The sequence below is a fragment of the Pan troglodytes genome, chromosome 1 (assembly GCF_028858775.2).
Source record: "Pan troglodytes isolate AG18354 chromosome 1, NHGRI_mPanTro3-v2.0_pri, whole genome shotgun sequence".
NCBI classification, from domain to species: Eukaryota; Metazoa; Chordata; class Mammalia; order Primates; family Hominidae; genus Pan; species Pan troglodytes.
Genome location: NC_072398.2, coordinates 14,831,936 through 15,408,651, shown reverse-complemented (window position 1 = coordinate 15,408,651; position 576,716 = coordinate 14,831,936). Strand labels below are relative to the sequence as shown.

At 41.4% G+C, this 576,716-nt stretch overlaps 1 protein-coding gene and 1 long non-coding RNA gene across 4 annotated transcripts; one reads left to right on the top strand and one right to left on the bottom strand.

Moving 5' to 3' along the window:
* The first annotated feature begins 128,096 nt into the window (after positions 1-128,096).
* On the top strand, positions 128,097-552,394 carry SLC35F3 (solute carrier family 35 member F3). Of its 2 annotated transcripts, XM_016941103.3 has the most exons (8): positions 128,097-133,204; positions 133,603-133,832; positions 461,623-461,947; positions 536,935-537,154; positions 544,421-544,546; positions 546,646-546,838; positions 547,992-548,081; positions 550,891-552,394. In XM_016941103.3, the coding sequence occupies exons 1-8, from the start codon at positions 133,152-133,154 to the stop codon at positions 551,124-551,126; spliced, it is 1,473 nt and encodes a 490-aa protein (XP_016796592.1). In that variant the 5' UTR covers positions 128,097-133,151; the 3' UTR covers positions 551,127-552,394. The 2 variants fall into 2 exon arrangements, with proteins under 2 accessions (XP_016796592.1, XP_001152461.1); XM_001152461.8 differs by lacking the exons at positions 128,097-133,204; positions 133,603-133,832 and adding an exon at positions 444,420-444,783.
* Positions 496,241-500,715, bottom strand: LOC107970640 (uncharacterized). Of its 2 annotated transcripts, XR_008537583.2 has the most exons (3): positions 499,864-500,715; positions 497,511-499,092; positions 496,241-496,481 (listed from the first exon to the last, which is right to left on the bottom strand). It is a non-coding gene; the product is annotated as an uncharacterized LOC107970640 (long non-coding RNA). The 2 variants fall into 2 exon arrangements; XR_001713334.3 differs by having other exon boundaries at positions 496,241-499,092.
* Positions 552,395-576,716: the final 24,322 nt, after the last annotated feature.

Below are 576,716 nucleotides of genomic sequence, written 5' to 3'. Positions count from 1 at the left end.
GTACTAAAAGAAGTTCAAAAGTCATGGTAATAATATGTTTTAAAAAATCTACAGGTGATTATTTACTGATGTTAATTAATGTTTATAATAAAACAAAGGAAAGAATACACATCAGTTCCTACAGTGTACTCTCATTTATGTGTGCATACATATATACATGTGCAAATGCATACACATCCAGAAGGTACTAGGCCAATGCACTTTGTTTAGTTTTGGCTTTGGTTTTTTTAAATAATTGCTTTTAAGGATATGGCATAAATAATAGTAACATTTCTAAAACTGAAATTTGTCTTTGACTAGGAAAAAAAATAAGGAACTCCCTTGTAGGATACACAATGAATTATGATATCTTCTATGGTTTGAATGTTTTTATTCCCTCCAAAATTCATGTATTGGAAACTTAATCATGAGGGTAACAGTGTTGGGAAGTGGGACCTAAAGGGAGGTGTCTAGGTCATGAGGGCAGAGTGGATTCATGCTGTTATAAAAAGTGCTCCTGGGAGTGTGCTCTTTCTTGGACTTCCCCCTTCTGCCATGTGAGGAAGAAGGTCCAACACCAGATGCTGGTAACTTGATCTTGGATTTCTCAGCCTCTGTAACTGTAAGAAATAAATTTCTGTTCTATATAAACTATCTAGTCTCTGGTACTCTAGTAAAGCAGCACAAAACAGACTAAAACATTATTGTCAAGAATTCAATGGGTAATATCAGTGAAACTTTCTTACAACAGAATGAATCATGAGAAAAAGTATGGTTGTTGATGATGTTCCCTTGAAGTATACCTTTCAGGATATACTGATATTTAGTAAAAAATAGCTTTGGTTTTTTTCACTTTAAAAGGAACAGAACTACCTCTCATTTGTATAATGTGAGTCTCCAAAAAATTGTTAGACAAGAAAAATTTAAAAATTCAATTATTTTCAGTTTAGCGAATGCTGTTGAGTACGTGTTTTACGTGCTAGGGTCTAAAGGGAATAATAATAGAATAAGACTTTGTTTTTGTACAAGAACTTGTACAAGCCCTGGGTATTTTGGAGACTTAGATCAACTATTTTGTTTGAGACCCATAACTAATAACCACTAACTTATAAAGCACTTATAGGATGTCCAAACATTATCCTAAGCAGTCTATCTATTTAATTCTTATAAGAACTCCAGTGAAATAAATACTCTTATTAGCATTATTTTATATTTGGGTAATCATTTTACATTGCACAATTGATGAAGCTACATTGATGTGTCATCACTCAAAGTTTAGTTCACATTAGGGCTCACTTGGTGTACATTCTATGGGTTTTGAAAAATGTATAATGCCAGGTATGTTAGTCCACTTTGTATTGCTATGAACGAATACCTGAGACTGGGTAATTTATAAAGATAAGAGGTTTATTTGGCTCACTGTTCTAGAGGCTGTACAAGAAGGCACCAGCATCTTTATATTTGGGTAAAGCACAGAAAGTTAACTAATGTGCCCAAGGCAGCATAGCTATTAACTGGAAAACCAGGGACTAGATTCTTGCTAGTCTAGCTCCAGAGTCTGTGTCCTTTAGTCATGTGATATAGGCATGAGTATAGACACTGTGCTATACAACTTCTTCCCGAAGGCTCTCCTCCTCTGTTATTCTACTTCCAGAATCCCTGTATTAGTCAGGGTTCTCTAAAGGGACAGAACTAACAGGATAGATGTATGTATGAAGGGGAGTTTATTAAGGAGTATTGGCTCACACGATCACAAGGTGAAGTCCCACAATAGGCCCTCTGCAAGCTGAGAGGCAAGGAAGCCAGTCTAAGTCTCAGAACCTCGAAAGTAGCGAAGCCGACAGTGCAGCCTTCAGTCTGTGGCTGAAGGCTGGAAAGCTTCTGGCAAACAACTGGTGTAGATCCAAGAGTCCAAAAGCTGAAGAACCTGGAGTCCAATGTTCGAGGGCAGAAAACATCCAGCACAGGAGAAAGATGGAGGCCAGAAGACTCAGCCAGTGTAGTCCTTCCACATTCATCTGCCTGCTTTTATCCTATCCATGTTGGCAGCTGAATAGATGATGCCCACCCAGATTGAGGGTGGGTCTGCCTCTCCCAGTCCACTGAGTCAAATGTTAATCTCCTTTGGCAGCACCCTCACAGACACACCCAGGAACCATACTTTGTAATCTTCGGTCCAATCAAGTTGACACTTAATATTAACCATTACAATCCCCATTGTGGTAAACAAGTTCTAGCTTAAAAAAGCAATTTGAAGACTAATTTCCAAGGGTTTTTGTATTTTTATGAGTTTTATAATTATTTATTTTACTATGAATTTTTGTTAAAAAATCTTTTACAGTTTTGAGTTTGTCTTTGTGCTGGTGATTTATGTTTTACATTTTTCTTCCTTTCTGTTCTCATCCATCTTCACTATGTTTTTCTCAACCTCATGATTCCTTGTTTTTTTTTTTTTAAATTGCCTTTTTAGTTATCATTCTTTATTTTTGTTCTTCTACGCTTTAAAGTCATTTGTATATCTTTTTATAAAGAGATGTTATTTTTAGAGCAGCTTTAGATTCCCTGCGATACTGAACAGAAGGTTGAAGTTTCATGTACCCCCTGCCCCCACATATGCATAATCTACCCTGTTATCAACCTCCCCCACCAGAATGGTACATTTATTGCAATTGCTGAATCTACATTGATGCATCATCACCCAAAGTTTATAGTTTACACTGGGGCTCACTCTTGGTGTATATTCTATTGGTTTTGGAAAATGTGTAATGATAGGTTTGTTAGTCCATTTTGCATTGCTGTAAAGGAATATCTGAGACTGGTAATTTATAAAGAAAAGAGGTCTATTTGGCTCACTGTTTTCAGGCTGTACAAGAAGCATGGCACCATCCTCTGCTTCTGGTCAGGACCTCAGGAAGATTTTACTCATGGCAGAAGGCAAAGTGGGAGCTGGTGTGTTACATGGCAAGAGAGAGCAAGAGAGAAGGGAGCAAAAGAGGGAGGAGGGAGGTGCCAGGTTCCTTTAAACAACCAACTCTTGTGTGAACTAATAGAGCAAGAACTCATTACCATGGGGAGGGCACCAAATCATTCATGAGGAATCCTCATGACCCAAACACCTCCCACCTCCAACACTGGGGATCAAATTTCAACATGAGATTTGGAGGGGAAAAACATCCAAATCATATAAATAGGAATCCACAGCTATAGTATTATACAGAGTAGTTTCAATGCTCTAAAAAATCATCCGGACTCCACCTAGTCATCCTTCTCTCCCCTCTAATCCTTGAAAAACCACTGATCCTTTTACTGTCTCTGTAGTTTTACCTTTTCCAGAATGTCATATATTTGGGATCTTATAATATATGGCCTCTTTCATTTAGTAATTGGCTTCTTTCATTTAGTAATGTATCTTTACATTTCACCCATGTCTTTTCATGGATTATAGCTCATTTCTTTTTTAACATCAAATAATATTCCATCGTTCCACGTACCACAGTTTAATTATCTGTTCACCTACTGAAGAACATTTTGGTTGCTTCCACTTTTTGGCAATTATGGATAAAGCTGCTATAAACAACCATGTGCAAGATTTTATGTGGGCATAAGTTTTCACATCTTTTCTTTGGGTGAACACCAAGAAGTATGATTGCTGGATCATATGGTAAGAGTATGTTTAGATTTGTAAGAAACTGCCAAACTGTCTTCAAAAGTGGCTGTACCACTTTGCATCTCCACCAGCAAGGAATGAGAGTTCCTGTTACTCCATATATTCTCGCCAGCATTTGGTGATGTCCATGTTCTGGGTTTTGACTTTTCTAATACATGTGTAGTGGTGCCTCATTGTTTTCATTTTCATTTCCCTGATGACATATGATATGAAGTATCTTTTTATAGCTTATTTGCAATCTATATATCTTTTTAGAGAGGTATCTGTTAAGGTCTTTTCAAATCAGCTTGTTTTATTTTTATTCTTGAGTTTTAACAGTTCTTTGTATATTTTGTAAAACAGTTCCTGATCAGATATATTTTCTCCAAGTCTGTGGCTTGTCTTCTCATTGTCTTGACAGTGTTTTTCACTGTCAAGTGAAAAACATTTTACATTTTAATGAAATCCAAATTATCAATTCTTTCTTTCATGGATTGTGTCTCTTAGTATTGTATTCATGATATCATTTGTTTTTCTATTCTGCTTAGGTCGTTTTGCCTTTTTTGCCTTTATTTTTAGGTTTTCTTTATGTGAAATGTTTATTTTAAATTTTGTTCATTTTAATAACTTAGAAGACTTTCATTTTCTGAAACTTTTATTTATTAGTAGTATTATTCCACTTTCTTAGTGTTTTTATTGTTTTGGAAATGATGGGAGTCTGAAGTTTGCTGTTTTTCTCTGGATCTCACCCTTGGAGATCATACACACACACAGACACACACACACACACACACACATACACATACACACACACACACACACACACAGCAGGCTGGTTAAAGAAGACCTGAGAAATGAATGTAGACATTCATTTCTCACTGGAGGAAATCCTCAGGGACATCAGACTGGGTAGGGAGAGCTTTGTCTACAAACATCTTCTCTCTCTGATGCTACTCTGAGAGGTAGATGGCCCTCTTGTTTTTATTGCAGTGCAAGAGCTACACCAGCCTAACATCAGCAGGCTGTGGAGAACATGAGAGCAGCCCTGCACATTTCTGTGCTGAGCAGAAGACAGTAGGCATAGGGAGCCTGTATTAGTCTGCTCTTGCATTGCTATAAATAAATACTTGAGACTGGGTAATTTATAAAGAAAAGAGGTTTAATTAGCTCACAGTTCTGCAGGCTGTACAGGAAGCATGACACTGGTATCTGCTTGGCTTCTGAGGAGACCTCAGGAAACTTACAATCATGGTGGAAGGAGGACAAGTTGCAAGTACCTCAAACGGTAGGAGCAGGAGCAAGAGAAGTAGAGGAGGTGTTATACACTGTTAAATGACCAGATCTCCCAAGAACTCACTATCACGAGGAAGATACCAACAGGGGGATGGTGTTAAACCATTCATGAGAAACCTGCCCCCATGATCCAGTCACCTCCCACCAGGCCTCACCTCCAACACTGGGGATTAAAATTCAACATGAGATTTGGTGAGGACACAAATCCAAATCATATCACAGCCTAACTAGATCCAGAGCAGCTTCAATTTTGGCGGAAGGTGAGTCACATGGTTAGACTTAAGTTTTTATTCTTTTCAAACTGGATGTATAATTATCCTAAAGCTGTATAAAGTCTTAAAACAAAAAATCCTAATAATCAGCCTCTTAGATATAAGGGTTGACAGAGTTGTCGAAGATGGTTCTGGGCTGGGCACAGTGGCTCACGCCTGTAATCCCAACACTTTGAGAGGCCAAAGAGGGATGATTGCTTGAGGCCAGGAGTTCAAGATCAGCCTGGGCAACATAGTGAGACCCTATCTCTATAAAAGATGTTAAAAATTAGCCAGGCATGGTGGCATCCACCTGTAGTCCCAGCTACTTGGGAAGCTGAGGCAGGATGATTGCTTGAGCCCAGGAGGTCAAGGCTACAGTGAGCTGTGATTATACCATTGCATTTCAGCCTTGGGTACAGAGAAAGACCTTGTCTCTAAAATAATAATAACAATAATAATAATGATGGTTCTGAATTCTGGAGTCTGGAGCCTGGACAGCAAAAAGAAATGAAGCTCTCTAGAAGACAATCTAGGTTTTTGTTTTGTTTTGTTTTATTGTGTAGGGGACAGAGGGGAGTGATGCATGGGTTCATTATCAGAGTTTGAGGCAATGTTGGACTATCATGTGTAATCCCTAGGAGGCAATGTAATTTTGGAACTTTGAAGAGAAAGTGCCAGGCTGGTGGTACAAAGGAGGAGAGATGGAGGGTGGAGGTGAGAGGAAGAATAACTTTCCACATGATAATAGGGAAAGAGAAAAAGAGCATGAGAGAAGACAGTTGAGAAAGCAGGATTCAAATCAAAGCCAGTGTTTTGTTGTTGTTGTTCTTTGTTTGTTTAAGAGACACAGTTTCACTCCACTGCCCAGGCTGGAGTGCAGTGCAGTGGCACAATCATAGCTTACTGTAACCTTGAACTCCTGGGCTCAATTGATCCTCCTGCCTCAGCCTCCCAAGTAGCTAGGACTACAGCTGCATGCCACCACACTCTGATAATTAATTTTTTTTTTTGTAGAGACAAGGTATTGCTATATTGTCCAGGTTGGTCTCAAACTCCTGGCCTCAAGCAATCCACCCACCTTGGCCTCCCAAACACTAAGATTACACACATGAGCCACTGCGCCTGGCCCACAGTGTTTATTACAGAGAGAGACGCTGGTAGAAAGGAGACCACAGAATGTGCCCACACCAATTTACCTTTACATTTGTAATTTAGGAAATTCCGAGTGGAAACCACTAGCTTAGAGGCAAAGTTGATACCAATGGCTTGCAATGAGAGGGGATCATTTGAAGCAACCACTGTAGCGACTGCAATATAAACAAGAAATAAATCTAAGACAACCAAATGGAATGAGAGACAAAAGGATAAACAGGGAAATTACATTAGATGGACAGAACAGCTTTGCAAGTATTGATAGCAGCAGTTGCCACCTCTCTCCACCCTTTGGATGTGTCTCATCTTTGGATCGCCTTCCCTGGCCCACCATCTGAGCTGATGAGATTTGACAGGTGGCTGGCTTCTAGTAGTTCTTTTCTCCTTTATGCCCTGTGATTTGAGTCAATACAGAAACTCTGACTCAATGATATCTTCAGTGGTAGGTACAATAATCACAACCTCTGCTGTCCTTCCTTCAGACACTGCCTCTGCCACAATTCTTTTCCATCATGACTCCCCAACCCTTACTTTCAGCCATCCTAAACTTTCCTAGGATCTTCTAACATTTAGTCTTGACAGATTCTGGAGAAACTTCATGAGTACCATTTTGAGAGATGTTGTTATTTAGAATGACATAAAGAATGCTTTCCCAATGTCCAGATGGATTCCATAGCCATTATCTCATTTGATCCACAAACTGGTGAAAAGAGGTAATTCTGCTGCCCAGTCACAAAACTACTTAGCAACAGATCAGAACCTAGAAACACCAGGTATCCTAGTTGCTGGGTTTATACCTTTTGTTGTTGTTGTTCATATTTTTTTATTGTTACCAAAAAGGACAGTTTGATTTAGAGGTACGGTAATAATGTTCTCCAGATATTGGTGCCCAGAGCCAATATTTAACATTTTTGAAAGAGTAAGCTTGATAGAAACTGCATGTTCTTACCCCAGTTGGAAAAATCAGATTCCCAGGAGTCTAACTGAGCATTGAGGTTCAGTACTTCAGAGCTGCTAAAAACAGCAATTACACAGGGCACAACACTGATTTGCATTCACACAGCTCTTCTTTCCTCTGGGAACCTCAGAGCCTATAACAAATACTCACTTATCTATTTCCATGTTCAGACAATGCCCCCCTTTCAAGGCACCCAAAGCAGTTTGCATATATTAATCTACCCAGTAAACAATTACGGCATTAATGAGGGTTAAAAGAAGTTGAAGGAAATCTAGATTCCCAAACCTGCTCAAATTTAGGGGTCATCTGACCCTTTAATATGAGCAGACTCTCAAGCCAAATGTAGTTAGATTTTCATAAAAGGTGCTACTCGAGACAAGTTCATTATCAGTGGGCTCAGTGGACCATCCCTGTTAACATTACCTGGGTGAGCCAAATGTGGTGGCATGGGCCTGTAGTCCCGACTACTCTAGAGAATCACTTGAGCCCAGTACTTTGAGACCATCCTGGGCAACATAGTAAAACCTCATCTCAGAAACAAAACATTATCTTGGGTGCTTAGTAAAAATGAGGGTTACTTGTCTCCACCTCAGACCTACTGAATCAAAATCTCTGAGTGGCAGGAACCTGAAATCTGAATTTTAACGAGCTTCTTTGATTCTTGTGTAACCATCGCCTGAATAGTGTACATTGTACCTCTTGGATAATTTCTCATCCCTTAGCCCCCTTCCACCCTCCCACCTCCAATGCCTATGATTCTCCTCTCAAAGTCCCTGTGTACACATTATTTAGTTTCCACTTTAAGTGAGAAGATGCAGTATTTGAATGTTTCTGAGTTATTTTACTTAACATAATGTCCTCCAGTTCCATCCATGTTGTTGCAAAAGATATGATTTCATTCTTTTTTATGGCTGAGTAGTATTCTATGGTATGTATATATAAAATATATCAGTAGTATTCTATGTATATTCTATGTAGTATTCTATGGTGTATATATATGTATAATATATATATATATATATATATATATATATATATATATATATATCGGTAGTATTCTATGTCTATATACCATAGAATTCTACTCAGCCATAAAAAAGAATATACTTGAGCCTGGGAGTATATATATATTTATATAAATCTTGTCTCTACCAAAAAATTTTAAAATCTGTCAGAGTGTGTTTGCATGCACCTGTAGTCCTAGCTGCTTGGGAGGCTGAGGCAGGAGGATCAACTGAGCCCAGGAGTTCAAAAGTTACAGTGAGTTATATATATATGCCACATTTTCTTTATTCAATCATCCGTTGATGGACACTTAAGTTGATCCTATATCTTTGCTATTGTGAATGGTGCTGTGATAAACATACAAGTGCAGGTTGTCTTTTTGATATAATGATTTATTTTCCTTTTGATATATAACCAGTAGAGAAATTGCTGAATCAAATGGCAGCTCTATTTTAGTTCTTTTAGAAATCTTCATACTGTTTTCCATAGGGTTTATACTAATTTACATTCCTATCAATAGTGGATAAGCATTCCTCTTTCTCTGCATCCTTACCAACATCTGTTGTTTTTTTGCCTTTTTAATAATGGCCATTCTGATTGGTGTGAGATAATATCTCATGGTGCTTTTAATTTGCATTTCTCTGATGATTAGCAATGTTGAGCATTTTTTCATATATTTGTTGGTCATTTATATGTCTTCTCTTAAGAAGTGTCTGTTCACATCTTTTGCTCACTTTTTAATGGGATTATTTGTTTTTTGTTGTTGAATTATTTGAGTTTCTTATAGATTCTGGATATTAGTCCTTTGCCAGATACATCATTTACATATATTTTCCCCCATGCCATAGGTTATCCGTTTACTCTGTTATTTCCTTTGCTGTACAGAAGCTCTTTAGTTTCATTAAGTCCCATTTGTCTATTTTTGTTTTTGTTGAATTTGTTTTTTAGTTTTTAGGTCTTAGTGATAAATTCTTTGCCTAGGCCAATGTTTTTCCTAGGTTTTATTTTCCTAGGTTTTATTCTAGAATTTTTATTGTTTTTACTCTTACGTTTAAGTTTTTTTGCTTTGTTTTGTATTTTTAAGATGGAGTCTTACTGTGCCACCAAGTCACCCAGACTGGAGTGCAGTGGTGTGACCTCAGCTCACTGCAGCCTCTGCCTCCCAGGCTCAAGTAATCCTCTCACCTCAGCTTCCCGAGTAGTTGAGACCGCAGGGCATCATGCCCAGCTAATTTTTGTATTTTTGGTAGAGTGAAGAATTCACCATATTGCTCAGGCTGGTCTCAAACTCCTGAGCTCAAGCAATCTGCCCGCCTCAGCCTCTCAAAGTGCTGGGATTCCAGGCATGAGCCACTGTGCCCAGCCACATTTAAGTCTTTAATCTATCTTGAGTTAATTTTTGTATATGGTGAGAGACAGAGGTCCAGTTTCATTCTACTGCATATGGCCATCCAGTTTTCTCAGGACCACTTATTAAATAGGGTGTCCTTTCTCCAGTGTATGTTTTTGCCTACTTTTCAAAGATCAGTTGTCCGTAGGTATGTGGCTTTAGGCTTTATTTCTGGGCTCTCTATTCTGTTTTATTGATCCATGTGTCTATTTTTACATCAGTACCATGCTGTTTTGGTTACTGTAGCTTTGTAGTATAATTTAAAGTCAGGTAATATGATGCCTCCAGCTTTGTTCTTTTTGCTTAGGATTGTTTTGGCTATTCAGGCTCTTGTTTTTTTTGTTGTTGTTGTTGTTGTTTGTTTGTTTGTTTTTTTGCTTTCACATGAAATTCGGATTGGTTTTTCTAATTCTGTGACACATGATGTTGCCGTTTTGATAAGAATTGCATTGAATCTGTAGATGTGAGGGAGTGTTGACAGAACATGGCTGTGTTCTTGTCCAAATAGTGGGGGAGGGAGTGGCAAACACATGCACATAAGAGCCTGGCAGAGTAGCATGAAGCCAGAGGTGGGAAGAGAAGAAGCTGGGCCAGAGCTATGGGTCTGGGGCCAGTGTTACCTGTTCCATCATCTTCCAGCCCAGAAGAGAAAACAGATTTTAGTTAAGGTGATTGGGTTGGCTTTGTCACTTTTATGTTTTAGTCATCTGGTATGTAGCCTGTATTTGTACCCTTGTCCTCGACTGTGCAAGTGTTGGGATGAACCTGAGTGTCTTGTGAACATGTTTTAGTTTTAAGGATTTAGACTTCGGAAAGTGCATTATTCTTTCTCATTATTCTAATTTCTAAAACCTGCATCGAGTTTACTTCACAAGCAATACCCAGGGTGAGTAGCTGTGTTCCTAAACCATCTGCACAGACCTCAAACTCAGTTCCTCGATAACACAGCCCAGATTGACTAAGACAATCCTGGTTGCTTCTTTTTTTCTGAATTTTTAGGGCATTTTACCATCTCTAAGTTTCATTATTGTTCTTAAGCATATGCTCTATCACAGCAATATTTAAATTTCTTGTATGTACATCTTACCTCTCAATTTAATGTTTAGGTTTCTTGTACATCTTTCCTTGCTTCAGCCATGCCTAGCACATTTGTACTTAGTGAATACTTCTACAACAGTGGGTGACCGTTGATTTCTGGACAAACAAGCAAGCCCGGTCCATGCTAAGCTGGAAAATTAGTGTTCTATTTTCCTGACTTCCAGCCCAGGAACTTGATTAGTTGTGAAGCCCTATGCAACAATAAGGCAGAGAGTGAGAGTATCCAGCCCTGTTTCTATGCCTCCTTTACCCATGCATGCTCAGAGGGCTGTGCATTTGCGAGAAACGTATTTCTTGTACCAAATTTTCCAATTATTTTCATTATCTAGATGGAAGTTCTTTCAAGAATTCATGTTTTACCTGACTGTACAGCACTCCAGACTCCGATACATTTGTACTTAAATAATGTTTTTAAGGGTGTTTTTAAGGGTTTTTTTGTTTTCTTCAATCACGATTTAGGGAGCATCACCCAGGCTGTATTTGCAAAACCACAGATGCTAATATCCAGCCATCTTGTTTGAAAGCAAAAAGTAATTATCAAAAGAGAGACATACAGGCCAGGCGTAATGTCTCATGCCTGTAATCCCAACACTTTGGGAGGCCGAGGCGGGTGGATCACCTGAGGTCAGGAGTTGGATACCAGCCTGGCCAACATGGTGAAACCCCGTCTAAATACTAAAAATACAAAAATCAGTCAGGTGTGGTGGTGTGTGCCTGTAGTCTAAGCTACTCAGGAGGCTGAGGCAGGAGAATTTCTTGAACCTGGGAGGTGGAGGTTGCAGTGAGCTGAGATCACGCCACTGCACTGCAGCCTGGGCAATGGAATGAGACCCTGTCTCAAAAAAAAAAAAAAAATTACAGAGAGAGACAGCCATATTGTCATATGATTTTTAAAGACAGGGATACATTCTGAGAAATGCTTCATTAGGCAATTTTGTGATTGTGTGAACATCATAGTATATTCACACAAACCTAGAAAGTGAAGCCTACTACACATCTAGACTCTGTGGTATATAGCCCATTGCTTCTAGGCTACAAATGTTTTCAGCACGTTACTGTACTGAATACTGTAGGTAATTATATAACCCAATGGTGGGTATTTATATATCCAAACATATCTAAACACAGACATGGTACGGTAAAATGTGGTATAAAAGATTAAAAATGATAATACATGTATAAGGCACTCACCATGAATGGAGCTTGCAGGGCTGGAGGTTGCTCTGGATGAGTCAGTAAAAGAGTGATGAGTGAATGTGAAGGATGGGGACATTATTGTAATGTAGAATTTACAAACACTTTATACCTAAGTCACACTAACATTTCTACAAAATATTTTTCTTTCTTCAGTAATAAATTAACTTTAGCTTACTGTAACTTTTTTTAACTTTATAAACTTCTAAATTTTTTTAACTTTTTAACTCTTTGGTGATAACAGCTTAAAACACAAACATTGTACAGCTGTATGAAAATATCTTGTGTGTCCTTATTGTATAAGCTATTTATCAATTAAATTTTTTTTAACTTTTTACACTTTTTTGTTACAAACTAAGACACAAACACACACACTAGCCTGGGCCTACACAGGGTCAGGATCATCACTATCACTGCCTTCCACCTCCACATCTTGTCCCACTGGAAGGTCTTCAGGGACAATGACACTCATGGAGCTGTCATCTCCTGTGATAATAATGCCTTCTTCTGGATTCCTCCTGAAGGACCTGCCTGAGGCGGTTGAACAGTTAACTTTTTTTTTTTTTAATGAGTAGAAGGAGTACACTCTAAAATAATGACGAAAAAGTATGTATGATAGATACATAAACCAGTATGCATTTAACACTGGTAATAAATGACTAATAGTATATATTTACCTTACCATACTATAAGTCATTTTTTACCATTATTAAGTATTATGAACTGTACATAATTGTATGTGCTATATTTTTATACAACTGGCAGTGAGTGGGTTTCTCTACAGCAGCATCACCACAAACACACGAGCAATGTGATGTTATGACGTTACCATGGCTACGACATCACCAGGCGATAGGTATTTCTCAGCTCCATTATAATCTTTTGGTACCACCGACACATATGCAGTACGTCATTGACCAAATTGTTATGTGGTGCACGGCTGTATTACCTCTGAAAGCCATGTTTGCTTTAAAAAATTATATCCCAGGGACTGGCAGAGATTAAAATATAAATAATCCAACCCACCTTTCAAAATGTGCTAACCTGTCTCAATAAAATAAATAAATAAATAAATAAAGGCTTGGATCATTCAACACATTTAAGGGTCACAGAGAGCTGTTCACAGTGGGCTGAAAAGCATACACTCAGTGAATTAACTGCGCCTGTGCCCTCTGCGAACCGTGCTCATGAGCTTCTTCCTTGGCCTAGTTTCTTAAAATTTAGACAAAACAAAGTAGATGGCAATGTGGCAGAATTCTATCTGTTTGGTAGGTCCTCAATTAACACTGACCACCCAGGTTCTGGTGGTTATTTTTAAACCCCTGTTGATGAGACTCTCCATGTTTAAAAGGATAAAAATTGTTTGTGTTTCTGGTGGCTGAAACACAAGAATCGCTTGAACCCGGGAGATGAAAGTTGCGGTGAGCTGAGATCGCACCATTGCACTCCAGTCTGGGCGACAAAGCGAGACTCTGTCTCACACACACAAAAAGAAATATCCACGAGGCGCTGTCCTTCCTGCAAAAAGTGGCAAGCAAGTGGGAGAGAGATGCACTCACACAAGCCTGAGATGAGCAGAATGTGATAGGTGCTGTAATGAGCTACCAAGGGCACAGGAAACGAAGATATTCATTACAAATTGGTGACAGGGTGTGGAAAATTGAGTAAGAATTCCTACAGGAGCTGACATCTGAGTTGAATCTTACAGATGAGGTGAAATTTCATCAGGAAGTGATGGGAGAGAGGAGGATGTGCTACAAAAGTGAAAGTGCAGACAGAACAAATGTGGGGACACAGGCGTCTGCTGGGTTTGGGGAACGCCACATCTTCTGTTACAGTTAGAGAAGAGAGGGAATGGAGTTCGGTGAGAAGCAAAGCAGCTAAATAGAGGTTAGGGAAGACCACGCAGAGACAGAAATGCGTGACAGTTTTGTGGGCAGTTTTACTTCTGTGGCAGTTACACAATTGGAAAGTCACCCAGTGGGGTGTGCATAGGTTCACATTATAAAGTGGCAAGGCCAGGAGAGATGTTCCTAGAGATACTAAGATCGGGGCAACATTGTGAGAGCATTGGTATGTCAGGGCCATGATTATCCTATGAAGAGAGCTTGGGTACACCTGCTAGCTTGGTATTTATACTTACCATGTGATCAGTGGGTAAAATATCACAGAGGCAGATGTGTAAGTGAATGTTATGCGTGGATAAGAGGTGCGGTCCATGTTCATAGATGAGCCAATGATAAAACAAAACTCCAGCTTGTGACTATAATATTCTACCTCCACCTGTATCACTTACCTTGCATTTTCCCGCTCTCATTTTAATGTCTCCTTGATTGAAGATTGTAACTGCAAAACTCTGTTGCTACCTGGGTCATCTAGCCTTCTATCACAGTGTTTCTCAGCCATTTTTTTCACTTTTGCATTGCTAAAGAGAAAAATTAATTAGGCTTAAATTTAATTTAAATATTTATTAAGTTAGCAAATTTAAATTAAATTTAAATGTTTACTGAATAAATTAATTTATATTTAAATTAGGCTACCTGTCTTTATAATGAAAGAAGCTTAATACTAAGGAATAAGACTTTGTTCATAGGGTTGAGCTTCCAAGAGCCACAAACCATTATAATATGCTAAGATTTTTTTATATGCTCCCACCAACCATGAACTGGTTTTCACCCTGCTGGTAGTGATATCACCCCCATTGAAAGTGCATGTTCTATGCCCACGTATGTTTATGGTAGACTATTTACAATAGAAAAGACTTGGAACCAACCCAAATGCCCATCAATGATAGACTGGATAAAGAAAATGTGGCACATATACACCATGGAATACTATGCAGCCATAAAAAGAAGAGTTCATGTCCTTTGCAGGGACATGGATGAAGCAGGAAGCCATCATTCTCAGCAAACTAACACAGGAACAGAAAACCAAATACCGCATGTTCTCACTCATAGGTGGGAGGTGAACAATAAGAACACATGGACACAGGGAGGGGAACATCACACACTGGGCTTTTTAGGGGGTGGGAGGCAAGGGGAGGGAGAGCATTGGGAGAGATACCTAATGCATGCAGGGTTTAAAACCTAGATGATGGGTTGATAGGTGCAGCAAACCACCATGGCACACGTATACATATGTAACAAACCTGCACGTTCTGCACATGTATCCCAGAACTTAAAGTAACATAAAAAAGTGCATATTCTGTTCTAATGGGTGTATGCATGTATATATAAATAAATACACACATATTTTATCATAAACCATTCTAAATTTTTCCACATACAACTTCAGTATAAATTATAAACACCATTTATGACATAGATGCAATAAACTTTTGTGAAGCAGAGGTTGAATTTTATATACTACACTTAGCCAATGGGCTCATTTACAAGGGAAACATCAGTCTGTGAATGATTCATTACTCAAGGGGAATGTGAGCCTTTATTTTTTAATTGCTACTATACTATGCAAAATGTTCTAGGACTTTCCAAAGAACATAAAAATAAAATTTTAAAATGGCATTGCCATTTTACAGGGAAGTCTGGAATGATGTGTACAAGTAATATGGCAATTTGAACCGCTGACGCAAGGCACCAGCCTGGAGTTCAGTAAAGTCAAAGGCAAGGAAGATGAGAAAGCATTACTCAAAGAGACATTCCACTTAATTGTAAATGAAATTTGAGTTAGAATTGTTTAATGCCAAGCAAAAACAAAGGGTGCTTCTCTGTCATGAGAAATCCAACACAAGTTAGTCCCAAAGTTCCTGAACATGAGGGCTGGGTGACTTTCAGCTGAACAAACTCGATGGCAAGACTTTTTCTTCTTTGCAAACTACGGGAAACATGCTTCACTTTTTTTTTTTTTTTTACAAATCAGAAAAAGGGTGCATAGCTTCTGTAGTTTAGTGAAAAAGGAAAATTATATAGAAGACACTTAAAAGTAATTCTGAAATGGCCCCCTTTTTTTTTTTTTGAGACAGAGTCTCACTCTGTTGCCAGGCTGGAGTGCAGTGGCATGATCTTGACTCACTGCACCGCCTCCCGGGTTCAAGTGATTCTTCTGCCTCAGCCTCCCGAGTAGCTGGGACTACAAACGTGCACCACCACGCCCAGCTAACTTTTGTGTTTTTAGTAGAGACGGGGTTTCACCATGTTGGCCAGGATGGTCTCCGTCTCTTGACCTCATGATCTGCCCACCTCGGCCTTCCAAAGTACTGAGATTACAGGAGTGAGCCACTGCACCCAGCCCTGAAATGGCCTCTTATACCCAACTGCTACTAGGCTCGCCCTGGATTTACTTCCTTGTTGTTTTTTGACTTATATTTCAATATATAATTAAAAAAATAAAAGTGGGATAATACTAGACAAAGCTTTAAACCTTTGAACAATCATGTAGTTAACATTTCTTCTGAATTTAAATAATTTTAAATCAAGATTTTCAGTGGCTACGTCATAATTTATCACCTACAGGTGTAATATTTCATGTAACTATAAGACATCCTATTGCATATTTACTTTGATTCTAGCTTTTACTAGAATATATAACGCTACAATAAATATCCTTGAGAATAAATATTTGTTTGCATCTCTGGTTATTTTCTTAGAATAAATTCCTTGAAATGGAATTACTAGGTGAAAAGATATGAATAAACTTTTTTAAATGTCTTTGATATGGAATAGAAATCAGACTTTATTCTTTCAAAGTTTTTAGCCAAGTCTCCCCGCTCTTCTTCCCTATTCCCTTATGTACACACACACACACACACACACACACACACATTTTAGTTCAGCCCTTTTTTCTTTTCATTTGTCTCCTTTCCCCTTCAACACCTTCATCCTACCACATCCACGTATGTGTGAACCCCATTCTTCCCACCCAGATCACCTATGTTGACAACAGAGTTTGAATCCTTCAGTATTTTAGTGTAATGAGAACACTTGGACATAGGGTGGGGAACACCACACACCAGGGCCTGTTGTGGGGTGGGGGGAGTGGGGAGGGATAGCATTAGGAGGTATACCTAATGTAAGTGACAAGTTAATGGGTGCAGCACACCAACATGGCGCATGTATACATATGTAACAAACCTGCACGTTGTGCACATGTACCCTAGAACTTAAAAGTATAATAAAAAAATTTTTAGTGTAAATATTTTATATATTCCAAATTTTCCTTCAAAAATTTAAAACCAATTCACTATCTTACCAATAATGTATTAAGATGACCATTTCAGGCCAGGCACAGTGGCTAATGCCTGTAATCCCAGCACTTTGGGATGCTGAGGCAGGAGGATGGCTTGAGCCTAGGAGTTTGAGACTAGCCTGGGCAACATAGTGAGACTCCATTTCTACAAAAAATAAAAATAAAAAATTAGCTGAACATACAGGCACGTGCCTGCAGTCCCAGCTACTTGGGAGGCTGAGGTGGGAGAACCGCATGAGCCCAGGAGGTTGAGGCTGCAGTGAACCGTGATCATGCAACTGCACTCCAGCCTGGGCAACAGAGCAAGACCCTCTCACACACACACACAAAAGATGACCATTTCACTGGGTATTATATTTCAATTGGAGCTTCTTTTATTACTAGTGAGCTAGTCAGTTCAAACATTTTTTAGGTCATTCGTTACTTATATAACTCTTTTTGTTTTTTAAACAAATGTTCTATTCTTGCTTTGTTGCCTGCTTTCTTTTTTGTATTGGGAGACATTTATTTTTCTTATTAATTTACAAAAGTATCAAATAGGGTGCAAATGTTGTTTCTCAGTTTTTTTTGCATACATTTAAAGTTTGACTACTTTTTTTTGAGATGGAGTTTTGCTCTTGTTGCCCATGCTGGAGTGCAATGGCACAATCTCGGCTAATTGCAACCTCTGCCTCCTGGGTTGAGGCGATTCTCCTGCCTCAGCCTCCCTAGTAGCTGGGATTATAGGCACCTGCCACTATGCCCAGATAATTTTTGTATTTTTAGTAGAGATGGGGTTTCACCATGTTGGCCAGGCTGGTCTCGAACTCCTGACCTTACGTGATCTGTTCACCTCAGCCTCCCAAAGTGCTGGGATTACAGGTGTGAGCCACTGTGCCCAGTGACTACTTTTTTAACATAGAAAATTTACTTAACTTTTCATTAATTTTATTGATCTTTATGTTCATGCTTCCTTTATTGTAAGATTACACAAATGTGTATATTTATGCTTCCTTATAGTTTCATTATTTAATGGTTAAATATTGGCCCATCTAGAAATTCAATTTTTTAAACTGTATGAGGTAGGGGTATAGTTTTATATTATATAAATGTATATACTTTCCCTAAGAGTTAAGCAGTTGCCCTGGGTTCAAATATTGATTAGTTTTCTTTTCCCAACTCTTCTCTTTCAACTTTGAAGATTTATTTCATTATGTTATCTTTGAATTGGCTATTAGTACTCAAAATTGAGTAATTTAAGTCATATGTAATATTATACTTCCCCATACAAGATTCAAGTTCTAGAGAATGATTTAGACTAAGATGTGGAGGTCTTCTTTGTTTAGACAGAATGACTCATATAACTTTTCTCCAATTAAATACCAATAAAGCCAGATTCTGTCAAACCAGTGGTTGATTCATTTCAATTTTTGAAAGTCACTCCAAGAAATAGCTTATGAAAGACTGTAGGAATGCCTCTTTATTACACACTTCTCCTAAGTTGTTGTCCTTTTTCAACACATCTTTAAGTATCTAGTAATAATACATTAAATCCATGCAATTTTTGTGCATGTTTCTTAAATCCTCTGCACCTCAGTTTCTTCATTTGTAAAACTGGGATAATAAGAAATAAGAATACTGGCTGGGTACATGGTTCATGCCTATAATCCCAGCACTTTGGGAGGCTGAGGCAGGAGGATTGCTTGAGCACAGGAGTTCCAGAACAGCCTGGGCAACACAGCAAGATCCTGTGTCTACAAAAATTACAAAAATTAGCTGGGTGTGGTGGTGTGTGCCTGTGATCTCTGCCGCTCAGGAGGCTGAGGTGGGAGGATCACTTGAGCCTGGGAGGTTGAGGTTGCAGTGAGCCGTGATGGGATTGTGCCACTGCACTGCAGCCTGGGAAACACAGAGAGACCCTGTCTCAAAAAAAGGAAGGAAGGAAGGAAGGAGAAAGAAAACTGACCTTCTCTGTTTGTGAGTCTAACTATGTTAATATGCATAAAGCCTCCAGTACTGAGTCTGTGGTTTGCTGTTACTATTATGAATGCTATCCATTGTCAAACTTACCTAGAACTTCATTCTGCTACTGAAGACCTCTGTAATCTTTTGCTCAACTCTCTGTCCCCGTTATCCTAAGTTACCTGTGATTTCCTCAAGGTACTTTTCCCCTCACATCTCAGCACTATGGATACACTGCTCCCTTTGCTGAGAATTCCCCACCCCACCTCTTCTGACCACCCCCATCTCCCCTGACCCCCACCTTGCAGTCAGCCTTCAGGACTCAGCTCAGGCCTTAGCTTCCCCCAAGAGTCACAGTGCCTCCTACCCCAGCAAAAGTTATGTATCTCTCTTTCATGATTCCTCAGCAGTGTGTACTTTCTTCTATCAGGACATTCATTCATTTGTTCACTCATTCATTCATTTAACAAACACTTACTGAGTGGCTGCCACGTACCAGACACTGAATTATCTGTCCGCCTGCCCCTGAAGAGCGTCTTATCCAACTGGCATATAGTCTGCACTTTGTAAGTGATGGTTAAATGAAAAAATGCCTTCCCAAAGAGGTACTGCCCCTAAAATGGACTTTCTGGGCTCCTTTTTTAAACCATCAAGATCCTTTTAGGGAATTCTAACATACTCTGCAGTCTAATTTGAGTATAAAAAAAGAGGGATCTTCCTTAGTAGAAAATAGATGAGAAAGTGATAACATAACCTGGACATTCTATTTTCTTCCTGAGAGAAAAAAGTTACTTATCAATTTCACCAAATTAGTGTAGATGGTATTTCCTAGGAACCTATTGTTTAAAAACAAACAAACAAAAGGCTTCCCTGCTGCTGCTCTCACTGGAAAACTCTTTCCAGTTGTTAGACTTCAGGAGATGTTTCCTGGTTGCTGATCTGACAAGAGACATCAGAAAGAACCGCATCAATCAGAGAGTTTGTGTCCTGCTCTACACACACACATACATTCATACCTCCCTTTCTCTACGACGCTTCTCTCCAAAGGTGCTTGCTGGATTCCACATCAGAATCCATACCCCCACCCCCACCCCAGGAAAGGGTAATTGGACACATTGCCCTTCTTGAGGCCTGTGTGTCTCTGGATGCTCTGCCCTAAAACTCCTTAACCGGATGATACAGCCCTGTATCATCTTGCTGTCAGCTCTTGATGTGCCCTGGAATTTCCAGGAATGAAGGGCACTCCGATGGAGAGTGATGTCCTTCCAGTCCTATGACCTAGTTCTTTTCCAGTTCACTCAGTATTTTTGCAGAACAGGTGCCAAGATGGATGCATGCTATGTCCTCCCCAGTCAAATTGTGAGCATCTTCGAAGATGCCAAGTGCTGAGGACAGGGTATATGTTAGCTAACTTGTGCTCCCTCTAGTGGCACTGCGGGAGCATAACACAGATGTTCAGATAATGCCATAGGGGATGACAGCTATTCCGCATCCTAGTGAGTTAGGATGGACATGCTTTAAATGGCCAGTTATTTAAGATTTCAGAGTCAATGGTAGGAAAACCATACCATGTCATTTAACAGTAAAAACAGTCAAATTTGGAGTTCAACTTTCTTGGTTTTTTTTTTTAATTATTTCACTTTTTAAAAATAGAGGTCACAATTTGAACATAATATAAATGGGAATGCAAAATTCTAATTTATGCCCTTGGGTCTGAGTTGGTCATTGATCCAGAATAGAGGATAATATAACATGCTTATATCACGTGCTTTTGAACTAAGTGCAACAAGGCAGAAGTAAGTGGTAATTTTCAGCATTCAAACAAAGTGAATGCACATCACGTGTGAATGGAGATGTTGAAATGTGTGTTCTGTCCAACCTGGCACTAAAGTTCTGCATAAGGCTTTTGATGTTTTTTGTCTCTCCCTCCACATACCAGATGCTGCAGAATCCACATTGCCTCCAAGGCAGCCCAGCCATGTGTCCTTGATGCTTCACGAACAATCATAAATTAGCAAGGCCGGCAGTGGCTTCCGTGACATAAGGTGGCACACTTTATGGGCTCTGCCCTCCTCGCTTCAGTGTTATTTATTCAGCTCCATATACTGTGCACCGCTTGCTCCTTTTATTACTCAGCAGAGGTTTGTAAATACATAAACTCTTCCCCAAGCCATTTTCTGAAACAGATGACTGGCCGAGTGGCATGTCCTTTGTCAGAGTTTGCGCAGTGCTCACACTGCCTTGACAACAGCCATATTTCCTTATGTTCTAAGTCCTTCCTTAAATGTCTTGTGCAGGGGTCAGTCTTTTAAGATACTTTCTAAGGACTCGAGTCATGTAATTGGTCAAATGCATTGGGATATGTGACCAGATAACCAAAATGCATTTCTTAAAATCAAGCAAAACAAACAAACAAAAACAAAGAAACAAAAACACTCCAACCAATAATAACAACAACAAAAGCAGTTTTTAGAAATTGGATGTAAGGGCCAGGCGCAGTGGCTCAAACCTGTAATCCCAGCACTTTGGGAGGCCAAGGCGGGTGGATCACAAGGTCAGGAGATCGAAACCATCTGGCCAACATGGTGAAACCCCGTCTCTACAAAAATATAAAAATTAGCTAGGCATGGTGGCGCTTGCCTGTAATCCCAGCTACTCAAGAGGCTGAGGCAGGAGAATCACTTTTACCTGGGAGGCAGAGATTGCAGTGAGCCCAGATCGCGCCACAGCACTCCAGCCTGGTGACAGAGAGAGACTCTGTCTCAAAAAAAAAAAAAAAAAAAAAAAGAAAGAAAAAAAGAAAAGAAAAAAGAAACTGGACATAAGACAGAGTGCCAGGGAGGGACAGTTCAGTGCAGATAAAAGGACACTGGCAGTCTGGATGAGAGGCCCTGTCTTCGTACGTCCCGAAATGCTCAGAGCAGAACCCCTTTCCTCACCTGGTGACTCCAGAGCTCCCACACTCAGCCCTTCTCTAACGCAGGAAGTAAAATTAGGTCCGAACAGAAGACAGCGAGAGTTGCTTTATCTAACTATTCATCTTGTTCTCAGCCAGCTTCTCCTGCCCTCCAACATTCACCTCCAATGTTGTTTCTGTTTTTTCTGTAAACTTTGTTGGGGACATCAGGGACTGAGAGAGCCCAGGCACAGTCTAGGGAGTCCTAAGTCTATGGAAATGTTATAAAATTTGTTAAAAGCTTTTATTTACAAAGAGTCAGTGACCTCAGTAATTTCACAAAATATTTTGACAAAAATAAAATAAAATAAAAACCCAAACTGGTGTCACTTTGTACAAGAGAAAGTTTTAGACTCACTTGGTTATGTTCTAAGACTTTCTAGGATCAGTGGTGTCAGTGCTCTCATATTCAAACCCAAACATGAAGGTACTGAAGGAACATATCTCAAAATAATAAAAGCCACCTATGACAAACCCACAGCCAACATCATAGTGAACGGGCAAAAGCTGGAAGAATTCCCCTTGAAAATTGGCACAAAAAATATGTCCTCACTCACCACTCCTATTCAATATAGTATTGGAAGTCCTTGTCAGGGCAACCAGGCAAGAGAAAGAACTAAAGACATCTAAGTGGAAAGAGAGGGAGTCAAACTATTCCTGTTTGCAGATGACATGATCCTATATCTAGAAAACCCCATAGTCTCAGCCCAAGAGCTTCTTAAGCTGATGAACAACTTCAGCAAAGTCTCAGGATACTAAACCAATGTGCAGAAATCATTAACATTCCCATACACCAACAATAGTCAAGCCGAGAGCCAGATAAGTAATGCAATCCCATTCACAATTGCCACAAAAAGAACAAATAACTAGAAATACAGCTAACCAGGGACGTAAAAGATCTCTAGGAGAACTACAAAACACTGCTCAAAGAAACCAGAGATGACACAAACAAATGGAAATACATTTCATGCTCACAGATAGGAAGAATCAATATCTTTAAAATAGCCATACAGCCCAAAGCAATTAATAAATTCAATGCTATTCTTATAAAACTATCATTGAGATTCTTCACAGAAGTAGAAAAAACTATTTTAAAATTCATATGGAACCAAAAAAAAGACCCCAAATAGCCAAGGCAATACTAAGGAAAAAGAACAAAGCTAGAGGCATCACCTTAGTGAACTTCAAACTATATTACAGGGCTACAGTAAATAAAACAGCATGTACTGGTAGAAGAACAGATACATTGACCAATGGAATAGAATAGAGAATCCATAAATAAGGCCACACACCTACAACTATTTGATCTGACAAAAACAAGCAATGGGGAAAGGATTCCCTATTCAATAAATGGTGCTGGGATAGCTGGCTAGCCACATGTAGAAGATTGAAACTGCACCCCTTCCTCACTCCATATACAAAAATTAACTCAAGATGAAATATAGACTTAAATGTAAAACCAAAATTTAAAAACCCTGTAAGACAATCTAGGCAATACCATCCAGGGCATAGGAATGGGCAAAGATTTCATGACGAAGATGCCAAAAGCAATTGCAACAAAAGCAAAATTTGACAAATGGGATCTAATTAAACTGAAGAGCCTCTGCACAGCAAATGAAACTATCAGCAGATTAAAAAGACAACCTACAGAATGGGAAGAAATTTTTGCAAACTATGCATCTGACAAAGGTCTAATATCCAGCATCTAGAAGGAACTTAAACAAATTTACAAGAAAAAAAAACAACCTCATTAAAAAGTGGGCAAAGGATATGAACGAACACTTTTCAAAAGAAGACATACATGTGGCCAACAAGCATATGAAGAAAAGTTCAACATCATTGATCATTAGAGAAATGCAAATCAAAATCACAATGAGATACCATCTCACACCAGTCAGAATGGCAATCATTAAAAAGTAAATAAAACAACAGATGCTGGTGAGGTTGCAGAGAAAAAGGAATGCTTATTTACTGTTGTTTGGAGTGTAAATTAGTTCAACCATTGTGGAAGACAGTGTGGCAATTCCTCAAAGGCCTAAAGACAGAAATACCATTTGGCCCAGCAATCCCATTACTGGGTATATAGCCAAAGAAATATAAATCATTCTGTTGTAAAAACACATGCATGCATATGTTCATTGCAGCACTATTCACAATAGCAAAGACAGAATCAATATAAATGCCCATCAGTGATAAACTGGATAAAGAAAATGTGGTACAGGAACACCATAGAATACTATGCAGCCATAAAAAAGAATGAGATAATATCCTTTACAGGAACCTGGATGAAGCTGGAGGCCATTATCCTTCACAAACTAATGCAGGAATAGAAAACCAAATACAACTTGTTCTCAATTATAACTGGGAGCTAAATGATTAGAACACATGGACACATAGAGGGAAAGAATATATACTGGGGCTCACCAGCGAGTGGAGGGTGGGAGGAGGGAGAGGATCAGGAAAAAGAACTAATGGGTACTAGGCTTAATACCTGGGTGACAAAATTATCTGTAAAACAAACCCCCAGGACACAAGTTTACCTATATAACAAATCTGCATATGTACCCCTGAACTTAAATAAAAGTTAACAAACCCCACAAATCCCTACATGAAAAGACAGGGCTAATTAGCTAATTGGTAGTAATACTATTAGCAGTGTTTACTGAGTGCTTGTATCAGCCAGACACTGGTCTCAGAGCTTGAGATGCTTTAGCTCATTAAGTTAATTGGCCCATGAGTTGGGTACCATTACTGCCCTCCACCTTACAAACAGTGAACCTGAAGCAGAAAGAGTTTAACCTCAAGGTCACCCTGGTGGACATCTTGGATTTTGAATATAGGCTTTATGGTTCCATCTTGTATGCTTTGAAGCATCCCACTGCCCCTCTCACAGGATAAGGCAGGAATCACCCCCTTTGGTGTTGTGAGGACACTCAGGCCAGCCTGTGTTGCTATAGAGAAATACCTGAGGCTTCATGATTTATAAAGAAAATAGGTTTATTTTGTTCTTCAGGCTGTGCATGAAGCTTGGCACCAGTCTCTGCTTCTTCTGAGGACCTCAGGAAGTTGTAGCAGAAAAGGCAGGGAAGCTGGTGGGCCACATGATGAAGAAGGGAGCAAGAGAGAGGGGGATGGTCCCAGGCTGTTTTGAACAATCAGCTGTACCTTTTGGGGTGAACTGACTACACAGAAATTTATAGATGATCTTTCTTACTGTGAGAGTGGTTATGCACAAGGACTCTGTTCCCAGCTGAGCCATCACAGTACTTGCAGAGAGGCCAAACACTGGTACTCAAGGTTGTGTCTTTTTTAATGTCACACAGTCTCTGGTGTGGGTGAGGACTTAGTTGCCAAAGAGAGAAAATTTTTATTGAGTCTCTGATTGGCAACTTTACCAATAAGGACACTTGAAAGCATGTTTTTTAACCCTGTGGTTGAAATGGCCTAGACACACCATGTTTGCCTCTGTCCAGGGATGTGGTCTGTTGGGCAGGTTTCATGTTCTGCTTCACTGCCTTCCAGTTCTCTATCACCAGCCCATTAGCTTTTGTCAGCTGGAGGATCCACACGGATGCCCACACACTGGGCTTCCCGATGAGCTGCCTTCAAAGGCTGCTGCTGCTGCCTTTAGAAATGTATGAGTCCCTTCTGTCATCCTTCCCAAGATGGTGCATGGCAAGGCCCGTGGTTGTTGTGAAAGGAATATTAGAATGAATGGTTGGCAAGGCAGCATTCCTTACTCTCTCACCACTTCCAATAAATCACATTCACAGGATAGTTTCCACAATGAGAAATGGGAAATCATAGTTTCTCCAGCTTGCTTTTCTGTCTTAAGGAATGTTAGAGAGATGCTACTTGCAAAATGAAGTCGTCTCTTGGTGTCTACAGGGAATTCGTTCCAGGAGGAGGCTCAAGTCCCTTATGTAAAATGACATGGCATTTACATATAACCTACTCACATCCTTTTGTATACTTTAAATCATCTCTATATGACATAATACCAATACAATGTAAATGCTATGTAAATACTTGTTATATTGCATTTTTAATTTGTATTATTTTTTATTATTATTAAAAAAATTTTTTTTCTAATGTTTTTGACCTATGGTTGTTTGAATCCATGGCTGCAGAAACTGAGGATACCGAGGGCTGAGTATACTTAGGGTTACCTTAGGAAAATGTGCCTGGGGCACTTTCAACATAAGTGTTTATGATTTTGGAGGATTTACTTTTACCAGGCAAATTTAAACTGATCCATATCCCAGAGCCAATCAGAAGTTAAAGGAGGCCCAGAGAAAATCATAAGAAGAAAATCATAAGAAAAATGTGGGCCCCTTCCTGCCACGTAACTCTTCTGCATACTTCTCCTAGGGCCACCATCAGTGGTGGCTGTACCCAGAGGTGGGATCCCACCTGTGGCAGGGTCTTAAATCCCCTGCATCTGACTGCAGCCCTGTCCTGGGTTGCTTCATGGCCTTTGCCATCTTCCTTTCAAGACCTCATCTCACAGCTGGCATCAAAGAAAAGGTTTCCTTGCTTTTTTGGCCTTGCAAATGCTTCTCTCCCTGATATAGACACCCCTTCACTTTTCCTCACTGTTTCTAGGTTCTTTAGTCATCCCAAAGGGCAAGCCTGCTATGTGTTCAGGTAGCTTTGCCAGGGAGGTGCCTTTAGTTTAAGGGTCAAAGGCATAAAGGTCTACAGTAGGAGTTAATCTGGCTTGGATGCTGGGCAAAATTTCTTTTTTTTTCTTTACTATTTTTTTTTTTAAGTACCAGGGTACATGTGTAGGATGTTCAGGTTTGTTACATAGGTAAACGTGTGCTATGGTGGTTTGCTGCACCTATCAACCCAGGCAAAATTTCATAGAGGGGCAATTTCTGGGTTTTCTAAAGCTGGCCAACTCTCCATGAATAGTTAAAGCTGGTTTAGGGTTCCAGACTCGTTCTTCCCAAGGGCTTCCCCGTGGTGCATGGGTTCCTAGAACTCTGTGATGTTCAACACTAAGTTCATACTTCAGGCTAAAAACATTTTCTATTAACCATTATTGCATCATAAAACCATAACAGCCATGGGCTAAAAGAGTGTTGAACAGGTCTGTGTAACCTGGTGACACTAAGATGAGACTGAGACCTTTAAAAATATTTAATAAAAAAAGACTGAAAAATAATTGGTCTAAACAAGGTGAAGCCCAATCTGAACCCAGAGTGGGGCCTCTAAGGCTGTTTCTGGTTTGGGGGTATGTTCCAAGGCTTGGTTATTGCATGATTGTTTTGTTGGAACCACAAAGCCATTCCAGAGCCCCTGGGTGTAGGTTCAAGTTTCTTGGAGGGAATGATTTTATGCTATTAATCATTCTGGAAAGAGATCACTCTTGTGCCAGAAAATGACTCTAGAGGCTGGTCTTAGACTAAAGGACAGGAAAAATGTCCTTTTTCTACGGCAGATAGAGTCACTGCTACAAAGGACTCATCATGGATATACCAGCATGCTTTCTAGCAATGAAAGAGTGGGCTGCTTCTCAGCATTATGAAGAGAAAGTAGAACAAAGAGACAGTCCAGGGGGAACTCTGAGATTGAGAGTCTTTGTCGCAAGTACAGACTTATCTTTGTATCATGAACTTCCCTTCCATCATTTTTTGTTAGAGATTAAATCCAGGTCTCAGGCAGCTGCAGTAGATGAAAGAGAAAACCTTAGTCTTGTGATTTGCTGCTAACCTGGCTCTCCCAATCTCCAGCACTTGCCAATTTCTGTGGTGTAAATACTCCCACTACAGCCTATTTCAAGCTACCAATGGTTTAACATCTGGCTTCAGAATTCCTCATTACTTAACAATGTGTCCTTGTGAGCCAGCACATGCTGAGGAAACCACCTCCTCCTGACTCCCCCATCCAGGCCAGAATGGACACAGCAGGGGTGTAGGTAGGGGACAGCTGTGTCCAGAGGGGCAGCCCCTCATGAAGTTCATTACCAGAGGAGGTAGCAGAATTGGTCTGGGGTTAGTATCAGGGGAACCTGCCCCAATAATTTAACGTTATTTCACGCAGGTTCTTTTCTATTTCCCTAAGAGTTGGACGGTCTGAGAAATAAAGGGAAAGAGTACAAAAGACAGAAATTTTAAAGTTGGGTATCTGGGGGAGACATCACATGTCAGCAGGTTCCATGATGCCCCCCAAGCCGCAAAAACAGCAAGTTTTTATTAGTGATTTTCAAAGGGAGGGAGTGTCCGAATAGGGTGTGGGTCACAGAGATCACATGCTTCACAAGGTAATAAAATATTACAAGGCAAATTGAGGCAGGGCAAGATCACAAGACCGGGGCAAAATTAAAAATACTAATGAAGTTTCATGTCCCACTGGGCATGCATTGTCATTGATAACATCTTATCAGGAGACAGGGTTTGAGAGCAGACAACCGGTCTGACCAAAATTTATTAGGCGGGAATTTCCTTGTCCTAATAAGCCTGGGAGCGCTACAGGAGACCAGGGCTTATTTCTTCCCTTATCTGCAACTGTAAAAGACAGACATTCCCAGAGTGGCCATTTCAGAGGCCTATCCCTAGGAACGCATTCTCTTTCTCAGGGCTGTTCCTTGCTGAGAAAAAGAATTCAGCGATATTTCTCCTATTTGCTTTTGAAAGAAGAGAACTATGGCTCTGTTCTGCCTGGTTCTCAGGCAGCCAGACTTAATGGTTATCTCCCTTGTTCCCTGAACATCACTGTTATCCTGTTCTTTTTTCAAGGTGCCCAGATTTCATATTGTTTAAACACACATGCTTTACGAAAAATTTGTGCAGTTAACGCAATCATCACAGGGTCCTGAGGCAACATACATCCTCAGCTTACGAAGATGATGGGATTAAGAGATTAAAGTAAAGACAGGCATAGGAAATCACAAGAGTATTGATTGGGGGAAGTGATAAACGTCCATGAAATCTTCACAGTTTATGTTCAGAGATTGCAATAAAGACAGGCGTAAGAAATTACAAAAGTATTAATTTGGAGAACTAATAAATGTCCATGAAATCTTTACAATTTATATTCTTCTGCCATGGCTTCAGCTGGTCCCTCCATTCAGGGTCCCTGTCTTCCCACAACAGGTTAGGAAGCTGGAACAGGTCACGGTTTGGGCAGCAAAGCTGTCGTGTGCTGATAACCTTGAAATCTGGGCCATATTCAGTGTTGAGCTAGAGTTGGCCCATACAGATTCCTGAGTGCTGATTGGTAAGTATCTTCAGGAATTCTGCCAACTTGTGCATGTCACATGAATCACTTGAAATAAACCATGGTGGAGGTACTTACTGATACTGGGAAATGGTCAAAAGCTAGACATACAAGGCCTTTTATTTTTTTGGAAATAGTTTTTTGTTGTTGTTTTTTTCCTATCAGGCTAGTTTTGGTTGCTGGAAAAGGTGACTTCACAGGTATCAGAGTGAGATAAATACAAGACAAACACAAAGAATCTCTCACACTTCCATTATCTCATTTAATCCCTGCAACAATCTTGTCAGATACCCAGAATGAGTATTAACTTCCCCATTTTATCATACAAATTACCAAGGAACAGTGAAGGGGGAAAAAAGAGGAAAGAATACAGAAACTATTTGTAAAGATTACTATTTGTAAAGAATACAGAGACTATTATAAAGAAGGGTCAGTGATGAGTTCAAGTGATAGGAGGGAAACAGTTCCCACAGAGCTGGTGACATGCAATGAGAATGAAAGTGGTCTGAGACGTGAAGGGATGGAATGGGAAATGACTTACTGGGAACTATGTCAGCCTGAAAGCTCTGAAAGAAATTCTACAGCCTTGTTTGTGAAGCCTCATGGAATAGAAAGGTAGATTCATGCATTGGAGCTCTGCATTTCCAATATGTAGTACAAAATTGTGGTGCACAGCCTGGATGAATCAGGTGGTTACCCAATGAGCTTAAAAAGTGAGCCAAGTCTCCCAGCAGTCTCCTTCCACCTTTTTTCACTTAAAGAGGGCTCTGTCTTGATTTCCTGGGAGCAGACCTTGTGTTCTCTGTGGTCTGCCCTGTCCACAGGAGACCAGAGGACAGCTTGAGGGAGAAGGGGAGGTGGGGATCTGCTTGCTTCATGACTGGGACTGAGAGCAGGCTGTCAGTCCACCGATTTTTGCAAATCGTTCTAAAGCTTCATTAATACAGAACCCAATTCTCTGGAATTGTAGGATAATTCAGCCAGATTTACAGAGGTTTGCCTTTTTAACCACGTGACTCTACAGATGTAAGCAAGATTGCGATGGGAAAATTTTACATGAGAACATATTTTAAAGAACATCAGTGACTCATATTCCCGTAAAAACAAGAGCGTGCTGACACCTTCATGAAAACAGGCTCAGCAACCTAGATAACTCGAAAGCTCCTGTTATTGTAAATACATGGAAGTAATAAAATGTCCGTTAAAATTGGTCTGCAATTCAAATTCCCACAACTCCTAGCTGGTTCTTATCTTTTCAGACTCAGTTCAATTTAATAATTAGATATTGGAAACAAAAGAGCCATCCCCCCCACCACACACACACACAAGAGCTAACAAACAAATGATACTTATTTGACTCCTTTCCCTCAAGTGACGATGAACACGTCTTAAAACCTCTTCTCGTCTTTGATGTGGAATTACTGTTTTTCCCCAAGCATCTTTAATTCTTCATTTGTAAAATAGAAAAAACAATTTATGATTGCTCAGAAAACAATTATAATTTTTAAAAACTTGTACAGCGTATCTGGAAGAGTATTTTAATCTATGAAAGTACTGACTCGTTATAGATAATGTCTGAGAAAACAAACACTTTTCTCCTTTTGAGGGAGAGTGTCTCACGATAAATAATCCTGGCTAGGGTTTGATCTCATGTGAGCTCCTAAGGGAACTGAGAGGAAAGAGAATTTAATCTTTATTCATGATCCTCTTTATTTCTCTGAGAGAAAAAAAAAAAGTAAGATGAACTGAAATGGTTCCAGTCTTTTGGAAATGTTCCAATGAAATGAGTTAAGAGAGCAACAATTATGTTGAGCACAGAGGATTTTTTGCTTAAAAGTTCTATAATTTTCACCTGGAGGGGAACAGGGGTGTCAAACATCTATTGAAGCAATTTGTGATAATGTTTGTTCACAGAAGTTCAGAATTAGAGCAGTAATGGGTAAACGGCCTCCCAGCATTAGAGACAAGAGGGATGACAGGCTGACTGGTCTGACAGACCCTCTCCAGGATTCATCTCATGCCCCATTCCTCATATATGAGAGTCCACATCAGTGACGAAGCTGCCATAATGAATGAATTGTCTACCACAGAATTTCTGGTCTCACAATCACTGGCATCACCAAAAACCTGGGAAGGGGCCAGACTCATTTCATTTCAGTTGGTAATATAGATAGAGCAGCCCTTATTTCTCCAGACACCAATACCATTATTATAAAATATTTCCTAAGGGCGCAAGGACTTCCTGCCACTTTGCTAAATTATTTTCCAGCAGAGTTCCTTAAGGTTTCTGTGTTCTGGCTACACTCTATTTTATGGGAGTTCACATTCTACCAGAGTTTCTTGTCTTCTCCTAGAGAGTATTTCTCTCACAAAGATGCTCACAGTCTTGTTTTCTGATTTCAGTAGGAAAGCTGGAACATAGTGCTAGGATTGATAATGAGAACTGCTTGGCTTTGTTTGAGATGCACCCCTTCCTCCAGCACCCTCAGCACACTTGCTAACTAAATCAGTATCTGGTCTCATAGTGGCTTTCCTGACATCTCAGTAGAATAGCTGTTCTTCTTTCTGGGATCTTCCGCGTGATTCTGGAAAAGTGAAATCAGGGCACTTTGGCAGATCCGTCCCACTTCTCAGGTCTGATGGCCCAGTCTTGGGCTGTGAATGATGAGGACTCCACTAAGTTTCTCTTGTGTGTGTCCAGTCACTAGCTTATTTCAAACATTGCTTGGTCATCTCATTTACCCAGTGGAAGAGGAGGAGAAGGGGAGCCATGAACACCTGAGCTGAGCTGAAGTGCTTCCTGCTCCCAGGGGAAAGACCTTTCACTCCTGACACGACTGCTCCACTCCTCAGACTGTCAATAGTGCCTTAAAATACCTGTAGATTCAATGGGATTCAGATAAGAAGTGACAGTTGTTTCATTGAAGTAAATAAATTGTCTTTTCATCTCTTTCATTGAAGGTAAGAATTAAAGGCAATTTGAAAAGGGATTTAGATTGAAAACAAGAAATCAATAAAGAAAAATCAACAAAACTAGAAGCTGGCTTTTGGAAAACATCCAATAAAATTGATAAAGTTTTAGCCAGGTAAGAAAAAAAGTGAGAAGACACAAATTACTGATATCAGAAATGAAAGAGGCAGTAGCTACTGATTCCATGGACATGAAAAGGATAATAAAGGAATATTATTAAGGAAATCTATGTCCAATTTTAATCTAGATGAAGTGGGCTAATTACTTGAAAGACTTGAAAGGCAGAATCTACCAAAACGCACACAAGGATAAATAGATAATCTGAAGAGGGCCATATCTATTAAAGAAATTAAATCAATGATCAATTATATTTCAAAACAGAAAACACCAGGCCTGGATGGGTTCACTAACAAATTCCACGTTTAAGGAAAAATTAAAACCAACTCTCTATATTCTCTTCCTGAAAATAGAAGCAGAGGAAAACTTTAACTTATTCTATGAGGCCAGGCTTACCCTAATACCAAAACCAAATAAAAACATTACAAGAAAGAGAAACTAAAGACCAATATATCTCATGAAAATAGATTCAAAATCCTCAACAAAATATTAGCAAATCAAATCCAATAATTTATTTTTCAAAATTATACATCATAACCAGTAGGATTTATTGCAGAAATACAAGGCTGGATCAATATTTGAATAGCAATTAATGTTATCAATCACATCAACAGATTAAAGAAGAAAAATTATATGATCATATTAATAGATACAGAAAAAGCATTAGACAACATCAACACCCATTCATGATTTTTAAAACTTCCCAGTAAACTAACAGTAGGGGAAAACTTCCTCAATTTGATAAAGAATATCTGCAAAAAAATACCCTATAGCTAACATCATATTTAATGGTGAAAAACTCCAAGCTTTCATCTGGGCGCAGTGGCTCATGCCTGTAATCCCAGCACTTTGGGAGGCCGAGGAGGGTGGATCACGAGGTCAGGAGTTCAAGACAAGCCTGCCCAAGATGATGAAACCCTGTTTCTACTAAAAATACAAAAATTAGCTGGGTGCAGTGGCAGGCGCCTGTAATCCCAGCTACTCGGGAGGCTGAGGTGGGAGAATCTCTTGAACCCAGGAGGCAGAGGTTGCAGTGAGCCGAGATGGTGCCACTGCACTCCAGCCTGGGTGACAAAGTGAGACTCTGTCTCAAAACAAAAACAAAACAAAACAAAACTCCAAACTTTCCCTCTAAGATGGAAAACAAGGCAAGAATGTGCCCTCTCATCATCCCTTTTTAACATTGTACTGGAAGTACTAGCTAATGCAATAAGACAAGAAAAGGAAAAGGTATACTGATTGGGCAGGAGCAAATAAAACTATCTTTGTTTGCAGATGACATATTATGTAAAAAAAAAAAAAAAACCCTTAAAAATCAACCAGAAGTCTCCTAGAACTAATAAGAGATTATAGAAAAATTTCAGCATATGACATTATTACACAAAGGACAGTTCTTTCTTATATACCAACAATGAACAACTGGAGTTTAAAATTAAAAATGTAATGCCACTTACATCAGCAATAAGAAATTAAATATTTAAGTATAAATCTAACAAAATAGGTACTAGACCTATATGTGAAAAACTATAAATCTCTGATGAATGAAATCAAAGAAGAGCTAAATAAATGGAGAGCTATTCCATGTACACAGAAAAGAAGACTCAATATTGCCAAAATGTCACTTTTTCCCAACTTGATCTATAGATTTAATGAAATCCCAATCAAAACCTCAGAAAATTAGTTTGTGGATATGAATAAAATGATTTTGAAGTTTATATGGAAGGGCAAAAGATTCAGAATAGACAACACAATATTGGAGGAGACAATCAAAGTTGGAAGACTGACATTACTAAATTTCCAGGCTTACTGTAAAGTTGTGATAATCAAGACCATACATGTTAGCAAAAGAATGTACAGACAGATCAATGGAGCCCCGATAGTGAGCCCAGAAATAGGCCCATGCAAAAATATCTAACTTATCTTTGACAGAGGAGCATAGGAAATTCAATGGAAAAAATTAGTCATTTCAACAAATGGTGCTGGAATAATTGGACTTTCACATGCAAAACCAAAAAAAAAAAAAGCATCAAGACACAGACCTTATACCTTTCACAAAAATTAACTGAAATAAATGTAAAATCCAAACCCAAAAATCTCCTAGAAGATAAAATAGGAGAAAATAGGTGTCCTTGGGTTTGGCAACAACTTCTTAGAACACCAAAGACAAAATCCATGAAAGAAACAGTAAGTTGGAAATTATTAAAATTTAAAACTTCTGCACTGTGAAAGACATTGTTAAGAATATGAAAAGACACACCATAGACTCAGAGAGAATATTTGCAAAACACATATCTGATAAAGGACATCTCTCTAAAATATGCAAAGGACTTTTAACACTCAACAATAAGGAAATAAACAATCCAATTTAAAAAACAGGTAAAATATCTGAACAGACACATCACCAAAGAAGATATATAGATGGAAAATAAGTATATGAAAAGATATTCAACATCTTATGTCATTACTGAATTACAAATTAAAACAACAATAAAAGAATACTACACACTTACCAGAAAAGGTACTCAACATGTTATTTCATTACTGAATTGCAAATTAAAACAAGAATAAAATAATACTACACACTTACCAGAATGGCCAAAATCCAAAACACTGACAACGTCAAATGCTGATGAAGATGTGAAACAATAGGAATTCTCTATTCTTTGCTGGTAGGAAAGTAAAGGCCGCTTTGGAAGAGAGTTTGGACATATCTTACAAAACTAAACATACCCTTACCATATGATCCAGCAATCATGCTCTTTGGTATTTACCCAAATTAGCTGAAAACTTATGTCCACACAAAATCATGCACATAAATGTTTATAGCAGCTTTATTCATAATTACCAAAATGTGAAAGTAACCAAGATGTTCTTCAGTATGTGGATGTATAAATAAAGTGATACATCCAGACAATAGAGTACACATGATTTTGTGCTAAAAAAGAAATGAATTATCAAGCCATGAAAAGACACAGAGACATCTAAAATGCAAAACGCTAAGTAAAAGAAGCCCATCTGAAAAGGCTTGTATGATTCCAACTATACAACATTCTGGAAAAAGCAAAAGTAGGGAGATAATAAAAAGATTAGCGGTTGCTAGGGTTGAAGTAGGGGGAGAAAGGGATGAATATGTAGAGCACAGAGGATTTCAGGGCAGTGAAATTATTCTGTATGATATTATATAATGGTGGATACATGTCATTATATATTTGTCAAAATCCATAAACTATACAACACAGTGAACCCTAATGTAAACTATGAACTTTAGTTAAGTAATATTAATGTATTAATATTGGTTCATTCCTGGGAGACAGAGGTTGCAGTGAGCCAACATCGCACACATATGTGTGTGTATATATATGTGTGTGTGTGTGTGTATATATATGTGTATATATATGTATGTGTATGTGTATATATACACACATATTTTTGCATTGCATGGGCATATATATATATATATATATATATATACATGTTTATTAATTGTAACAAATGTTCTACACCCATGCAAGATATTAATAATAGGGGGAAATTACAGGGTGGGCAGAGGCAGCGTATGAGAACTCTGTACTTTCCACTGAATTTTTCTGGAAACCTAAAACTGCTAAAAAAAAAAAAGTAGTTTTTGAAGATTTTGTACTTATTCACATATATGAATTACACATATCCTAGAATCCTTGAATGCTTAATTTTCTTTCTTTTTCAATGTTTTCTGCAGACACAGGCACAATCCTTCTCACTGAAACCGTGTTGCAGCTGCCAGTTTTTACAGATTCTAATGGCCTTTCCAAAAAAATGAGTAGAGTAAGCCAGCAGAAATTCCTGTGATTTGTCATGGAGTAATCCCTGTGTACCTGCCACCACATGTGTTTTCTGATCATCACTGCAAATTCTGCTTCCCAGGTGTCCAAGAAAAGGATTTCATTTCTGGGATGATGCTTCTGAACCTGCTCATTTAGCTAAGGTAAGAAGTATGAACGTTATCATTCCTTCTGCTAACAGGGACTTATGCATTTAGTCCAGGGAGTATGATTAGAGCATGCTAATAGACAATCCTGTCTTTGTTCAAGTTCATTTCTTCATTCCCAAAAAAGTGATGAATTTTCACCTTACTGTTTACATGCTTGTGTGGTCTTTTTATCTATCTGCAGGCAGTTTTCAACCCTTATTAATAAACTTAACTAACTTCCTTTTTTCCTCTGCCAAAGAAGATCCTTTACTAAAGATCATTCCTAAAATGATTTGATCTTGCAGCTTTGCTAATGAAGACTTGAGATTCTTTTTATGAAGTCTCTTTCAAGAAATGAGACTCAGTTTTTTTGTCTTTTTGTTATTGCCCTTGCCTTGCCTTCCCTTAGAACTGAAGATAATAGATTGAGAATCTTCTTCGTCACCATAGAGATGTGCATTTGGAGGAATTTGATATCTAAAATGTTGAAGTGAGGTTCATTAGCGACACTTAGGAAGTACACATTCTGTGCAAAAGCTGTACTATTCACCCACTAATACAAATAGAAATATCAAGAAAAATCTTGTTCTTCTAAATATTATAATGAAAAGATAATGAATAGTAGGGAAAACATGGGGAAAAATCAAATGTTTACAAAGGATCAAATAAAAATAACTTGTAAATTACAGCTATTTGATTCTTTCTCCAAAATTCTACCATACATATTTCTTCAGTCTAACGCTCTCCCAACTGAGCTATTTCGACAAAGACAACCATACATATTTCTATTCTGATTTTGAGGCTTAAAGTATGCTATTTTATTTTTTAATTATTTCATATGCAAAAGACATGAGCAGTACAGTTCTTCAATGAGAACCTTGTCCAGGCTTCCAGAGTATTCCCTGAAGCACCTAGTAGGATGCTAAGCACATATAGACAAATTCTTGATTGACTAACACAATCTATTGAGTTTTAAAGCCAAATGGTGATTATCTTATTTAAAGAGGATTACAGCTCTGGAAAGGAAGCCTACCTCCCATTAAGAGCATTGGTAGGTAGTACAAGATGTTTCTCTTTTCTTTCTCCTTAAGGAAATCTTACATCTATTCTTCAAAATACAGTTCTACTGTCCCCTTCTTTGTGAAATCTTGCCAGATACTCCGGCAAAGAATTTTATGTACCTATTTTCTCAAATGCAGTTATATTCTAGCACATTTAACATTGCATTGAAATTATTTGTGCTCAAGTTCCTTGCTTTCAAAGACAAAGGCAGTGTATTTTTCACCTTTATAGCCCTACCAGCTTGGGACAAGTAGAACCTCACTAAAAGTCTGTTAAATTCATGAATAAAATAATAATACAAGTTGGATTTCATCTTCATGTTGACCAATTCGCTTTTCTCTTATCCTCAGTTACAGACTGTGCCTCTAATCCTAGCCCCATTTTGGATCTTAGTGAAGTAGCCAATATGCACATTATCATTCCTAAGGGATTGTGGACATTTCTCTGAGAATCTGTCATCATGGCTAAGCAATGGCAAAAGTGAACGGACAATGATAATAACCACAAAACCCAAAAACAACAGCAATGACAAAAAATGCCAAATAAATATTCTCCTAATGTCAGATCAGTAGCACCTTCTTTATGTAGGTAGAACAGATTGTATTATTTATTTAAACGGACAAGTCATAACTTTTAAGCCTGAGTGATCATAGTCTCCTTAGGACTTCCCAGCCTATGCGTACATTTTTTTTTTTAATGTTACTACCTCCAGGCCCTACCCACATACCATAGACACACCTCACCTCTTCTCAAAGTCCCTCAACTCAAAAGGAATTGCTTGAGGTCTCTAAATGCACGTCTTCCCTCAGGCCCCATGTTGGTGTCCACACAGGTGCAGTCCACGATGTACACCAATGGTGGCTGTTCATGCAGGCAGTGCTGATAGACTTGCACCAGCCCTTTGCTGGTCCTTTGAGGTCACCCAGTGCAAACCCTCACAATGTCAAAGCAGTATCACACTCAGAGCTGCGGCCAAGAGGAGAGAGTCTTCCTCCATCCTGCATGAACAATCTTGCTTTTGTTTCTGGTTTCACCAAGCTCCTGTGAAGACTCCTTGACTTTGCCTATTGCTTGCTCTCTACAGGACTCATGAAATAGTTCAGGGAGTAGGGCTAGTCCAAACAGGAGAGAGAGAGGTCCCCTCTCCAGATCTCACCTCTCTCACCTGCCAGTAGGAACTCATGTACGATCTACCTTGATAAGACTTCTACTGCAAAAAAGAAAAAAAAAAGATTGATTTTGCCTTGTCCATGTCTGAATTACAGTCTAGTCTCCACGAGGACCGCTGTCGCAACCACAAAGCTTACTATGTCTTTACATATGAATGTATGCATTTGATATTCTTAGATATCCTAACGGCATGAAACTGGGCCTTCTGGGTCCAGCCTTGATGCCAGTCTCCCCATTGTGTAGCATCCAGATGAAATACAAAATAGACCTTCTAAAGATCATCAAGAACTCATCTTTTTCTAAGATTCTTTCATGAGGAGTGAAGAGAGTGTTTATGTTGTACATCACCCAGCAAGACTTTCAGGAAATACACTTTAGACATCTCTATCTGTTCCTAAGATCTAATCCTCAGAGAAGCGTCATCTTTCTCAAGTTTCTAACAAGTCCATGGCTGGGGCTGGGGTAGGTTGCACCCAGCACAGAAGTGGCTCTCTCAACAGCCTCATGTGCTTTTGGCATCAGGAAACTAAAGGTACCACATTTCTATTTGGAGAAAAACCTTGGTAAAAGTATCGCTCTCTTAAAATCAGTGATTGTTTTCTTCTCAAAAACCCCACCAGCAAGTAGAAAGCTGTTAATTTTTTTAAGTACTAAATTTTAAGGACAAAAATATGTGCATTTCATCCCAATCCAAGATATTCAAACAATTTTCACATTTAATAAATACAAATTTCAATAAGTTAACACATCAGCCTTGGATGGCTGTCCTGGGAAGGGCACCCTGTGGAAGGTTCCAGGACAGGCTGTGCAGGTAATTCCCCTGGTCCCAGAGTCTAAGCCATGCGCTAGAGGAGAAAGATGGATTTTCACAGAGTTCTCTCCTCTTGAAGACAATCTGCCACCAGGTGTTTCTTGTCACCACAATCATGCCAGACTGCACAAGGATATATCCATTGTCCCAAGTCATGAGCAGTGCTGGGTTTCTTACTGAATATGTTCCCTGAAGTTCTAGAACGTGAAGCAACAGGGGCTTAGTGACCAGGTATTTATTATTACCCTTATTACCTGGAAGTAAATTAGAGGCAAAGTGTATGATCCAAACCAGATGGCTCACGGGTGGAAGGCACTGATTTGGTCTGGGAGAGATACCTTTATTTTTTTTGAGACAGAGTTTTACTCTGTTGCCCAGGCTGGAGTACAATGGTGTGATCTCAGCTCACTGCAACCCCTGCCTCCTGGGTTCAAGTGATTCTTCTGCCTCAGCCTCCCAAGTAGCTGGGACTACAGGTCCCCCCCACCACGCCCAGCTAATTTTCATATTTTTAGTAGAGAATGGGTTTCATCATGTTGGTCAGGCTGGTCTCAAACTCCTGATATCAGGTTATCTGCCCACCTTGGCCTCCCAAAATGCTGGTATTACAGGCATGAGCCACCGTGGGAGACACACTTTTTACCATTTGTTAAGTCTTTGTCTGTCAAAAGTTTGCCTTCAGCATGCTGTGTCACACATATGACACTTTCCCCCCAGGTCTACTCTAGCAATTTTGTTCCCAGTGCTGTTATTTGCTCTTGTTTTCTGAATACAGCCATTATCATCTTTGTTTAAATTAGCTTTGCAAGTGTTCAGAATTCATACACTTTTTGGAGAAGAATAAGTGTTTAATGTAACTCCCAGCTATAAATTGCTCCTGCAGTGACCTGATGCAGCTATGTCTAATCTTCCAAATCTTGCTCCAACACAGGGGTTCTAAACCTACTCGAGTCCATGCCCTCATGGCAACTCAGTAGTGGTCTCAGCCAGGATACTGGGCAATGGATCCCAAGGCAATCAAACACCTATTCCCTTCCTATGATGAATCCAAATTCTACAGAATCATCCACTCCCCCAGAATTCTGGACAAATACTAATTTCCAGCCTGCATTCTTGTGAAGAATTTTCATAGACTTTCCTAATCTTAGAGTGATAAGTTACACTTCCAAGCAAAGAAATATTTGCTTCTCATAACATACATGGAGGCACTCACCGTGCATTCTCCCAAAAATGCCATTCTGAATTCAGAGTAGTTTCCTCGCTTCCCCTTCTACTTTGAGGTGGACTCCAAGGGACATCCCAAATTGTGCTTGTTACTGCCTAAGCTCTTCCACACTGTAGGTCCAGCAGTTATGGTGAAATTGCTCTCTTGACCCAGTTCTAGGTTGACGATTTAAACAAAGGTATGGTTGGGTAATTAGGTTCCAATTCCTGGTTGACAGTCCACACAAAAACAAACAGGCTCTTTCCCCCTGCCTTGAAGGTAGGAGCACAGCATGGCACAGCATCTGAGGAAACAAAATCCAATACAAGAAAAGCACTGAAAAACAATGCAGGTTTTTTATGGAAGTGTCCTGGGAGCTGTGGAGTGTAGGTGAGGTGGAACTTACTTCTTATAACATAAAGAGACACTTCTGGAAAGCCTGCTTAGATATCTCTCTCCCTGCAAAATATTGTATAGCGGCTGTCCCCAACTCCTCCTGCCCTCTGCCTCCAAACATTCCCAAGCCAAGTCACCGTTTTCTACTCTCTCTTACTTTGGCCAACCTTCTCTAAGTCTCTCCCTGCCTTTCAAATTGTTGTCGTGGTTGCTGTTGTTGTTATTGCTCCAGGTATCTGTCTTGATGACCTCTCTTATGTAGATCAATTCAACCTTTCTCATCTTCTCCAAGCCTGTATCTCCAGCTCTCACCCTATTCAGGGAAAACAAGACCTAGTGTGTGAGGCATGAAAAAGTGGTTTCCTCTGAAAGGATTGGAGGCTACACACAGTCAGCATTTCTGTCCCAATCATGCTGAGTTCAACTGCACTTTGAAAGGCTAGGTGAGGGCTGATAAAAATGCTCACAAGCTTTTCTTGCCTATGGACTGCTTAAAACTCTCTTGCTCTATTTAGCTGATGAGAAACAACTTTTCCCTCCCACCGATGAAAGAAATCTGCCCAAGCACTGCTACACTTCTTGGCTCTCAGCTTGCTTTCTGTTTCACACCTTTGCTACAGATGAAGGATGTGATGAAGTGTTTTGGTTGAGAGATGTACTCCCCCAAAACTCCTTCCTTTCTACTTTTAACAGAGTGGAGGCATCATAAATAGTGTTACTTGAGAAGTGGAATTAATAATGCCACACAGGAGTTGAAAATAATGGGTACAGTCACTAGGCCAGAGTGGAGATAAGAAATTGCCAGAATATGAGAAGTTCTATATGTCAGTTTGAGTGCAGCAGAGATACTCGAAAGACCCTTTAATAAGGGCTGACTGGGATTTGTTTGGGAGAGCTTCATGGAAGTATGTTTTGATCAGTATTTCAAAGAAAACAAGGCAGTGTTTTAAAAGAAAGAGGTGGAAAGCAGATATCAGGGATAGATGCATCGTCCTATAGAATTCTTTATCTAAAATCTTTGTACCTTACAGAATGATTGACATACGGCAGGTATCAGGAGATGATCATGAAGTGAATTGATTAATAACTGAGATTGCATGCTGCCTAATTAGTGTTCTAACCTGTGCCCAGAACTGGGTCACATGAGGAGAATGAGACTAACCAGGTACAGGGACAAATGAAGAGACATTTAATGAGGGTCTTTGGATAACATTTGCTGGTTCCACTCCAATGTCAAAGGAACTTCAATGTCAAACATATTTCCTACTTATCTCACCTCAGACAGATGCCCTAGGATGTAACCACTGAATTCTTAATTTTCTGGACATCAAAACAAGAATTGTTAAAAGAATGCTGTTTGAATTGTAAATGACAGAGATGGAACTGAGTGAAAGATTGCTGAGGCTGGTGGGCTGGGGTGGGCAGGAGAGTAGTGTTTGGTGGGAGTTAGTTGAGAAAGACCATATGGCCCCTCTCGAAACTCAGTATTACAGCAAGCTTCTTCCAAGTTTCCTCCTGGCTCTCCCTAGAATTTTGGTGTTAGTGCCATATGAATACAACTACTACTTTACGAAGGGTATAAGAATAGAATGTTGATTTAGATTATTTTGGTCAGTATTCGTCAGTTCTCCCACTGCTATAAAGAAATACCTGGAACTGGGTAATTTATAAAGAAAAGAGGTTTCCTGGGCTTGCAGTTCCACAGGCTGCACAGGAAGCATGGCTGGGGAGGTCTCAGGAGACTTACAATCACAGCGGAAGGCAAACGGGAAGCAGGCATATCTTACACAGCAGGAGCAAGAGGCAGAGAGAGAGAGAGAAGGGGGAAATGCTGCACATTTTCAAACAACCAGATCTTGTGAGAACTCTGTCACAAGACAACACTAGGGGATGGTGCTAAACCATTAGAAACCATCCCCATGATCCAGTCATCTCCCACCAGGCCCCACCTCCAGCAATAGGGATTATAATTCGACATGAGATTTGGGTGGGGACACAGAGCCAACCCGTATCAGTCAGTCTTTGTCTCCTTTGCCATATTTGGAATATTCTAAAGATTAATAGTGTGTTTGCTAATATTAATATCTCATTGCATATAATAATTTTAGATGCAATTATGAAGGATAATGGGATTGACTCTGGATAAGGAAGAAGAAAAGTAAGGGGCATATTGCTGGATGTTAAAATGGAATCTGTGTGTGTCTGGGAGGGGTGGGAGGGCAGTCTGTAAATGCATACACAAGTCAGCTGACCTGTGGCCAATATTCAAAGAGAAATTTTGCTGCTATCGTTAGTGTGGTTAGTTACCAACTTTCTTTTTCTTACTACTTTCTTATTCACTTATTGTCTAATTGGGGTAAAACTCTTTCCCCTCGATGTGATCTTTCCCTCCTTCACCTTATCCTTCAGATCAGAGGAAAATATATCTATCTCTACGTCTATCTTTGCTACTGTGCTTCACAATAAAAACTTTTTTCAAAGATTAAAAAAAGCTACTTTTATCTTCTCACACATTTCTAGAAAATTATCCAAAATCAATCATCTTGTCCTACCTCATTCCTTTCAAATAAATTTAGATTTTTACTGTTCATTCTCACCTGCATGCTCATAAAATAACTAAAGCGGCACAGCCTGGAGGTGACAGCTTGAAGCTGCTGGCCAAAGCCAGTGGTTGTGAATGGCAATGTAGAAATAAATGGAGACCCACCGAATGAGAACAAACAAAGGCTGTTATTATTCAGAGCTTGCTACAGCAAGGGAGTCAGCCATCATCACTTGTGTTTTAGCAGAGGCTAAAAAACTGGCAGAGGACTAGGAGAGCTTCATTGGAAACATCCTTCAGTAGAAGGCTTCAGGTGTGCCCTGATTGGAGGCTACTGGGAGAGGGAAGCTGGAGGTGGCTGGCTAGAAGCAGGCAACCTATGTGATTGGTTGGGGGAGCGTATTCTACATTCTCTGGTCAGTCCTAAATTAGAAGTGGAAACTCAAATTAGGGAATTTGTCAATTAGGAATCACATTAAAATGGTCAATAAGTATTTGAGAAAATGCTCAACATCACGAATCATCAGGGAAATGCAAATCAAAACCACAATGAGGTATCATCTCACCCCAATTAGAATGACTATTATCAAAAAGCCCCAAAATAACAAACGCTGGCATAGATGTGGAGAAAGGGAACTTTTTAAAATTTTTTTATTTATATTTATATATTTTTAAGAGACAGGGTCTTGCTCAGAAGTACAGTAGTGCAATCATACATAGCTCACTGTAACCTTGAACTCATGGCCTCAAGTGATCCTCCCTCAGCCTCCCAAAAGTGCTGGGATTAAAGGCACAAGCCACTGTGCCCAGCCCCAAAGGAAAATACACAGTTGGTGGGAATGTAAATTAGTGCAGCTACTGCAGAAAATAGTATTCAGTTTTTCTCGAAAAACTGAAAATAGAACTACCATACAATCTGTCAATCCCACTATGGATATTTATTATCCAAAGAAAAGGAAACCAGTATATCACAGGGATACCTGAACCTCCATGTTTATTGCAGTACTATTAGATATAGCATAGATATGGAATCAACTTAAGTGTCCATCCACAAATGAATGGCTTTTTTAAAAATGTGGCATGTATACACAATGGAATACTATTCAGCCATAAAAAAAGAATAAAATTCTGTCATTTGTAGCAACATGGATGGAACCAAAGGTCATTATGTTAAGTGAAATAAGCCAGGCACAACAAGAAAAATATTGAATGTTCTCACTCACATATAAGCTAAAAAATGTTGACCTCATGGAGATTGTAAAATGATAGATACCAGAGGCTGGGAAAGATGATGTGGGGGCAGGGAAAAAGAGAGGTTGATTAATGAATACAAAAATATGGTTGGATAGGAGGAATAAGTCCTAGTGTTTGATAGCACAATAGGGTAATTATAGTTAACAAAAATATATTGTATATTTCAATAGCTAGAAGAGAAGATTTGGAATGTTCCAAATGCAAACAAATAATAAATGTTTAAGCCAATGGATGTCCTAAATACCTTGATTTGATCATTACACGTTGTATGCATGTATCGAAATATCACATGTATATACAATTATTATGTATCAAAAATTAGTAAGTTTTAAAAAAAGACTTATAAAGCAAAAAAAGATTAGCCATGGCTTTTTGGGGTTCTTGTTTGACTTCCTGGACTGTTGCTAGACAAAGCAACCTGACTTTCCACAAGTCTGACACAGCCGGCTGGCTTCCTGGGCTGGCTACTGTGTTGGCTTCCTGGGCAGGTTGCTGCAGGCTGTAGGTCAGAGTTCTGTCTTTTAGGCATGGTCTGGCTGTTTTCTGTTTATCTATTCAGTCTCTCATTAGTGTTGCCAGAACCAGGAGGTAGAACCAGGAAAGGCTAAAATTCCTGAAGGCACAGAAGCTCGGACTGGATTATTCATCCATTTACATCATTTCATGTGTCAGCCATCAAAGCGAGGTTGATGCTTGAGTCTTGGGATCAAGCCCTCACTGACTTACCCCACCCCAGACAATTGGTGGTAGGTTAGGAAGGGCAGCTGTTCTCTCTGAGACCCACTCACACTGTGGCTCAAGTAGCTTCTGAGCCACAGCAGTGCTCAGCAAGGTAGTGGGAAAACTCCTATCCCTTAGGCTGTAATTGCTCTGTAATTTATTCAGAAGGAGGGCACGGTGTATTCCCAATGACACGCAGCAGTATTGAAAAGCTATCAGCAGACCATGAGCATGTTGAATGCATTTCCTAATCTCCTTTTCCATCTGCCTGGGTTTACCTGACAGTCTGACTCCCTGAAAATAAGAGAGTATACTGGGGAAGCTGTTTTTCTTCTTAATTTCTTAATTTGATCTGGCCTGCATCATCTCCTTTCTGTGTCAAACTCTGGGATTCCGAGGTTTTAAAAAATAACAGCAAAGATTTGCTTGGTGCTAGAGATTTAATATCTGATCAGATGGCTAAAGAGCAACTGTGAAGCAATTAATGTAAATATTCATTTAATAAATGACCGAATAAAAAATGAATTGAATAAATGACTGAATTCAGAACTCATCTTAGATTTCACCGCACCTCTGGGAAGTTCGTCACACCTTGCTGGTCAGAGGGGTGGCCTGTGGTCCCCCTGGCTTCTGTACCTTAGTGTTGAAAGACAGCGCTGTTGAATGGCTATGGTGTTCCTACCACTCCCCTCCTTTACTCTGTAAGCTACTTTTTTGGAACAAGTATTCTTATTTTGTTTCTGCATCCCCAGCACTTGTCAGTGAAACTGCACAGAGCAGGAATGAGTCTAGTGTTCATGAAAGGAACATGGAAACAGTACAAGATAAAAGCTTGGCAATTTGGTAATACTGAGGAGAATTTTCCTAGTATCATCACCATTCCTTTCTTCACTGCCTTTAAGGATTAGCAACTTTTTTTTTGTAAAATTTCAGTCTGCAGCACATGAATCATTTATAAAAGGCTACCAAATGATAAAATACTATCTTATCTCTGTGAGGTAGTTGGATCTGAGCAGGAAAGTAGGCTCTGTTGATAGATTCAGGTAACAGAATTAGTGCCAAATGAAATGTCTATATGAAGAAGTGGTTGCTGGGGTGTGAGGCATTTGGGTGGGCAAGTAAGAGAGAAGGTTTCCAGCTGGGCCATCATGGTGCCATCTGGAGAAAGAGGAACGCAGGAAGTTGGGGAGACCAGGATAAAATCAATCCTGGACATGGTGAGTTGGAGGTACTTCGCAGACATCAAAGCGGAGCGCAGAAGAAAGATTGTGCTGGAGTTATTGATTTGGGAGTCAGTAGCACTGAAGAGATCACTGAAGCCTCAGAGTGAGTTCTTTTGTCCAGGTACAGTGAAAACTAGTAAAGAAGAAAGAGCAGAAAGCTCAAGGCTGTGCCCTGAGAAATACCTGTCTCAGGGACAAGAAGAGGGACCTGCTACGGATACAGAAAAGCATCCAGAAAAGGAGAGGCCAGATATAGGAAACCAGGAGACATAAAGTTTGGAGATTGTGAAGGAGAAGGCTTGGAACTGTGGTTGCCCCCAGACAAAGAGGCTGAGGGTCAATCCTGACCTTTATGATAAAAGTTGCTTATACTGATCAGTAATTTCTGCAGGAAAGAGAAAGATATGAACATCTATTTCTAACTCAGATGACTCTTCCAAAAGCCCAGCTGGCTAAAAATATAGAAGGTAGTTGAAAAAAATACAAATAGGCAATATATAAGTTTTCTTTGCCTGTGAAATTCTAATATATACAATCACCTACTGTTCCTAGATAATCTGTCAGTGAAGTAACATGTTGTTTCCTTTCATTTTATTTTATTTTTTTGTATTGATGTGGTCTTGCTATGTTGCCCAGGCTGGCCTCAAACTCCTGACCTCAAGCAATCTTCCTGCCACAGCCTTCCAACTTGCTGGGATTACAGGCATGAGCCACTGTGCCCAGCCCTGTTTCTTTTAAAACCAGAAAAAATAGTACAAAATAACTCACATAATTCCTATAAAACATAAGATGAATCCAGACATTTTATAAGATTCCAGTGGCCCATAATGAAACCAACATTGCCTATACAAATTGTGTTCCCTTGGTGCAGATCAGAAACTGAGGTATATTTGCACAGAAAAAGACTGTCCTAGAATAAACCCTGTGGCCTAATGTTTCCTGTTATTTGACAAGATGGTGAGCTAGGAGAGATATAATAGAATGCAGTATTGGTGGAGGCAGAGAGTCCTCTACTGTGGCCAGGGACATGGAGAAAAGTGTGTGAGAAGGTGCAGAAAACATTATTGGTTTGGTAGTAGGAATTTCAAGGACATTTTTTCTGATAGCTGCTATTTTCTTTGAAGTAGGAGGCGAGGTAATTTGCTGAGAGTGAGCAGAGTGGGAGTAAGGATGTATGTATGCAGAAAATGCAAAAGGTTTCAATTTTTGGTTTAGTTTTTTTTTTTTTTTTGGTGGAGATCTGAAGAGAAAGATGACTTAGGAAAACATAGGATGGGTAGGTAGTTAATTTAGAGGGGCACCAGCCTTAGACTTTCCTCTTCAACCAAAACAATTTTAAGTCCTTCTGTCTACCTCCACAACAACTGAGTTTAACCTCCTTTTCTTACAAATAATACTTACGTGTGTTTCTGAAGAATTGCCCTTCTGTGAAGGCACCTGTGGTTTAAAGGAGTTACCTTCCTTCTGATGGTTCATGATGCTTCTCTTTGTGTAACTACTCAGATATATAGGCTCTCCTTGCCTTCCATCATGAGTAAAAGCCTCCTGAGGCCATCACCAGAAACTAGGCAGATGCTGATGCCATGCTTCTTATACAGCCTGCAGAACTGTGAGCCAAATAAACCTCTTTTTTTTTTATAAATTACCCAATCTCAGGTATTCCTTTATAGCATGTAAAATGAATGAAGTAACATATTACTCCTGTCTAGTTAATATCATAGCTGACAGTTATACATATTTATGGGGTACAATGTGATGTTTCAATGCATGTACACATAGTATAACGATCAGAGTAATTTCCATATTCATCATTTTAGACATTTATCCTTTCCTGGCACTGATGACATTCAAAATCTCTTCTAGATGCCTTGAAATACATACTACATTGTTATTTGCTATAGTCACCCTGCTGTGTAGTTGTGGATATTTTTAGTGTTATTGAATTTCCTGATGGAATAGGACTAAAACTTTATATTTCTTTCCTACTGATTTCTTCTACCATGTTGCACTAGAGAACACAAAGTGCAAACGATGATGATAATAATGACGCTCTTGCTATTTTGAAAACCATCCAAAATACAGGCAATATCAACTGTGAATGCAAAGAACTTTCACTTTAAAACGGTATCTAACTGGTAAACCCTTTGCAACCTCTCTCTAGACACACTAAAATATTTGTAAAAATAGAGAAAGAGATGACATTCTTTTTTATTGCTGTAAGAACACTTAACATACAATCTACCCTCTTAGCAAATGTTTAGGTGTTATAATATATTATTGTTAACTATAAGCCCAATATTGTACAGCAGATCTCTAGAGCTTAATCATCTTGCATAGCGGAAATGTTACACCCATTGAATAGCAGCAGTTCATTTCTTCCTCCTCCCTGCCCCAGAAATCATCATTCTTTGTGCCCACTTTATATATCTCATAAATATTGCTATCATGCTTATTTCACTTAGCATAAGGTCCTCAAGGTTTATTCATGTTGTCACATATGCCTCAAGGTTTATTTATGTTGTCACATATGGCAGGATTTCCTTCATTTTTTAAGGCTGAAAGATATTTCATTATATGTGTATACCACATTAATATGGTTTGGGTCTGTGTCCCCAAATCTCATGTCAAATTGTAGTCTTCAGTGTTGGAGTTGGGGTCTGGTGGGAGGTGATTGGATCGGGGGTGGGGGCACATTTCCCCTTTGGTGCTGTTCTTGTGATAGTGAGTGAAAGATTGTGAGATCTAGTTGTTTAAAAGGACGAATAGGCACATTTTCTTTATCTGCTCATCCATTAATGAAGATTTAGTTGTTTTTACAACTTTATTACTGTGAATAATGCTGTAATGAACATGGGAGTGCAAATATCTCCTCAAGTTCTTTTGGATAAATACCCAAAAGTAAGACTGATCATGTGGTGTTGCTATTTTTAATTTTTTGAAAAACCTCCATATTGTTTCCCATAGGAGCTGCATAATTTTGCATTCCTACCAACAGTGCACAAAGGTTCCAATTTCTCCACATCCTCATCAACACTTACAATTTTTTCTTTTTTTTTTTTTGACAATAGCCATCCTGACAGGTGGGAGGTTATATCTCATTGTAGTTTTTCTTTATATTCCCTTGATGGTTAGTGATATTGAGCACCTTTTCTGTTCATTTGATTCTTGGTTGGTTTGTTTGTTTTGAAACAGAGTCTTGCCTTGTCGCCCAGGTTGACTGCAGTGGTGCAAACATGCCCACTACAACCATGACCTCTTGGGCTCAAGTGATCCTCCTGTCACAGCCTCCCAAGTAACTGAGACTACAGGTATAACGACCACACCAGGCTAATTAAAGACAAATTGTAGAGCTGGGATCTTACTATGTTGCCCAAGCTGGTCTCAAACTCCTGGGCACACACAATCCTCCTGCCTCAGCCTCCCAAAGTGCTGGGTTTACAGGCAAGAACAAGTGTGCCTGGCTGAGCATCTTTTCATGAACCTCTTAGTCATTTGTATTCTTTGGAGAAATGTCTATCAAGTCTTTTGCCCATTTTTTAATTGGGTAATTCATTCTTTTGCCATTGAGTTGAAGGAATGTCTTATATATTTTGAATATTAACTGTTTATCAAATATATGGTTTGCAAATATTTTCTCCTGTTCTGTAGTTTGCTTTTTCACTCCATCAGTTGTTTCTTTTGCTATGCAGGCACTTTTTAGTTTGATCTAGTCCTAAATGTCTATTTTTGCTTTCATTGCCTGTGCTTTTGGTATCATATCCAAGAAGTCATTGGATGAAGCTTTCCTTTATGTTTTCTTCTAGAAGTTTTAGTTTTAGGTCTTATATTTAAGTCTTTAATCTATTTTGGGTTTTGAGTATAAAGTTTAAGTTTAAATTTCATTCTTCTGCATGTGGCTATCCAGTTTTCAAATACCATTTGTTGAAGAGACTTTCCTTTCCCCATTGTCTATCCTTGGCATCCTTCTCAAAGGTAAGTTGACAAAGGTAAGTTTCTGGGCTTTCTATTCTGTTCCGTTGATTTATATGTCTGTCTTTATGCAAATACCAATTTATTTTAATTATTGTAGGAAGCCTGTTACCTCCAGGCTTTATTCTTATTTCTCAAGACTGTTCTGGCTATTTGTGGTCCTTTGTGATTCAGTATGAATTTTAGGATTCTATTTCTGTAGAAAAATGCCACTGAGATTTTGTTGGGAATATATTAAACCTGTAAATCACTTTGGGTACTATGGACACCTTAACAAACATAAGTCTTCCAATCCATAAGCACCATAAATCTTTCCATTTATTTGTATCTTCTTTAATTTCATCAATTTTTAAAATAGTTTCTGATGTACAATTTTTTTCACCGTCATGATTACATGTATTTTAAATATTATATTTGACTTAATGGAAATGGAATTATTTTCTTAATTTTTATTTTAGATAGTTTCTTTCTAGTGTATAGAAATTGAACTGATTTTTGATATACACTGCGGTGGCTGGCAAGATGGTCGAATAGGAACAGCTCTGGTCTGCAGCTCCCAGCGAGGTTAATGTGGAAGGCAGGTGACTTCTGCATTTCCAACTGAGGTACATGACTCATCTCTTTGGGACTAGTTAGACAGTGGGTGCAGCCCACGGAGGGCAAGTTGAAGCAGGGTGGGGCATCACCTCACTCAGGAAGCTCAAGGGGTCAGGGAATTCCCTCCCCTAGCCAAGGGAAGCCGTGAGGGACTGTGCCGTGAGGAATGGTGCACTCCAGCCCAGATACTATGCTTTTTCCACGGTCTTCACAACTCGCAGACCAGGAGATGCCCTCGGGTGCCTACACCACCAGGACCCTGGGTTTCAAGCACAAAACTGGGCTGCCATTTGGGCAGATACTAAGCTAGCTGCAGGGGTTCTTTTGTTTTTGTTTTTTTTTTCTCATATCCCAGTGGCGCCTGGAACACCAGTGAGACAGAATGCTTCACTCCCCAGGAAAGGGGGCTGAAACCAGGGAATCAAGTGGTCTAGCTCGGTGGATCCCACCCCCATGGAGCCCAGCAAGCTAAGATCCACTGGCTTGAAATTCTCACTACCAGCACAGCAGTCTGAAGTCAATCTGGGATGCTCGAGCTTGGTGCGGGGAGGGGCATCCAGGATTACTGAGACTTGAGTAGGTGATTTTCCCCTCACAGTGTAAACAAAGCCACTGGGAAGTTCGAACTGAGTGGATCCCATCGCAGCTTGGCAAAGCCGCTGTAGCCAGACTGCCTCTCTAGGTTCCTCCTGTCTGGGCAGGTCATCTCTGAAAGAAAGGCAGCAGCCCCAGTCAGGGGCTTATAGATAAAACTTCCATCTCCCTGGGACAGAGCACCTAGGGGAAGGGGCAGCTGTGGGCACAGCTTCAGCAGACTTAAACTGCCAGCTCTGAAGAGAGCAGTGGATCTCCCAGCACACCACTCAAATTCTGCTAAGGGACAAACTGCCTCCTCTAGTGAGTCCCCAACTCCCATGCCTCCTGGCTAGGAGACACCTCCCAGCAGGGGCCAACAGACACCTAATACAGGAGAGCTCCAGCTGGCATCTAGCAGGTGCCCCTCTGGGATGAAGCTTCCAGAGTAAAGAACAGGTAGCAATCTTTGCTGTTCTGCAGCCTCCGCAGGTGATACTCAGGCAAACAGGGTCTGGAGTGGCCCTCCAGCAAACTCCAGCAGACCTGCAGCAGAAGGGCCTGACTGTTAGAAGGAAAACTAACAAACAGAAAGGAATTGCATCAACATCAACAAAAAGGATGTCCACATAGAAACCCCATCCACAGGTCAGCAACATCAAAGACCAAAGGTGGATAAATCCACGAATATGAGGAAAAACCAGCACAAAAAGGCTGAAAATTCCAAAATCCAGAATGCCTCTTCTCCTCCAAAGGATCACAACTCCTCACAAGCAAGGGAACAAAACTGGACACAGAATGAGTTTGAGGAATTGACAGAAGTAGGCTTCAGAAGGTGGGTAATAACAAACTCCTCCGAGCTAAAGGAGCATGTTCTAACCCAATACAAGGAAGCTAAGAACCTTGAAAAAAAGTTTAGAGGAATTGCTAACTAGAATAATCAATTTAGAGAAGAAAATAAATGTCCTGATGGAGCTGAAAAACATAGCATGAGAACTTCGTGAAGCATACACAAGAATCAATAGATGAACTGATCAAGCAGAAGAAAGGATAACAGAGATTGAAGATCAACTTAGTGAAATAAAGCATGAAAACAAGATTAGAGATAAAAGAATGAAAAAAAAATGAACAAAGCCTCCAAGAAATATGGGACTATGTGAAAAAAGCAAACCTGTGTTTGATTGGTGTACCTGAAAGTGACAGGGAGAATGGAACCAAGTTGGGGAACACTCTTCAGGATATTATCCAGGAGAGCTTCCTCAATCTAGCAAGACAGGCCAACATTCTAATTCAGGAAATACAGAGAACACCACAAAGATACTCCTTGAGAAGAGCAACCCCAAGACACACAATCGTCAGATTCACCAATATTGAAATGAAGGAAAAAATGTTAAGGGCAGCCAGAGAGAAAGGTCAGGTTACGCGCAAAGGGAAGCCCATCAAACTAACAGATCTCTCTGCAGAAACCCTACAAGCCAGAAGAGAGTGGGGGCCAATATTCAACATTCTTAAAGAAAATAATTTTCAACCCAGAATTTCATATCCAGCCAAACTAAGCTTCATAAGCAAAGGAGAAATAAAATCCTTTACAGACATGCAAATACTGAGAGATTTTGTTACCACCAGGCCTACATTACAAGAGCTCCTGAAGGAAACACTAAATATGGAAAGGAAAAACTGGTACCAGCCACTGCAAAAACATACCAACTAATGCACAAAATAATCAGCTAACATCATAATGACAGGATCAAATTCATACACAATAATATTAACCTTAAATATAAATGTAAATGGGCTAATGCTCCAATGAAAAGACACAGACTGGCAAATTGGATAAAGAGTCAAGACACATCGGTGTGCTGTATACAGGAGACCCATCTCATGTGCAAAGACACACATAGGCTCAAAATAAAGGGATGGAGGAATATTTACCAAGCAAATGGAAAGCAAAGAAAGCAGGGGTTGCAATCCTAGTCTCTGATAAAACAGATTTTAAATCAACAAAGATCAAAACAGACAAAGAAGGGCATTACATAATGGTAAAGAGGTCAATGCAACAGGAAGAGCTAACTGTCCTAAATATATTTGCACCCAATACAGGAGCACCCAGATTCACAAAGCAAGTTCTTAGAGACGTACAAAGAGACTTAGACTCCCACACAATAACAGTGGGAGACTTTAACACCCCACTGTCGATATTAGATCAACAAGACAGAAAATTAACGAGGACATTCAGAACTTGAATTCATCTCTGGACCACGTGGACCTAATAGACATCTACAGAACTCTCCACTCCAAACCAGCAGAATATACATTCTTCTCAGCACCACATCGCACTTATTCTAAAAGTGACCACATAATTGGAGGTAAAACACTCCTCAGCAAATGCAAAAGGACAGAAATCATAACAAACAGTCTCTCAGACCACAGTGCAAACAAATTAGAACTCAGAATTAAGAAACTTACTCAAAACCTCACAACTACATGGAAACTGAACAACCTGCTCCTGAATGACTACTGGGTAAATAATGAAATTAAGGCAGATATACATAATTTGAAACCAATGAGAACAAAGATACAACATACCAGAATCTCTGGGACACAGCTAAAGCAGTGTTTATAGGGAAATTTATAGCAATAAATGCCCACAGGAGAAAGCAGGAAAGATCTAAAATCGACACCCTAACATCACAATTAAAAGAACTAGAGAAGCAAGAGCAAACAAATCCAAAAGCTAGCAGAAGACAAGAAATAACTAAGATCAGAGCAGAACTGAAGGAGATAGAAACACGAAAAACCCTTCAAAAACTCAATGAATCTAGGAGCTGGTTTTTATGAAAAGATTAACAAAATAGATAGACTGCTAGTGAGACTAATAAAGAAGAAAAAGAAGAATCAAATAGACACAATAAAAAATGATAAAGGGGATATCACCACTACCCCACAGAAATACAAACTACCATCGGAGAATAATATAAACACCTCCATGCAAATAAACTAGAAAATCTGAGGAAATGGATAAATTCCTGGACACATACATCCTCCCAAGATGAAACCAGGAAGAAGTCGAATCCCTGAATAGACCAATAACACGTTCTGAAATTGTGGCAGTAATTAATAGCCTATAAACCCAAAAAAAGTCCAGGACCAGACGGACTCACAGCCAAATTCTATGCGAGGTACAAAGAGGAGCTGGTACCATTCCTTCTGAAACTATTCCAATCAGTAGAAAAAGAGGGACCCCTCCTTAACTCATTTTATGAGGCCAGCATCACCCTTACACCAAAACCTGGCAGAGACATAACAGAAAAAGAAAATTTCAGGCCAATATCCCTGATGAACATCAATGCGAAAATCCTCAATAAAATACTGGCAAACCGAATGCAGCAGCATCTCAAAAAGCTTATCCACCATGATCAAGTGGGCTTCATCCCTGGGAAGCAAGGCTGGTTCAACATACGCAAATCAATAAACATAATCCATCTGGTAAATAGAACCAATGACAAAAAACACATGATTATCTCAATAGATGCAGAAAAGGCTTTTGATAAAATTCAATACCCCTTCATGCTAAAAACTCTCAATAAACTAGGTATTGATGGAACATATCTCAAAATAATAAGAGCTATTTATGACAAACCCATAGCCAATATTGTACTGAATGGGCAAAAGCTGGAAGCATTCCCTTTGAAAACCGGCACAAGACAAGGATGCCCTCTCTCACCACTCCTATTCAACATAGTATTGGAAGTTCTGGCCAGGGCAATCAGGCAAGAGAAAGAAATAAAGGTTATTCAAATAGAAAAAGAGGAAGTCAAATTGTCTCTGTTTGCAGATGACATGATTGTGTATTTAGAAAACCCCATCATCTCAGCCCAAAATCTCCTTATGCTAGTAAGCAACTTCAGCAAAGTCTCAGGATAAAAAATCAATGTGCAAACATCACAAGCATTCCTATATACCAATAATAGACAGACAGAGAGCCAAATCATGAGTGAACTCCCATTTACAATTGCTACAAAGAGAACAAAATACCTAGGAATACAACTTACAAGGAATATGAAGGACCTCTTCAAGGAGAACTACAAACCACTGCTCAAGGAAATAAGAGAGGACACAAACAAATGGGAAAACATTTCATGCTCATCAATAGGAATAATCAATATTGTGAAAATGGCCATACTGCCCAAAGTAATTTATAAATTCAATGCTATCCCCATCAAGCTACCATTGACTTTCTTCACAGAGTTGGAAAAAACTACTTTAAATTTCATATGGAATCAAAAAAAGGCCCACATAGCCAAGACAATACTAAGCAAAAAGAACAAAGCTGGAGGCATCATGCTACCTGACTTCAAACTATACTGCAAGGCTACAGTAACCAAAACAGTAAGGTACTGGTACCAAACCAGATATATAGACCAATGGAACACAACACAGACCTCAGAAATAACACCACGTGTCTACAACCATCTGAGCTTTGACAAACCTGATGAAAACGAGCATTGGGGAAAAGATTCCCTATTTAATAAATGGCGTTGGGAAAACTGTCTAGCCATAGGCAGAAAACTGAAACTGGACCCCTTCCTTAAACCTTACACAAAGATTAACTCAAGATGGATTAAAGATTTAAATGTTAGACCTAAAACTATAAAAACCCGAGAAGAAAACCTAGGCAATACCATTCAGGACATAGGCATGGGCAAAGACCTCATGACTAAAACACCAAAAGCAATGGCAACAAAAGCCAAAATAGACAAATGGGAACTAATTAAACTAAAGAGCTTCTGCACAGCAACAGAAACTGTCATCAGAGTGAGCAGGCAACTTACAGAATGGGAGAAGATTTTTGCAATCTATCCATCTGACAAAGGGCTAATATCCAGAATCTACAAAGAACTTAAATTTACAAGAAAAAAACAAACAACCCCATCAAAAAGTGGGCAAAGGATATGAGCAGACACTCCTCAAAAGAAGACATTTATACAGCCCACAAACATATGAAAAAAACTCATCATCACTGGCCATTAGAGAAATGCAAATCAAAATCACAATGAGATACCATCTCACACCAGTTAGAATGACAGTCATTAAAAAATTGGGAAACAACAGAGGCTGGAGAGGATGTGGAGAAAGAGGACTGTTTTTACACTGTTGGTGGGAGTGTAAATTAGTTCAACCATTGTGGAAGACAGTGTAGCGATTCCTCAAGGATCTAGTACCAGAAATACCATTTGACCCAGCAATCCCATTACTGGGTATATACCCAAAGGATTATAAATCATACTACTATAAAGACACATGCACACGTATATTTATTGCCACACTGTTCACAATAACAAAGACTTGGAACCAACCCAAATGCCCATCAATGATAGACTGGAAAAAGAAAATGTGGCACACATATACAATGGAATACTATGCAGCCATAAAAAAGGACGAGTTCATGTCCTTTGCAGGGACATGGATGAAGCTGGAAACCATCATTCTCAGCAAACTAACACAGGAATAGAAAACCAAACACCACATGTTCTCACTCAGAAGTGGGAGTTGAATAATGAAAACACATGGACACAGGGAGGGTAACATCACATACCAGGGCCTGTTGGGGGATGGGGGGCTAGGGGAGGGATAGCATTAGGAAAAATGCCTGTAGATGACGGGTTGATGGGTGCAGCAAACCACCATGGCAGGTGTATACCTATGTAACAAACCTGCATGCTCTGCATATGTATCCCATAACTTAAAGTATAATAATAAAAAGAAGATAAATATTTAAAAAGAAATTGAAGTGATTTTGGTGTGTTGATTTTGTATTCCAAAATTTTATTGAATTAATTTATTACCTCTAGCAGTTCTTTGTTTTCTTTTTTGTTTGTAGCCTTTAGGATTTTCTACATAGAAAATTATGTCATCTGCAAATAAGATAATTTCATTTCTTCCTTTCTGATATGTATGTCTTTTATTTCTTTTTCTTGCCTAATTGCTCGGTTAGGACTTTCAGTACTGTTCTGAATAGACGTGATAAGAATGGGCATCCTTGCCTTGTTCCTAAATGAGAGAAAAAACTTTCAGGTTTTAGTCACTGAGTATGATGTCATCTGTGAGTTTTTTATATAAGACCTTTATTATGTTAAAGTATTTCCTTCTATTCCTGGTTGTTAAGCCTTTTCATTATAAAATAATGTTGAATTTTATCAAATGCTGTTTCTGATATGAAATGATAATGTGGGTTTTATCCTTCATTCTTTCAATGTGGTGTATCACATTAATTAAGTTTTGTTTGTTGAAACAGTCTTGCATTCAAGGGATAAATCTCATTTGAGAATTGGATAATATTTTAAGATACTTTTTAATGTGCTGTCGAATTTGGTTTGTCAGTATTTTGTTGAGGATTTTTGTATCTATGCTCACTAAGGATATTGGCTTGTAATTGTCTTTCTTGTAGCATCTTTGTCTGAAATTGATATTAAGGTAATGATGGCTTTATAAAATGAGTTTAGAGGTGTTCTCTCTTCAGTTTTTTGGAAGAGTTTGAGAAGGATTGGTATTAATTCCTCTATAAATGGTTGGTAGAATTTGCCAGTGAAGCTATCAGGTCCTGAGCTTTTCTTTGTAGGAAGGTTTTTCACTATTGATCCAATGTCCTTACTCATTATCATCTCTTCAGACTTTCTACTTTTCCATGATTCAGTCTCAGTAGATTGTGTGTTTCTAGAAATTTATCTATTTCTTCTAGGTTATTTTTTTTTTGGTGTAGAACTATTTATACTAGTCTCTTATCATCTTGGTATTTCTGTGGTATCAGTTAAAATATCTCCTCTTTAATTTATGATTTTATTTATTTTTCTCTTCTCTTAGTTGAGCTAAAGCTTTGTCAATTTTACTTATCTTTTAAAAAATCAACTCTTTCTGTTGTTGATTTTTTTCTTTTGATTTTCTATTCTCTGTTTACTTTCTCTGCTCTATTCTTTATTATTTTCCTTCTTCTACTAACTTTGGTCTTAGTTTGTTTTTCTTTTTGTAGTTCTTTGAGGTATAAAGTTAAGTTGTTGGAGATCATTTCCAATGCAAGTATTTATTGCTATAAGCAGTCCTCTTATTTCTGCTTTTGTTGCATCTCATAAGTTTTGACATGTTGTGTTTTTGTTTTTATTTGTCTGGAGACATTTTCTAATTTCTCTTTTGGTTTCCTTTGGCCTATTTGTTGTTTAAACATGTTTAATATCCACATATTTGTGTACTTTACAGTTTTTCATTTGCTATTGATTTCTACTTTTATCCCATTATGGTTGGGAAAATTAATTTTTTCAAATTTAGTCTTTGTAAATTTGTTAACACTTGTTTTATGACCTAACATAGGATCTATTTTGGAGACTATTCCATGTGCACTTGAGAGTATATTTTCTGTTGCTGTTGGGTGAAATGTTCTGTTTATATCTGCTAGGTTCATTTGGTCTATAGTGTTTTTCAAGTCTGCTGTTTCTTATTTATTTTCTGTCTAGATGCTTTATCCATTATTGAAAGTGGGTGCATTAATCCATACTCACACTGCTATAAAGAAATACCTGAGGCTGGGTAATTTATAAAGAAAAGAGGTTTAATTGGCTCACGGTTCTGCAGTCTGAACAGGAAGTATGACTGGGGAAGCCTCAGCACATTTACAATCATGATGGAAGGTGAAAGGGAAGCAGGCATGTCTTACATGGCAAGAGCAGGAGAAAGAGAAAAAGGGGAGATGCATCACACTTTTTAAACAATGAGCTCTTGTGAGAATTCAGTCACTATCACAAGAACAGCAAGGGAGAAATCTGCCTCCATGATCCAGTCATCTCCCACCAGGCCCTTCATCAAACATTGGGGATTACAATTAGACATAAAATTTGTGTGGGGACACAAATCCAAGCCATGTCAGTGAGATATTGAAGTCTTCTAGTATTATTGTGCTGCCTGTTCTCCCTTCAATTTTATCAACATTTGCTTTATGTGTTTAGGTGCTTTAATGTTGAGTGCATATATATTTATAATTGTTATATCTTTCTGGTGAATTGATTCTCTTGTCATTATGTAATGTCCTTCTTTGTCTCTTGTGACAGTTTTTGACCAACAGTCTGTTTTGTCTAAGTATAGCCAGCTCTGCTTTTTTTTGGTCACTGTTTGTATGGAATATCTTTTTCTGTCTCTTCACTTTCCGCTTACATATGTTCTTCAATCTAAAGTGAGTCTCTTGTACACAGTATATAACTGAATGTGAGCTTTTAAAATTTATTCAGCTACTCTGTGTCTTTTGATTGTGGAGCTTAATTCACATGCATTTAAAATAATTATTGTTAGAAGAGGACTTACTACTGTCATTTTGTTAATTGTTTTCTGTTTGTCTTGTAGTTCTTTTGTTTTTCTTTACCTCTCTTGATATCTTCTTTTGTGTTTTGTTTATTTTTTATTGATATGGTTTGATTTCTTTCCTTTTTTTGTTTATCTTTTATAGGTTATTTTCTTTGTGGTCACCATTGGCTTTACATGCAACAACTTATAGTTATAAAAGTCTATTTCAAGCTGATAACTTCAACAAATGCAAAAATTCTATGTTTTTACTCCTCCTCCCCCCACACTTTGTTGTTGATTTCATAATTTATATCTTTTTCTGTTGTGTATCTACTAACATATAGTTTTAATTTTTTATACTTTTATATTTAAACATTTATACCAGATTTAAAAGTGATTTACCTACCACTAGTACAGTATCACAGTATTCTGTATTTGTCTTTATATTAACCATTACCAGACAGTGTTGTACTTTTACATGCATTTTCATTACCATTTAGCATCATTTTGTTTCAATGTAAAGAACTCCTTTTATTATTCTTATAAGGCAGGGCTTCTGGTGATAAACTCCTTCAGCTTTTTCTTAGCTGGGAAAGCCTATCTTTTCATTTTTTAAGGGCAGTACTGCCAGGTATTATGTTTTCGGTTAGCAGTTGTTTATTTATTTCAGCACTTTGAATATATCTTCTATTGTTTTCTGGCCTACAATGTTTCTACTGAGAAATCCACTGGTAGTCTTATGTAGGTTTACTTGTACTTGGTATGTCACTTTTCTCTGGCTTCTTTTAAAATTCTGTCTTTGTCTTTGACTTTGGACAATTTGATTATAATGTTTCTCATTAATGGTTTTTTAAATTTTACCTCATTTGGATTCCATTGGGCTGCTTGGATCTGGATGTCTATGTCCTTCTTAATATTTGGAATGTTTATGATCACTATTTATTTGAATAAGCTCTCTTTCTCTGTCTCTCTCTCTCTTCTCCTTCCTAGATGGCTATAATGAGTATATTGGTCAGCTTGAAGGTATCGCATAAGTTCCTTTCTTCACTTTTTTCTTTTTTTTTTTTTTTGCCTCCTCTGACTGAATAATTTTTTTCAATAATCTTTTTGAGTTATCTGATATTTTCTTCTACTTTATCTAGCCTGCTATTGAAGACTTGAGTGAATTTTTAGGTTCAGTTATTGTATTCTTCAGCTCTATAATTTCTGTTTTTTTACACTCTCACTTTTGTTTATGCATTGTTCTCCTGACATCATTAAGCATCTTATGGTTGTTTTCAGTTATCTATTAAATATATCATATATCTCTGTTTCATTAAGGTCAGTTTCTGGAGATTTATTTTATTATTTTGTTTGGAACATATATTTCTGTTTCTTTAATTTTTTTGACTCTTAGTGTGGCTCTGCCTATTAGACAAAACAGCCAACTCTCTCACCCTTCATGCATTTTTCTCATATGCAAAAGACCATTAATAATCATCCCAGTCAGAGATTCTTGGGGCCTCTTAAACCTTTGTGCTAGTTCAAACCACCATCTTTATTCTCAGTGCCCCTCAAGTGTCTAGAATATGCTGAGTCCTGTAAGCACTCTAAGACGGGTAAGATGAAAGGCAGTGCCTTGGGTAAACTTTATTTAAAAAATAAATATATGGTTTCTTCCTTTTTTTCCATCCCCCAAGAATAGCCAAAGAGCTGTCATTTTTTTCACTTGCTTGCTTAACACTGAGCTAGGGGGTGAGACTGTGGCACCTGCTAGCTTGCTAGTTCAATTTATGGTCTTTATTCTTAGTGGCCCCCAGGTGACTAAAGTTTGCCAGGTCTCTTAAGTGCTCTGAGACAGGTGAGACAAATTCCAGTGCTTCAAGTAGCTTCCCAAAAATGAGAATATTGGACATATGGTCCAGCTTTTGCCTTCCCTCTCCCATGGAGAAGTTGGAAGCTGGGGATTCCCTTCTGATCATATGGTACCATGTTGGGAGAAAGGCTTATGGCAAAAGGGTGTCTCAGATACGCCCACCAGCTTTGGTGTTGCTGGTTTCACACTTGCCTGGGATGCAGGAGCCTCTCAACTAGTTTCTTGATTTCTCACTCTGTATATTTTTGCTAAATTGATGTCTCTTAAGGGAGAAGGAAGGGTCAGGATTTCCTGTTTTGCCATCTTGCTGACATCACTCCAGAAACATATTTTTATCAAAACTGAAGTTTAATACATATAGTTAAGCTATTGCCATTGTGTTTGATGTGGCCAAAGCCTGTAATCAGAGACAAATTCATAGCTTTGAACACTTTCATTATTTAAAAAAACAAACAAGGAAAGAAAGAAAAAGTGATAATGACAGAGGTATGAACTACCCATTCTATGCAAAATGACAGGAAAAAAGATAATAAATATGACAATAGTAGGGAAACTCTGTCAATAAAGGTAAAATGAGAAATTAATTCATCAAAAATGTTCAAAAACATATAATTATTATAATAAAAAAACCTTTTCAGGAAATGAGTATATTCTTAAAAATATAATTTGGCTGAATTGACTCCAAATAAACCTGAAAACCTAAACAGAGAAAAATCTATGGAAGATTTTGGGGAGAACCTTGAGAAAGTTTTTTTCTCTGCTGATCTTTTTGGTATTGTATTTAATATTTCATATGTACTTTGAATCTCTATGGATTGGTTAGTACCTAGAATTCACAGGGTTATTTGATTTTGAGAATTTACTGTGGAAGCTGTGTTCATGAAAAAAATTGGGAAATGCTGCTATCGATAGACTTCACTATGAATGTAGAAAGGGTGATTACAAAGTACTAGAAAATTAAATTCAATGGTATATTAAAAGAATTCAAAGTCTGTCTAATATTAGGCAATCTATTAAATCATCACTTTAATACCACCATATGCTAATCTTAATATATTGCCTAAAAGTGAGTAAAATTTCTTTATTTATACACTTATTTAAGGTTTCTTAAAGCTTTTAGAAAATAAAGAATATAATATACTCTTCATGTGATTCTCTTTTTTTTTTTTTTTTTTTTTTGAGATGGAGTTTCACTCTTGTTGCCCAGGCTGGAGTGCAATGGTGCAATCTTGGCTTACTGCAACCTCTGCCACCCGGGTTCAAGTGATTCTCCTGCCTCGGCCTCCGGAGTAGCTGGGATTACAGGCATAAGCCACCATGCCCGGCTAATTTTTGTATTTTTAGTGGACACGAGGTTTCTCCATGTTGGTCAGGCTGTTCTTGAACTCCCGACCTCAGGTGATCCACCCATCTTGGCTTCCCAAAGTGCTAGGATTACAGGCATGAGCCACCATGCCTAGCCTTCTTTATGTGATTCTTAATCCAACAAACAACAACATACTGAATAGTAAAGAACACTTTAGAGCATCATTTTCATGTAATATTTTGGGAAGTTCTGGCCAATGAAATATATATGAAATATATATGAAATGAGTGCTTCTGAAAATAAGGAAGAAAATTTTAATTTGCTTATGTTTTGTGGGATAATATATCTAAAAACAGAAAGTCAATTAAAAAATGCTTACAAGCTTAAGTTTAAGGGGCAAAACATGAGATAAATATGTAAATAGTAGTAGTTTCTTATGTTAGTAATAAGTTATTAGATGGCATAATAGGAATAGATTTCTTTTATCAAAGCTACAATGAAAAAAATTTATAAAATACCTGGGAATGATCTTGAAAAGCATAGGGTTTAAAAGCAATGAGTGGATAAAGAAACTGAGAAAGAGAGAGAGAGAGAGAATTATATATTATATATTCCATCCAATATATTATATATAATATAGAATATATATTTATATTCCATTATATATATTTATATAAATATTAATATATTATATACATAATATATAATACATTTATATTCCATTTTATATGTAATATTTATATATGATATATATTTATATTTACCCTTTCCCCCAAGTTCCCAAAGTCCATTGTATCATTCCTATGCCTTCGCATACTCATAGCTTAGCTCCCACTTATGAGTGAGAATGTACAGTGTTTGGTTTTCCATTCCTGAGTTACATCACTTAGAATGGTAGTCTCCAATTCCATCCAGGTTGCTGTGAATGCCACTGATTCATTCCTTTTTGTGACTGAATAGTATTCCATTTTATTTTATTTTTAAAATATCTCTAGTTGTATTTTTATAACTCCCCAGTTTATTTTGAAATATATGATTTTGACATTATCTCAAAATACACATAAATTACCTATATCTGCCTATACATTTATTAAAAACTGATGAAGAATACTTAATATTTAAGCATGCCAAATAATAAAACTATTCCCAACTTTTTAAATTTGAATTATTTTTAAAAATAAACCAATTTATATTGGATATTTGGGTTACATGTGCATATAAAAACAGTCATATTCCTCAACTGACCATAGATAGACTAGCATACAAGTGTCCTTCTTTCTGGATGTAATTAAGTTTCAGAGGCAAAGTGGTTCAGATGGAAGCCAATGAGCTGACTTCCTCATGAAGTAAACTCGACAAAAATCATGAAGTATTGGTGCTAATGAGTGATTCCATAAATGTTTCCCTCTTCCTTATCTTTTCAATATATAAGTGTGCACTATGGGTGTGTATAAATTAAAACACTTCTAATCTAGACTGTGAGCTCCTACGGAGGGGACTACTGTCAATCCATAAAAGGCCCTGGGGAAGAAAGAGGTAGCATAGGGGAGCAGAGGGCACCTGCCCTCCATCAGGCCATCCACACAAACCTATTGAAGAGGTAGACTCCATTATCTAAGTCTCAATGGACTTAGATGTTGACTTGGGCCTTCAAGTGAGGTTTTCCTTCATTGTGTTTTATGTTGCTTTTTCTACTATTTTTGTAATTGGGGCAAGTGAGATGTTCAACTAGTCTAAGAATGCTTAATATATCCCATAAACTTTCTGAATCAAAGATTTTTATTTATTCTTCTGCCAGACACAACTGATTTCCATCTACAATTATTGTTTAAGGTAAGAAACAGTAAGTCAACTGAACAAAGAGCTGGGGCTTTGGGCTCTGGAACATGATTACACACCGACTGAGAAATGCAGCACCTCAGGGTTGGGTCTAGTCAGGCTGGCCGCAGCAGGGCACGAAGCTGCCTCAGTGGGCCTTCTCCAAGAACGCTCTGTAGCACCTGACACACAGCTGGTACACCATCTCAAAGTCAGAGTCATTCCCATAATAGGGATCTTCAATAATAAGTTGTTTTTGTGGATCATAGCTCCCAAGTAGCTCAATTTTACCTTTTACCTTTGCAGGTTTTAACTTGATTACTTTTTCTATTCAAATCTCTCAGATTGCTATCATCCATACATGGTATATAATCAAATTTGGCAAAATTTTCTTTGGTAATCTGCCGGGAAACGTGGCTTATGGGAATGCCGTGCCTCTCCGTGAAGCTCTGCCCTCGGGAGTCAGGAGGGGTTCCCTATCTCCTACCCGGAAGTCGCTGGGTAAGAGATAGGGAATTATAATTACATATAATATAAACATATATATAATTATATAATATATTATATATAAATATAATATAATATATAAATATAATATATAATTGTATAATATATACTTATATATACTATATAGATATACAATATATATTTATATATTTTATATAATATATAATAAATATAAAAATATTATATATAATATATAATATAAAAATATTATTATATATAATATATTCTATTTATATTTATTATATATAATATTACATATTATATATAATAAATATAAATACATATTGTTTATATATTGTTATATGTAACTATATATAAATATTATATATAACATGGAATATAAATATAAGAAAGGAAATAAAATAAATATATATTATATATATAAAATGGAATACTACCCCGCCATAAAAAGGAATGAATCAATGGCATTCACAGCAACCTGGATGGGATTGGAGACTATCATTCTAAGTGATGTAACTCAGGAATGGAAAACCAAACATTGTACATTCTCACTCATAAGTGGGAGCTAAGCTATGAGTATGCGAAGGCATAGGAATGATACAATGGACTTTGGGGACTTGGGGGAAGGGTATGGAGGGGTAAAGGATAAAAGACTACAAACTGGGTTCAGTGTATACCACTTGGGTGATGCGTGCACCAAAATCTCACAAATCACCATTAAAGAACTTACTCGTGTAACCAAATACCACCTGTTTCCCAAAAATCTATGAAAATAATTTTTAAAAAAAATAAATAAAAGTTACTAAAGCTATTAAAAAATTGAATAACTGTCTCCCATTGCATATGAAAATCTTTGGTAAATAAATAAAAAGATTTATGCCACAGTAGAAAAAAAATGGACAAAAGCCATTTAAAAATAATTCACTGAAGGAATACAAATGGTCAATCAGTATAATGAAAATATTCAACCTCTTAATCAGAAAAATAAGAAGTAAAATAAAATGGCTATAAATTGCTAAAATTAGATAATTTAAAGTATAATACTCAATACTGATGAAGATTAAGAGAGAGGAGCATTCCATTATACTGCCAATGGAATTACAAATCGGGACAGTTTCTCAGGAAAAATAAATTGGCCATATAAGTGAAGAATCTTCAAAATGTTCCTAGCCCTTGATCAGTAATAACATTCCTAACAATCTAACTCAAAGAAATAGCGAGAGATGAGGTCAAAGAGTTATGTATAAGGTTTTAACTGAAATATTTATAACAGGGAAAGCAGAGCTAATAAATTATACAACAATGGAGAAATTATATAATAAATTGAAATACATTCAAAAATGAAAAATTGCATAGTCATTATAATTGCATTTTTAGGGAATATCAATAGAAATGGAAATTAACCATCATATAATTAAACTAAAAAGTGCTCCATATAATCAAATATATATTATGCATATTATATAATAAATACATAAAATTAAAGTTTTGTTCAAAAATTGTATGTGTGATTAAAATTTTAACCCTTTAAGATACAAAATAGAGGCTTAAATTATATTTTTATTTTATTCTTTATATTTGTCTATGCTCTATAAATGTCTAGAATGAGCATGTAGTACTTCTAAAGGAAGAATCATGCTATAAATTTTTTAAGTGTCTATAATCTATTAAAAATAAAATTGGGGATAATGAAGATGGCTATAATGTATAAAATAACTGAAAAACAAGCATTTGCAAAATGAAAAGACAGTAAGATGGAAGGAAATTAGAACTTTTAAACATGAACATTGGGTATAAGAATACAATGAAATATAATTTGATTCAGCAATCTCATTATTGGGTATACACCCAAAGGATTACAAATCATTCTTCTATAAAGACACATGCACACATATGTTTACTGCAGCACTGTTCACAATAGCAAAGACTTGGAACCAACACAAATGCCCATCAATGATAGACTGGATAAAGAAAATGTGGCACATATACACCATGGAATACCATGCAGCCATGAAAAAGGATGAGTTCATGTCTTCTACAGGGACATGGATAAAGCTGGAAACCATAGTTCTCAGCAAACTAACATAGGAACAGAAAACCAAACACTGCATGTTCTCACTCGGAAGTGGGAGTTGAACAATAAGAACACATGGACACAGGGAGGGGAACATCACACACGGGGGCATGTCAAGGGGAAGGGCCCTAGGGGAGGGATAGCATTAGGAGAAATACCTAATGTAGACGACAGGGTTGATGGGTGCAGCAAACCATCATGGCACGTATATACTATGTAACAAACCTGCACGTTCTGCACATGTATCCCAGAACTTAAAGTGAAAAAAAAAAAAAAAGCACAATTGTTTCACAGTAATACAGTATAAAAACATCCAATAAAAAACCTTTAATACACATATGAGAGTCTTGTGAGAAAATACCAAAAATGTATCAACACTAAAAGCTTTGAAGGACTGACAACCCACAAGAAATACAGCCATTCTGTACAAAAAGCATAAGAACTTTTTCTTAATTAATAATTCTTTATCAACTACTGTGACTATATGTATGTGTATTGTAACTTTGAAAGCCTGATTCAGTCTTTATAAATACGTTCATATTGCTACTTAAGGACAAAAGTTCTCCAGGATGCACTTAATATTTCTCCTTCTTTAGGGTCAGCAATCCCAGATATGACAGAAAATCCATGCAGTGGAAAATATTATATGAAAACAGTGTTGTAAAGCTTTATTTGTTTATGTATTTTTGTAAGAGATAAGTTCCCATGAACTTATCTATTCATTAAAAGACCTATTCATTAAAAGACCTAAAAGTTCTATTCATTAAAAGACCAATTTTAAATATGGTAGCTATGTATTATATTCATGTTTTACCTTTAAGGTGAGCATGTGTGGATAAGGAACTGGGAACTAACCCAAGAAAGAACGCACCACATCTGTCTGCCTGAGACCTGAAGAGATGACAATCATAGTGATTCACATTTATTCCATATGTTTATTCACATTTTTCCTATTTGTTGTTTTTAGGCTAGAATATAGAATAAGTAACTCCATCTACAGGCAGACCAAAATTGCATTAACTTTAAAAAACTACATAAAATGTTTATTCACATAGACAAAATCACTTTAAATATTTCAGACACTCAGCTCCACTAAACCGTATCTAAGCGATGATTAGTCTAATCATATCGGGAAGACTGTGGCACAAGTCAAGTAAATGACTTGCTCCACCCTAAAGCAAAGTAGCAATATGGAAAGCAAATAAAAGAATTATAAATAATGTTTTCAGATGCCTTCAAGTCGGTATAGTTAATGATAAAAGGGTTGTCTAAGTCAGTCTTTTCCCCCTTCTCCTCTTGTAAGTTACACAAAAGCAACAAAGAGGAAAAAGTAACCCTTCAAATTGTATTTTTCCAAGCTGAGGAAGATGTAATTTACAGATTCAAAATTATATGTATGGGCTACAAAAGGCTGACATTGGGCCAAATCTATGCAGAGAGAAAGAAAGAGAAATAATGTAAAAAGTAGCAAGAGGATTCAGAGGAAGATCGTCCATTGCACACAGGGTGATCAAAGACAAAAAAAAAGAAAAAAAAAAAGAAAAGTCACCTTCTCATCAGAAACAATAGATGAGAGAAAACAACAGCAAAAAGTGAATGACAGTTTTAGAGTGCTGAAAGTAAATCAGCCAACCTAGAATACCAGTGAGAATATTTTGCGAAAATGAAGGTAAACTAAAAATTCACAGTAAACAAAAGCTGAGAGAATTCTTTCCCATCAGATCCACCTTGAAGCAAATGCTGGAGGACATATTTCAGGCTAAAAGAAAAGGATGTCAGTTGGGAACTCCTGCCAAAAAACAGATCCAAAAGAAGACTGAATCATTGATACGGTAAATTATTTGTGAATATATGAGAAAGATGTCTTCTTTACTTAATTTATTTAAAAGAAAATTGATTATTAAAAGCAAAAGTATTAGTAATGTGTTGTAGAATAATTAGAAGTAAAAATATGATGGCAATAGCACAAAGGGATTCTACATATCCTACATTATGTAATGTTCTTATGATATATGAGAGGTAGTTTAATATTATTTCAACTTGAACTGTAATAAGTTACAGGTAAAAATTGCAATCACTAGAGCAATCAATAAAAAATAAAAATAGTTATAGGTGAAATACCAATAGATGAGATAAAATAAAATATTAAAAAGTTCTTGATTATCTCCCAAGAAACCATGACAAAGCAGAGGGGGAAGTAGGAAACAAAAAGAAGATGATAAACCTAAACCCAGCATATGAATAATTATATTAAATGTAAATGGAATAAATACTCAAACTAAAAGGAGGATTTGTTGGATACAAATTTTTGAATTTGTTGAATAATAATGTAAGTTACAAATATATACTGTCTATAAGAAATACACTTTGAATATAAAGACACAGGCAGATTGAAAGTAATATGTGAGAAAAAATATACCACACAAACACCAACCAAAAGAAATCTGGGATACTAACAATTGACCAAAGTAGTCCTTAAGAAACGGAGCATTACCAGATATTAAAAATTTCATAATCATAAAAGGGTCAATTAATCAAAAAGGTGTAACAATTTTAACCGTATAGAAAATCCTAAAAAATTTATGAAAAATCCTATTATAGCTAACATATTAATTCAGCAAATATACAGGATACAAGGTCAACACATAAAAGTCAGTTATATTTCCATATACTAACAAGAAATGCTAACAGGAAATTAAGAAAAAAAAATCAAGTCACAAAGAGAATCCAAAGAATAAAACACTTAGGAAAACATTTAAATAAGAAGGTGCAAGACTTGAATACTGAAAACTATAAAACTGCTGAAAAAAATGAATAAAATCTAAGTAAATGGAAAAACATCCCATGTTCATGAAATGGACAGCTTAATATTATTCAGATGGCAGTACTATCCAAAGTGATCTACAGATTCAATGCAATCCCAATAAAAATCCCAATGGCCTTTTTTCTTGCATTAATGGAAAAGCCGATTCTAAAATTCATGTGGAATTGCATATGACTTCAAAAAGCCAAAATAATCTTGAAAAAGAAAAATTTGGAGGACTCATAGATTCTGATTTCAAAACCTACTACAAATCTACGACAATCAGTACAGTGTGGTACTGGCATAAAAATAAACCTATAGGTCAGTATAATAGAACTGAGAGTCCAGAAATAAACCCACACATTTATGGTTAATTGGTTTATGACAAAGATGATAAAGCCAGACAACAGGGAAAATATAATTTCTTTAACAAATGGTCCTGGGGCAACTGGGTATCCGCATGCACGAGAGTAAAGTTGGTTCCCTACTTTACAACTTCAAAAAATCACCTATAAAACCGTAAAACTCTTAGAAAAAAACATAGGAGTAAATCTTCATGACCTTAGGTTTGGCAATAGTTTTCTAGAAATGATACCCAAAGCACAAGCCACAAAAGAAAAAAAAAATAGGTAAGTTGGACTTTATCCAAATTAGAAGCTGTTGCGCATCAAAGGACACTGTCAGGAACATGAAAAACAAAATAAAACAACAGAAAAATAAAACCACCTAAAGGGTAGGAAAAAGCATTTACAGATCACTTGTCTGATAACAAATAAGGTTCTAGTATCCAGAATGTATAAAGAACGCTTACAACTTGACAACAAAAAGACAAACAACTTTATGCCTTGTAGGATGGCTAAAATAGAATAAAGTACAAATGGAAAGCAAAAGTTGATAAAGATGTGGAGAAATTGGAACCATCATACATTGCTTGGAATGTAAAATGATGCAGCCATAGTTTGGCAGTTTCTTAAATATTTAGCCATTAATTTATCATACAATTCAGTAATTCTTAGATATCTATCTAAAAGAAATGAAAACAAATGTCCATACAAAGACTTCCACGCAAATCTTCTTAGCAGCTTTTCACAGACAGTGATGCAGAGAGAGCGCATGCAAGATTGCTAGCTAGATGGAGGCTCACGTAAGGTAAAGTAATCACGGGATGACAACCTCCCATAGCCTTTGTTGTATTCCATCAGTTAGAGGTAAGTTGCAGGAAAGGGTGTGAACACTAGAAGGTGGAATGATTAGGGGGTCACATTTGTGCCTATCTGCCAGTTTCCTTCTCAGTAAAGGATTCCCTTATTATCATTCCACCCTCATCTACTCTCATCCCTATTACTCTATGTCCTCTCTCCTGTTTTATTTCTTCTCAATAGTACTTATAAGTCCCTATCTGACATTACTGTACATATTTGTTTGCTCATTGTCTTTTTCCTATGCTAGAATACAAGCTCCATGGGGCAAGGATCTTCTCAGTTTACTATTGCATATTCCAACCCCTAGAAATGTGCCTGATGCATAACAGGTACTTAATAGTTGAGAATGAATGAATGCATGACTTTAAAGCAAGGTATTTTTTTAAAGCAGGGCATTGTGTAAACTGTATTCAGGAAAATTATTCTGGCTACTTGGGCAGGAAAGAAGAAAGGCTAAAGGCAGAGAGATCAGTCATGTGGCCATCACAGCAGTCCAAATGCCTAAAAGCAGGGATTTGAAGGGAGCTGAAGCCCAGGCAATGGCAATGGACCTGAGACACAGCAGAGGAAACGAGTTTGGTGGGTGTGTGGACAGAGGTGACCAGCTGCATCAGGGCATGGTGGGGAAGGTCTAGAACTCTGAGAGGCTACCTCTTTCCCTCTCTACTATCCACTTCTGCCCCAGCTCATCCCCATTTCCCAAGTCATGGCAGCTGTTTGGGCTGCCACACTCTGTTGTAGTGAGAGGGAAACTGGCTGTGTTAAGTGAGAGCCAAGTTCTGTCCACATACTGCCCCTCTGAAGACAGGGTGGGCCTGTGATGGGTTAGGGAGTTGCATCTTTTTACAGGGGAGACTGGCTGGGGCAGACAAAACCTCCCTCAAAGCGAATCTTTTTAAATTTTTTAAATAAATTTTTTAGATACAGAGTCTCACTCTTTTGCCCAGGCTGGAGTGCAGTGGCACGATCCTAGCTCACTGCACCCTCAAACTCCTGGGCTCAAGTGATCCCCCTGCCTCAGTTTCCTGAATAGCTGGGACTACAGGTGTGTACCAACATGCCTAACTAATGTTTAAAATTGTTTATAGAGATGAGGTCTCGCCATGTTGCTCAGGCTGGTATTAAATTCCTAGCTTCAAGTGATCCTCTTGCCTCAGCCTCCCAAGATGATGGGATTACAGGCATGAGCCACCACACTCAGCCAAAGTAAATTTTGACTGATGTCTGCAACCACCACCTAGGGAGCATTCCAGCTTAATTACGTCATCAGATCTGGAAGCGTGATTTAGTCATGGTTCACGGGCTGTCTGCAGTCAGCAGTGAGCATCTGTCGTATTTACGGAAGAGAGCGGGAAGCACCATAAATTCATTAGCAAGACTTGGTTTTGTACCAGTGGACATGGAGAAACGCCAAAGTTTAAACTCAAGGTGGTTTTTGGCACTCAGCAGCCTCAAAGATGCTTGGAGCCACTTCCTCATGAGGTCTAGCCATGCCCAGAGAAGTAGGTAAATATGCCCTGGTGTACTGACCTGGCAGAGAGAAAAGAGATGTGAGTGGAAGGTGGTGAAGTGCCGAACACAGCCTCCAGACTCTGACTGGAAGCTACACTGTTTAGGACTGAGACTCTTCTGAGCCAAGTGACCCTTTCACATGATGACTGTCCCCATAGTATCTCCACATTATCCAGCAGTGGCCAGAGGTGATGGAGGAGGAACCACAGATCAAAGTGCTATTTAAGTGTTGCAAGCGCTTTCCCCCTGAAAAGATTCAGGGCACTTTAAAATGTACGAGCCCATATCCAAGGCCTTTTTGTACCTACCTGCCTATTTACCTGTAGCTAAAGGCAAATATATGGACAAGCTAAGGCTCCTACGGGGAGACGGTATAATAAAGTGGTCAAAAGGATCAAGTTTTTGGAGTCAGCCTACTTGGGTCTCAGCTCTGCTATTTATTAGTTGCATGACCTTGGACAAGTTACTTAATTTTCCTCTCACTCAGCAATTTTTTAAACTTCAAACTGGGAATGGCAATAATAATAGCAACTTCATAGCATTGTGGTGAGGAGTGAAGGCTTAAAAATACTGTACTTACCTTCTTTAGAACAGTCTTTAAGTGGTTAGAACCATGTCTGACAAATGAATAAAACAACAGATGTTAGTTATTTATTAAATGTTTAAGTCACTTAAATATTCCAGAATTAAAAAGAAAGAGATAAATTAGGCAGTATACCAACTTTACAGCATTCACACCAAATTGTAGGAATGAGAGGCTATGCTCACTCCTTCCTGGACCCTTAAAAATAGATTCAGATCATACACGCATAGGAAACCCCAAATCCCAGTCTTGGCCACAGCTATGTCTTTTGCCCTGACAAATGCATTCTCACTGTCCTTTCCTGTCTGCTGAGCTGTCTGCTGTCCCTGCCTCTTTCCTGACCTCCCTAGATGTGGCTTTGCAATCTACCTCCTGATGCAGCCTTTCCTCTGACTCTCTCTGGATATGCTCCTCTGATTTACTGGTTTTTCTTTCCTGAGAGTTGACATATGGGCCTCTGCTGCTCCATCCATCATAGCGTCAGCTGAGAGCTGCTTGGGTCCCATAGGACAGGGAATGTAGCCACTCTCTCTCTGATGGGAGAGGGATTAGACAGGTAGAAGTTTCTCATGTTATGAAGAAACTGAAAGGTAACTTCTCATGGTCTTCTATTTTTTAAGATATTGAAAGACAACCAGCATATATCAATAAAAGGGAGATGTATAAACCATGTGATAAAGATTGTACTAAAGAAGGTACATACAGTGCTTGCAAGCCTAAAAGTTTTAAAGGATGCATTATTAATTATTTCAAACGCTCAATTTTCTTATTCACTTTTTGAACTAGAGTTGTCAAAGACTGATAATGCTTAGATGTACCCTTAACATTTTTAAGGTGGAACCAAACTACAATAGCAGACCCTCCTAAATATTTGAAATGTTACAGGTCAAGTTAGCCAACTGTTAAATATGTTTTATGCTTCTGCATTGACAAATATATCTTTCTAATTTTTGGAAAGGCCAACTTCAAATAGAGTTTCTTTATTCCTTATATTCCACACTTGAACGTGGCCATAATGAAAGGGCTGTTCCCTACCCTTTCCCTACTGAGGCTCAGACTTGCACCACAAAGAAATTTACAAGCATGCAGACCTAGAGACACCCATTCCACTCATCTAAATGTCATCCACAATGTCCCAAGGCAGCCCCCTATTAGCCACAGTCCTAGGTAGACAGAGTCTATCCTCAGGAGAACCAACCTGGGAGAAGAGACCTGTACCGGTTCTGAAAATGTGATTGGAGCCAATTGAGCAGGAAATTCCTGCGTCCTAAGTACACAGTGAGTGACCTGGATCTGGACCTTAGGTAGTCCTGCTCCTTCAGCTTGGTTTTCTTTTTATCCCCAGCCTGAAGCGGTCAGATGGTGGAAGACAAGAGCAGAGCCTGCTTAGCCCTGGTCTAAAACCGGTGCAAGGGTAGTATATTAACCACTCTGCATGTTTTTCTTTCCAGTTGCTCTTGAGTCCCAAAAATGTTGTGTTATGTAGTTTGAGTTACGGTTTTAATGTTTAACATTTATTACAATTATGTCACACTTTTAATCTAAATGATAGGGTATTCTGTTTCATGAAAAATAAAAACAGTAACTAAACTGGTTTTGAGATCCCAAATGCGAAAGGGCGGAAGGGCTAGCCTTCTAATTTTATACAGAAGCTACCTATTTTGGTTTAATAGTATTATTACTGGCAAATGCTACATAATGTTGCATCTTTATCACCTAGAGTTATGGAATAGACTTAGAGGTAATCACTTGCATGGAGCCTGAGGCCATCAAACCCAGCATTTTATATTTTTTTCTCTCATAGAAAGAACATGGAATTAGAAATCCTGTCTGTTTTCTTTTAGTTTTTTCTTTATAAAATAGAAGGGCGGATTGAAGAAGCCTACTCCTCCCTTTACAAAATGAGGTCAGCGAGTTGTGATTGTGTATCACAGAGGCCCACAATTTATATTCCAAAGAAAGTAGCACAGGTTGTAGAATGTGGCTTTTTTCTTTTTTTAAACTAGTGCCACTGAAGCCATTGGCCTGTTGGTCTCATAGGGGCTCAACTGTACGCTCCAGTGAAAACTCCTCTGTTATCCACATCCAACCAACTACGTGAACAGCATCAGCTCTGAGTGAGGCTCAGGACTTGCCAGGAGGTTGAAGAATATGGTGTCAGTGTTGCCTGTGTATTTATTCTACATTGGATGATTATGAGAAAAAATTGGACCAGTTTGTACTTCTTGGTTTTTTGGTTTTTTTTAGTTTTCACTGACTGATATTTTAAAAATATTATTGAAATGTCCTCTACAGTCTAGACTTCTACTTCTGGGAAAATAGATTTGGTATAACCTTCTCTATTATCCCCACTAAGTATAACTATAAATCCTGGTCGTGATATAGAAAGCAAATATAACAAGGTGCAGAAAGTCAAGGGGAACTATCAAGAAAATGAAAAGGCAACTCACAGAATAGAAGAAAGTAGTTGAAGTTCATATAACTGATAAGGATCTCATATCCAAAATATATAAACAACTCTTACAACTTAACAATAAAAAGACAAATAATCCAATTTAAAAATGAGGAAAGGGTTTGAATAGGCATTTCTCCAAAGAAGATATACAAATGGCCACATAAAAAGATGCTCAACATTCTTAGTCATTAGGAGAATGCAACTAAAAAACACAATGAGGTTTAACTCCGCACCCGCTAGGATGGCTAAAATTAAAAAGATAGGCAATAGCAAGTGTTGACAAGGATATGAAGTAATTGGAACCCTCATGCATTGCTATTAAGAGTGTTGAATAGTACAGTGACCTTGTAAAATAGTTTGACAGTTCCTCAAAAATTTAAAAATAAAGTTACCATATGACCCAGCAATTCCTTTCCTAGGTTTATACCCAAAATAATTGAAAACATATGTTCATAGAAAAACTTGCATGTGAATGCACGTAGTAGCATTATTCACATTAGTGAAAAAGTTAAACAACTGAACGCCCATCAACTGATGAGTGGATAAATAAAATGTGGTATATACCTACAGTGGAATATTATTTAGTCATGAAAATGAAATACTGATTCATGCTACAACACGGATGAACTTTTAAAACATTATGCTAAGTAAAAAAAGTCAGACACAAAAGGCAACAAATTTTATGCTTCTATTCACATGAAATGTCCAGAATAAGGCTGGCGGTGGGGTGTGAGGCAACAGGAAGTGATGGATAAGATACAAGTTTTCTTCTGGGGGTAAGAAAAAAGAACAGAACAGAACAGAACAGAAGTGTTCTGGGATTAGATAATGGTAATGGTTGCACCTTGTGAATATACTAAAAACCACTGAATTGTACACTTTGGTGAGTTCTGTGGTATATAAATTATATCCTAATTTAGAACAACACCAGTAATAACAAAGAAGACTCTGAAAGGTAGAAGAAGGCAGACTGGCCAGTGACACTGCGAGCAGAGGAACAACAGGGTGATGAGTTCTCTGCTGTTGTTTCTTCCTCATAGATGCCAGATCTTGAGCTGGAGAGGCTGACAACCCAGAAATGCCAATGGACAGATGAAAAATAAGCCCAGCAACAGCCAACTCTCTCCAACTGAAGGATCACAGCCTAACACAACAAAAAAATAAGATAATATTAGTCCTACTCCAGTCAAACATCACTGAAAAAATTTATGGTCCCACCACCACCCATATCAGCAAACGCCTCATAAAAAGAACAGACTTCCAGCCATTCCTAGGCTGTAACAATTTGTTTCAATACCCTCTCAGGTGTATTCAAAGAACACCAAGTAGGAAGTAGGGACTTTTATCTGCCCTGGTTTATAATGAAACCACTAGCCCCTCTCTTCTCACCAACATGGTGTCAGTGGAGACCACATGGGAAGCCTGTCATCTGGCACCCTACTCCCACTCGGCAGTCATCAGGCACCCCTTCCCTCACTGCTGAGGTGGGGGTCAGAGGAGACCCTACTAGAGAACTAGGGCTTTCACCGCCACAAAGTCGTAATGAGGCCAACTCCACTGTAGAGGCCGTGTGAGGAGCCAACACTCTCCTTCTTACTCAGCAGAAATGAAGAGAGCCCACTTCATACCCGTGTGCTAACTGAGGCCAACTTCTACCTCAACTTAGCAGTAATGAGGTAGCAACTCCCTTTCCCCTATTGGAATGGTGTCAGAAAAAGTGAGATAAATGAGGAGATTTAAATAAAACTCAGAGTCTCGGGGCATAATATAGAGAATATCGAGGTTTCAATAGAAAATTTCCCACACAAAGAATCAGAGAAGTCTCAGGCTGAATGAAAAAAAGATGAACCAAAAGACAAAGATTGATAGAGTGGATTTAAAAAGCATAACCTAATTATATGCTGTCTACAAGAAACTCACTTCAAATATAATAATACAGGCAAATTGAAAACAAAAGAATACTAAAAGATATACAAGCGTTAATCAAAACAAAGCAGAAGTGACAACAAAAATAGCACAGAAAGTAGACTTTAGACCAAAGAAAATTACCAGAAACTGAGAGGTACATTACATAAAGATAAAAGGGGCAATCCGCCAAGGACACATAGCAATCTAAATGTGTTATACACCAAGCCATCAAGCTGTAAAATGCATGAAGTGAAAACTGATGAGAATTCCAAGGAGAAATAGACAAATCTAAATTATAGTTGTAGGCTTCAACACCCTTTTTCAACAACTGACAGAACAACGTGAAGAAAATCAGCGAGGATATAAAAGAACACAACACCCTCAACCAACAGGATATAATTGCCATTTATGGAATCTTCCCAACAACAGCTGAATTCACATTCTTTTCAAGCACGCTGTTAATAGGATAAAAAGATGGCTAGAGAAAGAGTGAAAATATTTGCAAACCACATATCCAGCAAAGGGCTATATCTAGAATATATGAAGAACTCTCAAAAATTACATAACACAAGAACAATTCAATTAGACAATGGGTAAAAGTTTCAAAGAGACATATCACTGAGGAGATGTTAAATAAGCACATGAAAAGATACTCAATATCACTAGCCTTAGGATTAAGTATGGTTAAAATCACATGAGATATTAATACACACTTATCAAAATGGCTAAAATAAAAAATAGTAAAATTCCAAATGTTGGCAAGGATGTAGAGAAACTTGATTATTCATATGTTGTTGGTGGGGATGTTAAAATGGTACACCAGTCTAGAAAATAGTTTGGTAGTTTCTTAGAAAGCTAAACATGCAATTATATACTAGCCAGTAATTGGTTTTCTGAGAGTTAATTCCAGAGAAATGGAGCCTTATGTTCACATAATAATGTGTATACAAATGTCTATAGCAGCTTTATTTATAATAATGAAGTATAGGAAAAACCTGATGTCCTTCAACATTTGAGTGGTTAAACAAACTGTGGTATGTCCATACCATGAAATTCTATGCAGCATAAAAAGTGATGAGCTATTAACACACACAACAACTCAGATGAATCTCCAGAAAATTACACGGAGTGGAAAAAAAAGCTAGCCCAAAAGGTTATGTACCATATAGCCCTACTTATATAACATTTATGAAATGACAAAATATAGAAATGGAGAAATAGATTAGTGGTTGCAGAGGAATAAGAAGGGGGCTATGAAGGATCCTAGTGTTGGTGGTAATGTTTTGCATCTCCACTGTATCAGTATCTCTATGCTGGTGTGAAAATTGTATTATAGTTCTTCAAGATGTTACCGGTAGGGGAAATTATGTGAAAGAGACATGGGATCTCTCTACATTATTTTTGACAACTGCATGTGAATCTACCATTATTTCAAAATAAAAAATTTAATTTAAAAAATATGATCTGATCTAGCAAAACCCAGCCCAAATTTCATAGACCCTAGAAAAATGCACCTGGAAATGCAGGCATGAGATTGAGATGAGAGGAGTGAAGGGAATTTTTGATAATGATTTTAATAATTTTTAAAACAATTCTTAAAAAGTCAAAAGAGCTTCACAAATATGGACAGCCCACTCTAACCCTCATATTAGGAAATTGTCCTGGAAATCTTGTCCTTATATCCTAAACAATGTTTTGCATCCTTTGGTTTTCATCATGTAGCAATATAAATGATGTGTAAAATCATCTGTGCATGCATTTTAGAAATAGATTTTGAAAACTCAAAGCTAGACATCTTTTTCTTCTGACTTTAGTACTCTGGACATGAAAATAAACCTAGATGTTCTGGCAAATATTAAGTGATTCCTTGGGATATAAGTTTTAAAAGTCTTGCATTTCATTATTCTATCATATCATGGTCATTTATAAAGACCATCAAAGGCAACATTTTCATTTATCTTGCTCGTTGAACATTTTCATACCTATGCTTGGCCCTTTGCTGGCTCAAATTAAATGACTGACCTAATTTTTCCCATACCAGTTGAAACGTTGCTAAAATTGCTTGTAGTTAATCAGCCATAATGATGGAGAATTTTTTTTTTCTTTTTTTTTTTGAGACGGAGTCTCTCTCTGTCACCCAGGATGGAGTGCCAGTGACGCGATCTCGGCTCACTGCAAGCTCCGCCTCCCGGGTTCCCGCCATTCTCATGCCTCAGCCTCCCAGGTAGCTGGGACTGCAGGCACCCGCCAGCGTACCCGGCTAATTTTTTGTATTTTTAGTAGAGACGGGGTTTCACCATGGTCTTGATCTCCTGACCTTGTGATCCGCCCACCTCGGCCTCCCAAAGCGCTGGGATTACAGGCGTGAGCCACCACGCCCGGACATGATGGAGAAATTTTATCTTGGATCCAGAAGCTGGGCGAAAGATCTTGTATGTCAACCAAGTTTTCTTTTCCTGGTTCTTCCGTATATTCAGTAACAATTGTAGTTTTCTGCAGTTTATGTCATTATTTTACTGCCCTGTTTGTGGCCATTAAAAAGGTCATCAAATTGAGATAAATTAGTGAAACTCAGGAAGGAATGACTTCTGGTTCATATTTCTTTGTAGACACCTACTGAAAAAACACATTGAAAAATTGATAAGTTGTGTCTCTGGCAGAAAAGAAACTTTGTCCTCTAGGATCAGAGCTTTTCATATGCAGCTTTTCAAGTTCTGCTGAAACTCAGAACAGAAAATATTGCAAAGGCATATATACATATTACTAATTTAATAAAAATCACATGCAGAAAAACCCTAGACCCCTTTCTTCATCCTCACAGTTGGAAAGCTCTTTATTTCATAGCTGATTGATAAGGCTTTGCATCACAAAAGAGGAAGTTTTAGAATTAGTACTTCTCTATATGATCAATTATAAATAAGTAAATTGCAAATGTGTGGCTGGCTTCCCAGATATTTCAGAGTATTTTTCAAATTTGTGGTTTTCAACATGGCCTTGGGCATATATACATATATGTGCAAGTGCATATGTGTGTGCACGCACATTGTGTAAGTGTGTAATGTTGAACAAACTTGTCACGTAATTCTTTCTTTCTTTTCTTTCTTTCTGTGGGTACATAGTTGTTATATACATTTATGGAATACATGAAATATTTTGATACAGGCATGCAATGTGTAATAATCCCATCGTCTCATGTAATTCCAATTCCCAAACTTTCTTATTGACAACCAGTGTTCTGAAATATATCACAAAATATTCAAAAGTGTATCCTTGGAAACCATCTTGAATATTAAATATCAGTCACACATGCACTGAAGTCCCTCAAATAAATGGTTATTGATTAAAGTGCCGAGTAAAATGTAATGACACAGAAAATAATTTCAGTGTTCATGACATTTATTTTTCTATAGGTCCTTCCACCAGGAGTTTACATAATGCTTATAACACAGTTGGCACTTGCTGAACTCCACAACACAAGGGACTAGATCTCTTTATTGATAAATAGGTAGCCAGAGCCTAGCACTGTGTCTGGTACACAGTGGGCACTCAGCAAATATTTGTGGAAAATGAATAAGGGAAGAGTCCAGTATGACTCCTGGTTTCTGGTTTGGGAGCCTAATTGGATGGCAACGACATTAACGGATAGAAAGCGTAGAATAGACACAGAAAGGGAAAAAAGAAAATGAATTGGTATAGCCACTTTGGAAGACAGTTTGGTGTTTCTCTAAACTAGACATACTTTCACCATGCAATTCAACAATCACCCTCCTTGATATTTACCCAAAGGAATTGAAAATTTAGGTCCACACAAAAACCTGCACACACATGTTTATAGTAGTTTTATTCATAGTTACCAAATTACCAAAACTTGGAAATGACCAAGATTTTCTTCAGTAGGTGAACGGGTAAATAAACCATGATACATCTAGACAGTGGAATACTAATCAACACTAAAAAGAAATCAGCTTTCATCTATGAAAAGACATGGATGAACCTTAAATGCCTATTTCTAAGGGAAAGGAGCCAATCTGAAAAGGCTACATGCTGTATGAATCCAACTATGTAACATTCTGGAAAGGCAAAAGTAGGAAGACAATAAAAAGATCAGGGGTTGCCAGAGGTCAGTGGGGAAAGAGCAATGGCTAGGTAGAGTAAGAGGACGTTTAGTGCCATGAAACTATTCTGTGTAGTACTATTAATATAATGGTGGATACATGTCATACATTTATCAAAACCTACATAATATGCAACACAGAGAGAAACCTAATGTAAACTATGAATGTTGGGTAATAATGATGTGTCAATGGAAATTCATCAATTATAACAAATGTAGCATTCTGGTGGAGAGGTTATGCACATTGGAAGGGCAGGGACTATATGGAAAATCTCTGTACTTTTTGCTCAGTTTTGCTCTGAACCTAAAACTGCTCTAAAAAAATAAAGTTCGCTGGGCGTAGTGGTTCATGCCTGTAATCCCAGCACTTTGGGAGGCTGAAGTGGGTGAATCACTTGAGGCCGGGAGTTTGAGACCAACTTGGCCCACATGGCGAAACCCCATCTCTACTGAAAATACAAAAATTGGCCAGGCTTGTTGCTCATGCCTGTAATCCCAGCTATTCAGGAGGCTGAGGCGTGAGAATTGCTTGAACCCAGGAGGCGGAGGTTGCAGTGAGCCAAGATCACACCACTGCTCTCCAGCGTGGGTGACAGAGGGAGACTCTGTCTCAAAATAAAACATAAAATAAAATGAAATAAAATAAAAGTCTATTAAAATGAATTTGAGATCATCATGGAAATTTAAAGAGAAAGGGTGTCTTCCACCGGGTTGAATGCTGCAGAGAGAGGAAACATGGTCTAAGGAGCCAAAGTCATCACTGGTGATTAGAAGATTGTTGGTGGCAGGGGGGACATGCCTCATGTCTGTAATCCCAGCACTTTGGGAGGCTGAGACAGGCAGATTGTTTGAGTGCAGAAGATTGAGACAAGCCTGGGAAACATGGCAAGACCCCATCTTTACAAAAAATAAAAAAAGCTTATCCAGGAGTGGTGGTATACACCTGTAGTCCCAGTTACTCTGGAAGCTGAGGTGGGAGGATCACTTGAACCTGGGAGGCAGAGACTGCAGTGAGCCAAAATCATGCCACCTTACTCCAGCCTAGGTGACAGAGTGAGACCCTGTCTCAAAAAAAAAAAAAAGAAAAAAAAATTATTGGTGAAATTATTTGGAGATTTAAGCCCCTCCAAACCTCATGTTGAAATTTGATTCTCATTGTTGAGGTGGGGCCTAGTGGGAGGTGTGTGGGTTATGGGGGTGGATCACTCAGGAATGGCTTAGTGCCATCCTGCTGATAATGAGTTCTTACTCTATTAGTTCCCATAAGAAGTGGTTGTCAAAAAGGCCATGGCACCTCCCTGCCCTCTCTGGCTTCCTTTCTTGCCATGTGATCTGCACACACTGGCTCTCCTTCACCTTTTGCTACTGAGGCCTCACCAGTAGCAGATGCTGGCAGCATGCATCTAGTACAGCCTGCAGAACCATGAGCCAAATCAACCTCTTTTCTTAATAAATTACCCAGCCTCAGGTGTTTATAGCTACTAAGTATTCAAAGACAAGCTCATATTCACTAGAAGTTAGAGATGCAAAAAGTTTTTAAAATATGCAATACAACTGTACTCAATATTTTTAAGGTTAGATGATATCAGTTTCTGGAGACATCAGAAGATACAAGGATCCTTATGCACTGCTGGAGAGAATGTAAATGGATATAGCCTTGTTATGGTTTGGATCTGTGTCCTCACCCAAATCTCATATCGAATTGTAATTCCCAGTGTTGGAGGTGGGGCTTGTGGTAGGTAATTGGATCACGGGAGTGGATCCTTCATGAATGGTTTAGAACCATCCCTTTGGTGCTGGTCTTGTGATGGTGAGTGAGTTATTATGAGATTTGTTTGTTTAAAAGTGTATAGCACCTCCCCTCTGTTTCTCTTCCTCCTGCTCTGACCATAACGTACTTGCTTCCCCTTCGCCTTCTGCCATGATTGTAGGTCTTCCTAAGGCCTCCCCAGAAGCCAAGCAGATGACAGCGTCATGCTTCCTGCGCAGACTGCGGGACTTTGAGCCAACTAAGCCTCTTTCCTTTATAAATTACCCACTCTCAGGACCCTCAGGTATTTCTTTATAGCAATGTGAGAATGAACTAACGCAAGCCTTTATAGAGAACGATCTGTAACATATGATAATACATAATGAAACTACCACTAAAGCCAAAATCAGTTGGATCCCTTGGAAATATCAATGCAACAGATTCTCCATGGAAAATGAAACCATGATGACAACGAGATTGAACAAGTAGTAGGGACAAACGTACCTTGCCTATGTATTGAATTGAATTGAGTGCTGGAGAATTGGAGTTCACCATATGCACAGGCTTCCAGGAAGTCTCAACTACATGGTGAATCCCACTCACACCCCCTATTAAACCTATACCAGGTGATACCCTAGTATTTACCCTGTACCTGCTGCATGACACTCAGTGAGAACCCCAGCTTCAGAACAACAGCAGGGGGCCTTATTTCTTTTTCCCTGCTGTATCTCCAGTGCCTAGAATAGCTTCTGGCACATACTGGCTGGGCAATAGTTGTTGGATGGATGAATAGATGGATGGGTGGATAGATGGATAAATGAAAGCATTTTTGAATTAAACAACAAATAAGGATTGGAGAAGTAAAGTTATAGGAACAGTCACCTTCCGTGGGAGAAAACCGACACATTTTTTGATGCTAGCTCTTTTCTTGGTTTGGTAATTGGGCTTTAAAGATACTCTGTGTGTGTGTGTGTGTGTGTGTGTGTGTGTGTGTGTGTGTGTGTGTACATTGTTCTACAATGTTACATTGTGGTTCCTCCCTCTCCTTTTCTTGACCTTGCCTTACAGGATCGATTATGCCCCTTTCTTCATGCAAGGCCCTCATTTTCTTTTTTATTACCTTTCAGCTCTCATTCTTTCCCCAGCACAGACTTGCTCTATTGCATTGCATCTACAGCCTCACCATGCACATTCTAGGTGTTTATTTGCATGTGTATGCAGGCCAATATCCAATTGGCACATGGGGCACAGCCTCCCAGGAGGAGCCCATTCTGATGGGTTGACACTCACACCACACTTATTTTTCAGTATTTTAAATATTGGCCTGTGCATAGCCTAATGTTCGTCTAAATACAGTTGACCCTTGACCAACATGGGTTTGAGCTGAGCAAGTCCACTTACATGCGGATTGTTTTCAATCAAATGAGGATCGAAAATACAGTATTGGAGGGATGCACAACCCCCGTATATGGAGGGCAGAATTTTCTTCTATGAGGGCTCTGCAAGGCCACCTGTGGGACTTGAGTATGCTTAGATTTTGGCATACGCAGGGGGCCTGGAACCAATTTCCCGCTTATACTGAAGGACAACTGTATATTCTTAATATATCTAATACTCATTTAACATATTATAATGGTTATTTTAAATATATTTTAATAGTAGTGCTCATTTAATTGGAAAACATATATCTTTGTTTCTCAATTTTCTTCATTCTACTTTGTTTTTGCAAAGCATCCACATTGCCTTCATTTCTTCTGACTGCTACAAAATGTTCCATTGCATGCAGCTAACATTTTACTCATTCACTCTAAGGACAGACATAAAGGTTACCACCTGTTCTTTGCTGCCATCCTTGCCAATATAGTTGGAAATTCCTAGTATATCTTTCTTTATGGAGCTATGTGCTAATTTTTCTGAGGTATATACGCAGGATGGAATTGCTAGAGTAGTACACATGTCTGATTTCATTATGTATTATCATATATTACAAATTGCTCTCCACAAAGGCCATATCTATTTACCTTCTCTCCAGAAGTGCATGAGGATCCCTGTATCTTCTGATGTCTCTAGAAATGGATATCATCTAACCTTAAAAATATCAACTAGAGTGTTATTGCATTCTTTAAAATAAATTTTATATCTAATTTCTAGCAAATATGAGGTTGTCTTTAAATTCTCATTAGCTAGTCAGCTTTTCACTTCTGTTAATGGCTAATTCATATTCTTTCCCCATATTCTAGTGAATTTTCTGATTTTTTTTCCCATTTATTTTCATGAGTTTCTTCAATGTGCCAGACATGAATCCTCGTAAGGTTTTGGAGACTGGAAATTTCTTTTCCCACCTCTTAATACTGCTTTCTCAGGATTTCTACAGAGTGGGAGCAAGTGTATATCCTGATCTAAACTATAAGTAGTTTTCCTTTATCTGCCAGGGATACATTCTAAGACTTTCAGTGTGTAAAGCAAAAAGTATCTGAGACAGATCTCAATTGATATAGAGGTTTATTTTGCCAAGGTTGAGGGTGCACCCAGGAACAAGAGACACAAGTTACAATAAGATCTGTGTTTGGTACTTTTTCCAAAAATGGTTTTGAGAACTTCAATATTTAAAGGGGAAAGAACAGGCAGCAGAGGAAGAAGGAAAGAAAACAAAAGGGAGGGTAGGTAGTGAGAGGAGTGATTACATTCTTGTAAGGCTTTGATCAGCACTTACTGAATCCACATGTTAAATATGAAAGCAGTGGGATAGAGAAACAGTCAATTACGCATTCATCTCATACTTAGTAGATCTGTATTTTACACAGGATAAAGAAAACAGAGAGTAGAGGAAGAAGTCAAATATGCACTTATCTTGAAGGTGGGTGGAGGGATGATTTCTAGTCTTGTCTTTGTCCTGTACCTTTGAAGATAAGCTGTTGATTCACATTGTCAGGGTGAGGGAGACCACTTGGTGAGCTATGTGGCCTTCTATCTGGCAGCTGTTTAGAACCAAAAGGAAGGCAGTATTTTTGTTTGTTTGTCTGTTTGTTTTGTGTGACTCAGCTCCCAAGCTTAACTTTCCCCTTTGGCATAGTGAGCTTGGGGTCCCAGAGATTTTATTTTCCTTTCACATGTGGATGTCTGAAACCTCAGATAGAACCAAACCCCATATGTACCATGTTATTTTGACTTGAACATATACTGTGTTTTTTCTATGTGACATCTCACACGTCTACTAGCGGGTGGGTAGCATACACAGTATGGATACATGGGACAAATGGATGATTCATGTCTTGGATAGGAGGGGGCAGAATGGCATGAGATTTCATCATGCAAGTCTGAGGGTGCACAATTTAAAACTTAGAAATTATTTATTTCTCGAATTTTTCCATTTAAAATTTTTGGACTGCGGTTGACTGCAAGTAACTGAAACCAAGGAAAACAAATGCATGGATAAGGGGCACTACTGTACTCACAGCATTTGTGACACCAATTGTGTGTAGGTTTCCTTCCCCACACCAACAAATTCCCTATCTGGGTATCCTGCAATTTAATTCAATTCTGACAAGAACTACCTGGAGTTGGTATCAGACTCCACAGGCTTAAGGGTTCAGTCCCACAAAACTGCCCTCACTTTGGAGGCTACTTGCAAATAGAGGGTCCCCAGGTTACTCACACTTCTGTCTGACTTGGCTACAAATCAGGGGTTCCCATGACTCCCCTTCAGTTTCAGTAATTTGCTAGAATGGCTCACAAACTCAGAAAAATTATTTACTTTCTCTCACTGATTTACTATACACAACACAACTCAGGAACAGCCAAATGGAAGAGAGGCATAGATTAAGGTATGAAGTGGGGGTTGCACAGAGCTTCCCTTCCCTTTCCCGACACTGCTCTCCCAGCACCTCCATGTGTTCAACCCAGAAGCTCTCCAAACCCTGTCGTTTAGGGGTTTTTATGGTGGCTTGATCAATTAAATCAATGGTCATTAGTAATTGAACTTAATCTCCAGCCCCTTCCTGGAGGTTGGTGGGGAGTCTGGACATCCAACCATCTAACCACATGGTTGGTTCTTTTGGCAAGCAACCTTCATCCTAAAACCCTCTAGAGGCTTTTCCAAAGTTATTGGCATAAACTCAGGTGTGGTTGAAAGGGCTTATTATGAATAACAAAAGACTCTCCTCTTATTCCTGTCACTCAGAGAATTCTAAGGGTTTTAGAAGCTCTGTGCCAGGAACCAGGGACACAAACCAAATATGTATTTCTTATTATCATACCTGGTATTTGCCAAAATGTGGGTCCAGGTGCAAAATCCATGTTGATGTCTGGAACTTCCATCACTCTGGGGAAGGTGGCATCTTAAAAATGGGGACCCCTGAGAGTACTCATTCATTGAATATTCATTATTTACCTGACACCAAGGCTCCTACTTTTGATCAGCTGATAGTCTAATGGGGGAGGCACATAACAAGGAAGAAATCATCCAGACAATGGAAAGGTATAGAGGAATAAGCAGGGCAAAGTAACGTGGTCACATGAAACTCCTCTCTCTGCAATGGACCTAGTAGGTCTCTGAAACAAACACATCATTTACCAGCACTACCCCTTTAATAAGTGTCTGCAGATACTGTGGTTCAGGATTGAATGGCTAGAATGTCGTGTTGCTCTAGAATATGTCGTAAAGCATCAGGTTCTACAGGATGGAAATCACCCCTCCAAGCACAGAGTCATACCTGGTGCCCTTGGTTCCACAACCTTAAAGGAGACATCGCTTGCTGGAAACCAGTTCTACTGTGGCTATGGCTGTTCTTCACAGTTCTTAAGGAAGGAAGTCTAGTGAGATTCATTGCAAAATCAGCCCAGCAGTTGCCTAATCCTCAGCAGCCTCCAAGCAGGAATCCATGTGCCGGGAACTACCACTTTGTTGTGTTTTCCATCAGGCTTCTTCTAAGCAGGGAGCTCAGAGACAATTATCTTGCTTCAGTTCCCAGCCTGACAGGTAATCAAAGCCCCCGGGCTGAAATAAAGGACTAGTATACATTCTTGCTGGCTTGTACTGTAACATTTTGCCAATTCCTTTGTACACGTCCACACTTTCTGTTAAATATTTTAAGTGAAGGTAGCAGCTCAAGGAGATTTTCTGTTTCTTTATGATTTCCTTTGTACATGGCCTTCTACCTTCCTTTCTCTTTTGCTCTCCCCAAAGGCACATAGGCAACTCCAATTTTTAAAGAAATAAATATGGAGTATGTGAATTATCCAGACCTCTTACTTTTTCTCCCTGTTCTCTGCCTGATGACTTCCCCATTGTTGGTCAGGGTCCTATTGCCTACAAATACAGGCAGAGGGAAAGAGTGAAAATAGGTTCATTGCATTATGTTTTTATATCTTTGGTTTGACAATAAATGGGGAAAGGGCAAGTTAAATCTACTAACAAGTAATGCTTGAGGTTATCTGTGGATTACAAATAAAATGGTAAATGTCTCACCCTCTCTTTTCTTCTCAGCGATGTGTATTTCTTATCCCTTTTTTGTGAGACTTTCCTGAGGATTCCAGGCTGGAACTAATTCTAACAGACTGATGCATATGTGTCGGTGGGAAAGTTACAGTGCATGGGACAAATCTGATCAGACCCAGAATGGAATTTTTTAAGCTCTTTTAGCTCTTGGCAAAGCTAAATTGGATCTAAATTCTTTGTGGTTGTTTGTTTCTGGGTTTTTTTGTTTTTGTTTTTGTTTTTTGTGATGGGGTCTCGCTCTGTCACTCAGGCTGGAGTGCAGTGGCACGATCTTAGCTCACTGCAACCTCTGCCTCGTGGGTTCAAGCAATTCTCCTGGCTCAGCCTCCCGAGTAACTGGGATTACAGGTATGCACCACCATGCTTGGCTAATTTTTTGTATTTCTAGTAGAGATGGGGTTTTGCCATGTTGGCCAGGTTGGTTTTGAACTCCTGATCTCAAGTGATCCGCCCGCCTCAGCCTCCCAAAGTGCTGGGATTACAGGCATGAGCCACTGAGCTTGGCCTTAAACTGGATCTAATTTATTGATAATGTTATCAATATCCTAAAGACATTTTGAATTTCCAAAAGTGTCAAACAAAGGGGACTCACCTTCTCCAAGCTATGGTCTAAAATCTCTTTTTGCTTTCTTCATTTGGCCATTGTCATGGGGTAATGCAAGAAGAGCAAGACAAAATAAAAATCTTCCACAGTGTTTGACTAATCTAAGGCCAATAGCAAGCCATCGTATAAGAAGGAATCAGGCTTTAGTTATGGAGTAAAAAGAGTAAAATGAATCCTATCTTGGGAGAAAAAAATCATAAACTTAAATTTTTACTTTTCCTCATTAAGAAAGTGCAAAGACTTCAGGATTTTAGAGTTGGTAGAATGATTGACCACTTTGTTACACCAGAATATGACGAACTCGTCCACTACTGAAATTTTCTTTCTTATTTTGTTTGTCCAATGTATTTTAAGGAGCTAGAACTCAATTTCTCAACCCTGAATCTACATTATATAGCATTGCTTGTCAGGTCATGTATATTTTTCTTGACTAGTGTTTATTTAATTCTCATTTAATAATCCCCATAGCAAAGAAAGCAAAAGGAGTGTTGAAATGATTCTTCCTGTCAATCAGAATATGGTAAAATGAACAATGTTCTCCAGATCCACTCCGAGTAGGGTTGGCAGATAAAATATAGGATTCCCAGTTAAATTTGAAGTTCAGATAGTTGATGAATTATTTTTGAAGTGTAGATATTTCCCAAATACTGCAAAGGTTATTCTTATACTAAAAAACTCTCTTGTGTATCTGAATTTTTTTTTTTTTTTTGACGAAGTCTTGCTTTGTTGCCCAGGCTGGAATGCATTGGTGCGATCTCGGCTCACTGCAACCTCTGCCTCCCAGGTTCAAGCAATTCTCTGCCTCAGCCTCCAAAGTAGCTGGGATTACAGGTGCCCGCCACCACGCCTGGCTAATTTTTGTATTTTTAGTAGAAATGGGCTTTCACCATCTTGGCCAGGCTGGTCTTGAACTCCTGACCTCGTGATCCACCCACGTTGGCATCCTCTGAAATTTAAATTTAACTAGGTGTCCTATAATTTTATGGGATTACAGGTGCCCGCCACCATGCCTGGCTAATTTTTGTGTTTTTAGTAGAAATGGGCTTTCACCATCTTGGCCAGGCTGGTCTTGAACTCCTGACCTCGTGATCCACCCACGTTGGCATCCTCTGAAATTTAAATTTAACTAGGTGTCCTATAATTTTATGGGCTAACTCTAGAAAGCTAGCTCCAGGAGCATATTTAGTAAGCTATGAATTAGAACCAGAGTAGTCTTTTATTATAGTTTTTAAATGATTCTATTCCAGCCGATGAGGTCTGAATGTCCCCATGAAGGAGGAAAACAGTTTGGTGACGTAGAAGTCACAGGGGCTGAGGACCTGGGAGCAATGCTGGCTTGGGTTGTTTACTGGTTGTTTGTCTTTGGGCAAAACGCTCCAAGCTCTTTTAGCCTCAACATCTTCATCTGCAAACTAGGGGTTTGAACTGTTTTCTAGCTGCTCTTGGGGGGCCTAGGTTTTCTTGGCACACTCTCTAGAGTTCTCCGGATTGAGGAAGATGAGCACAAAGAGCTGAACTCCAGACCTCGATTCTGCTTCAACACAAGAAGCTACATTTTGGGTTCCCTTAGCATTAGATATTGCTAAGATATAGTGTTTGGGGGCTTAAATTAAAGAACGAAAGATAGCAAACCACCAGTGTAGATATTTCCAAGGATTCTCCCAGTTCTAAGTGTCACAGAGGTCTTTAAGGGACACTGCAGGGAGAAAAAAGAGTGAGACTCAATCGTCTGAGAAACTGAAAAAGAAACATGCGTTGACTTTGACCATCATGTCTGCAAAGGAGACCCTATTTGCTTCTATTTTCTATGAGCTTTATTTTCCTCCTGTGGGTATAATAGTATGTGTTTCCCTTCCCCGTGCTGAAATAATCTGCCAAAGGAAAGTGCTCTGGGAATGCTAATGAAGTTTTATGGACAGTAGATTTGAGGATAGAAGCTGCACAGAGAGAAAAGAGAATTTAAAGGCATCCCAGGATAGAGCTTAACTGGAGACTGAGAGAGTTTTCTAAGCAACATCTCTATGTCCAGGTTATTGAGTACGTTGCTACACCAAAGGATGACAAATTCATTCACTATCACAATTTTCCTTCTTATTTTATTTGTTGAATACATTTTCAGAAGCTGTAACTCCATTTTTCAACCCCAGATGCACATTACAATTTCCTGGGAAGTTTTAAAATAATATTGATGCCAAGGCCTTGTTCTTAGGGGTTATTCTTTGATTAGTTTAAGTTGGGGCCCAGGTGTTAGGCATTTTTTAAAAGCTTCTATTGTATCCTAATGTTTAGCCACAGCTGAGAACCACTCAGAATGTGTGCAGATCTCCCTCTCATCGGTGCCATTAACTGGCTCTTCCCTCCTGAGGTTGGGGTAAATGGCCTCTGCTCAGCTCTAAGACCGACTGCAATGGTGTGCAGTAGGTCCCATCCGCTCCCCGTGTTAACCTCAAGTTGTCCCCCACTCTCCTGTAGCATCATATTTTCTCCCTGACCTTTCTCTTCTATAGGCAAGCATGCCAATAATCATCCCCATGCTTACAGTAATCTCTCTTGATCCCACATCAAACTTCAACCTCTGCCTAAATACTCTGCCTTTCTTAGATCAAAGTTCTTTAAGAGTTTTCTGCACTAAAGGTTTACATGTTTTTACCTCCCAGTCTCTTATTTCATTTTTGTTGCATTTTATACTTAGAAAAGAATAGATGCAACACATATGTAATATATGAAGCCTCATAATAAAACAAATTTCTGTGACCTCTGCATCACATTTCAGATTGTAATGTTACTAGCACCATGTTTGCTTCCAATTCACTTTTTAAAAATTTTATAGTTATTTTTAAAGGTGTTGAATGAGGACAAAAGATTGTCTATAATGTTTGTGCAGGTAAAAAGTGAGAAAATAAAAAGAAAGTGAACACTCATGTATGCACCACAGCCTGTAATACAACATTGCTAGTCTGTTGACCCCCTTCTGTGACTTTCCTATCCCACCACCTTTCCCCCATCCCAAGTAAATATTCCACTAAATTTTGTATTCAGCATGCATTTGCTTTTCGTAATAATTTACCATGGTTACATCCTTCAGCAATGTTTAGTCTAGCCTGTTTTTGTACTTTATCCAAGTTTTTCTTATCTCCCTCCAATTGAGTGTTCATTCCAACCACGAACCTGACAAATACAAGGCTAACCCTCTAGCCTTGTATCATCAGCCCCCAGCTCCATTGGACACTCTTGATTTCTGTCTCCTTCTTGATCACATTGGATGGGGCACTCTCAGAGCCTCCCACCCACCTCACACGAGTTCCTTTTTTTCAGTTCCCTATATTGGATGCTTCTCCTCTTGCCATATTCTATGTATTAGAATACCCAGAACTCAGTCCTCATACATCTTGCCTGTCTAAGCTCACTTTTTGGCCAAGAAACATATGAAAAAAAAATGCTCAACATCATTAATTATCACAGAAATGCAAATCAAAACCACAATGAGATACCAGCTCACACCAGTAGGCATGGTTATTCTTAAAAAGTCAAAAAATAACAGATGCTGATGAGGCTGTGGAAAAAGGGAACACTTAGACACTCTTGGTGGGAGTGTAAATTAGTTTATCCACTGTGGAAAGCACTTTGGAGATTTCTCAAAGAAATTAAAACAGAACTGCCATTCGACTCAGCAATCCTATGACTGGGTGTGTACCCAGAGGAAAATAAATCATTCTACCAAAAAGGCACGTGCACTCACATGTTCATCGCAGTACTATTCACAATAGCAAAGACAAGGAATCTACCTAGATGCCCATCATCATTGGATTGGATAGATAAAATATGGTACATGTGCACCATGGAATACTATGCAGCCATAAAAAAGAATGAATTATGTCCTTTGCAGCAACATGAATGCAGCGGGAGGCCATTATTCTAAATGAATTAGTGCAGGTACAGAAAACCAAATACCATGTGTTCTTATGTGTAAGTGGGAGCTTAACAATGGGTACACATAGGCATAAAGATGGCAACAATAGACACTGGGGACTCCTAAAGGGAAGAGACAGGGAGTGGGGCAAGGACTGAAAAACTGCCTATTAGGTACTATGCTCACTATCTGGGTGACAGGATCATTTATACCCCAAACCTCAGCATCACACAATATACTCATGTAACAAACCTGCCCATGTACCCCCTGAATCTAAAATAAAAGTTGAAAGTATATAAATAAATAAAGAACTCACTCACTTTTCCAGGTGACCTTATTAGTCCAGTAGTTATAAGGGCCATAGATCTGCTGAAAAGACTCTCGGAATCTACTCCCTTCTGAGCTCCAATTGGTATATTCAACAGCTTCCTTGAAATCTCCACTTAGATACCTAATATCCGTTCTCAAATGTAGCATGTGGAAAGTATAATTCTTTGTTTTCCTTACCAAACTGCTTCTCTCCAAGCCTTTCTCATCTCAGTAAATGGCAATTGCATTCTACCAGTTACTTGGGCCAAAATTTGAAATTCCTGGAGTCATTTTCAAATCCTTTTTTTCTCTCTCTCTCACAAATAGCACATCCAATCCATGGCAAATCCTGTGAGCTCTGTCTTTGGAACCCATCCTGAATCCGCCCACTCCTTACTTCCTTCACCACTATCATCTTAGCGAGAGCTTGATTATGTCTTGCCTGGATCCTGTGAGATCAGCCAATCTGGTCTCTCTTCTTCCACCTTGCTTGCCCTCTGCCCATCCCCACTCCAGCTAATCAGCCAGAATGATCTTTCTGAAACCTTAATCAGACATTACCCCATCCTTCTCCAAGCCCTCCAGAGGCTCCCTGGCACACTAAAGTCCAGACTCAAGACCTACAGGATATGGCTCCTGGATTCCTTTTCAGCTTCACATCCTACCTTCTTTTCCTTGCTCACCCACCTTAACTACTCCAGTTTCTGTTCCTCAAATGCCAAGTCCATTACCATAGCCTTTGCATTTATTATTGCTTCTACCTACAACATCAATATCTATTCTGCTGCCTCTCTCAGGTTTCTGCTCAGACATCTACTTCCCAGAGAGGCCTTCCCTGACCACTCTACCTATAGCAGCACTTCCTAATGTAAGCATTTTAGAAATCTGGCTCACTGTTGTATTCTAGGCTTCCAGCAACAGAACTGGGTGTGTAATAAGTGCTTCATAAATATTAGTTGAATGAGAATGCTGTGATTCTGCTGTGGAGGTTTTACAATGGAGTTAGAGGGAATGAGTCATGCACTCACTCTATTAGTTAGGGATTTTGTTTCAAAGTAAGAAACAAATTAGAGCCAATCTACATAGAAAGGGGGAATTTATCACAGAATGTAGGAATATATTATTGAAGCCAATGATAAAAGTGCAAATGCGTCTCTGAGAGAGAGAGAGAGAGAGAGACTGAGTCTAGGGGTCGAGGGACTCGAGAGCTGTCCCATTCTCTCCATCTCTCATCTCTGCCCTTATCTCTGTGTCTGCCTCACCCACTCTGTCCCTATTGAACAATTCCCACCAGTGGGTGGACGATGTTCAGCCTTCAGTTTCCAAGCAAGTCTAATCACTTGTAGAGAGACTGACTTCTGAAACCCAAGCCTCTGGAGAGGAAATTCTTGCTTGGCCAGTGGGCATTAATTAGTGCCCCAATGTGGCTGGAAGAACAGTACCATTTCGTACTAAGAAGCTGCCCTGGGGTCTGTCACAATTAGTGGGGAAACCATGTAGGAGTTCATGAGGACTTGGGCAAACATTTTGAAAAGATGTCCATGATCTGTTGAAACTACAATCACAAGCATCAAATGACATGGGTTACATTTTCTTTATTCCCCTGTTAGACTGTGAAATACGTCTTGTCTCCGTATCCTAGAATCAAGGACTCCATATTTAAAGAAAGTTTCCTCACTACTCCACATCTGAAGCTATCACTATGACATGGTTTCTATTACAATGAGGTAGCTAAAGCAGAAAGGCTAAGCACTAAGAATGTTTGATTGACATCAAGATCAACAGCCATTTTTCTTTTCTTTATAACAATGCTTAACAGGAGCAAACATTAAGGAACATTATACTTAGAAGTGATGCACTAGGGCAACTATTAAAATGATTTTTTTCTTTAGATGGAGTCTCGTTCTGTCACCCAGGCTGCAGTGCAGTGGCATGATAAAATGATCTGTATTTTTAAAAGCCATTTGTTTTCCAGAGTCAAGAAAACCTTTTTTTTGCTTTTTGAGCCATTTACAGCTTACAACAAATTAGGTAAACTATACTTTTGCGAAGTACATTTTTGTGAACAAAAATTTGAAGGATTTATCTTTCTCTTTCCCTGATTTCTCCAGAACCTGGAAACTATTCGTGAGTATCCTTAATTTATGGCAACATAGTTATTTGCATAAGTTCAATAAGAATGTTTTCTTTTGTAACAGGATATTGGGGACACCTTATTTTACCAAAGCTTTATATTTTTTCAGGTAAAGTTCCAGCAAAGCTAACTTTAAAAGAGCCTATGTGGCTAATCACTCTTCTTGTAGTACTTTATGCAAATAATCAGGCTAAATATGATAATCCTAAAACATATTTTTTACACAAATTGGTCTTACTATAATTTCTCTTTGATAAGAAAGGGGAACTAGAGGAAGAAAAATAATATTTCAAAGGAAATCTATAACATAGCTTTTACTGGGTTCACTAAAGAAAAAACAGATTATAATATTCTTCACAATGTTTTTAGTTGACTCCCTAATGAAATAGGGGTTTTCATTCCTATATTTCAATAACTTTGTCTTTCTAGGTTGTTTTTTTGTTTTGTTTTGTTTTTTGTTTTTTTTTTGAGTCAGAGTCTCTGTTTGTCACCCATGCTGGAGTGCAGTGGTGTGATCTCGCCTCACTGCAACCTCCACCTCCTGGGTTCAAGCGATTCTCCCACCTCAGCCTCCAGAGTAGCTGGGATTACAGGCACCCACCATCATGCCCAGCTAACAGTTTTGTATTTTTGTGGAGATGGGGTTTCACCATGTTGGCCAGGCTGGTCTTGAACTCCAGACCTCAGGTGATCTGCCCACCTTGGCCTCCCAAAGTGCTGGGATTACAGGCATGAGCCACTGTGCCTGGCCTATAGATTTTTAAAAGTATGTTTGCTTTGACATATCTCTTGTAAATAGAGTATACCTGGATTTTAAAACCATTTTAACCCTATTTTTAATATGTAATTTTAATTTCTTTATATTTATTTTCATTACTGATGTGCTTAACTTATTCCTTTTATTTTTTCTAACATTGCAATATTTTATCTCTTTTTGTTCCTCTTCTACCTTTTAAAAGTATTTTATTTAATTGTAATTTCATTGTTTTATTCCTCTCACTCCCTGTAATAGTTTAAAAGATATGCTTTTTATTTCTAATGTTCTTAACTTTAATATACACATATTTAGATATGATGTCCTTTCAATAACTAAATGAGTTATCATCTACATCCTGCCTATTAATGAGAATCATAGCAGGATTTAACTTACCTTTTTCTCCCTCTCTTCTTCTGCCACTTCTATGAGATCATCTCTGATTTTAATATCAGATTATGGTTAATTTGTTTTTACCTGGTGATTGATTCTTATTTTAACTCAGCTTTGGCTGTTCACTACTGCTTCCTATATTCCACAACTTCCTCTTTCTTGAAAACATTCATTTAACTGGACTACATTTTCAGTAACATTTCAGAGTGATTCTGTGGTTAGCAAACTTCATTCTTTCCATGTGTGATGTCATCTTTATTTCAGCCTCATACTTGAGTAATAACTTAGCTGGTTGTAGAAGTCTAGGTTCAGAGTGTCTTTCTGCAGACCTTTGAAATGATTTCTCCTATCACACTGTATTGCCCATAGAAGCCTGGTGTCAGTGTAATTGCTGTCCTTCTGCGGGTATGATATGCAGCACTGATTGCCGGCCAGTATCTAGTCCACCCAGCCTACCTCTCGTCACCAGACTTTCCTGTGAGTGACCATCAGTCCCCTTCATACTCCATTATTTTGCAGAAGGCTGGATATTACTCCCAGTCCCACCCATCATCACATCTTCAGGGTCTTAGGTTGGCTTAAGCCAATCAGCACGATGCATATCTGCAGATCCATTGGTTCAAGGGTGGGCATGTGTTTTAAATAAAGGTACTAGGGTTAATCCCAGAATTCTTGTTAGTATACTGAGACAAAAGCTTGCTCTCTCTCTCTCTCCTTTTATGGAAAAAAGAATGTAGCTCCAACTGAGACTGGCAGTCTGTATATAAGCCAGTCTTAGGTTGGAAAACCTAACTCTGTGTATAGCAGAACAGAGATGGAAAGAAAATGGGTCCTTGATGACATCATTGAATTACGGAATCAATCAATGCTTGAATGCTGCCCTACCACTGGACTTTTCTTATATATGCCAGTGCATCCTCTTTGTTCCTTAAGCCTGTTGATTGTATTTTCTATTATTTTTCAGTAGATAAAGTGAACAACATGTTCCAAGAAAGTAGTTTGTTTTCTTCTCCCTGGAAGTTTTAAAAATATCTCTTTATCTTTAATGTTATGACTCACTAACACATAATGACTAGATCTCTTTATTTCTTCTAGCTAAAATTTATGAAGCTTTTTATTCTCATGATTCACTCCATTTATTTATTAAACAAGTGTTTTTAAACACTATGTGCTAGAGCATTTTATAATATACAAAGGATACATCAGTGAATATAACAAAGATACAACAAAGTCCCCATCCTCTTGGCAAGACAATACACAAATGAATATATATTATATATATGGATAGACAGATAGATAGAATTTCAGATATTCAAAAGCTATGTGAATTTAAATAAAGCAAAGTAGAAAAATAGAGATGATTGTGACTGGGGGAAGGGCATTGCTATTTGCATCATCAGAGAAGACCTCTCCTAAGAGGTGACATTTAAGCTGAAGGACATGAGAATGAGTCATATCAGTTGTCTAAAAAATGTGGCCTTAGTAGAGTAACTAGCAAAGCCTTAAGGCTAGAATCAATTTTGTGTATTCAAGGAATAAAAAGAGAACTATTAATAGTATGATGGGAACAAAGGTGATGAAGTGAAAGCAGTAGGAGATGTTGGACAGGTAACTGGAGGTCAGATTATTAAAGGCATGCAAGACATAGTGAGGAGTTTAAATCTTATCTTGGGGGAAACCAGGAGAACATGAGACCCCAAAAGCAAAGTGAACAACTTGTTCTGAGGAGGAGGGAGTAGCTAACTCTGCCATTGCTGCTGGTGTTCTGGAAGGGCGATGATGGCATATTGATCATGGGGTTTGGCAACACTGGTGTGATGGAGTATTGACCATAGAGTTTGGCAACGCTGGTGTTGAAGGGGTTTCCAAGGACATTGGGATGAAAGACAGATTGAATGCGTTAAAGAGAGGCCTTAAACTTGGGCCAGTCAACATACACAAGTCATTGGAGGAGCTTGCTATAAAGAAAACAGAGAAATTAGAAATCCTTAAAATGGAAGATATTACAGGCCGGGCACGGTGGCTTATGCCTGTAATCCCAGCACTTTGGGAAGCCGAGGCAGGCGGATCACCTGAGGTCGGGAGTTTGAGACCAGCCTGGCCAATATGGAGAAACGCCATCTCTACTAAAAATGCAAAATTAGCAGGGCGTGGTGGTGGGCACCTGTAATCCCAGCTACTTGGAAGGCTGAGGAAGGAGATTTGCATGAAAAAAAAGAGGAGGGGGGGCACATTACAGATGGTTTGTGTGCTGGTTTAGGTCTTTGTGAGAAAAATGATTCTGTTTCTCTTTTAAAAATTATTTCCTTCCTTTTCTCCCTTCGGTTCTCTCTGTTTTCTCAACTTCTACTTTCTATATCTGTCCTCCAGGTCTCCAAACTTTCTATTATAATTTGCACTGAAGAAATTTTCTACCAGATATTCAAAGAGACTCTTGAGCTCCATTTTCCATTTTATTACTCCACTCTTTGTTTCTATTTAGTTGTTCACACCATTTACTAAGGTAAATTTTTAAAAAGTCAACACTTATATATACTTTTCTTTCTAAGATCTTTTAAAAATAACAGTCTATTTTTGTTTATTGATGTAATGCCCTTTTGAGTCTCTCTGAGAATATTATTTATATCTGTTTACATCTTCTTTAATTGAATTATTAACTCAGTCTCTCTGCTTGTGTCTCAACCCCTGCTTTACATGGTAAATATACACACATGTGAGAGACAGAGAGACAGAGGGAGGCAGGGAGAGAGATTTGAGGTTAGCATGATACAACGCAAGCATTTTCCTAGCAAAGACCCATGAGCGTTAAGCTGTGTGGCTGTCCCCACTCTCATGGAGGCGGTCTTCATGGTAAGAAAAAAAAAAAAACACAGAAAGAATTGCCTAGTCCTCATCCCAGGAACAGGATCAAGCAGAAATCATTTCATTTTGTTCCTTTCTCAGGCTTCAGCAGAAGGATGTTTAGCTAATTTCCGTCTTAAAATTAATAGTATGAGCATTAGAGATATATCAGATAGGTCAATGAAGCAATGAGTTTATCAAGCAAATACATTTACACCTGGTGGGGAGGTGTGAAGCCCCATATGTCTTTCATAATGTTGGCTGAATAGGAAGCACATTGCATTCATTTTATCATTCAAGCCTCACTTAAAAGGCATGGTGACTCTGGACAGGCCTCAGTGTTCGATCTGCTCCCCTGGGCTCACAAACCAAGGACACAGCACATTCCATCTCAGAGTCCCCCTCACCTGCCCACACTCCACCCTGTACCTCTGACCACAGCAGAAGCTTTCTTTTCTCAAATACTTTTTCAGTCACCTACAAAATATTAATAAAATAAAACACGTATTACATTCATGCACCACAAGTCAATGAGTTCCTCAGGTGGACATTATTTTTGTTGTCCTGCTGAAATTGTTACTTATTGTAAGTACTAGACTAAGGCACACGAGGTCTGGTAGGATTTGGTAAAATTTCAGTTGGAATGTTCCATGATAACATAGGTTCATCTGGGATGGGGAGGGTGAAGAAGGATGAAAAGATCACCTGCATGCAGCCTTGGAAAAGAGGCAACAGTTTTGTTTAACGTTGTGCCAGAGAGTGGCTGGATATAAGAAGGAAGCATAGGCAATCACTAAGAAGCATTTCTGCGGCAGCCTGAAGCCATGTCAATAAATCGTTTCCAGTGAAATCCCTTTTAATTACTTTTTCATTTAAATGCGTGTGATGCTCAGCAGCATTCATTCATGGCTGAGACTCTCTACTCACGCTAAAGAAGACAAGAAGCCACAAGTCCGGGTACAGAACACTGGGCAGCCACCAAAGTACCTTTCAGGCAAGGACTGAGAGATTTGTCCCCAGGTCCCAAAGTATAAGATGTGGTTTGGGACTGGGTTGTTCATTACATTTAATTCAGCAAATATAACCATGTCTACCTGGTACCAGGCATGATGTGAAACATTTGGGATAGATTAGTGAACACAGCAGACAAAATTCCTGCTGCTGCAGAGCTTACACTCCAGTTGTTAAGCAAAGTAACCAAGAAAAATATTATATTATATATTAAATGGGGGTGATTGCTGTGGAGATAAGAGATCAGAGAAGGTGGACAAGGAGTACCGAGGGGTCAACTTTAAACCTGGTGCTCAGAGACGGTGCCACTGAAGAGGGGGCATTTGAGCTAATACCCAGTGGATGTGAGGGAGCAGGTGGGAGTTTTCAAGGGGAAACAAGGGGGTCATTGTGGCGGTAGACAGTAAACTAAGTGTAAGGAGCATAAGCCAGCATAGGAGCAAGGTCAGAAAAAGCAAAGGGCTTTCTGGGCTGTTGTCAAGTCTTTGGCTTTTATGCCATCTGAGGTGGAAACCATTGGAGAATTCTGAGCAGGGAAGTAACATAATCTGACTTGTATTCTGATAAGGTTACACTGAATGCCGAGTTAGGAATAGACTCTAAGTGGGCTGGGGAGGTAAAATCAGGGAGAATAATTAGTAGATTGTTGTGACTTGGACTAACGTGGGGTGGTGGTGGTAATCGAATAGTAAGAAGCTGAAGCTGATAGAACTTGCTGTTGGTTGGAACTGGGGGGTAAGAGAAAGAGAAGATTCAAGAATTATTTCAGGCCGGGCACAGTGGCTGACACCTGTAATCCTAACACTCCGGGAGGTTGAGGCAGGTGGATCACCTGAGGTCAGGAGTTCGAGACCAGCCTGGCCAACATGGTGAAACCCTATCTGTACTAAAAATACAAAAATGAGCTGGGCATGTTGGCACGCACCTATAATCCCAGCTACTCGGGAGGCTGAGGCAGGAGAATCGCTTGAACCTTGAACCAGGAGGTGGAGGTTGCAGGGAGCCCAGATCACACCATTGCACTCCAAGCTGGGTGACAGAGCGAGACTCCATCTAAAAAAAAATGAAAAAGGAATGATTTCAAGGGTTTTTCCTGAGCCACTGAGAGGATAAAGTTGCTTTTGATTGGGGGGGTGATAATTATGAGAATAGATCTCACGGTGAAAGGGGAAGAGCAAGGTGTTTTGTTTTGTTTTTTTTTTTTGACATGTTCAGCTTGTGATTCCCACTAGATACTCAGGTAAAGATGCCCATTAGAGAAGTCTGGGCTGGAGATGCTTATGTTGGAATGTCACATTGGGTAGAAAGATACTCTACCCTATGCCTACTCCTTTCAGAAGAGAAATGATGGTTTTTCCTTTTCACAAGTTCTTAAATCTACATGCCATCCACCACCACAGCCACCCCCAGGCTTAGGGTTCAGCTTTTCTATGATTAAGAAGAGTTAACAAGTTTTATCTTATGATACCACCTTTGTTCATCCTAAGTGTTGAGTGTTCCTTATTTCCCGCACCCAGGATGAGTGGCTAATCAAAACCTTTCTAGGACGTCATCATGTATGGATCTCTAATTAGTCATTTGATTTGCAGCAGCAGTAACTACAAGCAGACAATTTTCCCTTTGCAGCTTTGAGAAGCAGAGAGGGAGGGATAATAGTAGACATATGGTAACAATGAATTTTAAACTTTTGCTGATGGGAACATTGACTTTACAGTTTAGAAAATAGTATCTATTTCACAGTGAGCTTATGAAAGTTGAATGAGACAATGTATGTGAACACGTCTTTTAAATTATTCACACATGTGAAGGATAACATATTTTAAGATTCAAGTCCTGCCCGGCATGGTGGCTAACTCCTGTAATCCCAACACTTTGGGAGGCTGAGGTGGTAGAATCAATGAAGCCCAGGAGGTTTAGACTGCAGTGAGCCAAGATCCACTGGGCAACAGAATAAGACCCTGTGAAAGAAAGAAAAGAAAAGAAAGAGAAAGAGAGAGAGAAAGAAAGAAAGAAAGAAAGAAAGAAAGAAAGAAAGAAAAGAAAAGAAAAGAAAAGAAAAGAAAAGAAAAGAAAAGGAAGGGAGGGAAGGGAGGGAAAGAAGTGAAGGAAGGGAAGAAGTTCCACTCCTTTCACTGATATTCCAAGAAAAAAAAGGACTAGATCAAGGTCTCCAGGCAATTTAGTTGCAGTAAAATTTCAATGTTAATGTCTTCTCACTTTTAGTTTGATACTCCTTCTCCAAGTTGAAATGGAAAATTTCAGCTTGCCCCAAATCAAAAGTACTTTTTTTTACTTTTTCTTAGGGCAAACATGAGTGTATGTTGCTGTGTGGCAGGATACAAATGAGTAACCGTTGATCAGAACAAGGAATTCACATCAAATTTGTATAAAGTTAAGCCAACTTGCCAAGTAGACAGCTGGGATATTAAAAGAAGTAAATGGTATAAAATGTCAAATGAATGTTTTTGACTGGCACACAGAGGTTTGAAGACATTTGGAAGGATGCTATAATGACACACTGCTGCAAGTAACCATGAATCCTTATTGTTAAACTGGAACAAATGTCAAAATTTTGATTGGTTCAAATATCCTTCAAACCTTAACAATGACGGCTAAAGAAATAAAGTAAAGAAAGATGCAGATCCATTACACAGGAAAGCACTGATGCCATAGAAAGGATAGTAGAATAGGATTATGAAAAGAATATGGCCATAAGAATTCAAAAGTTTGGTTCTAAAACTAGGTTCTCCTCCTGAACAGTTGAGTGACTTGATTCTTCTCCATGTCTGGCTGTAACACAAAGAGTTGCATTAGCTTTGCAAATCTTGAACATTCTATGATGCTCTGGGGACAATATTTATCAAGACTGGCATTCTTTTGGGTGATAATGAGAAAATGTGAAGACAGAATATTGTGATAGTTTAATTTTATTTGTCAACTTGGCTGGGCCATAGGGGACCCAGATATTTAATCCAACATTATTCTGGGTGTTTCTGTGAGAGTGTTTTGGGGTGGGATTAACATTTAAATTGGTAGACTGAGTATAGCAGATTGCACTCCATAATGTGGATGGGCGTCATCCAATAAGGTGAGCTTCTGAGTAGAACAAAAGATTGACCTCCCCCAAACAAGCGAGAATTCTCCAGCCTGCCAGCCAGTGGACTCAAATGTTGACATTGAATCTGCAGATTTTGGATTTGCCAGCCTCCATAATCACAGGAACCAACTTCATATAATAAATCTCTTAATATGTATCTTCTATTAGTTCTGTTTTTCTGAAAAAGTCTTACATACAGATTTTAGTACTGAGAGTGGTTGCAGAAAAACTGTATCTTAAAGATGAATTTTCTGAATTGCTTTTGAAGTTTCTGGTATTGGAGCTCTAATCTGATCACATTTAAATACACTAATTACTCTATATTCAGTAGTAAAGAAGAGCACTCATAGCCTATGGTGTGATCTGGCGATAGATATATACAAAATATCACAGTTGGATATTCCTAATGAATCACTTATAAGAAGCAAGGATCTGGGAGACCATGTGTATGATATTTTTGAAAATCTTTGTCAGACAAATGATTACAATGAAATTGGATGGTTGCTTTTAATGTTACTGGCTAAAGTGGGGGGAGAAGATGAGCTCAGGAATACCAGTTCCCAGGTTAAGTGCCATATAAATGAACAGAAAGCTTCTATGTCTGCCTGAAAGAAACCCCTATCTCCTATAGCTGAAGGGCTGAGATTACTAAAAATGAAACCCAGAATTTCATACTTTGAGTGGCTGAATTATAACAAAGATTGGCTTTGCAGTCGCTTTTCCCAGCCACTTTCGTCATTCCTCAGTGGGCTCATAAGCAAAGTAACCATGGTGGCAGGGGTGGGGGTTATGCATGAACTCAGCAACATACAGCTACTGTCCAATCTGCTAGCAGCAGGGACCAACACTGAATTCCCAATATGGCATTATTTCTGAGGTAATCTGCCAGCCACCTGGTGGCAGGTCAATTATATTGGACCACTTCCATCATGGAAGGGACTGTGTTTTGTTCTTATTGAAATAGACAGTTACTCTGGATATAGATTTGTCTTCTCTGCACACCACTTCTGCCAAAACTACCATCTGTGGACTTATGAAATGCCTTATCCACCATCATAGATTCCATACAGCATTGTTTCTGATCAAGAAACTCACTTCTCAGCAAATGAACTGTGGCAATGGGTCCATGATCATAGAATTCACTGATCTTATAATGTTTTCCCCCATCCTGAAACAGCAGTCTTGAAGTGGTGGAGTGGCATTTTGAAGACTCAGCATAGTGTCAGCTAGGTAGCAATGCCTGCACTGCTGGGACAAGGATCTCCAGCAGCATATGCTCTGAATCAGCGTCTGCATATGCTGCTGCTTCTCTCATAGCCTGAATTCATGAGTCCAGGAATCAAGGGGTAGAAATGGGAGTGGAACCACTCACTATTGGTCCTAGTGACCATTAAAAAAATTTTTGCCTTCTATATCCATAATGATATACTCTGCTGGCCTTGACCTATTAGTTTCAAAGGGAGAAATGCTTTCACTAGAAGATTTAACAATGATTCTGTTGAACTGGAAGTTAAGACTGCCACAGGGTCACTTTGAGCTCATGATATCTGAATTAACAGGCAAGGAAGGAAGTTACTGTGGTGGTTCGGGTGATTGATCCTGACTACAAGGGAAAATTGGACTGCTATTTTGTAATGGAGGTAAGAAAGGGTATGTCTGAAATATAGGAGACCCTTTAGGGAGTTTTCTATTATTATCACGCTGTGTGGTTAAAGTAAACGGGAAACTACAGCAACCCAATTTGGGCAGGACTACTGGCCCCTCCATGTAAAGAACCATGACCAGCTGAGGTGCTTGTGGAAGGCAAGGGTAATATGTAATGAGTAGTGGAAGAAGATAGTTATGAATACCAGCTATGACCATGTGACTAGTTATAGAAACAAAGACTGTAATTGTCATGAGCATTTCTTCCTTATTTTTTATGAATATATATGTGTGTATATAGCAAATAACTTTGTTTTCCTCCCTCTTTTATTCATTTTTCATGTAATATAAGAGGTATTTACTTTATATCATAGTATTTAAGTATTGTTAACTTTACCTTATAGTACTAAAGTGATGGAATATCAAAGAGAAGAGCAAACATTATCTAAGGACTTTGCATCCTCTTCAGGGGAAAGGACTGGTGCATTATTCACAAGGTAGTTGTAGAATGTTAGTTGGAAGTATAAACTTGTTATTGTCTTTTTTTGTTTGGAGATTAGCCTTAGTTTATGGAGAATGCATATGGGCACCAAGTTGATAAGGGGTGTACTTATGATGGATAATTTTGTGTGTCAACTTGGAGGGTGTTTTTGGATGAGATTAACATTTAGATTGATAAACTTTGTGTAAACAGATTGCCCTTCATACTGTGGGTGGGGCTCATCTAATCAGTGGAAGGCCTGAGTAGAACAATTGACCTCCTCCAAGTAAGGGAGAATTCTCCAGCCTACTGGCCTTCAAACTCAAACTGGTACATTGACTCTGCAGATTTTGGATTTGCTAGCATCCATAATAGTGTGAGCCAATTTCTTATATTAAAACTAAATTAGTAAAGGAAACATGGCATACCTTGGGGATCTCAGAAAGCCTATGTGGCAATATCATTAACTTAATCAACATTGATTTGTTTATTTGACATAATGCATTGTTCATGTAGAGTTTACCCTCCATCATCAAACGGTCCAGCAAAGTTATGTAAAAACTGAAGATTCTGTGGGAAGAGAAAAGCCTGTGCCATCATTCACTGATTTCTTCTATCTTCTGAAAATTCTCCACAAAAGTGGATATTTGTCAACTAAAGAAGGAAAAAAGAAAACCTCAATTGATTTTACTTCACCTTAATCAACCATATTTTAGCCAGAGTTTGCCCCAAATGACTTTTGTCTGTTTTCCATGAATAAAGATTGTCACCACAGAAGATGATGAAAAGTTTGTGCCATAGATTCTAAAAGACATTTTAACAGCCGAGTTCTGAAATTATTTCAAGCAATAGCAGTATGATTGAATGGAGGGAATGTCTTCCAGGCTGACACTGAAAAGAATAGCACTTACTTGGGTATATATGATATGTATATATACATTATATATATACACACACACATATATATGATATATATATTATATATACACACATATATATGATATATATATTATATATGATATATCATATATACCCAAGTATGTGGGTATATATATGTATAATGTGTGTTACATGTCATATATATACATATAACCTCTGACATAAATATGTGTGTGTATTTGTCCTTATGTACCTATGTTTCATTGTCATGGCTATTTTGTAGTGAAGTCAGACCTAAGACTCTAGAGCCACAAGTCAAAACAATGGAAGTAGGATGTTTGTGCAACATTCATCCCAGTGGGCAAGGAGCAGCAAAACCTCAGAAAGGCAGTATGTGGAACACGGTCCCAGTGCCTTAGGATGGGACACTTAATCTTGCAGTAAGAATGGGAGTGACTTCTAAGCGAAGATGAAAATTTTTTCAGGTCCCACCCAGGTTACAAGCCTTTTCTACTAGCAGCCATGGGACTTCTATACTGCTTTCCATGGAGAAAGAGGAAAAGCCTGTTTTAGGGAACTGCATCAAATTATAGGCACAGAAATAGATGAGGATCTAGAAATGCAATTAAACCACTGTCAGCTCAATACTTGTAAGTCCAAGTTTCCAGCAACCACACAAAAGCCCGCAGGAATCTCCATAATTAACTAGCATATTGGCAATGATGACACATGAGTGCTCAGATGGAGGTGGGCTAGTGAGGATTAACAAGCAACATGGACAGGACCGAGGTTCAGGAAGGAATTCTGGAGCCAGGTGGCAAAGAAGAGAAAGGCTGGAGCAGGATCACTTCCCTGGATGCTCTTGGCTAAGGGTTTCGCCTGCTCCTGGTAACACATCACACAGGGCTATAGCTTATAATATTTTATTTGTTGAATAAGTACAGATATACATTGAAGGGTCTATGCATGTATTTTTATTTTATTTTATTTTAGATTCAGTGATACATGTGCATGTTCGTTATATGGGTATATTGCTTGCTGATGGAGATTGGGCATCTAGTGTATTCATTACCCAAATAGTGAACATTGTACCCAACAGGTAATTTTTCAACATTCACCCCTCTCCCATCCTCTCCCCCTTTGGAATTCCCATTATTTCCATCTTTATGTCCATGTGTACCAATTGTTTAGCTCCCACTTATAAGTGAGAAGATACTGTATTTAACTGCCTGTTTCTGAATTAGTTTACTTAGGGTAATGTCCTCCAGCTCTATTTATGTTGGGGCAAATGACAGGATTTCACTCTTTTTTATGACTATGTAGTACTCCATGGTGTATATATACCACATTTTCTTTATCCAGTCAACCACTAATGAATATTTAGTTTGATTCCATGATTTTACTATTGTGAATAGTGCTGCAATGAACATATGGGTGCAGGTGTCTTTTTAATATAATGATTTATTTTCCTTTGGGTAAATGCCCAGTGGTGGGATTGCTGGGTTGAATGGTAGTTCTATTTTTAGTTATTTGATAAATCATCATAATGTTTTCCATAAAGGTTGAACTAACTTACATTGCCACCAACAATGTTTAAGCATTCTCCTTTTTCTGCATCCACACAAACATCTGTTGTTTTCTGACTTTTATTAATAGCCATTCTGACTAATGTAAGATGATATCCAATTGTGGTTTTAATTTGTATTTCTCTGGCGACTAGTGATGTTAAGCATTTTTTCACATATTTGTTGGCCGGTTGTATTTCTTCTTTTGAGAAATGTCTGTTCGTGTCCTTTGCCCAGTTTTTAATGGGGTTGTTTGTTTTTTCCTTGTTGAGTTGTTTGAGTTCCTTGTAGATTGTGGATATTAGTCCTTTGTTAGAGGCATAATTTGCAAATATTTTCTCCCATTCTGTAGGTTGTCTGTTTACTCTGTTATTTCTTTTGCTGTGCAGAAGATTTTTCGCTTAATTTAATCCCATTTGCCTATTTTTGTTTTTGTTGCATTTCTATGCATGTATTTTTAACCTCAAATTAACGGTTTTGTTGATCATTCTCAAGTTATGCTTCTTTTTTTTTGGCTTTATCATGTCTAGAACAACAAGAACCCTTTTTGCTATTATTAGGTGTTCCAGGCTGCTTGCGTTTCACTTAAGCTGGGTCCTCAGGACTGTCGGGGGATAGAGCTGCTAGAGCTAGCTGGTGGGATCCAGACATGAGTGATAAATTGCCGTCTTTGAAATTCTCTTTTATGTCTTCCCTTTTCAGAAGTCAGAGTCAAGTATTGCAGGATGTCTGTGGCTTTGAATAGATGCTTCCCTGCTTGGGTGATACTTTTGCTTGTGAAGTGATTTTAAGAAAATTATCTGGGACAGTTCTCAGTTGTAAATCCTCCTCACAGTTATCTTTCTTTCGGGAATTTGACCCACTCTTTTACCCTTCCTTCTTTGCACTCTAAGAATATGAAGGTAGAGCTTTCTTTCCAGCTGCGCTTTGGCAGGATGAATTTACCATTGCCAATTCTGTGCAATTCCAAGCAATGTCACCAAACGTCCTTGCCCTTTTATTAATTCTGAAAATAAGATCTACTTGAGCATTGGCTCTGCAGTTAAAGAGTCACGCAAATGCCATGTCATTGTTAGAGGAAAGTTACTCTGGGAATGACCGTCAAGCTCTGGTTTTGCAGAGCTGAGGGGACTACATGAGCTGGAGTGAAACACAATATTCCAACTGATGCTAATTCACATTGGTTGATTTCTGGTCCTCAGCCTTTCCATCCAGATTATGGGCACAAGGACACAATACATAAAAATCAATTAATTTTTGTGAAGATATTTAATGAGATTAATATTGAAAAGAAATTAAAGTGAGACGAATAAAAGAGTAAAATGAGATTAAAATTTAAAAAAAGGACTCAATATCTGCAAAACCCACCTCCATCTCTGCATTTAGGGTGCAATTAAACTCAGTCCTTCAGAAATGAGTCTCTCTCTCTCTCTCTGTGAGAATAATGGGAAGTTCTGATTATCAAAAGATCTTAATTATTCAGAAGCTAATTATTCTGCCACTGCATTAGCTTAGTTATTCTTTCTTTCTGCTGCCTACCTCTGGATCTTTTTCCTGACAATTAGTAGATCATGACACACAAATTTTTCACTGTGCCTTCAGTTGTACAAATAAAATTGGCTTTTGTAATGATCTCCCCTCCTTTCCAACTCACTGGATAGTAGAGAAACTCAAACCTGGCCATTAACAATGTATCTGTCTTTTCCCGTTTCATCAGTCTCCTTTCATGTTAAGAACAATTGCTTTCAGAGTTCTACAGCCTCCCTCTTCTTCTCTTAGGAAGTACCTTGGTGTATGAAGGAGTTGATAGGGTCCTTTGAATCTCTTTTAGTATCTTTTGCAGAATGGTGAGCTGGGCTTGGCTAGAACCAGCATCCTCTGAGGTGCAAATGGCCCCATCCAGCCTTTTGGAGTGTGATAGCGTTCATTGCTACTAACCACTGACTTTGCCATTCCCTCTAGTCATTGAGTGTCGTATCCTCAGGGGCCTTCTCTTGCAGAACTTAGAACTATTCCAATCCCATGGTTTTCTTAGCATTGGGGCATGCTGCCAGCATTGGGAGACCAGGGGCTAGTCCTCCTTTGCCTTCTTTCTCTCTCTCTCTCTCTCTCTCTCTCTCTATCTCCCTCTGTTGCTTGCTTCATTAAGCAAGTAGCTCCTAAGTCTAGAAGTAGCACACATAACTTCTACCTACATTCCCATTGGCTGCTGAAAGTACCTCAAGCAGGTCATTTGCTATATTAGAAATCAACAGCCTTCCTCTGTTGTGCCTTGGGAAATAAGCCACTAACCCTGATGTTCTTGGTGTCCCCTATACTTTCTTGGAAGCTTCTATGGCACCTTGACCCTACTTCTGGAGATGTACACTCAAGTCTGGGTAGAAAAGGGGTTGATTCCTTATCTTGGCTATTGTGAATAGTGCTGCAATAAACATGAGAATACAGCTATCTCTTTGACATACTGATTTTCTTTCTTTTGGATATGTATCTATCAGAGGGATTGCTGGATCATATGGTATTTTTATTTTTAGTTTTGTTTTTTTTTCTTTTTTTGAGGCAGAGTCTCACTCTGTCACCTATGCTGGAGTACAGTGGCGCAATCTCAGCTCACTGCAACCTCTGCCTCCCAGGTTCATGCCATTCTCCTGCCTCAGCCTCCCAAGTAGCTGGGACTACAGGTGCCCACCACCACGCCCGGCTAATTTTTTGTATTTTTGATAGAGACAGGGTTTCACCGTGTTAGCCAGGATGGTCTCGATTTCCTGACCTCATGATCCGCCTGCCTTGGCCTCCCAAAGTGCTGGGATTGCAGGCGTGAGCCACCGTGCTTGGCCTATTTTTAGTTTTTTAAAGAACTTCCATACTCTTTTCCATGGTGACTGCACTAATTGACAAGAAATGGGAATCTTGACCTTTGTCATCTTTGTTCTACTTCTGTCTCTCTCTTGCTTCCCATAATTCATATGGGAAGCTCCCCTCTTCTTTCTGTTTGGGTAAGACTTCCCTAACAGCAGACTCTTCTTCTACTTCCCAAACTTACCTTGGCTCTTCGCCCTCCCCTAGAGTTCTAGCAAAATGGCTGCCATAGAATACTGTTTACAGAGAACAGGAATGCAACACACATTGACTTAGAAATATCAAATGATAATTCTTACTACATCTAATCTCTATCAGATGGCCAAGAGAAAAGAGAAGAGAAAAAGACAGAGAAGAGGCCATAAGATCCAAACCATTTGGTTATTAGATGGCAATCCCACTGAATGATTTGATGGGATATTAACTAAAACTGTTGGTTTAAATGGAAGTTTTAAATAATATGAGTATACCATTATATGTGTGTGCATATATATATGTATGTAGGTATATGCATGTGTGTGTATATATATATAGACATATATACACGTACACAAACATGCGTGCATGCACACACACAGAGATACTCTTCCCTACTCCTCTGGATGACTGAGAGTTGGTTATAACTACCATTTAAAACAAATTGTTATTAAAAATAGATAATTGGGAGCCTAGTACATGGATGATTCATCAATAATGGTAGCAAGAAGTTGGAAGGAAACATTAAAGAAGGGGTAGCAGAAACCATAGCAGAAATTGTGCTTACACTGATACATTCCCTGACCTCTATGTGGATTCATCCCACTGAGAACACGCTGCTGGAAACACAGGAAAAGCCTGTCTTGGCGACAGCTCACGATTCCTGTTATTCACGCAGACTCCCTCCTGCTTTTCTGTTTGAACCCACTGACGCCTGAATCTTTAATCTTGTGGTTCTGCATTCTGATTTCCGAAACCTGCCTCAACCCTCTTCATCTGAAGCTTCATTTGAATCCTCTTCTCTGACTCTGACCCTCAGAATCTTCTCTCTGTGAGCATGACATTGCTTTCATCCACCTAAACCTGTGTGCAAGAGCAAGCGCCTCCTCTCCCTGCTTGCAGGATGCATACCTGCTGGACCAGCCTGCCTGGATTTCTTGCAAATGATGGGCTGGGAAGAACTGTGGAGTCACGTGCTCATCAATTCTGGCAGTGACAAAATATCTCCAACAAAAAACACTGCAGACATTCTTGCAAGACTTTACTTATCAACAGGCAAGTAGAAAACAAGTAGAATTGGCAAGTAGAAAACAGATGCAAAATTTAAATAACTTTGCATGGAGTCATAGAAAGAGAATTGGAATCAATCTTAGAAATCACCTAGTACAATGCTCATTTTTCTTAAGAGTGCACTGAGGTATTTGAAAGTTAATGGAATTACTACTTAAGATTATATAGTTATTTGTTACCAACATTTACAATCCTACCATGTATGAATGTCATTAACATCATCACTTGGAGGGTGGCAAGAATGCAATGTTGAATGACTGAATGTAATAGACTTACTATTGCAAGAGGCTGTTAAGTATGCCACAAATTACAACCAAATCCTTCATCTTATCTCACTAGTAGCACTGTATTCGTCAGTTCGTGTTTCTTTATAGAAATACCTGAGGCCGGGTAATTTATAAAGGTTTATTTGGCTTACAGTTCTGCAAGCTGCACATGAAGCATAGTGCCAGCATCTGCTTCTGGTGAGGGCCTCAGAAAGTTTCTAATCATAGTGGAAGGCAAAGAGCCATCATGTCACATAGCAGGAGAGGGCACAAGGGGGTGGGAGAAGGTTCCACACTCTTTTAAACAACCAGATCTTGCAAGAACTTACTCACTGCCACAAGGAGGGCACCAAGTCATTCATGAGGGATCTGCCCCTATGACCCAAACACCTCCCACCCACCGCCAACATTAAGGATCACATTTCAACATGTGATTTGGAGGGGATACACTCCAAGCCATATCAAAAACTTTTAGCCAAGGATAACACATAAGGGACTTCCCTATTAAGATTAAGTGTATGAACAACAAGCATGGCATATGTTCATTGCAGCACTATTCACAATAGCAAAGACATGGAATCAACCCAAATCCCCATCAATGATAGACTGGATAAAGAAAATGTGGTTACATATACACCATGGAATGCTATGCAACCATAAAAAGGAATGAGATCACGTCCTTTTCAGTGACATGGATGGAGTTGTAAGCCATTATGCTCAGCAAACTAACACAGAACAGAAAGCCAAACACCACATATTCTCACTTATAAGTGGGAGCTAAACAATGAGAACACATTGACACAGGGAGAGGAACAACACACACTGGAGCCTGTTGGGGGAGGGTGTGCGTTGGGGGAGAGCATCAGGAAAAATAGCCAATGCATGCTGGGCTTACTACTCGGTGATGGGTTGATAGGTGCAGCAAACCACCATGGCACACGTTTGCCTATGTAATGAGCCTGCACATCCTGCACATGTATCCCAGAACTTAAACTTTAAAAAGAAAAAGATAAAGTGTATGTCTGTTTCCCCCTAGATGATGTGTGTCCTTAGGGTTAAAGAGTGTGCCTCATTCACATTTGCCTCATGACTAATACTGTGTTTGACCAGAGTCAGTGTTTAGCAAATTCTCAGTAATTTAAATGGAATGAAAAGGGACCATTCCTCTGTTTTGCTGTAATGCGTGAATTCCTAATTTGAGGTCCATAGGTGATCTTCAGAATGTCTGTGAATTTCCTGAAATAACATTCTAAATTGTACATGTGTGTGTTTGCGCTTATACATCCCTGCTCACTCCAGGAGACATTACAGTTTTTGGCAGCAGCATCTCAAAGGGATTAAAAGATTAGTTTAGCAAAGGAAAGACTGACATGTTGAATGCACGTGTTGACTCACTGAGTTACCCTGCAGTCTTTGGAGGTCCTGGAGGGCACGGGGCCAAAACAGCTAGAAATGGGAATTCCTCCAAACAGAAGCTTCGGCATCACTGAAGAGAGGGAAATGCCTCGGAGTGATCATGATGGAGTGGTTGTAACTCTCCAGCACCTATTGGAGAACAAAACAAGATAAATCACAGTGAGCCTAAGGGCAAGAGGCACAAAGTCTGACTCCACCTTTCTCCAACAGAAGAGCTGTGGACAAATATCTGTACCTTCTCTCATTCCTCTTTCTCCATACAGAGATTTGTTATTTCTCTCCACTCATATGACATTCCTGCCTCAATGAATCAATGAAACATTATTAGAAAGGAACAAACAAACATTAAATAAAGTTCAAAATGGAAGTGATTCATGTGCTTAAGGTATTTAAGCCAGATGCCACATAAAGTATTTCTCACTGAAAAAGACCCCAGGATTAGCTGACTACTCAAGTCTTTTCTCGAAAACCTAATGTATTTAATTGTGAGGAATCTTATATTGGTTACCTGTCCATGTAGAGGGCAAAGTCACAAACACCTCCCCTAAGATGTATGATGCTTAAAGAATTTACATTTATTTGTAGACATTCTGTTTGAAATTAGTTTCCTGTGTCTACTGATATCTGTTCAGGTTAAAACTGAAATTGGTTTAATTCCCAGAGCCCATACACACTGACAAGAGTTGAAAATTTTGATACATGCTGGCAGGCAGGAATCAGCTTAGAATTTAAAATATGAAGTGGATATTTCACAAAGCAGATAAAGTGCACGTGTAGGTGATAAATTATTAGGAATGGAGGGAGGGGCAGAGTAAGAATTTTTTTAAATAATTTGGGCCATACATTTATTGCACTTAATTTGCAATATAGAAAGTAATCACTTCTTCCTCTGAATTCTTACAGAACTTTCTGTTAAACTTAGGCACCCTGTACTTTTTTCACCTCTATTTTCATTATTTATGTTTGTGTCTTGTCTTCTGCTGCCTTGTAATTCCTTGAGGACAGAGCTTTCAGCTTTTATAGTATTCAGTGTGCCGGAAAATGTTGGAAAGATACAAGAGGATTGTTTTTTTCTGAATTAACTTTTTTTTCTTTTTCGTTTTCTGTGAATCAACAAAAATGCCAGAAGCATGAACCATATAGATAAGCAGAAACATAGAGCCAAGTAAAAGGTGAGAGGAGAACCATAAAAAATTTGTGCTAGTACATTGTATTATTCAAGGTGAGCTAGATAATGCTTTTATGCTGCAGCAACAAAGAAACTTGAAAATGCCAGTGGCTTACCACCCATGAAAAGTTTTAGTTTTATATTTTAACACAATTAAAGTTTTGCTTTTTTATCGTGAAATATCCAAAGAGTTTTTTCCTGATTAGGTGGCTCTCCAAGGCAGCTCTCTTCCAGGTGAAGACTCAGGGACCCAGGTTCCTTCCTCCTAGTGGCTTCATTATTCTCAGCGTCGAAACAGAAAGAGCATGTAAAGTATTTCTCAAGAAGTCACAGGGAACAAGTGTGCAAGTAGCACACATAACTTCCACACAAGTTCCAGTGTCAATAATGCATTTCATGGCTTCACTTTTAAGGGAGGATCAGACATGTAATCTTATGCCCAGGTTAGGGTATATAAGATGGGTGAAATAGGATGAAAAATATAAAGCATTATCTGCCACAGTGACCAAATATTCATTTTATCACTATTTGAGCTTATATGCTCATTCCTCCCCTTAACAACAACGACAAAAACTCCGCATTTCATTGAATCATTGTATCTAGTTCAAAGTCCAGGATCTCTCAGTGATGTAAGTTTTTAATTTTCCTCTTCCTAGATTCAAATGTGACTTCTTAAAGCAATCTTTAAGAAAACATAAAATTATCTGGTTGTTTATACACACTCAAAACATAATCATGGAATAATGACAGATGCCAGCATCAAATACTCCCTGGCGAAAAGGGAAGGGAATAGATAGAAAACACTGATCTAGAGCATGATGAAATTCTGTAGAGAAGGCTTTGGAATGGCTCCCTACTGTCGGGATAGGCATAATTATTTAACTAAATCCTGCTACTGATTTTAAGAAGAAATCTCTTGTCCACTTTTCCCCATCACTCTTGGTTCAGTCCTTTGGGAAGTTTTTTTTTTTTTTCCGTTTTCCTCCTTGGCTACAACAGAAATTAGCATTGAGGAGAATGCTCTCCATGAGATCTATAAAGCTTTTGCAGTCTGCTTCCTGTCCTAAGTCAGAGCCCAAACATAGTATGAGGTGTCTAATAGTCAAAGGCATTTTTAGTTGGAACTTATGTTTCTTTGGCTATATATTTCTCTTAAAAATGTATCTGTTGGCTTCCAGTTGGTTCTATGTGCCATCAACTATGCCCCAATTTTTTTTGCTAGACATAGTTTTCATGTCTGCCTTACTTTGCTTTCTCTTCGAAAATTATTGCCTTTTAATTTAAAGGCAACTACACTGAGGCTAGTAGGACTGGGAAGATTCACGTTGCATTTTTCAAAGCCTTCAAAGTCTCATATCATACTCTTTGGAGTCTAGAAGCAAATGGCTTTATCAGTCCTGCATGACTCTGAATTTCTAGACAGTATCTGTTTCTTTTCTTTTCCTCTTTTCCTCTTACAAGTTGGCATTCTGTCTGGAACTCATCTCTTTCTTGTAATGCCTTAACAAACACAGATGATAGTAGCCAATATGGTTTGGCTCTGTGTCCCCACCCAAATCTCACCTTGAATTGTAATAATCCCCATGTGTCATGAGAGGGACCAGGTGGGAGGTAATTGAATCATGAGGGCGGATTTTTTCCATGCTGTTCTCATGATAGTGAATAAGTCTCATGATATCTGATGGTTTTATAAAAGGGAGTTCCCCTGCACAAGCTCTCTTGCCTGCTGCCATGTAAGACATGACTTTCCTCCTCATTCACCTTCCACCATGATTATGAGGCCTCCCCAGTCATGTGGAACTGTGAGTTTATTAAACCTATTTTTCTTTATAAATTACTCAGTCTTGGTATATCTTTATTAGCAGTGTAAGAACAGAATAATACAGTAGCCAACACAGAGGAATACTTTGAAACATGTAGCATTGTCTTTGCTACAATTATGTCACAGTCATATTTGAGGATATTGATCTTAACTGATCTGGTCAAATATTTGCAGAATCTGAGTAAAGACTTTGTTTTCTAATGCACATTGTACAACATTAGAAATCTACTTTTCTTTCCATGATAGTGGTTAATCCACCAATAATATTTACTTAGTCATTGAGAATGGGAAGAGTTAGAAAAGATGAAAAACATGATGCCTAAATTAAAAGAGGCTGCCATTTATTGGGACATAATAAACAAAATGCAGTACGTGTGGGCATATATCTTGTATCAGTTCATTTTCACGCTGCTGATAAAGACATACCCGAGACTGGGTAATTTACACAGGAAAAAGGGTTTAATGGACCTTAGCTCAGGAGAAGGATTGGGTCTTGATATGGTTTGGCTGTGTCCCCACCCAAATCTCATCTTGAATTGTAATTCCCATAATCCTCACAAGTCATGGGAGGGACCCAAAGGGAGGTAATTGAATCATGGGGGCAGTTACTCCCATGCTGCTGTTCTCATGATAGTGGTGAGTTCTCATGAGATCTGATGGTTTTATAAGGGGTTTTCCCCCTTTTGCTAAGCACTTCTCCTTCCTGCCATCATGTGAAGAAGGACATGTTTGCTTCCCCTTCTACCATGATTGCAAGTTTCCTGAGGCCTCCCCAGCCCTGTGTAATTGTGAGTCACTTAAAGCTTTTTCCTTTATAAATTACCCAGTCTCAGGTATGTCTTTATTAGCAGCATGAGAACAGACCAATACAGTAAATTGGTATCACAGAGAGTGGGGGTGCTGCTATAAGGATATCCAAAAATGTGGAAGTGACTCTGGAACTGGGTAACAGGCAGACATTGGAACAGTTTGGATACTCAGAAGAAGACAGGAAAATGTGGAAAAGTTTGGAAATTTCTAGAGACTTGTTGAATGGTTTGACCAAAATATTGATCATGATATGGACAATGAAGTCCAGGCTGAGGTGTCTCAGAGGGAGATGAGGAACTTGTTGGGAACCGCAGCAGAGGTGACTCTTGTTATGCTTTAGCAGAGAGATTGGTGGCATTTTGCCCCTGCCCTAGAGATTTGTGGAACTTTGAACTTAAGTGAGATGATTTAGGGTAACTGGTGGAAGAAATTTCTAAGCAGCAAAGCATTCAAGAGGAAGCAGAATATAACAGTTTGGAAAATTTGCAGCCCAACGATACAGCAGAAAAGAAAAACTCATTTTCTGAGGATAAATTTAAGCCTAGTGCAGAAATTAGCATAACAAATGAGGAGCCAAATGTTAATCACCAAGACAATGGGGAAAATGTCTCCAGGGCATGTCAGAGGTCTTCACAGCAGCCCCTCCCATCACAGGCCCAGAGGCCTAGGGGGAAAAAATGATTTTTGGACTGGTCCCAGGGCCCCTCTGCTGCTCTGTGCAGCCTTAGGACTTAGTGCCCTGTGTCCTATGTATGGCTAAAAGGGGCCAATGTACAGCTCAGGCCATTGCTTCGGAGGATGCAAGCCCAAGGCCTTGGCAGCTTCCACATATTGTTAAGCCTGTGGGTATGCAGAAGTCAAGAATTGAGGTTTGGAAACCACCACCTAGATTTCAGAGGATGTATAGAAACACCTGGATGTCCAGGCAGAAGTCTGCTGCAGGGGCAGAGCCTTCATTGAGAACCTCTGCTAGAGCAGTGCAGAAGGGAAATGGGCAATTGGACTCCCCGCACAGAGTCTCCACTGTGGCACTGCCTGGTGGAGCTGTGAGAAGATGGCCATCATCCTGCAGACCCCAGAATGATAGATCCACTAACAGCTTGCAGCTTGCACCGTGTGTCAGGAAAAGCCATAGGCACTCAACACCAGCTCATGAAAGCAGCATGGAGGGGGGCTGTACCCTGCAAAGCTACAGGGGCAGAGCTACCCAAGGCCATGGGAGCCCACCTCTTGCATCAGTGTGACCTGAATGTGAGACATGGAATCAAAGGAGATCATTTCGGAGCTTTAAGATTTGACTGCCCCACTGGATTTTGGACTTGCATGAAGCCTGTAACCCCTTTGTTTTGGCCAATTTCTTCCATTTGGAATAGGTGTTTTTACCCAATGCCCCCAATTGTATCTAGAAAGTAACTGATTTGCTTTTGATTTTACAGGTTCATGAGCAGAAGTGACTTGTCTTGTCTCAGGTGGACTTTGGACTTGGACTTTTGGGTTAACGCTGGAATGAATTAAGACTTTGGGTGACTGTTGGGAAGGCATGATTGTGTTTTGAAGTGTGAGAACATGATATTTGGGAGGGGCCAGGGCAGAATGATATGGTTTGGCTGTGTCCCCACCCAAATTTCATGAATTGTAGCTCTCATAATCCCCACATGTCCTGGGAGGGACCCGGTGGGAGGTAATTGAATCACAGGGATGGTAACACCCATGCTGCTATTCTCATGATAGTGAGTGAGTTCTCATGAGATCTGATGGTTTTATAAAGAACTTTTCCCCCTTTGCTTGGTACTTCTTCTTGCCATTGTGTGAAGAAGGATTTGTTTGCTTCCCCTATCACCATGATTGTAAATTTACTGAGGCCTCCCTAGCCCTGTGGGACTGTGAGTCAATTAAACATCTTTCCTTTATAAATTACCCAGTCTTGGGTATGTCTTTATCAACAGCATGAGAGGGGACAAATACAGGTCTCTTGCTTAAATAAATGAGATACCACTGAAAGAGCTTTACATGGGAAAGTGACATGATCAAATGGCCTTTGCAAGGATTGCTCTGGCAAAGGAGGTAGAGGGAGTGGATGTGGGAAGGAGCCAGTTAGGATTCTACTTCAGTATTCCAAGAAGTAATAATGGTGGCTTTATTTACAAAGCTCTTTGTGGCTTCTCCACTCTCCACCTATTACAGCCTCCCCATCCATACTGTACCCTCTAAATAGGTTGCTGTCTTACACCTCCAGGCCTTTGCACCTATTGCTTTTTCCTTCTTTAACTCCTTCTTCTTGTTTTCCTGGCTAATTTCTATTTATTTTTCAAAACTAATTTGTGTCATTGTATTAGTCCATTTTCATGCTGCTATAAATAACTACATGAGACTGGGTGATTTGTGAAGAAATGAGGTTTAATTGACTCACAGTTCTGCAGGCTACACAGGAAGCATGACTGGGAGGCCTCAGGAAACTTACAGTCATGGTAGAAGGTGAAGGGGAAGCAAGCAGCTTCTTCACAGGGCAACAGGAGAGCGAGAGAGAGTGAGGGGGGAGGTGTCACACCTTTAAGCCATCAGATGAGAACTCACTCACTGTTATGAGAACAGCATGGGGGAAGTCCACCCCCATGATCCAGTTGCCTTCCACCAGGTCCCTCCCTTGACACATGGGGATTACAATTCGACATGAGATTTGTGTGGGGACACAGAGCCAAACCATGTCAGTCATCTAATCTAGGAAGCCTTATCTGACATCTCTCTGGTGCCCCATCTTCTTTATTCTTTCTCTAGTACTGACTTGTAAATCCCTCCTGCATGCTTCCCTAGTGTCATTTGCATGCATCCACCATGGCCCATGTTGCACTACGTTGCAATTGTTTGTCTGTTTATTTATTACGTTGTGGGTTTGTTAAGGGCAGAAAATGACTGTCTTATTTGTCTTACTAGCCTCCATCTTAGAACCTAGCACACAGCATGTACTCAATACATTTTTATTTAATTAATTTAAAAACAGACGTATATGTAAATATCCTAAATATTTCAGGAAACTTGGACCTTTTGTAAAAAATAAATCATTCTCATGTCAAAAAACACATTTTTAATAAAGTTATTTTTAAAAGTTAATGAGTTAAACTTTCATTTGGTGATTTAAAAAATACAGTTATTATCCATGGGGAATTGATTCCAGGACAACCCTTTTATCCCCCAACCCCACCAAAATCTGCAGACGCTCATGTCTGCTCAAATAATTTGCATATAAACTACACACATTCTCCTGAATATTTTAAATCATCCATAGATTACTTATAATACCTAATGCAATGTAAATGCTGTGTAAACAGTTGTTATAATGTACTGGGGTTTTTTGTTGTTTTTATTTTGATTTTTATAATTTCAACTTTTATTTTAGATTTGGGGGGTACATGTGCAGGTTTGTTTTCTGGGTATATTGTATGTTATGTGCTGATTTTTAAATTTGTATTCTTTTGTATTGTGTTTTTTCCAAATAGTTTTTGTCTGAGGCTGGTTGACTCCAACAATGTAGAACTCGGAAATATAGAGGGCTGACTGTAAGCTATAGAAACATATACGCAGAATTTATTCCTTATTTGAAAGTAGCATATGATCAGCTTGGCTTTCAACCCAGGACTCATTGGAAGAAATTTACTCATTGAGGTTTTATTATGGGAAGAAAATGAAAAGCACATAACTTCATTCAGGCAGTGAGTATAATTCCTTTAGACAGAGGATACAGATATATTGACTGGTTGCTGTTGAAACCCTCGTCTCAGAACTGAAATCAATCAAAAGTGAATACAGTGCCAGCTAAGCAAAATGAAGCCAGTGCATGATCATTTCTATCCTTGACCCCTTTCCTTCAAATTAACCCAGGAACCATAGGGAAGACAGAAGGGGAAAAGCATCTTTACATGTTACATTTCTGAATATATCCTGATAAATGTGTTAGCTTTGATATAATTACACAGATGTTTTGAAAAAGAAAAATAGATAAACATATATAAAATTGTGTAGCAGGAATATATCTACATGCAGATAGGATGTATCAAATTTTGGAGTGCCAACAATTAGAAAAGCCATTATATATTTTTAAAGACATCAGAAAGCTGTGGAAGGAACATGTATTAGGTGAATTAATAATCTAGAGAATTAATTCTATTCTAAGGTGAGCTGATGGTTGCCAACAGCCATTTGTTTGTTTTTTGTTGGTTTGTTTTATACCTGGGAGCACTTGCCAATTTGGAGTGCAAGCCAAAAGTTGAAAAAGACCCTGGAAGAGGGCCTTTTCCTAAGATCAGTGAAATTAGTGAGGGTTTCAGTGATTAAACAGAGCTGGGGAATAAATTAGAAACTTAAAGGGCCCCAAGTTTTCCCCATGGAATATTTACTAAGTTCTGGGGTTGGATGAGAGGTGGAAGAAGTAGGTCAAAACTTCTAAAGACAGAAGAAGCCATATCTTAGTGGTGATTAAGCAACAAAGACTCACCAAGAGAGGGCCTGACTAAAAAATGCCAACAGTCTCTCTCTTAAGCTATTTAGCGATTTTTAAAGCTATAAAGATAGGTGGCTGGAGACCTGGGTTGGGGATCTCTGAAGCCCAGAGATAGATTTCTTGCTGTGAAAGCCCTAGGAGGACAATGCACAAAGAAAAAGGGAAAAGTAGAGCTAGAACCTTACTAAAACTGCAATTAAACCTCAAGCCAGTTTACTGTCTGATTAGGTTAAGATGATCTATTTGTCATGCTACCTGATTAACAGAAGAAGAAAATATTCTCTTCTGGGGAATACAATCATCTGAAGGCTCTACAGTGTTTCAAATCAAAACATCTAGAATAGGAAAAAATTACTAGACATGCAAATAAGCAAGAAAATATGACCAAAAATCAAAGAAAAATAGACAATAGAAGCATATTCACATATGACCTCCATATTAGAGCTAACAGATAAGAACTTTAACATAACTATGGCGAATATGTTAAAAGAACCACAGAGAAGCTCTTTGAAAAATGCTTAATTGCAGTCCATATATAGAAGTTTCTTACTGAGGGATCTGAAGAGCAGTCTGAAATTAGTGTGTAAAAATGCTTCCACATGGTTTTGAGACACTCCTTTCTCTAAGGGGTGTCATTCACTAGTTATCTACATCAGCCTCATCAGGTTGCCTATTAAAATTTAGCTTATCAGGCCTACTTGGAGGGGGGAACCTTCCCTATAATTGGATAGGATATGAGAGCCTGCATTTTGAAGTAGCATCTGAGGTGATTCTGGAGAACTATAAACTTTAAGAACCAGGAGCATAGAGAATTTCTGCTTTGTGATTCTGAGGATTCTGAATATCCCAGGCAGAGCTGGTCTCAAGATCTTGTTGATATTCTTGAGGCACCCATAATGTCTACAGGTTATAATAAAATCAAGTTACACCAAATTGTACCACACATGCACAGTTATTAAACAAACAGCATTTACTGGCAAGTGTTCAGAAAAATGTTTATATGGCCTGTTTCGTAGGCCACACAAAGGGCAGCATTCTGTTCTTATAGACCCTCTAACCACAAAAAAACATAAAAAGCTCACTCAGAAGCAACAATATTCTAGAGCAGGATTCTTTGCCCAGGTTGGAGTGCAGTGGCACGATGATCTCGGCTCACTGCAACCTCCGCCTCCCAGGTTCAAGCGATTCTCCTGCCTCAGCCTCCCAAGTAGCTGGGATTACAAGCACGCACCACCATGCCCAGCTAATTTTTGTATTTTTAGTAAAGACGGGTTTCTCCATAGTTGTCAGGCTAGTCTCAAACTCCTGACCTCAGGTGGTCCACCCACTTCAGCTTCCCAAACTGCTGGAATTATAGGTGTGAGCCACTGCGTCCTGCTCTACTACTCTTAGAGTTGGCATCAGGCAACTAAAAATATATAAATGTTGGCTGGAAAAACGATGGCAAATTTTGGGTACTATCCCTAGGAATAGAAGTTAAATCCTGGGTAACCTGATGGAGAGGGTCTCTGAAATATTGTATCCAATCCACACACCATGTACATCTGTAATTCCCCAAGGAAAACTCATTTCTTACACTTATAGATACCATTTAAAAAGCAAAATTTTCACCAGTGAGAGCCCACTTCTGATATTCACTGTGCCAAAATGCAAAGCATTAGGTGTTAATTGACATGTGGATAATAGAAGAACCTATGGTAGCTGTTCTGCAATGTGGCATTTATGGTATAATGCTGGCTGACCACAGCTGATTGGAAGAGTGGTTTGCTGGCCTCAACTAGTGAATGCACACCTGGTATCACATGGTCCAAGCCAAAGTATTTAACTTGAGAGTTATAGCCATAAAGAGAACTGTCTGGAGAGGTGAGGGTACCGAGGGGTAAGGAGATAAAAGAGGTTCCCCTGTAGCACTTGGTGGGAGCAGCAGCAGTAATTGCAATGGCTGACAAAGTCCAGATCCAGAAACTTCCTGAGATGTTATGGAAATTGCTACATTTGACAAGTGGAAACGTTATAGAAGTGACAATAATAATCATTGCAATATTTACTGATAATAATCATTGCAATATTTACTGAGCACTAAACTCAGGCTCTGCGCTGTGCTAACTTCTTAATTGTTCAATTCATTTAATCTTTATAATAACTATTTGAGATTGATGCGAAAAATGAGGATTGGAGGAGTTCAATACCTTTCCCAGTTTGTCCAGCTGGTGAGTGGAGAAGCCAGTATTTAAGCCATTGTATTTGATTCCAAACCCCAAGCTATTGACTTTTTAAAAGGGAGAGGAGAGTGATGTGGCTTAGCAACTGCACATGTAAAAATTAAATAGGGATTTTAGTCAACATGAAACTTGGGTATGAGTCAACAGTTTCATGTGGCTGTCAAAAAGCCGAAGTCAACCTTTAGCTGCACTGCTAATTATATTAGCTCAGATCTGTTGAGTACGGGGCATGTGCTAAGCACTTGACATATATTAATGCATTGTATCTTTACAACAGTCTTACAAGGTCTTCCCTTTTATATTGATGAGGGAACTGATAGAAAGGTTAAAGACCTTACCCAGAGTTAGAGCAGCCTAAGAGAGAGAATGTGGTGATTAAATGGGGAGAGGCCTATATTCTGGTTATGCCTGAATCTTACCCTTAGTTTACCCAACGTGATTTTAAAAGCAAGGGGAGGATTTTGAGCTAACAAAACTTCGGTCATTGTTTACATTAGTGGTTCTCAAACATTAGTGTGCATAAAGTTTGTCTGGGGAATTCAGTGAAATTTACAACTCCCATGCCAACTATGAGAGGTGATGATTCAGAATTAGCATTTAAACAACTGTCATGAGTGATCTCATGTCGGGTTGTGCTCAATGATCCCCTAAGGATGCTCTGAGAAACATTTGATGAGGTGTTCTTTGTAGTAGTTCAAGACTAGCTTAAGATGAAATACTTCAGGTATAAGGAAAAAAGGAGTTTTGTCCTACAGTCTCAGAAAGAGGGATTAAAAGCTTTCTGGCACACACAAAAGTGCACATGCATTCACACACACACAGAAAGAGGGAGAGAGAGCACCTTGTTTCTAAGGATCTCACAAAAAGAAGAGTCAAATTTATGTAGAATTATGAAGGATCTTATTTTTAATTTATACACCCAGATATTACTTGTTACTTTTAAAATAATGGCTTTGTAGTTTTTATTATTATAACAGCTATACAATAACAATACAGCAAGTGAGAATAATATTTTATCCAAAAAATTACTGCCCAGAACAATGTCAAGATTTCTCCCTGTGCTTTCTTTATGAGTTTGATAGTATCAGGTCTTATGTTTAAGTCTTCAATCCATCTTGAGTTGATTTTTGTATATGGTTTGAAATAAGGGTCAAATGTCATTCTTCTGCATGTGGTTATCCAGTTTTCCCAATACTATTTATTAAAGAGACTTTCCTTTCCCCATTGTATGTTCTTAGCACCTTTGCCAAAGATCATTTAACTAAATGTGTGAATTTATCTCTGGGCTCTCACTTTTGTTCCAGTAGGGTATAGGTCTGTTTTCATGGCAGTAACATGCTGTTTTGATTACTATAGCTTTGCAGTGCATTTTGAAATCATGTAGTGTGATGCTTCCACCTTCATTGTTTTTGCTCAAGATTGCTTTGGCTATTCAGGGTCTTACAGGGTTCCACACAAATTTCAAGATTGTTTTTCTATTTATGTAAAAAAATGGCATTGGAATTTTGATAGGGATTGCATTGAATCTGTGGATAACTTGGGGTGATATAGACATTTTAACAATACTAATCTTCCAATCCATGAACATGGGATATATTTCCATTTATTTGTGTCACCTTAAATTTCTTTCATCAATGTTTTAAAATCAGTGAACAAATGTTTTACCTCTTTGGTTAAATTTACTCCTAAAATTTTAAATTTTTTGGTAGCTATTATAAATAGGATTTATTTCTTGAAATATTTTTTCAGATCTTTGTAGATAGTGTATAGTGTATAGGAAAGCAATTGATTTTTGTATTTTGATTTTGTATCCTGTAACTTTATTGAATTCATTTATTCTAACAGTTTTTTTTGTTGGAGATTTTAGGGTGATATATATCATATATATATATATATATATATATATATATATGATAATGTCATCTGCCAAAAAAAGACAATTTTACTTCATTCTTTCCAATATGGATTTCTTTTATTTCTTTTCTTGTCCGGTTGATCTCACTAGGACTTCTAGTACTATATTGAATAAAAGTGATGAGAGTGACATCTTTGTCTTTTTCCAAACCTTAGAGGAAACATTTTTAACTTTTCATCATTGAGTATAATGTTAGCTGTGGGTTTTTATACATGGATTTTATTATGTTGAGATATATTCCTTTTATGCCTAATTTGTTGAGAGCTTTTATCATGGAAGGATATTGAATTTTGTCAAGTGTTTTTTCTACATTTAATAAGATGATCATGTGGTTTTTTATCCTTCGCTCTATTGATGTGGTATATTACATTGATTTGTGTATATTAATCAATTCCTGCGTCCCAGGGATAAATCCCACTTGATCATGGTGTATGATCCCTTTAATATGCTGTTGAATTTGGTTTGCCAGTATTTTGTTTAGGACTTTTGCATCTACGTTCATCAGGGATATTGGTCTATAGTTTTCCTTTTTTGTAGCCTTCTTCTCTGGCTTCAGTATTATGGTAAGCTGGCTTCTTAAAATAAATTGGAAAGTCTTCCCTTCTCTTCAATTTTTTGGAAAAGTTTGAGAAGGACTGATATTAACTCATTCTTAAATGTTTTTTAGAATTCATCAGTGAAGCCATTAGGTCCTGGGCTTTTCTTTCTTGGGAGGATTTTAATTACTGGTTCAATCTTCTTACTAATTATAGGTCTATTCAGATTTTCTATGTCTTCATTAGTTAGTCTGGGTAGTTGTATGTTTCTAGGAATTTATCCATTTTTTTCTAGGTTATCCAGTTTGTTGGTGTATAGTTGTTCATAGTAGTTTCTTAAGATACTTCGTATTTCTGTGGTATCAGTTGCAATATTTCCTTTTTCAGTTCTGATTTATTTGAGTCTTCTCTCTTTTTTCTAGTTTGTCTAGCTAAAGGTTTGTCAATTTTGCTTTTTTTTAAAAAAAATTGACTCTTCACAATTTTTTGGATATGAACCCCAAAGCACACTCAACAAAAGCAAAAATAGATAAATAGGATTGCATCACACTGAAAAGTTTCTGCCCACCAAAGGAAATAATCAACAGAGTGAAGAGACAACATAAGGAATGAAGGAAGATGCTTATAAACCATATATCTGATAAGAGGTTAATCACCAAAATACATAAGGAACACAAAAACTCAGTAGCAACAAAACAAATAACCCAATTAAAAAATGGACAAAGGACAGGAATAGACATTTCTCAAAAGAAGACACACAAATGGCCAAAAGGTATATGAAAAAATGCTCAATGTCAGTAATTATAAGAGAAATGCATATTAAAATGACAACGAAATATCACCTTACACCTTTTTAAATGGCTTTCTTCAAAAAGACAAAATAAAACAAGTATTGGTGAGGCTATGGAGAGAAGGGAACTCTTATAAACTGTTGGTGGGAATGTAAATTAATACAGCCATTATGGGAAAATGTATGCAGGTAACTGAGAAAACTAAAAATAGAACTACCATATGATCCAGCAAACCAATTTCTGGGAATATATCCACAGGAAATGAAATCAGTATATCAAAGAGATATCTGCACTCCTATGTTTATTGCAGCACTGTTCACAATAGTCAAGTTATGAAATCATCCTAAGTGTCAATTGATGGATGAATAGATAAATAAAATATTATATATACACATATATTTATACACACACATGCAATGAAATACTCTTCAGCCTCAAAAAGAAAAGACAATCCCGTCATTTGCAATAACATGGATAAGCCTGAAGGACATTGTGCTAAGTAAAGTAAGCCAGGTATGGAAAGACAAATACCACATGATCTCACTTACAAGTGGAACATTTTAAAAAGTTGAACTCATAGAAGCGGAGAGCAGAATGGTGATTGCTAGAAGCTGTGACTATGGGGAGGAATGGGAAGATGTTGGTCAAAGTGTGCAAGGTTTCAGTTAGACAGGGTGAATAAGATCTAGGGTTCTAACATACAGCGTGGTGAGTATAGTTAACAATAATGTATGTATACTTGAAAACTGCTCACAGAGTAAATCTTACATGTTCTCCTAAAAAATGTTAAGTATTTGGTGTGTCAGATATGATAATTAGTTTGATTTAATCATTTTACAGTGTATCCATATATCAAAACATCATGTTTTACACTGTAAGCATATATAATTTCTATTTGTCACTTAACCTTAATAAAACTGGAAAATATTTTAGAAGAACATAGTGACATAGAAAAGCAGCATAATGAAGTTTTTAAAATAGACTTTTTTTTAAGAACAATTTCAGGTTCACAGCAAATTTGAGGAGAAAGTACAGAAAGTTTTTAAATACCTTTCCCCTGTCACACACCACCGCTTCTCTCCACCCACGTCAACATCCTGCACCAGTGGTACATTCGTTACAAATAATGAGCCAACATTGACACATCACTATCACCCAAAGTCTATAGTTTACATTGGGGTTGACTCTTAGGGTTGTGCATCCACTGAGTTTTGACATATGTATAATGATATATATCTACCATTACAGTACTATACAAAATCAACCCACTGCCCTAAAAATCCTCTGTGTTCTGCCTGTTCATCCCATCCTCTCCCCAGTCATTGGGAACCAGTGATCTTTAAACTATCTCCATAGTTTTGCCTCTCTCAGACCGGTTTCTTTCACTTAGCAATATGTTTTCAATTTCCTTCATGTCTTTTTGCAGCTTGATAGCTCATTTTATCACTGAATGGAATATTCTTTTGTATGGATGTACCACAGTATGTTTATTCATTCAGCTACTGAAGGACATCTTGGCAATTATGAAAAAAGTTCCTATAAACATTTGTGTGCAGATTTTTGTGGGGACTTAAGTTTTGAACTCATCCAGGTAAATATCAAGGAGCATGACTGATGGGTTGCATGGTAACAGTATGATTAATTTTGTAAGAAACTCAAACTGTCTACCAAAGTGCTGTACCATTTTGCATTCCCACCAGCAATGAATGAGAGACTTCTTGCTGTTCCACATCCTGCCAGCATTTGATGTTGTCAGCGTTTGGGATTTTATTCATTCTAGTAGGTGTATAGCAATACATCTTTTTTGTCTTAATTTGGAATTCCCTAATGATGTATGATGTGGAGCATCTTTTCATGTGCTGATTTACCATCTGTATATCATCTCTATTGATATGTTTGTTCAGCTGTTTTGCTAATTTTTTAATTGGGATCATTTTCTTATTGTTGAGTTCTAATTATTCTTATTTTTTATAACAGTTCTTAATCATGTATATGATTTGACGTACTTTCTATTGGTCTGTAGCTTTTCTTCCCATTGTTTTAACAGTGTCTTTTGTAGAGCAGAAGTTATTAATCTTAACGAAGTCCAATACCAATTTTTACTTTCATGGATCATGCCTTTGATGTTGTATCTAAGATGTCATTTACAAACCCAAGGTCACCTAGGTTTTCTCCTTTTTATCTTCTAAGAGTTTTATAGTTTTGCATTTTATATTTAGGTCTATGATCTATTTTGAGTTAATTTTTGTGAAAGGTGTAAGGTCTGTATCTATGTATCCAGCTTCTTTTCTTTTTTTCTCTTTCTTTCTTTTTTTTTTGTGATTGGATGTCTAGTTGTTCTAGCACCATTTGTTGAAAAGGTGATCTTTTCTCCATTAGATTTCTTTTGCTCCTTTGTCAAAGATCACTTGACTCTATGTGTGGGTCTATCTTGGCCTCTCTATTCTGTTCCATTAATCTATTTGTCTGCTCTTTCACCAATACCACACTGTCTTGATTACCGTAACTATAGTAAGTCTTGAAGTTGGGCAATGTCAGTCCTCAGAATTTGTTCTTCTCCTTTAATATTGTGTTGGCTATTATGGGTCTTTTGCCTTTTCATATGAACTTGAGAATCAGTTTGTGATATTCACAAAATAACCTCCTGGGATTCTGATTGGAATTACTTTGAATCTATAGATGAAGTTGGGAAGAACTGACATCTTAACAATATTAAATTTTTCCATCCATGAACATAAAATATCTCTCTATTTAGTTCTTTGATTTCTTTCATCACAGTTTTGTAGTTTTTCTCATATAGATATTGTACATATTTATTAGATTTGTACCTAAATATTTCATTTGAGTGGTGTGCTAATATAAATAGTATTGTGGTTTTAATTTCAAATTCCCATTGTTCGTTGCTAGTATATAGAAAAGCAGTTGACTTTTGTACATTAATTTTGTATCCTTCAATCTTACCATAATTGCTTATTAGTAACAGGAGAGTTTTTTTGTCAATTGAAATTTTTCTACATCAACAGTCATGTCAGCTGCAAAGACAGTTTTCTTTTACCTTTTCCTTCACAATACGTATACTTTTAATTTCCTTTTCTTGTCTAATTTCATTAGCTGGGACTTTCAGTATGATGCTGAAAAGGATTGCTGAGTAGAGACATACTTGCCCTGTTCCTTATTTTAACAGGAAAGCTTCTAGTTTCTCACCATTAAGCATGGTGTTAGCTGTACGCTTTTGTAAATGTTCTTTTTCAAGTTGAGAAAGTTCCCCTCTATTCATAGTTTGCTGCTATACAATATGATTTTAATATAAAAAAGCAGTACATAAAGTAGTGTGTACAATTTCATTCCGATTTTTGTGACAACTGTATTTTGCATTGGAAAAAAGCCTGGAAGAGAATACGTTCATAATTGAAAGTCGTCATTTTTGGCTGGATAATGGATATTTTCTTCTCCACATACTTCTATCTTTTCTAAATTTGCCCCGATGAAAAATAATATTATGAAAGGTGATTAGGTAGTCTGAAGAGAATGCCTTTCGGCCGTCGGGGGCAGTGGGGTGGTAAGGAAACAGATGAGAAGCTTTTAAAATGGAAATCTATGAAGAGATAACTGATTTCGTAATTGCATCATCAGTGGGAAAGTAAGCTCTCTGAGGACCAGGTCTGACTGAGAGATCCCCACAGCGTAATAGATAATACATTTTGTGTCTCAGCGTTGCTATGAAACGCCATTTATTCACTTGGCATGCTGAGCATGGAACCAGGTTTCTTTCTTTCCAAGTAGTTTTGCTAATTTAGAGAAAGAGAGAGACAGACATATACATAGAGAGAGAGAGTGTGTGTGTGTGTGTGAGAGAGAGAGAGAAAAGTACTGAACTGGGAGCAGCAGGGTTTGAGTCAAAAGAGAAGGGTGGAGGAGCGCGTCCGGTGCCCCAAGGCTTCCAGGCGGAGCGCGGGCGCGAGGTGCGGGCTCCGGGGCGGAGCGCACGCCCGGGAGGCGGGAAGTGGGCAGCAGCGCCCCCGCCTGGCCCCTGTGCGCCCCGACCCGACGCCTCCCCGCCCGACCAGGTGCCTCGAGAGCGCACAGCTGGGAGGGCTCTCCCGGTCGCGGCGAGACTCACGCCTGCGGTGTGCTAGGGCGGCGGCGACGGTGACGGGCGTGGGGCGCGGCGCTGCCTCGGCTGCCGGGTCGTTGCGGCGAGCGCGCGGGCCGGCCTGGAGTCAACGGGCTGAACCGCCGCGCCTGCATCGTGCCGCACGCCGCGGAGGCGCTCGGGTACAGACCGCGCGGGCGCGCACAAAGCGGCCCGGGGCGGCCGGCGCGGCGCAGACCCTCGGTGGGCAGCGCACTCCAGTCTTCCCCGGCTAGCGGCTGCAGGGAGCTCCGGCCCGCGGCCCCTCCGCCTCAAGTCTGGGAGCTGCCGGTCCCACTCTGTCTTTGCCTATGGGGATTCGAGAGTTTCCCAGCGGCGCACCCAGGGGCAAGAGCATTGCCGTGTGAGTAGCGCCCCGGGCGTGGGTGAGCGAGCCGGCGGGCGGGAGGCCGGAGCGCCGGGGTAGCCCTTTGCAGCTGGGACATTGGGCAGTCTGAGGCTCGGGGAAGGGCGGCGCGCGCGGTGGAGCTGCTCGGGAAGTTTCAGTCATTCTTTCCCTCGCCACTCGCCCCAACCCGCACTGCCCCGAGACGCCCAGGATAGGGCACTGGGGACAGCTGCCCGGGGAAGTGGGTGAGTGGCGGCGGGAAGGGAGCAGCGCGGGCTCTGCCGCGGCGCTCGCCCCCGGAGGGCCCCGGCCGCGCTCTTGCTCTCGCCCTGGGATCTGCTCCTCACGAATCCCCTCCTCTCTGTCCATGCTCCCCCTGCCCACCCACCTGCCCGTGGCGCCTGCGACCGCAGTGGCATGAGGAGGTCACCGGACGTCAGCCCCCGGAGACTGTCCGACATCAGCCCCCAGCTCCGGCAGCTCAAGTACTTGGTGGTGGACGAGGCGATTAAGGAGGATCTGAAATGGTCGCGCTCCGTGGAGGATCTCACCAGCGGGCCCGTGGGGCTCACGTCCATCGAGGAGCGGATCCTGCGCATCACTGGCTACTATGGCTACCAGCCCTGGGCAGCGAGCTGCAAAAGTAAGACCCCCTCACGTCATGTTTCCCGTTCACTGGTCCATCTTCTTACCATTGTCACAGCAGCCTCGGGGAGCGCACGCAGTGAGGCGTCCCCCCACCCCCTCCCGCCCTGCCTGCTGATACAGACCCAGGTTTGCAACTTCGAGGAAGAGGCCCGGAGACGGAGTTCTCCTGGACCTCTGAGGCGTTCTGATGCGTTCTCTTACACCCCTTCCTCTCCCACACACAGGATCTCTCTGTATCCTTATCACTCCACTGCCAAATACGGAGGACACTCCTATGTGGCAGACCGTGGGAAACAGATCAGAAACTCAAAGTATCCCGGACAGCGTGGCTTCCCCGCGGATCTGAAAGTCTCACAGGGCCCTCGGTCAGGTCTCACCAGGCTCAGATGGAGATGCTGACTTACGTAGCCAGGATTTTAACTCTTCCTTGCATCTCCTAGCCCTGATGATAGAGGACAATTCTTGGGGTCTTCATTTTAGATGCCATTCACGCCCTTCTCCCCTGGATTTTATCGGTCTTCAGTAAGGAGGTTCTATAGGGATCATTCTAGATAGTGGTGTTGGTCCCTGCAAGTTGAATGTTTGGTGTCAGGTGGAGAAGCTGAAATGTTTTTCTTTCCGTGGGTCCTAGCTAATGGCTTTGAGGATGCTGTGATCAATTAGACAGACATTATCTTATGTCACCAGGACTAATTTGGTGGACATTCTTTTTCTCACTTTGCAAGAGAGAGGTTGATTATGATGAAATCCAGATATCTATAAATATAACCATAATTAGGTGGTGTCATCACTGTAGTTTGACATAAGAGATTGCCATTTGCCACCTCAGTCCGTATGAGAAATGGGCCTTGATGTCTTTCATTTGTAATAAAGACTAGATTAATAGCTTGTTGATTTTGAGTTTTTTTCGACCTTTTATTGCTTAAAATTGAAACATTATTTATTGGTCTTTAAGGGGAAAACGGGCGTTTGTAATTTAATCATATTCATCACTTAAAAAAATGTCTATCTTTAGATTATTCCTAAAACCTTCGAGTCCAAGGCAAAGGTCAGTGGTATGCTAGCAGTTAGCTGGTTAGTTTAAAATTATTTGCAGGAAGAAACAGGATTTGAATGTTTTGTTTTCATGCAACTTGCTTTTAAAAGACTGTGTTTCATTGGGTATAAGCCTTTAAAAAAATTGTCTGTATCTCTTCCAATCTCTTGCCTCTGCTGCTAAAATTGTAGCTGATTACAAAAGGAAGACAAGGGGCCAAATTCTCTTTTTGGTTGAAAAACCCTGGGCATGGGATAACAAAAATTAAACCCCATTGGAAACCATATTTCTTATGGGCATGGATAGAACGCTCAATTTTTATTTCTGCTTTCTAAATTTCTATTAGAAAATAGCAATTTTCTATTCTTATTTCCATTTTCTGCTTCCTTAATAACAAAAGACAGTGGTATAAATGACAGCCTTCATAAAGTCATCTCTTTGGTGCTTGAAGTCATAAAAAGGTTTTATCTTTATAAATCTATTTGTGACTGGCTGTATGTGCTTTGTGGAAGTTATCACCAAGGTTTGTGATTTGGGGGCTTGCCAGAGAGCTTACAGCAGTGATGACTGTTTGGTACAACATATTTTGTAATTAAGACAAGAGAAGGGCCATGTGGAAATGGAGTCCCTTGCATCACTGGAGGTAATTCTTAAATGCCTCTCTCTGAGGCTTCACTGGAAGAGTAAATAGTAGCAGGGAAGTCTACAGTGATCATTGAAATATGAATAAAATCAGCTCATTCCACTCTCTCTATTTCTGTGAGGATTCTTCTTTATTCCAAGGTATTTCCTTGTTACTATAACGCTTTAGGTGACAACTGACATTTTGGTGAATTAATTAGGTGTTATGTTTAAATTTAGAGAAGGTAATGTTTTATTAATGTATTAATGCAGCAAAAGAGGTTGTCTTTTTGTTTTTTTTGTTTGTTTTTTGAGAGGGAGTCTCACTCTGTCACCCAGGCTGGAGTGTAGAGTGCAGTGGCATGATCTTGGCTCACTGCAACCTCCACCTCCTGAGTTCAAGTGATTCTCCTGCCTCAGCCTCCTGCGTAGCTGGGATTACAGGCGTGCGCCACCACATCCTGCTAATTTTTGTATTTTTAGTAGAGATGAGGTTTCACTATGTTGGCCAGGCTGGTCTTGAACTCCTGACCTCAGGTTATCCACCCACCTTGGCCTCCCAAAGTGCTGGGATTATAGGCGTGAGCCACCACGCCCGGCCCAGAAGAGGTTTTAAGGCAGAACTTTTGCTGTTTGCCATTTCTACTCAATTGATAATAATAAAGAGGCTTATCTATTACCTGTAGGTATCACCTAGTTGCTTTATTTGTTGGTTGGTAATTGTACTCTATAAATGGGGAGAGATGATGGTTACAAAAAAAAACAAAACAAAGACAAAAAAAAAAACATTCTCATGATCTCCAGAGTGAGTTATGGAAGCTCCAAGCTATTATGTCACCTTTCAGTCATCTTTCAAAGTGATTTATCTGTGTCCTAACTGAAGGAGTTGCCAGTGAAAGTTTCTGGATGTAAGTCATTTGCCCTTGTAGCAGAAGAAACCATTTGAATGACCCAATATTCACTTGTATCCTCTTCATTTTTAGATTTTGTTTGGGTTGTTAAGATAAATGAGGTAATTGTGAACAGTACAGAAATTACCTTTGCTCAGTATTCTCAACTCAGTCATTTGGATTCGCAAGTTTTGCTCTAGACAAGAGAATTTTGTAAAGGATTCTTTTTTTTTTTTTTTTTTTGACAGAGTCTTATTCTGTCACCCAGGCTGGAGTGCAATGGTGCAATCTCGGCTCACTGCAACTTCCGCCTCCTGGGTTCAAGCAATTCTCCTGCTTCAGCCTTCTGAGTAGCTGGGACTAGCACCACCATGCCTGGCTAATTTTTTGTATTTTTAGTAAAGATGGGGTTTCACCATGTTGGCCAGGCTGGTCTCGAACTCCTGATCTCATGATCTGCCCACCTCGGCCTCCCAAAGTGCTGGAATTACAGTCGTGAGCCACCGTGCCTGGCTTAAAATTTACCCAGCTTCCCCAAATAATAGTATTTTTTTTTTAGAAGGAGTTTTGCTCTGTCGCCCAGGCTAGAGTGCAGTGGCACAATCTCAGCTCACTGCAACCTCTGCCTCACAGGTTCAAGCGATTCTCCTACCTCAGCTTCCTCCTGAGTAGCTGGGACTACAGGCACCCACCACCATGCCCGGCTAATTTTTGTATTTTTAGTAGAGACAGGGTTTCACCATGTTGGTCAGACTGGTCTCGAACTCCTGATCTTGTGATCTGCCCTCCTCGGCCTCCCAAAGTACTGGGATTACAGGCATGAGCCACTGCACCCAGCCTAGGATTCTTTTTTAAAAATCCCAAAGGCTCCTGGGTCTGAAAGGGATGGCTTTTGTGAAACATTCAACTGAGAATTAAACTGTAAACAAGGAAGTAAGAAGGGCCCAGTTCCTCTTCTCAGTGGCAAAAGTCCTCCAAGCTCCACAGTCCATGTTTTTGAACCAAACCACTTGGCAGTATTCCTGGGAATTCTTCAAATTATCATCTGTTGAGTGGATCCAGGGCCCAGAAAGCACCTGGGCCACAGGAGGGGCTCAATAAATATTTGTGGAATGAATGGATGGCTGCTGCCTGAAATACTGACCTCTGGGACAGGGAGCTTTGAATATGCCTCTGTAGTGATTTGTATCATTTACCTCTTTATGCTGACTTCCTGTTATGTGGAATTGCTCTACTCTTTCCTAGTTCTTCCATCACAAGTGCTTCCTGAACCACAGACTGGACCAGAATTCTTGCTGATAAGCTTTGGTTTAGCCCAGGGTTTCTTGATCTCAGCACTATTAACCCTTTGTGCTGTATAAGTATTCGTTGTAGGGAGCTGTCATGTACATTGTAGGATGTTTAGCAGTATCTCTGACCTCTGCCTATTAGATGTCAGTAGCTTACCACCCTGCCCCCTAAGTTGTAGCAACTCAGTATCCCATGGGGGGCAGCCTTTAGTTGAGACCCACTCATTTAGGGTAACCCCCAAATTTATGCTGCAATAGAACTCTCTTCTGTTGCCCAGTAATGCTAAACAAGCAGGCCTACCTTACAAATTCCTGACCCTCTCCTTCCTCACCTTTCTTCCTGGACCACTTTTTAGGTTTTCAGGATGGCCAGATCGAGTAATCATCACCACTGGCAGTGCAAGTGTCTTCTGAAGATTTGAAAGAGCCTGTTCCTTCTGCAGCTGGCATGATTCCACAACCAATCATCATAAATTGACACCCTGTAGGAAGTGCTTTAGAATTCAGGAGACTCTGAACAGTTTCTTTTAATAACTTCCTTTTCTTTCCTACCTTTTGCCCCAGTAGAAGGGAAATGACTGATTAGAATATCTTCTGCTTCCTTTTCCTTTCTCATTTCTCTGGGATGGACACCAATTAGGGAGGAGATGGCTAGAGAAGGGACGAGGAGAATCAAAGACCAGGAAAAATCTGTATAGTAGACAGCCAGCCCCAGGCATCTGATAGGGTGGGACAGCTGGTGGCATTTCCACACGGGAATGATTGAAGGAACGTATCTTGGAGTTTCCAGATAGAGGCTCTGCTGCAGGATGAAGGAACATCTACGAATACTCCTTTATTTTCATTTATTCATTTAAAAAACCTTTTTTCAGCAGTCAGTGTATGTCAGAATAGAGAGAGAAGTGCTGGAAGAGGTAGCTCACTGTCCAGGTGTGCCTTCGTCTAGAAATACAGGTCAATACAAACCTGCATTAGAACACAGACATTCTAACGGTGGGCAGGATGTTTCCCTTTCCGAAAGGTTTCCCTAAAGGATGTTTTCAAATATTGAACTCTTAAATCCTTTTCTGGGTAAAAAGTCCCCAAAACATTTTAGAAATAGCTTTTTTGAAGGGGGTCATGCTTATTGCTTAACATGAAGTGCAATTATCATTTGAGTAGATTTATACACTTTGTTGAACATCAACTATTATTCACTACAGGTTCTGGTATGTTGAGATTTAAATGCTTTTTTCCAGAATGTGAATGGATTGAGTTTTAAGTCATTTGTAGAATGGAGAGAGGGTCAGTCTTAAAAGACCAACTGTCTCTAGCCCACTCCAGCCCGCCATTGGCAACGTGAACCTGGGACAGGAACATGCAGGTTAATGAACAAATCCCAGCTTATCTGGGTGGAGGTTTTCTAGTTCAAGCTGAAAAAATGTAGGGCATTGAATAACACACCTGGTGACAAGGAAATTGCATGTTTCAGGATTCTCCAGGTTTAAAAGTTGTAAAGGGTTTGTATGAGGTGAGGGGGAAGGGCTCATGGAAAGGCTGTCTTCCTAGTGTCCCTGTTAGTTCACCCTGAACTGTGAGTATATGTTGCTGGCGTAGATACCGGTGCTAAATGGAACAGTGCTTTATAGTATCATTGAATTCATGGTGAGCAACTTCTGTCTGATCCTCCTAAAATAGTAAAGGTCAGGTCAGCAATTGAAAAATGACCCACTTGTAAGAGATGTATAATTTGGTTGTAAAAGTTTATTCTAGAATGGAGCTTGGCATATGAAATATGAGATGGAGAAGATTTTAAAAGAAAAGAGTTAGAGGGCTTGAGGGGGTGGTGAGTTGAGCATTAGAGCACAGCATTTTTTGTTGGGTCAGAGAATTAATTTTATTCGTAAATATGCTAACAATTTAGTAAATAGTTTCTGAGTTTTGATGTAATGAAAATGCAGAACTATTATCTTTTAAGGAAACGAGGTGACCCCAGCTCACTTAGATCATTGCCATGGGGTTATGAACCCTTCGCATCTGCCATGGGGTTAGAAATCCTTCGTGCCTATTAATGTGCCTTTATTTTCATTTGTTCATTTAGCAAACTTTTAAAGCATTTACTATGTGCCAGAATACAGAGATAAGTGATGGGAGACACAGTCCTCACCCTAAAAGCTTTCCAACTAGAGCAGGTGAAATCTGAAGTACGCATATGGTGGTGATGGGGAAACGGCCTCACCTCCAGGGAAGTGAAGTCTTCCAGGCTTTAGGGAGACATGGGCAAGGAGAGTTCTCCCTGCTCTTCAGAAGTCCCTCCTGGATCTCATTAAAAAGAGTCTAGTCTAGTCTGAAACTCTCCAGCTTTGAGCCTTGGTCCTTTCCTTAAGCAGCTGGAAACATTCAGGTTAGTTGCATTCAAACATAAATCCACATGCAAATGCACCATTGATGTTTGTTAAGAATTTTACTGTAAGCTGTTAGGGATGCTCTGGCCCTGCAGCCCTGAGGGGTGTCCACTTAGTTTTTTTAATGTCTGGAGGAGCAGAGGAAATAGAATTCACATCCCAGCTTCATAGCTATATGACAAGTTCACTGCTATAAGCCTCTAGTTTCGCCGTGCGCGGTGGCTCATGCCTGTAATCTCAACGCTTTGGGAGGCCAAGGCGGGTGGATCACGAGGTCAGGAGTTCAATACCAGCCTGGCCAAGATGATGAAACCCCGTCTCTACTAAAAATACAAAAATTAGACCGGCATGGTGGTGGGCACCTGTAATCCCAGCTTCTCAGGAGGCTGAGGCAGAGAATTGTTTGAATCCGGGAGGCGGAGGTTGCAGTGAGCCGAGATCGTGCCACTGCACTCCATCCTGGGCGACAGAGTGAGACTCCATCTCAAAAAAAAACAAAAAAACAAAAGAAAAACGGAAAGGAGATAATAGAACTACTTTCTAGGATTGTCGTGAAGATGAAATGAAATACCGTAGTCCCACTTTATCAGAGGGAGAATGCATTCCAGGCCCCCCAGTGGATACTGTGGATAGTACTGAACCCAATATACACTATTTTTTCTTATATAGTAGTGAGCAGGTAGCGTAGACAGCATGGATACGCTGGACAAAGGGATGATTCACATCCTGGGTGGGATGAAGTGGGAAGGTTCAAGATTTCATCATGCAACTCAAAATGGCACACAATTCAAAACTTGTGATATGTTTGTTTCTGGAATTTTCCTTTTAGTATTTTCAGACCGTAGTTGACCAAGGATAACTGAAACCATGGGAAGCAAAACCATGGAAAAGGGAGGACTCTTCCAATGTCTGTACAGCTGGCATCTATTAATGCACCTTTATATCCATTTAGCAAATCTTTTGAGCATTTACTTTGTGCCAGAATGCAGAGATTAGTGATGGCAGACACAGTCCTTGCCCTAAAAGCTTACTTACTGGAGTAGGTAAAATCTGAAGTGCTTATATGGTGTGATAAAGATCAGTTTGCAGTGCCTGGGGAGCCCTTTCTCATATCAGTGAGTTCATTCTTCAGCTGGAGGAGTCATTCACAACAGAAATAGAGGGGAGGTTTGCATTCCAAGCAAAGGGACAACATATGCACGGGAATGTAGTCAGCTATTGCTAGACGGTAATTCCGCTTGATTAGAACATCATGGGGCAGGAGTGTCGTGTATGAAGTTGGACTTGTGAGCAGAAACAGACTACAGTACATTACAGTACCAGTCATCTGATGCCTGTCACCTTCCTCATCCAGGTCCCAGCCTAAGTGTCACCTCCTCCCAAGAGCCTTTACTGATTACAGGAGGTGCTCTTGCATCTCCTATAGTGTTGTCACTTCTTTTACATAGTCACGACTAGTTTAAGAATGTGGCTGAAGCTCTTGCAGATAGAAAGCTCTCTAGGAGCAGGGCTTGTTATTGTGTCTCCACCCCTCACTGTGGTCTTGGCACATAGAACTCTGGTGATTCTTCCACGGTGCACAGAGTATCTCGATCAATAAACATTTGTTAAATGTACTTATTAAAGGCCTAAGTGGCCGTTTCCTCAGGCACATACACAAATGGCTCCTAAGTAAGCATCTACATTTCTGTAGGGTCGTCCAGAATTATCCTGCATAGAAACACTTCTAATTGCATTCCTCTGTCAAGAAATGGGACTTCTGTTGCTGGTTCTCTTCAGTCTTCACTTTAACCCCGCTAAAAACACTGACAAGTAATCGCACTCCTAGAACTTACATTATCCAGTCTTATATTGGGGTGTTCTGTCCAGTTTTGGTAACTTTAAAAATGATGTGGAAAAAATGAACAGGGCCCAGGGAAATAAAGAAAATGTATTGATGGAATCAAATATGTGTTCTACAGGCAAGGTTAAAGGATTAGGGGAGGAGGAAATTAGGGAAGAACGTGACATGTCTTCATGAGAACCATCAGAGCAGGCACCTTTGGAATGGCTTCCCAGCTCAAGACCCCTTAACTGCCCTGTACTACATCCTCTGTTTGGGCCCTTAGCAGCCAGACTGACATCATCTTCCTCCTGGGCAGTGTAGATTAGACCAGGGGTAGACTCCTGATCCATGCTAACTCACTCAGCTCCTCTCTCCTCCAATTCGAGATTAACACCAGAAAGTTGGGGTCTAGTCTGACAGAGCGGTCTATTGAGTGGAGGAGGCTAGTCTGTCTCCCATATGGATAGAGAGGCAGAGAAAGCTAGTCTACATAAAAGAAGGCAGCGGCAGGTGTGTCAAGTAACCCAGAGAGAGCAGTGGTGGTTTCCAGGACTCCATGCTGGGGCCTGTTTCCCTCCTACATCAATGTCTTGCTGCAGCTCCTCCTCCAAGCCCCTGAGACACCGTTGTTGCAAAGCAACAGCCTTCTTCCTGCTAAGTGAGCAGCAACCAGGTTCTGTTGTGTGCAACTACAGGCTCCTTTCTGGATAGGATTTCAGAGCCATTTCCATTCAAGCTCGTGCATGACAAAATAAGGATCTACATACCAATGAAGTTTCAACTGGAAATACAAAATCACTTTCTGACTACTAAGATCATAAAGAAGGTCAGGAAGCCTCAGTCACTGGAGAGATTCACAAAGATGTGGACACCCAGTCACTTGAGCTGGATGAAGTACTTACTTGTCCCACAGCAGGAGGATGAACCATATTTCTTTTTTTTTTTTGTACATGATGTCTTTTGGTTCAAAGCATTGGTGAATGTGCATTGATTAATAGAGCAGGGAACCAGTTTTGTTTCATTATCTTACTGCACAGCCTAGAAAGGTACTTGTGCAGTTAGGAACCTGGCAAATTCTTCTGGTGGATGATGGTGGCAAGCACTGAAACAATTGCCTAGGACATGGGCACAGATTTTTCTTTCATGCAGCTTAATTTATGACAGCATTTGAGATTGGAGGAAACGAATTGCTCTCCTCAGGTGATTTGCAGTGTTAAAGGCTACAGGCTGTTTTGAACTCCTCAAACAGAGATATTCAGTGAAACTGCTCAGAAAAGTTTTCTGGTTTTGAGAAATGTTTTCTGAGACATTCAAATTTTCTCCTTGTCAATCTGCTATCTACCATTTCCAATGCTTGACCAGATCAGGATCTATCAGGAAACTATTTTTATCCTTCTTCACCATCTACTTGTAACAATGTACTGTTATAAAAATTCAGGTCTATCCTCAAAGTTTTATTCAAAAGGGTCAGAAGAAAAATGTTTCTTAGTGTATGTCAATTTCGCTACCTTACTTTCTTTTCAGAAATTGAGTCAGCTCATTTTTGATGAATGTATATTAAGATGTCCTGTTCTTAGCCAGTAATGGTGGTGCGCACATGTAGTCCCAGCTACTCTGGAGGCTGAGGTGGGAGGATCACTTGAGTCCAGGATCTCAAGGCTGCAGTGACGTATGTATGATTGCACCACTGCATTCCAGCCTGGGTGATAGAGCAAATTCTTGTTTTTTTTAAAAAAAGTCCCTTGTTTCTAAAAGAAAAAAAGGAATAGAATGATGATGGCAGGTGTATTAGTCTGTTTCACGCTGCTAATAAAGACATATCTGAGATTGGGCAATTTACAAAAGAAAGAGGTTTAATTGGACTTACAGTTCCACCTGGCTGGGGAAGCCTCACAATCATGGTGGAAGGCAAGGAGGAGCAAGTCACATCTTACATGGATGGCTGCAGGCAAAGAGAGAGAGAGCTTGTTCAGAGGAACTCCTCTTTTTAAAACCATCAGATCTCATGAGACTTATTCACTATCATGAGAACAACATGGGAAAAACCTGCCTCCATGATTCAATTATCTCCCGCCAGGTCCCTCCCACAACATGTGGGAATTCAAGATGAGATTTGGGTGGGGACACAGCCAAACCAGATCAGTAGGTATGGGACAGTTGGGTTTTGTGCAGCATTCTGTTCATGCTGTGCACGTGTGGGAGTTTAATAAACATTTTCCATGGCAAAAGTGCATTACACTGGTGTGAGTACTAAGGAAGAACTGAAGTCCCTTCCTATATACTTTCCTTTCTTTAAATAATTGGCCAGATAAATAGTTTGAAGACTTTTAAATGCCATGTTCCAGAACAACTAATTTCAAAGGTTTATTCAAACACTTTTACTTTAAGTCAACATTTTGTTTTATTAACTATTAAATGTAAAAATCTTTCATTTACTTATTTATTTATTTTTATTTTTAGAGGCAAGGCCTAGCTCTGTTGCCCAGCCTGGAGTGCAGTGGCACAATCATCGCTCACTGCAGCCTCTAACTCCTAGGCTCAAGCAATCCTCCTGCCTCAGCCTCTTGAGTAGCTGGGACTATAGGCTTGCACCACCACATCTGGCTAACTTTTTAAAAAACCTTTGTAGAGACCAGGGCCTCACTATGTTGCCCATGCTTATCTCAGACTCCTGGCCTCAAGCAGTCCTCTCACTTTAGCCTTCCAAAGTATAAACTTCTTTTATAGGTTTATCTGATTTAGCAGTGGGTACGATTTCAAAGTGACATGTAAATAAAGTATATGTAATTACGATTAATTGTAAAAATCCTCAGAAAACATAGTACTGGTGTATAAGAAAATGTGTTTGTTCTATCCGCAACTGACATTGTATCTGGTGATTGTCTCTGAATACATTGGAGAGTTCCTATGTGGTGGCTGGAAGGTGGAAGAAGGAATATTTTTCAGCAGGACACACCACCACCATGTGGTCCCTCTTGAGAAGCCCATGGACGAGGCTGAAGCTTCAGAAAATCACTACATGAAATTTCAGACACTATTCATGGTGGAATTCATTTGTGAATGGGTTGGAAGCAGATGAAACAAAGGAACCAACTGTTGAATGTAAATTCATTTATTTGTTAATCTGTTTATTCAGTGATTCATTCATTCCTTCTTCATTCAGTCATCAAATAATCCACGATCTCTAAAACACAGCAAATGTATTAGCTCCTCAGGGAAGTATATACTAAATATATGGTATGGTTGTGATTTCCTAGAAAATAACATAGTGGGATTACAAGACATATACATCTCGATCCATCAGTTGGATTGGATTGGCTCCATGCCATACTTTCTTTGTCTTGGAGCCCTCTCACAGGTCCAGTAAATGTCTCTTTTTGCTCCTTCTCTAAATATCTTGGGAGTATTTTCAACCAACAATGACCAGCCTTAAACTATATATTGTGTACATAATTTTGCATAGTATTTTATTGTAGGGCACCATAAACAGCTTCTTAGCTACAGGGGGAGATACTTCAGGAAACTTCTTTTTCTCTTCCTTTGGAAACTTGAGCTCTGCTGCTGTAATCAGAGTTCTAATTTGTTCATTTGGTGTATCCCAGTCATTAAACATTTTTTTTTTCTCTTTCATGAAATCACGCAACAATGAAGATTTTTGACTGGGTTGATGAGATCAAGCTACTAAACCAGCACATTTCTTCTCTAATGTTTTATGCTGCCAGCATTCTCTTCCTTTCCAGCTCTAAAAAAGCTAGCCTGAGACATTTTTCTTCCTCTAGCAGAACTAACATGGACTAGAATTTAAAGGAGTTGGGATATGCTCCCAGCTCTACCTTTTCTCTCTTGCACTACTGTACATTATGTTTGTAGAGTTTCTCCAATTCCTTTAGGAGAAAATTCCCAAGTTCATAGAAATGATCTTTTAAAGCTGTTTTCTTGGCTGTTCCACTTCACAATAATAGCACTATCCAATTCATATAGATGTGAATGGAGTGATGTTTCTAAGGGGAGTCTCTACATTTATACACTAATAAAAACCAAAATACCCTGGTGAATGTGAGTGTTACTTTACATAATGTTGAGAACAGTAAGATCTGGGTTTTATTCAGCACTTCCGTGCTTGAGTTGATCCTGGAATCCCTTCCCACAGTGGATACATGTAAGACTCAGGGATTTGGCTTAGCTAAAATGCAGGCGAAGTTTGGGTTGTTAAAGGATTATCCTTCCTGCTCCTCTCTTCCTGACTTGCTTGCTTCTGATCTTGATCCCCACCTTTTCTTTGTGCTGACCACATGGAAGTCTGAGTCCCAAAGGGAAGGCTGTGCCTCTTTGGAACAGATGACTCCTAATGGTCAGCAGGTGGTCTGAGGTCACTTGAATACCCAGGGCCATGCCCTGGATTTCTTAATGGTTTTTAGGCTGATGTGGCTTCTTTGTAGTGAGGGAGGTAGCTTAGGCTGCCAGAATCTCTTGGCCACCTGTGCCTGATAAGATGGCTGTGTGTGATAACAGTTATCTTCTGGTGGCTTGGCTCTCTTGTCCCGAGACCTCAGCAGTGCACTGGGACTGCCTCATTTTCTGTGTGGAGGTGTCTGTGTGATTTTGGGGGAAACATAGCTATAAAAGACATTTTGGAGCCAGTTGGGAAAATTTGAAGGTCTGTTGCTTATTAAATTATTGTATGGGGGCCAGGCACTGTGGCTCAAGCCTGTAATCCCAGCACTTTGGCCAGGAGTTTGAGACCAGCCTGGCCAATACGGCAAAACCCTGTCCTACTAAAAATACAAAAATTAGCTGAGTGTAGTGGTGGGCACCTGTAATTCCAGCTACTTGGGAGGCTGAGGCAGGAGAAGTGCTTGAGCCTGGAAGGCGGAGGTTGCAGTGAGCCAAGATCACACCATTGCACTCCAGCCTGGGCGACAAGAGTGAGACTCCGTCTCTCTCTCTCTGTCTCTCTCTCTCTCTCTATATATATATATATATTTGTGTATGTGTGTGTGTGTGTGTGTTTATTTCTTGTGCTTAATCGTACCAGTGTGGTTATAAAAGGTCCTTTTTCTTAACAGATGCTGAGATATTGTCATTTTGTCTGTAATGTACTTTAAGTAGTTCAACAAAAGTACACACAGATACATCAAATGACAGATGAATAAAATGTGGCCAAATTTTAATATTTGATGAATCTCTCTCTCTCTCTCTCTCTCTATATATATATATATGTTCATGGAACCATTTTTTCAACCTTTCTGTAAATGTGAACATTTTCAAAATAAAAAATGTCATTGCTTCAGCCAATGGCCTTATGTAATTCAGGCTTGAAAGGGAAATACTATGCCTATTTACTTCAGTTATTACAAAGTAAGTTAGCCAGAGCAGGGAGAATGGCGTGAATTTTGGCTGGTTGTCCTGAGGGAAGGTGGAAATTCTTTGTGACAAAGGGCAGCACTTGTCGTTGCTGGCTTCAACCACACTTAGTGCCATCTTCCAGATAGAACTGTGCCTAGGACAGAGTCCACCTTGGTTGCAACCCCCCAACCTCTGGCCACATCACTGTCCCTCAGATATGCTGATTGGTGTGTGGTGACCAATAAACATGCTTGTCTCAGGCTCCAGAATTCTTTTGATAAAGGGAATCTATTTTTTCAGAGATTTAGACTTCTAGTTCATTTCTTTAAATGGTCTAATGTTGCAGCCTAAAAATAAACACATGTCCCGATTTGGGGACCACTTGCCTTACCCAGGAGTGGGTAGGTAGTGTAGAAACTTAGTCTGCAAAATAGACAGTTTTTAAAGGACTCATTGGCCTGTAGTGCAGATTGCATTTCGTGTACTTGGTCTTCTGAATGCTGGTGTCTTATCTTCCTATTATATTTTGCATCTTTCCCAACCAATTTTCATTTATGCTCAGGCGTTCTGTCCTTCCCCCCGGCTACCAAGACTTAGGGTGAGGTCATAGGGCGGGGGTTGGTGTGGGGATGGGGAAGCCTTTTTGAGGGCTGCTCTGGAGGAAGTTGCTGTATCACTGCTCCCTGGAGAAGGATGGGCTTGTGGCAAGAGAGAAAGAATCAAACAGGCTTCTCAATGTCCTTCCTCACTCTGTACTCCGGCCTCAGACCACTGAGGATTTCCATTTGCCTTCCGCTGCTTAGAACCCTTGGTAGGATTCACCTCATGGGTGAGTCATCTCTAGGAAGGTGTTGTTAATGCCGTTTGCGGATAGAGAGAGACCTGAAGTTACAGAGTAATGAAGAGATTACACAGGAGTTCAATCAGAGATAATACTGCTTTTGTCTCAAGGTGAATATATGAGAATTGGAGGCAATATTGTAAGTTACGGGGTTACCCTTATTAAAAAGGGGAAGATCTGTTTCTTAAGAACAAGAAAAAGGGAGGTCACAGAGAAAGCAGAAATGCTATAATATTAAAGAGCAAGTATGCATTATTCTGGGAGTGGGAGCAATTGATTGGTTTCAGAATGAAATATGCACAAGGTCGGAGAAAGGAGTATTGAGTGGAAGGCAAGAGTGGAGTTTGAATTTCAAATAGTATTTGTGAGAGGAAGCCTGTGTGATCATGCTAACCGTGAAGGAGGAGAGATGGTGACTACTCATAAAGCTGCCACAAGCATGTTTGCAGTTGTCTGAAATGAATGGAAGCACTCATTTCTGCATACACATCCAGGAGTGGGATGTCAGGGTTGTAGTGTCCTGACGGACAAACTCTAAGGTGAGCACCAGGTACCCCCTCTGGTGTTCATACCCTTGAATAATCACCTCCCCTTGAGTGTGCGTGGGACCTGTGACTAACTTCTAAGCAAAAGAATATGGCACATACTGGGATATCAATTGTGGAATTGCGTTATGTTACATGAGATTCCGTCTTGCTAGCAAATTCACTTCAGAACTTCTCTCTCCCTCTTTTCAGTCTTGATGAAACAATGACCATGTTGGGAGGCTCATGTGGCAAAGGATGGCAGGCGGCCTTTAAGAGTTGAGGGCAGCCTCTGACCAAGAGCCAGCAAAAATCTGAAGCTCTCAGTCCTACAACCACAGTCAACAACGCTGTAGGCAGAAAAACAAATCCTTCCCTGATTGAGCTCCTGGATGGAACAGCCCTGGCTGCTTTCTTGATGTCAGCTTTGTGATACCCTAAACAGAGGGCCAACTAAGCTGTACCCAGATCCCTGATTCACAGAAACTGTGAGATAACACATGTGTCTTGTTGGGTTTGTGATAATTTGCTACATAGCAATACATCACTATTAGAAGACAAATCAGGATTCAGAGAAGCAGAACCAGAAGACATATAGAACTCCCTTAACCAAAGTACACTTTCAAAGGAAATGAATAAATTCTCAAAAATAACATTTTATAATAGAACACTATGTAATTTTTTAATAGACTACTTTTCAGAGCTCTTTTAAGTTCATACCAAAATTGAGCAGAAAGTACAGAGATTTCTTATATCCGCCCCACCCCGACACATGCACAGTCTCCCCCATCTTTAACATCACCCACTAGACGGGTCCATTTGTTACGACTGATGAGCCTGCACTGACACATCGTTATCACCCAGAGTCCATAGTTTACACCAGGGCTCACTCTTAGTGGCACACATTCTATGGCTTTCTACAAATATCTAATGACGTGTATTCACCATTACAGTATCATAACGAATAGTTTCACTGCCCTAAAAAATCCTCCATGCTCTACCTATTCATCCCTCCCTCCCCTCAAACCCTCTCTGGCAATCGCTAATCTTTTTCCATAGCATTGCCTTTTCTGGAATGTCAGGTAGTTGAAGTCACATAGTAGGCAGCTTTTTCTTTTTTTTTTTATTATTATACTTTAAGTTCTAGGGTACATGTGCACAACGTGCAGGTATGTTACATATGTATACATGTGCCATGTTGGTGTGCTGCACCCATTAACCCGTCATTTACATTAGGTATTTCTCCTAATGCTATCCCTCCCCCCTCCCCCCAACAGGCCCCAGTGTGTGATGTTCCCCACCCAGTGTACAAGTGTCCATTGTTCAATTCCCACCTGTGAGTGAGAACATGTGGTATTTGGTTTTATGTCCTTGCGATAGTTTGCTCAGAATGATGGTTTCCAGCTTCATCAGTGTCCCTACAAAGGACATGAACTCATCCTTTTGTATGGCTGCATAGTATTCCATGGTGTATATGTGCCTCGTTTTCTTTATCCAGTCTATCATTGTTGGACATTTGGCTTGGTTCCAAGTCTTTGCTATTGTGAATAGTGCTGCAGTAAACATATGTGTGCATGTGTCTTTAAAGCAGCATGATTTATAATCCTTTGGGTATATACCCAGTAATGGGATGGCTGGGTCAAATGGTATTTCTAGTTCTAGATCCTTGAGGAATCTCCACCTGTCTTCCACAATGGTTGAACTAGTTTACAGTCCCACCAACAGTGTAAAAGTGTTCCTATTTCTCCACATCCTCTCCAGCACCTGTTGTTTCCTGACTTTTTAATGATCGCCGTTCTAACTGGTGTGAGATGGTATCTCATTGTGGTTTTGATTTGCATTTCTCTGATGGCCAGTGATGGTGAGCATTTTTTCATGTGTCTTTTGGCTGCATAAATGTCTTCTTTTGAGAAGTGTCTGTTCATATCTTTCGCCCACTTTTTGATGGCTTTTTTTTTTGTTGTTGTTGTTTTTCTTGTACATTTGTTTAAGTCCTTTGTAGATTCTAGATATTAGCCCTTTGTCAGATGGGTAGATTGCAAAAATTTTCTCCCATTCTGTAGGTTGCCTGTTCACTCTGATGGTAGTTTCTTTTGCTGTGCAGCAACTCTTTAGTTTAATTAGATCCCATTTGTCAATTTTGGCTTTTGTTGCCATTGCCTTTGGTGTTTTAGTCATGAAGTCCTTGCCCATACCCATGTCATGAATGGTATTGCCTAGGTTTTCTCCTAGAGTTTTTATGGTTTTAGGTCTAACATTTATGTCTTTAATCCATCTTGAATTAATTTTTGTATAAGGTGTAAGGGAGGGATCCAGTTTCAGCTTTCTACATATGGCTAGCCAGTTTTCCCGGCACCATTTATTAAATCGGGAATCGTTTCCCCATTTCTTGTTTTTGTCAGGTTTGTCAAAGATCAGATGGTTGTAGATGTGTGGTATTATTTCTGAGGGCTCTATTATGTACCATTGGTCTATATCCACGTTTTGGTACCAATACCATGCTGTTTTGGTTACTGTAGCCTTGTAGTATAGTTTAAAGTCAGGTAGCGTGATGCCTCCAGGTTTGTTCTTTTGGCTTAGAATTGTCTTGACAACGTGGGCTCTTTTTTGGCTCCATATGAACTTTAAAGTAGTTTTTTCCAATTCTGTGAAGAAAGTCATTGGTAGCTTGATGGGTATGGCATTGAATCTATAAATTACCTTGGGCAGTATGGCCATTTTCATGATATTGATTCTTCCTATCCATGAGCATGGAATGTTCTTCCATTTGTTTGTGTCCTCTTTTATTTCATTGAGCAGTGCTTTGTAGTTCTCCTTGAAGAGGCCCTTCACATCCCTGTAAGTTGTATTCCTAGGTATTTTATTCTCTTTGAAGCAATTGTGAATGGCAGTTCACTCATGATTTGGCTCTCTGTTTGTCTGCTATTGGTGTATAGGAATTCTTGTGATTTTTGCACATTGATTTTGTATCCTGAGACTTTGCTGAAGTTGCCTATCAGCTTAAGGAGATTTGGGGCTGAGACAATGGGGTTTTCTAAATATACAATCATGTCATCTGCAAACAGGGACAATTTGACTTCCTCTTTTCCTAATTGAATACCCTTTATTTCCTTCTCCTGCCTGATTGCCCTGGCCAGAACTTCCAACACTATGTTGAATAGGAGTGGTGAGAGAGGGCATCCCTGTCTTGTGCCAGTTTTCAAAGGGAATGCTTCCAGTTTTTGCCCATTTAGTATGATATTGGCTGTGAGTTTGTCATAAATAGCTCTTATTTTGAGATACATTCCATCGACACCTAGTTTATGAGAGTTTTTAGCATGAAGGGCTGTTGAATTTTGTTGAAGGCCTTTTCTGCATCTATTGAGATAATCATGTGGTTTTTGTAGATGGTTCTGTTTAAGTGATGGATTACGTTTATTGATTTGTGTATGTTGAACAAGCCTTGCTTCCCAGGGATGAAGCCAACTCGATCGTGGTGGATAAGCTTTTTGATGTGCTGCTGGATTTGGTTTGCCAGTATTTTATTGAGGATTTTTGCATTGTTGTTCATCAGGAATATTGGTCTAAAATTATCTTTTTTTGTTGTGTCTCTGCCAGGCTTTGGTATCAGGATGATGCTGACCTCATAAAATGATTTACGGAAAATTCCCTTTTTTTCTATTGATTGGAATAGTTTTAGAAGGAATGGTACCAGCTCCTCTTTGTACCTCTGGTAGAATTCGGCTGTGAATCCATCTGGTCCTGCAGTTTTTTTGGTTGCTATGCTATTAATTATTGCCTCAATTTCAGAGCCTGTTATTGGTCTATTCAGGGATTCAACTTCTTCCTGGTTTAGTCTTGGGACGGTGTATGTGTCCAGGAATTTATCAATTTCTTCTAGATTTTCTAGTTTATTTGCATAGAGATGTTTATAGTATTCTCTGATGGTAGTTTGTATTTCTGTGGGATCGGTGGTGATATCCGCTTTATCATTTTTTATTGCATCTATTTGATTCTTCTTTATTAGTCTTGCTAGCAGTCTATCAATTTTGTTGATCTTTTCAAAAAACCAGCTGTTGGGTTCATTGATTTTTTGAAGGGTTTTTTGTTTCTCTATCTCCTTCAGTTCTGCTCTGATCTTAGTTATTTCTTGCCTTCTGCTAGCTTTTGAATGTGTTTGCTCTTGCTTCTCTTGTTCTTTTAATTGTGATGTTATGGTGTCGATTTTAGATCTTTCCTGCTTTCTCTTATGGGCATTTAGTGCTATAAATTTCCCTCTACACACTGCTTTAAATGTGTCCCAGAGATTCTGGTATGTTGTGTCTTTGTTCTCATTGGTTTCAAAGAACATCTGTATTTCTGCCTTCATTTCGTTGTTTACCCAGTAGTCATTCAGGAGCAGGTTGTTCAGTTTCCATGTAGATGTGCGGTTCTGAATGAGTTTCTTAATCCTGAGTTCTAGTTTGATTGCACTGTGGTCTGAGAGACAGTTTGTTATAATTTCTGTTCTTTTACATTTGCTGAGGAGTGCTTTACTTCCAACTATGTGGTCAATTTTGGAATAGGTGTGGTGTGGTGCTGAGAAGAATGTATATTCTGTTGATTTGGGGTGGAGGGTTCTGTAGATGTCTATTAGGTCCTCTTGGTGCAGAGCTGAGTTCAAGTCCTGGATATCCTTGTTAACTTTCTGTCTCGTTGATCTGTCTAATGTTGACAGTGGGGTGTTAAAGTCTCCCATTATTATTGTGTGGGAGTCTAAGTCTCTTTGTAGGTCTCTAAGGACTTGCTTTATGAATCTGGGTGCTCCAGTATTGGGTGCATATATATTTATAATAGTTAGCTCTTCTTATTGAATTGATCCCTTTACCGTTTTGTAATGGCCTTCTTTGTGTCTTTTGATCTTTGTTGGTTTAAAGTCTGTTTTATCAGAGACTAGGATTGCAACCCCTGCTTTTTTTTTTTGCTTTCCGTTTGCTTGGTAGATCTTCCTCCATCCCTTTATTTTGAGCCTATGTGTGTCTCTGCACATGAGATGGGTCTCCTGAATAGCTTTCCGTTTGCTTGGTAGATCTTCCTCCATCCCTTTATTTTGAGCCTATGTGTGTCTCTGCACATGAGATGGGTCTCCTGAATACAGCACACTGATGGGTCTTGACTCTTTATCCAATTTGCCAGTCTGTGTCTTTTAATTGGAGCATTTAGCCCATTTACATTCAAGGTTAATATTGTTATGTGTGAATTTGATCCTGTCATTATAATGTTAGCTGGTTATTTTGCTCATTAGTTGATGCAGTTTCTTCCTAGCATCGATGGTCTTTACAATTTGGCATGTTTTTGCAGTGGCTGTTGCCAGTTGTTTCTTTCCATGTTTAGTGCTTCCTTCAGGAGCTCTTGTAAGGCAGGCCTGGTGGTGACAAAATCTCTGAGCATTTGCTTGTCTGTAAAGGATTTTATTTCTCCTTCACTTATGATGCTTAGTTTGGCTGGATATGAAATTCTGGGTTGAAAATTCTTTTCTTTAAGAATGTTGAATATTGGCCCCCACTCTCTTCTGGCTTGTAGAGTTTCTGCTGGGAGATCCGCTGTTAGTCTGATAGGCTTCCCTTTGTGGGTAACCCGACCTTTCTCTCTGGCTGCCCTTAACATTTTTTCCTTCATTTCAACCTTGGTGAATCTGACAGTTAGGTGTCTTGGGGTTGCTCTTCTCGAGGAGTATCTTTGTGGCATTCTCTGTATTTCCTGAATTTGAATGTTGGCCTGCCTTGCTAGATTGGGGAAGTTCTCCTGGATAACATCCTGAAGAGTGTTTTCCAACTCGGTTCCATTCTCCCTGTCACTTTCAGGTACACCAATCAGATGTAAATTTGGTCTTTTCACATAGTCTCATATTTCTTGGAGGCTTTATTCGTTTCTTTTTACTCTTTTTTCTCTAAACTTCTCTTCTTGCTTCATTTTATTCATTTGATTTTCAATCACTGATACCTTTCTTCCACTTGATCGAATTGGCTACTGAAGCTTTTGCAAGCATCACATAGTTCTCATGCCATAGTTTTCATTTCCTTCAGGTCATTTAAGGTCTTCTCTATGCTGTTTATTCTAGTTAGCCATTCATCTAATGTTTTTTCAAGGTTTTTAGCTTCTTTGTGACGGGTTCCTACATCCTCCTTTAGCTTGGAGAAGTTTGTTATTACCGATCTTCTGAAGCCTACTTCTGTCAACTCATCAAAGTCATTTTCTGTCCAGCTTTGTTCCGTTGCTGGCAAGGAGCTGCGTTCCTTTGAAGGAGAAGAGGTGCTCTGATTTTTAGAATTTTCAGCTTTTCTTCTCTGGCTTCTCCCCATCTTTGTGGTTTTATCTACCTTTGGTCTTTGTTGATGGCGACCTACAGATGGGGTTTTGGTGTGGTTGTCTTTTTTGTTGATGTTGATGCTATTCCTTTCTGCTTGTTAGTTTTCCTTCTAACAGTCAGGACCTTCAGCTGCAGGTCTGTTGGAGTTTGCTGGGGGTTCACTCCAGACCCTGTTTGACTGGGTATCACCAGCGGAGGCTGCAGAACAGCAAATATTGCAGAACGGCAAATGTTGCTGTAGGCAGCTTTTTCAAATTGGCTTCTTTCACTTAGTAACATGTACTTAAGGTTCCTGCACATCTTTTCTTAGCTTGATAGCTCATTTCTTTTCAGCATTGAATAACATTGTATTGTCTAGCTGTATCACAGTTTATTCATCCATTTACCACTGGAAGACATCATGATTTGTTTTGGTAATTATGAATAAAGTTTCTATAAACAAACAATCATGTGTAGATTTTGTGTGAACATAAGTTTTCAACTCCTTTGGGTAAATGTTAAAGAATTAGATTGCTGGATTGATCTCTGTAATTTTTGATATGTAAGTAGGAATGAGCTTAACTCATTGAATAATATTTATTTCCATAAGAAAATTTTTACATTTGTATCATCTAATTTACTTCAAAATGGTTTTTCAAAATTTATACCTATAACAACAAAAAATAAGAATAAGATTGATGCTAAACTCTCTCATTCTAGCAGTAATACTCATGTATGGGCACGTGTACTACTTAAAAAAATTTCCATCAATTTTACTAAGAGACGCATTCTAATAATTTTATGTTAAATAACTATCAAACTTGTGAGATGTTTACATAATTTTCATTTGAAGTACTAATAAAAACTGAAATTTTAACCCAATTCAGAAGACATTTTTGAACACTAAAATACATATGGACACAGAAAATTAAATAACTGAATTTCCATTCTTATACTTAATTTTTGTCTCCCAGAGTATGATCTATGTCCATGATGCTTCACAGATAAATATATAAGGGAGAAAATGGAATGGTATAAAATTGCTTGCTGCTAAAGAAAACTATCATTTATGTATTTTAAAATAGATTATTATTGGTATCAAATAACTATGGTAATTAGATTCCTTAAATAGATATAAAAAGTAATGTAGTAGCTTTATTTTAAAGTATTAATATTTATAAATTCTGAAAATCATATCTTATAACTTTCAAATTTATTATAGAAAAAATTCAGAATGAATGAAAACATTCAAACATGATACATTTTTTTTCAGAAGTCTTTTATGGAGGGTACAGAAGCCAAAATGTTTGAAGACCTCTGATAAACCCTTCCAACTTCCCTGTTCTTGGCACTGTAAATTTTCTGCATAAGCCCTAGCCCTCTGCTTCCTCACATGTTGCCAGCAATAAACAATGGGCAGCAGTAATCATGGAAGTCAAGTCGACCTATAGTGAGCAAATTTTCTGGTAAAGCCAAGGAGAAATGGGATGATTTTCTGAGCACTGAGGTCACACTATGGGTTCTGTAAGAGGTAATTTATCAAATAGTTTTTTAGAAGAAATGTCAGCACATCACTGAGTGAGTGAGTCACTGTCTCTCCCTTTCCTTTACTCACAAATAATAATAATAATTGGAACCTGCAGTTTTACACATAACCTAAATCTACTGAGAGAGAATATAGTAGAGTGATTAAGATGATGGACTTAATTAGTCATTGCTGAGTTTGAATCCCGCTACCTGCTTACTGCCTGGGCTCTGGGGAACCTAGTCAGCCTCTCTGAACCTACTTTTCCTTTTCCGTAAAATGACAGTTCCAGTTCAGATAGTTGTTGAAAATATTTTGAGATAATGCATCCAAAGGGCTGAATACAGTACTGGTGTTTGGAAGGTGGCTAGTTAGTGACAACTTTGGTTAATATTAGATTATTATTGTTGAAAGTCTTGACTTACAAAAGGAATCTTATGAAAGGGGTTCATTATAGGGCCCTTTCAAAAGGAGAGCTTCTCTGATATATTTGAAATATAATTCGACTTCCGAAAATAATGCAGAGTGGTAAGTAGTATCAGCGAGCTGTTACTGTGTAATGCTTCCTGGCAACTTACCCTGATCTGATCTTTATACCTTATTATGTATTGAAACATGGCTATGCACTCCATGAATATGTACAAGTCTGATTTGTCAATTTAAAAAATTAAATTAAATTTAAATAAAGTCTTAGTGGCTTCAAGCAATAGTACAAACATTTAAAGCCTGTGTTCTCCTCATGTCTGTTAATATATAATACATTTGGCCAAAATAAGTCTCATGGTCAACCCCAAGTCAGAGGGCAAGGCAGTACTCTGTCTACCATGAAACCATGGCAATGTGCAAATATACAGTGAGGAGTAAAGATTTGGCCCAATAATACAATCTACCACAAGGGTAGAGAAACAGAATTAGCCCTTAGGGCACACCTGAATTCTAGTTTTGGGGCTGCCAATTCCGTTGGTGTCATAGACCAAGTCTCTTATCCAGCTTGACCAACATTACCTTTCATGTTCAATTAAGGGATTCAGCAAGATTACATCCTGAATCTCTTCCAGCACTAAACTTCTAATGCGTCTAAGATTTATTTACAATGTCTTAGGAAATGTACTACTCTGTAAGTGAGAGTTATTGAGAAAAGCAGCCTAATCTGACCTCTTCACTTTGTAGTGGAAAAAGCCCACTACTTTACCCCGATCCTAAATCATTGGAAATGGACACACATAATAAAATAGTTCCTTTTCTTCTTACCACTCTTTTTCCTTTTCATTTCTTTTAGTACATTGACTAAAAATATATTGACTAAATCCCTTTGGATTAGTTATGTTGAACACTACTATGTGGTGGATTGAGTGTTTGCATTTCAAAGCTTTGGAAATGAGAGGAATGACCACTTCGATTTCTAATGCAACCCTTAAAGAGCCTGAGAATTTCTGTTGGCCTCAGGAGCACCAGGTTCTGGGGTAGCATTTTCCAGAGAGCAGAGGAAACAGAAGAGGCAACCAAGAGACCACTCTGGTTTTCACTGGTTTGTTTACCTATGACAACTACGGGGGTTAGAATAAGTTTCTTGTAAAGGATGTTGCGCCACTGTTGAAGCCATTTCAAAGCTCACTGGGATCTTTGTGGAGAGTGACTCTCTAGAGATAGAGCAGATGGAATCAATCTGGCTGAGACCTATTCCTGGAGGTGAGGAAGATGACAGAAATAGAGAAATTTTAAGAGCTAGGTGCAGTGGTTCACGACTCTAGTCCCAGCTACTCAGGAGACTGAGGTGGGAAGATCTCTTGAGTTTATGAGTTCGAAGCCATGATGAGCTGTGATTCTGCTATTGTACTCCAGCCTGGCTGCCAGAGTGAGACCCCATTTCTTAAAAGAAAAAAAAAAGGAAGAGAGAGAGAGAAAAACTTTGAAAGGTTCTTGAGAGGTACAGCTCCTGAGAGTTGTCACTTTGAGAACAATTGATGAGGGAAGCTACCGCAGCCCCGGATGTAGAGTTATTTATTCTACCACTGGAGATTCCTAATGAACAGAATTGTCTCTGCCATTGCAACATGAGCTCCCTTTAATTGGGTGCTCATCAAAAATCTTTTGATTTTCTCTCTTACTGCAAAGAGGTATTATAATTTCCCACCTGGAAATCTATAGATGTTAGAAGGTGAGATGAGAACTATTGAACAGTTTATTCATACGACCCTTATATTTTTATGTGGTTCTCAGAGTGCCATTGAAGTTTGTGAACTTTGAAAAAAGGCCTTATCTCAACAGGTGACCCTTGAAAAACATGGGGGTTGATGCACACATTCTTTATATAGTAAAAAACTACATGTGATGTTTGACTTCCCCAAAACTTAACTACCAGTAGCCTACTGTTGACTGGGAGTCTTACTGATAGCATAAACAGTCAATTAACACATATTTCATATGTCATGTTTATTATAGCTTATTGTATACTATGTTCTTACAATAAATTAAGCTGGAGAAAAGAAAATGTTATTAAGAGAATCTCAAGGAAAAGAAAATATATTTACTATTCATTAAATGGAAGTGGATCATCATAAAATTCTTCATCCTTGTCATCTTCACCTTGAGTAGGCTGAGGAGTGGGAGGAAAATAAGGGGCTGGTCAAAAACAGCATGCTACTGGTACCAAAACAGATATATAGACCAATGGAACAGAACAGAGGCCTCAGAAATAACACCACACATCTACAACCATCTGATCTTTGTCAAACTTGACACAAACAAGCAATGGGGAAGGATTCCCTATTTAATAAATGGTGTTGGGAAAACTGGCTAGCCATATGCAGAAACTAAAACTGGACCCCTTTCTTACACCTTATACAAAAATCAACTCAAGATGGATTAAAGACTTAAGCATAAGACGTAAAACTGTAAAAATCCTAGAAGAAAACCTGGGCAATACCATTCAGGACATAGGCATGAGCAAAGACTTCATGTCTAAAACACCAAAAGCAATGGCAACAAAAGCCAAAAGTGACAAATGGGATCTAATTAAACTAAAGAGCTTCTGCACAGCAAAAGAAACTATCATCAGAGTGAACAGGCAACCTACAGAATGGGAGAAAATTTTTACAATCTATCCATCTGACAAAGGGCAAATACCCAGAATCTACAAAGAACTTAAACAAATTTACAAGAAACAACAACAGCAACAGCAAAAAACATCAAAAAGCAGGCAAAGGTTATGAACCGACACTTCTCAAAAGAAGACATTTATGCAGCCAACAAACATGAAAAAATGCTCATCATTACTGGTCATTAGAGAAATGCAAATCAAAACCACAAGGAGATACCATCTCACACCAGTTAGAATGGTGATCATTAAAAAGTCAGGAAACAACAGATGCTGGAGAGGGTGTGGAGAAATAGCAACGCTTTTACACTGTTGGTGGGACTGTAAACTAGTTCAGCCATTGTGGAAGACAGTGTGGCGATTCCTCAAGGATTTAGAACTAGAAATACCATTTGACCCAGCCATCCCATTACTGGGTATATACCCAAAGGATTATAAATCATGCTACTATAAAGACACATGTACACATATGTTTATTGCAGCACTATTCACAATAGCAAACACTTGGAACCAACCCAAATGTCCATCAATGATAGTCTGGATAAAGAAAATGTGGCACATATACACCATGGAATACTATGCAGCCATAAAAGAGGATGAGTTCATGTCCTTTGCAGGTATATGGATGAAGCTGGAAACTATCATTCTGAGCAAACTATCACAAGAACAGAAAACCAAACACCACATATTCTCACTCATAAGTGGAGTGGAACAATGAGAACACATGGACACAGGGAGAGGAACATCACACACCGGGGCCTGTCTGGGGGTGGGGGGGCTAGGAGAGGGAGAGCATTAGGAGAAATACCTAGTGTAGATGACAGGTTGATGAGTGCAGCAAACCACCATGGCATTTCTATACCTATGTAACAAAACCACACATTCTGTACGTGTACCCCAGAACTTAAAGTATAACAAAAAAAGAAGGGGTTGGTCTTGCTGTCTCAGGGGTGGCAGAGGCATAAATAAATCTGTGTATAAGCGGACCCTTGCAGTTCAAATCTGTGTTGTCGAAGGTCACCTGCATAATATGCCGACTCTATAAAGTTCAAAAACTAGCAAAACCAATCTGTGGTGATAATGATCCGAAGAGTGGATACACTTAGGTGTATGGACTGGGAAGAGGTGTGCGGAAGCCTTCTTTCTGGAGTGGCAGAAATCTATCATCTTCTGGGTGGCAATGTATGTGTATGTAAAAGAGTATGCACGTATGTAAGAATTCATCAAGTGCTTTGCTAGCTATGTTATACCACAATTTAAAAATCTCTTAAAAAGGTGGTATTTAGGGAAAGGGAGCCACTCCACATACAGACATTGATCCTTGATGGATCAGTTGTTTATACAGGATGATGACCACCTAGGACCTATGGAAATCAGAACCGGAAAATGAGAACTCTGCTTCCTTTGTTGATGGTGTTGTTCCATTAGTCTTGAATAGTGAGATAACTCTTAAACATAATCCCATTTGTTTTGGATATCTACATGTTTGTAAATGGAAGCACATCTTATTTTCCCTTTTAAAATAAATGCTGCCTTTCTTAACTTCCTGGAAATTACACTTACTGATTTAGGTGCTGCTTTATTGCAACATAATTTCTGAAGAGCATATGCTTAAAGAAAACCACAGTTTTGGGCTATTTAAGTAAAAAAAAAAAAAAAAAAACTATGACCATGGTAAAAATAATCAGGACTTTGTATATGCTATATACCATTCCTTGCCGTTATTTTACTACTTATTTGTTTTCCCCCAAAAGATGACAAAGGAGGCAGAAGAATTGTGAAGCACAGTTGGTTCATTTAAAAGTTTTATCTATGTTAATTGCAAGTTTTTATGAAAGAAGCAGCTTGAACTAAGGTTTGAGGGGTTTTCCCTATTTATATTTCCATGGTTTAATTCCAAATAGTCCAACCAAATTATTGTTGTATACCATTATTTTTTTTTACTAAAAAGTTATTTTTTAACTTTTTTTTTCTTAAAGACAGGGTCTCCCTCTGTCATCCTGGCTGGAGTGCAGTGGTGCAATTCTAGCTCACTGCAACCTTGAACTCCTGGACTCAAGCAATCCTCCTGCTACAGGCGCACACTACCATGCCCAGTTAATTATTTATTTTTGTGTAGAGAACTCAGATGAGGACTCTGGAACTGGAGGTGAAGAGGATTTCAGGGGTTGGGAAGTAAGAAAAGGGAACTGGGCTGGGTGTGGTGGCTCAGTGCTTGGGGAGGCCGAGGCGGGCAGATGACTTGAGGCCAGGAGTTCAAGACTAGCCTGTCCAACATGGCAAAAACCTGTTTCTAATAAGTTAGTCGGGTGTGGTGACATGCACCTGTAATCCCAACTACTGAGGAGGCTGAGGCAGGAGAATCGCTTGAACCTGGAAGGCGTAGGCGTAGGCGCAGGCTGCAGTGGGTGGAGATGGTGCCATTGCATTCCAACTTGAATGACAGAGTGAGACTCCATCTCAAAAAAGGAAAGGGAAGCACATGGAAGAGGAAGAAAAGGAGAGTGTCCCAGGAAGGATGTTGCAGAGGAGGGACTCTTACTTTATTTCCAAAGCACGTAGAGATCATCTAATGTTTTGAGGCTATTCACTCCTCTTTGTTTTCTACTCTATTAGCACAAATAGTCTAGAGTTTAGCGGGAAGTGCTTTATTCCATTTGAAACACGATTGCATAACTTGCTCAGAGTTTTTCACATGCTGCTAAGGATAGCATAGGATATCAGTTATTCTTCAAAGTGAATTCAGAGTATGTCTTTAGGTTCAGAAGTATTCAGGCTGTGAACCGGATGCATATTTTATCCTACACATTAAAAGTGGCCTTGATTCAGGTAAGCTTCCTTAAGTGAGATTTTAGGGGAAACTGAGTGCCCCAGGGGTTAATATTCAGTTCCTCATTTTCTAAGACACTTCCCCACTTTCTAAGACATTAATTTGCTGCTTGAGTTGCCATTACATTTGTTTCTAGGTTTTTTCTATATGTATGAATTCCTTATTCTTAAAATCAACCTTCACGAATACACCCATGTAAAGCAAATAACTTCCCTGATAATAACTAGTCAGCTAGATGGGTTATACTATTGAGTTACATGTGCATTTATCTTGTTTTACAAATTACCATTAGACAAGAAAAAAATCAATTATTACAGAGATATTTTAATGAGCTGTCTTAAAAATACACTTCTTGTTGAAGTAAAATATCCAAAATGAAATGAATGTTAATTATAAGTGTACAGCTTGATGAATTATTACAAAATGAATATACCTTTGTTTACTGCATCTAGAGCAAGAAACAGAATATTACTGGCGTGTAAGTGATTTTTTCAGATACCACTATACAGGAGATCTTATTAATTTTAAAATAATCAAAAAAGCCACTGGCTTTCCCTCTGAAGCAAAGGTAGCTCCCTACACAGATAAACAATGTTTCAATGAAAATCTAAGTGGATCCTGTCTTTTACAAAGAAGCTGTGTCTAGCCTGGTATTCTGCCAGGATGATCAAGATAGCTTACATACATTCTAATCAGTGTATCATGTGAAAAATGGGATCTTATCATGCTTCTTGGAAGCTTTAGGTTTACTTTGTAATTTTAATATCCCTTTGCAAGAGCTGACTTCCAGGCAAGATCTCTGTGCTGAAATTCCCATATGTTATGTATGTTTACTTGCTTTTCCACTAGATACCTTAACATTTCAGTCGTGATTATTTTAAAGTTTCATTCTGGTGAAACCAGGTTGTCTCTGCATCTGGTTCTATTGATGGCTTTATTTCTTCACAATGAGCTGGGTTTTCCTTGCCCTTTTTTTTTTTTTTTTTTTTTTTTGCATACCTGAAAATACATGATTGAATACTGGCTATAGTGTGTAAAAGAACAGAAGAGACTGAGCCATACATTATTGATATCCAAAAGTGGACACACATCTTTTTGTGTCAGGCCATTAGTGGAGGGTCGAGTCAGTCTAGCTGGGAATTGATTTAGGTTTGAGTGTGTTGGACTGCCTCTTCTCACTTTCCTCCAGCAGCAATTGACCTTTGCCTGTATCCTGGAGGTGGGGCACTTCCTATATTGTCCTCAAAGTGAGCTGAAGTTTATCCTACTCCTAACCCAGAAGCAACAGATTTTTTTTTTCCTTGGCCCTAGGTTGATGGAGTTTGCTGTCCAGTGACTTAAGACTTTTGCTTTCTGTAAGGGTTGAGAAAGTAGGCAGGGCTTTATGCCTGTCCCCAGCAGCAACTATCTGATCACCTCCCACAAGCTTATGTTGCCTTGAGAGGCTCTTTCTGTCTCTTGCCCTGCCCCAGTTCCTCTCATGAGCTACTTAGTGGAGGCTCAGGGGTAAGAACTTGAGCCTGAGTGCAAGCTTCCCTGTGCCTGAGACATCCACCTATTCCAAATTGACACGTTACTCTATATTTTGCCTTTAAGGGTTCATTTAAAATGTAGCTGATTCCTTGTTACTCATTGGTATGGATGCCTCCTTTTTCATTCATCCTCTGCTAAAGGTAAAGCAGACGGTGTGTTTCATATTAACCCAGGAGTGCTTGGCACTTGAATTCAGTTTGTTTGCCTTTCAACAACCTCAGCTCTTGATGGGCTCAATAAATAACATAATTTTGTTGACTGTCCAGCTTTCTCTTGTAATTTTCTCTTGGGTCTTTCTGCATCCTAAGCAGAAGTAGAATTTGGTTGTAGGTTTTAAGTAGTGTTAACTATGTATTTGTTTTTGGTGTTGGTAGAAAGACCAGAGAAGAAGAGCTAAATATTATTACCTACCTGAGATCATTCCTTTCCAGTAGCCATGGCCCCCCCAGGGTTGCAGGTTAGCCTAGTGAAGATAGAAAAGGAAGATAGGAAGAAAGGAGATGTTATTGATATTTTGGTAATTGTTTATAAAAGGAGAGCAGCAGACAGAGTGACATCTCCAGCTCAGTTCAACAAGTAAACTTTTACTGGATAAGTTTTTCTAGGATACTATCCTGTCTGTATCATAATATCATCTCTCCGTTTCTTATAGCCTGTGCCTGTCATTATAAAAACCTACATCTCAGAACAAGAGGGTAGTGGGGAACATTTGATGCTTCCCTTCTTGAATCCTATCCAGTGCCTCTTTCACCTTCTCGTTCTCCTCCTCCTCCTCCTCCTTCCTCCTCCTCCTCTTTCTTCTTCTTCTCCTCCTTCCTTTTCCTCCTCTTCTTCCCTGTCTTTTTCCTCTCCTCCTCCTCCTCATTCTTCTTCTTCTTCCTCTTCTCCTCCTCCTTTCTTCCCCTTATTCTTTTTCTCCATCTCCTTCTCCTTCTTCTTTTTTTGAGACAGGGTCTTGCTATGTCGCCCAAGCTGAAGTGCATGGTGTGATCATGGTTCACTGCAGCCTTGACCTCCCAGGCTTAAGCAATCCTCCCACCTTAGCTTCCCAAGTACCTGGGACTGCAGGTGTGTGCCACCATGCTGGGCTGATTTTTCAGAAATGTTTTGTAGAGACGGGGCCTCCTTGTGTTGCCTAGGCTGGTCTCGAACTCCTGAACTTAAGTGATCTTCCTGCCTTGGCCTCCCAAAGTGTTGAGATTACAGGCATGACCACTGCATCTGGCCACCTCTGTCTTGTTACAGGCTCTGACATTTTGTGATAACAAGACTTGCCAGTCAGCATTTTACCATCCCTGCTTCCACTCCCATCTACCCCCATGAATCTAGCAGTTCACAACACTTGGCACCAGCATCAAAATAAGATACTTCCTCAAGTTTCATAGAAAGGGGAAAATCAAGAAGAACCGAACCTTAATGTAATGAAAGACAGAAGAAAAGCCTCATGGTAAATTAGGGTGCTGCTCATGTGAGAACCTAGATTTTAAAAAGGAGATTAAGGGCAATTTAGAAAATGATATCTTTGATAAAGATCAGGATACAAAAAGTAGCTGAATGCAAATTAAATGGATGAAGAGTATTTGGGATATCCATTCTGTTAAAATCAAGATGTGATGCACCTTTTGTTTTAAAGTCAAGAGAAAAATTGTCCAAGGCTGCCTGTCTGAAGACTTCTGCCCCTGCAGAGACCAGTAAAGATAATCCAGCCATCTGATTATCCCTCTGTTTATGCTTGCCCAAAATAAGCAAAATGAGGACTTTTCCTATGAATCCTGAGACATCGGTTATTTTATTTTAGTACTAAAGTGCCCCACTGGAGTTGTTTGATGTTTTGGAAGGGCAAATTTGTAGACAAAGAAGAACCTTTGAAGTATTTGAAAAAGGGAAGTGATGGGATTGAATTTTCATTTTGAAAAATATACTCTGAAACAAAACGGAGAAGGGACTGAAAGCATTGCCTGGCTAGGAAGCTAATGCTATAATTTAGCAAAAGAAGATGAAGGTCACAACTAAGGCTGGGTCAGTGGGGATGCAGAAGGTGAGAGAGAAGCAAGGATAGTCAGGGGGCAAGGATGGGAGACAGAGGTTGATAGTGTTGGTGAGTGCGGGAGAGGGGTGAGTGGAGGATGATGTTCAAATTTCTGACTCAGGTGACTTGTTAATGTTCAGGTAGTGATGTCCATTAATTAGTTGAAAGTAGTTTGCAGAATTCAGGAGAGAAGATTGGGTTGACAATAGTCATTAAATTATAGGTGACAGGAGATAGGTGAAGCCTTGAATCAATGCCATTGCCCCCATTGATTAGTTGGGGTTCTTGGTTGAAAGCAACAGACATTCAATGTTTTCATCATAGGCAAAAAAATAAATTTCTGGAAGTAACTAAAAATTCACAGAAACAATAGGAGAATAGATGGCCAGACCTAAAAAGTGGGCATGATGTGGGGGCCCCAGATACTAGCAAGCAGAGAATACAATAAAGCTCATCCCTCTAAAGAAAGCCTGCAGCTGTCAAAGCTAGTCTTCAATTTGTCCCTCTGTCTTCATTGTACTGGCTTAAGATTTACAGGAATCTGATTGGCTGAACCCGGGTTATATGGTCTTTCTGTGGCTCTCCTAGGAGGTAGAATGTTGAAGAATCATATACCCTTGGCTTAGGAAGCTGCAGTGAGAGGCAACCTAAGAATATTGCCTTCTGACGTTGTACACAGTGGAAATTTCCCTTCAAATGGATTTTGGGATTCTAATATCAAAGGGATGGATGCTAGAGAACAACACAAGGGTCATTATACCTAAGGAAAAAGGTAATTATACCTAAGGTCAGTGAGAAGACGAAGAGCTAACAATGGATGGATGGATGGATGGATGGATGGATGGATGGATAGATGGATGGATGGATGGATGGAAGGATGGAGGGATGGATTGGTGGGTGGATGGATGGATGGATGGTTGGATGAATGAATGGATGGATGGATGGATGGATGGATGGATGGAAGTATAGGTGGATGGATGGAAAGATGGGTGGATGGATAGACACAGAGGAACTAGTCTAGGGAACTGAATGATCGGAAAGGAAAGCAAATACAAGAAATTGAGTCATAGAAGTGAGGAAAGGAAAAACTTATCAGAAAGCAGTATTGGTTAACAATGTCAAACTGCAACACTGCAGTCAAGGAAGATGAGGACTAAAAAGCATCCGTTCGGCTTAACTATTAGTAGATTACTGGGTCCCTAAGCACCCAGTCCCCATTATCCATCATAGGGTTTGGAACTGCCAGCATATCCATTCTTCCCAATCCTTGTTATGATGCTTCTGGTTCTTTCAGGTTGCCAAGATCTGCAAGTGGTAGTCAGCTCTTAGAACACTAACTTAAATAAATAAATACCACTTCTTGTCTAATTGACATAGATACTGGTATAATTAAGTATTGTTGGCCAGGTGCAGTGGCTTACTCCTGTAATCCCAGTACTTTGGGAGGCCTGGGCAAGTGGATCTCTTGAGGCCAAGAGTTCAAGACCAGCCTGGGCAGCAAAACAACACCCTGTCTGTGCAAAAAAAATTTTAAAAATTGGTTGGGTATGGAAGCATGTGCCTGTAGTCCCAGCTACTCAGGAGCCTGAGGTGAGAGGATCACTTGAGCCCAGGAGATTGAGGCTGCAGTGAGCTGCAATGGTGCCACTCCACTCCAGCCTGGGTGACAGAGCAATATCCTGTCTCCGAAAAGAAAAAAAATTGAAAACATTCCTCTTGTAAAGAAGAGGCTAAATCTCAGCTTATATTAGAACTGTGTTCTTTACATGATTATGAACGGGTGTGTTCCAGAGAGTTGAGAAGAGGCTAAATCTCAGCTTATATTAGAGCTGTGTTCTTTACATGATTATGAACGGCTGTGTTCCAGAGAGTTGAGAAGAGTCGTTGCTATAGCTGAGAGATGTCAGAGTGCCTTAACCATGGACAGTGCTGATCCCTGCTCCTGGCACTTATGGGCTCACTTGGGGAAGAACCACTTACAGAAGTCAGCTTGAAGCCTGTTTAGGAGAATGGTTCACTTAAGCTTTCCTGGGACTGAACATGTCCTGAATCAAGGCAGCACACAACTTCAAAGAGGATGGAGCCTGAGAAACTATGGAAACCATTAAAAATTCAAAGATCAAAGGTCACAGTAGGTCCTTTATTCCATCTTTTAAGACTTTTTTCTCCTTGTCAAATTATATTAAACTTAATAATACACACAATAAATAACATCCAATAATTACTCCTGCTCAGTTTTCTAAAACCACTCCCTAGAGGTGACCACTATTTATATATTGGGATGAGCCTAATTAATTTTATTATGGGCATCCACACTCAGTCACATACATTCACACATGCAGTTTTTGCTAGAATGGGATCATAATCTGCACTTTGTTCTGCGGTTTGCCTTCTTCACTTAATCTATGTATGCATATATTATTATGTATGCACACACACACATATAAAATATTGTTGATGTCTTTCAGTGCTGGTACCTCTCAATCACAGAGGAAAAGAAGCAGCATATGAATATTGAACTTATTTCTATTTAAGTATTTGGGTTTTAGAGGAAGAGATCCAGAAAAAGGCCAAGGGATACAGACACACACACACACACAGAGAGAGAGAGAGAGAGAGAGAATAGGAATAAAACAATTGAAGTGGTTCTGCAGCACCTGCTTGCCATTCTGCTCCATCTGCTCTTTCCTTAGTAGGTCTCAATCCCTGCCTAACTCTGCACAAAGTATGTGCACTTTGCCACAATCAACATGATTCTCCCATTCAAAGATAGATTTCTAAGCAAGGTTCCTAAACAGAAGCCAATCCCTTTATTTGTTACTCACCTGACGATACAGCAGTCAGGTATAATTTTGACCAAAGTAAACCTAACTCTCAAATAAGATATATTGCCTTGTGCTCCTCTATTTGCATTATGCTGTCATTTATTTAAGTCTTTCCCTATTGAGAGACAATGAGATTGTTTCCAGTTTTTCACTGTTGCTAAAAATTTCTGCACTGACTAGCCTTATGCATTCCTTGTGTAGATTTCTCTTTGGTTTTCTGTGTGATGGATTTTTAGACATGCAATTACTGGGTCAAAGAGAATGCACATTAATATTATTGATAAGATACTATTACTACAAAATGTCTTTCAAAAAGGGTATACTGATTTACAACACTCACCCACTGCCCGTGAAGATACCTACCTACTTCCTCATATAGTGGATAGGCCATAAACTTATTTTTCATTATTTTTCCCCAGTTGTCACCACTAAGAATCCCTTGACTAACTGCTGCATCGTGCTTGCATTTAGTGTAGGCAGTTGGAACAGTAAGGGAAATGAACTGCTGTCTTTCCACACACCGTATATGGTTATAACTAAGGTGCCGAGTCTCTGTGAGCATGCCTTCCTGCCTTCCTCTCATTTTTGTAACTATGGTATTTCCACCTCTCAGTCATTCTACTGATATTTCAGTTACTTTTCATAGCACATTAAGACCCTTTTCTAGATACCCAATTTCTCTGAGCTGATTTAACCTTGCATTATAACATTTTACTGGAATAAGTGTCCAGATTTATCACCTTCTAACTGAATTTTCTAGGATGCAGTAAGGGATATGTCTTTAAAGCTACTATATAACAATTGTCACTAAATATTTACTGATTTCATGTGAATCTCTCGCATTAGAACAACCACAGTTAGAGGAACCTCCAGGAAGGCAGGGGGCATCTTGCTGTGCACTATGGTACCTGGGCATCTAAAACAGTGGCTGATACACAGTTTGTGCCCAAAACACATTTGTGAAGTAAATTAACCAATTAATTAAAGTTTTTTGGGGTTCAAAAAACCAATTATACCAAACTGAAACACACAAATGATTGTCATAACTCCCCGATGATCAGGGAACTCTGTACCTAATGACACCAATCCTGCAATTGCTCAGAGCATTTATATATTGCACCAAAAAAATAGTTTTCACTTGATTATCCCTGGGGTGGAAACTCACTAACCTTTAGGACTAGATTTTTTAACAGCTTTATTGAGATATGGTTCATATACCGAAAACTGCACCCATTTAATGTACACAATCTGATGAGTTTGAATGTATGCGTACACCCATGGAACCATCACCAATTAAGGTAATAGACATATTCATCATCTCAAAAGTTTCCTTGTGCCTCTTGGGGTTGTTTTTTTTTTTTTTTTTTTTTTTTTTTTTTAGATGGAGTCTCGCTCTGTCTCCAGGCTGGAGTTCAGGGGCACGATCTCGGCTCACTGCAACCTCCACCTCCCAGGTTGAAGCGATTCTCCTGCCTCAGCCTCCCAAGTAGCCGGGATTACAGGTGCCCGCCACCACACCCAGCTAATTTATTGTATTTTTTAGCAGAGACAGGGTTTCACTATGTTGGCCAGGCTGGTCTCGAACTCCGGACCTTGTGAGCCGCCCGCCTCAGCCTCCCAAAGTTCTGGGGTTACAGGTGTGAGCCACCATGCCCGGCATACAGCCTCTTTTAAAGAAAGACACTGAGCTTGTGACAAAATAGGGAACGCCAGAAAGGGGGAGGGGGAGAGGCCAAATGCCTCTTGGGGTTTTTGATGTTGTTTTGTGTGTCCTGTGATACGAGCACTTAATATGACATATACCCTTTATTCATTTATTTATTTTATTTATTTATTTTGAGACAGGGTTTTGCTCTGTCACCTAGGCTAGAGTGCAATGGCACAATCATGGCTCACTGCAGCCTTGACCTCCTGGGCTCAAATAATTCAGCCTCACAAATAGATGAGACTACAGGTGTGCTGCCAGCACACCTGAGTAATTATTGTAATTTTTGTAGAGATAGAGTTTCACCATATTGCCCAAGCTGGTCTCAAACTCCCAGGCTCAAGCAATCTGCCCGCCTTGGCCTCCAAAGTGTTAGGACTACAGACATGAGCTGCTGAGCCCAGACAACATCTACCCTTTTAACAAATGTTTAAGTGCAAATGCAGTACTCTTAACTCTAGGCTCTGTGTTGTACAGCAGATCTAGAACTTACTCATCTTGCATGACTGGAGCTTTAATGACTGAAACCCATTGAATAACAACTCTCCATTTCTCCCTCTCCCCAGCTCCTGGCAACCACCATTCTACTCTCTGCTTCTGTAAATATGACTATTTTAGACTCCTCTTACAAGTGGAATCATGCAGTATTTGTCCTTTTATGACTGGCTTACTTCACTTAGCATAATGTCCTCCAGATTCATTCATGCTGTTGCAAATGGCAGGATTTCCTGTTGTTCTCAATACCCAAGATATGAAACCAACCCAGTGTTCATTGACAAATGAATGGAGGCTAGATTTTATTGTAGGAAATAGGCTAACATCATTTCCAGGGTAATTCTGGTGATGAAAATGGTGATCACAATGGATAACGCTTTGTGACATTCATTTCCTATGAAACAAGGTGATTTACCTTATTTGGCTTATAAGCTAATTCAAAGAGTGGTCTATAGGTGTCCATCAATTATCAGTAATCCAAAGGGAATTTGGTAATTTTCTGCAGGGAAAGTGGTGAAATAATCTTGTTCACAGATATTTCCCTAATTTTAAAGTAAGATTCCACACTTTTGTTCTTTATAGCTCAGTCAATACACAAATCATGTTTTGTTAACAAGATGCAAGTAGCTTTGCCCAATATGTTTATGTGTCATGTTCCAGTTATTACATCTACTAAGTTTACACTTTTCATTGTTTCTGTTGTGTGATATTACATTCCTGGTATAAGAAATGGATGAGTGTTGCAAATTTGATTCATCAAAGTGTAGGCACAGGAATAAAAGAGTAATAAAAATATTTCGGTCTAGAACAACCCATTGAATTTAAAAATGCAAAGGACTCCAGTGTAAATATGGAATAAATCCATATGGGCTTGGCTATATATATATCTGGTAATGTGATCACTTTGAATAAGGAAATGAAAGGAAAGGTGTAAAAAGATAAACCTTGATGAAGATGTTTGAAATGGAAAGTTATTGGATAACACATCCATTTGCCTGTAGCCACAAGTGTGTTGTGATGCAACTTTATCAAATATTGAGGTTTAAGAAAATAATCAGCTTTCATTTTTTATTTTTATTCCTTCATTCTTCTTTGAGGTTTCCTTACATGGAAGTTGAATAACCTGCTCCTGAATGACTTTTGGGGAAAAAATGGAATTAAGGCAGAAATCAAGAAGTTCTTTGAAACTAATGAGGACAAAGATACAATGTACCAGAATCTCTGGGACACAGCTAAGTCAGTGTTAAGAGGGAAATTTATAGCACTAAATGCCCTATCCAAAAGCTAGAAAGATCTCAATTTAACAACCTAACCTCATAACTAAAAGAACTAGAAAGCCAAAAGAAAACCAACCTGAAAGCTAGCAGAAGATAAGAAATAACCAAAATCAGAGCTGAACTGAAGGAGATTGAGACACAAAAAAACATCCAGTAGATCAACAAATCCAGGAGTTGTTTTTTTGAAAAAAGTAATAAAATAGACTGCTAGCTATAATGTTTTAAAGCCTTCTCAGTTGAACACTTGCTTCATTTATTTCTAAATTTTATGGTTTAATATATATATGTATATAAGGCTGTCAGTACCAGTTTAATTGTATTCCTAGTTTTGATGTGTAGTGCTTGTATATGCATACAATTCTCAATATTTTCTAGTCATTTTAGTTTTCAGTTTAGTTTTAGTTTCTGGGTCAAAGCTTCTACATCTAGTAGAGGGTGTGACAACTGCAGCTCATATCCATCGAAGGTGCAGCTCGGGAGTTCCGGTACCTCCAGATTGACTGTGTTTTTACCCATTGGCTGAGGCAGACATCCAAAGCCTGTTTTGGTCAGTTTCATAGAAAGCACACTGACTTCTAGTAGACCAGGTATTTCTAGAGGAACACAGGATAAATGTTTCTGGTATGAAAGGGTTGGATTTTGTTGCTAACAGCAGAGGAGAAACAAAAAACTATAGAAGAATTTAAAGTGCCCTGCTTGTTGCAGAAACTGGTACAAGTCTATTGCCAAGAAGCTTGTAAAACCAGCTGCAAAGTTAATGATAAACGATGCTCTTACGATTGTAGAGGGGACGGAAGGGACCATGGCAACATTCCTTAGTTAAATGACACCGATGGAACCTGCATGATATCTGTAGCATATAATTGGAAGAACAATTGCTATTGGTTGTGCATCCTAGGAGGTATTTTGTTTTGCACTTGGATGAAACCACTGGTGTGCAAAGTGTGAATTAGTATACCTGTGAGCATATATGAGAGGCTAAGGCTTGGTGGATTTTTGTTGTTCTGTTCATAATTGAAAATCCATACAAGGAGAAGAGAATTTTCATTCAGTTAGTGATCATGTTGTGAGCCCTGACATCAACCAGAAAAGGTGATTCAAAATCAATATTGATGGAGCACCAGTGAAATGTACAAGCAGAAAGGGCACTGCTATTTGAATAAAAGCCTTTGCTCCTGAAGGCCAGGCAGCACGCAGCCTCACTTACAGAGCACAGTTGGAAGTCCCCAGTATGCCTCCAATTGTAATTCAGCACTAAGGAAATAGTGGAAATTATTAATTCAGCAACATTATAACAATAAGTGTACTTCTTTTCAGAGGATTTTTAAGAAGCAATAAGCTGCAAGTACAAAACTGTTCTTCCACAAGGATGTGTCTGGTTATTGAAGGAAAGATGTTCTGTAATGGGGATGAAATGAAATGTTTCTTCATGGTATCCACAGCATCTGGAAAAGGTTCCTGTGATTTTGAGCAAATTGTTCAGGTCACATATCTCAGGGATGTTGATACGGTTTGGCTGTGTCCTCACCCAGATCTCATCTTGAGTTATAATAATCCCCATGTGTCAAAGGCAGAGCCAGGTGGAGATAATTGAATCATGGGGGCGGTTTCCCCCATACTGTTCTTGTGGTAATGAGTAAGTCTCACGAGATCTGATGGTTTTATAAACGGGAGTTCCCCTGCACAGGCTCTCTGGCCTGCTGCCACGTAAGATGTGACTTTGCTTCTCATTCACCTTCGACCATGATTGTGAGGCCTCCCCAGCCATGTGTGACTGTGAGTCAATTAAACCTCAGCAATCTCAGGTATGTCTTTATTAGCACAGTGAGAACAGACTAATACGGATACATTCAATGTTTTAAATAGCCAAAAGCTACCACTTTGGGGCCAAACTATGACAACTTTTAAAGTGGAAGATAGACTTTCAGAACTTCTTAAAGAGACGAAGCTGGTACATACAATTTGATTGCTAAATATTTGATTCTTTCCCAGTAGTCACTGGTTTTCTTTAATAGTTGAAGTAAGAAATTTTTGACTGTACAAATACTGCAACTGACCAGGAAGAAATACTTGACAGAGCCCAGTACAGAAAAGAGTGCTGGAGCAGTCACGGTGTACAACTGCTCAAGCTTTAGCACTTGAAGGGCACTGAAGATGCTGTTGATGTAGCATCTACTGAAGCAAAGATTTCTTCAACAAGATTCTTTTATCTCCCCACAAATTCAGGATCCATGTTTCATCTGAATATCCAGAACTCAGACAAAGCCAGCCAACACTGGCTCATGTTCCAAATGGCCTATAATTTTGTTTGGACTTACTAATAGAATACAAATAAAAATTAAGAAAAGATATCAAATGAATATAATCCAAGCTCTCTGTCTTGGAACCAGATATACTTGTGAACAGTTGCAAATTATCCCATTGCTGTGAAACAATTACTATTGTCATTTATAATGTTTTCTTATTAAATTTTTTTCTTATTTAAATTTTCTTATTTAAATTTTTTGGATGAACTTTTAAAGACAATTTATGTAAGACCAGTGGTGTACGTGCCATTGCTTGTTATGGTCAGTGGATGTTGAGAATTTGGAAAGCACTGCTCCGAGGCCCTTCATGGAGGAGAAACGTGTGTTGGACAATGGTAACCACTGAACTGACTGTGCGTGCACCTGAGGTGAAATGGGCACTGCATTTAGAAGTGCAAGTTCATGTGTAAATGGTGAAGATGACTGAGGAAACAGAGCAGGAGAACCTGTGTTCTAGTCATTTCTGCCACTGCCTGGCAGACAGGAATGTCACCTAGGAATGTGTGTGTGACCCAGGAATGTCACTCATCCCTTCTGGTCTCAATTTTACTATCTGTGAAATGGGAGAGCTGGATTAAATTTTGGGCAAAATATTCAAATGTCATTGATAGATAAGCAAGTAAAATAAATGACTGAAGTGGGTCATTTGGGAGCAGTGGGTCACCTGCTTCTGCCATCTGTTACCATGGATAGATCTTGGACTTTTTCAAGAGAAACTTAAAATTAGGATTTCCGGGCAAAAACTCTTAAATTTTAATATTTGCAACTAATTCAAGTTTTTAAAAGCTAGTTTTAAAAACCCACTGGGCTAAAAAGAATACTTCTGTGGGCTCAAGGCTACTTGAGATTCACCAACTTCTGATTTCTGATATATAATCCTAAAAGTCTATGCCACATAGGGCATATGTCCATACTCCCACAGGGCATATGTCCATACTCCCTGGAACAGTAAGAGGGAGGAGAGAGAGAGAGAGAGAGGAAGAAAGAGAATGTGTGAATATGTAGCAAGATGATTTATTCTTAAGGCTGAGAGCCAAAAAAAGAGAAGTCTTAGTGGGCATTATCAAAGTTTGTTCTTCCTCCAGCCCCATCTTCGATCCTGCTGGGACTCCCAGGAGGGATTTCCATGTCAGTCTCAGTGGTTTGCATTGAGGTCAGCGTCTTCTCAAGCGAAGGACTCAAATGGGTACCCCTACAGTTAAACCACAAGGCTAGATAATTAGGAAAAATTATCTAAAAAACAGGGTTGGAAACAGGCGTTTCTATGATAGACTTGCTTGCATCTCGTGGGAACCAGGATGATCTGAATTTTATCAAGCATCCCACAGGGCATGTGTCCATACTCCCTGGGACAGTAAGAGGGAGGGGGGGGGGAGAGAGAGAGAGAGAGAGAGAGAGAGAGAGAGAGAGAGAGAGGAGAGAGGAGAGAGAGAATGTGTGAACGTGTAGCAAGATGATTTATTCTCAAGGCTGAGAGCCAAAAAAAGAGAAGTCTTAGTGGGCATTATCAAAGTTTGTTCTTCCTCCAGCCCCATCTTTGATCTTGCTGGGACTCCCAGGAGGGATTTCCATGTCAAACTCAGTGGTTTGCAATTGAGGTCAGCGTCTTCCCAAGCGAAGGGTTCAAATGGGTACCACAACAGTTAAACCACAAGGCTAGATAATTAGGAAAAATTATTAAAAACAAGGCTGGAAACTGGTGGAAAGTTAGGTAAGGCGTTTCTTTTTTTTTTTCTTTTCTTTTTTTAAATTTTTTATTATACTTTAAGTTTTAGGGTACATGTGCACATTGTGCAGGTTAGTTACATATGTATACATGAGCCATGCTGGTGTGCTGCACCCACTAACTCGTCATCTAGCATTAGGTATATCTCCCAATGCCATCCCTCCCCCCTCCCCCCACCCCACAACAGTCCCCAGAGTGTGATATTCCCCTTCCTATGTCCATGTGATCTCATTGTTCAATTCCCACCTATGAGTGAGAATATGCGGTGTTTGGTTTTTTGTTCTTGCAATAGTTTACTGAGAGGTAAGGCGTTTCTATGATAGACTTGCTTGCAACAATTCAAACAAGCCTGGCACAAGCATTTTCTAAGCTGGGAGGCTGTTTCTCCCTCACAGCCTTACAGGGGGCCAGGAAGAACTTGCTGAGCTGGCATGAGGACACACAGCTGGTGGTGGAACCAGCACTAGAGCCCCCAACCTCCCATTCCAGAGCTCCTTCCATCAGTAGTTCACACATAATCTCGTCTGAAAGTTCTGTCCATTCCATCATGTAGGATCATGCCCATGGGAGAACAAGCCCATGGATCACTGGGCTTGTTCTCCCGTAATCTCACATTCAGTCCTTGGAAGAGAGATGTCTGCCATTCTTCACACTCCTAACTTTTCCTCGAATGCCTCATTTTCTTTCCCTTTTCTCATGTCAGCCTCCACGTCACCGGAATTATATTAGTGGGGTCCTTGAGCACATGAAGCAAGTTAGCCAAGGCTCCTACATCCTTCCTGGTGTGCCGGGAGTGCTGGGCCTGATGATAGATATGGCAAGTACTTTAAACATCGTGATGTTCATGGATAGTATTCCATGAGTGTAATGTCTAGAGGGAGAGGAAGACCAGTGAAAAACAGTATATTTGCTCAAGGAGTCAGGTGGGGCAATGTTATAGAAGAGGGAAAATGCAAAGATGGAGGGAATTAACCAAAAGTCAGTTCTGTTTCCAGCTGGGAGATCACCATGGCTGGTAGATGGATCAAGTGGCTGGTGAGAATTTCCCCAGGACCATGCTGTTTACAGAGCACTTGAGAAGAGTGCCGTCCAGAGAGACCTTAGCCCTTTTACAGCATTCACTGGGGCTTGTCATGTTAGGATCGCTGGGCAGGTTAATTAGTGTTGCTAGCAGCCCGAGTGAGGCTCTGACAGACTTGGATGTTTAGACCGTCTGCTGTACCGCTAAATTAAATGAGCACAGAGAACGTAAGACATCAGGGAACCCAAGCTGCTGCTCTTGGTGGGGCATCCCCAAAGCAGAATGTTAGCAAGAAGCCAAAGTGAGAGACCCAAAAGCCGTACTTCAGACCCTGGGCAGAGATGCCCTGGGCACAGCAAACAGCTAAGATGTTCGTTGCTGGTTAAGGCAGCCTCTAGTCAGGCCTGGTGGGGAACAGCCTATTTGTCCCCAGTTTTTTTCAGACACCTCTGCACGCGAGGTGAGAAAACCTGTGGGCATCAGCACTTTTGGACACAAAGGACAGCCTTCTATTTCCATTGTATTGATTGGTTCTCAAAGAGAACACTCTCTGGAGGAAAAAGAGAAAATCAGGTATTTGGGAGGCTGAGGTGGGTGGATCACGAGGTCAGGAGATCGAAACCATCCTGGCTAACATGGTGAAACCCCGTCTCTACTAAAAATACAAAAAATTAGCCTGGCGTGGTGGCAGGTGCCTGTAGTCCCAGCTACTCGGGAGGCTGAGGCAGGAGAATGACATGGACCCATGAGGCGGAGCTTGCAGTGAGCCGAGATGACGCCACTGCACTCCAGCCTGGGTGACAGAGCAAGACTCTGTCTCAAAAAAAAAAAAAAAAAAAAAATGAAAATAAGGTAGAAAATGGTCAGCAAAGAAATGTTTCCTTCCTTCCTTCCTTCCCTTCTCCCTCCCCACTTCCTCCCTTCCTTCCTTCCTTCCTTCCCTTCTCCCTCCCCACTTCCTCCCTTCCTTCCTTCCTTCCTTCCTTCCCTTCTCCCTCCCCACTTCCTCCCTTCCTTCCTTCCTTCCTTCCTTCCCTTCTCCCTCCCCACTTCCTCCCTTCCTTCCTTCCTTCCTTCCTTCCCTTCTCCCTCCCCACTTCCTCCCTTCCTTCCTTCCTTCCTTCCTTCCCTTCTCCCTCCCCACTTCCTCCCTTCCTTCCTTCCTTCCTTCCTTCCCTTCTCCCTCCCCACTTCCTCCCTTCCTTCCTTCCTTTTTCCTTCCTTCCTTCCTTCCCTCCTTCACTCTTTCCTCCTTCTCCCCTGCTTCTTTCCTTCGTACCTCCTTCCTCTTTCCCTCCTCCCTCCATCCCTCCACCCTTTCTCCCTCCATATGTTGAGTGCTACCTCAAACCAAAAATGGCAGAGAAAAACAAATCAGAGAGACTAGGAAAAAAATCTAAAAGAACATCTCCTATCACACTTTATCCCTTTCCTTTGCTTTATTTTTTCTCATCAGAGTTTTAACTCCCTTGACATCTATATTTTTATTAATTTATCTGCTTGTTTTCTGTCTTCCCTCACTAACATGGAAAGTTTTGTTGGTTTTTTTTCCCCCTGCAATATCCCCAGTGTCTGACTTTAAGGTTTGACTGAACAAACCTTCTAGCTTTTAGAGTAACAAGCTCTGATGACAGTAACCAAAAGTAAAGAAATAGGAAAGATTTCTAATCAACACACTTCTCCCTGGACAGTTTGAGAAGGAAGGAGAAGTGGAGAGTGGGGTCCAATTTATTGGCCAGAAATGCTTTTCATGTCCAGCTTCATGCTCTATAATATATGATAACATGTCTCTTGGATCAAGTATGCCTGGACATGGTAAATCAGGGTTTTGAAAGAACATAGAGTCATGCACCATGTAACAAATGTTTTGTTCCATGATGGACTGCATATGCAATGGTGCTGCCATAAGATTATACTGAAGCTGAAACGTTTCTATCACCTAGTGACATCATAACTGTTGTAGCATGATTAGTTAGTGTAGCCTAAGTGTACAGTGTTTATAAAGTCTCCAGTAGTGTACAGTAATGTTCTAGGCCTTCACGTTCACCCACCACCCACTCACTGACTCACCCAGAGCAACTTCTAGTCCTGCAAGCTCCATTCATGGTAAGTGCCCTCTACAGGTGTACCTTTCTTTAAAAAAAAATCCATTATACCATATTTTTTTCTGTACCTTTTCTTTGTTTAGATATGTTTAGATGCATAAATACTTTTGTGCTATAATTGCCTACAGCAGGGGTTCCCAACTCCTGGGCCATGGACCAGTTCATAGCCTGTTAGGAATGGGGGTGCACCAGCAGGAGCAGTATTTAACTAGGATGTCTCAGAGCTGACTCTTCTGTGTCAGTTTCTCCTGGGATATTTTGTAACCTTTCCACATGTAGATGATTCTTCTTCTTCTTTTTGTGCGTGTGTGTGTTTTGTTTTGTTTTTTTGTTTTGAGAGAGAGATGGGGTCTCACTATGTTGCCCAGGCTGATTCCTGGGCTCAAGTGATCCTCTCCCTTGGGCCTCCCAAAGTGCTGAGATTATAGGCATGAACCACCATGCCCAGCTATCAAGACTTCTTTTATGTCAAATATATTTTAAAATATTTACTTTGTTCATTATTTGAGTTTCTGTCCTCTGGGATTTCAGTTATATATATGGTGGTTCTCCTTTGCCTGTCTTTCACATCTATCATTTTTTTCTCTAATCCCAATAACTTTTCCTATACTTTCTTTTCATTTTGCTTGATTTTTCATTTCTAACCTCTGTCATTTATGATGTCAGCAGTGGTTATTCTTCCTTCTGTTCTTACAATTTCGTTTTCTTTTTATGGTGCTTTTTTTTTTTTCTTCTACTTCTTTCATGAACTTGAGGATATAGTTTCTTCAGAGATGTTCCTACTTCATTATGCTTTGTTAAATGCTTTGATCAATGGTCACAACTTTCATCTGCTCTGTGGGAACATTTTTTCTGTATTCTTTATCCGCCATTTGCTTTTACCATGACTTTCCTCCTTTTTTGACTACTTATCTTGGAAGCAGGTGACTTTCTCCTAGAACAATTATTTGTGGAAAGCTGGGGTTGAGGTGGGTGTGGGCTGTGCTCCAATATAGCTGGAAATTCCTTATAACCCAGGGATTTATGTTTAATTGTACCTAGATTTTATTTCTCCCCATCCATTGAAGATAAACTGTGGTTTTTCATAGGGCAAAGTCTCTTCCACACCATTGCTACAGAGATAGGCTTCTTCCTCCACACAGACTCCCACCTGTGTTTTGTCTGTGAGTCCTGTCTCTTTTTCTTCTTGCAACCAAATCACATCCAGTGTCTCCCACACACCACACCCCTGCTGTGGTGAACAAAACATTTAGGTTTTGCAGCTCAGGATATGCCTGTCAACTTTGAGAACCATGCTTTCTTCACTCTGTTTGTAACCCTTGGCATCTGGTTTCTCTCTCCTCTCCCTCACACGTGCACTGCTGTCCATTTACCATTGACACGGGTAGGCTTTCCACTCATTTTGGGAGTTGAGGATTTTAACTCTTAGTATCATCAAAAGATGGAATTCGCCCCCCTCCCCGCCCCACAATTCTCTTTGTTGCTTTGGGATGATTTCCAAAAAGATGAGGGAGAAAATATTGATTTTATTCCACCCTCTTTAAAATAGTAGTCCTCCCAAATGGAGGGCTCTGATCTTTAGCCTGTGAGAGATGGGTAGCCATTACAAACCTTTGAATAGTGAGACAATGTGAAGAAAGAGCTTGAGACTTAATATTGTGGTTGTATTGGGAAGAATGAGCTCGAAATAGGAAAAGACTAGAGCCTGGGAGATCACCTGGAAACCTAAAATAACATTGAGTTGTGAGAATAATGGCCAATAATAGCCTCAAATAAGCTAATAATGATAGGACTGCAAAGAAAAGATACAAAAACATTAAGAATGAAAAAAATCAGTAATACTTGAAGGTATATTACATTTGATAGAGGAAAAAGAGTTAAGAGTGTTTTAAATTTTGAGCCTAAATGAGACATAATAAACGGGACTATGGAATTATAGCTGGGAATTCACTGAGGTTTGATATTTTTGATAAAATAAATGAGATTACCCTCTGAGAGTGAACTTAAAAGTCAACACATGAGTAATGATTGTGGGTCTGCACAGTTAGGTTAGAATGAGAGACCGGGAGACACTTTGTAAAGGTATTGCAAGTGCCCTTCAAATCACATCCCAGAGTACAGTGATCTTTGTCAACTCTCCGTCATAGCTCTGTTGGCACAGCCACCCTGTGGAGGAGATGGATGCACCACGCTGCCTTGGCTGATGGCATCTGTTTAGCAGGCAGCTGGCTCTTCAGGAAGAAGATTTAGGAGAGAAGTGGTCACCTGCACAGATACATGCACATCCATGAAGTGTCGCAGGGTAGAATGTACAGAGAGAAAATCAGTGACTAAGGCTGGATCCTTTAGGAACAATGACATTTATAGAATGGGAGGGGAAAAAAGACCTGGGTAAGTCAAAGAGGCAGGAACAGTACTGGAAGGTGCAGCATCAAAAAGGAAAAGAAATGTGTAGACCATGTGAGCAACAGTAAGATGTGGCCCAGACTGCATTTCTGAAAAGAGCACTTCCTGACAATCATGATAGGCAATAGGCCCATTTCACTTCTTCAGTGATGGGCCGCATCTGAACAGAGGTCCAAAACTAGAGCCTCTTTTTTTTTTTTTTTGAGACGGAGTCTCGCTCTGTCATCCAGGCCGGAGTGCAGGGGCACAATCTCGGCTCACTGCAACCTCCACCTCCCGGGTTCAAGCTATTCTCCTGCCTCAGCCTCCCGAGTAGCTGGGACTACAGGCGTGTGCCACCGCACCTGGGTAATTTTTTGTATTTTTAGTAGAGATGAGATTTCGCCGTGTTAGCCAGGATGGTCTCCATCTCCTGACCTCGTGATCCGCCCACCTTGCCCTCCCAAAGTGCTGGGATTACAGGCGTGAGCCACTGCTCCCGGCCTAGAGCCTCTTTTAAAGAAAGACACTGAGCTTCTGACAAAATAAGGAATGCCAGAAAGGGGTGGGGGTGTGGTGGGAGGGGCCAAATGCCCTGCACCATGCAGGAGTTAGGCCAGGGAAAGAGAATACTAAGGAGGAGGTGTTACAAGGAGTCTCAGAAAACTAGAGTGCTTTTGTGGCTGGCTTCTCCTCCTTGTCACTCTAATGTGAAAGCTCTTCTGGCAAGCAACTCAATCCTAAGCATCCTTTGTAGCTAAGGGTGACCCATGCAGTGGTTTTGGACAATGAAATATATACAGAAGTACCTGGCATAGGAGTCGCTTTCTAAATAAAAGGGCAAAGCCTCCCAAAGATAAAGGGCTTTATCTTTTGCTCTTCCCTTTTCCCCCCTGCTGAGATTAGGACAGACATGGTACTGTAGCCTTCTTGCAGCCTTGAGGATGAAAGCTCCCTGATAAGCATAGCAAACCAGGAAGATAGAAGAAGGCTGGGTCTTTGCTGACATCCATACCAGCCTGGGACAAGGAATCCCCAGTCTTCAATTTTTTTTCTTTTTTGAGATGGAGTCTCACTCTGTTGCCCAGCCTGGAGTGCAATGGTGCGATCTTGGCTCACTGCAACCTCTGCTTCCCGGGTTCCAGCGATTCTCATGCCTTGGCTTCCTGAGTAGCTGGGATTACAGGCACACACCACCACGCCTGGCTAATTTTTGTATTTTTAGTGGAGATGGGGTTTCACCATGTTGCCCAGGCTACTCTTGAGCTCCTGAACTCAGGTGATCCACCTGCCTCAGCCTCCCTAAGTGCTGGGATTACAGGCGTGAGCCTCCGCACCAGGCCAGTCTTCTTATGTGAAAAAAATCAGCCTTACTGTTTCAGCCATTGTTGGCTGGCTTCCTGTTATTTGCAACAGAATTGATTCTTAACTGAGACAGCTATACACTTCTGAGTTGTAGGAAGAAAGATTTAAATTCCACCAAGAAGGTCTTTCTATTGATTAGAGTAGTTCAGCAATAAAATGGACTTCCTTTATCTTTTTCTCTGAAACTGCTCTTCCTCCCTGCAACCCCCAGCGTATGCCCCAATCTGATGAATGTCCCCACCAGCTCTCTGCTCATCTCGGCCAGGGACTAGTAGTCAACCTTGATTCATCCTCCTACAACCTGCATATCTAATTGGTGGACACTTCGGTTGCTCCTATTTCTGTGACATTTGTGGGCTTGGGATCCAGAGGACACGTATGAGGATGATGTGTGTGAAGTGGGTGATATTATTTTCAGGTCACCCTTCTGCCCCCCTGTCTTGCTGCTTTTGTTCAGGTTTTAAAACATCTCTTACCTGCACTACCACAGGACACTTGCAACTGGTCTCCTAGCCTCTGATCGTTCACATTGATACTCAGTAATCCTTCTGAAATGCAAATCTGTTCCTGTGACTTCTCTACTTGAAAATCCCACAAACTGTTTTTTTTGTTTTTTTTTTTTGAGACGGAGTTTTGGTCTTGTCTCCCAGGCTGGTCTTTGGTCAACTGTGTTTCCATTGTTGACCACAAGGGAGTTAGCAGAGGAGGTGTGGGTATCTTTTTTTTTTTTTTTTTTTTTTTGAGTCGGTGTCTCGCTCTCTTGCCCAGGCTGGAGTGCAGTGGCATGATCTCGGCTCACTGCAACTTCCGCCTCCTGGGTTCAAGCTATTCTTCTGCCTCAGTCTCTCGAGTAGCTGGCGTTATAGGCATGCGCCACCACGCCTGGCCAATTTTTGTATGTTTAGTGAAGACAGGGTTTCACCATGTTGGCCAGGCTAGTCTCAAACTCCTGACCTCAGGTGATCCTCCCGTCTCACCCTCCCAAAGTGCTGGGATTACAGGCATGAGCCACAGTGCCCAGCCCCGCAAACTATTAAGTTAGTTTAGAAGTTAACAGTTGAGTGTGACTTCTCCTATTGCTCTAGAATTGGTAGCAGAGTTCATATTCTAAAGAAAGTCAGCAAATATTAGGGCCAGATCTTCCTGCACCGTCTTCATACACACACACACACATGCAACTAACCAGGTATTTGTAGTAGGCAAAGGAGCTGGCCCCACTGCAGTCTCTCACCACTCTAGTTTATATAAGGTAAGGGCCAGGGTATGGCCATAAAACCATTTCTAGTTTCATTGCTGTTGCTATGGTTGTGGGGGAAAGGCAATGTTTATGCTGAGACTTTTTCTCCCCTCTCCCTGGTTCTTTCTTCTTCCCCTGTGGAAGAGTAGAGTGCACATCTGCATAGGTACTAGGCCTATCTGAGCAGGAAAAGTAATTGGAAAGAGAGGCAGAGCAAAGGGAAAGAGGGCAACAGGGGAGCAGCCTGCCAGCTGCCTTTTGAATGGCTGATGAAGTGTACCTTTTCCATGGAAGGCAACTGCGCGTGAGACATTTCCATTACCCCACCAAGGGGGCTGCCTGCCAGCAGGGGTCCTGCAGCCTCAAGCAGCTGTGGTTGAAACCTGGTGGGAGGTGAGAATGGCGGAGGCGGGTAAAGAACTGAAGCTGCACCCTAAACTCCTTTCCCATTCGTGGGGAAGCTTGCAAGGCCCCCCAGGAATCCACACAGGTGCCCCCGCCTAGTGGCAGAATGCCAGAAAAAGGATAGGGGTAGAGGCCAAATGGCAAGCCGTGACCATGCATCATGCAGGAGTTAGCACATGGAGGGCATCGACCTCTTCTGCTAGCCACAGGAGCTAACCAGGACTGGATCACAACTGCTCCCAGGTAAGTGAAGAAGCCTTTGCCGGTTTTATTTTTCCTGGTATCCTCTCTCTTACCCTGAAGGTCCAGGACCCTAAGAAACATGGGTAGGAGAAGAATAAAAGCTCTCACCCCTATTCCAGGACCTGGTTCACAGTCTAGTTTCCAGAGTGGGAGGAGATTGTTTTATGTCAGATATGAAATTGGATTTTTGAACTGGACTGAAATGTACTACTTAAGGAGGCTGAATATAAAGGAAGCTGAACCATAACAAAGGTAGGAGGAATGGCTGGCGGAAGCGATGCCACTCCATCTTCATTCTACTAACTGGTGCGCTACTCAGTTCATCAGGGTGTGGGCTCTGTCACCTTTCTAGCCTCATTTATTCCAGTCCTTTCAGGATTCCCTGTATTCTAGCCTTACTAAATTCTGTGATGTTTTCTGAATGTTTCAGTTGGCTCTAGCTCCATAATTACATCAAAATTTAGTGGCATAAATACAATAACTGGCTGTGTGTGGTGGCCCGTGCCTATAATCCCAGCACTTTGGGAGGCCGAGGCAGGTGGATCACCTGAAGTCAGGAGTTCGAGACCAGCCTGGCCAACACGGTGAAAGCTCGTCTCTAATTAAAGTACAAAAATTAGTTAGGCATGGTGGTGGGTGCGTGTACTCCCAGCTACCTGGCTGGGCAGGAGAATCACTTGAACCCAAGAGGTTGAGGTTGCATTGAGCCGAGACTGCATGATTGCACTCCACCTAGGGCAACAAAAGCGAAACTCCATCTCAAAAAAAAAAATACAATAATCATTTTATTATTGCTTGTGGTTTTATGAGATGGCTGGGCTCAGCTGGGCAGCTCTTCTGCTGGTAGTTCTTGAGGCCTTTTATATGTTTGTGGTCAAGCGGGTCTAGGGTTCAACTTTGCTGAGGCTTAACTAGGACTTGATGACTAGACCGCTTTTCCAAATGTTAGGACTTTTCACTCCATGCGGCCCTTTGTGTAGCTTCTCCATGTGCTTTCTTCACCATTCCAAAGGGAGGACAGAGAACTGCCAGTCCTCTTAGAGACGAGGGAGGACGTGGACATAATGTCACCACTGCTGCCTTCACCACACTGAGGACTCTCTTCTATTTTATGTTTCTAATTTTTTGATTATGATGACTCTTTTGATGATATGAACTACCTGCCCCTTAAGCCTTCTCTGAATAGCACTTATCAACTCAAGCTAGGTCTGATCACTGTCTTCTGTGTGCCCTGAACATAGGTTTTGGTTTAGTTGCCACTTTTTCCCCAGCTAGACTAGAACCTAACAAATGGTCATGCCTTTCTCACTCTTTTTCCTTAGGGCTAGCAAGAGGTGTTGCTGGACACATAGTAGGCAAGTAGTAAGCATTTATTGAATCAATGAATGAATGAATGAGCTTATTTATACCTATGAGGTCTATTCCAGCTGAGGTGATCACCATAAGGATTTTTGTGGAACACACTCCAGCAAGTTCAACCAAGTGACATCTGGTATCTTTTCCAACTAAGAAATTTTATGAATCTTGATCAAGAGAGGGGACAGCTTTGGGGCAAGAGTGGGAGGATGTGTTGTGAGAGATAATGCATGAGGGAGTATTTTTAAAATTACAAAACGTAAGAGCGAGTATTATTAGTCTCTCAATTTCAAGATCCCAGTGGATAGCTATACCACAGGACTTAAATCCAAGATTACCTTGTGATGTTTGGAGAGGAGAGAGTTAAAGATTAGTTCCAAGTTACATAATATGAAATAAGAAAAAGACAAACAAGTTCTTTTGACCTCACTTAAGTTTTACTTGACCTTTGAATACAAAATAAACGCATGAGCAGCTGCCCCAAATGTTACCCTTTTTTCCATGATAGAAAATAGAAAAACATTTCCAACAATTGTTTATATCATGTTTTTCTTTTGGAACTGTGTGTATGATCAGGTGCCTCAGAAAACACCAAAGATAATGAAAAAGCCCTTGGTTCCTGAAGGAGAAAGGTTAAGGGTCCATTTCCCTTTCGTCGCTAGAGGCCATTGTAAAGTAATACATATTTTAATCGCTTATGGAATAATTTCTAATGACCTTTGTGTGTTTGAGTAACTCTAAAGCTTAGTCTCTTTTTCCTAATCACCTAATTTATTCTCACGTATAAAGTAGCATACAGTAGTCATGCATTAAAGTTACTAATCACTGATTTAGGTGTTTTTTTTTTTTTAAAGGAGGCAGCTTAGTCTTATCTGCAGTTCCAGCAATGAATAATCTGACAGCCAGATATTTCAAAATACTTAACGACTTTTTGCCCTTAACTGCAGCTGCTACAGAAAAGAAAAAAGCAGTAAGTACACATAATGGAAATCTCTCCCCAATGGCCTTTTCATTTCCTCCAAGCCCAGGGGAAAAGCATTTCACGGGGGAGCAGGCATAGGGAGGGATAGCAGCAAACAATATTAAAAGAGGTATGAAAGATATAATTTTTTTTCAGTAACAGTAGGTCACACCAGGAAACTAATGGAATTCTGTGGTTTGATCCTTGTGAGTACCATGAATGTCAGTCAGGTTTTAAGACTAAATGGGTAGAAATAACTAAAAGCTTTAAAAGTTTCATGGAACAATAGGACATGTATTGCTGAAGAAGACCTCAGCCATGGATCTTTCTTATCTTCTAAGTTTCAGCTGGACCCAAGGAGGTTAAGTGCCTTGGCCAGGATTTCTTGGTTGGTGGCAGAGTGGGGATTAGATCCACGCTTCTCAACCTGGGACTGTACCTTGAAATCACTTTGGAGTCTCAAAAATCTCAATGTCTGGATCCACCCCCAGATATCCTGACTGTGATCAGTCAGGTGTGACCTGGACATTGAGACCTGGAGTGCCCAACTTCTCTTTCAGGATGCTTTCCACATCCTCACGCACCTTGGGCAGTGTTTTGTTGGGGACAGGACCTAGACATACTTGCCACAGTGTGTTTCCTCTTCAGCACATGTGCCTTTCTATCTTCCTGCCTCCTGCAGACTCATCTCTGAAGCTAGGAACTGAGCAAGATTGTTGCAATCTAGATCCCAACCTCTCTGTCTAGGTGTGGGTTCCATTCTCATATAAACTGCATGTTTTTGTCTTTGCGCAATATGCCAATTGGTGTGCAGAGCTCTGCTGTTAACATGCCATCTGTTCTCCTTCCTTCACCTAAATGAGCAGCTGTACCCTCATTTCTGCCTTCCTGGGGAAGCAAGTCCCTCGTTTCCCCTCACCTATCACTTTGCCAGGAGAAGACACAGTGAGGAAGCTCCTCACTGGCCTTTAGGTGAGGAAATTAAACGTGTCTTTTTCTCCCTTATCCTCCAATACAAGCGGCCACTTTTCTCACCAAGCAGGTAACCCCGTGTCAGTTTAAAACACAGAGTTTAGAGTTGGAAAGGACCTTCAAGATCATCTGGCTCTGTGTCTCACTGGGCAGAAATCCTTTCTCTGTTCGCCTGGCAGATGGCTCTCTGGCTTTGACTTGGATGCCCACTGTGAAAGGAGCTCATTTCGTCCCATCCCAGCCCATGCAGCTGTTGAGTAATGCTAGTTATTAGCATAACTTTTTAAGTTAGATCATTTCTCATATTCCCCTGGCACATTTCCCAATTATAAATGCCACCACTGGGTCCTAGTCAACTCTGTTTCATCACAGAAGATGGGTTTAGGAGAATGGCCAGAATGGAACCCCACTGCCAGCATTCCCCCTTGGAAGGACCAGTGAATGAGGCAGGTCTGAAACGGGGTACCTAACAAGCTGTAAGTTCTTTTGACCTTGACCTTGCATAACTCATTTTCTCCATTAGCTGAGAGCATCAGCTGCATTCTGTGCAAGGGCAGGTTATTAGAGTGAGCCTGTGTCTCTCGGTGGCTCCACACACCTGCATCACCATGCCAAGGTCCTAGCCCAGATCAAAACAATCTCATGGAGATGAGTGCATGCTTCCCCAGGAGGGTGCTATGTCTTGCTAGTGGTGCAGTTCCTCACACTGCCTATAAATCCCTGAGCTCCGCAGAAGGTTGTTTATGAGAGAAGGATGTTGGATAACATACTTCTTCAAAAAGCAACAAAATATTTGCAATGGTGCCTGATTTTGTCTTAGCGATGGATGAAACTCCAGAAAGAATATAGATATAACCTACGGGTATCCGCTGAATGCTCGAACAGGTGGGGATTTTGAAAAAACCTGTGAAGGCACTCTCTGTGCCTTGCTACCCAGTGTGCGGTGGGCAGACTGGCAGCTTATTAATCACCTGGGGGCTTGTTAGAAAGGCAAGATCTTGGGCCCCACCCAGAACTACTGAGAAGAGCTGCTTGAGAGATCTTTCAGAACACTTGCCTTTCCACCTCCCAAATCCCGACTGACGTGTCCTCATTTCAGCTTTCTTTTTTTTTCTCTCTTTTTTTTTTTTTTTTCCTTGAGACAAAGTCTCGCTTTGTCCTCCAGGCTGGAGGGCTATGGTGTGATCTCAGCTCACTGCAGCCTCTGCCTCCTGGGTTCCAGCGATTCTCCCACCTCAGCCTCCCAGGTAGCTAGGATTACAGGTGCACACCACCACACCTGGCTAATTTTGTGTTTTTAGTAGAGATGGGGTTTCACCATGTTGGCCAGGCTAGTCTTGAACTCCTGGCCTCAGATGATCCACTTGCTTTGGCCTCCCAAAGTGCTAGGATTATAGGCGTGAGCCACAGCGCCTGGCCTCTCATTTCAGCTTTTTTAGAGATCTGCTGTCTGTCAGGTCATAGCTCTCTAGCTCATTATAATAATGGAAAATAGGTGCATTTCATGAAAATTAGGTGCATTTTAACTGGATGGAGACAGCATCTTAACCCAGAACAGTGGGCAGTGTGGCAATGAAGTGAGTGGTAATTGGGACAGAAGAACTTCTGGCGTGTTTTAATCCAAAGGCATAGGGATGAGGCTGCAAGATCATGGGGGGATCATTCTTGAATTATCATGGGGTCATTCATTTGTTCATTCATTCATTCATTCATTCTAAGAGTAGATATGATCATTGTAGCAACTTGACTAAATACAGAAGTGTATAGATCAAAAATTAAAACCATACATATTTCCACCACACCAAAAACTATTGGTAACATTTTATTTTGGTGCATGTGCTTACAGATATTTTTCTATTAAAGACCTACCATTTATATAATATGGGTTTGTATGTTTGCTTAACTTTGACATAATATTATGAGCAGTTTCTATTTATCTGTATTCTTCAAGAATGTGATCTGATTTTAAATAGTTGCAATGTATATACTTATCAAACTGTGCTTGTCCAAGTTCTTACTGCTGGAAATTTAGTGTGTTTTATTTACAGTTCATCTTCATTATAAGTAGCATTGGGATAAGCATCAGTGTGCATGAATCTCTGTGCACACATTTAATATTTATTGAATTCCAATGTGCCTTACACTAATTGCCAGGCATGCAAAATTAAGTCCAATGGAATCTTGCTCTTTGTGAGGGGCTTATATGCAGAGTTCATAATAAAATGAATCAAGGTCTTTGGTAATGTCTACAGAAAGTTAAAGTCAGTGTGTTCGTATTTTTATCCTGTGCATTTTTCTCCTTTTTTTGTACCTTGAGGAGTTGCTTCATTCAACGTTTCACAGGTGACATACTTCTTAATTACTAAAGGAGACGGTACTGATAATAATTCCTAATTGAGCATATAGTGTTTAACATCTCAGGCAGAATCTAAACATGACATTTTCAAGATATTCTCAAAACCTCTACAGTGCATTCCTTTTCATAGTTGAGCCTTGTGACTAGGATGGGACTGTAATGGGAATATTGCATTTTTTGGCATGGCAGTGATGAATTAATCCTCACACTTTGCACGGACCCTGTAATGAAGAAAGCCATGACTTGCATAGCAAAATGGCTTAGCATTTTGGAGGAGCAACAGTGAATTTTGTGCATAGCTGCAATCTCTTTCAACCATGATGGGGATGTGTTCCAGACCCTCAGCTGCAGAGCCCTGCTGGAGTACAGAGACAAGCATTAGCCCTGTGACTCATTCCAGCCCTCGGTAGCTATCTTTTCTTTTGCTCTTGCAGCCTTTCACTGGTAGCATTGAGGCTTCGTTTTGTACATTTTAAGTGATAGGTCACTGTCAATGTTGGGGGTGGGTACTTCTGCCTTTCACATATCTGAATCCCATTTCTCCAGTCTATTTCTCCCCATTGTGGAGAGGCTTTGGGGCAGGTCATAGCTTTCTTTTTTCTTTCTTTTTTTTGAGATGGAGTCTCACTCTGTCGCCCAGACTGGAGTGCAGTGGTGTGATCTTGGCTTACTGCAAGCTCCGCCTCCCAGGTTCACGCCATTCTTCTGCCTCAGCCTCCCGAGTAGCTGGTACTACAGGAACCCGCCACCACGCCCAGCTAATTTTTTTGTATTTTTTAGTAGATATGGGGTTTCACCATGTTAGCCAGGATGGTCTCGATCTCCTGATCTCGTGATCTGCCCACTTCGGCCTCCCAAAGTGGTGGGATTACAGGCATGAGCCACCGTGCCCGGCCAGGGCAGGTCATAGCTTTCTTTAGTGTTTGGGGCAGGTCAGTTCCATAAGAGGCAGGTGCCAGGGGTAAGGGCAGAGTTCCACAGGCAAACACAGAAGCCTGCATGCTCTTCAGCCTCTCAGATGTGGGGGAGGTGAAGGTCATGTTTCATCTTACACTGCTGACTAATCTAGAGCAGTGTCAGAGCATCTCATTGCACAGCCATAAGGAGGTCATTCACTATCACACAATTATTGCCCCACATTTGCACTTATAGTTGGCTCTTCTCAGCTGGAGTCACTCTGGGTTCTGGAGCCTAGTTTTTTTCTGGGATCAGGTTGGCTGATGCACCTGGGGGGCCCATACCCCAGATCTCAGCTTCTCCATAGCAGGTTGAAAGACTTATCATCATTTCTAAAGAGTTTAGCAGAAACTCAAGTTACTCTCTATATAAACCTGGCAGTTCAAACTTTTCAAAGTGCCTCTGGAAGGTCCTTGTCATTGGGACCTCCTAATACTCTGAGGAGTTGCCCCACTTTACGTCTGGCAGGCCAGGGCTCCAGCCTGTGAGCTCAGTGACTTGCTTTGGGTCCACACTTGCACCACTCTGAATTTTTCCCAGGTGTGGAAGAGTGAAAATCCTGATTCTGAGCTCACAAAGGAGTAGACGGCTAGTTAGTGCCAAGAGGGGTAGATGTGAGGTGTGCTCAAAATGCACACAGCCATACGTAGAACCTGCCACCCACAGTCTCTTCTGAAGTGGCCTGGGGCTGAATGAAGGTTTCAGAGTGCACCCTCAGCTCCACTCTGCTTATTCCTTCACCTACAGATACTCAACTGGAGCTTTCCCAATGCCAGGCACCTTCACAGCATGGAGGACCTCACCATGAGGGAGGCAGATGTGGTGTTTATAGAGGAATGAGATCAACAAACAAGAAGTTAAATATGGAGCAAGATGGCTTCAAGAATCCAGTACATGCTGTAAAGGAGGCGAATCAGGGTGTTAAGACTGTTCATGTGTCACGAAGGCATGGGAGGAGCCAACATTCAAGCTAAGAGCTAAACAATGGGAGAAGTCAGTTGTTAGTGGATGAGTTACAGACAGAGGGACAAAGGAGTGACAGCAGAGAGCTGTGCAACAGAGAGAAATGCAATGCAATATGAGTTCTGATGGTAGCACCTATGCCATGCTGACGAGTTCCTTTGAGGGCTGCGCCATCCTGGGTGTTATCATTGTTATCATTGGCCATTTCCCCACTTGAGGACATGTTACCAACTGCTGTGATTGAGAATTCAGGGGACCACACTAACATCAGAGGAAACTAGTGCACACTAACCTCTTGCAGAAAGTGAAAGGAAATTGATCTACCACCAAGATTCTTATCAGTGATGTTTCTCCCAATCCCTGACCATGGCCAGTGTCATGAAGTTGTCATTGCAATTGGACTCAGAACATTAGGGGCCTAGAGAAAGAAATACAGGATTAGGTCTTCTAAGCCTTTGTTTATACCCTGGGTCCTTTTAAAATTCCTATTTCAGACTCTGGGCCTGTGGTCCTTCCTAAAATGTACAACTAAAGCAATTCTCTAAGGGTTGAAGTTTTTTTAGAGGGACATTAAATGGTTTTTCTTCAAAAATTTGACTCAAAGAAGGAAGGGACCAAAGATATACACATATTCTTTGGTACCGTTACTTGCACTTAGAATCTGCATGAAAATATTTAAATAGCTACCCCAGGCTTACAGCCTGTGGGCTGAGCTTTTTGTCCCTATCTCCTGGTGCTCACCTCTTTGTCTAATTCCTTCCCCTTGAGTATGGGCAGGACCTGTGATTGCTTTTAACCAATAGAATACAGCAAAAAGGGTGGGCCATTGTTCCCGTGGTTCTATTATGTAAGGTTTTGTTTTGATTGCCAACATGAGAGACTCTCCTTGCTGGCTGGATGAAGTAAGCAGGCATTTTGAGGAAGCCATGTGGCATGGGTTAACAGGCAGCCTCTGGGAGCTAAGGACAGCCTCCCAATGTCAGAAAGAAGCCAAGGGCCTCATTCTCACAACCTCAAAGAAATAAATGCTGCCAATAACTGGAGTGAGCTTGGAAGTGGATTCTTCCCCACTCCAGCCTCCAGATGAGAACACAGCCTGGTCAATACCTTGATTATAGCTCTGTAAGACCCTGAGCAGAGGACCCAGTAAAGTTGTGTCCAGATTCCTAACACCTCAAAACTGTGAAATAATTAATGCGTGCTGTCATAAACCTCTATGTAGGGGTAATTTGTTATGTGGCATAGCAAACTAATACATTTATGAATCTATTTAACCTGGGATTGATAAAAGCAGTGGCTTTGGCTAGGTTGGATATTTTAATGGGCAGCAGTTCTCTAAGTGACTTATGGGTCTGTGAGGTGAAATCTCCATGGTCTGGGGCTTGGCTGTGGGCAGGAGAGATGACCCAGAGTCAAGATAGAGAGTGGCCAAGACCAGCCCTTAGGCCAAACCCCAGCCTGCCTCCACCCACAAGAGGGAAATGGTCTTCCAGTAAGTTATTTATAGGTAACAGAGGTTGTTAGCAGCCAGCAGAAAAAGCTTACATTTGGGAAGAAAAAGTACCAAGATAGCAAAAGTGAAGAAAAGACTAGTGGTAAAGAAAAAAGAGATAAGAAATGGTAGGAAAGATTTTCAGTAAGAGGTGACGGGTCTGGGCTAATATGAATGGGGTTACCCTAATCAGACCTAATCAGGACAGGGATACCCTAATCAGACTTAATCTCAATGGGAATACTTAAATCAGACCTAATCTGGATGGAGACACCCCCAGTGAGGCCCCATCTGGATGAGTACACCCCAATCAGACCCAATCTGGACAGGAACACCCCAGTCAGACCCAACCTGGATGCAAATGGCCAATCAGATTTCATCTGGATGGGGACACCCTAATCAGACCTAATCTGGATGGGGAAAGCCCAATCAGAACTAATCTGGATGGGAGATACCCACCAACTCCTGCTCCCTAGCCAGCTAAATTGCCAACTCCAAGAATTTATAAAGATCCTATTTTAAAAAAAATAACATTAGGAAAGCAACCTCTGGCACTTAGAGCAGAAAACTAGAACTCATTCATTTAAAGAACAGCTTTAGAATTTTCTAAATCATAGAAAGCCTTCCTTCTCTCACAAGCTAATTCTGCAAAGGGTCAAATACAGATTTATGGGGGTGGTTCTAGGAGTCTAATTGAAAAGTAAAGGAAATTCATGACTGTGCTTCAGTTCCTTTATTTTCTTTGGAGGCAAAGCATCAGTGCTGGCCCTGAACGAACAAGTATAACCAACTTCCAGCCCTGTGTGAGATATTACTGGTATTGTCTTTTTCTGCATCAAAAAGGTCCTTTGCATCTGCAGAACTTCTACAGGGTCATGAGTCAGCTTTCTACCTATGCTTTTTGAGTAGGGTTGCCAGACTGAGCAAATAGAAATACAGGGCACTAAATTATATTTTAATTTCAGATCAACAAAAAATAGTTTCTCAGTATAATTCTATGTCAAATATTGCTTGGGACATACTTATCCTAAAACCAAAATTCATTGTTAATCTGAAATTCACATTTTATTTGGCATGCTGTATTTTTATCTGCAATCCTATCATAGAAGCATTTCAATGAAAAATGCAAGCCCCCCCACCCCAAACACGTGTTTGAAGTTTTCTTTTAGGAACATCATTCCACTGTAAGAGCTTTAAAAAAGAAAAGCCAAGATTATTAGTAAGGATTCTAGGCATCTATATGTAGTTTTAACTTTACCTTATTAGATAAGAATTAATTTTTAGCTAGATTATCTGGCCGATGAACTATGATGAATATAAACAATTGAGGATCTCATAGTACCTGTTCTTCAGTATTTTATATAAGAAGGAAATGTAAAATAAATTTGACTCTGAATGTCAGTATCTGCATTGCCACCTTCTATTTAACATGGTAACCGTGTTTTACTGATCATGTTTATGATAAACAGTTAGTCCATTATCATTTTATGAGTTGAGACCAATGTGGAACCCAGTAAGAAGAAATATTCCTCTAGAAACTACATGCAGGATGACTTCGCATTTAAATAATCTTTTAAAAGTAGATTTAATTTAGTCTGAGAAACAACAGCCCCATGTCTAAATAAATTCTTCCACTCCGGAGTATAGAAAGGCAAGTATTTATTCTGAGGCCTAAGACAGGTTTAATTGCTATTGAAAACAAAAACGAAGTTATTTAGTGTTTTCATTATAAATCTTGGTTTTTGACTTAAAAAGGAGAAACAGAAAAAACAACCCATGGCTCCAAACTGAAACTGCAATTTTACCACTGAATGGAAAGTTTTAGGAACATGCGGTGAATTGTTTCCCCAGGACTGCCATAAACCAAGTACCACAAACTGGATGGCTGAAAATAATAAACCGTGTTGTCTCCTATATTTGGAGGCTAGAAGTCCCAGATGGAGGGATCTGCACAGTGGGTTCCTTCTAAGAGCTGTGAGGGAGAATCTGTCCCATGCCTCTCTCCCTCTCTCCTAGTTTCTGGGGGTTGCCAGCAGTCAATGGCATTTCTTAGCTTGTGGATCCATCACTCCAATCTCTGCCTCCATCTTCATGTCTCCCTGAGTGCATTCTCCCTGCGTGTCTGAGTCTTCACATGGCTGACTTCTTATAAGGACACAAATCATTTTGGATTAGGGGTCCTTTTGACTCCAGTATGACCTTGTCTTAACTAATGACATCTGAAATGACCCTATTTCTTTTTTTTTCCAACTTTTATTTTAGATTCAGAAAGCATATGTGCAAGTTTGTTACATGGGTAAATTGTGTGTCACTGAAGTTTGGTATACAAATGTGAGCATAGTACTAAATAGGTAGTTTTTCTTTTTCTTTTTCTTTTTTTTTGTTTTTGAGACAGTTTCACTCTGTCACCCATGCTGGAGTGTGGTGGCATAATCTTGGCTCACTGCAACCTCCATCTCCTGGGTTCAAGTGATTCTGCCTGGGCCTCCCGAGTAGCTAGGATTACAGGTGCACACCACCACGCCCTGCTAATTTTTGTATTTTTAGTAAACACGGGGTTTCACCATCTTGGCCAGGCTGGTCTTGAACTCCTTACCTCAAGTGATCCACCCATCTCGTCCTCCCAAAGTGCTGGTATTATAGGCATGAGCCACTGCACCCAGCCAATAGGTAGTTTTTCAACCCTCATCCCCCTCCCACTCTCCCTCTTCTAGTAATCCCTAATTTCTATTATTCCCATCTTTATGATCATGTATACTTAATGTTTACCTCCCACTTATAAGTGAGAACATGCAGTATTTGGTTTTCTGTTCCTGCATTAATTTGCATTAATTGGCCTCTAGCTGCATCTGTGTTGTTGCACAGGACACAATTTCAAAGACCCCATTTCTAAAGAAGATCCCATTATGAGGTACTAGGAGTTAGAATTTTGACATATTTTGGGGGGGGACACAATTCAACCCATAACACAGAGTATACACATTTCAGCCAAGCAAAGTTTACAAAATGTTGCCTAATTTTTCCTCCTTTTTTGCAATTCTCATCTTCAGTTTTCAGATGTCTGAAGGCTCCTCCATGCCGATTTTGATCTATTTCTCCTGAGATGTTTCCCCTTCCACGAAGACCAGAGGATCTAAAGGGGCTATAGGAATGGCTGATTTTCAATGGGCAGAGAGTTCTCTGCAGTGGCCGCGTGTGCGGTCATGATGGGCACTGTCGGTGGAGAGCTGACATGGTGTGATCATCAGGAGGTGCAGCTCTGGGGGCTGCCATCTGCGGTGCCTCCTCATCTTAGCGCCTCCCATCCTTTGCCCTTCTTCTTTCCTTTCTTCTCTCTGGTGCCGTTCCTGCCTTAGTGTGGCCACCTCCTGTCTGTTCTCCTGGTGTTCCTGCACCTCTGTTGGGCAGTGAGAGGAAGATTAGCTGTTTGAAATCTCTCTGTGTAGCTCCCCTGCTTCTTCAAAGAAAAACTGTCACATAAAAGTCACAAGTAATTAAGTCTGGAATGTAGACGGCAGCACAGGGCATTGGGCCTAGTGTTGGAAGGCATGGCTCGTTCGAATGACTGCTAAGAAAGACCTGAAATAGTAATCGTATGAAAAGATAAGTCTCTGTTTTTCTCTCACTTCACGTGAGTTCCATAACTATGCAAGCCAAGGCTAGTAGGGTGGTGCCATGAGATCCTGTGAGATGCAGGCCCCTCTTGTCTGTCTGCTCCACCATCGAGGATCCTGGATTCTGAGATCTGGTCATCACACCTTCCCTCCAGGCAGGAGAAATGGCTGGGGAAGGGGGAAGGATTCTCTCTCCTGTCTGAGTAAGGCTCCCTTCCAGAGCTTCCTGGGAGCCCTGACCAGTGACTTCTGCTCCTGCCTCATCGGATGCCCTCTGTCTAAGGGAGGCTTGGAAAAATACTTCTAGTGGGACAGTTTGCTACCTCTCAGCAATGCAAGGGTCCTGTTTGAAAATAAAAGGAGGAAAGGAGATGATGGGCAAGCACTGGTGGCCTCTGCCACAGCCTGACCCAGCCTTATGGTGACACCTGGGACTGCTGCACCACTAATTGTGTCTCCTCCTGTCTGCTGGATGGGCATCAGAGTTAGCACCCGGCCACCTTCTGGGAGTCTTGGGAAAGGGAACAGTGATGGGAATGCTCAGTGAGTTCTTCAGAAGAAGCCACCCCCTTCAAGGGTCTGTGATCCAAACAACGGCAAGACCCACAGCCTGAGGATGGATCAGACCTCGAGTCTCACCTGTGCCTGATGCAGATAATATTACATGAGATTTTGGGCTTAGAGTTGATGCCAGACTGGGTTAAGATTTGAGGGCTTTTGAATGAGGTGAATGTATCTTGCATGAGGAAAAGGACATGAATTTAGGGGGCAGGGGGTGGAGTTTGATAGGCTGAAATGTGTCCCACCTCCCAAATTCACTTGCTGAAGTCCTAACCCCTAGTATCTCCGAACATGGCTATATTTGAAGACAGGGCCTTTAAAGAGGCAGTTAAATTAAAATGAGGTCATTAGGGTGGGCCCCAATCCAATAGGCCTTGTGTCTTAATAAGAAGAGAAAATTTAGGGACAGAGACATCAAGGGAAGACCATATGAAGAGACAGAGAGAAGACGGCCATCTGCAGGCTAAAGAGAGAGGCCTCAGAAGAGACCAATGCTGCAGACACCTGGATCTCAGCCTTCCAGCCTCCAGCAGTGTGAGAGCATACATTTCTATTGCTTAAACCACTGTTTATGTGGTTCTTTGTTATGGCAGTCCTAGCAAGCTAATAAGGATTTTAGACTGTGTTCAATTCCTAAACTTGCAGGATACTCTTTAGCTGGGCTTATTCAATGGCACTGAATGAGAAGAATTGTTTTGTTTTTATCTTTCTGTATGTGGCTAGCCTCTTCACTCATGTCTAGACCCTGACACAGAGGCAGAGTGTCGAAAGCCAGGGACTTCCCTTCTGATCACAGGCACCATGAGCCAATGTGCAGAATTTGCTTCTGAATCTGAATGGTATTGATATACATCTGACTGGGGTGCACACATACCCTCTCCTCCAATTTCAGAGTCGTCAGCCAAGTAAAGGGAACACTGGCTGCCCAGAAGGGAGAGGCCCCTTTCCAGACCCACTTCATCACAGTTCCCTCCGACTAAAACTGGACCTCATTACGAAGGAGAAGAACCACTTCTGAGAGCTGTTGGTAAACAAAATTTTAATGTAGTGTCTGGTGACAGCAAGGAAAGAGAGGAGGAAAAAACTGCTCTTCAGGTCAAATCCTATGAAAATAAGGACAGTTATCAAAAGATACCCAGCCGGGCGCGGTGGCTCACACACAGGCGTGAAATCCCAGCACTTTGGGAGGCCGAGGCGGGTGGATCACAAAGTCAGGAGTTCCAGACCAGCCCGGCCAACATGGTGAAACCCCGTCTTTACTAAGAATACAAAAATTAGCCAGCATGGTGGTGGTAGCCTGTAATCCCAGCTACTTGGGAGGTTGAGGCAGAGAATTGCTTGAACCCGGGAGGTGGAGATTGCAGTGAGCTGAGATCACGCCACTGCACTCCAGCCTGGGTGACAGAGCGAGACTCCGACTCAAAAAAAAAAAAAAAAAAAAAAGATACCCAGGCCTCCTCTGCTGACTCCCTTGTGGTCAGCAATGGGACCACAGTTGACCAAAGACCAGTCTTATTAGCTGGGCATCGGCTGCATGAGAGGGAGGCTGAGGCACATACTGGAAAGGATTGACCATCCACTTACACCCTGCATGGCCCAGGCCTGTCACCCCTGAGGGGAAGGGACATCCCCCGCTGCCCGAGAGCTCAGCCTACAGCGTGCTGGCCTGCACAATGCCTCACCCTGTGCCAGTGCCATGTGTGTGTCAGGGACCCTGGAGGTGAGGGAGCCCCAGCAGCTGGTGGCTGTCACTCCCCTTTCACCCATGGCTCCTCGGGTAAGAGTATTTGAAACAATGTACAAAAGCTATTTGGCCATGAACAACTAAGGTTGCTGGCTGCAAATGCGTGATTGTCTGTTTGAAATGAGAACAGCGTGGTGGATTGTTTAAGCCCATGAGCTTTGGTGTTAGACTGCTGGGCTTCAAATCCTACCTCAGTGTCCCCAGGATTAAACAGGTGAATTGTGACATCTAGGTCAAAGGACTTATCTGAACATTAAACAGCATAATATGATGCTGTTTTACATGATGGCTGAAACATTATGAACACTCAGTAAATGTGAGCTCTTTATGTTTTATATATATGTATGATATATTTCCCTGTTCCTAGATGGGTATAAACAGTGAAGAGTAATGATTAAGAGCACAGCTGGGATTGAGTCCTAGCTCCACCTTCTATAGCAGTGTGACTCCTCTCTGTGCCTCAGTTTCCTCATCTTGAAGATGTGGACAGTGCTGATATTACCTCACATGGCTGTTTTGAGGAGCAAATGGACCAAACCATGCACAGCATTTAGGATAGAGCCTGGCACATGGCGAGCCTGGTAAATCATGGTTATTATCATTATCATCATCATCATAATTATTACAACAGATTCAGAGGAGAGGTCAAGATGGACAACGAAGGCCTTTTTCTCATTTCTCTGTTCAAACATTACTTGGGTGTATGAGGCATCGTGATGACTTACATACATTATATAATTTAATTGTCACTCAAGTCTGATAGTTGGCTGTTTTATTTATTTTAGAGATGAGAAATGTAAGATTCAGGCATTGGGGCCATTTCACCATGTCACTAAGTAGCAAGGCTGGAAATCAACGGCAGACAGCCCTGACCCAGGGCCACCTGAGCCCACTGTGCCTTGCCCTTCGCCTGTCATATTGGTCCCCACTGTGACTAAAAGAGGAGCCCCAGGCTCATCATAGCTCTGTGTCCTCATCTGACCACACTTCTTGTCTCTGGCAATAAATATGCCTGAAGGCAAAAAGACACTGTCCCCTTGGGTCACGATAAAATCATGTGACTCAGCAGCCACATCTGCAGGGTGCATTAGTCATCAGAGGCACGTGGCTCCCATGTCCCCTGTAGAGTCGAGAATAATATATTTTGGTGCTGAAATCTAGGGTCTGTGAGAGCCACAGCTTGCAAAGCAGAGCCCCAGGACTTGACTTCACAGTCTGGGCACCTCTAGTGGTGAAAGGTGCCATGGAAAGCTGAGCAGTTACAAGGAGGGGAAGACAGATGCCCTGGGTCATTTCAAGTAGGGGTCCAGGAAGACCATGCTCAGGCACATGAGGTGGCCCAGTAATCCCGCAATCTTGAACAACTTGGGGATCGAGTATGATATTGCAAAATGGAGCCTGATGGCATTGGCTGTAAATACAGATGAGCTTTCAGAAATACTCAGACATTAACGATGCTTCGGCTACTTCCCAGGTTCTTGGGAGGAATTGAGGATGCAGAGTCTTGTGAGACATGGTTCCTGTTGCTGAGAAGCTTATGAGTTAGATGAGAGGCTGAAGTCTGTAGGTACAATTTATAACCGACAAAAGGCTAAGCGAGATGTATGCACAGGTCTCTTTGGCCACGTGGGTGGGGAAGCAAGGCAGACACTTCCACTGAGGTGTGGAAAAAAAGCACAAATGCACGTGGTCACATGGCAGAGATAGAGCAGCTTAACCTTAATCTTAATGAAACTTTTATTAGCATTGTGAACAGGTTCAGCTTTTGCTGAAACTGGTAATTTCTAAGCATAAATTTTTTTTCTTTTCTTTTCTTTTTGAAACCAGTGCAGACTGTCCTTGTATTACTTAGCTAGTCAGAAGTCTGATTACAGACTTGGCTAGGCAATTGATTCTGAAGAAATAATTTTAGCCTATCTAATACCTTCCTACTGATTTTTGATTATTTCTCCAAGCCTCTGGCTACATGTAAATCCATACTGATGACTTGGTACGTTTGCTTATTGAATAGAAACTTTATCTGATGGCAATGTTCTCTTCGTTCCCTGAAAACGTTAGTTTTCCAGGAAAAAGCTAAACCCACTCTTGGGCAGGAGACTATTACATTCCAGGATGTATTTCTATTTCTTTTTTTTTTTTTTTTTTTTTTTTGAGATGGAGTTTCACTCTTGTTGCCCAGGCTGAAGTGCAATGGCACAATCTCGGCTCACTGCAACCTCCGCCTCCTGGGTTCAAGCAATTCTCCTTCCTCCGCCTCCTCAGTAGCTGGGATTACAGGTGCCCACCACCACCCTCGGCAGATTTTGTATTTTTAGTAGAGACGTAGTTTCTCCATGTTGGCCAGGCTGGTCTCAAACTCCTGACCTCAGGTGATCTGCCTGCTTCAGCCTCCCAAAGTGCTGGGATTACAGGTGTGAGCCACCGTGCCCGGCCTCTATTTGTTCTCTAATAAAACTAATTTGAGTGATTATACTGGAAACCAAATTGTGTTCTTCCTCCTTGAGCAAAGTCAAGTTTTCTCATAGTGGCCCAGTTAGCACTTCCTTTCATTTTAATCTACTTTCTACCCATTTGCTTTTCTTATGTCTTTGTTCTCATCAACTCTTGGGATTGATTTTCATAGTTTTGAAGCAGTGGCTCCATGCTCTCCACAAACATGTCAGTGACATGAATGTATTAAACGTGCAGCAAAGACATTTGAGTTTTCTCAGAAGTCAGAGTTTTGTTCATTTTTTGTCCCAGAGAAACTGAAAAGAGGGATTTGGACATTTACTATGCACAAGAGATGTAGACCTTGATTATTCTGAGATCATAATGTTGGAGGGAAACGTACCACATAATGTAATGTTGGAGAAGTAAATGGAATCAGATTCTAACCTGTGCATAACAAGGTGCAAAGCTCAGAAAGGCTTAGAGAGAAGACATCAAGATAAGCTATGTAGTTCAGGGACCCCCCGCCGGCCATGGAAGGTGAGCCAGGCTGCAAAGCAGAGGCTCTGAACAAGTGAAGACCATCATCTACAGAGAAGCCAGAATGAAGATTTCCAGGCCCCATTCCCAGAGAGTCAGAGTCAGGAAGTCAGGCCTGCGGCCTACGAACCTGCATTTTAACAACTGCTCTGTGCCCTTCTTATGTAGGTGGTCCATAGACCATATTTTTGATAAATACAACCTTACAAGGTAGTTAAAGGGTTTCTGTAGATAAAATAAGGGGCAGCATTTTGATGTTAAAAACCAGCACCCAGCTGGAAAGTCATAGACCCCTGGTAGTTGCTAATGGCAGAAAGTGCTCACTGATGGAACCCTCCATGTTACTGAGCCAGAGCCCTTAGGGGACCTTGGAAAACCAATTTTAGTATGCCATAACTGCAGAATACCTTTCTCCAAGAAGCTGAAATAACCTGTGTCAATCACAGCCCCGTGAGTCTGGCAGATTGTGTTTGGGGAGAGAATGAAGACAAGTTGCTCTTTCCCCATTTGACAAATGAGGAAATAATGGCAGCACCAGAGGGGCCGTCCTTGCCGACTGTTAGTGATAGACATGATATCCATGATGGGACTCCAAGGGCACTTTGTGGTGGGAGAGGGGCGCTGCCGTGGGCAGGAGCGTGGTTGAACGGGGAGCAACAGGCCATCCAGTGAGGAAGTGGCTGGGAGCTGCTGCCCAGGGCGACATGCGTCGGCCAGCACCCAGAGTGGCCACGGGAGGCTCAGGAAGTTCTCAGTACCCGGAGCACATGTGCAGCTTGGAGGTGCAGGTTACCAGTGCAGGGGTGGAACTGGACAGCCCTTAGACCTGCCTGTACTGGCTTTCTGCCCCTCTGTTTCCAGAAAGGACTTGAAGATGTGCTTCAATAAATGACCCAGAGGTGTACACACGTATGGTGTGTGTTTTATATGTGCGTGAGTTAGAGATGGCATATCAGGGCCATGAGAAAGAGGAAGAAATAAGATAATCCTGAAACGTAAGATCATTACCCTTAGTGAACCAGTGCAAAAAAGAAAATATGCTGAGTTATATAATTTTTGTTATGAAGAAGGCGAAGGAGGAGGAGGGAGGGAGAAAGGCAGAGGAGGAGGAGACACATTTTTAAGAAAATCTACATTTTTATGGCACAATGTTTTTTAAGTAGCCTGGCTCTTTATCATAAAGATACTATAGTCTCCTTGTAGAAAATTTTAAGATGGCATGAAAAGATAAACAAGAAAAAGCAGAAATTGTCACTGATCCTACTACACAATATTAAACACAGTTCACATTTTATTCTATTTTTAACAACTCCTTTCATTTTTCTTTTTTTATCCTTCTTACTATGGTAAATTGCAGGCTTACGCAAAAGTAGGGAGCAGAGTAGAGATCTCCCATATATCCAGCACAACTTCAGCAATAGTCAGAGTTCTGCTGTATTTTACTAGCTTCTCAGCTTCAAACTATACATGAAGATGTACCTGTTGTTTTCTCAGTGTGTGTCCTATTTTGAGTTTACTTTTATTGCTATGTCATTTAAAAGTATCTGTAAACAAAATCTGTAATGTTGTGCATAATTTCATAGTATGGTTGGTACTCAATTTTTTTTTTTTTCTTGAGATGGAGTTTCACTCTGTCACCCAGGCTGGAGTGCAGTGGCACCATCTCAGCTCACTGCAACCTCCGACTCCTGGGTTCAAGCAATTCTCCTGCCTCAGCCTCCCAAGGAGCTGGGATTACAGGTGTCTGCCACCACGCCCAGCTAATTTTTGTGTTTTTAGTAGAGACAGGGTTTCACCATGTTCGTAAGGCTGGTCTCAAACTCCTGACCTCAGGTAATCCACCCACCTCGGCCTGCCCACGTGCTGGAATTACAGGCGTGAGCCACCATGCCCGGCTGGTACTCAATTTTAAAGAGAAGTTATCATCCAAATGTGATACTGGTAGCCTTTTGACAATTGCTCTCACTGTGGGTTTACAGCAAATACAGAAGCCAGTTCTGGGAGACCTTTCTCAGAGCATCCTTGTTAAAGTTAAAGAGTAGGACTTTCAAATGTCACCTGGTGAAAGGGGCTCTGCGCATGCCCTTCAGGTTAGCTCAGCCAGCAGTGTCCCATCCACCCACCTCCCCGTGGGTCTGAGAGTCAGGCTTCCATATTGCAGCCCTGCACCTGCTTCTTTCTGGGCTTGTGTTTTGGAGCCTGGTGCTTCCCTTAAGTCGTTGCAAATATTCTTTTCTCTTCCTGCGATAGCTGTTTCTTGCAAGTAATTTTATTACAGAGTTGAACAAGTCATCCACCTCCATATGCTTATGGGATTGCAAAATTGCAGCTTTGTCTTTTAGAAGAGAAAATTCACAGAGAAGGCAGGCCTTTGTAGTCACAGCTCTCATATTAAAGAAGCAAGGGCTCAGAGTTCAGCTCTCTCACTTCCCAATGTGCCAGAGTACCTGGTTCTGGTATCATCTGATAGAGTTAGGGGACAGGGAGCTGCACGTACAACAGTGGCCTTGCTGTTGGATTCTCTTTTTCAGGATTGCAATCATGAAGTATCTACTTCATAGTATTTCCTGAGGGCTACTCTATGCTATATATTTTAAGTATTGTTGCTATGTGCTGATAAATTGTACTAATATCCTCATCATCCATGAAACATTTTGGCCACTTGCTTGCATAAATTATGGCATCAAGTCTGTCTTGGGACTGAAGCCCTCAACAGCAGTTCAGATATTTGCTTATTAAGTTGCCCATAGTATTGCAGGTGCTGCTCTGCACTCAAGATGCAGATACAAGTCTTATAAGTCTACCAAGCAGGACTTCCAGCAAAGTAAGCAATTGTCAGGCAAGGGCGTTTGGACTCGGTGAGTGGATGCTTTTTGTTTGACATGGAAAATTAGGAGAACCCTGATGACCTCAAACAGAAAGTGGGAAGGAGCTGTACCTCTGCTTTATGCAGGTTCAGAGACGACAAGGGATAGCAACTCATAGGTTTCCTTCTAGGCCATACCATCAGGTGTCTGGAAGCTATCCCTGCATCCAGTAAAGTATTTCTGCAGCTTGCTGGGATGTCCCACGTGCTTGACTCTGGGGAAGTTGATTGAGGTTGCTGGAGGCTAGCAGGTGTTTGCCACTGGAGGAGGCAAGGCTCTGAAGAAGGAAAAAAAAAGGTAGTAAAGGGAGACAGGACAGAGCAGAGAAACTGGGTTGGCAGTGGCTTGTTGAAGGTATCCAGCACACCGCGCTGTTTTTGGCCACTATCAATCTACATTGTTCATGCCACACTGAGGTTGTATGTGGAACCACTGCCTGATTGCATGAACGTGATTCAATTGCATTGATTTCTTATTTTACAAAGAAGCCTTCTTAAAGGCGTATGTAATGACGAGGGTTTTATTGGTTCTCTTCTGCACAGACTTGTGTGTAGAATACATTTGTTTTCCAAAGAACCTGGTTGTTACCTAAAGCCACCCCATATTACAAGGCACTAAAACAGATGATGACTATAATGACAATAAACAGCTGAAGTCTTCCTAGACAAAACCTGATGCTGGGACTGCGGCTGCAATCCAGGATCCCTGTGGGGAAGAAAGTGTACCCTTGTGTGGATTTATGAATAATTTTCTACCAGAGAGCTCTGCTCCTGATGTCTTGCCACTGCGTCATTCATGGTGTTTATAGGATGTCACCTCTGATCTCATCCAGAAAGTAAGGGAAAATAGTTGTTAAGGATTAAATGAAGTCAGGTGCGGTGGCTCACGCCTGTAATCCCAGCATTTTGGGAGGCCGAGGTGGGCGGATCACCTGAGGTCAGGAGTTCAAGACCAGCCTGGCCAACATAGTTAAACCCCCATCTCTACTAAAAATACAAAAATTAGTATTTTTAGACCTGGTGGTGGATGCCTGTAATCCCAGCTACTCGGGAGGCTGAGGCAGGAGAATCGCTTGAGCCTGGGAGGCAGAGGTTGCAGTGAGCCGAGATTCAGCCATTGCACTCCAGCCTGGGCGACAGAGCGAAACTCCGTTTCCAATTAAAAAAAAAACAAAACAAAAAAAAACAAAAAAGAAAAAGAAAAAGAATTAAATGAAATGAACAGTGTGATTCAGGGCCAGGCCAGGTCCACAGAACGTGGTCTAAGAAGACTTGAATTTCAATTCTTACTTACACTGCTCCTTTCTGTGCTTCAGGAAGGTACCTGGCCTCTCAGCACCGGTTTTCTCATCTGTAAAATGGGAGAGCTGATTCCATCTGGACATTCAAGTCTCTCTTCACGTTAGGGGATTTTTAACTCTGCCAAAATGATTAGAAAAGCAATTTGAGTTTAAGGCCCACAGGAATAATAAAAGCAGGCGTATGGTGAATTATTCGGGCCGCACAGTACCCAAGCCTTTCAGACAGCATGATATGAAGAGAAAGGACATTTTGTCCTTATATTTGGCAGCCTAACTTTGTTCGCTCGCTTCTACGAATGACAGCAGTAGGCTCATTCATCTTGCAGAGACCTTACCCAGGTGGACAGATGTTAAATAGTATGTGCTCTGCGGATAGATATATTGCCTCGTCATTGGATAGGTTAGGTCAAAGCAATAAAATAGGTGGGAGCTGCTTAGGCTCCATGCACTGTTTTAAAAAAAACTTTCAGCAACGGATAGCTGCTCTTCATTCAGACTTTCACTTCTTGCTTCTGGGGTTAATGCACTGGGGCCACCTGCTTCTGTAGGTGAGTGGTTATGGGTTCTGAACAGGCTGCACCAGTCTGATGCAGAAGGGTGATATGTAGCCACAGGCATATGAAAATTAAAGAAACTCCATGGGAACTCCATCTGGTTCCGTCGTTTGATAGGTGAGGGAGCCCGTGGTCGTGATGGCATCAGTCTTGTCACCATCAACTTCAGGTGACCTGGTGAGGCTGAGGTGGGTTTGAGCAACCTGAAAGCAGACAGGGCTGTCACCCCTGCACCTGATCTCCACCAGTTGTGCCCCTCTAAGATATAGCCAGGCTTCCTGGCAGGAGGTGGAGAGGACTGGTATGTTTGAGTTCCCACTATGCGTGTTGTGTGCCAGCTCTGCCTTTGCAACCATTTCATTTAATCTTTACCACACACACAGCCTTGTGAAGAACATAGAATATGCCCTTGAAGGATGAGGAGGACTTTGGTGTTGGGAAGAATGAGAAGAAATTACAGATCCTCAATTCAGCAGATACTTATTTTGCATCTACTATATACCAGACCCTGTGTTAGGTCCTAGAGATTCAAGAGCAAGCAGCCTGGCTCTCAAAAGCCTCACAATACAGTGTTGATGATGATGATGCCAACGACAATGATGGCCCATAAAAAGCCCAGGACTTAAAAGGCAGAATGAATTAGTGCCCACCTGGGACTTGGCCTTGGTCTCTTCTCCGCATCATGCTACTCCCACTGCAAGGCCTGTGTCTCCCCAGCCCACATCCCTTGCAGGGACTTTCTGACTCCCCCGTGTTGAGCATGCTGAGGGTTATTGCTTTCTAGAAGCCTAAACTGCCAGAATTGGCTCTTCTTCTGGCCCTCGTGGGAGAAGGCAAGGTGCGTGACTAAAGACTGAGGGCACATCTCGGTCTTTAGTGGATTCTCAGCTTGAAATAAGCTGAGAATTTCCAAACGGAATGATGTTATATTTTCATCTTTGTACCTATGTGAAACTGAATTTTTAAAAGAATGATGATGATTTTGTTAATACACTGAAACAAGTGAGAAATTTGATCTCCCTTCACATCGTACTGTCAACTGTGATAATTGATAGTAATCATTACTATTATCAAATAATAATAGGCAACATTCATTGGGCATTTGGTGACAAGCATTGTCTTAGCATGTTTAATGCATTAACAAATCTAATCCTCATGACAAATCTACTAGGTAATATTATTTCCCTCATTTTGAAAGTGAAGAAACTAAAGCATAGATTAGTTCATTTTTGTCCTCCTAACTCACACACATGGGAAGTGTCTGAGTTTTTATCTTTTAATTTTGAAGTAATTAAAGATGGATGGAAAGATACAGAAAGAACAGAAAAAGATACTGTGTATGCCTCATTCAGTTTTCCCCGCTGGTAGCGTTTTACATAACTATAGTACAATATCACAACCAGGAAATTGACTTGGGTACAATCCACAGACTTTATTAAGATTTCATCAGTTTTATGTGTACGTGTGTGTGTGTGTACTTTATGCATTGCATAATCAAGACACAGAACGGATCCTTCACCACAAAGATCTACCTCATGCTGCCCCTTCACAGTCACGCTCACTCCTTTTTCTGCCGCCTCTAACCCTACGCAATCACTAATCTCTTCCTCATCTCTATACTTCTGTTATTTCAAGAATGCTATACACATGGAATCATACTGTATAATCTCATCTTCTGAGACTGGCTTCTTTCTCTCAGCAGAAGGTCCTGGAGATTCATCCAAGTCACGTGGTGCAGGATCCTTGCTTTTTCTTGCTGAGCGGGATTCGACAGTGTGGATGTGTCACAATTTGTTTTACTGTCTACGCATTGAAGAACATCCATGTTGTCTTAAGTGTTTGGCTGGTATGAATAAAGTTGCCATGAACATTCATGTACAGGTCTTTGTGTGGACAGAATTCCACTTTTCTCTGGAAAAAAAAAAAAAGCTCAGGAATGCTGTTTTTGGGTTGCATAGTAAGTGTATGTTTAATTTTTTAAGAAACTGCCAAAGTGTTTTTCAAAGTGGTGGTACTATTTTACATTCCAAGTAGCAGTGTGTGAATGATCTCATTTCTCTGCATCCTTGACAGCGTTTGATGTCATTGCTATTGTTTATTTTAATGTTCTAGTAGGTACGTAATAATATCTCACCATGTTTTTAATTTGCATTTTCCTAATAGCTAATGATGTTGAACGTTTTTTTGTTGTTGTTGAGACAGAGTCTCCCTCTGTCGCCCAGGCTGCAGTGCAGTGGTGCAACCTCACTGCAACCTCCACCTTCCAGGTTCAAGTGATTCTCGTGCCTCAGCTGCCTGAGTGGTTGGGACCACAGGCTTGTGCCACCACGCCCAACTAATTTTTTTAAATTTTTAGTAGAGATGGGGTTTTGCCATGTTGGCCAGGCTGGTCTCAAACTCCTGGCCTCAAGCAATCTGCCCGCCTCGGCCTTCCAGTGGGATTACCGGCATGAGCCATGACGCCCAGCTGTGATGTTGAACATACTTCTGTGTGCCCATTTGCCATTTAAATACCCTCTTTGGTGAACTGTACTATCAGTCCACGTCTTTTGTCCATTTTTAAATTGATTTTTAGATTTTTTTAACTGTCCAGTTTGAGAGGTTTTTTAAATTTATTTTTATTTTATTTTATTTTTTGACATAGTTTTGCTCTTGTTGCCCAGGCTGGAGTGCAATGGCATGACCTTGGCTCAGTGCAACCTCTGCCTCCCGGGTTCAAGCGATTCTCCTGCCTCAGCCTCCTGGGTAGCTGGGTTTACAGGCATGCGCCACCATGCTCGGCTAATTTTGTATTTTTAGTGGAGATGGGGTTTCTCCATGTTGGTCAGCCTGGTCTCGAACTCCTGACCTCAGGTGATCCGCCCACCTTGGCCTCCCAAAGTGCTGGGGAGAGTTCTTTATATATTTTAGATATGATTCTTTTGTCAGATACCCACATCTTTTTTTTGTTTGTTTGTTTACTGACTATATGCAAGGCACCGACACAGCACCTGAGGATTTGGCAATGAACAAACATCATTGTCCCTGCCTACACAAAGTTTATTCTCTGATCGGGAGGGAGACGTTAACAACTACCCTGTTAGAAATTTTTAGCTGTGGTCATAAAGGATTCTGAGGGAGAACTGTGGGTGCTATGAGAACAGATGATGGCAAGAGGGACCTTGCCTAACCAGGGGAGTTGGGAACCCTGGAGCTGAACCAAGATCTGAAAGAGCAGGATATGACCAGGAGCAGGCGCGTGCCAGGTGTGTGCCAGGGGCAGGTCGGAGCGCAGTTCCTGTAGCTCTCCACGTGGCTGCACGTCATCCCCCTGCTCTTACTAGAAGCTCATTTTTCATCCCTGATAAGAAAGTGCACCAAGAACAATAAAGAAACCACGGAACTTTGTATTCATCTTTGAGATCAAGTGCTCCCCCTGCCGCCCTCCCTCTCTATCTCTCAACAATCAGAAAATACATTTCAAATTTTTTGCCATCATGAAACTTGTTACATTAAGATTAAAAAAAAGTTAATTAAGCCAAAAGAAGGACTATTTGTTTCCTTTATTACACAATCCTTCATCGAGCTCGGGAACAAGTACCTTATTATAGGAGGAAGGTGGTAACTTCATTTACAACAGAATTGGATTCATAAATAATATCCTCCATACAAATTTAATTTTGAAAAATTGAGTAATTTCATAAAACATCTACAATCGATTTCTATTTGTGCAGTACCTCCACAGAAGCATAGCAAAAGGCAAGAGTATAAAACGTGAAAAATATCTTTGATGATTTCTGTTTAACTTTTATCCTATCTTTTACAGATAGAATTACTCCAAGTGTTTCCTCTATTATCAGTTTCTTAATTTGCATACGAAGTTTAAGGTTGCAGACTTCCTTCTTCCCTTGCTAGCCATCATTACCAGCTAGCTCCTTTGGAAACCACTTCATCAACAGAATTTAAGATGATCAGTGTCCAATATACATAACTTCAAATTAAAGTGAAATCTCCCACTGGTGTTCTCACTGTAAAAGCCATAAATAGGGCCCATTTCTCTCAATCAAAATTTTAGAAGCAAAAGAGCCCCATGAGGCGGCATATCTGAGCATTTGTGAGTTTCCTTTGGATTTGGAATCAGTGCTTCCTGAACTGAACTAAGACCACATGGTCTGACACCAAGATACAATGTTCTAATCAAGACTATGCCGGAAAGCTCAGGAACTAGGATTATCATACCCAACGCATTTGATTTGCTAGTCACTGTTGCCCCAACCACATCCTGCGTTTTCCCTCCTCTCTGGCCTTGTTCAGGATATGTTTCTCCTCTATGCTGTCATCAGGAGAAATTAGATCAAGATGAAGCGCATAGGTGCTTGGTCCCAGGAAGGTATTTTCTTCCCTAATGTTGGGATTCAAAAAGCTACTCAGCTCTTCTCTTTTGTTCACCTAAGCTCACCACAATATGAATATTCCTGCACTGCTGCCTCTGTAAGATTTGGGCTAAAACCCAAGAAAAGCAACAAGTATTTTGCAAGTGTTATAGAACTGAACTGGGGTCCACTTACTCCACGGAGTAGGACCAGATATGCACACCGAGGTTTGCAGCAGTAGAAAGGAAGGTGTTTCTTTGCAAAGCGCCAAGCAAGGAGGACCAGGCAGCTAATGCTCGATCCTGACCTCCCTGATGGCTTGCAAGTAAGAGTTTTTAACGGGATGGGTAAGTTTTAGGAAAGCAGAAGCCACGGGCAAAATTGCAAATCAATACGTGGAGGTTACACATTGGCTCTGGCCTAAAAGAGCGGAATGACTTGAAGTGAGGGCTTACAGGTCAGAGGTAGACTCAAAGATTTTCTGATTTGCAATCGCTTAAGGAAGAGAAGCTTTGTTTACAAATTTGGGGTCAGTAGAAAAGAATGTTATCTCTGGCTCGTGAGTGTGACTCCCTCCAGGACCCTCAGGAAGAAATTTAGAACAAAGAATGGCAGTCAGAGTTGCGTCCTCAGTTTCCCCTTAGCTGAGGTCTACAGGCCAGTGGATGTCTTTCGTGGGGGTCTAGGGTTCTGAAAAGCAACCCAGGGACATATGTTAAGATGTTATCTTTAATTTCTATAAGAAAACCAAACATCCCATGATTCTAGCTTCCTTGGTTATTGTTTTAAGCTACTATTATCTTCTTGTTTATCAAGTTGCTTATTTATTTCTCAGGACTAGCTAGGTGCCTGAAATTTCCTTTAAAGGAAATCAAGATTTTCCTTTATTTTCATGCAGGGGTGGGGGGGGAGGCCCCTAAGAGGGGTCCCTGCTCCATCTCCAAGGTGTAAAATGTCATATAAAAGGCTGTTAATGATGCTGATGTTCTGGTGGTGAGGTCTGCTCAACGGCCCTTAAAGGACAGAAAGAATTCACTGTGAATTCATCAAAGTTTCTTTCCTAGAAAATCAGTGAGACCCCTCAGTGGCATATGTCGTCATATCTTCTGATTCCAGATGAGATTCTCCCTTCTGAAATAATAACATTTACCAAACAGCACACAGTAGAGTTTAAAGAGAAAAATTGAACAGAGCAAAACTTTTCATGGAGCTTCTATTTGTGCTCCATGCAGAGTCTTTTTGTAGGGTGGATTAAATATTGCATAAATTGTGCAGTCATTTCTGCTTTTATCTGATCTTATTTTTATTGAATCTATAGTTGAAGAATCTATCAACTGTTTCCAAATTTAGAGATATGGAAGACTGATTTAAATCTTTAATTTCTTAACATGTCATGTAAGTGTGCAGTAGTCTTGTGACCATTAAGAAAAAAATTCCACTTTGATTCTTGGAGCCGCTTGAGACCCACACAGTTCTTTCTCCATCTAATTCTAATTACAATCATTGGTACATGATGTAAGTTAGTGAGAGTACATTTTCAGCACAGCCTTTCAGCAATCTGCCTTTCTTTAGACATTCTGGGGGTGCTTTATTGGAACGTTTTAAATGACCATGTTGGATAATTCTCTAAGCTAAAATCATCCATAAAAGTATAAGACAGAGAATACTGGAACCATAGCTGTCCACCAATCTTTATGTGGGTGCAGACTTTGGGAAAGTTCCTGGTCCTGCCTGGAGAAACTTCCTGCAGAGGTTGATGAACTTTTAATCAAACAAACGTTCTTGTTGTAGCTTTTAAGTGTCTTCCTTTGTAGTATAACAGAGAGTTGAAGATTGAAGGCTCTGGGCCCAGGCTGTGTGGGTTAAAATTCTGCTTTTACTGCTTCCTAGCTGTGCACCCTTGAGAAACTTACTTAAGGTCTCTGGACCTTAGTACCCTGGTCTTAAAAATGTGTATTATAACAATAGCACTTAGCTCATACAATTGCTGGGAAGAGAAAATGAGTTAAATCATGCAGAGTGCTTCAAACACAATATATATGCAGTAATGTTAGCTATTACTCTTACATTCTGCCCTTATTCGTCTGTTTTTGCATTTCTTTTAATTTTTATTTTTATAAAATAATACATGTATCTTTCTTTTAAAATTTTCAAATAATTCTTTGAGGATTTTAGGTTTTACCCAACTTCTCTCCACCCCAAGTTCCCACTTATGTGAGGCTGCCACATTCAACTCTCTTCTTTTTTCTGCTTTCATAAATGTTTGTTCTGAATATTCTTCCAATTTTTAACATGGCGGTTTAGTTTCCAAATGTAGAAAATAAAGATTTATCTCTCATGATTTGTGCATCAACATCTAGACAGTTTATGAGCTTGGCTATAGCATATATGTATATGTATGTATTATATGTTGTTATATATTATATACTATTATAGCCAAGCTAATAAAATATACATATGTTTATGTGTATCTGTTTGAGGCATTTTGTATACTGTGAGTATATTTCTTCTCTTTAACTTTTTCCCTTGCAGTTCTTAATTGAATGATTTTAACATTTGCTTATTTTTGTATTTGTATCTTCCTAACTTAGCCCATACCCTTCAACAGATGAAAATCTCCCCTTGATGGGTTCAACCATCTAGATCATCTATTTCTTTCACTTTTTTATTTCTTTGCAGACATTCCTTTTGGAGTCTTCTGTTCTGCTGCAACATGGATTGATTACGTCCCAGGCTTTCTGGGATCTTCCTTCATCATTCTCCTGGAAATTTCCTTCAGTTCTTTTCTGTATTGGATCCTCTGTTTCCTCACCTCATTTTTTCTTTTTGTATGTGTGTTCTTTCTGATTTTATTGAGCCAAAACCTTCATTAGCAGCTTAAGAAATGATGCAAGAGGCTGGGAGCACTCATGCTTGTAATCCCAGCACTTTGAGAGGCTGAGGCAGGCGGATCACCTGAGGTCAGGAGTTTGAGACCAGCCTGGCCAACATGATAAAACCCCATCTCTACCAAAAATACAAAAAAAAATTAGCCAGGCATGGTGGCACATGCCTGTAATCTCAGCTACTCCAGAGGCTGAGGCACAAGAATCACTTGAGCTGGGAGACAGAGGTTGCAATGAGCCAAGATCGCACCACTGCACTCCAGCCTGGGAGACAGAGTGAGACTCCATCTCAAAAAGAAAGAAAAAGAAATGATGCAAGATTGGCACAAATTTGTGACCTTGTATGTTTGAAAATGCCTGTCTACTGCCCTTTTCTTGATTGAGATTTACTGAGTATGGAATTCTAAGTATCAATTTATTTCCTTTCTGGACTTTGAATGTACTTCTCCATTCTATTCTAGGTATATTGCAGTGTTGCTAAGGAGAAGTCTGAAGCTTTTTTGATTCCCCATCTTTTTATTTTGATCTATCTTTTCTCTTTGGAAGCTTTTAGCATATTGATTTTGCATCTGGTATTTTGACGTCTTACAATAATATGACTTGACCTTGTGACTTTTAAAATGATTTTTGCTGGCTATCTGGTGGAATCTCTCAGTCCAAAAGTTCACGTTTTCTCAGATTTGGGAATAATATTGATTTGCTCATTCATTCCCTCCCATTTTCCCTCTTCTCTCTCTCTGGACCACCTGTTACTCAGATGTTGGACTTCCTAGACTAATCTTTTAATCTTCTTATATTTGATCTCATATTTTCCAAATGTCTACCTTTTACAGAGATTTCTCCAAATTTATGTTTCAACCCTTCTATTTATTTCTTCCCTCCTGATACCATATTTTAATTTTAATGAGTTCTTTTATATTGTTATTTCAGTTTCTTCTCACTCCTCAAAGTCTTGAAGGTTAACAATTATAGCAATAGATTTTAAGTGGTCTTCTGCCTTCTTCATTGATTTTGTTTCTGTTTGCTTTTGTCTCAGTTTTATATGCTAGAATATTTCCTCTCATGTCTGTGATTTTTACTGTTCATTCATTTTTAAGCCAGAAATACACAAGGTCTGTGTGGGAGCTCTGAGAACACGAGTGGTATTTATCAAGCGGTGAGCTTCATTTCAGGGTCATGGTCTAGGGATCAGATGGTTTCATTAAAAGACTCCAAAATATTAGTAACTGGAAATCTTTTCTCTTGTGTTTCTCCAGAAGGCAATCATCCAGGCTCTTGCTTAAAAGGTATGAAGCTGGTTGCTACTTTTTAGGGAAATGAATGGGGACAGAGGCTCACCACCGGATATGTAAACTTGAACTTAATTCCCTACTTTCAGTTGAGCCAATTGTATATGGATATCCCAGAGCTCTTGCTTGTCTACACAGTTTCAGAATCTAACTGCTTCTGATACAGACTTGCTATCGGTTCCCCTATTGTCAACCCCACCTGTGCCTTTGCCTTCAGAAGTGCCTGGTGCTATTTGTGTCTGAGCTCTTTGAGGGTCCTGTGGCTCAAACATGCTTGCTTTCTGTCTTAATTCCCACCCTCCACATGCTCTTTCCATCCTCCACACAGGCACACTTTCAGCTTCCTTTGGATGTCCTAAGTAAGCTGCCATTTGTCCATCTGTTGCTTACTTCTAAAATTATATTGACTTCTCTGTCTCTTATAACTTTTTCTCCCATTTTCTCTGTTCTTGTGCAGTTTTGTCCTCGTTATCCTTTACTGTCATTTAAGTGAGATTTCCAGAGAATTGTAAAACTTCTGCCAAGCCTTACCAGATGTTTCTCCTTAAGTTTCAAAAGAAGATTCCAACCCTACTCCTGCCCATTTGATTGTCAAAGCAGTGCAATAGAGTTGATTGAGAGGCAGCAGATCATGGTGGTGGAGAGCAAAGTTCTCCAAGAATGGACAGATGATCCACTGGCATTAGAAAACTATTAAATTTCCATGTATATTTTAATCCAAAAATATAAAGAATTTAGATTCACACTGTTAATATTCTAAATTTTCATGTTTGATGCTGGATTGATCCATTTGTCAAGATGGTCACAGATTACACATAGTGCCCAGGACTTCCTGGTACCAGAGGAGTATAGGGAACTCCCTGACATAGCAAGCTGGACAGTGGGGCTGCACGCATTCTCTTTCAGAATGTTTAAATACATCACCCTTTGATAGTGCTCCAAGTTAGCTTGATCTGGCTAGTTTCATTAAAACAATACTAAAATAATGCAATATTTACTAAGCTTTATAATGACAGAGAATTTCTATGAAAACTTTTTTGTTTCATAATGAAATTTTCTGTTTGTATTATAGCAAAATCCTCAGAAATGTTGACCTTAAGGATGTTATACATTTATGTTTTTCTTTTGCAAAAAGTCAAGCAATATAAGCTGTGGCCTTCTCTGTTACAACAGAGGCTGTCAGAATGTGGTACTAAGCAAATATTACACACAAAGAAACAAACAGATTCTATCCAATAAAGGGAAAGGTGATGTTTTCATGAGTGAGAAAATAACGTATTTTTAAAAGGAACTGGTGATTCATAGAGAACATTTTGAAACTACATGTTTTAAAATATTTCTAGTATTATATGAATATTTTCACTGAAAAAAATGCTACATGTTAAAACTCATACCTAAACTCTTTTTCAGAAATTAGAAACAAATTTTCTAACCAGTTTAAAGATATTCCTGAAATGAAGAGCTTTAGTAGGTTTTGAATCCATTCATGAAACATATATAACTATCTGACCTTCTGATTAGTTTGCACCTGAGTTCAAGAAAATTTGAAATTTACTAGCTGGGCTATCACAAAAATCTTTGACTAATTGGTGGATGAGATTGAAAAAAATGATTATCGTTGTTTAATAAGAAACTCAGATATATATATTGCATTTTGATCCCCATGTCTTTGTATAGAATATTTTTTAGTCGTGAGTATCTGTGTCAAAGGAAACTTAAGTTACATTCAGATCTTTGGATCACTGTATCATAAACTAGCAAACCAAGGTTTTAAAAAATAATGATGTGTTATTCATCATATTAGTGATAGCAGAAGATTGTACTAGTAATAAAGAAAAATTTAAATATTGTTTTATTTCCTCTTTAGGTTTTTCATCCTTTAAAATATATGTTTTAGCGGTTTCACAATGGACATAATAGTATTTATTCATTAATACATAATTTATGTAAAAGTGACTCACATATACTAGAAGTGCATGCTCAAGTTTTATTTTAGTGTTTGGAGTGTATGAATTTAATAAAACACAAAGACTGAGTTTACAGCCAAGGATTTAGAGTAGACTGACCTTGATTCTAAGCTCAGCTTTGTTACTTATTAGCAATGTGAACATGGGAAAATTCACATCCAATTTTCTATTTTTTCCATTGTTTCTTTACTTAAATAATATTCAGGGGGTGGAAAAAATGGGACGAAGTTAGTCAAAGGGTACTCACTTTGAGTTGTAAAATCAGTAACTTCTAGAGACCTAATGTACAGCATGGTGACTGTACTTAATAGCAATGTATTGCATTCTTGGATTTTGCTAAGGGAGTAGATCTTAGGTATTCTCGCCATACACACACACACAAAGGTAACTCTGTGAGGTGATGGATATGTTAATTGACTTGATTGCAGTAATCATTTTACAATGTGTGCACATATCAAAACATTACATTGCATACCTTGAATACTCACATTTTAAAATGTGTCAATTACACATCCATAAAGCTGAAAAAATACTCAAGCTTCAAAAAATGTATACAATATGTGTAAACTGTTTAATTAAATGCCTAGAAAATAGTAACTGCAAAATAATTGGCATCTGCTGTAAAGGTATGTATGAAATGATAATGAAGATTCTGTTGACAGTGATGATGGTGATGCAGCCTGCAAATCTGCCCTTATGTAATAGAAGGGAACATCTGTATTCCACATCCTTTCAAAAGTGAGCATTGTGAACTCTCCAAGGCCCCTCTTTTATTAAAATGATGTTCCTGGTAAATCTTCTAAAGAGAGACTGCAAATATGTGCGGTGAGTCCTGCTTTCCATCGCTGCAGTGGTGTCAGTAACTGTGCCCTTCTTCCTAAGGCTGGACCTCTGGCACAGCCCCAGCATCTTGCAGGTGGTACTCCAGAAAGCCACAGCTGTAGTGAGCAGAAGGGAGTGAAGACAGAAAGGGAAAGTGGGAGGGCAGCCTGTCTGGGCCCCTGTGGCAGCTTCCAAAAATCATCTCCCACAAATGCTTACCCTCTGTGCTGTAGATGCTTCCCAAATACACTTTGTGATTTGAATGTTCTTGAAACGCCCGTGCCTTGCCTAATGCTCCCTTTGCTCTTCATGTTGGGAATACTTAGCTCATCAAATCCTGCAAACTAACTTCCATGGAAGAAAAAAAAAGAAAAAGAAAAGAAAAATAAAGAAAAAAGAAAAAAAAACAGAGGGTACAATTACCTGGCTGCTGATTCAGACTTAGAGAGTGTTCAATTCCTCCTTTGTTCTTGGATTACTCTCTCCTGTCCAAAAGCGATGAACTTTGCCAGCTCATTGGGCCCCTTGTGCTATAGTGTTAAGGAAAACTTACCCTAATTTGTTTTTTACTTATGACCGCTACAAGTATTTTAGCTAATTAGTATCTCTTTTTTGTTCTGGCTACCAGGAAGCTCAACAACTAACATAGTCTGTATTTTGCAACTTCAAAGGTAGCTTTCATGCATTTAGAGGACTAAGTTTTGCCTTCAGCTACTTTTCATCATCATCATCATCAGCATCATCATTATTTTGCCTGTTTATTTAATTTTATATTATTACCTGCATATTACATATTTTTATGAAATACCCCAAAATCAAGTTGAATAAAACAAAATGAAAACATAAGCCTGTGAGTTTTCCTAACACAAAGAAAAAGAACTTCTCTTGAAATATTTAATGGATAATTGCTCAAGCCTCCATTGCATTGATAAGAAATGGGAACATTGTGGCGAGTAAATGCAGGAATTTGTAAGGTCAGTTGGAGAATAGAAGCAGACACCCAACCCACACGATGGTGAGCAACCTTCCAATCCCAGACAGCCGTGGTGCTCTCTGGACAAGAATGTGAGAGGGCGGGATTGGTGGGCAAAGGGCAGGAGGGACACCCCCTCTGTTCATTTATTTTGAGATCTGTTTGCCCCATCACACTAAATAAATACAATAAGTGAATGCTATTTTATCTGGTAAAGGAACCCATCTGTCTTAGTCCATTTCTGTGTTGGTATTAAGAACACCTCAAGCTGGGTAACTTATAAAGAGGTTTATGTAGCTCATAATCTTGCAGGCAGGGAAGTTCAAGAGCGTGGCCCTGACTTTTGGCAAGGCCTTTCTTGCTGCATCACATCATCTCAGAGAAGGTCGACGGGGAAGTGGACACATGTCAAGGGTGGAAATATTGAGGGGTGTCCTGGCTCTGTAACAACCCACTCTCTTAGGAACTAATCTGTTCCCATGAGAACTAATGCAGTCTTGCAAAAGAGAGAACTCACTCACTACCTCGAGAATAGCACCAAACCATTCATGAGGGGTCTGTCCTATGACCCAAACACTTTTCACTAAGCCCCAGTTCTCAATGCCATCACACTGGGGATCAAATTTCAACATGAGTTTTGGTGGGACAAACACACTATATCCAAACCATAGCACCATTGTTAACAATCCAAATATACAATGATTCTTACAAGAGTTCATCTCGATGGGGAATGTAGCAGGGACAGGGATTATTACAAGAGCATCTTAGAAAAGAGAGGGCATCTGGAGTGAGATGTGAGGCAAAGGAGAGAAGACAGAAATGGAAAGTGGGAGGGCAGCCTGTCTGAAAGGGAAAGTGGGAGGGCAGCCTGTCTGGGCCCCTGTGGCAGCTCCCAAAAATCATCTCCCACAAATGCTTACCCTCTGTGCTGTAGATGCTTCCCAAATACACTTTGTCATTTGAATGTACTTGAAATGCCTGTGCCTTGCCTAATGCTCCCTTTGCTCTTCATGTTGCTCTTCAAACTGACTTCCATGGAAGAAAAAAAAATCCAGAGGGTACAATTAGCTGTCCACTGTGCCCGGCTAATTTTATATTTTTAGTAGAGACGGGGTTTCACCATGTTAGCCAGGCCGGTCTCGAACTCCTGACCTCAAGTGATCCACCCAACTCAGCCTCCCAAAGTACTGGGATTACAGACGTGAGCCACCGTGACTGGACCAAACATTTTTACTGAGCTCTCAGTGAGCATGAGATGGTCAGTTTTGCTGGGCTGGTGGTCCAGGGAAGTAGAACTCACCCTTGGAAGAGAAAGTGATATGCTGAATGGGAAGATCTAACTTCCTTAACCTCGTGAGAAACTTGCTTGGAAGCCCCAGCTCACTAGCTAAAACTCACAGCTGTCTTTATGATAGATTCATCAAAATTCTCTTTTAAATCTGAAGGGCATCATATAATAAATTTTTCTCCTACAACTAGCCTTTCTTAGGCAATCAAAGACCTTCAGTGCTAAGGGCCCATTGAGGGGCTCTCTGCTCTAATACCCTCATTTTACAGCTAAGGAAGCAGAGATCCAGGCCATTAAACGATGCATCTAAGATCACACGGATCTTAGGGGCAGAGTCGAGCCCAGAGCTGGCCTTTTGAAGTCTAGTTCAGTCACTATTCTCAACAACACCTGACCTCCTGAAATCTCGGATCCTGGACCTGAGTCAGCATAGAGTTCATCTGCACTGGTGACTCTGTATCTGTTCTCAGCTCAGCTAATACCTGGGGAACGATTAATGGCTCTTCTCAAAACCATGGTCCCTAATTGTACCTCTCAGGAAGTACAGATGACTCAGATGCCCAACCTGCTGCATGCTCAAATGAATCAGAGTGAGGTGTTTTGAGCAGTTTCATTGTGTGAAAAGACTGTCAGTTGCTTGGTTACCAGAGTGAAAAATATAAAGTAATTGTGCTTCTCTATAGCCATGGGGGAAAGGTATTTAATTGTCACCATGCAATCTGAGAATTAGAGTCAAAGGCCAAGTTCCTGACAGATAGATTTGAAACATTTGTTACTTTCTGCAGCTTTGTCTTGCCATGTTATTGACATAGGTCATGCAGAGACAGGCCAGTGGAGAAGAGAGTAACAATTATATTAACGATAGATAGATAAAATCGTATGAGCCCTTACTATGGACTAGGTAGGATCTGAGTACATGATCTTTGAAACTTTATAAGAAGTTTTTGAGATAGGTGCTCTTATTATGCCCATTTTACAGATGAGGAAACTGAGAATGAGAAAGGTTATCCAAAATGGCAGACCTCATAAGAGTGCATAGGGTAGGAATTTATACTCAGGTTGCTACAACTCAAGAGTGCAGCTCCTAACTACAACCCTATTCAGCTTCTCTGTAAATGTCGAAGAGTGTGGTGTGTATCAGCCAATCCTCCTGTAGGAACACCGGCCTGTTTTCTAAATGCTGGATACTGGTTAAGTTGTGAATCAAAGCAGAAGCAGTCTGCCTTGTTCCTTCTTGACTTTCATTGGAAGAGCCTGCTCAGCCCAAGGGAGTTAATGAGGCTTCCCTACCCTTCTTTCTCCTTATTCCAGAATGCAGCCAAGGATTACATCTAGAGAGGTTTCCTGGTATAAAAGTATTTTATGGAAATTAAGTGATTGGGTTGTAGCCCAGGCTTAACCACTGGCTCTCACATGACTTTGGAAAAGGCAGTTCCCCAGCCCTCAATTTCCTCATCTCTAGAATGGATTGTTGAATAGGCAGTTTCTAAGTTTTTCAAGCTCTTAAACAAACAAGAAAAAAAAAAACCCAAACCAAAAGTACTCCAAAATTTGAAATTACATCATAACCTGATGGGAAGAACGCAGATTCTGGAGATAGCTCACCTTGGTTTGAGCCCCAGCACCTTCACATCTTGTGCGAATTTTATTAAGTTAATCTTCATAAACCTCAGATATTACATTTGTAAAAATAGAGTGATCTACCTCATGGAGTCATTAGGAGGATTAGACATGCTACCATGTGTGCAATGCACAGCACAATGCCAGCTACAAGTACATAAATGTCCAATAAATGTTAACCATCATCAACATCATCATTAATGGGAGATATGGGATTAAAACTAGTCTAGAACACAATACTAAGTATATATGTAAAACATATCCTTGATCAAATACTGACATACACATTTTTCCAGAGGACAGAGGCAGATATATAGGTCTGGAGGTTCATGGAGTGGGGATTTGCCATTAGTGCTTCTGAATGAGGGCAGAGAATGGTTTGTTGTGAAGGAGATGGCAGGAGAGTCAGGCATGATTGCAAGCTGTGGAGATAGAGGGTGGGAGCCCCCGGCCAGATGGATAAACCTGAGCCTGGCTGGCGTTTCTGCCTGCATATTCATGGGCGAGCATTTATTTTAAATGAAGTGTTAAGGATGCCTGATCCCTCCACTTGTGTTAAGACTGATTGCTGATCTTTGATGGGAAAGCTGCTTTGATCTGTGATAAAGTCAGCTAGGCAGTCAGCATCCCAAATTGCTTCTACATATTTTCTGATGACTTCACGCGGAGGCTTTTCTTGGACAAGTCTCAGTATAACAACAGCAGCAGAGGAGAGGAAGGCAAAGGTCCCTGCTTATCCCTGGTAAACAGCACGTGTCTCATGGCATGCATCTGGGCACCCCATTGTTTCAAGTTCAGCAGCCTTCAAAAGTCGGTGAGCCTGTGACTACATCCCTCCTGCAGCAAGGAGGCAGGACTGTAATGGGTGGGACCTGTGCCTACTGCTAAATCAAACATCTGCAACCTCTTGGTTAACCCCTATTCTAGTATATTTTTCTAGCATTTCTTTCTGGCTCCTTTAGGATTAGCATAGCTTGAGAGAAGAGGAAAGCAAAGTTTTTCTTATCTTTATTCTGAGTGCCTGGCAGACTTATCAATTTTACTAAATTGAATTGTCCTCAACTGTGGGCATTTTATTGACATCTTTGAACAGCTGGAGCATTTTATTAATATTTTATATATATACACAGTTGGCACTCCATATTTCTGGGTTTCACATTCATAGATTCAACCAATCAAGAATTGAAAATATTCAGGAAAAAACGGTTCATTGTGTCTGTACTGAACATGTACAGACTTAAAAAATTATCGTTATTCCCTAAACAATACAGTATAACAGCTATTTACATAGCATTTACATTGTGTTAGAGATTATAAGTAATCTAGAGATAACAAAGTATATAGGAGGATGTGTGTAGGTTATATGCAAACACCATGCTACTTATCTACGGGAATGGAGCATCCTCGGATTTTGGTATTTGAGGAGGATCTTGGAACCAATCCCTCATGGATACTGAGGGGCGACTCCGTATGTGCATGTGTTATTCCTAGTGCTCGGCCCACCAGGTGTGAATTTGGAAGGGTTGCCAATTCAGGTGAGGAAAGATGAGCTAAGAGACATCCTCAGGGGAGGATGAGGACTTGGGGGGGGAATTTGTGGGTTCCCTGACAGCCTCACACTGGTTGCCAAACCCTTCCCTCTTTGGAATGTGCCATGGCAAGGCATTTATTTCCTCACATGGTGATCATTTTCACTCACACGTAGGGTGTGTCCAAGGGTATTCCACTCTACAATGATTAATAATGATTAGCCATCATTGGGGGTTAGGAGGGACCAGGCTCTGTGCCGAATGGCACTTATTTGCACTCTCTCATTCGATACTCTCAGCAAGCAGGCAATCTCATCCCATTTTAAAAAGTGAGAAAACTGAAGTTCGACTTGGTTCAGAGGCTTGCTGAAATTTGAATAGCTGGCAACTGGCAGAATGGGATTTGACTCCATATTGGGTGACCCTGTGACCCCCCACCCCTTACTCTTTGTAACCACCATTTTATATTTGACATTTTGGGGTGTTTTTCGATTTCACATGTAAGTGAGATCATCTGGTATTTGTCTTTTTGTGTCTGGCTTATTTCATATAGCATAATGTCCTTCAGGTTCATCTATCTTGTCACAAATGACAGGATTTCCGTCTTTTTTCAGGCTGACTATTCCATTGCATATATACACCACAATTTCTTCCTCCACTCCCCTGTGGTTGAACACTCGCGTTGCTTCCATATCCTGGCTCTTCTGAATAGTGTTGCTGTGAACATGGGCGTGCAGACATCTGATGAGCTTGTGATTTCATTTCCTTTGGGTATATATCCAGCAGAGGGATTGATGGGTCATAATGATCATTTGAGTTTTAATTTTGGGGGTATCTCCATACTGTTCTCCATAATAGCTGTATCAATTTACACTCCCCCCACAACAATGAAAAAAGGGTTTCCTTTTCTCCACCTCTTCACCTGTACTGTCTTTTTGATGATAGTCACTCTAATGGGTGTGAGGTGATATCTCATTGTGGTTTTGATTTGCATTTCTCCAATGATGAGTGATGCTGAGCACCTTTGCATATACCTGTTGGTCATTTGTATGTCTTCTTTGGAAAAACATGCGTTCAGATCCCACTTTCAGCCTTTCTTGATCCTCCTACCCTCATAATAAGCATCCTTCTCCCTGGGGGCACACCATTCCTTCTTGCACCACAATACTGATTCTTTTCTTTTCTATGCTCTTTCACTTCTTTTATTTTGAGAAATATAATATTCTGAGTGGGAATGAACAACTGCTAACATGTTCATATTTTCTTTCTTTTTTTTTTCTTTTGAGACAGAGTCTTACTCTGTCATCCAGGCTGGAGTGCAATGGCACAATCTTGGCTCACTGCAACCTCCGCCTCCCAGGTTCAAGTAATTCTCCTTCCTCAGCTTCCCAAGTAGCTGGGATTACAGGCACCCACCACCATGCTTGGCTAATTTTTGTATTTTTAGTAGATATGGGGTTTCACCATGTTGGTCAGGCTGGTCTCGAACTCCTGACCTCAGGTGATCCACCCATCTCGGCCTCCCAAAGTGCTGGGATTATAGGAGTGAGCCACCGCGCCCGGCCCGTATTTTCTTCGAGTCTATTTTTAATTAAAAACGAAAGCATTATAGACGGATATGTGTGTATTCATATATAGTATATACTATGGTTCTGCATGTTTAAATTCTAATGTCTCATACTATAAGCAAATAAAGTCTGGTTCAATCATTTAAACTGCCCCTGTGGTATTCTATCCTATGAGTATGCCCAATTCAATCATTCTCCTACCTAGCTAGCTTCTCATTGTTATATGCATTGGATATCAGGGATTTGTCATATGTGTTGCAAATATGACAGCATCTAATTATATAATTAATATATCTCTTCTTCCTCTACGTAGCTATAAACTCTTTTGGGGCAAAAATCATGTCGGATTTTTCTCTGTGTTCCCAACACTTACTGAGTATTATACCAGATATAGAATGACCATTTGTTGGAATGTAATGGAACAGGGCTGGAATGTGGAGGACTCTTCAGAGGAGATGCTATGCCTGACTAGTGTAGTGATTTTCCACTTAGGAAGGGATTTCTCTCAGGAAATCATACGAGATTATAAAAAAGCCCTATCAAAAAGAACAGTAATGGAGATGTTCTCTAATGAACTGTTCAACTCAGTAGACACTAGTCACATGGGACTGCTAAGCGCCTAGAATGTGGCTAGTTTTATTAAGAAACTGAATTTTAAATTTTATCTAATGTTGATTAATTTAAATTTAAATAGCCACATGTGGCTTGTGACAGTTATAGCAGCGGGAGTTAAAGGAACATCTAATATCTGATGATAGTGGGAAATAGAGGATTTTACTGATGTGTTCTTACGTGATCATTTTGATACTTATTAATGATGAGTACTTTAATAAATATTTTGCAAGTATCAGCCTCTGGGTGCCAGACAGTTTCTTCACCTACAGAGTACAGCCCTTGATGCTTACTTTATAGGATTATTGATGGAGTTAAATAGGGTGATTATGCAAAGCCCTTGAGCCTCATGCTCAATACAGACGGCAGCTGTCAGAGTTCTCATTCTTCCATTATTACTACATAGCAAGCATTAGGGATCTGGATATGACTGTCAGTTCCTGGCCTCAAGCTGGGAAGACAAGACAGGACAGATGCAACCCAGGGTATCCCCTTTGTCTCAGCTGTGTTCCTGAGACAAGCTGAGGTCATCCCACGTTTTTTCCACCGAGTCCCAATTACCCACTGACTTAGAATATAAACTCCAGGATATTTTAGCACCAATTCCGAGTGATCATTCACGGCAGAGCTTCTGAGCTCTCTTAATCCTTCTAGGCCTTGTCACCTTGTGTCCATTGTCTCTCCTGTCCCCTCCATTCAGCATGTCACAAGAACAGTTTCCCCAAAGCACCACTCTTATCCTATTTCTCTGCCGCTCCATATCTTCCAAGGGCTCCTTATTTCCTGGAAGCCAAAGCCTAGGTTCGATGCCATCCAGGCTGATCTCTGCTGTTCCATGTGGGGATTCTGCTTTGCCGGCCTGTTTGCTGTCATTTCAGCACATGTTCAGCTTTCCTGTATTGTGCCTTTGCTTGTTTCCTGTTTCGCTTCCCATCTGCAGTGCCTCCACTTATCCCTTCCGGCCCTGCTCTCCTGCCTACTGAGACTCTATCCCCCAGTGTCAGTCAAAGGCTGCCTCTGCCATGCAAGTGGCCGAGCCCATTTGTGCTCTGCACCACACTCTTTCATCCCTCGTATTTTCTGTTTGTGCTACCTTACAGTGTATTTATTTGCATTAATTTCCTTTCTAGACTTTAACATTTGTGAAAACAGGGATGGCATCTTTACCTCTCTGCATCCCTCACTGCATGAGTATACCAAACACGGAAGACGATAAAGATTTGTTAACAAGTGAATAAATAAATGAAAACATTTCAACATTTAGGATATGATTTCTTCTTTAAAGCAAAGTCCTTTTATCATGAGAATGACCCCTGAACTCTCTCGCACAATATGGCAATGTTCCTAGAAAAGCCCTTTAAAGGGCTATATAAAATCACAAAATGCATCCTCTTAATCACAGAAACTCTGATCTCTGTGTAACGAGGATATTCAAAGATTTTTAAAGTGAGTATGAATACTCACAGTGAATCACAAGGGTTCTAACTAAGCAAAGAATTAATATACGCAGAGTAGAAAACATGGGCTGCGTTCCATTTCATTGGTGAAAAACAGCTCCCTATTCCTAGTGCAATAAGCATGTATGTAGTTAGTTAGGATTGCAGTCCAACTCAGAAACTAAAGATGGAATTTAACTCCTTGCCTTTCACTTTGATTTTGCTTTCAATATAGGTTTGATATTGACATTACCATGAAAATAGTTTACCTTTGTTCCCAATTTTACGCAATGGCAGGGGACACATTGCCGACTAACAAGGCTCTCTGAAATCAGCAATGTATGTATTGGACATCTTAATGTGCTTGGCCCAGTACTAGGTGCCACAGGAAATTATTAAGAAAGACATGGAGGTGCTCATCATATCCAACAGAGAGATGGTTTATAAACCATTGCTGCATACAAGCAGTGCTACTGATTTCTGGATTAGACTACAAAAGCAATTGTTGAGTGCCCCTCTGTGACCAAAAACTGGAATGGAACAGAAGCTAGGAAAGGGCTGAATTCACTGCAAATGGAAATGTAAAAATCCAGCTTTTTTGATTTTTTATAGTACAAATGGGAGTTAGCACATTGTCGAGCTTACAGAGGAAGTCACACAGCTACCCCTTTGTCAGGGCTTGTGGGGGACAGGCCAGAGCGGGTGTGGAGCTGTTGGGGAAGCTAATTTCTTTATTCAAGCTGAGCTCTGTTTCCTCTGGCTATTGTTGCTGTAATTGGCATCAAGGGAGGATGGCTGCCACTGTTTGACAGTGACAATGACATTCTCCTCAAGGTCTAATACTTTAATTTATGAGAGACAAAGAGAAGGAGCAAGTCTTACGCCAAGAGGCAGGAGTACAAAGAGAACTTGATCCGTACAGATGTCAGCTTCTTGAAAAGAGAGTCCTGACAGGGCAGTTTGGCCTGTAACGTGCAGCCACATGACACATCTGGAAAAGCTCTTTTTTTGTGTGAGGGATGATGCCTATGGCTGGCCTGCTGGACCAAGATGGATGGCAAGGCAAACATCTGTGGACCTCAAAGTGTTCACACTTTCAGAGATTTTGTCATGCTTTATGACATATCAAGACCTTAAATTAACATGTGGACTTCTTTTTAATGTATCAAGGAAAGCCAGTAATGCAGGTGGCATCTTTCTTTTTAACCAACTCTTGATCAACAAGCAACACTTACTTAAATAAGCTCTGGAAAATGCCAGTGAGGCAATAGTGGTTGCTGTTCATTTACTCATGTGACAAATATTGGAAATTGGATTTCCAATATTGAATGAATGGCTGTTGTCATAATTGTTATCAGTCATGCTAAGAAAAGTTTTCATTTATATTGTGCTTTATAAGGCTCCAAGTGTTTTTGCCTAAGTATTCCCTCTGGATTCTCATGATAATACTAGCAGGTATACAAGGTAGGTGTCACTCCCCTTTTACATGCAAGAAAACTCTGAGGCTAACAGAAGTGACCAGGGGTATTACTGATGCAGTAGAGACGTTATTACTGTTGGTAGTTGATTATTTACAGGTTCTGCAGTTTAAGAAATCTTTTTCTTATTCAGTGGGAAAGAAAAGACTTTAGCAAGGAAGAGGGCAAAACCATAGATTGATTTTACACTCTGCATCCTACTATGTGTATTTGAAATTTCTTGGATGAATCCACTGTTCCCCCATCTTGCAGGGAAATATGCACTGAATGATTTTCTATTTTGGCATATCCATCATCTTCTTTGCTGGCCCTCATCATCAAGCTGTCCTAAATTTCCAAAGGCTTACTATGAGCACTTAGTAACAGTGGCAAATCCATTTAAACAAGTGTGTTTGCTCCAATAGCTGAAAAGCACTCACTGACTCACCCTGTAGGAGGACCAGCCTCTGCCTGGGGGTGAGTTGTGCTGCTGGCTGTAGACAGGACTTTCAGCATGAACAGAGAGTCTTGCACCTCTCTATTTTTTTTAAGTAAGTGTTTTCATTTTATGATACTTTTGGATTTACAGAACAATTGTGAAGATAGTACAGAGAGTTCCTATATATCCAGTACCCAGTTTCCCTATTATTAACCTCACACAAAACATTTGTCATAATTGAGGAACCAGTATAGATGCACTATTGTTAATGTAAGGCCACATTTTATTTAGGTGTCCTGAGTTTTTCCCTAAGGTCCTTTTTCTGTTGTAGGATCCCATCCAGGACACCACATTATCTTTATTGCCATCATGTCCCCTTAGATTCCTCTGAGCTGTGACAGTGTCTCAGACTTTCTTTGATTTTGAAGACCTGGAAAGTTTTGAGAAATATTGGTTAAGTATTTTATAGATTGTCTCACAGTAGGAATTTTTCTGATTTTTTTTTATCATGATTAAACTAGGGTTAGGGTTTGGGGAGAAAGACCTCAAAGGCCACGTTTATGATGTTGTGTCCAGGTTACATGCTACCCACTTGACTTATACAGTTGACGTTGGCCTTGATCACCTGGCTGAGGTTGTGTTAGTCAGATTCCCCCACTATAAAGTTACTCTTTGCTCCACTCCTTCATACCATACTTGTTGGAAGGAAGTTGCTATGCATAGCCCACCCTTAAGGAGGGTTGCGTCTACCTCCTTGAAGGTGGAGAGTCTACATAAATCATTTGGATTTCTTCTACAAGGGAGAATTGTCTCTCATCCCCCATGTATTTATTCATTTACTTATGTCAGTATGGACTCATGGATATTTATTTTATCCTTTGAGCTACAACCTGACACTATTTATTTTCTTGTTTGCATTGTTCTGGATGTGCCTACTAACCACTCTTTCAGTTGGCTACTATGTTCCTTTGACATACCTCCATCATTGTGTCTGACATTTTTGTTGATCTTTTTGTTTTGAGCACTTTCTTAATTCCTGCCGCTACAAGATACTCCAGACACATTTTGTATGTTTCCTGCCCCAGTCCTAGAATCAGCCATTTCTCCAAGAAGCCCTGGTTCTTTTCATTGAAGAGTGGTGTTGGAAACCAAGATCTGTGTGAATCTTTTCTTCCCATTGGTAACAATGTTTTTAAATATTTGCAGCAAATGGATAAGAAATATATGAAATATTTTGCTTCTAGGGATGCTGGAGAATTAGTAATCAAGTCCAACTGTCTCCATATCAGGACCTGAGGCCTGCAGGTGTTATGTCACTTTTACAGATCACTCCCATAGTCAGTGGAAGAGCAGAGGACTCTTTATGTTTCGCTATCAGAGACAATAATATGATATGTAATTGATGGTTTTTCCAAAAGGAAAAAACAGATTATTCAGTAAATGAGATTGCCCCATGGGTGAGCCATACAAAACAAAGTTAGGCTTCTACAACCAGCCAATTTAACCAATAAGTTAAAATCCAAACATTAAAAAATGAAACTTTATTAGAAAAAAATGTGGCAGTATATTTGCACAAGCTTACAGGAGGGACAGCTTCTTAAACAGACACACACAAAAGGGCAAAATCCATAACAGGAAAATATTGTTAAATCTAACTACATTAGCATTTAAACCTTCTGGATTACAAAGGACAGCATGAAACCAGTTCCAGGCTAAGGGAAGTTGTCATGGAGGAATACGGAATGAATTCCTACACATGATAGTCAAACGACAGACCAAGAAATGGTAAAATAAGAAATGCAAGCATTCGGTTCACAAAAAAAGGAAAATCAGAATGGTCAATTAAATGATGCTCAGCCTTACCCCTAATTAGGAGAATGCACATTAAAGCACTAATGAAGTATAATTTTTCATTGATCAGATTGTCCAAGAATTTAGCAGTGTGATAATATGGACAGCTGGCAATGTTAAGAAAGGCAATACTTATATATGACTGATGGGAGAATAAATGACTGCAGCCACCAGGAAGGGCAATTTGATAGAATCTAATAACACTGTCACCAAGCTTCCCCTATGCCTTAGAAAGTGAGTTTTAAAATATCTGTCCCAGAGAAATGCAAACATAGAACCACGTGGATACGACAAATGGGAATGTTCTCTACGTTGTTATAACAGCAAAAAATTAGAAACAATCTAATGTCTGTCAATAGAAGGATGTATAAATAAAATATACTAAATGATTACAATGGAAAACAAAACACATTCAGAAGGAAGGAATGAATGAGAGCTGTCCTTTCATCCATTTTATCTATTTTCTGTCTGCATTTCAAAATGGATATATCTCAAAAATATTTCTCAGTTAAAAGGCAAACTGCAGAAGGAAACAATATTAACACACAGAATAGTGTAATATATTTTCTATGTTTATATCCATATAGATATAAAAGTAGTTTTAAAGGTAGTTAATGACACTCAATTATCATAATTTTGGTTATAATTGGGGGTGATAAGGGGAGTGGGATTGGAAGTGTGGAACAAAATATATGCTGATGGTCTATTTTTAATAAGGAAAATAGACTCCTGTATTGAGTCAAATTAAAAACTAATTTTGAAAAGAAAAACTTGTACAGAAAGAAATTACAGAAAAGGAAAGATAATAAATTACAGCTCTTCATAAAGGCAAACTGCTTTTCTAACCATACTTACCAAAATTCCAAGAGCTGTCATTTATTTCTGAAGGGAAAATAGCTTTTCTTGGTTAGAAATCAGGTAATTTTCTGATAAATGCACCTGTATCATGCCCCCAGTACATGAGTCACTGTAATTTTCCTCTCTTCTTTATTTTCAAATGGCTTTTCTACCTTAGAGGTTCTGAATCATCCTCTCACTTGCAAATTTGCAACTCAGTCAATATGCATTAAGATGGAAATTCATTAATCATAGAAGCAATAATCTTTAGATAAAAGGCATTTATTTAACAGAATTTTAAGGGGAGAATCTTAAGCAGGAAATGAAAGAATTTTTTATTCTTGATTAAAAGAATAAAATAGAAAAGCTGAAAATCTTTAAAGTCTTTTAAAAAGATTTTAAAGACAAATTTTTATTACTCGTTGATTCCTTCAAGCCTGGATTGGAACCACAAGAGGTCAACCACTTCAGTCTCCTGAAAAAACCTAACCTAAACCCTAGATGACATTTTGCAGATCTCTGGGAATGAAAATTTAGGTTATCAGAATGTTCTAAAACTACACAGGACTAATAATAAAGAAGCAATTATTTTTTCCTTAATTTTAATCTAAATCTTATGGCAAAACCATTTTCTTGAGCTCAGCTTCATATGAGTGACTTGTTCAATGTGGTACATATGACGTTGAGTCACCTTACAACCTGACTTTCCTTATTTCCTGATCATCATGTACTTGGAGGATTGTTTCCCTGCCTCCTGCAGATCTAATTCTTGTTAATTCACCAGGTGAAATGAAAATAAACCTCCACTAAAGCAATGGAGGCTGCTGCTGCTGCTGACGACAAATAGATAACATTGATAATGACAAATAGATAATATTGATCAGTGGTGATGTGTGGAGCCGATGGGATTTCTGTGGGGGATGACTATTTGGTGATACAAACATTTGTCTCTATGCATATGCTAATTTGGATGCATATCTATGTTGTTGCTAAATGCCACAAAATTAGGGGCAGGAAGAGGCGCCCTAACCTGATTCTTGAAGTGAGAGTTACGGGAATGGCTCTTGCCATCTCTAAAGCCCAGAGCCAGACAAAGTGAGATTGAGACAGAGGTCACTAAATCAAGTTGGATGGTTTGTCTGGAAAGACTACGAAGCATTAGAGGCAGGACTCTGGCCACAGAGACAGAAGACTGGATCACACATCCTGACTCTGCTGCCACCCCAGTCTCTTAATTTTGGGCAAATTTTTGAACTATGCTTTTTTTCTCTGGGAGATGAGCACATCGACTTAGATAATGTTTATGGTTCCTTCCTACTGATATATTCCAGGATGATGCATTGGTACTTCACTACCTCAATACTTCAGAAGAAACAGAATTAAAGAGTTTCCCTGGTTCTTCTTTTGGATCTGAGACATAGGAGAGGTTTGAATCTAGGAGCCCATCCTTTATCTCCTCCAGGCTGGAGGCTGGGAACGGTGACATCGCTCTTCTGAAGACTCTGTTTCCCCTTATATATGACTGATGGGAGAATAAATGGCTAGTTCATATTTGCAGTGAACCAGGCATTTTCTATGAACCAAGCCACGTAAGTTTATAAGTACAACCCCAGGAACAAATGGACAGACTAAAATTAAGATTTTTCTGGAAAACCCAAGAGATAGAGTGATTTGTTTTGCTTCACCAATTGCATAGCCACCAAGAGCAATCTTTGGTTACCTGATCCGCAGATCAAACTTCTTATCCCTATGCTTCTCAAACTGTGCAGACCCCTTTTAATGGGGAAAAAAATTCATAAACACCCAGTGTTTTCTCAGTCAATATAATTCTCACTGCCACTACACAGAGGTTTCTGTATTCCATGTGTAATACTAAAGTATATGGTGTGTGCCTCAGTTTCCCCTACTTTTCACAGGCTACACAAACAAAATAACTTTTACCTTGAAGGCACCATTCATCCATTCATTCCTTGTGCAAATATTTATTTAGCACTTCCTATGTTGCAGGCACTTGGGATACATCAATGAACAAATCCATTTCCTGTCCATGGAGAACCTTTATTCTAGACCAGCGGTTGGCAAATATCTTGTAAAGGAACATAGAGAAAATCTTTTCAGCTTTGTAGCCATTTTTTGTTCTTTGTCACAACTCTGCTGCTGTTGATCCGAAACAGCCATTGATAACTGCAGCCATAGATGGATGGACCTGGTTGTGTTCCAGTAAAACTTAATATTAATAAATAACAGATGGTGGGCTGGATTTGGCTCAAGGCTGTAGTTTTCTGATCCCTGTTCTAGACAATAAACAATAAACCTAATAAAAAAGCAAATTATTAATATATAATAGCTAGAAGGTAAGTGATATGGAAAAGGAAAACATTGAGCAGGGAAAGGTGATTTGGAGTGCTGAGTGAATGAGGATGCAGTTTTAATTAGGAGGGAAAGTGGTACTTGAGCAAAGCCTTGAAGAAGGAGAGTGAGCCCTGGAGCTCTCTGAGGGGAGCAAGTGCAAGTTGTAAGCAGAGGGAACACCCAGGGCCAAGTTCCTCCTGCGGAGAAGGGCCTGGTGTGGGTGCAGAAGCCAGCATGGCTGCAGCAGAATGAGGGAGTGGAAGAAGAGATGAGAGCTGGGTACAAAGCATGAGGAGTAGAGGCCTGGTAAGGACTTTGCTTTTATGCTGAACGAAGTGGGGAGCTACCATAACTGTCATTGGACCTTCCTCCTGTGACTATTCACTTGTATATTAAGTTTCCTTTGCTTCCTTTGCTCTTTAGCTACCAACCATAAAAGTCACAGCACAGCTTGGAACCCACAGGATTGTAACCTCAGATGTAATGTTGCATGTTGAAATTTTTGGTTAATGGGCAGTCATTGCAATGATCTCAATATACTTTTACTAACAGCCTTAAGATAATCATAAAAATAAAAGTGTAAAAATGCTTAGAATTGGTCATTAAAAATTCATGGATTCCCCAGGAATATGTACATGGAGTCCTATTGGATCTGCATTGTGCCATAGTCAGCTTTTTTACATGTTGCTTTATGTGGAATTCAGGTTGGTGATGGGCGGCATAGAGGAACATTTTGAGACTAGGGCTAAATAGATGAATGCATTTAAGGAAAAATGAAGGTTAGTAATTAAAAATGATTAAGATTTATCTTCTCTGTATTCCACATTCTAGAGTCCTAGGAACGGATTCCTTGGAGGCTCTGTGGTCCCAGATGCCTTTGCACTGGAACATATTCAGCATGTACCTTTCTTCTCTCCTTCCTTGTCTTCTCTCACTCATCTATTCAGATTCTTCTAAAAAGAGTTTCAGCCTCCAAATATCCCATTATGATAGCTATTTAGTCAACACCAATGGAGGACACCATGATTGCTGGTATTAAATTCAGGGAAGGCAGAAGCATGCTGTCAGGAGCCAGGTTTTCTGAAGCTAAAATACTGTTTCAGATACTTGCTTATGATGTACCATCAATTGCTTTTCCCTGTTATTTGCCTCTGTGTTAGGACTGTATGCTCTGAATGAAAGAGAACATAATTTCCTAGCCAGAAGTAGGTCCCTCTCTGGTCAGCGGTCTAAAGGTGTTCATTCTTTCATCCTTTTCTCTTCTTTTTGTCCTTCATGGTAAAGCCATTTGTTTACGAAGACTGCTATACAGTCTCCTTTTTCTGCACTACAGAAAGTTCTTTCATAGCTTTATGCTGAAGTGTTTTACTCATCTCTACTGCTTTCTTCTACTGCTACCCTTGTTCAGGCTTAATGTTATACTTCATTAAACAGAAGCACTTGCTCTAGGAAGAGTTTCCAAGTACAGCCTGCCCTGGAGGAGTATCTGACAGTGCCATCTTTGCTCATTCCTGTTTGTGTTTCCTAAAATGGCACTTGCTTCTTCAACTTCTGTTGGCTGTCACCCAGCCCCTCAGGACCCCTTCTCTCATGACTGTTCTTGGTAGTCTCCAATCTGAGACTCCAGATTCCTGGATGCTGCCTGACTGACTTCTGTTCCAAGTTTTTGGTGGACAAGATGGACTTCATTCAGTTATCAGACTGATTCCTGGTGTTCCCTTTTCCTTTTTTCTGGAGATAAAGGGTAAACCTCATTTTTTGGATATCATATCACTCACCTACACAGATTACATAAAGTTAATATTCTAGAAGGCAAAGTTTGTTTGTTTTAACTTCAACATAGTTTTGAATGTTGCTAAATATCAGAGAAATGTGGATCTCTTTCTGTATGTTCCCCCAAAATTCCTGCAATTTCCTATCTATCGAAAAAAAGCAGACCAGAGCTATTCAATTTAATGATTTAAATAAAGAAAGTAATTTAAGCAGAAAATGAATATAGGCTTTTTTCCTTCTATTTTTCAAATGTATTTTGCAAAACACTGCAGAATTCCATGCTAGGTGCCACTGGCAACTCTGTGTTTGAAGATACTTGTGGTATTTAATTTTCTTGGATATTTCTTATCAATTTATTTCACACTCAAGTTGATTCAAGTGCAGTCCTCATAATTCCATTAACTTTGCGACTGTTCCCACATCAACTAGAAGGATGACATGTAATCACACAGGGCTCCTCTGAACCAGAATTTTCTTTTAATTTGCTTATCCCAATCTAAGATTGTTTTCTGCCTTTTTGAATCAGGGCAAATAAATTACAACTCATTCCCCAGCTCTATCTCAGGGGGTTATAATGTACCTCCCAACCACCCTACTCAGCTTTGCTGCATAATAACATTCAGCTGAACACCAGAATTGTGCAGTTTACTGAACAGCCTTCACTTGTCAGAGTTCAGATACATAAAGGATCTATGTTACTCTGTGAGATTTGTGTTAATTTCATATTTGTCAGCAGTCTACAAAAACTGTGATGCTTTAAAAAAAATCAGTCTTTATCACCTACAAGTGAATCCCAATATGACTATCAGCAGATTGCTCAGCAGAACCCCTTCTGGCCAAGAGAGAGTGGGATGTTATACTCAAAGTGCTGAGGGAATAAAATTATCAACCAAGAATACTTTACCTGACAAAACTGTCCTTCCCCAGACAAACAAAAGCCAAGAGATTTATCACTACTAGGCCTGCCTTACAAGAATTGCTAAAGGGAGTTCTTCAACTTGAAATAAATTGAAATTAAAATTAGTAACATAAAACATACAAAAATATAAAACTTGATGGTATAAGTAATATAAAGTCATATTCAAAATACATTAGGACTGCAATGGTGACATGTAAAGCAATTTTATCTCTAGTACGAGGCTTAAAAGAAAAATTATTAAAGCAATTGTGGATAAAACAAATTGTCAAGATACAAATTACAAAATGATGAAAGTTTTGATGTCAAAAACATTTAAGGGGGACACTAAAAGTAGAGAGTTGTTGTAGGTAATCAAAGTTATGTTGTTATCAGCTTGAAATACCTGGTTATAAGATGTTTTATGTAAGTCTCACAAAGCAAAGCTTTGTAGTAGATGCACAAAACATAAATTGAAAGATTCAGAGCATATCACTGTGGAAAACCATGAAACCACAAGGGAAGACAGCAGGAGAGAAAAAATGAAGCAAAGTATCTACAAAATAACCAGAAAACAAATTACAAATGACAGTAACAAGTCCTTACCTATCAATAATTACTTTGAATGTAAATAGATTAAAATCTCCGATAAAAAGACAGAGTGGCTGGTTGAATTTTAAAAACAAATTAAAAAGACTCAACTTTATGCTGCCTATAAGAGACTCATCTCACTTTTGAGGTGATATGTCCCTTGTTGAAAGGTGTTAGAGTCCCCTACTATTATAACATTGCAGTCTATCTCTTCCTTTAGATCCTTGAATATTTGCTTTGTATATTTAGGTGCTCCAATGTTAGAGCACCTAAATATAGACTGAACATGAAGGGATGGAAAGAGATGGAAAGAAAAGGAGAACAGGAGTAGCTATATTTATATCAGTCAAAATAGACTTTATGTCAAAAACTATAAAAAGAGACAGAGAAGGGCATTATATAATGATAAAGGAGTCAATTCATCAAAAGGATATAACAATTATTGACACATATACAGTAAGTTTTCCCTTGATGTCATCAGTAGGTTCTTGGAAACTGAGGTTTTAAGTGAAAATGTATAACCAAATCCATTTTACCATAGGCTAATTCATATAAGCAAGAGTTAAGTTCCTATGGCATATTTCTGGTCACAAAAACATCACCAAACTTCTAAACAAAGACCCCAAACACTTCTAATATTAAATACTGAAATAAATGTGAGCTACTATACATTTATGAAAGAGTAATAACAACAAGTAAGATAATTATTTATTAAATTTTTTGTGAATCAGTGTAGGATGTTAGTCATCACGGTGGTGGATTAAATCAAAGAATAATTGTTTACAAAGCAAAAATTATAAGGAATGCCTCCAACCAACACGCAGTTCAAAAATAATTACAAATATGACAGGATTGCAGAGTGCTTTCACACTGCATTGTTTATTCCTCTGCATTTGTATAATTATTGTATGCTTTGCGAATATTTATTTTACAATAATTTATATGTATTTATTTATTCATTTTCCAATGTGTTTATTCCAGTTAAGGGTCACAAATGGCCAGAGCCTATCCCAGCAGCCCAGGGCACAAGGTGGGAACCAACTGTGAACAGAACTCCATCACATTGCAAGGCATACTCACGCACACACACACCCAGACTCACTCACACTAAGACAGTTTAGACATGCCAGTTAACCTAATGTGCTCATCTCAGGATGTGGGAGGAAGTGAGAGTACTTGAAGAAAATCCACGTAGACATGGAGACAACATGCAAACTCTATGCAGACAGTGGCCCTAGCCCAGAATTGATATTTTTCTTATCAATGTTGTCATGAAATGACTTTGAGTGCAACATCACTATTCAAGGACCTGCTGTACACCCAACATTGGAGCACTGAAGGGGTGGCCTGCCCCTCCACACCTGTGGGAATATCTCATCAGGTGGGATGAGAGACTGAGAAAAGAAATAAGACACAGAGACAAAGTATAGAGAAAGAAAAGTGGGCCCAGGGGACCGGCACTTGGCATACCAAGGACCTGCACGGGCACCGGTCTCTGAGTTCCCTCAGTTTTTATTGATTATTATTTTCACTATCTCAGCAAGAAGAATGCGGTAGGAGAGCAAGGTGATAATAGGAAGAAGGTCAGCAAGAAAACATGTGAGCAAAAGAATCTGTGTCATAATTAAGTTTAAGGGGAGGTACTATGCCTGGATGTGCACATAGGCCAGATTTATATTTCTCTCTGCCCAAACATCTCAGTGGAGTAAAGAATAACAAGGCAGCATTGCTGCCAACATGTCTCGCCTCCCGCCATAGGGCGGTTTTTCTCCTATCTCAGAATTGAACAAATGTACAATTGGGTTTTATACTGAGACATTTAGTTCCCAGGGGCAGGCAGGAGACAGTGGCCTTCCTCTATCTCAACTGCAAGAGGCTTTCCTCTTTTACTAATCCACCTCAGCACAGACCCTGTATGGGTGTTGGGCTGGGGGACATTCAGGTCTTTCTCATCTCACGAGGCCATATTTCAAACTATCACATGGGGAGAAACCTTGGAAAATACCCAGCTTTCCAGGACAGAGGTCCCTGCGGCTTTCCGCAGTGCATTGTGCCCCTGGTTTATCGAGACTAGAGAATGGTGATGACTTTTACCAAGCATACTGCTTGTAAACATTTTGTTAACAAGGCATGTCCTGCACAGCCCTAGATCCCTTAAACCTTGATTTCATACAACACATGTTTTTGTGAGCTCAAAGTTGGAGCAAAGTGTCTGGGGCAAAGTGGCTGGGGCAAAGTTACAAATTAACAGCATCTCAGCAAAGCAATTGTTCAAGGTACAGGTCAAAATGGAATTTCTTATGTCTTCCTTTTCTACATAGACACAGTAACAGTCTGATCTCTCTTTCTTTTCCCTACAAGCACCTAAATATACAAAGCAAATATTAAAGGATCTGAAGGAAGAGATAGACTCAATATTATAATAGTATGGGACTCTAATACCCCACTTCCAACAATGGATATATCATCTAGACAGAAAATTAATAGGACAATATTGGCCTTGATCTATAAAACATCAAATAGAACTAAAAGACACATACAGAACATTTCATCTAACAGCATCGGAATACTCATTCTTCTCAAGCACACATGAAACATCCTCCAGGATAGGCATACGTTAGACCACAGAACAAATCTGAATAAATTTAAGAGGATTCAAATTGTATCAGATATCTTTTCTGATCACAGTAGTATCAAACTAGAAATCAATAACAGGAGAAATCTTGGAAAATTTACAAAGGAGTAAAAATTAAACAACATGCTCGTGAACAACCAATGAGTCAAAGAAGAAATCAAAAGGGAAATTTTTAAAATTTTTGAGACAAATTAAAATAGCAAAAACAACCTACAGGATGCAAAAACTTACAGGATGCATCAACAGGAATTCTAAGGAGAAATTTTTAGCAATAAGCACTTATGTCAAAAAAGAAGAAAGATCTCAAATAAACAACCTAATGTTATACCTCAAGGAACTAGAAAAAGAAGAACAAAGTACAAAGTTAGGAGAAGGAAGGAAATAACAAAAATCAAAGCAGAAATAAATGAAACAGAGACTAGAAAAACAATAGAAAAAAAAAAACAATGAAACTACAGAGCTGTGTTTTTTGAAAAGATAAGCAAAAGCAAAAAGCCCTTAGCTAGGCTAAGAAGAAAAGAGAGAAGACTCAAATAAAATCAGAACTCAGAGAGGAGACATTACAACTGATACCACAGAAACACAAAGGATTCTAAGAGATTACTATGAATCATTATATGCCAACAACTTGAATAACCCAGAAGAAACTGATACATTCCTGGAACTATACAATTACCAAGACGGAATTGTGAAGAAACAAAATCTGAACTGACCAGTAATGAGTAAAGAGACTGAATTAGTAATAAAAACTTTCCCATCAAAAAAAAAAAAAAAAAAAAGAGCCCAGAGCTTCACTGCTACTGCTGAATTCTGTCAAATATTTTTTAAAATAATACCAATCTTTCTTAAACCCTTCAAAAATTATGAGGAAAGCCATACATCTGATAAGAGGTGAACTCATTTTTTAAGGCCAGCCTTACCCTGATACCAAAGCCAGACAAGGATATTACAAGAAAAGAAAATTATAGACCAATATTCCTGATGAATACAGATGAAAAAATTCTCAATAAAATACCAGCAAACAGAATTCAACAGCACAGTGAAAGAATCACTCATGTAATCAAGTGGGATTTATTCCTGCGGTGCAAGGATGGTTCCACATACACAAATCCATAAATGTGATGCACCACAGTGACAGAATGAAGGACAAACGCCATATGATCATCTCATTAGATGCAGAGAAAGCATTTGACAAATTTAACATTTTTTATAATGAAACTCTCTACAAATTAGATGTAGAAGAAATAATCTACTTTAGCACAATAGAGGCCGTATATGAAAAACCCACAGTTAACACTATACTAAAAGCTTTTCCTCTGAGATCAGGAACAAGATAAGAATGCCCACTCTAACTGCTTCTGTTCAGCATTGTAGTGGAAGTACTACTAGCCAGAGCAATGAGACAAAAGAAAAAAATAAAGGTCATCCAGATAGGAAAAGAAGAAGTTAAATTGTCCCTGTTTGCAGATGACATGATCTTGTATGTATGTATAACTTTGACCACTCCACCCAAAAACTGTTAGAAGTAATAAATGCATATGGTAAAGTTACAGATTACAAAACTAATACACAAAAATCAGTTGCATTTCTATATACTAACAATGAACTATCTGAAAAAGAAATTAAGAAAAAATTCCATTTACGCTAACTAAAACAAAATAAAATGCATAGGAATAAATTTAAACAAAGAGGTGAAAGATCTGTATGTTGAAAACTATAAAGATCATTGAAAAAAATTATAAAAGGCACAAGTAAATGGAAAGGTATTCTGCATTCATGGATAAGAAGAATTAATATTGTTAAAATATCCATACTACCCAAAGCAATCTACAGATTCAATGCAATCCTTATCAAAATTTCAATAACACTTTTCACAGAAATAGAAAAACAATCCTAAAATTAATATAGAATCACAAAAAATCCTGGAAGTCAAGATAATCTTGAACAAAAAGAACAAAGCTTGAATGGCCAAGTGTGGTGGCTAGCTGGGTACAGTGGCTCATGCCTGTAATCCCAGCACTTTGGGAGGCCGAGGCGGGTGCATCACTTCAGGTCAGGAGTTCGAGACCAGCCTGGCCAACATGGTGAAACCCTGTCTCTACTAAAAATACAAAAGTTAGCCAGGTGCAGTGTGGTGTGCCCCTGTAATCCCAGTTACTTGAGAGGCTGAGACAGGAAAATCACTTGAACCCAGGAGGCGGAGTTTGCAGTGAGCCGATATTGTACTGCTGCACTCTAGCCTGGGCGACAGAGCAAGACTCTATATCCAAAAAAAAAAAAAAAAAAAAAATGCAAGAACAAAACTGGAAGCATCACACTACTTGATTTCTAACTATCTTATAAAGCTATAGATATTAGAACAGTGTGATACTGGCATAAAAATAGACACATGGACTTATGGAACAGAATAGAGAGCTCAGAAATGAACCTATGCATTTTCAGTCAGTTGATTTTCAACAAAGGTGCCAAGAACACACTATGGGGGAAAGGTCAGTCTCTTCAGTAAAGGGTGTTGGGAAAACTGGATATCTACATGCAGAAGAATGAAATTGGACCCTCATCTCACACCTTATACAAAAATAAACTCAAAATGGATTAAAGATTTAAACATAAGACCTGAAACTGTAAAACTATAAGAAGAAGACATAGGGGAAAGCTACATTGCTCTGGGCAATGATGTTTTGAATTTGACTCCAAATGCTCCAGTACCAAAAGCAAAAATAAATAAATGGGATTACAACAAACTAAAAATTTTCTGCACTGCAAAGGAAACAGTAAAGTGAGGACACAGTCTACAGATTGGGAGAAAATATTTATAAGCCATACATCTGATAAGGGGTGAATATCCAAATTATATAAGGAACCCAAAAGATCTCAACAGCAAGAAAACAAACAAATTAGAAATGGACAAAGAACTTGAATAGACATTTCTCAAAAAAAGACATACAAATGCCCAAGAGATATGTTTTAAAAAATGTTCCACATCACTAATCATTAGGGAAATGCAAATTAAAACCACAGTGAAATATCACATCACACCTGTCAAGGTGGCAATTATCAAAAAAATGAAACATAAGTGTTGGCGAGGATGTAGAGAAAAAGAACCCTTGTGCACTGTTGATGGGAGTGTGAATTAGTACAGCCACTATGGAAAACAGCCATTATGGAAAACTGAAAAAGTTAAAAATAGAATTACCAGCAATCTCACTTCTGAATATGTAGCCTAAGGATTTGAAACCAGTATGTTGAAGAGCTATCTGCACTCTCACTTTCATTGTGTTATGGTTCACAATAACCAAATTATGGAATCAACCTAAGGATCCATCAATGGATTAATGGATAAAGAAAATGTAGTATATTATATATGCATGATGAGGTACTATTCAGTCTTTAAAAGGAAGGAAATTCTGTCATTTGTGACAATGTAGATGAACGTGGAGGACAACATACTAAATGAAATAAGCCACACATGGAAAGACAAATACAATGTGACCTCATACTTGTGTGTGGAATTCAGCTCATAGATGAAGAGTAGAATGATGGTTACCAGAGGCTGGAGTGTTGTGAGGAGAGGAGCACATATATTATTGTGCCACAAAACTTCTGGATAATTTGATGAATGTATTTCAATGCAATTGATTTCTTTTGTAATCCCATGTGCTTGATGTTAGGAGTTTACAAATACTATAGTCTATTTATAGATTTCACTAGTCTGCCAAGTAGTCTGTGGTACAAAGAATTTAAGAAGCCCTGGTCTAGGGTTTGTGCCTTTGTTCGCTTACACCACTAACACCACTCCAGGAGGAAGGGGGAGGCAGATGGCAGGCAGTATAGCTCAGAGGGCACACGTGTGGGCTCTGGAGTCTTCCTGGATTTGAATTCTTGTCCCAAACAGTTACTGGCTCTGTTATTAACTTGGGCAATTCATTTAACCCCATTAAACATCATTCCTTAATCTGCGTGTCTTAGTAACAATAGTCCATACCTTATTGGGTGACCAATAAGAATTATACAAAATAACGTGTCCAGTACAATCAGTTCTCATTTGCAGTAGTTATGCTCCACAAAGTTACCATGAAGAGCGAATTAGTGAATACTGAACAGTTTCTTTTTAAGCTGCCAACACCAAAGCTAGGGTTGGAGTGCCAGAAAACTCAATGATCAAAAGAAATAATAATTCTCATTATTCAAGTGGTGATGTTCTATAAAGTCATCATGAACACTGAATTAAGGAATACTGAAGCATTTCTCCTGGGAAAAAGACAAGGTTAGGTTCCTGTGAGCTTCTGGTCACATTTTCATCAACTGATCAAATATAATTTTCTTTGATGTGTGTTTCTGTTTAAAGACACCTTGCAGCCGGGCGCAGTGGCTCATGCATGTAATCCCAGCACTTTGGGAGGCTGAGGCGGGTGGACCACGAGGTCAGGAGATCGAAACCATCCTGGCTAACACTGTGAAACCCTGTCTCTACTAAAAAATACAAAAAATTAGCCTGGCACAGTGGTGGGTGCCTGTAGTCCCAGCTACTCGGGAGGCTGAGGCAGGAGAATGGCATGAACCCATGAGGCGGAGCTTGCAGTGAGCCGAGATCGCACCACTGTACTCCAGCCTGGGAGACAGAGCCAGACTTTGTCTCAAGAAAAAAAAAAAAAAAAAAAAAGACACCTTGCTTAGTATTGGTGCAAAAGTAATTGTTGTTTTTGCCATTACTTTCAATGGCAAAAACCGTGATTACTTTTGCACCAAGCAAATAAATGGTTGATTGATTAACATTGAACCCCTAGCCAACAGAACTACAACTCATGTCTCAAGGAAGCTTCTCTAAGGCACATCAGAGCCTCCCTGTGCTTAGGAATAGGAGACAGCATTTCACCACTCAATTTGGGGGGTGTTTTAAACAGCAAAGTCACTGAAAAAAAAACTCCACAAAAATGAAAATCGTGACACTCAGTAGATCTACAAAAGGGCACTTGTTTACAATATGGGAGATGAAACAAGAAGGCAGAGGCCTTCTTTGGCTTCAGCTGGAAAAATACGTGTCAGGCAACTCTCTGCACATGTCCACAAACGTCTGTGAAAACGCCGTGAATATTGATCTGGGGATAGACATAAATTTTAGCAAGTAGGTGAACTTGCAAATACAGAATCCGTGAATAATGAGGATCCACTGTATCTAACATAATAATTTCTGGAAAATGGTCAGTTCTTATTATTCTCATTACTTTATGCCCTAGAAGAAAGGCAATGATGGGCAAGGACACAGCCCTGCCCCACCTCCTCCATTCAGCTGGCTCTGAGGAATGTACAGCCAGGAATACAGGAAACAGTAGGGGAAGAGCATGTCCCCCGATTTCTCTTTGCTGATTGTCCCCCAATTTTCCTTCTATATGTTCTCCTGCTTCTCCTTCCTTTTTTCCCTTCTGCCACACTTCTTAGCATGTGCAAGAGCCTAGCTTAGTACAGTAATGGATAAAAAGACCACAGGACATCGCCTCTTCCTTCAAGGGACTGCAGTACTGGGAAGACAAACATTTATATCACAAAATGCCAGACACCATGTAACCTCATGAACACGCTGCTGAATCCAATCAGAGGTGTCTAGATCCATTCTATTAACCTCCCTTCCTGTGCTTGATAAACATAACAAACACTGATTCAAGCATCTCTGCCAAAAATTCATTTCCATTGACATTTCCTTGACTCAGAACCCATCTTGGCAACATGGTCCAGGGTGTCATTTGGGAAGTTCTCTAATTTTCCTATACGTTTGTTTAAGCATCTATTTTCTTTCGCTCTAATATAATTTTTTGGTTGGGTGTGCGCACTCAGTACATGCTGCCTTTCTGGAGACGAATTAATTGCGTGTTATGACTTGCATTGATAATTCAAGAAATAGCAGCTAGAGGTTTGAAGATAGAAGAGCAATGCTACCTTTGGCCAGGCACATGTCCCATCCTGACCAGGTGGAAGCAGATTGACTTGGCCCAGAGGATGTGCCCAGCACATGTCTGCCAGAACCAGAGTCTAAAATGCAGAGAAGCGTATTCCAGCCAAGTCTAAGAGGAGACTTTCTGACAGCTCCTGCTGCCTTCTGAGGTAGTGAATTCACTATCACTAGGGTCTTCTGCCTGGTTGAGATGATCACATGTCAGGAAGCATGTCTCTCCTGAACCTTGAGTTGCAGGCTGGAAGGGGTGAGGTCTGAGGTCACTCCCTATATTAGTCTGGTTCTCCAGAAAACAGAAACAAAACCAACAGGGTGTGTATGTGCATGTATATGTGTGTGTGTAATGAGAGAGAGAGACAGAGACAGAAACAGAGAAATTTACTTTAAGGAACTGGCTCACCAATTGTGGAGGCTGGCAAATTCAAAAGTCCAGCGGGCTGGAAGCTCAAGAAAGAGTCGATGTTGCAGCTTGAGTCTGAAGGCCATCTGGAGGCAGAATTCTCTCTTCCTTTGGGGACCTCAGGGGTTTTTTTTCCTCAAGGCCTTCAACTGATTAGATGAGGCCCACCTACATTTTGGGAAATCAATCTGCTTTCCTCAACATCCACAGATTTAAGTTTTAGTCACATCCAAAAAAATAGCTTCACAGCAACATCTAGACTGGTGTTTGACCAAAAAACTGGGTTCCCCAGCCCAGTTAAATGTTCACATAGGCTCAACCATCCAACAGGGCCCCTCCCTAGGTGTCTTCAGACTCAACATCTCTGGCGCAGTACATGTAATTAAAATTCAAGTCTCAGAAATAACACACATTTCCACTGTATTTAGCGTGTAAGGTTCCTTGCTATGTTGCCTAGTTAACATTACAAATGTGAAATTTGTCATTCTAAGAGTGAGGGTGTTACTCAGTTGACACATTCTGAAGGTTCACTCAAGGGCAAGTTGAGTTGCAATGTGGCCTGATAACTGTTGCTCCAGGAGGTGCTCCAGCAAGAAAAATACATGTTTAGCAAGGAGAGAATGAGTTAGACAACAGGATTGAAAATGAGACTCTATGTTACTAGGGCATCCCAAAGCCATGTGGGTAAGCTGCACGCCATTCCATCCTACACAAAAAAAATTTGAAACAATGGTTTTGATAGAGTGTCTACCTTATTGTTATCTTGGGGTTATTTCATTGTATTGTAGTTTTAGTCATTCTGACCTAATTTTTAGCATTTTTTGTTTCTGTTGGTTTATTGGCTTTCAAATATTTCATGTGCCTCTATAGTTCTCATTTGTTTGCCCTTGGATGAACTTCTTAAGAGGACATATTTCTGTCATAACAAAATTATTATCTTTGTACTTAGAAATGTAGATAAAAACATAGACAGAGGCAGGCTATTATTATAAAGTCCTTGTTCTTCCTGACATTAAAAATCTAATATGCAGGAAACACACTACCTTTTATTTCTTTTTTCTTTTTTCTTCTTCCTCTCTGTCCCTCCCCCTTTTTTTGAAAATTATGATTTTTCTAGATACTAAACTGGCAGTGGGATAAATTAGGTTGCTTAAAGTTTGCTTAAATTGAAATTACTCTTTTGAAGTTTGGTCCTTCTATTTCAATGACTCCTACGAACATTAGCTTGAGAAGATTGTAATTAGAAGCAATTCTTTCAGTGCTACAGAATTTGTGTGTGTGTGTGAATTACTGTTTTTTTCTTCTGAATACAATAAGAGCCTGAGATTTTAGGCTGGAAAATGGCTTCAAAATCACAGATCTCTAGCAGCCATTCGTCTCCTAGCCCTGAGAATTTTCTCCAGTGTTCCTAGGCTTGTCCTTACACTGAACAAAGGCATTTCTCAGTTCATTCTTTAAAGGTACTATTTAGCAAATGGTCCAGAGCATTCAATTGCTACTTTGAGATGCTCGAAATGCAAAATTGATGTGGGGAATGCACAGCTGGTTCTCAGAAGGCCGCATAAAGGCATAGCTGCGGAGATTTTAGATTTTGGAAAGAACTTCTATCCAGCCTTTTCTTTTTCAAGGGAAGTTGAGGCTCAGGAAGCCCCCATGATGCATCAGACCACCTACCCTAAAAGGCAGAACAGATCTTGCACACGTCTTTGATGCCAAGACAGAGCTTGTGACCCTAGGAGACATTGCCCCGCCCCCAGCAGGCTCCAGACCTTGCACAACCAGGTCACTGCTGAGGCTAGCAAATTGGTACAGGTTGGTGCTCTGGAAAAATGTGGTCTTGAAGCTGGGCAGTAATGGAAGGAAGACAGCAGGGGAAACCAAGGGATTTTGATATTGGGTTCTAACATAGACCCAGCATCCTCATGCTCCCTCATCATCAGAAACCCAAAGACCCCAATCAATGTCATATCATCATCCCTTCTTTGAAATGAGAAAGCTGTAAAGTTTTCCCAATGGCCCTACCATTTAAAATATTTTATCAACCAACTGGACTTATTAAATGATTACTCATTGCTTCATTGTTTGTTCATCAAAGCCATGCATAACCACGTGTGATAATCAGGCCTGATTGTATTAATATCACCTAGGATCACCATTACATCACCCAAATGATATAACCCAGCCAAAAGCAGACAGCCAATGTTGAAATTAGACCATGTTGTGTATTAGGCTGTTGAAACTTGGGAAAGAGCTTAAGGACTTTCACATTGCCTTTGGGAACCTGTAGGGTCTGCAACCTCCCTTTCCTTACCACTGGCTTTACTATTCCACGCACACCATTCAGGTTTTTATTCTTGGTTAATTTCCCCCCATCTTAGGACCACCTATAATGTTCATTTTTTTCAAGCTTTTATCTACCAAAAGTATTTTCAAAGGATGGAGCAGTGACACGTACTGTGACTAGCCTGAGATTTGTACAGTCCCAAGAGTGTATTGTGCCCAGCTTCCCACCCATGAGATCACTCTGGTGAATGCAGACCTTGGTTGTTATGTTGAATGCATCTGTCAGTTCCAAGCTTGGGCATTTCTGAAAAGCAAGTCCAGGGATGATAGTGTTCATTATTCTCAAAAAGGTCAAAGGAGAGCATAAAATAATTTACAGGCAAGATATTTAGTTAATACATTTATTAATACAGGGTCTTCTTCCTGGTTGAGATGATCACATGTCAGGAAGCATGATTCCCCTGAACCGTTGAGTTGCAGGCTGGAAGGCTAAGGTCCGGGGTCACTCCCTGTATTAGTCTGGGTTCTCCAGAAAACATAAACAAAACCAATAGGTTGTGTATGTGCATGTATATGCATGTGTGTAATAAGAGAGAGAAACAGAGAGATAAATTTACTTTAAGGAACTGGCTCTCCAATTGTGGAGGCTGGCAAGTTCAAAAGTACAGCGGGCTGGAGGCTCAAGAAAGAGTCAACGCTGCAGCTTGAGTCTGAAGGCCATATGGAGGCACAATTCCCTCTTCCTTTGGGGACTTCACAGGTTTTTTCCTCAAGGCCTTCAACTGATTAGAGGAGGCCCACCCACATTGTGGAATGCAGTCTGCTTTATTCAACATCCACAGATCTAAGTGTTAGTCACATCTAGAAAATATCTTCACAGGGACGTCTAGACTGGTGTTTGACCAAACAACTTGGTTCTCTAGCCCAGCCAAGTGTTCACATAGGTTCAATGATCCAACAGGGCCCCTCCCTAGGAGTCTTTAGATTCAACATCTCTGGCTCAGTACATGTAATTAAAATTTAAGTCTCAGAAAAAAAGGCATATTTCTACTGTATACAGCATGTTCCACTGTATTGAACCTTGCCACACTGGCTATTCTTATTAATATTAATACTAATACTAATAAGATATATTTAGTGAGTTTTCCACGCTATGCCAATCCTGCCTCTGACCAGTTTCTTTCTTAGAAGCTGAAAACACTGTCCCTGCACAGAGGTGGTTCAGCCTATTAGAGGTGTCAAACAAATGAACACTAGTACAGCAGTACAGTAAGGGGCTGTGGGATCACAGAACAGGGACTAACATCTAGGCTTGGAGGGAAATCTAAGAAGTTTCCCCAGAAAAAGAGGTGCCTGAGCTAAGGTTTGAACACATGAGGAATTATTTCAGTGAGGGAGAGGGATGGAGGAGGAGTGGAGGTTACAAGACTCGCAGCCCATGGAGGAAGAAAAAGGGACAAGACCCAGGGCACACCCATTGCCATCTTGATTTCTAATACCTGCCCCAGTAAGTGAACCAGGGCATTAGTCCTTGGAGAAACAGCTGATTTTAGAGCTGAGGAAGAAATATACAGATAAGCCTGGAGTATCTTGCTGCACCAGAAAGTAAGGAAGTACTCAAACAAAACAAACCATTAATGAGGGTATGTCATGGTGTACAGGAGCCAACTGAAAGGGCTCCCAGTGGCCAAAGCTGGAACAATTTGAACAACAAAATAAAGAGAGTAGTATTTGATTATATGTATGAAATAAATATGCATGAGTACATACTGATGTAAAAAATAAGTGAATTAAGAAATGGGGGAGAGGAGACAAATCTCCTTTGCAGTACAAGTACAAATAACTTAGATAGACACTCCACTCTCAAGGAAGTGGAGCTGTGCATGGTGACTTCTTTCCAAAGAGTAGTGTACGGAAGGGATGTTAGTTGGAATCGTAACTTAACAGTGGAGAAACCTGGGCAATCACCGCCTCAGGCAAGTCATCAGGGTCCACATCATGGTGGTAAGTCACGCTGATAATATGCACCCTTGACATGATGTGATGAAATGCCACTTTACCTCCATGGTCTTCTTCCCCAAGCCCAATAACGCCAATCTAGTTCTGAAAAAAAAAAAAAAAAATTCAGAAAGCCCAGTTGAAAGCCATTCTATAAAATACCTGACCAATACTTCTCAACACTGTTAAGGTCCTTGAAACCAAAGAAAATCTGAGAAACTGTCTCAGCCAAGTGGAACCTAAGGAGTCCTAATGACTAAATATAATACCATATCCTGGAAGGGATCCTCAAACAGAAAAAGGGCATTAGGTAAGGACAATCTGAATAATGTATGGACATGAATTAATACTAATGTATTTAATTGATTCACCACTTGTGACAAATGCATGCATCAAAGTAATGTAAGATCTTCACAGTTGGGGGAAACTAGATGAGGGGTATATAGGAACCCTTTATGCTATCTTTTCAATTTTTCTATAAATCAAAACTATTCTAAAAATAAATGCTTCTGATAAAAAAAAAAAGCACTAGGCATTAGAGGAACTGAAGATAATTCAGTTTGGCTGGAGCAGAGAGAGTGAAGTGAGAAGTGGTGAGGGAAGATGGTGAGAACAGGAGTGGGACCAGGCCAGACAGCCTTTGTGCCAAGCTCGGGGCTTCAGACTTCACCCAGTGGAGGTGTTTGGAAGCCATGGGAAAGTTCTGAGGAGAGCAGTGACATGATTAGTATCTTAGTCTGTTTTCTATTCCCTGAAACTGGGCAGTTTATAAAGAAAACAAATGTCTTTCTTACAGTTATGGAGGCTCAGAAGTCCAAGGTGGAGTGACTGCATCTGATGAAAGCCCTTTTGCTGTTGGGGACTCTGCTGAGTCACCAGGTCCCCAGGTGAAGGGCAGCACATCATGAAGGAGCTGGGTGTGCATGTTCATATTCCTCTGCCTCTTCTTATAAAGCCCTGCTCCTGTGATAACCCATGATCCACTAACTCATTGATCCATTAATCCATCAGTGGATTATTACCTTCATGAGCAAAGAACCCTCGTGACCCCATCACCTCTTAAAGGCCCCACCTCTCAATACTGCCACATTGGGGATTTAGTTTCTTTTTTTCTTTCCAACTGTTATTTTAGGTTCGGGGGTACATGTGCAGGTTTGTTACATGGGTAAATTGAGTGTCATTGAGGTTTGCTCTACAAATGATTCCATCACCCAGGTAGTGAGCATACTACCTGATAGGTAATTTTCTAATCCTTACCCTGTCCCACCCTCCCTCTTCTTGTAGTCCCCAGTGTCTATTGTTGCCATCTTTATGATCGTGTACACTCAGTTTTTAGCTTCCCGTTATAAGGAGAACATGTGGTATTTGATTTTCCACTCCTGGATTAATTCACTTAGGATAATGGCCTCCGGCCACATTCATGTTGGTGCAAAATACATGATTTTGTTCTTTTTTATGGCTGTGTAGTACTCCATGGTGTGTATGTACCACATTTTCTTTATCCAGTCCACCACTGATGGGCATCTAGGTTGATTCCATGTCTTTGTTATTGTAAATAGTGCTGCAAGGAACTTTATAAGTGCATATGTCCTTTTGGCAGAATGATTTATTTTCCTTTGGGTATATACCCAGTAATGGGATTGCTGGGTTGAATGGTAATTCTGTTTTAAGTTCTTTGAGAAATCTCCAAACTGCTTCTCACAGTGACTGAACTAGTTTACATTTTCATCATCAGTATATAAGCATAGCCTTTTCTTGGCAAGCTCACCAATGTCTGTTGTTTTTTGACTTTTTAATAAAACCCATTTTGACTGGTTTGAGATGGTATCTCATTGTAGTTTTGATTTGCATTGCTCTAATGAATAATGATGTTGAGCATTTTTTCATATATTTGTTGGCCAGATGTATTTCTTCTTTTGGGAAGTGTCTGTTCACGTCCTTTGCCTATTTTTTAATGGGATTATTTGGGTTTTGCTTGTTGATTTAAGTTTCTGATAGATTCTGGATGTTAGACCTTTGTAGGGGCCATTTGTAAATATTTTCTCCATTCTGTAGGTCGTCTGTTTACTCTGTTGATAGTTTCTTTTGCTGTGCAGAAGCTCTTTAGTTTAATTAGTTCCCAATTGTCAATTTTTGTTTTGTTGCTTTTGGGAACTTAACCATAAATTATTTGCCAAAGCTGATGTCCAGAATGGTAGTTCCTGGGTTTTCTTCAAGGATTTTTATAGTTTTAGGTCTTACATTTTAAGTCGTTAATTAATCGTGAGTTAATTTGAGGTGAAAGGTAGTGGTCTGCTTTCATTCTTTTGCATTTGGATAGCCAGTTATCCCAGCACCATTTATTGAATAGGGAGCCCTTTCCCCATTATTTATTGTTGACTTTATCAAAGATCAGATGGTTGTAGGTGTAGGGCTTTATTTCTGGGCTCTCTATTCTGCAATTGGTCTATGTGTCTATTTTTGTACCAGTACCATGCTGTTTTGGTTTTTGGTAGCCCTATAGTATAGTTTTAAGTAGGGTAGTGTGATGCCTGCAGCTTTGTTGTGTTTGCTTAGAATTGTTTTGGCTATTTGGACTCTTCTTTGGTTCAGTATGAATTTTAGAATAGTTTTTTATAGTTCTGTAAGGAACAAATGTTGATAAATTACTGGTATGTTAAATGACAATGTTTTGTTAAGGAAGCTGTTCTGCTTTACATATCTGAAAACTACTTAGAAAGTGTCTGCATTTCCTAACTTCAGAAGCTACAGTCTTTTTAAAGACAAAGGCCTTTATACAGTTTAGTGCTCAGTGTTCTTAGCACAACAAAACAATTTAGTTCAGAAGGTAGGTTGGCAACTCTTAATCTAAACAAGAATAGGGGCTTTGAAAAATAAGGGTTTAAGAAGGCTTGTTAGCCAGGTGTGGTGGCTTACACCTATAATCCCCATATTCTGGGAGGCTAAGGTGAGAGGATCACTTGAGACCAGGAGTTCAAGCCCAGCCTGGGCGACAGAGCAAGACCTTGGCTCCAAAAAAAAAAAAAAGCTTGTCGTTTTAGAGTCTAAACTCTTACACCTTAAAATTACTGCTTGGTTCAAAATGGTTTTATGGGAAAATTAAATCTGTACCAAAAACTTGGCATTGAGTATGAAGGTGCCACCATTTTCTCAGCAAAGTGTACAAAGGCTCCCTAACATCAAGTTCAATTCCCACAAGGATGACAAAAGTGTTTGGAAAGTAGTGGTGCCACACTTCAGGATACCACTTTGCACCAGCAGTTTCAAATGACATGGGACTCCCAAGGGAAAAGCAAATTAAGAGCACGTCTGTGTGCAGATAGGATAGGGGGCATAGTTTCTTGTCCAGTTGTATTCCATAAGCCCAGATACACTGATTTTCCAAGTACCATAACATTGGCAGAACAGTTGTCAAAGACAGTGAGGATGTAGTCTCCAGGAAATGAGTTGGTTGTATAACCAGTCAATAGGCAAGTTTTACCTGCAGCTCTGTCTCCCACCACCACACGCTTGATGGCCTGCATCTGGGCTGCTCACTGGGCCACGGAGGACAGTGGCAGCTGGGTGCTGAGATGGGAAGCTGTGGACTTGGGGCACGGCAGACAGGCAGGCAGCTTGCAGGCAGTGGAGAGTGGGGCACCAGGGCCGCTGTCCGTGCCACCTCACCATCCACAGACTGGAAGCTGAAGCCTGGCAGTGGCCACCACCCACAGCTGAGGAAAACTGCCTGGAGATTAAGTTTCGACTTGAGTTTTGGAGGGGACACACATTCAAACCACAGCGATTAACTTTCAATTTCAGTCCATTCGGTAGTGGTTTAAAGAATGGAGAGTGGGGTCTCGCAATAGGTAGGCTAGAAGGCTGTTCTCTGATCTAAGCAAGACAAAAACGAGGGCCTAAACTAAACTGGTCACAGATAGTAGAAAGGAAGGAACAGATGTGAATGATAGTGAGAAAATAAAATTGATAAAAATTGGTGACCAGTTGTTTGGATGAAGAGAGGGTAATTTTGTTTGTTTATTCCGTGTATTCATTCATTTAGTAAAAATTCACTGGGAGCCTGCGCCGGTTTAGCACTGGGTATTTAGCAGGGAACACAATGAACCGTTTCCACACTCTCAGAGCTTTCATTCTAAGGAGGGGAGATGGATGATAAAGGAATAAGCCCGTGTAAAAGCGAGGTAATTTCAGCTGGTGATAGCAACCATGTTGAGTAAGCAGTATTGATCAAAGGGGAAATTCAGGAGGGGAATCGATCGCACAGGAGTAAAGTATCAAATTTGGCCAGTAAGTAGAAGGAATTAAGTTAATAAATTCGGGTGAAACTATATAGGCCAGCTAGATCTTATGGAAAAAGCCATGGAAAGGAGAGAAAGCAGGCCAACCTGTAGACTGAAGTGTGTTCTTCTGACTGCAAGTTAGTGCTAAAAGGAACATGGTAGGAACCCTGAGACCTACAAGCAGAGGGTCTTGGTCAAGGCTCCAGGGCCCATTTTCCACCTCTGTTTGCACTGGCTGTGCCCCCGATCCAGCTTCTGATCCTCAGATAAAACAGGTGAAGTAAGCTGTAATTAGAGGTGGAGCCACTGTGTGGTCTACGTAGCTCTACCATTAGGTGATGATCTGGGGTAAAGTTGGGAAATGTTTCATGGATTTGAGCCTGTGAGGTTAAGAGAGTTTCTGGGTGCTGTCGTGCTCCTGGGCTGTGGTCCAGTTGGTGATGAGCACCTGAACGCCCGCATGGCCTCACACATCTACTCACCAGCATCCTTGTCGGAAGAGACCCAAGGACTGGGTGAAAGAGGATGTTTGCTGTCCTGGTGTTCTGTGGAGGTAGGCTGGAGACTGGGGCAAGCATAGCTCCCTGTCCATACCATCACCAAAGATCTGGGATTTTGTTTTAAGAAAAGAAAGTCGTAAGAATGTTTATGCGTTGACGGGAAAGAAACACAATACTAATACAGAGCAAGAGAGACTCTCTATAGAAAAGAGAGGTAACTGGCAAAGCTACAGGAGGTGGGATTCAGACTACAGGTGTAGAAAGTGGCATCTCTTCCTATAACAGTGCCTGCAGGTTCACACCAGGTCACCTCAGTTTCCTCTGAGGTGGGAGGAGTTTGCTGAGAGAGAGGTGGGCAGGCTAGAATCAGGAGCTTAAGTAGCATGGTGATGGTTTGGACAAGCTGCTGTAGAGGGTGAGAGAGGAAATGTCTAGAAGCAAGCACGATGATTCCCATGGGGAGCTGAAGACACAGCTAAAACTTGAATGAACTCAGGCATGAGAGACTTAAATGGAAATATTGGAAGCATCTTACTTTTTATGATACATTGCTCCTGAAAATTTACTTATAAATAACATTTTGACAAATTCTGTTTCTTTCATTCGAAAAACATCGGTCATTTTCTGCCCAGTGAGCTTGGGGCTGGATGATAACATCGATTAAGAAACTAGACTCCAGGGCTCTTCATCTGCAGGAGAAACAGATAGGCAGTAAATAGACCCATGCCTCTGGGGTAGAAGCAACAGAGAGACGATGTAGACACCGGGTCTTGTGGCTGGGAGTGGGATCAGCAAAGGTGATAATTAAATTGGCAGCTAAAGCAATTCATCAAATGGAGGAGCATTCCAGCAGATGGCACAGGCTGTGAGACACAGAAACGTGAAAGGCCTCTGCAAAGTGTTGAAGGATCTTGCTATTGAGGAGCAGTCAATGGTGACGGGTCTTACATGGCATTTGGATGTGGCAGGTGGAGACATGTGGCTCATCTCACCTGAAGCAACTGCTCTGAATCCAGGTGCCCTAGAACCATGATACTGGCCTTCCAGAAAGCTAGATGTGGTTTGGGGAGACTACATTTACTGACAGAAGGAGCCCACATTTCTTTATTTTAATGGAAAGAATGCAGCAATTGAGACCAATCTGAAAAGAAAAAGTCATTGGTTTCTTCCTATTTTCCACCCTTTCCCAACTGTTTCCCTGTGTTGTACCACTCTTTAAAAGTTTCGATTCTGGGCTGAACATGGTAGCACATGCCTATGGTCCTGGCTACTTGAGAAGCAGAGGCAGGAGGATCGCTTGAACCCAGGAGGTCAAGACTGCTGTGAGCCGTGATCATGCCACTGCACTCCAGCCTGGGCAATAGAGAGAGACTCTGTCTCAAATAATAATAATAATTAAAAGTTAAAAAAATAAGGATTGGATTCTGTACAGAATTTCTTCTTGTATCTCTTTCTTTCCGTTGCCTCAGAATTAGTTTTTCTGCCATGCTTCTTGGCCAAAGAGACGTTAGGTTCCTAAAGACTAATAATATTCAAATAATGTTCAAATTATATTCAATCACTTAAATTAAATATGTATAATTAAATGTAGCACTCAGCTCTAATAATCATTATTCTTCTGAAATATGATTCACTCAGACAGAATACACTATTCCCAATATTATCTTTCACAAAAATTATTATACTTAATTAGTATAACCAAACCCAGTTTCCCACAGAAACGGTGACCCTTCCACTCCCACCTACGGCCACCACTTGGCTTCATCCTATGGATTAGCCTTCCACAGTGCTGTCTGTGCTGCTCACTGTTAGTTTGGATCTAGAGGAACAATGAACCTGTTTGCTGGGGATTTATGGCATCATTAGAGATCACCAGAGAAGAAGAATATGCCCACAGGTGCCCACAGCTCTTTCAGTACAGAGGACTGTCCTGGCTCTGAGTCTAACTAGAGACCCCAGTACCAGAGACTAGGAGAAGGGCTGACTGCTTCTGGGTCAACTTTGAATATTCAAAACTCTTTTCATTGATTAGGGCCAGTTGATTATTTTACATTCCCCTGAGAAAGCACAGTTATAAAGCGTTAACTCCTCCGAGGCTCATTCATCCATTGTACGGGATTAAATACCTAACTTAGAGGGCAGGCACAAAAATAGGAGGAGATTAGGTTGGATAGCATGAAATTGCTGACATTTGATTACTTTTTGACCTACAAAAACAAGTGTTTTTATATATCATCTAATATATCAACATGATATGAATTCATGTTACAATTATACAGTTATAACACCTATAACATCATGTATCAATCCATAGATTTCTTGCATTTCAAGAGGGAAGATTGGGATAAACCAAGAGAAAAGATGATTCTAACAGTTACTCTCCTAATCGACATTGCTTGTGAAGTCTGTGCTACTTTTAGGTCTCAGCTCAAATGGAGAACAAGGCAGACTAAATCTTATTATTCTGCCAGTTTTCTGCTTACATGGAGGGAAATGGATTAAATCAGGGTTGTTGCTTTCTCAGCCTGTTACCATCATTCATGTCAGGGGAGGCAGGAAGAGAGAAGAAAAGCCAAGACGTATAGAAGAGTTTGCTGGGAATTTACACCATTTGCACCTGAAAGATCCACAACCAAGTGGCCTCTTGTGCCAGTCCCCTCTCTTGCTCCAGATGAGCTCTTTCTGACAAGCGCACCTACTTTCTGGGTGCAGATGGTCTTTCCAATAGGATTCCACTCATGTTCTCAATCATTCAGCAAAAACCCACTGTGTTCAAAGGACCATATTGTGGGTTTCATTGTTTCTCTGGAGATGATAAGTTAGCCCTAGACCCTATCACCCATGTGTGAACTCAAAAAGGACCTGGTCCCCTCTACACCTGTTGGACCTCATTTTCAATTCCAGGCTGGGTATCAATGAAGGAGCACATGGCTACTGATGCCATAGAATGGTAACTTGGCAGAGTCACAGCTACCAGCTGCCATAATGAGCCTTGTATTGCTCCAACACTAACATTCCTGCTCTATCCAAGATAATCCATTTGCCATGTTCTGAGTGTAACTCCTTTTTGGGGGGGCATGGGGGACAAGGCCTCACTCTGTCACCCAGGCTGGAGTGCAGTGGCGTGATCATAGCTCACTGCAACCTCAAACTCCTGGCCTCAACCCATCCCCCTGCCTTGGCCTCCCATTTCATTGGTATTACAGGTGCGAGCCACTGCCCCCAGTCCAACTCCTTTTCTTTGACCTGTAGATTCTACACTAGTCATATCCTGAAATTGGCTTTTGTCACAACTGTGTCCATTTCAAGGTCTCCTGCCTGTTATTCAGGTGTGTTTCTTAACTCCTAGACCCACCTTGGACACCAAACATTATCTTTACCAACACTGTCTAGACACAGCCTGGAACCATTTCCTTGCTTCTTAAAATTTATGTATTATGGACAAATACATGAATCAAATAGTTTTATAAGATGTGTAGACAAAAACAACAGCCCACTGCACCCCTCCAACCCATCCATTTTCCCATTCCTGAAGGCAACCTGTTTTAGTTTTTCAGTTGACCTCGTTGGTGTTTAATTCCATATTTCTAAATAGCATGTTTGCATTGATACTTCCTGATTGTTCTGCTGTCGGCATTCTCTATTGACTTTGTACTATAAAAAAAGAAGAGTTGAGCTATCTTCTCTCTCTGTGTTCGTATGATCCCCAAGCACCCTTCCCAGCCATCTAGTCTCCAGTTCATTTATATCATTATTTTTAAATATACTCATCATGTTTATATTATTATAAATCAAATTCACCATTGAACTTGTGGTAAATTATTATTGCTATTCTTTCATGAGCAACCTTTCATCATTTTCTTAGATTCTTTTTATATTTTTTTCTTTTAAAAAAATTTCAATAGGTTTTTGGAGAGCAGGTGGTGTTTGGTAACATGAACAAGTTCTTTAGTGGTGATCTCTGAGATTTTGATGCACCCATCACCCAAGCAGTGTACACAGAGTACAGTTTTATTCCTCACCTCCCTTCCACACTTCCCCCCGATCCCCAAAGTCCATTGTATTATTATTATGCCTTTATGTCCTCATAGATTAGCTCCCAATTACAAGTGAGAATATACAATGTTTGGTTTTCCATTCCTGGGTTACTTCACTTAGAATAATGGTCTCCAATTCCATCCAAGTTGCTGCAAATGCCATTATTTCATTCCTTTTTGTGGCTGAGTTATTTTTTGTGGTGGAATATTCCATGGTATAAGTATACCACATTTTCTTTATCCACTCATTGATCCATGGGCATTTGTTCCATATTTTTGCAGTTGCAAGTTGTGCTGCTATAAACGTGTGTGCAAGTGTCTTTTTTCATATAATGACTTCTTTTCCTCTGGGTAGATACCCAGTAGTGGGATTGCTGGATCAAATGGTAGATCGACTTTTATTTCTTTAAGGAATCCCCATACTGTTTTCCATAGTAGTTATACTAGTTTATATTCCCACGAACAGTGTAAAAGTGTTCCCTTTTCACCACATTCATGCCAATATCTTTTTTTTTTTAATTATGGCCATTCTTGCAGGAGTAAGATGATATCCCATTGTGGCTTTGATTTGCATTTCCCTGATAATTAGTGATGTTGAGCATTTTCCCTTATGTTTGTTGGCCATTTGTATATTTTCTTTTGAGAATTGTCTATACATGTCCTTAGCCCACTTTTTGAGGGGATTTTTGTTTTTTTCTTGCAATTTGTTTGAGTTCTTTGTAGATTCTGGATATTAGTCCTTTGTCAGATGCATAGTTTGTGAAGATTTTCTCCCCCTCTGTGGGTTGTCTGTTTCCTCTGCTGATTATTTCTTTTGCCGTGCAGAAGTTTTTAGTTTAATTAAGTCCCATCTATTTATCTTTGTTTTTGTTGCATTTGCTTTGGGATTCCTGGTAATGAATTCTTTGCCTAAGCCAATGTCTAGAAGGGTTTTTCCAATGTTACCTTCTAGAATTTTTATAGTTTCAAGTCTTAGATTTAAGTCTTTGATCCATCTTGAGTTGGCTTTTGCATAGGGTGAGAGATGAAAATACAGTTTCATTCTTCTACATGTGACTTGCCAATTATCCCGGCACCATTTGTTGAATAGGGTGTCTTTCCCCACTTGTTGTTTTTGTTCGCTTTGTCGAAGATCCGTTGGCTCTAAGTATTTGGCTTTATTTCCAGATTCTTTGTTCTGTTTCGTTGGTCTATGCGCCTATTTTTATACCAGTATCATGCTGTTTCGGTGACTATAGTAGCCTTATAGTAGTTTGAAGTCAGGTAATGTGATGCCTCCGAATTTGTTCTTTTTGCTTAGTCTTGCTTTGGCTATGTGGACACTTTTTTGGTTCCATATGAATTTTAGGATGTTTTTTCTAGTTCTGTGAAGAAGGACAATGGTGTTTTGATGGGAATTGCATTGAATATGTAGATTGCTTCTGGCAGTGTGGTAATTTTCACAATATTGAGTCTGTCCAGCCATAAACATGGAGTGTTCTTCCATTTGTTTTTGTTGTCTATGATTTCTTTCAGCAGTGTTTTATAGTTTACCTTGTGGACATCTTTCACCACCTTAGTTAGGTATATTCCTAAGTATTTTATGTTTTTTGCAGCTGTAATAAAAGGGGTTGAGTTCTTGATTTGATTCTCAGCTTGGTCGCTGCTGATGTTTAGCAGTGCTACTCATTTGTGCACATTGACTTTGTATTCTGAAACTTTACTGAATTCATTTATCAGATTTAGGAGCTTTTTGGATGAGTCTTTAGGGTATACAATCATATCATCAGCGAACAGCAACAATTTGACTTCCTCTTTACCAATTTGGATGCCCTTTCTTTCTTTTGTCTGATTTTTCCAGCTAGGACTTCCAGTACTATGTTGAATAGGAGTGGTGAAAGTGGGCATCCTTGTCTTGTTCCAGGTCTCAGGTGGAATACTTCCAACTTTTCCCCATTCAGTATAAAGTTGGCTATGGGTTTGTCATAGACGGCTTTTGTTTTTATTTATTTATTCATTCATTCATTCATTTATTTTTTGAGACAGAGTCAATGCTGTGTCGCCTAGGCTGGAGTGCAGTGGCATGATCTCGGCTCACTGCAACCTCTGCCTCCCGGATTCAAGCGATTATCCTGCCTCAACCTCCCAAGTAGCTGGGATTATAGGCACGTGCCACCACACCCGGCTAATTTTTTTGTATTTTTGGTAGAGATGGGGTTTTGCCATGTTGGCCAGGCTAGTCTTGAACTCCTAGCCTCAAGTGATCCACCTACCTTGGCTTCCCAAAGTGCTGGGATTATAGGCATGAGCCACTGTGCCCAGCCCATAGATGGCTTTTATTACCTTAAGGTATGTCATGAGCAACCTTTTAATTCTCCATAAAATTAATTATTGTGTTTTTTGTTTGCTTGGTTTTCTATGACCCTATCATAAAGTCAACTCCAAACTCTGCACCAATTTTTTTTAAACTTTACTCAAGAATTTAGGCCACATAAACATTCCAACAAATTTGTCTTCTTAGGTAAATCTTTTCCAGAGTTTTCCCGCTATGCCTAATGCGCAGCTGTCATCCTGGCATCTCATTCTGGGTATTCACTCCCTGCCTTCCGATCCCTGCATCTTGTATCTTTCTTTCTGGGATTATTCCCTTATTTGGTAGAACACATCATCTAGGAGCATACCGAGAAAGGGGGCATGGAAGTACATGTTTTGAGACCTTGCACATCTGAACCTTTCTTTAATCTATTTTTATACTTAACTGATAATTTGGCTAGAGTTGAAAATAATGATCCTAGAGAATTTTAAAGTTCTTGCTCTTGTGTACTTTAACATCCAAAATTGTTATTGAGAAGTCGGAAGCCAAATTAATTCCTGACCTTTGAATATACCTTTAAAAAAAAAATCTTCCCTGGAAGCAAGTAGTAGCTTTTGTAATTTCAGAATTATATGCCTTAATGTGGGTTTATTTTCATCTATTAGAACACTCAGAAACTCAGATGTTTCAGTTTTAGTAAATCTTCTTGAATTGTATTATAAATAATTTGTTTCCTTCCATCTCTCTTTTCTAAACTGTGTATTACGTTCATGCTGAGTTTCATGACCTGGCCCTGGCCCTCTAGTTATCTTTGCTTTTCTCTTCTGTTTCCTACCTCTTTGTGCTTTTACTCCACTTTCTAAGCTCCTTAGATTTGTTTTCCAACCCTTCCACTGAGTTATAAATTTCTGTTTTATATGTTTAATTATAAGAGCTCTTTTTTGTTTGCCAACTTTTTAAATTTAACATTCTATCCTCATTTCGTGGATGCAATATTTTCTCTTATCTCTTTGAACACATAACAGATCTTTTGGACTTTATTCTCCTTGAAGAGTCTGTTTCCACCAAAGTGGTTGTTTTTTCTGTTTGTTTCAGCTCCTATATTTCAAGTTAAAGAATAAATAAAGACTTCCAGTGAGCCTTGGCTATCCGCTCATACTTACGAGCAGGGCACTATAAAGTTGATGGGAAGCTCTGAGCTCATGGGTTAGAATGGATGACTTTAAGTTTAACTCTAGGGTTATCTAGTTGTGGGTTTGTTTGTTCATTCGTTTTTAGAGGTGGGATCTCACTCTGTCACCCAGGTTGGAGTGCAGTGGCGTGATCATAGCTTATTGCTACCTCAAGCAATCCTCCACCCTCAGCCTCCCAAGTAGCTGGGACTACAGGTGTGCACTACCATGCCCAGCTAATTTTTGTTTGTTTGTTTTTAGAGACAGGATCTCGTGATATTGCCCAGACTTGCCTCGAATTCTTGGGCTCAAGCAATCCTCCCAGCTTAGCGTGCCAAGTCACTGAGATTACAGGCATGAGCCACCATGCCCAGCTTAGTTGGGCTATTTAATTGAGGGATATTAGTGTACATATCTTTGGATCTTTTTTCTTGGTCTCTCAGGTTTCCAAGATAAGACTCTTCCAGTATCCCTCATGGAGAGAAGTGGCCTGACAGCCTCCTGGGAGCTGAGAAGGAGGAGAGCTATAGTATCAGCATCTGGCAGGTGTCCATGTAATTAATTCCCTATTTTATCTGTGGCATCCCCATCTTCAATTTTGACATGTGTCCACTAGTCCAGAGATCGTGTTTTATCTTTTCACACTATTCAGCTCCCGTCTTTTGTCAGTGTTGGGAGGGACAGTACTCTTATTGCTGGGAATAGAGGAAGCTGGAGGGTATAACTGCTCAGTAAACAGACTTTCCACCAATGCGTCTTTATTTTAGTGCCACCTCATTTGCCCTCACTTCCAAAGGTATTCACTGCCATCAATTTCTGAGCCTTCTTGGGGTTTTGTAGTATAATTAGTTTGGTTCTCAGTTTTCCCCACTGCTGGGTCTAGGATTTAGTTTCTTCAGATCAACTAAGTCATTTATTATAAGTAAGTAGTTTTCCAATGTACAAAAACTTGTATTAATCAAACATCTCTTGGACACAATCTATAGAAAATGGTTTAGAGTCTAAGGACTCATTAACTTCACAAATATTTATAGTAAGCCTACTCGATGTTAGATACTATTTGTCCTAGTCTGTTTTTTGTTGCTATAACAAAATGACCTGAGGCTGGGTCATTTACTAACAAAAGAGATTTATTTGGTTCACAATTCTGTAGGCTGTACATAAAATGAGGCATAGTGCCAGCATCTGCTTATGATAAGGACCTCAGGGAGCTTCCAATTGTGGTGGAAGGTGGAGGGGAGCAGGCATCACACGGTAATAGGAAGGAAGCAAGAGAGAGAGGGGAGGGAGGTATCAGGCTGCTTTTAGCAATCAGTTCTTGCAGGAGCTAATAAAGCAAAAACTACTCACTCACTGTCCCGAGAATGGCACAAAGCTATTCATGAGGGATCTGCCCCCATGACCCAAACACCTGCCACCAGGCCCCACTTCCAACGTTGGTATCACATTTTAACATGAGATTTGGAGAGGACAAATATGCAAACTATATCACTATTCTGTTCACAAGAGGTACAGTGAATAAAACAGAAAATAGCCCTACTTCATGGAGGTTACAATCTAGTGAGCTTGCATTTATATAGATTACATTCCAAACAACTAAATAAGTGGATGGATAATAGAATGTCAGGTAGGTATGGAAGAAAAAATAAAGCTAGGTAGCCATGCGAGAGCATGCTGTTTTAGAAGGATGCTCAGGGAATTCCTCTCTGATGAAGTGACATTTGACCAGACTTGAATGTGGCATGTAAATTGGTCATGCATGTGCCTGCTAAGAACTTTCCAAACATGGGCAACTTCAGGTGCAGAAGTCCTGAAACAGGAGTGTGCTTGGCCTCTTTGAGAAACAAGAAGGAAGCCCCTTTGCCTAGTAAGAGTAGTGAGGGTAAAGGCACAGAGCCATCTGGGGTCAGCTCATGCAAAGGTGTAGACCAAGAGTCAGACTGTGTGTTTTTGTTTTGTTTTCTTTTCTTTTCTTTTCTTTTTTTTTTATTATTATTATACTTTAAGTTTTAGGGTGCATGTACACAATATGCAGGTTAGTTACATATGTATACATGTGCCATGTTGGGGTGCTGCACCCATTAACTCGTCATTTAGCATTAGGTATATCTCCTAATGCTATCCCTTCCCCCTCCCCCCACCCCACAACAGTCCCCAGAGTGTGATGTTCCCCTTCCTGTGTCCATGTGTTCTCACTGTTCAATTCCCACCTATGAGTGAGAACATGCGGTGTTTGGTTTTTTGTCCTTGCGATAGTTTACTGAGAATGATGATTTCCAATTTCATCCATGTCCCTACAAAGGACATGAACTCATCATTGTTTATGGCTGCATAGTATTCCATGGTGTATATGTGCCACATTTTCTTAATCCAGTCTATCATTGTTGGACATTTGGGTTGGTTCCAAGTCTTTGCTATTGTGAATAGTGCCGCAATAAACATACATATGCATGTGTCTTTATAGCAGCATGATTTATAGTCCTTTGGGTATATACCCAGTAATGGGATGGCTGGGTCAAATGGTATTTCTAGTTCTAGATCCCTGAGGAATCACCACACTGACTTCCACAATGGTTGAACTAGTTTACAGTCCCACCAACAGTGTAAAAAACAGACACTTCTCAAAAGAAGACATTTATGCAGCCAAAAGACACATGAAAAAATGCTCATCATCAGACTGTGTGTTTTATTCAAAATGCAGTGGGGAACCATTGAAGGGCTCAAGTAGGGAACTGATAAGCCAAATTTAAATTTTAAAAGGATCATTCTGGCTGCCCTCTGGAGTCCATTTTGAGGTTGTTATAGTGTCCAAATAAGAGATGGTGAGGAGTGGTTAGATTCAAGACATCACTGAAGATAGCACCCATAGGATTTGATTCTGGGTTGGAAGTGGCATATGAAAGACCAGCATAGGTTTCTGGACTGGGAAAATGGAAAAGGAGAATTTCAATCCTGAGATGAGGAAGATTAAAGAAGGAGCAAGCTGTGAGGAAAACATGGAGAAATGCAGTTCTATTTTCATTCTGAGATGCCCAATAGACATTTAAGAAGAGATGGATGGATATTATGAATTTTGGAGCCTAGAGTTAAGGGAAGAAGTTTGTAACAGAGTTACACGTTTGAGAGTCATCAGTTTTTAGAAGGTATTCGAAGCTCTAAACAGGATGAAATCATCTGCAGAGTAAATTTAGAGAGAAAAGAGAGGAGGCTAAATGAATGAGCCCTGGTGCACAGCAAAACCCACAAAGGGGACTGAAAGGAGCATACAGTGATAGAAAGAAAATCCAGACAGCAGAGTATCCTCGAAGTCAAGGAATGAAACCATTCAAAGAAGTTTCCCCTAAGAAGTCCATCACCTGGTTGGAAAGATAGGCTTCTAAATCAATGCATAGAAGTACAAGCTTATAAACATTAAAATAGGGTATAAACCAAGTGCTATGGGAGTCCCAAGGAAGAAGCTTTAACACCTCCCATGGAAGGTGAGGGAGGCTTCACTGAGCAACATTAAACTGTATTCATTGCTTAGTAGAAATTGCTGAGTGAGAAAGTGCAGGGAGGGCACGGCTCCCAGATGAAACAAGCATGGAGAGGCAGAGATACTGAGACATCCACACAGTCACGGAGCTGTGTTTCATCCTTGCTGGTGACTGCAGCATGACAGTTAGTGATGCAGGATATTTTCTTGACCCCTTCATGGAACCCGTGACAGGGGTGCTCCATTTACTCAGCCTGCCATGCTCAACCCCTCGTGGGAGAGAGTGAGTAGGAGAGAGACTACAGGAACCAGCCGGCCGCTTTGCAGCTGGCAGGAGCAAACTCCATGCACGCCCCGCGGCAGCATCCAGGTGGGGGTGCCTGCAACCCCAAGGCCCCAGAAGGCACCGTTACAGTGCTCTCTTAGTTCCGCCATCCACAGACAGCAATGTGTTATCAGCTCAGTGGACCCTTTGCCTCATCACGTGGGGTGGCTGCCCTCCACCAGTGAGGGCAAAGGACCAGTTTGACAGCCTTTTTGGGTACCAGCACTTGGTGGGTCCCAAATTCTTGTCCGGTGCCCAAGAAGAATGAGATGACATGGATGAATTGAATAATGGTAAATGTGGAGAATTTTACTGAGTGATGGAAGTGGCTCTCAGTGGAGAAGGCAGCTGGAAAGGGGACAGTAAAGGCGGGTCACTCTCCCCTGAAGTCAACTTGCCTCTCCGCCTGTCTCCTCTGAAGTCAAGTTGCCTCTCTCCGATGTCCAGCCATTGTCTCTGAAGTCAAGTTTCTCTCCCTGACATCCAGCTGCTTCTTTCCTCTACCAGCTGAATCTGGGGTCTTTATAGGCACAGAATGGGGGAGCAGGATGGGCAACATTTGATTTGTAAAAAGACGTTATTCAAAAGGAACCAATCAGGAGAGAGAGGGCAAATAGGGATAGAAGTTCTCGCTTTGGGTCACAGGTTTCAGGCTTTTTGACTTGAAGGCCGGGCTTCACCAGAGACCCGCCCCTGTCTGCCTAGAGTTTCTCTGCCCCCTGCTTCTATCATTCAGAATGTACGATTTAGCAGAAGAAAGTATGGTAGACCCACACAAGCATCCACACTGACAGAGGAGGCACCTGGCTTTGAGACTTTCCTTTGTGGGTTGGCTGCATCAACTGCTTCCTGTCATGGATGAAACCACAGAGCCTCATGATTATGGTCCTGGCTCTCACCTGGATGACAAGGCTGCATAGGCACTCTGGCCTTTGATGCCTCTTGAGGATGGAGTAGGAGAGAATTACAAAGTGGTTAACAACTAAGAAGACCTAAGGAGGGTCCGGCATCCTAGGAAAAGTTTGGGGACCGACTTTATTCTGGAATATGTCTGAAAAAAGATTCAAAAGAAATCATGTCTGGGCCTGCCACATAGAAGGCACCCAAGTTATTAATTCAACCAGACTCTGCAGCTGCGAACAGATGAGTAATGCTATGGATCATTTGCAGGGTCCTGCAGGAGAGTTAGCTGAACGTAAGACCTTTTATGGTATGAATAACCTTTCATGGGTAGAAACACATGTGCTATCTCTGCAGAGGTATATTCATTTTTAACTTTCTTCTTAGCAGCACAGTAATGTGAAATCTCCTTCTTTGGTAATGATGTCATCAACATCATTACTGTAGGGCTAATCTGCTTCTGCAGTTAATTGTGAAACACAGGATAATTAACGCTACTACTGTAATAAATACCCTCAAATTCTCAATGGCTTAACACATTAAATGTTTGTTTCTCACTCCTGTCACTGTGTGACAGTGGTCTGCTGGATCTTTCTCCTCCAAGTGGTGACTCAGGGATCCATGATTATCCTTCTTGTACTACGTCCACCTTCTGTACATAGTCGCTGTGATCTCCAGGAGGAGGGAAAAGGACTACGGAGGAATTTCTTTCCAGACCTGAAATTGATATACGTCATTTCCACCTACATCCATTGACCAGAATCCAGTCACATGCACCCAATCTAACTGCAAAGGAAGTTGTGTCCAGGAAGAAAAAAATGAAGTTTGAGAGCATACATGCAGCTATCCATCTAGTGTGTCTGCCTGTATGTATCTGTATGCATTCACACTCACACACACCTGTGGCAGACTTAAAAGAAAATAGCATAACCACAGCATGTTTTATAATTGTTCTTGCAAATACTCTTCTAATCACTTGCACATTTTATAACAAAGATTCTGTTTGCAAAGCAGAACTGCATCACAACTTACTTGAAGGTGAATGAGATTATATTCTATTACACCTGTGATTTTTACGGAGGCACAGTTTCCATTATACATGCATAGTACCCAGCATGGTGCAAAAGCATGTAGGTATTCAATAATCATATTGACCAGATCCTTAGATGGGTGGATGATGAGTGGGCAGGTCAAATCAGAAATCATTTTTGTTGTGGTTCTGTGACACATGGGAAGGAGTCCTGGGTGATGCCTTCTGAGCTCATGCCACCATCTTTATGCACGTGCATGTCCCCCTTATGGCATCAGTGGGGCCCATGCATGTAGAAGTAGGCCAGCTGCCCAGTAAATCTCCCTCCTACTGCTAGACAGTAAAGGCAGGTCACTCTTCCCTGACGTCAAGTTGCCTCTCTGGCTTTCTCCTCCGAAGTCAACTTGCCTTGGGGTTCTCTATCCAGCAAACAGCTGCCACTGACAGAGTCAGAGGAAATGGTACATAATAAGCAGTATAATAAATAGTCCATTGGACCTTCCATGTGGATCATTATCAAGTCATTTGTATCAGAATTAATATTTCATATAGCATAGTTATTTGAGAACACTGAAAGAAACAGGGGCATGATTAATACATTCTGATGATATGGTACCAATTTTATATTATTCAGTAAAGTTAATTCTGTCTCTAAAGAAAGGCTCCTACAATTTCAAGTTTAAAAAAGACTCTATCTATGATCGTGGTCTTTAGGATATAAAAGGTTGGCAACTACTGATGTAAAAAGAACCAAAGAATAAAAAGAATCCAAATGACAGCCGTAATCAATATCTTCCCCAAGAGGAAACAAATTCTTTTTTCTTTTGTTTTTTTCAACATCAATTAAAGAGCATGCATCTGTCTTTTTTGATACATTGCTAATTTAAAAAATAATTTTAGGCTGTGTAAGCAATACAACCACAGAGGATATGGGAATGAAAGAAAGTTCCATAATCACAACATCCTGACACAATTATTTTATCACTTCATTTCCTTTGAGAGTTTATTTCCATCTGTATGTTCTGCACAGTTCCAAGCATGGTGCATGTAACCTTTTCCTTTTTTTCTTTCCTTGTGTTGAAGATCCCGTTTTTATGAAGTGTAGTAGGTGCACCTAGTAACAACTGAAATGGTGTCGAAGAGCCTGCTTTGATGAGCAGCTGTCTTCCGCCTTCGCTCACCCACCTCTAGTCTCACACCCCATTGAAAACTTCTTAACTATTTTGGTTATCAGTAGTTCTGCTAATTACTTCCGTAAGTCTAAGTAATATGCTTATAACTTTATGTCTTTTATTATGAATTAAATACATTAAAAGGTACAAATGTATGATGTAACCACCATCTAGTTGTATTAAATGCAAATATTTTGTTGTATGTTGCTTCCGTTTCTTAAGAAAAATATGTTGCAGATACATTTGAGCCTCTATCCCTACCTCCAGCCCCAACACTTTGTCTCTCCTCCCCCTCCTCAGAGTGACCTTACACTTGATGTTCATCTTTCCTAGGTATGCTCTTACAGTAGCAGTTGTCAAACATTTTGGTCTCAGAATCCCTTCACATTCTTAAAAATTATTCAAGACCTTAACATTGTTTCTGTTAATGCTCATTATAACTATCGTTATTTACAGTGTTTGAAATAAAGGCTAAGACATTTTAGAAACATCCATTAATTAATTTAAAATTATATTAAACTCATACATTAGTATAAATAATATAAAAAGTAAATATATTTTCTAAAGTTAAAGAAGAGTAGCATTGTTTTACATTGTGCAAATTTCTTTAACGTCTGGCATGCTCAAAGACAGTGGGATTCTCAGATCTGTTTCCACATTCAACTGTTGTGTTACATGTTATGCAGCCTATGGAAAACTCTGGTACACTCATGAGAATATAAGATTAAAGGAAAAAAATTAGTATTATTATGAAAATAGTTTTGACCTCACAGAATCTCTGAAAAGGTCTCCAGGACCCTTTGAGAATGATATTTTATGACATCAGTAGATAAATATAATTGTAAACTATGTAAAATTATTTTGCTGGTTTTCAAGTTCTGTTATGTAGTTTGTATTATTCTATACATAGCATTATGAAATTTGCTTTATTTACTCAATATTGGTTTTTATATTTATAAACTTGCAACGTGAGCTCAAATTACTTTAACTTTGTATGGTACATAATTATATCATGATATCATACTTTTCCTAGTCTTTTTTTCATGGTGCTGTGGTTTGCATATGCTTTGCCTCTCCCAAAACTTACGTTGAAATTTAGTTGCCAATGTAACAATGTTGACAGGTAGAACCTTTACCAGGTAGGGCCTAATAGGAAGCTTTTATGTCCTGGTGGCTCCATCCTCATGAGTGGCTTGGTGACCTTCTCACGGTAGTGAGTTCTCACTCTCAAGAGGCTGGAATAGTTCTCTTGGGAACGGATTAGTTTCTGCAAGATAGTGTTTGGCCTCTTTGCATGTGTCCACTTTGCCTTTGACCTTCTTCCATGCCCTGCTCAAGCAGGAAAGCCCTTTCCAAAAGTCAGTGCCATGCCCTTGAACTTCCCAGCCTGCCAAACTGTGAACCAAATAAACCTCTTTTCTTTATAAATTACCCAGCCTCAGGGATTCTGTTATAGCAACACAAAATGGGCTAGGTTGATACTTGAAATTTTGAAAGTTTTTCCCTGTTACTAACAAAGTTTTAAAGAATATTCTTGTCTTTGTCTACTCTCAAGATTTTGTAATAAATGGAGCTAGGTGGAAAATTGTCCTGTTGAAAGAAATATGTTCCTTTGACTTTTCTAGATATTGCCAAATTGCCGTGCAGAGTAGCCTTGCCAGTTTACACATCCACCAGATGTATGAGAATTCCTGCTGTTCTACAAGGTTGACATTTGTTACCATCAGATTTTCAATTTTTGGTCAATTTCAAGGGTATACAATTATTCATTTTTATTGCTTCAATTTGCATTTCCTAGATTACCAATACATTTTTTAGTCATTAATGTTTCTTCATCACTGCGTTTTCTGTGCATTTCCTTTGCCAATTTTTTCAGTTGGGTTATTTATCATAAATATGTCACAGCTCTTTGTAAGTTCTGATTTCCAATCCTGTGTTGATCATATGGGTGGTAGTTATCATATGTTTTTCTAAATGAAGCATTTACTTATTTAGGAGGCACCTAGAGAGTCAGAGCCCAGTCTCTGGAGGCCAACCAGTTGAGTTCAAATCCTGATTTGCAATTCTTTATATATTCTGAGTATTAAATCTATTGCCAGTTATCTGCATTGCAAAATCTTTACTCATGAGGAACCTTGAGTAAGTCTCCCTGTGCTTCAAGGTTGCTATGAGAGTTAAATTAATTAACATATATAAAGCATTTAAATAGCACCTGTCAGTAGAAGGGGTTTTGTATGTGTTTCCTATAGCTGAAGTGCTGGTTGCCTGCCTTCTAGAACTCATTCTCCTCTCCCTCTCCAGACATAACCCATGTACTAAAAGGTGTGTAACCTCATAGTTTATGTTTTCCTGTATTTATCTTAGGGGTATATTTTTATAATGAAGTTTTCACAAATAGAATCAGATTGTATTTACCATGCTTCAGCTTGTGTTTCTTAGTTAACATTTCCAATATAGTTTAAATCTTATAATTATAGCTAATGTTTATGGAGAGCTTGCTATATGAAAGCTATGTGATCATTATATAGCAATCATTTAATGTTCACAATGGTGCTCTGAAGTAGGTGTATTACTCTGTATAGTCCTTGCTTTGCAGGTGAAGAAACTGAAGAACAGTAATCTTGAGTAACTTGCCTAAAGTCACACAGCTATGAAGTGCAAGAGCCAGGATTCTCAACCAGGCAGTCTAGCTCTAGAACTTGCACTTGTAACCATGTGCTGTATACCTAGAATAAGATACAAAGAAGAGTACACAATAACGTATTATATGCACAAGAATCTACCACCTAGCTTAATCAAAACCTATTATTGTGCCATGTTCATTTTAAGGTTTTTTTTTTTTAAAGAAATAGAATATTACAGATACAATTGTGACCTTCTTCATCCTCAGGGGGAATTACTATTGTAAATTGTGGGTTTATCATTTCCATGCATATTTTTATGCTTTACTGCATATCTGTGGATCCATTTAAATTATATATTGTTGTGTATTTTTCAAAATTTATATAAGTGCCACAAAACTGGAGTACCATTTAGCAGTATCCTTGTTCAACTACTATTTATTATATTTACTCATGTTAATACATAGATATGCTAATATTCAACTACAATACTCCATTGTCGCTGAATAATATGCTATGTTTATCCTTTACCTGTTGATGGACATTTAGTTTATTTCTCACATTTTGCTACTGAAAACAGCACTGCAGGAAACATTTTGTGTAAGTTTCTTTGTGCATGTATAACAGAGTTTCTCCAGAGTGTGTACAGCAAAGTAAAATTGTGAGGTCAGAGTTATGAGCTTATTTGGCTTTTAAGAGCATGTTACACCAAATTAAATTTATTCTAGAAATGTGTAAGCAGTGTTTAAAGCCTCACTATTCTATATTCTTACTAACACCTGCTATTGAAGATTTTAAATACTTTTTCAATCTAATGCTTATGAAGTGGATGGTATCTTTTTATGGTTTTATTGAGTAATTTTCTGCTTTCTAGTGAGGGTGACCATATTTTCATATTCAAGTGTCCTCTTCGCTAAATTGCTGCTCATTGTGTTCACTGACTTTTCAATTGAATTGTCTTTTCTGTATTGATTTGTAATTCTTTATATAGTCTGGATAAATCCTTCGTCAATTATCTGCATTGCAGAATCTCCCTTGCTGTGGTTTTTATTTGCACTTTGTTTGTGAGGTCTTCTTTGTTTGTGCAAGTTAATATTTATGAATGATTTTACTCATGGTTTATACTTTTTCATATATACATATTTCTTGTCTAAGAAGTACTTCTGTAGTCTGAGATTATAAAGATATTCTTCTACATATTTTGAAAATTTTAAACATTTCCTTTATGCATTTAGTTATTTAATCCCCGAAATTTGTCTGTAATGATAGTAGACCTCTAATGCTAATATGAAGTACATCTCTAATTCTAGTTTTTTTCGGTATTAAGTAATCTCATTAACTGCAGTGCATCTTGTCAGTTTTCAAAATTTCACATACACATAGGTTTGTTTCTTTTATTATCCACTGAATCTCCCTGTAATTAAGTGCCACACAACCTTAGTTACTCTAGCTGTACTGTAAGTCTCACTTCCTAACAGGTCAAATCCTCTATTTGGCTTTCTTCTTAGTCATGTCAAATATACTTGTCCATAGTTCTTTAATATTAATTTTAAGATGAACTTGTCAAGTTTTGTAGAAACCCTTTTTGAGATTTTGATTAAACATAGCTTACTTTTTCATATTCTTCTGAGGGAAAAGTCAACAAATGTATCATAATGAGTTCTCTAATATGTGAACACGATATGTCTCTCCATTTATTCATTTCCTCTTTTATGTCCCTTGTGATTGTTAATTATATGAGTCAACCTGACTGGGCCACAGGGTGCCTGGATATTTGCTCAAACATTATTCCGAGTGTGTCTCTGAGTGTGCTTTTTGATGAAATTACCATTTGACTTAGTAAACTAACAGTATACTGAGTAAAGCAGATTGCTTTATTCAGTGTGGGTGGACCCCATGCAATCAGTTGAAAGCCTGAATAGAAAGAAGGCTGACCCTTTTACAAGGAAGAGGGAATTCCTCTTGCCTGACTGCTTCAGCTGGGATAACAGCTTTCTTCCTGCCTTCAGATTAAAATTGAATCATTGGTTCTTCCTGCATCATGAACTTACTGGCCTTTGGACTATAATAGAACTATACCATCAGCTGTCTTGGGTCTCCAGCTTGTCAGCTGAAGATCTTGGGACTTGTCAGCCACTATAATCATGTGAGTCAATTTCTTATAAGAAATCATACACATACACACACACACATACATACACACACACACAGGATCTGTTACTCTGGAAAACTCTGACTAATATAGATTTTGGTGGAGATGGGGTGGTTGAAGGAGTTTTGAGGACCATGCAGTAAAACATTAGATTACTGTGAAGGGACTGTTGGTAGAAATATGGATGTTAACGATGATTCTGGTGAGGGCTCAGAAAGGTAAGAAGGGAATTGAAGAGAAAGCCTCCATCTTCTTAGGAAATAAGTGAATAATCATGAACAGAATGTTGGTATAGGTATGGACAATACCTATACCATTCTGGTGCCATTCTGGTGGTCTCAGACAGAAATGGGGAACAAGTTATTGGAAATTGGAGGGAAGATGATTCTTCTTATAAAGTGACAAAGAACTTCGCTGAATTGTGTTCTAGTGGAAGGTAGAACTTGCAAGCAACTAAGTTGGATATTTAGCTGAGGAATTTTCTAAACAAAGTGTTGAAAGAGCAGCTTAGTTTCTCCTTAGTGTTTACAGTAAAATGTGAGAGGAGAAAGATAAATTGAAAGAAGTGGTAAGCAAAAAGAAACCAGAACTTAAAAATTTGGAAATTTCTCAGCATTTGTATGTTATGAAAAATGAGGAAACATTCTGGAGAGAACAACAAAGATGTGGTTGGACAATCGCTCCATAAAGAGGTTATCCATGATGTTAATGAGCCATCTCAGCAGAAGCCAGGGATAGAGATGAGATTATACTGGCAGAGACACTGTCAGTATGGACCAAAGGGGACAGTGTTAAACAGTAGAGCTGTTTGGTTGTGAACATGCTTCATCCTGCAAGAAAAGGGAAGAATGACCTGAAGGTGAGCCAGAGATTATCAGGGCTACCACTTCCACCATGGGATCATGGGTCAAAACTGCCTCTACCTCATTTTTCAAAGGCTAGGGCCGCTACCACAGTTTCACTGGCCAGGCCGCATCACCTGGAGCCTTGGAAGCAATGCCACCTAGTAGCTTGGGGTTGGAACCACCTGGCATACATTCAGGGGTGGGACCACTGCCCCAGTGGGTCTGAGAGGCAGGAGCAATTTCCCACTGGGTCCAGAAGGTAAGGTAGAGCCCAGTGGGTTCAGAAGGCAGTACATGGAGCCAAAGAGGATTGTTCCTGAGCCTTAAGATTTAGTGTAACTTGCCTTGATAGGTCTTCAACTTGCTTGGGACCAATCATCCCTCCCTTCTTTCTATCTCTCTCTTTTGAAATGGGAATGTCTATCCTGTGCCTGTTTCTTCATTGCATTTTTGACACACATAAACTTGTCTTGTTCGACAGGTTCACAACTGGATAGGAATTTGCCTCAGCATGATTTCACCTTGAGTCTCAACTATATCTGATTTAAATTATATTTATATGAAACTTTGGGCTTTAGACTTTAGAGATGATGAGTTGATGCTGAAATTAGTTAAGACTTTGGAGGTTGTTGGGATGAAATGAAGGAATTTTGCATTTGAGAAGGACATGAATTCTGGAAGTGCTAGGGGTGGAATATCCTGGACTGAATATTTGTACCCCCCACCCCAATACATATGTAAATAATTAAGGTTAAATTATGTCATAAGAGTGCTGCCCTGATCCAATAGGATTAGTGGCCTTTAAAGAAGAGATACCAGGGAGTGTGCTCACTCTTGCTCTCTCTCTATCTCCTCTCTCTTCTCTCTCTCTCCTCTCTCTTTCTCCCCCTCTCCTGTGTGTGTGTGTGCACATTTGGAAAGATCATTTAAGGACACAACAAGAAGCCAGCATTTACAAGCTAGGAAGATAATTCCCAAAGAAACCAAATTTGCTGGCACCTTGATCAGGACTTCTAGCCTCCAGAAATGTGAGAAAATGCATTTCTGTTGTTTAGGCCATTCAGTCTGTGGTATTTTATTAGGGAAGCCCAAGCTAATACATCCCTCAATACTAATTTTGTATTTTTTGTTTGTTTGTTTTATTATACTTTAAGTTCTAGGGTACATGTGCACAACATGCAGGTTTGTTACATATGTATACATGTGCCATGTTGGTGTGCTGCACCCATTAACTCGTCATTTACATTAGGTGTATCTCCTAATGCTATCCCTCCCCACTACCCCAACCCCACGACAGGCCCCGGTGTGTGATGTTCCCTTTCCCGTGTCCAAGTGTTCTCGTTGTTCAATTCCCACCTATGAGTAAGAACATAAGGTGTTTGGTTTTCTGTCCTTGCGATAGGTTGCTGAGAATGATGGTTTCCAGCTTCATCCATGTCCCTACAAAGGACATGAACTCATCATTTTTTATGGCTGCATAGTATTCCATGGTGTATATGTGCCACACTTTATTAATCCAGTCTATCATTGATGGACATTTGGGTTGGTTCCAAGTCTTTGCTATTGTGAGTAGTGCTGCAATAAACATACATGCGCATGTGTCTTTATAGCAGCATGACTTATAATCCTTTGGGTATATACCCAGTAATGGGATAGCTGGGTCAAATGGTATTTCTAGGTCTAGATCCTTGAGGAATCGCCACACTGTCTTCCACAATGGTTGAACTAGTTTACAGTCCCACCAACAGTGTAAAAGTGTTCCTTTTTCTCCACATCCTCTCCAGCACCTGTTGTTTCCTGACTTTTTAATGATCACCATTCTAACTGGTGTGAGATGGTATCTCATTGTGGTTTTGATTTGCATTTCTCTGATGACCAGTGATGATGAGCATTTTTTCATGTGTCTGTTGGCTGCATAAATGTCTTCTTTTGAGAACTGTCTGTTCATATCCTTTGCTGACTTTTTGATGGGGTTGTTTGATTTTTTCTTATAAATTTGTTTAAGCTCTTTGTAGATTCTGGATATTAGCCCTTTGTCAGATGAGTAGATTGCAAAAATTTTTCCCATTCTGTAAGTTGCCTGTTCACTCTGATGGTAGTTTCTTTTGCTGTGCAGAAGCTCTTTAGTTTAATTAGATCCCATTTATCAATTTTGGCTTTTGTTGCCATTGCTTTTGGTGTTTTAGTCATGAAATCCTTGCCCATGCCTATGTCCTGAATGATATTGCCTAGGTTTTCTTATAGGGTTTTTATGGTTTTAGGTCTAACATTTAAGTCTTTAATCCATCTTGAATTAATTTTTGGATAAGGTGTAAGGAAGGAATCCAGTTTCAGCTTTCTACATGTGGCTAGCCAGTTTTCCCAGCTCCATTTATTAAATCGGGAATCGTTTCCCCATTTCTTGTTTTTGTCAGGTTTGTCATAGATCACATGGTTGTAGATGTGTGGTATTATTTCTGAAGGCTCTGTTCTCTTCCATTGGTCTATATGTCTGTTTTGGTACTAGTGCCATGTTGTTTTGGTTACTGTAGCCTGGTAGTATAGTTTGAAGTCAGGTAGCGTGATGCCTCCAGCTTTGTTCTTTTGGCTTAGGATTGTCTTGGCATTGCGGGCTCTTTTTTTGGTTCCATATGAACTTTAAAGTAGTTTTTTCCAATTCTGTGAAGAAAGTCATTGGTAGCTTGATTGGGATGGCATTGAATCTGTAAATTACCTTGGGCAGTATGGCCATTTTCACCATATTGATTCTTCCTATCCATGAGCATGGAATGTTCTTCCATTTGTTTGTGTCCTCTTTTATTTCATTGAGCAGTGCTTTGTAGTTCTCCTTCAAGAGGTCCTTCACATCCCTTCTAAGTTGGATTCCTAGGTATTTTATTCTCTTTGGAGCAATTGTGAATGGGAGTTCACTCATGATTTGGCTCTCTGTTTGTCTGTTATTGGTGCATAGGAATGTTTGTGATTTTTGCACATTGATTTTATATTCTGAGACTTTGCTGAAGTTGCTTATCAGCATAAGGAGATTTTGGGCTGAGATGATGGGGTTTTCTAAATATACAATCATGTCATCTGCAAACAGAGACAATTTGACTTCCTATTTTCCTGATTGAATACGCTTTATTTCTTTCTCCTGCCTGATTGCCCTGGCCAGAACTTCCAACACTACGTTGAATAGGAGTGGTGAGAGAGAGCATCCCTGTCTTGTGCCAGTTTTCAAAGGGAATGCTTCCAGTTTTTGCCCATTCAGTATGATATTGGCTGTGGGTTTGTCATAAATAGCTCTTATTATTTTGAGATACGTCCCATCAATACCTAGTTTATTGAGAGTTTTTTGCATGAAGCGCTGTTGAATTTTGTTGAAGGCCTTTTCTGCATCTATTGAGATAATCATGTGGTTTTTGTCTTTGGTTCCGTTTAAGTGATGGATTACGTTTACTGATTTGCGTATGTTGAACCAGCCTTGCATCACAGGGATGAAGCCAACTTGATCCTGGTGGATAAGCTTTTTGATGTGCTGCTGGATTCGGTTTGCCGGTATTTTATTGAGGATTTTTGCATGGATGTTCATCAGGGATATTGGTCTAAAATTATCTTTTTTTGTTGTGTCTCTGCCAGGCTTTGGTATCAGGATGATGCTGGCCTCATAAAATGAGTTAGGGAGGATTCCCTCTTTTTCTATTGATTGGAAGTTTCAGAAGGAATGGTACCAGCTCCTCTTTGTACCTCTGGTAGAATTTGGCTGTGAATCCGTCTGGTCCTGGACTTTTTTTGGTTGGTATGCTATTAATTATTGCCTCAATTTCAGAGCCTGTTATTTGTCTATTCAGGGATTCCACTTCTTACTGGTTTAGTCTTGGGAGGGTGTATATGTCCAGGAATTTATCCATTTCTTCTAGATTTTCTAGTTTATTTGCATAGAGGTGTTTATAGTATTCTCTGATGGTAGCTTGTATTTCTGTGGGATCAGTGGTGATATCCCCTTTATCATATTTTATTGCATCTAGTTGATTCTTCTCTCTTTTCTTCTTTATTAGTCTTACTAGCATTCTATCAATTTTGTTGATCTTTTCAAAAAATGAGCTCCTGGATTCATTGACTTTTTTGAAGGGTTTTTTGTGTCTCTATTTTCTTCAGTTCTGCTCTGATCTTCATTATTTCTTGCCTTCTGCTAGCTTTTAATGTGTTTCCTCTTGCTTCTCTAGTTCTTTTAATTGTGATATTAAGGTGTGAATTTTAGATCTTTCCTGCTTTCTCTTGTGGGCATTTAGTGCTATAAATTTCCCTCTACACACTGCTTTACATGTGTCCCAGAGATTCTGGTATGTTGTGTCTTTTTTCTCATTGGTTTCAAAGAACATCTTTATTTCTGCCTTCATTTTGTTATGTATCCAGTAGTCACTCAGGAGCAGGTTGTTCAGTTTCCATGTAGTTGAGCAGTTTTGAGTGAGTTTCTTAATCCTGAGTTCTAGTTTGATTGCACTGTGGTCTGAGAGACAGTTTGTTATAATTTCTGTTCTTTTACATTTGCTGAGGAGTGCTTTACTTCCAACTATGTGGTCAATTATGGAATAAGTGTGATGTGGTGCTGAGAAGAATGTATATTTTGTTGATTTCGGGTGGAGAGTTCTGTAGACGTCTATTAGGCCCTCTTGGTGCAGAGCTGAGTTCAAGTCCTGGATATCCTTGTTAACTTTCTGTCTCATTGATCTGTCTAATGTTGACAGTGGGGTGTTAAAGTCTCCCATTATTACTGTTTGGGAGTCTAAGTCTCTTCGTAGATCTCTAAGGACTTGCTTTATGAATCTGGGCGCTCCTGTATTGGGTGCATATATATTTAGGATAGTTAGCTCTTTTTGTTTAATTGATTCCTTTACCACGTAATGGCCTTCTTTGTGTCTTTTGATCTTTGTTGGTTTAAAGTCTGTTTTATCAGAGACTAGGATTGCAACCCCTGCTTTTTTGTTGCTGTTGTTTTCTATTTCCTTGGTAGATCTTCCTCCATCCCTTTATTTTGAGCCTGTGTGTGTCTCTGCATGTGAGATGGGTCTCCTGAATATAGCACACTGTTGGGTCTTCACTCTTTATCCAATTTGCCAGTCTGTGTCTTTTAATTGGGGCATTTAGCCCATTTACATTTAAGGTTAATATTGTTATGTGTGAATTTGATCCTGTCATTATGATGTTAGCTGGTTATTTTGCTCATTAGTTGATGCAGTTTCTTCCTAGCATTGATGGTCTTACAATTTGGCATGTTTTTGCAGTGGCTGGTACCAATTGTTCCTTTCCATGTTTAGTGCTTCCTTCAGGAGCTGTTGTAAGGTAGGCCTGGTGGTGACAAAATCTCTGAGCATTTGCTTGTCTGTAAAGGATTTTATTTCTCCTTCACTTATGAAGCTTAGTTTGGCTGGATATGAAATTCTGGGTTGAAAATTCTTTTCTTTGAGAATGTTAAATATTGGCCCCCACTCTCTTCTGGCTTGTAGAGTTTCTGCTGAGAGATTTGCTGTTAGTCTGATAGGCTTCCCTTTGTGGGTAACTGGACCTTTCTCTCTGGCTGCCCTTAACATTTTTTCCTTCATTTCGACTTTGGTGAATCTGACAATTATGTGTCTTGGAGTTGCTCTTCTCGAGGAGTATCTTTGTGGCTTTCTCTGTATTTCCTGAATTTGAATGTTGGCCTGCCTTGCTAGGTTGGGGAAGTTCTCCTGGATAATATCCTGCAAAGTGTTTTCCAACTTGGTTCCATTCTCCCTGTCACTTTCAGGTACACCAATCAGACGTAGATTTGGTCTTTTCACATAGTCCCATATTTCTTGGAGACTTCGTTTCTTTTTACTCTTTTTTCTCTAAACTTCTCTTCTCGCTTCATTTCATTCATTTGATGTTCAATCACTGACTCTTTCTTCCACTTGATCGAATCGGCTACTGAAGCTTGTGCATGCATCATGTAGTTCTCGTGCCATGGTTTTCAACTCCATCAGGTCATTTAAGGTCTTCTCTATGCTGTTTATTCTAGTTAGCCATTCATCTAATCTTTTTTCAAGGTTTTTAGCTTCTTTGTGATGGGTTCGAACATTCTCCTTTAGCTCGGAGAAGTTTATTACCGATTGTCTGAAGTCTTCTTCTCTCAACTCGTCAAAGTCATTCTCTGTCCAGCTTTGTTCTGTTGTTGGCAAAGAGCTGCGTTCCTTTGGAGGAGAAGAGGCACTCTGATTTTTAGAATTTTCAGCTTTTCTGCTCTGGTTTCTCCCCATCTTTGTGGTTTTGTGTACCTTTGGTCTTTAATGATAGTGACGTACAGATGGGGTTTTGGTGTGGACGTCCTTTCTGTTTGTTAGTTTTCCTTCTAACAGTCAGGACCCTCAGCTGCAGGTCTGTTGGAGTTTGCTGGAGGTCCACTCCAGATGCTGTTTGCCTGAGTATCACCAGCGGAGGCTGCAGAACAGCAAATATTGCAGAACGGCAAATGTTGCTGCCTGATCATTCCTCTGGAAGCTTCGTCCCAGAGGGGCACCCGGCCGTATGAGGTGTCAGGCGGCCCCTACTGGGAGGTGCCTCCCAGTTAGACTACTCGGGGGTCAGGGACCCACTTGAGGAGGCAGTCTGTAGGTTCTCAGATCTCAAACTCCATGCTGGGAGAACCACTACTCTCTTCAAAGCTGTCAGGCAGAGACGTTTAAGTCTGCAGAAGTTTCTGTTGCCTTTTGTCCAGCTATGCCCTGCCCCCAGAGGTCTACAGAGTCTATAGAGTCTACAGAGGCAGGCAGGCCTCCTTGAGCTGCAGTGGGCTCCACTCAGTTCGAGCTTCCCGGCCGCTTTGTTTACCTACTGAAGCCTCAGCAATGGCGGACACCCCTCTCCCAGACTCGCTGCTACCTTGCAGTTCGATTTCAGACTGCTGTGCTAGCAGTGAGCAAGGCTCCATGGGCGTGGGACCCTCCTAGCCATGCATGGGATATAATCTCCTGGTGAGCCATTTGCTAAGACCGTTGGAAAAGCGCAGTATTAGGGTGGGAGTTTCCCGATTTTCCAGGTACCGTCTGTCACGGCTTCCCTTGGCTAGGAAAGGGAATTCCTCAACCCCTTGTGCTTCCCGGGTGAGGTGATGCCCCGCCCTACTTCAGCTCATGCTCCGTGGGCTGCACCCACTGTCTGACAAGCCCCAGTGAGATGAACCCAGTACCTCAGTTGGAAATGCAGAAATCACCCATCTTCTGCATCGCTCACACTGGGAGCTGTAGACTGGAGCTGTTCCTATTCGGCCATCTTGGAACCCTCTGTATTTTGTTTTTGATAGAGATTTTACTCATCTTTTACTAGGCTTCTTCTTAGATGCTTTTAGATTTTGTTACTATTGTGGATAATTTCTTTTAAAATATTTTATAATTGGATATTACCAGCTCACAGAAATGCCTCTGAGTGTTTACACTTATTTTTGTATTCAGAAAACTTACTGAACTCTTGGATTTACCATATTGACAATTATATTGTCCTGTAACTTTGTAGCTTGTTTTCTAGTTTTTTTAAGTCTTCATTAAATTTTTCTTGGTTACTGCATTAGCTAGAATCTCCTGAATTGATTCAAGTGTCTCTTTTACTTTTGTTTATGGTTTCTTACCTTTATATTTTGCTCAAGATTCTAGAAGTGTTCCTTTCATTTATTCTTCAATCACTTTATTGGTTCATTTTTATTTTCTAAGATGTCCTTTTTCTTTCTTTTTTATAAAATCATGCTCTTATTTTAAAGATATAATATTAATTAATCTCTGAGTTTATTTCTTAAATGTCTTTGAGCACAGTGACATCAATTTATTTTTTAATTTTCTTCTACATCTTGAAACATGTTTTTAATAGTTTTTTATGTATAACTCATATACTATACAATTCTTCTATTTAATATGTACAACTCAATGTTTATTAGTACATGGTATCTGTGCAACTATCACCACAGTCAATTTTAGAACACTTTAATGACTTCAAAAGACATACCATATCCCTAGTTTTACTTGCTATTCCCCCCTCCACCCAGCCCTATGCAACCACTAATCTACTTTCTGTCTATAGATGTGCCTATTCTGGACATTTCATGTAAGTAAAAGCATACAATATGTGGTCTTTTGTGAACATCTTCCTTGACTTGGCATAATGTTTTCAAGGTTCATCCAATTCATCTATTTTTTCTTTTGCTACTCATGCTTTTGATGTCCTATCTAAGAATCCATTGCCAAGTCTGAGGTCGTGAAGATTTATCCTTGTGTTTTCTTCTAACAGCTTGGTAGCCTTAGACCTTATATTTTGGTCTTTGATCCATTTTGAGTTAATTTTTGTGTATGATGTGAGAAAGGGTCTATAACTCATCCTTTTTTGTGTGGATACCCAGTTGTGCCAGCATCATTTGTTGAAAAGACTACTCTTTCTCAATTGTATGGTATTGGCAACTTGTCAAAAATCAGTTAACCATAGATGTATGGGTTTATGTCTGGATTCTCAACTCTATTTTCTTGATCTACATATCTATTCTTGTGACAGCACCCAATGTATTGATTGCTATTTTTTTCAAGTAAGCTTGGAAATCAGAAAGTGTGACTCCTTCTATTTTGCTTTTCTTTTTGAAGATTGTTTTGGCTATCCAGGGATCTTTGTAATTCCATATGAATTTTAGAGTCTGTGTATTGATTTCTATAAAAACATCAGTGAGAATTCTGGTAGGAATTGCATTGACTAGGTAGATTAATTTGGGGAAGTATTGCCATTTAACAGTGTTAAATTTTCTCATCTAGTAACATGGTATCCTTTTTCATTCATTTAAATCTTATTTAATTTCTTTCAGCATTTTAGTTTTTAGAATGTAACTTTTGCACTTCATTTGTTGAATTTATTCCACAGTATTTTATTATTTTTTATGCTATTGTAAATGGAACTGTTTTCTTAATTTCATTTTCAGACTGGTCATTGCAAGTATATAGAAATGCAATTGATTTTTTATCCTGCTAGTTTGCTGAACTCATTTATTAGTTCTAATAGCTGTTTAGTGGATTTCTTAGGACTTTCTGTATACATGATTATGTATCTGTGAATAAAGATAGTTTTACTTTTTCCTTTCCAATTTGGGTACCTTTTATTTCTGTTTCTGTTTCAATTGCTTTGGCTAGAACCTCCAGTCTAATGTTGAATGAAACTGATGAGAGCAGATATCTGTGTCTTTCTTTATTTTTGAGACGGAGTCTCACTCTGTTGCCCAGGCTGGAATGCAGTGGTGTGATCTTGGCTCACTGCAATCTCCACCTCCCAAGTTGATGCAATTCTCCTGCCTCAGCCTTCTGAGTAGCTGGAATTACAGTTGTGCACCACCAGGCCCAGCTAATTTTTGTGTTTTTAGTAGAGATGGGGTTTCACTATGTTGACCAGGCTGGTCTCGAACTCCTGACCTCAGGTGATCCACCCGCCTTGGCTACCCAAAGGGCTGGGATTACAGGTATGAGACACTGCACCCGGCCATGTGTCTTTCTTCTTATTTGAGTGGGAAGGCATCCATTCTTTCACTGTTAAATATAATATTTGTTATGGGTTTGCATACATACCCTTATCAGGGTGATAAAGTTCACTTCTAGCCTTAGGTTTGTTGAGCACTTTAATATGAAAGAGTGTTACATATTGTCAATTTTTTTTGGTTTGCTTTGGGTTTTTTTTTTAGGATTTTTGCTTTATATTTCATTCATGATACCAATTTATGAATGTTAAACCAACCTTGTATTCCTATAATAAGTCTCAGTCTCACTTAGTTATGGTGTATAATTGTCTTTATAAATGTTCCTGAATTTTGTTTTGTTTTGTTTTGTTTTCAGTTAAACAGGGTCTCACCGTGTTGCCCAGGCTGGAGTGCAGTGACATGAGCATGATTCACTGTAGCCTCGACCTTCCAGGAACAAGCAGGCCTCCCACCTTAGCTTCCTGAGTAGCTGAGACTATAGGCATGCACCATCATGCTCAGCTAATTTTAAATTTTTTGTAGAGACAGGGTCTCACTCTGTTTCCCAAGCTGGTCTCAGAACTTCTGGCCTGAAATGATCCTCCCACCTCAGCCTCCCAAAGTGTTGGGATAACAGGCATGAGCCATTGTGCCCAGTCCCTGGATTTTGTTTGGTATTATTTTATCGAGAATTTTTGCACCCATTTTTGTAAGAAGTATCATTCTGTAGTTTTCTTGTGAATGACTTTGTCTGGTTTTCTTATCGAGGTAATGCCGCCCTCATAGAATGATTTGAGAAGTGTTCCTCATTTTTTTGGTTTTTTTTTTTTGGTTTATTGTTTGTTTGTTTGACTAATAAAATCTCTTTACTCATTATGTATCTATTTAAATGGCCTATTTCTCTTGAATTAGTTTCAGTAGTTTGTGTCTTTCTGGCAATTTGTCCATTTCATCTAAGTTATCTGATTTATCTGCATACAATTGTTCTTAGTATTCCCTTATAATACTTTATATTTCTGTAAAGTTGGCCTTAATTTCCTTGTTTCATTTCTGATTCTAATCATTTGAGTTTTCTCTTTTTCTTCTTGGTCAGTCTAGCTACTAAAAGTTTGTTAATTGTATTGTTCTCTTCAAGTGAATAGCTTTTCGTTTCATCCATTTTTCTCTATTGTTTTTCTATTCTCTATATCGGTAAGTTCCACTGTAATCTTTATTATTTCTTCCTCCTTATTTTTTAGGTTTTGTTCTTTTCTCGGTGTCTTATGGTAGAAGATTAGGTGTCTGATTTGATATATGTCTTCTTTCTTAATACAGGCATTTATAACTATAAACTTTCCTCCAAGCACTGTTTTATCTGCAGTCCACATATTTTTTTTTCATTTTTTTGTAAGTGTGTCTTCATTTTCATTCATCTCAAAGTATTTTCTAATTTCTCTTTGGTTTCTTCTTTAATCCATTGGTTATTTAAGACTATTTCATTTACTTTACACATATTTATGAGTTTCCCAAAATTGTTTTTGTTATTGATTCCTAAATTCAGATCCTGTATTAGTCAGGGTTCTCTTAGAGGGACAGAACTAATAGGAGATAGAGTAGAGATAGAGCTAGAGCTAGAGCTAGAGATAGAGACATAGACATAGACATAGACATAGACATAGACATAGACATAGACATAGACATAGACATAGACATAGACATAGATGTAGGGAAGCTTACTTATCAACTTACATGATCACAAGATCCCACAATAGGCCATCTGCAAGCTGAGGAGCAAGGACAGCCAGTACGATTCCCAAAATTGAAAAACTTGGAGTCTGATGTTCGAGGGCAGGGAGCATCCAGCACAGGAGAAAGATGTAGGCTGGGAGGCTAGGCCCATCTCACCACTTCATGTTTTTCTGCCTGCTTTATATTGGCTGATTAGATGGTGCCCACTGAATTAAGGGTGGGTCTACCTTCCCCAGCCCACTGACTCAAATGTTAATCTCCTTTGGCAACACCCTTACAGATACACCCAAGATCAATATTGCATCCTTCAGTCCAATCAAGTTGACAGTATTAACCATCACAGATCCCAGTGAAATGAAATTAAGAATCAATAACAAAACATACTTAATGTTATTTCAATACTTTAAACTTTAGTGAGGTTTATTTTATGGCCTAGCATGTGGTCTGTCCTGGAGATGTTTTGTGTGCACTTGAGAAGAAAGCATGTTCTCCTACTGTTGTATAGAGTATCCTATAGATGTCTGTTAGGTCTAGCTGATTTTTAGTGTTACCAAAGTCTCCTACTTCTTTGTTGATCTTTTTCCTCGTTGCTTATCTACTATTGGAAATGAGGTATTGAAGTTTCTAACTATTATTGTTGAATTTTCTATTTCTTCTGTCATTTCTATCAGATTCATGCTAACTTAATTGCAGTAAGCGATAGGAATGTTACTCCTATTTATGTATTTATTTATTTATTTATTTTGAGACAGGGTCTCACTCTGTCACCCAGGTTGAAGTGCAGTAGCACAATCTCAGCTCACTGCAACTTCCACCTCCCAGGCTCAAGTGATCTTCCCATCTCAGCCTCCCAAATAGCTGGAACCACAGACACATGCCACCATGCCTGGCTAATTTTTTATGTTTATTTTTGGTAGAGACCGGGTTTTACCATGTTGCCCAGTCTGGTCTTGAATTTTTGAGCTCAGGCAATCCACCTGCCTTGGCCTCCCAAAGTGCTAGGATTACAGGCATGAGCTACTGTGCCCCACCCTACTCCTATTTATTTTTAATCACTTCCCCACCTTTAATCATTTCTGTTTCTCTCCATTTCTTCCTGTGTATTTGAGTTACAATCTGGAGTAATCTCTTTATCCCAATATAGCTTTGCTCCTACTCATTTCATCTTGTGCTGTTATTGGCAATATATTCTATTTCTATGTCTTATAGGGCACAGCATACATTATACACAGACTTTTTAATATAATTGCTTTTTACATTACTTACGAGAATAAGGGAAAAGAAATACGCATCTATACTGTCCTTTATAATTACATAATTACTTTTAATGGCATTTTGTGTGCATGTATTTTTGTGTAAACTCAAATTACTCTCTAGACTTACTTGCTTTCAGCCTGAAGAATTTATTTTAGTACTTCTCGTAAGTCTTGTCTTCTAGCAACAAATTCTCAGTTTTTGTTTATCTCAAGGCGTCTTTTCTTTTCTTTTTTGTCATGATTTTTTTAATGACACCTTAACTAGTTGTAGGATTCTTTGTTGACAGGTTTTTTTAAATATGTTATCACACTGCCCTTTGGCTACTGTTGTTTCTATCGAGAAGTCAGCTGTTAATCTTATTGAGATTCTCTTTTAAATGATAAGCCAGTTTTCTCTTTCTGCTTTCAAAATTTTCTGTGTCTTAAGATTTTAGAATTTTACTGTCATGTGTCTGTGGCTCTTTTTGGTTATTCTGCTTGACGTTTGTTGAGTTTTCTGCATGTGTAGATTATTGCTTTTTACAAAATTTGGAAAATTTTAAGCCATTATTTCTCCAAATGTTTTTTTCTGCTCCTTTCTCTCTTCTTTTGGTTTGCCCATTATATATATATTGGTAATTGGTGTGGTTAGTGTCACAACTTTTCTGAGTCTCTGCTAATTTTTTTTATTCTTTTGTTTCTCTGTTCTTCAGGTTACATAATCTTTGTCAATCTATCCCCAAGTTTGCTAATTTTTCTTCTGCCAGTTTAAATCCACTGTTGAGTCCCTCTACTAAATTTTTCTTTTAGTTGTTATACTTTTCAACTCCAGAATTTATGTTTGGCTTTTTAAAAAAATAACGTTTGTCTCTTTAGTGGTACTCTATTAGGTGCAACATTGTCATCATATCTTTATCTTTTAAAACATGGTTTCTTTTCGTTTTTTTGAAAATATTTATAACAGTTACTTGAAACTTTGCCTTTTAAATATGACATCTGGTCACTCTCACAGTCAGTTTCTGTTGTTTCAGTTTCTGTTTCTGTTGTCTATTTTTTGGAGACACAATGGGTCACAATTTCCTGTTTCTTATATGTCTCACAATATTTTTTGTTGGATACTAGACAAAAATGTTACCTAAAACCCCACTGTAGAGAACATATTGTTGTAACTCTGAGTACTTCTCCCCATCCCTAGGACTTGGAATTGCTCTTTGCTTACTGACAACTTTTGTCACTGTTTGGATCATTTAGTGAGGTTTATTTTCCTCTTGTTCTTTCTCGTTATAGCTCCATTGACTGAAGTTTCTGATGTTATTCTTTGGTGGTAAGGCCTTGGGTATACCCTGAGTCACCCTAGGATGACAGTGGTGTTGGCAAAGCTATCTTTGACTTTTTCTTTCCCTGGTCACACCTAGCTATTAAACTCCACTACGCACAAACTGATTATGTCCTGGGGGCATAAATTGTTCTACAGACTATTCAATCTATTGTGGCTCTTTTGAATAGTTTTCAGGTCAATGTTTGAGATTCATGTGGACCCCCGGAGGGCTCCTCCCAGCTGTCTCCTTCCTTGGACCTCTCTGGCAAACTAGTAAGCCTAAAGTTGTCTTTCACCACAATATCAACTGGTTTTGATTGTGCCCTTAGGCCTGAACTTTTCCTGGCTCTGTTGCAAATGAAGTCAATTTCTTTAGGAAGTAATTAAGAGATTTCTGTTTTCTGTTCTTTTCTTTCATCCATCAGCAAAATCTTTTTTTTTTTTTTTTTTGAGACGGAGCCTCGCTCTGTCGCCCAGGCTGGAGTACAGTGGCGTGATCTCCTTTCACTGCAAGTTCTGCCCCCCGGGTTCATGCCATTCTCCTGCCTCAGTCTCCCTGAGTAGCTGGGACTACAGGTGCCCACCACGCCTGGCTAAATTTTTTTTGTTTGTTTGTATTTTTAGTAGAGACGTGGTTTCACCGTGTTCACCGGGATGGTCTCAAACTCCTGACCTTGTGATCCATCCACCTCGGCCTCCCAAAGTGCTGGGATTACAGGTGTGAGCCACCATGCCCGGCCTAGCAAAATCTCTTAATCGAGGTTCTGTGTGTGGAGAAAATGACATGCTTCTCTCTGAGTTTAACCCCCACTTCAGGATCTGAGCAAGAGCAAGCGCCATCAGGGTCCTAGGATTCCTATTAGTGTCCTGCCCAAAGTAGAGCCTCCATCCTGTTCCCAGACCAAATTGAGGGTTGGGCTGCTCTTTCTCATGGCCCAGTGAGGAGTTACAGATGAACTGGGGAGGAAAAGAGCTTTTATTTCTGCAACTGGTTACAGAAGGCCTGGAAATTATCACCAGACCAACTCAAAATTACAAAATTTTCCAGAGCTTATATACCTTCTAAGCTATATGTCTATGTGTAAGTGTGAATGCATCTAAAGACATAAGTGATTAACTTCTTTTAATCTATAACTAAGGTCTGAGTCCTGAAGACCTTCCTCTGGAGCCTCAGTAAATTTAATCTAAATGGGTACAGGTGCTGGGGTGATTACCCCTATCTTGTCTCCTGCTAAACTGCAGAGGTTTGGGGAGTTCCTTCAGACCTCCAATAAGCTTGTTTATGGAGGCCTGGGGAGTTTCTTCAGATCCCCCCAATAAAACTTGTTTAATCCTAAATGGGTCCTGTTAAGAATTCCTTTGTTATTTTGTCATGTTTTAAGGCCTAGGAAAGACCTAGGCAAAACTCTTGGTGGGCTTTTGTCATATTTCAGCCTTGGTATAAGGGCACTGGCTTTTGTTTAGCTTTTAATATTTAACTTAACCACTCAGTTAATACTGAAACAGTTGTTATGGAGGCCTGAATTACTGAGACCCAGCCTGCCACAATCCCAGCATGGAGGAGTAGGCAGAAAAAGGGAGCCTCCACTTTTTGGCATTCACCTAGAACTTGGCCTCATCAACAGGTAGCTAGGAACGATCTGAGACCTGCCAATGGCCGCTTCTTCTGTGAAGATAGTCCTACATGTGGGATCTGAGGGTCCAGATAGTCCTGTATTGTTAACCGCACCTGGAATGAAATCTCCATCTCACTGAACTGTTTGTTTTTATAATTTCACCATTTTCACTGGGAAGCATGTCTGTGGAGCCCCTCCTGGTGTCATGCTGGAAGTAGATATCTAAACATTTGGATTTTTTGGTGGGGGGGACTGTTTCCTTTGTTTTATACTTTTGCTTTCATAGCCCTAGATCTCCTCAATTGCCTTGTGATCCTTTATCACATCTGAGAAAGGACTGTGTATTTCCCTTGAATTTATTTTTCTGTTTTCCAGCTATGTGTCTTGTGTGTGATCCTTTTGACTGGGAAATGGGCTGCTAGGCTTTTGATCTCCAAATGTTAAATAAGAAGGACTTTATTCTATGGTTAATTTAATATTTAAGAGACCAAAATATATCTTATTATAATTTTCATTTATTTATCAGGGTTATAGAAAATTCTCTAAAACCTTTTACCATTCTTTTTAGGATTCAGTGGAGTCACCAGAATTCCACTCCAACTCTGTAAGCAAGATGTTTTCCTCCAGCAGGTTTCGGCTGTCACATAACACAACTGGAGATGCTACCCCCAGGGTCCTGTGGCTCACCCTGACACAATCACATGCAATCTCTTTCTTTATAGTTGTTGTGCTGTGGCTAATTGCGCCCATTTTATGTAATTAATTCCGCAGGATTTTAATGTGTGCTATTAAATCAAGTTAAAACATGATAATTGTTTGATTTAACTGCCTTAGAACACTGCATTCAAATAGATCCCAGGGTAGACCAGATGTAGTTCAGGCATCATAGTACCTCGGGCCATAAATTGTTACTAAAGTTTCTTATCCTCTAACAGCAACCCAGGAAAGTAAGGAACTCTAGTGCATTTACACCTGTCTGTATAGGAAGCAGATACTGAAAGCCGGCCAGAATAGGATATTCTGAAGGGTCATGATCAAAGTACTGAAGACTATTTTCTTTTATAAGAGGTAAAAAGAAGACAGTGAAAAATAGTGCCAGTTGCCTTAAGTAACCTGGTTATAACAAAACATGGAGCATGACTATGATAAGAGAAAGAACAGTTGGTGTGCATCTGGGAAGTTTTTACTGTATGCCTACAGTGCTCATGGTTCTAAGTGTGGAAAGGGAGACTGTGAAAAGTGATGTGAGATCTACTGATCAAACACTTTTTTTTTTTTTTGAGACAAAGTCTCGCTCTGTCTCCAGACTGGAGTGCAGTAGCACTATCTCGGCTTACTGCAACCTCGGCCTCCTGGGTTCAAGGGATTCTCCTGCCTCAGCCTCCTGAGTAGCTGGGACTACAGACGCGTGCCACCACGCCCGGCTAATTTTTTGTATTTTTTAGTAGAAACGCGGTTTCACCGTGTTAGCCAGGCTGTTCTGGATTTCCTGATCTCGTGACCCGCCCACCTCAGCCTCCCAAAGTGCTGGTATTACAGGCATGAGCCACCGCGCCAGGCCCAAACTCTTATTTTTTAAAATAAATTGGCTTCTGGTTTGACATTTTTGTTTTCAGGTCTAGGGAGATTTAGGACTTAAGAATGCAAGATTTACTTTTATACATATATCCTTTTACTATTGTTGTGTTTAAAATAAAATTTCTATATCACAATATATGAGTCTACCACGAGTGCTATGAGAAAAATAGATCATGTCCCACTTTGGTGGGCATGTGATGTTAAAGTAAAGACTTAAAAACAGTATGTATGACCTTTTGAAAATAAAACATTTCTTGGTTGACTACACCTTAACCACAGTAATTTCTTGAAACTATACGAACACAACATTTATTTACAAAATTAACTATTTTTCTAGAACGAGTTTAGATGAGTGTACTTCCATTTAAGAAAATAAAATGAATTACAATTAGGATTAAAACAATAAACTAATACAGTAAAAACTTGCCATACATGAGGTCCAGAAATTTCAGTTGCGTCAAACACGGGGTGACGTTGTCGTGAGGTCAGTGAATGACTTGAGGGCCCTTCGCTGGTCCGGAGGCAAGAGCCAAATCGGTTCCATCCCGGTTGCATCTTGGCGCCACCTGGTGGCACGATTCTGCTCTGGTATCCGTATCAATGGGAATGGTTTGGGGTCCAGTAGCTCGCTGGAGAAAAAATAATTATCATTATTATATTAGGAATTCCAAGGAATTCGAGTTTCCACAGTTCTTTTTGTGAAGACTGATGAAGAGAAGCACTGAGTTACTAGGACCGTGGTTTTTTTCTTTGGCTGCCCGTTGCTCAAGCCTTTTGTCAGCACAGCCCCTGAAGTCAGGTGAGGTCCCTCCTCTGCTATAGCGATTCCCATCTTACTCCCAGGAGAAATCTCCAAGGCCCTCAGATCTTCTCTTCCCCCACATCCTCCCCACCTCTCTGGCCTCATCTAGTACCACTTTCTCCTTGCTCATTCTGCCCCAACTACGCTGGCCTCATTGCTGTTTCTGGATCCCACCAGGGTGGTTAGCTGGAACTCCAGGCTGCAGCGGTGAGTCCAGGTTTCTTCATGGTTTTTAAGCAATCCATGGAGGTAGGAATGGGAGGACGCCAGGAAGACCATGTCCTTCTTACCTATGGAAATAGGGTTGCCTTCCATTATGCTCCTGGTCTCTTCCTCTTCACTTCCCACTACCTTCTCCTTCCCAAAGATAAAAAGGGTTGCCCCTGCCCTACTTCTCAAATAGAAGTTGGATGAGGGCAAAGAATAGAAGCCAACCTCTCTCTCTGTCTCTCTCTCTTTTCCTCCCTCCCTCTGTCTCTCTTTCTCTCCCTCTCTCTCTCTTTCCTTCCCTCTCTCTTTCCTTCCCTCTCTCTCTCTTTCTCTCCCTTTCTCTCTCTTTCTCTCTCTCTGTCTCTGTCCCTCTGTCTCACACACACACACACACACACACAATTATATTAAAATCTCTGTTATTGCAAGCTGTTTTTGTACCCACTTTCTGCAGATCATTAGGGAATACATAATTCCATGACTTCATTTGCGTATGATTAAAGCTAGTCACTTAAAGGATCAAACATTTTTACAAATAACTCTTATAATAAATAACTTTCTTAAATGTGTACTGTTCTACTCTGCTTTCTTAGTTCTGATTTGTCAGTTTATCACCACAATCATCATTTGTTATATCCCATTTTAGTAAGGACATAAGTATATTGCAGAGGCAATTGTGATTTTTTTTTCTACCTACACACTGCAAATGACAACTGATTTGAGGCTTTTTGAGATCTCAACTTAGGGGTTTATATTTGCCTCAATTATTTTCCTATTTCTGAAGATTTCAACGGCTATTGTCGCTACCTTTAGCATACTCGCCTCTAGTAACCAATGTCTATTGACAATTCTAACTTACTATATTAGGATAATATCCCATGGGCTAAAAAGCCAAATAAAAATTTTATTAGAAAACATCTAAACACCGGTCCGTGGTCTCTGAGCAAGGGTGTGGTGGATCATTTGCAGCATGACCTCCGCATATCCTCTCCTTATGTCCGCATCCGTGAGTGGTCTTCTTGACTCTGACTCTGGGCTTGATCGGCTGACTTGCTTAGCCTAAGAAGCAACTTTTGAGCCCTGACATCTGGGGGCCTTACAGCTTCTTTTCACAGAACCCTGAGACTACCTGGCGAAGAAGCTTGGGTTGTCCTCCTGGAGGATAAGAAATCACGTGGCGAAGAGAGTCCCAGCCAATAGCCAGCACCACCACACATGTGAGTGAGGACATTTAATACCACCTAGCCGGAGCTGAGCCTCCAGATGACTGCAGCTGCATGCATGACCCCTGGCAAAACCAGCAGAACTGCTTGACTGAGTCCAGTCCTGATTGCTCATTCACAGAATGAGGAGCAAATGAAGGGGTCATGGGTCATGGTGGTGGTGATTTGTTACACAGGAAAGGGTAATTCATGCACAAGGCCTCTGCCATTTACCTTCAAATAAAGTAGCTGGGTTTGGTGAAGACCTCTGAAATATCTGTTTGGCCTCCAGAGGTGGGCTTTACTTATTCCAAAATTCTGGGCTTGGTTTCAGGTAACCGAGAGCCTTCCAACTAAATGCCATTTACTCACATTATGAAAACCTCATGGCTCTCCTAGAGATGTTTAAGCAATTTAAGGATAATGAACCACTTATGAGATTGGAAGGGAGACAGATAAGCTTAAAAGTGTTAGGAGCCTCTGCCAACCGAAACTCCATCAGAAATGAAAATGAAGTGTCTCTAAATGTGTTAAGAAAGTGACTATAAACGTGGGATTCAATGCGAAAAATTCCACGCACCTCAAACTTTCAGAAATAGTGAATGCACTCTGTCCCTGCCTTTTGGTTTATGGCTTCCTCTTGAAACTCCTGTATTAAGAAAACTTCAACAACTGCTATCAGCCAGATGCAGTCAAGGGTGCTGTGAAAGGTGCAAAGGTAAGTTAGCCCTGACTCTCATCTGATTCACAGTCTGTAACAGAAGACTCACATGCTAACAGCTACAAGAAGCAGCTCAGCCTCCCAAGTAGCTGGGACTACAGGCGCGTGCCACCACGCCTTAGCTATGAGAGAAGCCATCATAGAAGCCATAATTGCTGTCCCTGAAACAGAAGTCGGCACAAATAGGAACTATAATAGAAGTAGGAACAAAGTACAGTAGGAGCAGGAATAGCCAGTAATCTGGGAGTCAGAGAGGTGTGTGTGTGAGCAAGCATGTGTGTGTGCATGTGTGCATGCAGTAAGAGGCAAGAGTGCAGACCACGTAGGCCTTGCAGACCGCTGTAAATGCTTGGCTTTTGTTCCTTGTGAGACAGGAATAAAGAAATGTCCAAGCAGAGGAGTGACAGGATAAGATTTGAGACATTATATATATATATATATATATAAAGCATATTTATATATATTTTATATTTTTTTTATATTTATATATTATATATATATTTTTATATGTAATATATTACATATAAAATTATATAATTTTACGACATATATAAAATTATATAATTTTACTATATATAATATATAAAATTATATAATTTTATATATAATATATTATATGTTATAATATATATTATATGCAATATATATTATATATTATATTATAATCATAATATATTGTATATTTTTGTATATAAAATATGTAATATATAATATATTTATATACAATAATATATAATAATATATAATATAATATATAAAATTTTATATATAAATACATATTTATATATTTATATTATATATAATTTTATATAAAAATATATTATATATATATAAAATACATTTTTTTTTTTTTGAGAGGGAGTCTTGCTCTATCACCCAGGCTGGAGTGCAGTGGTGCAATCTCAGCTCATTGCAACTTCCACCTCCCAGGTTCAAGTGATTCTCCTGGCTCAGCCTCCTAAGTAGCTGGGACTACAGGCATGTGCCACCACACCTGGCTAACTTTATATTTTCAGTAGAGACGGAGTTTCACCGTGTTAGCCAGGATGGTCTTGATCTTCTGATCTCATGATCCACCCGCCTCAGCCTCCCAAAGTACTGGGATTACCGGCATGAGCCACCGCGCCCAGCTGAGATTTATATTTTAAAAGCATCTCTCTGTCTGCAGTGCTAAGAGCCAAAAGGTGGAGAACAAGTTGCCAGAACTTACGAGTCTTCTTAGGCCTCACTCACAGGCTCATGGGAGCCCAGCCTCCCCCAGGGTCCTCAGAACAGGGGTCCCAAAGTCCCTGAGGTAGTCCTCTCTTGGCTACCACCCCGGCACTCTTAACACAGTCTTGCATTTGCCTGCCATTTCTGTTGCTCTTCCTGTAGCTCAGACATTCTCCCCTTGTCCCTGATGGGCGCCATGCTCAGTTGTGTCTTGATTTCATTGCCACCAGTCTCGTACTGCCCAGACTGTGCTACATTCTGGCTGCCAGCTTCTGTGTGCCCAGAGGATACCCACCATTCTTACTTGAGCTGGCCTTGGTTATACAGGAATGGAGACAGCACCACCTTGTGCTCTAATCTCATACAGAGCTTTCAAACCCAAATCTTCTTCCAACCACCTCCTCCACCAGGAAGTTGGTTTAAATGGCTGGAAAGAACGGGCAGAGCCAAAGAAGTCTGAGCAGCACATACTCTGCGGGATTCAAGGCCATCCTTTCTGCCCATTCTAAACTGACCTTGCTCCTTAGAGCCCTGTACAAACACAGCATCCCCTGGTGTGAAGATGAGCTCTCATGCATTCCCCGGAAGGTTCTGACCTTCCTTCATACAGCAGGCCCCTGGAAGGCCTACCTGCTGGCTCTAGTGGGTGAATATGATGAAGCCTGCAGGCTGCCTGGCCAATTACTTCATTAATGCTGATGTGAAAGCACAGCACATCAAAATAGAAAACATGGTTTTTATGCTTTCATTTCCCAGTAGGCTTTTACATAATTTACTTTTCCTATACATGGAGGAATTTATTTATGTGTATACCAACCAAATAGTCTTGATTTTTTAAAGTTTGTATTCCAAGTATTTTTATCCTGGTTTCAGGTCACCTTGACTAATTTCCGGTTTAGCAAATATGGTGACCATAGCCATATTATGCCTCTCTCCCATAGACAAATCTAACAGAATGTTGGGTGTGTCTGCAATTTGTTTTTAATTACCTTTATAGATAGTTTCCATGTGTATTATTGTTTTTTAATCTCATCAGGTTCATAGAATTGTTCTAACAATTCATATTAGTTAACATCTTTTTCTGTTTTTCCATATTTTAAGAATTTGTCTATTTCCTGCAGTTTTTTTTGTAAGGTTATAATTGACACATTTTTATGCCACTCCATAACGTATCAGTTCATTTTAGTAATTTTGTATGATGGCCTCCTTAAAATAAATAATTAATGCTCCTCTCAACCTTCTAGATTTGTGCAGAGTTACAATTGGAGACTGTTAGAACTAGGAAGAATCTGAGAGCTTACCCTCAACTCCCATTTTGGGAGATGAGGAAATAGATGCAGAGCAATCCCGTCTCACCTGAAGCCCTGCCTCCAGGCAGCCAACAGAACCTCACGACTCTATCAGAGAAAGTCTGTCTTGTTAGGTATACAGTGAAGAGACTGTATACCTTTCAAAGGAGTTGTCCCTCCTCTGGCCCTATGTGTGGAGAGGACCCAAGAGCAGACCCGGCAGAGTCTAGGGACCTGGCAAGTCAAGAATCTATCAATAATATCGCTACAACACATGAGTACCTGCTGGGGGTCAGGTGCTGGTCAAATGCTTTCTTTATTTCCTTGACAATTACTTACTGAGAAACTATGGGCCAGGCACTGTTCAAAGTGCTTGGGACTCTCCAGAGAGTAAAATGGTAAAACAGCTCCATCATCATGGTGCTTCTTTTAGAACCATTTTCAGAAAGCTTGTTCCCATCCTGGTTTCATTAGAGCAAAGACGACGTTCTTGTCACTCCTGCTGGGTCCTCCACCCCTGGCAGAGAGCCTGTAAGTTAATGGGTGGGTGGACAGTCCTTACGTGACCAAATTCATGTGTTTCCAAATCTTTGCCATTTCTCTCACCTCTGATAGGAGTAGAGCATTAATGGGTTAAACAGAAATTATCAGTTTAGTAGGCTCTCACCATGAAAATTACAACAAATAACATTTTTAGGAATATTTAATGAACATTCCATGTTATTCAGATCTATGAACGTGCAATTTGTCATTGAAAAAGTGAGGCCTTGGGAAGAAAGCAGCAGAATGCTTCAAAAGGTGTCTAATTTCCACCTACAAACCTATTAATAACAGCTCCTCCCAAACTCCGTACCTCCTATTGGCATGCCTCGTTAAGATGTAATTAATGGCCAAGGACCACCCTTTCTACTCCCCAAATTGTTGGCTAGTTGTTGAAGTTATGGGAGTTAAGAAACTCCACTATCCCTTGTCAATAAAGTTTCATTATATCCCACAGGGCACAATTGGCACCATTTACTGGCCTGGACAGAAAAAGGAATCAGGGGACTCATGAGTGTGGTTGCTTGAATTGGGAATGAGAGAACTTATGACAATGTAGCTGAGTGGAAATAACTATTTTTAGAGTCAGATTTATGTAAGTGACTGCTGAAATTAATTCAACAACAGTAGATATTGTAGGCAGCATGACTGCTTTATGTGCTGTTGCTAACTCCAAGGATTTCTAGAAGAATAGGACAATCCTAACAGTGCTGGTTTATTTTGGATATTTTTCTGTCTTGTCTAAGTAGCTGTGCCCTGGGTTTACATTTATTTATCTGTGAAGAAGGTTGCACTTAATAAAAGGCACTTGCTATGGTCATATGTTTCTTTCTGCCTTTATTCAGATGCAAACATAATTTTCTGTTAGTGACAATTGCCTGTGCCAGTCATTGGGCCCTTAATTCACTCAACAGATACTTCCTGAGCACTCATCAGACACTGATGGAGATAATGCAGTGAACAAAACAAAACCCCGTCCTTGGTAGAAAGAGAGAGACATGAAGCAAATATACAATTAAATATGTAACATGTTAGGTAGCGTTTAATACGATGGAGAAAAATTAAGCCAGGAGGGCCTGGGACAGACAGGAGAACTTGCCATTTTCTATGCGGTGACCAGGGAAGTATCTCTGATGTGAAGATAATTGAACAGAGAAAGGGGTGGGGGGCTGTGGATCTCGGGAAGAACAGTGTTCCAGGCAGAAAAGAAAGCCAATGCAACCCCTTGCAATGAGGCTATGCTTGAAGTGTTTGGGGAACAGGAGGAAGCCAAAATGGCTGTGGCCTATGAGTCAGCAAAGAGTGGCAGGACCCATGGGCAAGGGGGCAAGGGTCCCCCTCACACCAGGCCTCAGAGGTCTTGTAAGGACCTTGGCTTGGCATGGAGAGATGGGAAGACCCTGGAAGGCTTTGATTAGAGGAGTGGCATGAACTAACTTAGGTTTGAAAAGAATCACTTTGGTTGTTATATGGCAAAGCAGATGGTGGGAGGACAGGCGTGGGCACTGGGAGACCTGGCGAGGGTGTTTGTGATAACCCAGTGGAGAGATGATGGAGGTGGCTGCAGAGGCAGTACAAAGTGATCCCATTGACTCATCTGTTCCGTGTGGATGTGTCTGTACCTTTCCCACAAGAACACAAATGTCAGATGGGCAGATATGCTAGCTTCTATTTCCTTTTGATTTTTATTTTACAGATAGGGTCTTGCTGTGTCACCCAGGCTGGAATGCAGTGACGTGATCATAGCACACTGCAGCCTTGAACTCCTGGGCTCAAGCAATCCTCCCACCTCAGCTTCCCATGTGTGTGGAACTATAGCCATGAGCCACCAAGTCTGGCTAATTTAAAAAAAATTTTTTGTAGAGATGGGATCACACTGTGTTACACAGACTGGTCCTGAAATCCTGGGCTCAAGAGATCCTCCTGCCTTGCCTTCCAAAGTGCTAGGATTACAGGCATGAACCACCATGCCCAGTCCCCTATCTTCTATTTCTTGAGTCCTTCCGTAAGCACCTTGCATAGCTGGATAATCGAAACACAAAAGTCATCATGGAAAGAAGCAGCAGCCAGAGCTGTTGGAGACTGTGAACAAACCATCAGCCTATCCATCGGGATACCCGTCACCTACCTCCCGGTTCCTTCAAAGGTACTGAGAAATCATTCTGAAATTCTGTGAATCAGATCAATTTAAATCACTTCCTCCGACATGATAAATATATGATACATACCACTCATTTCATTGTCGATATAAAATAAAAATCCAGTATAAACTGTGAAACCACTGGACTTTTTTCTCTTCTTTCCCTCATTTTTCCCATTTGCTTGTGGGTGTCCCAGGAAAAAGTCCCAAGTTTGATGTCGTACTTGCTTCAGTTTCTTTTTTTATTATTAAATGTGGTAAAATATTTATAACATAAAATTTACCATCTGGGCCATTTTTAAGTGTGCATTCGATCGTGTTAAGTGTCTTTATATTGTGTATCATTGTCCAAGCTTTAGTTTCTTTTTCTGCTAGGTCTGGCAGGCCTGGAAGCCATATTGAGTTTGGCAAAATTCTCCATCTATTCTTCTACTGTTTTTCTATTAATGTGCTTGGTGCTACATTTTAAGAAACGTCCCTCTTGTCTCACGGTCTGAAAACTACCTTCTTTTCACAGGTGTCGGGTGTCATCCTACTCTTCATAAGTTAAACACTCCCTTCAGCTTTCCCTTTAAAATGTACGTCAAGGTCACGGGTCACATGGCTGGTCAGTAGCAGAAGCTTCCATCCTGATTGCTGGTCCTGTTCTCTTTTCATTACCTGCTATTATCTCTTCTGGACCCACTTCTTTCTCTTTTGACTTTATCATCAGTTAACAATGATTGAACACTGGGCACTTCTAAAAGCAATGCCAGAGCAGGCAGCTGCCCTAAAGGAGTATGTCAAGTATAAGAGGCAACTAGCAAATAGACATAGATATTGAAAACACAAATGACAAAATCTGTAACCACAGCCATGACAGCTCAACCCATGCAGATATGTATATATGAGTTCTGAGTGCCCAAGTAGGTGGAAAGATGAAGTGGGGAAGGGTAGGATGACTTCTACAGACACTGGAGCCCCAGGGGGCCCAGTCAGAAAAGGCAAGACAGGCAGGGGTGGAGCTCAAGCAGAATTTTAAAGGTTTCAAAGCTCATGATTTCTTAGAGGCAGGAGGTGATCTTTTCTCAGAGGCATAGAGAAGGTTCAGAAAGTTTGCAGAAAGCAATCAAAGTAGAGAGGGTGGAGCGGAATCTGTGGGAACTGAGTGAGGTTAGGGCAAAAATACTTCAAGTGCATGTTATTTTCATTTGGTAGGAAAAGCAACTGGTAGCCACTGTTGGCATTGAAGAAAGGAAATCCAGGTGACACTGATGAGAATCTGCTTTTACCACATTTGAGATGTCTGGGGAGGAGCTGAGACTGAAATAAGGAAAGTCAACTAAAGGCGTTGATCAAGAGCCTGAGCTTGGGCTGTGACGTCTGAGTTTTTTGATGTTGGGACCAAAGGAAAATTATGGCAATGAGGACTTAGGAATCAAGGAGAAAATAAAGAACTCAGTCTGAAAAGTTTAATTTTACATGGTAGTGAGATACACCGATGACAGAGTACTAACAATGTGGAAATCATACAGTGAAAGAGAAATTGAGAAGTTAGTGATATAAATCTGAGAGACATATGTTCCATGTTAGAACAAAGGACACAGATGATTTAGGCAAAATAATGAACCAAAAACGGACCTTGGGTGAAGAAACATCTCAGCAAAGGAAACAAACAAACTGGTAAGAGGAAAACTACTAGTCAACAGTAGTGGCGACCCCACATGCATGCCAAGCCCTTCACTTCATTATGGGGAGAGCCAACGGAAGTGGTCTCCATCAGCCTTGTGCCTTAGAAAGAGCATATATTTTAATATATGTACAAAAATATGGGAGTATTTGCAAAGAAACATGTCTTTAGTGCAAGCTAATAGCATGTGGGCTAGGCACACTGTGCTGATAAAGTGATAGAATAAGAATAGTTATTTTGAGAAGATTCCAGATAAAATGTGTGGGAAGTACTTTCAGCAAATCATTCCGCACTGAGAAACAACTGAGGGCGTTAGAAAAGAGGACCAAGCTATGCACACTGTAGAGCAGTCAGGAGTAAATAAAATAGCTTATTATCTAGGTAGTGGTGTGAAATCTGGAGAACGTTAAGGAAAATAAAGACCCCAATTCACTGCCAAAAGGAAAAAAATAAGCTGGAAGCTGAGTCTTGCAAGAAGCTGCCTTTCCTTTTGTTCCTAAGCAGGTAGCTACAGATAAAAGGTTAAACATCACCACAGGTAGCTACTCTGTGTTCACCTTATCTTACATAAAGTGCTGATATACTGAGTAATTGACTATTCCCCTACCTGCTCCTTTTCTCCTGCAACTTGTGGATTACCACACCCGCGCTTTTTTGCTCTAGACCACTTTTTCCATTTAAATATTGAAGCCCTGGAGTTCAGCTTTGGAGAAAGGCACAGACCGCAGACTGTTTTCTGTGATCCCATGTTATTTTCTTCTGGGTATGTTCTTAACCTTGGCAAAATAAAATTCTGAAATGATTGAGACCTGTCTCAGATACTTTTTGTTTTACAGTTGAAATATTGGAAAGGTAATAATGGCAATAATTCACTCCTCGGTTTTTTTTCTTTGGTAAAGTTAAAAAGCTATGAAATTTTGTCATGTATTGCCAGGTGGTACCAATACATTTTAAACGTATTATCAAGGTGACAGCCCCATTAATTCTGAGAGGATAGTTTGGAACCCAGAAAGCATATTTTAAAAGAAAAAGGTAGTAGCTGGGTGTGGTGGCTCATGCCTGTAATCCCAACATTTTAAGAGGCTGAGGTGAGAGGATCACTTGAGCCCAAGAGTTTGAGACCCACCTGGGCAACATAGTGAGACCCTGTCTCTCTCTACAAAAATAATCATCATCATCTTAATATTTTTTTTTTTTTTGGAGATGGAGCCTCACTCTGTCGCCCAGGCTGGAGTGCAGTGGCACAAACTTGGCTCACTGCAACCTCCACCTCCCAGGTTCAAGCAATTCTTCTGCCTCAGCCTACCAAGTAGCTGGGATTATGGGTGCCCGCCATCATGCCCTGCTAATTTTTGTATTTTAGTAGAGTTGGGGTTTCACCATGTTGGCCAGGCTGTTCTCGAACTCATGACCTCAGGTGATCCACCAGCCTCGCCCTCCCAAAGTGCTGGGATTACAGGCATGAGCCACCATGCCTAGCCACAATAATAATATTAATTAAAAGAAAAAGCTAGAATCCTAGCAGTTCTCTTCTGTAGATAAAAGTGTGCCACCCAAGGGGAGAGAGCCTGGCTGGGGTGAGTCCTGCAATGGAAAGGCAGAGTTGCCAGTGAGTTACCAAAGCATCTTGCTAATGGTGGGTGTATTAGTCCATTTTCACACTGCTAAAAAGAACAGTCTGAGACTGGATAATTTATAAAAGGAAGAGGTTTAACTGACTCACAGTTCAACATGTCTGGGGAGGCCTCAGGAAACTTACAATCATGACAGAAGGTGAAGGGAAAGCAAGGCACCTTTTTCACAAGGCTGCAGGAAGGAGAAGTGCTGAACGAAGTGGGCAGAGCCCCTTATAAAACCATTAGATCTCCTGAAAACTCACTATCACGAGAACAGCATGGGGGAAACCACCCCCATGATTCAATTACCTCCACCTTGTTTCTCCCTTGACATGTGGGGATTATGGGGATTACAATTCAAGATGAGATTTGGGTGGGGACATAAAGCCTGACCATACCAGTGGGTGTGCAGTGTCATGCTGACTGGGAGGTTGGCTACCACGGATCAGGCACCCTTCAGAGATCCAGTAAGCTTTGGGCAGGAGGTGGGTTCTCATAGCCTGCACCTCAGCTGTGGGGCTCAACTCCAGAAAAATCTCACAGCACAGTGAACAGCGACCCCTCCCAATTCACACGGTCTGCAGTGCTGCCTGGCACCCTCCAGGGTTTCTCAATTCAGTTGTGTGCCTCTTCTCTGGAGCCTCCACCCTCCACCTCCAAGGATCTTCATGAACACTTTATTCCCAGCAGATGACATTGAGGGTTGCTCCCCAGAGAATATGAAAGATGTCAGGGAGGAATTACTTCAGCTCTCCACCACTGAGTCTACAAACCTCTGTCATCACCCACTATTCTCTCCTTGACTCCTACTGCAGAGGGAGATGTCCTCCAACTGAGGCCAGTCCCTTCACCTGCAGGTTGAATCCTGTCCCCTTCCAACTTTCAACAAGTCTTGTGGCCTCCTTCATCTCTCTGCCCCTGTGCATTCATCTTTTTCCTTTAGGTTCCTTTCCTCTACCATTTAAATTGGTCTTAAGTCTTTCTCATATTAAAAATCAAAACTACACAAAAACTGCCTCTCTTAAAGATTTGTCTTCCTCTTCTTCCTCCTCCTCCTCCTTCAGCACCCACTGTTTCTCTCCAATTTTCTCAGAATAGTTATCCACACTCACTGCTCCATTTCCTCACCTCCTACTCATTCCTCATTCCACTCCAGCTGGCTTCTGGGCATGTTATTCCACCAAATCTCACTTCACCAAGATCACCAGAGACCTCTATGTTAAGTTTAACCATAGGCATTTTTCAGTCTTCAGTGAACTCATCTTCCGCAACAGTCAGCCCTGTTGATCCCCCTTGCTCCTTTCTGAAGGAATCCTCTCCATTGGTTTCTCTCCTTCCACAAGTCCCTGGATTTCTTTGACCTCTCTAAAAGCTAAGCCTCAGATTCCTTTGCAGGCCCTTTCTTCTGTATCTGGCCAATAGATGCTTGGACTCCTTGGGACTCTAAGCCCTTTTGTGCTTTGTGTTCTCTTTCTGACTCTCAAAATAGGCAATTAAGTCCTTTTCTATAGCTGATTTTTTTTGTAAGATGTTAGAATCAGATCTGGAACTTAAAAATTATCCAGTTCAATATCTTACTTTATACAAGGAAAAGCAGTCACTGAACAAGGACATGACTGACCTTGCAGGTCAGAACTGAGGTCTCTGTTTTTATTTAAATGTTCTTTCACCCTCACCACACTGTGATCTGCAAAGAGAGAATTAAAAGAGCTTGAAATTTCTACTGCCTCTTTTCCAGAAAAAAATCAAAAGCAATTCTAAATTCATATAGAAAAGCAAGGGACACTGAAAAGCCTAAATAATCTTGAGAAAGAACAAAGTTGGAAGACTTGCACTTTCCAATTTCAAAAGGTACTACAAAGCAACTGTAATCAAGACAGTGTGCTGCTGGTACAGGGATAGACATATAGTTCAAGGGAATAGAATGACATAGTTGAGAAAGAAACCCATATATAAATAATCAATTGATTTTCAACAAGGGTACCAAGACTATTCAATGGGGAAGTAACCTTGTCAACAAATGATGCTGGGACATGAGTCTATTTTTTTTATACGGTGTGAGATTAGGGGTCTGACTTCATTATTTTGAAGACCTAAATGTCAGAGCTAAAACAGTAAAGCTCTTAGAAGAAAACATAGGAGTAAATATTCATGATTTTATATTAGGCATCAGTTTCTTAAATATCAAACAAAAAGCACAAGCCACTAAAGAAAAACAGATACTTTAGACTTCAGAGTAAAAAGACAACCTACAGAAAGGGACAACGATTTTGCAAATTATATATTTTGAGTTTAGCATTCAGAATATACAATGAACTCCTAAAACTCAACAATAAAAAAGTCATGAATGAAAAATGGACAAAGGATTTAAGTAAGCATTTCTCTCAAGAAGATACACAAACGATCAATAATCACCAATGAAATGTCTAACATCATTCATTATTAGGGAAATGCAATTTGAAACCACAATGAAATATCATTTCCCACCCATTTATCATGACTAGAATAAAACTTTCTTTAAAAAAGTGAAAATAAGAAATATTAATGAGGATATAGAGAAATCTGAACCTTCATATATTGCTGGTGAGAAAGTAAAGTGATGCAGCCACTATAAAAAACAGTTTGACAGTGTGATAGTGTGATATAAAAAGACACAATATATTTGGCTTTTGTCTCTGGTTTCTGTAACAGAGCTCCTAAAACGCTAGAGATTTCTTGAGTGATGGGGTGAGGCAGCATCTTTTGTTATTCTTAAAAAACCCCTTTCATCAATACCTGAGTGTGTGCTAATGAGGTGACTCTTGGAGGGTGAGGGCTGGTTGCCAGAGGTGATCAACAAGGTGATCAGAGGGATAGAACTTTCAGCCCCACCCCCGACCTCCAGGGAGAGGAGAGGCTGAGTGTTCACTTAATCACCCATGGCTAATGATTTAATCACCCCTGCCTATAAAATGAAGCCTCCATTCAAACCCGAAAAGTTGGAGTTCAGGGGAGCTTCCAGGGTGGTGAGCAAATCAAGGTGCTGAGAGGTTGCTGTGCCTGGGAGGGCATGGAAGCTCCATGCCCTTTTATTATTATTATTTCTTACTACATAACAGTATCACAGGTGGTTCCTCAAAAAGTTAATTATGAAGTTACCATAGGACCCAGCAATTCCCCTCAGGTATATACCCAAGAGAATAGAAAACATATATTTACACAAAAACATGCATATGAATGTTCCTAACCACATTATTCATTATTATAGCTAAAATATGGAAACAGCCCAACTGATGAATGAATAAACAAATTTGATATATTAATACAATGGAATATTATGCAACCATTAAAAGGAATGAAGTGCTGATGAATGCTTCCCATTAAAAGTAATGAAGTGCTGATGAATGCTTCAACATGGATGAATCCTGAAAACATTATGATAAGTGAAAGAAGCCATACACACAAAACTACAAAATGTACGATTACATTTATATGAAGTGTCTAAAATAGACAAATCCATACAGAAAGAAAGTAGGTTAGTGGTTGCCAGGGAAGGGAAGTGGAAGGAACTGGGAATGGTTACTAACAGGTATAAGATTTCTTTCTGCATCAATGGAAATATTTCAAATAAGATAGTGGTGATGAGTATACCACATCATGAATATTCTACAAACCAGTGAATCGTGTACTTTAAGATGGTGAGTTTTATGTTATGTGGATTTTTATCTCAATAAAAAATTGCAAAAAAAAACCCTTCAAAGTAATATTTAATTCTTTTTCTTCTCTGTCCTCCCTACTTGCCACAATTATTCAACCATACAGCCCCAGGCCAACTTAGCGACCTCTTAAAAATTTCCTTTGCTTCTCATTCCTACTGCCATATATTCAATAATAGCCTCCCACCTGGTCTTCCTTCTTCAGTCTCTTCAGTCTTTCCCAAAGCTCTTGAATCCTACATGAACCCATGCCTCGGCCAAAATATTACAGGCTGCAGCCAATCTACAAGTGGCATACAGGCCAAACATCCATTTATAACATGGTTGGAATTCCTAACACATTTTATCATAGATCTAATGCCATACAATAGGTGGAGGTTAGATCCTCAGGCAACTCATGAAAGCATGTTTCATCTTCAAATAACTGAGAGCTAGTTCTAATAGTACTAGAGAATCTCATCATTGCAAACAATGTTTTTGTTGGAAAATAAGCTCAGAGTTCTAATTTGTACTCCCTTGATCCAAGCTGCTGGTTCCTGTTTCCCAAAGTCAGGACCTGGGGGAGGGGCTACGGGAGGCAGGGGATTGAGTGGGCAGCAGTGGGTCACTGTGGATAGGGTGAATATCCTTCCATTATAACCACAGAGCCCTGTCTCTGACTGGAGTTACCTATTCAACCCTATTCTTTGCTTTTCTTTACACTGCCTTTTCTTGATGCCTTTAACCAGGGCTTCTGTCTTGTCCACTGTAAAAGAGAATACTCCATCAAAGCTTGTGTGCCTTCCAGGTGTGGACCCCTGGGGCAAGCTGGTAAATTGGCACCTTTCTTTTTTTTTTTCTTTGAGACAGAGTCTCACTCTGTTGCCCAGGCTGGAGTGCAGTGGCGCGATCTGGGCTCACTGCAAGCTCCGCCTCCCAGGTTCATGCCATTCTTCTGCCTCAGCCTTCAGAGTAACTCGGACTACAGGCGCCTGCCACCATGCCTGGCTAATTTTTTTTTTTTTTTTTTTTTAGTAGAGACAGGGTTTCACCATGTTAGCCAGGATGGTCTCGATCTCCTGAACTCGTGATCCACCCACCTCGGCCTCCCTAAGTGCTGGAATTACAGGCATGAGCCACTGCGCCCAGCCCAAATTGGCATCTTTTCTAGCAATGCTTTCTGCACTTACTCACTGAGGTCAGAGAGGGACTGAATTTTATATTAATATACAAAACAGATTCCATAATAATTCATGTCTGCCAGCAGAAGTGTTCTTATAAAATTTGGCAAATTGTAGATCAGTTTTCTGCGGTTCATGTTATCTCCTCGGTTTCCTCTGTAATTTTATAAACAAGACAACTTCTCGGAGAAGTACATCAAATGGCTTTATGTATAAATAAGAGGAATCTCTGTAAATGCCACTACATCATGCATTATTTGATTTCACAAATTCAATTCGCTGCCTGCCTGAAGCTAACTGTAACCATGTCACAAAAATTCTCAACCTAGACAGAGCAGTGTGATAAAGAGTGTTTGCTTGTTTTTTGGTTTTACATTCTGCTTGTTTTCATTCCCAAAGTTGCTGCCTTGTCATTTATGTAAAGACTGTGTCTGGAAACCTGAGTTAACTGGAGTCCTCTTGTAAAATTTGTGCCAGTGATAGTTGACACTGTAGTATCACAGGGACCACCAAACTTATTTGTATTAGTATGTTTTCACGCTGCTGATGAAGACATACCCAAGACTGGGTAATTTATAAAGAAAAAGAGGTTTAATGGACTCACAGTTCCATGTCGCTGGGGAGGCCTCACAATCATGGCAGCAGGCGAGGGAGAAAATTGGAGCCAAGCGAAAGGCAAAACCCTTTATAAAAACATCAGATCTCATGAGACATATTCACCACCAGGAGAACAGTATGGGGGAAACCGCCCCCATGATTCAGTTATCTCCCATTGGGCCCCTCCCACAACACCTGGGAATTATGGGAGCCGCATGGGAGCTGCAATTAAAGATGAGATTTGGGTGGGGACACAACCAAACCATATCACAATCCCACTTAATCTTTCCTTGCTTCCTAACTGTGAGCTATGCAACCTTTGGAATTTTATCTAAGTATTTCATTTTTGCTCAATTACCTGTTATACTGGAGGAGAATAGGAGAGAGAAGGCATTTTTCCTCTTTCTGTTTCCTCCTTAATTTTTCTTTCTTAATTCTAGGCAAAGACATGTTAATGATAATGTTGGTTTGGGGCACACAGAAGTCTGTTGTCTTCAAAACTGCAACTATACTGGCAGCTAACTCCAGTGATTAGCAGAATTGCTGCTAATTAAGGTTTAAGAAAAGCAAGCCTGCTAATTCTCAAAGCAGTCTTTGATAGAATGGATCAGATCAGAGTATTCTGGTGTGGCTGTTTTCTTCTTTAGACTCTTAGATACTGGTTTCGTATCACCTGCGCTACTTCATGCTTCTTAGTATCTTGTTTTTTCATTTTGTTTTCTGGCACACATTGCTCTGTTGTGCATTGGCATTTGACCTGGTCTGCTTTCTGTTGAGTTGTTCCATTCTATAGTACCCATATACATCATACACAATCTCTGCACAGAATCATACACATAGGGCTTCAATAATGACTGCTTCTCTGCTTTCTCTCTGAGTACCTTCTGCACCCTCGATGTCTTCATTCCAGAGTGCTTATGAAGCGGGGCTGCTGTCAGATCTCCAATCATTTCTTATGAAAGGCTGGATAAGCATTGGACTACTTCCTAGAAATGTCTCACTCATGTAGATTTTGTTCCCAAAGCACTGCAGTCTTGTCATCAGAATCACTGCCTACTCTGAGCTTGCTGTCAATTTACCACTTTGGGAAAAGCATTGTGAGGCAGGAGGCAATGAGCTTTCTAGTACAAACAACATTTGTTTTTGGTTTTGGCTCTTTTTTTCTGAGATGGAGTTTCGCTCTTGTTGCCCAGGCTGGAGTGCAATGGCGTGATCTCGGCTCACCACAACCTCCGCCTCCTGGGTTCAAGCGATTCTCCTGCCTCAGCCTCCTGAGTAGCTGGGATTACAGGCATATGTCACCATGCCCGGCTAATTTTTTGTATTCTTAGTAGAGATGGGGTTTCTCCATGTTGGTCAGGCTGGTCTTGAACTCCCAACCTCAGGTGATCTGCCTGCCTCAGCCTGCCAAAGTGCTGGGATTACAGGTGTGAGCCACCGTGCCTGGCCAACAACATTTGTTAAACAAGCAATTATCATTCTTTTTTTTTTTTTTTTTTTTTAATTATACTTTAAGTTTTAGGGTACATGTGCACATTGTGCAGGTTAGTTACATATGTATACATGTGCCATGCTGGTGCGCTGCACCCACTAACTCGTCATCTAGCATTAGGTATATCTCCCAATGCTATCCCTCCCCCCTCCCCCCTCCCCACCACAGTCCCCAGAGTATGATATTCCCCTTCCTGTGTCCATGTGATCTCATTGTTCAATTCCCACCTATGAGTGAGAATATGCGGTGTTTGGTTTTTTGTTCTTGCGATAGTTTACTGAGAATGATGGTTTCCAATTTCATCCATGTCCCTACAAAGGATATGAACTCATCATTTTTTATGGCTGCATAGTATTCCATGGTGTATATGTGCCACATTTTCTTAATCCAGTCTATCATTGTTGTCTAGAACTAGAAATACCATTTGACCCAGTCATCCCATTACTGGGTATATACCCAAATGACTATAAATCATGCTGCTATAAAGCGATTATCATTCTTATGAGGCATTTTCTCTAATTGTTGGTCACTGTTGGTGATAAGGAATAGACATACACACACACACACACACAATTTTGTGTGTAGAGAGGAGGGCAAGTTATTTACAAATAGTTTTTGTCTTGGAGATATTATATGTGCCTGTGTGGATTATATCTACCTGTGAATCCCATTCAATTATTTGCACGTTGCCAAACAAATGTGAGACATAAAATCCTCAACTGAATCAACCCCTTTCAAAAGCCCAGTCTGCACAGTGAAAAACAACATGTTTTCCAAGCTCAGAACCAACTAACTTTTGCAGCCTAAAATGCACAGCATTAAGTCATTTATATACATATATATGCATATATTTTAAAGAAATTATTCCAAAGTAATTATGTGCTATAAACAAATGTTAGAGAATATTTAAGTTTGTTTATGTCAGGAAAATTAGCAAAGAAGATCTTGATTGATTGAATGGAACCGCCCACTTCCAGACTCCTTTTAGCCCTCGCAACTCCAGGTGTTCTGTTCTATTGAAGTATAAAATGGGTTATCATGTTTCTAGAGAATATCAAAGAAGTCAGGTGGGAAGTGGATTTCAGAAATGACATACTACCCAACCAGGATCTGGTTGTTCCTGACACTGACTGGATGTATTGTAGTATCTTCAGATTGGAGCACCTCCCTGGATTTGTTTTTGGGATTCTTCACTATTAGAAGGACTGAGGGGCCACATTAGAAGTGGATATTCTGAAGTCAGCCTAAATCCCATGTGGAAGTGGATTCAGCCATTAAAAGGAATGAAGTACTGATGTGTGCTTTAACATGGATGAATCCTGAAAGCATTATGACAAGTGAAAGAAGCCATACACAAAAGGCTGTATATTGTATGATTCTGTTTATGCGAAATGTCTAAAATAGGCAAATCCATACAGAAAGAAAGGAGGTTAGCCTAGAAGGGAGAGTCTAGAACACCAGTAAATGCTGGGTTTCTGGCTGTGTCTTGCAGAAGAGCCTCAATTTTGTGCTTATACTGAAGGTATGTCTAAGCTGGGTCCAAGGTAATTGTTAGCTTCTCTCCATGAATCTTTGGCAGAGGAATCCTTCAGTGTCCATGAGATATATTTGTGTGGAACAGAGGAAGGCAGCTATGGATATTTCCCCACCTATTGATGATAACTAAAAATCACCCATGGCTGGATCTTTATGATCAACTTGGGCCTTCAAAAATTGGTTTTTGTTTCCTAAGTCCTATTGGGATTTCTGCCCAGCCAGATTTGGAGATAAGTATTCCCCAATCATTGTGCTATGATCCTTATTTCCCTCTGTCTGAATGGATTGGGATGTTATTATTTTGGCTTGCATTTGCACGAATATGGTAATCAATCTTGAGGTGTAATTTGTATCTGGGCTACCTTGTACCCAGACCTCAGTGTGCCCACCCTTTAGATGTTTGCTTTTATTTGGGGGATATAAAGGTCATAAACCTTGAGCCCTATCAATGACATCACCTAGAGTCTCAGATCTTTTCTTCCCCTCCCCATACTTTATAAAACTCAGTGCTTATATTACTAGTAAATTCCATGTCCATGTTAGTGTGATGTCTTGGTCCTGTAAAGAGTTTGTCTGTGTGTGATATGGAACTCAATAAGCCCATTGTGATTCGGACTGCTCTTTGGGAAGTTTCAGTTGCTCTCTAATTCCAACCAGGGACAATTTCTGGTCCTCAGTTTAGAAATCACCTGGCAGTAGTTGATATTAGGCATAACTATTAGGTTGAACTATATACCCTGTCTTGTATGTCAAAAATAGTCAAATATCAGTAATATTGTGTGTTTTCACCAAAGGGAGTGTGATCTCCTTGAGATCAGGATATATCTTGCTCATTTTTGTTCATACCCTTCCATCATACCATCCTAACACAGTGCCTGATAAAATTATTGAAGAAATGAGTGAATGAATGAATGCATTAATTCCCCATTTGAAGTGCTCATGTCTAACTCAGGACCTGGATGTACCCCTGTATGCTGCATTCATTTCCTTACTATCAGAGGACCATCCTGTATTACACAAGAACTGTGTTTGAAAACAACAAGCCGTCTTGCTTAGTTCAAGCTTAAGGTGCATTCTGACAAATGGGAGAAATGAGTCAGGGGCTGAATGTTGGGTGAGACTATGAAGGGCTATGAGTGACATTCCTGGGACTTTGGATCTTACTCCATAGCCAACTGGGAGTTATTATTGGGTTTTGAAGCAGAAATCCAACTGTTTTTGCTTTAGTGGAACATGTCTGTATTTTAAAAGAAAACTATATTTATTCATCCTTTGATGGACAGAATGCTAATATCGAAAAGACAGATGTATTTACCTTGAGGAAAGGGATAATTTATGTGCATTCAATCCTACAAAATCCTTCACATAGCACAGTATAAGCCTGATTACACATGATTAATAATTGCACACGGGCTGATTGCTGGGCATTCTTGGCTGGGATGTTGTTGTAGATAATTTAAGATTTATTTGGCTGAAAATACCTACCCTAGCTAGAGAGTGGTTGGCTGTCGTTGCTAGAAAATCTTCTCACATGCATGACAGTTCAGGAGGATGATGATGTTTTAGAAGCATCCACTTGGAGATGCCAGGAAATGGAAAGCCTGTGTGAAGGACATGTAGAGATTTACAGATGCCCCTAGCTGTGTCCACAGAGCAGTAAATTCTGACTTATCGTCCCTGCCTTGACAACATGTGAATAAATTTCTGACAGGCGTTAGCAATTGAATTTCCCCAGGTATAATAAATTGCCTCTCTCTCTGATCATTTCATATTGTATGCTGAGTCTTTTCAAAGCTTTGAGCCTGAGCTATAAACCTGACATGACCTGTTTGAACTTCTAGGAAGGGCAGGTGCTTGGCAAAGATGTGGATAAGAGGAAGTGTCTCTCCTTTTCTGCCTGCCTTTCTGGCCTCCAGCAATACCCCCACCACCACTGCTTCCAAGCCTTTGGTGTGTGCCATGCTCATGTAGGGATGGGGAAAGGGATTCCTCTTCTAACAGTGACTCATATAAAATAAACCATTCTTGCCCACCTTTAGAACCTTCATAAGTCTTTCATGCCACATGTCAGCCCGGCTATCTGTGACAATAATTAAATACTGGCTGTCACTGATGGTGTATCTGTTAGGTGTGGTTAAATGTTCAATACCAAGATTCAGAACGTTGGAGCCGGTATTATCCCAAGATCCACAATCCGAGGTTGCTCCTTCATACTTACAGAGGGGCACAGAACTGCCCAGAGTTAAGTGTTCTGCCTAACGACACCCAATAAGCCAAGAGTTAAATGTCCTGTTCAACATCACCCAAGCAAGCTAGTGAACAAGCCAGGCCTGGGACCAAGGAAACTGGACTTTAGCCTAGGATCCTCCCACTGCACTGTGCTTTCTTCATTCCATTCATCAGACAACAGCTTTGGTGAGCCTTTCAAAGCATAAAACAAATTGTATCACTCTTCTGTTAAAAAAACCCTCCAATGGCTTCTCGACCCACCCAGAAACAAATTCAAGGTCCTTAAATGTGAAGTCCCGGGTGGTCTAACCTCATCCACATCTCCCAGCTCATTTCCCTCTGCCCTCTCTGTTACAGCCATGGGGCTTCCTTGGTGATAGTGGTCACACACACCAGGGTTATCCCTGCCTCAAAACTTTAGCACAACATTCTTCTGCCTGCACTGCACCTGCCTCAGATAGTGGCATGCCCCTTCTTTATTCATTGTTCACGGGTCCTTTTCTTGACCCTTTCTAAAACATCCCCTCCACACCCGCCTCCAGCTTAGTCTCCTCATTCTGATATATTCTTCTATATTTACTTCTTTGTGTTTTCATTCCTCCTTCCCAGGAGAATGTAAGCTCCATGAATGCAGGGGATTTCTCTCTTCTGTACGTTGTATTTCCAGCACCTACAGCAGTGATTTGCAGATAGAAGGTACTCAGTAAACAGTTTTGTTGTTGTTGTTGTTGTTGTTGTTGTTTTGAGACAGAGTCTCACTCTGTTGTTTTGTTTTGATACAGAGTCTTGCTCTGTTGTTTTGAGACAGAGTCTCGCCCAGGCTGCAGTACAGTGGCGCGACCTCGGCTCACTGCAACCTCTGTCTCCCGGGTTCAAGCCATTCTCCAGCCTCAGCCTCCCAAGTAGCTGGGATTACAGGCATGCACAACCATGCGCAACTAATTTTTGTATTTTTAGTAGAGAGGGATTTTTGCCATGTTGGCCAGGCTGGTCTCGAACTCCTGACCTCAGGTGATCCACCCACCTCGGCCTCCCAAAGTGCTGGGATTACAGGCGTGAGCCACTGTGCCCAGCCAGTAAACAGTTTTGAATCAATGAATGACTGGATTTATTTTCAGGTTTTTTCAAAATCTATTGTCATTTATTTGCTAACTCAATAGAAGTACCGAATTAAAATATTTTCAGTTTAGTTTGTCTAGTACTTTTTAAGCATGCATTTTGTGTTTTGCCATATTTTGTATGTTGTGGGGGCTGACAAAGAACTGCACACCACAGACTATTAGGGATTTTACACATGTCATAAGGAATGTTACAGAACACAGAAGGTTTCTTTTTTTCTTTATTTTTGAGACAGAGTCTCTCTCTGTCATCCAGACTGGAGTTCAGTGGCACGATCTTGGCTTACTGCAACCTCCACCTCCCAGGTTCAAGCAATTCTGGTACCTCAGCCTCCTGAGTAGCTGGAATGACAGGCACACACCACCACACCCAGCTAATTTTTGTATTTTTAGTAGAGAGGAGGTTTTGCCATGTTGCCCAGGCTGGTCTCCAACTTCAGGGCTCCAGCAATCTGCCCACCTCGGTCCCCCAGAGTGCTGGGATTACAGGCATTAGCCATGGTGCCTGGCTGAAGATTCCAGGTAATCGTTTACGCACAAAGAAAACTGGTGTTCCACGAGGCAGTGTTGGCATTAACAAGAACTTGGATTTAAGAGTCCTCACCCAGGGCACACACTTTTCCACCCAGCATAGTCCCAGCTCCTCCTTGTGTAATGTCTGATAATTTCACTCATTAAATTACCCAGACAGACCATAAAGTCCTCTGAGTTTGCATCACCTGAAAGTCAGCCTGGGCTGTGAGGATTGTGAGGTGGAACTCACTGTGGAAGGACAGCATTAGGGAAGACTTTAGGAAAATGGAGAGAGAACCAAGGGGCTTTCTAATGGATGAAAGCAGCATGTGCCACGCACAGGGAATAGGAATGATAGTGTTGGCCATTCAGGTGGTTGGATGGTGGGTGTTGAGTGCAGCTGGGAGAAAAACAGATGAAGGACCCTGCAGTGTCTTCACATCAGTGTTCAGGCAGGCAGAGGGCAAATGCAGGACAGCAAAGCTGCATTTCAGAAGGTTCGTCTGCTGCCTCCAGTGGACAGAAAGCACACGAGCAGGGAGGGAGGTCAGGTGTACCCCGGGGTGGTCACATCTTAATATGCACAGGGCTTTTTAGAAGTTTCCACCTCATAGAAGACAGAAAATGAGTGTGTGCACCAGCTCACTGGGTAGGAGGAGAGGCAGTTCGCCACTGGAGGGGATAGGTTGGGGCTCTGTCCACCTATAAATATTGAGGTACCCTTGTCACCCATGGGGCAGAAAGTGAGAGAGAAGTGGCATAGAGTATGGAAATAAAGAAACAGACAGGGATGCACTGATGTACTAGATAAGATAGGAAAATGTGAAAGATAAAAAGATATACCAAGATAACTCCACAGGCCCAGGCCTTTGAAACCAGGAGAATTCCTTTTGAAAGAATACTTTCCTTTGCAGATCATATATATTTTTAAGTACATGGAAAGGTAGAGGGCTATCAAATCTTGTTTGAAGAGCCCAGATACCAAGCAATGATAAATTTTAAGCAAGGCTCTTTGGTGTGACAATTTGGCAATGTGCTGTCAATCACAGAGAGCCTTTTGAGGTTGGTGGCTCTCAGCCCTCAGTCCTTGAAGCATTGCTTCATGTCGTTCACTCATTGAATCATCCTTAGTCAATGCTGAGCACTGTGTGCTATGTGCCAGAGGCACAACACACTCACAGCACAGCAAAGAGACAAACCTTTGCCTTAGAATGGGTAAGAGCTATGAAAGATTTGCACACAGCCGTGATACAACGGGAAGGTGCACATAGTGCTGTCACAGATTGTTACGGACCAGATTTGTTCTGCCAGCATGCAGCGAGCCAATCACCGCAGCAACAGGTTTTGCAAAAGAGAAAATATTTTTTATTCACAAGGCTGCAGAGCAAGGAAACAGGAGAATAAATCTCAAATCCACCTCTCCAGAAATAAGGCTTGGGGGTACTTATAGGAAAGTAGGCAGCATGGTCTAAAGTATGGGGAAAGTTAACTGGCAGGTACGAAAGGTGAGGTAATCAGGGTTTCTGTGCAAGCATCATCAAGCTACATGGCTCTTCTTAAGACCCATGTGCAGAAAATAGCAGCGTTAGCATGATCTAAGGGTGGAGTTTTTGGCTCTCTGACATCAAAAGGACGCTTTTCGGGTACCTGCACAGGCCTAGTTGAAGGGTCAGTGGTCTCAACCAGCTTGAACTGGACAAGAGCTGCCCTCAGTTCCTGAAAAACAACTATAAGCACCTGTTAAGTCAATGACCCACAGCCAGAAATGTTATCTATAAAGAAGCTAGTGGGAGTTTTAAGACTAGAAGTAATCAATTACAGCAAGCAAGGCAGGTGAAGTTTGGCAGGCTCAATCTGGTTAGCCCTACGTTTCAACACGGGGAGGAACATATTTTCTTCCAAGGGTTCCTGACACACCACTGAGTTGTTCAAGCACCAAAACTTCAATGGTGCAATAACTTCACTTTAGCTTTGTTTGTTTTGCTTTTTAATTACGCAAGTAATACATGAACATGTTTGCATATAAAAGATACACCCAATACAAAAATAGATATAATAAAAAGCAAAAGTTTCCTTCATTCATTCCCACTGACCGAACTCCTACACCTTCTTGGAAATAACTACTGTTAATAACTACGATGATAGCTTGACCTAGTCCTCACTCTATCCCCTAGCAGCTCTGAGGCACTATCACCCTACCTTGAGGCTTTTGTTCTCCAGCCCTGCTGTCTGTTTACTCTCAGTCCTTTAATGGACAAAGACCAAGGCCCTTTCTTCCTGTAGGTTTTCTCCTAAAATTGCTTCAAGTCCAACTGGATATGCAGCAAACACTCACCCCTGCCTTAATCAGCTTATTTGTGGGACCACGACCTGAGGAGGGGAACCCTTGGAGGAAATTGCAAAGTGCTCACTTCTCTGAGACCAGGGTGGAAAGTCTGTTCATGCATCTCCAACCCTGGGCCCTGCCAGTGCATTCTCTGCCCTGCTCAAAAGGGAGAAGCAGTCAAGCCAAAAAGCCAAACTCCTACACCTTCTCAGAAATAACAACTCTTATTAATTTGGTTTGTGATCTTCTAAACCTTTTTTCTATACACCATTTAGGTACATCCAGAAATATATGGAAAGGATGGTATTTATATTTAAATGAGCCTCTTCCCTATGCATTATTTTATAACTTGCTTTTTTCACTCACTGTGTCATAGATTTCTGCACCTCTCTGTGTCTATCTTAAACTGTTGTTTTAGTATCCATGGGTTGACTGAGCCGTATTTAGTTAAGTCTGCCTCACTTAGTATTGGCTGTTTTCCCCACGCAGTATTAATGCCTATCTTGTCCTCACGCTACCTGCTTAGAGGCAGAAGGGGAGCTTGCCCCACTGGGCTTTCTTTGGTTGTGAGAAGCAAGCTTCCTGTCCCATGAAGGCCAAGCACAGCTGTTACTACATGCCCTTGTGCCACCACTGAAGGGCTCAGCCATTTGGTTTGTAAAATTTCACTTCCAGGAGCTGGAAGGCAGCCAACCCTGGAGAAAAGAGAACTTGGTGCCTACTGTGAGCTCAGAAGACACACCCAGAGGGAAGTTTCTCCTGGAGGTTTAAGTTCCAAAAACATTCTCCCAGGTTATAGGCTGCCTTTCCCTGAGTTTATCTCTGTCTGGCTTTATTATCAAGTTCCTTTACAGAAACTTGGGTAAGACTATACCAAAGCAGTGAAGTAAAAATGTATTAATAGGGAGTTGAATGTTACTCTATTCTTAGAGTCTTCCTTTCTCTCTTCCATTCCCTCAGGAGTTCTCTTAGACCAGGCTCTTATAAAAGTGAGAGGACCCCTCTCCCACCCCCTCCTACCCTTGCCCCAGAGTTTCTTGCCATTTCTGAACACCTAAGAGGACTGTATTGTTACAGAAATGGCATTGGAACCAACATGGCACTGTGAAAAGCCTTGGCTTGATGCTGAGGCTACAGACCTGTCATATTTGGATTGCAAAGTGCTGCAAATAAAAATGAATGTAGGAGGCTGGCTAGCATGGCAGTTCACACCTGTAATCTCAGCATTTTGGGAGGCCAAGGCAGGAGGATCACTTGAGCCCAGGAATTTGAGACCAGCTTGGACAACATAGCAAGATCCCATTTCTGCAAAAATTTAAAAATTAGCTGGGCATGGTTGGTGCATGCCTGTAGTCCCAGCTACTCGGGAAGCTGAGGCAGGAGCATCACTTGAGCCCAGGAGTTCGAGGCTGCAGTGACCCATAATTGCACCAGTGCACTCCAGCCTGGATGACAGAGCAAGACCCTGTCTCTAAAAAAGAAAATTAAATTAAAAGATAAATAAAATAAAGATGAATGTTGGTCACTGAAGAAACATCTCTACTCTCCGGTCGGCTGAGTCTCCACCACTCCCTGTTTCATTCATTTATGCTTCTAAACTAATCCTATAGGCACGAAGTGGGTGAAGTCTGACGTCTTGGCTTGGCTTTGCCACATAGAGTGTCTGGATTGTGGGACACTCATTTAACATCTTTGGGCCTCAATTTCCTAATTTGTGGAAAGTTATAGCATGAGCTAATTGTATATATCAGCTCTGGTAAACAAGACTAACCCATGAGAACGTGCAGGACAATATTAATTACACTCCCAGCATGCCTCCCAACATTGTCTCTTTGCCAGAATGTATATTCAAGAACAAAAGGCTTTATCTGGCTCAATTTTGAGCTTATCTACTCCCAGATAACTTTTCTGACATATTCCCACTGCATTCTGATAAGATAAAAACACTCTGCAAACAGAAAAGTACTACAAAATATCATCAATGATAGCCTCACAGTAACCTAGTCCTCACCGTATCTCCCAGTGGCTCTGAGGCACCATCACCCTACCTTGAGGCTTTTGTTTTCCAGCCCTGCTCTCTGTTTACTATCAGTCCTTTCATGGACAAAGACCAAGGCCTTTTCTTCCTATAGGTTTTCTCCTAAAATTGCTTCAAGTCCAACTGGACATGCAACAAACACTCACCCCTGCCTTATCAGCTTATTTGTGGGACCACGACCCGAGGAGGGGAACCCTTGGAGGAAATTGCAAGATTCTCACTTCTCTGAGACCAGGGTGGAAAGTCTGTTTGTGCATCTCCAGCCCCGGGCCCTGCCGGGGCATTCTCTGCCCAGCTCAAAAGGGACAACCAGTCTAGCCAAGAAAGAAAGGAAATGCCAGCCTCCTAAATATGCTGTGGACAGAAACAAAGACAAGTTACCCTATGTCTTGCCATTTCCCCTGTGCACGTGGTGACAAGATGATCCAAGTAGGATGGGCAAGAAAAACTGGAACACTCTTGGAGAGGGAGTCTGCAGCTGCAGGATGTTTTTGCCAGATGCAAACACATTGGCCAAGAACAGTGCTTGCTCTGCAGCCAGCGCTGTCCAAGCAGCAGACCACCCAGACGGCCAGGAAGCAGAGGCCCTGGAGCACATGGCCCACAGTCGCTGTGCACTCAGGTGTCAGGTCAAACTTCCAGGACTGGTGCAGACTATGGTCTCCTGTGCCTACCTTCCTGGCAGAGTGAATTAGCCTTCACCTCTGGGGACTCAGCCGCTGCCCAGAATTTGATTCTCTTTCCACCAGTAACTTCAATTTAGAGAAAAATTTAGAAGCCTATTTTCATGAAGACAGATGAAGGAGTCTGTGCTGGTTCCTCTTCTGCCTCTGTTTCTGGAGGGAGACCAACTAAATGATATTCAGCAGCAGAATCCAACCGGAACTAGTAGGAAAGTGATTTGCTTTTTAAATCCTCTAGCTTCATGCAATGAATTATCTTAAGTTCAGCTTCAGATAGCAAGAGCACTATATGCTCATGGCAATTTCTCCAGCCAGGGTCTGCTTCAGTAGAGTGACACATTGTTATCAGAGAGGCTGTCTTGGGTGCTACAGGCAATTCCCTGTTGGTGCCTGATTGTTTTCTGTAAATCTTTTAGTTAGTGGTGTCCATGGAAACAGCATGTGATTGATGGGCCATTATTAGGTTGGACACTATCTAACCATTAGTGGAACTACGAGCTGACCCTGAGCCCCAGGAATGAGGGCCTCTGATTTCCAAACCCCTCTCTATCTCTACAGTTTCTGAAGTATATGGCATTATAGGATTCGGCAGGGGGTGCTTTTATGAGGCATGAGGGAGGCTTGATAGGGGCTTTGAAGGCACTGATGGCAATTGGTGAAGTAGACTTTTATCTAAAGGGGGCAGAGATGGCAGGTGATGGCTTAAAATGGCAGGAGAGATCAATGGTTCAGTCTGCCTATCTCTGTCTAGTACATGGGTAGACATGTGCACACATACACATAACAAGGAAGGAAATTGCTTACCTGCTAGTTCTCATTTTTGTAACTGGTCATAAACCATAGTTAGTACTTATTACTTCCTTTTGTCACTACACATTGCACTTTACATCCACCCTCCACTGGCAGGGGGCTTTATCTGATGAGTTGACTCAACCTTTATTCCTGAGAAGTCTGAATCCTCAGTGGTTCTGCCTATTTTTGGTTGCTGTCATTTTCTATTAAATTTTACTATTAGATATGAAATTACTCCCAGAGAAGAAGAGAGAAAATGATCTAGGCCTAGGAAACTATCTAGTGAGATTGCTGAAGAGCACCAGGGGCCTCCATGAAGTTCATGGTCATTAATTTAAAATGGAGCCAGTCAGTATAACTGTGGGTGGTGAGCTGGATTTAAACAGATTTGGGCCTTTGCCAGGTGAGTAGGAAGGAGGGAGAGGGGCTCAGGGAGCTGGAGGTATATCCAAAAGCATGATTATAACAATGAACCATGAGGTTCTGGCTAAATGATGAGGAAAGAACAAGCATGAAAGGGAACCAGCACATGCAAAGGTGGGAAGAGGGATGGATTCAAAGTCAAGAGAAGTGATGTGACTGGAGCCATGTTATTCCCCACTTCAATTAGGCTTGTTTGTAAGTTCAATGCTCGTAATTTGGAGACTATATAAACTTTTTAGAGTTCCTGATAACTTTCTTAGACATTTTATTTATGTGACATGATTTAATTCATGAGAACATGGGTATTGGTATCATGAAGGGCAACAGACTGTCATCATTGACTCGGGCATCCCAGGAGTCAACCTACTTGGGGTCTAATCATAGTTCTGCCACTTACTTGCTGGGGGAACTTCAGCAGGTTGTTCCACCTTTCTGTGCCTCAGTTTTCTCATCTGTAAAATGGGAATAATAGTCTCTGTCATAGGGAGATGGTGGGGATGAATGAGTTAATGTTCACTTAGCACTTGGAAATGTGCATAAAGTCTCATGAAGTATTAGCTATTACTGTTGTAATCAGTGAGTGCTTTTCTACTGTGCAATGGGACATTTTCTATTTTAATTCCATCCTGAAATAGGTGAGAGATTTTGCTTACATTTCTTCTTTGTTTCATGTGTTTCTTACCTAAGCAAGAAAATAGTTTCTAGCCCAAACTGTGCTTATGTTTATCAAAGCAGGCTTTCAAGCACCTTTTCTTCTTTCTAACATTTTGCTCTTTGACACTCCACGTGTTCTGTAAATATTTCCTTTTCTCCCCTCAGTGTCCTTTCCACGACTTGTAGTGTCCAGGGTTTTCCTGTACTCCTTTATCTCTGAAGGAATCAGGAAACATTAGCAAAATGTCTACCTCTCTTTCCCCACATCACCCTCTCTTTTTCCTCGGCTCTCCCAGCCTCCCTGGGAAAGCAGCCCGCTTCTCCCTCCGTTTGGCTACGCAGGAAGGATCAGTTGTAAAGCTCTGCTTGGAGAGGGATTCCGTTAAATAGCTACACTCTGTAGCTCTGGCCAACCCATGGAACGTGCTTCATCAATATTTATTTCATTGTCGATCTTCCATCAGCCAGCTCTTTATCACATGTATAGCTACAAAGAATGTAGTCCATCTCTATCTTGACAAGTTTGCCTCTCTCCACAGCAGAACATGAGTGTCTTTATTTGTGGGGCATTTGAGGAACTACAAATTGTTCTACATAGCTGGAACAAAAAGCCCCAGAGCCAGTGGTGAGAGGCAAGACTGGAGAAGGTTGGGGGAGCTAGATTCTTAGTCTGAAAATATAGTATAGGCTTCACTGCAGCATTTTCTCACAATAGTCTGGTAGATGGATTTGAGGGTGGGTAAGCCTGAGTGGAGACAGGAAGACCAATTACAAGGCTATTTCAATGACCTAATATTGCAGTGATAGAAAAGATGTCTTTCTTTGCAGGGTAGATACCCAGCAGTGGAACTGCTGGATCGAACGGTAAGTCTACTTTGTTAAATTCTTTTTTTTTTTTTTTTTTTTTTTGAGACGGAGTTTCACTCTTGTTGCCCAGGCTGGAGTGCAATGGTGTGGTCTTGGCTCACCGCAACTTCCACCTCCTGGGTTCAAGCGATTCTCCTGCCTCAGCCTCCTGAGTAGCTGGGATTACGAGCATGCGCCACCAGGCATGGCTAATTTTGTATTTTTAGTAGAGACGGAGTTTCTTCACGTTGGTCAGGCTGGTCTCGAACTCCCGACCTCAGGTGATCTGCCCACCTCAGCCTCCCAAAGTGCTAGGATTACAGGCATGAGCCACCGGGCCCAGACTACTTTGGGAAATTCTTTAAGAAATCTCCATACTGTTTTCCATAGAGATTGTATTAATTTACACTCCCACCAGCAGTGTCTAAGTGTTCCCTTTTCACCACTACACAATTCATCCATGTAATCAAAAATCACTTGTACCCCAAAGCTATCAAAATTAAAAAGAAAATTAAAAAATGTCTTCCATTTATTGAGCACCTACCTTGTACAGCATGACCTCATTTCATCCTAACATCCACTGAGACTTTTGGGTGTCACTGTGTCCCATTTAGAGAGGGAGCACCTGGGCTCAGGGAAATTAAGAGATAGCAAAGTGTCAGAGATGGAATTTGAACCAAAGTCTACACACACATACACGCACACACGCACATTATTTGTTTTTTTCTCACTGCATACTGCCTAATACAAGTAGCCTCCTTCATCTGGGGGAGAAGTCATGGAACCTGAGCTAAGATAATGGCTGTGGGAATTAAGAGGAGGAGGTAGAAGTGATAAGACCTGGTGACTGGATTTGAAGTAAAGGAGAAGAAGGAATCCAGGATGATTCCCAAGGTTTGGGCTTGTCTGACTGGGAAATGATGGTACAATTTACAAATATAGGCCATGACAGAAAACACAGGTGTGGTAGAGAGAATAATTTTGCCTATATGAAAGAGATGAAGAGACATGTCAGTGTCTTGCACATTCAAGACACTTGCCAAGTGAAGGTGATGTGATGGTGGTGGTAGTGATGGTGTTATAGGGTGATGATGGAGGTGGTGATTGTGTTGGTGGTGGTGGTGGCAGTTCAGATGGTGGTGGTAGTGATGGTGTTATAGGGTGATGATGGAGGTGGTGACTGTGTTGGTGGTGGCCGTTCAGATGGTGGTGGTAGTGACGGTGTTATAGGGTGATGATGGAGGTGGTGATTGTGTTGGTGGTGGTGGTGGCAGTTCAGATGGTGGTGGTAGTGATGGTGTTATAGGGTGATGATGGAGGTGGTGACTGTGTTGGTGGTGGCCGTTCAGATGGTGGTGGTAGTGACGGTGTTATAGGGTGATGATGGAGGTGGTGATTGTGTTGGTGGTGGTGGTGGCAGTTCAGATGGTGGTGGTAGTGATGGTGTTATAGGATGATGATGGAGGTGGTGACTGTTGGTGGTGGTGACAGTTCAGATGGTGGTGGTAGTGACGGTGTTATAGGGTGATGATGGAGGTGGTGATTGTGTTGGTGGTGGGTGGTGGTAGCAGTTCAGATGGTGGTGGCAGTGACGGTGTTATAGGGTGATGGTGGTGGTGACTGTGTTGGTGGTGGTGGTGGCAGTTCAGATGGTGGTGGTAGTGACAGTGTTATAGGGTGATGATGGAGGTGGTGACTGTGTTGGTGGTGGTGGCAGTTCGGATGGTGGTGGTAGTGACAGTGTTATAGGGTGATGATGGAGGTGGTGACTGTGTTGGTGGTGGTGGCAGTTTGGATGGTGGTGGTAGTGACGGTGTTATAGGGTGATCGTGGTGACTGTATTGGTGGTGGTGGTGACAGTTCAGATGGTGGTGGTAGTGACGGTGTCATAGGGTGATGGAGGTGGTGACTGTGGTGGTGGTGGTGGTGGCAGTTCAGATGGTGGTGGTAGTGATGGTGTTACAGGGTGATGATGGCAGTGGTGACTGTGTTGTGGTAGCAGTTCAGATGGTGGTGGTAGTGACAGTGTTATAGGGTGATGATGGAGGTGGTGACTGTGTTGGTGGTGGTGGCAGTTCAGATGGCAGTGGCAGTGACGGTGTTATAGGGTGATGGTGGTGGTGACTGTGTTGGTGGTGGTGGTGGCAGTTCAGATGGTGGTGGTAGTGATGGTGTTATAGGGTGATGATGGAGGTGGTAATTGTGTTGGTGGTGGTGGTGGCAGTTCAGATGGTGGTGGTAGTGATGGTGTCATAGGGTGATGATGGAGGTTGTGACTGTGTTGGTGGTGGTGGCAGTCAGATGGCGGTGGTAGTGACAGTGTTATAGGGTGATGATGGAGGTGGTGACTGTGTTGGTGGTGGTGGCAGTTCGGATGGTGGTGGTAGTGATGGTGTCATAGGGTGATGATGGAGGTGGTGACTGTTGGTGGTGGTGGCAGTTTGGATGGTGGTGGTAGTGACGGTGTTATAGGGTGATGGTGGTGACTGTGTTGGTGGTGGTGGTGGCAGTTCGGATGGTGGTGGTAGTGATGGTGTTATAGGGTGATGGTGGTGACTGTGTTGGTGGTGGTAGTGGCAGTTCAGATGGCGGTGGTAGTGATGGTGTTATAGGGTGATGGTGGTGGTGACTGTGTTGCTGGTGGTGATAGTTCAGATGGCGGTGGTAGTGATGGTGTTATAGGGTGATGATGGAGGTGGTTACTGTGTTGCTGGCGGTGATAGCAGTGCAGATGGTGGTGGTAGTGATAGTGGTACCTGCATTGAAGCAACAGCAATAGGAGTGGCAATAAATTGTTGTTTTCACCATAGTGCTTTCCTATATTCCACATGTTCTGGTACAGAGGGAGATAGATTTGCTAGAAAAGGCAGAAATCATATCATAACCACAATGATGGAGGTCCAAGTCTGTTATTGGCATGCTGAAACTTAAACTACCATAGTTTACTTAGCAGTGGTTTCTGGGGAGCAACAAAGTGCAGATAGAATAATATTTGGAATGATAACGTTTGGTTCTTCTTGAGACAAACTTTTAGATACCTTAAAAAAAGATTTTACCGGCCGTGCGCTGTGGCTCACGCCTGTAATCCCAGCACTTTGGGAGGCCGAGGCAGGCGGATCACGAGGTCAAGAGATCGAGACCATCCTGGCCAACATGGTGAAACCTCATCTCTACTAAAAATACAAAAATTAGCTGGGCATGGTGGTGGGAGCCTGCAGTCCCAGCTACTCAGGTGGCTGAGGCAGAAGAATTGCTTGAACCCTGGAGGTGGAGGTTACAGTGAGCTGAGATCGCGCCACTGCACTCCAGCCTGGCGACAGAGCGAGACTCTGTCTAAAAAAAAAAAAAGAAAAGAAAAAGAAAAAAAAAAAGATTTTACCAACATGTACTGCATCTTAGTCAAGGAGCAATACAAGAGAACACAGAGTTGCATTCTCTTCCAACACAGCCACCTTCCTAAGCGATTTGTCTTCTCTCAGTGTGATGCACCCTGCACAATGAGGTTGAATAGCTACTGGATAACTGAAGGATCTAGTGGAGAAGAATGAAAGATTGTGGAAAGCAAAATGAAAACATTCTACACTTTTGAGTTGATGTGAGTTTGATATTGCAAGCCTGCTTTAGAAATATTTGCTAAGTGCACAGAGCATTGTATAATTCTGTTAACAGTTAAGGAATAGACTTGGAGTGTCAATGAGTCTTAAATAACAATTGCTTTATATAATCCACATACTACTTTATATTAAACATGGCAGTAGCAGACATTAACACTCAAGGTGTTCTGAATGATTAGGTGTTGCGAATCTTAATTCTTAATCAAGTATATATAAATTGGGGTTTGTGGTGCTTATTAAACATGACAGCTAAATTAACAAAAGAAGAGGAAGAAACTAAATGAAAATGAAATTGTGAATACCATTATCATCACTATTCCACCCCCACTTTCTCCAATCCTACCTTTGAGTCAAGATTCTGAATGAAACCTTTGTGGAAAGAACCAGGCTCTATCTGATATTATAATTATTTCTCCAATGTCTGCCGAGAAACAGTCCCTCAGCCTTTGCTACAATATTTCCAATAACAGTTATATTATTATTTAGATGCACCTATATCGACGTCTTTTAATGTCTATCTGTTGTTCCTCATGTGGTATTTTTGAGTGAAACTCGCTAAAAAGGCAGAGAGGTAGCCAAGAAGCTGGTGTTGCCTTGTGGACAGATAATCAAAAAAGTGTGATGAGCATTCTCCCTTAGAATTCCTGGGAGATTTTGTTCAATGTGTTTATTTCCCATGGAAATGTTTCTAAGTCTGTTTGTGGTTATAATCAGTCTAAATGGTCCTGGAACAACTTGGTGATCTAACTTGGAAATAAATAGATTAAAAGTGTGGATACACATATGCACATTAATACTCTGAGGGAGGGAGACTAAAAGGAATAGAGGGACAGAGAGACCCTTTCTATCTATACCTAAGCCAGTGAACTCAAACATGGCCTCCCCATGGAGCAAAAAAATGGGTGCCTCATGCAGGAGTATGCTTTTGCTTCCACAGAGCATATTACTTCTGCCAGAAAGTGCGATGCCAGGATGGGGCAGGAATCCTAACTAGGCTACTTTGTGATTCATGCCTCAATTGCATATACACAGTGTTTTCTGGAGCTCTTTTTGGTGGTGATCCACCTCATCAGCCTCCTCACCCATCACTCTTCATTTCACCAACCACACCTCAACCACTTGGGGCTTTTTCCAGTCCCTGGAACACAAGCCCCTTCCTACCAGATGGCCTCCTCCCATACCTTTCCCTCTGCTTGGAATGCTTTCAGATAACCTTCCTATTTCAAATTAGCTAACTCCTCCTTGCCCTTCAAGTCTCAGAGAGGTGACCCTGTGCCACAAAAGCAGGTTGGGTGCCCTGCAGTATGGACTCAGCACTCACGGCAGTCAATGATTATTCATTAAGTATAATAGTTGGGTCTGTTTTCCTTTACATACATAAGCTCCATGAGGGCAGAGAGCCTCACTTTCTCACTCAGTCAATATTTTTATTCAACAAATACTTCCGGTTGACTATTTATAAAAGAAACATGGCACCATGTTCTTGCCCAGACACTCCTGAAAACTGGAAGAAGGTGGAGATAGTAACAGAACCAACACCTAGCTGATGTCATTGTCATACCAATGTTCTTCCCCTTATGTCTGTAGTTCCTCTACTATTAATACAAGTTAATCTGGGAAGTTAATAAACATGTTTTCTTCTTAGTATAGTTACTCTGAGTGTATATTGGATTGTCGTGAGGATTAAATAAGAAAGCATACGAAATGGTTCTTGGCTCATAGTAAGTGCTTAAAAAATGTTGGTTATTTTCCTGAGCCCAGAATAGCACTTACAGCACTTTTCTAGACCTTTCTATACCCAAGAATTCCCAGGCATGACGGGGGTTGAAAGCACTGTGTAAACATTTAGCAAACAAATCATGTACATTTTTCTTGACACATTCTTAGGACAGAAAAAATATTGGAAGGGACCTGGGTCAAATAGTGGCTAGGAGAGAAGATAAATCAGAGATTCTACGTCCTTAAGGATCAATTAGCTATCTGCAAAGTATTTTATTTTGCTGTAGCAATATCAGGATAAACTTAAAATAGGCCACAGGCATGTTCTGCCTCCGATTCAAGAAGCTGGAAGCATAGATTAGAGGATTCCCATTCCGCTCCATAGAGAGGACAATGTTCCTGACTCACACACCAGATACCACTGCAGGAGCACAGGGCTGCCACAGCACACCTGACTGCTGAGGAAGTCACTGGATTTGGTTTACAGCTCTTCAGAAAGTATCACTACCCATGGTCACGTAGAAGGAATTTACTTTCCCCCTTTCCATGTGGAGAAAAAGAGGAACTCCATATCTTTCATCCCCTGGGACTTCTTTAGAGAAGAGATGCTCTGTTTGATAAAAGCAAAAGCTTGAGTTTTAAATCCAGATCTGCCATTTCCCTCTTGAAACTTGAGAACAAGAGCTCAGGATGGATTCAGACCTGGATCAGGTTTCTTTGGAATGGTTTTTTGGAGAGGGGTGTGTGTGTGTGTGTGTGTGTGTGTGTGTGTGTGTGTGTGTGTATTTTATCATGATTCCTTGTTTTGAAGAAGACAGAAAAGTGAGTTTGAGAAATGAGTCCTGAACCATCTGCTCAAGGAAAGAAACAGAAGTCCTTTTCCAGAAGAGCCCAGTCTTGTGCAAGATCTAACCTTTCAGTATCTGTGCTTTCTTAGTCTGTAAATTGTGAGTATTCTTTCTCCCTGTAGAGGGGAAGAGATGAATGAGTTAGTGCCTAAGCCTTGACGTGTTTCATTGCCCAGGAGGTGAGAATCAAACTGGGATGAAAAGCATCAGAAACCCCAAATGTCATCCAAGCTGTGACTGCTGCCTGTGACATAACAACTTCAGCTCTCCACGACTCCCCTCTTGCTCCTTCTGCAATTACAGACCCACTAAACAAGCACAAGAGTCTAGCTGCCCAAGCAGCTGCCGGCTTTCCACGCGAAGATTTCAAACCCCAGCCGCTAAAGTCGGAACTTCTGAAAAAGCACTTGGCAGGAAACACACACAGATGGCTAACCAAGTTCATTATCCACTTATAACTGAAATAGAAGCCAAACAAACAAGGGAGAAGTAAAAGTGGGCAGGGTAGAGCATGGGAAAATTTACTGCCATCAGTATTAATCTGCCTGTCCAATCAACATTATGCAAAGTTCAGTGTCACTCTTCACAGACGTTCAAGTGCTTTGGGAAAAAAAACATAAAATATGTGTATAAGATTAGATTCACTCTAAAGAGATGAAAGTTGGTGAACAAGGCAAAAAAGACAATTGCAACATTGTGGGCAAAATTTGGAACCCAGCCTTCTGATCTACCTGTAAGAAAAAGAGTGTGAGCAGTGTGTAAAGGTGCAGCTGCCTGGCTATGAAAAGGTGACTAACAAATTTTCCTTGATTAATACCCACCCCCACCCTCTCTCAATGCTTCCCTGATGTTGCCTTGGCAATTTCATTATTATTCATAAGAAAAATTCACTGCATCTGAGCATCTGCCTTCAATCACAACTACATCTGGCCTTCAAGGCCACCCTCAGAGGCCAAGGGTCCCAGGGTGGGTGGGGAAGGGTGAGGTGGCCGGGTCCACAGGCTGTGCATGAGCAAGCGTTCTCCAAAACCCTGCCTGCTGAGTGATGGGGCCTCTGGGACAGCAAAGCATAAACCTCAGCAGCCTGAGTCTTGGCCATAGGTATGGTACCACATGGGACATCCAATGCCACTATAGCCAGCTTCACATTTTGTCAGGGGTTGTATAGTAGCTCTTATAATGATTCAGATCTAAGCTGAAATCGTTGGCCCAGACCTCTAAGCAAGATCTTCCTGTCAGGGGCAGACTCTGCTTGCCCTACACAATAGCTGTATCCTCTTCTTTGGTGACAGAAACACCCTCCATTAGCCCGCATGATTGTTTCCAAATATTTATTGTGTCTTCTTGGGAAAGGATTATACTTCCCCACTCATTGACTTCAGCTTGGCCATAGACCTGTTCCAGCCAATGAAATGGGAGTGGAAGTGATGGATGCCACTTCTGAGCAAAACCATTAAAAGCCTGCAAGTCATCCACTGTGTTCTTTTCCCTTAGCCATGAGATTAGCGGCATTCCAAATAGAGAAGTTCCAGCAGCCTAGGTCTCAGAATGAGGTCAACATGGGGCAAGTCAGCTGACCCACCACAAGTGTATAAAAATGGGTGAAAATCAAAACTTGTTTTTGTTAGTCATTGAGATTTGGAAATTTGTTATTATCTTAGTATAACCTTGCCTATTCCCCATAATTGGCACCAGCATATATGACATTGGCTTTGGTTCTGGGAAGTGAGCAAAGAAGAAACCTTATCCTAGGCTGGAAAGATGGCAGCCCATGTTATGCAGTGATGAAAGATTAGGTGAAATAGTCACCTACAATAACTTGGAAAGCAGATAATGTCACTAAAGTGTCTATAGCTTTAAGTAAAAAACTGGGAAAATATAATGTTCATAGCAAGATTTGGTTGCTCTTGAATATAGGTAGCAAGGTATAAGAAAAAAAACTATAAAGAAAGAAAAATCAGCCCTGTTGAAAGGGAATAGAGAATGTCTAGAAGTTCAGAGACCTGCATGATTAAAAGATGCAAAAGATAAAAGATTACACTGAGTAGGCCTTTAAATGACAACAGCCAATTACAAGTCACCCTTGTGCTAAGAGCCACATCAATGGCATGGCTATAATGCCTTTTCTTGAAACATCTGAATTCATTAAGATGACCTGTAGCAAATATTTTCTTTCAGGTAAAATGGTCCAAGAAAAGGAGCTAAAGATATAGTTGTACCAAGGATAGACTCAAAATACAATTGCCTAAGTCTAGAAAGAGTGGTGCATCTCAAAAAATGTAGTTGTGGTTAATGGCCTATGGAACTGACTGAAAACAAATTAGTACAAATATGATTTAATTTTATGAGAGTGATAATGACAAATGGCCCACCAGTTTGGATGAAAGCAGACTGTGTCATTTGAGATTTAAAACAATCTTTGTGGCTGGGCACGGTGGCTTATGCCTGTAATCCCAGCACTTTGGGAGGCCGAGGCAGGCGGATCACGGGGTCAGGTGTTTGAGACCAGCCTGGCCAACATGGTGAAACCCCGTCTCTACTAAAAATACAAAATTAGCTGGGCGTGGTGGCGGGCACTTGTAGTCCCAGCTACTCTGGAGGCTGAGGCAGGAGAATGGCGTGAACCGGGGAGGCAAAGCTTGCAGTCAGCCGAGATCGTGCCACTGCACTCTGGCCTGGGCGACAATGTGAGACTCCGTTAAAAAAAAAAAAAAAAACCTTTGGGCTCCAACCCTCTTTGAGTAGGACGAAGGCCTTGAGAGATTGTGCTTCAGTTCCCACGAAAAGGAATATTCTCCAATGCTCTTTCTGATTTGTCCAAGGAGGATAACTGGGGAAAGAAGGGCCTCCCAGAGAATGGAGTCAATGATCAAGATGAACAATTGACTGGGGAAGCTGCTCCCAAGAAGTGAGACTAGGACCTCATCAAAGAAGACCTTCTGTCCCCAGGGCAGGGGCTCTCCACATATCTGCTTAGTGGGACTTCAGAATCCCTATGGGTCAATAGGTGTTCTGTATATCCAGTTGTTTCTCTTTCAGATGGGGCTTTGTTGCAGATATCCTATTCCTATCCAGCAGGTATTCACCATTGTATATTGGGTTTGAGGAGTGGCTGGTAAGGGACAGCCTCCAAAGAAAGAGGAGCCATGTCTGCACCTCTTGCAAGATCCTACTAGGCACCACTCAGAGACTCTTGGACTTTGAGCTGACAGTAACTGAATGGAATCATTGGGTTGTCTGTTTTCCAAAGGAAATGAAAGTACTCTGTATATAGGAAGAGAAGAGAATATTTGTCATCAGAAAGGCAAACTGATTGTATTGATGTTCACAAAGCTCAGTTTCCCTCCCTGGAGGAGTATTGTCCTTCCCTGCCCCATTGCTATCGGGACTGGACAAGAGATTTACCCAGCTAATAAAATGTAAATGGAGATGAGGCATGTTACTTCTGGGTAGAAGCTATAGAGCCAGCTCGTAGCTGATCCTGTTCCCTTTTCCCTCAACTACAATATCAGCCACGTTCCAGTTAGAGATGTTCTATTATTCCGGATGTCAGAGCAAAGAAACTGTAGGGCAGAGCTGCAGCCAACCCACAGCAGACATGCCCTGTGAGTGTGAGACAAGCCTTTGTTCTTGTGAGCCACTGAAATTTATGACGACAGTTTATTATGGCTTATTCTGAAGGACATACTCCCGAAATTTGTTTGGGTGGCATTGTTCCCAGTCCAAGGTAGTTCACCATGATTGGTCTATGCCAATGCTGGCAATCCCATTCTTCTTTGCCAGCCATTGGTCTAGAGTGGTCATGTGGCCCAGTTCTGGGCAACAAGCCAAGGGTAAGTGTCTGCTGGGGACTTCTGGGAAGGATTTCTTCCATGATAAAAGAAAGAAAGAGCAATACAAAAGAAGCTCCTTTACCCTTCTGTCTTAGTCTGCTCAGGCTGCCATGAGAAAAGATCACAGGCTAGGTGGTTTAAACAACACACCTTTATGTCTTCACAATTCTGGAGGCTGGAAGACCAAGATCAAGGTGCCAGCAGGGTTGCCTTCTGGTGAGGCCTCTCTCTTTGGACTGCAGACAGCACCTCCTTGCTGTATCCTCACATGGCGTTTCCTCCATGCACACACAGAGCCAGCTCTAGTGTCTTCCTCTTTTTATAAGAACACTAGTGCTATTAGATAGGGCCCCATCTCAGTGACCTCACTTAATCTTAACCACCTTTTTAAAGGCCCTTTCTTCAAACACAGTCACATTGAGGGTTAAGGCTTCAATATATGAATTGTGGGGAGGGAGAGACAATTCAGTCCATAGCACCTGCCCCTTTACTTTCTCCTTGAAATGTTGTCATTTGAAGATACAATGTATGGAGCTATTGCAACCAACAGGGTTCCATGAGGGGGAACTTTGCTGAGACACAGAGGACGGCCAAGTGGCAGAATGAAGAAGAACATTGGTCTTTGATAACATTAAGGATCCACCAAACCAACCCTGGAGCTACCATCCTCCATCCTTCTTGTCATTTATAAAATTGTTTAAGTCACTTTTTAATCATCTCCATTGGCAATATTAACACAATAATGTTATGTAACAACCAAACTCAAAATCTCAGTGTCTTACAACAACAAAAACATTCTCTATTATGTGGGTCTGCAGGTTGGCAGGTCTCTACTGAGCCGAGCTGAGCACCTCTGCATCAGGCCACAGTCACCTGGGCAGGGCTCTAGGCTATGGTTTAGGCTTCAGGTGGTGCCACTTGCCTCCCAAATTCCTGGGACCAAGAGCTACCCACCCTGGGCTTGTTCTTATGACAAAGCAAGTCAATGGCCAAACAACCATTTTAATGGGTTGGAAAAGTATACTCCACCTGCAGTGGGGAAGGTATTGCAAAGTTAAGTGACAAAAGGTGTGGCTGTATAATCCCATAACAGGGGAGTGAAGAATTGGCACCAGTAATTTAATCTACCATTTCAGCTATTATGTTAAGCAATAGACTTTAATTTCTTCATGATTCTGGAGGCTGGAAGTCCAAGATCAAGGTGCCAGCAGGGTTGCTATTACAGGGGAGTAAAGAATTGGCACCAGTAATTTAATCTACCACTTCAGCTATTATAGTACCTACAGTGGAGAGCATCATGACTAGTTCAGTATCATGTGTATGACTACTAGATGAAGCACCCTAAAGCAGAAAGGACGCAGACCTTCTATTTACATAGAGCTCTGTTCAAACCCAGCTCCTGGCATTTCTAACGAAATGGCTTCAGTCCATTTATCTACATTCTCTGAGCCTTGGTTTCCTCAGCTATAAAAGAAGTTTTACAAATCGAATGAGAAAGCATTAAAAGACAGCTCGCAGAGGCCCTGGTACACAGGAGGTAAACAATAAATCTGTTTGCCTTCCATTCTTTTATTCATGGAAGCACTCAAAGTACACTTTATAGAAAAACATGGTTAGACTGACTGAGCAACTCCCTTTGTTTTCCCTCTATGTATTATTTGGAAAACCTGACTTGCTTACTTGGGCACTAGCTTCACAGAACTATTAGCAGTCAGCTATGTCTGTAATTCTTTATTTGTCTTCCAAGTATGAATGATGGGTAATGATAAGCATAAGCCCCCTAAGGAAAAAAAAGCACTGCTTAAGTGCTAGCATTTACTGAAACAAGCCACAGAAATGGCTGTTATTCCCAATCTTCCATTAAAAATATAGTGACCAACCTTGTGCAACATAGCGATATCCTGTTTCAAATGGAAGTGAGATATATATATATAAAAGATATATATATTTATATATATAAAAGATATATATTATTTATATATAAAGGTATATATATGTATATATAAAAGATATATATTTATATATAAAGATATATATATTTATATATAAAGATATATATATTTATATATAGATATATATATTTATATATAGATATATATTTATATATATCTATATATAAAAGAATATATCTATATATATAAAAGATATATATATTTATATATATAAAAGATATATATATTTATATATATAAAAGATATATATATTTATATATATAAAAGATATATATTTATATATAAAAGATATATATTATATATATAAAAGATATATATATTTTTATATATATAAAAGATATATATATATCTTTTTTTATTTCTTTAAATATGTTTCTCTCATAGCCCAGGTATAAATATCCACAAGCAATTGCTATAGCCATTACCAGATGTCTGGACACAGTCGTTCTGATCATTTATGGACTTTATTTCAGGTGGCAAGTGGCCTGAGAGTGTCTCCTGCTCTGGAAGTGTTTGAAATGCCTGCCACCAATCTCAGGGGGTGGAGTATTCTACTTGTGAAAGTCATTCTGCTGTGACCATCCTGATAGGCAGCCCCACACACTGAGGCGTTTTGTTTTGCAGAAGGAGAGCTGCTGTGAGCAGTCTTCTTTATGTGTGCATTGCTTGCAGTAAGAGTGAGTCAAGCCACCAGTGGGTGGAGGCCAGGCTCAAGAAATTTTCACATTGCCTAGAGGCTTGTGAAAGAAAGTAACACCCCCTGCTAAAGATTTCTTTCTTCATAGTTTTAGGGCAGGAAGGAATTTTAGAGAATGGCTAGGAACACGGAGGCCATTTCTAGAATTTTTGCTTTAGAGCCTAGCCTGTAGGTTAAATGTGTGTCAGGTGAAGGTGAGAGTCTCAAAGAAGAGGCACATGAAAGAAGGTGGAAGCAGATGCATCCTAAAGCCATAGGCAGCTCAACTCCTCATGGTTGGAGGGAGGAAACCCCAGAGAACCCACCTTGAATGTTTTTAGGAGTCTCCCTTTCCATCTCATCACTGTTTCTCTCTGCGGTTGACTTCCTTCTTACACATTGACTCCTCCACATGGTTGCTAGCACCTTTATTTATCTATAATAGGTATGTCCTCATTCATTCTTCAATTCAGTGAACACTTAGGGAGGGACTACTGTGTGCTAGGACTGTTCTAGGCAACAGGATGCAAAAGTGAGCTCGTACTGTCTGATCTCAAAGATGGTAGGGAGAGGGGGAGGACAAAGAGGTGACAGCCACCGGAAGGAGTGGACCATGCTCTGGGTGTTCCAGAGAGGGCGCAGTGGATGCCACCTGGGCTCTGAAGTCAGGAGGATCTGGCCCACAGTAATAGGGATACTTTCTTAGAGAACGAGGCATTTGAGCTGGGCTTTGAAGATGGGTGTGGTGAGATGCCATGGCCAGGGGCACAGCTGCCAGAAAATGTAGCACCTGTTTAGAGAACAGCAACTAGCTCTGGTTGGCAGGGCTATGGTATGACTAGGAAAGTGAAGGACGGAAAGTGAAGGATAGTATGACTAGGAAAGTGAAGGATGGAAAGCGAAGGACAGGTAAGATGGGCCCAGAAGCGCAAAGACCCTGGAGCTCAAGCTAGAGAATTGATGAGAAGGTGGAGAAAAGGGAAGGTTTCTGATCAGAGGAAAGGTAGACTGCTCCAGCATCAGTTTGTACGTTGAATACGGAGGAGGAAGATCACTTCAGATCCTATATTCCTTGCAAGAGCTCTTGGATGCCTGGATAAGAGTTAGTGGTTGTGGAAATAAAAAAAGAGGATGACACTTAGAGACATTTTCAAGGTGAATTTCCTAGAATGTGTCAATTGATGGAAGATGGCAATGACACTCACACCCGGTTCTCCAGTCAGCCGACAGGAGGCACTAACTGGAATGGCAGAGCCAGGAAGGGATGGTGTCCTGCGGCAGAGGCCATTAAGATTTTGGTTCAGGATAATGTGTGTGGTTTTAGCACAGTATCTTATACACAGTAGGTGTTCAATAAACATTTGCTGAATGAGTGGACAGATGGATAAAATTGTGTTTTAAATACATATACAATTAATGCATGAAGAAAACCATACAATACAGCCAATCTTTTTAGTAAGCAAAAGAATGCAAAACACAATAACCATATTCCATTTTTTGGACAAATAACACAATTAGAATTACAGTGCTAGCCAGGATGCTATGGAAGACAGTTTCATCCACAGCTGATGGGAATGTAAATTGGAAGGGTTTTTAGCCAGATAGATCTTATACCCTCAGACACAATAATTCACTTCTAGCAACTGGTCCTGAGAAAATAATACAAACTACAGAAAAATCTTTTGCTATAAAATGACAAAAATTTTAAACACTCCAAATAGGATGTCAAGCAAGTCTGTTAAGGTGGATCCACATTATGGAATTGTGTAGCCCCATAAAACAAAATTTTAAAAGATGAGAAGACTCTTATTTTTGTAATTATGTGAAAAATCTAGTATAAGCTTTGTTAAGTTCATAGTGGCTATCTCTAGACGGTGAGATTTTAGAACATTGTTATAGGAAATGGGAAACAGAAAAGTTTAAGATGAGAAATAAGTTAAACATTTGTTTTATAATCAGAGGAAAGAAATCCATTGGATTTTCTTGTAAGAGAGTGAATTTAATTTTTAATTATTTAATTTAAAAAATAAAATTTTAATTTAGTTTTCTTGTAAGAGAGTGAATTAATTTAATCTAGCTCCTGATCTGTGTTCATGTGGACTTGTTTGACTTTGCTGGTGAAAAGGCCCCTGTATTTTTTGTTTTGTTTTGTTTTATGAGACGGAGTTTCGCTCTTTTTGCCCAGGCTGGAGTGTAATGGCGCAATCTCAGCTCACTGCAACCTCCACCTCCCAGGTCCAAGCGATTCTCCTGCCTCAGCCTCCTGAGTAGCTGGGATTACAAGTGTGCACCACCATGCCTGGCTAATTTTCATATTTTCAGTAGAGACGGGGTCTCACCATGCTGGCCAGGCTGGTCTCGAACTCCTGACCTCAGGTGATCCGCCCGCCTCGGCCTCCCAAAGTGCTCGGATTACAGGCGTGAGCCACTGCGCCCCGTTGTCCTCTGTGCTTTCTGAAGACTCCGTGCTGAAGAGCCAGCAGCACAGTGGCCACATCGTGTGACCCGTGCTCCCTCTGCTGACTCCAGCCAGCAGTGACGATCCAGTCCCAAGCTGCTGGGTACCACATTCCGGGCCAGCAGGAAGAGCTTCCCCAGGACAGCGGCCTCAGAGCTCAGGCCTGGAGAAAGCTGAGAATTACGCTAAGGAAAGAAAAGAAGACTTTTTTAAAAATAGGAGAAACAATGAGATGGGGCTTTCAGAACACAGCAAGATGTTTAGGGTGAGGTTGGCCTTGTCCTTCTGTGTCCTGTGTAGTCCCCATCAGGATCCTGGGGGAGACAAGCGCCTGAGAATAGCTCATCCTCTGAGTGGAGCAGCCTGAGAGAAATGCAGGCCATGCTTGCTGCAGAACCTCAGATCTTTCTCATCCTTGCCATGGCTGTGCTGGTTAATTCAGTGCTTAGACCAGGTGCAGTGGCTCATGCCTGTAAACCCAGCACTTTGGGAGGCAGTGGCAGGAGGATCACTTGAGCCCAGGAGTTCAAGACTAGCCTGGGCAGTGAGACTTCGTCTTTACAAAAAAATAAAAAGAAAAAAGAAAATAAAGGAGCCAGGCATGGTGGTGCATGCCTGCGACCCCAGCTGCTCAGGAGGCTGAGGTGGGAGGATTCCTTGAGCCTGGGAGTAGTTCGAGGCTGCAGTGAGCCAGGATCACACCACTGCACTCCAGCATGGGTGATGGAATGAGAACCTGTCTCAAACAAAACAAAAAAATCTGTGCTTAGACACATACTTTCCTTATAACAATGCACAGAACACCTTGCTGTCCTTTTCTCTCATGTGACTCATATCAGAGTTTTATCTTCTACCCCGTATTTCCAAAAGTAATCCCAAATAGTTATTGTCTTGTATTGTGTTTGGAAATTTTACCCAATCTTTTGTGAAGTTTATAATTCACAGTCTTTTTTTTTTTTTTTTTTTTTTTGAGACGGAGTCCCACTCTGTCACCCAGGCTGGAGTGCAGTGCCGCTATCTCGGCTCGCTGCAAGCTCCGCCTCCTGGGTTCACCCCATTCTCCTTCCTCAGCCTCCAGAGTAGCTGGGACTACAGGGGTCTGCCACCATGCCCGGCTAATTTTTTTTTTTTTTTTTTTTTTGCGTTTTTAGTAGAGACAGGGTTTCACCTGTTAGCCAGGAAGGTCTCGATCTCCTGACCTCATGATCCACCCTCCTCGGCCTCCCAAAGCTCTGGGATTACAGGCGTGAGCCACCGTGCCTGGCCTATAATTCACATTCTTAATGACTGGTTTCAGAAATAACTTTTACTTGAAGCTGGGCATGGTGGCATATGCCTGTAGTCCCAGCTACTCAGGAGGCTGAGGTGAAAAGATCGCTCGAGCCCAGTAGTTTGAGACCAATGAGCCCAGGAGTTCGAGACCAGCCTGGGCAAAAGAGCAAAACCTCATCCCCATTTTAAAAAAAGAAGAAGAAAAAGAAAAGAAAGAAAACAAATAACTATTAATATATGTGCTGTGCTTAAAGTTTCTGACATAATCAAAGCACTCTTATGAGCCCCTGATAATTTCCACATTTGTCCTCTCCGTCCAACCACAGACTAAATTGCCATAATCATCAAAGTAAGCCCTTGGCGTTAGACCTGGGACATAAAAGAATCAGGATGGAGCCAGGAGAAACCTGGCAGTTGTCTGGAGATCCCTTAAGCATTTGTTTTTTGTTTGCATTCCAGGAAAACTGTTTCATAAAGGAAGCTCTGAACATACTCACTACAGGCTAATACTTATTTTCTCTTGATTTATGAGAAATTTAAAGAAGCTAGAGGAGGAAGAAGCTGCTAGATGTAAATGTAATGTTGGAAGGTATAATTGGGATTTAAGATATTAAATTGTTTAATTATAGGCTGCCCTGAAATGAAGTCTTTCTTGTGTTCATAGATTTTAGTTCATGACCATTAAGATTTCGGTGACATGTAGGCGGGCATGGTGGCTCACGCCCGTAATCCCAGCACTTTGGGAGGATGAGGTGGGCAGATCACCTGAGGTCAGGAGTTCAAGACCAGCCTGACCAGTATGATGAAACCCGTCTCCACTAAAAATACAAAAATTAGCCAGGCATGATGGCATGCGCCTGTAATCCCAGCTACTCGGGAGGCTGAGGCAGGAGAATTGCTTGAACCCGGGAGGTGGAGGTTGCAGCAAGCTGAGATCGTGCCATTGCACTCCAGCCTGGGCAACAAGAGCAAAACTCCATCTCCAAAATAAAAAAATAAGAAAAGGTTTTGGTGACATGTAAGAGATTTCTCAGCAAAGCACAAAGACTCGGATACAAGTGTGCTCTTGCCTCCCTTATGCAATGTGTGCTGGTAAGAGTTTAACAATCGGCTCTCCAGGAGGAGACTGGGGCAAGAGGGACCCTGATTTGTAGCATTTGCCAGTTCCGCAGGGTAAATGCTCCCACTATGGCTGGTTTCAAACTACCAGTGTGACATCACAGACTGTGTTTGGAAGGAGATACACAGGATAGTCTTATGAGCCAGTATGAGTTGGCTCCAGCACACCACTGCATGCCATTAATAGATTTCTGCTGTTCTTTGGAAATTTATATCATGGTATTTATTGCTGATGAGAAGATAAGGAGTTTTTTCTTAAGTTTGGGAAAGGAAAACAAATTTGAAAAATGTGCACTGAAATTGTTATGAAAAGCTCGTAATTCTTGAGTTTTTGTTGTTATTGCTGTTTTTAAAAGATTGCCTGTTTGGTCCTTCAAATGTGAGTAAAGGAAAGAAGATAAAACTGCATTTCCAATATGGCTGATTTGTTTTTAATTATAAACTGACATATTTGTGAAAGGTTCTATTTTAATGGAGGACTATTAGTTTGAAGGGAGAATTGCAGAATACCGTGAGATAGTTAAGGAATTTGTGAGTCAAGACTAATCTGTTTTTGCTGTTCTCCACTTGTGTTCATGTACACTTAACTTTGAAAAGAATGTCTTTGTTTGCTGAGAATTGAGATTTAATTCTTTTAATGTGTTTTTAAAAGTAATTTTAGCTCAGAAGAAGAAATTTTAAACCTAGCAAAATTTTAGGTTGGAATGAGGAGGGATTTCCCTTTCTTGGACATTTGGGGAAGAGTTGGAAAGAGGCGTTTTTCATTGTGCAGACACAAGATGGCGCTAAAGGAGTATAATTTAAGCATGGCTTCCTTTATTTCAAAACAGTATTTGGAAACGGTTCATCTTGAGATGCGGCGTGCATTTGAGATGCGGCGTGTATTTTGCCACATGTTGGTGGGTTTTTTGTTTGTTTGTTGTGGCTGTCATTGTTTATAAAGAGACAGAGCTTTAAAGGGGACCGGGTATTGAGTTGATATTAAAATATGGTAGAAAGGTATCCATATGGTCTATAAAATAAAACGGGTCAACGTGATGAGGTCTTCTGGCTCTGCCTCTAGTGTTTTGGGTTCCTGTTCCTCCAAGGAAGCGCATTCATCTTGCCTGTACTTGCTTGTGGCTGCCAAAGTGTTCAGGTAGGTTTCTGCCCCAGTAAGGAAGTGTCTAAGAATCTCCTGGAAGAAGCTGGATGTGCAAGGTTTCTCTGCCTTTTGAGGGACCTCATAATTCACTTTCCAAGTACTCATCGACACCTTTTACTCTTTAATATTGCTGCCCCTTTTACTCCTGGCTGCCCACACATCTGCCCATGCGTGGACTTGTGGTGCTTTGGAATCTGTGGTTTTAATTTGTGTCCTTTGTCCTCTGGTCCTTCCCTTGTATGCACTTACATAATGGGCTGCTCTGAGGACCAATGCTTTGCCAACCCAAAGCGTTTCCCCAGGAACATTCCACTGCCTTGTCTACCCTCAGCTTCCCTTTTGGCCTCTTCTCTGGGCTTAGGACCACCCACTCTTGGAATCCAAATGCTTAGGAATAAAGTAAACCTAAGATCTACTCACTATCCCCACTTAACATGTTCAACTTTTTATTTTGAAATAATTTCAGACTTAGAGAAAAGTTGCAAAAATAGTAAAAGAATTTCCATATCCACTTGGATTCTCAAATGTTAACATTTGCTTTATTCTGTCTTCTGAACCATTTGAGAACAAGCCATGGGTATAATGCTCCTTTTCCTTCACCTCGAAATATCTCAGTGTGTATTTTATAAAATCAAGGGCATTTTATTACATAACCATTGTAAACCAAAAAGTATCTGAGACATATCTCAATCAGTTTTGAGGTTAATTTTGCCAGGGTTGAAGATGCACCTGGGAAAAAGGAACACGAACCCGCAGGAACAATCTGTGATCCGAGCTTTTGACAAAAAGGGTCTGGGAACTTCAATAATTAAGGGGAAAGGGTGAGCAGTAGGGGAAAGACGAAGAAAGAAAAGGGGGAGATGGTAGATAAAAGGGGCAAGCAGTTGCATTCTTTCAAGTCTTTGATCAGCGTTCACCGAATCCACATTTCATATGTGAAAGGAGGGCATAAAGGAATAGTCAATTATGTATTTGTCTCATGCTTAGTAAATCTGCACTTTACATAAAGTCAATATAAAGTAGCTACCTGTGGAGACATCTGGCCTCGGTCTGTAGCTATCTGCTTAGGAGCAAAAGGAAAAGCAATTCCTTCCAAAAGATTTATGAGCTCTGTGTCAGGAACTGGGGTCAAAGAGACCAAATATTAGAACAAAAGATGCACCTATGGCCCTTACAGCTCAGGAAATTCAAGGGCTTTAGAAGCTGTGTGCCAAGACTCAGTCAGGGGAAAAGACCAAATAAATATTTCTTATTAAGTCACAAAACCGCAGAGCTATGTTATTATCATTATTTATTTTGGTGCTCACATTGTCCCAAATTTAGCAGTAGAGCCACCCTCCCTCCCACCCCCCATTATTTTTGTTTTTATTTATTTATTTATTTTTTTTTTGAGACAGCGTTTTGCTCTGTTGCCCAGGCTGGAGTGCAGTGGCGCAATCTCAGCTCACTGCAACCTCCGTCTCCCAGGTTCAAGCAATTCTCCTGCCTCAGCCTCCCAAGTAGCTGAGATTACAGACACATGCCACCATGCCTGGCTCATTTCTTTGTATTTTTAGTAGAGACAGGGTTTTACCATATTGGCCAGGCTGGTCACGAACTCCTGACCTCAAGTGATCCACCCGCCTTGGCCTCCCAAAGTGCTGGGATTACAGGCGTGAGCCACCGCGCCCAGCCTAGAGCCCCTTTTAAGCTGGGGGTTTTGTTCTTTTTACATATTCCCATCATTCTTTGAGCAATGATTTACTTTCCAGTGCAACAAGATGTCCAGGCTTATTTTGTACTGTCTCAGCCCCAGCCCTGGAATCAGCCAAGTCTCCAAGGAGCCATGGTTTATCTTATGGAGGATGGTCTTTAAAAACAGAGATCTAGTGACTAATGGAATTACTCCAAGGTAGATTGCCTTCTTATTACCTGTCTTTATTCTTGTCACCAAAAGCAAACCAAATTCAGTAAGAGAAAGTTAATATTTTTACCTTAGAGCATCTATGTAACCCAAGCTGTAGAATTTCTGGTGCTTCAAAAAGCAAGGACTAAGTATCCCTTTGTTGGGCCTACCCCTGCTGACACTAAGCATGACTCTCAGCTCTGAGTGCTATATTCAGATGTTGACCCCAAACAGCTCTGGTTTGAAGGGTTTCATGCAAGATTCACCCTAATACAATATACAAGAGGCCAGGTGCAGTGGCTCACGCCTGTAATCCCAGCATTTTGGGAGGCTGAGGTGGGCAGATCACCTGAGGTCAGAGTTTCCAGACCAGCCTGGGCAACGTGGTGAAATCCTGTCTCTACTAAAAATACAAAAATTAGCTGGGTGTGGTGGCACACCCTTGTAATCCCAGCTACTTGGGAGGCTGAGGCACGAGAATCACTTGAACCTGGGAGACGGAGGTTGCAGTGAGCCGAGATCGCACCATTGCACTCCAGCCTGGGTGACAGAGTGAGACCCTGTCTAAAAAAAAAAAACAGGCTGGGCGCAGTGGCTCATGCCTGTCATCCCAGAACTTTGGGAGGCTGAGGCTGGTGGATCACGAGGTCAGGAGATACAGACCATCCTGGCTAACATGGTGAAACCCCGTCTCTACTAAAATTACAAAAAATTAGCCGGGTGTGGTGGTGGGCGCCTGTAATCCCAGTTACTCAGGAGGCTGAGGCGGGAGAATGGTGTGAACCCGGGAGGCGGAGCTTGCAGTGAGCCGAGATGGTGCCACTGCACTCCAGCCTGGGTGACAGAGTGAGACTCTGTCTCAAAAAAGAAAAAAAAAAAAGACTATATATGTGTGTGTGTGTGTGTGTGTGTGTGTGTGTATATATATATATATATATATATATATATATATATAACCACAAGAAACTGTGAGATACACAGAAAGAGCTCATAACCTTTAAGGCCAGAGTTAATTTCATTATGCCAGGATGTGATAAAACATGGGATATCCAGACTCAATTGGGATTGCTAGTTAACACTGTGCTTTGTTTTATTTTTAAAAATCTAGACTTCAGAAGACAAAATAATAGCAATTCCAAGATACTGCTTCCTGTGTCATTTTGCAAAAACTTGAATACACTGTGGATGCTAAGTAACCGAATAGCATCCTGACTCCATGTTACCCTGATCTGTTGTTGTTGTAATGCACTTTTATCCCACCTTTCCACAGACATCAGGCAGGGACTGGAAACAAGCATTTTGTATGAAGAGTTTGTATCGTCGGATTTCCATCTCCATTGACACACAACCCCCATCCCTAACTTTTTACCCTTTAATGATCGTTTCAAATTCAGGGGTCAGCAAACTTTGGCTGGAAGTTCAACTTTGCCCCAAGGCCTGTTTGCACATTGCTGGCGGGCTATGAATGGGTTTTACAGTTTTAGAGGGTTGTAGAAGAAAGAGGAGGAGAGAGAGGAGAGGAAAAGGAGGAAGAGGGAAGAGTGACAGTGACCAGATATGGCTTACAAAGGCTCCAGCATTTACTCTCTGACCCTTTATAGAAAATGTTGGCCAATCCTGGCTCTATGTGATTCATTTAGCCATGGTGTCAGGTAAGCAGCAGCAGAATTCTTATTTCCCTTTTTAAAATGAGGAAACTGAGGCTCAGGGAGGTGAAATGACCTGTACAAGGTCACATGCTGATATTCAGAAGAACTAGAACTAGAACCAACTCTTCTGATTCAAAAAGGTCCATTTAATCTATTCATTTGCTTCTCCTTTAGTGACAAATAAGCAAATTATTTTTTTCTTTTTTTCTTTTCTTTTTTTTTTTTTACAAAACCTCTTGCACTACCTGAATATTCTTAGAGTAAGGTACTAAAAATGGAGCTAAGTTGGAGTGAATCATCTAAATCATTCTATATTAGCTGGCTTTGCTGCAGAGGACAGATCAAGAGAGCTGGCAGGAACCCATCACACCTCTTGAAGTTTTTGCTCAGACAAGGCACATGTTAGATCCCTGTACATCAATCAGCACATCCCATGACTGAGCTCTTTCCATAAGAGAGGCAGAAATCACATGGCAGGGGTGGGGTGTGTAAGGGTAAGAGAAGGGGAGTGAATACTTGTGAGCATTCATGCCACCTACCACACACACAAATGCTTTGCTGCCTGGGCCTTTGCACACTAGCCTGCATCTTTTCCACAGCCTTATAGGGCCTCTCAATTCATGGTGATTTTTTTTTTTTTCTGAAAGCGTTCAAACAAAAATCTCTTAACTGCCACAATGTTATGAAGACATCAGGGATGAACAAACCAAATAAACCATGAAAAATCTGACTCGTGGCAAAGCTAATTCCAAATTATGGCTAATTTGTTATTAAAAAGTTTAAAATAGCATGACGGGTCCGCCGTTGGATAGACATTTCCCATTCATAACGGTAGCATCACAAAAGCTTCCAATGCAGGGAGGCGAGTCCTTTCTTGGTCATAGGCTGAACTGAAAGGAAAACGAAGCTCTGTTCCTTCCTTTGTGAACACTTCATCTAATCTAATCATTAGATAATTGCTCCCATGCACCCCTGGTAGAAATAATCCTGTTTTAGATGCTTATATAGGATACTTAACTATTGCACTCTGTTTTATCTGAGCCAGCTAGTATTAGGGGTGGGGAAATGAACAGGACAGTCAAAACAGCTAAAAGTAGCAGATGAGAAGCTGAAAATAGCATAGTTGCCTATTATATAACAAATAGACTTCCATCACGCAGCAATATGCACTATTTTCTTTTTCGCACACACACACTCAACTTACAGCCTCTAACACTTTTCTCCCATGGTTGAAGCTGTTTTTGGTGTGCTGCCATTGGCAGAGCACCAGCCCTGAACTGAGAAGGCCTTGCCAAGTAGAAGCCCCTTTGTGGCTTCATGGCACCTTCCACTGTGCTGGCAGGTGCATGGGGAGCTGGAGGTGCAGGCTGCAGAAGGGACAGTTCATGCTTTGCCTCCCAGAACTTGGAAAACACTGGAATTCCATTTTTTCCAGCAGTGGGCAAGGGGACCACTGCCAGAATGACATTAGGTGGCCTCTCTGTGTTTCTTAGAGATAAAATTGAGGCATCTCAAATGGCATAATTTCACTCGGCTTACATTCTTATCACTACTGAATCGAAGTTGGGGTTTCCATTTTGTATGCAATGAATATAAATGTGAAGTATCTTCTTAAGTTAAAGTATTGGGAGTCAGTGCTGACAGTGCTATAATATAAACTGCAGGACTTTTTATTGTTCTGGGAATAATAGTAATAATAGCAGATCAGCTAGCATTTGCTGGGCATCTGTGATAATTCAGAAACCGTGCTCAGCATGTCCATATATACATTTGAATCCTTTGAGAACCCCAGTTCCTCTGAGCCTCTAATGCACATTGCACACTTTCCCCTTTGATTGCCCAGTATGGCCAAGCATTCAAGTTCAAGGCACAAAGCTGTTGTTGCCAGAAGTAGCCAAGTTACTGTGTACATCTGAGGCCATAATTACACAAAAGTACAAAAGATCACACCTGGCTTGACAGTCGTTATCAGCCTCATTTTGAGCAGCAAGAGCGTGAAGCTCAAGACAGCCCTTGGTCTCCTTCTTCTCAGCCAAGGGGGGGCAGTTGGACCTACTTATATGAGTCACCGCCATGCCCTGCAGGACGCCTCACTGCCAGACACTCCAATCTGTTTGCAGTTCTCCACTCAGTCCTACTTAAAATTCTGATCAACTTTATTTACAATCGAGGGATCTTTTAAGCATTCACTAAATCTAGCATTTGCTAAATCTAATCAATTCTCACTAATGCCTTGAAATGTTTTTTATGTGTCTTAGTATAATTTTCAAGCAGTTTTTTAGCATTTGGTCTCTTTTGGATTCGAGCATGGGATGCGACATATTTAAAAATCTTAGGAACAAACTTTTGAGTTTTAACCATTGTTTGCAACTCTTCAATAGAAAAAAATAGCCTATGATAATTTTTTTTTCTGAGTTCTGGTCATTTTATTTTTATCAATTTGAAGATGAAAAATTACTTTCTTTTCTTTCTTTTTTTTTTTTTTTGAGACAGAGTCTTGCTGTGTGGCCCAGGCTGGACTGCAGTGGCGCAATCTTGGCTCACTGCAAGCTCCACCTCCCGGGTTCACGCCATTCTCCTGCCTCAGCCTCCTCAGTAGCTGGGATTACAGGCGCCCGCCACCACACCCGGCTAATTTTTTTGTATTTCTTAGTAGAGACGGGGTTTCACCATGTTAGCCAGGATGGTCTCGATCTCCTGACCTCGTGATCCGCCCGCCTCGGCCTCCCAAAGTGCTGGGATTACAGGCATGAGCCACCACGCCCAGCCGAAAAATTACTTTCTTAATGCAGAGTAAATATAATATATTTTAGAAGAAAGACTTGGAAATGTCAGATGCTTAGTAAAGCTGAACAGTAATGAAAAGCATTAATAATTAAAGAAGCTTTTTTTTTCTTTTTTTCTTTTTATTATACTTTAAGTTCTAGGGTACATGTGCACAACATGCAGGTTTGTTACATATGTATACATGTGCCATGTTGGTGTGCTGCACCCATTAACTCGTCATTTACATTAGGTATATCTCCTAATGCTATCCCTCCCCCCTCCTCCCACCCCCTGACAGGCCCCGGTGTGTGATGTTCCCCGCCCTGTGTCCAAGTGTTCTCATTGTTCAATTCCCACCTATGAGTGAGAACATGTGGTGTTTGGTTTTCTGTCCTTATGATAGTTTGCTCAGAATGATGGTTTCCAGCTACATCCACGTCGCTACAAAGGACATGAACTCATCCTTTTTTATGGCTGAATAGTATTCCATGGTGTATATGTACCACACTTTCTTAATCCAGTCTATCACTGATGGACATTTGGGTTGGTTCCAAGTCTTTGCTATTGTGAATAGTGCTGCAATAAATATATGTGTGCATGTGTCTTTATAGTAACGAGATTTATAATCCTTTGGGTATGTACCCAGCAATGGGATCGCTGGGTCAGATGGTATTTCTAGTTCTAGATCCTTGAGGAATCGCCACACTGTCTTCCACAATGGTTGAACTAGTTTACACTCCCACCAACTGTGTAAAAGCTTAATATTGACTTTAACATTATCCCTACAGTAATTAAGAATTCTGCAGGTTAATCAAAAGCATTCATGTGTTGTAATGATACATCTGAAAACTTTGACGTCTGACCAGGCATTCTGTTTCTTCTTTTTTAAATCTGTGTCTTCCACAACATGCTCACCAGAGATGAAAAGTACTTTTTAAATATATAGGCAAATAGCTATACCAATATTTGAGTAATGATTCTAGAAAATGACTTCAAATGGCATCATATTTGGGGAATTTTTTTAAATTTTTACTTTAAGTTCCAGGATACATGTGTAGAATGTGCAGGTTTGTTACATAGGTATACATGTGCCATGGTGGTTTGCTGCACCTATCAACCCATCATCTAGGTTTTAAGCCCTGCATGCATTAGGCATTTGTCCTAATGTTCTCCCTCCCCTTGTCCCCCATGGCCCGACAGGCCTCAGTATGTGTTGTTCCCCTCCCTGTGTCCATGCGTTCTCATTGTTCAACTCCCATTTATGAGAACATGAGGTGTTTGGTTTTCTGTTCCTGTGTTAGTCTGCCGAGAATGATGGCTTGCAGCTTCATCATCCACGTCCCTGCAAAGGACATGATCTCATTCTTTTTTATGGCTGTATAGTATTCCATGGTGTATACATGCCATGTTTTCTTTATGCAGTTTATCATTGATGGGCATTTGGGTTGGTTCCAAGCCTTTGCTCTTGTAAATAGTGCTGCAATAAATATACATATGCTTGTATCTTTATATTAGAATGATTTATAATCCTTTGGGTACATACCCAGTAATGGGATTGCTGGGTCAAATGGTATTTCTGGTTCTAGAACCTTGAGGAATTGCCACGCTCTCTTCCACAGTGGTTGAACTAATTTGCACTCCCAACAGTGTAAAAGTGTTTCTCTTTCTCCACAGCCTCTCCAGCATCTATTGTTTCTTGATTTTTTAATAATCACCATTCTGACTGGAGTGAGAGGGTATCTCATTGTGGTTTTGATTTGCATTTCTCTAATGATCAGTGATGATGAGCTTTTTTTCATGTTTGTTGGCCGCATAAATGTCTTCTTTTGAGAAGTGTCTGTTCATATCCTTTGCCCACTTTTTGATGGGGTTGTTTTTCTCTTGTAAATTTGTTTAAGCATTTTATAGTGCAAGGTAGCACAAATAGTATTGTGCATCTGGGGCCATAACTAGTGTTTGTTTTGTTTTGTTTTTTGAGACACAATCTTACTCTATCACTCAGGCTGGAGTACAGTGGTGTAATCAAAGCTCACTGCAGCCTCGACCTCCCAGGCTTAAGTGATCCTCCCACTTCAGTCTCCCGAGTAGCTGGGACTACAGGCGTGTGCCACCATGCCTGGTTAATTTTTTTTTTTTTTTTTTGTATTTTTAGTAGAGACAGGGTTTCGCTATGTTGCCCAGGCTATTCTTGAACTCCTGGGCTCAAGACAACTGCCTGCCTCAGCCTCCCAAAGTGCTGGGATTACAGGTATCAGCCACCATGCCCAGCTGAGCATTGATTTCTAATCCAACACTTCTTGCAATGATATTCCCTTTATCTGTGAAGAGGAATTTTTAAAAATCAAGCTGATGTAAGAAAAGAATCTAAAAGCCCATCTTCAGGCCTGCAGCTCTGGGGACAAAGGGCCCTGGTGAGTAGTTTTAACAGCTGTGATTTAAGACAGCATTTGTTCTGGAAGAGACAGTTATTCATTTACTCGCCTTGCTGATTTGAGTTAGCCAAGCGACCAGCTCAGTCCCCATAATGCTCACTCCTGTGAGGTTGATATCTCAGACACACTCTCTGAAGGCAGCCATCTGTGAGTTTGATGATGTCACAGGAAACAGAGCCAGAAGCAAAGATATGATATCGTAGAGGACATGGAGCTTTCCCACTGAGAGTCTTCAGTGTTCATTTTACCAACAACTCTGAACTCTTACTGGATACCAGCCAGAGACGAATGATGTAGTGTCAATGAGCAAGAAACCACCCAAAGAGCAGTGCTCTCCTAGCCAGTTCCCAAACGCCTTCTAGGTAACTCGGTCCTGTTAAGTGGGACAGTAAAGGAGAGCATTTTGTCCAAGACTCAGAATTCACAATTATTCATCAAATGCCTTCTAATCGGTATTCCCGCTAAGCTTCACCCACAGCTCACATTTATACATTTTCAAAGGTGAATAGAGAAGATTTAGGGAGAAACTGTCAAGTCTGACTTTCTTCTTCCTCTTCCTCCACCAACCCAAGATCATTTTCGTCCCCTAGGGGCTGAAATAGATTATTATCATTTAGCACCATATATGTACTGAAAACAGAGACAAGGAAAACAGAGATGAGGGAGAATTCTAGGGAAAGAATGAAGCTAAAGAAACTGAATTCCTGCTGGGCACAGTGGCTCATGCCTGTAATCCCAGTGCTTTGGGAGGCTGCGGTGGGAGCGTTACTTGAGGCCAGGAGTTCAGGATCAGCCTGAGCAACATAGCAAGACCCCATCTCTACGAAAAAATAAAAAAAATTATCCGAGCATGGTACTGCATACCTGTAGCCCCAGCTACTCAGGAAGCTGAGGTGGGAGGATCACTTGAGCCTAGTAGTTTGAGGTTGCGGGGAGCTATGAGCAACAGAGAAAGACTCCATCTCTTTAAAAACAAGAGAGAAATTGTGAATTCCAAGATTCACAATTCTGGTGATGGAGACTCTGTGTCTATGTGTACACGCATGTGTCCATGCATGCATTGCACACACTTGTCCTTTCTCAGCTTTCTTTTGGTTTGTAAGTGATCATCTGGTGATCTTCAAGGTGGCAGTGCCTTGTGCCAGATTCTAGGCATTGTGTTTTATAGCTTATTCTACTGAAATTTGAATAGGGGAATGTCTCAGAAAATAATCCAGTGTGGCTCCTTTGTGTCACCATCCTATCCCGCCTCATATCTAGGACACAGTGTCAAGTGATGAGACCAACACTGCTCAGTTTAGAGCCTCACACCTGAGCCAGTCACTCACGTCCCTTCTTGCTACCCCAAATTATCCTGCTTGTATCCGCCAAATTGCCCAGTTCACGCTGATATAACAAACGACCCCCGAATCTCAACAGTTAACAACAACATAAGCTTGTTTCTCACTTAAGCTCCATGTCCATTTTGAATGGGCTTCCTCCCTGCGCTACATCCAGGACCCAGGCTGACGGATCATCCCCTGTCACATTTCAATGTCCAAAGCAAATCACGTGGCTGCTCTTGAGTTCACGTACTCAAGTATACTCCTCCCCCAGGAGGCGCTCTAAGTCCATGGCTGCACCTGCTGTCAGTGAGGCCGGGAGGTATAGCCCACCCCAGGCAGGGCCAGCTAATGTTTGAGCAGCCAGACAGTCCACACGTTCCTCCAGCTGTTCCCAGCTCCTGACCGGTCCGGGCTTGTGCTGACTGCCCTGTCCCTAACCCAGTCTCTGTTTCTCAATCCCCCTTCTAGAATGCCAACAAAGTTATTTTCCTAAAGAACATCTCTCTGATCACGGTGGCACTTCAGAGAAATTTTTCATCCTCTGCATTGTTCACATATTATAGTCAAAATTATTTGGCTCGGCACTCCCCGCCTTCTCAGCTCCGGCATATACCTGCCTCTCCATTTTCATCTTGCACCACAACCCTCGGACCCCTCGTTCCCTAGTGACTCAGAACCACTTAGCGCTGCTGGGCCGGGAGCCGTGCAGTGTGTGATGAAGAACAGTCTCTGCAGTTCTGTGCTTCCGCGCACTAGCTCTGCGATCCCGATCGAGGAGCTCCGCCGCTCTAGGGTCAACACTGTTGACTCTAAAGACATTCAAGTCCCTGGTGAATGGGGATTTTAATAGTACCCAGTTCATGAGTTGTGATGGTAGTAAATGACTGGCTGTGTGAAAAAGTTTATGTCCATTCTTTATGCTCAATAAATAGGAACTATTGTTTTCTGCTGCTGGGACTGACTATTTTCTAACTGCATCTTTCAGATTCACGCATCTCTACCCAAGCCACTCCGTCCCCCTTGAAGCCTTCTCCTCTCCCCACCAGCCAAATCCAGCTCATCTCTACCTATTAAAGCCCTACTCATCTTTTGTTTTAGCTAAAGTTTTAATTGAAATAGTTGTAAATTCATGTTGTTGTAAGAGGTAATACAGAGAGATCTCAGTTACCCTTACCCAGTTTCCACCAATGGTAACATCTTGCAAAACTGTAGTACCATGTGACAACCAGGATATCGACATTGATACAATCCACTGATCTGCCCCAGTTTTACGTGTGTGTGTGTGTGTGTGTGTGTGTGTGTATTTAGTTCTACATGATTTTATTACCTATGTAGGTTTATGTATCCATCACTACAGTCAAGACCACACAGGTCCATGACCGCAGGCTCCCTCTTGCCCTTTCATAAGTGCACCCATCTTCTTCCTACCACATCACCTGCTTCTCCAACCGCTGGAAGCCACCAATGTGCTCTCCATTTCTATAATGTTTTCTTTTCTTTCTTTCTTTCTTTCTTTCTTTCTTTCTTTCTTTCTTTCTTTCTTTCTTTCTTTCTTTCTTCTTTTTTGATACAGAGTCTTGCTCTGTCACCCAGGCTGGAGTGGAGTACAGAAGCACAATCATAGCTCACTGCAGCCTTGAACTCCTGGGCTCAAGCTATCTTCCCATCTCAGCCTCCCAAATAGCTGGGACTACAGGCACGCACTACCGTGCTGGGCTAATTTTTTTAATTTTTGTGTAGAGATGGGGTCTCACTATGTTGCTTAAGCTGGTCTCAAACTCTTGACTTCAAGCAATCCTCCTACCTCTGCCTCCCAAAGCACTGGGATTACAGGCATGAGCCACCCCACCCAAGCCTTCTTTGATGTTTCATTTCAGAAATGCTATATAAGTAAAATCCTACAACATGCAACTTTCTAGGCTTGGCTTTCTTCTCTCAGCATAATTCCCTGGAGAATCATCCATTTCGTGTGTATCAGTAGTTTATTCCTTTTTATTGCTGCCTACTCATCTTTTAAGGTCCTTTATGATACCTAATTGAATACTCAATGCCCCTGACTGGAATAATCAATTTTTCTGTGCTCACTTACCAATCTTTAATAACTGTCTGTGATTCACAGCTATTTAATAACCAGGTTTTATATTTGCATAACTCTTCAGGGCTTATGAAGTACTCTTGCATTCATTATTTTATCTCATCTTATGTAAATGTCTCTATCATGTCATTGCACCTATTTTGATGAAATAGACATGTACCCCCTCCCTTCGAGTTGGGGGCATCAAGTTCAATGCCTCTTACATCGTGTGCTGCCAGGAACTGCTGCATGGGTGAGATCCTTTTGTATAGAAAGCCATCTCCTGGGTGTGATTCAAGCCAGCTAAATAATGCTGTCATTCGATGCAACTCAAGGGGCAGATGTTCCTGGCTCTAGGTAAAATAGAAATTGTAGAACAAGGAGTGTTTTTTTAATGTAAGAGAATGTCATAATAGACTGATTTAAAAGCCTCCTTTGGGAGATGATAACTAAGGTATTTCAATATGCAAGTATTACCATAATAAAAGCTGAGTATTAAAAATATGATGAGATTTTCTTTGAAGGAAATAAATTAAACACGAGTTTACATTAGAATAGATTTATAAGCATGATAATGTTCCCCTTTAGCATAAATTGGGGAAGATTATGTGTTGCCTAGGAATGCACTAGAAGAGTCAAAGTAGTATTGTTTAAAGGTCAGACAGATATATATGAACATATGCACATGACATGAATCACCAATACCTGGTGATCTCCAATGTGTATCGAAAATTATCTGTCCATTGCTCCCTCCAGAGGACAAGGACACACGCCGAGGACCTGACATTGGGGTGGGAGCCCAGGGAGAGGACTCAGAGGGGCAAGATGATTATCAGGAGTGGGAAGAGTTGGAGTTAAGTGCCGGCTGTGTCTTCAAAGTGATGCCGACAAACAGGCATTAAGACCATAAGGAGGAGTAAAATCTAGAAAGGTCATGAACTGAATATATTGAGAGACACAGTGGGAGCAGGAAGGAAGCGAGAAGGTCCAAGACACTTTCCAGAGAGCTAGTGTGTCTGGGGCATGTTTTGATTTGGCTTCCAGCTGTTCGATGCATGTGTACAGCAGGGCCATGTTTTACCCTCTGCTGTCTCTGCATCACCTGGCGAAGGACAATAGAAGATTCAGGCGCTGAAAGCCACCGTTAATGTGGAATGAGCTCTTCAGGGTGAGGCTGGCCAGGGGGGAAGCAGGGCTGAAGAGTCTGTGGGTTAGAAGGTGCTGGCCAGTTGCATGCCTGCTCTGAAAGTTAGCATCTTGGACGGTGGGTGAGGGATGAGAATGAGGTGAGGAATGGCGGAGGGTGGAGCATTAGGAGTGCTGAGAAGTGGAAATGAGCAAAAGCAGCATCAGAGACATAGCTGAGACTGAATTCAGTGAGGGAAATGCATGAAGAGGGGATGATAGTTTGAGATCAAGTAAGAAAGGGCATTCCAGGCCAAGGAAAGAGCTTAAGAAAAGGCATGGGTATGCAAAGGCATGTTATGTCCAGGGAATTATAGTAGTTCCTTGGTGCTATGATGTAGGATCTGTGGAGAGAGAAGGAAAAGGACATATCTCTCTCTGCTTAAATTTTAAATGTCTGGAGAGCAAGCACTTTCCATCACATTTCTTTCACTCTGTTGGAAAATCGGGGACACCGCAGTAGATTCGTAACTTGGGGGCCAGGTTCTAAAGGTGATTGTGCAAGTAAAAAATCACTGTAATCAAAGTTGCTCTTGAAAAATCAATTAAATTGTCCATAAAACACAGTAAATACACATCCAGCCTTGTGGTAAATTCCACACAAACATGTTTTTGTCCAGCACTAGAAGAGATTGATTTGTCGCAGTTGAACACAGAGTGAAGTCGTTGGTTTGCATTGATGTTTATCAAGACACCGTTAATAGAGAAAGAAGGCAAGCTAGAAGCAGGCAAGTAGAAGAAGATATTTAAAATACATACACCTCCAACAGGACTTAAAAACATAAATAGGCACTTTACAATAGAGGATATGCAGATGGCCAGTACACATGAGAAGGTGCTCGACCTCATTGATCATCAGGGAAATACAAATTGAAGCCACAATGAGATGTGTATACCTTTACCAGAATGGTTACAATTTAAAAGAAAGTAATACTACAATAGACTCAAAAACACCAAATACCTAGCAATACATTACACAAAAAATATAGAAGACTTCTTGATGAGAACTACAAAACTACAAAAGATTGCCAAAAAATATTAGAGAAGACCTAAATAAATGAAAAGATACACCATGTTTATGGTTTGGAAGACTCAACATTTAGATGTCACTTCCCCAACATTGATCCATAAAGTCAATGAAATCGCAGTCAAAATCCTGGAGGGTTTTTTAGGAGATTGACAAACAGATTCTGAATTGAATGTGGAAATACAAAAGAACTCAGACTAGCCAAGAACAAAGTTAGATAACTACATTACCAGATTCCAAAAATTATAAATTTACACTAATTAGGACAGTGTAGTATTGGTGTTAGGATAGACAAATAGATAATAGAAAAGAATACAGCATTCATAAAAACATCCACACCTGCACTCACTTGATTTTTGACAAAGGCACCAATACAATGCAATACGGAAAGAATGTTTTTTTAATTAATGATGCTGAAACAAATGAATATCCATATGGGGGGGAACTAACCTTGACCTACACCTGACCATAAACAAAAATTAATTCTAAATGATTCACAGACCTAAACATAAAAGCTAATACTATAAAACTTCCACAGGAAAACATAAGAAAATATCTTTAATCTTCCTATGAAAGGACACAAACAGTGTAAGAAAGTAGTAAGTTGGTGTCATCAAATATAAAAACTCGAAGACACCATTTAGAAACACAAGCCATAAACTGCAAGAAAATATTTACAATGTATACATCTCATGAAGGACTTACCCAGAACACATAATTAATTCCTTCAAATTAACAATAGGAATTCAAACAAGTTGATTTTAAAATGGACCAAACAACCAAACAGGTATTTTACAAAATAAGTTATCCAAATGGCCAATAGGCATATGAAAATTTGTTCAACATTGTTGCTATCAGGGAAATGCATACATAAATCACACTTTATACCACTACACACCCACACAGTAATTTTAATTTTTAAAAAAACTCTCGGCTGGGTGCAGTGGCTCATGCCTGTAATCCCAGCACTTTGGGAGGCCGAGGCTGGCAGATCACGAGGTCAGGAGATCGAGGCCATCCTGGCTAACATGGTGAAACCCCGTCTCTAATTTAAAAAAAAAAAAAAAATTAGCCAGGCGTGGTGGCGAGCACCTGTAGTCTCAGCTACTCGGGAGGCTGAGGCAGGAGAATGGCGTGAACCCAGGAGGTGGAGCTTCCAGTGAGCCAAGAGATCGCGCCACTGCACTCCAGCCTGGGTGACAGAGAGAGACTCTGTCAAAAAAAAAAAAAAAAAGACCTCTCAGTACCAAGTGTAGGCAAGGAGGTGGAGCAAATGAAACTCTCATACATTGCTGGTAGAAGCATATATTGGCATCATCACTTTGTAAAGAAATGTTTTAAAGTGTTATTGAAATTGAATGTATTTATGCCAAACAACCCAGAAATTCCACGCCAAAGTATAAACTAATGGAAATGCATGTATATGCAGGCCAAAAATAGGTACAAAATGCATTAGTCATAATAGTTAAAACGTGGAAGCAACCGAACTGTTTTGTGACAATAGAATGGATAAAAAAAAGTTTATATATTCAGACACAGGAATACTATACAGGATGAAAATGAAGACTGCCATTAAGTGGAACAACATAGAAAAATCTCACAAACAAAAACATATTGTACAATTTTATGTTTATAAAGTTCAAAGAGAGACAAAGCTGATCTGCGATGTTAGAAGTGGGGATATTGGTTAACTTTGGGATGAAAGAGGGAATAGTTAAGAGGGGCATGAGGGGGCTTCTGAGGTTGTGGTGATGTTCTATTTCTTGCCGTGTATGCTTAAAATTTGTCGTTTTCCTGTGTGCATATTATACTGAAATAAAAAGCTTATTAATGTTGTGGTAGGATCTCCTTAGGAAAATATGGGAAATAATTAAGTGAATATTTGCATATCTATGTTTCTGTTTCTTCTCCGTAGAGGTAGCTGGGCCCTGGAATTGTAATCTGAAGGTCGTAGGAAGGCTGTGGCCCTACCCAGCTTCCATGGCACATCTGGCACCAAACTCATGAGCCCCTCACCCAGCCCCCCTTCCCCCCAATCCCAGTCTCAGCAGCAGCTGTCTTCCTGCTTAACATCCTTATAGAGTATTTATGTACACGGTGTTGCTGAATAACTTAAGCCAAGGTCAAAAGTAAACCAGACATGGAACTTGAGTTAAAGACTATGACGTTCATACATCCGTCTAAGCTCACAGTTGTAGCGAGCAAGGAAAGGATTCAACATCTCTCAGCACTGATGTTAGGGAGCACGTCGTAAACAAACTAGAATCTGCAGCAAATTTAAAGATGCTGCTCATTGTGTGTCTTTCTCCTGATTGGAGTGAGGAGTCTGGAGGGGAGTAGCTTTTAATAGACCCAAAGACTAGAAAGCATTTGGCAGGTGGCTGTGTTTCTGGGAGCCAGGCGTGTATTAGTTAGCCTAATTTAGAACAGATCACTTACTGCTTTTTTTAAAGAACTGTTGATGCTCAGCAAATAATAAGCAATAATAATAAGGTTCTCTTGTGAAAACAAAGATTTTGTTTATTCTAGACTATGTATAAACTTCGGGGAGTGGAGTGGAGGAGAGGCTGTGCAGTTCTTTTCCCTAGAAGCAGCTGAGATGGGAAACATCACAAATATTGCCTAACACAGAAGTCAGAAAGAAAGTAATAGGAGGTTTGGAACATCTATTAATAGCAAATGAACTTACTTCATCTAACAAGATGGAAGTCAGATAAGATGGCTCAGGCAGTCAGATTCCCCTGCATGCTCTGTCTCTGTCTTCCCCGACCCTCACTCTCACCCCCTTCTCTCCTTTTGAACATTTCCTCATATTATATAACATCCTGCTTCAACATGATTTGTAATTTCTGCCTCATACATTGCTAATTTAAATTATACCATTTTGTTACATGTTTAGGGGTTTTAAATACTTCATGGCTATAAGCAATGTACAATAAGCACTAGTATACATCCATAATTAGTTTCCTAAGATAATTTCTGGAAGTAGAATTGCTAAGAATATACAAAATTTCACATTTTTGGCATGTGCGGCCAAGTTTGCATCCAAAGGTCTACTAGTGCATAAGCATGCTCATTTCCCTGCACTTTCAGCAGCATTGTGTATTAACATTTTATCTAATCTTTGCAGTTTGATTCAAAAGAAACATTGTGTATTGCGATTTAAATATGTAAGTTTATATAAAACTTTTTCATATTTTTGGACCATATTTTTTAATTTATGGATTAACTCTTCAAATCATTTGCTCATTTTTATTGCAGTGTTAATTTTTTATTGTTGAAATGTTAGATCTCTTTGCATATTAAAAATCTATTCTGTGCTGCAAAAATGTTTATTTTGCATGGTTCTGGTAATTTTATTCATGGTGGTGTATGATTTCAATCCATGGTGTTGTATTTATAAAGAGGCTTCCCACTCCAAAATATGAACATTCCACGCAAAATTTCTAGTGGAAGCCAGAAACAGCAGCTAACAACTATTGAGTGCTGACTCTGTGCTGGACACTGTTCAAAGTGTTTAATCATTTAACACTAATAATACCTTGATGAGGTAAGCAACTATTACTGTGCCAGTTTTATAGATGAGGAAACTGTGGCACAGAGCGGTTCAGTAACTTGTCTAGGATCCAAAACTAGTAAGTAGTGAAGCTGGGATTTTAATGCAGTATGCCTGACTCTGCACATAATATTATCTCTCCTTCAGTTTTTTTCTTTTTGGTGGGGAGTGTCTTTTCAAAGAATTACGGTAAATTTCTCTTTCATTTACTTAAAGCTCATTCCAAAGTAACTAGAATAATTTGTGGAATAAGATCATTTTTCCCAAAAGAATATTATCGTCAAGATCCATTCCACAATGAGAAAAACAATGTAAGTTTTTAAGAGACCCACAGAAATGAAATGTCTCTTAAATTCCTAGGAGAGCTTTTCTTTGATTCATATTTAAAGGCATCTAGAAGCCTAAGTGAAGATTATCCACACTACATGGAAGACCAAGCTGTAACTGAAGAAATGCTGTCCCCTTCCAGGAGGCCTGCAGGGTCCCCAGCAGCTCATAGTCAAGTTCCCTGCAGCAGATGACCAACAGAGGCATCTGACATGGGGGTTAGTGCTGGCATCACCACTTTGGCAACTTGGAACACCTGTAATATTCTATTTTCTATACCAGGTTCTCAACACTGGCCCAGACAATCAAGAGTTAAATTTAGGAAAAAGCAAAGCATGCAGTGAACAGTGACATCAGGCATTTTAACTATGGGCAATTTTAATCAAGGTACCAAGTTAGAAATAAGATAGAGGCCATAACCCTCTTTTCTGGTGAGCTATTTATCCCTTGTAATGAGTAGTGCTAAAACTAGCGGCTTAATTATCTTTGCTCTGACCTGTCTTTGATTTTATGAATCCAGAAATCATTCAGTGCAACTCACAGAAAGAACACCTGCTATGAACAAGAGACTGTTCTAAGTAAACCCTGGGAGAGACAGAGTCTTTGGTCTAATGGAAGAGGTGGATGAATATGTGACCACATGGCTCTAGTATAGAAAGACTCTGATTAGTATATGATAAATGGGGTAGAGCCAAAATAATCCATAAAGCGTATAGACCATATGTCAGAGAAGTATATGAAAATAGCAAGATAAGTTGGCTTTTTCAGATCATGGAGAGCTTTAAATGCCATCCCAAAGAGAATCATTTGTTCTTTCATTTAACAAATATTTATTTTAACCATCCATTATATAGCGGTTACTATTGTAGGCACTGAAGATGTAGCAGTGAACAAAACTGACCAAGTTTCTGCTCTTGTAAAGTGTATTTTCTAATGGGGAAATTGTGTATATATATAATTAATTATATATTAATTATAATTAATAATAATTATATGCAATTATATATACAAATTATATAAATGTGTTAAATATTTATTACTTTATGTGTGTATATAAATATAAATTCATTCATTATGCATGTGTATTAATTTCTGGTAGATAAATATATATTCGTGTAAATTATATAAATATACAAATTAAATATGTATATTTAATCTATATAAAATATAGATTATATTTGTATATTATATATAATTTTTAAAGAAATTTATACATAATGTTTCAGGTAACAGTACAATAAAGGAAAATAAAACTGGATAAAAGGACAGAGTTTTAGGCCTCAGTCTCAACCCTGCCTGCACATTAAAATCAACCAGAAAGGTTTGGAAAATGATGATGCCTAGGCCCCCACTCAAGAGCAAGGGGATTAAAACCTTTGGAGTGGGCCCTGGCACTGGTTTTTTTGTGGGTTTTTTGGTTTGTTTTTTTGAGACAGTCTCGCTCTGTTGCCCAGGCTGGAGTGCAGTGGCGCAATCTCGGCTCACTGCAACCTCTGCCTCACAGGTTCACGCCATTCTCCTGCCTCAGCCTCCCTAGTAGCTGGCATTACAGGCATGTGCCACCATGCCCGGATAATTTTTGTATTTTTGGTAGAGACGGGGTTTAGCTTGTTGGCCAGGCTGGTCTTGAACTCCTGACCTCAGTGATCCACCTGCCTCGGCCTCCCAAAGTGCTAGGATTACAGGCCTGAGCCACCACGCCCAGCCAGCATTGGTATTTTCTAATTTGCATCCCAGGCAAGAACCAACAAGACAGAGAATGAGGACATGCGTTTAAACAGGCTGATCAGGGAAGGCCTCTGTAATTGAGCAGAGACTTAAATAGAGTGAAGGAATAGACCATACAGATAGGTGGAAAAGCTATACGGTGAACAGCTAGCCCAACATGTGGCACTTAGTTATCATGAAAGAGTGAATGATTAGTAGCACAAAGAATTGACAAGTGCTTGAGGTAATAGATACCCCATTTACCATGATGTGACTGTTATGTATTGTATGCCTGTATCAAAATATCTTATGTACCTGTAAGTATATACACCTATTATGTACCAATAAAAATGAAAAAAATTAAAAAGAATGGATGAATGGATGCACCAGGATATGGAATAGTGTCAGAGAAGAAATTAACTGGGCACCTGCATTGAGGGTCACAAGCCCACCCCAGGTTTACTGATTGGCAAGAAGGACTCACAAGGACCCAGCATATATGGTCATACTCAGGTCTCAGATTTGTTACAGCAACAGGATACAAAGTAAAATCAGCAAAGGGAAGTCCAGAGGAAACCAGGCGCAAGTTTCCAGGAGCCCTCTTAATTGCTCCAGCGACAAGCTGGGACAACACCTGTGAAATGGTGTCTACCCAGGAAGCTCGTTAGAGGCTCAGTACTCAGGTCTTTACTGAAGCTGGTCACATAAGCGCCCTCTGCCTTGCATGAGGCATTCCAGACTCCTGAAAGGAAAGCAGGTGTTCAGCATAAACCATATTATTGAGGCAAATAGTTTAGGCATAGCTTGTCAGGGAATGGTGGGAACACCGTTGAGATCCAAGTTCACTGATGCCAGCCAAGAACCAAACTTGCAAGCAAGTCTTTTTAAGGAGGGCAGTCCCAGTCCTCCGCTGTGTTAACTCTTTTCTGCACCGTGCCATATACCAAGGGCCAGATCAAGGGCACTGGGGATGAGAATAGAAAGCACAAAGATATACTTGAGAATTTTAACAACTGTTTATAGGTATGAAAGGTGAAGAATATGAAACAGAACCTCTGGTTTTCAGAGATGTTTACAGGTTACCTCTTAGGAAGCCTTCCCTGAAACCCAAGTACAGCTTAGCTTTTCCCCATAGCACCCTCTTTCTTCCTTCTTCCCTCCCTTCCTTCCTTTATTTTCTTCTCTTCCCTTCCCTTCTCCTTCCTGCCTTCCTCTCTTTCTCTTTCTTTCTTTTTCTGTCTTTCTTTCTCTTCTTTCTTTCTCTTTCTCTCTTCTTTATTTTTCTTTCTTTCTTTCTCTCTTTCTTTCTTCTTCCTTCCTTCCCTCTTTGTTTTTTTCTTTTCTTTATCCTTCCTTCCTTCTTTCTTTCTATTTCTTTTTTTTCCTAGAGACAGGGTCTCACTATGTTGCCCGGGCTGGCTGTGAACTTCTGGGCTCAAGTTATTCTTCCACCCCAGCCTCTCAAGTAGCTGGGATTACAAGCATGTACCACAGCACCCAGCTCCCTTTATCTTTCTTAATGGTGCATATTACAGTTATAATTCACTAAACAGATATTCCCACAAATAGTTGAGTCTGGTCTCCCCAGCTAGACTATAAACTTAATAAAGTTTTTCTCAGCACATAGGCAACTTTCTTACACAGAATAACTACTCAACAAACATTTAGTGAATGAATTAATGAACGCATGAGAGTATCAGGTAGAGGCTTGAGGCAAGAACCCGATTTGAGTCTGAGGTTCAGGCCAGGTGCCTATGTGCAGATGCAGGCCAGCCTGTTGACCTGCAGCAGGTGTGTGCACAGCTTAGGCTCCAACAGAGCCCAGAGTGGATCTCAGAGATCAGTCTTCCAGTGCTTTAGTTGTCATGACCCTCACCACAGGGGCCACCGCTTTGGTAGTTGATTAAAATAATGCATGTATCTCTAAGGGTTCCTTTTGTGAACCTTCTTCAGCATTCATTCTACAAATATTTATTGGGGCCCTACTGGATTCCCGGTTTGGTACTGCCTTTTGGAGTTGATGAAATGAATTAGTAGACATGGTTCCAGCTTTAGGGACTGGAAGCACCATGAGTGAACTGGACAAGCTAACCAATCCAAATAACACAGGGCCGTATAATAGATGCATGCACAGGTACCTGTCACAAAATTGGTGCTCAAGACATAGTCAATGAATGCTTTTGAATGAAGGTGTAACCTTGGGTAAAGCAGATGTTTTATAGGTTGGTGAGGAAAAGAAGCCTGCAAAGGAGGTTGAGAAAGAGCAGTCAGAGAGGTGGCAGAAAAACCAGGTGGCAGGAGGGCAATTCAAAGATCAACAGTGGGCAAGCCTGAGAGGCAAAGTGGTCAGGAATGTCAGGTGCTTTTGTGAGGCATGAGAGATAAGCATCAAAGAGCAATCATTGACTTAGCAATCCCCAGAGCATCAGTGATCATGGGAAGAGCACATAGAGCTTGTGTTGGGGGCAGAAGCCAGTCTGTGGGGGTTGAGGAAGGAATGGGAAGTAAAGGACTTAAAGAGAGCTCATGGAACGCCTCCTCAAGAACCTTGGCTTTGAATGAAAGGAAAGAGAGAGAGACACAGCTTGAGGATTTGTCAGGTAAAGGTGGAAGGAGTCAATCCTGAGTAAGAGGCATCTCATGTCATTAGTTACATGCTCAGGGAAGACTTGTGGAGAGGAGAACCGAAGATGGAGCTGAAAGTATGCGTTGGAAAGAGACATCAAAGAAAGCAGGAGCACATTTCACAGCAAGCAGCTGCGAATTAGCAGGACAGACAGTGTCTCCACTGAAGACAGCAGCAGGAGCTGGTGGGCATGAATTTAAGTATTTAGGTGGAAGGAAAGAGAAATGGTCCCCATCTGACTGGCGAGGAAAAAGAAGGCTGGATGCGAGAGGGGTTGAAAAGGTTAGATTTGGGTTAGAGTGAGTGGGGCAGAGGGTGGTGATGGTCATTGTTTCTTTCGGTGTAAAGAATGGAAGAGAGAGAGTTAATAAGAAAGTTGCCAACAATATGGCAAGCACTTTGAAAAAAGTAGTTGAAGCATTTGCTGCTTAGATATTCTTCACAGTAAGCAGGAGTAACACCATGTCTGTGTACTTTGGAGTCAGACCTGAAGTTCAGTTTCAACATCTATCTTAAAAACAACTTTAGGTTACACTGTATAACATTGCCACTTTTGTAGGTTAAAATAAATTGCGTATTGTCAATTTTGTATGGCTGTATCTCTATAATACTTATCTCAGAAGCTGTGGTGAGGATTAAATCAAACAATACACCTGAAACTACATTACTTTCCCTTTCAATGGATCTTCAGTTAATACTGGGGCTTCTCGGTTTCCACCAGCCCATTCTGGCAGAGGAGGAGGAGGGTCAATGGCTCTCAGATACCTTCCAGCAAAGAAGGGGTAAATATATGCACACTCAAGACCAGCTTTTCCTCTTCCTCACTGAGAAGGACCAAGAGAAGAGGTGCTGAGGGCACAGTTTCAATTTATGTGGATTTGGCAGGGAGAGTTTATACCAAAACACACAGAATCAAGAAGTGAACTTGTTTTTGTTTTACAGACAGAGTCTTGCTCTGTCATCCAGGCTGGAGTGCAGTCATAGCTCACGGCAGCCTCGACCTCCTGTGCACAAATGATCCTCCCACCTCAGCCTTCCAAGTAGCTGTGATTATAGGTGTGCGCCACCATGCTTAGCTAATTTTTTATTTTTAGTTTTATAGAGATGGATGTCACTATGCTGCACAGGCTGGTCTTGAACTCCTGGCATCAAGTGATTCTTCCTCCTCAGCCTCCCAAAGTGTTGGAATTATACAGGCGTGAGCCACTGCCCCTGGCCTTGTTGCTTTGGAAGAAAGAATATAGCCATTGTTTAAGAGCCTTGACTCAAGCCAAACAGATCCTACTCTTCTCCGTCTTCATCTCAGTTTTGTCATCTTTCTGGTGTGATGCTACCTGTTTCTTGAGGCTGTTGTGAGGATTAAAGAGTTTTGCAAAGCATTTTTGGTAGTGACTATTTGTACAGTGAGCACTTATATACAGTACCTCTTGACTGTGGCTACTGTTGACTTTTGTTTAGGCAAAGTGGTACTGAGGTCAGACAGACTGAGGAAGACAACCTCTTTATGTCCTTCTAACAACCCTATATGATTCCCAAAGTGGCCATTTCTTCTAAGGTGGGTAAAAGTTGGTGGTCACAAGAGTAAACTCTATTACTTTATTATTAGATGTAGTTGCATGTAGTTCCTTTCTTGAGACATTAGGAAAAAATGTTTAAGAAATGTAGTATGTTATCACTGATATCTCTTCCAGGACATGGTGGGATAGGTGTAGAAGGCTCAAATGGACAACACAAATTGTAGCTCCACTTCTTCCTGAAATAATACTGTAGATCCCAAAAAGATAGACACATTATACTTTTTAAAAATCCTCTAAGTAAAGGCACTCTACAATAGTCTATGAAAATGTAATATGGGACACACTTATAGTTCTTATATCGTCCTTTTACATAAAATTGTTCCTTTCCCATGCGTAAAAAAGAATACAGTCATCCCCACTTATCCTTGGTTTCACTTTCCATGGTTTTAGTTGCCCGTGGTCAAGTGCGGTCAGACAATATGACATCACTAGTCTTGTAAAATAAGGGTGACTTGGCCCGGTGTGGTGTCTCACACCTGTAATCCCAGCACTTTGGGAGGCCGAGGCGGGCAGATCATGAGGTCAGGAGTTTGAGACCATCCTGGCCAACGTGGTGAAACCCCGTCTCTACTAAAAATACAAAAATTAGCCAGGCGTGGTGGCACACGCCTGTAGTCCCAACTACTCAGGAGGCTGAGGCAGGAGAATCACTTCAACCTGGGAGGCAGAGGTTGCAGTGAGCCGAGATGGTGCCCCTGCACTCCAGCCTGGCAACAGAGCGAGACTCCGTCTCAAAATAAAATAAAATAACATAAAATAAAATAAAATAAAATAAAATAAGTGACTTGAACACAAGTACTGAGATACTGCAACTGTCTATCTGATAGCAGATCTGGCTACTAAGTGACTAATGGGCAGGTAGTGTATATAACATGGATATGCCGGACAAAGGGGTGATTCACATCCTGGGCAGGATGGCAGAGATCCTCTCGCACTACTCAGAACAGAGCACAATTTTAAACCTATGAGCGGTTTCTGGAATTTTCCATTTACGTCACAACGCCTATGTTATTTATCTCATCTCATTTCATCTCATCACGTAGGCATTTAATTATCTCGCATCATCACATGGAAGAAGGGTGAGTACAGTACAATTAGATATTTTGAGAGAGAATATATTCACATAAATTTTATTATAGGATATTATTATATTTGTTCTATTTTACTATTAGTTCTTGTTAATCTCTCTCTGTGCCTAGTGAATAAATTAAACTTTATTATAGGTAAGTATGTATGTGGGAAAAAAACATAGTAGTTGCAGGATTCAGTACTGGCCAGTTTCACCCATCCAGTGGGGGGTCTTGGAACATATCCCCATAGATAAGGGTGTCTACTGTAGTGGAATGATATCCTCTGATCTGCTTCTCCCCATTCTTTCTAGACGCTTAGGCTTCGGTAAATCACACAAAAGTTCGGAAATGGCAGACGAACACTCATGGGGATGCTCATAATAAAAATTCGGCCATGGAAACTATGCGATGTATTGTCTTACTCACCCCTCCTTTGTATATCTCGAAGTCAGGTTCAAGGCAAGCTACGGAACCTCCTTGCTCATTTAAAAAATAAAAAGAGGCTGACCCTGTTTATCTCACAGGCCTACCCTGGTAAATTTTGCCCAAATGAAATTCAATTTAAGCCTCAAGTTGCCAAGGAGTCACCATTCCCCTGGGTTGGCAAAAGGGTTTACTTATAGAATCCTTGATGTGTATGCTTGAAAATTTCAAAGAGAGAAGAATGACAAGGGTCATGGCAGCTGTTAATTGGACTAGATTAAATTTATCATTAGGCATTTTCCACAGGGTATCAATTTAATTATGGAGCGACCATGTGGTGGAACAAAGATCATTTTTCAAAGCAGTCACTGAGGATGGGCCCTGCAGAATGACAGTCAGCCTCTTCTTGTTTGACATGCGGATGGTGTCCTCCCTGGCATTTCTATTGGGTAATATATTACCATAAGGAGGTCTATGATAAGTGAAAAAGTAAAACTTGGGATAATTAGGGAGTTTTGTAAGCTAATGAGTCATGTCATTTCAATAGCTTCTTGGAATGTTCAGTATGGCTCCAGCTCTACATGGTGTATGTAGAGACCCGGGCCCTAGACCCTGCCCCTCACAGGTCCTGCATGGTGAACAACTCCCCTTTCTCCCCCTTTTTTAAAACTTTATTAAGGGTTAATTGGTATACAAAAAGTTTCACATATTTCGTACATACTTCTTGATGAGTTTGGATATATACATACACCTGTATGTAGACATCACCGCAATCAAGGTACTAAACATGTCCACCACCTCCAAAAATTTCCTTGTGTTCTTTTGCGCATTTTGTTTTGTGCTAAGAACACTTAGCCTGAGATCTATCCTCCTAACCGTGGCTTTACATTGCCTTTTCAGAGAAATTCCAAGCTACTTCACAGAGGCCTCCTGGTCTACTCAGCTCACCATGTTAGCTTATCTTTGGAGAACTCGCCTCAGCTCACATCAGAGTTCTGCCCATCGGACCACTTGCTAAGTCCTCTCTACCTCCCACACCTCTGCCCATGTTAAACCTTTTGCCTAAAATACTCCTCTGGCTCCTTCTGTATGCCCTTAGCCCTAACTCTTTTGCTTAGATAACACCTACTCATCCTAGGATCTTTTCCTCAAGGCAGCCAGCCCTCCTCACTCACGCCATCCACCGAGAGCACCCAAAGTGCCTTACTGACATATCACTTATTTCATTGTATTGTAATTATCCTTTGTCCCCCATTAGATGCAGCGAAGCGTGCATCTCTCTCCTTCACCACTGTCTCCCCTCTGCCTGGTAGACGGTAGCCCCTTGGTAAATATTTATTAAATGAAAGAAGGAAGACCATCAAAAGACTAAGCTCATGCTACTAGAAGGCAGAGTAAAGAGAGGATTACAACCTAGGACATGGTTCTGAGTGCCTGTAAGGGGCGTAGGAGGACATCAACATGACATCGCACTTAACACTTCTGTTCTTGCAGAATTCATTTTAAGTAGGAACTGTTTGCAGGGAGAATAATAAATAAAGCTTACGAAAAAAAGATGTTTAGACCATGGAACTAATCAGTGGACTCTTGGACTCTTTGCACTAAAGGTTGGCTTCCCCAGGCTCTGGTGAGATGCTGTTCATGAACAAGAAAGGAGCTCATGCCCACGGCCGTGAGCATCCTGGGAGACTAGGAATAGAGCCGCTTTGTCCACTGCGGTGGAGAGGGCTGCTGCGGTGAATGACTGAGACCTCTGGAAAGGATTTCGGGGTGCAAAGCAGCCTGTTGGAATTAGACGTGATGCTTGCTCAAAAAAAGGAGTTTCATTTTCATTAAATGGAAATATTTACTGCCCACGGGCATTTGGTGAAAAACAGTTTGGTATTGGGAAGTGGGGTCAGGCTCTGTGCCTTTGATAAAACTCATGCCAGCCTCAAAAAAAAAAGCATGATGTGTCGCTATATGGGACCCTATGGTTGGAGGTCTTACAAATCCAGTGGGGCCAGTGCATTAAATATGGCCCTTTTCCCATAGAGTTGGTCATCTTGATGTTTACCGTGTTTCAGATTCAAGGTATCTGATCTCACCAGGGTCACATGGCCAGATATGTAACTCTCATTAAAAGATTGAGTTATGTATTCAGTATGGGGAAATCTCTATTCACTCTGGTGAACTGTGACATATTTTATTTATCGTTTTTAATTATATATATTTAAGGTGTACGACATGATGTTTTGATATGCATATACATAGTGAAATGATTATTACAGTCCAGCAAATTAACATATCCATCACCTCATTCAGTTACCTTTTCTTATGGTCAGAGCACCTAAAATCTACTTTCTTAGAACCTGTTCGGTATAGGCACAATATTATTAACTTATCATCCTCATGCTGTACTTTAGACCTCTAGATTTCTTCATCCTATCTAACTGCAACTCTGTACCCTTTGAGCTACGTCCCCACTCTTTGTACCCTTTGTCCCTACTCTCCTTGACTCTACCTCTGGGAGCCACTGTTCTCTCTGCTTCTATGAGTTTGACTCTTTTCTTTTTTCTTTTTTTTTTTTTTTTTTTTTTTTTTTTTTTTTTTTTTTTTGAGATAAAGGCTCACTCTTGTGGCCCAAGCTGGAGTGCAGTGGCGTGATCTTGGCTCATTGCAATCTCCGCCTTCCAGGTTCAAGTGATTCTCCTGCCTCAGCCTCCCAAGTAGCTGGGATTATAGGTGCACACCATCATGCCCGGCTAATTTTTTGTATTTTTAGTAGAGACGGGGATTCACCAAATTGGCCAGGCTGGTCTGAACTCCTGACCTCAGGTGATCCACCTGCCTCAGCCATCCCTTGGACTGCTGGGATTACGGACATGAGCCACCACGCCCAGCCAAGTTTGACTCTTTTTGATTCCATGTATAAGTGACAACATCTGGTATTTGCTGTTCTGTGCCTGGCTTATTTCACTTAGCACAATGTCCTCCAGGTTTATCCATGTTGACATGGATGGCATAAGAAAAGGTCATGTATATATGACACAATTTCTTTATCCATTCATCGTGTATTGATAAACATTTAGGTTTATTCCGTATCTTGGCTATTGTAAATGATGTTGCAATGAACATGGGGGTTGCAGACATTGCTATGAGTTGCTGACTTCATTTCCTTTAGGATAAATACCCAGAAGTGGGATGGCTGGGCCATATGATGGAGGGATCTCTTGTTTACAGGGGTCACAGGGTAACTTGAGCCGTGCCCCTTGGGATATAGGAATGGCTTAGCAGCTCAGTCTAAGGTAGCCAAGAGAGCACAAGAAAGAAGGTGTCCCACTACCTGCCACTGCGCAGTGAAGGATGAATGTTGGCACTCCAGGGAAAGAGATTCTGAAAAGTGAGACGGGGTGTAGCAGGGGAGATGGCACCATGCAGTGTGAAGCACATGCCCGTTCTTGAATGAAGCTATAAGCTTCCTGTGTACTAAATACCTCTCCCAGTGCTTCTCAGTTCTAACACCCTGCACAGGAAACACAGAGATGCTCCATAGTTGCCTGTTGAGTGTCGGTGCTCTTGGGATGTGCAGGGCTGACTGCAGGGTGTCCTCAGTTTCCAAGGGCAGGTGCAGGATGCAGTTGTAAATGCAGGGGAGTTAGGGAACATCTCTAAAGCCACTAATAAACACACAACTCCTGCGAAGAAAAGGTCCTTCATGACTTCTCATGATGGAATGGTGGTTCCATTTGGTAATTCTTTGCAGCATATTATTTCTACCTCTCACTGATGGCTTTCGTCATTGAATCCTCCAGCCATGTGTGTCTTTGCTGTTTGTTTTTAGGTGAGTATTTATGGTCTATGGGTTGTTCAGACATATATTTTTATTTAGAAGCAAAATTAGCATCTGCTAGGCAACTATTTTAAATCTTGTAATTCTTGTAGCAGTTAAACATAGATTTTTTTTCTTTCACGAGTTTCTGATTCACTTAATAAATATCTACTAAGATACTTTGCTAGACTGTGGGGATACAGAGATGAATAAATCAGGGCCCCCTTTCTCATGGACTTAGAGTCTAGTGGATGAGACTCGTGTGAAAACAAATAAATATTGTGCGGGGTGATAAGTATAAGGATAGAGAGGTTTCCAATAGACAGTATGATGAAGTTGCACAGAGAACAGAGATGGTCAGCCAAGAGGACAAGGAATACGTGGTGTGGGAGCAGGGAGAGGAGTGTGCCAGCTGTAGGAAATAGCATGTGTAGTGCTGTGTCATTCTCTTGATAATAATCATCTTCTCCGCAGCACTGATCTTTCTGTGTGATATTCACTGTGTTCTTTTTGAACAATTGTAGTATCCTCCAGGTTAACAAAGGAAATATTAAACAGCACAAGGCTCAGGACTAACTTTCATCACAGCAGCCCTGAGGGTTTTCACTGTATCCTGAGGAAATTCCTTGGAACCTCAGGGTGACACCAGTTTTGATGTTTTTACTGCACTGTCCCGCTGTGAGTGGTACTGCATTATAATAGACTCTTCTAATACTTTCAGGAACAAAATCCACTTTGGATGTCATCCTAGTCTCATATTGAAGTGAGTTTTGACCTAACTGGATCATGCTATTGGGGGAAGCTCTGGAGTATTTTAAATTTAACTCGTCATCCAACACAGTCTTCAGATCTTTAGTATATCTGCTTCTTTTTTTCTGCTTGATCAGTTTCTGAAAAAGCTATTTTAATATCCATCTTCAGTTAGGAATCTTTTTTCTCCCTGTGGTTCAGTCTATTGCTTCTCTTCCTTTTCTGAGGCTGAGTTGTTAGAGACATGCAGTCAGCACTCCATATCGATGAGCCGTGGACTCCAACAACCACAGATCAAAAATATTCGGGAAAAAAATGATGATTGTCTCTATATTGAACCTGTATAGACTTTTTTTCTTGTCATTATTCCCTAAACAATACAGTACAACATTTACACTCTATTAGGTATTATAAGTAATCTAGAGATTATTTACAGTATACAGAAGATATGCATGGGTTATATGCAAATACTACACCATTTTATACCAGGGGCTAGAGCATCTGTGATTTTGGTATCCTCAGTGGGTCCTGGAACCAATCCCCCAGGGATACCATGGGACAAGTGTGTATGTTTATGACGATCATATCATCTTTCTCTTTTTTCCTTTATTATGTATACTGTCCTTTTTTTGTATTTATGATCATTGTATCTTGTCACCTATTAAGATTATACCCCAGCTTTCTAACTGTATTTGCATGCGGTATCTTTTTCAACTTTTAACTTTCAACCTTTTTACATCATTTTTGTTTTAATTGAGCGTCTTTATAAACAACATGTAGGTGGATCTTTTTTTCTTCTTTTTAATCTGGTAATTTCTAGAGGTTTAAAATTTAATCATTTAATTACTGGTGGCAACTGTAATTTTATAACTGGTTTCTGCAATTTTGTTTTCTATTTTTCATTTAATGTATTTTTTGTCTCTCCTGAATTCCACTGCATAAATTTTCTTCATGTTCTTCTAATGGAATAATATAACTATCACTAAACTTAGAATCTCCATTCATTCTTTAAACTTATCAATATCTATCTCTCTCACCTCACAAGACAAATATTTTAGCATGTTCTGACATCCCTTCAGTCTCTCCTATCCAGCTTCATTTCCATGATATTACTATTGCCTAATTTTTAGTTTTTAATTTTTATGGATACACTTTCTTTTCTTTGAGCCTAGCCATTTTTTAATCTAAAATAAAAGTTACCAAGATATTTGCTCTTTTTTTTTTTTTTTTTTTTTCTGGAGACGGAGTTTCGCTCTTGTTGCCCAGGCTGGAATGCAATGGTGTGATCTCTGCTCACTGCAACCTCCACCTCCCGCTCACTGCAACCTCCACCTCCCGGGTTCAAGTGATTCTCCTGCCTCAGCCTCCCAAGTAGCTGGGATTACAGGCATGTGCCACCACGCCTGGCTGATTTTGTATTTTTAGTAGAGACGGGGTTTCTCCATGTTTGTCAGGCTGGTCTCCAGCTCCCGACTTCAGGTAATCCACCCACCTCGGCCTCCCAAAGTGCTGGGATTACAGGCATGAGCCACCGTGCCCGGCCTCATCTTTCTTTCCATATGTCTTTCAGTATCAATCTGATTTTTCTGCTCTTTTTAATGAAGACTTTTTTCTATATGTTTTGGTGTCTTAGTGTGAAAAAACAGATCTTGTGGATGAGAGGTTTGCTTCAGATTCAGATGACAATTTAGCTGAGTATAAAATTATAGGTTCAAAGGTATTTGAAAATCTTATTTCACTGTCTTTTTTTACACCCAGTGCTGCTACTGTGACTTCTGATATGATTTCATTCTAGTTCCTTGGTGAGTAATCTGCTTTCTTTCTAAAGAGACTTTAGAATTTTCACTTTGTCTTTAATGTTGATAAGTTTTACTGTGTTAAAGGATGGAGTTACCTTATCTCTCCTATTTGACACCCTTTAATTCTGGGAAATTACATAGTTTGCCCTTTCTATTTTCTTTTTTTTTTTTTTTTGTCCTGTTGGAAATCATAGTATAAAATATTGGTAATTCTTCTCTCCTTCACATCTCTTAGCTTTTCTTTTATATTTTCTGCATCCAACTTGCTGTTTATCCAATTTACTGTGTTTTTTGTTTCACCTGTTATTGTATCATATGTAGTATTTGTACATAATTCTTTATGTTTCATATTATTGCTTCATATTTATCTTTTTAAGTAGAGTTATACTTATTTTAAATCTTTTTGTGCTTCTGTTGTAATATCTCTGCTTTGGATGGTTCTGTTTTTTATCTTTCGTTTATAGCGTGTGTACTCCTCAGTTATGAAGTTATTTTGACCTGTAAGCTCATGTTTCTTTGGGAGAATCGGTTACTCTGGTAATTTTTTGGCTAAAGGGCCAAAAGTCAGCTTAGTACCGGAGAATTTCAGGATCAGGTTGAGGAATAAACTCTGAGGACAGCCAGGAGCCTGTGCATCATAGACCCACTTTTGGTCCCTACCACTCTCCTGCTCAGGTTTTTACTTTCAGACCCTGAGAGGCGTGGTTTTCAAGCTTCATTGTGAATCTGAATCACCGGAGAGCTTATTACAGTACAGAGTGCTGGGTCCCACCCCCAGAGTCTCTTGCGTGGCTTGTTCAGGATGGACCTGGTGATTGGCATCTCTAACAAGTCCACCGGTGATGCAGATGCTGTTGGTCTTGGGACCACATTTTGAGAAATGCTGCCTTAGGGAGTGCCACAGTGGGAGGAGTCAGGTTCCCTGAACTGTAACTCACTGATTATAACGGCAAGAAGGGGAGAGAAAGAGAGAGTGATTGTCCAAGGAGGGGCTGATCAGCACTCACTGATCTTCAAAGATTCACCCCGGCAAGGTTTGGCACTGCCAAGTTATCCCTTCCTGTACACACCTGGGGCTGGACTCTTCCTGCAGACTTCCAGGTGGAAGGTATCTGCCTAAGACATGAAGCGAAAAGGCAAGAGCAGGGAGAGCTTTCCTCTGACCTCCTTCACTTTGTCTACAGCTGTCTTCTTGATGCTTATCCACACGCACTCAAGATGGACTTCAGACTTTTCAGCCATTTCTCACTGCTTTGTTTTCATTTTCATTTTTTCACTTCTTTACCTTTATTCTTCCAGAGCTGTTTTGCAGGGAAGGAGCAACAGTCTATGCTAGCTCACTAGCTTGAACTCTGAAGCTGTCGTTATGAAACCTGTTCAACAGTTTCCTCTTGATGTTAAACTAGAGACAGAAAATCTATACCTCAAAAGGACAGGAGGAGAATGGCATATCACATCTAGAGAGGCAGGGAGAGCCACGTCATGCTGGGCCCTGTAGGATGGGAGGGAATTTTTACAACAGTGTATCAGGAAACACTGATGATTTATTTAGAAAAGAGACATCACTCGATTTACATTTTAAGATCACTCTGGCTGCTTTACAAAGTATAGATGGTGGTTTGACAAAAACGAAAGCAGGGAGACCAGTTATAAATTATCTAAGCAGGTGATTTGAACTAAGATGGTGGCAATGGAGATGGGGAGAAGTGAATGGATTAAAGATATTGCTTGGAGATAGATATGACAGAATGTGCTGATGAACTGGATATGAGGGAAGAGGAAAAAAAAGAAATTGACTCCTAAGTTTTTAGCTTGAGCAACTGGATGGAGACTGGTGCCATTTCCTGTGATGGGAAAACATGTAGGGGCATGAGGTGGGGGCAAGGGATGGAATGGGAGCAGAGATTAATGGTTCTATTTAGTATATGTGAAGTTTAAGACTTAGTCATCCAAATGAAGATGTCAAATCAGTGGTTGGCTCTACTGGAGCACACAGGAGAGTGCAGGTGGGAACACACATGTAGGAGTCATTGGCACATAAATGAATGAAATCAATGACGGAATCTGTGTGGATGGAAAAGGGGAGAACCAAGTCCTGACACAGGGTTTCCTCTCTGCTGTTTGAGTGAAGATGGAACATTACAGGGCCCCTTGGGGACATAAAATACCCATGGGGGACATTGTGAACAGGATTTCAACATGAGGTAGGAAATTAGACAAAGTGACTTCCCAGTCCTGAGCTTCTAAATTTCTTTCTTCCCAAAGTCCAATCTGGATGCGTAATCTTTCTCACAGCGCCCACATTTTTAGTTATTGTGAGTCACTAAAGACTTAGTAATGGTTTTAGAGCATGGTGATGTGCCTGCTGACTGTTTGGGGATATTCCAAGTGGCTGTGATACTGTAACTATGACATTTAGATGAATGACTTCAACGCAGTCCTGTGGTCCCCAGAATACCCTAACAGCTGTACTCCTATCCGTCAGTTCATCCCTGATGGCTTCCTCCATGAACCAAAGAGCGGCATCCCTAATCCTATGAATTCCCGGACATCTGTTTCATATGCTCTTTTCTTCCTGCCCTTAAAAAACGCCCTGAGAGCTATGTTTCATGTTTGATATTTTCAAAAGAATATAAGCTGCCTCAGATCATTGGCCAAATCTTATGGAATCAGGAGCATGCTTTTCTTGTGAATACATATTACTTTTAATTTTTCTATTGGAAGTCAGTTCAATAGAGAGAAACATGCCAAAAATGTAAATAAGAAAATGCTTTGCCATTCAACATGTATTTAACTGCCCAGAACAGTCCAATCTCAGGCCAACCCAATGGTACCTGGAAACCAGATCCTTCCAGCAGGGCTGGTGATTAATGTGCTACAGGCTGCATTTTGTGCTTTCTCCAGAGAGGTTCCTCATGTTGATCCCTTGCCATAGAAAGGTGCAAATCACCAGTGATTCCCACACATCCTTATCCCATAGACTTTGGCTCCAACCAGCAAGCAAAGCTGCCTTCTGAGAATTTTGGCTCATCCAATCCTACTACTCAAAATGAAAACTTCTAGGAAACTAGATTTATCCTCTAAAGGTTCAGCTAATTGTCCGCGTTTAAATTGTGCTCAAATGGAAGCGGTAATTCTCTACACTTGCTGAGGCAGAATATGTATGAATGTAAACTCACTGTAAATAAAGCAACCAATTTCCTTGAGCTTCTTAAGGAGAAGACTAATTTGGTGACCCAAATTGTGAGGAAGAGTGTTGTTGGTTTGAAGACCTCGGAGTAGGAAGGCCTGGTGACTGTGTCTTTCTCTGGGCCTTTTTATTTCCAGCCGATGCTACACCATCATCTTATACATTTTTGTCAGGTCTGTGTGTCTGTACCTTTTCTAATTCTGTGCTAAGTATACTTAAGTAATCTCCATGTAATGCTAAGATTTTTTAAAAATGTTTGTTCCCTTTACTTTTCATCCCTTATCTTACCTCTCATATCTTATCTCATTGGATAAGCTCATCAAAATAGATCCCATGTCTGCTATGCTACAGTCTACCTCTGGCTGCCGAAAGGTTAGACAGGTATGGAGAGGATTCTGGGAAGATGGTAGCAGAGGCAGTGTCGTTTTTCTATTCTGTCTATATTCCAACATTAAAATAAAGCAACTAAATAGCAAAGACAAAAGCCCGGGAACATTTGTAACAAAACTCGATGAAAATATATTCCCGGCACCCCAGAATACAGACCACCAGCAAGCCACAGGGCCTGCCTGGTGTCTGTGGGGGAAAGAAAGAAGCAATGATGGACCCAGTGTTGGCAGTGACTGAGGGAACTGAGAACAAAAGGACCCCAAATTGCCATCAGGAATTCCCAGGAAAGAACAGAGTACTTTAAGAAGCACGCTAAAACTGGATGGGGTTCTGCTGACTCCAATACCAGGTCAGTGTAAGAGGCTCAGGGCAAGAGGGACTGAAGGATCCAGAGCCTTCGAGCCCTATGGACACTAGAAACTGGCCCAGCAGAGCTCCCTCCTGGGATGGGGCCCACACTGAGGAGGGGCTGCTGGGATGAGGTCAGAATTGAGCAGGATGGGGACAAACAGAGAGGAAGAAAAAATAAATTCCAGACCAAAGCCAGGGAGGGAGATAGAGCCAGGAAATCCCAGAAATCAAGCTGCCATTTACATAAACTATCAGAAAAAAACAGAAGAGGAAGCTCAGTGGAGCTAGCATGACTTTCCTGAGCCCCATCTCATTCAAAAAATTTAGAAAAATCGATTTCACAGGAAAATGAGCATGAGAAAAATATTAAAGTCAAATCCCAGGCAAAGTTATTATAAGAAAAAGGAACCCAAGAGGCAGAATAAAAACTCTACACAATGAAAGTGTGACGGGAAAATGTGCCCACAAATTGAACAAAACTGAAACCTGGCATTTCAAAATGGTAGAAAATTATATAAGATGTGAAAAAAAAAACCATGAACCAGAATTAGCAAAACTCAGAAATGAGGAAATCATTCAAAATAAAAGAAAAAGTCATTTCAAAAATTAAGATTAAACTAGAAGAAACTCAAGAGCATATAAACGTAGTGTCATGCCTTAAGAGAAATAAAAGGTAAAAAAGATTCTAAAAGTTAAAAGAAAGGAAATGATTTTTACAAAGTGAGAGAAACTGACAAATATTGAAGATGGGCAAAAAGATCAAACATACAGCTCATGGTAGTTCCTCACAGGATTAAAAACCCCACAAAATCCAAAGCAATGGAACAAAACAAATACTGAAAACTACAATTCAAGAAAACTTTCCAGAAATAAAGAAAAATTGAAACTGCATATTTAAAGAGCATTTTATACCTTAAGGGATTTCTGTTTGCCGTATGGTTGATCGTTTTGCCCACCTTCAATATTTGTCACCTTCTCTCACTTTTTTTTATCATTTCATTTCATTTTAACTTTTAGAATATCTGAGAATAATAACCCCCAAATGACCAACACCCAGATATTTTCTTGTAAAGTTATGGGAGTTTAGAGAAAAGAAAAAAATTTATTTGAGCACATAGGGAAAAAAAGTGTATATGATTTTTTTAAATGAAAGAAAAAAGATCATCAATTTTTTGACAGCAGTGCTTAAAGAAAATGGAGTAACATTATTATTATTATTATTATTATTATTATACTTTAAGTTCTGGGATACATGTGCAGAACGTGCAGGTTTGTTACATAGGAATACACGTGCCATGGTGGTTTGCTGCACTCATTAACCCGTCATCTACGTTAGGTATTTCTCCTAATGCTCTCTCTCCCCTAGCCTCCCATCCACTGACAGGCCCCAGTGTTCCCCTCCCTGTGTCCATGTGTTCTCATTGTTCACCTCCCACCTATGAGTGAGAACATGCAGTGTTTGGTTTTCTGTTCCTGTGTTAGCTTGCTGAGAATGATGGTTTCCAGCTTCATCCATGTCCCTGCAAAGGACATGAACTCATCCTTTTTTATGATTGCATAGTGTTCCATGGTGTATATATGCCACATTTTCTTTATCCAGTCTATCATTGATGGGCATTTGGGTTGGTTCCAAGTCTTTGCTATTGTGAACAGTGCTGCAATAAATATACGTGTGCATGTGTCTTTATAGTAGAATGATTTATAATCCTTTGGGTATATACCCAGTAATGGGATTGCTGGGTAAAATGGTATTTCTGGTTCTAGATCCTTGAAAAATCGCCACATTGTCTTCCACAATAGTTGAACTAATTTATACTCCCACCAACAATGTAAAAGCGTTTCTATTTATCCACATCCTCTCCAGCATCTGTTGCTTCCTGACTTTTTAATGATCCCCACTCTAACTGGCGTGAGATGGTGTCTCATTGTGGCTTTGATTTGCATTTCTCTAATGACCAGTGATGATGAACTTTTTTTCATATGTATGTTGGCAACATAAAATTTCATGTTTGTTGGTCTTCTTTTGAGAAGAGTCTGTTTAACCTGCTCAAGTAAAGGAAGTGTCATCCTAGGATTTTATATCAAGTCTAAAGGACATCCACTCTTATCAACATGCAAAAACTCAAGGAATATTGTTCTCATGAACACTTCCTAAAGAATCTTCTGGAAACCAAGCTTCAGACAATCACATGACTAGAGACCCTAACAGTAAGAACTGGTGTGGAGCATTACAGTAAGTGGGGCAGGCTCAGACAGTATAGTGTATCTGTGCTCTCACAATATAGATCCAGCCCAGTGATAAAAATGGAGGAACAGGTGGCTCATGCCTATAATTCCAGCACTTAGGGAGGCCCAGTTGGGAGGACTGTTTGAGGCCAGCAGTTCAAGACCAGCCTGGGCAACACAGCGAGACTCTCATCTCTACAAATAATAATAAAATAAAATACAAATGGGGGAAGAACAAGGAAAGCACATACCAAAATATGTTAATGCTTTCAGTTATCATGTAGGTGGTAGTATTAGGGGTGTTATTCAGAGGCTGTTGAGTAATGTAACATAAAGCAAATGAGCAATTATGATATACTGTATTTTAATTCTGTTTTCCTGGTGTCTTTGAAAACTCACATTCTGGCTGGGCACAATGGCTCACACCTGTAATCCCAGGATTTTGGGAGGCAGAGGTGGGCAGATCACTTGAGCCTAGGAGTTTGATACCAGCCATGGGCAACATGGCAAAACCCCATCTCCACTAAAAATACAAAAACTAGCTGGGTGGGGGCCGGACGCAGTGGCTCACGCCTGTAATCCCAGCACTTTGGGAGGCTGAGGCGGGCGGATCACGAAGTCAGGAGATCGAGACCATCCTGGCTAACCCCGTCTCTACTAAAAATACAAAAAATTAGCCGGGCGTGGTGGCAGGCGCCTGTAGTCCCAGGTACTCGGGAGGCTGAGGCAGGAGAAGGCGTGAACCCAGGAGGCGGAGCTTGCAGTGAGCCGAGATCACGCCACTGCACTCCAGCCTGGGCAACAGAGCAAGACTCCGTCTCAAAAAAAAAAAAAAAAAAACTAGCTGGGTGGGGTGGTATATGCCTGTAGTCCCAGCTACTTAGGAGGCTGAGGTGGGAGAAGTAAAGCAGAAAGTGACAAATGAGCTCAGGAAGTAGAAGCTGCAGTGAGCTGTGATTATGCCACTGCACTCCAGCCAGAGCGATAGAGTGAGACCCTGTCTCAAAAAAAGAAAAGAAAACTCACATTCACAGGGTGCAAGAAAGGAGCTCAGATGTAATAGGGGAAGTTAAGCACACACCCTAATGTCTTGGAATTGAATTGGAAATCTCAATATGAACTCATAAAATATTTTATGTATGTGTCCATCTATCTATTGGCATACAAATATTTCTTAGTTCAACTGCCAATCCAGTAGCAGTGAGCATGCCTCACTCACTAATAGAAACCAACCCTTCTTGGAGAAACAGTTGCTTCCAAGTCTAAGCCGGAAATGTGTAAGATGAGCCTGGGATCTCTTATAATACCAGGGAGCCGGGAAGTTATCAGAGGCCACAGGGGTCAGGCAGGGGAGCACAAATTTGATGTCTGGCATTCTCCTTCCCCCAATAGTTTAAATAGTTATCGTAACTAAAATTTTAAAAATCAAATACGTGTCAGAATTCCTTACATTTACTTTTGATCAGCAAATGTTAATAATGTAGGCACGGGATGCCACCATAATCTTTTTAGTAGTTAGTATTTCTAAAGGTTTTACTCCAGCCTCCTTCAGGCCTACCCAGGAGCCCTCCTTGATCCAGAATTTAGAGGCTCCTGCCTGATGTAATGACAAAAGAAATCCACCAGGGGGAGAGATAAGCAAGTATGTAAATCATCCATCTATATCCAGGGGCTATTTGACTCCAGGACTCCCAGAGATACCAAAATTCCAGGATGCTCAAGTCTCTTAGGCAAAATGATGTGTTATTTGTATATAACCTATGCACATCCTCCATATACCTGAAACCATCTCTAAATTATAATACCTTACACAATGTAAATGCTATGTTAATAGTTGTTATGCTGTATTTTTTACTTCTATTGTTATTTATTGTTATTTTTCTTTTTTGTTCAAATATTTTCAATCTGTAGTTGGTTGAATCTGTGGATGCAAACTCGTGGATACAGAGGGCTGATTACATAGGGGGAGAATTGATTTATCTGCTTTGTTTCATTGTTTTAAGACGATTTTATTTGAGAGAGAAATATTACTTTGGGACAGATTGTCTAATAAAGGTTTCTACTGGGACTAGTTTCTTAGCCCCTTCTTTTAAAGGATGTTGATAAACTTCCATGTCCTTCTAAGTGAAAACTGCTATTCACCTGATTATTATTATTAGTAGTAGTAGTATTGAGAGACAAAGTCTTACTGTTTTGCCCAGGCTGGAGTACAGTGGCACAATCTTGGCTCACTGCAACTTCTGACTCCTGGGTTGAAGCGATTCTCCTGCCTCAGTTTCCCAAGTAGCTGGGACTACAGGCGTGCCTTAAAAGATTTTAGAATACCTATATTAAACTACAACAATTAAAATATTGTTAAAATAATGTTACTACCTAAATATACACAGTTTAATGGAAAGGAGTAGAAAGTAAGGGATCCAATGACATATAAGAATTAAATGAATGCTAACAATTGCCTGAAAAATTATTGGGGAAAGGATGGATTATTCAAAGATAGGAGAGTTAGAACTCTACTTCACACAATATACCAAAAAAAAAAAAAAACCCAAAAACAAAAACCAATAGGGTGGAGTAATTTTTAAATGTAAAAAATAATATTCAATTACTATAAGAAAATATGTTCCATATTTATATATTCTTTTGGTCAGTAAGACGACTTTTCTAAACATGATACCAAATGTTGAAGCCATTAAAAATATACTGATAAATATATCTGTCTAAAAACTTGAACTTCTATTTGGTGAGGAATACCATAAAGAAAATTAAAAGGTAAACAAGAAATTGGAAAAATTATCTATAACATATACAAATCAAAAGTTTCTACTTTTAATATATGAAAAGTTTTCAAAAATAAGACAAAGAACCACCAATGAACACATTAAACATATTTCAAGTTAACAGTGTCATGGATAAAAAAAATTAACAATGTCAAAGAAATAGAACAAAGGTGATAATTTTTTCACATTGGATTGGAAAAGATTAAAAAGAACAGTAATACTCGGAGTCTGGGAGAATGTGGTAAAGTTGAAAATCATACATTATTGGCGCAATTACAAATTGGTACGACCTCTCTGGAAGATAATTTTGTGATACGGCTGAAGCCTTTGTAAAGTGCACACACTGTAACCCCGCAGTACCACTTCGAGAAATGTACCCGAAAGCGATCATCGAGTATGCGATATGGTGCACAAAAACGTTCAGGATTAAAAGATAGATAATGTTGGTGAGGATGAGGAGTCGTAACTGTCATGCATTGCTGATGGAAACGGAAAACGGTAAAGACACTTTGGGAAACAGTTGAGCAGTTCCTCAAAAAGCTACAGTTACTTAGAAAAAAGTTTAACTTAGAGAACTCTAAGGGCCTTAGGTGTATATTCAAGAGAAATGAAAACATATACCCACAAAACAATCTTGTATAGGAGTGTTCAGAGCAGCATTATTCATCATAGCCAAAAAGTAGAAATACCCCAGATCTCCATTAACTGATGAATAACTAAACAAAATGTGATATATCCATACTTTTTATTAAGTAATAAAAAGAAATGAAGTACCGATACATGATACAACATGAATGAACCTTGAAAATATGATGATAAGTGAAAGAAATCTGTCACAAAAGGGCACATGTTGTATAACACCATTTAAATGAGGTGTCCAGATTAGGTAAGCGCAGAGAGACAGCAAGTAGATTAGTAGTTGCCTAGGGTTGAGGAGGGTGGGAAATAGAGTGAATGCTAACGGGTACAGAGATTTTGGGAGGAGATGATAAAAATGTTATAAAATTTATTACGGTGGTGATGGTACAACTCCATAATTATGCCAAAACCCGTTGAAGTGTGCACTTTAAGTGGATGAATTGTATGGTATGTATCTTATATCTCAATAAAACTGTAATTTTTAAGATGTTCAGAATGATACTCTTAACAATAGGGGAAAAATCTGTATGTTTTACCTCCTCCCTGCTACCGCGTAATCCAAGCCATCATCATCTCATCCTTAGATTATTGCAATGACCTCTTAGCTCGTTTTTCTTTTTTATATTCTCATCTCCTGCAGTCGACTTTCCACGCAGCAGTCGGAGTGACCCTTTTAAACATAAGCCAGATCACGCTGCTGCGCTGCTCAGAACCGTCCGTGGACTCCTACCTCGTGCAATAGCCACTGGGCACTAGTGGCCTGGCGATTACCTCTCTGACATCATCTTCTACTTTGGTATATATTTAACATATTTCCATATTAATAATTTTAAAAAAAGAAGGAAAGGACCCAATTTTATTGAGTTAATTTACATGAGGACGCAATTCTGAAAACACAGTGCAAGCATGGTTGTTTTCTCTTGGGAAAGATTTTGTTTTCAACATCCGTGTCTTCGCACGGCACCTGAGCAAGGTGGCGGGGCCCATTTCCTGTGCACATTGTATTCTCCTTGTACTCTGGGTTTTTGAATCATTAACCTCATTGGCTGGCACTTACAGTACATGCAAAGCTGCTGGTGGCTCACGTGCAGAAACTTGATGAAGCACTTAATTCTTAATTTTATATTGTTCTGCATTCAGACCTGATCATGACATTTCTTCACCAGAAATAACTCTGTTGAAAGGAGGAAAAACAGGAAAGTATTTCAGGAGGCATGTTGTTTGACTTTTTTTTGTTTTGGTGCATACGTCAATATTTTGTGATTTTCCATACTTCCCAATAAAATGGCCTCTGAAACCTTGCAGGTGTATTGACTCTTAACTTGTTTCACAGCCATTTATGAGTCGATTCAGCCAGTCATCTACTTCCGGGACTCATCTTCACTGAATCATGACTTTAACTTTAGCCTCTCCTTTGTTTCTGGGGTTGAGAAGTGATGGTTCAGATTTCAAACAAGATTCTTGTTTCTTGCATTTGGACCTAATGTGGGTGAGGGAATAACTTCATTTTCTCCATTCCGTTAAATCGTGTTAGTCCTGCAAGCCATCTTATTTCTTCTAACTAATCTGCATAATTATTTCTACTAACAGAATTACCTAAAAATAGCTTTAATTGCTTTCCTTGTTGCAAAACTAATACATATCTATTGTAAAAAACTTCAGAAGATATGAATAAGCAAAGTTATCTATAACTTTACCCCAACAATGGGATAGTTGTCTATCCTTTCAATACTTATAGTTTTGCTTACATTAAAAATTGAGTTATTTTCTATAATACTTTATTATTTCTTCACTGAAAAATAAATACATATTGAATACTTTCTGCCACATATTTTTACATCATAGACATTTCTATATCATTTTTCATCACTGTCTAGTATTTGTTGGTGTGGACATACTATAATCTACTATAATCTCCTATCATTGGGTATTTAGTTTCTAGTTTTTCATGATCATAAGGAAGCTTTGTTATAAACATTCTTCTGGTTTAATATTTGCGTACCTTCATGATTTCCCTAGTATCAACTCCTAGACATGGAATTGGTTGTCAAAAAGCATGTGCATATTTAAGACGTTCCCTGTATTTTGCCAGATAATTCATTCTCTTTGTATTTTGTCAAGTACATTACCTGTGGTGGACAAAAGATCTGAGAACAGTGAACTAAGAAATATATGTAATCACTGCTTTATAAGATATTAGAAAAGAACCCTCCCTTTTTTGTGCTTTATAGATAAGAAAACTAATGAACAAAGGAGATTTTTTCCCCATAGTAGACCATACTTTTATGAAATAAATAATAAAGATATTTAGAGTTTTTTGTTGATCTGTTGAACTTTGGAACAATGTTTCACTATTTTTTTAATGGAACCCACTTTTGCTTCATACCAGGACTGCATGGGGTCTCTAATACCCAGAGCATTATAGATGTTATAGAACTTTCTCAGTGCAAGACTCTTCACACACACGGATGTGAAGTTTGTGGAAGATGTGCAACATGTTTAAGATGAACATTTACTAACTGAGACCTAAACCCACGCATGCCATTCTCAGTATTTCTAAGAAACTAACCCTTGCCAAGGAAAACAAGCAGTAAGAAGACCTACTGGCACTTCAGACACTTAAGAACCTACATAGGCTGGGCACGGTGGTTCACGCCTGTATCCAGCACTTTGGGAGGCTGAGGTGGGTGGATCACCTGAGGTCAGGAGTTTGAGACCAGCCTGGCCAACATGGTGAAACCCCGTCTCTACCAAAAATATAAAAATCAGCTGGGCGTGGTGGCAGGTGCCTATAATCCCAGTTCCTCAGGAGGCTGAGGCGGGAGAATCACTTGAACCCGGGAGGCAGAGGTTGCAGTGAGCCGAGATCGCACCACTGCACTCCGTCTCAAAAAAAAAAAAAAAAGAACATATATGGAGAAGAAACTTTTGCCAATAAAAAAGTACTGAAGTAACATTGCCTTGGGAATTCTCAGATAGGCTTTACAAACTGGAGCCATCAATGTCTCACCCCCTTTGGTCACCCTCTTTGTAATCTCATATTCAAAATTTTGTTTCACATCTGGAATTTTCCTTCTAGAGTGTAATTTGTAGGCAAGGGATTCATCCATGCCTTCATTCCCTCACTCATTCAGTTGTGTATTTACCCTCATGGTCTAGGTGGGGATGCTAAAAATAATCACTACACAATCATGGCAGAAATGACCTGAAAAGTATACCTTTATCAGGCCCTTTGTGTCTGGACTAATTTCTCGTAAGATTTTAGACCTGTATATGTTGCAGGAATCATTGGTGCCAAAGACCTACTTGAGGACAATGGGGCATAGAGAAGTTAAAGAGACACAGAGGACATTTTTCATGCACTCAAACCTGCCTCCTTCATTTACTAGGATCATTAATATCTGTTGATAGGATTTGGATTCAAGGATAAAGTCCTATATTTCTCCATCAAGGGCCCAGCCTCACACCATATAGACTAATGGCAATTGCCATGAAAACTCAATATCCTCACTAAGCATACACGATTATCTTTGAGGACAGAAATATATAGCAGGCCTACACATAACAATTTTAAAAATAGCACCCCTGCTCTTCTTCCACTGCCATTAATGTTGAAGTTTCAGGCCAGCATCAATCCAGGAGCCATGAAGGACTCAGGGCTGTACTTGCAAGAAAGTTAGAGAAGACCCAGGCAGCACAACAGTGTTGTTGGAGACAAGGCTGTTCCAGTCTTTTGCTATAGGAGCAACAGTGGCTCTGGAACTCAAGGCCTCAACTCCAAAGGTGAAGCTAATGGCTCCATCTCTGTCCAGGGAGAACCTAGAGACTTCACCTGTGGACTTCCCCTTTGAGTTGGGTTAAATATGGATCACCCAAGCCAGGGTACAAGAAGTGTCAGAAAGACACTATTCCTATTACGCCAGGACAATAAGCACAGGCCAGGACTGTCCAGGGCAACCCAGGACATATGGTCACTCTACTTACAGTGGTCCCCAAGTCTTCTTGAGGCTCTTGGTCCCAGCTAACCAAGAGCATCAGGAAGCACTGAGCCCCTTGTTAACCCAAATGATTGACTAGCCAACAGTCCTAGTCCCATCTTCATGAGACCCTATGGCTTTCGCTGCAGTTGTTCTCTGCTCTGTGAGGCAACTTTAACCCAAGTGTACATGTCATGCATATTGGACACACATCAAAGCTGAAGCACAGTTATCACTTATAAAATTGGGTATCTTTTCTCTTTGTGTGGATCAACATCTGTCTTTGTCAACAATGCCATGTATGTCATCCATAAAATGCTAAATTAATAGGGTCAGGCTCTTCCTCCATCTCTCTTGGATCCAGCCTTTCCTGCTTCTCTCCATTTCTGTGACCCTCAGTGACGATGGCCCAGGCTCCAGACACTGCAGCTGCTTTGTAGTGTCACCCTGCTCTCAGCACTCACCTTTCACTCATACTGTCATTCTGCACTCAACAGGAAGAATTACCAGCCTTGGTTCAGTTACTTTTTGTGATTTACTCTGTGCCAGCCACTAGGCTAAGTGTTTTCACTTGTTGTCTCATTTATCTCACAATGGCCTTCCGAGGTAGGCAGTATTATGATCCCAACTTTACAGATGGAGGAAAGAAGCATAGAAGTGTGAAGTACCTTGCTCGAGATCAAATTGGTAGTAGATTCTGGGGCGAGGATTTTAATCCAAATCTGTTTTTCTGCCGAGGTTGATGCTACACTGCACTTAGAGCTACACTATGCTGCTTCCCATCTTTTTGGCAAATTATGCCTCTTCCTGGGCTCTTCTAGTGACTATCCATCAAAACTCCTTGAGGCCAGGCACAGTGACTCATGCCTGTAATCCCAGCTCTTTGTGAGGCCAAGGCAGGCAGATCACTTGAGCCCAGGAGTTTGAGACCAGGCTGGAGAAACCCCATCTCTACAAAAAATACAAAAATTTTCCAGTTGCTAGCAGCTGGAAAATGTAAAACAAAAAATACATATATAAAACTTAGCCAGGTGTGGTGGCATGCACCTGTTGTCTTAGCTACTAAGGAGGCTGAGGTGGGAGGATCACTTGAGCCTGGGAGGTTGAAGCTGCAGCGAGCTGTGATCGTGCCACTGCACTACAGCTTGGGTGGCAGAGTGAGACCCCATCTCAAAAAAATATATATCAAAATACTTTGGCTTGTGCATAAACTTCAGGGCCCAACCCCCTGGGCACCCTTTCTGGATCTCCCGCTGAATGCAAGATTTGATGTGTACTTTCCTCCCCTCTCCCACCCATTTATGGCCTCAAAGAGATACTGCAGCCTAACCCCCTGCCCCAGTTCGTATCTGAGCACAGGTCCCTTGGGCCACCCTTGCTGCCACCCAGGTCTAATCGACCTGTGCTGTCTAGGGCTCACCCCTACCTCTTTACTGATTTACGCTGCAGCAGGGCTCGCCATTGCTGGGAGAAAACCCATAAGCTCTTGACCCTCCTGAGATGTGCTCCTCGGTGCCAGCCCAGCCTGTGGTGTAGATTCATGGTGAAATCCAACATAGAGAGGACTTGCCACTGGTCAGTAGCAGGGTGTCCCATGGAGTGTGGGAAGTCTGTGGCTACGATGCTGTGTCCTCCCTCTTGGAGAAGCTCAGAGTGGCTTCTCTTCCCTGCCCCACTCTCATCCCCATATCCTCAAGTGAAGAGGAGGATTTCATGGATTCCAGGAACACTCAACTAAGCCTCTGTGCAAAAAAAAAAAAGCAATCTTCAACAGAAGGAGGAGAGGGATTATAAGTGGAACCTGGGCAACACCTGCTTCAGTTCCTTTCCCCTTCTAAGAAAGGCTCTCTCTCCTGTATAGCTGGTGTGACAGGGCAGGACTGGGTCCAGACCACTTTCTCCTTGCCCCCCTCACCCCTCCCTCACCTGGCTCACCTCTGCTCTCCCCAGCCCAGCCCCTCACATACCAAAGCCCAGCAGAGCTTAGAGTGAGCAGACTTCTCTTTACTTGACCTATGTAGCCATTGAAGCCTTAATACCTCAAGGCCTTAGAAAAAGGAACCAAGGATATCAGAGCAAAAAAGTCAAAGGGATGATTAAGACTCAGTCCAGCTTGCTGGCAGGATGGCAGATGATAAAGGGCCTAAGCCAGACAGTAATGAACCGTGTCCGTTTGCCTGGGGTTCCCTGTGCATATTTCTCTCAGGAATTCAAGGTGTGAAGATAGCTTAGTCATTGCCAAATTCTTCCTAATTCATAGAGAATTCCCCAGCATGCAGCTTCCCCTGGGTAGTAACACTCTGCCAAAAGTAGATGCTCTAAGAATGTTGATGGTAAAGAAGGATCATGACCTAGGTCCCACTCTGCCCATGTCTGTAAAGACTCCACTCTCCGTCACAGCTCCCACAGCTCCTTGCACAGACCGCTTTGCTCTTTGGGGAATTTCTCCCTCTCCCTTGAAGGTTGCTCAGTGCCTATACCCAGAAGGACTACCCCATTTCTAAGACGTCATAAAATTTTGAACTTTTATCAGTTTTGGTTTTTTCTTGCAGTATTTGGTATTTCCGCAAGGTACATCGTACAATACACCTTAGATGTTGATGTTAATACCTTCCTTCTGTCGCATGCAGTGCACCTCTTGTTTGCTGGATTCTGAGTGTTAGGGAGAAAGAGGAGGGAAGTCATGTGGTAGGTGGCACAGGGAAAGAGTTACACACAGAATGGGACAGAGGAAGGCGGAGACAAAGACAGACATCCTGTAGAGCAAGATCTGGGTTGCTGAGACAGAGAGTGAGTGAGTGAGTGAGTGAGAGTGTAAACAGGTGACTCCAGCCCAGTGTGTTCAGTGATGGAGGGAGAAGGGCAAGGAAAACAAATGGTGAGTGAGAGGGCCCAGCTTGCCATGCCTGAGGGAACTGCAGACTGGGGCTGCTATGCCTGTCCATTTGATATGAAACACTTCCCTCTTGATAGACTTCCAAGAGCAAATGCTTTCTGTAGAGAAGAACATGCACCCAACAGATGGATGTTTCAGTGCCCATCAAACAGCCTTATTTTTAAACTCATAGACTAAGTTTGGCAAAGCTCTTTCTCTCTCTCCAGAGCTACCTTGTGAACCTGACTTTGATTCTCTTACAGATCTGCCATGCCCTCCTCCTACGGGGTTTCCCCTTTTGCTGCACCTCTCTCTGAGAAACATTTCACTTCTCTTTGCTCAGTGCCGAGGAGTGAAAGAACTTATTCAGTAACTGTCAGATTTCTTATCCCAATTTCAGGAATAAAAGGAATATTTCTTCTCAAAATAAAATAGAAGAAAAAAATATCTCCTTCCTAATGCAAAAAAAAAAAAGCAAATTAGAATGTAGCAGAGACTGTAGAAGAAAAAGAAATATGGATTGTAGAAATAGCTCTGTCTGTCTCCCTCTCTCTCTTTCTCTCTCTCCTCTACCTCTCTCTCCTTCTCTCTTTTTCTCTTTCTCTGCTTTCGCTCTTCCCCCTACCCTGCCTCCCTTGCTTTTCTCTTTCTCCTTTTCTCTTTCTATCTCTTTCTTTATCTTTTTCTGTCTCCTTTTCTCTTTCTCTTTCCCATCTCCCTCCCTTACTCCCTCCCATTCTCTCTCCCTCTTTCTCTTTCCCTCTCTTTCTCTCTCCCTATCTCTCTCCGTCTTTCTCTCTCCCCCCCTCCTTCTTTCCCCTCTCTCCTCAACTTCTTTCCCCTCTCTCTCCCCGCTCCCTCCCTCTTTCGTTTTCCTCTCCCTCTCTTTCTCTCTCCTCTCCTGTTTTCTCCTTCCACATACCCCAGGCTTGTGAGTAGCAGCTGAGCAAGTGCCATCCACCACCTTGCAGTCACTCCAGGCACAGTCATTGGAAGGGCGGCCACGTGGCTTGCACAGACAGTGATACTTAAAATACAGACATCAAAGCTGTTGGTTTGTTGTTTTTACCTTCTTGTCTAACAGTATGCAGGGTCACCTGCCTCCTGCTGGCCCATCACAGCTAGCAGGAATGAAGAACAAGTCCTCCCATGTGAATGAGACATCAGGTAGGGCAATTTACCATGGCACTCTGTAAACATTGCTGGGACTTTTCTCAAGGACAGTTGTGTTTAGCCATTACTGAGACTGAGAAAGATATTTTTCTGACATTTTGCAAAATGATACTGCGATTTGGGTGGGGGTGGCGGTTGGCACAGAGACATTATTTCCTGTGTTTTGGAAAAATAAGATATTGTCTGTAAACAGACAAGTGTTTGAGCTGTTGACCAAACTCTACCATAAATGACTGTAGTACCAACATGCTACAGTTGGGACTGCTTTGGTGAAAGGGCTGCTCAGTTGATTTCATGGTCAGCTTACCTCTAGCTTCAATTTGTGTGTGTGTGTGTGTGTGTGTGTGTGTGTGTGTGTGTGTGTAATAAAACTTTATTTGCAAAAACGGGCTACTTGCCTGAGTAGCATTCGTATATAGTATATATAGCGTATATATAGCATTGAATATAGTTACGGCTTGTTTAAATCTCAGAGTTGACTTTGTAGCATAGATTAAAGGAAAGCACTTAAATTTGCTTATGAGTAGATATTATTCCATGTCAGCAAAGGAGTTTATGTAACATGTCTGTTTCATTCTGTCGTCATCTGATTTTATCCTCTCTCTTATAATTCAGTCGCTGTTACGAAGGGCTCTGTGTGTCCTGCTCATTTGCTGGAGAGAGAATAAAGGCAAAAATCAAATTTTTTGTACAGAGAGAAGGTCTCCCCTTTCAGTTGAATACAATTGAATTCAAAAGAATTCAACATGAACAAGTTATACATTAGAAAATATATTCATAAAATAGTGGATCTCAAAACGTTTGGTCTTAGAACCTCTTTACATTATTTTTTCTCCCTTTTTGTGGAGAATGGGATCTTGCTATGTTGCCCCAGCTGATCTCAAATTCCTGGGCTCAAGCCATCCTCCCACCTCTGCCTCCCTGTGTACTGGGATTACAGGCATGAGCCACCACACCTGGCTCATTCTTTTTTCTTTTTAATTTTGATTTTTTTATTTCAATAGCTTTAGGGGTACAAGTGCTTTTAGGTTACATGGATGAAATTTGTGGTGGTGAAGTCTGGGATTTTAGTGTACCCCTCACCCAAGTCGTGTACATTGTACCCTGTGGGTAGTTTTTCATCCCTCATCCTGCCTTCCTTCTGAGTCTCCAGTGTCCATTATACCACTCTAGCTGCCTTTGTGCACTCATAGCTTAGCTTCCACTTGTAAGTGAGAACATGCGGTATTTGGTTTTCCATTCCTGAGCTACTTTACTTAGAATAATGGCCTCCAATTCCATCCAAGTTGATGCAAAAAATATTATCTTGTTCTTTTTTATGGCTGAGTAGTATTCCATGGTGTTTATATAACCACATTTTCTTTATCCACTCATCAGTTGATGGGCACTTAAGTTGATTCCATGTCTTTGCAACTGTGAACTGAATTTTTTAATAGACTTTAGAGTAGTTTTAGGTTCAGAGCAAATTGAGCAGAAAGTACAGAGAGTTCCCATATACCTCCTGTCCCCACACAGACACAGCCTCCCACACTGTCAACATCCCCCACCAGAGCGGTCCATTTGTTACAACCAATGACCCTGCACTGACACATCATTATCACCCAGAGTCCATAGTTTATATTAAGGCTCACTCTTACTTGGTGTTGTACATTCTGTGAGTTTGGACAAATCTATAATGGCATTTATCCACCTTATAGTACCATACAAAAGCTTAATTTTAATAATAGAGAAAATAGATCATTTCATCTCCACTATCACCTCTCACCCTTGCAGGAAGGGCAGCAGCTGTCCTGTCTGGGCTGTGTGTGCCTGTCTGGAAGCAAAGCTGGGGCTTAGACTCTAGGGGTATGTTTGGCAGAGACAGGCTGAGGGTGTCCCAGGATTCTGAAGAGAGGACCAGGTGGCCCAAGGGCTGCATCCCCTGAACTTTTGTGTCCCTTGAAGTTCAACAGGATAGGAGGGAGCAGGAAGGCCCTCTAACCTAGGTCCGACAGAATGCTGTGCGGATTGCACTAAAATTAAGGACTCTCGAACCATTCTGGATGCAGTAAGGCCCCTTGGCTTACACCAAGGCATTCTTTATAAAGTTGAAAAATCTTGTGGTTCCTTTCTCAGTTCACCGTTCTTTAGTAGCAGTTTCATGGGGTTAACCAATAGACCCAGACCACTAGAGAAAGCATAAACTCATGAGGCTTCCATTGTAATTCCACGCCCTAAGGGAATGGATTTGAAATGATTTGTTGCCTCAAGATAGTGGTGTCAGCCACTTGTAGGGTGTGCACGTAGCCATTTGTCATTGTTCTGGGTCACTTAGGTTTTGCCCAGAAATGGAGAACTGCCCCCCTCTCTGGGGGCCAGATCTATTTCAGGAGCCAGGTTAGAAGCTATTACTATCTACCATTGCCTTCTTTTCATTTTCCTGTCCTTCCGGCTCAGACCCCTTGTGCAAGTCACTCACACCCTCTCAGCTGTTCATTCCAGAATTGGGATGAAAATAAGAGCTCACATTTTTAGAGCCACCTTTCTATGTCACCATGTCTCATTACGTCTTCACCACACTTCTATTGGCATTGCTGTTTTTCAAGTGGGGAAACTGAGGCTCAGAGAAGCCAAGGAAATGCCTAAGGCCCCACAGCTCACATGGGCTGCAGCCCTGCTGGGAGAGCAGGCCACCTCCCAGAGTGCCCAGTGGGGATGTGCATGACTCACCACAAAGGGGCACTGGATCCCCCCAGATCCATGGCTCCTCAGGCTATCCCATGACAAGTCAATCAAAATGGAGCTACTTATTTTGATTTAACCTGGCTGGCAGCTCCAGATTTCTCATCTCAAGAATAATATTTGTAGGAGAGTCTTACCACAACAGAGCAGCTTTAACTTTTCAGAGTGCTTTCATATCTACTGTAAAATAATAACCACTTTTTGAAGCAGATAGGGCAGCCGTCACAAACGCCACTTCATAGCAAGCAGAGAGAGAAGGATTCATACTGAATAGGTCACATGTGCCGAGAAATCATATCATTTCATCCCCACCACCTCATGGTAGGGTAAATATCATTGATCCCATTCTACAGATAAGAAAGCTGAGGTGAGGTGCAGTGAGGCTAAATTGTTCCAGGTTCCCTAAGGGACCTGTCTTGCCTCCCAGCCCATGTTCTATCCCCTAGACCTGAGGTTGGCACACTTTCTGGAATAAGCGAGATTGTGAATCTTTTTCTTTGTGGGCCTATAGCCCCTGTTAGAACTACTTAGCTTTGCCGTGCCATTGTAGCACAAGAGTAGTCAGTGACAATTCCTGCACACTTGTGTGTCTGTATGCAGATGAACTCATATGTACAAAAACAAATGATGGGCCAGGTCAGGCCTGAGGTCCCTGCCCTGGACCTCACAGTTCTCTGAAGTCAAGAACCTCTAAAGTGGCAAGCTGTGCTTCACTTGAGCCATGGTGCAGACTCAATGCCAGGGTCCTGTCTGCACCCTAGGGCTGGAATATGACTTTCAGATGCTGTCTGAAGACTCCTTAGAGATTTCCTGCCACATGCGTGGCACCGAGCTTCTCAGAGAAACTGTGATGGCTGGGGTACTCCCCCAGGGGTCCGTGCAACTGGATGGCCTTCAGATCCCTGCTGACGTGGCATGTCACTCCACACAGCCCAGTCATTTGCAGGCACTTCTCCATTAACCTCTAGAGCCCTTCATTCTCTCTTTCTGTAATTAATAAAGTGGAGGTGCAGGACTTTGCTGAGACCATCCCGTAAGTGTCATTGCTATTCTGGCCATCATGCAGCAGAGCGCCTCTCCGGGCCGCCGTTCCAAGTTGGACAGGACAAGACAGCTTGCCAGAAGGTCACCATTGTTTACAGCAGTGGCTGTTAATGCCTCTTGGCATATGGAGCACAGTATCTATGATTCTGCTGCTGAGTGCCTGCCAGGAAATGCAGAGGTGAGGGTTCAAGACTGCATTTGCCATGCCCAGCAGAGCAGCAAGGCTGGGCAGTGGCAGGGAGGCCTCTGGGATAGAAAAGTGGCTTTGCGGTCTCAGAAACCTAACCGTGAAGAGGGAAGCCACTGCGGGGGACTCCCTCTAGGCAGGAGCAGACACACAGCGAAACGACCCCAGCCCTGCCTGTTGGGAGCTGGGGGACTCACACTCCTTCCTCTCTTGGAGAGAGATCTGTAGAAGAGATTTATTATGGGAATTGGCTTACATGGTTATGGAGGCCGAGAAAGCCAAAGATCTGTTGTTTGGAAGCTAGAGCGCTAGGAAAGCTGGTGGTGAAATTCAGACCAAGTATAAAGGCCTGAGAACCAAGGGAACTGATGGTGTGACTCCCAATCAGAGCCCAAAGAGCCGAGAACCAGGACCCCCAGTGGCTAATGCCAGAAGAACATGGATGTCTCCACTCAAGAAGAGAGCAAATTTGTCCTTTCTCTGCCCTTTTCTTCTATTCCAGCCTTCGGTGGATTGGAGGATGCCCACCCGCATTGGCAAGGGCAGATCTCCTTTACTCAGCCTACTGTTTGAAATGCTCATTTCTTCCAGAAACACCCTCACAGACGCACCAGGAGTGTCTCACCAGCTGCCTGGGCATCCCTTAGCCCAGTCAAGCTGACACATGAGATTAATGATTTCAGTGTAGGAGTCATCATGAGGAGGCCTGCGTCCTCACCTCAGCCCAGCAGATGGTTAGCAACATGACAAGGACAAAGCGTTCCCGGCTGTGGGCTCCCAGGTTCTAACATTCTGGGATTGTGTCACAACGGGCAGCCAGAGGGGCACTGGCCTCTGCCTGAAAACTTTGCTGGATTTCTGGGAGTTTCTGGCTGTGATGCTCTGGACAGGGACATACTGCCTGTCAGGGACATCTTGTTGACCATGGGGCCCACAGCTCCACTACGGGAGGAAGTCAAGTACCTGCTCCACAGAACTCCAGGCTTAGAGGCTGCTGACCTCACCATGGCCCAGTAAGATGAATGTACAGCCCCCAGCTGTCCTGCTAGGAAGGAGATGCACATTCTTCCCAGGGGAACATCTGTTTTGTTTTGTTTTGTTTTGTTTTGTTTTTGAGTTGGAGTCTCACTCTGTCTCCCAGGCTGGAGTGCAGTGGTGCGATCTCAGCTCAATGCAAGCTCCGCCTCCCGGGTTCACGCCATTCTCCTGCCTCAGCCTCTGGAGTAGCTGGGACTACAGGCACCCACCACCATGCCAGGCAACTTTTTTGTATTTTTAGTGGAGACGGGGTTTCACCGTGTTAGCCAGGATGGTCTCGATCTCCTGACCTCATGATCCGCCTGCCTCGGCCTCCCAAAATGCTGGGATTACAGGCATGAGCCACTGCACCTGGCCTCCAGGGGAACATCTTAATCCTTCATGCCTCTTCTCCAGCCCCACTCTCTCAGCCTCCTACCCTAAGACAGGCTGAAAGAACAGAACCCTAAGTATAGCCAGTCATGAAGTCCCTTGTGCTGGCACTGTGCTGGGGGCTATTCCATGAGTTACTGTCCCATTTAATCCTCATTGGAGCTTCACAGATGGCCTGACCCCATTATAGAGGGGGGCACTGCAGCTCATAGGGGTTAAACCACTTGCTCGTATGGAAAGGAGCTTGAGCTTGATCTAGCTGTTGCAGAAACAAAGTTATTTCTGTCTCACTGTGCTGTCTCCCAGGTAGGAGCTAAAGCCAAGTAGCCAGTACAGAAGTGAGAATTCTACCACTGCAGCACACGTTTTGACCAGATGTCCTTAGGCAGCTTCTTGGTGGTCAGGTCACCTGCTGGCAGGCAGACCCCAGGGTGTAGAGTACCCGTTCCAACCCAAGACAACCCCGAGTAAGACCCCTCCCAGAAGCAAACGGCTCATCTCCCTGAGGTATCCTACCCCTCACCACAGGCCTGAGCTTTTCCTAAGGCTCCAGGATTTAACTTTATAAGTGCAGCATTCACAACACAGACCAAAAACTGCCTGAGGCCAGAGCTGAAAACAAGATTTGGTCCTCAAACAGCAGAAGAAGTGACCAGGTTACCTAACTTAACCTAAGGGTGAGTTTGAGGAGCGTTCAAGGAAGAACATTTACAAGAAGTACTTAACGGTTGCACGAACGCAATTTCCTTTCCTCCCAAGTCACTTTGATGTGGCCTTGCCGTGGGGACGGTCGGCCTCTCAGGATCTTGGCAAGCCAAAGCAGTCTTGTTGGGTGAAGCCAAGAGCACAATTAAGAAATTTAATTTGCAGACTCACAGTTAGCTCACTTAAGAAAACTTTCCATGCATCCTCTAATCATAGAAATAGGTTCAGCATTTGTCAGCTGTGGGGCTGTGCTCTGAATCTTCTCATTCTGCTCACTTCTCCCCAACCCAGGGGTTCCCCAAAGTTTGGTCCTGAAACCACCAGCAGCACCTGAGAACTTGTTAGAAAGGCACATTCCCAGGCCCCATTCCAGAACCCCTGAATCAGAAGCTGGAGTGGGGCAAGGTAACCTGAGTTGCAGCTAGCTCTCCAGGGGATTCTGCATACTGGGACCATTGAGGAAGCTTTGAAGGGTACTAATGCTCTGTCCCCAGCCCCAGAGGCCCTGGCTTAATTAGTCTGGGATGCGGCTGGGACACAGGGATTTTTCAAAACTCCCATGGTGATTCTAACATGTAGCTGGGGTGACAATGACTGCTTTTGAGAGCTTTGCACAGTGGGGGCGATGTGATCTGGCACATGTTGAGATAGATGTAAATTTCTTACACAGAGGGGGGTGTCTGTGCAGTGCCAATGTCTGCTTTAAGATTTACCTGGATAATTATTCAATACAAATTCCTGGCTTCCAAGCCCACCAAATCAAATCTTCAAGGAAAGAGCCTGAGAAATTGCAGCTTTTTAAATTAAACTAGTGCCCCAAGACAGATGATACTTATCATCAGAGAGTTGGGGACACTGTGGTTCTCAACAGAGGACACTAGAGGCTGGGAAGGGTAGGAGGAAAGAGAGGATAGGGAGGGATTTGTTAAAAGTTACAAAATTACAGCTAGACAGGAAGAATAATTTCTAGTGTTCTAGATTACTGTAGAATAACTGTAGTTAAGAATAATATATAGTTGCAAAGAGCTAGAAGGAACATGATAAATGTTTGAGATGATAGATATGCTAGTTACCTTGATCTGATCACTATACATTATATGTACCGGAACATCACTATGAACCCCATAAATGTATGTAATTTTTATATGGACTGTGGACTCAGTTATCCTCCTCACCCCCCACCGCCCTACTTCCCCAACCCCAGAAACTGATGACTGTTTCTACCCAGTGAAAAGTGAGAAGGAATGTCCAGCTCATCTTCTTTTTAGCACAGATTCCCATCTGACCGTTGCTTGCATGGATTTCTGTGTCCTCACCTTTCCTGGCCTCTAGCACCCAGTTGGACACCTCCAGTCCAGACCCCCACCTAACCTTCTAGCTAGTCCCTAAGCTGAAATCTCAGGGTGCCTTGCAATAGGGTCAGTGCCACAGCCCCAAGAACACATCAGTTATTTTTTAACTATTTATTTATTTATGACAAAGTCTTGCTCTTTCACCCAGGCTGGAGTGCAGTGGCACAATCTTGGCTCACTGCAACCTCCACCTCCCAGGTTCAAGGCTGACTCAGCCTCCCAAGTAGCTGGGACTACAGGTGCGTGCCACCACGCCCAGCTAATATTTGTATTTTTAGTAGAGATGGGGTTTCACTGTGTTGGCCAGGCTGGTCTCGAACTCATGACCTCAGGGGATCCACCCACCTTGGCCTCCTGAAGTGCTAGGATTACAGGTGTGAGCCACCGCACCTGGCCGAATTGTTTAACTATTTATTCTTAAAATAGTTCAGTGTCACTTAATGGGATTCATTCTGAGAAACGCATCTCTAGGCGACTTCATCATTGTGCAAACATCATAGTGAGCACTCACAAACCTAGATGGTATAGCCTACTATACACCTAGGCTATATGCTATTTCCTCTTGCTTCTAGGCTGCAAACTGGTACAGCATGTGACTGTTCTCAATACTATAGGCAATTGTAACACAATGGCAAGTATTTATGTCTCTAAACATATCTAAATGTAGAAAAGGTACAGTAAAAATGCAGTATTACAATCCGATGTGGCCACAGTCATATATGCGGTCTGTTGTTGACTGAAACATTACTGTGCAGTGTGCATGGCTGTGATTTTCATCTCACAGGATGTTGCAAAAATAGTAGAGAGGCCCCATGTGTCCCTCTTCCAGCTTCCCCCAATGGTAACATCATCCCTGACCTTAGGGCAAAATTGAACCCAGGAAATTCTCATTGACACAACACAGTTGGGTAGATAACAGACCTATTCCGATTTCACCAAACAATCATTTTTCATGCTTTTTAATGCCTGTGCCCCCTTAACTAAGGGCTCTGATAGCCAGCTGACCAAGGGGTAGAGTCATTGTCCAGCATTTCACTAGGAACAGGTGGAGGGGCTGGAATACGAACTGCTTTCCAGCTCCCTCGTGGAAGCTCATAAATGATCATGATGAAAATACCAAATACTTATATAGGATTATTATATGCCAGATGTTGCTCTAAGTACTTCAGGTACATTAACTCATTTAGTCCTTACAAAAGCCCTAAAAGGTAGACACTCTTATTATCACCCTAGTACTACATGTGAGGAGCGAGAGGCCCAGAGAGGGTAAGTGGCTTACCCAGAATCACAGAGCTAGTTAGGAGTTCAGCCATAATTCGAGCTAGGCAGCCTGGCTGCAGGGTCTTTGTCCTTCAACCCCATGCATTTCTACTTCCTGCAATGCCACACCCTTATCTCTCAAACTGGGGAACAAATAACCTCTGGGGTCACAGGTTGGAGAACAGAGGTGGGGGGTGGAGCAAAAGCACTGGCTAAGCATGGTTCCAGATTCAGGCAGCATAGAAGATTCATTATTAAAACAAAAGTAGCCACAATGTGGATTCGAATGCAAAATCCTTGGGAAGTTTTAGGATGGAATGTGGGGTTTTAAATACCTTTTGCCTTTGCAGTGGGACATTCTGACCATAGCCCCTGCCTCCAGGAGCTAAAGCTACCCCAAGGCCATTTGGACTCCTTCAGTGGGAGAGAAGGGAAGCATTGCCTTAAATTAAGAGTCCAGCCTCTGCTGAGGACAAGGGTTTCCTCCGCTCTCTGACAAATTATTCAGGTCTGAAAGTGAGAAGGTGGGCTTGGGAGCGATTTTCTCCTCTGGAGCCTGGGGAATGTGCCCATGTGTGCCCCACGGGACCCCTGTGTACAGCAGAAAAGGGGCTACCTGGGGAATTAGAACCAGAGGCCTCTTCCAGGCCCCACTCACCCCTCACTCTGGTGCATCCTGATACAAGCGCGAGCTGGACAGCTCTGCGTGGCAGTCCTGTGTTCCTGTGGCATGGTGCCACAGAGAATGTTTTGTCCCCGTGCTGATGGCCTCTGTTGAACACTGGCTTTGCCACTTCATGGCAACTCTGTGCCAAAGATGTGAGATGAATGAAGGGAGGCACCAGAGCACCTGTTCACCTCATGTGTACCCTGAGAACAAGCAGACAGTGCCCCTAACAAAACCCACTGGAGACTGAGCCCATAGCCTCCCTGTCCCTTCACTCCAGCCTTCCATCTGTTAGTTCACTACCACCTGGCCTTGCATTAGTGGATCCCAAAACTGGTTGTTTTACTCACTTTGAATAGGTAATGAAAATCATAGTTCTATTTGTTGAGGACCTACTATGTGCCAGGAACGATTTTATGCTTATGCGTCACAGACACTGTCTTACTTAATCCCGCCCTGTCTCTGAGAGAGCTGGTTATCATCCCCATTTTGCACACAAGGAATCTGAGATTCAGAGAAGTCAGTCACCTGCCCGAGGTCACACAGCTAGCAGGTGCTGAAACAGGTTCCACTCCACTGCATGTGTATGTATAAACATCTCTGTGTGTGCATAAACACGCTCTTCCCAACCAGAGATCCGGCAGAAAGCACATCCCTGGAGAAAACACAGAAGAAATGTGAGCAGGAGGCTGGAAGGTCCTCTTTGTGAGTGGGCAATCTTGGAAAATGTTTGTGTGAAACATCGTCAACAAGGTGCCTATCAATTTCATTCAGGCAGCAGCCCAACAAGGGCACTGTTCTTTACCTAAGCCACAAAGAAAAAGCTTTCACCAAGGGACCAAGGGAATGTTAGGCAGGGAATGAAGGGGAGAAGGCTGAGATCTGCATCCAACAAAGAGTTCAGTCCTCCTGGGGACAGGAAGGGAGGTGGAAGGCGTCTTGTCATCTGAGATACTAGCAGACTCGTAGGCAGATTTTGCTGCTGATTCCCATCCTATATTTTTTAGAGATCTTCTGTGAATTTTAGAATTTGCTTAGGCTCAGAAAGACGCATACGGTTTTTGTATCTTGAGTGGGGCTGTCACCATAGTTACCCTGTCCAATAAACTTTCTCATTTAAATGCCTCTCACTTCAATGTACTATTTTATTCAGATCTCTGTCTAATCAAGGAGGCTCTAGCAGTATCTGCCCTGGGAAAATCCTCTTCATTTTGGTCCAAAGAAGCAATCTTTATTAACTATTTTCTTCTCTCGCATTGTCCATAAGAAGTAGGATAATTAATTTTTTATCATTTTTCTTAAATGCTATCTGCATTTCCCCTTGTGCACAACAGGTAAGAACCATGTCTTCACCCTTTGATGAAGCAAGAGGAGGAGGTTATTTAGAACCATCCCAAAAACCTATTTAAATCTCCCATGTATTGGAAGAAATAGCAGCCCCACACCACCAGCTGGCTAGGAGAGGGTCTGGGCTTCATGCCACGGCTCATGCCTTTAGTCCCAGCTATGTGGGAGGCTGAGCCAGGAGGAGCACTTGGGCTCAGGAGTTCAAGGTTACAGTGAGCTGTGATTGCACCACTGCACTCCAGCCTGGGCAACAGAGTGAGACCCTGTCTCAAAAAAAAAAAAAAAAAAAAGGAAGAGAGTCTAGATAAACCAATGGGTCTGAAGGACTGTCTATGGTTTCTAGACAGCAAAGACCAGGGCCAAGAGCTCAGCTCTCTGCAGAGGACAGAGGCAGCACTGGGTGTGGAGCAGCTCTAAGAGCCAAGAGCCATCAGTGGGTTCCCAGTAGGATGGCCAGGTCAGTGTGGAGGCAGGTCCACCATCAGCACCCCTTGCTGCACTGTGCCATTTGTCTCCTTATGAGTGTTGGGTCCCTGGCCTCCAATCTTTCTCCAGCCAAATCCTTTCTTTCTCAAGCATATCTCTGAGCCCACTCTCCCCTTCAAAGATTCCACCTGCCTCAAAAGTGCTTGCCAACATTAAGTGCCTGGGACTTGTCCCCACCCACCTTCAGCCCTTCTGCCTGAGGGGTTGGAGAGGATCAGAAGGCAGAGCATGGGACATCCCTTTTTTCTGGGACATAGATGATCTCCTACCTGAGCCATATGCTGGAGTTCCGCATGAAACAAATTCTGCCGCCAAGAAGCTCTGAAGCCATTCTCCACACTCTGCTGCACTTGGCAGCTCCCCATTCTTACCCAAAGAGGAAGAATCACACAGCAGTTGCGGATGGCTAGAGATTTCAAGTGTTTTAAGGCAGTTAATTTTGGGGGAAAAGAGAAAGCTGCTCAAAGAGAAAGCTGCTCCATCTGTTCGTAGAGTGGAAAAGCCTATTCCCAACCTGGACAAAGGAAGATCTTTGATGCGATGCTGTGAAGGGACTCAGCTGCAGTAACTCATGCTTGTTCCACTCACAGCACCTTGAGGACCCCAGAGCCCCCTCATCCATAAATGTGTAGGACAAGCTGGTTCCTCTGACTTTGATCTTCTATGAAGGAACAGCATTTCTATCAGAATCAATTGGGAAGCCCTTTGAGATGGTCACTAGACTCACACTCACAGCCCATCAGAAAAGAACCCAGCCAAGATGGGCTGACAGGGAGCCGAGGGGGTAGCCTTCTGTCTGAAGCATTCTACTTCAGAACCACCATGGCTCCATCTGGGTGGTCATAAAAAATGCAAGTCCCTGGGTTGTACCCCAGACAGACTGAACTTGAACATCTACAAGTGGAGATCAGGAGCCTACTTTAATTAAAAAACAATAACAACAAAACACCTCTCCTGGTTCTTGTTGTGATACTTTCTGGACTACTATAACCATGTTCCAGAAGCTCTGAGCAAGGTCTTTCCCTACACCCAAACATCACCAGAACTGAAATTTCTTCTTTGGAGAATTATTCTTGTGAGGGCCCTGGAATGTTGTTTGAGTTGTGGTTGCTATGGTTTGGCTGTGTCGCCACCCAAGTCTCATCTTGAATTGTAACTCCCAGAATTCCCACATGTCATGGGAGGAACCCAGTGGGAGGTGACTGAATCATGCAGGTAGGTCTTTCCTGCACTGTTCTCATGATAGTGAATGAGTCTCATGAGATCTGATGGTTTTAAAAATGGGAGTTTCCCTGCACAAGTGCTCTCTCTTTGCCTGCTGCCATCCATGTAAGATGTGACTTGCTCCTCCTTGCCTTCCGCCATGATTGTGAGGCCTCCCCAGCCATGTGGAACTGTGAGTCCAATTAAACCTCTTTCTTTTGTAAATTGCCCAGTGTCAGGTATGTCTTTATCAGCAGCATAAAAATGGGCTAATACAGTGGTCTTCTAAGGCTTCAGGTTAAACCATAAATACTCCTAAGAGGGAAGCACCTCCAAGCCACCTGGATGAGAGAAGTACACAAGAACAGAGCTAAACTCTCTTTGTGAGTGAGGAAGCCAGAAAGGGGGAAAACAGCATGAAAAAGCCTAGGGGTTCATGGACAGGCTAGGACCCTGCCCAGTGTGGAAGCCCCCAATGCAAAGACCACATAAAGACGGCTTTACTACACTTACTGATCAGGGAGAGCACTAACTTGTCAGAGTCTGTGTCTCTAAAGGAGGAACTTACAGAGTTGTAGGGGCTCAGTTAGTTATGGGGTACTGTTTAAGGTAGAAGTTAGGAAGCAGAGATTGGTAAGAATTTGCAAATCAGGTGAGTTGCTGAACTCAGATGGTCTTTGAAATGCATGGGTCCATGAGAAGTTACTCTTAACTCAGTCCGTGGTCTTATATTGGAACATATGGATTGGAACTTGACAAGCTGACATCAAAACCATTTGATCTTAGATAGTACAGGGCATGTCATGGTTTAATACAGTTTTCTGTTGTGCAATCATAGTACAGTTTTGCTTGGATGGCATCTCTATCATTTCTCACCGCCAAACAAGAACATCAGCTCATCATTGCTTTATAATCACTTGAGCGCATGCTTTACTTATCACACTGTAACCCTTTCCAGAAACCAAATTCATAACTTGAGAATGCTAAAATGAGATTCTGGAAACTTGTTCCAAAAGAGGAATAAAAGTGTTAGAACAATGATAGCATTTTAGTAATAAGAGCACCATGCCCCAGTTGCCTCCTCTGAAAGACTATTATCATTCAGTTGTGGAAATTCCAGTGGGCCCATCACCCCACTACATACTTGGGCTATGTTGCTTCTCACATAAAGTCCCGAGGCATAGGTGGTAAGGAGATCACCTAGCCCATGCCCCTTGCCACCGAACTCATCCCTCCAGTGCTTTCAGTCAATTGGAATAAAACCTCTTACTATGACTTTTAAGAATAAGCACACTACATATATTTATCTGGCCATTTTCAGCTGCCATTTATATTGTTTCTCTCATTGACCTTCTCAGAAGTCTTAGGAGATAGGTCAGGAAGCTTCTACCCTCTCCTAAGGAAAAAAAAAAAAAAAGACTTTTTAGAACAGTTTTAGGTTCACAGCAAAACTAAGCAGAAAGTTCCCATATAACCCCTTGCTCCCATACCCGCACAGCCTGCCACACTGTCAGCATCCCCCATTGGTGTGCTGCATTTGCTACCATTCATGAACCCATACTGACACATCATCACCACCCAGAGCTCCTAGTTTACATTATGGTTCAGTCTTGATGATGTACATTCTGTGGATCTTGACAAATGTCTAATGACATGTATCTATCATTACAGTATCAGAGCCATTTCATTGCCCTAAAAATCCTTCCCCCAACCCCTGGAAATTACTGATCTTATACTATCTCCACAGTTTTTCCTTTTCCAACATATCATAAGCTGGACTCTCGTCTCCTTTTAATGAACATGGAAATGTGCACAGAGAGGTGTGTGATGGCTCAGTGTGACACAGGCAACCCCAGGTGTTCCATCTCCAGGCCCCACATTCCCTCCACTGAGCCTCCTTCACGACTCTGTTTCTTGACTCTGCACAGCTGAGAACTTCCTCAGCTGCGATCATTTCAGACTTGAGTAGAATAGAACTCCTACGCCGAGTGTTTCAGTGAACAGAGAATTTTAGGGAATGTTCCAATTCGGCTGAAGGTCCATCTTCTTGGTGAAGCTAATGGATGAAGCTAATGGAAAGCATTTAAGACAAAGACAATTAGGGGAGACTTTGTTTTATAAAACAAATCTGAATACTTGGGAGAGCAGGTTTAGCTCAAATGTTCAAAAATTCCTTCACTAATACCCGGCTCTAAAAACATTTTCTTAGTTGACAAATAGTAATTGTATGTATTCGTGATGTACAATAATTGTACATCACGGTTCTATTTCAATACACATAAGGTATAGTGATCAGTCCAGGGTAATTCGCATATTTATTATCTCAAACATTTATCATTTCTTTGTGTTGGGAACATTCACTATCCTCCTCCTAGCTATTTGAAACTAATAATATATCATTGTTAACTATAGTCATCCTACAGTTAATACCTGGCATTCTTATCAGCACTGAGTTGAAACACATCTAAGGAAAAGCAAGGGTTTTATGAGCCAAGGACATGGCATTAACTCTCCTGAATTTTTACCAATTATGTTAAAAATAACCATGCAATTCAGGTTCAATTAAAGAGGAGAATAAAGGGAGTGGAGCAGCACATAGCAGAATGAAGCATTTATCTGAGACTGACAGCAAAAGCCTCTTTGACTTCAGCAGTGGAATTCAGTATGCTTCTTTAGAACGAAAGAGCAAAAGAAAAAAGGTAAAAAGCCTTTCCCCCGACTCTATCCTCTTCTCAAGTTCCATGACCTTGGGCTGTCAGACGTACTGCAGAAGGAAAATTTCAGCAGTTCAGCAGTATCACTCCTATAGCTCGATCCTAGAATTGTTTGGGCTTGATTTCCATAGACATTTTTTGTAACCCACTGCCAACCTCTAGGAAATAGGGATGAGTGACAACAGCACCTGGCTAGAAATGACAGTCTGTGGCTCCAGTTCTGGTGGTTTGTTGGTTCTACAGGTGAGCCTCAGGTGGTCATCTCCCCACTGTGGGGCTCTCTGACTTCCCTCTTTTTCAAAAGGATGTGGCTAATCATTCACATTAGATCTTCCCAAAGATGCCTAATGATCTTAGGGTCAGTGCATGCCATGGTGTTTCCTTGGGTGCAAGTTTAGAGCTTACTGAAATAGGGACAGAGGGATGGCCACCTTGACCTTCAGGTTTTCTTAAATCCCTTTCTTCAGAAGGAGGGGCTCAGGTAAAGGAAACACATCACTTCTGCATGGTGAATGCAGCTGAGAGCATACTTCTCCCTGCTAAGTGAGACCTAGCTAGCAACTCAAGGAAGATGCTCATGTCCCACTAGGACTTTAGAACACACATATGCACCCCTTTATCTAACTCCAGGCATCTGGTTAGGAGAGATCATGTCGCTAAATTTAGAATTGTCAGGTCACTCTCTATTTAAAGTTCTAGTCTTGGAGACTTCATTCACCTCTCTTCCTATTTCCCTCATTGGCCACCTCCTACTGCAAAGGCACCTGAGAGTGGATTTGAATCCCATAACGTTTAGAGGAACCTTGGAGTAAAGTGTTCCAGAAATAAAAGTCATCACATACCCAGGCAGGGAAGGAGGGAAGATACAGGAGATTCCTATTCCTTTATTTAATTTTTATTAATTTAATTTTGTCTTAGCTTTTTATTATCAAAAATTCAACATTTACAAAGTGGAAATCGTACAATGAACTGCCATGTATCCATCACCCAGTTTCAACAATTAGCAACTCAAGACCAATCTCATTTCATCTATACCACCATCCATTCCCTCTTCCCATCAGATTGATTTGAAGAAAATCCAGACATCATCTAATTTCTTTTGAGGCATTTCTAAATGTATGTATTTCTTTAAAATGGCCAGGCGCGGTGGCTGGATTGTAATCCAGCACTTTGGGAAGCTGAGATGGGTGGATCACTTGCAGTCAGGAGTTGGAGACCAGCCTGGCCAACATGGCAAAATCCTCTTTCTGCAAGAAAAAATACAATAAATTAGCCAACATGGTGGCATGTTCCTGTAATTCCAGCTACTTGGGAGACTGAGGCACAAGAATCACTTGAATCCAGGAGGTGGAGGTTGCAGTGAGTCGAGATTGTGTCACTGCACTCCAGTCTGGGTGACGGAGTGAGACTCTGTCTCAAAAAAAAAAAAAAAAGAAAAGAAAAGAAAAAAAGAGAAAAAAGAATAAGCACTCTTTTTTAAAATGTTATCACAGTATTAGAAATTATCCACTGTTTGATCCCTCCAGTTATCTCAGAAATCCATTTTTAAATAGTTTGTTTGCATCAGGATCTAAATAAGGTCCATATCCACATGTTGCAATTAGTTGACAGGTCTCTAAAATATCTTTTAATCTGTAGGTGCCTCCTCCATTTTTTCCTTGCCTCTTCTAACTCATTTGTTGAAGAGAGCAGTTTGTCTTGAGAATTTTCCACAGTGTGAATGTTGCTGATTGCATCTCTGTGGTGTCATTTACCATGTTATTTTGTCCTCCGTATTTCCTGTAAGTTGATAATTAGATGTAATTAGATAAAAGTTTACTTGCATTGTGACCTTATTCTGGTTTTTTCTTTATTTCTTTGTTTTTGGTTTCTTTTTTAGGATAATTCGCATGTGGTTCTGTGTATTTTCATCACAAAATACATATTGTCTGGTTATCTGTTTATCAATAGCAACTATTTATGAACTGCCTAAATTCATTAATTGATCAGAGATTGTGCAGTAGTTATATTCTATCATCTTCTTTTTACTAACTGGAAAACTTCTGTAAAGAGAAGCTTCCTCTCATCAATGATTTGATTTCCCTAAAGTACATTTCATATAGGAATGGTGAAAGGAATTAATTTTTTCCTTTTTTTAACTGATTTAAAAACAGTAAGTTGGATTTCTAATATCTCCTAAAGTTAACCGTAAGGTTTTTTCCAAATATTTTTATAAATTCAGGGATTCATGCATGTTCTGTGTGTTCAAGTCCATTACAGTTATTATCCTTAATGATATTCCAATTGTCCCTTCATTGGCCAGAGCAAGCTTCTAAAAGTTAGATCACTTCCTTTTGACCTGACTCTTTGAGAGCTAGAGTGATTGATTGATTGATCTCTTGTATGACAACATGTTCTGGAATCCATCTTGCACATTTATTACTCCATACCTGGAATTAGCCATTTTTTAAGGAGCCCTGTGTCTTTCAGTAAGAAACAGTATTTAGAGACCCTGATCTGGGCTCTAGGAGTGCTGTTGCTTTCTTCAGCTCCATTGTCTGGCCGTGTCCTGGTTTGTTCACCTTCTCCTATTGGTGGGTATTTGTGCTGCATGTAATACATATCCTGTGCATACATCTTTGGGTATCTTTCTTGAGATCGATTGCCAGAAGTAGGATAATTGGAGCAAAAGGTAAATTTATACATCATTTTTCTGGACAATGCCAAATTCCTCTTTATAGAGGTTGTACCATTTTATATTCCCACCAGCAATGACCGACAGTGCCCATTTCCCCACAGCATTGCTAATTACATGATATTGTCAAACTTTGGGATTTTTTCCAATTTGATAGATGAGAAATCATATTAGTGCAGTTTTAAATTTCATTTTTCTCTTATGAATGAGATTGAGCATATAGTGAAGTGCTATTTGCATTTCTCTTCCTGTGAAGTCTGACCATATCTCTAGTCCATTTTCTATACAGTCATTGGTCTTTTGTTTCTCTATTTTTCTAATCTTTTCTATATTAGGGATATTAATCCTTTGAGTTATAATTTACATTTTTAAAATTTTATTTGCCTTTTTACTTTGCTTAAGACTTTTTGTTTGTTTGTTTGTTTTTGAGATGAAGTCTCACTCTGTCACCCAGGCTAGAGTGCAGTGGCACAATCTGAGCTCACTGCAACCTCCACCTTGCAGATTCAAGCAATTCTCATGCCTCAGCTTCCTGAGTAACTGAGATTACAGATGCACACCACCACACCCAGTTAATTCTTGTATTTTTTTGTAGAGGCAGGGTTTCACCATATTGGCCAGGCTGGTCTGGAACTCTTGACCTTAAGTGATCTGCCCACCTCAGCCTTCAAAGTGCTGGGATTACACGCATGAGCCACTGCACCTGGCCAGATTTTCTTAATGATACAAAAGTTCTTATTTTTATAGAATCATCTTTATAAGTTTTTTTCTGATTTTTTCTGGATTTTGAAAGAAACCATTTAAGAAAATGCATATGGTTGTTTTTTACGTATGTAAATATTTCAGAGTGATGTATTCCAATTTTTTAAAGCAAATGAATTCTTATTTTGTCATTGTGAAAACCTAAGGTACTCAGGACTTGACATGATATAGACCTTCAGTGAGTGTATATGCATAAATACGTAGCAGGCTGGATCCTTTTTCATTAAACGATACTGTGTCGCTGGCCTGGTCGACTGAGTCCTTGGTAGCTCTATATCCGTATGTCATCAATGCCTGTATGCAGAGTTTATCTTTCGTCAGTTAAGGACAAGCTGTACAGTGTGGCTCCCATTATTTAATAATGGTGACTATGACCCTGTAAATGTTCGTGTCTCATTTTCATACGACTTCTGGTTCAAGTACAAAATACCACACTGTGGACCCATTCACAAAGCCATAAGGGTGCCTACCCCTGTCTTCCTCTCTCCATTCATTCATTTTTTGTTTAACAACATTCCTTTGTTGAATACCTGCTATGTGCTAGACACCAGCAGAGCAGTTTACAATTTATTCTATTTATCTGTTAACCTACACTCATTGAGATCTTAAGAGACATATCAGCTACAACAAAAAAAGGAGCACTCAGTTCAAATTCACATTGGTTACATTGTAGGCTATGTGTTAGATGTATTGAAAATATGTCTAGCTGTTTTAAGGATATTGTTCTTTGCTAGTTTATTCTTTACTAGCATGGAACACAGTTTTAAAAAAAAAAAAAAAAAAACCTAAATGCACATGTTGCTATGTCATTTATCATCAGTAGTTGGATTACTTAGGAACCATAATGATCTTCCTTGCTGCTATTGCTTACATTGCTGACTTTTCTTCTTTCCCCAGGAAATAGGATCTTATTAAAAATATTCAGTCCCATAGCAAAATATCATTTCTCTGTGTAAGCTTGATGTTTTCAGTATTCAAACTATTTTATGTGGTTTGTAAAGTTGACAAAACAGTGGCTTCTGGAATGAAGCATGTTTTGAGCCTACACACTGTGAGACCTATGACTTTAATATTTAGCAGTGATAGAGAAAACAACCCAAGGAATGCTTATTTAATGGGCAGGAAATTTTCGAGGCTATGAGACCTGACATTTTGTCTTTTTTGTCAGCGCCATCCCATAGTGCCTGATGCATGTTGTTTTTCTCATAGAAGGAACGTGGGAATGCTGCCGCAGGCCAGAGCAGGTGGGAGGAGTGTGGAGCCCATCCTGGCTCTGGGATGACCAAAGGCCAGCACACAGTTTCCAGGGCCTCTACATATTTGTTCCTCAAAGGGGACTGAGGACTCAGCTCCGCAGGCCATGGTGGAGAATAAGTAAAAGAGCCCATGATGAATAACTATTTATTGAAAATCTACCACACACGCGACATTGTCCTAGATATGATAGTCCCTTGGTACTCAAAGTGTGGTCCCTAGACAGACCAGCTTTGACATTACCTGACAGCTTATTAGAAATGCAGAATCTCAGGGCCTGCCCCCAGAGAGACTCACTGAATCAGACTGCATTTTAACAAGATCTTGGGCATTTGTACCACACACTGCGTCTGAGAAGCATTCTATGGAGAACACCAAGGTGGGCACAGTCCCTGCGAAAAAGCAACCCTGCAACAGGAGGGAAGCTACATAATCATAATGTTATGAATCTAAACAATACATCGAGGGAGAGTAAAAGACACAGGAATGATTATGAGACAAATACTTGCAGAAGGAGGAGGGAGCTCTACAAGATGGGGTGATCAGGAAAGGCATTCTGGGGTGGGGGTGTACACTGGTTCTGGGAAGTTGGGTAGGATTAGAGCCAAGGAGAAGAAGAGGACACTTTGGGAGGCAAAACCATCACCAGAGGTGAGAAGGGACACCCAAGATGTGTCCCAGGATCGCTGAATATCCAAATGTGTCTGAAGCCAATCGCATTGCTAAGCTCTTTGCTGGACTCTTCACTACGAGGAGTAGAAAGAGGCAGCCCTGCAGAAAAGTGAATGTTCTAGGAGACTAGCAAATACATTTCATTTTGTAATTTTAAGTTAGGCCATTCCAAAAGGTCTATTTATTATTAATTAATTAGTAGCTTGTGTAGTACCTAAGGCATTAATGCTTCTTCTGGGGTGGAACCCTTGGCTAGCCTGCCTTCACATGGCTGGGGCACTCCAGTGACCTCTGTCCTGGATGCCGAGCTGACTGCTCCTCCCCTGGGGCCACTCTGAAAAGCCATCTCTGCTTTACAGAATACCCAGGGGTGATGGCAGGGACTTGGAAGGGGATACTTAAGGAGTCCTCAAATGTGGACCTAAGGTATTGATTCTGAAGATATTCAGTGCTGTGTTACCATTCATCACATCACCATTTGGATACCTGCTGAATTGCAGGTCTGTGCCAATAATGCATTGATTTTATAATATGTTTGCTCTGTTATTATCCCTGTATGAAGAAGAGATTGTCCCCTTTTGTTTCAAATTCTAACCATTTTTTTATTATCACTCTCTTTGAGCAACTCATGATGTCCTGATAGTTTTAATGTTCACTGTCTGTAAAAAGATTCCTAGTTTACCTACTGACTGCCATAGGCTGAGTGCTGCGTAGACAGTTTGTCTGAAGGCAGCATTTTAAGGAGGTCCCCACTGACAGAGATAGAAACAGGCACCAGGGAAGGGTTGCTGGCAATATACTCAGCTGCAGCGAATGTTCTTACCTACAGGTGTTTGGAGTGTGATTCACCCAGCAGGGCGCAGATTGACTAAGCAGTCTCATTGCATTAATATCCCTGGCACCTCATTTGAGGTGAGATATGACTTGCTTCAAAGCATTGCTCAAGCATGCAGTGGGCTCCGCTCTGCTGAGTCAGACTCATGATGTTGGCCAAATGCTCCTGGCTTTGGCTGTCATAGACCAAGTGAACTTTAACAACTGACCAGTATTTGTTTCTTAAGGCATGGCCAGCAAACAGATTCAGTGGAGGGACTGATGCCAAATTTCAGTGGATGCTTAGCAAACCCTGAGCAAAGGGCTGACTTTGCCCCTCTGCTCTGAGAAGGAGACAAGCTGGGTGCCGTCTCCTAGCCCTGATCTCTCCTCCCAGTCCTTCTGAATTCTTGCCCTAGGCCAACCTGGCACCTCATTTGAGGTGAGATATGACATGTGCCCTGAGACTCTGAAGTGTCAAGTGGTAGGTGGAGAGGGAGCACATGCCATCAGGATCTCAGGTAGTCTGTTCTGTTGACACAACTTGGGTCTGATCATGGGTCCACCATCTTAATAATTATTTTAAATAACATTGGTAGTTGTAGGGACTCCGTAAAGTCAACATGCTGGACCAGGTATCCCATGTACATTAGCTCCTTTAAACCTCACAGCAACCTGCAGGGTAGGTATTATTGACATATTGATGGAATACTATGGGAAGAGGCCCCATAGTGAGCCTGAGACTTCAGAAATGCTCAGGGCTGTGGAGCTCCTTCCTTTTTGGTTGTTGTTGTTTGGTTGGTTCTGATGTGCTCTCACTCTTTGCTTTCTAACCTGGCTCTGCATCCTGTGTCTCTCTCATTCCTCCTTCCCCATCTCAGGTACTCTAGCTTTTCCTGCCCTCCCTTGCACAGCCAGACCTCCTGGCTCTGTGGATCCAGGGGAATTGGCCTGAATCACAGAGAAACTCCCTTATCAGGAAGGGGAAATTGATGATGGGCTCTTGTCAATGTTGATGCTTTCCATCTGCACCTCTTTAGGGATACCAGCTGCTGCCTGCCAGCCCCAAGTGATGTGAAAGGAACAAGCAACCAACCACCACACAGCGGTTTGTAAATTGTATACTATATCTAAAGTTCCCAACCTCCTAGGCGAATGGAAAACCCACCATTCTCACTTGTACAAATGCAAAGTTGTTCAAAAAGTGACTCAAATGGGGAAGAAGAGAGGATCCCAGGCACAGAAGGTATGAAAGAGCAGCTCCAAGGAGAGGGGAGAAAATGGCGGACAGGAGGCAGGACTAAATTGCAGCTTTCACTCGGATGGATAGAGCAGCATGTGGGGAGTCACATTGTGAACTTCTGCTCCAAGAACTACTGCAGGAATATACCAGGAAAGCCAAGAGAATCCACAGACCCTTTGAAGGAAGCGGATTACTCCCGCAGGACCCAGGAGACAGCCCAAATACTGTGCATGCCCAAACTGTGAAAGTGGGAAAGGAGGATCATCCGCCCATGAACGCACGCCCTCAGTGGGGAACCTGAAAGTCCAGATCATGGGAGAAGGATTTGAGCTGAGACAATGTAGACACCTGAGTGAAATACAGAGGTAGAGGAAGCAGCAGGAAAAGCCCTGCAGTCTCTCTGGGTCCCCATGGAAGCCATTTCTGACTTGTCTCACAGGGGTCCCTGGGGAGGGCTGCCAGAGGAACTGGGAAAAGACTACAGGGAGAAGGAAACCTCCAGCTGAACTTTGTAACAATTACAACCAGAGTTTCCTAGCCAGAACTCCGGGGAGGGCATGAATCTGATGTGCAGACTCAACAGGTGGGGAGGCATGAAAGGCCAGGCGCGGTTTCTCAACGCCTGGAATCCCAGCACTTTGGGAGGCCGAGGCGGGCGGATCACGAAGTCAGGAGATCGAGACCATCCTGGCTAACACAGTGAAACCCCGTCTCTACTAAAAATACAAAAATTAGCTGGGCGTGGTGGCACATGCCTGTAGTCCCAGCTACTTGGTAGGCTGAGGCAGGAGAGTCGCTTGAACCTGGGAGGCGGAGGTTGCGGTGAGCTGAGATCGGGCCACTGCACTCCAGCCTGGGCAACGAGAGCGAAACTCCGCCTCAAAAAAAAAAAAAAAAAAAAGTCCTGCTTGCTTTCTCAGCCTGGAGGCTGGTAGCCTGGTGCAAGTTCTCAGCCCTGTTCACCCACTGCCTGGAAACAGACTCAGTGCTGGTGAGGTGGGGGGCAGGGGGCATGGTGGAAATGAGACTGGCCTTTTGGGTTGTGCGGGAGCTGGGTGAGGCCTGTAACTGCCAGCTTTCCCTGACTTCCCGACAACCTGCATGACACAGCACAGGCAGCCATAATCCTCTTGGGAACACAACTCTATTGACCTGGGAACCACACCCCCATTCCCCACAGCAGCCACAGCAAGCCCCTCCCAAGGAGAGTCTGAGCTCAGACATGCCTAGCCCTGCCCCCACCTGATGGTCCTTCCCTACTCACCCTGGTAGCTGAAAACAAAAGGTATATTCTCTTGGGAGTTCTAGGGCTCTGCCCACCACCAGACCCTCCCTTTACTACCACAGCTGATGCTCTCTCGAAAGCGCCACCTCCTGGCAGGAGGCCAACCAGCACAAAACTACAATAAACAACAATAATATAATTAAGGACCCTCACAGAGTCCATTTCACTCCCTTGCCACCTCCACTGGAGCAAGTGCTGGTATCCATGGCTGAGAGACCTAAAGATAGTTCGTATCACAGGACTCTATGCAGACATCTCCTAGTACCAGCCCAGAGCCTGGTAGCCCTTCTGGGAGGCTAGATCCAGAAGAGAAATAACAATTACTACAGTTCGGCTCTCAGGAAGCCACATCCCTAGGAAAAGGGGGAGAGGAGAGTACTACATCAAGGGAGCACCCCATGGGACAAAAGAATCTGAACAGCAGCCTTGAGCCCCAGATCTTCCCTCTGACATAGCCTACCCAAATGAGAAGGAACCAGAGAAATAATTCTGGCAATATGACAAAACAAGGTTCTTTAACACCTCAAAAAAGAAAAAGGAAAAAAACACTAGCTCACCAGCAGCAAATCCAAACCAAGAAATGCTTGAATTGCCAGAACAAGAATTCAGAAGGTTGATTATTAAGCTAATCAAGGAGGCACCAGAGAAAGGTGAAGTCCGACTTAAGGAAATTTTAAAAAATATACGAGATATAAAGGGAGAAATCTTCAGTGAGATAGATAGCATAAATAAAAAATAGTCACAACTTCAGGAAATAAAGGACACACTTAGAGAAATGCAAGATGTACTGGAAAGTCTTAGCAATAGAATCAAACAAGCAGAAGAAAGAACTTCAGAGCTCGAAGACAAGGTTTTTGAAATAACTCAGTCCAACACAGAGAAAAAAAAAAAGAATTTTAAAAAAATTAGCAAAGCCTCCGAGAAGTCTGGGATTATGTTAAATGACCAAACCTAAGAATTGGCATTCCTGAGGAAGAAGAGAAATCTAGAAGTTTGGAAGACATATTTGGGGGAATAATTAAGGAGAACTTCCTCAGCCTTGCTAGAGAGCTAGACATCCAAATACAAGAAGCTCAAAGAACACCTGGGAAATTCATCACAAAAAGATCCTCACCTAGGCACATAGTTATCAAGTTATCCAAAGTCAAGACAAAGGAAAGAATCTTAAGAGCTGTAAGGCAAAAGTATCAGATACCTATAAAGGAAAACCTATCAGATTAACAGCAGATTTCTCAACAGAAACCATACAAGCTAGAAGGGATTGGGGCCCTATATTCAGCCTCCTTAAACAAAACAATTATCAGCCAAGAATTTTGTATCCAGTGAAACTAAGCTTCATAAATGAAGGAAAGATACAGTCTTTTTCAGATGAACACACACTAAGAGAATTCATCACTACCAAGCCAGCACTACAAGAACTGCTAAAAGGAGCTCTAAATCTTGAAACAAATCCTGGAAACACACCAAAACAGAACCTCTTTAAAGCATGAGTCTCACAGGATCTATAAAACGAAAACACACACACAAAAAAACCAAGGTATTCAAGCAACAAATAGCATGATGAATTGAATAGTACCTCACATCTCAATACTAACATTGAATGTAAATGGTCTAAATGCTCTGCTTAAAAAATACAGAATTGCAGAATGGATAAGAATTCACCAACCAAGTGTCTGCTACCTTTAAGAGACTCACCTAAAACATAAGGACTCACATAAACTTAAGGTAAAGGGGTGGGAAAAGATAGTACATGTAAATGGACACCAAAAGTGAGTAGGAGTAGCTATTCTTATATCAGACAAAACAAACTTTAAAGCAACAGCAGTTAAAAAAGACAAAGAGGGACATTATATAATGATGAAAGGCCTTAACAGGAAAATGTCACAATCATCCTAAATATACATGCACCTAATGCTGGAGCTCCCAAATTTATAAAACAAATACTGCTAGACATAAGAAATGGGATAGCAACACAATAATAGTGGGGGACTTCAATATTCCACTGACAGCACTAGACAAATCATCAAGACAGAAAGTCAACAAAGACATACTGGGTTTAAACTATACCCTAGAACAGCTTGACTTAACGGATATTTTACAGAACATTCTACCCAACAACCACAGAATATACATTCTATTCATCAGTGTGGCCGACTGCCACAGCTACTACTTGAGACCCTCATTGCAGCAGTTATTACTGTTACTGCTTGAGACCGTCATTACAAGACTGAACAAAGGGATGAACGTAGAAATGGTAACAAAAAACAAAAGTAACTATTTTAAGGAAAGGCTAGCATGGGGAAGAAGAAGAGAAGAGAAGAAGAAAAGAAAAGGGCTCCCTGCTTCTAGTGAGCAAAGGCAGCCGCCGAGCTTCCACAGCCCTTCTTATATATTAGGTAACAAGAGCAAGAAGGAGGAGGTAATGATTGGTTAGCTGTTTAATTGCTCACAGGTTCTCATTATTGCTAACAGGCTTCAATTATGCCTAATCATAAGAAATACTTGTGCAGCCTCCAACACATCAGCACATGGAATTTTCTCTAAGATAGACCATATGATTGCCACAAAACAAGTCTCAATAAATTTAAGAAAACTGAAATCATGTCAAGTACTCTCTCAGACCACAGTGGAATAAAACTGGAAATCAAATCCAAAAGGAACCTTCAAAACCATGCAAATATATGAAAATTAAATAACCTGCTCCTGAATGATCACTGGGTCAAAAATAAAATCAACATGAAAATTTAAAACCTTTGAACTAAACTACAGTAATGACACAACTTATCAAAACCTCTGGGATACAAGCAAAGGCAGTGCTAAGAGGAAAATTCATAGCCTTAAATGCCTACATCAAAAAGTCTGAAAAAGCACAAATAGGCAATCTAAGACCACACCTCAAGGAACTAGAGAAACAAGAACAAACCACCTCCAAGCCCAGCAGAAGAAAAGAAATAACCCAGATCAGAGAAGAACTAAATGAAATTGAAACAAACAAAAAAAAATACGAAAGACAAATGAAACAAAAAGCTGGTTCTTTGAAAAGATAAACAAAATTGATAGACCATTAGAAAGATTAACCAAGAAAAGAACAGAGAAGATCCAAATAAGCACAACTGGAAATGAAATGGGAGATATTACAACCAACACCACAGAAATACAAAAGATCATTCAAGACTACTACTATGAACACCTTTACACACATAAACTAGAAAACCTAGAGGAGATGGATAAATTCCTGGAAATATACAACCCTCCTAAACTAAGTCAGGAAGAATTAGAAACCCTGAACAGACCAATAACTAACAGCAAGACTGAAATAATAATTTAAAAATTACCAACAAAAAAAAAAGTCCAGGACCAGATGGGTTCACAGCTGAATTCTATCAGACATTCAAAGAAGAATTGGTACCAATCCTATTAACACTATTCCACAAGACAGAGAAAGAGGGAATCCTCCTAAATCATTCTATGAAGTCAGTATCACCCTAATACCAAAACCAGGAAAGGATATAATAAAAAAAGAAAACTACAAACCAACATCTCTGATGAACATAGATGCAAAAATCATAAATGCTAGTGAACCAAATCCAACAGCATATCAGAAAGATAATCCACCATAATCAAGTGGGTCTCATACCAGGGATGCAGGGATGGTTTAACATATGCAAGTCAATAAATGTAATACCACATAAAGAGAATTAAAAACAAAAATCACATGATCATCTCAATAGATGCAGAAAAAGCATTTGACAAAATCCAGCATCCCTTTATGATTAAAACCTTCAGCAAAATCAGCGTACAAAGGATACACCTCAGTGTAGTAAAAACTGTCTATGACAAATCCACAGCCAACATAATACTGAATGGGGAAAAGTTGAAAGCATTCCTTCTGAGAACAAGACAAGGATGCCCACTCTCACTACTTCTATTCAACATAGTACTGGAAGCCCTAGCTAGAGCAGTCAGACAAGAGAAACAAATAAAGGACATCCAAATCAGTAAAGAGGAAGGCAAACTATTGCTGTTTGCTGATGATATAATCGTAAACCTAGAAAACCCTAAAGACTCCTCCAAAAAGCTCCTAGAACTGTTAAATAAATTCAGCAAATTTCAGGATACAAAATTAATGTACACAAATCAGTAGCTGTGCTATACACCAACAGCGACCAAGTTGAGAATCAAATCAAGAACTCGACCCTTTTTACAAATGCTGCAAAAATAAAATAAAATAAAATACTTAGGAATATACCTAAACAAGGAGGTGAAAGCCATCTACAAGGAAAATTACAAAACACTGCTGAAAGAAATCATAGACAACACAAACAAATGGAAACACATCCCCTGCTTATGGATGGGTAGACTCAATATTGTGAAAATGACCATACTGCCAAAAGCAACCTACAAATTTAATGAAATTCCCATCAAAATGCTACCATCATTGTTCACAGAACTAGTAAAAACAATCCTAACATGTGGAACCAAAAAAGAGCTCACTTAGCCAAAGCAAGACTAAGCAAAAAGAGCAAATCTAGAGGCATCACACTACCTGACTTCAAACTATACTATAAGGCCATAGTCACTAAAACAGCATGGTACTGGTATAAAAATAGGCACATAGACCAATGGAACAGAATACAGAATCCAGAAGTAAACCCAAATACTTATAGCCAACTGATCTTGGACAAAGCAAACAAAAACATAAAGTGTGGAAAGGCCACCCTATTCAACAAATGGTGTGGGGATAATTGGCAAGCTGCATATAGGAGAATAAAACTGAATGTTCATCTCTCACCTTACACAAAAATCAACTCAAAATGGATCAAGGAACTAAATCAAAGATCTGAAACTATAAAAATTCTAGAAGATAACATCAGAAAAACCCTTCTAGACATTGGCTTAGGCAAAGACTTCATGACCAAGAACCCAAAAGCAAATGCAACAAAAATAAAAATAAATAGGTGGGACTTAATTGAACTAAAGAGCTTCTGCACAGCAAAAGGAAGAGTCAGCAGAGTAAAGAGACAACCAACAGAGTGGGAGAAAAATCTTCACAACCTGTAATCCTACAAAGGACTAATATCCAGAATCTACAACAAACTCAAACAAATTAGCAAGAAAGAAACAAACAGTCCCATCAAGAAGTGGGGTAAGGACATGAATAGACAGTTCTCAAAAGAAGATATACAAATGGCCAACAAACATATGAAAAAATGCTCAACATCACTAATGATAAAGGAAATGTAAATGAAAACCACAATACAATACCACCTTACTCCTGCAAGAATAGCCATAAATCATAAAAGCAAAAAATAATAGATGTTGGCATGGATATGGTGAAAAGGGAACACTTCTACACTGTTGGTGGGAATGTAAACTAGTACAACCATTATGGAAAACAGTGTTTTATTTAAAGTTTAATAGTTAAAGAACTAAAAGTAGAACTTCCATTTGATCCAAAAGTCCCATTACTGGGTATATACCCAGAGGAAAAGAAGTCATTATAAACAAAAGATACTTGCGTACGCAAGCTTATAGCAGCACAATTCGCAATTGCAAAAAATATGGAACCAGCCCTAATGCTCATCAATCAATGAGTGGATAAACAAATTGTTTATGGAATACTACTCAGCCATAAAAAGGAAAGAACTAATGGCATCCGCGCTACCTGGATGGAGCTGGTAACTATTATTCTAAGAGAAGTGACTCAGGAATGAAAAAAACAAACATCGCATGTTCTCACTCATAAGTGGGAGCTAAGCAATGAGGATGCAAAGGCATAAGAATAATACAGTGGAATTTGGGGACTCAGGAGAGAGGGTGGGAGGAGGGTGAGGGATAAAAGACTACAAATTGGGTTCAGCGTTTACTGCTCAGGTGATGCATGCACCAAAATCTCACAAATCACCACTAAAGGACTTACTTATGTAACCAAATACCACCTGTTCCCCTCCAAACCTATGGAAATTTTTTAAAAAATTAATGCAATAAAAAAAGAAAAGAAAGAGCAGCTTCAAGACCCACAGAGATGTCCCCAAGACCCCTTAAAGGCTTAGAAACATATGTGGGTGCCAACATGAGAGACCCTCTAGGCATCTCCAGAATCTCTTCTACAGTGATATTGGAGGAGGTAATTCTAATAGTGAATTAGAATTCACCTCCAACACATCCTGGTCTTGGAATATTCCAATTCAAACATGGGTTAAAAACCCATGTTTCCTGTCCTGTTAGCCCACACTGCACCCAGTTATGCTGAGGAGCAATTAGGGCGACAGACAGATGATGGGTTTCTACATGTTTGGAAAGAGCATATATTTTGGGAGCCACTCTTGACCACCATACTTTCAGCATCCTCCAGGCAGCTTTACTATGGATACCCCAAGACACTTCTTTCTGAGCAGGGAACATAGCTGTGGCTCATCAAGACTGCACTCAAGCTCTGGGAGAAAAAGGGAAACCAGTTGCACCCTGGAAGCAAATCAGCAACTGGGAAGTAACCCAAGGACACATGTGGACAGAACCCTTCCACTGTCTCCCATTTCTTTGCCCACTGCTCTCCAGGCTGTGCCTACCTAGGAGCAAGTATGACAGCCTTTGTCAAAAAAATCAGACCATCCCAGCCTCCTGTGTGCTCCAGCCACTCTGAGCCACAGAATCATCTGAGTACGGCATTGTCCTCATCTCTCGCCTCACTTCCATCCAATTCCACAGTCCAATTTCTTGATTCAAACTTGACTTTATTCAGGCTTATTTGCCCCCCTTCCAAATCACAAGCATTACTCTGGCTTTTAAAATCTAAATGTATCAAGGCTCAAGGCAAGTGGGGTGGATTCCTGCCTATTCCACTGGCCTTATCTATTGCTCTATTCTTATAGCATCAAGCTCCTTTTCATTGTGTCCCCTTTGACTGGAAGGCCCTTCTCCCCGCTCTTTAAAAGATTAGCTTATCTTCCTTTAGGTTTCGGTCCAATTTTACTTTGTCTAGAGACCATCCTGAAAACCCATTATACCCCCCTGCAACCACATACCTGCCACAGTGAGATAGAAAATATGATATGGTTTGGCTGCGTCCTCACCCAAATCTCGTCTTGAATTGCAGCTCCCATAATTCCCATGTGTTGTGGGAGGAACCCAGTGGGAGACAACTGAATCATGGGGGCGGTTTCCCCCATACTGTTTTCATAGTAGTGAATAAGTCTCACAAGATCTGATGGTTTTATAAAGGGAAACCCCTTTCACCTGGCTTTCATTCTCTCTCTTGTCTGCCACCATGTAAGACATGCCTTTCGCCTTCCACCGTGATTGTGAGGACTCCCCAGCCACGTGGAATTGTGAGTCCATTAAACCTCTTTTTCTTTGTAAATTACCCAGTCTTGGGTATGTTTTTATCAGCGGTGTGGAAATGGACTAATGCAAGGTGGGACTGGACTCCCCAGAGGAGGGGCTCAGACACTGGACCAAACTGAGAACTAGGGATGGGGCAGAAGCAGCTTTCCCTAGGACACGCCCACCAGTGTGTCATGTTAATTTACCATTGCCATGGCAACACCCAAAAATTACTGCCCCCTTCCATGGCAACAACCTGATGACCCAGAAGTTACTCCTCTTTTCCAAGAAATTTCTGCGTAATCTTCCCCTTAATTTGCATGTAATTAAAAGTGGATATAAATATGGCTGCAGAACTGCCTCCAAGCTGCTACCCTGGGCACACTGCCTGTGGGGTAGCCCTGCTCTGCAGTGAGCAGTACCTCTGCTGCTGCTGCTGCTGTACACTCTGCCACTAAAATAAAAGTTGCTGCCTAACACCACTGGCTCACCCTTGAATTCTTCCCTGAGTGAAGCCAAGAGCCCTCCTGGCACTAAGCCCCAATCTGGGGGTTTGCCTGCCCTGCATCAACATCACCCAACATCCTTCTTTTACTTGTTCACTGCCTGGCTCCCCACTAACATGTAAGCCCGAGGAGGGCAGATTCTGGAAATGTTGTCTGTATTGCTGTATCCTGTCAAAGACAAACATAGGCTGGGCGTGGTGGCTCACACCTGTAAGCCCAGCACTTCAGGAGGCTGAGGTGGGCGGATCACCTGAGGTTAGGAGTTCGAGACCAGCCTGGCCAAGATGGTGAACCCTCGTCTCTACTAAAACAATACAAAAATTAGCCAGGCGTGGTGGCACATGCCTGTAATCCCAGCTACTCCGGAGGCTGAGGCAGGAGAATTGCTTGGACCTGGGAGGCGGAGGTTGCAGTGAGCCAAGATAGTGCCACTGCACTCCAGCCTGGGCAACATAGCAAGACTCCATATTGGGAAAAAAAAAAGAAAGACAGAAAGATAAACATAGCTGGACATTAGTTAAGGCAGTAAAAACAGATTTTATGCAATAACTGCTGTCAGTAAAGGAAAGAACTGAGCTTCAATCTGATTAATGCAGAGTTGACTGGGCATTTTAAAGGGTCTTGAGCAGAGTTAGGGAAATGAAAAATTATAAAAGTTATAAAAAGTGATAAGGGGAAGTTGATCCATGTGAAACTCATCTGGGTTTGCTAACTGGTGCATATCAAAGTTAGGCTCCTACCCACTCCCACTGAGGCTGGGAGACAGGGACCCTATCATCAGGTGTTGCTGGAACAAACAGTAAACTCTTTGGGCAGCCTTGAGTTTTCTCAGACAGGCACTTCAAGGGGGAGGGGAAGGCCATCTGGGGGATAAGGCTTTGTGCTGTTAGAAACTCTATTAGTGTTTGTTCAAGTCCTTCCAGGGCAAAGGTGAGGGCTAGTGGAGAAGAGGGCTCAGAGGAACCTGGTCAAGGAGAGAGTTCGGTTAAGGAGAGTCAATCAATCTCCAGCACAGTGCCTGGTACATAGTGAGTGCTCATAAAACATTTATTGGACCAATGAACAAATGAGTGAATGACTAACGGGAGGATGAACCCCCTCCATGATCACTCCCTGATGTGGAGAGGGAGCAAGGAGGGTGCTGGGGGAAGTGAGAGGGGCAGTTCTCCTGCCCACAAGAACCCCAGGGTAGAGGGTGGCAGCTCAGCAGAGCTCGGCCCTCAAGCCTGCTCTCACTCCCCACGGAGGGCTGCAGTCCTTGCAAAGTGGGGCATAGCAGAGATGCTAGAATCTTCATTGACCTTAACTCAATAACATCAATTTGAGGGAAAAGAAATTTCAAAAGCACCAGCATCAGGTTGTAATGTGAGCATGTTTGCAGCAATAACACATCTGTTGTGTTGAAAAACCAACAAGAAAAACAGAAACACCTGAACAACACCTACATTTTTTATTCTTGACAAGATCAAATAGGTTTATTCCTCCAATAAGCTACACAAACTCTGGTCATAATTAGCACTTGGCTGTGAGAAGCCTCTGCCAGATTTTTCCATCACCTGTGATATGCTGTAAACATAAAACACAGGATGGGCATCTGACAGATGGTTAACCTGTAAGTCTCAACTCTGCAGAGTGATTTTAGAGGAAAAGGGAAGGAAATACCTAGCACAGCAGTGAATAGGTGTTCTTGATTAGCACCTTTTGCTCAAGTAAGAAATGATTTCCTGTGAAGGCTTTTTGGTCATTTTCATGTTGATTATATGGATTATGTACAGTATTTCTTGACAAAGATGAAACAGTTCCTAGGAAAAGTGTGCTGGATGAGAGTGCAGAACATTGATGTTTTGGGGAGGATTTCACTTTGAATTATTATGCATAATGCTGCTCTGAACATTTATGCACAAGTTTCTGTACAGACATATGTTTTCTTTTCTTATGGGTATATACCTAGAAGTGGAATTGCTGGGTAGTATAGTAATTCTGTTTACTCTTTTGAGGAAGTGCCAGGCCATTTTCCAAAGTGGATTTCCACCAGCAGTGGATGAGGACTGTAATTTCTCTACATCCTCTCCAACAGTTGCTATTGTCTGCTTTTTTTATTCTAGCCATTCTAGCAGGTATGAAGTGGTACCTCATTGTGTTTTTTTTAAATTAATTAGTTTTGTTCATCAACAATTAATAATTATATATATGTATGGGGTACAATGTGATGTTTTGATCTATGCATACATTGTAGAAAGATTAAGTCAAGATCGTTAACGTGCCTCATTAACTTACCATTTTTTTGTGGTGAGAATGTAAAGAATCTATTCTTTAGCAATTTTGAAATATATAATACATTAATATTAACTGTGGTCACCATTCCCTGAATAGCCAAAGATATCTTGAGCAAAAAGAACAAAGCTGGAGGTATCACACTACCTAATTTCAAAATATATTATAAAGCTATTGTAATCAAAACAGCATGGCAGCTGGGTGCAATGGCTCATGTCTATAATCCCAGAACATTGGGAGACCAAGGCAGAAGGATACCTTGATTCCAGGAGTTCAAGACTAGCCTGGGCAACATAGTGAGTCCTTATTTCTACAAAAAAAAAAAAAAAATTTAAAAACTGGCCAGATATGGTGGTGCATGCCTATAGTCCCAGCTACTCTGGAGGCTGAGATGGGAGGATTGCTTAAGCTCAGGTGTTTAAGGCTGCAGTGAGCTATGATTGCACCACCACACTCCAGCCTGGGCAACAGAGTGAGACCCTGTCTCGAAAAAAAAAAAACGAAAAGAAAAAAAAACAAAAGTCGTAATGGCACTGGCATGATGACAGACACATCAACCAATGGAACAGGATATAAAGCCCAGAAGTAAACCCAAGTATTTATGGGCAATTTATTTTCAATAACAGTGCCAAGAAGACACAATGGGGAAAGAGCAGTCTCTTCAATAAATGGTGCTGGGAAAACTGTATGTTCATTCACATGCAGAAGAATGAAATTGGACCTTATCTCAGACATTATATACAAAAAAATCAACTCAAAGTAGATTAAAGACAAATGTAAGACCTGCAATTGTAAAGCTCCTAGAAGAAAACATAGGAGAAAGACTTTGTGACATTGGTCTGGGCAATGATTTTTTGGTTGACTCCAAAAGCATAGGCAACAAAAGCAAAAACAGTCATATGGGATTATATCAACATAAAAAGTTTCTGCACAGCCAAGGAAATGACTAACAGAATGAAGAGACAATCCACAGATTGGAAGAAAATATTTGCAAACCATACATCTGATAAGGGGCTAATATACAAAAAAATAAGTAACTCAAACAACTCAATAGCAAGAAAACAAATAATCCAATTAAAAAACGGGCAAAGGACCTGAACAGGCATTTGTCAAAAGAAGAGATACAAATGGTCAACAGGTATATGAAAAAATGCTCAACATCTCTATCAGGTAAATGCAAGTTAAAACCACAATGAGCTATTACCTCATACCTGTTAGAATGCAGTTACCAAAAAGGTGAATAATAGCACACGTTTGGTGAAGGTGCAGAGTAACAGGGACAACACACTGTTGGTGGGAATGTAAATTAATATCACCATTTCAGAAAAGAGTATGGAGGTTCCTTCAAATCTAAAAATAGAACTACCATATGATCCAGTAACCCCACTTCTGTGTATAGAGCCAAAGGAATTAAAATCACTACGTCAAAAAAAAATGTCTGTGTTCTCACGTTTATCGAGGTTTTGATTTGCATTTCTCTGATGGCTAATGACGTTAAGCATCTTTTCATGTGTTTGTTGGCCTTGGTATATCTTCTTTGGGGAAATACTTCTTCAGATTCTTTGCCCATTTTTTAATTGGGTTGTCTTTTTATTATTGAGTTATAAGAGTTCTTCACATATTCTAGATGCTAATTTCTTATTAGATATATAATTTGCAAATATTTTCTCCTATTCTATGGGTTGTCTTTTCAATGCTTTGATGGTGAGAAGCATGAGTTTGCTGTTGTGCTGAATGCCTTCCTTTCTGACAAAACTGCCTGATAGCCTTACCAGATGCCCTAATTCACCCATCATCTCTCCCAGGAGCCTCACATTTTCCAAAAAACTTCCACTTGGATCTGAGATGCACTTACATGGCCTTTTATTTCTTAAAATTAAGTTTTTTTTTTCCTAAAGGCACAATTTCCTTTCCCAAAAGGAGTCATTTCAAAGACACTATAATTTCCTGAATCTTGTCCAAAGTTTAAAACTGATATCCAAGAAGGAGTGGCCTCTTTATTTTACCTCCAGAAATGTCTCTGAAATGCAGGCAGGTCCCATCAATCTAAAATACTCTCAGCTTCATTGCAGCTGCAGCTGCGAGACAGACCTCGTCATTTTGGCTGTTTATGCACTTCTGGAGGTATATTTAGGTTGCTTCTATTTAGTGTTCCCAGAATAGCCATAGTTTTTTGTTTCTCTATCATCCTCTTAGTTTTATTCCTTCCTGTCCCAAACTGCGGGTGATATACAAGATGATTTCCAAAACCCTTTCTACCTCAGAAAGTCTATGCTCTTAAACAGTGTCCAGGCCCTCCTTTGCAGGAGCACAGTATATCATCTCTAGCCATAACCCACAGTCCACTAGCAAGCAGCAGAGAACAGTCACCAAATGCAGGAGAGGCCCCATGGCTCATAACTGAATTGGGCTCATGTACTCCAAATCCCAGTGTGATTTGATCACTACTATTTAAATTCATAGACAAGTATCCTATGAATTAATATGTAATGTGCTTGGATGAAGACAAACTTGGGTTTACCTATATCATTTCTGGGCAGGGCTGTAGCTAAACATTTTGCAGTGAAAGTGATTTTTTATTCCAGTTCATGCTAACAAGTTAAGCTGACATATTTGATAGCTTCAACTAGCTCCATGGGTGGTCGAGTAAAGTTTTTTGTGCTTCATGTTGTCCATCCCATTAATAAATCAAATAATGCTGCAGGTACCATGGTTACATGTGCCTTAAATTTTGAGAACGACACTGCCAGAGACAGATTTTCAAATTACAAACATCCTTCATATCTTAGATGATGTATTAGGTTGCTACAAATCCCAAATTAGAATCCTGCTATCAATAGAGCATTTAATGCCCACTCACTTTAAATAAGCAATCAAAGTTAAAATAAAAATCAGTGAGCTTCTCCTATGAGTATTTCCCACAAATTCAGCTCAGCAGAGAGCTCTTCTGAGGACGGTCCCCACCCCCAGGAGTGAAATACAAGACTTGAATGGGTTGATGCCTGATAGTTTTCTGCTGACGATGTTTTTGGTTTTGGGTGTGGTTTTTTCCATCTTTGTAGTTTTACAAAAAGCAATGGTTTAAAGAAGGGGTTAACAGGAGGTGGAGCTTGTAGTGAGCCGAGACTGCGCCACTGCACTCCAGCCTGGGCTACGGAGCTAGACATCTTCTCAAAAAAAAAAAAAAAAAAAAGAAGGAGTTAAGGTGTGTGCAAATGCAAAAGCAAAGACATGGAATCAACCTAAATGCCCATCAATGCTAGACTGAATAAAGAAAATATAGTACATATACACCATGGAATACTATGCATATAGTATAAAAGGAACAAGCTATAAAAAGGAAAAAGATCACGTCCTTTGTAGGGACATAGATGGAGTTGGAAGCCATTATCCTCAGCAAACTGATGCAGGAACAGAAAACCAAACACCACATGTTTCACTTATAAGTCGGAACTGAATGATGAGAACACATGGACATGTGGTGCAGAACAACACATACTAGGGTCTGTTGGGCAGTGGGGGTGGGAAATAGAAATAAAATAAAATAAAACCTTTTTTTAAAAAGGTGTGTGCAAATGCTCAGGGCCATGTTTTAAACAGTGGCAAAGAAAAAAGTTGAGAGACAAGGGGGAAGTCTTGAATTGTGTCATAGTTTGTTCATTTGAGCTTTAACATATCAAAGCCAAATAAATTTACACCAAGAAGTATTTATATTGATAAACAATATGTAATGGGAAACTACAAACCCATTTGTAAACACCATATCTAAATAATAATTTCTAACCAGTGTGCCCTGAAGCTGATGCCTGTGAATGACATGCTGAAAGGGATGAAAGCAATGCATTGAGGGGCTGTTTTGCTGTTTTTCCCACCACTGTGCCAGAACACAAGCCTCCTTCATGGGCGGGAGCCCTCCGCATTTCAAGCAGCTGCCATTCCAAGGTGCCAGGGCACCACAGAGATTGGCCAGGATGTGAGGAGATGGCCTGTGCTCCTGTCTAAAACAGATAACAATACAATAGCCTCTTCACTCACACATACTCAAAGGAAAAGTAAAAAACCTTATGTCAGCTGAAATGAAGAGACTGGGGAGAGGACTAGGAAAGGCTGCAATGAGGCTGCAGCAAAGACAGAAGCATCCTAAAGAAGCAGCAGGAAGAAAAGGGAACTAACTGCTCCTTGCTAAAACACCAATAGAGAGGGGCACCTGGGTGGAAGAGCAACCAACGACTCTCCCCAGCTCAGAGCTCTAGCTATGGATTCCTTCATTCCTGAAGGAATGGTTGGAGAAAACCAATACTGTTATTAAAAGCATCTCTCACCTTCTCCTTTCTCCATGTTTCATTACCAGCATGTTCTGAAAATTTATATTGCAAGAAAAAATAAAAAGGATGTGAGGAAACAAAATATTTAAAATATGGAAAATGGGAGTGATCATTTACTTTTGTTGCTTTAATAAATATACTTATAAAAAGACAAAGGGACAATGACATTAAAAGCACAGACTTAAAAGAGTTTTACATTTTAAAAAACAGAAATTGTCAAAATATTTTAAAAGTGAAAAGTTTCCTTCTTCTCTTACACATTCTAGTTCATGAAGACGTTTCCCATTTTTATTCTCATTTGTACCTGTTTACAAGAGACTCATTTTTAGCCCCTTTAAACTATTCTTAAGCATCAAGAATGGTTTTGGCCAGGCGCAAGGGCTCATGCCTGTAATCCCAGCACTTTGGGAAGCCAAGGTGGGAGGATCATGAGGTCAGGAGTTCGAGACCAGCCTGACCAATATGGTGAAACCCCATCTCTACTAAAAATAGAAAAATTAGCCAGATGTGCTGGCATGTGCCTGTAATCTGAGCTTCTCAGGAGGCTGAGGCAGGAGAATCACTTGAACCTGGGTGGCAGAGGTTGTGGTGAGCCGAGATCACGCCACTGCACTTCAGCCTGGTGACAGAGCAAGACTCCATCTCAAAAAAAAAAAGAATGGCTTCAACCCAATCCCCCAGTGAACTGAATTTTAAAAGCAGACAACCTTCTCTGTCAGAGAAGTCTCAAGGAAAGAATAACTCACTGTTGTTACTTATGGTAGTTAGAAAACATGAAAACTTTTAAAAAGTGGAAGTTTATTCAATTTTCTTCTGAATATATATGAGCTAGGTATAGATAATATGTAGATAACATACGTACACATATATGTTGAGTTATATGATCTACATAAGGGAATATGTAGTATGCATATGGACTATGTGGGCTGTCAAATGCATGCCTTTTTTCCTCTCTAGCATTTTCCCTGTGTTATTGAATAACTTATTTTCTTAGCTGTCTTATAATCTTTTGTGTAAATACACCATACTTTATTTCCCATTTCCCTTCTGATGAACATTTAGGTTATTTCCAGTGTATTAATAGCAATAAAACTTGGATGAACATCTTTGAAGCTTATCTATATTCACATCAGTTTATTTTTTAGAAAAAAAAATAGAAACAGTGAATAAGAGGCCAGAACTTTGATATATATTATCAACCTTCTAAAAAGATATATCAATTTTTATTCTCATCAGCAGTACATGGAATTTCTAAAGATAATCATCTTAAAAGCAAAACAAAGATTGACAAAAACCCAAAAACAAATTTGGTCTAGATCATGTTGAAAGGTTCCCATCAAGCTACAACATTATTATCTTGTTGATACACTCTGACATACACAAACCCAGCGTGATTCCCCTGCCAAGGACTCTGGGCTGGTCACAATTACGACGGCCCTAAAGCTTCACCTCAGATGCACCCCTGGAGCCCTGAGGAGCTCACCTTTGTCCTAATGCCTAAGGAGCTATCTGTTAGAAGGTAGTTTAGGAAGCCACAGCCAGAAACACTGTGGCACCAACTAGATAATTTTAGGAACAAACCATGTATACATTTAGCCCTCCAAACCCTGCCGGGAACTCTACGGAATTATTGGGGATTCAGTTGACTTTTTGCCGTACACTAACAAATCCATCTTTGGGAAAAGGCATGACCCACAGTGGCTCAATCAGGAGCAGGACACACCTCTACACCTCATCTCTTTTTGCTTTCATCCAGCTTTAGCAGGGCCTTCTCTTTCTGCTTCACAGAAAGGAACAGGCTTTGCCTTAAGCAGGATTTTGGCTTGTTTGCTTGCTTTTGCAAAAAGCAAGGTGTGTTGCCCAAATCTGATTAAATTTTGGAACATCTCTCTCCCTTTTTCCTGCAGCTACTCTTCTGGTGACTAGTGCAATTTCTTATGAATACAACTGACTCTAAATGCCTAGTGTAAGCCAACAAATATGTGAAAACCAAGGGAGAAAGAGCCACCCTCAGTGCTTGTTGGTGGAAACACACAATTATTTCTTTGGGGGACTTTATATTTTTTTGGCCAATAGGGTCATTTGGCAATCTGTGATGTGAAAAATTTTCACTCCCATTCAGTGAGTTCCCAGGACAGTTCTAGTGGACTTGGGTGGGCCGCACTCTGAGGTAATGGTCTCAGCATGTCCTGCCTTTGGGGAGTATTACTGATCACAGCTCACCTTCATGATTACTAAGCAGAAACATAGCGCCAGGAACAGAATGGCTTCTTTCGGTGAGGTGGTAGCCCAAGAGACAGTGCTCAAAATTGCTTGAACCCGAGAGGCAGAGGTTGCAGTGAGCTGAGATCGCGCCAGTGCACTCCAGCCTGGGCAACAGAGTGAGACTCCGTCTCAAAGCAGAGACAATGCCTGAGAACAGCTAGCACCAGGAATGCTGGAGTTGTACTTGAACTCCCTCCCACTTGGAGAATCTAGGCTTGCTGGACTCCACTAGGGCTCTGACCTTTCTCTGAAGCCAGTCTGAGGGGCAGAAACAGCTAGAAGCCTAGAGAAAGGCATGAGGGCTTCCAATAAAAGAAACTCGGCCAAGAGTCAAACCCAGTGCTATGAGGAGTTGTTCTTTGAGATAGATGGAGAGAAGCGTGCACCAATATCCAGAAGAAAATTCCTCACTAGAGGCAAAGTAAGTCAGCACCAAGCCCTCAGGAAAGCAAACAGAGCAAGGAGGAGGGTTTTAGGAGCCAGAAATCCAGGGGCCTCCCCCTGCCTGAGCAGATAGCAGAAGACACTCCCCAAGAGGCTCCTCTTGCCTGAGATGACCAGGGGACCTGGGGGTGCAGGGGGTGGTGGGTGAGGGGTCCGTGTAGAGGAAGGAGGAGAAGAAGGCTATGTTGGGAGGAAGGACCTGCTGCTGAGGGCAGGCTGTGGATGAGGAGGAGGGTGTGGAGAGGGAGGACTTGCTGGTGAGGATGTTATAGGGATGAGGGGCACGTGGCAGCTGGGGGAGCTAGGAAATGCGGAGAGGCAGGGAGATGTGACAAGTACTTTTCAGCACCTCTCTGTGTGACACTCCGTAAACCCACTGCACCACTCCTACATGGAAAACACTGCAGAGTTTTTGTGATCTTTGCAGGCATCTGGTGTTTATATGATGAGTGGAGCGGCAGAGCTGGGTCAGGCTGGGTCAGGCATTAAGAGGGCCTGGTTATTTCCTAGATCCACTGGCCTAAGCACGCAGTTGGGGAGGAGAGCCAGTTTCTCAGGTAGCAGAAAAGAAACCAGCGGGGGATGAGGGACCATGTGAGGAGCAGGGTGCCCAGAGGCATCCGGCACCCAAAGGGTTCTCACTGTGCGGCGCTCCTTTGAGTCATGGCAGGACTTTCCTGGTTCCTGGGGGTGGGGGGGACTATTTCCAAGGGACGCTATTTCCCGGGGGGGCTATTTCCAGGGCTCACATTGCCTGCATCCAAAGACGTGCCCACCTTGACCCCTGGAAAAGTCCTGCTTATTTCTGCCCTAGTGACTTTCCACGCATTCGTTCACTCAACAATGATTATTGATACCCTGTTTACTACCAAAGTCCCCACCGTAGAGAGTTGACAGCCCAGCAGGAAGCTGTAGCAAGTATACAAATAACTTCAAAGCAAGCCAGAACATGATGGCTGCCTTTGGAGAGAGGCAAAGGGCTTCGCAGTGCGTAGGAGACCCCTATCTCAGAGATCAGGACTTCTGAAACTGGGTCTGCCCAACGTTGAGCCTCCGAGGACCTCATTGAACAAGACCTTGCCTGCAGGTCCCGGCCAGCCTGTGCTCAGGAATAACTAAGGAGTGGAGCCGCATCAACCTCCTTCCCAAATCCGGCCGCCTTCCTCCGACTCAAGCCCAGCCTGAGGGCCATTCCCCTTGATTCACCCTTGGAAACAGACACCAGCCAAGGGAGCTGTCTCCTGGCGTTGACAAGGATCCGATTTAGGTCAGTATTCTAGTTCCCACTCCACAGAGGAATCTGACTGGAGGCCAGCTGTGGTCGATGAGTCATCCGGAACACAAGCAGGCAGCTATTTCCGAACTAAATGGCATCTGATCTCCCTCCTCACCTTGAGTCCAGTGCCCTGGTCTCTAAAAAAAGCTTCCTCTGAGATCAAGCCAGGGAGAGACACAGAGACCTGAGCAGAGGGGAGCCACGGTGGCTTCGTCACTCCTGGTGCCATGCAGGCAGCAAAGGAACATCTGGAGTAAAGCAGGCAATTCTAGAAGATTCTAGAATGCCAGGTCCTGTTAATAGACCGCCTCCATCCTTTACCTTTTTTCCTTCCATCCTTCCTTTCTCCCTCCCTCTTTCCTTTCTCCCTCCCTCTTTCCTGCTTCCTTCCTTCTTTCTTCCTCCCTCCATCCTTCCTTCCTCCCTCCATCCTTCCTTCCTCCCTCCATCCTTCCTTCCTCCCTTCCTCCTTCCTCCCTCCTCCCTCCCTCCTTCCTGTTTTCTTCTCTTTCCTTCCTTCTTCCTCCCTCCCTCCCTCCTTCCTCCCTCCCTCCCTCCTTCCTCCCTCCCTCCCTCCTTCCTCCCTCCCTCCTTCCTCCCTCCCTCCCTCCTTCCTCCCTCCCTCCTTCCTCTTTTCTTCCTTCCTTCCTTCCTTCCTTCTTCCTCCCTCCCTCCTTCCTCCCTCCCTCTCTCCCTCCTCCTTCTTCTTTCCTTCCTGCCTCCCTCCCTCCCTCTTTCCTCTTTTCTTCTTTCCTTCCTTTCTCCTCCCTCCCTCCTTCCTTCCTCCCTCCTTCTTCCTTTCTCCCTGACTCCTTCCTCTTTTTTCTTTATTTCCTTCCTTCCCTCCTTCCTTTCTTCCTTCCTTCCTTCCTTCTTTCCTCCCTCCCTCCCTCCTCCTTCCTTTTTTCCTTCACACCCTCATTTCTTTCCTCCCTCCTTTTTTCCTTCTTCTCACTTGGAACACCTACTATATGAGCCATATACTGTTTTAGGCACCAAATCAGAGATGACACTTTCCATTATGTAAGATACTGAAAATAAAGACTGATGTATATTGATTCTTACTATTTGCCAGATACTATTATAACCACTTTACATATATTAATTCTTTTAATCTTCACAGCCAAATAAGGCAGATACTATTATTATCTCCATTTTGGAGATGAGACATCTGGCTGAACATGGAGAGATGAAATAGTTTGCCCAAGTAAAACCATGTATAAGCAGTGCCTCCTTTCTTTACTGATTCACACTATTGGAAGAAGTTTCTGGAAGCTGGCATGACCACTTCCCAATGGGAAGGGAGTATCATTTCTTGAGTACCTACTGTGTGCTAGACACTGTGTTAGTCCCCCGACACCCCCACTCTCTGTGTTGGCCACCCAGCTGACCTCTGGGAAGGTCCCAGGAAAGGGAACCCCACTCTCCCCTAGGGTTCCAACCCAGGAGCTCCCTCCCAGCAGTGCCGCTGCCAGGGTGGTGCCCTGCTCAGTTTCCATTGTGCCATGGTGCACTCCTCCAGAAGCCACCATCTAGTGTCCACCGCTGAGCACAGGACAGGCCCTGACTTGGATTCACAGAGGAAGCAGGCAGACACCCTGCCCCCGTCTCCATGCCTCTGCTTTAGTCGTCATGATCCTGACTCTGGACTCCAGCATCACCACAGGGTCAGCTGCTGTGAATCACCCTGAGAGAGTCTGGAGGGGCCAGGAGATGTGTCTGGAAGCCCAGTGGTCTTACCTCTCAATGTCCTGTCCCCAGCTGGAGTTACTCAGCCTTGGTGTTCCTCCCTAGAGAAAGAGGAGAAAGGTTCATGGGACCCTAGTAGTTCTGAGTTTGTCATACTGAGGCATGTTGCTGCCTGGGGAAGAAAAGAGACATGTGAGGTTTTTGTTTTCCTGCCCTTGCACGTGGAGTTATTGAAAAGGATGTCAGTGATCCCTGCCAGGTGAGGGAAAAGAGCTGCCCAGTGCGTGGGAGTCCATTACTTGGCCATATCATTAGGCTTTCTCTCTCTCCTGTTGGACACGCCAGTGCTTGCCCCACTCAGAGGGCTTCTGAATACTGTGGACTGATGTACTGGGGTGAAATTCCACATCTGGGTCCACTTTAAGTGATTATTTTTAAACACTGGTAAACATAAAAATAATTTGTTATTCTCACTATTTAATACAGTGAAGGACTATTAAATGGTGTTGATATTTCAGAGTTAATTAATTAAAGTGGTCTGTTTTCTGACTATTGGAAACCATAGCTGGATTTAACATTTATGAATTTATTCTGAACACATTAAGTAAAGGTCTTCACATAACTTACATGAATATAATTTTAACACTATTTTTCCTCCTCCCTCCCTCCTTCCTCCCTCCTTCTTCCTTTCTCCCTGCCTCCTTCCTCTTTTTTCTTTATTTCCTTCCTTCCCTCCTTCCTTTCTTCCTTCCTTCCCCCCTCCCTGCCTCCCTCCCTCCTTCCTCTTTTCTTCTTTCCTTCCTTCCTCCTCAAGAATCGATTTAATTAACTGGAGACATGAAAGATAATTGTTAAGATCTTTGTAGGCAGTGACAATTGTAATACCTAGAACAATAATTGCATATACCCCAAATTTTAAAGGCTAACAAGACCTAGGAGATTACCTAGTTGGTGGTTTTCTAAACTTTCTTTTAGCCATGACATCTCTTTTATAAACCAAATCTAACATAGGACTCCAACAAATAAAAGTAGAGTTGCTTTGCAGAGACCAAGAAACAGTTTGGGCTGGGCATGGTGGTCATGCCTATAATCCTAGTGCTTCGAGAGTCCAAGGCAGGAGGATTGCTTGAGACCAGGAGTTTTAGACAAGCCTGGGCAACATAGTAAGCTCACATCTCTACAAAAGAAATAATTTTTAAAAATTAGTCAGGTGTGATGGTGCACACCTGTAGTCCTAGCTGCTCAGGAGGCTTAGGTGGAAAGATTGCTTGAGCCTAGGAGTTCAAGGCTGCAGTGAGCTGTGATCACATCGTGGCACTCCAGCCTCGGCAACAGAGCAAGATCCTGTCTCTTTTATAAAAGAAAAAAAGAAAAGAAAAATATACAGCTGGAAAACTGCCAAAGGTGTCCAATTCTTTCAGGCCCATATCAGGAAACTGAGGCCAGAGGAGACTTGGTGGCCACTGAAGGTTGGCTGCTTCTTCCTGGAAGAGCTGGAGTTCAAACTCAAGATGTTGGCTATACTTTAAGGCATTTTCCATGCTCTGTTGGTCTCAAGGGAATCATAAGTATCACTTAACTCTAGCAAACGGATTGATGCCTTATTGGAATCGTAAAGTGGGACTATAGATATTTACATACCCCTGCATGGGAATGAATAGACCAGAGGCCCCTGTAGATGGCGTACATGTGAATCAGTCCAAGTAGGGCAACAAGAGGCTATTTGTACAACCCAGGCTGGAATTCTGTACCAGGAAGAAGAGTAACAAACCTCCAGAATCCGAGGAATCAGGTGGGCCCAACATAGCTACCCTCTTCCTGATGATCAGCCCAGGCCTGTCTGCTTTCTCATTCTAAAGGGCCATGGCTGGGTCCTTGCCCTGAGGGTCACAATTTCAATACAGCCCCTGGGTGGTCAGAGAAACTGGGCATTTTGACTCCTTTCTTATCTAGGACTCCTTTTTTACTGTCTTTCGCTGTGGTTTGCATGTGAGGAGTTGGGAGGAGGCAGGGAGTATAAAACTTACACTCCTGGCATGTGAGCTCTGCATCTGTTCGCTTCTATATCTACCCAGCACACCCACTTCAGTATCCAGACCTCTGCTGAGATCACAAAACCCAGTCACTCTTCATAAGTCTGCCATACCAGACTACCATAAATTGTCATTAAATACCCATCCAATTCCCAGCCATATCAATGAAAAACAAACAAGAGAGTGGGGCTAGTGATAAAGAACAGGCTCCTATCAGAATAGACACCATCACACATCGCTGAGGAGATCCTTGGCTTTGATGGGCAAACTGTTGCACAGTACATTCTTAGAAGATGACAAGGAAGACCTATTTAATGAGTAAAAGCTGAAAAAGTTAGCCCAGTTCCTTTTCCCACCTCCTGTAATACTAAAGTCAAGACAGATAGGTGCCCAATGATCTCATCAAGATATTATCTCATGCTAACACCCTCAAAAGAGGAATAGGGGTCAGAGGTCAAATGACCCATCCTTTTGTCTGGATATTATTTATACAGTATTGTGGCCATTGATATGTCAGGGGTCTCAGCTCTCTTTGTTGGAAGAATTATTAGCACTTTTTTTTTGGAATGTGAGATTTGAGTTTTTGTGAGATTTGAGTTTTTAAGTGGGGCTTGGGCAATTTTGTAAGTATCCTAGTATAGGTTATTATGGCCTAACTCCAGTTAGGCCATAATAAAAAAAAGCTCCAGTGAAGCTTTAAATTGTTGGAATTCTCAAAACAGTAGTGCATGCTTATACACCAGTACACCATTAGCTTCCTGGATAATTTTGTTTATGTGAGTTTTTAAATAGGCATTCCCACCACATCCCACTCCCAAAAAGAAGTGTTCACTTAAGGAATATCCATACTCATATGGTCAATTAGACAGAAAACTCCTGATTTGAAAAGGAGTATGGGAAGTTTGGTTTTTTGAGGGGTAGCAGGATAGGGCAGGGCAGCTGTTGAAACACAACAGAGCAGACAGAGCACATAGGACTGATGGGATTGAGTATGGAAAATGAAAAATAGAAACAGCATGGAGTGCTTAAAATTAAAGGGAAGAAGTTGAGATGGCAATTAGTAACTCCTCTTCGGCAAGCAGAAGTTAACAGACATGAGGAGGTGATGACCTCCCAAATATCAAAAACTCCTGGGGTAAGCTGCATGTGAAAAAAAAGGATTTAGTGATCTTTAACAATATTTGTTAACTATTTGACTCTGTACACAACATTGCATTAAACAGAAAGTAGATATTGTAAAAACAGACAAATATTTATTAAGCACTTACGATATGGTTTGGCTGTGTCCCCACCCAAATCTCATCTTGAATTTCCATATTTTGTGGGAGGGACCCACTGGGAGGTAATTGAATCATGGGGGCAGGTCTTTCCCATGCTGTTCTCATGACAGTGAGTAAGTCTCATGAGAAACGATGGTTCTATAATGGAGAGTTTCCCTGCACAAGCTCTCTCTTTGCCTGCTGCCATCCACGTAAGACATGACTTGCTCCTCCTTGCCTTCCAGCATGACTGTGAGGCCTCCCCAGCTACATGGAAATATAAGTCCATTAAACCTCTTTTTCTTCCCAGTCTTGGGTATGTCTTTATCAGCAGCATGAAGATGGGCTAATATAGTAAATTGGTACCAGTAAAGTGAGGCATTGCTGAAAAGATACCCGAGAATATGGAAGTGACTTTGAAACTGAGCAATAGGCAGAGATTGGGACAGTTTGGAGGGCTCAGAGGAAGATAAGAAAATGTGGGAAAGTTTGGAACTTCCTAGAGACTTGTTGAATGGCTTTGCCCAAAATGCTGATAGCAATATGGACAATAAAGTCCAAGCTGAGGTGGTCTCAGATGGAGATTAGGAACTTGTTGGGAACTGGAGCAAAGGTGACTCTTGGCATTTTGCCCCTGCCCTAGAGATTTGTGAAACTGAACTTGAGAGAGATGATTTAGGTTATCTGGCAGAAGAAATTTCTAAGCAGCAAAGCATTCAACGGGTGACTTGGGTGCTGTTAAAGGCATTCAGTTTTAAAAGGGAAGTGGAGCATAAAAGTTTGGAAAATGTGCAGCCTGATGCAATAGAAAATTTGCAGCCTCAATGCAATAGAAAGGAAAATCCCATTTTCCGGGGAGAAATTCAAGCCAACTGCAGAAATTTGCATATGTAACAAGGAGCTGAATGTTAATCACCAAGACAATGGGGAAAATGTCTCCGGGACATGACAGAGGTCTTCACAACAGCCCCTTCCATCACAGGCCCGGAAGCCTAGGAGGAAAAGATGGTTTCCTGGGCCAGGCCCAGGGTCCCCATTCTGTGTGCAGCCTAGGGACTTTGTGCCCTGCATCCGAGCTGCTCCAGCAGTAGCTGAAAGGGGCCAACATAGAGCTTGGGCTGTTGCTTCAGGAGGTGTAAACCCCAAGCCTTGGCAATTTCCATGTGGTGTTGAGCCTGCAAGTGCAGAGAAGTCAAGGATTGGGGTTTGGGAACCTTTACCTAGATTTCAGAGGATTGTGAAAACACCTGGATGCCCAGACAGAAGTTTGCTGCAGGGGTGGGACCCTCATGGAGAACCTCTACTAGGTCAGTGCAAAAGCAAAATTTGGGGTCAGCGCCCACACACACAGTCCCTACTGGGGCACTGCCTAGTGGAGCTATGAGAAGAGGGCCACTGTCCTCCAGACACCAGAATGGTAGATCCACAGACAGCTTGCACTCTGTGCCTGGAAAAGCCACAGACACTCAATGCCAGCCCATGAAAGCAGCTGGGAGGGAGGCTGTACCCTGCAAAGCCACAGAGGCAGAGCTGCCCAAGACCATGGGAACCCACCTCTTACATTGGTGTGACCCAGATGTGAGACATGGAGTCAAAGGAGAGCATTTCAAAGCTTTAAGATTCAACTGCCCTGCTAGATTTTGGACTTGCATGAGGCCTGTAGCCACTTCATTTTGGCCAATTCCTCCCATTTTGAACAGCTGTATTTACCCAATGCCTGTACCCCCATTGTATCCAGGAAGTAACTAACTTGCTTTTGATTTTACAGGCTCATAGGTGGAAGGGACTTCCCTTGTCTCAAATGAGGCTTTGGACTGTGGACTTTTGAGTTAATGCTGAAATGAATTAAGACTTTGGGGGATAGATGGGAAGGCAAGATTGGTTTTGAAATATGAGGATATGAGATTTGGGAGGGGCCAGGGGTAGAATGATATGGTTTGGCAGTGTCCCCACCCAAATCTCATCTTGAATTCCCATATGTTGTGGGAGGGACCCACTGGGAGGTAATTGAATATGGGGGCAGGTCTTTCCCATGCTGCTCTCATGATAGTGAATAAGTTTCATGAGATCTGATGATTCTATAAGGGGGAGTTTCCCTGCACAAGCACTTTCTTTGCCTGCTGCCATCCATGTAAGACGTGGCTTGCTCCTCCTTGCCTTCCACCATGATTGTGAGGCCTCCCCAGCCACGTGGAAATATAAGTCCATTAAACCTCTTTTTCTTCCCAGTCTCAGGTATGTCTTTATCAGCAGGGTGAAAACAGACTAATACAACTTGTCATTGTGACTTGCCTAGTAGAACACGTGTGTAGAGGCCAATGTGAAGTGCTGGAGGACATCCACATCAGCACAAGTATAAACCAGTTTCCCCAGGAGTATACAGATGCTCAGGCACGGTGAAATCATGTATCATATATCAAAACCACATTCAAACTTGACACGTATCTCTCAGCTGACTTGGAATAGCTATGAGGAATTTTTGCATTTTATCTCTCCAACATGTAAGAGAATAACGTACTGGTTATAAGTTCAGGCTTTTGAATAGTTCACACTTGGATTTAAATCCCCGCTTGGCCAGTTACTCAGTCTGTGACCTGCGACATTATCCTCTCAGCCTCAGTTTCCCCATCTATGAAACGAGATAACAACAATCTTACAGGGCTTTTGAGAGTAGGAAATGAAATTATTTATGTAAAATAGTTAACATAAATAATACATAGCATGTGCTCAAAAACGTGTGCAATTATTATGTGATATTTGTTTTAGTTACTATATATAATAAATGTTATTGATGAACTTGATGAAACACATAGAAGTATTATTTTTTAGTAAAAAGATCCTCTTTAATATACAACATGTAATTCTTTTGCTGTAAGCTTATTTGAGTTTAAATTTTCCAAAGAAGGAAATGGCTTATTGGCTTATTGTAGTGTCATCACTAGGAGTCTTGGAACGTTTCCTCTAAGAGGCATATAATGTGGAGGGGTACCACTAGAGGGCTCTGCAGGGACCCTATATACCTTTTCCTTGGCTGTAGTGGTGAGGAAGCAACCCTGAGAAGCCCTGGCCTTTTGGAGATCAGAGCCATTCCATTCATTACAGCTGTTCAGGAGGGCAATTAATAACAAGAATCCAACAAGAGCAACTCCTAGGAGCCACTTCTGCCAGAGAGCTGGGGGTTGCAGGTGGATGTCACCAGAAACATCTGGTAGGTGCTGAGCTAGGAAACCCTATTGCTTGAGTTTCACTCTCCCCTGTACCACTCCACAGAGCTACCCTTGTGGGGACTTGAATGACATAATACAATGAAATTTTAACTTTGAGACAGGAAACCAGGTAGCATTGAAGGTTCTGAAATTCTGGGCAAAGATCTAACCAACAATAATAACAAAACCCACCTTAAATCTCAACTGATCCTTGAGGCTGGGACCCAAACTGATGGCTGGGCATCTGTAAAGGAGATGAACACAAGGCCCTGGGAGTTCTGGGGCTGCATGAGCCCTGTGTGTCCTACCTGCAGGGATGATAGCAGGGCACCTCTGATGATGCACTGTCATGGGATAAATGCCCCTCCGGACTCAGTGGTCACTCAGGGATTGTGCTGGCAAGTGATGCAATAGGTATATGTCATAGCTTTTTAATGAGCACCATCGGCCAGTAGCTTACAGCTGTGTCTGAGTGACAGCAGTGAAGCTGGTGCCTGCAGAGGCAAATGTCAGATCTGCAGCTGAAGCAAGAACCTGGGAGCTGGGCAGAAAAGGAGCTTTCCTGCTACCGAGGTGAGTTTGGATCTCCAGACTGAGGCAGTGGGGTGGGAGCAGAAATCACTTCAAGCCTTTGTTTTCTTGTGGCTGTTTTGCTTCTGTGGTGTTTGAACCACCCCCCACTCCACCCCGCAAAAAAATAGCTGTCCACGGGGCCAGACAAGATAATGTGCCTCTAGGCTCAAGAAGTGAATGGCAGCCTTGGGAAGCTTTGCTTTTTCTAACTCTCCCTGCGAAATAATTCAGGACTTCCGCACACTGAAGAGTCAACTCTCAATCCAAAGTCAAGCACTTCCCTTTTTAAACTTGTGCAACGCTGAGGCTTAAGTTCTCAGGGTCTCCCCTCCGCAGGCGCTGGTCCTTTTAAAGGGCTTCTCAGAGAGGTGGTGGCCAGAGGCTGCAGTCAGGACCTGCCTGGGAGGAAGACAGGGATGAGGGCTGCGGGGCTGGGCGTCCCGGGGAGGAGGGCGGAGCAGGTGAGCTGCGGGGTGGGAGCAGGGAGTGCACTTGTACGTGACGTTGGAGTTTGCAGCAACCTCCAAGTAGGAGGCTGTGCGCGCGTGTGTGTGGAGTGGCTGCGCGGCCGGGGAGGATGTGCGCTGCAGGGCGGCCGCCGCAGTGAGCAGCGCGGCAACCGGAGCCCGGCGGGCAGCCGGGGAGGCCGGGACTGAGAGGGGCGAGCCGCTGGTGCTCCCCGGCGGCAGAGGGCCGCGTCGGCCACGGGCCCGGGAGAGACGCGCTCCAGCCGGCCCCAGGATGTAGGCGATCGGCGGCAGCGCTTCTGCAGGCGGCCGGCTCATCATGAAGAAGCACTCGGCCCGGGTGGCCCCGCTCAGCGCCTGCAACAGTCCGGTCCTGACCCTTACCAAAGTGGAAGGTAATGCGCGGCCGCCTCGCCCCGGGGGTTCCTGCACCCTAGCCGGGGAATGCTGCCACCCTGAGGGGGGCTGCCTGGCTGCGGGGCGCCGGGGCTGGGGGTACTGCTCCCCCAGGACGCGGCCCCGCAGTGCAGAGCGCCGCCGCCTGCGTGGGGGGATCTGGCAGCTTCAGGGGCTGACCTGAGCTCCCTGGCGAGCAGGAGTGAGCTGCTGCGGCGAGTGAGCACCCGGCTCCCCAGCCCTCTCCTTCCTGGGCAGCACCCAGCGCATCTGGCAGCAGCTGCACCCGCACCTCCATCCCAGTTTGTCCTGGGGCTCTTGTCTGTTCGGCAGGAGGGGGTCGTCCAGCCGCTCCCAGTGTCCCCTTACCACACACACACTTGAGTTGCCTGGGTGTGGAGCTCTGTGCCTCACCCCCAGGCCGACCAAAGGTGCTGCCCGCGGTTGGTAGAGACATGAGAGGGCTGCAGCGGGCTAAGGAGACGTCTCTCCTGCGTGTTCCGAAGCCTTTCCGGCCACCAGCCAACTGACTGCCCTGCTCTTTGGGAATGGGCGGGGCGCACAGGTGAGGGAAGAGCCAGCACCAGTCTGTAAACAGGCTATTTCCCAGGCCCTGGAGAGGGATCGGAAGGGCTGTGAGAGGCCCCCAGAAGGTGTCCTCCTCCCCGTGTTGTCCTTTCTGCCTGGAACTGCTCCCACCCAGGAAATGTGAGCGAGAGGACAGGGGAAGAAGTAGCCCACCGAGGAGAGCTTCCTCAGACACAGCTGGCTTCTGCTGGCCTAAGGGGCCTTGCTTTCCAATGGAGAAGGGGGGCAGAGGGCCAGTCCCAGTTCTTAACTCCTCCTCCCAGGAGGCAGAGGTGGAATGACTAACTCCCTCTGCCAGGAGCAAGCCACCTTGGCCAGGTGAGGCAGACAGACCATCCCCTGGGTCCCAGGAGCTCCCCTCTAGGCTTTTGCTTGTGCTGAGCTAACAGAGCCCATGAGCACCAGCAGTGAATGAGGGGCAGCCATGGGCTCCGACAGAGCCTGGCTTCTGCCCTTCCTGGGAAGCCTGGACTTCTCTAGGCTACTGTTGACCCTGCTTCCCACTCGTGACTTCTTGTTTATTAAAATAAATCTCAGAACCAGCGAGGACAAGACAGAGGCTGGCTTGGTAATTGTATATCCCAAGCTCAACTGTCCACACAGGCCTGCCTGCAGCTGCCCTAGTACTGTGACCCCCATCCTACCGAGGAGCACTGTGAGGCCCAGCAAGGTGGGTTAACGTGTCCTAGACCCACAGTTGGTAGGTGGTGAAGCAGGAATGGAATCCTGGGCTGTCCGATCCAAAGCTCAAGCATTTTTTCCAGAACATCAGTTTGTACTGAACTGCAACTACTTACCTATTTCTCAACATTTTCTATCTTTAGGAGGTTGGTTTTTTTTCCTTCTTGTGGCTGTCTTCTTCTCTCCTCCATCCCAACCTCAGGAATGACTTGATATCAGCCATCTACACCTGAGTTTAGTGCAAGTGCTACCTCTTCCAGGGGTGTTTGTATTTCTAAGCCTACTCCCAGACATTGCCCACATGTATGTGTGAGTTGGGGAGGGAAGGATTGGCCATTTATTTCTCTGAGGGAAGCAGGGAGTGAGTGTCTGCTCACTCATAGGGTCCTCATGGGAAGCTGCCCACTCCTACCTGCCAGTAGGACAGATTGGTTCTGCTCTCCAGCAGCAGGGGGTCTCCCTGGGAAACTCCCAGCCCACCTTAGGCAGGACAGGTTCGAACTGCACTGGAAGTGGGGCAGGACGCGGATGGTGGGGCTACCTGAACTGGGTGCTGTGGCCTCAGAGGTGCTGCAGGAGGCAGTGAGTGGCATGCGAGGCACAGGTACTTCCCTATGGCCAAGCCTGGAGGTTGCCTTCAGGGAATGAAAGTGAAAATTATCTCCCACTAACCACCAACCCCCCAAAAAAATCCCTTAGGGCTGCTGCCAAAAGAGCTTTGAGTCTCCTGCACATACTAACACCAGCAACTGCCTCACCCTGGGCTTGGCTTTGGAACTAGCATTTCCTCATAAATGCCTGTGGATAATGGAAATGTATAGTGAACTAAGAAATGGTCAGATTGAGGATCAAGACTGGGCCCTGCCCCTTTTCCAGTTGGATTTGTGTAAATCATGAACACAGCCTCAGTTTCCTCAAATGTAAAAGAGAAGGAACAACCTACTTCAGCAGGCTGTGAGGAAATGCAATAAGGTAGAGGTAGCTGAAAATGCCTAGCAAGCCCCCAGTTGCATTTTGCATGGGATACCTACAAGTATCCCATGCAAAATTCTGCCCATCGGGGCCTGATAAAACCTGCTCTTGGTATGCCTGGCTCACATATAGCTCTTTCTCTCTGCCTAGTTTTTTTCCTTGGTGTTTTTATTCAGTTTGGCTTTTGGTCTATTTTTTGGAAACCATTTGCATCTTATGTGCTGGTTTTGGAAGTGTTGAATCATTTTGTTTTAACTTGAATGCACAGGGCAAGGTGGTCCCCATGCTGTGGGTGTTTCTGTATGGATGGCAGACAGGCTACAGGGAGGGAATGCAGCCAGCGAGGAATATTTATTAGCTTGCAGAGTGTGTCATCTAAGGGGAGGCAAGAAGGCACCAGCATGTGGTACATATAAAACCAAAATAGAAAAGGCAAAGTTTGGTTAAACTCAAACACAGGAAGATGGGCAAGATGACTTCATTTACTCAACAAATACTTCATCCAACCCTACTCTGTGTCCTGTGACAATTTAGCAAGGCCCTGGAAAGGCAAAAAGGAACAATTCTAGCTTCATTCTCTTAAGGACGTTTTAGTCTAGAGGGGAAGAGACATACAGATAGATAGCTAAATTATCAAATACAAAGTAGTAAGTTCTGGTATTGAACTGAAAAGCAAGGTGTCACGGGGACACTGAGAGTTGAGCAATCTGAGGAGGTGTTCCTGAGGAGGAGGCCTTCATGAGGAGGAGGGTTTCTACAGAGGAATACTTTCTGAGGGGAAGGCCTTTCTGAGAAGGAGGCCTTTCTAAGAAGAGGCCTTTCTGAGGAGAAGATATTCCTAAGGAGAGGAGGCTTTTCTCAGAAGGAGGGCTTCTAAGGAGAAGGCCTTGCCGGGGAAGCCTCCTCAGAAAGGTCTCTGAGGAGGAGGCCATTCTAACAAAAAGGCCTTTTTGAGGAAGAGGCCATCTAAGAAGGAAGCCTTCCTCAGGAAGAGGCCTTTCTGAGGAGATATTCCTGAGGAACAGGCCTTTCTAAGATGGAGCCATTCTAAGGAGGGGGCCTTCCTGAGGAGGAGGCCTTATGAGGCATCACAACTGAGGCTGGGGGGATATGAGAAAGCTTGTTGGTGCAGAGGGGAGGAGAGGCAGTTTCAGGCAGAGAGAACATGGATGCTAGGGCTCAGCCCAGAGGCATGAGGAGAGTGGGGCTGGGCCTTAGATAGGGGTTAAGGCTTGAAAAGTGTGTTCTGGTGAGATTGATGGCATCTGTCATGTCTAAAAACATACCTTGTTTTCACAGATCCTTTGCTTGGCTTTCCTTTCAGAAGCAGAGCATTGATCAGTAGCACATCTCTAATAGACTAGTGTTTACTAGGATCAGCTCTACTCACAATCAGCTCATTCATGTTCAGTGAAATTACATTCAATAGGGATTAATCATTGAGAACAGTACAATGAATTCCCCCCAAGAGGCGTGCAGCAAGTAGTGTTGTGGAAAGGGTGAGGGCTTTGGAATTAGATGGACTGGGTCTATCCAGCTGTCATGCTAGGTGAGTGATTTCTGGCTAATGAATAAAGCTCTCCAGGAATCAGTTCCGTCCTAGGAAAGGAGGGGTGATGACATCTTGCTCTTAATACTCAAATAATAATTTTCGCTAATGAATGCCTACTATATTGCAGGTACTATGCTAGGAGAGATTGTTCCATTATCTCTGTTTTTTCCCTAAGCAAGGGTAAGTATTGTTATCCAACTTTATAGATAAGGAAACTGAGGCTCAGAAAACTCATTCACGAAGGAACTGTAATTAGAAAGCAAGGATCCCAGGCTTCAAAGCTATATCTACCTGGCTGCAAATGTTGCAAGACCTTTGCAAACTGCATTTCATTTGAGTAGGAGAGAGAATTATATCAGCTCATGGCACTTTGTAGATGCTCAGTAAATGCTCCCTAAAGCTCCCATTGTATGTAATTCCAGCAGTTTGGGAGGCCGAGGTGGGTGGATCATGAGGTCAAGAGAGCAAGACCATCCTAGCCAACATGGTGAAACCCTGTCACTACTAAAAATACAAAAATTAGCTGGACATGGTGGTGTGCACCTGTAGTCCCAGCTACTTGGGAGGCTGAGGCAGGAGAATCACTTGAACCCAGGAGGCGGAAGTTGCAGTGAGCCCAGATCATGCCACTGCATGCCAGCCTGGTGACCTGGTGACATAGAGAGACTCCATCTCAAAAAAAAAAAAAAAAAAAAAAAAAAGCTCCCACTGTAATATAACTAATATAACTCAGTGGTTGGGACCCCCATGGGGGGTTCACAGGCCCCATGGCTGTGTGCCATATTCTTAGTGCCTCTCCTTTGGGAGTGTTGGGTGATCTCAGCTGCCCCCAGAGTAGGTCTGACTACCTTGTTCCTGTCAACAGAATAAGACGGTTATCCTGGAATGCTCAATTAATAGTATATGAAGACCCAGGATGCTGGCCCAGTCCAAGAGGATTCTTGAGAAGTATACTGCCAAAGAGTTTCCCCAAACCCAAAATATTTCCCTGGTTGGCTAGCCCTAGGTCTGAAACTTCAGTGGCAAAAGTCATTCATGTAGTGATCAAATATTTTACCTAATATATGCAAGAGAATGAACCAGATGTTTGGGAGGATTCTAAGAGGAGTGAAACATAATCCTTGATCCAACAGAGCTTCCAATCGAGTGAGGAATGTCAGAAAGGCATACCAATAAAGAATGCATGCTGAAATGTAATGTTTTTGATTCTATGGAAGAAGTATAAAGTAAATGCTGCATTTCAGCTGAGGGTGAACTCAGTTCTGGCTGGGACGCAGATGGCCCCTGCGCAGCACTCTTGCTTGCCGTCATTACCCCCTTCTTTGCCAAAATGACCTGATCTGACAGGATACTCTTTCCTGCTGAGCCTGGATGTGGCCTCAGAATTCTTCTTGTCACCACACTCCAGGTGACGGCCTAAATATTTATTGGAACTGCTTTTCCTGGAAGCACGGTCAGGACGGTCAGGACGGCATGGTAGAGGAGTTTGCCTCTGCCCTGGGCTGTCAGAGGTGAGAGGTGAGAACACAGCATTTCCTGACAGGGAGCCACAGACAAAGGCGCAGAGCTAGGAGAGGGTGGCGCTGGGAGACCAGCAGGCAGTCTACTGGGCCAGAGCATAGTGATCAGAAGAAGCAGGAGGAGGGGAGGTTAAGCTAGACCATGGGCAGATGCTGAGGCATCCTGAACGCTGGACTCGGAAGACAGGATTGAAACAGGGGGAGCCAGAGAAGAGAAGAAAACACCATCCGAAACTGAGAAAAGACGGTCATGGGCAGCAGTGGTGTTCAAACTGGGTTATGAAATCTCTTTCATCAGTCGCAATAAGTATTTCTTATCAAAGGAATTAGAATAGAGTAAAAACTGCCACTGTCTATCAAATGTAATAAGAGACAGAGTGGATCCAAGATGCTTTCATTTCAGGGGCATGTGTGTGTGTGTGCTCATGTGTACATGCTCATACGTGTGTGTCATATTGAAGGTATAGCGAAAAATTTTTTAAACTCTGCTGGAAAGTATCCAGTGGGGACAAGGAGACATGTTGAGGAGTGACAGCAGCAGTCCACACATGAGCTCATGGTAATAACTGCGGTAGTAATATTTGCTTCCTCCTCGCCATGAGCCCTTGATCTGGGTTGCCTCATTTAGTCCTCACAACATGCCTCTACAGTGGCTCCTAACGTAATTCCCACTGTGCAGTGAGGACTTGGATTGCAGGGGGATCAGGTAACCCACTCTTTGAGACAACTGCCATGTGGTATGCCCACGTCCTAACCACTGTACCATCTGATGGCAAGGACAAGAACAGGATAGAGGAGGAATCGACAGGCTGTGGTGAGAGTGTGAAGTAGGAAGGCTGAAAAGAGCCATGAAATACGGCTTTGAAGATTATGCCTGAACAATTCTGGGAATGGAGATGCCATTAGCAGTAACAGTGAAGATAGGAAGGGAAACTCATCTGCGAGGGAGAGATGGGGGAGTCACGTTTAGAAAAGTTGAGTTTGAGGCCAATGCCTGCAAACACAGGTATGTAGCAGGCAGGGAAGTGGCAGCAAGAGGTGGTGAAGCCTGAGAAACCAATCAGGTGATATGGAAATAAATGGGCAAGCACAGAATCCTGGTGACCGTGCACATTTCGGACATAAGGGAGGCAGGAGAGAAGTTTGACCGGCCAGACCAGAGAACTCAGATAGTACGGTGGCATGGAGACAACCAGAAGAAAACCAAGAAGAAAGAGAGAGAGTGATGTGTCAGATGCAACCAAGAGAGGGTGATTTTGTGGAAACAGTTTTAAGCGGGTGCTGGTCTGCAAGCCAGATTGCAAGGGTGGGTGGGGGCATTACTGGATACTTGGTTGAAGTGTTTGACAGTGAGGGAGGTTTGAGAAGCTATGCTGTCTTAAGGGGGAGGGAGATAACTTTTGAGAGAGCCAGGCTGATTCCAGGGCAGGTCTGAGGTTGCCCCGAAAGAAAGATGATTGATGCAACAATTAATGCAACGGTGGCCTAGAGGAGGCAGCATACCGGGGAGGAAGCACAAGACAGAGAAAGGGAATGATCGGCTTTGAAAAGGAACAGAGAAAGCTTAATGGGCAAAGACAAGAATCATGAAGATGCAGAGGAGGGAAGCTAAGGGAGCTGTGCTGGTGACTTTGATCTTTGTAATGTAGGAAGTGTCATCGTTTGCCGCAAATGATGGATGGGGACTGAAGACTTGAAGAGGTGGGAAAGGGTTCAGAACAGCCCTATTGGGACATCCAAGAAGAGATTTAATTCTTAAAAGCCTTTTTGGCGCATAATACATTTCCATTGGTTAAGACATCATGTAGCTCAGGAGAAGGGACTGGAGGGAAGAACACTGGATGAGGTGTCAGGACATTCAAGTGTCATTTTCTGCTCCTCCATTAGCTAATTAATATATTGGACATGTCGCCTGGCCTCTTGCAGCCTGGGCTTCTCCTGCTGCAAAGAAAGAGGATTATAATAGATCTTCCATTGTCTTTTTAGGCAGGAACATTCTAAGAGTCTACTAAGTAGCTTAATCATTAGCAGAGATTGGTTTATCTGATTAAAACTTTTCATTAGCTATAGTCAGAGAGCAGAGCTTTGAGGAATTGAGACCAGGAACAATAAGGAATCTAGCATGTGCATGTATGTGAGCATATGTGTGCATGTAAACAGGTGCTCTTTCTGAGAGTAGATTTTGGTATTTGAGCAGGGGATGGAAAGACTAGCTACATGAGTACAACTTGCTCCATGAGACGGAACCCCAGATGATGTGATGGCATAAAAGGAGGTACAGAAAGATGCCAAAGAGAAGCTGTGCATCTTCCAAGCTTTGCCTGGGGCTGGTCTCAGTCCCTGTGTTTCTGTGTTAAATCTCAATGCCCAGGAATGAGCTGAGCCATGTCACCCGTTGTTGGTTCAGAATGTCTATCCTTGGGTAGGAGATTAAGCCTGAGAGGTCATGTTTAATACCTTAAGGCCAACCCCACCTTGGTCCTTGACCAAGCAAGTTTAGTCCTGCCTTGTTGATGCACAACGACTCTGCTGAGAACTGGAGTTATGTTTGAGAAAACGGTGTTTTAATTTTGCTCTGTTCCGCTCATTTTCATCTAACACTCCATCCAACCAAAACCCACACCTCTTCTGATTAGAGGACCAGAGATGCCATACTCTCCCATCCCCCCCATAGCTGCCCAGCACTGCCATGGTGAGTCTGGTGGGCTGGCCACTTCACAGGAGAAGGCTCCAGCATGCCCCTCTTCTTCAAGAGCCCTCAGGCTGCAGGAGAGGGCAGTGTCTTTGCCTGGAGGTACTGTCCTGCATATAACCTGCCCTCCTGTAAAACTGTGGTTCATCCTTTGCATTCCAACAGCCAAATTTCAGTCCACATAGAAGCCAAAGAATCTGGAGATGCTAACAATCTGATGAGGAAAAACACCAGCAAAGAGGAGTATGCATATTTGTCTGGGTTTTGTGTGCAGGTCATTAGCAGCACCAAAACATCACCAGGTAAACCAACTGGTGTATATGGAGGCATCATGTGCCCAGGCCACAGAAAATGGTGAAATTCCAGGAGGCTGCACAAGCCATAACTAGCAGTGCATATGGATTAAAACTGATGCCCTCAAGTTCAGATGCTTTCAGACCAAGTATTAAAACATAGCGCTCTGCTTCCTCCCAAGAGGAGGCACTGACTCTTCCCCCAGGGCACAAACAGTATTATTTAAGGCTTACCCATACCCTGTCAGTTTCTCTAGAGTCATGATTCACCTTAGGCTGAGTACATTCCAGGACTGTCTTAAATCCACTGCATGAAATTATTCAGACCTTTGAGAGTTATTCGGGACCTCTAAGGAAATGGAAGTGAGGTAGAAATGCCGATTTAGGTGTCTGATTACTGAGATGGTGATGATGGGTGGGAAAAGTGAGCTGGATCACGACCTGACTCTTACCAGCTCTCAGACTGCTTCAGAGTAGATCAGACACATCTCAAAGAAGCCTCCACCACCCCATTCCAACCCCAAAAAGCAACTTTTGTTCACCTCCTGATTCTTTATCCTAACCAGAGGAATAATTTCCCAGTGCAAAACACTAATTTTGTTTTTAAACACAACTTCACAACTCTCATGTTTTCTCCTAGCTCTACACACTGCCTCCAGAAATAATTTTACAACAAAGATTCAAGCAATTCACAGGAGGCAAACAAATATAAGATAGCATATAATATTTATAATCCAATAAAGTTATTTATTCTCCTAATAGGTTATCTAAAATAAATACTCTGCCATCTGTAGCATGTCATACACATTCTGCAGAGTGGTGGTTCTTGGTCCATGCCTTACACCTTCTCAAGCACAGTGCACTCTCTACTGTAACCCCTTGTATTAGCTAGCACCACCATAACAACATATCATAGCTTTTAAAAAAGGACATTTTTTTACTCACAGTACTGGAGGCTGGAAATCTGAAATCAAGGTGCTGGCAAATTTAGTTTCTGGGGAGGGCTCTCTTCTTGGTTTGCAGACGGCCGCCTTCTGTGTCCTCACATGACCCCTTCTCTTGATGTGTGTATGGAGAGAGAGAGATAGAAAACAAACTCCCTGATGTCTCTTCTTATAAGAACACTAATCCTACAAGATTAGAATTCCATCCTTATGACCTCATTTAACCTTTTTCGGTTTTTTGTTTGTTTGTTTGTTTGTTTGTTTTTTAAGACAGGGTCTCACTCCTATGCCCGGGCTGGAGTGCACTGGCGCAATCACTGGTCATTGTAGCCTCAACTTTCTGGGCTCAGGCAATCCTGCCACCTCAGCCTCCCAGGTAGCTGGGACTATAGGCAAGCACCACCATGCGCAGCTAATTTTTTGTATTTTTTTATAGAGATGGAGTTTCGCCATGTTGCCAACACTGGTCTTGAACCCCTGGGCTCAAGCAATCCACCCATCTTGGCCTCCCAAACCTCTGGGATTACAGGCGTGAGCCACTGCTCCCAGCCTCTTTAATTTTAATTACTTTCTTAGAGGCCCTGTCTCCAAACACAACCACACTGGATGTTAGGGCTTCAACACATGAATTTGGGAAGAACACAATCACTCAGTCCATAACACCCTCTTTCCAGAATAGCATATCCTAGTGCAGGGTCCCATACACACTCAGTCTTTTCCATGTTACAAATGTGTTTCTGTCCTCTGCATACCTGAAGTCCCTCTTTAGTGACATGCAGTTCTGAATGAGATGTTCAGCACCATGACCTTGGTCAACTTTCAAAGGGGAGAACGAGAGGAATGAGTACATTCTGTATTCCCGTTGATGCTCTGGAGTCAAACAGAACCAAGTTAAAACAGTGCCTTAGCCGCTCACTGATTTGTATCCTTGGGATATTAACTCTCAGAACCTCAGCTGTCCAATATACAAAAGAGAAATAACCTTACTGATCTCCACCATCATGATGGATATAAAAAGATATGTAACATCTACTTGCAGAGAGTGTGGTGTATGTATTGGGTGTCTAACCACCACTTGCCCCTTTAATTCTCCATACTATCTCCTTTTCCTTTACCCACGGTCAACACCTAACTTCAATTATCTATAGATTATGTTCTTTCCCTGGAACCTATGCTAGTCAGGAGCATGACTGGGGCTTCGGCCGCATGTGAATGGTGGCAGTGTTTTCTGACCCAAAGTCCAGGAATCCATATGGATGATCTGGCAAGGGCAAGTGGGTTGGGACATGTGAAGTGCGAATTGCTTTGGGATGTTTGGGGCATGTAGTTGGCCTTATGCGTGTGAAAGCCTTTTCTGCAAGTCTCCTCCCCTTTCCTCTACATCACTGCCTAAAAATAATGTCACACATAAATTCACTGAGCAAGTATTTAATGAGTAGAAAAGATAAACAAAGCCTGAAATGGATTGTTTGGAAGACAAGTTACGCTTGCAAATGGCCATAAACAAAAGCTTTCTTCTAAGCTCCTCATTTTGCAAAACCTTTTTGGTTTGTTGGCCAGGTCCTGGGATGGTGTACTCATCAGTAATCAATAAATGGGAAAGTTTTCATCAGACCTGTCTTTCATGCAGTCTAGGAAAAAGGGACAGGAGTTGAGGGATGGGGGAAGGTGGAACTCTAGTTTCCAGAGCAGCTCTCAACTGTGTCCCATTTGGACGCAATTAGATGCACTTAAGCCTCTAAAATGTGGGTACTTTAAGCACTGCCACTTGGACTAAGCAAGCTCTGTGAGGGAAAAGTTGTACCTGCCTTGTACCGCAAAGTAGGTGGTCAATTAAGATTTGTTGAATGAGTGGCCTAAAAACTAGTCCACCCAAGAGAAATAAATATATATCCACACAAAGACTTATAGGTGAATGTTCATAGCAGCATTCTTCACAGCAGCCCCAAACTGAAAGCAATCTGCATGTCCATCGATAGATGAATGGATAAGCCAAATTTGGTATATCCATACAATGGAATTCTCTTCAGGCATCAAAAGAATGAACTGCTGACACATGCTACAACATGGATAAACCCCAAAGACATGATGTTAAATGAAAGAAGTCAGATGTGAAAGTCTGTATATGTATATGAAATGTTCAGGATATGCAAATTATTATAGAGACAGAAAACACATTCATGGTTGCCTAGGGTTGAGGCTGGGAACAGGGAGAACTTCAAATGGGCACAAGAACTCGTTTCGGCATGATAGAAATGTTCCAAAATGATACTATGGTAATGGTTTCACAATTCAAATTTGCTAAAACTTACTGAGTTGTTTACTTAACTGAATTTTATAGTATGAGAATTATATCTCAATAAAGCTGTAAACAAATAAAATAACTCTATAGACCTTACTGAAATGGATATCAGTTGCAAGACAATCTCCCATTTCCTGTGCAATTCTATCTCCTTTACATTTGAAAGGCTTGGGTCACACCAGCCAGCTGGTGGTCTTTGATCCCCGCTCTGGGTCCCTTACCCTAAAGAAAGGACTTGAGCACTTTCTAAGGGTAAACTCTCTGGAGACTTTTTCAGAAAGGACTCAACAAGGGTCCACTTATTCTCGGGGAGGCTCGTAAAAGAAACGTTATTGGTCTCTTGAAAGTTCAAAAGGGCCATTTTATGAGATGAGAATGAATGACTTCCCATTCTTTCTTGTTTTTCATTGTAGAAGTGACTTACATTAAGTTAAAAAAAAAAAAAAAAGCACCCAATTCATCATTTTCTCAGGCCTGAGCAGTGGACAGCTCATGGCACTAAGGATGTGCCTTGGTACCCGAATGAGTTGGTAGCTAACCTCGACCTTCAGCTCACCCATTGTGACCTGAGTTTCCTTCTGCTGTGCAGACATTGCCTCTAGGTACTACTTCTGCTTAACCAAAGAGTGTGAATCCTTTCTCTCTTTGGTCAAGAGTCTTTGGTCACAAGCAAAAAGTGTGATTTTGCAGGTGGCGGGTTTATTGCCTGACAGCCCTCAGGACACTAAGACAGGGCTAAAATGGAAGCTCACACACAGGCATGGTTACATCTCACCATGCCATGGAGTATATAAAGTGCACAAAAGAACACTCCCCCTGCACTGGCGTGCACGCACGCACACACACACACACACACACACACGTGCTCAATGGAAGCAACTCAGACAACAGAACTGGGATGAACCCGCCAGTCCTCCAGCATTTATGGATGAATTAAGTAGCATAAACAGAATTTAGAGGTGACACAGCTTCAGGGAGATGCTTGAATCCACAATTACAGCGTCTGTCAGCACAAGCATTGGGCCAGAGTGTATAATCTACTTTGCATTGCTCCCAGAACTGCTGGCTAAAGTACAAGATTAGAATTTAAGGCACAAGATGATCATAAACAGAGGGATTGTTAGTGGGGAAGGGGTGTTGGAGAGTGAAGGTGAGGGTGACATAAATAGTATTTCTAGTTGTGTACTAATGGTCCCAGGAGCTGTGGCAGTAAACAGTATGAGACTAATTTTGGCATCGATTTCCTTGAAGCACTGCCTATTTCTTCCTTTTTTTTTTTTTTTTTTTTTGAGATGGAGTCTAGCTCTGTTGCCCAGGCTGGAGTCCAGTGGCGCAATCTCGGCTCACTACAAGCTCCACCTCCCAGGTTCACACCATTCTCCTGCCTCAGGCTCCCGAGTAGCTGGGACTACAGGTGCCCACCACCACGCCCGGCTAATTTTTCGTATTTTTAGTAGAGACGGGGTTTCACCATGTTAGCCAGGATGGTCTCGATCTCCTGAACTCGTGATCCGCCCGCCTCGGCCTCCCAAAGTGCTGGGATTACAGGCGTGAGCCACGGTGCCCGGCCAGCACTGCCTCTTTCAACTGTGATAAAGGAGTGAAATCAAACAAAGGCAACACTTGACCTGAAATTTTGGAGGTGGGGGGCAGAATTAAACAAAAGTTTCCTACACTTAGAAGATTTGAAAGGCTTCTGAAAAGAGATATAGCCTTCCTCATTGTAACTCCTTCTGTCTGAAACCTGTTTGAGCATCAATTGGCCAGTTCATTGAAAATGACCCTGGAAATGATGTCAAGTATGGGGTGCATTTCTTGCATTTCCAATAGTAGAAAATAAATGCATCTGCTAAGCAAAATTATTGTGTCACTCTACATTTATTCTTCAACTAATATTACTTTGTTATGGATGTTGTGGCTTGCACTTCCTTAATAAAGTAGGATCAGTCCACATCTGAGTTTGCTCCAGTCCCTTCAGCAAACCTGGCAGTTTCTCCTGTGGCATGTCTAACCAAAGCAAGATGAGGCATTGCAGAGTGACGAGATGGCAGTGCATTTCAGATCTCACTACCATCCTCACTGCCCCTCCAGGTCATGTGTATTCCTGACCCTGAACTTTGCTCCTATTTTACTTACTTTTATGTTCTATCCTCCAAGGCCCAGGCCAACCACCTGCCTCTTCTGATTCTTTTCACTATTATCCCAATGCACACTGGCCACGCTCTCTGCAGAATTCCTGTTATATAGTCAGAATCTCTATTTTACACGTAATTGTTCTGTAATTCCTTCATGGATCTTTCGTCACTCTGACATAGACTGTCCATTCCTGAAAGATGGTAATCATGCTTTACACTTATTTATAGAGCACCCAAAGCTCTTGGCACAGGGCACATGTTTCACAGTGATTTCCTGTCTGATTGAAAGGCTCTGAGGATGCATTGCACCATACATAGCCCTGTGAGATGTAAAAAGTGCATGCCGTTCATTATAAGTTAGGTTAAATAAATGAAAGATAAAAACACAGTGTGATCCCAATTTTTCAGTGTGTGTGTGTGTGTGGGTTTGTGTGTCCATTTGTACTAGGGGCACGGTTCTGCTGAGAGGGGTGTGTGTAAGTGTGTGTGTGTGTGTTGCACAGACACAAAAGACTAGGGAAAATGCGGCAGCCAATGTGTATTGTGATATCTCTGGGTGCTAACATCACTAAAAATTGCTTTTTCTTGTTACTATTTAGCACTTTTGTGATGTATGTATAAAGAATACTTTTTATTTATATGAGGTGTGACGTGTTTAGCAGTATGAAGAATGAGGTAATGAAATTGATGAGTGATTATTATTATTATAAGAGACACAGTATAGTGAAGTGGGAGGTTTGCAATGAATGGGGTTTGGTTGTCTATTATTCTTTATGGGTATATTCCAGTGTTTCCCAAAGTATGTTCCAGAGTACGGTAGTCCCTACCACAGGCGTTACACATTTAAATAATATGGGAAGCAGCCTCTTGAAAATTCACAATATCCATTGACCCTGAATATTCCTACAGCAAAGGAACCTGTCTGTTCTACTTGGTGTTTTTCAAATCTATCCAAGCATGGAATATGTTTTCCTTATAACGCCTGTTAACTGCATTACATTTTGGAAACCGTTGTTCTATTTATATGTGGTTATTTTCAAATAACAGTGTAGTGAGTTTGGTTCTAAGTGTCTTAATTTTGTTTGTAATTGTTCATTTTCCTTTGTTTTGAGGATCCAGAGAGGTTACAAAGTTAGAGAACAACTTCTTTAATCCAAATCCATAGAAACATTTTAGCAATACCAAATTACATGATTTGATGATTTTCTCCTTCATTGTAAAAGCTATGCAGCATCACTGCCTAGTTTGCTAAGTTTTAAAGCTTAATTTGCTGTAATGAAAACATTCAATGAAGAAACATGCTGTGAGCTGAATTTATTCAGCCTCTTTTGGAGTCCATTCTTTCACTGGAAGTTATTACTGTGAAGCTGCATTTTATTTTTGTGAACTTTTTTTTCATCTCTACAATCATCTTTTCAGGATGAGTTTTTGACAGTGATGCTAATAGTGACAAACCCCTCTAACCTCCAACACCCCTTGCAAATTATCCCGATAATGAACAGCTGCAGATATTAATTCAAAATGGCAGGTAATCCGTGTGTAAATTGAAATGTGCATGCTTCTGTCTGAAACTGCAATTGCATTAAGTTGTGGAAATTCACGGTGAGGAAAGTCAAGAGATCCTGGTAGGAGGGCATAAGCGCGCAGATCCCCCAAAAGGCTGGAAATCAATCTTCCTTTTTGTCCTCCACATCTTTCTGCCCTGCAGCCCATGCAGGAACAGACGGCTTGTCAGAAGCTCAGAGGGTGGTGAGACATTTGGTTTTCCAGGGGCTTTTCAACTTGGATATGTGAGCACATGAAAAGTTAGAGAAGGAGGGAGGTTATTAATAAAGCAAGTAATGAAGCACAATAGAGATGGTGTGAAACAGAATTTGGCCCAATAAAGTACATTATCCCTCTTTGACTAGCCATGTAATGCTTCGGTTTATCTTTGGCTAAAACAGATACAGCACAGCTGGTGGTTAACGATATTAGCTAACACCTGAAAAACAGGTTACATTGAATCACAATTTTGCCTCATAGACTCATAATGCTTCAGAAAGTATGATATACAAAACTCAGTTTGTTATTAAAGTTATTTAAGTTTAAACAATGTAGAGAAAGCACGTTTGACCCCAATATATTCAGGACTCATTTCCTCCCCTAGAGTGAAAATGGCCTCTTAGCACTAATGTGCCTCCATTCAGCTAGGTGCCAGGCACAACATCATTATAAAAGGCAAGTACACTGCCTTCTGGAAATTTGCATCCATCCGTAGTTACACCCGACACAAGCTACAGCTTTGTTTAAATTTCCAGCTGACTGACACGCACACAATCATGAATGAAAAAGCAAACAGTGGAAAATAACGCCTTTTCACCTTCCTCTGGTCTGCGGGAACAACACTGCCGCAGAGCCAAGCTTTGGGCTGCAGCCTGGTTTCCAGAAATCACACCGCTCTAGAATGGAGTGTCTGTGGCCTTTCACACACCAGCTGCCAGAGGTTGTGGTTTTTAAGTAAAGCTTCGAAGTGGGACTGGAGGCTATCAGCAGGAAGCCAGTTAAAGCAGATAGAAAAGTAAGAGTGGCGAAGTCTATTTTTGCTGTACGTACAAAATAAGAGGAGAGAGTCTTGGCCAACTGTGCCTTTAAGTAACAGGCCACTTCTGTCAAGGTACTGGGACCTTTTAGAGGTCAGGACCTCCCCCTGTAGGAATCTCCAGCCCCCAGTACTGCCCCGCACCCAGGAGCACGTGAGTACTCGTCAACTGACATAAATGAGAGTGGAGATATTTCAGCTGCTCTGTGGGTTCTGGAGGAGTGTTTCCCAAAGCACGCAGATCACCTGAGGAATGCAGGTTCTGATTTTGGAGTCTGGGGTGAGCCCTGAGATTCTGCATTTCCAACACGTTCCGGGGACGGACGGGGAAGGGTGCTGACGCTGCCCGGCCCAGGGACCACACTTGGAGAGCCTCGGACCTGGAGGACAGGAAAACCAGTGCAAACGTTTTCTATTGCAGCTTGGTGTCACACAGCCGCCCTGGAAGCCGCCCCCGCACCCGCTATCTCCCCGGGCCCCCAGGTAGCTGGTGGTGACAATGGCTGCAGGGCAGCGCCCTGCGAAGTGCAGGGGTGAAGGTCTGCAGGCCCCGCTAACCACGCCCTTCTCTTCCCCAGGGGAGGAGCGCCCCCGGGACTCCCCGGGCCCGGCGGAGGCCCAGGCACCGGCCGGGGTGGAGGCCGGCGGGAGAGCGAGTCGCCGCTGCTGGACGTGCTCCCGGGCGCAACTCAAGAAGATCTTCTGGGGCGTGGCGGTCGTGCTGTGCGTGTGCTCCTCGTGGGCGGGCTCCACGCAGCTCGCCAAGCTGACCTTCAGGAAGTTCGACGCGCCCTTCACCCTCACGTGGTTTGCCACCAACTGGAACTTTTTATTCTTCCCGTTGTACTACGTGGGGCACGTCTGCAAGTCCACAGAGAAGCAGTCTGTGAAGCAGCGATACAGGTAGGCGCGTCCTGCATGAGGAGGCCTCCTGACCCGGGGCTGCTCCATCCAGCGCTGACTCTGCAGAGCTGCCCCTGGTGGCAGGCGCTGGGATGAGCCGGTGGGAGCCCGTGGAGAGATGTTGCAGTGAATGCACCTGCTCTCAGTGGGGTCGGGAGCAGAATTCTATCTACCCTGGGTAGTGAACGCCTCCTTCCTCTACCTCCTGCCCCTCAGCCCTGGGAGCCCCTTTATATAAAAGCAGGCAGCAGCGTCTTCCAGAGACGGCAAGTAGTAGGTCCCCAGAAAGCTTAGAAATGGGAGAACTGTGTAGCTCAGTTCATCCCTCAGCAAGCTTGGGGTGAGGACCGCAAGGCCATGGAGCCAGGTCACTCGGACGCTTCCTGTAGCTGACTTCCCTCGCGGAGATGTTCGCTGCAGAGACTTCCTTACTCATCCTCTTTCCAATCCCAAGACATGCCCCACTTCGGGTATGTAATTGCATGGGTCTGAATATCTCCCAGTGCGATGGTCAAAACCAAAGCAGTGTCTGGACTTTGTTGACTATATTTTCTCAAATGGAGTCCATTGGAATGACGTCCCTTTCAAAAAAAGGCCAGAAACCCTGACCTCAACCCCTACCTCAGTATGCAGGAGGGCTCATGCAGCCCTCCCCGGGAGTCACACTGTAGGTGTTGACCCGTGGCGCTCATCTGTGCCAATTAAGAGCATCTCGTGTTTCCCCAAAGTGGAGGCCTTCTGTGGGCCATGTCAAGGGCTGTCCCAAATCAGGCCTAGTCAAAAAAAAAGAAAAAAAGAAACAGAAATGAATGCTGGCCAAGGTGACACAGTAGGCCCTGGAAGCTTGTCTTTTATCAGCCCCAGAGGTGAGGAGAAATTGAGCATTTAAGAGTCTTCATTCCTTCACCACTGCCTTCTTCCCCACCACACCCCACCCCACCCTGACAAACACATACCCCCATAGATTGCTATGTCCTGAAGTTCCCCTTAGAAGATACAAGGTAACTAAAAACATCATTGGGTCCAAGGAACAAAGAGGTTTGGAAATGGAGGTCTACCCCTGGACCAGAATTTCTTTCCGGGAATCTACCATGTTGTTCCTGTAAACTTGTAGCTGGAAGTACGGGTGTGATACTTTTTTAATGTTCAGAGGGAATTCTGGCTCCTTTAAAATACCAACTTGTAAATCAGAGCACGAATTCTGGAGGAGGGGGCTCTGATGGAGCTTGAATAGAATCACATGGCCAGTCTCACATGTCCCCTTAGTGAAACGGATTTGGTGCAAAGAATTCTGATCCTCAGGGTTGACCTAAACCAGTGGCTCATGGACCAACCAGAAATTGCTAAAGAGGCACTTAATGCACCCTCTTCTGAATAGAAGCCAAAAGCAGAAGGAAACAAATCATTAGCACCCAAGATTGTCCCAAAAGCAAGAGTAAAATAGTCCCAGAGAAAAGCTAATATTTAGTAAATGATGTATTTAACAGTTAAGTATCCCTAAGTGTATTTAATTTGTAATTAGGCGGTAGCCTTTCATTAAAACTGATTAGGATGGTATGCTACTGCCTCTAACGAAATGCTCAAAGTGAGCTTATATGCACGTTCTTGATCAAGAATTATTGGGAGAGAAGATGAAATTCTTCTTTCCTGCTACCTTCAACCATACAGACTGAAAGAGGCCCCCCAAGTGGTAACACTGGCTGTTGTCCCAAATGTGCTCCATGGCTACCACTTACCTGGGAAGACTGTCACCACCAGCCACTTAGGGCAGGCCTGGCACCATTAAACTATTGTGCTGAAAACCGCACAGATGGAATCAAGATCAAGTGGTGCTTATACGGTCAATGTAGGAAAAAATGGAAGGTCATTGAAGATTAGTTATACATAGAAAAGCATCAGCACCTTGATTTCAACCTATTGTCTTCCTATAAAAAGTGCTCAAAAAGAATCATTTAAAAAATCTGGTGACTGCCCTGTTAACCGGCAAACAATGTAAAAGAGGGAGGATAATCCCAACTTTATTGGTAAACCGGTTAAAAGCTTTCCCAATTTCTGTCATCACATTCTGCTCCAGCTCTTTAAAAAAGTTTTTTTGTTTTGTTTTGTTTTGTTTTTTGTTTGTTTTTTTCTGATTGTAAGCTGTGTTAGCCCCGTGGCTAGGCAGAGCTGCTAATTTACCAGCCAATTATTAGGCATGTCAATCAAGCCATATACACCATTGGAGGGGTGAAGAGAGATCCTTCCTCAAAAGGAGAGAAAAATTTTAACATCACAGACCTTCCTTAGGACATCACAATTCTGTCACAACTCATATTGGGAGTACTTTAAACAGACTTTAGGATTCTCAGAGATCAAGGAAGACTGAAATCATATCTTTCATCTTCATGCTTTATCAAAATTAATGCCAGAGAGAAGATTTTGATTTGTCTGAGGAGATGAGTCTCTTGGCTAAAAGTGTTTAGCTTAGCAGGGAGCTGGGAAGAAAAGGAGATGAACAGAGACCTGTTCCACCAAGAGGGGAGCTGGACAGATACAGCAGCTTTTCTTGCAGTTATCAGGAGGCAATCAGATGGAAGCTTCTTTTCTCTAAACCCTCCCCAACTGAGCTGCTTCCCCAGGGTGAAGCCGGAGCCGAGAGAGGAAGGCATGTGTTCCCCAGCACAGAGCTCCGCAACCTGCAACACCCTGTGAGGCTCCCTGGGGTCTTGTTGAAGGCAGACTCTGATTCAGTGGGTCTGGGTGGATCTGAGATTCCGCTTTTCTAGGGTACTTCCAGGGAATCCTAGTGCTGTTGGCCCACAGGCTGCACTTTAACTGTAAATGCCCTGGAGTTGTTGAGTCCCAGCTACAGATTTTTTTTTAAAATGCTGCTGATTTTACCAAATGTTAGAACTAGGATTCACCTCACCATGTAGAACTGATGAGTGACTCCATTGAGCCCCAGAGGATGTTCGAGCCCTGGTCCTCTTCAAGCCCTGGTCCTCTGCCACTCATGACGGGAGGCTCCGTGGGCAAGTCCTCAAAGCTCTCAGAGCCTCACATGCCCATTTGTAAATGGGAGGTGATGATATATGCACTGTCTTGTACAAAAGACTGCTGTGTGATCAAATGACACGCTGTATATGAAAGCGCCCTATACACTGTAACATGCTGTGTAAACGCGAGGAACCAGTACTGTGTTGTGATAGCCTCTGTGGGTTATACTGAAGGCTGTTGCCCATGCTTTGTTCATTAGCTGCCTTGTGGTGGCCAATTTAAACTACAAGAGTGCCAACCCCTATGCTGCATGCAAGTGTCAGTCCTGAAGAAATCAACTTGTGGCCCTAGTACCTTCACAGGGCATACAAGAACACTGATCAGGGCTTCTCATGATCAGATACTGTTGTCAGGAATTAGATGTGAATGGGCAGACCTCTCAGCCTAACTCATATGGGTTTTCAGCCCCTGCCTTAGTCTTCCTAGCAAGCACTCAACCATCCAGGAGTACAATGAGCTGCTTCCTTCTCCAATATGATAGGCAGCCCAACCTTATCTTCAGTGTTTCTCAATGAAGCTGGCCACAAGGATGTTCTGAGGAAGCAATAGTGCCCAGAACTCAGAGAGGGCTTCAGTCATGAGACGCTTGAGGGTGCTTGGGAACCACAGTCTCCTGGACCACCTAGCATCTAGGGGAGGCACAGGGAAGTGGCTGTATCAGGTCTGTGTTTGGGAGAGATGGTTGAGCACATGTGTGATGACACACAGCCTCCTGGCCCCTCTGACCTTGGAACAGGAATGCAGCTTTTCAGATCTGAGAGGTCAGCAGAGCTGGAGCAGATCTGGGGCATTTTCAGTCCTGTCCAAAGGTCTTCCAGGAATTTGCAGCAGTAATGACCTGCTTTCGAAAGCAAATGCTTAGACCTTCTGCTATCATGCGGCTGCCAAAAAAAGTGAACGGTGCAGTGGTGACAGATGTTTTTCTCTGCCTTTTGTAGTTCCAGGCTTTCTGTAAGCCAGCCAATTGATTCTGCTTCAGATATTCTGAGCAACAGTAGAGCCAAGAAAGGGAAAAGGGCAGTTTAGATGCCTTTCATCTTAAACCCTGCAAGGGCCCGGTGTGTGTACCTTGCCACCCAGACTTACGCAGGAACCATATCGGGTCTTGCAGCTGTAACATTCATCGGCCATTTAAAATCTAAAGAGCAGAGTGGAGCAGTTGCAAACCGGAGCTTTGTTCTGAAAATAGTTACTGTGCATCTTCTCTAGGCAATGCGCTAGAAATACAAGATAAATGGACTCTGTCCTCCAGGAGCCCAAAACCTGGAAAGGGAGTCAGATAGCCAAACAGGGTGGGGGTGCATGCAAGGGAGCTGAGAGTGGGGGAAGGCCCAGATACATGTCCAGATACATGTGTCCTGGGGCAGGGTACAAAAGTTTCTTAGAAGAAGTTAGCTAGGGCCTGGCATGGTGGCTCTTGTCTGTAATCCCAGCACTTTGGTGGGCTGAGGAGGGCAGATTGATTGAGCCCGGAAGTTCAAGACCAGCCTTGGCAACATGGCAAAACCCTGTCTCTACTAAAAATACTAAAAATTAGCCAGGCGTGATGGTGCACCTGTAGTCCCAGCTACTCAGGGGACTAGGCAGGAGGATCACCTGAGCCTTGGGAGGTTAAGGCTGCAATAAGCAGTGATCAGACCACTGCACTCCAGCCTGGGTAACAGCGTGAGACCCTGTCTCAAAACAAAAAAAAAAGAAGTTAGCCAGAAACAATTTATTTAAGGACAAGCACATGGTTCTCTAGGTGCCGAAGGAGAAGATCAAGAACATTCTAAGCAGACAGTAGCCTGGATAAAGGACACAGGCTGGACAAAGAGCACGGAGCTCTTCTTAGGATGTAGGATGTAATTGGGGTAAGGTGAAAGAGAAGACCCAGCAGTTAGGCAGAGCAGATGCTGGCAAGCCTCCTACACTATGCTGAGGAGTTTCACTTCCAGTATGAATATCAGCAGGAGTCATGGAAGCAATGATCAGATTGGATCTTTCAAAATGCAGCTACTGCGACTCTGTAGAAAATGGAATGAAGGACAAGGCTGGAGGTCAATCCAGGTCAACATATACTTCTTTGATATCTATGTGGGCACGTGGACAGATGTGGATGACAATTGTTGTTCTTGACCCTAAGGAACTCACAACTGAGTGGGAGACAGTCTCCTATAAAAAAAAAATTATATATATACATATATATATATATATGGAGGAAATGGGGCAAGAGCTGAGGGCAGACTGGCTTGGCTGTAGTTTGGCTGTGAGGACAGGGCACAGTAGATCTTGGGACTCCAAATTCAGCTGAAGGCCAGATGGGAAGGACTTGGGGTGCCCAATCAAGGAGTTGGGGCTTTATTCTCTAGGCAAGTGGAGCCTCCAGAAGTTTTTAGTATAATCAGAGCTGCTTTCAAAAGTAGGATTCATGGTACTAATTATGTAACTGGCTACAGCATACGGTCCCATTTCACATAAGAGGTGGAATGACTGTCAGGTATTTGTTTGTTGGGGGACAGGATGCCTAGATCCTGAGCAGTAGCAAGAAGTTTGAGTGTGAATCCTGAAGTATTATAAAACTTGTTGAACTGTCAACTTTTTGAGACTACATCACACTCTTCTGTTGATAAAAAGCATTTTAATTGTCATTTTCACCAAACTCAAGTGTTCTGAAAACATGGGAAATATCTTCTTTTCAGGAAATATTTGTACAACTTTTCAGGCACAGTGGTAAATGCTAAGGCATTGCCAAGGGAGCCCTAATTAGCGATGCCCGGCATCTCCCTGCCTTCCTGCTGTCAGGCCTCACATTTCAGAAAGCTGATGCGTTTCTTACCCTGAACCCCAGACACATTCCAGCCTGTTGTTCCTATCAACAGTTGTTCTTTATAGAGTAAGGCCCCTTTGGAAATAAGGTGACAGGGCCCCTCATCCTAGGAGAGAGATAGTGCTTCATTCATTCCACAAAATCTTTCCAGCACCTTCTCTGTCTCAGGTGCTGTTCTAGGAACTGAGGTTACAGCAGTGACAAGAGCAAGTGGAAATGCCCTTTACCTTCACCCTTCCTCCTACCTCATAGCAGTCTCATTTCCTGTCTGATTTCTTCGTTGTTGTTATTGTATTAAATAATTTTTGTAGAGATGAGGTTTCGCCATGTTGCCCAGGCTAGTCTCATACTCCTGCTCTCAAGCGATCTGCCCACCTTGGCCCCCCAAAGTGCTGGGATTAAAGGCATGAGCCACTGCACCCAGCCTTTCCTGTCTGATTTCTAAGAATTATCCACCCAGAAAGTGATGAGCTACATTCATAACTCTTACAGTTGATGTTTTTGTTGTTTGTTTGTGTGTTTATTTTTCTAACTGGTTTAGAAAAAATTTACAAAATATTGGAAGACTGCAGTTTGTAATTTGGCCCATGGCTTGAGTGTGGTGGTGAATAATGGCAATTATGCATACACATCCTCATGTATAGCCAGGAGATTTTGCTAGCCTAAGGCAAAATACCATGCCCCATACACACACACATAGCCAGCTGAATAGCAGATGTCTGGTACAGCCACAGGAAATCATGTAATCAATGCTCCAAGTCTAAATGAGAAGTCATAATGGGCACCGGTGTCAGCAAAGGAAGAAATGAGATGGGGGAGGCTGAATAGGTTTGGGTTGTCTCTGCCTGTTTTAAGACAACACTTGCCATATTCAAGAATACATCAGTGGTGAAATGAAACAGAACATTGTCCACATGCCCCAGATTGTGACATCACCGTCTGAGTTTACGCCAGGTCCCACCACTCCATATAGTCTTCCCTTTCATCCTATCATTGTGGTATTCATAGATTAGCTCATTTATTTTTCCTCTGGCATCTCCCCCTACCCCACCACCACATCTCAGTTAACATATGCTGGCTTCATCCCAGTGAAATTCAATGACAGCCAAACACCCCTACAGACAAGTTCAGAATATTCTTTCTACAAGTGATTTTTAGGCTTTCACTGAGGCAAGCAGAACATTTTCATTACCTCTTGATCTCCTTTTTTTCTATACTTCAGCCATCCCACATCCCAATTATCTGAGATTGCTATTCATCTTTGAACAGAAATCCAGGATATGGCTTTGAAGTTTAGCAGTTTAAGAAGGTTATCTGTCTTATAACCTTATAATTCCAGAGCTTGTCTTATTCAGCTATAGCAATGTTATTTCAATTTCACTGAAATTCTTTGAAAGGTCAGTGCCAGTGCTCAAGTTTGTGTTTAAGGTGTGGGTTTGAAGAATAACAGCCATTTAAATAACTGCCATATGAGTGTAATTATGACTTTTATGGGGTCATGATACCTGAGGCTGGAATTATCAACAAGGGATTTGGTAACATTTTTAGCTTAAGTGCCATGGTCCCTGTGAATATTTGCAAGATCAATGTGACAGTGAAATCAAAGGTAGGAAGCAATGAAGGATGGTCTCCCAGAGGAGCATCCTTCAACTGGTGGATTTCGAGGATCAGTTAATCTTTGTGCGGGTCAGATGAGGAGGAGGGCCCATGTAGGCGGCATACAAAAGTCACAAGTGTGTACGGATTTGCAGGATGTAACCAGTATGCTCAGGCACCACCCCATCCTATCCCAATGTAAGAAATGTGGAGCCATTTCTTACTTTCCATGTGGTTTTTCATCATTTAGTCAAGACTAGTGAGCCAGCTGATAGGCACATTGAAACTTAAAAATCTCACCACATTTAGCAAAAGATCATCTGCACAGAGACCTGGAAAGATCAAAAAAGGACTTTGAGGATTCTCTGATCCAACTTATTCATATTATCAATGAGTCCAGAGATGCTCAGAGAAAGAGCAAGAGAGCCCTGTGCTCTGCAGCCGCAGACCTCTCCGGAAATACTACCAGGAAAGAAGTGGGTCAGCACTATCTGTCCTTATAGGAAGGAACCTGGAGGCAGTGCCTGGGCAGGTTGGAGCAACAGAGGTAGGAGTGCTACTAGCCCATGCTGGGACATTGTGATAGATGATAAGAACATATGCTTGCCATTAGATAGTTTGGGCAGGAAACTTATCTCTTCCTTTATTTGGCAACATGGTCATAGGTAAGTCAACTGAAAGCTCTTAGTCTCAGCTCTTACTTGAAAAAAATGGAGACTTTAATTCCCACTTCCAAAGGTTACTGTGGGATTGAGTGCCCCTCCTGTGGGCTCCCACAGCTTCTGTGTAGATCGTGTTTGAAATGAACAAAATTAAACACGATGGTGTGTAAAAAGTTCTAAACTGTTCTTGGTCCAGGGATTTCCTAACCATCTTTGATTGACTCCTAACGTGGATACCAAAACTCATTCAAACCATGCCTACTGCTCTCTCTAAATCATAAAGTGATGATGATGATGTCATAAAATGATGCTGATAATGATAATGATTATGAGGTCATAAAATGATGAGGGGGAGGGCTGGGCATGGTGGCTCATGCCTGTAATCCCAGCATTTTGGGAGGCTGAGTTGGGCGGATCACTTGAGCCCAGGAGTTCGAGACCAGCCTGGCCAACATGACGAAACCCCGTCTCTACTGAAAACACAAAAATTAGCTGGATGTGGTGGCATATGCCTGTAGTCCCAGCATTTTGGGAGGCTGAGTCGGGTGGCTCACTTGAGTCCAGGAGTTCAAGACCAGCCTGGCCAACATGACAAAACCCCGTCTCTACAGAAAATACAAAAATTAGCTGGACATGGTGGCACGTCCCTGTAGTCCCAGCTACTTGGGAGGCTGAGGTAGGAGAATCACTTGAATCCAGGAGGCAGAGGTTGCAGTGAGCCAAGATCATGCCGCTGCACTCCAGCCTGGGTGACAGAGTGAGACCCTCTCTGAAAAAAAAAAAAAAAAAGCCAAATATATATATATATATAAAATGACAAGGAGGAGGTCCTAAAATGATGATGATGATCATGAGGTCATAAAATAATAATGATGATGATGATAACATAGTAGAACCCCAGGTAACTGAGTCTTCCTCCTTATGAAGATTCAGTTCAGATTAACCAGGTAGCTGATTTGGAGCCCACAGCAAGAAGGACAGCATTGTGCCCTGTCATTATTTTAGGCTGTTGCAGGAGGAAGGAGCCTTTCTTGGCAGAGATGAACTTTGAGACAAGTCCTGACAGGAGGGGCAGAGAACTGATGTGGAACTTATCATTGTCATGACCTTCCAGGATATGAGCTGAAAGCCAGATGGAAATGTGAGGTGATCCATTTGTCTAGAAAGCAATGTCCTGTCAAGCTCTTGATGCTTTTTATTTTTCTAAAGCTTAAAAGCAAAAAGGAGAAAACATGCTAGTGCCATGCAGAAGCTAAAGCAGATGTGTTTCTTTTCTTTTCTTTTCTTTTCCGCTGGCACCCCTTTTGCCTTTATTGTATACAAATCCTAGCTAAATTGGAACGACCACCCTGCCCTTCATAGAAACAGACATTATACGGGCTTCCCAAATAACTAACCCACTTTCCTGCCACGTGCGGCACAGGAGTACATACAAGTGTTGTACGCACAGGAGGCTCCAGGGATATAGAAAGGAAAGAGACCACGTGTGGAGGGAAGGGACCTGAGCTTTGAGTCAGGCTTGTTCCAGTTCTCAGATCCACTGTTTACACCCCACATGACTTTGGGTAAGTTATTTGTAAGGGCTCCTGCAGCTTCCGTTTTCTCATATTTAAAAATGGATCCGGGACAGCCGCGGTGGCTCACTTCAGTAACCCCAGCACTTGGGAGGCAGAGGCGGGTGGATCACCTGAAGTCAGGAGTTCAAGACCAGCCTGACCAACATGGCAAAACCCCATTTCTACTAAAAATACAAAATTAGCTGGGCATGGTAGCGCATGCCTGTAATCCCAGCTACTTGGGAGGCTGAGGCAGGAGAATTGCTTGAGTCCGGAAGGTGGAGGTTGCAGTGAGCTGAGATTGTACCACTGCACTCCAGCCTGGGCAACAAGAGTGACACTCTGTCTCAAAAAAAAAAAAAAAAACGGAGACAATAATGCCTGTTTACACGGTGGGCTACAAGGTTTGGGGTGCAAATCAGCTCACCTGGAACATGGCCCTGGGTCAGTGCTGCAGTAACAGTGGTCGCTGGTACCCCTGCTGCTGGTCAATGATTACCCGAGTGGTGATTATTATTGCTGTTCATCATCCAGTCTTCCTTGATGGCCTTTCTGCACATGCCATATTTCTTTGGGTAATAATCCATTTCTAATTGAGCCACAGGGTAAAGGCTTTTTGGCACTGGCATTCTCTCCCATATTATTTTGTGATATCACATTCCACATAAGCTTTGCTTGGCTAATGAAACAGGAGCCAGTGGGAACAGGAATCGTGGGAAATTGCTATGCTGGATTTTTAAACCAAAATCAAATCACATGCTTTTGGATAGCCAGTGTCTGTGCTAAGTGCTCCATAGAGTCAGCCTCCACTTCACCAGAATGCAGCTGTGTCTACTTCAAGCATGAGCCAGAACAGATGGGGCCACATGGCTACCCCATCTTGGGCCAGGCCTCCCCTCCACCCGCTTCCCAGCCTGCTCTAGATCTGGTCCTAAAAGAGAAGGGGGCTCCACAAGGAGGGTCCCTAGGAAACTTCCTCTGATGCGTTTTCCAGCCTGGGTCATCCCGTTCAAAGAGAGGTTCCAGCTGTGAGTGGGTTCACTGTGTCTTTCAGCTGGTGAACTTGTTCTTGGAAAGCTCTTAATTATTTAAAGTGCATATTGGTTTTTGTGGCCACGCCTCATACTGTCTAGCTGAGTTCGTTAAAAAAGACAAAAAATCCAATTGGCCAGAGGAATCTCCCTTTTCTGATATTTGGGCAAGTTCTATTCATATGCTTCCTGGATCATTTAAAATACAACTATACTAATTACATACACCTCCTAGGCTGGATTCTTTTTTGAGCAGAGAGAAAACAAAGATGATTTATGTACTTAATGTAACATTCAGGAGTGCATCAGAAGCATTTCACGCTTTTCTTACCTAAGTGCCTTATTTTATGACACTTACATTTAATGAGTTACTCTCAATCATATATACTTTATTAATTTATAACAAAATAAATTAAAAGCACTGGATATTAAAGCTCCCTTGTTGCAGGAACACATCATTAGAAACACTAGATAGCATTATTTTGCTACATGTTTCTCAGGGAAAAACAGAAGAGAACTTTGTCAAAGAAAGACTTTAAGTGTTTCACCAACAAAATGGAGACAGGCTTATCAGTATTTTACTATGAATTAGTGGGGGAGTAGGGGGAATGGGTCTTCCAATTGCTTATTGGTTAAAAGTGTTTTGTTTTGGCCGGGTGTGGTAGCTCATGCCTGTAATCCCAGCACTTTGAGAGGCTAAGGCAGGCAGATCATTTGAGGTCAGGAGTTCAAGACCAGCCTGTCCAACATGGTGAAACCCTGTCTCTACTAACAATACAAAAAAATTAGCTGGGCGTGGTGGCACACACCTGTAATTCCAGCTACTCGGGAGGTTGAGGCACGAGAATCACTTGAACCTGGGAGACAGAGGTTGCAGAGATCACGCCACTGCACTCTAGCCTGGGTGACAGAGTGAGACTCCGCCTCAAAAAAAAAATAATAAAGTGTTACTGGGGGTATGCTCACCTGCGTATCCCCAATAACACTTTATTATTAGATAACCAACTGTTATTAAAGTTGGACGAAAGTTGGTGTATTTATGCCCAGCTTAGAAAGTGCCTTTGTCTCTTGGTAAAGATGTTTTCTCGCATGTAGCAAGTGGAGGGAATTCACAAAGTAGATTGAGGGACACATGTAAACGTGCATTTTGCAGAATCCTTTTAGAGGATGTAGGAGGTGTAATAGATCTTCTCTAAAGAGGAAGGTTGGCACCTTCGAGGTTTCCTGGCCAAGCCCCCAGCTCTCAGGAGTCCTAAGCAAGCCACTGGTGTCCCATTTGACTTTGCAAAACCACATCATTCTGAGACAGAGATGGGTAACTCTGAAGCCAAGATCCCTGCTCCTGCTACAGTGCATGGTTGCTGCAGGGAGGGCTGTGCAGCCAGAGACTACTACATCTCCCAGCCTCCCCTGGCATCTAACTTGGGCTAAGTGACTTCCCTCCAAATGGCTAGGAGTCAGCCAAGACAGATAATAAGCAGATGGGCATTTTCCTCCACTTCCCTGTTCCACTGGCCACTTCACAGAATCCCCAGGCTTCAAGGGATGGCATAGCTGCAAGGTGGGAGAAGGCTCACCAACAGGTGAAATGACACCTGTCAACCAATAACATGAATCAAAACTAAACTTCTGTGTGCCAAGCCTCTGAACAGAAGAGTTTGGCATAACAGCTAGAATGACATTGATTAGTATGATCTCCATCTCTCCCCACAAGCTCAGAGTTGGAGTCAGTCTGAGAGCCTACATCCTCTACCATGCATACTTAGATATCCTTATTGGCCAAAAGCTTCCATGTGGCTTTATTTTTATTCTGAATATAATAAAAATTTTTAAAGAGTATCTGGACAGAAAATGTCAATCTTTGAACACCACAAGGACAGGGATCATGTCCGTCTTGCTCACCTGCATATCCCCAGCACCTTGCACAGTGCCTGGTGGGGTGCTGGTAGAAAGGGGTTGGGGGAAGGAAGAAATTATCCATGGGCAGTGGTGGTAATATCAATATCATGTTCACAATCAAAGTAGACTTGCTAAGATCAGCTCTTGGCAGGCAGTCTCCAAGGAGCAATGCAGGAATCATTTCCCTCTGTCCTTATAATAAGCTGTTCCTCTGTCATCCAGAATGATAAACTAATCCTATTCAGAAAGAGCCCTTGAATGACAAAGTAAGTTTTAGAAAAAGAAGTGCTTGATTATCACTTTTTTTTTTTTTTTTTTTTTGGAAATTAGTCAGGTCTGAAATTAGCAGACTAGCAGAGGGGAAGTTCCATTATGCCATCTGATTGAACTGAGAGTAAAAACCCATCTTCAGGAAGTTTCAATTCCACATTTATACTGGCTAGAATTTCACAAGTTCCTAAAGCTCACCGAGTCCTGGAAGAGAAGAATTTAGAGGATTTGTGCATTTAGGGTCTTTAAAGTCCTGCTAACTTTTTTATCAATGTAAAATATATATTATGTGTAAATGTGTTTTTTACATGCATAGACTATGTAATGATCAAGTCACTATTGGGGGTTTCCATCACTTTGAGTATTTGTCATTTTTATGCATTGATATCATTTCATGTCCTCTCTTCTCATTACTTTGAAATATACAAAATATTGTTTGCTAAGCATAGTCACCCTAGTCTTTTTTCTTAGTACTTTTTTCTTCTATCTAACTGTATGTTTGTCCCCGTTAACCAACTTCACTTCACTCCTACCCTCTACCACCACCCACCTTTCCCAGTCTCTGGTACTATTATTTTGTTCTCTATGTCCTTGAGATCAAGTGTTTTTAGCTCCTGCATGAGTGAGAACATTCAGTATTTCTCTTTCTGTGCCTGGATTATTTCAATTAACAGAATGACCTCCAGTTCCATCCATGTTGCTGCGAATGACATGATTTCATTCCTTTTTACAGCAGAATAGTATTCCATTGTGTATATATGCCACATTTTCTTTATCCATTTGTCCATTGATGGACACATAAGTTGATTCCATATCTTGGCTGTTGTGAATAGTGCTGTGATAAACATGTGAGTGCGGGTATCCCTTTGAGATACTGATTTATTTTCCTTTGGATAAATACCCAGCAATGGGATTGCTTCCTGCTATGGGATTTGAGAACCTACATCTGTTTCAGTTACTATTACTCTTTAACAAACTAATCTGAACCTAAATGGCATTAACAACTCCTTTGTTGGCATCAAGGGATGGCTTTTCCCCTGCTCCATGATGCTTAGAGCGTGTGCTGGAGGGGGCAACTCAACAGCTGGGGGCTAGACACATCTATTGTCTTCCTCCAATGTCTGGAAGTTGATGCTGGTTGTCATGGGCCACCTAAGCTGGAGCTGTCAACCTGAGGGTCTACACATGGCCTCTTCTGATGGCCTGGGCTTCCTCACAGGAGGGTGGTCCGTGGTAATCACACTGCATTCATGGTTGCAGCTCAGAGCCCCAGAGGGATCAGTGGACACACAGCAGAAACTCCATTCCTTTTAGGACCTAGCCTCAAAGTCACATAGTGTCACTTCCACCATAGTTTATGTCAAGGCAGTTACGAGCCTGCCCAGTTTCAAGGGGGAGGGGGACATCAACTTTGCCTCTTGACTGGAGGGTGGCAAGATCATCTTGGGGAAGAGTACATGGAATGGGAGGTATTGCTGCTACCACCTTTGGAATATATTATCTTCCACAGCATCTGAAGCAAAGGTGGTGTTTAGAGAGAGTAGTACACTGGCCTCTGTTAGGAAGATGTGTTACTGGGCTAGGAAAGGCTGCCAGTGGCAGAGGCTTGGGGTTTAGGAGGCAGGAGGAGTGGCTCAGATGGAGAATTCTACCAGGGCAGCAGCAGTTCACTTTAACCTGACCCCAGAGAGCAATCGGGACCCTGATTTACCCCCAAGCTTTTGGGTGCAGCTGGTCTAGCTTCAAGCCCTTCTAGACACCCTGGGACCTACCCAGGTTCCCCCAGACTTCAGCTGCAGCGTCTGCCGTCTCCTTTCTCTGAGAAGCAGGGCCTATATCAGTAAAACAGAAAATAATGTCAACCTGGATAGAGAGGACTAATAAAAGTGATAATAAATTATTCAGAGAGTGGAAAACTACTCTGGAGCTGCCAAATGATAAGAGCAAACACACGATGTGTTTTCTGTCCATGAATCTTCTGGATTCCTTTTTCCATACTGATGTTTTCCCCTTCTGAATAGGTGAAGTATTTTTATGCAAATAGTGCCCAAGAAGTACAGTAATGCAGGCCACTGACAACACAGACATGTATAACCCAAGTCACGTCCTTTTATGCACTGAACTGCCAGGGGACCTAGCATTAATAAAAACCACACGTAAAACAGAAACAGCCATATGCTGAGTTAAGGCATGAATAAGAAATCACTCCCAGAAGTGGTGAGAACAGCAGAGCAGAGTGCTATTGTGGCTCTGTAGGTTGAGTGCTCTGAGAATTGGGAGGCCCTGTCGGCTGCTGTATGTGTTCAAGTCAGATGGTGTCAGTGGGGGGTAAGGCCAGACCATGGTGCTGTCCTAGGAGCAAGGCACAGCACAGAGGAGGTGGCAGACATGGCAGGGTGTGATGGTCTCAAAATAGCAGAAACCACAGCCAAGTTCAAGACCCAGTTACCAGTTCATGGGGCTGGAAACCTGGAAACCAAACAGGTGGGAGCTTGAGCACCAGCAATGGTGTCTTAAATAGTTCCAAGGCCAAGTTGTATGGGAAGGCTGGGTGCTAGGTGCTTGAAACAAAAAAAGAAGAGAAATTCTGTGTGGCAGGGAGTAGTGGAATTATGTGAATGCATGGGTGCATGTATGCATGTGTCTATGTGTGCATATGTGTATAATAGAGCAATGGTTTTAAACTTTGTCATTTGATTGTTGGGTTGGTCAGTTGATTGGCTGGTCCATTGTTTGATAGTTTGGTCGGCTGTTCCATTGTTCAGTAGGTTGGTTGGCTGGTCCATAGTTAGGTGGGTTGGTTGGCTGGTCCATTGTTTGGTGGGTTGAATGGCTGGTCTATTGTTCAGTAGGTTGGTTGGCTGGTCCATTGTTCAGTGGGTTGGTTGGCTGGTCCATTGTTTGATGGGTCAGTTGGCTGGTGCATTGTTTGGTGGGTTGGTTGGCTGGTCCATTGTTTGATGGGTCGGTTGGCTGGTCCATTGTTTGATGGGTCAGTTGGCTGGTCCATTGTTTGGTGGGTTAGTTGGCTGGTCCGTTGTTTGGTGGGTCAGTTGGCTGGTCCGTTGTTTGGTGGGTTAGTTGGCTGGTCCGTTGTTTGGTGGGTTAGTTGGCTGGTCCATTGTTTGGTGGGTTGGTTGGCTGGTCCATTGTTTGGGGGGCTGGTTGGCTGGTCCATTGTTTGGTGGGTTAGTTGGCTGGTCCGTTGTTTGGTGGGTTGGTTGGCTGGTGCATTGTTTGGTGGGTTAGTTGGCTGGTCCGTTGTTTGATGGGTTAGTTGGCTGGTGCATTGTTTGGTGGGTTAGTTGGCTGGTTCATTTTTGGTTTCAGGGGTACTTAGCAGAGGAACACTTCCTTCTAATTGAAAAACATCACATAAAGAAATGCCATATGAAAAAGAGATTCAAGAAGAGCTGTTCTGGCTATATTCAAAAAGCACTCAGATTTTTCCCAGGCTTATTTCAGATCCTCTTGGTCAGAGGCTAAGCCCCAAGATACAAATCTGTTCCTGCCAGAAGCACCATGTCACAGCCCAGAAATCAAGCTCTGTTCCTTGTTGCCACTTAGGTGACCAAGGTGTCTTCCCACACTCCCTGCCCTTCCAGAGTCATAGACCCCTACTCAGAGTGAAGGCCAGGCGAAAACCTCACCTGTGCAGCCACCCGGGAAACCTTCAGATACGTGTGAGGGGTCCTCCAGGTTTCTTCTGTTGGAATCCCTTGCTTGTACAGCAAATCCAGAGGGGGTAGATTTTGCAGGTGCTCTGGGTGAATCTTAGGGAATGCACCCCAGGAAGCAACCTGCTGGCCAGCGAGTAAGTCAGGATTTCCTGAATCTCTGCAGGGATTCTCTAACTAATCATAAATGGAAAACACAGTATCCTCCTGGGAGTGGCAGGGCTGGAGCTAGGAGTGAGGAAATTGTATCCTACCCACTCAGTAGGACCCTCACCTTGCATGAATGGTCCCATCCTTATCACCAACTCCAGGTGTGTATACTGTCATATTCTTCTGCTCAATTTCTCTCTACCCCTTTACACATATCTAGCTTCTTTCACAGGTTTTTCCTCTATCCCATACGGAAGCTTCCATCCTCCCTAGTGAGAAAGAGGAACTCTTCATGGCCTTGCCTAAAGGAGGCCGGGCTGTGTGTGAACCCTCAGGCAGGAGAGGAACCTCCCCCTTATCCCATGGGTCTGAACAGATTCCTTATGCCACCACTTGTGGCACATTTGGTGGGCATGTCGGTGAGGGTTCTTGCCCACCTTCATCCAAGTACCAAGTACATCTGGAGGAGAGGGGTGGTCACTGGTCTGCTGTGGGTTGGGGCAGGGGTCCTGTGGGAAGGTGAGATTGACTGCCCCACCCCTGGCCAGGGCCCTGCATTTTTATTTTGTTGCAAGTAAAATTGGGTCCCCAAAATTATGTAGTCATCCTAAGGATAAAAGCCAATTTGAATTCAAATGGTCTCTCACCATTATCGTTCATGGGTGAACTTGACACTTTAGCCCAAGTAGATGATTGACAGCACAGGTGTCTGGGGCATAATAACTCAGACAGACCTCTGTGCGTCTAGCCCTGAGGCTGCATCCCCCGAAGTGTGTTCCACACAATGTTAGTAATGCACCATGTTAATTAGGCTTCTGTGGTCAAAGCAGTTTGTGGAATGTATAGTTTTTGACTGCAGAACTCCTTACTCTTTAAAGTGCTAATATGTACCGGAACCCTCCGAGGGAGTATACAGTATGCCGTGTCTCCCAGCATATTTTACCAAACTAGGAAAAAAGCTAGAAATATATATGGGAGAAGAAGGAAATTATAGGCCCTGTAGTAGACCTTCTTTTCCACTGAATATAACACCTGTGCCAGCATTCTAAGAAGCATATTTTTGAAGATACTATTTATTCAAAATAAAATAAGAGATAGATGGAACTGTGAGCTAAAAAGAGATACAATATGTGGACACTGGTGACTATGATAGTTAGAAAACAGTAATTTGTTTAGGACAAAGCAAAGGCAAAGAGGAGGCTAAATGGAGTCGGACAATGGCCCCTGTCTTCGCCTGTTTGTGTTGCTATAAAGGAATACCTGAGGCTGGGTCACTTACAAAGAAAAGAAGTTCCTTTGATTCATCATTTTGCAGGATATACAAGAAGCATGGTGCCAGCATTTGCATCTAGTAAGAACCTCAGACTGCTTCCACTCATGATGGAAGGTGAAGCAGAGATTATATGACAAGAAGCAAAAAGAGAGAGGAGGGGGTACCACACTCTTTTTAACAATTGGCTGTCACAGGAGCTAATAGAGTGAGAACTCACTCATTACTGCAAAGACCGCACCAAGCCATTCAGGAGGGATTTGCCCCTGTGATACAAAGACCTCCCATTAGGCCCCACCTCCAACACTGGGGATCAGATTTCAACATGAGATTTGGAGGGGCCAAACAAATGAAACCATAGCAATCCCCTAGCAAATGAAGGCTTGAGGTGCCTCCTGCTTGGAACAGATGACAATGCCAACAAAGTCTGAAAGGAACAACTAAGAGTAATGGAGTATTTCAACATCTTGACCAATGCTGGATGCCTCATTAAACTAGACTTTGGTCCTCTAATAAATCTCTGACCTCCTTTAGGATGATTTCATTGCTCAAGAGGTAAAGGAAATAGCAAGGACTGGTTTGACCAACAAGGAAAAACTGCTTAGTGAGTGAAGGTTACAGGGACAAAAGGGAAAGTAACCATGGCATCCTAAAGTTTATGAAAGGAAAGTGCATGGTGAGTGGATGTATGATTTTCAATTAGGAGATCATTTGAGTTTGACCCTTTCGCCCGATAGGGTAATGATGGGAACAACAGCCAGGTAGAAACTATATATATAGAAGAAAAGAGCCCATTTACAAACTAAACCAAAAAAAAAAAAAAAAAACCCCACACACACACACACACACACACACTTTTAAATCCCTGGTAGTAAATGTAATAAAAATTTATAGAACTGCATAAAGAAAGCTTTAAAACTCTCTCAAGAATCAACAACATAAAAATGTCCATCCTTCCTATGTTAATTTATAAACTGAGTGTTATCCCAATTAAAATGTCCAAATGTTTGTTTTAGGAAATGGACAAGAATACTCTGGAAAAGAAGAGCAATAGGGAGAACTAGCTGTTCTACAGGTTAAAATATACTCTGAAGCCTCAGTAATTAAAGCAATGTGGTACTGGTACATGTTCAGACAAATGTCCTGAAATAGACCTAAATACAGAAAGAACTTTAGTACATAATAATCTTGTGTAAGTGAAGGAAAGATACATTACTTAGTAAGTAATACTGGGGCAACTAAGAAACCACCTAGAAAAAAATTAATTTGATCATACCTCCTACTGTAAGCCTAGATAAATTCCAAATGGAATTTAGGTGTAAAACCTGAAATCTTACCAATACTAGATAAAGACATGGAGCAATTATTTTATGACTTGTCTCACTGTGGTACAAAGTTTAGAAGTTATCAAAGAAAAGATTGATTATAAATTAAACTACTTTTTTTTTTTTGAGACAGAGTCTCTCTGTCTCCCAAGCTGGAGTGCGATGGCATGATCTCAGCTCACTGAAACCTCTGCGTCCCGGATTCAAGTGATTCTCCTGCCTCAGCCTCCAAAGTAGTTGGGATTATAGGCCCACACCACTACGCCTGGCTAATTTTTGTATTTTTAGTAGAGACGGTGTTTCACCGTGTTGGTCAGGCTGGTCTCAAAATCCTGGCCTCAAGTGATTCGCCCACCTCAGCCTTCCAAAGTGCTGGGATTATAGGCGTGAGCTACCATGCTTGGCCCTAAACTATATTTTTAAAAAATGCTTAAAGACTACTGCTTGGCAAAAAATAAAAATAAAAAGTAATAACGAAATCACCATCAGCAAAGTGAGAATCCAAATTAGCAAACTAGAAAAAAATATGTGTAACTCATATGATAAACAAAGGGCTAATCTCTGTTAACAATCAACAACTCAATAGAGAAATGAACAAAGGATATAAACAGATACTGCATAGGAAAGGACATTGAAATGACTCAAATACATATGAAAAGATGCTTACTTTCACTCTTACGAGAGAAATGTGAATTAAAACATATTTTACCTGTCAAATTAACAAATAAATTTTAAAAAGGAGACTTGATAATATGCCATGTTAGCAAAGCTGAAAGAAAACAAGTACTTAATACATTGCCAAGGCAGTACTCACGACACTGATAAACATTATGTGGAGTAATTTTTATAACAGTACCCATCAAAATCACAAAGGCATATCTGCTTTGACCTGGTAGCTTTACTCCTAGGAATTTACATTAGAGGATGTACAAGCAAGCATGAACGATAAAGTTTGAACATGATATCATTACAGCATTGTTTGTAATTAGCTAAAGATTAGAAACAACCTAAAATATTCAACAATCAGGAACTGGCTAAAGAGATTGTGGTATACAACCTTTGCTAGAATGCTGTTCAGCTGGCCAGGCGCAGTGGCTCACGCCTGTAATCCCAGCACTTTGGGAGGCCAAGGCGGGTGGATCACCTGAGGTCAGGAGTTCGAGACCAGCCTGGCCAATATGATGAAACCCTGTCTCTACTAAAAATACAAAAATTAACTGGGCATAGTGGGGCACACCTGTAATCCCAGCTACTCAGGAGGCTGAGGCAGGAGGATCACTTGAACCCGGGAGGCAGAGGTTGCAGTAAGCCAAAATGGTGCCGCCGCACTCCAGCCTGGGCAACAAGAGCAAAAAAACTTCATCTCAAAAAAAATAATAATAATTTTAAAAAAAAACAGAATGCTGTTCACCTGTAAATAAAAGGGCTAGTGTTTATGCAATAAGGAAAGATCTCTAAGAAATATTGTTCAGTGAAAAAGCAACCATTGGAATTTAAAAAAAAAAGGAGAATAGATATTTGTATTGCTTGAATATTCATTTAAAACCTCTAGAAGGATAAACAAGAAGACTAAAAACAGTGGTTTCCTGTTAGTAGGATGGGAAGAGGGCAAATGGTTAAATGCATTATGTTGTCAAGAAGAAGTATATAATTTAAAAAAAAACAGCAACAACTAGAAAGAGTGGGGGCAGTTCCAAAAAAATAAGAACCAAGAGCATCAGTATGACCATCCAGGGTGTTCTCTGATGAGCTCAGTTTTTAAAAGCATGTATAGAAAATGGACAGAGAGGCACATACCCAAGGCAGAATGCCAAATAAGGTCAAGAGCAGCCTCCAGATGAAATAAGCCTTGAACAATGTCAAGGGCAAGGACATTTTTTTTTCAGTCATTGTGAGGGAGAATATAACAAGGAAGGTCAATGTCACTGTGGGGGGTAGAGTGAGATGGCAGGATGCTAGCTGGTGACAGACAGAAAGGAGAACCGCTTCCCTATTATGACCCTACTGCTTCTCACATGGGGATCCTTTAAGTCCTGCTTGTACTTGGGACTCTGAACTTCATCCATGTCCAAAACCAGGCAAAGGCTGCCCTCCCATGTGGGAAAAATTATTCTCTCGCTTGTGACTGTCTGGATTCATTGACTTCCATGAAGACTGGCCTTGGTTTTCCTTTGGCCTAATGATCTAAGAGTGCCATATTTGGCTTATCTGTGGGCTGGTTCATTTTTTTATGCCTTTGGCTTCTTCAAAACTTCCCTATGCACTGGCTTTCTATATCCTTAGTAGTGTTCACACTCTTCTCTATTCTCAAAACCCAACCCATCTGGAACTCATTTCAGCCTCAAGCAGTTACACCAGACCTAACAAGTCAACCAAGAAGGCTCCCACCAGGCATTGGGCCTCTTCTTTCCAGAGGTCACCAATGGTGCAGATGTGGGTTTTACTTTTTTGGTGTCAAACCGTCGGAGAGAAATGTCACCATCTTCTCCCATCCAAGAATAATAATCTTTAAATAGGGTAAGGACAATGAAGCACAAACGTTATGAAGAAGGAGGTAAAATCTAAGAAAGGAGACAAGATATAAACACACTTGGCCACTTTAAAAAATCTTCAATCTTTAGGCTCAAGTTAATTCTATCCCAGGGTAATAAAAAGGCTTGCAAACAGGATTGTAAAAGATACTATAAAGAAAAGGAATGATTTTGGAAGATCATTTCTCAGTTTTCTAAATGGTGAGAAAAAATTCTCTTAACCAAACAGGCATACCACTCACTCACTGTAAAGTTCACGAATAAATTATTTATTAACCAGTTTGTAAGCACTTAATAAACAAAGGTGTTGCTAGAAGCAAGCATAATTTCTTTATAAAAATATGCCAAATCAGCCGAGAAATCTTTGTCAACATGTTTTAGTTCATCATTGCCAATCTGGAGGGAGACATCCAGATGTTCACCACTGATCCTGACTTATTTAGTACTTTTGTTAGTAACTAAGTTGTACAGATATGACCAAGGTCTTTGTTATTACAAGATAATTTGTTTTGTGTAATTTATTTTTAAATGTCATTATTAATTAAAAATATCTGCTCTGTGAAAGAGATTGTTAAGAACATCAAAAGATTAGCCACCGACTGGGAGAAAATATTTACAAAACATCTGATGAAAGACTGATATCTAAAATGTACAAAGAACCCTTAAAACTAAACTACATGAAAACCCAACTCAAAAGTAGGCAAAAGATCAAAAAAGATACCTCACCAAAGATGATATACAGATAGCAAATTAGTATATGAAAAGATAATGTCATGTCATCAAAGAATTGCAGTTTAAAACAACAATGAGATACCACTACACACCTATTAAAATAGCCAAGATCTAAAACACTGACAACACCAAATATTGCTGAGAATGTGGAGCAACAGGAACTCTTCTTATTCATTGCTAGGGGAAATGCAAAATAGCACAGCCACTTTAGAAAACAGCTTGGTGTTTTCTTACAGAACTAAACATACCTGTATAAAAGATCCAGCAATTGTGCTTTTTGGTGTTTACCCAAATGAGCTGAAAACTTATATCCACACAAAAACCTGCACACAGATGTTTATAGCAGCTTTATTCATAATTGCCAAAAATTGGAAGAACCAAGATGTCCCTTGGAAGACATTGAACAACCTTAAATGCATATTACTAAGTGAAAGAAGCCAGTCTGAAAAGGCCATAGACTGTTTGATTCCAGCTATGTAACATTCTGGAAAAGGCAAAATTATAAAGATGATAAAAATCAGTGATGATTTGAACCCTGGAAGGGTTGGGGATGAAGGGATGAATCAGTGGAGCTTGGGGGATTAAAACACTTAGAGCAGTGAAATAATTCTGTATGATACTGTAATGGTAGATATATAACATTATGCATTTATTTAAAACAAAAACAAACCAAAAACCCTACAAATCCAAAACTGTACAACACAAAGAGTGAGTCCTAATTTAAACTACAGGCTTTAGTTAATAATAAAAAATCATGACTGGTTCATCAATCGTAACAAATGTACATCAATGCAAGATATTAATAATGGGAAGGAGGGAGTATATGAGAACTCCCTCTAGTTTCTGCTCATTTTTTCTGTAAACCTAAAACTGCTCTGAAAAATAAAGTCTATTCATAATTTTAATGTCATAAGAGTGGAAAAAACATTTGATTGGAACTTTTGAAAAATGAATCTAAAAATGGTGAAAAGCATTTTCAAAATATAGTTTACCAATGCAATGATGAATTATTAGAATTAATAAAAAGTGAATTAAGTAAATTTTGGGAGTGATGGAAATATTCTATATCTTGATTGTGGCTGAGAAATAGAAATAAAATTCGAAGCTCCCCTGAATGATTGAACAGACCTCGTCTTGGCCAAGAGGACCCCAGAAGAAGCTTGGAAGCTGAATTTTCAGCTATGATGGGATGGTGGGACAAACCTCCTTATATCCTCTCCTTTGCTAACTGTCGTTAGGCTCTTTTGCCTAAGAGCTTGCCAGAAACCAGCCCTTTCAAAAGACTTCATCAGTGATTTCACAGCCTCATGACTCCTCCTCTCTTTTGTGGTTTGACAAAACAACCAACCAGCATTCCTTCACTGACCACGGAGTGGTTCTGGCCAGTCTGTGAATGATGTGCATGAGGGTTTTTGTATCCTCTGCTTCACCTTTTGATGTCAGAGAACCAAAAACTCCACCATCAGATTATGCTAATGCCACCATTTGTCTAACATGGGACCCACAAAGGAGCATGAAGCTCAATTGTGCATGTGCACGTTTCTCCTTTTGTAAATATTCATGACTGCTCCTATAGCTTATTGAATATGTATATTTGGCCACCCCATCCAGCATAAATCCCTGTCTTATTCTTCTGACCCTTGAAGTGCTTGCTCCCAGCTTCCTGGCCAGAGGCTACGCTTCTCAGCCTGTCCGAGTGGCCACGCTTCAGGCTGCAACTGTTTATGAGAAAGCTCTCCTTTCTAAATTTATGAACCTTGACACTCTTCAGTTGATACAATAATAGTTTCATGGTAATAAAAATTTATCAAAACACGTGGATACTTACAACTTAGAATGGGTGCATTTTATTGTATGTAAATTATACTTTAATGAGGTTAATATTTTAAACTGAGATAAGTAGGTTGGGGATATAATTTTATGACCAAACTATAATAGTGCAACATATTGTCTGTCACCTTATGCTTGACTTTTACTCCATGATCCTGAAGAAAATGATTTTTACATAAATATTCAAGTACTTTGTCAATTTTTCCAGTCTCCTCTAAATCCTTTAATATTCAAGTCATTCTCTTTTAAACCCTCTTTGAAGTTATTATCCTTGTTGAATTTCTCTTCTTTAGTTGTTAATTCTCCTAAATCTGCTGTTTCTAGTTGGTCAGTGGTTTTTTTGTATGATTTGAGTTGTTCTCTAACATCACTGCCATAGATTACTGATTTGGTTTTGTCTTTTTAAGATTTGCCATTTGCTTTGTAACAAATTGCCATGTATTTGCACACAGCAAAAGAAGATGGACAAGGATTTGAATCAAAGGATGGACATAGATGCCAGTGTTGAAAAGGGAAAGATATTTGAGTTGGAAATACTTTTATATTGCATTATAGCTGGTTCATTAGGGAATAATTTTATGTTAGGGTGAATTTTGCTTTTCTATACAACTTCGTAACTACAGAGACTGCAATAAGAAAGTTGTAAAAGTGCCTTCAAGAAAGAGGATGCATTTTAAAAATCAAATGGTTAGATGAAATCAAGCAAAACTAATAGCTAATACAGTGGATGGCCCTATTGAGATTTAAAAACATATTGACAAGGTTGAAATGATCAGCCTAAGCCAGGAAGGGGAGATTTAACAAGCATTCCTTTTATAGGTAATTGCATTTGATAGGTATATGCATTACCTATTTAAGTATAAATGTCCAGTGTAGGTTGGACCTGTGGCTTGTCTGTAGCGCTTACAGGAAACCCTTGGTTTTGTAATCACCTGACAGTGTAATCGCCTGCAGTTCTTGCCCACTGTACAGATAAAGCCAATTCACTGAGATGGTGGTACTGCCGTAGAGAAAGTGTTTAATAATCATATGGTTCACCAAGTGGAAGAAGGGGAGTTTACTACTCAAGTCAGCCTCCCCGAAAGCTTGGAGCCTATCTTCAAGAATAGTTTGGTGGGCAAGGGTTTAGGGAATGGGGAATGCTGATTTGTTGAGTTAAGGATGAAATCATAATGGGGGGTCAAAGCTGTCTTCTTGCACTGAGTCAGTTCCTGGGCGGGAGTTCACAGGACTGGTTGAATTAGTTCCTCAATATGAGTCACAGGTCCGGGTGGACTCCTTCAGTGAACAAATTGGAAAAGTCTGAAAAATACCTCAAACACCAGTCTTAGGTTTTACAATAGTGATATTATCTGTGGGAGCAATTAGAGAAGTTACAAATATTGTGACTATCCCTACATGACTCCTGAGCAGTAAACAATGACTAGTTATCATTTAACTATGCCTAGGTCTTAGTGGAATTCAGGACCCTCCCATAATTCTAATCTTGTGACCTTTCGTTAGTTTTACAAAGGCAGTTCCATCCTGAACAAGGAGAAAATAGTTTTGGAAAGAGGCTATTATCATCCTTGCTTTAAGGTTAAACTATAAACTAAATTCTTCCCATAGCTATCTTGGCCTATGCCCAGGAATGAGCAAGAGGTTGTGAGATTAGAAGCAAGATGGAGTCAGCTATGTCAGATTTCTCTCAGATTTCTCTTACTGTCCTAGTTTTGCAAAGGCATTTCAGTTTCAGATCATGTCTGGGTCAGTACAAGCCAACAGTGTCAGATAACAACAAAAGAAGCTAATGTCATTCTGTCTGGGTTAATTAAGGTACACCATCCAACTGGTGGAAATAAAAGTCATGCTGTGTTCTAAACTGATGCAAACACTTGGAATAGTATGTCCTGTTCTGAGCTCCACCCTCTTAGAAAGGCGTTGATAAATTATCGAGTCCAGAGGAAGGTACATGGGGTATTCGGGGAAAGGGGAGAGTAAAAAACACTTCTTATGAAGAATGGTTGAGAGCAGTGGGAATATTAATCCCGGATGAAGTAAGACTTTGGGAGAGCCTAATAGCTCTCTTCAGACCTTCAAACCAAAAAATAGAGAATTGTAGCATTTTGCTGTTGGACAAGATGACCTCTAAAAGTCCTTCTCCCTGGAAGATTCTTATTCCTATTGTGTTAAATCTTCACTTTAAAAGACCTTCTATTCATATATTCTACTTCTCCCTCCAGTATATTGCATAAGCCTTAAACAAAAACCTATCACTATCATTTGACAGCAAGCTAATAGCTTCCCACCTCCCATTAGCTAATTGAAATCAACAATAATAAGAAAGAAACAGGGTTTTTATTCAATCCAGACGGCCACACACATAACTGAGCTGCTAAGTAGAAAGTTCCAGGATGCTTCTCCAGATGCAGCCTGAGGGGTCCTCCAGTTCCTCTGGGGCAGGGTTGCTCAAACATAAAGAAGCCATCTTATTAGCCAGGCATGGTGGTGTGCGTACCTGTAGTCCCAGCTACTCGGGAGGCTGAGACAGGAAAATTGCTTGAACCCAGGAGGCAGAGGTTGCAGTGAGCGGAGATCGTGCCACTGCACTCCAGCCTGGGTGACCAAGCGAGACTCCATCTCAAATAATAATAATGATAATAATAATAATAATAATTTATCTCCTGATTTATACTCACACCATTGTTTAGGCAGGGACAGGGTAATTTCTCTAGTGGACTGTTTTTGTTTTCTGGTGGTTGCCTATCTACAGATATAGTGATCTATATCTATAGATCCATGATCTATAGATATCACTATATTCAGTGATATCTTTGTTTTGATGCTCTTCCTTAAAGAGTATAATCACAGCTTCAATATAATAAAATCAAATTCATTCAGACCCCTTTCATTAAGAGTTAATTTTGATAGAGATTACACTGCCCCTGGTAGTTTTCTGAGCTACTCCTGAACAAGAAGTTTGCTAAGGAAATGGATAGGGTAGGACAGGTGGGGAAAGGGTGTTTAACTTCTATGGCAAAAAAAATGAATAGATTTTTAAATCTTTTGAAGTTTCCATCTACTTGAAATCAGTTGGCATGATAAGTGAATATTCTCTTTTCTGTACATCACACTCCTTAGTACTGGTTACTATGTCTCAAAACAGTTTTCAGGGTTTAGTGTGTAGAAGAATCACCCAGGAAGCTGGTTAAATGCTGATCCCAAGGCTCAGCCTCTAGACATTCTGCACTTCGTGAAAGGCTGCCATATGGACCCAAAAGCAAAAATATGCCCTTCTCTTCTACTTCATTATGTTCTCACTTAAAAAAAAAAGAAAAAACTACTTGTTTAGACCAAAGAAGTGAAATTTCACATTGTAGTTCAGAAAAGAATTCAGCGATGGCCATCTGGAATTAAGGCAGAAGTCACCTGGGGAGCTTGGGGTTTCTCTATGTGAGTTCTGCTCAGGATCCCAGAGAGCCCTCTGGACGGAGATCATGGTCTTCCATACTGGGTCCTCCTCCTCTGAGTTTTGAACGGTAAGACTAGCCTAGGCTGAGGGGTAACATTCTGGGGTCAGGACTTGGGATGTGGAATTCAGTTATCTTAATACTATGGACAGCCTGCTTAACTTTGCAGAGCCTCATCTTTTTCATCTATAGAAGGGGGATAACAAATGATCTTAATGTAGTCAGGTTAGTATGAGGCTCAGGTGGTCATTTCCTGATTAAGCACATGGCACCGGGAGAAACTCCGCATACATAAGTGCCTCACGTCTCCCTCCATTTCCTCCACCAAAATTACCCAACAGCAAGAACAAGACACTTTACTGCATGGACTTCCTGTGTTCGCCTCCCTGGATTGTAACCTCCAAGTATACACAGAGTTCCCATGAGAGGGAAATAGTTAAACATCAAAACAGGTATGAGCAACTTATGTTTTCTGCTTCACATGAAGCCAAACCTAGAAAAATGGAAGAGTTTAAGGACCGAAATTCTTTTTCCCTTAAAAATGAAAATAATTGTATTAAGTAAAATTTTGGCTAACACAATGGTAAGTGGGGCTTGCTGGTGGCAACCCATCCAGGCTACCTCCCGAGAAAGTGTTACCAGAAAGGAGTCCTGATCCAGACCCCAAGAAAGGGTTCTTGGATCTCATGCAAGAAAGAATTAGAGGTGAGTTTACAGAATAAAGTGAAAGCAAGTTTATTAAGAAAGTAAAGGAATAAAAGAATGGCCACTCCATAGGCAGAGAAGCCCTAAGGGCTGCTGGTTGTTTCTTGATCATATGCTAAACAAGGGGTGGTTTATTTGAGTTTTCTGGGAAAGGGGCAGGGAATTCCTGGAACTGAGGGAATTCCTGGATCTATAACTGATATAGTTATCCTGTATCCATACAGGATAACTTCTGGATGTTGCCGTGGCATTTGTAAATGGTAATGGTGCTGGTGGGAGTGTCTTTTGGCATGCTAATGACTTATAATTAGTGTATAATGAGCAGTGAGGATGATCAGCTGTCACTTTTGTCACCATCTTGGTTTTGGCGGGTTTTGGCCGGCTTCTTTATTACATCCTGTTTTATCAGCAGGGTCTTTGTGACCTGTATCTTGTGCCTATCTCATCCTGTGACTAAGAATGCCTAACCTCCTGGTGATGCAGCCCAGCAGGTCTCAGCCTCATTTTACCCAGACTCTATTCAAAATGGAGTCACTCTTGTTCAAATGCCTCTGACAAAAGCGATGTGACCAGCCTGGGATTCCCATAGTGATCATGCTGGTAGGAGTGAGGTGTTATTATTTAGAAACACTATTGCACCCGCTAAGGATATGCATGGATAAGGTGAGTGAGAAAAATGAAAGGGCTTAACTAGTGTCGTACAGCCAGTGAACAGCAGGGCAGAGACTCAAACTTGGGTTTGCAGATGAGAAATCCTTCACCTTTCTATCTCCACAGTATTGACGTCTCCCCAGCCTCTAAGGCTCACCCCAGGACAGTTGCCTGGTTGGGTAGGAAGCTCTTGGTGTTCATCTCAACAAATATTTACTGAGCACTTACTATGTGCCATGCTCCATATTAATTGCTGGAGGGTAAAGTGATGACTAAGAAAACCTCAACTTTCAAGGCATTCTATAATGTGCTACAAAGGGGAGGGAGTTACTTTAGGAAAGGGAGAAAGAGTGTGAAGCAATGTGCTAGTAATTATCAGTGAGAAGGATAACCTTGGACTAGCAGGGGGAGAGCCCTGCTGTGGCACTGACTTGCTTGCTGAGCATTTAGGCGAGATATTTCTTCTCGTGAGCCTCTGTTTTCTCACCTGTGAGATAAGGTTAATAGACTGATGTAACAAGCTTGTTTGATAGGACTATAAGAAATACTTTGAGAATACATGCATTAATGAAAGCCCTCGCCAGTGCCTGGCATGTGGTTGGCACTCAGGAATAGTGGTGTCTGTCCTGGGAGTGGTGGTTGCAGTGGCTGCTTTAGGATCTGGCTCTTCTTACAGGAGAAAGAAACAGTTCCACTTCCTTCTAGGTAAGCTGTTTTTATTACTCCCTTCCTGGTCCTCCGGAGGGCGTCTGGCATTTGACTTTGGCAGAATTAGGACCTGAGTATGCCAAATGAAGCCTCTCTGGTGCCCATACTATCAGCCTGGATCCTGCAGGTAAGCTGCAATCTGCAACAGCTTCAGGCACTGGTACAGAATGCGGTTCCGGTTGTGGTCTGAGGGCAGGTGGTGAGACGCTCTGCACCACCAAGTCACAGGCTCTGTTCCCCACTTCTTTCCAGCCCCAAGGTGCGAGTTATTGGAATTCAGCTAGCTTTGGGAAAACAGGACTGTTTGTATTCTAACACAGAGCTGAGTCTCTATTAGGCAAACAGCCCTTTGACTAATGGACTTGGCCTTGGAACAAGAGCAAGCTGCTTACATTCCCAGGTTGCCACAGTTCTGGGCTACAGTTTGTATCCGGAGCAGATATGCCAGTGATCATGTGGCTTTGCATATGGGTACCCTGCTGATGGGATCAGACACATAAGTCACATACAAGACTGCTGGTGAATAAAAAGGAGTTGCTATGTACCTCAGATGACTGATCCTGCTAATCCTGGTCTGGGTGCTACCTGCAGGGGCCAAAACTGAGAAGCTCTGTTTGAGAAAGGGAGAGACTAACAGAAGCATGATGAGAAAAATCTGGGAGTTGGGGACTAGGAGTTAAGGCATATTTAGGTTCTATTGAGGATGGGGAACTTAAAAGAGATATGAATTTTAAAAGAACAAAAATTTTAAAGAGAGCTAAAAGAATGTTAAAGGAGTACAGGAATTTCTGATGAGAATTTTAATTCTTATTAAAATTATTATTTAGTATGCAAAATAAACCCTCTGTTCCACCTCCCTTGTGAAATCTTAGGTAAAATTCATCTTGCTTGCGTCTATATTTATGGGCTTTGTTGACTCGGGAGAGTATGCAACAGCGTTTTGAGCCTTGATTTAAGGCTGGGAGGTTCTCAAAATGTGGTCCCTGGAGCAAGAACATGAGTACCACCCAGGAGCTTGCTGGAATTGTGGTCTCAGGTCCCACCCCAGACCTGAAACAGAAACTCTGGGGATGAGGCCCAATCCTCTGGGTAATTCTAATGCAGTTGAAGTTTAAGAACCACTGGGGCAGGGTGACACCCTAGAAGCAGCACTTAGAGACAGCCAACACTTGAGATTTACTAGTGTCACCCACGAGAAAGCTAGGACACTTGTGCTCAAGGCTGGCTGACATTAGAATCACCAGGGGAGCTTTTAAGAGTCCAGATGCTGGCCCAGCATGGTGGCTCACGCTTGTAATCCAGCAATTTGGGAGGCCAAGGCGGGCAGATCACCTGAGGTCAGGAGTTCGAGACCAGCCTGGCCAACATGGTGAAACCCTGTCTCTACTAAAAATACAAAAATTAGCCAGGCATAGTGGCAGGCACCTGTAATCCCAGCTACTCAGGAGGCTGAGGCAGGAGAATCACTTGAACCCAGGAGGCAGAGGTTGCAGTGAGCCAAGATCACACCACTGCACTCCAGCCTGGGCGACAGAGCGAGACTCTGTCTTAACAACAACAAAAAAAAGTGCCATAAATTGGGAGGAAATGTTAGCAATACAGAAATATTAGCAATACAAATAACTGAAAAGGATTAATATCCAAATACCATTCAGCACACCCTGAGACTAACCCACCAGGTGTGCACAAGGAACCTTCCACTTGGTGTCTATTCAAGGACCTCACTCCAGCAGTTGTTCCCACCTTCTGCTGGATCATGCTCATCCGCTCATTATAATATGATAGCTCTAAGAATTTAAAAAGTACACCTGGCCAAGTGCCACCTTATTTATCTCTCTGAATCCAGCAAAACTTACCGGAAGAGTAGTCTGTACTCTGTCTCCCTTTCTCTCTTAAACCTACACCACTATGGATGAGCTCTTATCAGAGTCATATGTTGCCAAATCCAGTGACCATTCTCGGTTGTCATCTTACTGTTAATTTTTTTATTTTTATTTTTTCATCTCGTTGACAGAGGATCTTGCTCTGTTACCCATGCTGGAGTGGAGTGGCGTGATCATAGCTCCATCATTACTACAGCCTCAAACTCTGGGGCGGAAATGATCCTCCAACATCAGCTTCCTGAGTAGCTAGGACTGCAGGCACACACCATCATGCCTGCTAATTTCTAAATTTTTTGTAGAGATGGGGTCTTTCTGTGTTGCACAGGTTGGCTTCAAACTCCTGGGCTCAAGTGATCCTCCCACGTCAGCCTCCTGAGTAGCCAGGACTACAGGCATGCTCCTCCATACCTGGCCAGTATTCCTTTTACCTAAGCTAACACTTGAACCCTCCTTATTGTTTACCTGGGACACTGAACTTTTTGTGTCATCTCCCTTCCTCTCTGGCTGTTCCTTCTCAGGCTGCTTTACTGGTTCCTCCGGCCTCCCTGAACTCTGAACAGTCCGGGGCCCCACGCTCAGTCCTTTGTCCTCTCCGCTGCAGTGTCTATGCTTGCTCGCTAGGTGAGCCCCTCCTGTCTCATGTCTCCCTGATGATGAACCCCAGATGCATGCCCTCAGCCTGGACCTCTTTCATGAATTCCAAGACCTATAACCAATGGCCTGTTCAACACCTGCCCTCGAATAGCAAGTAGACATCTCAAATATAACATGTGAAAAATCAAACCCTTCATGTTCTATTCCTCTCACAATCCTCCCCACCTTGAATTACAGCAGCACCATTCTTGCAGTTGCACAGGCCAAAAATCTCAGCATTATTTCTTCTTTTTTTCTTTTTCTTTTTCTTTTCTTTTTTTTTTTTTTTTTTTGGTAGAGATAGGGTCTTGCTATGTTACACAGGCTGGCCTCAACTCCTGGACTCAAGCGATCCTCCCGCCTCACCCTCCCTGAATGCTGGGATTATAGGTGTGAGCCACTGCATCCAGCCTCAGCATTATTTCTGAGGCCTGTCTTTCCCTCATGCCCCTAGCCAAGCCAGCAGGGACCCCTTTTGACTGTACTTCCAGAACATACGTAGAAACTGACCACTTCTCACCAGCCCCACCATGTCCCCCCAAGACGAAGACATCATTCTCTCCCTTGTATCACAAGGTTAGCCTCCCAAGCGTTCTCCATTCTTCTTTCCTTACCTCCCTGCAGTCTGTTCTCAACACAGAACAGTCCTTGGTACAGAAGCCTCCTGTCACTCCCCTACTCAAACCCCTGTAGTGCCCCCACCACATCACTCAAAATGAAAGCCAGAGTCTATGTACCCCACATGATGGAGGCCCTGATCCTTCTCCTCCCTTCTCAGCTGGGTCTCTGTCCCAGGCTCCACCCACACTCCAGCCTTTCCTCAGGTCCCCTGCCCTTTGTGTTTGCTCTTCCTCCATGGCTCTTCCCATGACGTCTGCAGGCCTCACCCTCTTACTCTGTTCAGGCCTTTGCTCAAATATCACCCCTTCAGGCTTTTCCTGACCCTACAGCTCAGCAATCCCACTCCCTCTCTCCCACCCAGCTCTGTTTTTCTCTACAAGGCATAGGAGCGTTGACACACTATTTACTCTATATGTGTTTGTTTGCTCTCTGTACTAGGATACATGAGGAGAGGGACTTTGTTTTATTCACTGCTGTATCCCACAACCTAGAGTAGTGCCTGGTGTAGAATGAGCACTCCGTTTCTCAAACAACTTAAATAAATATTTTTTAAAGTTCTGCATATTATAAAAAAATACAGTAGAAAATGGGCAAAAGATTTTGACCTGCATGTAGAAAAGACACAAATGGCCAACAAACATGAAAAAAAAAATGCTCCACTTATTTAGTAGTCTTGGAACTCCAACTAAAACTAACAGTTTGTGCCTTTTGTGCCCACCAGAATGGCAGAACTAACAAAGCAGACAGTATCAGGCGAGGTGAGGGTGTGCAACTTCTGAACCTACATTCATTGTCAGTAGAAGGATAAATATTTACTATTCCTTTTGAAAACACGTTTACATCATATCCATACAGTCTTCCATCATGTAACATTGGGGATACATTCTGAGAAATGTATCCTTAGGGATTTCGTTGTTGTGTGAACATCATATAGTATACTTACACAAGCCTCGACGGTATAGCCTGCTGCACACCTAGGCTATAATGGGATAGCCTAATTGTTCCTAGGCTGCAAACCTATGCAGCGTGTCACAGTACTGAATACTGTAGACAACTGTAACACAATGGTAAGTATTTTTATATCTAGACATATCTAAACATAGAAAAGGTCCAGTAAAATATGGTATTAACATCTTATGAAACCACTGGTATATATGCAATCCATCATTGACCAAAATGTCCATATGAAGCACATGGTTATATACTTATGACCTAACATCCTAGGCTTTTATGGATTGGAATCCAAAGAAACTGTACAAAAAAGAATGATAGCAGCAGCAGTGTTTTTAATAACAAAACACCCAAAAGCAACCCAAATGTTCCAACAGAGGAATGGAAGTAATTAGACCACTTCCTACCAGCCCTACCATGTCTACCCCAGACTGAGACATCAACGTGGGGATCTCCTGTTGAAATATGATCCTGATTGTTCCACGTGCCACACGATGGAATATCATATGGCAGTGAAAATCAGTGGACCTCGGCAGTAGACTTCTCCATGGAGGACTCTCTGCAACATAGTGTTAGACAAAAAAACTAAAGCAAATCACAGATTAATACAGTGTGATTCCACTGATGTGATGTTTGAGGCCTGCAGACCTAAACTATATGTTGATTACACACACATACACACACAGACACATATATAGTACATACCTATTATAAATACTATAAAAAACGTAAAAGGAATATAAGCCCACGATAATAGTAGTCTATTGGGGAAAAGGAAGGACTCATGGGGTCTTCAAAGTTACTGAAAATGTTCTAGTTTTTAAGCTTATTGTTGAGCATACTGTTATTTCACCTTTCATGTAGTGTAAATATTTTTACACATCCAATATTTAGTTTAATATGTTAAAGAATATTTCATTTAATATTTTAAAGAAAATTTTAATTGGAGGAGGACCATTTCCTGGTATTGAACTGTTAACAGAAGCAAAAAAGGGGCCTCACCCTTCCCACAGCTGGTGAGATTATCAAACCATGATTACTGAGAGATGGTGTCTAAAGGGCCTCCTATACAGGCAAGGTGGGAAGTAACCAGAATAGAACAGAATAGATCAACCAGGTGGTACATCTTCCAGGGATGCCCAGGATCAAATGCAGGGCTAATTTATGCTAAGTTGACAAAAGTACCTATTTTGGTCACTGTCCATCCTTCCTGCAGCCCAGTGTGTCCCAGACCCCACCCACCCACTCAGGCATGCATGCTGCCCTCCCTTTACATTCCCAAAACTGGCACCCCTTGGTGAGTTGCAGAGCATGCTATATTTCTAAGTGCCGTAGTTTGGATGTTTGTCCCCTCTAAATCTCATGTTGAAATTCAATCCCCATTATTCGATGCGGGGCCTAATGGGAGATGTTTGGCTCATGGGGGCATGAATAGATTCTGGGTTGTGTGAGTTGTCACCCTGTTAGTTCCCATGAATAGAACCCCTGGATTTGGGATGTGTGTGTTCTCACCCTATTAGTTCTCATAAGAGCTGGTTTTTTAAAAAATGGCTGGCACCCCAACCTCCTCTCTTGCTTCCCCTCTCACCACGTGATCTCTGCACACACTGGCTCCCCTTCCGCTTCTGCCATGAGTGGAAGCTCCCGGAGGCCTCGCCAGAAGCAGGTGCTGGTGTCATGCTTCTTGTACAGCCTGCAAACCATGAGCTAAACAAACCTCTTTTCTTTATAAATTCCCCAGCCTCAGGTATTCCTTTATAGCAACACTAAATGGACCAAAACACTAACCTTCACATCTTCATTAAAGCCCACAAACCCATGCCCATTGTCCACTTGCTCTTCTAGGACAAACTGAGTTACAAGGATTAAAAATTCTCACTAATACATGAAGACTAATACCTCCTGATTAATACCTTCATTCCTACATGTGGATTTTGTTTTCGTTCATTTTGGTTATGCAAAATTTTTGGCACCTGCCCCCTGCCTCAATTCCTCCCACACCAAGAAAGCATCTCAGAGTCATTTTGCTTCTGCCAGTGAGTCATAAAATCATCCTGGCTTCAGAAAGGGAAGCCACCAGCCTCAAGGAGAGGGTCCATTCTACAAATTCTATAAAGCAATTCTCAGGTTATCTTATCTTCTCAGAAATAAAACAGATAAATCTATTGTTGTTTACATATTGAGGAGTATGTGGTTGAGGCATGGCCGGTGATACAGATAAATAATTGTAGGCTAAATTAAGCATTTCATCGTGTTGATCTGTGGCAGAATGCAGCTTTTAGACCACAATGCTACCGTTCCAATGACATTCACTTCACCCTCATCCTACAGAGCCCTTGGAGAAAGTGGTAATTGCCTACAAAGCTCATCGCACATTCTGGAGGTCCGTGCTGGCCCAGCCCTGCTAACTGTGATGGATGGACATTCTAAGCTGAGAGGAGAGCAAAGGCTTTTTGCGAGACAAAAAGGCAACTGATTGTTTCAGGCGTCACTCTTGAAGGATGTTCGTGTAACAACTTGCAAGGCCAAATTGGGATGATGCCTGCCTGACGCAGGGCTTGTCAAGGTGGGAGGCAGGTGTTGTAGTGGCCCAGGAGAGGCAAGCTTGATGATGCTGCTCAGAAGTTGTCCTCATCATGCTTGTAGAAGGTTTAGTGTTGACCAGTGCCAATTCTATGCATGTTGTGATATGGGAAAACATGGCCTCTTCTGGGAAGAAGGGATCGTCTTCTCTCCAGCAACACAACTCCAACAGCAGAATAATTTGATTGTAGGCAATACCCTAAGTGTGCATTTCTTGGATTCTAAAGAACCCATTTCCTGTGGAATTTTATTGCTGTTAAAACTTGGATGAAGTTCAAATCATAGGCTTTCTAAAATAGTCAGAGGCCAGCTATAAATTTAAAGATGTGTGGGAAATATGAGTCAGTCGAGTCCATTCGGTTGCCCCAATCATTACTACTGAGATAGACTTTCTACGTAGGTTTATTCCTATTGTTGTCATGAGGGTCCGAGAAGGCACAAGAACTGAGCAAAAAACACACTTATTTTGAAGCATATACAGGGCACCTATAGTATGATGAGTCATTCTTCATTATTTTCAGATCGTTAAAAAGAAAAGTCCTTGAAATCTTGTTGCTGAACTCTTGTGGAAACTAGTAATGCAGAAACTGAAAACAGAATTATTAGTAAATGTCTCACCTTCTCTGGTTCAGAGTTTTTTCCTTTTGCGAAAGAGAAATAATGCTCTTTCTGTTATCTTTGATTGAACAGGTGTTTGTGAGGTCCCTTGAGACCCATCAGGGAAAATGTAAAAGGTGCTATAAATTTTAAAATGTTATTTATTATGCATTGATGTTATTTAATAATAATACATTTGCCGAAAGCAAAAACTTCATTCACTGAGATTTGTGTCTCAGGTTTTATCATATCATGAATAGACTTTGTACACAAAGAAAAACTAAAATATTGCTAGTAAATCAATCTGGTACCATGATCCCAGTGAATAATGATAATTCCTTGACCTTCAATTAATGAGTGCAGGGATTGAGCTCCATTTAAGAAATGTGTGAAGAGAACAAGGCCAGATGCAGTGGCTCAGGTCTGTAATCCCAGCACTTTGGGAGGAGAAGGTGGGTGGATCGCTTGAGTCCAGGAGTTCAAGACCAGCCTGGACAACATGGCAAAACCCCGTCTCTACAAAAAAATACAAAAATTAGCCAGGCATGGTGGAGCATGCCTGTAGTGCCAGCTACTTGATAGGCTGAGGCAGGAGGATCGTTTGCGCTCAGGATGCAGAGGCTGTAGTGAGCCAAGATCATGCCATTGCACTCCAGCCTGGGCAACAGAGCGAGACTCTGTCTCAAAAAAAAGAAAGAAACAAATGTGTGAAGACAACAGGCAGAGAGTGATAAAATCCATTCATATTTAAGAATCCTTACCTGGCCCTCCTAATGGAATATTCTAGAACCGTGTATACTTTCCAGGGTGTGGAAAGTAGGAGTAATAGAAGGGCAGCACATAAGTATTAATAAAACTTTTCAAAGAGGACAGGAAACAAGACCTAAAGCGTTCTAGAAGTGGAGAAACTCACTTCAACCACAGACTATAAGACCAGACAAGTTAAGAAGTAGCACTTCCAGAACATCTTTGCATGTATACTGTTGGAGTAACATCTTCATCTCTGATCCTCCCCTGCATTTGAAATTGTTCTGAGATAGGGTGGACTGGGACTGTGGGGTGAGGGTAGGGTACAGACATAGACCAATCCAGCCGCCTTCAGATGAGTCATGAAGGAAGTCGAGAGATGGATGAGGACTTGGCCTCTGTGCTCTTCAAGATCCCTTCCACCCTGGAGAGTCTGTGTCCTGTGACTTCCTCAAAGAAGCTTTATTGCTCTTTCTGAAGATGCTTCTAGAACAGCATTGGGTCCTTCTTAAATCTCGTGTTTTCCCATTCTTTTTCCTTTCCATGATAATGACCACTCCCATATAGACTTGCTTTCCAAATGGCGTGCTGCCTGGTTCCACATGTCCTCTTGGTGGGTGGCTGCCTGACCCTGTTTGTTGTTCTCTTGCCTGGCTGCTGCTTCTCCCAGCCAGTGTGGACAGCAGGCTCGCTGCCCCTGATGTGCCATGGGGTCAGCACAGCATCAGAACTCTCAGGTGGACTTGGAAGCCCGCGCAGGACAGTCACAGCCCCTGGGGGCTTTACTAATGAGGCTACATGAACTGCCTCTCTGGTCGGCACTCCTCGGATCCCTCTCTTGCTTTTCTGTCACCTTTTCCTTGTATTCCCTAATCCATTATTGAATCATGTGTGCATTATGTCATCATCTGACACCTGCTGCATTCAGGGAATTGCCAGCATGGGCTCACTCCAGCTGTCCCTGCCTGGTTCTCTGGAGTTGGCACTCCTACCTTCAATGCATCGATTTGAATCATTATTTCCAAACCCAGACGTCTGACTGCCAGCTGTGTCTACTTATTTTTACTATCCCTTATACAGGCTGTTGCCTATAAGTCTTCAGAAGCTTGGCGATGGCTTTCTTTGACTTTCTTTATTGATGACTGCCCAGAAGGGCCCACACCGGTGTGAGTGGTACAGGGGATGCAGGGAACGCAAGCCCAGGCAACCCCCCTCCCACGAGCCTCCCTGCAATTCCAGCAGTCTGTCCTGCCCCCCCTATCTGGAGTAGCCAAGAACTTAGGTTTGTGCTGAGCATTTTTCAAGAGGCAGCAGGAAGGCCAGAAGCACATCCTGCTATCACAAAATAATACTCCATCTTTCAGGATCGTGAAAATTTGAGTTATAAATTACGTGATACAGATTCTAAATGATGCAAGACTTCACAAGAGGTCAGGTGAGGGCTGGATGGCTGGGAGGCCTTCAGAAGGATTGCTACAATTCATCATGCACAAGGTGTTGAGGGTCTGGAACAGGGAAGGAATGGGGGGCATCTGAATGGAGAAATGGGGACTTGATGGAGGATTCATGAAATGATTTTTAGGATACTTGAGGGCTTGGGAGGAATACACACAGTCTGGGAAGTCCCCCTGCTTAAGGGTGCCACAATCCAGCTCCCGGAGGCATCCAGATGAAGCAAAAGGTAAGACTGACCAGCACAAGTGACTGTGGACCTCGTACTCATTACATGCTGCACATGGTAGCATTTGTGTACAAAATAGGCCACATGCTAGGATAGTGTTTTGGTTTAAAAAAAAAACCATCACAGGCATTGAACTCCACTTTTAAAAGGAAAAACAGATACAAAGTCAGTTATCTATGGTCTCCATAGCTTGATTCTTAAAAATTGGGGTTAGCGAAATGTTGATAGTTCTCAGGGGGAAATGTGAACGTTGGTTCTAATTAAAACTGTCTTATTGGAATTTCCAGGCAGCTGGAGAACAAATACAAAAATCTTAATTAAAAGACCGTTTTGTGAGGTCTTCAACTTCTTCTCCATTTCACCAACACGCTGCACAGTCTGTGTATTCAGCGTCACCAGAGATTTTTAATTCATCAGCCTGGTTTTTGTGGATTGTTCGTTGCCTTCTCAGTGCTGTAACACATAGAGACACTGGTACAGGCATTAGGAAGGATGGGAGAAGATACCAAATGGTATAAGACATGGTCTGGTATTTCCAGGGATAGGATCATCCATTTAGGAAAACAGCTACAAAGAGACATGCACAACATTACAAAGAAACTCGAGAAATTTCACAGAAAACAGCACATAATCAATTGTGAAGTGGGATCCCTGGATAGTAACTTCAGGAAAGAGGAATGTCTGTGAGTGAGCACACCAAGGCCAGGGCACGAGGCGCCAGGGCTCCCTGCTGACAGTAGGATAATGCACTTCTCTGCTCATCTCCTAACCAGACTTGGAAAAGCCATCCAAGCCAAGGCGATTGTGATGGTGCAGATTCCAACTGCTGAGGAAGAACACCCTGGCTGGTGACTTTGCCCCTAGTCCTTGTCTATCTAGTCCTCACAAACATTAATCTTCAATGTTGTATGCAAAAGCAGACAGAATTCTGCATTTCAAGGACTCTATTTCTGTCTTAAAAGTGGCATGCAGGCTTGGAGGATGCCAAAGAACAAAAAATGCCATGCAGAATACTAGAGAGGGATTTTATTTGCATTAAATGAAAAAGAATGAGTTCTCCATCAATGCCCTACTTCTTTCTTCATATACCACATTCCCACCCACTCCTATTCTATTCCAGACCCTCACCACCTTGTGACATATATTGCAGCAACCCTTCTGAAAGCCTCCCTCATCGGAAAATCCAAAATCTGAAATGCTTCAAATCTGAAGGTTTCTGAGCACCGACAAGACCCAAGTGGAAAATTTCACACCGGACCTCATTTGATGCGTCACAGTCAAAATGTAGTCAAAGCTTTGTTACAAGCACAAAATTCTTTAAAATATTGTAGAAAATTACCCTCAGGCTATGTGTACAAAGTGTATCAGAAACGTAAATGGTTTTCTTGTTTAGACTTGGGTTCCGTCCCCTGAGATAATATCATTGTGGATATGCAAACATCCCAAAATCCAAAAAAAAAAAAAAAATTAGAAATTCAAAATACTTCTGGTCCCAAGCATTTTGGATAAGGAATACTCAGCCTATATCTCATTCATTAAGATATCAATTTCATTCCCCTGAATTCCTTATTTTATGTCACCCCTAGTTAAGAGAACACAGATTCTTTTCTCAATATTGCAGAGACAGAGGGATGCTCAAAACTCCTACATCAGCTGAGATAGATAGGTGGGTGGGTTGGCTTGTAGGTAGGTAGGTAGGTAGATAGACAGACAGACACACACATACACACACAAACATACACATACAACACATATCCTGAAACACACACACATCACTCAGGTCCTGACCTCAGATAGTTTTCCTGCAGTATGTTCTCCGATCAGGTCAACTCTGATAAATGAAACATCATTGGTAAGTATTGAAAAAAAAATATATATATATATATACATATATATATATATATATATAGCACAGAAGATGCTGCTGCTGCTGCTAGCTAACATTTGTTTAGTATTAATATGTGCCAGGTACTATTCTAAGCACTGTGCACATATTAAATAATGTAAACCGAATAAGAACTCAGTAGAGTAGGTACCTTCATTTTCTTCATTTCCATATAAGACTGAGGCACCAGCAGCTTTCATCCTTTGCGCAACACAACACAGCTATGAAATGAAAGAGTCAGAAGATGGGCTCAGGTGGTCCAAGCCCAGAGCCCACACTCTTCATCATATATGAGGCAACATTGGGAGAGGGTGGGTAGTTGCTATGAGACCTAGTAATGGTCATCAACTCAGCATTTTATCACCCCTTTTTACAGTTAATTAAGTAGGATATTTTAATGCAACAGAAATCAGGACAAATTCTCATTATAGCCAGTCTGTAAAGAGAAATGCTAAATTAAGCCTCTTCAATTTCAGAAATGCTGAAATCTAGTATATTTCCGGTCCTCCAACATGATGCGGCTATGGACCTGAGATAAGCTCTGAATGCCTGTCTTTTCTCATCCACAGTGAGACTCATTCACCAGAATCTGTGCATGTTCAGAACAGAGAGAAGCTAGAGGAGGTCACGCAAGGTCGTGTAGCAGAGGCAGTGCTGGGCAGCTCAGTGTGGGAGACCCTCCCAGTATCCCTCTACTATGTATAAGGCAGAGTACACATTCTAGCTAACATTACAGCTTATTGTACATGGATTCTAACTAACTCAGTAGAAAGCTTCATGAAGATGGGAGCTGTGTCCTGTTGATCCATATCTATCACCAGGACCTGGCCCAGTGCGTGAGACAGAAGACATAACTGGTAATTAACAAGGAGGATTATGCACAGAAGAACAAACAGAACACACCTCTCTATTGCGACAACTCTCATTCAAGCAGACTTATTCTCCAGGCAGGTCACGTTCTATGCCTGTATTTCTGCTTTATAAATGGCTTGCAGGCCTGGCAGGTGCCAAAGAAAAAATAAAGTGTCATGCAGAAAAATAGCGATTTTATTAAATGAAAAATGAGGAAGACTCTTATTTGGATGTTAATGGAATCCAGCTAGGGCCTTGCTATAAATAACATTTGGTGCCCAGCATCTGGCCTCTTGCCACTGGCATCAACAGTGAAGCAGGTGAAGGGCAAGAGGGGCTGATGTGGGCACCCAGGGGGAGTTTGGGGGTGTTCCTCTTCCCCTCAATGCTGGGCTTTCTCTGAATACTCATAACTTACAATAGCAGTTTCTCAATTGTTTAAGAGGAAAGGGGAAAGACCAGAGCCATTCTCACAGGGATGATGGTGCCCTTTTCTAATGTCATCCCAGCCCTTGGCTCTTCACAAAACCATCATCCACAGTCCAATGAGAGAAACTAAATCCAGCTACCAGGGCTCTGTGTGGCCGGTGGTAGGTTGGGGGTTGAGGGGGAGTGTCCTCCCTGTCCCTGTGGATGAAGGTCATGGGGAGAGGCCAGCAGGCAGTGAAATGAGTGAGGGAGAGACAGTATGGCGTGGTTTGGAGGCTGCTGGACCGCACTTGTCAGATGTCATTGTTTTCTGGCTAGGAAGCTTTGGAAGAGAGGCAGCTCACCAAACAGCCGTGTGCTATAGCCAGAATCTCTAGCCCAAAGGGGAATCCCTTTACCCAGACACACTGGCCATCTCAGCACGACTCAAAGGCATCTTTACATCAGTGCTGCATAGGTAGAAAAACGTTTTCTACATTTCTGGCCCTTTAGTACTCTTCTAAATTATTGGCATTGGAAGTGGGTTTGTGTTCTAGCCCAAAGTCTTATGAAATGCTAACTGAACTTTACTAAAGAAAATACACAGCAAAGGGTGCCACTGTTTCCTCCCACCCTGTCTATCAACTTCAGTACAGATTCCTATTGTTCTCTCATCATAACCAAGTAGAAATGGTATGCCTGCAAGGATGCAGCAATACACTGTGGATAGAAATTAGGACAAACAAGACTGATGGTTTTATATTTGTTTTCTGGAAGGCAAACGACACTGCGAAATGAGAGAGGAAATGGCTGACAAAGAAGTTATTAACTCTAAAAGGAGGATGTGCGGCATCACTTGGGAAAAAGAAAGGCTAAAACAGCTGGGCGCGGTGGCTCACGCCTGTAATCTCAGTTGTTTGGGAAGCTGAGGAGGGAAGATGGCTTAAGCCAAGGAGTATACAACCAGCCTGGGCAACATGGTGAAACCGCATCTCTACAAAAAATACAAAATTAGCCAGGCATAGAGGCATGCGCCTGTGATCCCACCTGCTCAGGAGGCTAAGGTGGGAGGATTGCCTGAGCCTGGGGGTTGGAGGCTGCAGTGAGCCACGATCACACCACCACACTCCAGTCTGGGCAATAAAGCAAGACCCCATCTCGAAAAAAAATAAAAGGGCCGGGTGCGGTGGCTCATGCCTGTAATCCCCGCACTTTGAGAGGCCAAGGCTGGTGACCACTTGAGGTCAGGATTTTGAGACCAGCCAGGCCAACATAGTGAAACCCCATTGCTACCAAAAATACAAAAATTAGACTGGTGCAATGGCACGGGCCTGTAGTCCCAGCTACTCAGGAGGCTGAAGCACAAGAATTGCTTGAACCTGGGAGGCAGAGATCGCAGTAAGCCAAGATTGCACCACTGCACTCCAGCCTGGGCAACAGAGCGAGACTCTGTTTCAAAAGAAAAAAAAAACGAAAAAAAAAAAGAAAAAACTAAAGCTGAGTTGTCATTCGCATTTCTTTCTCCTAAGATAACTTTTTATGGGACTTGATTGGCCTCTTAGTCCTTTCAGGTTGCTGTAACAAATGACCATAGACTGGGTGGCTTTGACAACAAATATGTACTTCTCACAGTTCTGGAGGCTGGGAAGTTCAAGATCAAGGTGCTAGCAGATCCAGTGTCTGATGAGGACCTATTTCCTGGTTTGCAGAGAGCTGTCGTCTTCTTGTACCCTTACGAGGCAGAGAGAGAGAGCAAGCTCTCTTTTGTCTCTCTTACAAGGCCATTAATCCCACTGTGAGGGCCCCAACGCCATGACCTCATCACCTTCCAAAGGTGCCGTCTCTGATACCATCACACTGGGGGTTAGGATTCAACATATGAATTTTGGCGGTATGAACCCTGAATATCTGAGACAGGTATCAGTCAATTTAGGAAGTTTATTTTGCCAAAGTGAAGGATGCGCACTCCTGACAGCCTCACGAGGTCCTGATGACATGTGCCCAAGGTGGTCCGAGCACAGCTTGGTTTTATGCATTTTAGAGAAACATGAGACATCAATCAATATATGTAAGATGAACATTGGTTTAGTCTGGAAAGGTGGGATGGCTCCAAGCAAAGGCAGGACAACTGTAAGTGGGGAGGGGACTTCCAGGTCATAGGAAGATAAGAGACAAATGGTTACATTCTTTTGAGTTTCTGATGAGCCTCTCCAAAAGGGGCAATCAGATATGCATCTATCTCAGGGAGCAAGGGGTGACTGAATAGAATAGGAGGCAGGTTTGCCCTAAGCAGTTCCCAGCTTGACTTTTCCCTTTAGGTTAGTGATTTTGGGGCCCCAAGATTTATTGCCCTTTCACAGGGGGCAGACAAATTTAGTCCATAACAGCTTTTTAGGTGGGTTTTAAAACAGAAATCGGAAGACAGAGGGGAGACGAACATGAGGCTTACAATTTTTGATTCCCTGCTAGTCTGAGGGCCCAGAGAGTGAGGGACAGAGAGCCAGGAGCTGAGTGTGTCAGTAAGTCAGAGAAGAACATCGGCATGGTGTTCAAACAGACCTTCACAGATGGTGGGAAGTGGAGAACCTCACTGAAATCGTGCAGGGCTAGGAGCCCAGCACCCAAGTGAACATGGGCAAAATGTCTGGGAAATACCAGGCTGCCTGTGGAGTGGGCCTGGGTCGGCTGCTTACAGGGTGGGTCTAGAATAGAAAAAATGATTATGGTCAAAGCCTGCCTCACAGTGGAGAATAAAAACTAAAACTGCTAATTTGTGAATTGGTCCCATTTAAGGTTCTTTTCTCAGACCTTGGCTTTGCTCCATTCATTATGTTTTCTCCATCCCATCAAATTAGGGATGTGTTTTTCTTTCACAGGCACATTAGTTGGACTTTCCTAGACTGGCAGCATATCAGATAGGATAACTCAATTCAGGTAACAAATGATCACACTTGGCAATGGCTACATAAGTTGGAACCTGGCTCATTAAGTGACTCATGGTTCAACTACCTAGAGAGGTCTCTTCTGTGGCCTTTGATCCTCACACAAGAGCCACACAGAGCCCTACCCTAACAGAACATTTGCCTTCCCTTCCCATATAGAACATATTAACTAACATTTCAATGGCAAGGATTCCTCATTGGCTTCAATCCATTGCACATTAAAGAACATTCCTGCTTCCTTCTCAGCCCATGGCTTCCCCCAAAACGAGGGGGCCTACCAAATCATTTTAGGCAACAAATAGGCTTCCTCCTAAACTTTATCTTCTCCTTATTCTTGCTGACCATCTGCTCTCAGATGCCTAAGCACATTGGTGATACAGAGAAGGGGCTATAATTAGAGTAAGAGTAACTAATGGCTGTTTAAACCTTTCTACTGAGAATCATCATTAGATATATTCACTCTGTAGCTGAAACCGGTTTTCTGTTTATTGGAAGCCAATGGAGAGAAGAATAACCCAAGTGACCAGGAAGTCTCAGCACAATATTAATTGAGCTTGACAGCCTTCAGAATGGAGTGTGGGTAGAACAAGAAAATGGCTGAGTAAAGCTGAATTAAAGACAGGAAGCATGGTGACGAGGCCCTTTCACAGCCTGGGATGATTCTCCCAAGGTCAAGACAGTCTTTACATGTCATTATGAAGAGCCACATTTCTCAGCCCGCACCACGTGCTGGTGTGGTGCTAAGCACATGTGCGTACTCTATCTCACTTCCACCGCACAGTCATCCTGACAGGTAAGTATAATGACTGTGTTCCTTTTGAAAATGGGGAAACTGAGGCTCAGAGAGGTTGAACAACTTGTCATTTGTCACAGGCAGAATTTGAACCCAAGTAGGACTCCAGATCCTACCTGGCTTACTCACTACTCTGCCCTCATCCCAACCAGAATGCTGAAGTTCTGTGTGCACCAGCTGGGGCTCCCATATGAAGGGCTGCGGATCCTGCACAGCAGCTTGGGTTCCATGCTGCATGCCTTCCTAAAGGTGGGAGTCAGCCAAGGGCATGCCTTCCCAGCCTACTGTGTTCTTATGTGAGTGTTATGGGCTAAATTGTGTCCCCCCACCACACTCAAATTCATATGCTGAAGCCCTAACCCCCAGTACTTCAGAATGTAACTGCATTTGGAGATAGGTCTTTACAGAAGTAATTAGGTAAAAGTGAGGTCCTTGGGCTCTGATCCAGTCTGACAGGTGTGCCTATAAGAAGAGGAGATGAAGACACAGAAGGGTGATGGTAGGAAGACACAGTGAGGAGATGGCCATCTACAAGCAAAGGAGAGAAACCCAGAAGAAACAGCACTGCCAACACCTTGGTCTCAGACTTCTAGCTTCCAAATCGTGAACAAATAAGAATGTGTTAAGCCCCCAGTCTGTGGTGCCTCCTTATGGCAGCCCAGGCAGACCCAGACATACAAGTTTGCAGCCCTTGTTTGCTCTTTGTACCCATTTGGCAGAGCAGAGTGGATCAAAGTCAGTCTCCATCCATTATGAGCACTTTTTCATTGGAAACAGTGATGTAAGAAGATGTTAAAACAGACTTTTCAAAACATCTCAGAACAACAACAACAAAATAGCTGGTAGTTTAAAATAGAATCCTGAGACATACATCATGGGATAAATCTATGCAAACAAAGTAGGCAGCTCAGTTTTGTTCTTGAACTGGAAAGGGGTCCATAATAAATGGTGACTAACCCACACCTCCAAGGTGACCTTCAAATGGCTCCACCTTTCACTTGGAAAGAGATGCCCTGTGCTGCCAGATCCTGTGAATCAACCGTATCGAGCTTATGTGAAGACTTCTGTTTACTTTGTCTCGGGGGTAGAGTACATTGTGAAGACCCAACCAACCACGCGCTCATCTGTTCTTCATCATGTCAAATCACTGTCAGAGCTGCAGCCCTGGCCAGGGAGCAAGGAGCACGCCATGGCTGTGAGGCTGAGGCTCGGCTTAAGCTCTGTTTTTTCCCAAAGCACGCATGTCCCCTGGTACGTCTTGCGAAGTGGGATCCTGTCTCACAGCCCTGTGGAGTGAGCTGCCAGATGGAACAAAGGCCTCTCTCAACACCCTCCGGCATCATTGTGCCCAGATGCACACAGCGCCTGTTAGTCACTCTCTGCAGGAAAGAAATAGCCATAATCCTTTGCTAGACAGCTACTGCTGTGCTCAGTTTGGAGGAATAAATAAGTGCAGCGGACCCACCAGGCTGATACTCAGTCTCTATTGCCAGCCAGGACTAGAGTCTCCAGTGCTTATCTGATCTACAAGCCTGCTAATGGTGTGTGTGAGCCGTGTGAGCCTCTAGGCCCCTCCTATGTCCTTAGTACATGATACAGATGGGGCTGGACCCTGAAATTGGTGGTCTTCTCCCACCCCTGCCCTTGGCCTGGGTCTGACCTCAGAGGACAGCCCCACTCATAGTCCAGAGCAGGGCCTTCCCTTGCTGTCTAACCAGGCTGCCTATCCTGGAACCCAGCTGAACTTTTACTTAGCCTTGCTGGGGAGGGCCTTACCCATGTGGGAGATGCCCCAGCGACCAGGTGTGTCTCTCTCAACCAGCTGGGGGAGAATGAAAGATGGCAGAGCACCGCCAAAAGAAAACTGGTTCCATGCAAGTGTGAGCTGCTCTCACCCAGTTCTTTTTGATGTTCTCTTTGCACTCCCCATTCAAAAGCTCCCCTCGCTTCTCTAAGGACCCCCATTTAGCTCCTGACCCAAATCCGAACTCCTCCTCTCTGGGCCTGGCATTGGCATGGGTTGTTCTTGTACGCACATTGTGTTAACGGCTGCAGTGTGCCAGGCCACCATCCTTTCTGACAGGCTGTTTTAGTGCATAAACCAATAGTTGTGACAATGATCCCTGGGGAATGGGTGATTAAAGGTGATTGTGAAGTCTCCCCTTCTGAAGCTCTGTACAAACAAGAATAGAAAGAGAACCTGGAGAACTAGATTACTTCTTGAAGATTACGCCAAACCACAAGGTGCTGTTCTTTCTTAAAAGAAATAAAGAAAAATGCTTCCTGCCACCCAGAAACAGCCTTGGATGTTAGTCTTTGAGTGAGCACATGAGTAGCATCAGGGCCATGGGATTGGAGAAAATGTCCCACCTCCATCTCCATTTGGGGACAATGAGGGAATGCACCTCTTCATCCCGTGCAGGGCCCCGAAACACACTTCCTGAGGGATGACCAATTCCATGGTCAACTCCCATCAGGCTGGTCCAAGCCAACGTGCACATGAGCATAAGCCAAATTTTGATTTTGTAGGATTGATTTTTTAACTACCTTTCCTTCTTACGCTTTACCCAACAAGTATTCTTTAAACACAAAAGACAGGTATTTTGTGATCATTACTGTCATTTTCTCCATCCACAAGTAACTAAGAATAAACAATTGTGCAACTCACTGCTAATTAGCAGCCCTGGGTTTAAGTCCACCTGATGCTTTGTTGAAGTTATTGTGGAATGCAAAATAGCACTGCAAACCAAAAGATACTTGGATTGGTCCAGTTGTTCCTAAGGCAGACGGATACAAACAAGAGGGAGATTTAATGGACTGCATAATGTTGGCTGCTACAGAAAGATAGCTGAATTCTAGAATCATTGAGAGGGAAGAAATCATTAAAAGAGGGAGAATCCCCCATAACAGAGAATACGGGCCTGGATGATCAATCATCACAGCTCTTATCACCAGCAGACACTACACAGGCACTCTGCAGTGGAAATGGTGACAGGGAATAAAAATTGCAGTGCCAAGACATTACAGCATGAGAATGATCAGCCTTGGTACCTAGGAATTTGTAATTATCATAGTAAAGAGCATTTGCAGTCCCAGTACCCCTTTTGTAGCTCTTATACATGTCAGCAATCTTTAGACACAATATCAAATTAAATATTTTTTTGAGACAGGGTCTCACCCTGTCACCCAGGCTGGAGTGCGGTGGTGCAATCATAGCTCATTGCAGCCTCAAACTCCTAGGCTCAAGCGATCCTTCCTCCTCAGCACCAGGAGTAGCTGGGACTACAGGTGCACACCACCACACCTGACTGATTTTTTAATTTCTTGCAGACATGGGTCTCACTATGTTGCCCAGGCTGGTCTTGAACTCCTTTCTTAAAAGAAATAAAGAAAAATGCTTTCCTCCCACCTTGGCCTCCCAAAGTGTTGGAATTATAGACGTGAGCTACGGTGCCTGTCCAGATAATAACTTTTTAAGATAGGTTTTATTATCTCCATTTTGTAGATGACAAAACGGAGGCTCAGAGAAGAAAATTAACTTTCCCAAGATCTCACAGCTAGGAGGTGATAAGGGCAGAATTCAAGCCCAGATGTGTCTGACTTCTATGTCTATGCACAAGACAACTGTTTGCCACATAGCACGTGGCTGCCCCTCCACCTACTCCTGCTCGTGTTCCACATAAATATTTCCTTCGCACTCTTCATCTCCCTGTGTGAGTGGTTACTGGAACTATCAGTTTGGTTTCAGATGGGATTCATGCATCTGGCAGATGCAAATGGAGCTCTTTCTGTGTGCCTGGACTGTTGTAGTGGCCTGGACAATGTTGGAAGACGTAAAAGAGAAAGCAAAGTGCCTTTCATTGTGATCGTGCCTCTTGTGTCAAAGAATTCAAAAGACTAAGCAGGGAAAGGAGGGGTTACTGAAAGTCCAGACAGAGATGGGGGCGAGAGAATGCCTGGCCCTTCCAAATGCAGGCATCCAGGTAACTCGTTCTGAATGATGATGCTCCGGGGTATCAACAGAACTAGCAAGTGAGGCTACTGACTCACAGCTCTTTGAGGAGCTTTGTAGAGAAAGGAGAGCAGAATAGAGACAGGCAAGGGAAGAGGAATTCACACTTGTATGCATGATTTTGATCCCAGGTCAGGTACTAGAATGGTTCCAAACGGAATGGTTTGTGAGCCTTTAAATTAACAAAAGTGGCTTTTGCCGTATCTACTGCAAGAATGAAGACCATTCGCAGAAATCAGACTGTAGATGTTCCAGAAATTGTCAACATCCCTCCGAAGAGATGCAGTTAATTGTATAGGGCCACAGGGGAACCCTGCAGAGGAGCTTCAGCTGCATCAATGTAGAACTCAGCCTCCTTGGCAAACAAAGAAGCAGCTCTGGGTTGACAAAATGGTAGGAAAATAGGAAGGAGGTGGCTACTCTTCACACTACGTGTAGAGTCATGCACAGAACATGATCAAGGACATTTCACTGGGCTTCCCTCCGAAGATGAGGCTGCTCACTTCCCCCATCAACATCCTTATCCAGGAGAATGGGTCTCTTGTTGAAATCTGAAATTTCTTGGGTGGAAAATACGTCCGCAGGGCTCAGATGAGGCCAGGTGTTGCTTGTTCAGTATCTCAAGCCAAGAGAGATGAATTAATCCTTGAAGAAAATGACGTTGAGCTTGTTTCCAGTTCAGCAGGTCTGATTCAGCAAGTTGCAACAGTAAAAACAAGTAAAAACAGAAAATTTTGGGGTGCCATCTATGTCTCTGTAACAGGAACAGTTCAGCAGGCTGATGAATATGATCTAAGAGTTGTCCAGCTACACACACAGATGCCAGATGATTCCTAAGACTTATTTGTGATATTTTAATGATGCAATAACAGATCTATTAATTGGAGACTTTTTCTTAAACTGAAAAACATTAATTAGTTATTAACATAGGTAGTGATTAGTAGGAGGCAGCTCACGTTCTCTGAGGATACATCATGTCAATCAAGCGCCATTTCCTTTGTGGGTGAGGATTCCTGAGGGGTAGCGGGAGAATGTGTGGTGGACACTGTGTAACTGAACTCCAGCAAAGCAGCTGATCTCATCATGGCAGAGGCTTTAATGGAGAAAGGAGTTGAAAGTAAGGCAGGTCCCTACCTGCCTTAGGTTAGAATAATGGCCCCAAAGATGTGTGTCCCTTATCTCAGTCAACCCCAAGGGAAATTTCTCGGGACTTATAACTGGGCTTAGTCCATCACCTTGTCTGGTTCAATATTTTTATCAATGACTTTGGTAAAATCATAAAACTTACATTTGTAAAAGTTATGAATGACACAAAATCAGAGAGCATAGTGACATCATATGTGTTAAAATCAGGATCCCAAAAGGTCTGATAATAACGTTTTAAGATAGGTGTTATTATCTCCATTTTGTAGATGACAAAATTGAGGCTCAGAGAGGAAAATTAACTTTCTCAAGATCTCACAGCTAGGAGGTGATAAGGGCAGAATTCAAACCCAGATGTGTCTGACTTCTAAATCCACGCACAAGACAGCTATTGGCTACAACTGGCTGGCTGGAAAGAAGGGCCAAATAGAACAGAAAATTTAATAGGAATAAATGTAAGGTATCCACATGGATCTATAAGATACAGGAACAGTGGCTGGGGCCGGGGGCGGGGGCGGGCAGCCCGAATGCCACAGGTGGGAAAGGGATTTTGATGGATTATAACTTTACCGTGAGTTACGTGCATGATACAGCCACCCAAAAATCTGATGTAATCCAGTTATGTAACGAACTGTAGTAATTTGAATTAAGGATATGACAGCATTGTTCTCTTCTGCAATGACTGGATAATACTAGTAATATTATGTGCGGCCACATTTTAAGAGAGACACAGGTGAGAGGCCATGAGGGTGATGAGGGAGCTCAAAATGAACTCCTACAAGAAGCGACAAACATTTGATTGTCTCTCTAAACAGAAAACGTATTAGATGGGTTTTAAGAAGTAGAATTAGGAACAATATGTAAAAGTTATATGGAGCTAGATAATAAAACAGGATGAAAGGGAAACTTCTGTCACGACATGACAAAGGCAGATTTCCTCAAACGTTGTGAGTTTTGCGTTAGTACAAAAATAAATAAATAAATAAAAGTAACTATGGCTGGGCACAGTTGCTCATGCCTGTAATCCTAGCATTTTAGGAGGCCAAGGCAAGAGGATTGCTTCAGGCCAGGAGTTTGAGATCAGCCTGGGCAACATAGCAGGCTGTGTTACCCAGCCTACAAAAGTTAAAGTTTCTACAGAAAGTTAAAATTAAAAAATTAGCTTGGCACGGTGGTGTGTACCTTTAGTCCCAGCTACTTGGGAGGCTGTGGTAGGAAGATCATGTGAGCCTGGGAGTTCCAGGCTCCAGGGAGCTATGATCAATCCACTGCACTCCAGCCTGGGCAACAGAGTGAGACCCTAAAAAATAAATAAAAATAAAAATTTAAAAAGCAACTAATGTTAATTATACACCAGCCAGACACTGCATTTTGCCACATACACTCTCATTTTACCTTCACAATAATTCCTTAAGATATGCCTTATACCCATATGAGACATAAACATTCATAGAGGTTAAATAATTTACACAAGTCACATAACAAATAAGTGAAAGAGTAAGGATTTGGTTCCACAACGGCCCACCACCAAAATCTGTGACCTACTAGGACAGGTTGACTATTGAGCCTTCCTAAGGAGGGGTATATGTACTTCCAAAACGATCACTAATAATAATAGTAGCTAACATTTATTGAATACTTACTATATCCCAGGCACTAACCTAAGCACCTAACACAAAGCAGTTCATTTCATTCACCCGACAACCATAAGGAGTGAATATTAGTATCCCATGTTATAAATGATGAAGGTGAGACAGAGAGAGGTTAAGGAAGCCGACTCAAGTCAGTATCCTACCCAGGATTTAAACCCAGGCAATCTGGCTCTAGGGCCCATCAATGAAGGGCCACTGCAGTGTAGTGAAAACTTTTGCTTGAGGATGTGAGACTTCAATATGTGGATAGGATCATTCACTTTGACTGTAAGCTTAATTTTCCAATTCCTTCATTTGCATTTACTTTGGATTGAAAGACTATTGCCTTGAAGTTGGAGTTGGTGGCGAAATTTTTTTTAGAGAGGTAGAGTCTTGCTTTGTCACCCAGGCTGGAGTGCAGTAGCACAATCATAGCTCACTGTAACCTTGAACGCCTGAGCTCAAGCAGTCCTCCTGCCTCAGCCCCCCAAGTATCTAGGACTACAGGTGTGCATCACCACACCTCACTAATTTTGTATTTTTTGTGGAGACTGGGGTCTCGCTATGTTGCCCAGCCTTGTCTTAAACTCCTGGCTTCAAGCAGTCCTCCTGCCTCAGCCTCCCAAGGCACTAGGATTACAGGTGTAAACCACCACGCCTAGCCTGCTAGGAAAATCTTTATGTAACCCAAACGTCAAGTGCAGCAACTACACCATAATACAGACCCTCCCCGCCGCCACTTTCCCCAAGCCAGGAGCAGCTGCGAAAACAAAGAAGGCAGTAAAATTCACAGCATTAGGAAATTGACATGGCTGAATTCAATCTATAAAATCTAAATCATTATGCATTTAGTGCTTTTCAAAATAACCCCTGTAACTCTTATGGTTTAGAGACTATTAATAACATTTTCTGAAATGCAGTCAGACTAGTCGCTGTGTCCACTGTGATTTGGTAAAAAATATGAAGGATGTTTTTAGTCTATGTCTGTTGGCAGCATGAGAGATTAGACTCAAGCCTCAAAGGATTTCCCATAAACTGACGTCTGTCCTTTTTGAAGGAAGGGTATGGCAAGAAAGAAAAGATAATCAAGGAGTTTCTATCATGCCAGCCTCCTTGCTGATTGCTCAACTCATATCATCTCATTTTCCTACTACCACCACAGTTTCACAAAGTTGCGATTCAAATGTCCATTTTCCTGATAAGGAAACTAAGGATCCCAAAGATTCTAGAAGATGCATATGGCTCCATTATTGATAAATAGTGGAAGCAGGGTTCAAACCCTTGTCTTTCTGGCTTCAAAAATTATTATGCCTTACTCACTGATCCACACTGCCTCCTGATCAAAGCAGGAGGAACTAGGGGCTGAGAGATCCAAAGGGTATAGCTTGAATATTACCCATTTCAAATGGGATTATTTCCTCTGGGACTCATTCAGAAGCTCTGGCTTCCTCAATCACTTAGACAAAGAATAATAAGCATCACACTCACAGTAATCCAGGGGAAAAGGGGGGAAGAGAAAGCATAGCCATCATGAGCACAATTTTGAGGCAGAGGCAGTGCCCAGAGCCTTGAAAAGTGAATTAATTGATGTCCAATGACGTCATGGCATTTGAGCTTCCTTAGGAGAGGATCACCCCCCTGGGGTCCTGGGGCATACAAAAAGCCTTTGTCTCCGAAATTTCCCATCACTGTGTAGACCACATTGGCTTGAGAAATTCTGTCCCTGTTCTGCTCCAAATATGATAGGAATGCTGAATAAAATTCCACACAAGTTTAAAGAAAATACATACTGTTCTTGAAAATCAGGAATGGAAGGCGACAGGTGCCAGAAATGAAGAACCAAACTTCCCACCGGGCTACTAGAATTAACTACATATCCTGGGGCTGGGTTAAGTCTGTAGGCCTCCTACCTTACTGGAAATATGACTGTACCTCTCTATATAAAGGTGGAAATCCAAGAAGGGCCTTCCCACACATCAAAGGAGACTGGAGTAACTCTGCCTATCAGACCAGCGTTATGGCACAGAAATCACCCACCCTTGGGATATGAGAAGAAAAAGTCACCTGTTAGAAATTGGAACCTCAAGTTCATGCTATGTGCAAGTATGGAGTCCAAATTCACATTAGCCAAACAGAACCAAAACTGTGAGCTAAGAAATTAACAGAAAAGCCAACCTGAGACTGGGGAAACACATACAGTCCTGGCAGAAGCAAACATGAAACTGTCCCATGGGAACATCTCTACAGTACCACACAGATAGTATTTTAAAAACAAAACAAACACCCACTAAAAGTGATCCCAAAGTCAAAACTTATAAATCACAAAGTAAACCAAAACATTATGAAAGAGAAAGTTAGCAAACAACAACAAATGGTGGAACTTACATCCCAGGAGCTGCTGCACAAACCAAAAGAGCTTTATTAATAGTATGTTTAAAGTTTTCAAAGAAAGAAGAGGGCATTGCACATGAAGAACAAAATTGGAAACTATAAGCACTCCAGAAGGAAAAAATAGTTATAATTTTTTTAATGATGAGTTAAGCTATAAACCAGACACAGCTCAAAAGAGAATTAGTGAATTGGAAGATCATTCTGAAGAAATCATCCAAAGTAAAGCACAGAGATATAAAGCGATGAGAAATACAAAAAATAAATGAAGAGATATGGAATGACAAGACACAATGGAATGTTAAGAGATGATAAGAAGCTGTAACATTTACTTCATAGGAGCTTCAGAAGCAAAATGAAGAAAATGGGGAGAAGAAATTGTTTTAAAGAATAATCACAAGAAAAAAATTCTCAAAAATGATATGATATAAATTTTTAGAATATAAAACAGTAAACTACAGGTAAGGGTGAATAAAATATATCAGACTGAGACATATTGTAAGTCTCATATACTCCAGCACATATAAAAAGTATACTCCCACACATGCAGGGTAGACTCCATCACTCAAGAGAAGGGTTAGCCTCGGTGCACTTGCAGGGAAGTCTGAAGTGGAAGTGATGGCTTCACTGCCCCATGTCCTGGAGTCGGATGTCAGGGATAGGACACTCATCAACAGGGAGTTGCTGAGAATCCTACTCCATTTCCGTCCCCCACCCTGGATGGGCCCTGGAGGCCGCAGCCTCTGACTGCAAGGGCACTCATCAGGACCACTTAGAAAATTAATCAAACCAGCTCAAACTAGCTTAAGCAAAAAGGCGATTTACTAGAAGGATATTATAGAGGTTGAGAGACTTGTTAGAGGAGTTGAGCACCTGGCCTTAGGATGGAATGAACCAGGACATTAAAGAACCTGAGGGTTCTTTCTGTAACTACAAACTTGAAAAGTGATAGAACTCACCTTTTTTTTCCCTCCCTTTCCTTCTTTGGTCCCTCTCAATTCTGCTACTCTCTGTACTGGCTTGATTCTCTCTTACTGAAGATTGGATTGGGGGTAAGGAGAGGCCACCAATAGATATGACCTTAAACTTCAGATTCACCATTAAAGAATAGGCTCTTCACTGAAGATGTGAAAAAGCCAAAGGCTGATTACTGTGGTTGCTGGAGATAGAAGATTTGGGACCAGCTTGGGTCACATGCCTGTTCGCCACCCCCCAAACCACCAACCCCTCCCTGACACACACTGACTGACGCTAATCACTGTAGCCAAAAAAGCAACAGGCAATACCCATCATTCAATTCTGATTGCTAGAGCAGTGCTTATCAATGCTAACGTGCACACATTAGGGGAACTTGTTAAAATGCAGATTTTGATTTCAAGAAGGAAGTCTGGGTTGGGGCTTGGCATTCCTAACAAGTTCCCAGGCAGAGCTGATGCTGCTGGTCCCCAGACCACATGGTGAGGCCCTTGGCTAGAGCTTGGGGAGAGTCAGAGTAGAGCCAGAGGAGGAACAGTTCCCCAGAAAAATGGAGTAGGGTAGCACAGAGCTGCACTAGAGGATATTTTTTTTTAAGAGATGGAGTCTTGCTCTGTCACCCAGGCTGAAGTGCAGTGGTGCAATCATGGCTCACTGCAGTCTCTTCAGTCTCCCAAGTAGCTGAAACTACAGGCACGTACCACCACAAGTGGCTAAATTTTTTTAAGAGACAGGTCTCACTCTGTTGCCCAGGCTGGTCTCGAACTCCTGGGCTCAAGTGATCCTCCTGCCTTTGCCTCCCAAAGTGCTGGGATTACAGGTATGAGCCACCGTTCTAGGCCCCTAGTGGGGTTTTCGTGATGGAGAAGCCACCACAATTTGTATTTACACTAATTAGGGTCATCTTGCCTTCCAGAAGCAAAATTGACTGCAGTTGGTCCTTGTACTTTCCAAATACACTTTAAGGCAAAAGCCAAAAGTATCGGGAGCTAGTGATGTCCTTGGTGTGCAGAAGACAAAAAAGAAGCACCAGACTTTGAGATGGGATGAGAGTAACAGGGGATCAAGAGGTCAAGAGTGGCAGCGGCAGATCCCTGACTGTCTTAGCTCCAGGGAAACCATAGCTCACCACGCCTGGACTGCACGTGTCTGGGTTTGGTTGCAGGACTGGTGGTAGCATGAGCTTCTGCATCTTGGAGTGAGGGAGCAGAGATTTGTAAGGCTTTGATGCATCCACTCCTATAAACACTGCTGCAGTGCCTATCTGCTGCCTTTTGTGCCAAGTTCTGGCAGCCCAGCACATTGAGAATCATGCAAGGAAAGCAATGTGTGAGGCAGTTGATCTCTTGCAAACCTGGCTAAGGACAGCAGGGAGGCCATCTGGCCTCTCAGCAGTGGCCCTCTACAGATCAGCAGGGTCTTGATTCTGGGCTTGCATAGACAACATGGTCAGGGAAGATTTTGACTCCCTTGACCCACTTATGCCTAGTGTTCCATTACTGGAACACCAAGCATGTCGGAGTTATTTATATCCTACTGCTCAAGGTCATCGCCAATGTCTGATTTTTAAATTCAAATTAAATTAAAAAAATCGCAACCTCCAGCATAAATGGGTTAACCATCTGGCTCCAGAACTGTTACCAAGAAATGACTAAAACAATTGTGGTGCCTGTTTGGGCATCCTGGGGTCTGGAATAAATGATAAATGTTAGAATCCCACCCATGGGTGTATGTCACCCCCAAATGTTCTGTCTTGGAATGGGAAAGGGCCCTGGGGCTCATACTAGGGTGGTTTTAATATGCTCGGTGAGAAGCTTTGCTGCTGTTTAGAGTTGCCCTTGTTCTTACGAACTGTCAGTTCCCTGCCATGAACAGAGGGGAAGCATAGTGCAGGCGGGGCCTGTCCTCCTGCCACCTCCCAAACTAGGGCCCTTCAACAGTGATGTTTTCTCCAGGCCTGGGCCTCTCCTCCAGAAAGGTACTTCCAGCTTTAGATTTTCAAGTTATCAGGATTTGAACCTCATATTCACTGATTTTTGACTATGAAAGGATCCTAGAGGCCATTGGATCTGGCCCTTCATTTCACAAATGAAGAAAACAACTGACACCCAGAGATATACAGCTAATTCATTTTTAGACTTATGATGTCTAAGACTCATTATCCAGTTCCCAAAAAGGGCACTCGAGCAAGATCCTGCCTCCAGACCCCTCTGATGCCATAGGCAGATGACAGTAACTTTATTTTGAAAAGCTCCACTTTTTCTAGAAAAGATAGACTACCTCTCCCACAGCTAGAGCTGACTGTCACTGGGTGTCCATAGACTCCAAGTGCACAGAAAGGAGCCATAAACAAGAATCACAGCAAGATAGGAACTAGGAAGGCCTGTCGGGAAGCCTCTGGAGCAGGCAGGAGCCCTGAGGATGGCGGCTTCCGGGGTGCAAGCCTGAGTCTAGGAGGTGAGGAACTGAGAGCCGGAGCTCAGCTGTACCCAGGAGCTTTCTCTATGCTGGGAAAACATCCAAAAACAAGGATAACTTTCTGTCAGCCCATTTTGAATCCTTGAATCTCTGTGTCTTCTTCAAGGGTGAACAGTGCATGTCTCTGATCCGCATCACATGCAGGGCCAGGGAGCACACATTTAGGTGGTTAGTCAAATCTAAATTATATTTACAAGAAGCCATCAGCATGTGCCATGGAAATCCATCCAGCTCTAAAGTCTATGCTGTTGGTCTGGATGTAGGCAGTTCTGGCTGTGTGTTGAGGAAGAGAGAAAGAGAAACAGACATACCCAAACAGCACATCTGCCTTCAAAACCAGTGCACCCAGACACACCAGTCTCCTGGGGCTGGCCTTGAAAAGCTTTCCAATTAATAGAAATCAGTGTTATCCAAAAAGGCACATTATGGAGTTGACCTCATCCATAAGCATTCTTGCCCTTGAGATATAACAACCTTTAATTTCAACTTTCATAAAACTGTTCTCTTTAGGAATGATCCTGATTTTTCAAAAGCTGTTGAATTGGGGTCATCTTCGTCTTACTCCAGGTTTGAGACCAGGAAAACACAGCCTGTTCATTTGATGCTGAATTCCACAAGTCGTTACGTCTCTTCAGTTTGAAGGAAGCTGTTTTCTAAAAGCATAAATCATAAGCCAGAGGGAGAGCCCTTGGGATAATTCCCCTGAATGTTTCTTTTCTGAAGAGATCTATGCCCATGGCTTTAAATAGTTTTAACACAGCTCCTGAAAATAGCAAAGAGCATTGCCTACACATCTGCATAATTAGTTGCAGGGAATAAACCCCAAATCCACATACCCTTTCCTGCAACACCCAGGGAGGCAGGTTCCTTAGGCTCAGCACTCCACACAGGTCCCTCGACAGCATTGAGCCAAAGCAGCGAAGGAACCACCATTGCAACAGGCTTGGCTCCGTTTCCTGGCTCTGTCTCGGCCAGCAGAGTAGGTGGGCAGCGACTCTCTTTCTGGTAAAGATTGTTCCACTTTACCCAGCACATCAGCCACAATTAAGGCTTCACTAAAATAAATGCAGAGAGTGGGGAATTGAATCAGGAGCCCCTAGTTCTAGACTCAGCCCTGCTACTAACTAGCTCCCCATCACCCTGGGCAGAATGCATCGCATCCATGCCAGAGCTTTCCTACATCTAAAGTACGGAAGTCGGAGCTCTGACGTCCCTGCCAACTGATAGTTCACAGTTTTAAGATACCCACTTGCTAAACTTTCTGGCAGTATAAATGTGCTGACGTTGGCAAAATCTGCCTAAACGTCAAGCGCTGAGTTCTGCTCATTTATTCACAAATATTTCCTGACTGCCACTTTTGGATTGTGCACTATCCTAGATGCTGGAAGGTACAAAGGTGACTGAGACACAGGCTCCTTCTTCCAGGAAGAGATCGTGCTCTGCTGGGAGAGACAGCTATGTAAACAGTCATGATAGAGCTCTGTGGAGGTGGGAGGGAGGTAGGCACAGAATATTATGGGGGCAGATTTACAGGGTGCCTGGGGGGGAACCCAAAGTCAAACAGAAAGCCATGGAAGAGGAGAGAGCCAGTAACTCCGTGAAGGAGACAGCAGCAAGGGGATATCTGCAAATTTCTGAAGCCCACGGGGCCTGAGGCAGAAACTGAGTTCAGCCAGATGCAGAGAAATGTCATGATTGTCTAGCGAGGAAGGTTGCCCATCTCAGTGCCTCGCTGTCCCAGCTGGGCCCTGTGATGGCAGCTCTGTGTTCCTGCAGCCTGCTTTAGTGACAGATCACTAGGACAAGATATTGTTCCTGCTCCTCTGAGAAAGGCCAAGGACAGCAGGTGACATTAACATGAGTGACGAAGGGACTACAGTTGGGCTGAAAGCCTTTTGGAATCCCCATAGGGTAATTAAACTATCCCATTACACGTTCTTGAATATCTGTGGGGTAGCTCTGTGAGATATCTCATTGGATACTGCATTGCTCCCTTGCGAAGCTTGGGCTTTGAAGATTGCCATTCTGCCCACTGATGTGTACCCAATTGCCATTCCCTTTCATGGTGACAAATGCAAAGAGCACATTGGTCAGGCCAGTTCTCAAGTGTCAGTCTCTCGATTGCAAGCACGGGAGCCAGGCTGAGCTTGAGAGGGAGTGCTGCTCGCCCAAGGTCTTCAGGAAATCTCATCAAATGTTTGGAATTTTCATTGGTTGTCTTTCCACACGGTTAGAATCCTAGATCCCTGAAAGGTGGTGTGGGGGTACAAAAGCAAGCCCAGCTTTGAAATCTCAGCTGCTTTTCTTGTTAAACAATTATTTGAAAATTCTTTTTCATAGCGAGCTAAATATACTCCTTTCTACCACTGCAAAGCCCCAAATAAATAACCACCCCTGAGGAAGAAAGCCAGGCCAGCCAGCAGATGAACACAGACACCTGCCACATCTGTGGAGTCCCATTCTGGGACTCTGGCGGGCACCCTCAGATCTGGTGTTGCTCCACTGTTCCCACTGAGTCTGAGTTCCAACTTCTTTTAAAGGAGCCAAGTAAAGGTCCACACACACTGCTGTGTCTTCTCCACTCTGGGATATAAATGCTGTTGGATCATGTGTTATACAAATGTATTCCTGGTTCATCTCTTGACAGTTTAGTGAAACTCAAACCAATCATTGCTGATGTGGAAGTTGTGAAAAAGCAGGAACATAGAAGTGAGAGCCCAGCAGCTGTTATTTTCTGGGACCTGTTGAACAAGAGCTGAGCGCTGTTTCCCTCTGTTTTGCGGAGGGATGTGCTTTGTTAAAGCAGAAGGTTGACACTTTCCTGAGCCGCCTATTCCATTTCAGTACTAACAGCTGTCATTAGAGCCCATCTCCAGCTTGTTCTTCATCTCCTACGTCCATCGCAAAAAAATCACATTTTGCAAGGGATGGTCCTATGGGGTCTTTCTGCTTCAAAAAAAAAAACTTAGTGTGTAACCTCATTGGGTTAAGTGGACTATCACAAACAAAAGTATTCAGAGTAGATTTATTCCATGCAATATTTTAATGAACTCTTTAGAATAGGAAGAGTGGTTTCTGATATGGAGAGGCTGTTTCAGGTTGGAAGGAAATGTGCAGAGGTTCAGAAGGTCCGTCCTTCCTAAGTAGCCAGACTGCTTCACTTGCCATCTTAGCATCCAGACATAAATGGAGGCTGTCAGTCATCTCTGTCTTTGCCACTTCCATCTTCACCTTTGTCATAGAGCTCAGAATCACTTCACTGTGAATCTAGCAAGTTGGCCAGGGGCCCTGTGGACCAGCGATGCTTTGGGAACAGGCACACTCTCGGCACTTCTCAGATACCTCTGCTGTTTGATTGAGCATGCAAAATAACCAGCTGGTCCCCAAAGAACAGATTCCTGTGGAGGAGGCTGTAAAACTCCTAGTTAGTGAGACATATATGCAGTCTGTGCTTCTCCACGTTCCCTCTCCAAGACCTTATCGTTCAGGCTGGACCAGTCCTCAAGGGAAAATCTCAGAAACTAAAATTTCTTGTAGGCTGCAAATGCCTTGAACTTACATTTTCTTTTAATGAAATATTTGCCTACAGTGGCTGAACACAGACAATTAAAAAAAACATGTGGTCAAAGGACCTGAATAGACATTTCTCCAAAGAAGACATACAAATGGCCAATAGGTATATGAAAAGATGCTCTGCATCACTAATCATTAGTGAAATGCAAATCAAAACTACAGTGAGATACCACCTCACATCTGTTAGAATGGCTACCATCATAAGCAAAAGACAACAAGTGTTAGTGATAATATGGAGAAAAGGGAACCCTTGTACACCATTGTAGAAATGAAAATGGGTACAGCCACCATGGAAAACAGTATGGAGATACCTCAAAAAATTAAAAATAGAACTACCATATGATCCAGAAATCCCGTTACTGGGTATATATACAAAGGAACTGAAATCAGTATGTTAAAGAGATAATGTCTGCATTCCCATGTTACCACAGCACAATTCACAATAGCCAGCTTCAATGTTTATTGATGGATGAATGGATAAAGTGTGGTATGTATACAACATGTAATACTATTCAGCCTTACAAAAGAAGGAAATCCTGCCATCTGGGCAACACAGATGGACTTAGAGGACATTATGCTAAGTGAAATAAGCCAGACACAGAAGGACAAATACTATATGATCTCACTAATATAAGGGAATAGTTAAAATAGTTAAGCTTGGGCCGGGCACAGTGGCTCAAGCCTGTAATCCCAGCACTTTGGGAGGCCAAGGCGGGCGGATCACAAGGTCAAGAGATCGAGACCATTCTGGCCAACATGGTGAAACCCCGTCTCTACTAAATGTACAAAAATTAGCTGGGCATGGTGGTGCTCGCCTGTAGTCCCAGCTACTCGGGAGGCTGAGGCAGGAGAATTGCTTGAACCTTGGAGGCGGAGGTTGCAGTGAGCCGAGATGTGCCACTGCATTCCAGCCTGGCGACAGAGCGAGACTCTGTCTCAAAAAAAAATAAAAATAAAAAATAGTTAAACTTGGCTGGGCACAGTGGCTCATGCCTGTAATCTTAGCACTTTGGGAGACCAAGGTGGGAAGATTACTTGAGCCCTGGAGATTGAGGCTGCAGTGAGCCATGATCATGCCACTGCACTCCAGCCTGGGTGACAGAGCAATACCCTGTCTCAAAAAAAAAAAAAAAAAACAGTTAAACTCATAGAAGCAAGGAGTATAATGGTGGTTGCTAAAGGATAAGGGGGGCAGAAAACAGGGAAGAGTTAGTCAGAGTGCAAAGTTTCAGTTATGCAAGATGAATAAGTCCTAGAGCTCTTCTGTACAGTAGAGTGCCTATAGCTACTCATACTGTGGCATATACTTAAATACGTGCTAACAGGGTAAATCTTATGTTAAGTGTTCTTAACACACACACACAAAAAGAGGGCTGGGGCAACTTTGGAGGTGATGGATATATTTGTGGCATTAATTGTGGAGTTCATGGGTGTGTACTTACTCCAAACTCATTAAGTTGTATACATTAAATATGCACTGCCTTTTTTAGGTCAATCATACCTCAATAAAGACAGGTTTTTTTTGAAAAATGTAAATATATGACATCTCAGAGAAAGACAGTGTGAGTGATAAAGAAATGAAGGATTAAGGTATGCTGAAAGTGATTGAGGTAGTGTAGTTACTGTTTTATAGAGGGTGTCTGGGAAGGTCTCTGAAGTTTGGTCAGAGATCTGAAGGGGTGAGGAAAAGAACCATGTCCAGATCTTCCCCCATATTTACCTTTTTTACTCCAAAGAAGATGGGAAGCCAATGAAAGTTTTTGAGCAAGAAAATAACATGGCCTGATTTATGTTTAAAAGAAAGAGACAAAGGTATGAAAGAAGGATAATAATAATCTAGGTAAGAAATGATAGTGGCTTAGACGAAGTGTTAGCAAGTGCCCCAGGTGTTAATGGCACAAGTGTTCCTCAGACACATTTTCAGAGATAGTGATCTACCTGGATATGCATCAGAATCTCCTAAGTATATTTTAAAATACATAAATTTCTGTGCCCCATTCCAGACCTGCTGAAACAGCATCTCTAGATTGGGGCTCAGGAATGATCAATTTGCCACTATTATAACTCTTCTCTGATCACCTACCCAGGGTCATTTCAGAACCTCCTTTGAGCCTCTAAAATTTAGCAGCTTAAATAAAGGTAGGCAATTCTCTGACAGAGTAAATCAGACTAACCTCCCTTTAAGAAAAATTATAAAAGTTGGAGAAAATACTTTAAAAAATTGTTGTGGGACATCAGAGAGCAACCAATACAGCCAGGATTTAAAGTACCAGGATCCAGAGTGAAGGGACACAGAGGAGGGCAGCCATACATTTGCTGGTGCTTTGCCTTCTTATAGAATTTTCCAGTTCACATTGTGTGTCATAGAAGCCAAACAGAAACCAGCAGCATGGAACTTACAGCATTCATTAGGCTGGGAGGACAAAAAGCTAGAAATTCAAGGCTGGCAACCTAGCCATGGATTGAGATTGATTCAGGATCACAGAAGAGAAGAACTCAACAGAAGTCAATTTAAATTCCATGTGCTGTTACCCCTCAAGGCATTGACTGATACCTAAACTGAATGTTTGGGATCAGACAAGGAGGAACCAAACAAAAAAAGCATCCACCAAGGCAAAGACTTTAGTAGTCTCATAGTCCTGGGGAGAAAAACCAGAGTTCAAACCCACCAACTGGGAGAAGCCCTTGTAAACAACCAATACTTTTAGTTGAGACCAACGAAAGTTCTATGACCCAAGAGTAAAGGGGGAAAAACAGAAATTGACTAGTATGAGCCAGTCAAGGTGATCCTCATGCCAGAAAAAACTAAATCTACACCAGAAGAAAATGACATCATTCAGAGCCCTACAATTTTCTTTACACAGCCTGTCATCAATAAAAAGTAACAAAGCAGGCCAGGCGTGGTGGCTCACACCTGTAATCCCAGCACTTTGGGAGGCCAAGGCGGGCAGATCATGAGGTCAGGAGATTGAGATCATCCTGGCTAACACGGTGAAACCCCATCTCTACTAAAAATACAAAAAATTAGCCGGGCATGGTGGCAGGCGCCTGTAGTCCCACCAACTCTGGAGGCTGAGGCAGGAGAATGGCATGAACCTGGGAGGCAGAGTTTGCAGTGAGCTGAGATTGCACCACTGCACTCCAGCCTGAGCGATAGAGCAAGACTCCATCTCAAAAAAAAAAAAAAAAAGAGAGAGAAGAAAAAAGAAATTGTTAAGATTGTAAATGTTATATGTATTTTACCACAATTAAAAATTTAGAAGAACTTTTTAAAAGAGAGAAAGAAAGAAAACGGAGAAAGAGAGAGAAAAGAGCATGAACCTTTGAATTCAAATTTGTTCATGAAAATAATCTGGAAATTTTTAAAAAATACAATGAAGTTCACATTTAATGCAAATTTGCAGTAAAAAAATATAACTATGACATGTTTTATGTATGCATAAAATTTCAAATAATGTGACTTCTCTGAGATTTTAAAAGCTAAACAGGAATCACAATACCAATTCTGGAAGGCCAAGTGAACTATAAATGCCAGGTAATGGTGTTAACATTAACTGGCTGACGAACAGAAACGCAGTGCTACTGGGGGAAAACTAGTCAAGATTTGTAAATTTTGAATGATGGCATGCTGTCAAGAATGCATCCCACATATAAACTGCACCATTCTCTACAAAATTCTTGGCCCCTCACTGGACAGTATGATTAAGTATGTCTGGGGTCAAATCCAAGCAATTGTATTTTTAACAGCTCCCTGGGACTTTTTAAGACAAATGGCCCCATGCTTCATTGTTTGAAAAACCTCTGGTCCTCCATAAAGTAGTAAGTGCATGCATTCTGTAAAAAAATTATTCGTGAACATGTATTATATGCTAGGCTATGAGGACATAATATGAAGCAAAAGTATAACCACCACACAGAGTGTATGTTCTAGTGAAGAAGTTGGACAATTAAATAAGCTGCTATTACAATAAAGTGCAATTACAATAAGGGTCCTGTACACTATGATGAGGAAGACAGGGCATTATGGGACCATGTGTCAGGAACACTTCACTGAAGGGGATATAGGAGCTGATATCCAATTGATGGAAATTAACCAACCAAAGAGGTTGGCCATTATCCTAAGGGAAGGCCAGGGAAGAGGAGGATCTCTCTGAGTGTAGTGTGGAAAATGGAATGAATCGGATTGGAGGAGGGACAGCAGTGAAGAGAGAAGCTTAACTAGTCTCCAGCAGCAGTAGTTGAAGTGAGAGAGAATAAGGGCTTGGGCCAGGGTACTGACCATGAGAATAAAATATTTAGTAGAAATAATCTATAGGCCATGGTGATAAATTAGATGTGAAGACGAAAAAGGAGAAGCTAAAAATGATTCTTAAGTATCTGGCCTGGGTAGAAACATGAATCATGGTAGCATCTCGGGATTGAGGATGCAGGGGAAAGACACTGAGTTTATTTGGGAAGGCTGAATTTGAGGCATCTGGGAATGTCCAGGCAAGGGTGGTATCAGATTTTTTAAAGTGTCCTGATTAAAGAGTCGTCAGCTGGGCTTTAAAACCATGACAATAGATGACATTGCTCAGTGACTATTTGTAGGTTGAAGAGAACCCTAAGAAAATATCAAAGAACAGACAAGATCGGGCGTGTTCAGGGTGGTATTGCAATCTACCCATCTGACAAAGGTCTAACATCCAGAATTTACAAGGAACTTAAACATATGCACAAGAAAAAGACAACCCCATCAAAAAGTGGGCAAAGGATATGAACAGACACTTCTCAACAGAAGACATTTACACGGCCAACAAACATATGAAAAAAATGCTCAACATCACTGATCATCAGAGAAATGCAAATCAAAATCAGAATGCGATACCATCTCATGCCAGTCAGAATGGCAATTATTAAAAAGTCAGGAAACAATAGATGCTGGTGAGGCTGTGGAGAAATAGGAACTTTTACACTCTTGGTGGGAATGTAAATTAGTTCAAATGTTGTGGAATACAGTGCAGTAATTCCTCAAGGATCTAGAACCAGAAATACTATTTGACCCAGCAATCCCATTACTGAGTATATACACAAAGGAATCTAAATCATTCTACTATAAAAACACATGCACACATATGTTTATTGCAGCACTATTTACAATAGCAAAGACATGGAACCAACCCAAATGCCCATCAATGATAGACTGGATAAAGAAAGTGCAGTACATATACACCATGGAATACTATGCAGCCATGAAAAGAAATGAGATCATGTCCTTTGCAGGAACATGGATGAAGCTGGAAGCCATCAGCCTCAGCAAACTAACACAGGAACAGAAAACCAAACACCCCACTTTCTCACTCATAAGTGGGATTTGAACATTGAGAACACGTGGACACAGAGAGGGGAACAACACACACCAGGGCCTGTTGAAGGATGAGGGATGAGGGAAGGGAACTGAGAGGACGGGTCAATAGGTGCAGCAAACCACCATGGCACGCATGTACCTATGTAACACACCTGCACATTCTGCACATGTATCCTGGGTTGTTTTTTTTTTTTTTTAGAAGAAATTAAAAGAAAAAAGAAAAATACCAAAGAAGGCCTACAGAGGAAGTCTAGAAGGATGTGGAGAGGTCAAAGGAAACTTTGGGGACTGTGCTGAGTTGGAAGCTAAGAGGGTGTTTCAGGGAGAAACAGTCAACAATGTAGGAGGCTTCTCAGAGTAAGATGAACACCCAAAAGTGCCTTCTGGAATTGGCAATGTGAAGGTCATTCAGAGTTGGTCCAGGGGTTTGAATGAGTGTGGGGAGCAGGCACGGACTAGAGTAGCTGGACAGTGAGGAAGGCAAGGTCATGGAGAACTTGAGCGTAGATAGCTATTCTGAAAAGTGTGGCTATGAAAAAGGGGAACAGAGGAAAGGGGCGGGTGAGAGGCTTGTTTTTGTACAGGGGTATGTTAAAGTTGGAAAAGCTTAGACATGTTTAAATGTTGATGAAATGGGTACGGGAAAAAGAGGAACATAAGAGTGTTCACTGAGGAATAAGCCCAGGCTGCAGGTTTGGCTCCGCTACTAACATCTGTTTGAACTTGAGTGGGTCTTTTCGTCTGTCTGGGCTGTGGCATCCTTCACTGTTAATTGCAGGGCTTCTCTCTCTCTCTGTGGTTTTCAAACTGCACCCCTCAAAGCTGTCTGAGTGCCCACATTTCAGCTTCAACCGCAGAAAGTTTACCTCTCTCTTATGTGTTTTTAATTAACTTAATTTTAGCAATTCAATGCATGCACATACTCTGGAAAAGCAAAATAGTAGTAAAAGAATTATGGTAAAAAGGAGCAACTTCTTCTAGCTCCACATCTGCCTACTGTCAGCCACCCTCAATTCTTGCGGATACTTTTCTCTAGTATTTATACCAATTTAGCTAAATTAAATTTTTATCTCAGTATTTCTTAAACATAGACATCCTCTGATTTCTATCTCACCCTACCCTTTCTTCCCCACCCCCAACATAATAATATCCCAATTTTTAGTTAATAGTGTTTGCATTATCATAAGCACACATATGTTGTTCACTGACTCTGCCTCCTTTTGTGAAAAACCTGTCATTTCTCCTGCCAACAATATTTCCCTCTTTTGTCTCATTCATCTTGATTTCCATGTAATGATTGCTATTTTTTCCCCTAAATGTTCTGCCACCTCAAAAGCCTATCACTATTTTCCCTGTTCTTGCTTAATCACAAGACTTCCTCAGAGAATCTCCTCCAGGAGCCTTCTGCGGTTCCCGGTCTGCAGCAGAGCACCCTGCTGATGCTGGGACCCACTTTCTCTCTTGCCCGTGTGGAGCTGGTCTGCTTCCAGCTGCCACATCTTTCTCCTCCTTGGTCTACACCCTTGCTTTGGTGCAGCCTGTCCTCCGGTGGCTTGGGAGACACCGCTGTTGAGGACTGCATAGCTGAAAATGACCTCAATCTACCTCCACCTTTGATTGATAATTGATTGGTGATAGAATTCTGGCTGGAAAAAAAAATTTCCTTCAAAAATGTTAATGCGTTGTGCCATGATTGTCTAGCTTCCATTTTGGTTGTGGTGGTGTCTGATGAAATTACAATTTCCTATTTCTTGACCTTGTTTGTTTTATTTCTCTTGGGAGATTTTAGGTTTTCTCTTTATACCTTTATTTTACAAATAGGTGCTTTGTTGTGGTTCTTTCTTTATTCATTTTGTTGGTACTTGGTGGCCCCTTACATTATGAAGATTCATGTCTTTCAGTTCTGAGAAACTGTCTTGAATGATTTATTTTGTAATTTCCTCCACTTCATTTTTTCTGTTTGCTCCTTCTGGGGTTTCTTTTAGTTTGATATTGGACTTTCTGGTTTAATCTTCTAATTTTATCCTTCCTTCCTTCCTTCCTTCCTTCCTTCCTTCCTTCTTTCCTTCCTTTCTTCCTTCCTTCCTTCTTCTTCTCTCCCTCTCTCTCTCATTTTATGGGAGATTATTTCGACTTTATATTCCAACTTTTCTATTAATTATTTTTTTTTTTGAGACAGAGTCTTGCTCTGTTACACAGGCTGGAGTACAGTGGCATGATCTTGGCTCACTGCAACCTCCACCTCCAAGGTTTAAGCGATTCTCATGCCTCAGCCTCCCAAGTAGCTGGGACTACAGGTGCGTACCACCACACCAGCTAATTTTTATATTTTTTTAGTAGAGGCAGGGTTTCACCATATTGGCCAGGCTGGTCTTGAACTCCTGACCTTAAGTGATCTGCCCGCCTTGGCCTCCCAAAATGTCTATTAATTTTTAAAATGTAGTTATATCATATATTTAATTTCCAAGATTATATCCTTTTTAATAACCATTTGTTCTTGTTTCATAGATACAATATCTTCTCTTATCTCTGCAAGGATATTATCTCTCTGCTACCCCACGCACATACCTATATAAATCCTTCCTGTCCTTTAGTCCTTCGGTTCAGCTCAAAATCCACATTTTTATGAGGACTTATCCAGTCAGCCCACCTCTCCACTGTAGCATCATTATATTCCACACCATCTATCTCCTATGTGAATATGTTAGGCTTGCATTGCCTCCTGTGGAAGGATAAATTTTATCTCCCCAATTACACCTTCTCATGAGCAGGGGCTGCTCTTGAAAATTAAATGTAGGATACCAATATTTAAAATGTAATAGAAGAGTTGGCATATAAAGTCAAGATAATCTCCCATAAAATAAGATAGAGAAAGCGAGAAGGAAAAAAGAAAATTAGAAGATCAAACCAAAAGATCCAATATCAAACTAAAAGAAGCACCAGAAAAACTGAAATAGAAAAAAACTAAATAGAAAAACTGAAGTGGAGGAAATTACAAAAGAAATAATTCATCTTAGTTTAAAAGAAAAGCTTCCTTAGCTTAAAAAGTTTACTTTTCTGTATCAGCCACAAGGCCTTGTCTAGAATTGTGGGAATGGCAAGTGCTAAACCAGTGTTTGTTGATATGAATTAAATGATAAGCCATCCTCATCCCTAAATGTGTGATATAACCAAATTTTAGAAATTCATAGAAAAGTTAGAATATGAAGTCAAGACAGGCTATCCCAGCTAGGATTCTTTAAAGAGTACTAAGAACATAAGTATGTAAGTATTTGTCAAATAATATGAGTGCAGAACTTATAGATTTTTACCATTTTTTCTTTTACCATGTTTCTTTGAATAATTCTATTGAATAATTAAATATTCAGTAGCAGTATTGCTTTTTTTTTTCTGAGACAGAGTCTTGCTCTGTCACCAGGCTAGAATGCAGTGGCACCACCTTGGCTCACTGCAACCTCCGCCTTCCAGGTTCAAGCAATTCCCCTCCCTCAGTCTCCCAAGTAGCTGGGACTACAGGCGCGCACCACCATGCCTGGCTAATTTTTTTGTGTTTTTAGTAGAAATGGGGTTTCACCATGTTGGTCAGGCTGGTCTCGATCTCCTGACCCTGTCATCCACCCACCTTGGCCTCCCAAAGTGCTGGGATTACAGGCGTGAGCCACCGCCCCCAGCCTAGTATTGCTTATTTTTATTAAGTCTTTCTTGAAGCTCTCAATTTAGATTTCATGGAAAAAAAGCTTTCGTTTCCCACTCATATTTCATTGGTTTATGAAATAATTAAACCGTGTAATTGAAATACCAAGAACAGCTAACTGGCACAAGCAGGATCAGAAGTAAATACATCTAATCTTTGTATGTGACTCAATCCATAGGAACAGAAGGACTTGAGTGTTCTGGAAGTAACCTGCCACCCTCTAGTCTTAAGCCTGCCAGCAGCATCAGTGAGCAGAAGGAATGAAGGGCGTTAGACTGTCCCGTCAGTAATGTGGGCGTCAGTCAAGAGAGTGTTGACTGTGCTCCATTTGTATACCAAGAAGAGGGAGGTCTCTGGCAGAAATGGATTCATGTTCATCATCTGTCTTGGGTTCCCTTGCAATCAAGGACGTACATGGGCCAGCCAGATCCTGAGATATTGTGCTGGGTTTTTTTGTTTGTTTGTTTTTTGAGATGGAGTTTCGCTCTTGTCACTTAGGCTGGAGTGCAATGGTGCAATCTCAGCTCACTGCAACCTCCACCTCCCGGGTTCAAGTGATTCTCCTGCCTCAGGCTCCCGAGTAGCTGGGATTACAGGTGCTCACCACCATTCCTGGCTAATTTTTGAATTTTTAGTAGAGACAGGGTTTCACCATGTTGGCCAGGCTTGTCTCAAACTCCTGACCTTAGCTGACCTGCCTCGGCCTCTCAAAGTGCTAGGATTACAGGTGTGAGCCACCGCTGCGGGCCAATATTATGCTATTTTAAGACCGAAGACTGTGCGCTAATCTCTTAGCACTGAAGATTAGTGCATAGTCTTTGGTCTCAAAATATCACAAAGCTCACCAGTCCAGGGGGCCAATTGTCTTGGTCTCATTAGAACCAAGACCCACCAATCTAAGCTGTGATCTCCTGGCCATGAGGCCTTAAAGGGCCAGCAGGACTCTGCCAGGCCTCGGAGTCTCACCTTTTTCATCTCCAGGATGGGATTCCCACTCTCTCCCCATTTCCAGCAACTTGGGCCATCAATACCAAGCCATATCTGTGCCCTACCTCCCCTCTCCATCCCACCTACAATGATCAGGCTTTGGAGGAGTCAAATATGGATTTTCAAAGAGGAAGTAGGTTGCCCAGTTAGCCTTGGATGGCCCCTTCCAGAAGATGAATTGTTTTCCATGACAGTGAGCCAGGTGGAACTTGGAAATTCTGCTTGCATGATGTTCTTCTCTTAGAAAGGGAAACCTCTAAGTATAGTGGAGATAGATTGACATTAATGGCCAGAAAGAATATTTGTATTTTTTTTTTGGTCATACTCAATGGACCAGCATCACTTTGTAGCCACCATAATCACAAACATAAAGGAAGCCATCATTCACGGTCAGTTCCTGGGGGAACAGACTGTTCTGCAGACAGGGGCTTGGGAAAACCCCATAGTAAATGTAGCTGGAATACTGTATGAAAATTACATGGCAAACAGAAATATCAGCCTCTCAGTTAGATGAGGGTTGCAGCTATATAAAGCCAAAATGGAATCAATTCAGTTGAATCGGTTTCATGATAAATTTAGTGAAGTGAATGTTTTACCTGGCCCCGGTTTGTTCAGAAGCAACATAGGACTCTGTGTACAGAGAGAGGTGGCCAAACTGCACCAGACTCCACAAAACGGTAAGTGTGTTTCTCCTCTCTCAATATCCCAGGCTCTCATGCCTTTCTCTAAGGAGTTTTCCTGTTCCTGCTATGGACATCCCATAGTTGAGTCATGAACAAAGACAGATTTCCTTCTAGATTGATAGGAAGACTAGACGGTAAAATTAAATTTAAAATCTTACCCAATCCCCTTTGACTCTTGTTTTAATTTTCCTCCTTTTTCTCTGCATTTTAATATTAAGTGGCACAGACCAGAGCTATTCCCCCAACCTAGTGCATTTGGTTTATTCTAGAGATGTCTTTTCTTTTGTTCTCGTGGCAGTTCATTTGGGACTGAGTCTATTTCTAGATCACTAGCAGGCTGACTCCCTTCCTGGCTGGCGGGCCATCCCCAGCTGTGGCAGTGCTGCACCATGTCCATGAGCCTGGACAGGGACTTCCATGAAGCAGTGCCTCCTCACTTGTCCATCTCCTTGCCTGGCTCATCGGGCCCAACCCAGCAATGATCTTCACTCCCCAACAGTCAAGGAAAGAGGCAGCTGTCAACCAAGCCTTCTCAGTGGCCTTTCTCCACACCCGAGCTCCCCACGGCCTCCTCTACTTCCTTCTTCTGCATGTAGAAGACTGGCTTTAATTTTCTTAAAGATTTTTTGAACTATCTGTGATCCTTCCCCCTAGACTCTAGAATGGCATCAAAAGACTTTCTTCTACAGATGTTTCCTCATCTCATTCCCGCGTTAGACTCTGAACTTTTGGATCTGCTTATTCTTCCTGTGCTAGATAGTGTCTTAGAGAAGTGGGGCTTCCACATGGTGGAATAGGTACCCTAAAAATGGCCTCAGGGAGAAAACAGGTCACGAGTTAACACTAGTCGTATCATAGCCAAAATGTATTAGATATACCCAAGAAGTGACTGCCCCTGCCTGATCACAAAGATAATTCCAACTGAGGGCAACATTTTTTAAAACTATGTTTCAATGTGTTCTCTTAGAGCAAGCTTGTCCAACCCCTGTCCCACAGGCCACATGTGGTCCAGGCTGGCTTTGAATGAGGCCCAACACAAATTTGTAAACTTTCTTAAAACATTATGAGATTTTTTTTTTTGCGATTTCTTTTTGTAGCTCATCAGCTATCATTAGCGTTAGTGTAGTTTGTATGTGGCCTAAGACAATTCTTTTTCTAATGTGACCCCGAAAAGCCAAAAGATTAGACACCCTGTCTTAGAGCATCCATCCTCCTCCATTACCGTCCTTCTCCCACAACCCCCACCCCCAAAAAGGTTTAGTGACCCCCTTCTCTCACTCAGCAAGTGACAGAATCCCTCAGTCAATCACCATAGAATTAGGCCTTCGGGTCAGATAACACACCAACATTACCTTCTGTATAGAACCATAAATTCCAAGCTTAACATGAACAGAAGGAAGAATCTGTGACATTAGATCACTGTGCAACATTTGTTTCAGTGGACTAAAGCAATAGGTTGAGGGGCTTTAATAGAAAGATGTTTATTAAAAATAATAAATTTTAAAACCCTGCCCCTTCCTATATTTGCTTAAAAAAAAAAACTTGGTATAGGAAATAAATGGCCTGTCTGAACCCAGGAAAATAATAACAATGCCTCTCTTTCCTTGTTTTAGGGAATGCTGTCGATTTTTTGGAGACAATGGCTTGACTTTGAAGGTGTTTTTTACCAAGGCAGCACCCTTTGGTGTTCTTTGGACACTCACAAACTACCTGTACTTACATGCAATAAAGAAAATAAACACTACGGATGTCTCCGTGTTGTTCTGCTGCAACAAAGCTTTTGTGTTCTTGCTCTCATGGATCGTTCTCAGGGACAGATTCATGGGAGTGAGGGTAAGTTCCTTATTATCTGTCTTCCTCACTCAGTCATGTCAACCAAAACCTGCCCATCGGCTTGCTTAGCTCCATGTGCTGGACCATGAGCATAAGCTGCTGACCACTTTCCTTCTGATTTGCAGCAGAAAATGAGCCCAGCAGAGGGCCCGGTTCTTGGTGTGCCTTGCCAACCTTCTTGCTTGCAAACCATACTAGACAAGCATTCATTAAAGCACCTTTCATTTCAAGCATTTCAACAAGCATTCCCTAAAGTGTGTGCCAGTCGGGGACCCAGCCTGGGAATGGCGATGTGCTCCGCTCTCTGCGTGCTCACCCCGTCTCTCATGGGCGGCTTTCCCGGCTGTAGGGCGTGGCATGACCGTGCCCTGCAGCCTGGAGCTTTCTGCTAACACTGCCAGTCTCGGGTGAGGATGTGCGTGAAACCCAAAGGATCCTTCGGCATCCATGCGTGCATGCAGTCTTGGCCCTTTGCCTGGGCCTTGTGTACACAGCCAGAGTTGGCCAGACACACTCATGCTAAGTCCCAACTGTGAAGGGCCAGCTTCACTTCCTTCTAACCAATGACGAAGGGGGAGTGAAATTATATCCCTTGAATTACCTCTCATTTTACAACCGAGACCCAGTCAATTACATTAGAAGCTAGTCAAAGTTAGCTCGTCGGATTTCATAACAACTGTATGAAATAGGACACGTGCACTATCAAATATCAGCTGAAATACAGAGAGATTCCCCCGAATAAAAGAAGCAGGTGAAGTTTCGCACAGGGCAGAACCCTAGAGACTTCTGACTGGCTCCCTCTTGTGGCCAGGAGCTGTCACTGCCCCGTCATCACCTTGCTACAAACCAGCGCCGAGAGCATTTAGCCAGGCCGCTAGTTCTCCTGTAGTTAGTGTACAGCTTTCCCCTTCAGCCACAAAGCTAAGAGCCGGTTTGAGGGGCAGTCCCATGAAAGTAAACCCTGCTGGCCACCAGTGCGGGGCCCTCTACTTCCGTCCTTCCCTCATTGTCCTGGGAACAATGACATCACCCTAATGGTGCATTCACACCCACCTAAGTTACCCAAACAGCAGTGGGGACGTGAGTCAACTTCTGAGTTATATTTTTAGCTTGCAGTAGGGGGAAAATTTGTTTTGAGGCTTAATGTTAATTTTGGAATTAAAAGCTCACTCTCTGTGCCACCAGAAAAGCTTTCAGCAAATAAATGATCTGATGCATCTCTGCAAGAAATGCAGATACTTCTCACAGTGAGCCACCCAGCAGGCTGCCTGACTCGATGCTGAAGATCTGAATGTCCTGGGCCCCCCTGCCACCCACCCATGTCCTTCCTGACTTTATTTTGATGTAAAGAGCCAGGAGAATTTATGGAAATTTTTGGCATGACTCAGATGTCCCTAGAAAATTCCAAATGAGACCCTGTTCCTGGGAAGAGAAGCTTCAAGGTTAATTCTGCATCTAGCAGAAGAAACCCATTTTTTTTGAGGTTAAGAGAAGGAGGTGTGAAAAACTTGAAAAATACTCCTAAATTCATAGAAAGCAACATGATGCTTCCAGATCTTTACTGCTATACATGGATAAGACCCCTCCAACCCCCCACCCAAGAGTCATCCTCAGAATATGGCACATTCCGGCCATGGTGGCCACTTGATTGGTTTGGTCTGTTGCTGATCACTGTGTACTGAGCAAAGTTTTGTGTTGAAGGCCTTTGGTACTAGACTGACACTGAATGAAGATCCCAGGAGCCAGTGTCGGTGATGGCATTGATGGCATTTTGTAATTTGCAAAGCACTGTGCAGTTATGAGTCTCTCTAATAATCATTATTCCTCTCAGAAGTGCATGACCAGTCATCTAAGAGCTTCCTCCCACAGGTTGTGTTGGAACTCCCTCTTCTCTTCTTCAGGAGTTCAGAGAGCTAGCAAAATCCATCATGAGACACTGCCATGTGCCAAAGGGACTGAGAGATTCTCCTTGATAAACAGATGGAGATTTAGTTCCAAGATAATATCTAACTGGTGCATGGGACGGCTCAGACTTCACTCAGACCTAGGTTGGCTGGCACTGTCCATTAGGTAATTTCCAAAGACTGAAAAGAATTAACATAGTTCTCCATCCTGGAGGGCTGAGCATATGAGCTTGAGAGTCAAGCAGACATAAAAATCCATGTTGAAGGCACAGCCTTATGTTTGTGGAATTGGCTGCTAAGGAGACTTGTGTTATTAAGGCAATTATTGGAACCACAAGGGCCACGGTTCCTGGAAAACATCAATAGGTCGAAGTCATGTGCGCAGATCCAAAAGGAAGCAAACGTATCTTATCATGCTGGGGAGATTCCTGGCCACGTATGGTATGAGAGGGTGAGAAGCCATTGGAGTGTCTGTTTGGAAGGAGCCAAGGTGGCTCCTTGTGTCGCCATCTGACTCTGCTTAGGTGTGCTTTCTGTATGTTCCCTGGTTCTCCAGGTCAGGGTTCTAGCTCAGCGATGGAGATGTCCTAGGCTAGAGTCAAGTGACGAGGTCACAGATCTTGGCTCCATTGTTATAAGCTGTTTGGACCTTGAGCAGACTAGTAAATGTCTCTGAGCCTCTGTTAAATGGAGAGAATATTACTACTCAACTTAGAAAACAGTTGTGAGAATAAGATGATGCATGCCTCACACATAAAACTCAACAAATGGTATCTTTTCTCAATGGCATTATTCTTATTATTCCTTCTCAATTGGAGGGGGTTGATGGATCAGCCCAATTCTCTTGTTGGTGGATGGACTTTTAGAGAGGCAGTTTAATGTGGCAAAAGCAAGAGTAGGATGAGAGCAGGTAGAACCCTGGGCGCACACTGCCCACTAGCTGCAGCCAGGCTGAGTGAGACCACCCCCAGCCTCCATGTCAAGGGAAATAGGAGGTGAGATTCTCCGATTGTTCAGGGCTGTTCGGGACCACCAATCACAGTGAGGGTCTTTAAACCAGAAGGGATGGGGGAAGGAGCCAGAAGGTGAGCTAAGAGGTCATCCATGGGGTCCTCAAACCCCAGCGGCACATTCCTGGGGATCATGGACCTTTTTCCAAGATCAGTTCGCATCTCAATCAGATTCCAGCTGATGTTTCCAATAATCAAAATGTTCACAGTGTTTCAAAAGGGGCCATCAATTCCCAAACAGTATCTGGTATCTGGTCCTGACTCCCTTCTGTGTGGGGGGCTGCCCTCTGCAACCTGAGCCCAGCACGGGGGAAGACACAGTGGACAGGCAATGGTGGAGCTCACAGCCCAGGCCACTTTCTACTCTCAGACATAGAAGGTGTGGACTAGAGGATCCCCCAGTTCCCTCCAAACTCCAGTATTCCTTGAGTCAATGAGAGCAGGCCAGGAGCTGGGAGGGAAAGAGTTGGGGGAAGAATGATTACAAATCAGTCCATTTTTCCCTCTTGTAAAATTGCCTGAAGCTGTGCAAATCTAAAAAGCTTCCAAATGGGGTTCTGTTTGGCAGAGAACAGGCACCCCGCCACGTGCCACGTTTTGTTGTTTGTTTTTTTTAGGTTTTTTTGTTTGTTTGTTTGTTTGTTTTTGCAGAGACAGGATCTCACTATGTCACCCAGGCTGGATTGCAGTGGTGCTATCATAGCTCACTGCAGCCTCAACCTTCTGGGCTCAAGTGATCCTTTCACCTCAACCTCCTGAGTAGCTGGTAGTCAGGGGCATGCCACCACACCCAGCTAATTTTTTGCATATTTTGTAGAGACAGAGTCTTACCATGTTGCCCAGGCTGGTCTTGAACTCGTGGGCCCAAGCAATCTTCCTGCCTCAGCCTCCCAAAGCACTGGGATTACAGGTGTGAACCACCGCGCCAGGCCTTGCCACCTTCTAGCAAGACTAAGCAGGAGGAGCCCTAGTCTGAACGGTGATTAGACCTCACCTAGGGCACCACTAACCCTCCTCTCTCCTCTTTAAAGCTCAAAGGTTTCCGTTGCCTTCCCATTCAGCCCCACAGGGAGCAGGGAGCAGAACTGTCATGGAGATGAGTGGTGTGTCTGTGACTCAGGCCTGAGTGCGTGGGACTCAGATCTAGAGCTCTGGCAGCCGGGCAGGTTATGACAGTGGGTCACCATGCTGGATGAGGACATGAAGATGCTAAGCAGTAATCCCCGGCCTGTGTTCCTTCCTTACCTCCAGCCAACTGTTCCCTAGACAAAGAAGAGGTGGTGGCTCTTACCCATCTCGGTCTTGGGCCACTGTGACCCATCAGCCTTTGTTTCAGGATTGTTCCGTGGGGAGCATTGAGGGCTGGGGGGGACAGGACAGTGTAAGGAAGGAGAGGCATGGGGAGGTCAGGGAAGCTCCGTTGTCATGATTCCACACCCACCCTCAGCACCTGTCCAGGGGCCCCAGTAGGGAGAAGATGTACATGGAGCACATGGAACCACAGGGCGGACTTGACTGGCCTTCCTAGAGAGTTTGTTTTAGTGCAGGAAATGGGCAGGAAAATATTGTCACATGAAAACCCAGAAACTCAGATGTGTCAGGGTGTCAAATGTAACATATGTGCATACTTTTTAAAAGATAGAACTGGAAACTTAACAGGAATTCCAGGCATCAGGAAGGAATCTTGAGCTCTGCTCCCGAAGGCACAGGGCACGTTCCAACCCTGCTGTGCTCCACAGGGTATTGAGAGTGAGGTAGGAACCCTAGTTCACATCCCCGCACATGGGTCCGGTCATAGCAGGGCTGCTGATGTCCAGACAGTGGAAGGCCCACAGCCAGGGATGTCAACACTGTGCCTTGTGGGCGGCACCCCCAGGAGAAGGCTGGGAGGTGTGGAGGAGGAGATCAGAGTCCCCTGCCTGCCAGTCAGAATGAACTGATGGGGTGGCACAGGCTCCTCTGATGTTTATCTCCTCAACAGACCAAAAGGTCAATGGCCAACCATGCTCTCATTTCCTACCCCTTTGTCCCTTCCCCCAGCTTAGCTGCACAGTGCAGCCCAGGCAGAAGCTTTTAGCTGTTTATTATTTAATCAATAGAGAACAGAGGAAGAGGTTGGAAATGTGCCCTGCAAGTCTTCAGAAAAAATCACCCCTCACAGTCCTTCATTTCCTCCAACTTCAGCCGTAAGCCTGGAAAGGTAGCTCCAGGTAGCTCAATAAAAGGTAGCTCCAGGCCAGGCACAGTGGCTCATGCCTATAATCCCAACACTTTGGAAAGCCGAGGTGTGTGGATCACCTGAGGTCAGGAGTTTGAGACTAGCCTGGCCAACATGGTGAAACCCCGTCTCTACTAAAAATATAAAATTTAGCCAGGTGTGGTGGCGGGCACCTGTAGTCACAAACTACTCAGGAGGCTGAGGCAGGAAAATCACTTGAGCCCTGGAGGCAGAGGTTGCAGTAAGCCGAGGTAGTGACATTGCACTCCAACCTGGGCAACAGAGCAAGAATCCGTCTCAAAACAAACAAAAAAGCTATCTCCAAAGGGGAGATGCACCAAGCATCTGGAATTGGGCCATTTTCTTCTCTCTGTTCCTTTCTCCTGTCTTTTCGTTGGGAGTCCTCTGATGCCTGCCCAGTTTGGCGTGTTCCTGACAGCCCCCTTGCATTACATGTGTCCTCTGGAGCAGAAACCAGCCCTTTCCCCACCTGCTTTCTCACTTTTCCCTTTTTTATTTTCTTGTGGGGAAAAATTCCCTTATGGTCTTGCTATCTCTGTTTCTTCTCTTAATGAACACTTCTACACAGTACATGTAGCATTTGAATATGAGATGTAGGCATACATCTGATGCAAAACGGTGTGGCTGACTACAAGTGAATTCCCATACCAGAAAGAACACGCAGACAGATTGGGCCAGGCAGTGCTCTCTTACACGACAACCACCTGCTCTCTCAATGCCTCTGCATTAGGGGTGGATACAGTATTATATAGAAACATAGCGTATAAGGTATACCCTAAGAGAAGTATGTAACTCAGACATACTGCATGAGATTAAGCCACATTATGTTTCACTAACCTAAACATCTTTTGTTTTAACTACTAAGGCAACCTCAATTTGAATCTAACAGTAGGTTGGCAGTACTTCCTATGTGAATCATGCATTCCTGTTTATATATGTAAGCACCAACTTTGCAATTAGGCAGACCTGAAATCTGACTGTGCTCTTCCACATACCAGCTGTGTGGGTTTGGGCAAGTTACTTAACCTCTGTGAGCCTAGGTTTTCATGTCTACAAAATGAGGTGAATGATAATATCTACTGTGAGGATAAAAGGAGAAAATACATAGAAACATATATCCTACGACCACTCAGTTAACCTTAGCTATTTGATATTGTTTTAGACAGCTGAAGTTGATTTTGAATGGTTCATAAGAGGGATAAAATTCTCAGTAAATCCAGGAGTGGAAACTTCTCCTGCACACATTTGTTCTACTGACGGCAACCCCCTCTCCACCTCCCACCTGGTGACATTTCCGCAGCTTCATGGCTACCTCAGATCAGTCCTTGTATTGATTCTCTGTGCTGGTGCATTTTCTCCTTTGAGGAATATTGTCCCAGATGGTTTATCTCCTATTTACTCTGGCAATTTCACTTTCCACGACAGTAATGTGTACATCTCCATGAAGCCTCCGTCCCATCCGAGAAGTCAGCATCAGGACAATAACAGGATTGAGGGGAGCCTTGGTGGGTAGGGTGGAGGGGCCTGTGGCCACGAAGGAAAGGAACTGCACCTCCAAGGTTAGGACATTATTTGTAGCCTTGATTGGCAGGTGACATTCTGTCAGGCCCCACTGCTGGGGTAGAAAATGGGGAAAAGATCTGCTGTCCTCCTGGTGGCTTCCCTGTTGAGTTATGAAATACATAAAAGCAAGGTCACAGGAGGTACTTTCAGAAGGCTGGGAAAGAACTCAGGTCATCTCCAGGGGCTTCCCAGGGATTATCTACCAGGCTTGTCATGACCAAATAACCTGCCACTGCAACTATGACCACCTCCTTCTCAGGTCCCGAAGAATCGCAGTGACTGGCCACCACCATGCCACCCATTCCCTGCTGCCAGCAGTTTCAGTTCTTTGGTCAAGCCAAGCTTTGCTAAGTGCCCTCTCTAAGCAGCAACAAAAATTTAGACAGGAGTCAGACTTTGCCTGTTGTTCTCCCAAGGAGGAACAAAAAGGAGACACCACTTTCCCCTCACGTGGCTGAACCCCACGCACATTTCCAGCTCTTTGGCGCTTGCATACTCCCTCTGACTCCGTCCCGACTTCCCTGACCAGCATTTTCTTCCGTCTGTCCAGATTGTGGCCGCCATCCTCGCCATCGCTGGCATTGTGATGATGACCTACGCTGATGGCTTCCACAGCCACTCCGTCATTGGCATCGCACTGGTGGTGGCCTCAGCATCGATGTCTGCCCTCTACAAGGTACGCCCGGGGAGTGAAATTTCTCAGCTGGCTGGGCTCTCCTCAGCCAGCACAGCCGGCTTTAGATCGCTTGTCCTTTACTTTTCAACAGCTTCTGATGATACCTGTGCTTCAGGACAGGCAGCTCTAGATAGCTGGAGTCAACTGTGCAACAGGCAGACAGAGACTTCAGTCAAGGGCAAGGGGGAGGTGTGCCACTGCTCTTGGCTTTGGCTCTCTGGGCCTTCCTATCTGTAGCCACATCGTTGCAGCACCTGGGATAAAATGAGTGGTGCCCATCCGCACAGTCAGATTCCTGACATCATTGATGGCAGCGAACAAGCTCAGTGTTTGCTCAGATCATTTGCCACCCTATGGGGTGGGAAGACTTGAATATCTGGTGCAGCTTTGTCATGTAAATCTTTGCCCACACAGTTTTTGCCGCCACCACTGCTCGCTATGAATCCATATGCATTTCAAGTACTGCCTTGAAGGCTAAATAAATAAAAGTACAACGGCTGTAATACGGGGATAATAAAGTATTTTGATGAAATGTTGGGAACCATGGGAAAGCACTTGCCAGCTTCAGGTCTAGAGGAAACAAATTTTTATTCCCACACTCAGGTCCCTTTCTCTGTTCACCTCCTACTTTATCAAGCCCCCTGGCTGCTCTCCCCCCTCACTTCCCTTCTCCTCCTCTCTCCTTCTCCTAAGATCCATAGCAGAGAATGCAAATATTTTCAGGACTCCAAGTTGGAGAACTGACCTAGAAGTTTCAATGAGAAATGAGATTTTAGTTTTGAGACTTTTCAGCCCTTTGTGGATCCAGACAATAGGACTGATATAATTAAGTACTGTAGAGAGTCATAAGAAAAGGCATTTTTTTCCCAGCTCTGTGAGTACCATGTGTTCTGGGTTTGGGAAAATGAAATAACTCAGCCTTATCCTTCATCACCTCCCTGCCCTCACCTCCCACAGAGGAAGACACACATGTCATTTTCTTTCTCTGAGCACCTCTCACTGAGGAGATGTGATAATCTAGCACCACTCTGAGACTCTAGCAACTGTCCAAATGCAGGAAATATTAGAAGGCTACATATACTCTGCTAGACTCAAATAGCTGTGGACTAGTGAGAAGCAAAAAACAGGGAGAAACACAATCCACAATGAACACAATATTCTGATTCAGATTCCAGTCTCCTACTCCTCTACCACCTGCAACTTGTCCATGGGGACTCCTAGGTGAGAGGCTGAAAGCCATTTACTACTTCCTGAAAGCCTTCCTACTTCCTGCATTTTTCAGGAAATACATGAATGAGTTGGGAAATGGCTGAACAAGGAGAAAGCAGGAAAAGTAAGAGAGACAACAATGCAGAGACTCAAATTGGACCACAGCTCACTCAGCGCAGGAGCTGCCCTGGGGCCATCTGCATCTCTTAGTTCAGCTTCTGGCCACTCCCATCACATTCACCCTCTCCTCCCGGCCTTCCAAGCCCCTGAAATGATGTGCAAAAAAAGAACAGGTGCAAGAAAATAAAAGTTTGGTGCATTCCACTAAAACCCATGCCATTTCTGGAATGGACATGGTGGGATGGAGCAGAGATGAGCAAAATCCCTCCACCCTTGATTTACAGAATGTATCTTTGCAGCCAGAGCACTGTTTCTTGGGAGCGGTGATGTTCAACCTGCTCATACAGGGTCGAGGATCCCTTCTAGGGGTCTCTGAGAGGATGCGTAATCATGGGAGCAGTGGTATTCAACCTGCTCATACAGGGTCCAGGATCCCTTCCAGGGGTCTCTGAGAGGATGTGTAATCATGGCAGATGTTTTTGAGTGATGTAGTGTCAGGAACACAACACAGACAAATCAAACCTAGTATGAAAACCCATGACTTCCAAAGAAGCTTTCTGTATAGCTAAAGAGCAACCCTCCGCTGCCATGTTCCTGGGATTTGAATATGTGAGCAAATGAACACAGGCCAAACCCCATGGAATTCACCTGGAATCTGGTTTCCATCCTGCAGTGCAACCCCAGCGTTGTGGAGTGAACTCTGCTTTGCTTACATCATGTTGGGGTCTGAGGTGAGCCTTCACCCCGTCCTCCTCTGCTTTCTCCTACAGGTTTTGTTCAAGCTCCTCCTGGGCAGTGCTAAGTTTGGAGAAGCCGCCTTATTTTTGTCCATCTTGGGTGTGTTTAACATCCTCTTCATCACCTGCATTCCTATTATCCTCTACTTTACCAAAGTGGAATACTGGAGCTCTTTTGATGACATTCCATGGGGAAACCTTTGTGGATTTTCAGTTCTTTTATTGAGTAAGTGCTAATCACCTGTCCAGAATTCCCAGAAAGCAACCACCCACAGAGGACCCTCAGGAAACATGTTCCCTGAAGGCAGAAAACAGTGCTCGTTGCTATTCTTTAGTTCTCACTGGTTTTTAAGATCTTTCTGTTTCACAAAGTAGTCTTTGAAACGATGACATTGGATTCGAATTCCAGAGCCAGAAGCAGTGCAGTAGTCGCAGTGGTCACTGCTGCTCTGAGTAATGAACTAATACCCCAGTGTGTTGCATGTTACCTACCAAGCACAGTACAGCAAGGAGCTGATAAATTAATACCTGCAGAGGTCTTAGAACATTGCCTGATAAGTGTCAATATTCAATAAATACTATAGATTATCATTTTTATTAATGTCATCATCATCATTGTCTCCATTACTTGATATAAGTCTAGAGCTAGGCAGGAATGCAACCAAGGACATGACTTACCCAGTTTCCGTCTAAAAACACATATCCCAGCCAGGTACAGTGGCTCATGCCTGTAATCCCAGCACTTTGGGAGGCCAAGATGGGAGGATCGCTTGAGCCCAGGAGTTCGAGACCAGCCTGGGAAACATGATGAGACCTCATCTCCATAAACATTTAAAAATTAGCCAGGTGCAGTGGTGTGCACCTGCAGTCCCAGCTACCCAGGAGGCTGAAGTGGGAGGATCACTTGAGCAGAGGGATTGAGGCTGCAGTGAGCTATGATTGCACCACTGTGCACCACACTCCAGCCTGGGTGATAGTGCAAGACTGTGCCTCAAAAAACAAAACAAAACAAAACAAAAAACAAAAAACAATTCCCAGAGCTCTTGTTCATGCAGTTATCCCAGAAGCATTGCCAGCAGCAGAGAAAAGCAAGATTGGTAAGATGGTCCCAGTCACCTTCTCAGTGGTTACCATTTCCAAACTTATTTCCCTTCTTCAAAACTCAGGGAACAGAGGGGCTGACTACTCAGAGTGTCCGCTCCTGGTCCCAAGTCCTGGAGCCCCCAGAGGAACTCTGAATTCACTGAATCAGAGCAAAGGGTCATTGTAACTCCTATGACTCCAGCCTCATCAGCAAAACCTGGGTCAGATAGGCCAGCAGGGAGGTAAAGTACACAGCAGTCATGAATAACACTCGTTGTTTACATTCTTTATTTCAGCATTCAATATTGTATTAAATTTTGGAATCGCCGTTACATATCCCACTCTGATGTCTCTTGGAATCGTCCTCAGCGTACCTGTGAATGCAGGTAAACCTATGCGGCTTTCTATATCTGCACATAAGCACACACACTCAGTCACCTACTCACACACACATACACACACTCATGCATACATACACACTCACACATACACTCACATACACACACTCATGCATACACACACACACACACATACTCTCACATACATACTCACATATATTATTGCTCTGCCTGCTATAGAATGCGTGTTTAACTGTCTGCCAAAAAAAAAAAAAAGCATTTAGGTGAAATGTTGCTATTAGTTATATATGCAATATTTTCTCCATAATGGGCTGATTTTCACATACCGCTTCAAGACACAGAAAGTCTAAAGGCATCTTGATTCTAACTGGTATGGGGAGCAGAATGAATCTCATCAGCATTATTAACAAATGTAGGAAACGATGTAGCAGAAAAAAATGTCACTTTTGCAGGTAACTTTCTGGGGGAGAAAATTTGCTCAAGGCATGAGGTAGAAACATGCTGACAAGCTGAAGAAGCGTGAACGGCATTTTCCTTGACCTCTGGGAAGACAGGGAGAGAACGCCCTTTGCCCAGGAACTCGGGACTGCCCTTTGTTTTCCCCTGGGGATTCGTTGCCAAGGCACACAGTTGACAGCTCTTTCAGAAGCTTGTCTTCACCTGCCTCTCACTGCCTTCCTTTTCCTGGCTCGCACGGATAGGAATTTTGGATTTTCTTCCCAGAACCTCCTGGCCTCATACCTGACCTCCCTAGGCACCCTTCTCTCAGCCAGAAAAGGGCTGTGAATCTGTCCTCCCCAGAACACTCACTCCTTTGTCCCTGGCACAGCTTCCTCCAAAGCCATCTCCCAAATCCTGCCACTTCCAGGCCATTAAAAGATTGCCCCCCCCACCCCAAAGGAATGGCAAACCCTTATCCTGTTCAATGTGGTGTTGACTATACCTGCAGGCACCCCAATTTCCCAAGCCTTTCCTCATGACTTGGTTTCCCACCGCTCCCATTCCAAAGGCGCTGGACCTCTCTGCCCCACCATGGCCCAGACTCCCCCAGAAGGACTGCCTCACAGCGGCGGCAGTGTACCAGGCCTGGGGGAGGTGTCAGGAGACAGGGCTCAGGCCCAGCACCACCACAACCCACCTGGAGATCTGTGGTCCCAACACATCTGCTCTCTGAGCCTTAGCTTGCCTTCCCTGCAAATGAAAAGTCATACCTACCCTTGCTGCTTCGGTTGATGTGACAACCAGATGAAATAACCGATGAGACAGCATTTCAAAATGCAGAAAGCACCTGAGCTCCTGGACAGCTGGTAAAAAAGAAAAATGGTCCAGATGCTGCAGGCTTCTGAAAAATCACTTGTCACCATCCTCCCCCTACATTCTTTGCATCTTTAGTTTGTAGTCACACCGTGTTCCTGTCTCCAGAAGGCATGTTCCAGTTGTCTTATATAGAAACTTACTTTGAGCGTATAATATGGCCAGGTGTTTGAGAGATTCATTAAAATCATTTTTCATTGCTTACCTGCAACATAAAAGGTTTAATGATGAGTCCAGAAAAGGAATCCCAGGCCACTCCTGATTGGAAGAGAGAAGCCGGGGACCCTGCCGCGTATCTCACTTGTCAAGGCAGAGCCATTGCCTGGCTTTTGGGTTCTCCCCGACATCTGCTCAAGGGACTGGCTGGTTGGCTCTCCTTATCTAGTGAATTAACAGGGTGTTTTACCAATATTAAAAATTAAAATACAGGCCAGGCACGGGAGCTCACGCCTGTAATCCCAGCACTTTGGGAGGCCAAGGTGGGAGGATTGCTTGAGCCCAGGAGTTCTAGACCAGCCTGAGCAACATGACAAAACCCCATCTCTACAAAAAAAAAAAATAATAATAATAACAAAAATTAGCCAGGCGTGGTGGCACCTATAGTCCCAGCTACTCAGGAGGCTGGATGGGAGGATCGCTTGAGCCCGGGAGGTGGAGGTTGCAGTGAGCCCTGATGGCACCACTGCACTCCAGCTTGTGTGACAGAGTGAGACCCTGTCTCAAAAAAAAAAAAAAAAATACAGTTGACCCTTGAACAATGTAGAGAATGGGGGCACCAACCCCTGAATAGTTGAAAATCCACATACAACTTTCAGTTCCCCAAAAACTTAACTACTAATGGGGTACTGTTGACCAGAAACCTTACTGACGAAAAACAGTTGATTCACATATGTTGTGTGTGTTGTGTTATGTATTGTACTCTTACAATAAAGTTAAAGAAAAGAAAATGTTATTAAGAAAATCGTAAGAAAGAGAAAATATATTTGCTACTTGTTAAGTGGAAGTGGTCCACATAAAGGTCTTCATCTTCACTGTCACCTTCACATTGAGTAGGCTGAGGAGGAGAAGGAAGAGGAGGGGTTGGTCTTGCTGTCTTGGTGTGGCAGAGGTGGAAGAAAATCCACATGTAAGTGGATCCGTACAGTTCAAACCCATGTTGTTCAAGGGTCAAATGTGTGTGTGTGTGTGTGTGTGTGTGTGTACTATCTATCTCTCATCTCCTCAACTGCCCTTCATTCACATTTTTTAATCACATAAATCAATGTCTGAACTACCAAGTCAGTTTTGGGAGGTGACATACAAGTGCAAGGCTTCATACCAGAGAGGTTTGATAAAGTTAAGGGTTGTTTACTAGAGGTAACCGCAGCCCACCTGGAACAAAATCATACTGAGGAGAATCCTGTGGTCCAGGGAAGACCACAACACTGCCAGACAGAGGAGGGTGCCCCCAGGCCCTGCCCACTCTCCAGGGACATGCCCCCAACCCTGCAGCTGAGAAACCTCCATGCTCTGTCTCCCACAGTGATTGATCACTACACCAGTCAGATCGTCTTCAATGGGGTCCGGGTCATCGCCATCATCATCATCGGCCTGGGTTTTCTCCTCCTGCTCCTGCCAGAGGAGTGGGATGTCTGGTTGATCAAGCTGCTCACCCGACTCAAAGTGAGGAAGAAGGAGGAGCCTGCAGAGGGCGCTGCCGACCTGAGCTCAGGACCTCAGAGCAAGAACAGAAGAGCCCGCCCTTCCTTCGCCCGCTAACACCACTCCTCTAGAACTCGGTGGTAATGACTGGGAGGTCTATTCCTGCCGGGAGGAACCTCAGTTGGGTAAGGTGTACATACCTGTACAGTTTTGGTCATCTGCGGTAAGTTCTATGGTATTTATTGGCATGTCCAATTTGCTTGCACTTTTCCACATCAGACCTTCCACTTAAGGGTACCAATTCAATACAAAAGAGAAAAGAAGAACCTCTCAGTGCTTTTCTAACGAATGTAAAGTGGGTTTAAAAGATCCCTGCGTAGATCGTTTTGGATGGCTGACGTTCTTAACAAGCCAGCCATCAGGGCAAGTGTTTTGAATCTTAGCAAGTGTTTTGAATCTTAGCAACTGAACATGACATTGTACACTGTGATTATTTTTCAGCTATGGTAGGTCATATTTTGTTTTATACCAGAGCTGTACTCTTAATTTTAAGGAATTTCAATGAACCAAAAGATAACTGTCAATTTATTTGGATGGATGGATGGAGGGATGGAAGGAGGGAGGGAAGGATGTCTGGGATGTGAAGAGGCAAGGCAGAAATGGATGATGAACATCAAAAACTGTCAGAGGACAGGTCTGTGCCAGGTACCAGGAAGGACAAGATAAGTCCAAGCCCCGGCTGGCCTGCTCTCACGTGTCTGTGTAAGATCATGCAAGAGAAATCACAGTGCCTTCTACAGAATTTTCGTCTTTACCTATGTGAAGCGAGGTGACGTGATACGTCACTGGCGCCGTCTTATAATTTAGATGTAAAAATCTTTAGAAACAAATAAAACTCTCTATATATGTGTATGTCTGTGTACAAAAAAATGACAGAGCTGATGGCCAGTGTATACAGAGCGTGGCCCGCGGTGTACAATACCCATATAAGGTACATTGTGCAGGAGGGGAATTGCTGGCTGCTTTTACTTCCTGACCAAGACTGAAAAATTATTTACTGAAATCTGTAAACCTTTTTATGAAACTTTTAAGCACCAGGCTGTTTACTTACACAATTTAGGTCTGCCAGAAAATTCTATCTGTGATAGATCTGTAAAGAGGGTCAGGGGTTAGAGTTTACTATTTTTGAAGTTTACATTGTTACATATGAAATGGAAACATTATTTTGAAACGTTGTCATAACCCAATGGTGCATTCTGTAACCATGGAGTCTTCTGTTTCCTGGGGGAAAGGGGCATTCATGACCTGAACTTTTTAGCAAATTATTATTCTCAGTTTCCATTACCTGTTTGGCCAAACAGATTAATAAAATATTTGAAAAAGAAGCGTTCAGTGCTGTCTCCGTGGCCATTCTGTTACTTTCCCACTGTACCAGTCCTGAAGCAGTCCTCACCACATTCTGGCTTTTCCTCAACTGCACTTGCCCCCAAGAACCTTCAGGGTGGGTAAGCCAGCCCATCTGTCTCAAGGGAAGGAGACTGTAATATCGATACAATTGACTTTTGCAAAAGTGAAATGCAGAAGCATCCCCAAAGCCTCACAGAAGCTCTAAGTCCTGGGGCAGCCTCTCCCTCCCCTCCTTCTCCCCTGTTCCTCTCCCTCCCCTCCTTCTCCCCTGTTCCTCTCCCTCTCCCTCAAGGTACCTGCCCTCTGCTCAGCCCTGCCTGTGGCTTCCTTCTCACTTTTTCTTCTGAACAGGATCTGCAGCTCAGTTTACACTGGTCTCTAAGTGCCACCTAGAGCGGCAGCCCCAGTCCATAAATCTACCCAGTCTTCCAGCTCAGCCCCCACAGCCGCCTGCCTGCCTTGGGCATCCTAACTTAATGCTGGCGTTTTGAATAATTTGATTGCTCCACTTCAGTAACATTATGCAGCTGTTCCAAGCAGCTGCTATGCCAGGGGCTATGAGAGCCAGTGGGTCTCATTCTAGGGCTACAGAGGGCCAAGTACTCTAGGAAGGGGTGTGAGCCAAGGGGAAACAAGAGCCTTTTTAGTACACCTCATCCCATCACCCACACCTAGAGCGTCTACACTCCATGCACCACACGTACCACTTGACACATGGGCTCTAAACCTGGAGAATCTCGTTATCCAGAGCAGAGAGCTCCCCTATCCCATGTGTCCAGGCATGTCTGGGAGGGGGCAGCTGGGGCAGCAGGATGCTGGGCTAGTTACCTCCACTACCCTGTTGAGGCTCCAAATCCCAGGGAGACAAACAGATATTTCCTTTGTAAGCCAGGACACGAAAAAGTGGGGAAGCCCTGCCTTAGGGTAGATTTATCTTATTCTCCCATTGGGCAAAAATGACCATGAAAACCCAAAAGAGTTGAGACCATGGACTCAAAGGGATATGTGCACACCCACATTCGTGGCAACATTATTCACAACCAAAAGGTGGAAGCGGCCCAAGTGCCCATTGACAGAAGAATGGGTGAAAAAAATGTGGCATGGCCATACAGTGGAATATTATTCCACTTTAAAAAGAAAGAAAATCTGAGCCAGGTGTAGTGGCTCACACCCATAATCCCAGCACTTTGGGAGGTGGAGGCAGGAGGGTCCCTTGAAGCCAAGAGTTCCAGACAAGCATGAGCAACATAGTGAGTCCCTCTCTTTACAAAAATAAAAATTCAAAAATTAGCTACGCATGGTGGTGCATGCCTGTACCCCTAGTTATTCGGGAGGCAAGAGGATCCTTTGAGCCCAAGCGTTCTAGTCTGCAATGAGCTATGATCACACGAGTGCACTCCAGCCTGGGCAACAAGGCAAGACCCTGTCTCAAAAAAAAGAGGAAAAGAGGAAGAAGAAAGAAGAAGAAGAGGAAGAAGAAAGAAGAAGAAGAGGAAGAAGAAGAAGAAGGAAGAAGAAGAAGGAGGAGGAGGAGGAGGATGATGATGATGATGGAGGATGGAGGATGGAGGGGGAAGAGGGAAAGAATTCTGACACATGCTACAATATGTTGAATCTTGAAGACACTGCTGGGTGAGATAAGCCAGTCACAAAAGGACTGTCTGATTCCACTTATTATATGAGGTTCCCGGAGTAGTCAAACTCATAGAGACAGAAGTAGAATGCTGGTTGCCAGTGGCTGGGGAGAGGGGAAATGGAGAGTTATTGTTTAGTGGGCATATAGTTTCAGTTTGCAAAGATGAAAACAACCTGGTAGCGATTGTTGAACAATGTGAACGTACTTAATGCCACAGAACTGTACGCTTAAAAGTAGTTTAAATGGTAAATTTTATGGCACGCGCATTTTATCGAAATTTTTAAAGGGACTATGAAGGGTAACGTGTATGAAATAAAATGGTTAGAACTCTCTTGCGGTCCTTTCGATACATTCTAAACCTGAGTTGGGGTTGGGGGAAGGGTAGGTTGAGAGATTTCTTTCCAGAAAGAAAACAGCCACAACCACAACACCTCCACTCCCCACCGCGCCAGAAGGTGGCCAGCACGGGGATGCGCTGCGGCAAACCTAGGAGGGACCCAAAAGCAAAAAATCCTAGAAAAGAGTTCCTGCGGATGGAACAGCGGGGCGGCTCTGAGATGCAGTCTGTGTCCCCGCTCAGCTGGGGAATTGTCTGCCCTCTAGAGGCGGGTCTGGGTAGCAATTAAAGAATGTTTCTCTTTGGGCTCCTTTAAAGAGGAAAAGTGAAGCCAAGACGGAGGGTACAAGAGAGGAGACCAGGACTTTCGTCTGCTGCTGATGAAAGAGGCAAAAAAGCTCTGGGAGGTCTCTGCTCTCTCCTTTCTTTCAGAATGTGATCGTTTGGAGCCAGAGGGCATGAAGTGACCTGCTGGCCGCCTTGCCACACCAAGTCAGAGCCGTCCCTAAGAACCCACACCTGCCGTACAGACCCTGAGCTCCTGCTCCTCTTGAGCCTTCAAGGATAAAGAGAGTTAGGCAGGAGGAATTCATGGCCAGAGACTTACTACCCCATAGAACAGATGTGTTTCTAAATCTAGCCAAGGTTGCATAACATGGAATTCTTTATCTTCAATTTTGAAAACAAATGGTTTGTCCTAAAATTAGAATGTGGTGGTGGTTGCACCATTCTGTGAATATACTAAAACTCAATACACTGCATAATTAGATGAGTGAATTTTATGATGTGTGAATTATATCTCAATAAAGCAGTTTAATTAATAAATGGTTGCCCCACAAGCTGATTTTTTTTTTTTTTTTTCAGAGATAGGGTCTCACTGTCGCCCAGGCTGGAGTGCAGTGGCACTATCTCGGCTTGCTGCAGCCTCAACCTCCTGGGCTCAGGCAATCTGCCTGCCTCAGCCTCCCAAGTAGCTGGAACCATAGGCATGCACCACCACACCTGGCTAATTTTTTAATTTTTTTAGAGACAAGGTCTTGCTATGTCGCCCAGGCTGGTCTCAAACACCTGCACTCAAGTGATCTTCCTCCTTGGCCTCCCAAAGCTCTGGGATCACAGGTGTGAGCCATCAAGCCCAACCTCTACAAAATGATTTAAAATTTCTTTATGGAAATCTCATAAGCAGAGAGGACATTTGTTGGGTTGTTTGTGTTCTTGACTGCCCAGCGCCTGATCCCTCTTTGAAATAGCACCTTGCTCTTGCTGTGGAAGCTGAAGGGAACAGAATCTCCATTTCGGATCCTCCCACAGCACAGGAGAGGCGAGGAGGGTGTGAACTGGACTTGGCTCTGAAGCAAGATGCCAGACCCCAAAGAACAGCCGAGAAGGTGGTGCTGACTGGCCAGCTCCTGAGGGCCCTGCGGGGCCTCTGGCCTCTTCCCACCATAAAGGTCCATGGTTCCTGCCCTTTTGCAAACAGATCCTTTGGACTCACAAAGTCCCAACAGGCCTTCCAATCAATTCTCTTTTGTGGAAGACAGCAGGACACCATTTCTGTCGATTGAGTCCAAGAACTCTGAACAATATATGTGAGAGAACTGGGATGTTGAAAGAAAAGCTGAGCATTTGTTTATTTGAGGTGTGTTTGTGTGTTGTAACTTTCTGGTACACTTCTTGAAACTGGGCTTATTATGGTCTAGCAGGACTCCTAGGTCAAACTGCTTTAAAGAATGGGTAAGAATAGCTTATAAGAAATGCATCAATGATATATACATAAGGAGAGCTTAAAAGCGCCTCAGTGCTCTTAAAATATTTTAAAATAATTTTTTAAAAAATAATATTGTCTCTTCCATATATTTTTGTGCACTCAGCATTGCCAAATTCTTGAGAACATCTTTTTCTTAAGTTAAAATAGTGGTAAACCAGCTGGTAAATTTCCTCCAAATTATCAAAAACTTTGGAGTTACTAGAATTATAGGAAATGAGATTTAATGTAAAGACAACTTAATGTGTTAAAAGTTTTAGCTCAAGCCTTTTTTTCTGTCTCTTACTGAAAAAGGCACATGCTTCCTGTAGAATATTGAGAAATACCTATAAACACACAATCTAGTAGTTGTCATTGTAACTGCAGGAGGGGTAGCAGTAGCCTGTGAGGATATGACAGGGGGGCGATCCCTCTGAGAAGGCCTTGAGGGGGCTCTCAGGCACGCTCTCTGGGAGAGAGGTAAGGGCAGGGAATGCCCGTGGGAAGCTAAGTGTACACACCTGCTTAGCTGTACACCTGCTCTTCTATCCCCACAGAAAAGACACTAAGGAGAGGCTCTTGCCAGAAGAAAAACATTAAAGGAAATTACAAACCTCCAGAAGGAAATTCCAGGAATCCCCGGAGTTTATTTCTTACTGGGAATAGAAGAGCATTTGGCCACCTAAGCCTTTTAATTTGTTCAGAATTTGTGGTATGCATGTCATAGGGGATCTCAGAGGCTAGGGAGAGACAGCCACTGGAACCGCTGTTTCTAAGACCCTCTTCCTACCTGCCCACAGAAGTGGGAATGGGGATGGAAGGCCGCACCAGAGAACACTGGCTGAGACATGACTCAGGGACCCACACTCCTCCTCCCTGCACCTCTCCCATCCTCAACGTGCACCTTTGCAGTGGCGAGCCAGAGAAGCAAGATGAGGAGGTGGCTCACATCACTGCTGCTCAAACTGGGAAGTGTTTGAACCCTGAGGGTTTGTTTAAACTTCCGGGCCAGTCTCCACACAGCAAGAGTGGGACCATATGGGTATTAAAAAAAGAAACCCGGTCGGGCGCAGTGGCTCACACCTATAATCCCAGAACTTTGGGAGGCCGAGGCAGGTGGATCATTTGAGGCTAGGAGTTCGAGACCAGCCCGGCCAACATGGTGAAACTGCGTCTTTACTAAAAATACAAAAATTAGCCAGGTATGGTGGTGGGTGCCTGTAATCCCAGCTACTCGAGAGGCTGAGACAGGAGAATCGCTTGAACTCAGGAGGCAGAGGTTGCAGTGAGCCAAGATCATGCCACTCCACTCCAGTCTGGGTGACAGAGTGAGAACCTGTCTCAAAAAAAATAAAGTAAAATAAAAAAAGAAACCCAGCTGGATGCAGTGGCTCACGCCTGTAAGCCCAACAATTTGGGAGGCAGAGGTGGGTGGATCACTTCAGCTCAAGAGTTCAAGACCAGCCTGGGCAGCATGGTGAAACCCCGTCTCAATAAATAAATAAATAAAAGAAAACCTATCCGTGCATCACAGTGGTGCTCTTTTTTTAATTTATACCTGTTTATCAAGGATTAGAGTATAACTTTTTAAACTAATTTTATTTTGTCCTCAGACCACTCTCTTTTGGCATCTTCATTGATGGGAACTGTAAACCCTATCACACCAACTAGATATAGCTATTCCCCCAGTGCTCCTGCTTTCCCTCTGTTATCTGCTTTCATTCACACGGTGAGAAATTGAATTTCCGGCATGTCTTCCTTGTGGGGAGGCTGAGAGTCTAGCACCTTTTTAGGATTTTGCAATTATGTGTGCAGTGTCGGTAGCTTGCTGTATGGTCCTGTCCTGTATGTTGAATTTCCTCAAAGATACCATGTGTGCGTATGTGTGTGCATTTGCCACATTTACTGTGTTGTTTTTGATTAGTATCTCTTTCCCACCAATTAGACTATTGCTATTTGTTTAAATAAATGATCCCTGTAAACTAATCACCATATAATAATCACTACCTATTTTAAATGATATCATTTAGAAATAGACATATAATCATCAAGGTGCAATCTGGCGACTTTCTTCATTCCCCTATTGCAAGAGTTACCTCTTCCTCTTTTTTTTTTTTTTTTTTCTGAGATGGAGTCTCGCTCTGTCGCCCAGGCTGGAGTGCAGTGGCACGATCTCGGCTCACTGCAAGCTCTGCCTCCTGGGTTCACGCCATTCTCCTGCCTCAGCCTCCAGAGTAGCTGGGACTACAGGTGCCCGCCACAACACCCGGCTAATTTTTTGTATTTTTAGTAGAGACAGGGTTTCACTGTGTTAGCCAGGATGGTCTTGATCTCCTGACCTCATGATCCGCCCACCTCGGCCTCCCAAAGTGCTGGGATTACAGGCGTGAGCCACCGCGCCCCGCCAAGAGTTACCTCTTAGGTTGACCATGGTGTTTTTCTCCAAAGCTTAATTTAAAAAAATTCAAATCTTACCACTAGCACCACCTTAAAGTCCAAAGTACATTTGGACATTTAACTGCCCCCCCCCCCCAGATTTGACTCTCCCAAGGCCATTATTACATCACAGGTTCTATGGGTTACTTTTATCTAAATTTTATCTCAATTTTCTGATAGCATTTAATTTCCTTTTTAGCTGAGAGAAAGTGCTTTCACACAGCCAGACAAAGTCCCGTCAGCTCCCCATGGACTCAATGACTCACCTCTCATCCTCTGCAGCGTTCACTGTGGGTCAGGCACACTTGTCCATATTTCTAAATCCTAGGTCGACAAATAATGTACGCAGCCACCCTCACTCCCTGAACAATCAGAAATGGAGGTTTGGCCAGGCACATGGCTCATGCCTGTAATCCCAACACTTTGGGAGGCCAAAGAAGGTCCAGGAGATTGAGGCTGCAGTGAGCTAAGATTGTGCCACTGCACTGTAGCCTGGCAACAGAGTGAAACTCTGAGAAAGAAAGAGAAAGAGAACAGTGCATAGTCTTTTCATTTAGAATGAATTTTCACACCAAAAATATATCATTTGATCTCACACCTGGATGAATTCAGCACACACTGATGCCCACTTTATCATCTATGTGTTTCTAGAAGTTAGTCTCTTTTCCTTAGTTGATAATCTTTGTTTTCAAATTATTAAAAATAGAAATCTCTCCAGATTCAGGTGCAGTGGTATGACAGAACAGTGCAATGGTTAATAAAATGAAATTTGCAAGCAGATAGAACTGGATTCAAAGCCCAGCTCTACCATTTATAGTTTTATCTCCTTGGTCAAGTCACTTGACATCTCTGAGTCTCAGTTTTCTCACCTGTAATATGAGGCTAAGAATCAACTCTGCCTTACAAGGTTGTCAAAGTAAAACAAAGTAATACATATAGAAGCTTAGCACAATCCCTAGACATAAGTAGTTGCTCAATCAGTGATAGCATTTACATCATCATCACCAGCATCATCATCACGGCAGGGCTGCCAAGCTTGAGCAAGAGCATGTCAGCCATGGTTGTGGCTGTATTTCCCTGGTTCTCATTCTACAATATCTCTACCACTCTCCCTGTTTCCCCCTCTCCCAGTCTCTCCTTTGTCTACTCCCATCACATGGGGGTGTCCATCCCTTTCCATCCAAGGCCACATTCAGCCTCATTTTCATGCAGTTTTGTGTCTTTAATTTTTACCTCTTTGAAAATCACTTTCAAATCTTCTCTGCCAAACTTCAAATCTGAGTTTTTCACTATCTTTCAGACATTCCTCCCAATGTATCCTAGCAACCCCTCCATCTTAACATGTCCAAAACTAAACACACAATTATCTCACTCAAAAACCTATTCCTCCTTCTTAACCTATTGATGTGAATTGGCATCATGATTATCTTATTTTCCCAAGCATAAAATCTTAATACTGGTCTTTAACTTCTTCCTCACTCCTACACTAGCAATCACTGTGCCATACACTCCAAGGCAGTTTCATTATAACTGCAAAGCATCTCTAGAAGCCTCTCCTCTACCACCACCCTACTTTATACCCCAGGACACACCACCTAGGGCATAGTCAGTCTCCTGATCATTCTCTACACCCTGTTGAGCTGGGATTGCTTCACTTTCTTATGCAAAGATCTTGAGTAGCTTCCTGTACTTTATTAAATAAACCTTCATTCCCTACCCTGGACTCAAGGCCCTCCATAATTTGGCAGTTGGTGACCTTTCCAACTCATGTGTCACTGCAACTACCACTGTCTCCTGCCCTCCAACCACATAGGACTATTCACTATTTCTCTAATATATCCTATCCTCTCTTGTCCTGGTAACATGGTTCATTCCACATGGGATCCTTCCTCCCCTTCCCTCTCTTTCTGCCTAACCAAACCCTACATGTCCTGAAATATCTACTATACATGTTTCCTCCTTAATGAAACTTCCTCATTCTCCCCACAAGAATTAATATTCCTACTTGGTGACACTCCCCACTGCCACAATTTCTCTGTCTCTTCTGCCTTACACTAGAGTGAAGACTTACCTCCCCTTCTAGATGTAAATATCCTTGAAAGGAAAAGAAAATCTTGCTTTGTGCTTCTTATTCTATTTCCCTAGGCACACAGCAGAATCCCATACAAACAGTAAAATATAAATGTTTATTGACTTTTTTAAACTTTCAAAATAATTAAACATAATTTGTAACAGAGTTGTAGTCCTGTCAACTCTCCCTGACAGTGAAAAGTGAGCTTCTTAGGTATCAGCCATGGCCCATGATCAACCATCATAGAATCCTCCCAGGGTCCTGTCAAATCATGATTCAGGTTACCTATCACATCCAGAATGATCCTAGTATTTTGCCCCAAAATACTAAGATTCATGAAAGTGTTATCAAACAGCCAAGAATAGAGATGGTCCTTTTTAATGTGAACTCTGTATCCTCAGACTTCCAGAAACCAGGCCAAGAATAGAGACGGTCCTATTTAATGTGAGCTCTGTATCCTCAGACTTCCAGAAACCAGCACATGGGTTCAGTTTCCCCATTTTCTATGGAAATCCTTGTCACACCTGTTGTCTATGTTGAATATTGCAAGGGGCCTGTTTGGTGTTTGAGTTTGCACTAGGGGCCCAGGAAAGACTGAATCTAAAATGGTCCTTCCTGGATGGGCACGGTGGCTCACGCCTGTAATCCTAGCACTTTGGGAGGCCAAGGCGGGTGGATCACTTGAGCCCAGGAGTTCGAGACCAGCCTGGGCAACATTGTGAAACCCCGTCTCTACAAAAAATACAAAAATTAGGTGGGTGTGGTGGTATGCCCCTGTGGTCCCAGCTATTCAAAAGGCTAAGATGGGAGGATCACTGGAGTCCAGGAGGTGGAAGTTGCAGTAACCTGAGATTGTACCACTGCACTCCAGCCTGGGTGACAGAGTGAGACTCTATCTCGAAAAAAAAAAAAAAAAAAAAGTCCTTCATGAAATAGAGGGATATTTCTTGGCCCCTGATGTAACCCAAAACTCAGATTCTGGGAAAGGCCTTTGTTGTTAAATTTCCTTCAATGTCTCTGAGTCAATTCAATTATTTCCCCAATAAAGACACCAAAGCTCTATCAAAAAAAAAAAAAAATTCCCTGCACAACCCAAGCTCTGACTCTTAAACTGTCTGTGCGCAAGCCTTTAGGGCAAGTCTACTGAGAGCTAAAAGCCCTCTGCATTGGATTCAATGTTGAGTCTTGGCAAAATCTTTATTAGCCATCCTAGGCCAAGGCAACTTCAACCACTCCTGCCCTGAGTAACTCTAATTTTCCTCCCCTGGTTCTTGATCCACCACATGAAATAAATTTTCTTGAACATTAAGCATTTGCAAGTATAAAACAAAGAACACTTTAAATTGGAAATTTAAAATTCAAAAGTGAAACAGACAAAAAAGTGGAGCAATGTGTATAAGAGTTCACCAAACTCAGGAAATAAATTGAAGGAAAAACAAGATCATCTCAGAAATGTGGACTTTGTAAAGTACCTAGGGATAACTGATTTGACTGAAATTATAGAAATTTAAGTAGAAGAATGAGAAAAATCAAGAGAATTAAAATAAATAAACAGGAGCAAAAAGAAAAAAAGTCTTTAGCTGTTTAACTTTAGCAAAGAAAATCCAACATTTTCAACAGATAAAACTTTGAAGTCCCCTACAAGGAAAACAAAGCAATGGAGCATCGTATTTAAATTAGTAATCCCAAAAAAATGTGTGAAAAAAAGAAGGCCTGAGTCTATATAGAAAATATATAGGAAAGATTGAAAATATGACTGAGAAAACTGAACCAGAATGGTCAAACCCAAAATATACTCCTAGTAAAACCATTAGATTTTAAGAAATGGGAAAAATTTTCTCTCAGACTCCATCAAAGATCAAGCCACTTAAAAAGTTAAAAAAAAAAAAAAAAGAAAAAAATCAGGTTGGCATTTGCTAGCCCAATAGCAACATAAAAAGCAAGATAGCAATGGAGAAATAGTTTCTAAAACTCAAGAGAAGAAAAGGGTGAGGCAAGTATGCTATTTATGTCCCGCCAACTGTCCTAGAAGTATCATGCTATAGAGGAGGAGTCACAAATTTTTTTCTGTAAAGGACCGGAGAGTAAATATTTTAGGCTTTGCAAACCATGCGGTTTCTGTCACAATTATTCAGCTCTGCTGTTGTAGTGCAAAAGTCACCAAAGACAAGACAACTACACAAATGGAGGAGAGTGGCTATGTTCCAATTAAACTTATTTATTAAAAACTTCTAGTAGGCTACAGGGACAAGTAGGCCATGCGACAAGGTTTGTTGACCCCGTGTGTAGACTGTTGGGCTTGGCAATTGTATACCTTATTCATGCAAAGAATAAAAAATGGATTGTTCCACAAAAGCTACTTCTATCACTTACAGTGCTGCTTAAGCCATCCTGAAGTCTGGATGTAGATTATGGCTGACTGGTTTACCTACATTCACACATCATCATGAACCATTTAAAAATGAATAATCACAAGTAGAATACAACATACCATGTCTATACTCAACTTTCTGGCTTTGAGCATTTGTGGCTCTTCTGCTCAGCCATCCTGCCTGCACCCCCACCCCTACTTGCACCATTTGGTCTGCACCCCAGCCCCCAGCATTCTTCACCACTCAGAAAGGTCAGGTCCTTCCAGAGCTTTGGGGCTCTCAGACAGCAGAATAAAGGCCTTGGACACTCACCCATCCACTGCTGTAAGCCGAGATGCTCACCAAGATTGACATGTTTATTCAATGTTTATTTAGCCCTTTTCTTGTGTTAAGCATAATGCTAGAGGTGAAAATTTAAAAATCACAGAATACAGCTTTCAAGAAGCATGCACTAGACTGCCATCTGCAAAATGGTGAATTAGGCATTTCATTCCTCAAAAGAAACGTAGAAAAACAAGAAGGAACTGTTGACACCAACTTTGTCAGAACTCTGGAAAACAGTCAAAAGTTTTCAGCAACCAAGTGAGCACTGAATAAAGAAAAAGGCATTTCAAAATGGCAGGAAAGTTTTATGATAATTTTACTTACCCTTTTCCAATGCCCTCCCCAGCATAGCAGTACTTAAAGGAGCAGCATCCTTTGTTCCTGCAGAGAAACCCTGGTCCCTGACTCCAGAAAGAGCAGAGTAGACCTTATTCACTAATTATTGTATATATCCATTTTAACTTGCCTGGGGACTATGTAAAGGAATGATAGAAGGCACTCATCTCTGTTTTGCTTAACTCAGAACTCAGGCTAAAAGAGTGATGAGCATTACCAAAAACACTGAAGAATGAACTAACAACCTGGGACAAAAAATTATAGTTGAAACATACATCTGACTGTATGGCACAAAAGATTAGAGAGTAAACATATATCACATTGCCTAAAGCAAAAGCTGGGCTGAGTTTTGTTGGGAATGTAGAATATTCAAAAGCAGCCATGTATACTAGGGAATTTAGAAAGCCATGTGCAAGCCTACAACAGAACACATGCTCATAAAAGCCCTATACTTTAACATTGGGTCTTCTCACTAAGGCCCTAAACTTCAACCTAGGGCTGAGCTCTGAGCTCAGTGCAAGCTTAGCTAAATGTTGAAGGAGGGCACCGGCACAGATCCAATCTGCGAAGACTATAAGAGGTATTGTTCTCTCTCTTGCTTTTTGAATGTTTGTTTTATTTGTTGTTTTTGTGTTTAGCTGTCAAAATTTTTTTTTTAATGGATCCAAAAAAATCTCTGTCAAAAACTAGTTGAACACAAGCTAAGGAACAGAGATTTCAGTGACCACACCTGACAAGGAATATAGTGTTTGCAATAGTATTTTGGGAAAGTCACTAGATAAATAGATTACTACAGCTTTCAACGATCAAAAACAAACAGAGGAAAAACACAGAAAACCCTGGGGAAGGGAGACAGTCTGATTTCTGGAGTTATACATTATGATACGCAAATGTCCACTTTTTGAAAAAAAAATCACAAGAACAAGAAAGGTATGACCAATTCAAAAGAAACAAAATAAATCAACAAAAACTGTCCTCAAGAAACTCCGAACATCCTACTTACTAAATAAAAACTTCAGAACAACTGTGTTAAGGATGCTCAATAAGCTAAAGGAAAACACAGAAAACTAAGTCAGTAACACTGTGTATGAACAAAATGTGAATACCAATAAAAAGATGTAAATTATAAAGAGGAAAGAACTGAAATTCTGAAGCTGAAAAGTATAATCACTAAAAAGAAAATTTTACCAGAGGAGTTCGGCAGCAGATTTAAGCAGAGGCATCAGCAAACATGAAGATAGGACAATTGAATTGTCAAGTTTGAGGAGCAGAAAGAAAAAAGATTAAAGAAAAATTAACATAGTCTAAGGGACCTGTGGGACACCATCAAGTAGACAAAAATACACATAGTAGGAATCAAAAGAAAAAGAGATAGCAGCAGGTATAAATATTCTTTAAAGAAATTATGACTGAAAACTCCCCAAATTTGAAGACAAGAATCTAAAATCCAAAGCAGTTAATGAACTTCAAGTACAATAAACTTAAAGAGACCCACACTGACAAACATTATAATCAGCTGTCAAGAGCAAATGATAAAGAGAATCTTGAAAGAGACAAGAGAGAAATGACATGTCACATACAAAGAATTCTCAATAACATAACAGCTGATTTCTCATCAGAAACAGTGGAGGCTAGAAGACAGTGGGATGACAAAAATCAAAAATTCCTCCCTTAAAATGAGGGAGAAATTAAGATATTCCTAGCTAAACAAATGCTGAGATAGTTTGTTACCTGTAAACCCACCCTGCGAGAAATGCTAAATGGAGTTCTTCAGGTTGAAATGGAAACATGCTAGACAATAACTTGAAGGCATATGAAGAAATAAAGATCTCTGATAAGGATAAATACATAGGCAAATATAAAAGCAAACATTGTATTTTTGGCTTGTAAATTCACTTTCTATTTTCTACATGATTTGAAAGACAAATACATAAAAATTATAAATTTATGCTATTGGACACACAATGTGTAAAGATACAAGTTGAGACCAAAAAAATAAAATAAAATATAGAGGAGGATACCCTGGTGGTCTATTGGTTATGGAAGAAAAGGAAAAAAAGAAAAAAGTAAGAAAGAGGGGGAAGGTGGAATTATATGAATGAGAGTTTGAGTATGCTATCTGAAGTTAAGTTGATATCAATTCAAAATATATTTTTATAAATTTATGATGTTAAATGTAATATCCATGGTAAACACAAAGAAAATATAGAATATGTACAAAAGAAAATAAGGGAATAAAAATGGTTTACTATAAAAAAATCAACTCAATAAAATAGAATTCAGTGCTGAAAGAAATAAAACAGCAAACAAAACGGTGGAGGACATAGAGAAAACAACAAAATGGCAGAAACAAGTGCTCGCTCTTTTTTTTTTCCTTTTTTTTTTTTTTTTTTTGAGACAGAGTCTCTGTCACCCAGGCTGAAGTGCAGTGGCACTATCTCTGCTCACTGCAACCTCCACCTCCCAGGGTCAAGTGATTCTTGTGCCTTAGCCTCCCAAGTAGCTGGGACTACAGGCACCTGCCACCAGTGCCAGGCTAATTTTTGTAATTTTTGGTAGAGATGGAGTTTTGCCATATTGCTCAGTCTGGTCTCGAACTCCTGAGCTCAAGTGATCCGCCCACCTTGGCCTCTCAAAGTGCTGGGATTACAGGCGTGAGCCACCACACCCAGCCAGAAACAAGTACTTCCTAACCAGTAATTACTTTAAATGTAAACGGATTAAGCTCTCCAAAAAAGGAAAAAAGAGGCAAATTCACAGAATGAATTTTTTGATTAAAAAAAACCTGTGATCCATCTATCTGTCTACAAGAGACTCACTTTAGATCACCAAACACAAATAGATTGAAAGTTAAAAAAATGGGAAAAAATATTCCATACAAAGAGTAGTCAAAAGAAAGCTAGGGTGGCTATACTATCAGACAAAATAGTCTTTTAAGTAAAAAAAAGTTAGAAGAGACAAAGAAGGACAATATATATTGGTAGAAAGGTTAATTCATCAAGAAAGTATAACAATTATAAAGATATATACACCAAACAATATGTCCCCAAAAACATATGAAGCAAATATTCATGGAATTGAAGAAATAAATATACATACGAGAATACTACAATAATAGTAGTAGACTTCAATACATCATCTTCAATGATACATAGAACATCTAGGCAGAAGATCAATAAAAATATAGAAGACTTGAATAACACTATTAACCAACTAGAACTAACAAACATATTAAAACATTCCACCCAACAATAGCAGAATACATATTATTCTAACATGCTTGTGAAACACTCTCCAGGGTAGACCATATAGTAGGCCACAAAACAAGTTTCAATAAATTTTAAAAGATTGAAATTATCCAAACTATTCTTTCCAACCACAATGGAATGAAACTAGAAATCAATAACAGAAGGAAAACTGGAAAATTCACAAATTTGTGGAAATTAAACAACACACATTTAAACAACCAATGAGTCAAAGAAAAAAATACAATTGAAATTAGAGAATTACTGATTCAATAATAAGAATTACTAATTCAGAAAGTCTTCAAAATACAAGATCAAGACACAAAAATAAATTATATTTCCATACACCTTCAGTGAACAATCCAAACTGGAAATCGAGAAGGCAATTCCATTTACAATAGCCATCTGAAAGAATAAAATACCTAGGAATAAATTTAACCAAGGTAGTGAAGGACTTGCACACTGAAAACTACAAAACATTGCTGAAAGAAATCACAGGAGAACTAAATAAATAGAAAGGTGTCCAATGTTTATGCTTAGGAAGACTTAATATTGTTAAGATGTCAGCATTATGCAATGCAATCTACAGATTCAATTGAATCCCTAGTAAAATGTCAACAGCCTTTTCTGTAGCAGTGGAAAAGCTGATCCTCAAATTCACATTGGACTACAAGAGGCCCAAATAGCCAAAACAATCTTGAAAAACAAGAACAAAGTAAAAAGATTCACAATTTCAGATTTCAAAGTTTAATACAAAGCTATAGTAATCAAAACAGTGTGATACTGGCATACAGATAAACAGATAAACCAATGGAATACAATTGAGAGCCAGAAATAAGCCTATACAACTATGGTTGATTAATTTTTGGCAAGGGTGCCAAGCCCACTCAATGGCAAAAAAGCAGTCTCTCAAACAAATTGTATTAGGACAACTGGATTTTCATATGCATTAAGGAAGGCAGTTCAAACCCTACCTTATGCCATATAAAAAATTTAATTCAAAACAGCTCAAGAAAAAACCCTACACATGTGAACAAAAACCTTAAAACTCTTAGAAGAAAGAAGTAAATCTTCATGACCTTGGATTTGGCAATGGAATCTCAGATGATGTCAATAACATGAGCAACAAAAGAAAAAATAGATAAGTTGGATTTTATCAAAATTTAAAACATTTGTGCATCAAAAGATATGATCAAGAAAATAAAAATACATCCTAGAGAATGAGAGAAATATTTTCAAATCATATATTTGGTAAGAGCTTAGTATCCAGAATATGTAAAGAGCTCTTAAAACTCAACAACATAAAGACAAACAATTCAAAAATGAGCAAAGAACTTGAATAGACATTTTCTAATGAAGAGGTATAAATGGTAAATAAGCATAGGAGGAGAGGGCTCAACATCCTCAGTCATTAGGGAAATGAAAATCAGAATGAAATACCAATTCATATTTACTAGGATGGCTATAATAACCATCTTTTAAAAATAGAAAATAACGAATATGGGTGAGGATATGAAAAAATTGGAGCACTTGTAAATTGCTGATGGGAATGTAACATGGTGCAGCCACTGTGGAAAAGCATTGAACTTTGTCAAAAAGCTAAACACAGAATTACAATATGACCTAGCAATTCCACTCCTAAATGTGTACCCAGAAGAACTGAAAACAGGAATTCAAACAGATACTTGTACACCAATTTCATTGAAGCATTATTCACAATAGCCAAAAAGTAGGAACAATCTCAGTGTTCATCAACAGAAGAATGAATAAATCAAATGTGATATATCCACACAATGGAATATTATTCAACCATAAAAAAGGGATGAAGTTCTAATACATACTACAACACAATGCATCTTGAAGACATCATGCTAGGTGACATATTGTCTGATTCCACTTATGGAAGTAACTAGAATGTGAGATACCCCTGGACTTTCTGTCATAGTGACTGAAAGGAGATTAAAGTTTACCAGGACCCTGAGGGAGGGGGGAAAGGGAATCATTGCTTACTGGGTAGAGAATTTCTGTTCTGGATGAAAATTTTTAGAAACAGATAGTGGCAATAGTTATATAACAGTGTGAATGTAATTAATGCCACTGAACTGTACAGTTAAAAATGGTTAACATGGCAAACTTATATCTATTTTGCCACAATTAACAACAACAAAAAAAGCATGGGCTATTAGTAGAGACAGGTTAAAAAAATAAATTGTGATAAGTACTTTGAAGGTTATGTATACAAGGATAAGTGGAATAGGACTATAATTAACTAATGCCCCATAAAAAGAAAGAAACTGGGCAAGATTTTAAAGAGTAGATGCCATTTTGGTAGTAGTAGTAGCAGTAATAGTAGTTTTCCAAGTAAATAACATAGAAGAGGAGCACTAAAAACAGAGGGAATAACATATATAAAAATAAGAAAGTGGCCAGGCGCGGTGGCTCACGCCTGTAATCCCAGCACTTTGGGAGGCCGAGGCGGGTGGATCACAAGGTCAGGAGATCGAGACCATCCTGGCTAACACGGTGAAACCCCATCTCTACTAAAAATATAAAAAATTAGCCGGGCATGGTGGCGGGCGCCTGTAGTCCCAGCTACTTGGGAGGCTGAGGCAGGAGAATGGCGTGAACCTGGGAGGCGGAGCTTGCAGTGAGCCGAGATTTCGCCACTGCACTCCAGCCTGGGCGACAGAGCCAGACTCTGTCTCAAATAAATAAATAAAATAAGAAGGTAAGAAATAGTAAGCTACAGTTGAAAATTAGTGGCATGTAAGTTGGCTTTACATACAGTGATGACACAGAGTTGTTTTATTTGACTGCCTTTTTAAACACATTTGAGCTAATATTTTTAAATTGGAAGATTTCACATAAGAATATGGATTTCTGGTTTCCCTTGAAAGATTTCTCCTGAATGAAGCTTCTAGCAATTTGAAGCCTGAATTTCACACCAAAAGTCTGCTGAGCCCTAGCTGTGGCTACACTCTTCAGCCAGAGCCATTCACAGATATCTGCGGGTATATTTGCACTGGCCTTTGCTCACTTGCACTATTTATCTGGTTCTATGGTCTGAATGTTTGTGTCTCTCCAAAATTAATATGTCAAAATCCTAACCCTAAAGGTGATGGTATTTGGAGACTAGGGAGCTTTTGGGAAGGTGATTAGGTCACCTAGGGCAGAAGCTTCATGAATGGGATTAGTGTCCCTACAAAAGAGGATCCAGACAGCTCCCTTGCTCCTGCCACCATGTGAGGACACAGTGATAAGGGGCCCTCTATGAATGAGGAAATAGATCCTCATCAGACACAGAATCTGCTGTTGCCTTGATCTTGGACTTCCCAGCCTCCAGAACTGTGAGAAATATTTCTGTTGTTCATAGAATTATAAGGAATTTCACAAGTCTACAATATTTTGTTACAATAACCTCAACAGACCTAAGGTATCTTGGCTCTGTGGGTCTCTGAGATTGCTACCCCTGCCATAGGGAGTTTAGAGGTACAAGTGCATAAATTAGATAATAGATAGATAGATAGATAGATAGATAGATAGATAGATAGATGATAGATGATGGATTAGATGATTGATAGATGATAGGGAGACCGACAGAGACAGGTGAAAGCATATTTAGAAATATACTGAACAGTGCATAAAGTGTGTATGTATATCTATGACAAAAGATAAAGCTGAAGAGCTATGTAGCACCCAAATCATAAACACTCCTTTCACATATCCACTTTTCTGACTGATGCATAAGCTGACTATGACTAAAAGGAGTGTATGCCAAACATCCAATTGAGGTGCTGTCTCTCCTTCACAAAGCACCACGATGGGACTCTCAGGGAGCAGGCAGCAGACATCTGTCTAAACAGTTCACAGAGAGCAGAGCCAGGGGCAATTGCACACCAGCAGAGCAGATGGAGGCAGGTTGCTCCTAGAATCCCACCTGGGACTGCCCATGGGCGCCACTGGTCATGTAATTAGCTAATGGAGCTGAGAGCAGGCTGCTTTCCAAGGAGAGATGTGACCAGATCAATCAAGCAAGCAACAACACAAATAGCAAAGAATCAATACAGAGGGCATTTTGCCTCCCTGGACAAGGTCTGGCAGAGAGAGTTCAGTGTGAATGTCTGATGAAATGCCAGCAAGCAGAAAAGTCAAAACTAAAAATAGAAATTCTTTTAACTTTTATGGGAACTCGGAAATGTATACTATATGGATGATTTTATTAACAATAGAATTAATGATAGATGTTTGCAGGAAACGCTACATATTTCCTAACAACTCAACCATAGGGAATCCTATGATTCTTTAAGGCCATTGCCAGGTTATTTTCTACTTCAATTACAATGAACAAATCAATTCTAAAAATTCTATGTATATTTAAAAACATGTTAAGGACTCAATACATTTACCATTTCATCTGTAGCAGTCTGTCACTCTCATGTATAAATCTGGGAGTTTTTCTAAACATTCAATACTAAAGTTGAGCATGGTCGCACATGTCTGCAGTCTCAGCTATTGGGGAGGCAGAGGCGGGAAGATCACTTGAGCTCAGGACTTTGAGTCCAGCCTGGGCAACATACCGAGACTCCACCTCTAAAATAAGCGAGCAAACATTTACTACTAAAAACTAAGTGATTTCTTCAACATATATGATGTTTTGCCATAATTCATTACTTCTGAGGTTCTACTTATTAAACATTCAATACAGTTTCAGCTTTACAATAGCAAGAAATAGCAGCAATTTTGATTCCATTGGCTTGTTCTTTCACTGCAGTCTGTACTAGGCCTCTGAGCGTCTGACTGAGTGGGGAATAGAGAAGATGCTTTAGAATTGCTTTGGGGTGCATGTCTATATCTATTCACTTACCACCTTGGTCACTGAAAAACCCTGAGATAGTCACTCTTTTGAGGTATAGTACATCACCTCTGGAAAGCTCTATTTGAAATTCAAAACCAGTATCTGGAAAGAGCCACACATTGAGTTAATATAGCCCATTAATTTATATAATCAAAATTAGCTTAAATGACTTCCTCGCACTGTGCTCCTAAAAGAATGTTACATAGGAAAGCTAGGCCTTTTTTTTTTTCTTTTTTTTTTTTTTCAGATGGAGTAGTCTTGCTCTGTCGCTCAGGCCGGAGGGCAATGGTGCGATCTCGGCTCACTGCAACCTCCACTTCCTGGATTCAAGCGATTCTCCCGCCTCAGCCTCCCAGGTAGCTGGGATTATAGGCACATGCCACCATGCCTGGCTACTTTTTTGTATCTTTAGTAGAGACAGGGTTTTACCATGTTGGCCAGACTGGTCTCGAACTCCTGACCTCATGATCTGCTGAGGCTGAGGCAGCCTCGGCCTCCCAAAGTGCTGGAATTATAGGCATGAGCCACCGCTCCCAGCCAAGCTAGGCTTTAAAAAAAAAAAATTTTTTTTTTTTGAGATGGAGTCTCGCTATGTCACCCAGGCTAGAGTGTAATGGCATGATCTCGCTTCACTGCAAGCTCCGCCTCCTGGGTTCACACCATTCTCCTGCCTCAGCCTCCCTAGTAGCTGGGACTACAGGCACCCCCCACCACTCCCAGCTAATCGTTTGTATTTTTAGTAGAGAGGGGTTTTACCGTGTTAGCCAGCGTGGTCTTGATCTCCTGAACTCGTGATCCGCCCGCCTCGGCCTACCAAAGTGCTGGGATTACAGGCGTGAGCCACCGCGCCAGGACTTTTTAAAAAATTTTTTAGTCAGCTGTCTTAGTTCAAGCTGCTATAACAAACTTATTTTTCATAGTTCTGGAGGATAGAAATCCAAGATCAGGGTGCCAGCATGGTTGGGCTCTAACGAGGGTCTCTTCCAGGTTGCAGATGGCCATCTTCTTCTGCAGGGGCTCACACCTATCATCTCAGCACTTTGGGAGGCAAAGGCAGGAGGATCACTTGAGCCCAGGAGTTTGAGACCAGCCTGGGCAACATAGTGAGACCCCATCTCTACAATACTTTTTATTTAAAAAATAAAAATTAGCCGGGCATGATGGTATCTGCCTGTGGTCCCAGCTGCTTGGCAGGCTGAGGTGGGAGGATCACCTGAGCCCAGGAATTTGAGACCAGCCTGGGCAACATAGTGAGACCCCATCTCTATAATACTTTTTATTTAAAAAATAAAAATTAGCTGGGCATGATGGTATCTGCCTGTGGTCCCAGCTGCTTGGCAGGCTGAGGTGGGAGGATCACCTGAGCCCAGGAGTTTGAGGCTTCAGTGATCCATGATTATGCCACTGCACTCCAGCCTAGGTGATAGAGTGAGACCCTACCACAAAAAAAACAATTACAACCAAACCCACCTCCCATTTGGTGGCTTACAAGAAAAGGCAAATGTTTGCTCATTCTCACCAGTCTGCAGGCAATTACACTTTGGCTGACTTAGGCTGGGCTCAGCTGAGTGGCTCTGCTGCAGATGAGGATCTGTCTGGGCTTGGCACCAGGCTAAGTGTTGGGCTCAAGTCTGTCCATGTATGTTTGTTCACGCAGCAGCTATAGGGGAACTTTAAACAACAGAGGAGAGAAAGTACCCATGGAGAGGATGCCCAGTGAGGAGTGAGTCCTCTCAGGATTCCTCCTACCAGGGTAGCATCAGGCTCCAGAACCTGAGAGCATGTGTGGAGAATATGCCACCCTAAAATATGTTGCTCTGGCATATTGACTATTTTGAGTAAAAGGCACTTGAAACACAGTCAGTACAAAAAATTCACTCTGACCTTCCTTCCCAAACTTGAACTCCCGGCCTTACACAGTCCTCCCGCCTTGACCCCCAAAGTGCTGAGATTACAGGCAGGAGCCACCACTCCTGGCCTGATCTTCCTTCTGTTTCTTAAAAACAAGAGATGAAATTACCATGCACAAGATGCCTTCCCCATAGCAGAAGGAAAATGTCATTCTTATCATCAAGGGCAGAAAGTCAAGGCCAAGGGAATTCTGTACAGACCTTGTTAAAATAACTGTTAACTTCTTTTAGCCTCCCCACAGAATTTAGTTATTTTTCTACAACTTACTACTCTTTGTCCACCTCAGTATGTAAGTGTTCAACTCTAACCGCATCTTTGGGTCTTCATTTCCTTTTAAAGGCTCCCATGTCATGTAAACTTTGTCTTAAATAAATGTGTCTGCTTTTCTCCTGTTGATCTGTCTTGTCAATTTAAATATAAGGCCCAGCTGAAAAACCCTAAGAGGATAAAGGTATAATTTTGCCTCTCCTAAATGGGTGAGGGTGGTGGAGGCAGAAGCCCAGTGAAGACTAAAAGAGTGTTTTGTCTTCAGTTTTAAACACACATATATATAATAACATACACATATATATACACACACACACAATATAGATACACAATAGCTTATATATACATATATATGCTTCAAATCAGCACATTTATTACTTAGTCTTTTTTTTCTTTTTTTTTGAGACAGAGTCTCGCTCTGTTGCCCAGGCTGGAGTGCAATGGCACTATCTGGGCTCACTGCCACCTCCACCTCCCGGATTCAAGCAATTCTCTTGCCTCAGCCTCCTGAGTAGCTGGGATCACAGGAGACCACCACCATGCCTGGCTAATTTTTTGTATTTTTAGTAGAGACCGGGTTTCACCGTGTTGACCAGCCTGGTCTCGAACTCCTGACCTCAGGTGATCCACCCGCCTCGGCCTCCCAACGTGCTGGGATTACAAGCAAGAGCCACCGCGCCTGGCCTCCTTAGTCTTTAATAAGCCTTGTATTCTATGCAGAGATGAATGCAGGGAACTCCCAGCTATCAAGCAGTCCCTGGCACACCCAGACACCACTGAGTCTTTTCTTTTTAGGTTGTATCAGAATCATTGCCACTGGCTTTCCACATACTTCCTGTCTTTCCAACACCTGTAGAACTGCATAGTGCTACATTTAAACAATATACTAGAGCTAAACAATGAAAGACAATGATAGCACAATGACAGTAAAGGCAAAGGAACAGAACTTGAGTTACTTCCATTCTTCTTTTGTTCTGTGTGACCAGTGGAGGCCTCTGTGTGTAAAATTAAACAGAGAGAAAACTACATGGTGTAATATTTTTCTTTGGTAAGTACAAACTTTGGTTTACACATGAAATAGTTTACTGATTACTGAATATGTAATAGTAAAATTTATTCTTTTGTTAATTGTCAAAATTAAAGAAGGAATCAAGAAAATAAAACAATATCAGAGATATAATTTATTGGATTTTTGATTTTGGATGTGAATTTTAGGTAGGATTAATTAAACACAAAAATATTTGCAAACAGCTAGATTTCAGACTTAAACAATTTACAGCAAAACATCAAGCTTTAAAGTTGTACCTTAAAAATCTAGGCAAAAAATTTGTGCAGAAGGTTAGCAACTATGCAACATAAAGTGAGAAAATTTACATGTACATGGAAAAAATAATTACATTTCAGAGAAGAGTGCGAAGAGAAGTTATGAAAGCAGCCACATTACCAGAAAAAATCACAAGCGCAATGTCTCAAAACCTTGAGTATTTTCACCAAGAACTGAATATCCATTGTAACGCAATAAATTAAATAATGGTAATTTTCACTATGATTCAGTGATGTTTTCTGATTTTTTTTTTTTTTTTTGAGACGGAGTCTCACTGTGTAGCCCAGGCTGGAGTGCAATGGCGCAATCTCAGCTAACTGCAACCTCTGCCTCCTGGGTTCAAGTGATTATCCTGCCTCAGCCTCCCGAGTAGCTGGGACTACAGGCGCCCGCCATCACGCCCAGCTAATTTTTTGTATTTTTGGTAGAGATGGGGTTTCACCGTGTTAGCCAGGATGCTCTCGATCTCCTGACGTCGTGACCTGCCCGCCTTGGCCACCCAAAGTGCTGGGATTACAGGTGTGAGCCCCTGGGCCTGGCCCTTCTGATTTTTACAAAAGAAAACCTGTAGAAGTTTTTACAAATATAAGAAATTTCTGATGAATTTTCAGGTAGAAATAATCTAGTGAAATGATTTTTTGACTATAGAGATGTTTGAAAGTTGCTAGAATTGAGCCAAAAAGAAATGTGGACCATATTGCAGTTTCTGGAATTCATTGTGAAATGGGATTTTTGTGAATATCTGCCAAACTTATACTTACTGAAGTCAAATAAAATATAGAGATGAATCTCTAAATTTAAAACATTTTATGTAGGAAGCAATAATTGCAATTTGGGGCACATAGACCAGGTGGCCTTCAGTATATCTGAAGAACAAAGAGAAGGTTGTACGTTTTATAAAAAGGGGAAATGTTACTTATTGTTTTTCCAGAAAGTTCACTGGTACCAGTAAAGTGTTGGGGAGCTGGCAAGCTCTGATTGGTGAGTGATGGTTGTGGAGAAAACGTGTCTAAGGGTCTTAGCAAGTTATTTCAGCAGCTATTAGATAAAGCCAGTTTCAGGGTACAGCAGGCAGTTTCAGCAGCCAGACTTGCAGAGAATTACATTCTTGGATCAATTTCATGTACCCTGAGTGCTTTTTCCCTTTAGCCTCGAGACTCTGATTTAGTTGGGTATGACAAGAATGACCCAATTTGTATGATCAACTTTCACATCCTTAAGCCTTTTTCTAAAGATTCATATATCTTTTCTTTTTAAAAGAATTTTTTTAAGTTTATACTAATAAGAAGTATTTTTATTAACTATGATTGAAGATAAAAGGATATATCTAGCTATACTATCTATAGATCATAATATATATAGAAGAAAAATTTTTATAAGGTCACTGAAGAATTTGCAGAAGTTAAGGCTTGAGAACATAAACATAATGGTTAATTCATTAT

Coding starts and splice junctions, on each gene's coding strand:
- SLC35F3 (XM_016941103.3), top strand. CDS start 133,152: ATGGGGATTCGAGAGTTTCCCAGCGGCGCACCCAGGGGCAAGAGCATT. Junction 461,948..536,934: donor TCTGTGAAGCAGCGATACAG/GTAGGCGCGTCC, acceptor TCCTTGTTTTAG/GGAATGCTGTCGATTTTTTG. Junction 546,839..547,991: donor ATTTTCAGTTCTTTTATTGA/GTAAGTGCTAAT, acceptor TCTTTATTTCAG/CATTCAATATTGTATTAAAT.